At 41.4% G+C, this 502,586-nt stretch overlaps 12 protein-coding genes across 18 annotated transcripts; 9 read left to right on the forward strand and 3 right to left on the reverse strand.

Annotated features, from left to right (window-relative positions):
* Positions 1-80,633: 80,633 nt before the first annotated feature.
* LOC124112523 (uncharacterized protein C20orf85 homolog) lies at positions 80,634-92,456 on the reverse strand. The gene is made up of 3 exons (XM_046472689.2): positions 92,126-92,456; positions 85,244-85,325; positions 80,634-84,224 (listed from the first exon to the last, which is right to left on the reverse strand). Exons 1-3 carry the CDS (start codon positions 92,203-92,205, stop codon positions 83,967-83,969), a joined length of 420 nt encoding a protein of 139 aa, XP_046328645.1. The 5' UTR covers positions 92,206-92,456; the 3' UTR covers positions 80,634-83,966.
* Positions 92,457-98,760: 6,304 nt separating this feature from the next.
* Positions 98,761-102,100, reverse strand: LOC124112487 (uncharacterized protein DDB_G0290685-like). Its single transcript, XM_048397339.1, has 3 exons — positions 100,322-102,100; positions 99,358-100,212; positions 98,761-99,204 (listed from the first exon to the last, which is right to left on the reverse strand). The coding sequence occupies exons 1-3, from the start codon at positions 102,098-102,100 to the stop codon at positions 98,761-98,763; spliced, it is 3,078 nt and encodes a 1,025-aa protein (XP_048253296.1).
* Positions 102,101-106,279: 4,179 nt separating this feature from the next.
* On the forward strand, positions 106,280-322,606 carry LOC124112522. 6 transcript variants are annotated; one of them, XM_046472685.2, is made up of 9 exons: positions 106,285-106,436; positions 175,247-175,336; positions 203,743-203,775; positions 267,924-267,972; positions 273,107-274,454; positions 294,576-294,929; positions 313,688-313,798; positions 318,702-318,868; positions 319,833-322,606. In XM_046472685.2, exons 5-9 carry the CDS (start codon positions 274,370-274,372, stop codon positions 320,517-320,519), a joined length of 1,404 nt encoding a protein of 467 aa, XP_046328641.1. In that variant the 5' UTR covers positions 106,285-106,436; positions 175,247-175,336; positions 203,743-203,775; positions 267,924-267,972; positions 273,107-274,369; the 3' UTR covers positions 320,520-322,606. The 6 variants fall into 6 exon arrangements, with proteins under 6 accessions (XP_046328644.1, XP_046328641.1, XP_046328639.1 ...); XM_046472683.2 differs by lacking the exon at positions 267,924-267,972; XM_048397549.1 differs by lacking the exons at positions 106,285-106,436; positions 175,247-175,336 and adding an exon at positions 203,424-203,613.
* Positions 112,254-112,865, forward strand: LOC125381115. The gene has a single exon (XM_048397340.1). It carries the CDS (start codon positions 112,254-112,256, stop codon positions 112,863-112,865), a length of 612 nt encoding a protein of 203 aa, XP_048253297.1.
* Positions 124,783-125,286, forward strand: LOC125381116 (protein GVQW3-like). The gene has a single exon (XM_048397341.1). It carries the CDS (start codon positions 124,783-124,785, stop codon positions 125,284-125,286), a length of 504 nt encoding a protein of 167 aa, XP_048253298.1.
* On the forward strand, positions 125,302-125,817 carry LOC125381117 (histone-lysine N-methyltransferase SETMAR-like). The gene has a single exon (XM_048397342.1). The coding sequence runs from the start codon at positions 125,302-125,304 to the stop codon at positions 125,815-125,817; it is 516 nt and encodes a 171-aa protein (XP_048253299.1).
* Positions 222,089-222,661, forward strand: LOC125381118 (putative uncharacterized protein DDB_G0290521). Its single transcript, XM_048397343.1, has one exon. The coding sequence runs from the start codon at positions 222,089-222,091 to the stop codon at positions 222,659-222,661; it is 573 nt and encodes a 190-aa protein (XP_048253300.1).
* An 8,102-nt stretch (positions 322,607-330,708) lies between the features above and the next one.
* Positions 330,709-356,652, reverse strand: LOC124112521 (U3 small nucleolar RNA-associated protein 4 homolog). Its single transcript, XM_046472682.2, has 18 exons — positions 356,517-356,652; positions 356,039-356,162; positions 355,648-355,702; positions 354,947-355,066; positions 353,719-353,787; positions 352,860-352,944; positions 351,084-351,252; positions 349,639-349,714; positions 346,021-346,068; positions 345,265-345,436; positions 343,968-344,044; positions 342,703-342,802; positions 341,479-341,639; positions 340,462-340,657; positions 334,452-334,555; positions 333,260-333,535; positions 332,138-332,230; positions 330,709-331,028 (listed from the first exon to the last, which is right to left on the reverse strand). The coding sequence occupies exons 2-18, from the start codon at positions 356,140-356,142 to the stop codon at positions 330,912-330,914; spliced, it is 2,022 nt and encodes a 673-aa protein (XP_046328638.1). The 5' UTR covers positions 356,143-356,162; positions 356,517-356,652; the 3' UTR covers positions 330,709-330,911.
* Positions 356,653-356,730: 78 nt separating this feature from the next.
* Positions 356,731-360,426, forward strand: LOC124112495 (chromosome transmission fidelity protein 8 homolog). Its single transcript, XM_046472640.2, has 3 exons — positions 356,731-356,841; positions 358,681-358,801; positions 359,947-360,426. Exons 1-3 carry the CDS (start codon positions 356,819-356,821, stop codon positions 360,169-360,171), a joined length of 369 nt encoding a protein of 122 aa, XP_046328596.1. The 5' UTR covers positions 356,731-356,818; the 3' UTR covers positions 360,172-360,426.
* Positions 360,427-397,457: 37,031 nt separating this feature from the next.
* LOC124112519 (metabotropic glutamate receptor 7-like) lies at positions 397,458-466,487 on the forward strand. 2 transcript variants are annotated; one of them, XM_046472681.2, is made up of 3 exons: positions 397,458-398,711; positions 399,328-401,798; positions 464,861-466,487. In XM_046472681.2, exons 2-3 carry the CDS (start codon positions 399,678-399,680, stop codon positions 465,500-465,502), a joined length of 2,763 nt encoding a protein of 920 aa, XP_046328637.1. In that variant the 5' UTR covers positions 397,458-398,711; positions 399,328-399,677; the 3' UTR covers positions 465,503-466,487. The 2 variants fall into 2 exon arrangements, with proteins under 2 accessions (XP_046328637.1, XP_046328636.1); XM_046472680.2 differs by having other exon boundaries at positions 397,458-401,798.
* Positions 466,488-480,547: 14,060 nt separating this feature from the next.
* LOC125381119 lies at positions 480,548-485,818 on the forward strand. The gene has a single exon (XM_048397345.1). The coding sequence runs from the start codon at positions 480,548-480,550 to the stop codon at positions 485,816-485,818; it is 5,271 nt and encodes a 1,756-aa protein (XP_048253302.1).
* Positions 485,819-495,635: 9,817 nt separating this feature from the next.
* LOC124112494 lies at positions 495,636-496,984 on the forward strand. The gene is made up of 2 exons (XM_046472639.2): positions 495,636-496,082; positions 496,452-496,984. The coding sequence occupies exons 1-2, from the start codon at positions 496,033-496,035 to the stop codon at positions 496,858-496,860; spliced, it is 459 nt and encodes a 152-aa protein (XP_046328595.2). The 5' UTR covers positions 495,636-496,032; the 3' UTR covers positions 496,861-496,984.
* The last annotated feature ends 5,602 nt before the right edge of the window (positions 496,985-502,586 follow it).

Raw genomic sequence — 502,586 nt, forward strand, 5'->3', positions numbered from 1 at the left:
AAACTCCACAAGCTAGTTTCTTTCTCAGTTCAAATTCCAGTTGGAAAAGTGAAACTTTGTAATTGTGTGTCTAGCAACGACAGAAACAATCCAAATGGGAGTTAAGTGTCTGGAAAACAATCGTCAAACGAGAATAGGACAACGTATATCTTTGAACGTGTACATTTTACCGAAAAAAAACACACAAGAAAACCATTTTAAAGTTTAGGTATCATATATTCCTATACATTTTATTTTTTTTTATCAAAATGGACGAGTATTATATAGGGTAAATGAATACTAGTAACGCTACACAAGCAATGTTTTTGACAGTTTTTGCAGCTCGTTTGGTGATTTTAAAATAGATAACGATGTGAGACGAGAATGACAGTGCGTCTTCGTGTCGTTAATATGTTTACTGATCTTCTTACATATACTTGTCTCAACAAAAAGAGTTTTTCAAGGATAAAAAAGGATGTGGCTTATATGAAAAGTTATTTTGTTTGCTTGTTGTTTAACGCCGCACTCAGCAATATTTCAGCTGTATGACAGCGACCTCTAAATAGTCGAATCTGGACCAAAAAATCTATCATTTTCTAGTGATTGACATCATGGACATCGATCCACGCGATTGGGATCGATGACATGCATCAACCAATTCAGCGAGCCCGATCCTGTTAGTCGCCTCTTACGATAAGCATGGGTTGCTGAAGACCGATTTTGCCCCGGATCTTCACGGGTTTCATGGTTTCAAGCACTGATGCGCAATAAGGTGACCACTTGCGAACCTCATGCCAACACGTCCCGCGCACATACTGGTCCACGTTGGCGGGAGATTGACGCAGCCGAATCTCTCTTTTGAATATTTTCAGAAAGGTCGTTCACATTGCTCGCTGTCTTCAGGCTGATGGAAAGAGAAATGTGTTCTTATGATCATTTTCGAATTTCTTCCAATTTCGTTTAAAATATATAAAAAATTAAGTCTTTAAGATCTCGTCTGCTCGATGCCTAGCTGCCGAACCACAGCGTTACAATAGTCTCGTAATTTCAACAGGCACGAATGCAATTAATAATTACTGTATCCTTAAATACTTTTATCGATCTCTTTTCATCATTGACATTTCAGTCGATTTAAAATAGGATTCAAATTTACAAATAATTCTTCCCCCTTCATTGCATGCATTGATTTTACCATAGGTACAAGGTCGCGGAATGGCGGAACAGTATCGATCCCAGGCACAATCTACAAAATCCTTTCTTAGGCTTTTCAAAATTGGCATCATCCCTCAACCTTCCATCCAGACCTTTTTTTGTCACGTGGTAATGTCAGAGCGTCCTGGATATGTCAACTAGGTCACATGACCTGCTGGAGCAATGACAGATTTCGTCTGGCCAGGCGGTAGTGGGGCTGTGCGCGGACATAACGGCACCAAACATCGCTAAAACAAGACAACGACCCATTATTAAATTAATAACCGTCTTCATCAGACTGTAATATGCTCATCACTGTTTTCACCATTGATTTAAGACGAAAATGAGATCCATTATGCCGGGGAAAAAACTGTTAATGTAAAATATAAGAAGCTGAGTAAGGCGGTGTTACGGAGCTGTAAGGTATGACGTCACAAGGACCATTAATCTGAAGCTGGGGTTATTGAGCCCCAGGAACCGACAACATGCTCTTATTTAAACATGTTTATTTTGCGGATGTGGGCAATTCTCGTATGCTTTCTCATTGTGATTGATGAATTAGTTTGTACCCAATATTCGTGGCATGGCTAAATTCAGAGGGCTTTTATGACCCCCCCGAATCTGGTTCATCCCTTCCCGGATAATCTGCCCCACTTCGTGATTCAAATAATGAATTTGGTCATGAGTTTCTCCAACAAGGCTTTTATTCGGCGTTCATCGCCGAAACAAAGCTATGGTGTAAACACCATTAGTCGTCCACCGAGTTTTGCTATGACGCTGGTCACGCAGACTTCAACGCCTCTGAATCCTCGTCACAGCATCGTTCACTGTGTTCCGTGGCATCCAGTTCAGAACCGAGAGGACGTGTCCCTTCTTTGGCTGAGCTAGAACCAGTCGCTTAAGGACGGATGTTTTCATTTCATTTAAAGCCTTTCTTTGCCGTGTATCTGGAACATTAAGGTCTAACATTACAATTCTGGGGAACAATGACTCACCGAAAGATCTGTATTCTAACGCTTGTGGGTTTTGTTGGTTTCTTTATGTATGGAAGGACAGTGGGGTGACCTAGTCACCATAGGCACAGGCGTCTATGCTTGTAAGATCAGGTGGTCAGGCTCGCTGACTTGGTCGATGCATGTCGTCGTATCCAAATTACTTGGATCGATGCTCATGATGTCAATCACTGGATTGTCAAGTCCAGACTCGAGTATTTACAGACCACCGTCATATAGCTGGAATATTGTCGCGTTTAACAACAAACAAACACCATAGGCATCAGACTTGCAGCCTTAAGTCGGTTGGTGGCGACAGAATCCGATCATGGTTGGTTCGAATCCCACATTTGCCCAGATTATGATTCTTGGTTTGTCAGCACCATGCTATTGGGTTTCACCATGGTGGGGATCGTTTACGACTTGCATAACTTCGTTCTTTCCTCTAATAATAACCTGACAAGCTTTGATATTACCGTAATACTGTTGATAGTGGTGTTAAACCCAACTCACTCACTCATGGACATATTCTTCAGTTGATGAGCGAACACATGGTACAGTAACGTTTTTCCGCAGTCCTTCAGTCCATCTACATTTCCGTGATATCCACCTATATATATCCGTCATATGCACCTACATGACCGTATGTCAGCGAGCCTGTAGGTATTATTCTGTCACACTGTCTGTTCATGTATGTATCGGGCGCTCGGGTAGCCTAGTGGTTAAAGCATTCGCTCGTCACGCCGAAGACCCGGGTTCGATTCCCGACATGGGTACAATGTGTGAAGCCCATTTCTGGTGTCCCACGCAGTGATATTGCTGGAATATTGCTAAAAGTGGCGTAAAACCATACTCACTCACTCACCCTCATGTATGTATCAAACCGTCACTAGATTGTCTGGTCCAGACTCGATTATTTACAGACCGCCGTCATATAGCTGAAATATTGTTGAGTTCGGCGTAAAACAACAAATAAACAAACAATTCGTCTGTGTGCCTGTCTGTCCATTTTCCAATCAGTCTCTGCATGAATGCTAACGGAAAAAAGTAAGTGTGCTTCATATTAAGTGTAAATATTCTGTTATTGAAAATGACAAGTTTTTTTATCATAACAAATTCATTGACAAAACTGATACCTGGCAACATGAGGCACAGCGACACGCCCGAATAGATGGGTGGTATCACAACTCAACTCAAGTCATTATCGGGTGTGACCACCATTTGCTTTGATGCAGGCGAGGCAGCAGTGGCGCAATGAAGACACCAGATGATTGAAAACAGCCTGGGGAATGCTGTTCCAAATGTCAACCAAAGATTGACCCAACTGAGCTAGCGTCACCGGCTGGTGTTCTATCTCATCCCAGACATTTTCTAGGCAGGGGGGCTGGAGAAAGAGCCGGCCATGGCAGTACAACAATGTTATGCTTCCTCAAAAATTTAGTTACAACACGTGCAACATGCAAAATGTGGGCGGGCATTTTCCTGCTGCAAAGTAAAATGTCGTCCGTACATTTGCACAAAGGGATGAAAATGATCTAGAACGATGTCGTCCCGGTAGCGTACGCCATTTAAATTACCATAAACAATGATAAGTTGTGTTCTCCCATGAGTTGTGATGCCACCCCGTACCGTTACATTTCCGACCCCAAAATGACGACGTTGAGTAACGCAAGCGTCGCTGAAACGTTCTCCTGGACGCCAGTTGACCCGTGCACAACGATCACAGCTGTTCAGATTGAACTTGGACTCCCATGTGAAGAGTACACTGTCCCAGTCTTGTCTTCTGAACCTCAGATGCTGTCTACACCAAGCTAGGCGTGCCTGACGGTGACGTGGAAGCAAGACTGGGCGTATCGTTGGACCGCGGGGCCGGATGTTGCGCTTCTTAAACCGGATGCCTACGGTTTTGACATAACGGGTCCGAGCTGTTAATGCGGCAGTTTGGTATCGATTCCGTAGATGAATATGCTTGTAATGTTGACGTGACGTCACAGGTGGACGACTGGCCCGTGGCAAGTCACGAATGTTGCCCTTCTGGAGATTACGTCTCCAAGTAGATGATATTATATTTCGATGAACATTAAAATGTCTGGTAACTTCGTTTTGTGCCTTTCTTGTATGCAGCATACCAACAGCGCGTAGATGCTAATTTTCAGCAAGCTGTGGCATTGAGTAAGCGTTATTTACGGTTAAACAAAAAATGTTTTTGCACCTGGATGCTGTTCACATTGAAAAACAAAAACAAAAAAACACGTGTGTGAGTATCATGCTTCCCAACAAACACGCAAACATCCAATTTGATGGGTTGTCTATTAACATGGGCAAATTGTGAATCACGACTTTAAAGTCGAGAAGATGTGTTGGTGAATTGAAGGATGTTTCATTTCCATTTATCTTTTTCCGTTAGTATATGAATCAATTCGTCTGTGGACCCGTGAAAATCCGCGCAGTGAATAGGTCTTCAGCAACCAATGCTCACCGTAAGAGGCGACTAACGGAATCGGTTTGGCAGTCTCGCTGACTTGGTTGATGCATGTCATCGCATCCCAATTGCGTGGATCGATGCTCATGATGTCAATCTCTGGATTGTCTGTTCAAGACTCGACTATTTACAGACTGCCGTCATATAGCTTGAATATTCCTGATGCGGTGTTAAACAACAAACAAACAAACAAACAATTCGTCTGTGTGCCTGTCTATCCATCTACCCATAAATCTGATACAATCCCTACCCTTTTTGTAGGTGTCTATGTATGTATAGCTATGGTCAATGTTACTCGTCCAAGCATTGATTAGACTCGCATAGATGTTTATCCTGCGCCACCAATGTATCATATAGTATTCAGCTACAATCTATCTACAGGAACTGAACGTACGTCTGGTTCTCGTGAGACATGTTATGAACAGGGGGTAATTTGGGCATTCTTTCAATGTCTGATTTTCATGTCACAAATACTGTTTATCATATAAGTCTTGTTCCATCTGACGTCTAGTCTGTCCCAGTCTATCTCCTTACACCCCCCCCCCCCCCCCCCCTCCCCATCACACGCACGCACGTTTACTACTCACAAGATGTTAAAGAACACCCTGTTAACCCAGCAGTGAATGGGTTTCCGGCGGTAGGATCAGATGGGAACGTGTCAGTTAACCTTTTGGCTTCGGTTGTATACTCCCCAGGGAGTTGAGAATGAAGTCGGGTGCATACTGATTCATTGACCGGGGTTATAATGTAGCGCTTTGAGCACACAAAAAGGGCGTGGATTTGCGCATTATGAATTTACACATATGATAAAAAATGAAAAAGACCTGGGTATTCTTTAACGTCTTTTGACTGTTTGAGTGGTATACATTTGCAGATAACACGTCCTTTATGTAACACAATTACTTTTCATTGTACTAACACCTGTATGCGACTTAACGAGTGAGAATATTTCATATTTAGGAGCTAAACATACTGTCAGGTCTTTGAAAGGCATTGGCGCACAGTGGAACTGAATATTTTTGAGCGTTGTTAACTTAAATGCAAACTAATCTTAAATTTGTATGACCTACCTTTTTTAAATGAAACAAGGAACTAAACGTGATAACCTTTTAAAACTATGAACATCTGTACTGAACAACAAAAATTCCTGTGACATTGAATAAGATTTAATGCAAATTTATGTTTTTTACCAAATCTGAAACAATTTCGGTTTGCAACAGATTAAAGACTCCTGTAAGTGTTCAAATTGTTTAATTTGCCACACTGACTTCAGAAAATGCGTGATTTCATAAAAAAAACCCCATGAAAATGTCAGTTTAAAAATCAATAGCGTGTGTGTCCACCTCTGGTTGCGATGCAAGCAACACATCTTCGTCTCATGGAATGGACCAGGCGTCGCACAAAGTCCTGTGGGATATCTGACCATATCTGCTGGAGCATGTTTCGAAGTTCCTGGAGTGTCTGTGGAACACGTGGTTGAAGTCGAAAGCGCCGATTCATCTCATCCCACATGTGCTAGATTGGTGAGAGATCAAAGGAGCGAGGTGGCCAAGGGATGACATTCACGTTGTTTTGTTGAAGAGAATCCTGAACAAGTCGAACAATATGAGGCCGGGCGTTGTCATGTTGAAAGGTAATGCCTAGGCCATGACGACGCAAAAACAGTAGAACAACAGGGCCGATGATCTCGTCGCGGTAGCGCTGTCTATTGAGATTTCCATCGACCACTATCAAACGGGTCCTCTGTCTTGCTGTAATCCCACCCCATACCATAACGCTGCCGCCCCCGAACCGATCTTCTTCCATGACACAATGATTGACGTAACGTTCACCTCGACGTCGGAACATTCGAACTTGTCCCCACTGCATGGCCGTCCAGCGTAGATGCAGTCTGCACCACTGTAGACGTGCTTCACGGTGGTTTCCTGTCAAAATGGGACGTCTGGTGGGTCTTCTGGCGACAATCCCTGTACATCTAAGGCGACGACGTACAGTTTGTGAAGATATTCGTCGAAGGCCAGGGATGCTTCTTGCAGTCACTGTTGCTGGCTGGAATCGATTTCGTAGGTGTGATGTTCGAATCCAGTTGTCTGATTATTGGTAACGCGTGGCCTGCCACTCCGAGGATGGTCTCTGACTGCATTCTGTTGCCAACGTTGCCATAAACACCAAATGGTGTTTCTGTGGACGTTAAATTGTCTTGCAACATCACGTTGACTCGATCCTGCTTCAAACATACCAATGGCTCGCAGACGCTCATTTTCGGACAGGCGTGGCATTTCGTAATGTTGAATAATTGCGTAATTTTGTTGTTTTTCTGAGTGGTTGTTGTCAGCACGATGCTAAACAATGCATATGGAATCCCGTTGACGCACATGTTCTTTATACCCATTCTTAGGTAGTGAAATGCATGGGGCTTGCATAAAAGTCAACTTTTGCATGGAATTTTTGCGTTTTTTGTGACTTGATTCCATACAGTACTACAATATTAAAAACCAAACTTTACTTGTTTGAAAAATACACTAAAACATTGGTGTCACAGGAACTTTTGTTGTTGAGTATATATATATTTCGGTTTCTCAACTACTTCATCCTAAATTCATAAGGACACTACGCGAAGCAATGCTATAAATAAGTTAAACTGCCATCAAGTACAGATCACTGCTCAATATTAAATCATATCTAACAACAAACATACCTCAATAAATAAAGTGGCATTTACGAAAATTGAGCCGTAATAATTTGAGATTAAATGTTGAGATTGGAAGACGAATACGATAGTATTCCTCATGTTGAGAAGTGTGTATGATGAAAATACGAAGTTTGTGCGAGATGAATATCGTGTGATGATGATGTATAAATACTTCTCTCGTCTGTGAAAACAATATTAACATCCATATAACACAGACTATCCAACAACTGAAAACTGATAGAATTTCTTTAAGGGACTATATTTGGCTATAGCTTTTGCAATGAGAAAACACCGATATAAGATAAGTACCCATGTATGCAGGATAACTTTTAAATAGCATTGCTGTGTAAGAAGATGGCCTTCATTGCTCATTGAATTAAGTTTCTCTGTCGTCATGACGTACATCAACATGCGCAACTTAAAAATAATTTAAAAACATTGGAACCGAATCTAGCATATAAACGTCTAAAACTACGAAGTCGGGCAGACTGTAAGGTGAGTCTGAGATTTCATAACGTGAGATATAACAAATGCCTTGTACAAATATATTGTTTTAATAATACCATTCTACAGACTGTCAATTATCATGAGATTGGCACATTTTAAAGTCTAAGATTTCTGTTATTTTTTTCCAATTTCTGGTAGAAGTCTGATCTTTAGAAATGTCAAGTCACCAATCAGGGGATGTCGATACCTGCAACACTAGATGCGAGAAAATAACGGTTTCGGTTTCACATTTACAGAAATCGCCTGAAGAAGATGCTGTTCTCAAAGGTCAAGGTTAGGCTAGAAAATGTTTCAAATGGGGTTCGAATATTTAATTTTGTTTTACCTTATGTTGACATGAATTCTGATTAAAAATGAAGAAAATTTCAAAACATACTAGTATATAAGACATATGGTGTTATCTAGACAAATACAAAACATGGCTGCCCGATCTCAACAACTGGATTTCTGATTTAGCAGGGCCTTACGGACGTTTACGTGTGAATGACCTTGGGTCTTCCGCTCAAGCCGGTTTGTTCACTCTCTCCATTTTGTTTTTCCCCGTCTAATTAATCCCTACCTCACTGTTTCCTGTTTGCACGTGCGTAATGACCTCATGACGTCATCATGGGTGACATGAAACATATTCTGACAGGCGGGAGTTTGACAACATGTTGCACGTGCAATCACGGGCAGACGAGGGGCCCAGTTGGGGTGGTTATGTTGACGCAAGGATAATGATTTATCATAACCAGGATATTACAAATAAATATTGGCAAGTCAAATGGAACTTCATAATGTTTCTTAAACATGTGCCGCTTTATAGTCAATGTTGAAATATATTATTTTATGTATTTAATGGGTTTTTTATGAATATTTTCCTCACGTTTCACCCAGGCAGATATCACTGATGATGCACGTGTTTTTAATGAATAAATCATCTTATTGACTTACTTCGCAGTTTCGCTTACTTGGCGGAAATATTTGTTCGGTTAAAGTGATGTTATCACGGACGGCTTTCTGAGAAATAATGCAGTGGGCTCCGTTTAACATAAACAGACACGCTTCTGCTTTCTTGGCCAGACCTATTTATTTTCTTGATTTGTGATTTTTGTCCCGTCAGTTTATCGAGAGGTGGAGAGAGAGAGAAAAAAATTCGGGGTTGATTAAGAAATATTTTCCGAAAAGGTTTTATTCTTCATACTTTTGAAACATAAAGGGTAAATGTTATGTCTTTTTTATATATAAACCCTGATAATTCATGCAGTAATTATATAATCATATGTATAATGCGTCAGTCATGGTGATCAGCTAATAGTGAGTGAGTGAGTGAGTATGGTTTTACGCCGATTTTAGCAATATTCCAGCAATAACACGGCGGGGGACACCAGAAATGGGCTTCACAAATTGTACCCATGTCGGGAATCGAACCCGGGTCTTCGGCGTGACGAGCGAACGCTTTAACCACCAGGCTACCCGACCGCCCCTGGTCAGCTAATATCGATTCTGGACTTTGATTGGTAAAGATAATGTGGCCTGACCAACCGATCCCCATTACATTCTGCTCTTGTGACAAGTATGAAGTACCGGCGACCTTTCCTGACAGTTACGCTGCGCTCTGTATAATATATCCCACCCGTGTTTCCTACCAACTAGAACAGAACAGAACAGAATTTATTCAATATGTTCTGAACCTGGCCTAAAGTACGGAAGTATTGTAGTAGAACTTTCTAAAATAAACACGTCTTTTAGATAAATATCATTTCTCATTACATACATATTTGTAGTATTTTAAAGACTGAAATCTTTAATTTAAATGCTCGCGCTAGACAAGGCTGTGTTCTGTCACCTTTACAGTTTATATTATACATAGATACACTTGTAAACGATATTGTAAACAGTGTGTTTTGTGGAGTTTTTAGTGATGAAGTCGTGAATGCATTATCCATACTTTTATTTACCGATGATGTCGCCATTTTAGCAAATAGTGTTATTAATTTACAGAAAAAAATGGTATCTTGGCAAAAATATTGTTCAAAATGGGAACTTACAATAAACAAAGATAAGACTAAAGTGGTTGTGTTCAAGAAAGGTGGCAAAGTTTCAAAATGTGAAAAATGGTTTGTTGGATCCGAAAAATTAGAAACTGTCTCTTATTACAAATACCTAGGAATAACGCTTTCATGCAAAACTACGTTCTCCAGAACATGCCATGTCCTTTGCAGACAAGCAGAAATATCCTATCAAGAAATGTATTGGCCGATTTAAAACGATACCTCCTGATGCACTATTTAAGATATTTGATTGTAAAATGCAACCAATTTTGCTTTATGGCGCAAAAATATGTGAAACCATTTACCAATACAACATAGAAAAGGTACAGTAAAGTACGGTTATAACGAACTCAAAGGGACTACTAATATTAGTTCGTTATAACCGTAGTTCGTTATAAGCATATATATAATATAACAACAGCATATATTCGGGACCAAAAAAGTCAGTTCGTTATATCCGTCAGTTCGTTATAAGCGTGTTCGTTATAACCGTAGTTTACTGTACATTCAAAATTCTGTAAATTTGTTCTCTGTGTAGGCTACCGTTCACCAAACAAGGCCATTCTCCCTGAATGTGGCAGATATCCATTACGAATAGATTATAAAACATTATATTTCATATTAGATAAGATTACTAAGACAACAAGAATCAAGTTATTCGAAACACTGCTACAACATGTTAAGGCGTTTAGACGATAATGGAGATGTAAACTGGACTCCGTCGGTTCGAGACTTGTTATTCAGATACGGGTATTCCTATGCTTGGATTTTTTAACATGTGGGAAACCGAGAACAATCTTGCAAAGACATTTACTTCTAAGAATTGACATCGTACATAGAAAAATATAAAGTTTTGATACATACTCGACATTTAAATCTAACATTGCACCCGAGTTCTATCTACAAATCATATCATCTCCGCCACTACGAAGATCCTTAACAACGTTCAGATGTGGTATCTTTATTTCAGATATTCAACTGCTTAGTAGATCAAACGTTAATGATATTAGTATAGCTATGTGCCAGTACTGTTTGAACTTGCAGGAAGGTGAATTTCATGTTTTATTTGAATGTCCTTTGTATGCAGAAGAAAGAAAGAAATATATTCCTAATGACTTTTCCAGTAACCCAAACCAACAAAAATGTGTACATCTTCTAAATACCCAAAATACAAACATAATTTTACGATTAGCTTTTTTTAAAATATAGTGTCAAAAGATAAATGCCTACAACTGCATACAATTGCATATAACTGACCCTAACAGGCGCCTTGTATATACATTTTGTAAAATGTCACTGTACCATTGGCCAAAATATACGAATAAAATGTGTCTGTCTGTTTGTATTTAGAAGACTATTCATGTTTTAGCTAAAAAAAGTTATTTTAATCGAAGCGAACTTTTCATTTCGTGAGGGTGAACAAACTATAGTTTCGAGCTATTCAATTATGTCTGGACTGGTCATTAATTAATTAATATTAATTTGATATTAATTAAAGTCAAACAAATGATAAATCTTTTGAAATCTTGAATGATACAGAAACAAATAGTTTACCAAAAATTGAAACAATTATTTCAGATGATTTATCTCTTTTAAAAAGTGAACTGCATAAACCCGATTTTTCAAAATTAAAATTCTTTAAAACATTATTTCTATTCTTATGGCACATTATACAAACATTATATCTGCTAATTTGACCCGTCTTTTTGCCGATGTTAACAAGATGAAAGAATGTGTTTTATAAACATGTAATTTAGTAAAGACTCTGAACCAATACAGTGAGTGGGTTGTGTCATGTTTGCGTTTGCGTGTAGTCCATTGTTTGTTGCCAGTGACCTTTAAAAAGTGGTGGGCTATCCTAGTGGTTAAAGTGTTCGCTCGTCACGCCGAAGACCCGGGTTCGATTCCCACTTGGGTACAATGTGTGAAGCCCATTTCTGGTGTCCTCTGCTGTGATGTTTCTGGAATATTGCTAAAAGCGGCAATACGTGCTAGCGATGATGAACATCACCGATATGCACACGTGTAAATGTTTTTGTTACTTAACGCCGCATTTATCAATATTCCATTATTATATTCCACTACTCAACTTTTGAAAGGCATAATCAGAAAGTCATTCTACATTTACCAGTCTGCACTTGACATGTTATGAGAATACGTTTTGTGTATGATGGAGAGATAAAGATATGCCTATTAAAATTGAAGTAGTATACTCCTTAAAAGAATTTAAAGAGCACCCGATTCTTTCCTATTACGATACTTTTTTTTGTCATGCCATGTCCCCATGACATACTAACTATCGTTATAGGAAAGAATCGGGTGTTCTGTAACAAGTATTATAAGTATTTCTAATTAACTTATACAAGTCGTATGATGCTTTGTTTGTTGTTTAACGCCGCACTCAGCAATATTCCAGCTATATCCGGGTTAGAACTGGTCTTCAACAACCCATGCTCGTCCCCCCGTGAAGATCCGGGTTAGAACCGGTCTTCAACAACCCATGCTCGTCCCCCCTTGAAGATCCGGGTTAGAACCGGTCTTCAACAACCCATGCTCGTCCCCCCTTGAAGATCCGGGTTAGAACCGGTCTTCAACAACCCATGCTTGTCTCCCCGGGAAGATCCGGGTTAGAACTGGTCTTCAGCAAACCCATGCTTGTCCCCCCGTGAAGATCCGGGTTAGAACCGGTCTTCAACAACCCATGCGTGTCTCCCCGGGAAGATCCGGGTTAGAACTGGTCTTCAGCAAACCGATGCTTGTCCCCCCGTGAAGATCCGGGTTAGAATTGATCTTCAGCAAACCCATGCTTGTCTCCCCGGGAAGATCCGGGTTAGAACTGGTCTTCAGCAAACCCATGCTTGTCTCCCCGAGAAGATCCAGGTTAGAATTGATCTTCAGCAACCCATGCGTGTCTCCCCTTGAAGATCCGGGTTAGAATTGATCTTCAGCAACCCATGCGTGTCTCCCCTTGAAGATCCGGGCTAGAACTGGTCTTCAACAACCCATGATCGTCCCCCGTGAAGATCCGGGTTAGAATTGATCTTCAGCGACCCATGCGTGTCTCCCCGTGAAGATCCCATGCTTGCTGTAAGAGGCGACTATGCTTGTCGTAAGAGGCGCCAAACGGGATCGGGTGGTCAGGCTCGCTGACTTGGTTGATGCATGTCATCGTAGCCCAGTTGCGTGAATCGATGCTCACGACATCAATCACTGGATTGTCTATTATTTACAGACAGTCGCCATTTAGCTGGAACATTGCTGAGTGCGGCGAAAACAAAAGCAAACAAGCAAACAAACACACTGAACTCTCATACTTTTGAAACAAAAATATGAAAATGTTATTTAGTTTTTTTCTCGCGTGAATGAGTACAGTTTTGCGCCGCTAGAAATATTCAAGCACGGCGGGTAACACCAGACATGGTGTGGAATCAAACCCGGGCCTTCGGCGTGACGCGCGAACGCTTTAACCAGTAGGCCACCCACCGCCCCGTCTTTTCTGTAGAGGTAAATGCCATATAAATCTTCCCTAGCAACAAATAACTTCCCTTGTTTCCAACTGTGCAAAATCCAAGACATAATATGGAAGGCGAACAACGTTTTTTGTATGCGTATTTTCCCCCCTAGAATATGATATATATTTTTTTATCATGGTGTGTCCGTTATCTTTCCCGGCGATAGGAGCAAGCAGTCGTTCTCTGATCGGAGTTATAGTTTAGATTGGAAATGAATTAGGATGTTTACAAATTGACGTGCAATTGTAGACGGTGATTGTACACGCATGGAAACGTTAATCACGTGCTCATGACAGATTAACTGTAGTCACATAAACGGGTGTTCTTTACCTTGTTTGAGGCGTATAAATGCTGCGAGGAAACAAGCTTATTTCAAAGTTTAAGCATATAAAAGTTTTTTGATTACTAATTTATGTGATTAGTGCAGTGGAAAATATTTATGAAAGTCCCCTTTGTTTACACTTATGCTTGAACTAATAAAAAAAATTACTTTATTCGTTAATACTTCTGTTTGATTAAGTAAAACATAATTGCGTTAAATTTGTTGGAAACAGTTGCATTTATAAATTAATAATACACCATTGTTGTCTTACCTTTCATACGATTTGCCTAACCACCAGCCTACTCGTACATTTAATTGAAATTATGTGTTAAATATTTAATATTTTGTTGTGTATCAATTTCAGCGTCAATGGTGGAGTAATCACTGAATTTCGCACATATGCCACGAAATACGCAAGCTGATCTAATTCTGATAAAAGCCGTTAAGCTCCCTCTCATTGCGCAACGTGCGGAAAAAAATGTCGCGCGCACCGTCTGACAAATATTTAGCATGTGCCGGCTCATACGGCCATCTTGCTCCTGCACGATCGTTATTTCTGCAAACATTGATCGAATTTCGACTCGAAGGCGGTCATTGACACATGAGAGCTTATGCCGTTATCAAAGTGAACGAAGCACCCTACAAATACCCACGCGCTGTTGTGAGTTCGCGGTGACCTAGAGCGATCGGGTCAGTCAGCATGACCCGCGAATCTGCAGGTCGTGTACTCGGGTTGTCGAGAACGTATATGTCACCGTGTTTATCGATTGAGTCACGAATAATAAGGCATCATAGCTACAAGTTGTCAAATAGACATAATTACATACAGCTGGTCCTTTCGCTTGTGTAACTGAAAATCAATTGGTCGCGAGAGGGAGAGAGACAGATGTTGGAAGACGAGTGCATGGAAGTTTTTTCAGCTGCTATCGAAACGTTCGCCATTGTAGCTTGGATGATGTACCAACGGGAAATAACAGCTACGTTTATAGTAAACACGGATGCCTGTTGCATGAGAATTTGTGCGTTAAGTATTTCGAAATTATTTTTTTAAATATTGAAATAATTCGTCTTGCGTCAACATCTGTATTATTACCCGCTGGGAGTTAGAACTTTTTTACCATTGGTATTAATAATCAAAATTAACCTCCGCACGAGAAAGCATTAACTTTCATCGGCCCCATATAGTTAAGCATGACAACATGGCACGGTGCATGTCCACGAAAAGGCTTGAAACGTTCCTGACACCGCTAAATTCTTTTAATCGATAAGATTTTCTTCTAGTTGTTTTAAATTTTGTTTACGGGAGTTTTCGCTTACAATCGAGGTGTCCGTTTTAGCGAGAGTAAGCACACACTCGAAGAAAATAAACAGGGTCGTCGGCCATAGTTTGTTGTTAAACGCCACACTCAGCAATATTCCATCTATATGACGGCTGTCTCTAAATAATCAGCCTGGACCAGACAATCCAGTGATTGATAATATGAGCACCTATCTACACCGTGACACGTAATCCACCAAGTCGCCGAGCCTGACTACCCTTGTCATTAAGTCACCTCTTACGACCAGCATAAGTTGCTGAGGATCAGTTCTAACCAGGACTCCCCTGGGGCAGCCATGGGATTGATCCATTAAGATAAGGAGAACCACTAGGAGAGGCCACACAATATATATTTCCTGGTGGTTATTCTCTGATGAGATTCGGGGCGGTCGGGTAGTCTGGTGGTTAAAGCGTTCTCTCGTCACGCTGAAAACCCGGGTTCGATTCCCGACATGGGTACAATGTGTGAAGCCCATTTCTGGTGCTATATTGCTAAAAGCGGCGTAAAATCAAACTCACTCACTCACTCTGATGAGATTCCGGGCTAGAATTGGTCTACTGCAACCCGTGCCTATCGTTAGAGGCGAGTAACGGGAGCGGGTGGTCAGGCTCGCTGACTTTGTTGATGACCCGTGAAGGTCCGGGTTGAATAGCAACCCATGCTTGTCGTAAGAGGTGCGAACGGGAGCGGGTGGTAAGGCTTGTTTCCACAGTTCCCAATGACCAATATGGAAGAAACTGTGTTTCATATATTATTCTAAACACAAACACACTTGCACTAAGTGGCTGAGGGTAACTATAGGGACATGGAGAGAGGGACACCCAAAATGAGTTTTACAAATCGACCATCTGGGGCATCGAGTCCAGGGCTATGGCGTGAGGGGCATGTGTTTGAATCCAAAGCTTCATGCATTCAGATCACCTCGGCGGCACTCGGATGTGTCCGGTACGGTTTTCGTCGCAAGTCCCATGCATTGCGGCATCTTTCACGTGAGTTACGTGTGTAGATGGATTATGTCCCGTCTGCACGCGGTATGCAGCGCGGGTCACCATTGTGTGCGTGGATGTTTGCGGTTGCGGTGTGAACAATGCTGAAATAGTCAGTACCGTTACCGCCCATCCCATCTGACGGGGAAATAGTTGTGGCGAACCGCAAAATGACACCCTGGGGTGTGCGGGTTTTAACCGCAGAGATACGACCACTTAATCGCTACTTCCCGTGGCATGCCGATAAGAATACCAGTTGGGTGTGAAAGTCACTGGAAAACCGCAGTCAGCCGGGGCTCGTCACTTGAATTTATTACCACACAACCTTGTCTCCCTCCACAGTCTAAAAACTTCAAGGTGACTTGTTCAATTTTAGGAAAATTTCAGTCCAATTGTGAACTTAATCATCATGACATCTTGGTCATATTATATATTACATAAAATATGTATCATACATCAAACAAGTCAGCGAGCCTGACCACTCGATCTCGTTAGTCGCTTCTTACCACAAGCATGGGTTGCTGGAGACCAATTCTACCCCGGATCTTCACGGGCCTTTTCAGACTGGTAACATCAACACGCCGGATAGAAAGCAGTGTATTTAGAGCGGACGTCCCATGACTGACGTGATAGTAAAAAATGGTATGATGGCATTAGTAGGATTTGTAGATGCAGCAATAGCTGTGGTACTAGCGTTGGTAGTAGCAGTGACAACAGTTACGTTGTAGAAATAGTTGTTACAGTTGCAGTAAAGTTGGAAAAACATAACGTAGTAGTAGTAGTATGTTTGTTTGTTTGTTGTTTAACGCCGCACTCGGCAATATTCCAGCAATATGACGGCGGGCTGTAAATAATCAAGTCTGGACCAGACAAGAAGAAACTGAGAACAAATACTACGGAATGTCTTGAGGAAATTACTATAAAATACAGTAAAGTACGGTTATAACGAACTCAAAGGGACTACTAATTTTAGTTCGTTATAACCGTAGTTCGTTAAAAGCATATATACAGCATAACTACAGCAAATAGTCGGGACCAAAAAGTAAGTTCGCTATATCCGTCAGTTCGTTATAAGCGTGTTCGTTATAACCGTAGTTTACTGTAGTTTGTCTTCAATATACATGTCATTGCTGATAAAATGCCGACGCAGCTTCGAATATCTTCCTTTTTAGCTCATTGCAAATACAGTTTGACGTAAAAGTTACCAATCCCCTTACATCGGCATCTGACGACAGACACGGAGGGGTGTCTACTTATGGCGACGCGCTGCGAGGAGGTCGCGCAATAACAGCATGTTTCAGACAAAGGAGATGAGCCCCTAACGGGGTTATTGAAGACACCTGGGATGTGTGTTATCTGAAACTATGCAGGCTGTCATCTCTGTCTGGCGTGAAGCCGCTTCAAATGGAATTATCCTAGTCATAACCAGGTTACCTTATAGCGTGGAAGGTCAAAGGTGTTTCGGAAAGACGAGTGATCTAAAACCATGCCCAACAATCACCGTCTGAGACCAATCCCCTTTTAAATCCGACTGGATTCTTTTTTGAATAATATTCCGCAATTGCGCCTTCAGGATTGGGTAATATACTACTCAAAAGAAGTTAAGGACACCCGATTCTTTCATATTACTATAGTCCATCTGTCGTGGCATCTGTGATATATAGTAAAGTGAAAAATACCATGCTTATTAACTATAGTCATATGAAATAACCGGGTGTCCTTAACTTCTTTTGGGTGGTATAATGACTCAACTGCAGTGATCGGGGGTTGCGGGGTGGGGTGGAGTGTGGGGGGAGGGTTGTGGTAGGGGGGTGGGTGTGTGGGGTGTGTGAACACTTACGCCTTGGTACCAAGTGTGTTTGTTGTTCAACGCCGCACCTTAGCAATATTCCTGTGAATGACATCATGAGCATCGATCGACACAGTTGTACATGTAATATGATGACATACATCAACCAAGTCAGCGAGCCTGACCACCCGATCTCGTTAGTCGAAGAGAAGCTTGCAGAAGATCAATACACAGAGACCAGGATACCAAGGATGGTGTTGTCAGTGAGGGTGATTTTTCGGGTGTATGTCAAACTTAAAGGTTTGTTGGTGAATAAAAATGAATTGTTCTTTTGTTGAAAATACCCAAACGTCTAAATTGTTGCGTTTATTGGTGAATAGTTTGTTCTAAATACCCCCCCCAAAAAAACCAACAAAAAAAACCAAAAAAAACAACAACAACAAAACAAAAAACAAACAAACAAAAACAAAAACGAAAAGACCCAAACCCAAAACAACAAAAACAACAACCAAAAGACTCAATCAAAATGCATGCTCCCTCAGTGAATGCCACTGGAAGAATAGGTCATATTATCAATGTTACCCGTGCTTTCCACTGAGCTCAAATTCAGAATATGTTTTGTGTACTTGTATTTAATGAGAAAACCAACAACCAAACTACAAGACCTTCAAATCATTCTTTTCCATGCAGCATCTTCTCTCTCTTGATTCCATGGAGATGTATTGGTCGCCAAAACACGATTTCTTCTCTGACGGGAACCTTTTCTCTGCCGGGGGCACGGGTGGCCTAATCGTCTAAGGCGCCGCGATTCGCTGTGCAGAGTTGCGTCCCTTGGACACGCCAGAAACCTATGATTGTGGGTTTTAATCCCGGTTCGCCTCGATTATGTTTCTAGATTTGTCAGCACCATACCCGTGCTCGTGGGTTTCTCCAAAGAGGTAAACGTCTGAGACCTGCATCACTTCGGGCTTTCCTCCCACATTAAGCTGACACGCCGATATAACTGGAATACAGTTAAACGCGGCGTTAAACCCAACTCACTCACTCACTCACTCACTTTTCTCTGCGTATGTGTATCGCACTCAAGGGCGTAATGAGTGAGTGAGTGAGTGAGTTGGTCTGAATGCCGATTTCGTTGTACCGAGGCCATGTAGCTTCAGGAGACCACACGAATGGACTTCATATCGTGTTCCCAAATCTGGAAATGAACTTCGGAGCGGAGCAAATTTGCAAACCAGTACATGCTACTCCGTCGTGTCCAGATGAGCTGATTTTGTTAACTGAAACGCTTTATATACTGCTAGAAACGTTAAATACCACGCGATTCTGATTAACTGTAGTGATAAGAAAGAATCGGGTGATCCTAAACGTTTGTGGGTAGTATATCTCATCTATATCTTGATCCATGTCACTCAATCACTCACTCACTCACTCACGCTGACTTAAAGAATGCAGACGGCCTCCTTGGTCGAGTAGATAGAGCGTCTGCCTGGAGGCCGCCTCTGTGGTCCAGTAGATAGAGCGTCTGCCCGGAGGCCGCCTCCGTGGACCAGTAGATAGAGCGTCTGCCCGGAGACCGCCTCCGTGGTCCAGCAGATAGAGCGTCTGCCCGGAGACCGCCTCCGTGGTCCAGTAGATAGAGCGTCTGCCCGGAGACCGCCTCCGTGGTCTTGTGAACAGAGCGTCTGCCCGGAGTCCGCCTCCGTGGTCTTGTGGATAGAGTGTCTGCCCGGAGACCGCCTCCGTGGTCCAGTAGACAGAGCGTCTGCCCGGAGACCGCCTCCGTGGTCTTGTGGATAGAGCGTCAGCCCGGAGACCGCCTCCGTGGTCCAGTAGATAGAGCGTCTGCCCGGAGACCGCCTCCGTGGTCTTGGGGACAGAGCATCTGCCCGGCTCCGCCTCCGTGGTCTTGTGGACAGAGCGTCTTTCCGGAGACCGCCTCCGTGGTCCAGTAGATAGAGCGTCTGCCCGGAGGCCGCCTCCGTGGTCCAGTAGATAGAGCGTCTGCCCGGAGACCGCCTCCGTGGTCTTGTGGACAGAGCGTCAGCCCGGAGACCGCCTCCGTGGTCCAGTAGATAGAGCGTCTGCCCGGAGGCCGCCTCCGTGGTCCAGTAGATAGAGCGTCTGCCCGGAGGCCGCCTCCGTGGTCGAGTAGATAGAGCGTCAGCCCGGAGACCGCCTCCGTGGTCCAGTAGATAGAGCGTCTGCCCGGAGGCCGCCTCCGTGGTCCAGTAGATAGAGCGTCTGCCCGGAGACCGCCTCTGTGGTCCAGTAGATAGAGCGTCTTCCCAGAGACCGCCTCTGTGGTCTTGTGGACAGAGCGTCTTCCCAGAGACCGCCTCTGTGGTCTTGTGGACAGAGCGTCTGCCCAGAGACCGCCTCCGTGGTCTTGTGGATAGAGCGTCTTCCCAGAGACCGCCTCCGTGGTCTTGTGGATAGAGCGTCTTCCCAGAGACCGCCTCTGTGGTCTTGTGGACAGAGCGTCTGCCCGGCGGCCCCCTTTGGTCGAGTAGATAGAGCGTCTGCCCGGAGACCGCCTCCGTGGTCTTGTGGATAGAGCGTCTGCCCGGAGACCGCCTCCGTGGTCCAGCAGATAGAGCGTCTGCCCGGAGACCGCCTCCGTGGTCCAGTAGATAGAGCGTCTGCCCGGAGGCCGCCTCCGTGGTCTTGTGGATAGAGCGTCTGCCCGGAGACCGCCTCCGTGGTCCAGTAGATAGATCGTCTGCCCGGAGACCGCCTCCGTGGTCTTGTGGATAGAGCGTCTGCCCGGAGACCGCCTCCGTGGTCCAGTAGATATAGCGTCTGCCCGGAGACCGCCTCCGTGGTCTTGTGGATAGAGCGTCTGCCCGGAGGCCGCCTCCGTGGTCTTGTGGATAGAGCGTCAGACCGGAGACCGCCTCCGTGGTCTTGTGGATAGAGCGTCTGCCCGGAGACCGCCTCCGTGGTCTTGTGGATAGAGCGTCAGCCCGGAGACCGCCTTCGTGGTCTTGTGGATAGAGCGTCAGCCCGTTGACCGCCTTCGTGGTCTTGTGGACAGACCGTCTGCCCGGAGAGCGGAAGGTCGGTGGTTCGATCACCCGGCCGCGTCAGAAAAAGATGGCATTTGTTGTTACCCTGCCTGACATTCGGCATTAAGGGCATAAAACAAGGACAGTTCAGCTCGGTGTCAGTACAATGTGTCTGAGTGGGGTGTCCATGTTAAACTGCGGCATGGTATTTCAGTGGGCAAGAACTATACAACCTGGCATTTGTCTGGTCTAGTACCAGCAGATGTACGCACGCATGCACGCATGCACACACGCATGCAAACAGCTATATGAGTGCAATAATCGTAAACGCGACGTTAAACCTCATTTCACCTCACCTCTCCTATAATAACGCTCACTACACATTGAACAGTTACCGCCATGTTAGCGTGTATTTCAGTATGAGCATTAAAAACGGATGCAAAAAAGGGACATTTATAATCTAACACACGCACGCCTAAACGTGATATATGCTCAAGCAAACGGTCAATTTTTTGCCCTGATTTGAAATTTGCGTGACGTTCAGTGTGAATAGGTCCGATTTAAATATGGTCGAAACACAAAGGGAGGTAACTCTCGCCACAAATACCCAACGATGACAGATGATCATTCTTTGTAGGCGTGAAGACTACGCCAGTGTCCTTAATTTTTACAAGGAAAATGTCAATATCAATTGCTATAAACCTTAATTAGAAATGCATTGCGTAGCAGAGCTTTGATGATAATTCAATTGTGATGTATTGATGCCGTGGCTATAAACGTCGTCACCAACGAGCTGAACTGTTAATGGCTTCCACGGGACCGTGCCGCAGAGGTGTGAATATGGAGGGGGTCGTATAAAAAGGTTTTTAGGCTTTTAGAAAAATGAAACCCGTTTTATGAGTTTGAATTTGAATCGCCCTCAGCACGAGATAGGTTAGGGGGTCAGGAATTCAGACGATTTGGAAGCAGTGCTCGGTTCGTGGTTGAAACCAACCAGATTGTCGGAACGCCAGCTTTGATTGATAGGGAGGATGGGCGCGGTTGTAGCGGGGTCGTTTGTATTGTTTACTGGGTGACTTGGAGGTAGTTTTCAGGACTGTTTTGAATTTAAGAGAACATTAGACAGATGATATTAGATGGAGGAATTGATTTGGAGTATTTTATTCGGTCTCATTATGGTAGTCATGGCAAGCTAATACCAATTTAAAGAGTTTTTGTGGAAATTATTTCATCAAATATGCTAATCGTTTCGTAATGTACTGCAAATTGTTAAGATATTTCTAGGAAATGTTCTCTCGTACCAATACTTCCTGTCACCTTTATTAACAAGGTGGGCTAAAGGATGACCCATTTCACACCACGACGATATGACGTAAATGTGTAATATTTTTATTCATTATTTAAGAACAAGATGCTCGTGCGTCCAGCTACAACCGACGCCGTATAATTGGCAGGATTTCACGGATTTGTTTGTTTAACGCCGCACTCAGCAATATTCCTGCATTCTGACGGCGGTCTGTAAAAAAATCGAGTTTGGACTAGACAATCCAGTGATTGACATCATGAGCATCCATCCACGCAATTGGGATACGATGACATGCATCAACCAAGTCAGCGAGCCTGACCACCCGCTCCCGTTAGTCGCCTCTTACGACAAGCATTGTCACATTTTACGGCAAGCATGGGTTGCAGAAGGCATATTCTAAACCGGATCTTCACGGGTCTTTCACGGATTGATGGGAGGTGCAGGGGTCTTGTGGTTCGCTTGTCACGCCCTCCCCTCGGGTTCGTTTCCTACATGGGTCAAGTGTGTGAATTCTTAGTGTCCCCCGCCGTGTTGACAAACATTTTGTCCTAATAATAAAGTTATGTATAAGGTTAATTTGTGTACACAAAGCGAGTTACTTTTCGTATCCTCTCTTATAAATATAATAACGAGTACTCTGTGCCTGTCTTAAATATCGTCATCTCGAACCCCGGTTAGAATGGGTCTTCAGCAATCCATGCTTGTCGTAAGAGGCGACTGGCGGAGTCGGGTGATCTGGCTCAATGATTCGGTCGATGGATGTCATCGTATCCCAGTTGCGTAGATCGATGCCATGACATCAGTCTTTGGATTGTCTGGCCCAGACTCAACTATTTACAGGCCGCTGTCTTATGGCTGGAATAGTGCTGAGTGCGACGTTAAACTACAAAGAACCAATCAAAACTTAAATCTCAAAGAAGAATTCAACCAAGTGTACATTTGCACTAGACTGACACAAACATTTGATGAACAAATTAAATTAGCCTTAAAAAATTCAATTCATCTGTTTTCACAAAAACGATAAATGTTCCATTAATCTTGATAATATTATTAAATAGAACATTCAGAAAATATCGAGTGTTTCCGCCCATGCGAATGGCAACAACACCAGTGAAGATCCGGGATATAATTGGACACTGTAATCTTCAGCAACCCATGCTTGTCGTAAAATGGCGACTAACGGGATCGGGTGGTCAGGCTCGCTGACGTGGTTAATGCATGTCATCGTGTCCCAAATGTGTGGATCGATGCTCATGATGTCATCCACTGGATTGTCTGGTCCAGACTCGATTATTTACAGATCATGTAGCTGGAATATTACTGAGTGCGGCGTTAAACAAAAAACACATAGACAAACAAACTTGATAATAGAATCAAATAGAACATTCAGAAAATATCGGGCGTTTCCGCCCATACGAATGGTAAGAGCTACCGTTCCCGTCTCACCGTGTTAGGGTATGGCGTATGTTTCAGGTACATATAATATTGTTGTACTGCAAAATGATGGACATCACACGTTTCTGATAACTACATTGAAGCTATAATTACAGGAAGGATGTTCACCAGACGGAAACGAGTTATCTATAGTACACCATCCTCGCGCTGAATGGAAATAGCCCAGTATCTAAAAAACAATGAATGTTATGTTAGTACTCCGAAAAAAACCCAGGTATACCACAAACTTGTACCTCACAGTGGTGCTACCTTGTTAGGATATGCTTGAAATGGTATGTCAGTTTTGTCACTGCACGTCAGCTTACTCATGTTGGAGGAAGGTGCAAAGTGATGTGCGCTTTGTTGAATATGAAAGTTGAGTTTCAACGCCGCTTTTAACAGTATTCCAGTTGTATCACGGTGTGTCGGCGTGTGGGGTGGAAAGCCTGAAGTGATGCAGGCCTCAGACTTTGGTGAAACCCACAAACATGGGCATGGTGCTGATAAACAAATGGGGATTCGAACTCACAATCATAGGTTCCTGGCGTGTCCAAGGGACGCGACTCTAAACAACGAAGTCAACGCCAGAGAATAATCAGTCTAAAAGGAAAATGGAACCACGAGAACGGGATTCCAGTGACAAACACGGATCATAATCAGAGCGAATGGGATACTTACCCATCCGGATTCTGAGTGAGTGAGTGAGTGAGTGAGTGAGTGAGTGAGTTGGGTTTAACGCCGCTTTTAACAGTATTCCAGTTATATCACGGCGTGTCAGCTTAATGTGGGAGGAAAGCCTGAAGTGATGCAGGTCTCAAACGTTTACCACTTCGGTGAAACCCACAAGCACGGGTATGGTGCTGACAAACCTAGAAACATAATGGGGGCGAACCGGGATTCGAACCCACAATCAGATGTTTCTGGCGTGCCCAAGGGACGCAACTCTGCACAGCGAATCGCGGCGCCTTAGACGCTTTGGCCCACCCGTGTCCCCGATTCTGAAGTGGATAGGGTGGCCTAGTGGTTACAGCGCTCACTCGTCACAGCAATGGCCCTGTTTTGCTTCCCAGCATTTGAAGGTGCTCATAATAAAACTCACACACTCACTCTTCACTTAGGGCCGTGAAGTAGCCTAGTGGTCGGAGAGTCGATTGGGTTCGAATTCCTATACGGGTAAGTTGCGGAAGCCCCTTCCCGGGGTCCCCCAGTCGTAATATGGCTGGATTTGATCCGATCTATTGTCTAGGCCTCGAGATTAGGATTCTGGCCAGTCGAGGTCACATCGTACACGAGTTTCAAGAGATGGGTAAACTTGGCGATGTGGTAGAATAGTGTTTAAAGCGTTAACTTGTTGTGCCGAAGGCCTGGGTTCGATTCCCCACATCGGTAAAATGTGTGAAGCCCATTTCCGTGATATTGCTGGACTGTTGCTAAAAGCGGCGTAAAACCACATTCACTCACTCACTCACTCACCCACCTTTCACTGATATGACCGAAAAAAGGAATCACCAATACTCACATATCCACGTAATTAAGCGTTGACAATAAAATCAGACCTTTTCGAGTTATCTCCCTTGATATAGTTACACCCCGCGAATTTCAATTTGTTTCGCGCCGACACTGCACTGTTTTGGGTGGTTATAGTAATTCCTTCATCATCCTGGAAATACGAGTGCCATTCTCTATGATACAAAGCCCACTGTTGGCGTCCCTCGGCATGACATTGGTATACTATTACTAAATGCGGCGTAAAACCAAACTCACGACACATGGTAGTCCGGACGAAACTAAACATGATTCAAAGCCCCACTAACATATCGACTTTATGGTGTGTGCCGGTAGCAGCCTCGATCATATTGCTGGTCAATAGAGTTACCGAAAAAAAATGCAATGTAACTTTTGAAACGTTCCCCAAAGTAGGTTCCATATACAAAGTGACAGTGGAAAGCATTCAGCTAACACGTGGGGCTTCAATTAAAAGATTTGCTGCAATGAATATTTTGTTGATGGATGAAAGAGGAGCCTTCAGGGAGACACTTATTCAGCAGCAGCTACCACCAGAGGTCCATTGAGAACGCCAGCATTGAGAAACAGTCGTTAGGAGATTACGATCTCTTTATGTTTTATTTTGTTTTGATTTTATCAGCATCCAGTCGATTGATCTGCTTATTGGCGAGAAGGGTGACATTGGGCTTGTGTGCCGGAGCGATGGCGGCGATGTTAGAGCGGTTCAAACAAGTGTTCTTGTCGATGCTTTGATGTAGGCTAACATATTTGCATACGCCCTTTTTGCGCATCTCCTTAACATCCGAATGGTTATGTTAAGGGCACTATTAGAGAACCCTGGTCACGATATTAACGCACATGCCCTAATCGTCGACAGACCAATACTATCCCCCTGATAACATGTCGTGTACATGACATGGCACTTGTCTGGGTGGTTCAAATGAAATGGTTTACAGCGTTGAAATTTGTTACTATGGCAATAGTTTTGGTTATGTTTCGTATCTATCTTTCTCTTAGGTTCTTACACGTTTCGGTAATATTCCAGTGCAGTTACGTGAAGGCCAAGATGTCAAGGTTTGGGTGGGGCGTACATGCTTCTGAATATTCCCAAACAGCATTTGGCAAGTGACCCAACCTACCCACGTGAACAGCAGCACGAAGGAAGGCCACGTGCTGCCCCCTCGGGACCCGCTAGTGAGACGTTGTATAAGGCTCCTGCATATCTATGCTACTCTAAAGAAGCTAAGGACCAAGCAAATATTACCGTAGTGGCATTATATAAAAGAATCGGTGGTCCTTAACTTTTGTTGAGTAGTTTATGGCATACTGACATCTTGTGTTGCATGTATGGATGATAAGAGGAACATCAACTCACACATTAAAATGGTGTAGCTTTTATCTAGGGTGAGTGAGGTGAGTTTTATGTCGCGCTCGGCAATATCCCAGGCCTGTCGCAGCGTGTGGCGGGTCGGGGAGTACTGGGCACGGGACTCACGCGATCATGTAGGAATCGAACTCAATACAGACCTCATTAAGTTTAGTTAAAACAACGGCAGTGAAGGCGGTCACAGGGTTGAGGTCCGGTAACCTTCCCTGTGTGTGTTGGCCTGGTCGCCTTGATGGCGGTCGCGGGGTTTACGTCCAGTAACCGTCTATGTATGTTTTGGCTTGGCTGCAGTGAAGGCGGTCATGTGGTTTGAGGTCCAGTAACCATCTATGTGTGTGTTGGTCTGGCCGCAGTGAAGGCGGTCATGGGGTTTGAGGTCCAGTAACAATCTATGTGTGTGTTGGTCTGGCTGCAGTGAAGGCGGTCATGGGGTTTACGTCCAGTAACCGTCTATGTATGTTTTGGCTTGGCTGCAGTGAAGGCGGTCATGTGGTTTGAGGTCCAGTAACCATCTATGTGTGTGTTGGTCTGGCCGCAGTGAAGGCGGTCATGGGGTTTGAGGTCCAGTAACAATCTATGTGTGTGTTGGCCTGGCTGCTTTGAAGGCGGTGGCGGGGTTTGAGGTCCAGTAACAATCTATGTGTGTGTTGGTCTGGCTGCAGTGAAGGCGGTCATGGGGTTTACGTCCAGTAACCGTCTATGTATGTTTTGGCTTGGCTGCAGTGAAGGCGGTCATGTGGTTTGAGGTCCAGTAACCATCTATGTGTGTGTTGGCCTGGCTGCGGTGAAGGCGGTCATGGGGTTTGAGGTCCGGTAACCGTCTATGTGTGTGTTGGCCTGGCCGCAGTGAAGGCGGTCATGGAGTTTGAGGTCCAGTAACCATCTATGTGTGTGTTGGTCTGGCTGCAGTGAAGGCGGTCATGGGGTTTGAGGTCCAGTAACCGTCTATGTGTGTGTTGGCCTGGCCGCAGTGAAGGCGGTCATGGAGTTTGAGGTCCGGTAACCGTCTATGTGTGTGTTGGCCTGGCTGCAGTGAAGGCGGTCATGGAGTTTGAGGTCCGGTAACCGTCTATGTGTGTGTTGGCCTGGCCGCAGTGAAGGCGGTCATGGAGTTTGAGGTCCAGTAACCATCTATGTGTGTGTTGGCCTGGCCACAGTGAAGGCGGTCATGGGGTTTGAGGTCCAGTAACCGTCTATGTGTATGTTGGCCTGGCTGCAGTGAAGGCGGTCATGGGGTTTGAGGTCCAGTAACCATCTATGTGTGTGTTGGCCTGGCCGCAGTGAAGGCGGTGGCGGGGTTTGAGGTCCGGTAACCATCTATGTGTGTGTTGGCCTGGCCGCAGTGAAGGCGGTCATGGGGTTTGAGGTCCAGTAACCATCTATGTGTGTGTTGGCCTGGCTGCGGTGAAGGCGGTCATGGGGTTTGAGGTCCGGTAACCGTCTATGTGTGTGTTGGCCTGGCTGCAGTGAAGGCGGTAGCGGGTTTGAGGTCCAGTAACCATCTATGTGTGTGTTGGCCTGGCCGCAGTGAAGGCGGTCATGGGGTTTGAGGTCCAGTAACCATCTATGTGTGTGTTGGTCTGGCTGCAGTGAAGGCGGTCATGGGGTTTGAGGTCCAGTAACCATCTATGTGTGTGTTGGCCTGGCCGCAGTGAAGGCGGTCATGGGGTTTGAGGTCCAGTAACCGTCTATATGTGTGTCGGCCTGGCTGCAGTGAAGGCGGTCATGGGGTTTGAGGTCCAGTAACCGTCTATGTGTGTGTTGGCCTGGCTGCAGTGAAGGCGGTGGCGGGGTTTGAGGTCCAGTAACCGTCTATGTGAGTGTTGACTTGGCTGCAGTGAAGGCGGACATGGGGTTTGAGGTCCAGTAACCATCTATGTGTCTGTTGGCCTGGCCGCAGTGAAGGCGGTCATGGGGTTTGAGGTCCAGTAACCGTCTATGTGTATGTTGGCCTGGCCGCAGTGAAGGCGGTCAGGGGGTTTGGGGTCCAGTCACCATCTATGTGTGTGTTGGCCTGGCCGCAATGAAAGCGGTCATGGGTTTTGAGGTCCAGTAACCGTCTATGTGTGTGTTGGCCTGGCCGCAGTGAAGACGGTCAGGGGGTTTGAGGTCCAGTAACCGTCTATGTGTGTGTTGGCCTGGCCGCAGTGAAGGCGGTCATGGGGTTTGAGGTCCAGTAACGTCTATGTGTATGTTGGCCTGGCCGCAGTGAAGGCGGCCATGGGGTTTGAGGTCCAGTAACCGTCTATGTGTGTGTTGGCCTGGCCGCAGTGAAGGCGGTCAGGGGGTTTGAGGTACAGTCACCATCTATGTGTGTGTTGGCCTGGCTGCGGTGAAGGCGGTCATGGGGTTTGAGGTCCAGTAACCATCTATGTGTGTGTTGGCCTGGCCGCAGTGAAGGCGGTCATGGGGTTTGAGGTCCAGTAACCATCTATGTGTGTGTTGGTCTGGCTGCAGTGAAGGCGGTCATGGGGTTTGAGGTCCAGTAACCATCTATGTGTGTTGGCTTGGCTGCAGTGAAGGCGGTCATGGGGTTTGAGATCCAGTAACCGTCTATGGGTGTATTGGCCTGGCTGCGGTGAAGGCGGTCATCGGGTTTGAGGTCCAGTAATTATGGTATAACAGGCGTCATTTATCATTCACTCACTCATTCGCAGTATAATGATCTGATGTTTCAGGAAACTGAACATGAAAACAAACACTTGTTCAGAAAAAGGGTTCCTTTAACTAAAAGAGGGAAGGGCTTACTGGTGGTAAAAGCTCCGACCCTCACAATTAGGGTAGGAAACAAGCCCTGCTTATATTTAACCGCTTGGGGAAATCACGGCATGGTAGTCGTCAGCAGCATCCTGGAATTAAAAGAAAAAAGCTCCCCACTGGCACAGTCATACTGCCATGGCCGTATGTCGTTGGCGCTGCGTGCTGTGGTCGCTTGTCGGGGCCGATTTTTTTTGTCAATTAACACTTGGTTATGGTTTATATTTATTTCCTAAAAAATACTCTCACGGCGGCTGAGAAATATTCCCAACTTGGTGGTTTTCATTTGATGATTTTTTCTCCCTCTTCTCCAGGAACTTCCAAATTTGTCCTTCCATCTGAAATATGTAGGTCATGTTTAGACACTGTATTGATGCAAGCGTATCTCGGTCATCCTAAAGGTTAGATACACATATCCCACTGATTATTAATGAATGTGTCCGCATGTTATCGTCTGCCCGTAAATCTTGAAGCAGACGACAACGGACTACAAGGTCAAACCTGCAGGCGTTTTGTCTCGTCTGCTTCACGGGAGGCGCGGGAAATAGCTCGTGCTAGGGGTCACCATGGGACGTCCGCAACTATCTCAACTTCAGCAGCGGTAATCTTGGGGTCAAACACCCCACGACGAAGAAATTCATCATATTTTATAAGATGGCATTCAGGACCGGATGATCTGACGTTGAAAGAAATGCACCACATCTAGATATACAAAGGAGAACGTTGTCTGGGAGATGGAATTGAAATACATAGTGTATGGTCGGTCAAGAGCGCCTGGTGACTGATTCCATTTTTCCAATCTAAGTTGCGCCCCTTAGCCGTGGTAGGATACGCTGATTCCAGATTACGATACTTAGTCGTCAGCAGTTTCACACTTACCCTTTTCCCTGTGTTGAAAGAAGCGGGGTACTTTACTCATTCTCAATTCAACATACAAAGTCTATTGGCTCCACAATTTTGGAATGTATGGTCCACTCTAAATACTCAATACTTTTAAATCATATGTGCCGCCTTCATATTGTTGAGAACCGATCTTCGCGGTCTGGGTTCGACACAAGTACTGCTTGGTCATTGCGGTTTTTGTGTCACTGTTAGAATGAGTGAGTATAAATTTACGCCGTTTTAGTAATATTCCAGCAATATCACGTTTTAGCAATATTCCAGCAATATCACGTCGGGAGACACTGGGTTATCTCGATATATGGAAAAGGGCTTCACACATTGAACACATGTAGGGAATCGAACCCAGGTCTTCGGCCGGACGACCAAACGCTTTAACCACTAGGGTACCCTAGCGCATGTCACTGTAAGAAATGTGCTGCTGACTTTAAAAAGACGAATTGGATAAAATGAAACGGTTGTTTTGAAAATTCAGATGGAGATCTGGGGGGAGATTCTTTGGATAACTCACCTAGGTGCCCATTGTTAATGGATTGTTGTTTAAAGCTAGGAAATTTAAGAAAATGTTAATGTATTAATCATGCAAGGTTTGGTCTTTTTTAGAACTCTCTTAGGATATTTGCCTGCAGTATTGTCACACAAGTTCATATTAATCAAGTTGTCCTTGATAGAAGTCTGATCTGTGCTGTCCTGTATCTCTTCATATTGCAGACAGCCACCCTTGTTGGTTTCCTCTGTCAGGACCATACCTGTGTCTGCATCACTTGCCTCTATAGTAAAGTGGTAAAAGAGCGGGAGAGCGGAAGGTCGATGGTTTGATCCCCGGCCGCTTCATACCAAAAGGGGGCACGGGTGGCCCAGTCGTCTAAGGCGACACGATTCGCTGCGCAGAGTTGCGTCCCTTGGACACGCCAGAAACCTAAGTTTGTGGGTTCGAATCCCGGTTCGCCCCAATTATGTTTCTAGGTTTGTCAGCACCATACCCGTGCTCGTGGGTTTCAACGAAGTGGTAAACGTCTTAGACCTGCATCACTTTGGGCATTCCTCCCACATTAAGCTGACACGCCGTGATAGAACTGGAATACTGTTAAACGCGGCGTTAAACCCAACTCACTCACTCACTCACTCGCTAAAATGGTAAGCGTCTAGGATCCGTATTTGGCCACAATATTCTGACGCGCCAGCTGTATGACACCTTAACAGAAATATTGTTCACAGCGGCGTTAAACCCCACTCACTCTCTTCTCTAATTTTGTTTCTGTCGACGATTTCATGGGGAATAGAGCTAGCTGGGCGTGATCATGTTTGGTTTCATTAAATATATACTTTTCACGGTGGGGCGGTCGGGTAGCCTAGAGGTTAAAGTGTTCGTCACGCCGAAGACCCGGGTTCAATTCCCGACATAGGTACAATGTGTGAAGCCCATTTCTCGTGTCCCCCGTTGTGATATTGCTGGAATATTGCTAAAAGCGGCGTAAAACCATATTCACTCTCTACCATCCACGGTGCAGGTCTACAACAAACCGTGCAAGATGGGAAAATCTCTCCCACACATCGCATGACGTACACCCTCCCACAGTAGAATATTACAATAGACTTCGTGCACACATCTCCGCAAACTAACGCATTACGGCTATTTCTGTTGCATCAACTAGAGGGAATTGATCCTACCTGGCACAAAGATGACAAATCACAGATGATGAATCTGTCTGCCAACCTTTCCCTCACGCACGTAACGCGCTCGTGCAGGCTGCGACCTCTGAAAATTGTCACCTTAACGATTTAATATATATCGTTACTTGTAAGCCTAAGGTCGATGTCCTATAAGCCTTTAATTCCACATCGCCGAGTTAAAATCAGTAAACGATATCATTTGAAATTTCAGCATGCCATATTGAGAATGTCTGTGTATTGGGTACGAGTTTAGTTTGAATCAGGGTTTCTGAAACAGTACGCGAACATTAAAGGTAGAAAATTACAGTCAATTCACAGCAGGTGACACATTTCATACGTGTTAGGATTCGAACCAGGGGCTTCGGTGTGACGAGCGAACGCTTTAACCACTAGGCTTCGCACGCCCAACCACCCTTGGAGGCCACGGTGTAAATCAAAATGAAAGATGGGCTAATATAAAAACACCTATAACACTATTCCAGTTATATCATGGCGTGTAAGCTTACTTTTGGACGAAAGCCCGATATGATACAGTTCTAAGACGTCTACTACTTTATTGAAAGGATTGGATGCTGACAAACCTCGAAACAAAATCGGGAGAACTGGAATTCGAACCCACGATCATAGGTTTCTGGCGTGCCCAGCGAAATGCGGTGACTTTGACCATTACTTTATAAAAAAAATATCGAAAAAAAACTTCAGCCTTAAAGCAATAAAGTTATAGGCAATAAATGTAATCTCGAAAAGGTGAATAAACTCAAAATGTGTTTTACCTCTCTTTTGGATGAGAAAGATCAGAAGAAAAACTAACCAATTTCGGGGTGCCTCATGGTCGTTGGCCGTCAATGCTCCGTCAGAAGCCAAAACAAAGTTCGAAAAAAGTGCTTACGCCATTCACTGTCTCTTCTCACGCTCCCCACCAGTTTTCGGAGGCCTGTCAGTGCCGTCATTTTCCAAGAGATTTATTCGCAAAACATAAACAAAATCAATCTTCGCACATCCATCCTGTCTGAAGACTGGCTGACAGACTTGGTAACTCATCAGAGGTGAAGTAAGGCAGCGGCAATGGAAGCCGTGCAGTGTTGAGGGCTTGCAGTTGTTGCTGTTCCCCAGTTGAAGGACGTCCTTGTGGATGCAACGCTAATGAAGTTTAACACAATTATAATAGTATTTACATCTGTGTTAAGATGTATGACAAACTCGAACAAGCATGCACCTGTTTCGCTGTTTGGGTCATTAGAAGGTTGAATAAACAGATACGGTAGGAGACGTACTTCCTCAGTTCCAGACCCGAGTGAGTGAGTGAGTGAGTGAGTTAGTGAGTTGGGTTTAACGCCGCTTTTAACAGTACTCCAGTTATGTCACGGCGTGTCAGCTTAATGCGGGAGGGAAGTCCGAAGTGATGCAGGTCTCAGACGTTTACCACTTCGGTGAAACCCACGAGCACGGGTATGGTGCTGACAAACCTAGAAACATAATCTCGGCGAACCGGGATTCGAACCCACAATCATAGGTTTCTGGCGTGCCCAAGGGAAGTAACTCTGCACAGCGAATCGCGGCGCCTTAGACGACTGGGCCACCCGTGCCCCCTCCAGATCCGAACCGGGTTGTTAAGCATTCACCTGTCACCGAAGGGGCGGGTTCGATTCCCGACATGTGTACAATGTGTGAAGTCCATTTAATGGTCCCCCCAGATATTGCTGGAATAGTGCGAAGAACGGCCTAAAACCATATTCACTCACTCCCATATCCAAACAGCATATACTAGGCTATGATCATATTCCCGATAAATTTAATACACGTGTCAGCAGTACTCACGTGACGATTTGGGGGAATCAAAATCGTGACGGGTTTGGGGAATCAAACCTGGTCCTTCGACGTGAGGAGCGAACGATTTAACCAGTGAATGAGTGAGTGAATATGGTTTTACGCCGCTTTTAGCAATATTCCAGCAATATCACGGCAGGAGACACCGGAAATGGGCTTCACACATTGTACCCATGTGGGGAATCGAACCCGGGTCTTCGGCGTGAGGTGCTAACGATTTTACCACTAGGCTATCCGACCGCCCAACAACACCTCGACCTCGTATATGTTTTAACAACCAAGACGAGCGCAAAACCCGACATTTAATTTTCTCGTTCTCGTACAAGGGACATGGTTTAACAGCGACATTCGGGGTTTTTCCCAATGAGGCCTCTGTACCATTTCTTATAAAACTACATTGGTCGAGGGGCGGTCGGGTAGCCTAGTAGTTAAAGCGTTAGCTCGTCACGCCGAAGACCCGGGTTCGATTCCCGACATGGGTACAATGTGTGAAGCCCATTTCTGGTGTCCCCCGATGTGATATTGCTGGAATATTGCTGAAAGCGGCGTAAAACCATACCCACTCACTCACATTAGTCGATTTCGGGCACATAACGTGAATTGCAATACATGGGACATCATTTATATGATATGCCTCATTTGTATATTTGTTTGTTTGATCTTCTTTAGGGGTAGCGTAGCCAAATCGCATGAGACGCCTCAATTCAATGTGCAGAGTTGCGTCCCTTAGGCACGCCAAAAACCTTTGAATGTGGGTTCGAATCCCGAACTCTCGAACATGCATATGATGCTCACAGGCTAGGGGTCATATAATCAGGGCTAATCTGGGGTTCGATCCAAAGGCCAACAGGACCACTTCATCACCCAGAAATCTACTAAACAGTCTACAAAAATATTTTTCAATTGCACAAAACGGTTAAGAAAACACAGAAACACCTGCGGACCAAGGCCGTGCATCAGGTTATTGTAATTGTGACGCTGCGCCAGGGACCAAAATATGCAGACCCAAAACTTTCAAAACAGTTCCCTACTCTCCGCCGTCACTGTTGGCGAAAGTCGTGATCACAGCTTGCGAGTAAAATTCCACGAATACATATTCTGCATTAATTTTGACATGCAATCCGATGACGTAATACAACACAACACATTACCCGACCGAGGTGACTGGGTTAGGTCATCCATGTTCGGGGCCAATTCGCGTTGGAACTCTGGCCTCAACATGGACAGACACTAGCAAGTTATGACATCAGTATCAACACAACAATACGTGGGGTCGCGCGGCCAGTCGCTGTATTTTGTCTAAGTCTAGAGATATTCACTCTGATGGCATTGAAACGATGCAACAATGTTCACTTGATGGCAAAAACACAGAGGTTTATTTTGATTAGCATGCAGACAATTATTTCTGTCGCGGGTTAAATAATTAGTGATAATTTGTTTGTTGGGGAAAATGTCTCGAGTTCAAACAGGGTTAAAATGAATTAACGTTCTCCCAAATTGTTACATGCGTACTTGCAGTTGATAAATTGTGTTTATACTACAGCGTATTGAATATAGTGAATCCACGAGCATCCGCATCTAATAGCTGAAATGGGTCAGTTATATTACAGTCTGTCCAATTTTGACCAGTTCAACGATATAAGACACCAGAGGTACATGTGGTCTAGCCTTTTCTTTTAAAAAAATGGCTAAACTTTTAAAGAACCAAAGCATCTAAAATTGAAAACCACATTTTAAAATTAAAAATATTCACTAACTCAATGCTTAACCCAGCGTGATGCACGTGAAACATATTCCCTGAGCACTTTTTGGCGACTCCGGTTAAAAAAAACATGTCCCGAGCAAGTATAAAATTCTTAAAGAAATAACTCACCTAAATATACTCTGCCCATGTTTCGCCCTATTCGTGAAACATGACCCCGGTCAAGAAAAAATGTACCATTTTTCATCTGTTCGTTTTTCTGAACGAAAACTTACCAAATTACGTTCAGTGCATACTATTGCTGAATAAAACACAAATATAATTAATATATGGATTAATTATAAGCCTTGATGTCAGTAAAATACAATAAAATATTTAATTGATAATTTCACAGAATTTCGTTCATATCGCTGTGTCAGAAGGGTATATTTGTGAACCATCGGCTCGGGTATCAAATCCCGCTGGCGACATTAATAATTAATAATGTATATAGCCCCGAGTTCCAGGTCCATCATTGACTGCAGCCACTGCATCTTTCAACGGCAGTGTTTTCTCCTGAACACCTGGTGTCATCGCTGACTTTCTCGTGAACACCTGCTCTCATCACTGACTTTCTCGTGAACACCTGCTCGCATCACTGACTTTCTCGTGAACACCTGGTGTCTTCACTGACTTTCTCCTGAACACCTGGTGTCATCGCTGACTTTCTCGTGAACACCTGGTGTCATCACTGACTTTCTCGTGAACACCTGGTGTCTTCACTGACTTTCTCGTGAACACCTGGTGTCTTCACTGACTTTCTCCTGAACACCTGGTGTCATCGCTGACTTTCTCGTGAACACCTGGTGTCATCACTGACTTTCTCGTGAACACCTGGTGTCTTCACTGACTTTCTCCTGAACACCTGGTGTCATCACTGAGTTTCAGTCATCCATTCATTTTCTCCACATTTTTTGCATTTTGTGCCCAATGGAATTTGTTTCGGTGGATAATCGAGGATGGTTTAGTTCATGCAAAGAAGACACACGACAATTATACCAGACGATGAAAACATAAGTCCTTGTCCTAGAAAGAATGAATGACAAAAACTATACATACTGAGTTCTTGAAGCGTGAGTATGGTTTTGCGCCGCGTTTTGCAATATTCGAGGAATATCAAGACGGGGAACACCAGAAATAGGCGTCACTCATTGTACCTTGAGAGACATGGAACCGAGCGCTTTACCGACGAAGCAATCCCACCAACCTCGTTAACGATGAGAATTACATGGATATAAGACCAAACTCAAGGAGCTAATATGCCAAGTTTGTTTGTATAATCATTAAAACCCAAAGAGCGCATATATATGAATACAAACACATTGGTATATTTACAAAATAATTATCAGAAGAAAAACTGCCTCAAAAGCTACATCACACAAGCTTTACAACACACATTAGTTAGACCGTCTATTATCACTGTCGGTGTTCAGTTGAGGAATATACGTGTTGATAGTTAGTAAATTGGGGGTGGGGTGGGATGGGGAGAGGAGTGCAGGTATAATAGAAATGATATATTTTGACACACCAAATTTATACTTCGTTTTTGCGTTTTTTGTTTTACTTTATTTAGATGCTTAACTGCCGACCTGACCCACCAGCATCGACTTGTAAGGAAATACAAAACTACCTCAAATTCAAAATCATTATCAAGTCAGTTTAGCAGTCGATGATTTATACGTATGTGAAAATATCAGTCTTCCAATTTTGGAAAATTGGACTATATGTAAGTGAATCGGGGGTTGGGGAGTTTGATATTCCCAAATATAAGGCTCTGTTCCCGACTTTAAGGGCTATGTTCCTGATTTATAAGGCTCTGTTCCCAACTATATGTTCTCGATTTATAAGGCTCTGTTCCCGACCACATGTCCCTGATTTATAAGGCTCTGTTCCCGACCACATGTCCCTGATTTATAAGGCTCTGTTCCCGACCACATGTCCCTGATTTATAAGGCTCTGTTCCCGACTATATGTTCCTGATTTATAAGGCTCTGTTCCCGACTTTAAGGGCTATGTTCCTGATTTATAAGGCTCTGTTCCTGACTTTAAGGGCTATGTTCCTGATTTAAAGGCTCTGTTCCCGACTATAAGGGTTGTTTTCGACAATAAAAACTAAGGTTGCTAATATAAGGCCTATGTTCCCGACTTTGAAGGTTGTGTTCCCGACTATAATAGCTATGTTCTTGACTATAAGTTTCATGTTCTCACCGTATAAGGGCAAAGCTCTGCTCTATCACTGCCGTTCAGTAAAGCTTAAAGATGTGGTCGGGGAAACGGCAAGAAATGAATCTAAAGTTTCTCTGGTTAAATCCAGATGTGTCTATTGTAGCACCTCACAGTATATAAAAGCATTTTTAAATGAAACATAATGCTGCTGCAAGAGTTTCATTGAGGATGAATTTCATCTGTTTCCACGTCAACTTTATCATCTTACGTACAGGTGCTTATTTGTTTGTTTGTTGTTTAACGCCGCAGTCAGCAATATTCCAGCTATATGACGGCGGTCTGTAAAGATTCGAGTCTGGACCAGACAATCCAGTGATTGACATGAGCATCGATCTACGCAAATGGGATACGGTGACATGCATCAACCAAGTCAGCGAGACTGACAACGGATCCCGTTTGTCGGCTCTTTTGACAAGCATGGGTTGCTGAAGACCAATTCTAACCCGGATCTTCGCGGGATACGTACAAATGTAGACTATTTGAGTGATGTGCTGATTGTACGGATGTTATTTTAAAAGAATATTGTTTTATCTAGTCCTGAAATATGCCTTTGATCTTTATCTTTATATTCTTGAAATAGAAAATGCCCCTATACATTTTCATACATTATCCTCTGACTTTTAATTGATTATTCATTATCTATTATGAGATAATGTTACTAACATTTGTTCAAACCTGGTTTATATTTTATCCAGTGGTATTCGTATTGTATAGTTGTCCCTCAGATCTTCATAGCTGACACATGTCCCTATGAAATATTACATTTTACCTCTTTCTGTATGAATCAGTGTAACGTGATCTGACATTCAATACGTCAATTTTACATTAATTTGTATATAACATGTTTACGCTTCGACTGAAATAAACCGCTTGTCTGTAACCAGTGATCTGATCACCATTTGAGTCATGACGTTTTTAATTAGGAATTTTTATTTCGAATTTCGCAGAGCTCGCACTGAAATTGAAGCCATGGTTTCAACAACATGTTTACTGTAACACTACGTTTTTTTGCAGGGGACAGCTTTGTACAAGTTTACGTCAGGAGAATATTTTTTGTCGGGAGTAAAATAGGATCGGCGAGCGAAGAGAAACATGAAATTTAAAACGTCTGTTTGGCAACAACTTGTTTGTTGGGTACCGCATATGTGCCGCCTTATACTGACCGTGCAGTCCTGTTAGTGCACGGTGTTAAACCACGGGGGCATTCCACAGCACGGCATAAAGAAGACCAATACATGTTCTTGATTTTAATATTCGTATTGCGTGTTAAGGGTTTAAATTACAGAGTTCATGTTTGTGTGCTACATTATTCCAAAAGGGAGAAGTTTAAAATAAGATCAGAAAAACACGTCAATTATTAGTTTGGTAATGGGTCGGTAGGAATTGAATATCTGACAAAACGTCATTGCGTTATGCTGAAAAATAATAATAAGATGCGTAATGAGGTCTACTGTTTGCTAATTTCCTCTTGGTTTACTCACAAGCAGGCTGGGTCATCATGACTTGTAATGCAATACTTCACCAACATATGTCAGGGTACCTTGCCCTACGATTATGGCCAATAGTGATCTGAAATGGTTTTAAATAACGACCTTCATAATTCAATTTAAAGTCGATGTCATTCGTGGAGCTGAAAGGTGGCAGTGATCAAGGTTAATGTACTTGTTAAAAGAACTTCAAATGTTAATATTCTTAGTACGACAGGAAAATAGATTCCAACTGTCATTTTCAATGCATTATTGATATATAGCATGTGTCAATTTAACATTATTACATAAGAAATCATGTCTTAAAACATTCGACGTGGTTTTAAATTCGCATTTGAAAGATTAATAATTTAGACGAGATCTGGAATAGTGATACTGCGATCTGTCAGGTAATGTGTATTTTAAAACAATAACATACAGAATGGCAGACAGATCGTGGAACAAGCAGGAGGGGAGAATTTAGAATATATAACAAATATATAACATAGATCCCCCGCGAAGTATATTTTATAAACAATTACCTCATGACGTCATCCTGCTCATTTTGGAGTTCTTACAACAGACAGCCTCTAGTCATGTCCCATTTTTTTAGCAAGTGGAATAAAAAAAAGAAGCAAATTTGTGTGTTGCCTTTGTGAACGCGATGGGTGAGCTATGCGGCATGGGTTGCTATGGTAACCAAAACGCAGACACACACTGGATATGTTGTAATGTATGCAACAATGTAGACTAAATTTTTTGGAACATGTAAGGGAACATTGTTCCACAAAACGTGTCTACTCGTTCATAAATTTATGTGGTTTGGGGAAGGAAATAGTAACATCTCCATCGGATGACGTCGCTGTACGATATTATTATCATTACTGTTATTAATCAAATGCATCTGCATGACTCCGTGTTAAAATATTTTAGAAATAAAATTTAAAAAAAATAAATAAACAAGTTGCATAATAGTCATTTTCTATAATATGCATATATTTCATCTGGGAGGCAATTGGCTGGGTTTGGAATATATGAACAAAGTCCTGTTTTGTCTACACATGTATCTAAGAGTCCAATAAATAAATGTATTTGGATTCATGGACAAAGCACACACTGAAATTTAAGACCCATTGTAAGTGTCAAAAAGTATTTTTTTACATACAGAACGTGTATTTTAGCAGGATCACACTTCGTTTGTTTGTCCTGGAGCAAGGACACATTTGAGTATATAGGACAAGTGTGCATTTCAGTATATAGGACAAGGGTGCATTACAGCAATAGCATCAACGTATGTCAGCATTACCCTAATACCTGCTGACAGTATATCATTTCAACAAGATGGGAAGACAAGACAACAAACCCCTTCAAATGATGATCAAATTTAATAAGATGGCAGTGAACTAAATGATTCATATTTTAGCAGATATGAATATATCTTTTCCAAGCATTCAACACCAAAAAAATCGCTGTCTGTGTGTCCCTGTGTGGTGAATTACCCCCATTGTATGTTAACTATGAATATATACCATGAAATTATATACATACTGTTATCATTTAATAGAGATATTAGAGATGTAAACACATTTTGAACAAATAAGCTATTATGAACATGGAATAATAATCCTGTCTATGATATTCTTATCGCTTAAGTACGACAGCCAATAACATATTTAGAGAAGGTTGAGTTGATAACGGTTTCATAACATTTTTACCCCATATCTATCTGGATTACGTCATTAGAACAAAACACCACACAGAAGATTTGAGCGTGCTATCAAATTTGATAAAATAATTATTTATCATTTCATTCTGAATATGCGATTGGCGGAAACGTTGATGATTGTGTCATTTATTATCACGTTAATTAATATACACACATATCAGTTGTTAGGATATCATAATCATATTGTAATTATAATATAGGAGTACTTAAGCTTTTCAACAAGTTGTAAAATACACGGTGATATAAACCATATCAGAGAGATTACCTCAACAGAACGTTGCTTCAAATTGTCCGTGCTTACTGGACTACAAGAGGCCCTTCAGTGGTACTGTTATTAACTTTTCTCCTCAAGAAACTCAAGAGCATTCAAATGTCACCATAGAAACATTGTTTTCTTTCTGTAATCTCGTGCATTAGTGAGTTAAATAACTGAGGCTTTCATGTTTTCAATGACTAAAATAAAGGTTACTGAACGATAACATAAAACAATAATTTACCACCCTCCCCTTGACTACTTCCACTTTTTAATAAAACCATGAAGCATAGGCACTCGAGCCTTGAGTGGTTGGATTATTGTTATTGGTGTTCAAACGTCTGTAAAAAATATCCCACTCTTGTGAAACGATAGAAATTGTATTACCAAACTTCAATTTCTGTATTGAGTGACGATGCTATTGCAGGGACCGAAGCAGCATGTGCAACTACGCCATTTTTAACAGAGATAGATCTGTATCCGAGCTTTACATCGGCAGTGGCTGCATTGTTAATACACTTTGTACAATAATATGGGATGGGGTGGGGTGGGTAGGAGGAGGATGCTTGAAAAAATAACTATGCTTCAGACCCTTGAAAAGGAAATAAATATTGTTACAAAATACGGTTGTTTTTTATTTATTTAGGCCCATGGTTTTAATAAAAAAATATCTGGTTTTGCAGCTGCGACTGAAAAAAGATATTCAATCTCCAAACAAAATATTTGATATTTATCATCATTTGTTTTGAATCAATATAAAAAAATATATGTCTTATAAATGTGGATGGGGTTTTGTCGCCTTTATGTGTACAAAACACGTATAGTCTGAAGAACGCACCGGATTAATATTAGGGGTAACTGGGCATTCGTTACAAATAATTTACGGACCAGCGAAGCCGACGAGTATCGTTTATTTACAACGAATGTCCAGTTGCTTATGCGTAATCAGATTGAAAATACAGCCTGAAATTTAAAATAAAAATCAATAATGAAAATAAATCAAGCAGAAATATGCTGCACGGAAATTTCACGCAGTATTCGTAATACATGAGGGTGTTTAACTTCGCACTCCGATACCCATGGTGCATTTGCCCGTACATTCGTACTACACGTGCAGGGGCTCAGAATTGGTTAATGCGTGAGCTTACAATGTGCATTGCAGAAAGTAGGTAAGTAAATTCGTTACAGCTAATTTACAGATGAAACAATAGAGTGACGTCATAGCTGTTGTATAATATACAGAGTGGAACGAGCGTGTAAACAATATAAATCCTGCTGTTTGTGATGTGTTTCACTCCCTGTTTAGATGTGAAGCTCTTCTCCAGCAGCGAATGATGCACATCCCCAAAAGAATCTATTAATGGTCAAATATGTACAAATTAAAAAAACCCACACAATTCATCCCAGAAAGCTAAAAATTTAAAGAATCTTTCGATATTTATATATGTTCAGTTTAAACATGCTGCCGCTGAAACATTATTTCTAGTCATCTCTTGTTGCTTGTATTATTTATTAATTATATATGTATCCCCGTTGGTGGGTTTTCGAGAAATAGCCTGATAGACACTATTTATTATATAAAGTATCGGTAACACGATTGCGCTCAAAATGTTTTTTTCCATATTAACACTATCCCTGAATAAAGTATAAGTATCATGGTTATGATCAAAGATTATTTCAGTGTAATGCTACCCATGATATGAAGTGTTATGCACACAAGTGCTTACATTTAAAGACATGTTTGTAGGGCCATATCAAATATATCGCGTTTATTTTTTTATGTTTCTTTTAACCTCCATGTACGTTATTGACTGATTGTAATGCTACTCGCTGCTATTACAACTACATCAACACAACTGCCACTACCTCAACAGCTGGCCATGTCTACTATTGTAGCGGATAGTAATACAATCTCAATGTGTATATTAACTCTTGTATTATATTGAACATAGAGAATATACCCACATTGCAATCTTCTCCATAAATATATTTGTAAGGTATAACTTCCATTCACGTTTATCCTCTGGTATTATATGGAACAATGTAATCTTCTAGATTGTAATGATACCCTTAACTGCATTTCTAGTGTAAAAGGTTCACTTCCGTTTTACCAGTATCTATATCATATTAGAATACAACCATTAAAGCATATATAGGTTGTAAATATAAGCGAAATAATTTCATTCCATAATCATAAGCAAATATGACTATGTCACAATCATGGATTTATGAACCACTATCAAATAGTGATGATACTTCATAAAATCAATAACAGGATTTAATTTCACTTCTACTTTACCTCCATAAGCCATACATATAGATTGTAACATCTTTTTCTCCTTATAAAATTATTTTTAGGATATAATTTCACTTCCACTTAACCAATATTTCCTCTTGCGGGATATTTAACATAAACCATACATACAGATTAAAATATCATTTTCTCCTTACACGCATTTTAGGATATAATTTCACTTCCACTTAACCAATATTTCCTCTTGCAGGATATTTAACATAAACCATACATACAGATTAAAATATCATTTTCTGCTTACAAGAATTTAAGGATATAATTTCAAATCCACTTAACCAATATTTCCTCTTGCAGGATATTTAACATAAACCATACATACAGATTAAAATATCATTTTTTGCTTACACGCATTTTAGGATATAATTTCACTTCCACTTAACCAATATTTCCTCTTGCAGGATATTTAACATAAACCATACATACAGATTAAAATATCATTTTCTCCTTACAAGCATTTTAGGATATAATTTCAAATCCACTTAACCAATATTTCCTCTTGCAGGATATTTAACATAAACCATACATACAGATTAAAATATCATTTTCTCTTTACAAGCATTTTAGGATATAATTTCACTTCACTGCAACAATATTTCCTCTTGCAGGATATTTAACATAAACCATACATACAGATTAAAATATCATTTTCTCCTTACACGCATTTTAGGATATAATTTCACTTCCACTTAACCAATATTTCCTCTTGCAGGATATTTAACATAAACCATACATACAGATTAAAATATCATTTTCTGCTTACAAGAATTTAAGGATATAATTTCAAATCCACTTAACCAATATTTCCTCTTGCAGGATATTTAACATAAACCATACATACAGATTAAAATATCATTTTCTGCTTACAAGAATTTTAGGATATAATTTCAAATCCACTTAACCAATATTTCCTCTTGCAGGATATTTAACATAAACCATACATACAGATTAAAATATCATTTTCTCCTTACAAGCATTTTAGGATATAATTTCAAATCCACTTAACCAATATTTCCTCTTGCAGGATATTTAACATAAACCATACATACAGATTAAAATATCATTTTCTCTTTACAAGCATTTTAGGATATAATTTCACTTCACTGCAACAATATTTCCTCTTGCAGGATATTTAACATAAACCATACATACAGATTAAAATATCATTTTCTCTTTACAAGCATTTTAGGATATAATTTCACTTCCACTTGACCAAAATTTCCTCTTGCAGGATATTTAACATAAACCATACATACAGATTAAAATATCATTTTCTCCTTACAAGCATTTTAGGATATAATTTCACTTCCACTTGACCAAAATTTCCTCTTGCAGGATATTTAACATAAACCATACATACAGATTAAAATATCATTTTCTCCTTACAAGCATTTTAGGATATAATTTCACTTCCACTTGACCAAAATTTCCTCTTGCAGGATATTTAACATAAACCATACATACAGATTAAAATATCATTTTCTCTTTACAAGCATTTTAGGATATAATTTCACTTCACTGCAACAATATTTCCTCTTGCAGGATATTTAACATAAACCATACATACAGATTAAAATATCATTTTCTCCTTACAAGCATTTTAGGATATAATTTCACTTCCACTTGACCAAAATTTCCTCTTGCAGGATATTTAACATAAACCATACATACAGATTAAAATATCATTTTCTCCTTACAAGCATTTTAGGATATAATTTCACTTCCACTTGACCAAAATTTCCTCTTGCAGGATATTTAACATAAACCATACATACAGATTAAAATATCATTTTCTCTTTACAAGCATTTTAGGATATAATTTCACTTCTACTGCAACAATATTCCTCTTGCGGGGTAATTAGCAAAAACCATAAGGACAACATTTTATATCTTTTTCTTCATAAATACATATCTAGGCTATAATTTCACGTCCACCTTACCAATATTTCTATTTCATAAACCCTACCTACAGTTTGTTATTTTCATTTTCTCATTAACACTTTCCTGGATATAACTTCAATTCCGCTTTACCATTATCTTCACTTGCACTTTATGAAAACATAGATGCAGATTGTAATTATCATTTACTCCATATATACATTTCAAGGATATAAAATCACTTCCACTTCACCAATATCTTCCTCTTGCAGTATATTAAACATAAAGTATACATACAATTAGGTTTTTTAAAATTTTCTCCACAAAAGAATTTTTAGGAGATACCTTCACTTCCACATTACCAATATTTTCCTCTAGCAGTAAATATACACACAAATTGTAATGGGCTCTCCCTTCTCTGATTTAAAACAGTCTCACGCTTTCAAAATAAATTGCAGTGTCCGATTCACTCTGAATTAAATAAACCTTCATTGGTTTGCTCATGTCTATCAACTGCAGATAACATACTTAGTTTAATTGAAACTCCTGCAATGTTTACTGTTATGCAGCTAATGTGTTATTTCAATAAGAGTACGAGCATCTGTGCTGGGGACGCAGTGGGCCCGTTGTTTATCTTATCACCCATAAACTTGACTTGTTCACACAAACATTACAACATAATTTCAGGTCGTTTAAAGTTTTTGAGACCGTGGAACCAAACACAATGTCCTCCTTGTACTATTGTACTCTTGTACTCTTGTATTTTGAAACGAGTGTTTCCATGTTCAAATCTATCCACGAGACAAGAATACATTCATATATAAATCTGAAATATGTATACTGTGTGCTATAATAATCATCCTACTAAGGGATAAACATTAATTTGAAAATGTATCTTAAACAAACAGCCTCTGCAAGAATAAAAAAACCGCTTCATATTCTTTACCAATAGCTATAGTTGTCTGGAAAGCAACCATCTTATATGGAATAAGCGCTGCAATTTTATTTTCTAAGTATGTTAATAGGAGTTGATAATCTGTATAGATGTAAGAACACAAAAGCTCTGAAACGCTCGCATCACAGGGAATTTGTTGTCAGTATCATATCTTTAAACGTTTCATATATTGTTTACATATTACCTATTTATTTGTTTATACAAATATTGTTGTGTTTGTTTGTTCGTTCATTCATTCTCTTATATATTTATATTAATATTACTACACCGGGAATTTGGGGACATAAAAATAAGTCGGAATAATAAACCCTACGCAAGAACAATATGCATATATGGTTATAGCCAAATATTGGCCAAAGTCAGTTTGTGAATCTTTTCAGTAAATTCCATTGGAAGCTATTCATGACAGTCTTTTCCTCTGAGGTCAGGTGGATTTTGTATCACGCCAAAGGAGACGCTGTCAGCTTGAGAATGAAAGCGGCTTTTTGTGTCAATGTGTCGAAAATGACTGCAATTTGAGATAGCATACACACTAAAGAAAATAGGTTTGTTTATTTAGAATAGAGCATCAGCGAATAGACTACGATTGCATCGAGAACCTGTACAGGCGAGCCATTCCCTGAGCCTGGTCTACAAACTCCGCTCGCCACTTTTATCCCGTGCTCTCACTGAGGTCAGGCCTTTTTGACAGAGTATACACACACTGAAGGAAGTTGCAGTCAAATGGCATAAGGGAGGGCGTGGTTCGCCTGAGGTCAACGAGGGCAGTCACGTGACCCAGCCAACAGACTGTGACCCCTGTCTGGGGCGAACAGTGCAACTGCATGTTACCGTCAACAGCTGCCACCTAGTGGCGAGTATCCGAACTAGCGGTGTCTGGTTGTTGCGTAAGCTGATTGTACGATATATTGATCGAGCGGGAATGTTCGCTGCATTATTTGAGACGGTAGATTTAGGCGATTTGGGCGACCTTTAGTCGTTTGACATAACCCAGACGGATATATAAGTTGTGGGATTTAGTATCGAACCAAGTACATATCTTGCCTTTTATCGCTTGAGCACTAAACAACGCTGTTGCCGCGCATATTAGCTTTGCGGAACTCGCGTATTTCTCGGTCACTATAGCCTGTTTCAGAAAAGTCGAACGTCTGCCACGGCAGTAAGATTTCAATACATGACGGATACTCACTTCGTTGACGGTGTAGTTGTAGGGTTCGCGAGGATCCTGCAAGGGCGGATCCAGCATTTTTAAGGCGACGGGTCCAAAATATCAAAATCCTCTCTGTCAATTTTACTGTGTACAACATACTGCATTTGGACCCCCAGGACCCACCCCCACCCCCACGCCCACGCCCTCTGGATCCGCCTATGGCCTGCGTGTACAACTATTCCATTTACATCATATAAACTACCGGGCAAAGGAAACGCCACCAAACAGTTTTCTGGTCTAAAACAAAACAGACGCAAAATGTATTAACAGTTGATGTTTTATTATAAAAAAAAACAAATATTCAAAAACGGTTGAAAATGACAAGATCAAAAACCATGTGCTAAAGTTCTGCAGACACGTTTATCATGCTGGGTGCACTGTCCAGTATTCGATCACACCCGTAGAATCGACGTCGATCTCTTTTAAAGTCCCACGCTACACACATGGCTCAGTATCGGATGTGACCCCCTCCAGCAACGATGCTGGCCCAAACACGACGTTGAACTGAGTACACGAGTCTCCTGACATCCTGATTAGGGATCCTACGTCATTCTTCCTGCAGGGCAATAGCAAGGCATCCCTCGTCAATGGCGGCTGTTGACGTTTCCGAATCCTGCGTCCAAGTTGGTCCCAGAGGTGCTCTATGGGCGACAGGTCCGGTGATCTGGCTGGCCACTGTAATACGGTCACGTTGTTGGCGTTCAGAAAGTCGCTTGTGACTCGAACTGTGTGATGGGTGGCGTTGTCCTGCTGAAACAGCGTCCGTGGGTGTCGTTGCAGGAAAGGCAGTACCACAGGCGCAAAACCTCATCAATGTGACGACGTGCAGTGAGATTTCCGTCGATGATGACAAGATCTGTCTTCTGGTCCCCGCAGATGCCACCCTAGACCATGACACTACCACCTCCATAAGGCTCCACTTCTTGGACGCAACAAAGTGCCGTCCGTTCACCACGTCGTGTGTGTGTGTGTGTGTGTGTGTGTGTGTATGGCTTGTCTTTTGTGGACTTTTGCCTTTCCAATGTATGATGTTTATAAAATACAAATAATTAGGTCAACAGTTAGGGACAATAACTAACAGTTTTGTGAAAATATACCTTTTTGGAGTCTGTAAATTTGGGTGGTCGTTCTGTAGATGTTGTTTCTGATTGAAAGGATTAAAACTAAATTGCGAGAGGACATGAACAAAATAAAATGTCACAATATCGTGTTTTAATACTGCCAAATGACTGGATTTTTCTCCGTGCTCTTTCTAGAATCATTTTGCATTCAGACTAACGTCACGTCTGTATTTTCAGGTTTGTTATTTATGAGCAAAATTGTTTTGTGCGTTTAATTATTTGTAACATACACCATACGTGCGTCACTGTCGCAGTAAATTGAGCAATCACTTGTGATACGAACCTTGACAAAAAATAACAAAAGCAAGCAAATGGGAATAGTTCAAGCTTGCACCACATTTCGCGAAATACAACGCCAGAGTTTTAATTTCAATCAATTTACATTTTTTGGAATTCCACTTCTCCTTCCTTGCATAACATGAGACGCGAGACAGGATCTAGTCTCGCGAGACAATACGTCAACCGCACGACGGGTTACGTAACACTGATCACGTGACCCCTCGTGCGACCTCAAACAATCCTGTCGGGATTTACCCCGTTTTCGCGTACTCGGGTTACGCCGAACAAGGCTGAAGTGGTTTGTTTTGTCTATCTGGAATACGAATTTGAGCTCGTTGGATCGGAATCTATTGTAGCAGGTGATCATACTGGTAACAGTGGCGCGTTGTCCAACTTCATGTTAATGACAAAATGTCTCCATATTTAAAGCGATAATTAACACAAACCACCAGCCTAATGATAAAGCATGAGACACAAGAGAGATCAATTCGCCATCATGCGGGAATAGATTTACATGCATAATGGGGTAATATACTGGCGTTGTCGGAGCACGTTAATTGTGAATAGGTATATGTCTTTTGAATCAGCCTGATTCATCCATAATTCATGACCCATGTCCGGCACTAGCGCAGTTGAAAAACTATTGCATAATGGTTGTTTCCAAATGTTTTTTACTTCGGATTCAGACCCATGTATAATTCACTAAAAATGTCTGTTAATGTCTGTTAAAAAACCCGAACGGCTTCCTCGATGAAAGCTCTAGCTTATGGTTGTCTGGAAACTGTTGTGACTCACCGAATATATATTTTTAATGTTCTGTAGATTTAATTAACTACATACGCAGGCCTTTGATTTATTGATGCATTGATGTGACCCATAACTGGACAGGATATGAATCTTCTGTTATCGTGTTACAATAGCTGCTTCTAAACATAATTAAAAGCATGCGTGACGCTTATTAAATGCTTTTGCCCGTCGGCAATGCAAATTACAATATTGCTGTGGTATGCTTTGAAAAATCGATCAACGATACATATGACAATGGTAATTATGATAATATGTCCTTCGAACAAAGGGATTGTATTTGTTCATTTCCGACCAATAGTTTGAATCGTTGTTCCGTCCTGTTAAGCGAAGTGTAATCAACGATACAACGATCACATGTACAGAACACAGAACTGTATGTAACAATGCACAAGCGTGGAAACAGCTCCGCATCTAATATATATTAATATAGACATGTATACACACAAAACATCGACACATGTGATAGCCTATTAAAAAATAATTTCATTTGGAAGTACATTAAATTAGCTCAGCAAAGCTAAAATCGTAAGACGCTAAAAGGTTTATGAGAATTGAAATCAATATATAAATCATAAAATGAAGAATATGATTCGAATTCTTATCTTGCAAAAAGGTTGTGAACCGTATATCAAACACTGAACCGGTTGTAGGGTTTCGCATAACATTTTAACACAGAATAAATATATATAAAGATTAATATATACATGTATACACACAAAACATCGACACATGTGATAGCCTATTAAAAAATAATTCAATGGGAAGTACATGAAATTAGCTCAGCAAAGCTAAAATCGTAAGACGCTAAAAGGTTTATGAAAATTGAAATCAATATATAAATCATAAAAGGAAGAATTTGATGCGAATTCTTATCTTGCAAATAGGTTGTGAACCGTATTTCAAACACTGAACCGGTTGTAGGGTTTCGCATAACATTTTAACAAAGAATAAAAATATTTGTACTGTTTGATAAAGTATTCCATACATAGCGTGTTAGTCTTTTTAACATACTCCAGAGCATATACTAGTATCTAATAACACAATCACCCACATCCAATTCTCATCCTGTTCATGGGCGGATACAGGGGGGATACAGGGGGGTGGGGGGTGGGGGGGTGGGGGGTGGTGGTGGTGGTTTCGAAAAAAATCTTTATTTCTGTATAAATTGCCACCAAAGACAATAAATAGATCTTAATTGTGCACCCCCCCTTTTTAAAAAAAGCTGTATCCGCCCATGCTGTTCTCAGCTCCAGCAGCCCATACTCATCCTCTTAAAGATGCACGAGGGTTTGTTTGTAGGGCTTCCGTTTAGCCTTGTATACTATACGTTGGTCTCAAAAGCATAGGTACTAACGCACTAGCCTAACACTTGGTCATGGCGCAGGACTACTAACGTACCTACATGATTAGTTGCTTTAGCGTATATCATTGCAGATACATAGTTCATGCACGTATGTTTTTTTAATGCATTACAGATACACATTCGTACGTGTATATACATATATTTTCTACATGTCGCTGCTTATGAAAAAAACACCAACACGTATATGTTTCTATGAAGACAGGTACGTACATATTCTAACGAGTACATAGTGCGCTGAACTTGTAGCACTGGGAAAAGAGGATTTGATATGGAAGAACGCATAAAATATATTTGGCATGTTTATATCATTCTTGTTCATGTATATGGATTTTTTTGCACGGTTTAATATTTAGCGCTGATCATTGAGCAAGACAACTTGATTAATTACGTGGACATTTTCTGCCCAAAATCAGATACACTTACGATAGTGTTTATTTTTTAACATTCTTTAACATTTTGCTTTGACGATTATTGTTAAATATGAATATGACAATAATTTATTACTTGAACCCACATATCCAGTCCAACTACATATTGTGTACATATTATACCTCTCCATTGTTGTGGGTTCGAATCCCAGTTTTATCCCGAATATGAACCTTGGTGGGGTTTAGTAAATGTCACCACCATATTATATAAATATGAAATACTATTGAAATAATATTTACAAGTACATGTCTACATCACATCTGTCGGCAGTTTTTATACCAGTGTTGATTTATGACAAAGCCTATTCAGAAAATAATTACATTTGGAAGTACATGAAATTAGCTCAGCAAACATAAACAAATAAGACGCTGAATAGCTTATGGGGATTTGTATCAATATATAAATCACAAAATAAAGAATTTGAAACTTCTTTTTTTGTGATAGTGTAGTGATACACCATGGACATTTTGATTAATTAATATCATAGCTCTAGTTCAAGTTTGATTCAAGGCTTTCGAAACCCACTTTATTTTTCTGAACACTCCAATCGTCTTACGCATATCAAACTTGAAGTTAATAATTATCTTCGAGAGACATTGTCTCTGTTTGACACGTGACACTAATCACACCGTCTAGACCTAGACTTTATCTCTGAATTTAAATTTTCAGACATACAGACAGATTGTATTACACACAAGCTACATTGGCCCCCAGGCATAAAGGGATTGTGCAATTTTAATATTTAATATTAACATTTTTGCATGAATCTGTGCCGTTTGAAGAATATAACCGCATTTGTGATTTTTTGTGTCAATTGTGTATATTTGAGCGCAACTATACGCTTTCTGTGTGTCTCGTTAAATCATATGCATTGTATATACATTCAGAGGAATTTATTCAGTATAACACTTCGTTTGTCAATATGATGCGCGATGCTCACCTATGCTATGATTCATTTGCATGGAGATTTGACACCTCCTTGTTGGCACTCACATCTTTGATGAAGAAATGCCACCACCCCCCTCCCTCCCTCTCACTCTGTGGCCTTGAGTGTGTGTGTGTGTGTGTGCGTGCGTGCGTGCGTGCGTGCGCGCGCGCGCGTGTGTGTGTGTGTGTGTGTGTGTGTGTGTGTGTGGTCCTGAGTGTGCTACAAATGAATGTTGTCTATCTAGATTATGAATATATATATATTCTTCTACATATTGGTTTGTATATACATGTATATAATACTCGTATTAAATGTTTGACATTCTGTATAATCACCAGGGTTTGACTAATGGAATGCATTCGATTCAATATGAAATTGTTTGACAATATTTTCATATTCCTTAATTTAATACCAGAGAAATAATATAAACTGTTATTTATTTATCAATGATTATTTGAATGCCTGCAGCGAACGAAAAGGACACATGTGTTGTCTGTTCGTCAATAGACCATGACAATAAAAAGACGTTTTTTGCCGACTGGAAAGGTTTTTTTTACAATTACGTATTTACGTGAATGATATTCATAGAATATGATAATTCAAGATATGTTATTTCATTTAATATGTACCATGACTGTAGAATATATGTGTTTTATGAAACCAAAACCAACAAAAAAAATCAATAAAAATATGTCTAGCCAACTCTATTATGAAATCAGCATTAGGAAAACAAATGTTAGAGAAGAAAAATGTATGTTGTGATACAGCATTTCATAGCCAATATTGCATGGTGCAGCTAACATGTGTTGCATAATAATAACAACCCATGCTTGTCCTAAGGCAACTAACGGGACCGCGTGGTCAGACTCGCTGATTTGGTTGATGCAAGTCACCGTATCTCATTTGCGTAGATCGATGCTCATGATGTCATTCATTGGATTGTCTGGTCCAGATTCGATTCTCTACAGACTGCCGTCATATAGCTGGAATATTGCTGAGTGCGGCGTTAAACAAAACAACAACAACAACAACAAAACATATAATAATAAGAATAAGAATAAGAATAATAAGAAGAATAAGAATAAGAATAAGAATATGATAATTATAAAAAAATGATGCAGTATGTACACATAAACAAACTTATAGGACTTAGTTCGTTTGTGGAAAGCGATTCCCTACTCGTGTTGTCGATCACTCCTCTCACCATAAAATGTAATACACGTCGAAACCTCGTTTATCCAGACTTACGCCTCGCAGGGATATCGCTCATATCAACACACTTCAAGGTTAAGCATTATGGGTTGAAGTCAAGATCCAGACACTTTATTGTTTCCAAGGCCTTCAGCCTAAAAAACACATCATGGGCGTCATGTAATTTTTCGTCATATATATGTAGACGCTCCATCTGTTATCGCTAGGGACCCGTGAAGGTCCGGGTTAGAATAGGTCTTCAGAAACCCATGCTTGCCGTAAAAAGCGACTATGCTTGTCGTAAGGGACGACTAACGGAATCGGGTGGTCAGGCTAGCTAAATTGGTTGATGCATGTCATCGTATCCCAATTGCGTGGATCGATGCTCATGATGTCAATCATTGGAAATTTTCGCCCAGATTCGATTATTTACAGACCGCCGTCATATAGCTGGAATATTGCTGAGTGCGGCGTTAAACAACAAACAAATGTTATCGCTTGGACTGTAGGTGTCCGGAATAACGAGGTCCGGTATAGGGGTTTCATTATACAGTAGTGGTAGTAGCAGTAGAAGTAGAAGTATAAAGCGTCATACGCACAACATGTACAATATATAATGAAACACATAGTGAAAAGTATATGAAGTGCGCCCAGCCAGACCTAAGCTTAAGAGGCATCTTGTACAATAAAAACATAGTATATACATTTAAATTGAGAGGTTGGAAATTTAGATAAGAATTCAGACGATTACACAAGAACCTCCGATAACACAAGCGTGTCAACATTTCAGCATACGAGTCACAATTTAGATTGGATGGGTGTATTATTCTAAAACTTGAAAAGACTTACTTTTCAACTGAAACATCCTGTATGCACACTTTACTTTGCCGTTAGCGTTGATAACACACGCATACAGAGAATTTGTGATGCGATAAACAAATTAGACCACCCTCGTGAGGGTTTGGCGATACCGAACATAGATTAAAGATTTTAACTCGCGTAATGAGGCGTTGAAAACGTGATACCCTAGAACGGCATTCGATGAAATAAAAAAAATAATTTACGTTTTAAAAAAATAATTTTGTTGCATTTTACTTCTTTGTCTTAATGTACGTACAGATTTTAATGGTTTTAATTTTTCTTAGAACTTTGGTGATATGTAATATGTACCATGTTTGAGTTGTATCACTGTGGTGGCGTCGGAAAAAACTGTTTTATGGTGTTGAAGTTAACGTCATGTTGAGACATATATGGAATACATTAAGATTCGCAACACGTGTAAATAAAAAACGCCAACGCCAGAGAACATGTTTAGTCTCGATTATCAACCGAAGCAGATTTCATTGGGCGTAAGGGGCGGTCGGGTAGCCTAGTGGTTAAAGCGTTCGCTCGTCACGCCGAAGACCCGGGTTCGATTCCCGACATGGGTACAATGTGTGAAACCCATTTCTGGTGTCCCCCGCCGTGATATTGCTGGAATATTGCTAAAAGCGGCGTAAAACCATACTCACTCATTGGGCGTAATGGCAAAATAGTGGTGAAACTTATTAAATGGATCACTGAAAATCAGTGATGACACCAGGTGTTCATGAAAAGCATGCGCCGCTCACCGGTAACACAAACAACTCGCTCAATTTGTATAAAAAAACAAGTGTGTGTTTGTTCCCTGACGCCGCATAACGGTACTCTTTGCCATATGTCTATTGTAAAATTGTAAAAAATATGTAAATATTGTAAAAACATATTTAGACAACTGTACACATTTTTGCCTTCATATTTGGTAATTGTACCCCACAACCATGCCGCAGTGATAGAAGTAAAACTCATTTTGAGCAACACGTCATAATCCCCCTCCCCCTTTCTTCACCAACCGCCATAACAAAACGCAAAACAAATTCTCAAACGCAAACAAAATTAACCTGTTACACGGACAAAGAACCATAAACAAAACAGAAAATAAAAAAAATCACCAAAATAAACACACCCAATGAAACAGACCCTTCAAAAAGCGGGTGTCTGTCGAACAGAAATAGATACGGCACGCTCAGTTTTCAACAAATACACAACATTACAGGCCTATTTCCGCAGCATTGATTGGCAATGTAATACGCCGAGTTAAAAGGCACAAAGGACATAACATTCCTGACACCTGAACACGATCTTTCTTCTCATTGGTTGGTAAGATTGCAGACGGGGCGTGGTCTAACTTCCGGGTCGAAACTTGGCAAAATCTACCAGTGAGCGGTGCCAGAAATGAGTCACGTGACTTTGTGTATAGCGGGATATCGGCCCGCTGATAAAGCGCAAAGAGCTATGTCACGAATAAGTTATGTCGGACCAGACACAAGGTCTGAAAACGACCATTTAACTGATTTAATTTAACGTAATAAATGTTAAAGAATACATTTGTTTCAAATATTTCCCACAGAAATCACAAATCACAGAACACAGTACACTTATACAAATAACCTTCGTTAACCCGATTTAACGAAACTAATAAATCTGGGTAAGAAGTTTATTATAAATTAACATATCAAAACATAATATTCAAAGTTTTGCAATATAACCCCGATAATCCGGACAGTCGTTAATCAGGACGATTTCACCGAGGACGGTTTTCACGGGCTTTCACGGTGTTTCGCTGCGCTAACTAGAAACCATTATTTTTCAAGCAATTATTCGATCGATGTGTCACGGCAGTTATGTGTATATATATATATATATATATATGATTGACAATATGACAATAGCGCGGTAACCCTCCGTGTCACACGACTGCTGATTGTCGGCTGTCACATTTCTTGTTTTGAGACGGCTATTTTTACCAACACAGGTCGGAACGAAACTAGGTACTGCAACCCGAGGTCTGATTGACATTTATCGATTAAAGCATATATGAATATTGAACATTTGTAAGTAAAAATACACAGTGATATTATGAATTTGTCACAGCTACCGTCGAAGCTGTACACTGAATACTACATAAAAAGTGAAATAAAATATAACGAATTACTAATGAATATTTGATTTTTGACGGGATTTCGTTAATTTGTTTCTTTTAACAAGCTTAGTATTATTTGCGGGTGACTTTTGTATTCTCGTTTATATTTAACATTAATTTATTGAATAAAGTTTCGGTACACGCGACCCATATTATCAATTAATGTTCAATCTTTTACACAACGTAGAATGGAACCCCGTTTATCCAGACGGTAGTGTCACTCGTAATTTGTCATGATGTCGTCATGTGTAGAAGGTAATATCGGTTTGTACATATGTAAACATTCTCGACCGGATTAACGAGGTCCATACAGACGAGGTTTCGCTGTGCACTGATAAACAAATAAACAAATTATGTTACATACATCAATTTCAACACAAGTTAATGTTATCAAAGTTCTGCCGGGATACGACTCAATAATACCTCCCAAATGAATCATCGGTGTGACTGTTAAACTCTCCTTACATTCATAACACTGACTGTTTCCTTTGAATCTGCCAAGCGCGATCTAAATCATCCGTTATATCTCGTATAATCGTAGACGTGGTCATTTAGCTGGCTGTTGTGCATTATAATGACACTGCAGTTACGTATGAGTCAGTGTGCACCGCGATACCCCCATGTGCTTTGGTCCATCACTGACCTCTTGATATAATGTCATTAGCACAATTGAAAAGCTGATTTCACGAAGGACTTTGAGTGTTGAGCCACGGAGGGACAAGCCAGGCGATGCAATGGAGCCAGTCAGCGCATGGGATAGGTTGTATCACATCAAATATTTTGTTGCTGTAGACGTTTTTGATCACAGCAGCGGAACGAGAACTGAGGTTTTGCTTCTGAAATCTAACACGTCGATCGGTTTTATGTCTTTATTTGATAAACTGAAAGAAAAGTGATGGTCGTCTTTAAACATGCAGATGTGAATATTGCACTGAACGACCAGATCCGAAGTCTTTAACTTTAGATAAGGGATTCGCAATAAAACATTAGAGATCCGTAACGTCTGATTAGAAATGCGTAACGCCATATTGCAGATCACCATAGGTTATTTATTACTGACACATGAAAGGGTTCTGTTTGGATTCTTGGCTGCTTGGTCACAACGTTGTTTTAAAAAACCGATACATCTTCTTTGGGTAGGGGGCACAGTCGTCTAAGGCGCCGCAATCGCTGTGCAGAGTTAAGTCCCTTTGGCACGCCAGAAACCTATGATTGTGGGTTTGATACTCGGTTTGCCCTGCTCATCTTTCTAGGTTTGACAGCACCATACCCGTGCTTGTAGGCTTCACCGAAGTGGTAAACGTCTGAGACCTGCATCACTTCGGGCTTTCCTCCCACATTAAGCTGACACGCCGTGATATAACTGGAATACTGTTCAAATCGGAGTTAAAGTCAACTCACTGAACAGATACATGCTGATACATTCAAATACAAGAATGCGTCAATGTCCTAAGTATTGATACAAGGACGACTCACCCATTACTGGGTTAATTGCACCTTTATATTCTAACTTATCCATTGATTTGGTGTAAATATTTCTGTATTTTATTTGTTTGGTTTATTTCTACTGAGCCAGATCTTTATCGGTAAATATGCTGTATGGGCCTGTCTGATATGTGAGCCATTGTGTCTCCACGAACCCCACGGCATTACATTCCTTTCCTTCACAAACACGTCATTTACTGTAACTCACATAATTCCAAATATAGCATTTACTGCATCTAAAATCGTCCAAACAATACATTGACTAACTTTCATAATTTCTAAAGTCGCATTTACTGTAATTTACATCATTTCTAACATCGAATTTACTGTAATTAACATCATTTCTAACACCACATTTACTGTAATTTACATCATTTCTAACATCGAATTTACTGTAATTAACATCATTTCTAACACCACATTTACTGTAATTTACATAATTTCTGACATCATATTTACTGTAATTTACATCATTTCTAACATCGCATTTACTGTAATTAACATCATTTCTAACACCACATTTACTGTAATTTACCTCATTTCTAACACCACATTTACTGTAATTTACCTCATTTCTGACATCATATTTACTGTAATTTACATCATTTCTAACATCGCATTTACTGTAATTAACATCATTTCTAACACCACATTTACTGTAATTTACATCATTTCTGACATCATATTTACTGTAATTTACATCATTTCTAACATCGCATTTACTGTAATTAACATCATTTCTAACACCACATTTACTGTAATTTACCTCATTTCTAACACCACATTTTCTGCAATTTACATCATTTCTAACATCATATTTACTGTAATTTACATCATTTCTAAAATCGCATTCACTGTTAGTTACAACATTTCTAGCATCGCATTTACTGAAATTTACGTTATTTCTAACATCGCGTTTACTGCAACTTACTTAATCCAAAATGACAGATTAACTGTAACATACAACAGTATATTTTCTAGATATCACATTGACTTTAACTTACACCATCCCAAACAGACCGTCCGCAATGAGAGCGGAAGGTCAGGGGTCAGGAGTTCGACCAAAAGACGTTAAAACATGGTACTTGTTGTTACCCTGCCTGGCACCAATGGGCTTAAGGGCTGAAACATTAAGGGGCTAAAACAAGGACAGGTCGATTTAGAGTCAGTCTACTGTGTCTGGGTGGGATATCCATGTTAACACCTTCACATTTACTGCAATTTACTTCACACCTTCACATTAACTGCTCGTTACTTGACACCATCACATTAATAGCTCATTACTTAAAACCTTCACATTTACTGCTTCTTACTTTACACCTTCACATTTAATGCTCCTTACTTCACACCTTCACATTTACTGCTCCTTACTTCACACCTTCACATTTACTGCTCATTACTTTACACCTTCACATTTACTGCCCCTTACTTCACACCTTCACATTTACTGCTTTTGAATTCACACCTTCACATTTACTGCTCTTTACTTCACACCTTCACATATACTGCTCCTTACATCACACCTTCAAATTTACTGCAACTTACTTCACATCTTCACATTTACTGCTCCTTACTTCACACCTTCACATTTACTGCCCTTTACTCTACGCCTTCACATTTACTGCAACTAACTGCACACCTTCATATTAACTGCTCCTTACTTCACACCTTCACATTTACTGCTTTTTACTTTACACCTTCACATTAACTGCTCCTTACTTTACACCTTCACATTTACTGCATCTTACTTCACACCTTCACATTTACTGGTCCTTTCTTCACACCTTCACATTTACTGCAACTTACTTCACACCTTCACATTTACTGCTCCTTACTCTACACCTTCACATTTACTGCCCCTTACTTCACACCTTCACATTTACTGCCCCTTACTTCACTTTAACATTTACTGCAATTTACTTCACACCTTCACATTTACTGCAACTTACTTCACACCTTCACATTTACTGCTCCTTACTCTACACCTTCACATTTACTGCTCCTTACTTCGCACCTTCACATTTACTGCCCCTTACTTCACACTTTTACATTTACTGCAATTTACTGCACACCTTCGCATTTAATGCTCTTTACTTCACACCTTCACATTTACTGCAACTTACTTCACACCTTCACATTGACTGCTCCTTACTTCACATCTTCACATCGACTGCTCCTTACTTCACACCTTCACATTTACTGCCCCTTACTTCGAGACCTTCACATTTACTGCCCCTTACTTCACACCTTTACATTTACTGCTCCTTACTTCATACCTTCACATTTACTGCCCCTTACTTCACACCTTCACATTTACTGCCCCTTACTTCACACCTTCACATTTACTGCTCTTTACTTCACACCTTTACATACACTGCTCCTTACTTAACACCTTCACATTTACTTCAACTTACTTCACATCTTCACATTTACTGCTCCTTACTTCACACCTTCACATTTACTGCCCCTTACCCTACACCTTCACATTTACTGTAACTAACTGCACACCTTCACATTTACTGCTTCTTACTTTACACCTTCACACTTACTGCTTCTTACTTCACACCTTCACATTTACTGCTCCTTACTTCACACCTTTACATTTACTGCTACTTACTTCACACCTTCACATTTACTGCACTTTATTTCACACTTTCACATTTAATACTTCTTACTTTACACCTTCACATTTACTGCTCCTTATTTCACACCTTCACATTTACTGCTTCTTACTTACACCTTCACATTAACTGCTCCTTACTTCACATTTACTGACCCTTACTTCCCACCTTCACATTTACTACTTCTAACTTTACACCTTCATATTTACTGCTCCTTACTTCACATCTTCACATTTACTGCCCTTTACTGCACACCTTCACATTTACTGCTCCTTACTTCATACCTTCACATTTACTGCTCCTTACTTTACACCTTCACATTTACTGCTCTTTACTTCACGTCTTCACATTTATTGCTCTTTACTTCACACCTTTACATTTACTGCTCTTTACTTCACACCTTCACATTTACTGCTTCTTACTTCACACCTTTACATTTACTGCTCATTACTTCACACCTTCACATTTACTGCAATTTACTTTACACCTTCACATTTACTGCTCCTTACTTCACACCTTTACATTTACTGCTCCTTACTTCACACCTTCACATTTACTTCTTTACTGCACACCTTCACATTTAATGCTCCTTACTTCACGACCTTGACATTTACTGCAATTTACTTCACACCTTCACATTTACTTCTTTACTTCACACCTTCACATTTAATGCTCCTTACTTCACGACCTTAACATTTACTGCAATTTACTTCACACCTTCACATTTACTTCTTTACTGCACACCTTCACATTAAATGCTCCTTACTTCACGACCTTGACATTTACTGCAATTTACTTCACACCTTCACATTTACTGCTCATTACTTAACACCTTCACATTAACTGCAACTCACTTCACACCTTTACATTTACTGCAACATGTGTGCCTAACTTTTAACATCTTTTGGCATGACCATGGATTCGAATCAGCAACCCTCGATTCGATCCACCTTCTACGCCGAAGACCCCGGTTCGATTCCCGACATGGGTACAATGTGTGAAGCCCATTTCTGATGTCCCCCGCCGTGATATTGCAGGAATATTGCTAAAAGCGGCGTAAAACCATACTCACTCACTCACTCACTTGAAAGGGTGGGCGGAGAGGGGGATTACTATGATTAAACAACGTCAAAAGACATTTCCATAATCATAGGAAATCTCCACTATGAAGAGAATCCATTGTACGATTCCAACGATATAGTCCCACGCCGTCGGAGTACGACGCCACACAATAAACCAAATCACGAAGCCTGACCACCCGATCCACTTAAAAGCCTCTTACGACAAGCATGGGTTGCTGCGACTATTCTAACCCTGGGGTATTTAATCTAATTATTCGCGTTAAAGGTGTATAGCTAGAAAATAAATTTAAAAAACTGTTCACCATAAGTATGATCAAATTGGATCCCAAACTACAAGATATGTTACACTCTTAGCCACAATAACGCCGAGATATCGGAATCGAGCTCGCCGTCACAGCTGAAGAGCGTTTTGATTGAGGTAAGGTCAAGGTCGTGATCGAGTTTTAATTAAGTTACCAGCGATCAACCTCTTTAGTATTGACAGATTAAGTGAAAACATATTTAAAAAGTCGGACACATGAAATAGGCCCAGCCGAATGCAATGGAATGTATCAATAAAGACGACTTTAGGAAGGAAACGTCGATATTTTGACGTTTGTTCGACGTACAGAACGCTCTATATCTAACGAGGCGTCATTAAACTTGCAATTTGGGTAATGATACATGTCAAGTATAAAAACAAAGGGAGATAACCGAAGCTATGGAAAACTAATTCCATCTGAATCTCTCATCTGTTCTCCAGTTAAGAATAAAGGAAATTCTGACGTCCATTTCCATGTTTTGAAGAGGCATCAAAGGGAGGTAATTAAGTAAAATGAGATAGGTCAGCGGAGGTCAGCGGCTGCATATTTCACGCAATTACGGCATGTCGTCAAATGGGTATTACAAAATAATTTGAACACAAATAAAATGCGGCATTTATGATCATTTCATCTCTTTATCTAAAAAAAGCCCTTGGCTTGACCCAGCTTTGGTTGCTGCGGTGCACATGGCCGGCGCTCTGCACGTTCTGCACGCTCTGCACGAGAAGATCGATACGACGAGCAGACGACAGTGTTGGTGAGTCTGTTTGAACTCGCGCCGCCAGCGGGGGGAACGGGTGCAGAGGATGGGAGGCTATTTTTCCTGATTGGTAGGCATCACGATCAAACCATCTACTCAATTGTGTGGCAACTACATTTAGAAATACGACGTGTTCAGTATATTAGAAATTGTTTTTTTCCAGCTTTTTGATGAAAATAATTTACAAACATTCTGGCACTTACACAGCAGCGTTGGTGCCCAGAGCGTGGCTCACTTTAATGGCACCTTTCAACCCTATCGGCTTTTTAATACCCAATAAAAATCTGCTTAATGGGTAACTATTCGACAAATTTCACCACATCACCTTTGCAGAGTGTTATATTAACATACTAACCCTGAAATAAAGTTGAAGACAAATAAAAATTATATAAAGGAGTCTTTGAAGGCTCCTGGAGCTGAAGAGGGGATGAGTAAAGGCTGCTAGAGCTGAAGGGGGGGATGAGTATAGACTGATAGAGCTGAAGGGGGGATGAGTATAGACTGATAGAGCTGAAGGGGGGGGGGGGGGGGGGGGGGGTGAGTATAGACTGCTAGAGCTGAAGAGGGGGTGAGTGTAGACTACTAGAGCTGAAGAGGGGATGAGTAGAGGCTGCTAGAGCTGAAGAGGGGATGTGTATAGACTGCTAGAGCTGAAGAGGGGATGAGTATAGACTGCTAGAGCTGAAGAGGGGATGTGTATAGACTGCTAGAGCTGAAGGGGGGATGAGTATAGACTGCTAGAGCTGAAGAGGGGGTGAGTGTAGACTACTAGAGCTGAAGAGGGGATGAGTAGAGGCTGCTAGAGCTGAAGAGGGGATGAGTAGAGGCTGCTAGAGCTGAAGAGGGGATGAGTATAGACTGTTAGAGCTGAAGAGGGGATGTGTATAGACTGATAGAGCTGAAGAGGGGATGAGTATAGGCTGCTAGAGCTGAAGAGGGGATGAGTATAGACTGCTAGAGCTGAAGGGGGGGGGGGGGGGGGTTAAGTATAGGCTGCTATAGCAGAAGAGGGGATGAGTATAGACTGCTAGAGCTGAAGAGGGGATAAGTATAGACTGCTAGAGCTAAAGAGGGAATGAGTATAGACTGCTAAAGCTGAAAGGGGGGGGGGGGGGGGGGGGGGGGGTAGAGGCTGCTAGAGCTGAAAAAGGGACGAGAATTGAATGTGTTTGTGTGAGTGACAGTATGTGCTTGAACTTGCAGCTTCCATTTTGTGTACTTACCTTATTTACTGCTGTTTTTTCTTGTCACATAGATACGAATATGAATACCACTGACGTCTTTAATTTCATGTCTTTTTCCTGGAGGCAGGGGTTTTGGACATAATAAAACAGTAAGCTCGAGAAAGCTATAACAATTATTTCGCACGTCTTGTGAACTAACATGAATTGACCGATGAAATTAGCGCTTCTATATGTAGCGATGATGCCACAAATTCCTCACATCGTTGAAGTAATCACAGATCACCACCTTATGGTTCTTAGCAAAAGAAGGGGAGGTCGGGTAGCCTAGTGGTTAAAGCGTTCGCTCGTCACGCTGGTTCGATTCCCAACATGAGTACATTGTGAGAAGCCCAATTCTGGTGTCCCCCGCCTGATATTGCAGGAATATTGCTAAAAGCGGCGTAAAACCATACTCACTCACTCACTCACTCTTAGCAAAAGAAGTAGTATTTTCATCCAATGTACAAACTGCAGAGGCGGAACCAGGATCTTTATAATGGAGGGTACACAGGTAAGGAGTCCGATAACAGGGGTAGGGGCGCCAGTAGATCTGTTCTAGAAAATTATCAGGTATCCGTTTGATTAAAATCCTGCTATATCATGTCGTTATTTGAAATCGTGTTGCTCCGGACTATTGTCTAGCCACATCTGACATCTGATGTCGGTTTCGAGGGTATTATCGTGTGTGAAGTCAGTTCTCACATGCGTGAAGCGACATCGTAAAAGGTGAGATTGTATCATCAGACATTATCAGTACATTGTATCAGTCCCGAAATTATTAACACTTAAATTTCCCCCGCGTCTTTCCGTTACAATTACCACGTGGTGTTGGTATAATTCTGCTTCTGATGTCAGTATCCTATAAAAAGGTTTGGTTCTAAAAGTACATCGCTCAGACAGGGCACGGGTGGCCCAGTTGCCAGTTGCTGTGCATGGTTGTGTGTCAGAAACCTATGATCCCGTGGTCGAATCTCGGTTCGCTCTATTGTGGTTCTACACTTTTCAGCACAATACGAATACATGTGGGCTGGAACGCCGTGATATAACTGATATATTGCACAAAGCCGTGCTAAACCCAGCTCATTCGTTCACGCATGCAAAGTAACAGAAACGTTGGAATATTCCTCAGGGCTATGATTTGTTTGTTTGTTTATTTGTTTGTTGTTTAACGCCGCACTAAGCAATATTCCAGCTATATGACATCGGTCTGTAAATAATCGAGTCTGGACCAGACTATCCAGTGATTGACAGCATGAGTATCGATCCACGCAATTGGGATACGATGACATGCACCCACCAAGTCAGCGAGCCTGACCACCCGAACCCGTTAGTAGCCTCTTACGACAAGCATAGTCGCATTTTACGGCAAACATGGGTTGCTGATGACCCATTCCATCCGATCCCGGATCTTCACGGGTCCAGGGCTATTTTATTTGTTTTCTACATTCCACTCGAGAGTGCTGACCTAATTAGTCGGAAGGGGGATATAAAATCAGTGGAGCTCGAGCTCTGGCACTTACAGCGTCTCGCCCGGCTGACTCTGAGTGTTTTGAACTGTGCTGAAGGCACGTATGGGCCCCGTGGTCTTAGGCACTGCAATTAGTGGTGAGAAGTTGCGTCCCTTCAGCGTCCCAGGATATGCTGATCCGCCCGACTAGGATTGTTAGACCAGGTAAAGTGTTAAAATTTACATTTGCTTTTCTGTGGTGAACGACCTTCAAAAAGACATCGTAATAGAGCTGGTCCACGGTATGTCTTCAGCGGTCACTTTCAGATGGTTTGTTTGTTCGTTGTTTAACGCCCCACCGCAATATTCCAGCTATATGACGGCGGTCTGTAAATAATCGGGTCTGGATCAGACAGTCCAGTGATTAACACCATGAGCATCGTTCCACGCTATTGAGGTACGATGACATGCATCAACCACGTCAGTGAGCCTGGCCATCCGATCCCGTTAGTCGCCTCTTACGACAGGCATAGTCACCTTTTACGGCAAGCATGGGTTGCTGAAGACCTATTCTACCCCGGATCTTCACGGGTCACTGAGGCATTAATGCATTGTGTAATTAGGATATTAAATAACTGTTCATGTAAATCATCACAACATAGTTGGCAGAGAAACAAAGCTGTGTTTGAATGTCTAAAATGAAACTTCCAAGGTTTGTTTGTTGGTTGTTTAACGCCGCACTCAGCAATATTCAAGCTATATAACGGTGATCTGTAAATAATCGAGTCTGTACCAGACAATCCAGTGGTTGGCATCGTGAGCATCGATCCAGGCAATTGGGCTACGATGACATGCAGCAACAAAGTCAGCGAGCCTGACCACCCGATCCCGTTAGTCGCCTCTTACGACAAGCATAGTCACCTTTTACGGCAAGCATGGATTGCTGAAGACCTATTCTACCCCGGGTCTTCACGGGTCCAGGGCTGAGACGAGTGTTAGATGGAAATATAGAGGTGTTAACAACACTAGCATAAACAACAGATGGTTTAATGGCATACTATTCCGTGGACGGACGGACGTGGCGCCACCTGTTACAGCCTTTGCAAGACACCCTATTCCGATTCCCAACAATCGAAAAGCTCTAATCTAGTGGCGTTCCCCGCCGTCAATGGACAGTGTAAAAACGTGACAAAGATTGTGTCTGGAACCCAGCTGATCGGGATGGGCCATCTCACACGCCATCTACGTCGCACGTGCAAAGTGTCAGTGACGGCCCCAGGATACCGCCGTCCCATGAACGTGTACGACATTTCATGAACTCCCGCAACGTGTGTGTGACACCCTGAACGACACGTGCACAGCTGCGGCATCGCCATTGCGTGAACGCGACATGACAACTCATAAAGCAACATATCATGTCCTGCTCAGTCGTTGGTTTCATTTTGCTCGTGCTGTGTGTGTGTCAGACAAGAGCACTGCTTGTGTCATCCTGATTTCATTAGCTATTTGTTTAAAGGTGAGGTGAAATGGGGTTTAACGTCGCGTCCAAGATTATTGCACTTATATAGCGACGTGCATGCACGCGTATGTGTGTGGCTGCTTGTGCTAGTCCGGACTGATGCCGATTAATAGTGCTAGCTCACTGAGATACCATGTCGCAGTTGAACATGAATACCCCACTAAGACACAGTATACTGACTCCGAGCCGACCAGTCCTTGTTTTAGCCCCTTAATGCCGAGCGCCAGACAGGGCATCATGAACATTATTGGAGACTGATGCCGATTTATAGTGTTAGCCCACTGAGATACCATGCCGCAGTTTAACATGAATACCCCACTCAGACACAGTATACTGACTCCGAGCCCTTAATGCCGAGCGCCAGACAGGGTAACAACAAGTACCATCTTTTAACGTCTTTTGGTATGACGCGGCTGGGGATCGAACCCCGGACCTTCCGCTCTCCGGGCGGACGCTCTACCACTAGACCACGGAGGCGGTTCTATTTGTTTAAAGGTGCGACAGGCTTTTAAGAATCTATATTTGGTTTGTTACTTTATAAGACTATTTATTCGTTTAAAACAGAAATACATTTTTCACAGATTTATGCTTACGTCAGGCGCCTGTGATTTCAGCTGTTGTTTTACACGTTGCACGTTTTATTTTGTGATGAAAGGGTGAGTATACATGATGTTCCCCTCAGAACTAGGAACACGTACGAGGGACATGCACCCGTTGCTTCTTATTTTTTCCCCCCACGAATCAATATGGGTCAATATTTAAAAAAAACACTTTTGACAATTAGAAAGTTAAAAGGGATAAAATTAACATGTGTCGTTTTACGACATGTCATGCTGCGTTTGCAGTGTTTAAGCTATTGGGGACAAAACTCATGTTGAGAATTTTTTTAAACTTTCTCGAGTTTATGATTATTTTATTTGTTTTCTACATTCCACTCGAGAGTGCTGACCTAATTAGTCGGAAGGGGGATATAAAATCAGTGGAGCTCGAGCTCTGGCACTTACAGCGTCTCGCCCGGCTGACTCTGAGTGTTTTGAACTGTGCTGAAGGCACGTATGGGCCCCGTGGTCTTAGGCACTGCAATTAGTGGTGAGAAGTTGCGTCCCTTCAGCGTCCCAGGATATGCTGATCCGCCCGACTAGGATTGTTAGACCAGGTAAAGTGTTAAAATTTACATTTGCTTTTCTGTGGTGAACGACCTTCAAAAAGACATCGTAATAGAGCTGGTCCACGGTATGTCTTCAGCGGTCACTTTCAGATGGTTTGTTTGTTCGTTGTTTAACGCCCCACCGCAATATTCCAGCTATATGACGGCGGTCTGTAAATAATCGGGTCTGGATCAGACAGTCCAGTGATTAACACCATGAGCATCGTTCCACGCTATTGAGGTACGATGACATGCATCAACCACGTCAGTGAGCCTGGCCATCCGATCCCGTTAGTCGCCTCTTACGACAGGCATAGTCACCTTTTACGGCAAGCATGGGTTGCTGAAGACCTATTCTACCCCGGATCTTCACGGGTCACTGAGGCATTAATGCATTGTGTAATTAGGATATTAAATAACTGTTCATGTAAATCATCACAACATAGTTGGCAGAGAAACAAAGCTGTGTTTGAATGTCTAAAATGAAACTTCCAAGGTTTGTTTGTTGGTTGTTTAACGCCGCACTCAGCAATATTCAAGCTATATAACGGTGATCTGTAAATAATCGAGTCTGTACCAGACAATCCAGTGGTTGGCATCGTGAGCATCGATCCAGGCAATTGGGCTACGATGACATGCAGCAACAAAGTCAGCGAGCCTGACCACCCGATCCCGTTAGTCGCCTCTTACGACAAGCATAGTCACCTTTTACGGCAAGCATGGATTGCTGAAGACCTATTCTACCCCGGATCTTCACGCCTCCAAACTTCCAAGGAGTGTTAATTCGTTTGAACTTGGCGCCCATCTAAAGTTTCGCCTGTGTTGGAACAGAGCCGATGGTATGGGTCGACATGTAGTGTGATCGCTCTTTGACAAGTTCCAGCAGACAGTTTCCAGGAGGTTCTTGTCTTTATCCCGCGATTCGCTGTGCAGAGTTGCGTCCCTTGGGCACGCCAGACTCCTATGATTGTGGGTTCGAATCCCAGTTCACCCCGATTATGTTTCTAGGTTTATCAGCACCATACCCGTGCTCGTGGGTTTCACCGAAGTGGTAAACGTCTGAGATCTGCATCACTTCGGGCTTTCCTCCAACATTTAGCTGACACGTCGTGACATAACTTGAATACTGTTAAAAGCGGCGTTAAACCCAACTCACTCTAGCCGTTATCACTCTATAAATCTCCGACAAACATTTGTGTTAAGCCATGCTGACCTCGGTCTGTCGTTGATATTACGGTTTCAGGAATAGTAAAATCACCAGGACATAAAGATGCCGCGCTCACTTGATAATGAATATCAACTTCAAGAGATGAATGATTCATGGATAACCAGTATAGTTTTTAAATGTCATTGAAGTACAAGAGATCTATCACATCTGCATATTAAGATCGTTAGGCAAAGCTTTATGAAAGGGTTGGCGTTTGGGAGTGAATCATTCGTGTTTGAATATGCACTAATTGCCCTCAACAGAATGGTTCCCCCTGGTTTAGGGATAAGGCTGGAATGTCCATTAGGGGAATGACGAAGCCAATGTGGATATCATGTCATAATCTCACAAAAAAACGTCATGTGAATATTTTTCCTGAAGTCATTAATGTGTAATTGAAGGCTTCCATGCAGTCATGTTCTCATAGGGCACAATGACAAGAAATGTGTTTGAAAAGGAATATCGGCAAATACGGATTTATTAATAATGATGATGAAACACTGCCATAAGTTTAGTTATGTTTGTATGATGAATATAACCCCTGAGAAACAAAATATTATCCCACTTGGGTATTTTTAGATTATTACCGATTGACTTCATCTGTGCAGAGTGACGTCCCTTTGTTTTCCCTGTCTTTGTTTGTTTGTTGTTTTTTTGTTTGATTGTTTGTTTGTTGTTTAACGCCGCACTCAGCAATATTCCAGCTATATGACGGCGGTCTGTGTAAATAATCGAGTCTCAACCAGACAATCCAGTGATTGATACACTGAGCATCGATCCTAGCAATTGGGGTCGATGAAATGCATCAACCAAGTCAGCGAGCATAATCACCCGATCCCGTTAGTCGCCTCTTACGACAAGCATAGGACTCAAAGTTCGTTAGAACTTGGCCCCCATCTAAAGTTTCGCCTGTGTTGGAACAGAACCGATGGTATGGGTAGACATGAAGTGTGGCGCTCTTAGATACCATGCCGCAGTTTAACATGAATACATCACTCAGACACAGGATACTGACTCCGAGCCTTTAATGCCGAGCGCCAGACAAGGTAACAACAAGTACCATCTTTTAACGTCTTTTGGTATGACGCGGCCGGGGATAGAACCTCGGACCTTCCGATCTCCGGGCGGACGCTCTACCACTAGACCACGGAGGCGGTCGGAGAAAACAGAACCAGTCTGGCAACACCTAAGGGGACAGCCAATCTGGCATCATGAACATTATTGTGGAGAAAACAGAACCATTCTGGCAACACTTGGAGTCACAGCCAATCTGGCATCATGAACATTATTGGAGACTGATGCCGATTTATAGTGTTAGCCCACTGAGATACCATGCCGCAGTTTAACATGAATACCCCACTCAGACACAGTATACTGACTCCGAGCCCTTAATGCCGAGCGCCAGACAGGGTAACAACAAGTACCATCTTTTAACGTCTTTTGGTATGAAGCGGCCGGGAATAGAACCTCGGACCTTCCGCTCTCCGGGCGAACGCTCTACCACTAGACCACGGAGGCGGTCGGAGAAAACAGAACCAGTCTGGCAACACCTAAAGGGACAGCCAATCTGGCATCATGAACTTTATTGTGGAGAAAACAGAACCATTCTGGCAACACTTAAGGGGACAGCCAATCTGGCATCATGAACATTATTGTGGAGAAAACAGAACCATTCTGGCAACACCTAAAGGGACAGCCAATCTGGCATCATGAACATTATTGTGGAGAAAACAGAACCATTCTTGCAACATTTGTTCGGATAGCCAATTTGGCATCATGAGCAATATTGTAGAGAAAACGAACGCTCTGGCAGCCTTGGGCGGGTATAACTAATTTGACATTACAAACAGGATTCTTCTGACAGCCTTTGGCGATGTGGCAAATGTGGAATTATATTTGACAGACTATGTTGTAGACAATGACTTTATTTCGTGACAAGTATGCCAAAATACATGGAAACACTCGTGTTTATGACCCACCAGCCATCTCTAGACAAACTCGATATTATAATGTCTAGACTCGTTTGCCCAATTAATAATAGAGAACTGTTTGCATTATTCAATAGCCATACCAATGAACATAGGTTTATTAAAGTGAATAACACCAAGAGCTATAAACTGTGAACAGTGCATGTATTCATGTAAACCTGGTGCTCGAGCGATCTGGCGTTTTGCACTATTGCTTATCATGACATCTACACATCTAGGAAATGAGTCACATCACAGCCAGACATTGATTAGCATATTTCATTTTGAATCTATCTCGCATGCTTAATATGAAAGACGTATGTTTAAGGATGGTATCTCGTACAAATGATATCTTCAATATTAATTTTCCAGCTATTACCACAAAATTAATGTTGAAATTGTGTCAGTCTGCCGAAATGAGAGAAACACAATCACTGAGTCTAGTCTCCCTGGGCTGGGTGGGAATATCTCGGTAGCTGGTTTATTCTCAGCTTTGTTCTCAACGAAAGTGCTGTAATTCGTTGTGCAGAGTGACGTCCATTAGGTGCACCTAGATACCATGATTTTTAATATGAATTGGTGGACAAATCATGATGACATATTATTTTCTGCCTGTTGGACTTGATAATACAGTAAACTACGGTTATAAGAACTCAAAGGGACCACTAATTTTAGTTCGTTATAACCGTACTTTGTTATAAGCATATATACAGCATAACTACAGCAAATAGTCGGGACCAAAAAAGTAAGTTCGTTATATCCGTCAGTTCGTTATAAGAGTGTTCGTTATAACCGTAGTTTACTGTATGTCAAAGGCAACACACATTTACTACTATTTTTCGCTTATGGTACTTGATAACATGGTAATAAAAGGACAAAACGCTTTCCATAATTATGAGAAGTCCACTGTACGATTCCGACTATATCACGAGCATGCGTTTGTGAATGCGTATCAAATTGTGATGGTACCAGGTGTTGGCAAAGAGATAAGTGTATCTTGTCCCATCTTGACACCCGTTACAAACACATGCAAAAGCAAAACGATTGTTCACCTGAAAAAAAGACGAGAACATTGAATAAGTCAAAATAGGCAATTGCACTGAGGCATCAAATGTGGAAATGTCCTCCACAATTGAAATGCTTTACTGAGGCCTTGAATGTGGTGCATCAGTGCATCGATATACCTGAAACTTAAGTTAAACATCTTTGCCAGATTCCCTTGTTTGGATTTTGCCAATCCTTGAAATTCTGACTCATGTGCACAAAGAAACAGGTCAGCAAGGAAGGGAGTACAGTGGTGCCCATGGGTCAACGAACGTACTGTTAGTTTCTGCCTGAAGTCAACAAGCACATGTATAACTGATAATATATCATAAGACTATTGACAAACATAGGATATTTTTGCCGCCTTTCACGCGAAAACAACTCGACCATGGCCACTGGGGCGTTATGACACGTTATAGCATATATATGCGTTTTTTTCATATATGCCATCTGTTGCTCTACACCGGCCTGGAAACATTCGCATAATTTGCACTTAAACACGTGTAACTATGTATAACCAACATGTTTGCTATCTTTGAAATCATCACTGTGTGTGCGTGCGTTCGTGCGTGCGTGCGTGCGTGCGTGCGTGCGTGTGTGTGTGCCTGCGTGTATGTTGACAATGGGGCAGGGTAGTGGGGATGGTAACAGTACATATACCGTGCTCAAGAATTTTCTTAAGTCATATCCATAAAATACTTTTAGCACTGAGAGTACTCCCAAAGAACAGCGTACTCAAGAGGCCTTTCGGTGACTTAAGAATTTTCTTAACGATTCAAGATGACCGCCATTCACAGAAAGAGGATATGCCTCCTGGGAACTTCCAGGGAGCACATGGTGGGATTTGAAGTGAATAAAGTAACTGCAAGATAACTATTCATTTCCTCACAATCTGTGACAATCATTTCATATTCAGCCATGGGCTCTCACTCAAAATGTTAGCGTTTTACCCTGTTCATATCATCATGTACTGGTGCATAATAATGAAAAGCAACAACAACAAAAAACAAAATAAAACACACCAAAAAATAATAAAAATAAAAACAACCAAATAAACAACAACACAACACAACTACATCAAACAAAACAAATAACGCAATAAACAATATTATAGTTGTGGCTTCATTGAAGCAGGAAACAACTTGGGATGCTGCTTATGTAGGCGGACCATATAATGAAGCATTCAGGTGTAAATCTGACTTTGTCTACATCCTTTGATTTTAATTCTAAAATGGACATTTTACAACTGGCTTTAAGTATCACAATGTTTTTATCCGGCCTTTTATTTATTTATTCACTTACCAGAGTGCTAGGATATCCACTTGCATTTTCAATGTATTATTGACTTCGGACAATACCTAAATTAATCATTGGGCGCAGCATTGTGTGGCAGTGTACTGCAAGAAACACTCCGCTCAAAGCTTTGACCATTAGAGTGGTTCCCCTTTGATTTTGGTTACTCCTAAATTCATACAGGAAATTCACTGAAATATGATTCTTGTTTTCATAAAACAGTCAAAGAAAATGCTTATAACATTTCTTTTTGTTATTTTCCAAAGAAATTAATTTGAGAGGATTAATCATCAGAAATTTGAAAGCGTGTTAAAAGCATAATTTATTATTGCAAAAATATGTTTGTGACGGGCCCCCTCTAAAAAGACTAGTGCTATTTTCTTCTTTAGTGATAGAAATATACTACTACATGTTGACAATGATTGTGAATTTAGGTAATCTTTAATCCACACAAAAAATAATGTAAAATATATTTGAAATGATATTTTCATGCCTATTCAAGACCAACCCATGTCGACGTAGCCCGTGTATCACTCCATGTCGAGGTAGCCTGTGATCACCCCATGTCGACGTAGCCCATAATCACCTCATGTCGAGATAGCCTATGATCACCCCATGTCGAGGTAGCCTGTGATCACCCCATGTCGAAGTAGCCCTTTATCACCCCATGTCGAGGTAACCCATGATAACCTCGTGTCCAGGTAGCCTGTGATCACCCCATGTCGAGATAGCCTGTGATCACCTCATGTCGACGTAGCCTATGATCACTCAAAGTCGACGTAGCCCATGATCACCTCATGTCGAGGTAGCCAGTGATCAACCCATGTCGAGATAGCCTGTTATCACTTCATGTCGAGGTAGCCTATGATCACCCCATGTCGAGGTAGCCAGTGATCACCCCATGTCGACGTATGCCGTGTATCACTTCATGTCGAGGTAGCCTATGATCACCCCATGTCGACGTATCCCGTGTATAACTTCATGTCGAGGTAGCCTATGATCACCCCATGTCGACGTATCCCGTGTATAACTTCATGTCGAGGTAGCCTATGATCACCCCATGTCGACGTATCCCGTGTATAACTTCATGTCGACGTAGCCTATGATCACCCCATGTCGACGTATCCCGTGTATAACTTCATGTCGAGGTAGCCAGTGATCAACCCATGTCGAGGTAGCCTATGATCACCCCATGTCGAGGTAGCCAGTGTATCACCTCATGTCGAGGTAGCCCGTGATCACCCCATGTCGAGATAGCCTGTGATCACCTCATGTCGAGGTAGCCCATGATCACCTAATGTCGAGGTTGATCCACTACAGCTTTATTGCTCAGTAATATATGACATGTTAATGCGTGGAAGACATGTTGTGCTTAGTCGGCCATGTTGACATTCCAGGTATTTAAATTAGTACTGGTATGTCGTCTAGACTTTGGGTCATTGTGTCACAGGCAGTAAAATGTTTCAACAGCAGTTAACTGTAAAACGATTTTGATGTGCAAGCAAATTGTACAGTGTATGACGATATACAAGCAAGGCCACATCATATCATTAAATGCATTTAATATCATATGAAAAAACTAGTATTCATATTTAGCATGCGAAACTGGTCGTGATGGGGCTTATAAATGGTTTCCTTTTTTTACCACTTATATGCTGAAGCAGGTCGTATAACAGGTGCATATCGTATCACATATCTCCACGCATTGTATATAACTATTGTCACTGAATAATCGTGCATGAAGACGAGAACACGTTGCAGCTATTGCAATATATTTCCCCTTTACAGCAAAACTTGCAGACCAGCACACATGCACGCGTTCGCCCATGTAATGTAATTTCAGCGAAATATTTGTCAAGCTCAACATATTCACATGACTTTTTATGAGAGACCTGAGTGCATGTGAGTGAGTGAGTTTGTTGTAACGCTACTTTGAACAGTTTTTTTCCAGTTACATCACAGCGTGTCAGGTTAATGTGGGTGAAAGCGATTTGACCACTGGGCTAAGCCAGTGCAAACAATTATTATCTCAATTACACAAAGACAATGTCTCTCACAAAGCAGCAATTAGAACGTCTAGACTAGAAATGGTCCACAGAGCGTGGAACATATCGTCCCTGTTTTATTGAATCATCCTAATCAATGGCAGACAACACAGGGTTCAGCGAAACGCTACAATGATGACTAAAAGTGTGCTGCCTCACCTCCTAGGCAACATCATCAGCGGGGATCATAATACTCTAGTTAAGAGGTACCCAGGCAGGCAGTGAACGGCAACCGTTCTGGTGACCTTATACTAATAAACATGGCGTTACGAAAACGGCAACGACAGAGAATAATGAGTCTCAATTGTCGGACGAAACCGATTCCATTTGACGCGTAGCGCAAACACAGCCTACCCATGGAACCAGGCTGCGACCGGGTAGGCTTGCGATTTAAAGGCGCCTCTGCTGACCAGTGCCCAGTCTAATACCCCGCGCACACCCCCCCCCCCCCCCCCCCCCCTTTTTATTTTATTTGGTGTATAAATTACCACCAAAGACAATAAATAGATCTTAGTTGTGCACCCCACCCCCCAACCCCCCCACCCCCGTTTTAAAAAAAGCTGTTTCCGCCTCTGTTACGAGTATGCATGTATGTGTGTATATGTGCATACGTGTGTAGAAATACATACGTGAGTTTGCTTGTCATGTGAACGCGTTTACTCATGTGTGTATATTTACACCAGGAGCAAATTTGCATCATGTCTTGAGCAGGTGCAAATGTAAATGTAAATTTGCACTGTGTGTATATGTTGCAATGTAAGCGTTTCTGTTAACGTGAGAGGATGATCTGATTAATATCTGTTCTTTTGCTAACACCAAACAAATTGTCAACAGTTGTCAACTTTTATGCCTTTTATGAGTTGAGCGGACGGTGTTTGTTTATTTGGCAATGCGGCAACGCGACAATGTCCCTTCCAGGATTCCATAGTATGTCCATACATCTTGGTACAGTGGGTGAAGTCTATTGAGATGTGTGAGAGTAAGTATAGGGTTTTGTATAAATTATTAAATATGGAGCATATATTTCTTAAACGTTTTTACATGTAAGCAGCAGGCGTTATTAATGATCATCATATCGTTTTTATTAGTTTCAACAAAATCAGTATATGCACTATGGAATACCCGTGAAGATCCGGGATAGAATAGGTCTTCAGCAACCCATGCTTGCCGTAAAAGGCGACTGTGCTTTGTCATAAGGGGCGACTAACGGGATCGGGTGGTCAGGCTTGCTGACTTGGTTGATGTATGTCATCGTATCCCAATTTCTAGGATCGATGCTCATGATGTCAATCACTGGATTGTCTGGTCCAGATTCGATTATTTACAGACCACCGTCATATAGCTGGAACATGGCTGAGTTCGGCGTTAAACAACAAACCAACAAACATCATGACGAATGGTGTGTATCAAATAGTATTCTGGAGCTATTCCCCTGTGGGGACATTCCGCGTCCGAGGTCCCCACTACCCCATGGCTATGGCAAGAGGTGAATGAAATGAGTATGGTACGGTGAGCCTCACTGATTTCACGGTCAGCGGTCACCCGATGGCGCGGATCGTTTCTCGGGTTTTTATTCACTTGATTGTCTGGTCCAGACTCGACTATTTACAGACCGCCGTGATCCAGGTGGGCTATTGCTGGACAACATGCGCAACATACTAGGTACAGCAACGTTCTTGGTCAATAGGTTTGTTTCACGCCGCAATGTTCATAGCCATAATCGAGCCAGGATCAGACAAGCCAGTGACAACGCCGCCTCTAACAATATTCCAGTTATATCGCGGCGTGTCAGCTTAATGTGGGAGGAAAGCCAGAAGTAATGCAGGTCTCAGACGTTTACCACTTCGGTGAAACCCACGAGCACGGGTATGGTGCTGACAAACCTAGAAACATAATCGGGGTGAACCGGGATTCGAACCCACAATCATAGGTTTCTGGCGTGCCCAAGGGATGCAACTCTGCACAGCGAATCGCGGCGCCTTAGACGACTGGGCCACCCGTGCCCCCGATTGATATTAAGAGCAATGATCAACACAGTCAGGGTACGATGACATACAATCAACCAATTCACCGAATCTGACTATTTGTGTGTGTGTGTGTGTGTGTGTGCGTGCGTGCGTGCGTACGTGCGTGCGTGCGTGCGTGTGTGTGTGTGTGTGTGTGTGCTAGCCCGGTCTAATGCCGATTTTAAAGCGCTAGCCCACTGAAATACCATGCCGCAGTTTCACATGAATACCCACTGAGACACAGTATACTGACTCCGAGCCGACCAGTCCTTGTTTTAGCCCCTCAATGCCGAGCGACAGGTAGGGTGACAACAAACACCACCTTTGAACGTCTCCGGGCAGATGCTATCCACTAGTCAATACATTAAAGCATAGGTAGGTTGCTGGGGACCAATTCTAACCCCGCATCCCCACGGGATATTGTAGATATGACAAGAGGCAGTAGACATAGTGAAAACAATAAAAAGAAAGTCACATAAAATCAAACCATAAATATTGGCTTCAACACACAAAAAAAGACAAAAAGGGTGTAAAAGCAATATTTCAAAAAAAATAAAATTTACTTCTTAAATTATTTTGTTTTAATTTTGCAAAATGTAAACTGGTTCGCACGAAGAACTGGTCATCTATTGATCTGGACTTATTGTGATCTATACATAAAAAGGTGATGATAGAATAAAGACAACACAAGTACGTTATTTTTCAAGAAAGCTTTATCTGACAGAGGTAGTGATTGTCAACAATACAGACAACAAAGGCAGGTGACGTAATACTGGCTGGTACCCTTGGTAACACATACTAAACAAACAACACAGTTGACAAGACCGTTTACATACTAGTGTGTGCATACTAACCCAAAGTAAGTATCGTTACCACAGCAACAAAGAAACCCACGCGTTTCGGTGACAATCTAACTCCCCGCAAAACATAGTTCCCTCTTTGTAATATTCTTTAACAACCTGTAGTATATATAAACAGTGGCGATAGCAAATGACTGCATTGGGTCCGGTTTCACAAAGTGGTCTTACGGTTACTACAGACTTAGAACTATAAGGCTGGTCACGTGATTTTTAAAGTGGATGATGGTCAGGCCAATTAACCTATCGCCACATGTCAATCAAACGACATGAACATTTAACAAATGCCCTAATAAAAAAAAGGCAATGTTTTAGATTCATACGCGGAACCAGTTCCGCCCAAGCCGAAAATGGGTAGCATGCTGGTGAGAATTTAGTTCCTCTTTAAGCAACCCTTAAAATATTTCATCTTGTATAGAAATACAAACTTTTTTTCCGCTTAATTAGTTTATGTCTATTAAGTTTTATACACGTATTATTTCGGAATCTTGTTGGGCACCTGTGTAAATCTGGACAGTTGAGAATATGATGAGTGTCTGTCATGTTGAGTGTGTGAGTGAGTTGGGTTTAACGCCGCTTTTAACTGCATTACAGTTATATCGCGGCGTGTCAGCTTAATGTGGGAGGAAAGCCCGAAGTGATGCAGGTCCCAGACGTTTACCACTTCGGTGAAAACCACGAGCACGGGTATGGTGCTGACAAACCTAGAAACATAATCGGGGCGAACCGGGATTCGCACCCACAATCATAGGTTTCTGGCGTGCCCAAGGGACGCAACTCTGCACAGCGAATCGTGGCGCCTTAGACGACTGGGCCACCCGTGTCCCCGTCTGCCATGTTGAACTGTGTCGCACATCTATGAGTAGGGGAGCTATCGGATGTTAAAACATACAATGGAAGCAGTGTTTCCAAAGTTCTTATGGTTTGCAAAAGATGTAATACTAATGCCATAAAATCTATATGTGAGTTTAAAGGATTTTTAAAAAAAGATAATAAGGAGAACAGAACACGTTGTATGTAATGAAAGCTTGAATATAGATTTCAATTTATCATCATTCAAGAGTTATTGGACATAAACTTGTTAATCCGAGTGGCTTTTATAGTCACAAAATTGAGCTGTACCTGCAGTAAATATGTTTTTGTCTGTTCTACAACAGCCATTTCGTGCATCAAGTTGTAAACATGACACTAAAACTATTTAAAATCATTGTTTACACGCAGTTTGAAACTCCGGTAATGCAGACTGTCTAATGCTTCAGGTGTATATGAGTGTCGACATCGTCTTGCATACGTTGCAAATGAGTGCGAATTTCATTTCGGTGGCATAGATCTGCCTGAAGAGAGTATTATATCAGAGTTTAAAATACAGCTATGACGTCATTCTATTGTTTCAAATGTAGATTAACTTACTTTCTGCAATGCAAGTTTTAAGCTCATGCATAAATGTAAGCACGTGCATTACAAATGTACTGGCCACAACGAACAAATCGCACAAAATGCACGTGCAATACGAATGGACGGGATTGTTCCATATATAAGGAATGTTCTTTCCGTGCCGCATATTTATTTATTTATTTATTTATTTATTTATTTATTTATTTATTTATTTATTTATTTATACTTTCAGGCTGTATTTCACATCTGACTACATTATTATTTTGTCGCTTTTGTTTCTGATTTTGTATGAGATTGTGAAAACCTCGGAGCTGTTTGTGTTAGTTGATACCGTATAATAATAATAATAATAATAATAATAATAATATGGAATATACATATACGCGTGCAGTTAATATATTTATGAAACCGTTAATACAAATTGACGAACAGTGATGTGTATAGTAACATCCTAAGTAGTAATTATGTATATTTTATATACACGTTTTTCAGTCTTTGGCGACATTTTCAGATCGTAATCTTTAATGCAGTGTTTTGATGTTTCTATCGATGGTGATTCAGCATTGCAACTACCAACTGTCTCGTGAACGCCATTGTACATTTCACCTAATACAACAGCCCGTCGTAGCGCCAACGAGCGGATTGCATTACGTCAATCCTCTTTCTTTTGACATTTATGAAGAATAATCAAAAATAATACTTCTCATTAAATGCAAAAATCCCCTTATGAATCAAGATTAAAGAGTTCTTTCAACTAGAAGTCTTTCATATCAGACACGCGGCATCATACTCTCACGTTATGAAAAAATCGCATTTTCCTGACCGCTGATCGCAACAAAACTTGCATGTTGTTTCCAGACGGAGATACGATCGACGAGAAATAACTATCTTCTCCGTGGTTGCAAAATAATCAAATTGGACATGGCCAGTGATTCGAATGTTGTCGGCGAATATCTTTTCGCAGTGTGGACTGAAGTAATGAGATTCGGTTTCATAGAGCATTTTCAAACGTCAATTATATCACGTGATTAGTTACTGCATGGACCCGCACGCGAGTTAGATTCGACTTCAATTATGGTTTTGTAGATTCCAAATAAGGAGGATATCAACATCAATTGAGGTCGCACAATCATTTCAGAGCCTAGTTCATGGGTCAAGAGCCACCGACAAAGGTTATGCGACGTTTATATGGCGGCTTAACGGCAAAACGATTTGTGCCTGTTCCAATGACATCATGGGAAGCCAGACCAAATTTAGGAATAGGCACTACACGCAACATAGCATGTAATATATCAGGTGGTGTATATGTAATTTCACAAGAAATGGTTCTACATATTGATCAGCAGACATGGTGACTAAGGTCTATATTTAGAACACGACAATAGATTCGGTTACAAATTGTTGTAGTGCTAAAACCTAGATTAGTTTCACTTGAACAACAATGAGATTGCCCTTTTCGCAACAATACCCAAGATTATTTTGATCAACTGCACTTAAAGCCTTTCAAACCATCGAATGCGTACGCGTCCTAGAATGTAACTAGCGTCGATGCCTTTACAGTAACGGCATACCAACACCCTCAAAACATCATCTACGGCGGTTCCCATATTGTATTTTTGTGATTGTCAAACACGATCTTTATCATATAGATATTTGAATATTATTTTCAAATCAATAACGTGATTTTATATCTGATACTGTATCATAACAAACTGAAACATAAGCCCGTTGTAGTTATTATGCCTTCTTTATTGATGTATGACAGCTTTGAAGCAGAAAAAAAAGATCTTTTCAAAAACATTTATTCACCAACACCATCCCAATCTAAAGGTTTTCGCGCATGGTTGATTGTAGGGATCTCTAGGTTTAGTCGGGTGTATTGTTAAATCGTAATAATGGCTGTGGATGACTTAATATTAATCTCCCTTGCATCAAGTGCGGAATAGAAGCCGATCAGCTAGTCATTATTATGTAACAATAGGCGCCAGACAAAGGACTGTTTATTGTTAATGTAAACATGAGGTGTGAAAATCGCTAGAAAATTACAATCTGTGAATACCGTTGCTTTACAAATCACGCTGATAATAACCTTCCCTGTTTAGCACTCTGAGCGAGGTGAGACAAGTCGCCTGTATAAGCCGTCGTCGCGCTGTCGCTGGTGACAATGCATTATTCGAAGCCGCTGTCTCCATCAATTAAATAAATTATTACCCAAATTCATTTGAATAACCACATACAATTTGTTTACTACCATACATTCTAGAATCTGTCTGTGGATCGATGGTTTGAAAGGCGGATTGATTTTAATTGAAAGTGAATACTATCCCATGGGGATATTCAATTAATTTCAAATTCTAATTCATTTTAATAAATTGCAACTTTTGATCAACAAGGCACAGCAATAACTTTTGACGTTTTGCATATCAATACCCGCACTGAATTAATAAATAAAAAAATATATATTGTTTTCTTTTTCTTTACATTACAACAATGAATAAGCGTAAAATGAATGTAAAGACTCTTAATGGGATCGATCTCTCTCTGTCCCAGCTCATGGTGTAATTTGCACTTTAACAAGTCACTTTATATTTTATTTAAAAAAACCCACTACTTAAGAGAATAATACACGAACCAGCACACCAGCAAATATGATTCACGCTCAAGCGTTAAATGTTATCTAAATTTCAAAGAACATAGCTTGATAGCAGAATTATCGTTTCAATTCAATATCAAAGCTACACTTTTTATATCAAAAGAATTTAGATTGAAGTTTGATAGCTCAATTAAGATCCACACTGAATGGAATCAATGCAACTTGAAGTCTTTGAAGACTATTATATGATTCGTTTCAGAAAAGTCTTCGAGGGGTCGATAAGTTCGGAGGTTATTCCACAAGGAACTATTACCACAAACACCAGCAAGTCTATGAAATGTAAACTTACAATGAAACATTTCCCAGCAATGGATTCGAGCTAGCATACAACATGGCTAGTTGTTCATAATGATGTACTCCACATTCCAACACAGGCACTATCAAGACGTATGACTAATTAAAGTCATTATTTGGAAATGTTTCAAATTCTGCATACTTTTCCTTAAAAAATGTTACATGTATTAGGTTACACGTATGTAATACAAGAGTTTATTTGGATATTTTTCTAAGATTGTAAACGAACATGGAAATAGGTTGTTTTTTTAACGCCGAACTCAGCAATATTCCAGCTATATGACGGCGATCTGTAAATTATCAAGTCTGGACCAGACAATCCAGTGATTGACACCATGAGCATCGATCCACGCAATTGGGACACGATGACATGAATCAACCAAGTCAGCGAGCCTGACCACCCGATCCCGTTAGTCGCCTCTTACGACAAGCATAGTCGCCTTTTACGGCAAGCATGGGTTGCTGAAAACCTGACCTGAAGTATATAGAACTGCAGAACTTGTACTTGTAAAATAAATTATTTGTTTTACTGTTTGATATTTAATATTTTAATTTATTTTGAAATATTTATATTTTTACGATTTATTTACGATTGTTAGATAAAGCACATTTCAATTATAAAGCACTCCTAGGTTGTGCTGGTGATTGTAAACGCACCGACACAGGATTAACAACGACCAGCGAATGCTGCAAGCACTATTCCCACCATCATTTCAAACTCAATCAAGTCAGTATCGTTTAAAAAGTCTTACTTTCTGGGCCCCGTAGATTCCCCGTCGTAATACCCACGTGTTCAGGCTGCGGATAGCTCGGGTTTTGTTCAATGGTCCAGATGTTTTCAATGTTGTAAAATTTCTCCTCCATAATTCATAAATACGTTACACGAGCGAGGGACGCAGTAGTTACGTAACCCTCCAGAGAGAGAAAGGTGACATAACCATTTTACCGTGAGGGTTTTAAACTATTTACATATATTCATAAGACTATTGAAAGCCAGCCTTGAAAAGATTGTGGTAACTCGCATGAATTGGATAAAGCAGAAACGACAACCTTGTCTGCCGCCCAACATGAAAATCAATCATACAATAGCGACAATACAAATTATATAAAATCTCTAGCCATTTGAAGCACTTAGTCCACCGCCTCCTGAGGCCAATTTAGTTGTTTCACCAAACCACCTTTGGGTTTGGCGTATTTCCCATATTTTTCTAATGTGTGTTCCGTGCGGGTAGATCGCCATCCGATTTGCTGCGAGGTAGTTGACGGAAATGGCCGAGGTGAAGGTTGAACTTTGATGTACTCTTCAATTGGTGTTACGGGCCTGATTTGAATAAGCGTTGGGATTTCCCGTTTCCCCTTTTTCGCTTGGGGGAATTCATCCTTGACGAGCTGAAATGAGGAAGTGATGAGTCGGTATTGATGGAAATACTGTTTTCCTTGACTGACCTATATTTATATTTCAAGGTCAATGTGATTAATCGCGCACATCTAATGCATTAATTCGAATCCGAAAATGAATTTTTAATATGTAAATTGGTTGGTTTAGGTTTATTAATGCAGGTACAGTCAACTACGGTTATAACGAACTCAAAGGGACCACTAATTGTAATTCGTTATAACCGTAGTTCGTTATAAGCATAACAACAACGTTATAAGCATGTACAACATATACACACAGAATGGACGGGACCAAGAAACAGTTCGTTATATCCGGAAGTTCGTTATAAGCGTGTTCGTTATAAACGTAGTTTACTGTATATTTATTCGTATATTTATGTATCAATCGCAAAGAGTAATTTGAACAGTATTTCGGTTATATCCCAGCGAGTCAACTTGACGTGGGAGGAAAGCTGGAAGTGAAACTTGTCTCAGACGTTTACAACTTTGGTGACATCCCTCCACCAGGTATGGGTGCTGGCAAACCTAGAACCACAATCAGGTCGTTTCTGGGATTCGAACCCACGATGATAAGTTTGCTGCACGCCGAAGGGGCGCTTTAACCACTAAGCTACCCCACAGCATCGAAACCGGTTCGTCCGCGTGACGAGTCAACGCTTTAACCCCTTGGCTACACTGCCGCCCCTTGAGTGTGAATTTACTACTTTATATCCCCTTTGTTGTTGTTGTTTGTTGTTTAACGCCGCACTCAGCACTATTCCAGATAGATGACGGCGGTCTGCAAATTATCGTGTCTGGACCAGACAATCCAGTGACTGACATCATGAGCATCTATCCACGCAATTGGAATACGATGATATACATCAACCAAGTCAGCGAGCCTGACCATCCGATCCCATTAGTCGCCTCTAACGACAAGCATAGTCGTTTTACGGCAAGCATGGGTTGCTGAAGACCTATTCTACCCCGGATCTTCACATGTCTTTATATCCCCTTTGCCAAAAACTCACTTCTCTATGTGATCCGGTTAGAAAATTCCAGTTGGCCGGCCAGATCTTAGCGGCAGCCTCTTCCTGAGTGATGTGACCCTTCCTGAAAAAAGCCAAAAACAATTAAACATAAATATGTATGTTCTCTCACAGTTTTATTCCAACTATTTAGTGAGTGAGTATTGTTTTACGCCACTTTTAGCAATATTCCAACATTATCAAGGCCGGGTGCAGCAGAAATGGGCTTCACACATTATACCCATGTGGGGAATCGAATCCGAGTCATCGGCGTGACGAGGGAACACTTTCACCTCTAGGCTACCCGACCGCCCCTACAACTACGTAGAGTAATGTTTGTAATCAACTCCAGATTTTAAATTAGGAATGTCTGAATTCAGAACCGGGGAAAAAAGCATTTACCCGCAAGACGTTGAGAACATTTCCTTTCTTTTGGGTTTTGTGCATAAACACCCCACTCAGAGCCGACCAGTCATTCTCTATCCCCTGAGCGCCAGACAGGGTAACAATAAGTACCATATTGAACGTCTATTGTATAACGCGGCCAGGGACCGAACGCCCGACCTTCCGCTCTCCGGGCAGACGCTCTATCCACTACACCATGGAGGCGGCCTCCGGGCAGACGCTCTATCCACTACACCATGGAGGCGGCCTCCGGCCAGACGCTCTATCCACTACACCATGGAGGCGGCCTCCGGGCAGACGCTCTTTCCACTACACCACGGAGGCGGCCTCCGGGCAGACGCTCTATCCACTACACCACGGAGGCGGTCTCCGGGCACATGCTCTGTCCACGTTATAGGGTATTATGAAGTGTTTGTGAACTTTGTGGTGCAGGATCCTGTTCCACAAAGCGGCCGCAGCGCAATAACAGTCGTAAGTCTATGTTTAAGTATGTGAGTTACGATCACTTTACGCTACGATAGCTTTGTGGAACGGACCCCTGATTTTTAAAGGTATGCCGTTGTATGGTATTAAATTAATACGTGTCAACTTTTAATGTGTTTGAAGTAATATAGCTTTAAACTCAATAATTTGATCATGCTGTGGATCGCGGAGATGTCTGCCTATTCACACACGACAGTGAAATTTAACTAAACGCTATAAACGGCAAGTTATGAATAAAATACTAAACGAGCTCCCGTGTAATACCAATTTTATGAAACGAGTGAATAATTCCGGTATCTGACGACCGAAAGCGAGTCAGATACCAGAACTATTCACTAGTGTCGTAAAATTGATATTACACGGGAGCTCGTTTAGTATTCTATCTATATTATCCTTACGAGTAAAATGATCGTATGTAGCAACTTTACGATATTTGCAAATTTTACATTTTAGCGATTCTCAATGCTGAGTGGTCTATTGAAGACATATGACGTCACAGTGTTTCATTGTTGAGAAAATACGATATGACGTCATCCATTGTTCATGACGCCACAAATTGATTACATTACGTCATCTGAACAATAGGCTGCATTCAGTGTATTTTCTCTGTAGGGTTGACATTTCATACGTTTTTTTCTTCAATTTCCCTCTTAAACTGGTAATGAGTAATATGAAGAATAACCCCCTCGAAACTCAGATTTACGGGGTACCTGTCCCTCGTGTATGAAAACGCCATATGCTCGGGATTACCACCATTAATTCACTTGGGAGAGACATACGTAGTTCCTCGTAGCTAGTTGGTTATTCTCTAAATCTTTCCCCAATGACCTATGATTGGGGGTTCGAATCCCGGTTCGCCCCAATTATGTTTCTAGGTTTGTCAGCACCATACCCGTGCTCGTGGGTTTCATTTCAATTTTCTTATCTAAATAGGCATGTATAACATTGCCGAATAATCTACAAAAGAGATTTCGTGCTCTTTAGAACCGTTCATCTATTTCTGCCCATGAGTATAAGGACACAATTTCCTTATTTAAATAGGCATGTATAACATTGCCGAATAATCTACAAACGAGATTTCGTGCCCTTTAGAACTGTTCCTCTATTTCTGTCCATGAGTATAAGGTCACAATTTTCTTATTTAAATAGGCATGTATAACATTGCCGAATAATCTACAAACGAGATTTCGTGCCCTTTAGAACTGTTCCTCTATTTCTGTCCATGAGTATAAGGTCACAATTTTCTTATTTAAATAGGCATGTAAATAAGAAAATTGTGTCCTTATGCTCATAACAAGTATAAAACTGCCGAATAATCTACAAATGAGATTTCCTGCTCTTTAGAACCGTTCCTCTATTTCTGTCCATGAGTATAATGAAACAATTTTCTTATTTAAATAGGCATGTATAACATTGCCGAATAATCTACAAACGAGATTTCTTGTTCTTAAGAACCTTTCCTCTATTTCTGCCCATGAGTATAAGGAAACAATTTTCTTATTTAAATAGGCATGTATAACATTGCCGAATAATCTACAAACGAGATTTCTTGTTCTTAAGAACCTTTCCTCTATTTCTGCCCATGAGTATAAGGAAACAATTTTCTTATTTAAATAGGCATGTATAACATTGCCGAATAATCTACAAACGAGATTTCTTGTTCTTAAGAACCTTTCCTCTATTTCTGCCCATGAGTATAAGGAAACAATTTTCTAATTTAAACAGGCATGTATAACATTGCCGAATAATCTACAAACGAGATTTCTTGTTCTTAAGAACCTTTCCTCTATTTCTGCCCATGAGTATAAGGGCACAATTTTCTTATTTAAATAGGCACGTATAACATTGCCGAATAATCTACTAACGACATTTCGTGCTCTTTAGAACCGTTCCTCTATTTCTGTCCATGAGAATAATGAAACAATTTTCTTATTTAAATAGGCACGTATTACATTGCCGAATAATCTACAAACGAGATTTCTTGTTCTTAAGAACCTTTCCTCTATTTCTGCCCATGAGTATAAGGAAACAATTTTCTAATTTAAATAGGCATGTATAACATTGCCGAATAATCTACAAACGAGATTTCTTGTTCTTAAGAACCTTTCCTCTATTTCTGCCCATGAGTATAAGGAAACAATTTTCTAATTTAAACAGGCATGTATAACATTGCCGAATAATCTACAAACGAGATTTCTTGTTCTTAAGAACCTTTCCTCTATTTCTGCCCATGAGTATAAGGAAACAATTTTCTAATTTAAATAGGCATGTGAAAGCATGACTGACCCCACGTTGGGCGAATGTGTTAGCGAATCCTTACTCCATGTTATTTTACGTCAATGCACGTGATATCCTGTTTCCATATCAGGATACAGCATGAATAGACCAACATAGCATTACGAGTTTCACATAACTGTATTCCTGAAAATAGTTGTAGGTAGTTCAAGGTAGTGACAAGTAAACGTTGGGAAAACAGGAAGTCATTTGTATAAACTATAAAAGCCAACATCCCAGAGCAGCCGGAATACGAGCGTTAACGTGTTGCAGCATTCTCAGAACAGAAGTTTGTTCCCTCAAAGCTCAAAGCTATGTGAGTGAGTGAGTGAGTGAGTGAGTGAGTGAGTGAGTGAGTGAGTGGACACCTTAACCGACGCAATACTTTAAAAAGAGGTGAGGTGAGGTGACATGGGGTTTAACGTCGCGTTCAAGATTAATGCCCTTATATAATGACGTGCATGCCATGTGTGTGTGTGTGTGTGTGTGTGTGTGTGTGTGTGTGTGTGTGTGTGTGTCTGTTCTTGTCCGTACAATTGCCGAGTTTATAGCGTTAGCTAACTGAGATACCATGCCGCAGTTTAACAAGGGTACCCCACTAAGACACACTATACTGACCCCGAGCCGGCCAGGCCTTGATTTAGCCCCTTAGTGTCGAGCGACAGGCAGAGTAACAACAAGTACCATCTTTTACCGGGGATCGAACCCATGCTCTTCCGCTCTATCCACTAGATCACGGAGGCGGGGTCGTTTTAAAGATGTCTTGTAACACTTTTGTTAGGACTGGTAATAGGGTAGTTATTATTGTATGCAGCCAACTAAATATTGGGGAAAGAGACACACGCGAGTCACTGTATTAACAAGACAATCAACTGTCTTCCCGCTCACCTGAGCCAATGCTTTTACGCTGTTTTCAGCATGTATTTTTCACCCATTGCGAGCAACGCCAACACTGGCTAAACACGGTACACCGATGCGGGGAATCTTAACCAGGTCGGCTGTTTGTTTGTTGTTTTAACGCCACATTCAGCAACATTCTAGCTATATGACGGCAGAATGTAAATAATCGTGTCTAGGAGAGACACTCCAGAGACTGATGTTGTCAACAACGATCCACGCCGCAATCAACCAAGTCACTGATCCTGGACACCCGATCCATTAAGTCCCCTTCTACGACGAAAAGGTTACTGTGGGTCAATTCCAACCCGGAATCCAAACACGGCCAAAACACCTCTGGGACGAGCCAACACTTTAACCACCCGTCTAAACTGACGAGCCAACTGTCTAAACTGACGAGGCCAACCGTCTAAACGGTCGTCTCTATGGTCAACAGGCTGGTGACTCAGGCCGCTTCAAGGCACTATAGCGACGACACGCAAATGTAGTATATCAACAGTGAGTATTGTTTAACGTCATGTATTACCCATAAGGGTAGAATGATCGTTTGTTATAACTTTCCGTTATATATCGTATGTGTACTTTAGCAATTCTCAATGCTGATTGGTCAGTTGAAGTCATAATACGTCACAGTGCTTCATTGTTCTGACTTCTGAAATTGATTACATGGCGTCATAAGAACAATTGCGACCTTCATTGATGATTATCTGTCCTATCTGACATGTCCTACGTTTTTCTTCGCGATTATCTGAAGGAATGCTGTAAGTCCCTTTGCCAAAGGCTCTAGATTAACACCATTCATTCATTCATTCATTCATTCATTCATTCATTCGGGACATAATCCATAATTCCTCGGAGCGATTTGATCTTATTATCATCCAAAACTGTCTTCAACGGAAGATATCGCTTGATAAAAGTGGATAAAAGTGGAAAAAATTCTCGGCAAGCCTCGGAGTTTTTCCACTTTTATCAACTCGTGTTGATATATTTGATATCAAAAGTCACTCGAGTGAGATTCTCTATTTATACACTCTTGGCACTGGTTATGAGTGTTTACAAACTGAAAATGTTGGAAGCGTGATTTTGGATGATGAATAGAATCTCACTCTCGTGTCTTTTGACATCACATATATCAACACGCGTTGATAAAGGTATAAAACTTTAATCGACTTGTGTTGATATATTGTTGGGTAAGTATCAATATTCCAGCAATGTTACTGCAGAGAGTCGACATGTTTAGGAATCGAACCCGGAACTTCTGAATGTTAAATAAAACAAACGCGGTTGAAACATTTTCATAGTTAAATTCAAAAGGTCAAAGCTGATAACGGAGAGTCAGCAACTGAAGTAATATAATGTAATTTCGTATTTTTTGTTTGTTTGTTTGTTGTTAAACGCCACACTCAGCAATATTCCAACTATATGACGGCGGTCTGTAAACAATCGAGTCTGAACAAGACGATCCAGTGATTAACATCATTAGCATCGATCCACGCAATTGGTAAACGATGACCTGTATTAACCAAGTCAGCGAGCCTGACCACGCGCTCCCGTTGGTCGCCTCTCACTACAAGCATAGTCGCCTTTTACCTCAAGCATTGGATGTTGAAGACCTATTCTCACACGGTTCTTCAATGGGTTATATCCGTATTAACGTAGCCATTATGCCCCCGGTCCGCGGTTTAATTTGCTCATACAAGCGTGGGATATCCACTCTGTCCTTAATCCGTTATAGGCAGGTAGACACTATGAACATACAATGCCATTTAGAAATTGGTACTTGTCATAGGGGTACACAAAGTACGTGATCTAGACGACTAGTTGTCGGACTTTCATTTTTGTGGAAGCCTGGTGATTGAGTGGGTTAGATCGCTGACTTTGTGTGCTGGCGATTAGGTGCCTCACTCTGGCGGTGTGGGTTCGAATCCCGGACGGGACTCAACCCCCAAATGTACGAGAATCTGTACTTTACAAAGAAAGTGTTATCCCAAATATAACATTTGTTACAGGTAGACGCTGTTCTTTCATACTCAGAATATATACAATAATAAAATAGCCAACGGAAGCATTGGCTGAAAACTGATACGTAAATGAAACCCATAAACTAGAACACGAATGTTTATTCTTTAAAAATTACCGATTAATTGTGAAACAGCGCAAATGTGTTTGGTCGTAAACTATGCACCATCAGTAAGCCATGTCATACGAAATACAATATTAGACACGGTTGATGGATTAACGATTGTGATGTTTAAAACGTGAAAGACAAAACTGATACTTAAAACAGAATGAAGGAACTGGCGGAAAGGAAGCATCTGTTAACGAATGTTAACCATGGTCGTATATCCTACAAAAACACACGTTCCCTCTTTGTAGAGTGAAAAATAATACAGAATGGTCGCTGTCAGTGTTCATCGGAACGTATACCACAACTAAACGCATAATTCCCCGCAGTTGGGGGCAGCAACGGATCAGTGAACACTAAAGCTAACTAACAAATCATATCGATTATCTGTTATTAAACAATGCGTGATTGTATTTACACTAGATAGGGAACTGTTAACATTGTTCAACCAACAGACGATGATTTGTTCGAATTACTATCGTAATAAGTCAGATAATTATTCTTGTTGTATTTTTTGGTGTACAATTATATTGTTTGTTATTGCTAGGGAATATAATCAATGGTATCAAATATAATGTGCCGCATTGTATAGAATCGGCAGGGAGATAACTATTATCTTGGTCAGGCTGTACTTGACACCGAAATTGATCACTAAAACAATATGGCGGACAGGCGACCCCGGCAGACGACATTTTACTCACCAGATTTGATCTTGAGCTACGTAGTTGCAGTTTGCCAGAGCTTTACCCGTGGGTTTACCCCCAGTGACTCCCGACGCCATTTTTAACTGTCAAATTCCGGGTAAGGCCTCCTAGGTACCCTTATCCCCCTTCCCCGACCCTCAGTCGGTTATGGCGTACTGGCCTGTTTGGTTTGCCACGTGCTACCATGGCGACAGGACGCTCTTATCCACCTGTCGCGATAGGTAAACAGCTGATTGAGCCTATGTGTTGGGTTTGCTTTCGTTAACCTAGGGACCGAGCAAGTCTCATGTTATGCTTATCGTCCCTTGGCCATGTGGTTGTCAGGCATGTAAACACGTCTAGGATAAGGCAAACAAGTGTACATACTTATTAAGTTCGGGGTGTCGTGCGTTGGACTAAACTCTTGGCGGGAGCGTCCGGGTGAGACTGTCGGTTAATCTATAGCTATAATGCAGTGCTATGACACACAGATTGCATGCTTAAGTGATCGCGGGCTGCAAGAGAGACATTCGAGGCATACGTCTAGGGACTATTGAACTATCTATATTGAATGAGGTGCGTGTCGGGAATATTGTTTTAAAGTGTTTTAAAAGATTTTATGACTCTAGTAATGTATTACTTCCAGCAGTTTGTCAATTTCCAACACAAAATGTTCTTATTAACAATATCGACGTAGATCGGATTCGCGGCAAATATAAGTCTCCTGCCCCACTTACTAAATAATTGCCAGACTGACTGATAGACGGTATGAAGAACGAATAATGAATAAATTAGGACTTGAAGCATAAATCGTGAAAACTATCAACACGTTTCTTGTTTAAATGAACGAACCCACTACGCAATTGTTAAACAGAAACATTAAAACACAACCAGACCACTTCTTTTAATCCTGTTTATGGCAAACACGGGAATATCAGTTCGCGGAACATGACGAGCACAAGAACTCTTTTTATCAGGAATCTAGAAATATATTCTTTTATTGTACGTTACTCAGCAACCTAAGGCCAAGTATATTTCTTGTCTCGGAAATATGGGTCAAACTAGTTTTTTTCGATTTCCGACTCACTCCAACACACATTCACAAAAATACTACAGTAAACTTCGGTTATAACGAACTCAAAGGGACCACTAATTTAAGTTCGTAATAACCGTAGTTCGTTATAAGCATGTAACAGCATATATACAACAAATCGCCGGGACTACAAACTAAGTTCGTTATATCGGTCAGTTCGTTATGAGCGTGTTCGTTATAAACGTCGTTTACTGTTAATGAAAACAGCGATACATATAGGCATATAGGGTATGTTAACGGGTGTGTCCTATGTTCAAAAATAAAACATGAGGATATGACATAGACATACAGAGTATATTTTTGAGTTAATTTTTCACACACGAACGAAAAACTGTTGAGCCGGAACTGAATTGAGCCAAAAACTCGGGTTAATTTTTAGTGTCGGTCGGTGATGTGAATCGGTTTTTTAATCTGGCCTTACCCAACAACCTCAACAAAGTCATGATGTTATAGAACGCCGCTGTGGCGTTTCCAAGGACGAGATATACATGACTGGTTCAAGCCAGACGATACAGAGCATGTAGTGTCTATAACATGAGTCAGGGTTTGATAGAGCATCGTCTGTCCTTGTATCACCGCCTTCCTTGATAGAGCAATGCTTCTGCATCAGAGGAGATTCAGACAGTATCGTCAGACTCAGTTTTCGACCCTACAGACTGTAGACTATATAACCCAGCTATGAGTCACTGACACAGTCACCAGACGACATCCTGCACGTGCTGACATTTATCACAGCGGCACCTTACGGCGGTAATTTGCTAACAAAGACTTTCGGGTCTTGTATCCCAACTGATTAAGCAATCAATTTGTCTAGGAAACATCCAACGCCATTGTAACTGCGCATATAAACATAGGGGTATCAATACCAAGACTTCAATTGCTTGTGACCCGTGACCTGATCAGGAGTATGAAAACATATGATGATAATTGAAGGGAGGCATTGCAACGTTAAAATAAATGTACGTTTGTCTGTCAAGACAGGGTTAAAAGTGAGGTCCTGTTTCAGACATTGTCAAATGATTTATGAACGCGCTTTTCAGCTGCATTTCGAAACTGCTGAACGTGATTCAAAATAGAAATGATAACAAGAAAACGATGAGCGGGGGATGTTTTAAAGCAGTTAGGGGTAGTTTGAAACCAACATCTGACTTGTCACACCGACATAGGTGTGTTTGTTTGATGTGTGTGATGTGTGTGCGTGCGTGTGTGTGTGTGATGCGTCTATACCATTACTGGTCAAAAGTTCTAAGCCTTCAAGATCAGATAGAACGTTATGGCCACTGTACTATGGGATGTAAAGGGTGTGATCCTTGTTGATTACTCAGAAAGTCAACGGTGCCTACTATGCTGATTTGCTTCATCGCCTGAGAGATTCTATCAAAGAAAAGCGGCGAGGAATGCTGACTGCTGCAGTTCTACTACTTCATGACAATGCCTCTTCTCACACATCTCGACTTGCAAAGGGTGCTGTGCGACAATGCTGGTTCGAAGAGCTTCCTCACCTTTCGTACTCGCCAGACCTGGCACCAGGTGATTTCCCTGTAAAGAAGATAGAAACATTGTAATGCAGAATATGAATTTAGACTTTAGAATCTCTGTTTGAAATTGAAAAAAAATGTACTTCTTTTTAGTAACCCCATGAAGCCCGTCTTACTCTAAAGCATATCAAGCACATGGCTCTTGTTGAATAAGCTTTGTGCTTTGAGACTGTTTTAGATCCTTCTTCTTTCGTTTGATTGTTAAAAGTATTGATAGGATATTGACTACCACGTTTCAAATAATGAGCCCGAATGTTCTTCAACGCCACAGTGAGCAGAATTCCATGCTATACGACATCGTTGAAAACCCAGACAGGCAATCAAGTCGTTGATATTTTAAACAACTGCCCACACGTATTCCATGACACACACCAGGGGCAGATCCAGTCACATAAAAAGGGTGGGTGGGGTGGGGTGGGGTGGGGGGTGGGGGTGGGTGGGGTGGGGGGTTGTGTGCACATTATGCCCAAGTGACGGGGGTCTGTGAACATGTAAAGTGTCTGAAAAAAGGCCACACCCACACCCCCACACCCACCCCCACCCCACACGCTCCCACTCCCACTCCCACTCCACATACACCTAACCCATCTTGATCCGCTGCACGCCCAAACAGGTGCAACGTCCATATCCCCATTTTAACCGTCAAGCATGGGACAAGCATGCGATTTTCTTCCCATCTGCATCTCCATAAATCAATAGACTTTAGTATAGTACTGACCAGTTGCCATTAGAAAGGCACCCATGAAGATCCGGGGTAGAATAGGTCTTCAGCAACCCATACTTCCCGCAAGAGGCGACAGTGCTAGTCGTAAGAGGCAACTAACGGGATCGGGAGGTCAGGCTCGCTGACTTGGTTGATGCATGTCATCCCAATTGCGTGGATCGGTGCTCATGTTGTCAATAACTGGATTGTCTGGTCCAGACTCGATTATTTTCAGGCCACCGTCATATAGCTGGAATATTACGGGGCTAAACAAACAAACAAACTTTAGAAGGGTTTAGTGCGATTATTTGAATATGCGTATACTCTCTCCTAATATTATCTTCATATTGTTCACAAGGAAATATTTCCATTATTTTAAGCATTTATAAACGCTAAAACTTGCGAAAATAGTTCTCAATTAATCACTGCGGTCATTCACTGGTTGTGATAACCTTGAACACAGAGTTTGAAGTACTCGCGTTCGGTCACAGAGTTCGTGGCTAGGGTTCCTAGTATAAACATCTTACAGCGTGTTATCAGCCTGTGTCACGTGATGTCACGCCGACCTCAACAACAGTTCTTTAAATATTTGTAACGGTAAATGAGAAGAACAGATCGTCATGTGACGGTATAAAAAATATTCCTTGAAGCGTTTTAATAACTGTATCAATGTTCCGAGCTAAGATCTGGAGAGAGAATAGTTTTTCTACCACTGCTTCAAGACAAGCAAGTTTTTCAGCATTGTTTTAATATTCCAGTAATATCACGGCGGGGAGCACCAGAAATGGGCTTCACACATTGTACCCATGTGGGGAATCGAACCCGGGCCTTTGGCGTGACGAGCGAACGTTTTAACCACTGGGCTACCCTGTCGTCCCTGTTTTCCCTTGACGTGGGGAGCCAGGTAATTGGAACTACAACGCATGAAAGGTTTACAACAGTCGCGACGAAATGTGAAAACTCGTGTTATATTCATAAATATTTTGTACACCCAAAATCATATTTACCTATGGTGCGTAAATGAATAAATAAAGACATATTTCATCAAACAATGAATATGAACAAGACAATATTTTAGGTAACTTTCTTCGTTTCCCTGTGTAAACATTTAATCTAAACCACGAGAATTTGCTGTTACGTGACAGTGGTTAGTGAGTATTGTTTTACGCCGCTTTTAGCAATATTCCAGCAATATCACGGCGGGGGACACCAGGAATGGGCTTCACACATTGTACTCATGTCGGGAATCGAACCCGCGTCTCCTCGTGACGAGCCAACGCTTTAACCACTAGGCTGCCCCACAGTGATAGCGTCTGTGGTTGGTTCGGGAGCGATGTGAAATATATCCTATAGGTTTGTTTAAATGATATTGATAACATACCTAGTCCCCGACGCGGTATTGTAACAGATGTGGTTTGGGAGTTTCATATATTTATGTTTCATTAAAAGTAACATAAATAATCTATATATAATAGCGTAATATTTATGCATTTACCGTCGACTTATATATATGGAAATACACGATCAACATGTTTGCCACAATGAAGCTGTGGGAAAAGTGACTCGTGTAACAGCTGGGACTATGTTGCAGAAACGGACCCGACAATTTAAAACCTAACGTTATTGATACCTGCGAAAGTGCGGTATAGAATAGGTTTTCAGCAACCCATGCTTGCCGTAAAAGGTGACTATGCTTGTCGTAAGAGGCGACTTACGGGATCGGGGGGTCAGGCTAGCGGACTGAGTCGATGCACGAAATCGTATCCCAACTGCGTGGATCGATGCTCATGATGTCAATCACTGGATTGTCTGGTCCGGACTCGATTATTTACAGATCGCCGTCATATAGCTTGAATATTGCTGAGTGCGGCGTTAAACAACAAACACAACAAACAACCAAAAGTCGTTATTGACTCTGTACAATTTGAAACCTAACGTTATTGACTCGAGATAGTGTCTATACAATTTGAGACTTAACGTTATTATCTCAAGATAGTTTCTGTATAATTTAAAATCTAACGTTATTGACTAGAGATATTGTCTGTACAATTTAAAATCTAATGTTATTGACTCAAGATATTTTCTGTACAATTTAAAATCTGACCTCAATGGTTCGAAACATTGTCTGTACGATATAAGATCTAACGTTATTGACTTAACATATTGTCTGTCCAATTTAAAACCTAAAGTTTTTGACACGAGATATTGTCTATACAATTTAAAACCTAACGTTTTTGACACGAGATATTGTCTGTACAATTGAAACCCTAACGTTTTTGACTCGACATATTGTCCATACAATTTAAAACCTAACGTTTTTTACTCGAGATATTTCCTGTACAATTCAAAATCTGATCTCAATTATTCGAAACATTGTCTGTACAATTTAAAATCTAACGTTATTGACTTAACATATAGTCTGTACAATTTAAAGCCAAACGTTTTTGACTCGACATATTGTATGTACAATTTTAAACCTAACGTTATTGAATCGAGATATTGTCTGTAAAATTTAAAACCTAACGTTATTGACTCGAGATATTGTCCGTGCAATTGAAAATCTAATTATATTGACTATAAATATCCAGTTTCCACTCTTGCCGAAGTAGGCTGGCATTATGCAGTTATATTTTGGCTGGACTAACGAGTCACGTAATCACGTAACGGACGGTCGGGTAGCCTTGTGGTTAAAGCATTCGCTCGTCACGCCGAAGACCCGGGTTCGATTCCCGACATGGGTACAATGCATGAAGCCCATTTTCTGGTGTCCCCTCCGTGATATTGCTAAAAGCGGCGTAAAACCAAACTCACTCAATATAATCACGAAATCGACATCTGGTTCGTATACTGCTATAAAGATTTCGGTCGCTTGCAGGACTTGCAGAGCATGTGAACTGCCAACTTGACTTCAACAGAAGGTTTCCAAATCATTTCATGTTTTTAATCAAGGTGCACACGTGTTTTGATGCCAATCGCGAAGTAAGACCCGTTTTATAACAATATAAATTTATTATCAGATCGTCTTGACTTCCTCCCTTCTTGCGCTCTCAGTGTCCCAATCTCTCTCACATCCTCCCCATCTTGCTCTCTCAGTTTCCCAAACTCTCTCATATCCTCCCTATCTTGCTCTCTCAGTGTCCCAATCTCTCTCATATCCTCCCCATCTTTCTCTCTCAGCGTCCCAATCTCTCTCACATCCTCCCCATCTTGCTCTCTCAGTGTCCCAATCTCTCTCACATCCCCCCCCCCCCCCCTTCTGCTCTCTCAGTGTCCCAATCTCTCTCACATCCTCCCCATCTTGCTCTCTCAGTGTCCCAATCTATCTCATATCATCCCTATATTGCTCTCTCAGTGTCCCAAACTCTCTCATACCCTCCCTATCTTGCTCTCTCAGTGTCCCAATCTCTCTCATATCCTCCCCATCTTGCTCTCTCAGTGTCCCAAACTCTCTCATATGCTCCCCATCTTGCTCTCTCAGTGTCCCAAACTCTCTCACACCCTCCCCATCTTGCTCTCTCAGTGTCCCAAACTCTCTCACACCCTTCCCATCTTGCTCTCTCAGTGTCCCAAACTCTCTCATATCCTCCCTATCTTCCTCTCTCAGTGTCCCAGTCTCTCCCATATCCTCCCTATCTTCCTCGCTCAGTGTCCCAAACTCTCTCACACCCTCCCTTTCTTCCTCACTCAGTTTCTCAAACTCTCTCACACCCTCCCCATCTTGCTCTCTCAGTGTCTCAAACTCTCTAACATCCTCCCCATCTTGCTCTCCCAGTTACCCATTCTCTCTCACATCCTCCCCATCTTGCTCTCTCAGTGTCCCAATCTCTCTCATATCCTCCCCATCTTGCTCTCCCAGTTACCCATTCTCTCTCATATCCTCCCCATCTTGCTCTCCCAGTTACCCATTCTCTCTCACATCCTCCCCATCTTGCTCTCTCAGTGTCCCAATCTCTCTCATATCCTCCCCATCTTGCTCTCTCAGTGTCCCATTCTCTCTCACATCCTCCCCATCTTGCTCTCTCAGTGTCCCAATCTCTCTCACATCCTCCCCATCTTGCTCTCTCAGTGTCCCAATCTCTCTCACACCCTCCCCATCTTGCTCTCTCAGTGTCCCATTCTCTCTCACATCCTCCCCATCTTGCTCTCTCAGTGTCCCAATCTCTCTCACATCCTCCCCATCTTGCTCTCTCAGTGTCCCAATCTCTCTCATATCCTCCCCATCTTGCTCTCCCAGTGTCCCAATCTCTCTCACACCCTCCCCATCTTGCTCTCTCAGTGTCCCATTCTCTCTCACATCCTCCCCATCTTGCTCTCTCAGTGTCCCAATCTCTCTCACACCCTCCCCATCTTGCTCTCTCAGTGTCCCAATCTCTCTCACACCCTCCCCATCTTGCTCTCCCAGTGTCCCATTCTCTCTCACACCCTCCCCATCTTGCTCTCTCAGTGTCCCAATCTCTCTCACACCCTCCCCATCTTGCTCTCTCAGTGTCCCAATCTCTCTCATATCCTCCCCATCTTGCTCTCTCAGTGTCCCATTCTCTCTCACACCCTCCCCATCTTGCTCTCTCAGTGTCCCAATCTCTCTCACACCCTCCCCATCTTGCTCTCTCAGTGTCCCAATCTCTCTCATATCCTCCCCATCTTGCTCTCTCAGTGTCCCAATCTCTCTCACACCCTCCCCATCTTGCTCTCTCAGTGTCCCAATCTCTCTCACACCCTCCCCATCTTGCTCTCTCAGTGTCCCAATCTCTCTCACACCCTCCCCATCTTGCTCTCCCAGTTACCCATTCTCTCACATCCTCCCCATCTTGCTCTCTCAGTGTCCCAATCTCTCTCATATCCTCCCCATCTTGCTCTCTCAGTGTCCCAATCTCTCTCACACCCTCCCCATCTTGCTCTCTCAGTGTCCCAATCTCTCTCACACCCTCCCCATCTTGCTCTCTCAGTGTCCCAATCTCTCTCATATCCTCCCCATCTTGCTCTCTCAGTGTCCCAATCTCTCTCACATCCTCCCCATCTTGCTCTCTCAGTGTCCCAATCTCTCTCACACCCTCCCCATCTTGCTCTCTCAGTGTCCCAATCTCTCTCACACCCTCCCCATCTTGCTCTCTCAGTGTCCCAATCTCTCTCACACCCTCCCCATCTTGCTCTCTCAGTGTCCCAATCTCTCTCACACCCTCCCCATCTTGCTCTCCCAGTTTCCCATTCTCTCTCACACCCTCCCCATCTTGCTCTCTCAGTGTCCCAATCTCTCTCACACCCTCCCCATCTTGCTCTCTCAGTGTCCCAATCTCTCTCACACCCTCCCCATCTTGCTCTCTCAGTGTCCCAATCTCTCTCACACCCTCCCCATCTTGCTCTCTCAGTGTCCCAATCTCTCTCACACCCTCCCCATCTTGCTCTCTCAGTGTCCCAATCTCTCTCACACCCTCCCCATCTTGCTCTCTCAGTGTCCCAATCTCTCTCACACCCTCCCCATCTTGCTCTCTCAGTGTCCCAATCTCTCTCACACCCTCCCCATCTTGCTCTCTCAGTGTCCCAATCTCTCTCACACCCTCCCCATCTTGCTCTCTCAGTGTCCCAATCTCTCTCATATCCTCCCCATCTTGCTCTCTCAGTGTCCCATTCTCTCTCACACCCTCCCCATCTTGCTCTCTCAGTTTCCCATTCTCTCTCACACCCTCCCCATCTTGCTCTCTCAGTGTCCCAATCTCTCTCACACCCTCCCCATCTTGCTCTCTCAGTGTCCCAATCTCTCTCACACCCTCCCCATCTTGCTCTCTCAGTGTCCCAATCTCTCTCACACCCTCCCCATCTTGCTCTCTCAGTGTCCCAATCTCTCTCACACCCTCCCCATCTTGCTCTCTCAGTGTCCCAATCTCTCTCACACCCTCCCCATCTTGCTCTCTCAGTGTCCCAATCTCTCTCACACCCTCCCCATCTTGCTCTCTCAGTGTCCCAATCTCTCTCACACCCTCCCCATCTTGCTCTCTCAGTGTCCCAATCTCTCTCACACCCTCCCCATCTTGCTCTCTCAGTGTCCCAATCTCTCTCATATCCTCCCCATCTTGCTCTCTCAGTGTCCCAATCTCTCTCATATCCTCCCCATCTTGCTCTCTCAGTGTCCCGTTCTCTCTCATATCCTCCCCATCTTGCTCTCTCAGTGTCCCAAACTCTCTCACATCCTCCCCAACTTGCTCTCTCAGTGACCCAAACACTCTCATACCCTCCCTCTCTTGCTCTCTCAGTGACCCAAACACTCTCACATCCTCCCTATCTTCCTCTCTCAGTGTCCCAAACTCTCTCACATCCTCCCCATCTTGCTCTCTCAGTGACCCAAACACTCTCACATCCTCCCTATCTTCCTCTCTCAGTGTCCCAAAGTCTCTCACATCCTCCCCATCTTGCTCTCTCAGTGTCCCAAACTCTCTCATATCCTCCCCATCTTGCTCTCTCAGTTTCTCAAACTCTCTCATATCCTCCCCATCTTGCTCTCTCAGTTTCTCAAACTCTCTCATATCCTCCCCATCTTGCTCTCTCAGTTTCTCAAACTCTCTCATATCCTCCCCATCTTGCTCTCTCAGTGTCCCAATCTCTCTCACACCCTCCCTATCTTCCTCTCTCAGTGTCCCAAACTCTGTTCTGGCAGTATTCGACATGGTAATATCTTCTAACTACGGTCGGTGATTCGATCCCAGGTCGCGTCATATCAAAACTACGTTAAAAGATGGTATTTATTGTTACGCTGCCTGTCACTCGGCATTAGGGGGATACAAGGGCTGGAAGCTCGAAATCAGTATACTGTGTCTGAGTGGGGTATTCATGTTCAACTGCGGCATGGTATCTAAATGGGCTAGCACTATAAAACCGATATTAGTCTGGACTAGTACACGCAGCCACACGCACGCAAGCACGCACGCACGCGCGTGTGTAATACTCTTGAACGCGACATTAAACTCCATTTCACTTCCCCTACTGATATATCAACCTCTATTTTCTCGGCGGCTGTCACATCCACGATGTCACCATTCTATTCCACGTTTGTTTACAGGGACATGTGCACCAACAAAAGCCAAGCAACAAGTATTGCAGAATAAAACATATATCATCTTACATCATTTACGTATAATCGGGTGAATTGTGGCCGCTTGACTTAATGATGCTAAATTTTATCTCATGGTCATAAAGATATGTTTAGTTGTGTGTTTTTTGTGCGTCTCGGTATAGTATCTTAGTGGGGAAGTTGATCCAGGTGTGCTGACGATTACCTTCAGCGAAAACCTTCAGACTCTTTAATCGGAACACGCGCTCCGAAAATAGAACGTATAGTTTGAGAAAAAACATTTTCGTCAGCGATTTCGTAGGTGATTGGATAGTTCAAGGCTGCTAGTACACAAACAAGCAAGGGGTGGAGGCGGGGGATTGGGGGATGGTGGGCTGTGGTAGGATGGGGAGGATTAACGTGGTCCGAAGGGGATGATGTTTTGGAATGTAATGGAGATGATTCGTGTTGTCCGAAGGGGGTGATGTTTTGGGACTGGAATGAGATGATTAATGTGGTCCGAAGGGGTGATGTTTTGGAATATGATGGAGATAATTAGTTTTGTCCGAAGAAGGTGATATTTTGGGATGAGCAGGAGATGATTAATGTGGTCCGAAAGGGGAGGATGTTTTGGGACTGGCAGGAGATGATTAATGTGGTCCGAAAGGGGCGATCTTTTGGGACTGGCAGGAGATGATTAATGTGGTCCGAAAGGGGGGATCTTTTGGGACTGGATGGAGATGATTAATGTGGTCCGAAAGGGTGATGTTTTGGGACTGGCAGGAGATGATTAATATGGTCCGAAAGGGGATGATGTTTTGAGACTGGCAGGGGATGATTAGTGTGGTCCGAAAGGGGAGGATGTTTTGGGACTGGATGGAGATGATTAATGTGGTCCGAAAGGGGCGATCTTTTGGGACTGGCAGGAGATGATTAATGTGGTCCGAAAGGGGTGATCCTTTGGGACTGGATGGAGATGATTAATGTGGTCCGAAAGGGGTGATCTTTTGGGACTGGATGGAGATGATTAATGTGGTCCGAAAGGGGTGATGTTTTGAGACTGGCAGGAGATGATTAATGTGGTCCGAAAGGGGTGTTCTTTTGGGACTGGATGGAGATGATAAATGTGGTCCGAAAGGGGTGATGTTTTGGGACTGGATGGAGATGATTAATGTGGTCCGAAAGGGGATGATGTTTTGGGACTGGCAGGAGTGAGTGAGTGAGTGAGTATGGTTTTACGCCGCTTTTAGCAATATTCCAGCAATGGGACTGGCAGGAGATGATTAATGTGGTCCGAAGGGGATGATGTTTTGGGACTGGATGGATATGATTAGTGTGGTCCGAAGGGGATGATGTTTTGGGACTGGCAGGATATGATTAATGTGGTTCGAAAGGGGTGATGTTTTGGGACTGGATTGAGATGATTTGTGTTGTCCGAAGGAGGTGATGTTTGGTTGTTTTGTTGTTTAACGCCGCACTCCAGCAGTATTCCAGCTATATGACGGCGGTCTGTAAATGACGGGTCTGGAACAGACAATCCAGTGATTGCTATCATCAGCATCGATCCACGCAATTTCGAAGGAGGTGATGTTTGGGGACTGGATGGAGATGATTAATGTGGTCCGAAGGGGGTGATGTTTTGGGACTGGCAGGAGGTGAATAATGTGGTCCGAATGGGGGTGATGTTTTGGGACTGGCAGATGATGATAAATGTGGTCCGAAAGGGGTGATGTTTTGGAATTGGATGGAGGGGATTAATGTGGTCTGAATGGGTTGGTGTTTTGTGGGGATTAGGTGGAGGGGATTAATGTAGTCAAGAACATAACTGTTTTTTGAGTTTCAGGCCTCGTATATGAAGTACATGATTGAATCAATTAATAGAACATGACGTAGAATTGAACTGAAGACTTACGGGTATTCATTCTAACTGAACAGAAAACACTAACCTTTCTTAACACGCTGTCTTTTCTACTATTAAACCGATTACTAAATGTATAGATTTGGCTTGGTGCGATCCCATCATCATAGGTACAATTTCCTATGGTAACTGAAATGGGTTCAGTGAGTGAGTGAGTTTGGTTTTACGCCGCTTTTAGCAATATTCCAGCAATATCACGGCGGGGGACACCAGAAATGGGCTTCACACATTGTACCCATGTCGGGAATCGAACCTGGGTCTTCGGCGTGACGAGCGAACGCTTTAACCACTAGGCTACCCGACCGCCCCGTTCAGTGTAAGACAGCATTGTTTTCATTCAAGGGGATGATGACTTAGGAGTCTGGGTGGAGAGAATTGCTATGTGTGTGCGTGCATGCGTGCGTGCGTATGTGTGCGCGTGCTTGCGTGCGTGCGAGTGTGTGTGTGTGAACGAGTGGTTGTGTATAGTATGTGCGTGTGCGTGCGTGCGTGCGTGCGTGCGTGCGTATGTGCGCGTGTATGTGTTTTAGAATTAAATTAGAACGGCCTTAAATGTCAGGCTTATTTATGGAAATTTATTCACGGTGATTTACCTACAGAATAACATGAAACTAAATGATTAATATTGAGAGGAAAGACGACCTGCTCCTGAGTTTGTAATTATTAATAAAAGTGGGATAATCTAAAATAAATAAATCACATGTTACATTGGTTGATTTCTCATGTTGTAAACACACCAATTAAATCAATTCCTTAGTGAAAACCATTTCCTGTCGAGTAAAATATGGAGTAAGTCATACGAACCTGTTTATTGATCTTGAAGTCTTTGAAAGGCATTTAGAAGTGATACACATAAGGAAGAGAAGTTATGGATGTCGACTTCTTCATTATGAGGAACACAACGTTTCGGAGTATATACCTACTCCTTTATCAGCTGAATAAATGCTACGAGGCAGAGATCATATATATGTACATGTAACAACAACAAAAGTAATAAGATAACAAAGGTGGAAACTGTTTATTGATGTATAGGTCAAGATGAACTTCAAGGAGATTTTAGAAAAAATATATAAAAAAAAATATAAAAAAATAACACATGACTTAGAAACTAAGAAGCAGTTTGTATATACAGAACAATTAAGAATAACCAGGCTGCTTTGCGTGAACATATTTATATGATTTAAAATATATGTCCAATCGAAGTTATGAATAATTCAAGCAGCGAGCGCGATATTTGATATGAACTTGTGAATTCAATTTAGCTGTTGTCGATAACGATATCATACAAATATTTTCTTTCAGTTATAAAATATACGGCACACGTGTTATGGTTTTCATATTATTATGATTACTGATGGGAAAATAAAAATGTTGCAAACATCAATATCATGTTGTGATATATTTTTACATATTTCACTGCGTAATAAACATCGACCTTTTTAGATTATATGCATATTCATGAGTTCCGCCCTTCTGCCCATATACATAATGTTAATATATGGATCTAGATCCCGTTATTACCTCATTCCGACTTGTCATGCCTTCTACTTGTCTAAATGCTATCTCGGCCTTCACCTTGTTGTGCCCGGGTCACCGTGACATTGTGTCAAACCGGCGCAGCTTACGAGTGGGCGGAGGTCCAATCTGCCAAGCCGAACAAGAAAATATCAAGAAACATGCGTATCGGGCGGTTCTCTAATTTAAAGAATCATCGCGGAAACGTTTTCGTTCTAAATGGGTATATGTAACTGGAAAAACATCTTTTTCCCCTCAGAGGGTAAGTATGCTGAAGCTTGGTGCAACGCTATTGGCCAGCGTGGTCGGCCTGAAGAAAAACGAAGCCGGAGTCACGTGTTGCGCTGTGTCTATTTCAGCCTGATTTGTGATTGTAAATCATGCTAATGACGGGGTTCACGTCACTCACATGTGACGGCAATCCGTGTTTGCCTCGTCACCTGTTATTGAGGACAATGCGTAATTAATGCAGCACACTGCTGATTGTTTCAACGCGAATCGTAGCAAGAATTATAGACTGGTAAGTGCATTTTGTTTTGATAGATGATCTACGAATGCATAAATTATCACGTTAGCATGATACGGTACACAGATACAGTCGTGGGTATATCTCAGCTGATATAACTATTATAACTGTAGTCTGTACGTGCAGTGTATGACAATTGATACTAGTGTACCCCTCATGTGCTATTCGTGGCATGTAGTCCCTACACTAGTACGACAACACCTAGACATGATACGAAAATGAACCCTGACAAGACTGCAGTTGACTTTACTAGCAGTGAAAGGAATATTCAAAAGGGCCTTAAGTATCAAAACTTCATTTGTGGTCGTTGTGCGATGATAAGTTTTCTTGTGAGTTTGTATTATTTGTATATTATCAAATCCCGCCGAAGGTAAACTATTGATAATTTCCATTAATGTAAAAAAGCTAATAACCAATGTTATGCTTGTGATGTAATGTATTTTTCAATAATTCATCACGATAATAAATAACAATATATGTCCTTATTATACGATATGATTACTGCTCAAATTCCATTTGTCTTATCACTTTGCTAAATATGTTTTTTTAATTCTTTTTCTTTTTGCTTACACAGTTTATGTATTCAGTTGTACTTACCTTTCACAGCATGAAATGAACATTTCGGAATTCCAACAGTGTAGAAAAGGTGTATTCACCCACATCTCCACAAAGACGCAACATGTACAGTAAACTACGTTTATAACGAACACGCTTATAACGAACTGACCGATATAACGAACTTATTTTGTAGTCCCGGCCATTTGTTGTATATATGTTGTTACATGCTTATAACGAACTACGGTTATTACGAACTTAAATTAGTGGTGCCTTTGAGTTCGTTATAACCGTAGTTTACTGTAGTTTGCGTTTTCTTACTAAGGCAACGTGAGACATTGGACAATGCGATGTGGAGATTGTGCAGTATTATTGTCAAGTACTACCATTGTAAAACGACATACAAACGTCTAGCTTACAGTGTTTACGTCTAGCCTGTCCTTCAAAATGGTTTATTTAACAACACAACAAACGAGGCTTTGTTGATCTCACGTTTCAATGCAACCTACATAGGTACCCCTCTGTCTCAGGCCTAACGAATGCAGAGAAAGGCTTTTGATTTAATTCAAATACAAGGAAATAAGAATGAATATTCATATTAACACTGGTAAGTTCCTGGGTAATTAGTTCAGTTATTAATCATGTTATACGGGTTAGAATATTTCAATGTAATTACATAATATGTAGAGAAAAAAAGATTGTAGATAAACATATTTTTTTATATGTGATCGATATTCTCTCAAGTATATAATTCCATTGTTCGATGTATTCGGTAAAACATTTTCGACATAAGCATAAAGGTATATTTTCGACACCAGGGGGGGTGGGGGGTGGGGTGGGGTGGGGTGGGGTGGGGGTGTGGGGGTGTGGGGGGTGGTGTGGTATTTCGCTTATCAGTATATCAACATAGTGACAACAGTTTGTGGGCTGTCGGTTTGTTCACGTGCGAAAGGTTATATACTTTACCATTAGCAGTAAACTTTATTTGTCCCAAGCTTTACCCTTGTTGTGCGAAACTGACGCGCTGACGCAATCTACATTGATAGAACAGATGTATAAGTGCAACTGTGTACTGTCTGTAATATCTGTCATCTATCTGTCTATGCCAATATTCAAACATTCCTATTGTCTGTCTCAACCACCATTTGAACATTCCGTCTGTATGTCTACCCCCGATACTTTAACTTGGTTGATTCATGTCATCGATCTCAATTGCTGGATCGATGCTCATGATATCAATCACTGGATTGTCTGGTCCAGGCTCGATTATTTACAGACCGCCGTCATATAGCTGGAATATTGCTGAGTGCGGCGTTAAACAACCAACCAACCAACCAACATTTCATTTAACTGTCTAACCGAGATGTGAACATTACGTCGTTATGTCTGAACCGATACTTTAACACTTCATCTAGCTGTCTAAACTGAGATCTGAAAATTCCGTCTATATGTCTGAACCGATACTTTAACATTTCATCTAGCTGTCTAAACTGAGATCTGAAAATTCCGTCTATATGTCTGAACCGATACTTTAACACTTCATCTAGCAGTCTAAACTGAGATCTGAACATTATGTCTATATGTCTGAACCGATACTTTACAACTCATCTAGCTGTCTAAACCGAGATCTGAAAATTCCGTCTATATGTCTGAACCGATACTTTAACACTTCATCTAGCTGTCTAAACCGAGATCTGAACATTCCGCCTATATGTCTGAACCGATACTTTAACACTTCATCTAGCTGTCTAAACGGAGATCTGAACATTCCGTCTATATGTCTGAACCGATACTTTAACACTTCATCCAGCTGTCTAAACTGAGATCTGAACATTCCGTCTATATGTCTGAACCGATACTTTAACACTTCATCTAGCTGTCTAAACCGAGATCTGAACATTCCGTCTATATGTCTGAACCGATACTTTAACACTTCATCTAGCTGTCTAAACCGAGATCTGAACATTCCGTCTATATGTCTGAACCGATACTTTAACACTTCATCTAGCTGTCTAAACCGAGATCTGAACATTCCGTCTATATGTCTGAACCGATACTTTAACACTTCATCCAGCTGTCTAAACTGAGATCTGAACATTCCGTCTATATGTCTGAACCGATACTTTAACATTTCATCTAGCTGTCTAAACTGAGATCTGAAAATTCCGTCTATATGTCTGAACCGATACTTTAACACTTCATCTAGCTGTCTAAACTGAGATCTGAACATTATGTCTATATGTCTGAACCGATACTTTACAACTCATCTAGCTGTCTAAACCGAGATCTGAAAATTCCGTCTATATGTCTGAACCGATACTTTAACACTTCATCTAGCTGTCTAAACCGAGATCTGAACATTCCGCCTATATGTCTGAACCGATACTTTAACACTTCATCTAGCTGTCTAAACGGAGATCTGAACATTCCGTCTATATGTCTGAACCGATACTTTAACACTTCATCCAGCTGTCTAAACCGAGATCTGAAAATTCCGTCTATATGTCTGAACCGATACTTTAACACTTCATCTAGCTGTCTAAACTGAGATCTGAACATTCCGTCTATATGTCTGAACCGATACTTTAACACTTCATCTAGCTGTCTAAACCGAGATCTGAACATTCCGTCTATATGTCTGAACCGATACTTTAACACTTCATCTAGCTGTCTAAACTGAGATCTGAACATTATGTCTATATGTCTGAACCGATACTTTACACTTCATCTAGCTGTCTAAACCGAGATCTGAACATTCCGTCTATATGTCTGAACCGATACTTTAACACTTCATCCAGCTGTCTAAACTGAGATCTGAACATTATGTCTATATGTCTGAACCGATACTTTAACATTTCATCTAGCTGTCTAAACCGAGATCTGAACATTATGTCTATATGTCTGAACCGATACTTTACACTTCATCTAGCTGTCTAAACCGAGATCTGAACATTCCGTCTATATGTCTGAACCGATACTTTAACACTTCATCTAGCTGTCTAAACTGAGATCTGAACATTCCGTCTATATGTCTGAACCGATACTTTAACACTTCATCTAGCTGTCTAAACTGAGATTCGGACTTTCGGTCTAACTGCTAGTCTCTCTCACAGACCCCAGAGCGTGTGTTTAATAAAACATTCACGTACGTTCCATCCCACCCCTTATCCCCTCAATTCGATCAGCCAATACCCATACCATTCTGAAGTGAGTGAGTTGGGGTGAACGCCGCTTTTAACAATATTCCAGTAAAATCAATCAGTTGATGTGTGTTGATGCTGAAGTGATGCAGGTCTCAGACGTTTACCACTTTGGTGAAACCCACGAGCACGGGTATGGTACTGACAAACCAAGAAAACTGCCACCCCCACCCGTCTAAACCATACTCGATTAAAGACACTCAATCCTACTGCTAGTCTCTCTTATGGGCCCCACAGCACATATATAATACACAATCACCGCCATATCATGCCGCTCTCCATCCTCTTCTCAGCTCTGTCAGCCTTTACTCGTATCATTCTGAGCTTCCTGAAATTAAGAGACTCGAGATGTCCTTAATACTAGAGGATTCGTTGACATTTCATCTACGGGAACGACAATTTCCTATTCTTGGGTGGGGTGTGGGGGAATGGATGGGGAGCTGGGGACTAGACATTAACCTAATTAAATTTTATATTGTATAGAAATTCACCTTGCACCAGACAATTGTTTTTAACAGTCTGAAGCATAATTATTTTTCTGTGAAAGAATTTTCTGTGACCTCCCACCCAGACTATCACATGGTCGATCCCTAACTGTCTGAACTGACATACATCTAAACATTCAACCTGTCTAAACCGACTTTCCAATCTTTTTCTTAACAGACATCTGATTCCACCTACACCCTCCCAGACAGACATATTAATCCAGTATTTTCCTTATTATTGTTATCAGCTTATACTCTCTCTCTCTCTCTCTCTCTCTCTCTCTCTCTCTCTCTCTCTCTCTCTCTCTCTCTCTCTCTCTCTCTCTCTCTCTCTCTCTCTCTCTCTCTCTCTCTCTCTCTCTCTCTCTCTCTCTCTCTCTCTCTCTCTCTCTGTTATGTACCAGCAGTTTGCAATCCCTTAAAAACTGTTCACTAACATATTTCAATATAGATAATGTTTTATTTCGTCCAATCAGCATTAACAAACATTTTACATACGTCAACAGCATAAATGGCATTATGACATTAAACATTCTTAAACTAAAATGCTACATATCATTATGTGTAATGTCACATATGGTTTTCAAAGGAGAGAACCTTCAGGTTGACAGGAGAATTATGGAACAGACAGAAGTGTCTTTATATATAGTTGTAACGAAATGCTGTAATACATCAGAACAGACACAAAAGGTCGAAGAAAAGAAGACAAGAAGAAATCAATAACAAATCAAGAGTAATGAATGTATTTGAATACATTTATATTAATATACAAGATATTCATTTCCCCCACTAGACATGGTGACGGAGCTGATATAGGCTTCCAGTCGGTAACACTCTTGATCTCCGTGCTGCTGTCTCCGTGTACCTGCTTTGTTTTTGCGCATTGTATAATTTTTAATGAATTTTTGAAGATTTATTTCCAAATTGCATTCGTGTTTATGCGGACTTCTAAAAGGTCCGTTGCACATACAAACAATAACAGAAAAATACTGTGGTCACACGGTATCTCTCCACTGGGGCTTGTATTAATTACATTAAATTGTTAGTTATGCTCAATTATCAAGCTTAATGAAAGTATTTGCCAAAGTTATGACTCATATCTGAAACAATATCGGTTAAAATTGTGATACAATGAACACGTTATAAGTAAATGGAAACCAGTTGTAATTAGATCGTCAATCACTACCACGTTTTATTCACGAAATGATATATGTTATACACTGACGTAAGATAGGTATACAGTTTTGACATTCAGAGAAACCCTAGTACATCGAAGTCGCTTAAGTCGATATATCGTTCAACACGTCGCCGCTTCGTGATCCCAACAGTATCCGTGATTGAGAGAGAGGAGAGGAGAGAGTGGGTCGGAAGAAAACGGGAATGAGAGAGGGACAGTGAGACTTAAGAGAACGGGAATGAGAGAGGGGGAGGAGAGAGTGGGACGGAAGAGAACGGGAATTAGAGAGGAGAGAGTGGGACGGAAGAGAACGGGAATGAGAGAGGAGAGAGTGGGATGTAAGAGAACGGGAATGAGAGAGTGAGAGGAGAGAGTGAGACGGAAGAGAACGGAAATGAGAGAGGGAGAGGAGAGAGTGGGACGGAAGAGAACGGGAATGAGAGAGGAGAGAGTGGGTCGGAAGAGAACGGGCATTAGAGAGGAGAGAGTGGGACGGAAGAGAACGGGAATGAGAGAGGAGAGAGTGGGTCGGAAGAGAACGGGCATTAGAGAGGAGAGAGTGGGACGGAAGAGAACGGGAATGAGAGAGGAGAGAGTGGGTCGGAAGAGAACGGGCATTAGAGAGGAGAGAGTGGGACGGAAGAGAACGGGAATGAGAGAGGAGAGAGTGGGTCGGAAGAGAACGGGCATTAGAGAGGAGAGAGTGGGACGGAAGAGAACGGGAATGAGAGAGGAGAGAGTGGGTCGGAAGAGAACGGGCATTAGAGAGGAGAGAGTGGGGCGGAAGAGAACGGGAATGAGAGAGGGAGAGAAGGGAGTGGGACGGAAGAGAACGGGAATGAGAGAATGGAGTGGGACGGAAGAGAACGGGAATGAGAGAGGGAGAGGAGTGCAACGGAAGAAAACGCAGGGGTGGGGACGGGGAGTGAGAGACAAGGAGGGAGGGAGGGAGGGAGTGGGTATAGGGAGAGCGTGGTGTCGGGGAGAGCGAGGAGGGAACCAGTAGGTGTTCTACAGCTGATGGTTTTACAGGGAAACTTGTCAGCGCGTTGCAGATAACAGAAAGTAAGCACGCATCGTATACACCATAAAACCATATCTATTTCACGTCACTTATGGAGTTCATGAGGGTTGAATTTGAAAGGATGCAGTGACAGTGTGATGGTGATGATCTTGTTTATGAAGCGTTGTTCTCGAGATGGTAAAAAATTCCCAAAGGTCGTATGGCTGAATCGTCAAGATAAGTCGAAATTCATCATGCAAGGAGCTAATTATAGAGAGGATGTACAAAAAAGTCGTAAACAAGGAAATAAATAATCTGATAAATAAGTTGTATGTTGCTGTTTTTATACGATTTATGGTTTGAAAACTTCACTGAGATAAGCGGCTGGTAATATTCAATTGTAAATCTCACATTTGTGAAATTTTGTAAGCTAAATATTAAAAGGTTTTAAACTGCCATCGATCCAACAGGAGCTTACTATATGTATGTTCTATTGGTTATACAGTCGAATTCGATAGCCGAGAAATACGATGAACCGACGATACGTTGTGCGTCTATAATGTTTATTATTTATGCAGACAGCGATAGCCACGGCCTTGTGTTGTCTGAAGACAACTTATGTTTTGCATAGTTTTAATGATTTCACAGCAAGCTGGACTCTGCGTGCAAAGACATACGAGCGACAAATAAACGTTAGCTTTTAACTCGAAAATCAGACATGATTTAAAAATGGAATTCACCGGGCGCAAACTATTACATTATGTAGGCATGAAAAATGGAGTGGCAATGTACAGGGCCATGTAATATCGTGGACAATTAACATGAATAAATGATGTCAAAAAAAACAAAAAAATGGAATGGAAGTAAATAGTATGCACTGCGAGTTCGATGGGATACAAAGTAATATGAAATATGAATAAAAAAATCAATTTAATTTAGCTTCTTCAGCAGGCACATATATTTAACAATTCGTATCCGATTTTCTTTTCGCAATTAATAAGTTTTGGTTCAAGTAAGGAAAGTCCCATCCAATTTTCGTTCGCATATGCTATTTTTCTGTGTTGCAGTTGTCCCCCTTTTCGTCCCATGTTCATGCCACGGATTACGTGCCGACGGCTTGGATAGTTGCTCACAATATCAATCACCGGATTGTCTGGACCAGATTCGATTATTTACAGACCACCGTCATATAGCCGGAATATTGCTGAATGCGGCGATAAACAACAAAGGAAGTTGATAGAAAATAACAAGACACTTTTATGAATAACAACTTCTTTATTTTGTGTAACCAGGTTTCAGAGTAATTTCTTGCTCCTTCATTAATTCAATTTCAGTTCTATACTATCAAATCAACAACGACTTTGGTACAACAGCATTTATTTACAACAATCAGAACACTATGATTTCAGATTACCGTATGTAATGTAATGCATGTTCTCTGGGGCACCATACGGACTGCTCTGACAGACATTCAGAGAGAGATATTCTTACTTGAAATTTAATAGAATGAACTTCTGAATATTGGATTGCTGAAAAATATTTTATGTTACAGATAACTTAGTTTATAGACGAAAGGTTTTCAGAAACATACATTGTTTGAAAGTTCAGAAGTTCATTCTATAAAATTTCAAGTAAGTTTCATTGGTCGGTCAATGTTCGCGAAAGGTCGTTCCGACGTGACCCATAATGGGATGTCCTCAGATCTTTGTTTATCGGTAGCGAAAACTAAGATCTGATTTAATGAGATTGACTCACATACTCGAACTACGGTTGGTGTCCGGCACCTCAGTGCTGGTCGTAAGAGGTGAGGTGAAATGGGGTTTAACGTCGCGTCCGAGATTATTGCACTTATATAGCGACGTGCATGTACGCGTGTGTGTTTGTGTGGCTGCTTGTACTAGTCCGGACTGATGCCAATTTATAGTGCTAGCTCACTGAGATACCATGCCGCAGTTTAACATGAATACCCCACTCAGACACAGTATACTGACTCCGAGCCGACCAGTCCTTGTTTTAGCCCCTCAATGCCGAGCGCCAGACAGGGTAACAACAAGTACCATCGTTCAACGTCTTTTGGTATGACGCGGTCGGGGATCGAACCCCGGACCTTCCGCTCTCCGGGCGGACGCTCTACCACTAGACCACGGAGGCGGTCGCTGGTCGTAAGAGGAGACAGCATAACAACGGGCAGTTTGGCCCTCTGACTGGGCTGCGTCACGCCGAAGACCCGGGTTCGAATCCCGACATGGGTACAATGTGTGAAGCCCATTTCTGGTGTCCCCCTCCGTGCTATTGCTGGAATATTGCTAAAAGGGGCGTAAAACCAAACTTACTCACTCACTCACTCACTCTGACTGGGCTGGCTGTGTGCCATCACGCCCCACTGGCCTGGATCGTTCATGTGTATCCAGTCACTGGCTTATGAGACCCAGACTCGATTATTTACTGGACGTGATGTTTGTTGGTTTGTTTGTTGTTTAACGCCCCTCTCAGCAATATTCCAGCTATATGACGGCGGTCTGTAAATAATCGAGTCTGGACCAGACAATCCAGTGATTGACAACATGAGCATCAATCCATGCAATTGAGATCTATGACATGCATCAACCAAAAGAAAAGTTAACTACGGCCTTGGGTATTCACCATGGTTGATGCTGGCTAAACATGAAACAAACAAGAGGTGGTTATTCGCTGGTGAAAAACTTTGGTCACATTCAATTTACAAGCGTATGCTTTCTTTTGGTCGGGATTGTTGAAATAGTGCTGACGTCACTATGCAGAATTCACTCATTTACTTTGCCGATTGCGTGTACTTTCACTGTCGACAGCTGGTTACCGCGAAAATCCATTTCCTTATAGATGACATTATCATGTTTCTAGAATATCAACATTATCGGCACCTGTTCGCTAACCGACGTTTGTCAAATGTCATGTATATTTCACTTGTCCTATTCCTCCCCTCCCTTAAGGCGGGGAATTGTAGAGGTTAGTTTAATTTTATAGCATGTATTTCGCCATTTTAGTTTAATGAAATTTAAAATAACACCGTAATAGTAACGAAATATAAAAAATAATGTGCATAAAATGTTATTGCTATTTTTTTCCAGCATTAAGAGATGCTTCATCATAATCTTTATGGAGCTAATTGCTGTTTCTGGTAATTATGTACATAAGTGCCATTAAAAAATCCTTTATCTGATAACCACATTTCGTTTTTTTCTCAAGGACTAATTTTCGGTCACGGTCTGTACAAAAGAAGAACTATAACCCGGAAATCGTCATTAACAAAATAATATATTCCTCAGTAATCAAATAAAATATTTTTAATTTGCTTATCTTTAATGAATGATGAACAATGTCAACATCTTTGATTACATGTAACATGGCTCAATTCTACGTATTACTTACCACACTGCTGATTGTTGTGTGGATGCTCATGTTCACAATAAAAATGATCAGAATTGCTTGTTTTTTCCATATTTTATATTAACCCCTGCTCTCGATCCTCATAACCCCGAGGGCCACGAGGGATATTTTGGTCATAATCAGTTACCGCCAGCAACTCTTTCTTGTGGAAGTGTTAACGTAACAGATAAGTTTTATGGCCCAGTCACAGGCTCTCCAAATAATCAAGCAGTGATAACAAATGTCATAGTATCATTTCAACAAGCAATATTGATAACTTACTTCTGTGTGGTACTATGGTTGAATTGTTAAGTTACGTCTCAACAGTATATCAATCACCATCATATTAACTAACACCAGTCATTGTTACTTGCCGTAAAAGGTGACTATGCTGGTCGTAAAAGGCGACTAACGGGATCGGGTGATCGGGTGGCCGTATCCCAATTGCATCGATCGATGCTCATGATATCAATCACTGGATTGTCTGGTTCAGACTCGATTATTTACAGACCGTTGTCATATAGCTGGAATATTGCTGAGTGCGGCGTAAAACAACAAACAAACCATTTGAAAATCTCTACATTGAAATTGAACTCGCAATTACACTTCAAAGTTGGTGGTGCGATACTTTTGAATGGGTGTATATTATCCGAGTACAAGCATCTGCCATTATTGTTGACAGTTTCGATGCTTTTTCCACATACATTGTATTTATTTTTGTGCAAGCAAGTGCAGCCATTACAAAAAAATCTTATTAAAATACAGCTACTATGCAAATGGAGCTCCTACATTCCGTATTTTCTCCCCTTTAATTTGCCATGCATTAAACTTTAATTCCTTACGTCAATAACATCATAATTATGCATTTCTGAGACATCACGTGTTACGGGGAACTTAGGATGCTGTGCGTGAGCGTTTTCTTGTATATGTTGATATAGTCTACATTCACAGCATGGTGAGCTGTGCTAATGGAGAACCATGTGGTTCATTTGATTGAGTCCATCTACATCCAGGACAAATTTTCTGTGTGGCAATTGGTGAAAGACATGATTATCGTCAACTAATTATACCGATAACGCGGCTGCTATCAGAAGATTCGTTTTTTTACATTAATGCAGTCAATAGATAACAGATGCTGGGGCAACGTAATCCGTTTCATTAAAACAGTGCATGTGTACGCATGGTCAAGTCTGGTGAAGTCACGATTCTCGGTATAGTGCAGCCCCGGCCCACTTAGTCATTGGTCACTCTTCACATAGTGTGTTAGGATTCTACTTCGGGTGTGTGTGTGTGTGTGTGTGTGTGTGTGTGTGTGTGTGTGTGTGTGTGCGATTCACTGTGCAGGGTTGCGTCCCTTGGGCACGCCAGAAACCTATGATTGTGGGTTCGAATTCCGGTTCGACCCGATTATGTTTCTAGGTTTGTCAGTACCATACCCGTGCTCGTGGGTTTCACCGTGGTAAACGTCTGAGACCTGCATCACTCCGGGCCTTCCTCCCACATTAAGCTGACCCGGCGTGATGTAACTTGAATAATGTTAAAAGCGGCGTTAAACCCAACTCACTCACTCTACTTCAGGCCTGAGTCCGCGTGGTCCTGATCAACGAAGCGAGTGAGGACTGAGTGAACGTTGTTTGACGCCGCAGTTAGCATTTTTGCAGCGACATCACGGCGGTCTGTAAAATCTGATCAGAGAAACCGGTGACTGGACCCATCCAATTTTCCTTCGCATATGCTATATTTCAGTGTTGCAGTTGTCTCCCTTTTCGTCCCATGTTCATGCCACGGATTACGTGCCATCGCACCCCGACAGCTTGGATATTTGCTCAAATTATCAATCACCGGATTGTCTGGACCAGATTCGATTATTTACTGACCGCCGTCATTCAGCCGGAATACTGTTTGAATACTGCTGAGTGCGGCGTTAAAAAACAAACGGACAAAATCTAACTAAGTGGGTTCCATGAAGTGATCCCAGCATTACGACTACCGTATGTGATCCCAGCATTACGACTACCGTATGTGATCCCAGCATTACGACTACCGTATGTGATCACAGCATTACGACTTCCGTATGTGATCCCAGCATTACGACTACCCTATGTGATCCCAGCATTACGACTACCGTATGTGATCCCAGCATTACGACTACCGTATGTGATCCCAGCATTACGACTACCGTATGTGATCCTAGCATTACGACTACCATAACGCGAGCCTAGTGTTACGACTACCGTATGTGATCCCAGCACTACGATTAACGCCGTATCCCGAAATATTGTATTATTTTTACACTAGGAATACCGTAAACCATTCGATACCAGTACACATACTGTGAAAGAATCACTTTTTTATACTCGATCACGCCTCAAAATATAAGAAGTTCTGCCTGATATTCTAAATTCTAGGTAATGAATAATGCAATGACACTATTTAATATCTAGAATAAAATTACACAACTATTATGTTATGCAAGGGTTATATTTGGCAATGGTGAGTGAGTGAGTGAGTGAGTTAGTGTGAGTGAGTGAGTGAGTGAGTGAGTTGTTTAATCATTCATTAAGATTCTGATGCGAATGTAATGACATGATTAGGTGATCATATTTCATACATGCAAGTCAATCAGTAGTTCGTTCTCCGTTGAACACCTGGTGTTAACGTAATTGAATCTATGCGTGTGAGATATCTTGGATATCTTTGTCTGGTTAAGTACTCTGTTACCGGTGACACAGATGCAGTATACGACAATGATATAAGGCCACATAAAAATTTGTTGTTTCTCATAATATTTTAAAAAGACAATTCCATTTCCCAACCACTCCAAAAATGTGTAACTTTCGAATTGAAAATAACCAGAAACGAATTTAAAAAAGGCAAAACTACTCTTATGTTTGGGCTGACTTTGTCGGTCGGTCGGTGATGAGAAACAAGAGATATTACACACGTGGCCCTATCTTGTTGGCGGGCACTGAACTCACGTAGACTCGGCGTCCTTCGATCTCAGTAACGCCGGAGAGGCAGAATTTTTTTCCCTATTCACCCGCAGTTACATGACAACAACAAATAGGGTATACGGTATTTATTGTGTTGCAGTGTTTCGCATGACCGTGCTATATTCTCCTGGTGGGCGCGTGTACACCTATGGCTTTATACATAGGTTTCCTGTACACGGCTGGTCTCGTGATGTGTGTGAAGGTTCGTTGATTGAAACATGTTATGTTAACTAAACACGTGGTCACCGATCACGGAGACATGTACGTAAGTCAAATATATCCAATATAGCCCAGGCAGGTCTGTAGTTTGCACGTCAAGATAACGGTAAAAAATGAAGAGAGTCTCTGGGCTCCTTTCGTTATATTGTATTAAGATAATTGATCAGGGTTTTTTTTCACAGTGTTTCGCTTTATTATATGCATACCGACGTAATCACACACGCGAACGGATTCTGTTCTTTCAGGTTTGGAGGCTGAGAGAGTTTTGGTTATACAAGGCTGAGGATCTTGTATTATCCTTCATACAATTCCGACAAATCCTAATATAATTGACCCAATCCCGATCCGGGTTTGAATAGGCCTTCAGCAACACATGCTTGTTGTAAGATACGACTAACGGGATTGGGTGGTCAGGCTCGCTGACTTGGTTGATGCATGTCATCGTATCCACCTTGCGTAGATCGTTGCACATGATATCAATCACTGGATTGTCTGGTCAATACTCGATTATTTACAGACCGTCATGATATAGCTGGAATATTGCGGCGTTAAACAAAAAAAAAACAAAGCAAAAAACTAAAAGACCTTAATAAATGATTTGAGCCTGTTATATTACCTTCTTTAATAAACTAAGAGAGCCACATTCAAAGCGGTTCCAGGTACAACACGGGAGGAAATGGTTACAATATAGTTCTTTTAATATCCATCAATACACGAGTGACGCTAGTTTGTCACTAATCACCAGACATACAAGTAGCTTTGAGCGGAGTAATTGATTATAGTGGAATTAAGACTGAGGTGTTTTTCAACATTTGGGCCTGACATTATGCCCTTATGCTGTACTAGAACTCAACAGGAGCCTCCACGGGTCAACATAACGCTTCATGTATAGCCTGATCGGAAATAAAAGCACTTCAACAATACCCTGTCTTCCTGTATCTAAAGTCTACCTCCGTCAGATCCACACATTATGCATTATTTATAGACATTTAATCTTTTTTCGGCCTCCCTTTCCTGCGTCTATAACACAAAATGCAAACGGACATCCGAGAGAGCGCGTCTCGACAGGAAAGTGCTCTGTGATATCACTCACGCCGATCTCTTCGTATTTGTGTGACGCTCAATCAGGGGAGGTAATTATGACCTTCTTCCGCCATCTTGACCCGGTCACGTGACCTTTCCCCGTTGCGTTCCGTCCAGTTTGTGAGAGTAACTCTTTGTAGTTTTTTTATTTGGTCGGAGTTGTGAGTGAATCATCGCAATTCAACAGACTGTGAATCATAAGAATGCCTAAAGATCGTGTCTAGACATTTAAAAGGTTTTAACTATTTATGTTCTATCTGTGATAAATCTGTGTGTCTCAACCCATTTGGAGGAAATTGTATGAAATTTGATCAAGGCTCTGTTGTTTAACATGTTACATGGTAAGAGTCATCAACGTCTAATTCAGCGTGGCCTTGTTTGTTTGTTGTTGTTTTTTCGTATATAGACAAACATGATGGTGTCTCAACGTTTCTCAAAGACATGATACATCAGAGTGTCAGAATAAGACCTCATGTGTGCATGTGGCTTGTTTTTTCTAAATTCGTGAACCGGCCAGGTTCGTTTCCTATCAAGTCTAGTGAAATAAATTTCATACGTGTGTTAATCAGCATAATGTATGTCGTGTTTTAATCAGTTATCACAGTACAAAACAAACAACAACTTTTCAATTCCAACAATCTTCTTACACTCGCGTATACACTATCGCAATGTCTTCAACGTGCACGTCAAACTGTGTCGATTGAACATATGCACGTGCATATCAGTTGATAGAGTTGGTTGTGTTGTTGTTTTTTATTAAAAAACCCCAAAACAAACCTATATAACTTTATCATCATTTATGTCAAATTTCGTTTCACTTTTTGAGCTATGTTTTCAAGCTATGTAATTATTCATCAACCAACGATAATAAATCGCTGAAAGTTATCTCAAAGTTGCCGTGGGTTTTTCTTGTGGCATCTACGCTGAAACTTAAAAAAGATGAGACACAGCTTCAGAACTAATACTTGCCTCGTTACGGAAACGCCGCAAAATGCTGCAAAATTACTGCTGGAGCTGGACCATGCTCCCAAGTCTAGGTGCCCGTTACCAGGCCGGAAGTTGTGTGAATCAGACACTATGCCCTGTGTCATTAGGATAATTGTCAGCGCGAGACTGACACGGAGTAAAACCTCGTTAATCCGCACGGTAAGTTCCCAGTCAAATCGTCCGGATAACCAATGTCCGGGTTTACGAATCTGTTATTGGGTGATGTTGTATTTATATGTCTTGACGCTCCTAACGGTTAACGTCTGGGTAATGAGGTTTAACGGGGTCTAGGTAATAGGGGTTTCATTGTACAACTGAATTTTGAGTAAGCAAACGTTGTGGGGTGTCAATGATTTGAATCAAACTTGCAAGACTGCAAACTGGCCTGAGTTAGGAAAGGGTACACTGCGAAACTATTTACAACCTGCACAGCACAAGACAAACGCCGTGATATAACTGGGATAATGTTCAAAGATGCGTTTAACCCAACTCACTCACTCACTCACTCACTCACTCGCTCACACCCCGTGGGGTTGTCTGTCTCACAGCCCTTGAAACATATTATTTTCTCTTCCCGTCATCCCTCTCTGTAATGCAAAAGCCCTAAATGAAGCAAGTCTAGATTTATATTTCTTTCTATCTAAATTATATATTTTCAGTGACTGAGCGTTAGTCTGCCCATGGGGATTCCTAGTTAGAATAGGTCCCAGGCGATCCATCCTTGTAAGAGTATATAAGGGGGGCATATACTGGGTATCAGTTGTCAGATTTTTGTTTCTGGATTCTGATTTGTGTGGACGGCGCAAAAAGTTGCAGATGTTAAAATATTCATGTCAGTATTTACTCGGGTATTGCAAGAATATTGTGTACAAGAACTCTACATCCAAGACCAATTAAAAAGTTTTATTTTGAAACATATTGTAAAGTCAAGACCTTTCTCAAACCTAATACACATAAATTGCATTAAAAATGTATCATTACGTAGAAGTTTGGCCAAGTTTAGAACAGAATACAATGATCTCAAAATCCAAACATAAAGACGTTCTAAAGTTACAATAGATCCAGGTGATGCTTTTCGTGAACAGCGTGGCGAATGTCTTGAAGATGAATATCATATTTTGTTTATCTGTTCAAAGTATGTGTATGTAAGGTTAAAACAAATACCACACTGTTATAATATTTTTCCAAATATATTTTTTTTGGTTAATTTATATTCCACAAACGAGGAAGATATATTGTTAAATTTATATCTGTATATCCATAAAAGTCTTAAGCTTAGGACAAATGGCGCTCACTGAAATATTGTACGCCAGTTGAACACACATTGTACTAAAGGCCTTGTACGAATGAAGTATGTCTGTGTCTGTCTGTCCGTCTGTCTGTCTGTGTCTGCCTGTCTGTCGATCTGTCTGTTTCTATAGGACCGCCTCCGTCGTCTAGTGGTAGAGCGTCCGCCCGGAGAGCGGAAGGTTCGGGGTTCGATTCCCGGCCGCTACATACCAAAAGACGTTAAAAGATGGCACTCGGCATTAAGGGGCTAAAACAAGGACTGGTCGGCTCGGAGTCAGTATTCTGTATCTGGGTAGGGTATTCGTGTTAAACTGCGGAATGGTATCTCAGTGGGCTAGCACTATAAATCGGCGTCAGTCGACGTCCGGACTAGTACAAGCACACACACACACACACACACACACACACACACACACACACAATCTCACACACAGACACACACAGACACACACACACACACACACACACACACACACACACACACACACACACACACACACACACACACACACAATCACACACAATCACACACACACACACAATCACACACAATCACACACACACACACACACACACACACGTGTGCACTTCAAATTGAAATGGGCTTCACGCATTGTACCCATTTGGGGAATCGAAACCGGCTCTCGGGCGTGACGAGCAAACGCCTTAACCACTAGGCTACCCACCGCTCCGTGCTCAACGAGAAACAGAATAAAACTACTTTGCAAAGAAGACATAGCCACTGCAGATTTTAGATTTCTTTAGTTTAGTCCTCGTGAACTACAGATACACATTCTTGGAAAACCACAGGACTTTATGTGTGAATATTGTCTCTACGTGTAGCATAAACTGACATTTTGATGTAATATAATTTGATGTATGAACGACTTTTATTAGAGTTTCTAACACTGCCAATATGACCGAGCGAAAACAACCTTAAACCAACAGGTGTCAGCTAACTGCATCGAATTTAGCATACACACCGGGCTTTCTGACCTATAAAAGTCAAATTATAAACACAGTGTGCGATATTTAATGTGTTTTTAATATCTTATACAATCTTAAAACTCTGTCACAGTGTGGTACATTTATATATATTTTTTAAAAATGGGTATTTGCACGTGCACACAACTTTGGGACGTCAGCGATCTTTATATATATGTGTTAAGAATACGTCACCATGTTCCCTCAGTGAGTTCATGGTATGTGACGACGTCCGTCGCATGTTCGTCCGTAGTCCGTCCGTTAAGTTTCGACGTTTTACTGAACCGTCCATAGTTAGGAACTGAGCCTTAAGGAGCTCGGGCTTCTTTAAACATTAAAAGAAATAACATTTTAAATTTTGAAAAAGGATCAAAATTGTCCAGTCGTCTCAAGCACGGTTCCAGTGAGGATTCCGGGTTCGAATTGGTCCCCCGCAACCTAGGAGGGTTGTTCAGATCTTCGTGACATGTTTGTTGTGGACATTATGTGATGTCATAAAAAGTTGGACCGCCTCCGGGTCTAGTGGTAGAGCGTCCGCCCGGAGAGCGAAAGGCTCGAGGTTCGATCCCCGTCTACGTCATACTAAAAGTCGTTAAAAGATGGTACTTGTTGTTACCCTGCCTGGCGCATGGCATTAAGGGGCTAAAGGTAGGCTCAGAGTCAGTATACTTTGTCTGAGTGGGGTTTTCACGTTAAACTGCGGCCTGGTATCTCAGTGGGCTAGCACTATCAAGTTAGTCATGAGCGGGGTACAAGTGGACCACGAGGAGTTGATGTGTGCCTCACTGCAGCCAGGCTTACCGTCATCGAGGGCTGAACACTCCACTACAGACAACACACAGCCCTCTCGGAATATACCCGGTTAATAACAGAACCTAGGAGCCATAGGTGTAGACATATATAGTTTACAAAGTTATACACACTTCGTGGAAGAGACCTACCCCTAGTGAATTGGCAAAATGGACACATCTGAGTACAGAGCGGTGATAAAGTTCCTTGTCCTAGAGGGTCAATCTGCCAAACAGGTGGAAGAGCGATTGACTGCATTTTATGGAGAGTCTTCCCCATCGTCTGCAACTATCAAACGGTGGGTGAAGGAATTTCAGCGTGGCAGAGAGAGCTTAGAAGATGATGCCCGGTCCGGACGGCCATCAACCAGTACCAGCCCTGAAAACATTGACACTGTACACAAACTAGTGATGGAAAACCGACGTATTACTCGCCATGAGCTAGAAGAAACAACAGGCCTATCATATGGATCCATACATAATATAATTCATGGCAAACTCCACATGTCCAAAGTGTGTGCCAGATGGGTCCCGGGAATGCTAACAGATGACATGAAGCTATCAAGGGTCACCATCAGTGGAGCCTTGCTAACTCGGTACAACGCCATCCCAGATGATTATAAGTTTAGGATTGTAACCAGTGAAGAATCATGGGTTTATCATTTTAATCCGTAGAGCAGACAGGAGCCGATGGAATGGAAACACGCCACTTCTCCAAAGACAAAGAAGTTCAAAGCCACCAGATCCACCAAGAAGGTTATGATGACCATCTTCTGGGACAGCAAAGGAGTGATTCACACCGACTACCTGCCCCATGGCACCACATTGAATGGGGAGTATTATGCCAAGTTATTGAAGCAGGTGCGCCAATCCATCAAGGTGGGATTCTGCTTCACCAGGACAACGCACCAGTCCGTCCACACGAGCCGTGTTGCAATGACAGCTGTGCAAGAATGTGGCTACGAACTCCTCTCTCATCCACCCTATTCTCCAGACCTAGCCCCCAGTGACTTCCACCTCTTTCCCAGGCTGAAAAAACACCTCCGGGGCCGGAGATTTGAAGATGACGATGAGCTAACTGCTGCTGTGGAGGGTACCAGAGGGTTAGGGGACCAGAATGTTGACTTCTACCGATCGGGCATCAGTGACTGGCAAACTAGGTGGAACAATTGTGTGGAGTTGGGAGGGGACTATGTTGAAAAATAAAGTAGTAACAATCCAATTCTTTTACTTTTTGTGTGTGAGGCTCAAAACTTTTGTGTGTGTGTGTGTGTGTGTGTGTGTGTGTGTGTGTGTGTGTGTGTGTGTGTGTGCATGCATGTGTGTATCTATGTATATACACACACAATATATCTCAGTATATCTATATATGTGTACACATATGTAATTGGTGTATACATATATAGTTGAACACAGTTGTACACATTTGTAATTGTATTGATGTTAAGTTGTATACATATGTAATTGTATACATAGTTGTATGCCTAAAAAACTTGTTTATGCATATGTTGTATAAATATAGATAGTTGTATACGTATGTAGTTGTGATATACGGAGAACATATGGCACATTTGCACAAATCTGTTGTTAATGTTTTATACAGTATATGTAGGTTTTTTCAAATCTATCGTAAGATATCTAGGCCTCATAGTTTCATGACATACTTAATTGATTCAAATTTCGCGCGTTTAAGTTAACGCCCTACGCCACCAAATACCCCCGTCGATTACACGTCTTTGCCGACAACCCCCGCAGTCAACACCCTGACCCGCATCCACCCCACCCATCCCCCAACGTCCCACCCGCTATCCCCCCCACCACTCAAGGTCAACGCGCCCTGCACCCGAACGCCTGTCATTGCCTGGGTCACTGACCACGGTTGACCTAGTAACAAGCCCTCGGAAATATGTACTTCTCTCTATACCGCAACACCGCGCGGACTGTTAGGCGGCGACACCTACGCGTTGGCAACCCCGGTTAACCCTCTCAAAGCCAGCGCCGTTGTCTGGGCCTGTTTTTGTAAGCTGCAGAAGCCGAGGGGCTTGTTGTTATCTTAGCCTGTGCAAGCATGCACAAAACAGCATCCATTCGAGAGGTAAGACAGTGTAGCAGATCTAGATGATAATTATCTCGTGCTTGATTAATGCTTTCGCCGTGCTTCCGTAATTCAGCACGGGGCTATGAGTAGTCGAATGAGTGAGGGTTTCCGCAGCTTTTCTTAATTTTGCTTTTACATAGCCGTAGATAATTATGTTTTAGACAACCGTGAAGTTGGGATAATTATGTTTTAGATAACAGCAAATGTGAGATAATTAATCTTTAGACAACTGTAAATTTGACAAAATTGTTTTAGATAACCACGAAGGTGAGATAATTATTTTTGTGGAAACCTTTCTGATGAGATAATTACATATGTTCGTGATAACGATGAACCTAAATGCGAGATTAAATGTTGACGAACTAATTTGAAAACATACGGTGACATGGAACTACATGCGACAAGCTCCTTTCCATACCCATGAGAAATATCTACTGAGTCTGAAAGCATAGTCCAATGTACGATCCATGTGTTTATGAATCACTATCAAGTTGTGATGATACCACGTGTTCGCAAAAAGGCAAGCATATCCTGCCCTACCGGTGACCCGTCACAAACTCATGCAAAGCCAAGTCAAGTGTTCACCTTGACAAACCCGGGATCATATGGTGCGAGCCAAAATAGTGAATTGCATCGGACATCATTTTGGTCATTGAAGACATGCACATATTTTGAGACGGTGATCCTTTTCTAAACAATGAGCTCACTCATACGGGTAAACCGAAATGACATGACGATTGACTTACCGAATGGACACACTGTTTGATTTGTCGGGTAGATATATTGTTTGACTTGTCGGGTAGATATATTGTTTGACTTAGTATCATTGTATAATGACAAGACAGGCATGTTTTTTATACGAATCGCATGACTCATTGTAATTTGTTACTTGAAACGTTCGAAGTAATAGTTTACGGATTGCCGTGATAAAATAGTTTTCGCAGAACACCCCGGCGTGTCAAAGGGGTGGCTTTTTCTACCAACCCTATAACCAAAGAGGAGGAACACCGGCTGTTATATTAACAGACGAGCCTAACGAGCATTGTGACATTTGAGAATTCATTGCCCTATAACACGTGCAACAGCGTTATAAATGTACAAATGTTCTCCAACAGATCGTCCACTTAGACGCCGTCATATATCGCAGTCAGCCACTGAACACGTGTAGATATGTTAAGGAGGTCGCTATTTCTGGAACCGAGCTGCTTCAAATTTGAATATAACCGCCAATCAATTCTTTTAAAAGTTAAAGATTATACACATTTTAACTAACTTATGGTAAGGTCAGCTTGACCTAAGTTTGGTGTTGATAGAGTTAAGAACGCCGCTCAACATGTAAGTGGCACAGACAGGTTGCCAAATCAAACGATTACACGCAGCTTGTGTGACTTATGTAAGTAGCTTGTGTTATTCTTGTGTTTACTGATTGCATTTGAAATTTTTGCCTAGTTTTGTGCTTGTAACCTTGCCATCGATTATCATATTTAAGTTATTATAAACTGAGGGGCAAAAGAAAATGTGTTTTTAAATGTAATTGACCATTGAAAGAACAGTTGTCAAATTCGTCTATTTAACCAGCATTCATTCCAACAGTTTAGTGAAAAGTAATCAGAGGCTTTGTAATTTTGTGTAAAATATATTGGTTCAGTGAAGACTGGGGTTAGAAATGGTTTTATTTATGAAAAAAATGTTGTACAGTTGAGCCGAAAAAAGCAAATGTATTGATATTTAAAGATAAGGTGTCTACAATACCTATAAGCAGTTGTGTATTATGCGATTTTTGTGTGTGTCATTTAAAAAAAGTTTTAAATCAAATTATTTTCACAAAATGAAACCGTCTAAATGTAGAAGTATTCTTAGAGTGTTGACTAAGCGCCAGTACAGTTATTGTTATTGGATGTAGTATCTAAAACTGACACGACGATTCACAACTTATGAGGTACAATGGTAGATACTCTTTGTCCGGAGATTTCAAACAGCGTCAAACGACCCCCTCTCAAAGGTTGTTTGATTTTATGATAGTGAGTGAGTGAGTGAGTTGGATTTAACGCCGCTTTTAACAGTATTCCAGCTACATCACGGCGTGTCAGCTTAATGTGGGAGGAAAGCCCGAAGTGATGCAAATCTCAGAGGTTTACCACTTCGGTGAAACCCACGAGCAAGGGTATGGTGCTGACGAACCTAGAAACATAATCGGGGCGAACCGGGATTCGAACCCACAATCATAGGTTTCTGGCGTGCCAAAGGGACGCAACTCTGCACAGCGAATCGCGGCGCCTTAGACGACTGGGCCACCCGTGCCCCCAGTTTAATGATAGACATGTGGAGGACATGTCCAAATGTGACGCATCAGTGACCAAAGTGATGCCTGATGTAATTATTTTCACTTGCCCCATATATTCCCGAGTTTTTTCAGGTGAACAATTGACATTCCTTTGCGTGTGTTTATGACGGGTGCCAGTAGGGGGCAGGATACGCTCACCATTCCGCGAACCTTGTTATCATCACGCGTTGATCATGATTCATAAACACATGTTCATGATATAGTCGGAATCGTACAATGGACTCTGCTTTTTACCAGATATTTCATATGATTATTGAAATGGTTTTGTCGCTGTTAATTATAGCGTTCAAGGTGAGGTGAAATGGGGTTTAACGTCGCGTCCAAGATTATTGCACCCATATAGCGACGTGCATGTACGTGTTTGTGTGGCTGCTTGTACTAATCCGGACTGATGCCGATTGATAGTGCTAGCCCACTGAGATACCATGCCGCAGTTTAACATGAATACCCCACTCAGACACAGTATACTGACTCCGAGCCTGTCCTTGTTTAAACCCCTTAGTGCCGAGCACCAGACAGGGTAACAACAAGTACCATCTTTTAACGTCTTTTGGTATGACGCGGCCGGGTGTAACGAATAATTTATGAAGAAATACGAATCTGGTATTCATTCACAGTTTCAGAATTCACTGTTTTACATTAAGTCATTACTGTTTTGAACTTACGTGTGATAAGCGGTCGGGTAGCCTAGTGGTTAAAATATTCGATGGTAACGCCGAAGACCCGGGTTCGATTCCTCCCATGATCACAATGAGTGAAACCCATTTCTTGTGTCCCCCACCGTGTTATTGCCACAGACGGTGTAAAACCATAATCGCTCACTCACTTACGTTCGATATGTTAACGTATGTATTTTCCAGAATATCTTTATTTTACACCTTTTAGATCCCAAACAAAAGGGTTAAGCCCTTCCTCCCGTGCCTGTGATCTGATTGCCCCTCTGGTTCCAATATATGCTGTGCCATATTTGGCTAAATTCCCAATGATTTTGCACTTAATTGAAACATGTTTAGATTTTTAGGATACTACACAGTGATATGAACTTTGTCGTAGACATGTTTATATTCTAAACATTTTAGATCATGGAGATGTTGTGTTTAGGTGGTGTTAGACTGTGAGACGTAGCTAATTCCACGTGCTAAGACACTAAATGTGTTTAGATAGAACACCAAATAAGTATTCCGTTTGGGATTTAAATAATTCCTGAACATGTTCAGATCTCAACATTTCTTGTATGTGTTTACATTCTAAACACATTCCTGTACAGTGTATGATGTAGAGAAACACATTTTTGAAATATCTTACATTCTTTCGTTATCGGTTTTCTGACAATCTCATTGTGCGTTAAGAAAATGATCAGTGGAATGACGTTAAAGGCACTGTTAGCTAGGGCAGATTGGCAGTCCTTGCACGATTGACTGAAGTGCTGAAATACCATTTGTTTGTCTGCTAGCTCAAATTGCGTGATGTATTCTACTTAATAGGAGTTAGAGAACACTTAATTCTTTCATATGACTATAGTTAATCTGTCACGCCATGATAGATGAATTTACTATAGTAATATGAAATAGTCGGGTGGTCCTTAACTTCTTAAATAAATATATGAGGACATGTGTCAGTGAAATATCATGTTTCTCTCATCGAAGGACGGAGGAAAAGGAGACATCTCCTTTCTCCCGTTACATTTCCCCCTTTACGCTGCCTTGATAATGTGGAACTAACGCAAAAAGGAGTCAAAAGTGTATGTACGTGCCAGACACTAACGATAAAGGAGACAATTTGCGGGGAGGTAGAGCTGGAAGGACAATAATTCCGTCAAAGTGTTATGTTCAATGCCATGAAAATATCACTTTTCTCAACTTCAGAAAACTCAGGCTTTCACACTGAAGTATGTAAATATTAATGAGAAATATATACAACCACTTCTCCCTGAATACAACTGAAACATGTAGGAGAACAATTCGTGTCGTGTGATTATTTTGGTTCAGATCCGGAGATCTGGAAGCCATGGCATGACATTGACGTTTGTATTATAATGGCAGTCAACATTGACACAAGGTGTGTGTGTGGTGTAGCATTGTCCCGTTGAAACAACTCCCTCTGTGGGTTGATAATCAGAAGAAGGTGACGTTGAAGAATGTGGTCCATGTACCGATGTGCTGTCCCCAGAACCACCACCAAGTCAGAACTCCGTGTGCAGGATATGGGCTCCCCACGCCATCACACTTCCGCCACCGAATCTGTCGACCTGTGTACCGCAGTTCGGTGCAAAACGTCCATTTAGACGTCGAAATGGACACGCGTCTTCCATTTCGGCGTGGGAGAAGAAATCGTGATTCATCACTGAATCAGACTCGCTCCCAGATGCTCAGAGTCAATGCCTGTACGGTGTTGCTCCATCGTATACGTTGTCGTCGATGCGAACGTCTCAATACAGGGACAAATACCGGTCTTCTGGGTCTAGTTCCGACCTCTCGCAGGCGATTCCTGATTGTTTGGTCCGATGCCCTCCTCAAACCAGGTAGGTGGCCTGCAGTCTCGGTGACATTGGCATGTTGATGATGTGGGTGAAAGAACAGGATGTGCCAATCTTGTGCAAGGGTGGTCCACCACTTCTCGGACGATCTTTGGTTGAATTGAGGCGGGATATACCGATCCCATAAAGGAGATATGGTGCTCTGATGCACGGTGAAATGACGTGCAACTGCAGACTTGGACTCTCGAACTTCAAGACGTTTTATGGCGATGTTGAATTCATATTTCAGTCTCGGCATTTCCCACTTCTAAGAGGTCGACAAACGTATTACAAAATATTGACAGACGTCTGACCTTTTATAGTCATTGTCGCTTGCACATGCATTCTGCTTTTAGTTTCCTTTCCATGACATTCTCTATAAAGTTATAAAAGTTGCGTTTGTGCACTTCACCAGTAAACGAACATGTGACGAACATCGTTCAGTCAAAACTATTACATTTGTATTGAATGTTTCATGAAGAAACAAAATCAACATTCGCATGATCCCTTATGTGCTTCTTCTTTTGGATATGCAACTAAGCACAAGTGAGGTTCTCCTGTTATATATATATATTTATATATATTACCAGTTAGTTACAATATGTATATTTAACATTGAAGAAGACTTTAATTTCTCAATTAAAGAGATGGCACTAATTTTAACGTCTCATCCTAAAACTGTTAGAGTAGAGTGTACAGGAGAGTGTACACCCCATTTAAGAAGTTAGCTGAAATTTCAACAGATATCTGACCGCCAGGGAGCGAACGAATGGCAGCCTATATCTTCAGGGGTGCATTAAGCGAATGTTAATAGGGTCTAAAAGTTCAAAGTAGGTTGTAATAGTGAATTAATGACGTGAATGCCTCCTACAATTACCTCTTATTCTAAAACCAAACATTCGCCATGTTAGCCGAGAACCCTTGTCAGTCATCACCCGTGTCTGGACAATGTTTGTGGAGTGGGTTTACATTTAAACGATCGCGCAACTAAACAAATACGTATGAAGTTCCCATATAGGACACTGTCAATTGATTACTTGTTCGTGTGTTTTGGATTATTTTTATAAGTATTGAATTGACGGACAAATATTTTATGGTTTATTTTAAAATGACAAATCAATGCCACTACTTCTCTTTACAGATACATTTATTATATGTTTATTGGCAAAAGTCAAGGTCATAGTTATTTACATTAGGATAGTCTTATTTAGAAAATCGTGTAGGAAGTTATTTGAGTAAAATATGGTAATTCAATCTCCATCGCATAATTCCGTCCAAATTGATTTATTGATGTCTTGTTTAATACGAATATGTGGTTCGTAAATCATACTGTGTGCAGGCGTTAATGCTATCCTGGAGGAACACGTGATCACGTCTATGGCCCTGTCACTACGTCATGTGCTTCAACTGTCACCACGCCACGTGCTTCACCTGTCTCCACGCCACGTGCTTCAAATGTTACCACGCCATGTGCTTGAACTGTCACCACGCCACGTGCTTCAACTATCACCACGTGCTTCAACTTCAACTGTCCTCACGCAATGTGCTTCAATTGTTACCACGTCACGTGCTTCAATTGTTACCACGCCACGTGCTTCAATTGTTAAGGTCACGTGCTTCAAATGTTACCACGCCACGTGCTTCAACTGTTAAGGCCACGTACTTCAAATGTTACCACCCCACGTGCTTCAATTGTTACCACGCCACGTGCTTCAACTGTTACGGCCACGTGCTTCAATTGTTACCACGCCACGTGCTTCAACTGTTACTACATTATGTGTTTGGGCTGTCATAAAGCAAAGGGATACATATCTTCTTCTGAATTATTTTTGACTGACCTACATCAGATATATTGTGATAATCACATTATAAAATATGTTCGAAGGATATTTAGTTTACACAAATGAGTACACATATATTGGTTTGTTTGTTTGATGTTAAACGCCACACTCAGCTATATTCCAGCTATATGACGGCGGTCTGTAAATAATCGAGTCTGGACTAGACAATCCAGTGATTGGCATCAAGAGCATCGATCCACGCAATTGGGATCAATGACATGCATCAACCAACTCAGCGAGCCTGAACACCCTATCCCGTTTGTTGCCTCTTACGACAAGCATAGTCGCCTTTTACGGCAAACATGGGTTGCTGAAGACCTATTCTACCCCGGATCTTCTCGGGTCTCAGTACACATATAACTATTGTTAACATTTTGCAAGACATTTGGTGGGGTTATCTTACATGTCGCATATGTCAGTGTTAAGGCTATAGGCGGCGAAGGAAGAAGCAAAACATTATGTCCGCTTATTAAGAGTAAGTTGATGTACATACTCCTCAAAAGAGGTTAAAGAACACCCGATTCTTTCATATCAATATAGTGAATCTGTCATGCTATATAACAAGGTGAGGTGAAATGGGGTTTAACGTCGCGTCCAAGATTATCGCACTTATATAGAGACGTGCAACGCACGTGTTTGTGTGTGTGTGTGTGCGTGTGCGTGTGTGTGTGTGTGTGGCTGCTTGTACTGATGCCGATTTATAGTGTTAGCAAACTGAGATACCATGCCACAGTTTAACATGAATACCCCAGTAAGACACAGTATACTGACTCCGAGCCGACCAGTCCTTGTTTTAGCCCCTTAATGCCGAGCGCCAGACAGGGTTACAACAAGTACCATCTTTTAACGTCTTTTGGTATGACGCGGCTGGGGATCGAACCCCGGACCTTCCGCTCTCCGGGCGGACGCTCTACCATTAGACCACGGAGGCGGTCTCATGCTATAACAAACTGTCTATAGTAATATAAATATAATTGTCTGTTCTTTAGCTTCTTTTGAGAACTGTAATGACTGTAAAGACCAATAAAACGTTTAATGAAAATGCCCACTTCTCTAGTGTCCAGGTGCACGAGGTACTTTGTGCTTGAACGACACCTTCTGAACCTTCCATTGGTATTCCGGGTCAGATTTATCCCAAGCATGCTTGCCGCCAGGGCGACGTCTGAATAGAGTGGTCAGGCGCGGTGGCTTATTTGATAGCGGGTCATTGTACCCCGATATCAATGTCTGGTGTGTCTGGCCCAGTCACGAATATGTACAGTCGCCATACAGCTGGATTATTGTTGCTGTGTGCGGCGTTAAACAACAAACAAACTTACTTAATCTTTTGGATGAAACAGTTATATTACACGGTTATCTCTGGACTACGCTTCTACTCTCTGAGTGGACATTCATGCCAGACTCGCTCATAAAAGTCTTTTTTTTTAAATTACTCTTCCGAGATAACTATTTCCAAATGTAGAATGATACATTTATGTGTCAGAATAAATGAATTCGAATTATTATTGCAGAAAATACCTGGAGAATATAATTAAGAAATATATTTAATTAGTTGTGTAATGAATATTTTTATTACCTAATAATTCATTCAGTTGGCAGCACCTGATGACTATATTTCCATAATACTGCAAGGGCATTTATTTTATTAACTTGGAAAATTGAATTGTAATAAATATATGCGACCTTTCCAGAGGAAGAATTGCTTGAAATTGATATTGTATGAAATTGATATGCATTTCCGTATATAATTTACGAAATAATGTTTTATGGATCTTTCGAAAATATCAAAATATGACGAAATAATTCTATTGTTTTAAAAATTAAATTATGAATTTAAATCGTCCATATGTCATCAATATTTCATCTGCTCATAAACATACATGTGTCATACTGTAATTGTGACATTTTGATTTACAACTGAACACCATAATTCATATGAAACAAAAACGTTTAATATAAACGATAGCCACGTATCCCTCTGTCCTATCTCACATGATATGTGGTCATATTATGTCTTGATTTAATGCCCGTAAATCTATACAGAATTTCTCCAAAAGTCAGCAACACTTGTGGGGAAAATCCAACGTCATGTGATTGAATTGGACCAATGGGATTGGAGCACGGGTGACAAATACCCCGTTCACATGCACAATAATTACTAACGTAAGTAATTTTACACATGTGTAACCATACCTACGTGTGTATATGTAAATTTACTATGCGCTCACATGAGAAAAATCAATTAGTTAGATCATCCTCTTACGTTGACATAAACGTTCACATTGCAACATATACACACAGTGCAAATTGACATTTACATTTGCAAGTGCTCCAGACATGATGCAAATTTGACCCTGGTGTAAATATACACACATGAGTAAACGTGTTCACATGACAAGTATACTCACGTATGTATTTCTACGCAGGTATGCACATATACACACATATGTATAGAGGCGCACGTGAACGGGGTATGAGGCGCCACAACGTCATGTGATTGAATTCGACCAACGGGATTTGATCACGGGTGGCTCAGGCGCCACCATGTCATGTGATTGAAATCGACCAATTGGATTACTGCAGGGGTGACCCAGATACTTAAGACGCACGACATGTTGATCCGCTGGTCTAGTTCGAATCCCAGATTCGCCGTATTGTCGCCCTTACTTTTCAGCTCTTGTGTGTGTGGAAAACATTAACGACCTTCGATACGGAATTAAACTATCACGAGAATCTGTTTGATTCCGGAAGTGAAATCAACAAGCACCGAAGGAGCGAGTTAATTCTACTTCCGGAATCAATACATTCGAATGATGTCTCCGACTTAAACTATGTTGTGGTTGATATAATTGCTCTATAATTTGTCATATTGACCTTAAGTTGCGACCGCCTCCGTGGTCTAGTGGTAGAGCGTCCGCACGGAGAGCGAAAGGTCCGGGGTACGATCCCCGGCCGCGTCATGCAAAAATCCGTTTTAAGATGGTACCAAAAGACGTTAAAAGAGGGTACTTGTCGGCGCTCGGCGCTCGGCATTAAGGGGCTAAAACAAGGACAGGCCCTGAGTCAGTATACTGAGTCTGAGTAGGGTATTCATGTTAAACTGCGGAATGGTAGGTTACAGGCCGGCAGAGCCACATTTCGAAAATAGATAGCCCAAATTGATGTGGCTTTTGCGGCAATGGTTATGGTTGCGTGATTGTATAATGTGGCTCTCGCGGCTATGCTGTCAAAACATGCTTTGTGGTTCTAACAGGTTACCGTATATAACAAAACAAGTCTTGTTTTCTCATTTTTTATTCAACAAGGATAACAGTAACATATTCATCAAAACTTTACATTGATGAATATGAATAGCATATGAATAGCATAATGGCAACCCCTAAAGCCCCCCTCCTGGGTTGCACAAACTCACTTTCCCCTTTTTGGAAACACATTAAATGGCCTGGCCGGGCCCGTGTGCGACATACGCTTGCAGTCGGAAAGCGCACGTTAAATCTCCAATATAAGTAAGTAAGTAAGTAACACCACGCTTAGTAATTTAAATGTGGGACACTCATTTAAAGGTAACTCTAAAGAACACCACGCTTAGTTATTTAAATGTGGGACACTCATTTAAAGGTATCGGTAATCGGATTAATTAATTACCCGCTAGAATAGGTGAAATGCACTCAGCTGAAAATGTGGCTCTACCGGCAATAGCCATTTCTGAAATGTGGCTCTCCCGGCTAGACACCGAATGGTATCTCAGTGGGCTAGCACTGTAAATTGGCATTAGCCCGGATTAGTACAAGCAGCCACACACACAAACACGTGCGTTGCACGTCGCTATATAGGTGCAATAATCTTGGACGCGACGTTAACCCTCATTTCACCTCACCTCACCTAAAGCTGCGTCAGTTTTACTTGCATAAAATGCATGTTCAAAATCAACAACTGCAACAACAATAGCGTGACGTCATCAGTTTTATTTTGGTTTGTTTCCTGCTAAGCATCCGCATCACAATACGACTGAATTTTTTTTTTTATAAGCGGCGTAATTTCATTCGTCACCGTTAAAAATGAGAAATTTGGACACAAATACCAATAAGTTCCCCGTAAGACGTTTCAAATTTGTTGCAGAAGTAATACTATTTCCAAATAACATTTTAGACAGTTTCGTTTGACGTCATATATATGTGATCGATCTTCCAGTGAGAGTAAAGGTAAATGCTCTGTACCACCAATACTTGTCAAAGATTGATGGCGGAAATATACGCTGACTCATTCGTGACCAACTCGAGTTATTCCGGGACAAGCCGAATAGCGACGGGTGCCCCTCTCATGGCCATTTTTGCGACCGGGTTCCGTCTTAGCGCAAACTGGCGTACCTAAAACAATTGTCAACTCGTTGCGTAATGGTTCACATATATTTCCCAAAATATTATATATATTTCAGATGCAATTTAAATCACACCGGGGCGTGCGGAATTATACAGTATGATTGAACACATTTAACTGTGTCTTGGGTATATTTTAGATGCAAGACATATGTAAAATTAAAACTTATTTGTGAGGGATTCTTTGACGAAGTACTTGAAATCATACGCGCATTCTGATTGGTTTGTCGTATTTTGGCACATAACATTCATCAATAGGGGGACGAGTCTTCCTGCAGGTTACGGAAAGGGGCGAGTGGTGACGAATGACGCTGACTTAGCAGTAGAATGATGAATCATTTGGTCTAAGTGTCTACAGAAAGTCTGCCTTTCGTGTGAGTACCCAACGTTGGATATGGCAGTTCTTATTGGGAGCAATACAAGGGGTGTATCGTTCATCCAGACCTTGTTGCTTCTATCTAATATTGTTGTCCGTTTAAACGGGATTGTACACTAACGAAATGCCGATTTCTGTTATTTAATTGTTCATTGTGACCTGACCTCGAGTCAGCGGTGCCATGCTAAACGGACCGATCACAGCGCCATACTTAAACATAGGCTTGCAACAGCCTCAGCGCTCTACCATCGCTTTGTGAAACGGGCTTATGTGATATTAGCGCTGTATTGAATAATGATGATGATATAATGCTTATAATCACATAATGATGTTGATGACTGATATTTTCACGTTTGGCGTAAGCATGAGTGAAAATATCAACTTAGGTGTGGAAATATAATATGCAAATGGTGTAAGGCACATATATTCATAAGTTTTTCACGACTTTTAACACCAAACAGGATGTTTACCAATCAAAGTTGAATGAGAAGAGTGTTACTTTACTTAAATCTTCGCATGAAGCAACATGTGTTTGATTTAATTTGTACACAAAGTTTTGACTTTGAAACCCAAAGAAAACACCGTCCCCCCAGCTCTAGGTGTCCACATAAAGTTCGTATTGCTGTATACTGAATAGCGTCAACTTCAGAATACAGAACTGTTGACAATTTGGTCTGTGTTGGCAAATCAACAGATATATTAATAAGATCATCCTCTGACGTTGGCATAAACGTTCACATTACAGGGGGCACGGGTGGCCCAGTCGTCTAAGGCGCCGCGTTTCGCTGAGCAGAGTTGCGTCCCTTGGGCATGCCAGAAACCTATGATTGTGGGTTCGAACCCCGGTTCGCCCCGATTATGTTTCTAGGTTTGTCAGCACCAAACGTCTGGTAAACGTCTGAGACCTGCATCACTTCGGGCTTTCCTCCCACAATAAGCTGACACGCCGCGATATAACTGGAATACTGTTAAAAGCGGCGTTAAACCAAACTCACTCACATTACTACATATACATACAGTGCAAATTTACATTTACATTTGCACCTGCTCAAGACACGATGCAAATGTCCTCCTAATGTAAATATACACACATGAGTAAACGCGTTAACATGACAAGTATACTCACATTTATATTTTTACACACATATGCAAATATACACACATATGTATAGAGGTATCTTCCCGAGGCAAGAGAGTAAACTGACTTTAATAGTCCAGTTTCCACCCTTGCCGAACTAGGCTCCAATTCCTAGGCTCGATCGTAGCGCCACCAGTGGTTATTACGGGTTTTGTCCCTTCTAAGCCTCACCCATTGACCAATCCGATTCTATCACTTGCATTTTCTTTCAAACAAAATGGCGGCGCCCAGTCAAGACGATCTGAGCGATCATCGAGATCTATATTGTGATAAAACGGGTCTTACATCGCGAAGTACATCAAATCACGCGAGCACCTTGATTAAAAACATCAAAAGGTTTGGAAAATATCAGTTGACAACGAGTTGGCGGTGCACATGTTTGCAAATCCTGCAATCGACCGAAATCTGCACGACAGTTTACGAACCGGATTTCGATTTCTTTGCGCGATTTTGATCGGAATATGCATAGACTCGTTAGTCAAGCCAAAATGTAACTCCATAATACCAGCCTAGTTCGGCAAGGGTGGAAACTGGACTTTGATAGTCAGTTAACTCCCTTGCCTCGGGAAGATGGTATAGAGGTGCAGGTGCATTAGATAAGTGAGTGAGTGAGTATGGTTTTACGCCGCTTTTAGCAATATTCCAGCAATATCACGGCGGGAGACACCAGAAATGGCTTCACATTGTGCCCATGTCGGGAATCGAACCCGGGTCTTCGGCGTGACGAGCGAACGCTTTAACCGATAGGCTACCCTACCGCCCCGCATTAGATAAGTAATAAGATAGTTATGATGCTATGAGGACAATGATCATATGGTATCTGTGTACTCTAAACGCAGTTGAAGATGAGTATCATGTTCTGCCCTTTGTTTCATGTGTATTCTCAGTTCAGGATAAAGTAAACAGAGGACCAATAGTAACTATTCCTCTATTCCGTTGATTTTATCATATCTTTGATTTTCTGTGTAAGTATGGTTTTACGCTGCTTTTACCATTATTCCAGCAATATCACGGCGGGGGACACCAGAAATGGGCTTCACATATTGTACCCATGTCGGGAATCGAACCCGGGTCTTCGGCGTGACAAGCGAACGCTATAACCAGTAGGCTACCCTATCGCCCCCGATTTGCTATGTTACCGATACTATGTTTTAGAAATTGTACTGTACTGGCGGTTAGTCAGCACTCAAAGAATACGTCTACATGGTTTTATTTTATAAAAAAAAATAATTTCATTTAAAACTTTTAAAATTAAAAATTAAAAAAATTATTTCACAGAAACCGCAACTGATGATGGGTATCTTAGACATCGTATCTTTAAAAATCAATGAATGTGGTTTTTTTCGGCAACAAACTTGAAACATTTCAAACATGGTAGAAGTCATGTAGTTTGCAAATTCATTCCTAGTTCTCGTTTCTCAGTCTTCATTGAATCAGTTTATTTCTGCACAAAATTACCCAGTCACACATTATGTTTTACAAACGGTTGCAGGAATGACTACTGGTTAAAAATACATAATCAAATTTAACAATTACTTAAATTTTCAGTTACATGAAAAACAAACTCGGTATACCTTCTAACATACGTTGTACATCCAAATATATATACTTTTCTATTTTGTTGTTAAAAAGTCATAAATATTAAAGAAATATTAAGAAATATGTTCATGTATTTGTATGATGCACGACTGTACAGAAAAAAATGTATGTCTGTTACTCAACATTGTATATACATTGTACTATAGACATGTGGCCTCCAAAGTACAGAAATAAACAAGAATTGACCAAGTGCTCAAAGCGGTCTTTAGCTAAACGACCAAGGGCAAATCCATATGAAGCATGGGAGAACTAACATCGCTTTATGAAACGGGGCCCTTGTGTTCAATGACGTCATCTGTATCAACAACGGTTATCAGCAGCGGGTTATTTAGCAATTTTAATTTGTCTGACGTCACCTGAAGCTTATCTAACCACGAGTTTAGTGCAAGATATCGCCCTGAATGGTCTTTTAACATTGCAATCGGAGTGGATGCAAAATGATGTGTGACTTTCTTGCCCAATGTCGAGATGAAGTTTTGTTTATTGGGCCCCGAGCGTTGAAGATGTTCATGCGATCATGTCGCTTTCTGTCAAGTTAACGGATTATCGGTTTTCTAAATTTTAACGTTTGTCGCAAAATTTAACAATCTTTGATCTTCGGAATAAAATCGAATGTGTCGCTTTTTTTTCGGGAGTGATCGCTGGAGATGGTCATGTGACCTTTTCTGCGACTGTTTATCAAAAACAAAATTTTGACAGATATTGACAAGCTTACAGAGAAGATAAATATCTCAGTCAGACGTCATGCCCTCTGTGATCCGATGCAGTTAGATATTTTTAATAGGCTGCTTCTGAAGTTGTTTGGAAGAGCTGACGAACGAAAAAAAACACGATAAATTTTCAAATCCCAAGTGAAAAAAGAAAGAAACAAAAAGTTGGTCTTGGTTAAACTGTCGACCTTAGACTTATTCTCTCAACAATTCTTTTAAAAAGTACCATCTTTGAATTTCATTTTCTGAAGATGCGCGTTAGAATTGGTTACCCACTACTCCCTTGGGAGTTCCGGGGACGAACAGATGAACTACGCCCTGCTCATCACAGTAACTGAATAATACCCCAACGGCGTTAATCGATGCTTGCGGATCGTAGTGTGTGATGGGACTAACAGATGGTGAGGCTCGCTGACTTGGTTCATGCAAGTCATCGTATCCCAATTACGTACATCGATGCTCATGATATCAATTATGGGTTCCTGGTGTGCCCAAGGGACGCAACTCTGCACAGCGAATTTTAGCGCCTTTGACGACTGGGTCACCCGTGCCCGTACTTTAAAGTAAAGAAAGAATCACAAAATGATTGGGTTTTATTTTCTAGCAACATCCTTCACCTCCCACCTCCAAGGCTCCCGAACATTGCGAATATTTAATGGTTCATGTTTCTTCAACGCGTAGGAATGTGTTGTTTACGTGATCCTGCTGTGACACTAGACGGATAGTCGAGATGATACGTCGGGTCACCGAGACACTTGATGGGTGTGGCGTTTTAATTTGTCATTTTAACTTTTAAAAATCCGGGTATTTGAGTGTCTGTCTGTGTCGAAGTAACATAGCGGTTGTATGACAGTAAGGTATCTCACGCACGTGTACCTGCTTGTTTTTTTGTAGAACGGCTTCGTGTTTACTTAATGATATGTAGTGATTTATTATACAAGGTGGGTGAAGTGAGTTGTCTGGTAGAGGAGCGAGAACTTATAAAGTTGAGTTTTACAGCTCGTCCAGTTTAATAGGTTACTGAAACCAGGCCCTGGTTCCACAACGCGATCTTAGCACTAGGATTGTCTTGAGCCTATGTTAAAGTAGGAGAGTGAGTGGGTGAGATTTAACGCCGCTTTTAACAGTATTCCAGTTATATCGCGGCGTGTCAGCTTAATGTGGGAGGAAAGCCCGAAGTGATGCAGGTCTCAGACGTTTACCACTTCGGTGAAACCCACGAGCATGGGTATGGTGCCGACAAACTTAGAAACATAATCGGAATTCGAACCCACAATCATAGGTTTCTGGCGTGCCCAAGGGACGCAACTCTGGACAGCGAATCGCGGCGCCTTAGACGACTGGGCCACCCGTGCCTCCTGAAGTAGGAGAGTAACCATCACCTGAGCGCTAAGGTCGCTTTGTGGGACGGATTCAAGGTCACAAAGCGATCCCAGACATTCTTCATAATCATAGAATAATCTTTGCGATAAGATCGCTTTGTGGAACTGGTTCAAGGTCACAGAGCGATCCAATACATTCTTCATAAGACATACGATAATCTTGGCGCTAAGATCGCTTTGCCGAACGGGTCCGAGGGTCACAAAGCGATCCAATACATTCTTCATAAGACATACGATAATCTTTGCGCTAAGATCATTTTGTGGAACTGGTTCAAGGTCACAGAGCGATCCAATACATTCTTCATAAGACATACGATAATCTTTGCGCTTAGATCGCTTTGCCGAACGGGTCCGAGGGTCACAAAGCGATCCAATACATTCTTCATAAGACATACGATAATCTTTGCGCTAAGATCATTTTGTGGAACTGGTTCAAGGTCACAGAGCGATCCAATACATTCTTCATAAGACATACGATAATCTTTGCGCTAAGATCGCTTTGCCGAACGGGTCCGAGGGTCACAAAGCGATCCAATACATTCTTCATAAGACATACGATAATCTTTGCGCTAAGATCATTTTGTGGAACTGGTTCAAGGTCACAAAGCGATCCAATACATTCTTCATAAGTCATAGGATAATCTTTGCGCTAAGATCGCTTTGCCGAACGGGTCCGAGGGGCACATCGAGATCTCAGGCATTCTTCATTACACTTATAGACTATAGCAGTATGAATGGAGTAATTTGAGGATGGGAAGGTGGTGGTAACTTTAAAATGTTAAGGGTCTGTCGTTGTAATCAGATATCCTTCCATTGTCAGCTTGCTGTATGAGAGAAATACCATTAGTCATAGAACAGCAGCACATTTACGAAGACATGGGGTTTTTAACCTTAGCGGGACACGCACCTGCAATCTCTTGATTTGTAAGCCTTCACGCTATCACCTGTGCTACGAGTCTGGTGTCGTCACACGTGTCACAATTAACCGAGTTTGGTTACGTTGTAATTTTTATTTAAAAATTGTAGCAAGTCCTGGAGGGATTTGTGTTGTGAATCTAATTTCAATATACATTAAACTTCTTATCCATAATTCCCATTTTTTCTAATGATATACACGTTATCCAAACAGGTTTAAATTCTACATATGTTTAATCGTGTTTAAATTCTGAAAATGTTTAGATTATGGGAATGTTGTGTTTAGGTGGTTATTAGGCTGTGTGAGACGATAGCTCACTTCATGTGTTTAGACCTAAATGCGTTTAGACAGAACATGACATTGTGTATTCCGTTTAAGATTTAAACGCATTCCGAATCATGTTTAGATTTAAACAGTTTATGTCTGTATTAACATTCTAAACACATTTTTACATTGTATCTACTACAACTGGTCGACTTAATCTCATATGGCTGGGTCTTGTCGTCTTGTGGTTTAATCGTTCGGGCATTACGAAATATTCCTGGTTTGAATCCAAACAGATGTGAGATGAAATGGGGTTTAACGCCGCGTCCAAGTTTATTGCACTTATATAGCGACGTGCATGTACGTGTGTATGTTTGTGTGGCTGCTTGTACTAGTCCGGACTGATGCCGATTTATAGTGCTAGCTCACTGAGATACCATGCCGCAGTTTAACATGAATACCCCACTCAGACACAGAATACTGACTCCGAGCCGACCAGTCCCTGTTTTAGCCCCTTAATGCCGAGCGCCAGACAGTGTAACAACAAGTACCATCTTTTAACGTCTTTTGGTATGACGCGGCCGGGGATCGAACTCCGGACCTTCCGCTCTCCGGGCGGGATGAGCATTGGAAGGTTGCGGTTTTGGAATCCAGAAGTATTTGTTATTCTACAGATGTTTTTTTGAGGTAGCATTTATCTCCGCTGATGACGTATATGAATCTGTACTTTTGAATGTTGTGTTATGTCTTGCTACGAACCCATTACACTTAGCCAAGATGGGCACAACAGGGTTGAGCTCACAATGTCTGACTGACGTAGGTAAGACAACGTAACCGTGTTGTGGCATCAGCACATATGTCTTGTACTTTACTGGTTTCTTATTCAGCCGAATTTTCTCCATGAATTGAACTTTCGTTTCATATGGTCTGAAGTCGACAATGTCATATATTCCTGTATGGTCGCCTTCAGACTACTCATGGTTTGGGCGACAATATCTGATTCCCGGACGTTATATTAACTGGCGTTATCCATGACAATAACACTGGCGTTGTTTAAAATGGGCAACAGCTGAAGTTCCAACCAGTCTATGAACACATCACCTCCTATAATTTCCATATGAAAATCACCAGTTTTCTTTTTCGCCTCGAAAACTAGCACATATCCATCAATACGCCCATATCATGGGTTGCAGCGTGCAAAACAAAGACACGATTTCCTTTACCTGATTGTACCATGGGTGTTTTTTGTCCATCTGGGGATAGCCACATGTTGTCAGTGAAATGATTCATCAAGGTAAATTATCTGGACACCCTAACTGATAGTTATGAATGGTTTGGAGATAATGTGACCTCATAGACAGGATGGAATATTTTTCCTCTGAAAAGTGCTCGGTCATCGCCACGCGCAGTGTATCGAGATCCCATCTCTTGGAGAGCAATAGTTAGTGCAGTCCGGGAAACATAAGTTGTATCCTTAATTCCTCCCAAATTCTGCTACAAGTCAGGGTTACCTTCTGCTCATAAAGCTTGTAAACTATACGCCTAATCACCCTGTATCAAAGCTGTCTAATATCCTTTTACTTCCCAGTTTGTTTTTGAGACCACCCCTATACTTGTTTTGTTTTCTTATCGTACCTAGACTTGATGGTATGAATTGAAAACCCCATAGCTTGGGCAGTTCGGTAATTCACCCTATCTAAATTAATAAATGGTTTCCCTCTATCTCTCTAAAGTGTAAAGAACTTGAATGTATACATTTCCCAGTACAGACTCCATATCGTGTTCCATGGTTATGGCCATGCAAGTGTAATGTAACATGCATCATGGGAGCAATGTTAACCAAAAAAACGCAGCGTCATTTGGTCATTTTAGAAGTTGCACATCTAGAATTTTCTCAAAATGATTTTTGTGTGTGAATTAGATGTTTTATGAAGACTACATTATTATCATTATCACGGAGTCGCGTGCGCATATTTTTATAGTCCGTTTCAGACTGTCATCATTGGACTTAGAATAAATGTGAACTTCCTGTTTTCGTTCGAATTTGTCTCCTGTAAACTTATGGATAGGGATCCTTGTGACTGAAATCATTCAAACCACCGGTAGGGCGATCGGTAGTTACTCGATATTTCAATATCAACAGTCTGTGAAAAATTATATCCTTTTTTAACAGGCAAAAAGCATTTCTTGCATTTCCGACAGTTCTTTAGTCTTAAGCTTTCGGTTCCCAGAGCTCCATGCTTGACTTGAGAGGCGACAAAAAAGAAACACGACTGGCCACACACCTTTAGAAATGTGTTTTGACCCTGAACACAAACCTACTAGTAAAGACATTCCTTGTCCCATACGTTTGACATGTTTAGGCCTAAACATTGTGTTTAACAATTAAACGTGTTCAAGGTCTTTATCCGGGAAAGACCCTCATATCCTCATTACCATGTAGGTAATTTGAAAAAGGGGCGCTGTGTATGTGTGTTCAGGTTTTAATGGGGATACAGAAGTACGGATTGGGGGTCGGGGGTGGGGGTAACCAAAATTGTTAAGGGTCCATCGTAGTAATCAGACATACTTTATTTGTCAGCTTCAGTTTCCTGTGTAAGAAAAATACTATTCGTCATACAACAACAACACATTTGTGAACAAAAAAATTTAAAACCTCGGCGGGATAAGCACCTGACACCTGTTGATTGGTTGTGCGTCATGCTACCACCTGTGTACGAGACTGGTGACGTCACAGGTGTCAAGTTTCCTAGTCGCCACTTACCTACCTTGGTTTATTTGTACATTTTTATGACATTATTTTACCAAGATCATTGTCCTTGAGGTATGTGCGTTATGCAAGTGCCCTTGAATCTGATTTGCAACTCTAATTTCAATATATTTATTTGAACAATTATCATACATCTTACATGCCTTATCCATATTTGACATGCACTTAAACATTAAATGTCAACAGATATTGGGTTCATATGGTGCGAGATTTTCTAACGTGTGCCGTATATATTCTGTTAAACAGGCTGGAAGTAAGAACAGATTCGATATTGTCTAACTCAGTTTCGCTCGCATGTCCGCACTATTTTAGTTATGACGATGATGATGTTCATTATCGTGATGATGATGATGATGATGATGATGATGATGATGATGATGATGATGGTGATAAGTATATAGTCAGTAAACTCCCTTGCCTCGGGAAGATGTGGAAACTGGATCATTATAGTCAGTTAAAACCCTTGCCTCGGGAAGATGTGTAAACTGGATCTTTATAGTCAGTTAACACCCTTGCCTCAGGAAGATGTGTAAACTGGATCATAATAGTCAGTTAACACCCTTGCCTCCGGAAGATGTGGAAACTGGATCATTATAGTCACTTAACACCCTTGCCTCGGGAAAATGTGGAAACTGGATCTTTATAGTCAGTTAACACCCTTGCCTCAGGATGATGTGGAAACTGGATCTTTACAGTCAGTTAACACCCTTGCCACGGGAAGATGTGGAAACTGGATCTTTATAGTCAGTTAACACCCTTGCCTCAGGAAGATGTGTAAACTGGATCATAATAGTCAGTTAACACCCTTGCCTCGGGAAGATGTGGAAACTGGACCATTATAGTCACTTAACACCCTTGCCTCGGGAAAATGTGGAAACTGGATCTTTATAGTCAGTTAACACCCTTGCCACGGGAAGATGTGGAAACTGGATCTTTATAGTCAGTTAACACCCTTGCCTCAGGATGATGTGGAAACTGGATCTTTACAGTCAGTAAACACCCTTGCCTCGGGAAGATGTGGAAACTGGATCTTTACAGTCAGTTAGCACCCTTGCCTCCGGAAGATGTGGAAACTGGATCTTTATAGTCAGTTAACTCCCTTGCCTCTGGAAGATGTCCTCCAGCATTAAGATGGCACGCCGTAATATAACTGGTACCCAACTCACTCACTCACCAACTCACTCACTCACTCACTCACTCACTGTTTTGTGCAGAAAAGGATGGCGGGGAGAAGATCCCCCAAACCCGAGCTGACCCACATGGCAATAGGGTGGTGTGTGTGAAGCGTGTCATCGTATCCTGCGTCCGTTTCTCATGCTATCAACCACTGGTTTATAACACACTGCGGTGTTTATTTCTTTTTGTCCACCTTTTAATCCGCCATTCTTTCCATGTTTCAATAATTTTGAGGCATCATTCAGACCATTTCAATGTTTGTTTTAATGTAAAGGGATTATCTCCCCTAAATTGGTCCAGGATAAACTGATAATGAAAGCCCGATTAATAGATCTGAAAATATGCAATAAAGCAACTCTTGTACAGTGGAACCCGATCAGGAACGCTTAGGCGGTGGGGGTGTCACTGTGACAAAGGCATTTCAAAATGTCCATGTCAGTTTAAAAGAAAACGGTGTCAAGATGCTGTTGTGTAACTTAACATGTTTTTGTAGATGCCGTTCAAGTGCACGTCGTTGTCCTTAGCGGTAATTGCTCTCCCTACGCTCTTTAGTCGACGCCTCGTCTGTCCGTCCGTCCGTAATAATTTCGTTTCCAGGGCAACCATTCAATATTTTTCAACACAAACTGGCAGACCTGAAGTGGTACCTTTGGCTATTTACAGATTTTGGGCATTACATTTTTCTCGATTTCCCATGGAAACAATTTGAACTTAGTCTCATAAGGAGGTGGATTTCCTTGGCTATATCAAACAGATCCTGAAGCGGTGCATTTGCTATTTGCGGATTTTTTGCATTTTTATTTTTCTCATTTTCCATGGAAACAATTTTAACTAATACTCAAAAGGGTGAACTTCGTTTCCGGAACACAACTTGAAAACCGTTCAATATCTCTCAACAACACTTAGCAGAAATAGCAAACAAATCCTGAATCGGTGCCTTTTACGACAAGCATAGTCGCCTTTTACGACAAGCATAGTCACCTTTTACGGAAAGTGTGGGTAGCTGAAGACCTATTCTATCCTGGAATCTTCACGTGTTTTAATGACAAGTTGGACTTTACTGAAAATGAGGCAGTGCTCGTTTCGTCTCCAAAACCATTTAATAATTTTGGATGAAACTTGCTGTACGATCACTCCAGTGGTGAAATGGTGCCTTTTGATGATTTGGGATTTAGAAAAATACTTGACAGCATTATTTTTGTCTTCACTGAACTAAAAGTGTCAAATGGCAATGAACCAAAAGTAGAGCATAAGTAGCCTAACTCCATTTCCGAATTGCACCAGACCAGGAGATATGTCATCTCATGATGCCTCGTGTTTTATATCCCAGGTACACCCCAAAGCCCTCTCCAAAACACCAATATCAAATGGACAGGGAAATCCTGAACCGCTGTGGGTGAATATCGTCAGTGAATGTTCAGAACGGAATACAGTAAACTACGTTTATAACGAACACGCTTATAACGAACTACGGATATGACGAACTCATTTTTTTGTCCAGGCCATTTGCTGTATATATTCTGTACATATGCTTATAACGAACTACGGTTATAACAAACTAACATTAGTGGCCTCTTTGAGTTCGTTATAACCGAAGTTTACTGTATACGACAGCAGCCTGGTGTTATACGTCTTCATACTGTTCCTTTGTCTGACGTCACTATTCTGAACACGTGCTGACCTTGTAGGTCTCTATGACTTTGACGGAGTGGTGTTCCTAGTGTAATGTCTTGTTTAATGCGCACAAATAAAAATCTCTGTATGCATAATGATATGCAGTGTCTATTCCCACAGGGACGCCTAGCAAACGAGGGAAGTGCATTAAAGTCTGGGTTGATGATGTCGTAACCATGCTAAAAGGACGGCACCAATTATTTTCGTTTAACATATTTCAGGATCAACAAAAAATGATGGATACCTTTTGGTGTCCGTTTAATTGTGTGTAAACGTGGACAACAGTGATCGTTCGGGAAGGTAGGGGTTTGATCCTAACCTAGGTCTACTACACACATTTTATAAATCCACTGGGACAAAAATCCAGCTACCATCAGCTTAATCAATTCATTTGGGGTTTCTTTAAAACGTTTATGAAGTACTTATTAGGTTCCGAAAGGACAGTCATACCAAAGGTCTCTTCTAAGAATGTGGCGGCATGCTCTATGGAAGGTAAACTTCAGTACCTAGACTTGCTCTGTCGTGTGATTCTTGTCATCATGTATCACGGCGCGGGACACCAGAAATGGGCTCAACACGCTGTACCCATGTGGGGAATCGAACCCGGCTCTTCGGCGTGAAAAGCGAATGTTTTAACCGCTTGGCTACCCGACTGACCCATCATGAAACAGGTCATAGCCTTGGAAGGAAGTTTTGAAAGAGGGAAGTTGAAAAGGCCCTTTGTCTGAGTTGCCGAGACCCTGGATATATGTCAAGGTTGAAGGCTGTGGGTCTTGAAAGAGGATGAATTGTACCACACCCGGAAGTGTTTCTGCATCCTGACAATATTTTCCTCCTTCCTGTTTAGCCACATCGGTATATGATTGTATCGCAAACCACAGATTACTCTGAAGGGTGAAGACACCGCGGCAATATTTTCCTTCTGGGGCATAGTTTCAATAATAATCAGCAGTTGTGGTTCAGTTGTGTTGTAGAAAGGTGTTGACAACGTAGTCTCTGGCCTCTACAACTGTGATGATTGGGTTAATGAGTGGAAGAGCAATGCATGGATGGCGGAAAATTGGTGTCTAATATAGCTTGGAACCGGAATTCGATTCTTGAGCGTACATAAGTCATGCGAGCTCAGTGACCCAATCGCGCTATATGCAAAAGTGGGAACAAGTTTACAGGTTACCCATTGTAAAAGGAGTCACCACGAGAGTTGTCTCCCTTTCCTGCAAATGCCTGCTAAATATGGGATCGAATCCCTGATTCACACCAGTTTTAATCCTTGGTTTGTCAGCTCCATTTCCTCTTTTGTTGGTGTTATGAAAGCGGTGTCGTGAACGACCAACACCATGTTTCCTACATAGACGTTAAACACAGGTATAACTTAAATACGACGGCGTTAACTCACTCACTCTCAAAAGGCATCTAACTTTTTTTTTCATTTACTCTTTAATGAGCCCCCGTCATGTCTGGTCATTATTTGGACATCAATACTAACCTTAATAATGCCAAACTGGCTATAATACCTTTGTCTGGTGTAGTATTATAACAAGATTTGACTGAATCCAGGACATAACAATCTCAGTATCATCTTCATCTTGCCTGCCCATCGGGGCACTTCCACTTCTGCCAGCCTCGAGGCCTGCCATTGTTCTCCACGACAGTATAGATCTCGTCTCAGCGTCTGGGCTTCCGATATTTCACGAGAACGGTGTTGAAATACTGAATGAGTAAGAGCACTTACCATTGGCACATATGAGAATGTGAAAACACTTGCAGCAGTTTCTGGTTAAAGACTGCATGTCGAGATGGTCCATTTTAATCTCGCACAGTTGCTGTTCGGCTGGGGGCAAGCAGAGGTATTGTAAAGGACAAACTTGGATTCACACAGGCAGATCGACATTATGTCTGATACGAGGGCCGACGTCGGCATTTTTTTTCCTGTTGGAGGCAACGACTTTTGTTGAAGTTTCACCACCCTAAGGGTCTGGAGGTTATTGTCTTTGGGTTTCAAACATAGAGGTTTATATGTATTAGACCATGACTACAAGCGATCCTTGCCATTCCTTACGGTTATGTCTTTTGTCTTTGACAGAACATATGAATTTTTTTATTAATGTCAGGGCTATTTCTGTAAATAAAAGCGACAACAGGTATTTCCATAGTCATACGAAGTCTCTGCTGAAGGACCGCCTCCGTGGTGTATGGTAGAGCGTCCGCCCGGAGAGCGGAAGGTCCGGAGTTCGATACCCGGCCGCGTCATACCAAAAGACATTAAAAGATGGTACTTGTTGTTACTCTGTCTGGCGCACGGCATTAAGGGGCTAAAACAAGGACTGGTCGGCTCGGAGTCAGTATACTGTGTCTGAGTTGGGTATTCATGTTAAACTGCGGCATGGTATCTCAGTGAGCTAGCACTATAAATCGGCATCAGTCCGGACTAGTACAAGCAGCCACACACACACGTGCATGCACATCGCTACATAAGTGCAATAATCTTGGACGCGACGTTAAACCCAATTTCACCTCACCTCACCTCTCTGCTAAAGGCAGTGTCCTCTGGGCGGTTCCGACTACATCATGAGCATGTGTTTCTGAATCACTACCAAATAGTGATGATACCATGTGTTCGCAAAAAGGTGAGCGTGTCCTGCCTCACCGGTGGCACCCGTCACAAACACATGCACGGGCATGTCAATTGGTTATAAGAACAGCTGAAGGTATTCCTTTTTCGTGCAGGTCTTGTGCGGTGTTGTGATCCTGCTGAATATGTTGATTTCCGCGAACACCTGGTGTCATTGATATTTAGTGATCCATTCATATAACTGTCATCACTATTTTGCCCTTTACGCTCAATGGAATCTATTTCGGTATATAATCGAGACAAATTATTCTCTAACGTTGACGTTCATATTTACATACTAGGATAATAAGTTGTATCGGCAGTATTGCAGCTATTTAGCGACGATGGCATTTATGGTTATGATTAAGTGATGATGATGATGATGATGATGGTGACGACGACGACGATGATGATGATGATGATGATGATGATGACTTCTGAATAACTTTGACTTTAGAAATAACGTTGCTCATTATTTTGAGGTAACGATGATTGCGATGGCTATGGCAATGGCGATGATGATGATTTGACGTATTTTGGACTGAAATAAAATTTTGCAGTTACACCTAGATCGATATAGCCTCGAGACTCACAGAGAAGAAAAATAACAATATAACGCTGATTGTGAGCGTTTCCCTACTTTTATCTTAAAACGTATTATGTTTCCTATAAATGCGGAGCATTTATATCTCGGGGGGAAAAGATTTTTTTTTCTAATTTAGCAGGAAGACGAGTATTGGCTTGTGGTAATGTATCGCCGTCTAAGAGGCCGGCGTCTTATTGATTTTAGTCGCATGACCCTGTGGATAAGGTGTCAATTAGAAAGACATGTCCAGATGGAGTGTACATGGAGATACTTCATGTAGGTAACCAAATACAGATACTGGAGCTTGGGCTGTCACACAGACACATACACTGGGGCAGTCACACAGACATATACACTCGCCACTGGGGCTGTAACAGACTGAAACACTGGCCACTGGGGCTGCCACAGACTGAAACACTGGCCACTGGGGCTGTCACAGGCTGAAACACACGCCAATGGGGCTGTCACAGGCTGAAACACACGCCACTTGGGCAGTCACAGGCTGAAACACACGCCAATGGGGCTGTCACAGACTGAAACACTGGCCACTGGGGCTGCCACAGACTGAAACACTGGCCACTGGGGCTGTCACAGACTGAAACACTGGCCACTGGGGCTGTCACAGACTGAAACACTGGCCACTGGGGCTGTCACAGACTGAAACACTGGCCACTGGGGCTGCCACAGACTGAAACACTCGCCAATGGGGCTGTCACAGACTGAAACACTGGCCACTGGGGCTGTCACAGACTGAAACACTGGCCACTGGGGCTGTCACAGACTGAAACACTGGCCACTGGGGCTGTCACAGGCTGAAACACTCGCCAATGGGGCTGTCACAGACTGAAACACTGGCCACTGGGGCTGTCACAGACTGAAACACTGGCCACTGGGGCTGTCACAGGCTGAAACACTGGCCACTGGGGCTGTCACAGACTGAAACACTGGCCACTGGGGCTGTCACAGACTGAAACACTGGCCACTGGGGCTGTCACAGGCTGAAACACTCGCCAATGGGGCTGTCACAGACTTAAACACTGGCCACTGGGGCTGTCACAGGCTGAAACACTGGCCACTGGGGCTGTCACAGACTGAAACACTGGCCACTGGGGCTGTCACAGACTGAAACACTGGCCACTGGGGCTGTCACAGACTGAAACACTGGCCACTGGGGCTGTCACAGGCTGAAACACTCGCCAATGGGGCTGTCACAGACTGAAACACTGGCCACTGGGGCTGTCACAGACTGAAACACTGGCCACTGGGGCTGTCACAGGCTGAAACACTCGCCAATGGGGCTGTCACAGACTGAAACACTGGCCACTGGGGCTGTCACAGGCTGAAACACTCGCCAATGGGGCTGTCACAGACTGAAACACTGGCCACTGGGGCTGTCACAGACTGAAACACTGGCCACTGGGGCTGTCACAGACTGAAACACTGGCCACTGGGGCTGTCACAGGCTGAAACACTGGCCACTGGGGCTGTCACAGACTGAAACACTGGCCACTGGGGCTGTCACAGACTGAAACACTGGCCACTGGGGCTGCCACAGACTGAAACACTCGCCACTGACACTGTCACACAGACACATACACTCGCCACTGACACTGTCACACAGACACATACACTCGCCACTGACACTGTAACACAGACACATACGCTCGCCACTGACACTGTAACACAGACACATACACTCGCCACTGACACTGTCACACAGACACATACACTCGCCACTGACACTGTCACACAGACACATACACTCGCCACTGGCACTGTCACACAGACACATACACTCGCCACTGGCACTGTCACACAAACACATACACTCGCCACTGACACAGTAACACAGACACAAACACTATAGAGATAACAACACATACGAAATTCAAAAACGGACATACGGACATATATTAAAAGACAGGTAGATTCGAAATTATACAGATAGGGAACCAATGACAGATACTAACGCAAATACTGATACGCACATGCAGATACAGAAACAGACATACAGACAGATACGGAAATACATATACAGAAACACAGACATGTATGGAAATATAGACAGGTGCTGCAATACAGATATGGAAAGAGAGACAGGTGCGGAAATGCAGATATGGAAATAGAGACAGGTGCGGAAATGCAGATATGGAAATAGAGACAGGTGCGGAAATGCAGATATGGAAAGATAGACAGGTGCGGAAATGCAGATATGGAAATAGCGACAGGTGCGGAAATGCAGATATGGAAAGAGAGACAGGTGCGGAAATGCAGATATGGAAATAGCGACAGGTGCGGAAATGCAGATATGGAAATAGATACAGGTGCGGAAATACAGACAAGTGTGGGGATATACACATACGGAACTACAGACAGAAACGGGCGTACAGAAAGATACGGGGGTACAGACAGGTGTGGAAATACAGACAGATACGGAAACACTTACAGGTATGGAAATACCGACAGGTGCGGAAATGCAGATATGGAAATAGAGACAGGTATGGAAATGCAGATATGGAAAAAGAGACAGGTGCGGAAATACACACAGGTGCGAAAATACAGACAGGTGCGGAAATACAGACAGATACGGAAACACTTACAGGTATGGAAATACCGACAGGTGCGGAAATGCAGATATGGAAATAGAGACAGGTGCAGAAATACACACAGGTGCGAAAATACAGACATGTGCGGAAATGTCGATAGATACGGTAATGCAAACAGGTGGGGAAACACTGACAAGTATGGAAATACCGACAGGTGCGGAAATGCAGATATGGAAATAGAGACAGGTGCGGAAATACAGACAAGCGTGGGGATATACACATACAGAAATACAGACAGAAACGGGCGTACAGAAAGATACGTGCGTACAGACAGGTGCGGAAATACAGACAGATACGGAAACACTTACAGGTATGGAAATACAGACAGATACGGAAACACTTACAGGTATGGAAATGCAGACAGATACGGAAACACTTACAGGTATGGAAATGCAGACAGATACGGAAACACTTACAGGTATGGAAATACAGACAGATACGGAAACACTTACAGGTATGGAAATGCAGACAGATACGGAAACACTTACAGGTATGGAAATACAGACAGATACGGAAACACTTACAGGTATGGAAATGCAGACAGATACGGAAACACTTACAGGTATGGAAATGCAGACAGATACGGAAATACAGACAGATACGGAAACACTTACAGGTATGGAAATGCAGACAGATACGGAAACACTTACAGGTATGGAAATGCAGACAGATACGGGAATACAGACAGGTGCGGAAATACAGACAGATACGGGAATACAGACAGGTATGGCCACATAAATAGATAAGGAAATACCATATTTAAATATGATTATATATGGAATGCACTGGTACAGAAAAACAAGGACCACACATGTGGGTCCAGTTTGTACAAAACAATTGCCAGATGTTTGTATTGCATAAACACATACAGCTGACAGATCAGATAATAGGATTATGTTCTGAAATTCATAACAAAATGCATTATACCTTGCAAAATATACCTTCTTCGGCCCTTAGGTGAGATTTCTACCTCGCATAATGAATTGCGTTATGCATTTCTCTGCAAGTTCCTATGATGAGATGCAGACATAAACTGCCAGCATTACAGACATGAATCAGACCTCAGACCCACATGATGCATATATAAGCTGCACAATCAGTTGTTCTTTGAAAGGTTGAAGAGGTAAAACACATTTCCATACAACACTTTCCAAAACTGTCTTTATTTGATCATTTTTGATCAGTCGGCTAGGTTGAAGCCGGTTAATGGCCAGATGACAATCACACACTGTCTGCTCTGTGCTGGTATGTGCGACTTCTGTGCCCTATGTGTGTCCACGACTGTCTTTAGACCTATAAGCTCGCGCTGTCCTCTGTATGTCCATTAACAGGGTTGTAACGAGGAGCCCCAGGTATAGACATTGGCTACATGAGATCACAAGGAAATATCGTGACATCAAACCCATCCTTGCCGATCTGCAATATAGAACCTACAGGCCACAGAGAAAGACGTGGCAAACATGATTTATGAATAAATTATGCCTGTTGAACTGAAGACAGGTATGTATCTCAAGCGACATTGACAACATATATGGTATTTATCGGCTTTTAACAATGCGGACTTGTCTAGGGCAGGGCGACCCGACCCATCTGCATATCTGTGTCAAAGGGCCAGCCATGATCAACTCCGCCGGCGCGATAGGCGTTTGAGAGGTAAAATGATACAACAGCCACTATACGATTAAAACGCAGATCGCTCACTAGACTGATGAGGAAATGGGTGTTATATGGCTGGGGCTTAATTGACCCTGGGGGTGGGGCTAGAGGATACGTTAGGGGGAGGGGTGGTAGACGGCCCGCCCTGTGGTTTGGTTGGGCAGAAAGAGGCGGTTGTTGATTCACGTGTAGGGAGAGCTTGATACTGGAGACTGTTGTGTGGTTTTGTTTACGATCTTTGTGTTTATGTTCGGGGAAGATACATGAGCGTAACGTCTTGAAACATGAGAATAATATCAGTGAATAAATGTATCTTTATTGCTGAAATGACGGGTACGATTGCACCGCACACAGGCACGGGGAAGTGATAGTTAACAGACTTGTCTTGTTACACACCAGACAAAGGAAGATATGCATTAATCTGAATCTTAAAACAATAAAATCATAACAAGAAAGGGGCGATGGGGTAGCCTAGTGGTTAAAGCGTTCGCTCGTTACGCCGAAGACCAGGGTTCGATTCCCGACTTGGGTACACTGGGTGAAGCTTATTTCTGGTGTCCCCCGCCGTGATATTGCTGGAATATCGCTAAAAGCGGCGTAAACCATACTCACTCACTCACTCATAACAAGAAACGTGATCATTAAGGGCCTTGGGGTAGCTCAGTGGTTAAAACATTGGCTCATCACGCGGAACGTTCGGGGTTGATTCCCTACATAGATACAATGTGTACAAGCTATTTTGGGCCTCCCAATCGTAAAGTGGCTGTTTGTTTGTTTGTTGTTTAACGCGGAATATTGCAAAACGCAGCGAAAAACAACATGCTCCAGCACCAGTTCTGCGGATGTCCTATATGACGTCACGAATGATGGCGCGCGTCGATGAATGAGTTTTGGCTACAGATACATTCCTAAAAAAATTCTTATCGTGTGACTTATCGTGTGAATTACAACAAGCGACAATCTAAGAACGACTTTCTCATCAGACGCTTTGAATTGTGTCTACTCTTCTGCAGTTACGTGCACGTTGTGTCGTTGGCTGTGCTGATTTTCACATCACAATGGACCCGTGAAGATCCGGGTTAGAATAGGTCTTACGCAAAACATGTTTTTCTAGAGGCAACCATGCTTGTCGTAAGAGACGACTAACGGGATCGGGTGACCAGGCTCGCTGACTTGGTTGATGCATGTCAGCGTATCCCAACTGCGTGGATCGATGCTCATGATTTCAATCACTGGATTGACTGGTCCAGACTCGACTATTTACAGACTGACGTCATATGAGTGGTAAATTGCTGCGTGTAGCGTTAAACAACAAACAAATAATGGATAGTAGGAAAATAACTGTAACAATGATGTGCGCAACTGAATAAAAATCTTGAACCCTGCCTGCCGTTCCCCAAAGCAATCCCAGCGACTGTCGTATCTGATGTCAGGGAGTAGCGACCATCTTAGCACTAAGATCTCTTCGTGAACGGCGCCCTCAGTTTGTTCTTCAAGTGCAATTCGAAGTGCAGAGTTGCGTCCCTTAGGCACACCAGAAACCTATGATCGTGGGTTCGAATCCCGATTTCTCAGAACCATACCCGTGCTCGTGGGGTTCACCAAAGTGGTAATGTCTGAGAAACGAATCACTTTGGTCTTTTCTCCCACATTAAGCTGACGCACCCTGATGTAAATGAAATACAGTAAACTACGGTTATAACGAACACGCTTATAACGAACTGACGGATATAAAGAACTTACTTTTTTAGTCCCGACTATTTGTTGTAGTTATGCTGTATATATGCTTATAACGAACTACGGTTATAACGAACTGAAATTAGTAGTCCCTCTGAGTTCGTTATAACCGTAGTTAACTGTACTGTCAAAAGCACGGTTTAACCCAATTCACCCTTACTCAAGTGCAACTGGTCTAAGTAGGATTATCGTCCTAATAACTCAAGCAACGTGAGTTTTCAGTTAAGACAGGTTCGCGCACACTCTCCGTTAGTTTATGCGTAATTTGACAGTTTTACAGATGAATATCCAACATAGTTCTATGTATGTTTAAGTATGTTTATGTTGATTTTCAAAGATAAAACGCAGTCTGCCGGATGTCTGCTGTAAGATTGTTAGCGACTTTTTAACAAAATTCATTAAACTACCGAGGTGTCTAGTATTTCTGTACGATAAAGCATAATATTATTCAAATAACGCGGACTCTTTCACTGTTAAGTTTTTTGTTGAATATGAAATAACCGTTTACACTTTTATTAATCTTGGAATAATTATTCTATCTTTTTAAATCCAGTCACATATTGCAAGCTTTTTGAAAAGGATCCTATTCTCTTTGTGTCGCTATCCAAAGATCGCCCCCGTTCTACAGGGAAGCATGTTCACAGCGTGTGTAAAATAGTTATTGCTCATAAACTGTTCTGTAGCATCGTCATGTTCTTGAAATGAAACGCCGAGAGAAGTACTCTAATACAACTCAGGTGCATCGCAAACAAACTTAATCAGATTGTTTACGTTCCTCGATCCGGACTCTTATTAAAATAGATAGACCCTGAACATGGATATCATTTATTACGAATACATCCGTTTTATGTAGATGCACACCGTTATTAATAACGTCTGACATGGCTTAATCCGTCTTAAGAATGAATTAACACTTATAAGATAATTGACACTTTATTTGTAGGTGTGGTATATGAGAGTGTGTTTGAAACGACCTTCGTCAAATATTGACGGAAATATCTAAATGTAATCTCAATGACTCACTGGCAACGTATTTGGATCTCAACGTTATTTGAACAAGGCGTTTTAAAGTATTTACAATGATCATATTGTGCTGTACTTGGATGTTGAAGTTGTAATTTACTATTGGTCAACACCTCTTGTCGCGATACTCAAGTAGGTGTAATCTTGTCAATTGCGAGTATTCATTTTTAATATCCCATCGTGTCAACACGTTGTGGGGCTACGTTAAGAGTGTTGCATCTTCACTGTGGCAACGCGATGAACCCTGGGGTTGTCTACATATACACTATACGAGTATACATTAGTTAAGCAGGTTGGTGTCAGTCATAACGCCTTCTTGTATTTACTTTCTCTCCTGGACAAACAGGAGACTAAGACACGCTTTATAACTATATATAATAACTTATTGCTGTCCTGAATGTGAGTGAATACCTCATGCATGGATATTTGTGCTTTAATAGCTATACGAATCCATTTTCATATTTACACTTTTTGAGTGAGTAAGTGAGTGAGTAATATTTTAGCAATATTCCAGCAATATGACGGCGGGGGATACCAGAAAAGGGCTTCACACATTGTACCCATGTCGGGAATCGAACCCGGGTCTTTGGCGTGACGAGCGAACGCTTTAACCACTAGGCTACCCGACCGCCCCTACACTTTTTGAAACAAATATAGAAGTACTGTTATGTAAGATCATAGCATTTGGTAACGTAATAAAGAACCCACTCGCGCCCTGATTATGTTTGTTTGCTTGTTGTTTAACGCTGCACTCGGCAGTATTCCAGTTATATGACGGTGGTCTGTAAATAATCGAGTCTGGATAAGACCCAGTGATAGCATCATGAGCATCGATCTGCGCAATTGGGATACGATGACATGCATCAAACCAAGTCAGCAAGCCTGACCACCCGATCCCGTTAGTCGCCTCTTACAAGCATGCGTTGATGAAGATCTATTCTATCCCGGATCTTCACAGGTTCACTCGTGTAATGAGAGAGTCGGCAAAGCTGGATAATTACATTAAAACGGATTTGATGGTGGAATACATTACTTGTGATTTTAATATGTATGAGTCGTTTAAACATGGAACGTCTGCTCTAACAGTATCGTTATAAAAGGACCAGGTATGAAGCTCCCTCGGTCCCCGGCGAAGCATATCGCCACCAGCAACACGTGCAGATCCATTAGCAGCAGATGGCCAATTGCCTTCATGCGGCTGTGACCCCTCGATCACACGTCTGACGTAACGATTTATCAACCAGTACTGATAAGATCTATTAACAATAATTAATGTCCCTTTTGCAACTTATGTAAATGTGCTTACGCGTGATGTTACTTGAATAGCATCAAGCTTGCGTAACCAGGGCTATGTCAAAACGACATTTTAAACAAGTTAATGTGTTCCAATCGCAATTCTCCTATGACTACGTATTTTAATTGAGATAGAATATGAAATGCCAAATCGAACTGGGGGTGTGTTTTTTTGTCTGCCCTCTCCATGCATCTTCTCCACGCCCTCGTTTCTGTCAGCATCGTTGTGGGGAGGGACAGGGTGTCGCGTCATTGCTGAAGCACAGGTTACACCCTAATACATCATCATCCTTCAAACGAGTATGTATATTGGACATGGGAAGAAAGATTGTATTACTTAAGATATCGAGGGTTTTATTCTCGACAACGACTTTCGAGTACAGAGTTTGGTTCAGTGTCAGATGAAAAATAAGATGCGTGTACTATAAATAATGACAAAACTAGTGAGTGAGGGAATTTGGGTTTAGGCCGTCTTTAGCATTATTCCAAGTTGTACCAATGTAGGGAATAGAACCCGGGCGTGACGAGGGAACGCTTTAACCACTGGGCTACCCTACCAGAGAATCAAGAATAAACACTGATCTGTTGAATGAGAGGTGAGGTGAACTTGGGTTTAACGTCGCGCCCAAGATATTGCACTTATATAGCGACGTGCATGCGCGCGTGCGTGTATGGCTGCTTGTACTTGTCCGGACTGATGCCGATTTATAGTGCTAGCTCACTGAGATACCATGCCGCAGTTTAACATGAATACCCCACTCAGACACAATACTGACTCCGAGCCGACCCCTGCTTGGTTTAGCCCCTTAATGCCGAGCGCCAGACAGGGTAACAACAAGTACCATCTTTTAACGTCTTTCGGTATGACGCGGCCGGGGATCGAACCCCGGACCTTCCGCTCTCTGGGCGGACGCGGTCCTGTTGTATGAGAGCAAGTGAAGGTTGTCTAGTAAGTAACGTTCATCTCTATCTGGCGTCCTGTAAATAACTGAGACTGATCTAGAGAAACCACTATTAGGGTGGTTCAGTTGTATGAACTGTGGCAAGTCGCTTTAAGTTGCGGTCCATAGTCGGAACCAGAATCCGATGATCGTGGATTCGAATCACATATTCGCCCTGATAATGATTCTTGGTTTGTCAGCACCATTTTTGCACAAGTAGGATTTAAAGTAGCGATAAGGTACGAGCACAATCCACGTTGAAGTACAGTCAATCAACCAGTTCACACATGAGTATGGTTTTATGCCGCTTGTAGCAATATTCCAGTAATATCACCAAAAAATGGGCTTCACACATTGTACCCATGTAAGGAGTCGAACCCGGGTCTCAGCTTGAGGAGCGTGAACAACTAGGATACACAAACGTCGCATCACTTATAACCATCCGACACACATTTACGTCGGCTCTCAAAACAAACATGAGGTGATTGGGACTGATGTGTTTATGTATATCCAGACAAAGCTGTCTTTTATTGTGTTTTTTTAAAAGAAAAAGCTTTCATGATTGTCTAGACGTAGGACCAGAATACATGCACTTGTAGATACACCCTTGTGTGGTGGTCAGATCCAGGTTAGAATAGGTCTCATGCTTGTCGTAAGAGGCGACTGACCGATGGAGGTCCGGGATAGAATTGTTCTTCAGCAGTCCATGCCTGTCGTAAGAGGCGACTAACGGGATCGGGTGGTCAGGCTCGCTGACGTGGTTGATGAATGTCATCGTATCCCAATTGAGTTGATCGACGCTCATGATGTCAATTACTGGATTGTCTGGTCCAGACCCGATTATTTACAGACCGTCGTCATGTAGCTGGAATATTGCTGAGTGCGGCGTTAAATAACAACCCAACTATTGCGTAAGAGGCGACTTACAGGTGGTCAGGCTCGCTGACTTGGTTGATGCACCCATCTCGTAGGTAGATAGATCCGACCTACTGAGCGACTGACGCGACCGACGCGACCGTGATATGGGTGATCATGAGTGATGGCGTGCCTCATCGTACCCTCTTAGATATTATTCATGCTGTCGCCGTACTTCAGCGGTAAATAATCGAGTCTGGGTCAGACAAACCAATGGTTGATAGTCAGGGCAAGGTGATGCACAGATGTGTAAACTCATAGCGTTACACCGCCGGTCACCGGTGCGACAAGGATTGGGGATCCTTTCTGCTTTCCAGACATTACAAAAGCTCGTTGCTTTACAGCTCATTCTTTTCTGTTCATTGAAACTCATTCAATCGACACAAGCTGAGTTGTTGACAACAATATCGTCCTCTACAATTTGTGAATTCCGTCTGAAAACCTGTCCTCCATTATAAATGATAAGAAATGAATTTTAATGTTTGTTTGTTGTTTAACGCCTCTTAGCAATATTCCAACTATATGGCGGTGGTCTGTAAATAAACGAGTCTGGACCAGAAAATCCAGTGATTGACATCATGAGCATCGATCTACGCAATTGGGATCGATGCCATGCATCAACCAAGTCAGCGAGCCTGACCGCCCGATCCCGTTAGTCGCCTTTTGCGGCAAGCATGGGTTGCTGAAGACCTATTCTACCCAGGATCTTTAAGGATTTATTCATCGATTAAAACAACATAGTAACAGTGAGGTATTCGTATCGTTTTTAGGTACTTAGGTATTCGAATCGTATTTAACGAATATATACAAGCTCCATTACAGGGCGTGGCAAATTGGTTACCAGCCTGGGATTTTTATACACAGGAACGATCTATCGAGCTTGATGTGATGACCGTCAAGGGGGATAACTCGCTCTGACCAAACATTCACCCTGATTGAAATCCCAGATGTGTAGATCCACCGTGGCTATCATCATGTTTATTGATCCGCTTGTCGAGACAACACGTTAAGATGGCAGAACTTTAAGACTGGCTCGCTTGCTTGTCCACGGATTAGACGCTTACGCATTCTACATGCCGACAGGTAATGATTTTTGTAGACGGAACCACGTTTACTAGAACCGCGGGGACGTTTGATTTATTTCCGTCTGAGTGAAATGTTGTGCTATCCGAGAGTCAAATGACTGGTGTCTCAGCCATGTTGCGCCATCGCCAACTTTACGGAAATAAGCTTTTTCAGTCCTTCCGATCCAGTCAATAAATGGACATATGATTATGGACATTTTTTTCAAACAATCTGATTATGTGTTTAAGTGTTTATAATTAGCATTATAATACAAGATATTGAGCCAAAATGTTGTGGAGAGAACTGGTAATTGTAGTCATCTCAGTTATCGGTACATAGGAAAAGTCCAAGGTGAAGGTCAGCTACCACAAACATATGTCCCACGTTGGAATCGATAGTTTCTTTGCACTTCTGTTAATCTTGGCATGTTGTTTAACTGTCACTGTTCGATTGACGCAGATGCCAGGCAATCAAAAACCCTTCCATTTAATACTGTTCATAGTGCTGCTGCACGTGGAGTGCGTGCAGCTCCATGGCCCTTTTGTTGATGCACTGGGTCGTACGTGTTTCCCGACTAATGGTTTGCTTGTCCTTGTTGTGATCATTTTGATCCGGGAAATTTGTCACTGACACTATAACAAATTAAATCTCTTCATTTTTGCACCTCTTTTGTGGACAAAACTATATATATATATATCATCCAAAACTGGCTCCCACAGGAGATATCGCTTGGGTGAGATCAAGCGATTTATTACTTGCCCGTGAAAAGATCACCCGTTTAATAAACATACAGCTGTATTACACATTGTGTAATACCAAAACGCGTGCTTATGTACTCTCGGAACACGTTTCACGAACAAATATTGAAAGCTCTCAACATACCTTGGCTTATTCAAAGACATTGTGTGTGGAGATAATGGATCACTGAGAGGAGCTTATGCACACTCGATGACCCCAGCAACCTTGTTGCTAGGCTGACGTCACATGGCATTGTTTCGCCGAAGGAACTTGCAACAAAATTCCACAAATTACGTCATCGGGTATTGTGACGTGATTGTAAACTTTGAGGTGCAAGGCCCCGTTCCACAAGGCGATCCTACTGTAGCGCAACGACAGTCGTTGGTCTAAGTTAAAGTATGTGAGTTGCGATAACCTTAACGCTACGATAATTTTGTGGAACGGACGCCTGAAAATTCTAAAGGTGGACCGTTGTATGGTATTAAATTCAAACGTTTCAACTTTTGACGTGTTTGAAGTATTACTCAACTCAATCGGATTATGCCGTGGATCGTGTAGGTGTCAGCCTATTCACACTCGAGAGGATAATTCTAAAAACGTTATAAATGGCAAGTAATAAATAAAATACTAAACTCGCTCCCGTGTAAAACCAATTTTATGAAACTCGTGAATAGTTGTGGTATCTGACTCGCTTTCGCTCGTCAGATACCGCAACTATTCACTCGTTTCATAAAATTGGTATTACACGGAAGCTCGTTTAGTACTCTGTATATCTACACTGTAGATATCGCTGCAATGAAATTGCATCACAATGCTTTGCAGACCATTGTGACGTCATTCTTACCATGATGTCACAATCAAATGACATCACTAATGGCTCTGCTACTGAAGCTATCAACACTCGTTGATAAAATTGGAAAAAATCCTTGGCAAGCCACTTTTATCAACTCGTGTTGATATATTTGATATCAAAAGACACTCGGGTGAGATTCTCTATATATTTGGAGAGTATGTATGTATGTATGTATGTATGTATGTATGTATGTATGTATGTATATATATATATATATATATATAATGGTACGATTTCAAAGAGCGTCGTTCGACTCTTGTTCCAAAGTTGTTTGATCCGGGTTACGGCATTGATGCATAAGTGACAGATACGATGTCCGATGTGACACCGCATTTGTCTTGTACCATATGTGTCTATGCAGGCGAACAACTGACATGTCTTTTTTGACGCGGGGGCACGGGTGACCCAGTCGTCTAAGGCGCCGCAATTCGCTGTGCAGAGTTGCGTCCCTTGGGCACGCCAGAAACCTATGATTGTGGGTTCGAATCCCGGTTCGCCCAGATTATGTTTCTAGGTTTGTCAGCACCATACCCGTGCTCGTGGGTTTCACCGAAGTGGTAAACGTCTAAGACCTGCATCACTTCGGGCTTTCCTCCCAAATTAAGCTGACACGCCGCGATATAACTGGAATACTGTTAAAAGCGGCGTTAAACCCAACTCACTCACTCACACTTTTGGGACGCGTGACACCGGTGGGACGGGACACGCAGCGTTTCGCGAACACCTGGTGTCATCACTTTTTTTTTAGAAGGAAACATAAAAATATGATCCTGATACAGTCGGAATCGAACTCTGCTTTTAGCACAGATTTCTTATGACTGATTTGTCGCTTGTATTAGAAAAGCACACTGTCCCACTCGCTGGAAGTGAAAATTGTAATCATCGTCTGAACTCCCACCCCATCCCTTTTGTATTATTTTTTTTATGAGAACGATTATCCGCTGCCGAGGTATTGGCAGTGCTAAGCCTTCACAGTTTTACACTAACTAGTAACGCTATACTGTAAAGCAAAATTGATTTAAGTCACACGGCCATATTTTCCAATTTGAAAATTACTATGAGCTGCATATCTTTACTCTGAAAGAAGGGAGGTCGGGTAGCCTAGTGGTTATAGCGTTCGCTCGTCACGCCGAAGACCCGGGTTCGATTCCCGACATGGGTACAATGTGTGAAGCCCATTTCTGGTGTCCCCCGCCGTGATATTGCTGGAATATTGCTATAAGCGGCGTAAAACCATACTCACTCACTACTCTGAAAGAAAATTCAATTCTTCACTTATGACCTTGGCCCTACAGGCAGATAAGATATTCTCAGCAGAGACATTCGAAATCAATGATTTCTTTTTCATGCTTAGGTACCGGTCTTTAATTATTGTTCTGTTTTTCACGTTTGGTAATTGCTTGTTTTTAGGTCAAATTCATGATTAACAGATGCACTGTAGTGAGACAACAACAATTTTTTTCAGAAAGTCGGTCTGTGTAAAATGTGTGGGTTGGAGTCCAAAGTTTGAGAGTGAAAAAAAGACGGATTCTGTGTCATTTCGTACTTTGTGAGTAGTCAAACATGTTGTTTGACTGACAGGCAACGATAGGTTATGCATCACGTGGAAAAGTACTGTTGTTGAATGACCTGACAACTGTGACTCGGGCAGCTGCAGTGTTGTTATGACATATGCTAGCGTGTCATGGTTAAAATAAGTGTTAACTGCCTATATTCATGATGGATATCACATACCATTGTTTAATCATAGTGGATGCGTCTCTGCGTGTCTCTTAATGCCGACACAATAGCCTCAGGAACAGGTTCGCCATTTGTTAGCCTTGCTCCAAGGCTGTACTGAAAGAAAAGTCCATGGATGTATGGTAATTCTATCCTCCTGATAGGCAAGTCTAGATTTGTGAATGAGTATGGTTTTACACCGCCTTTAGCAATATTACAGCAATATCACGGCGCGGGACACCAGAAATTGGCTTCACACATTCTACCCATGTCGGGAATCGAACCCGGGTCTTCGGTGTGACGAGCGAACGCTTTAACCACTAGGCTACCCGACCACCCCCCTAGATTTGTGGACAACTAACTATTTACATAATCAAGAATGTATGATTTGAACTGATAATCATTGCCTTAAAGACTTGTGAGCGAGTATGGTTTTACGCCGCTTTTAGCAATATTTCAGCAATACCATGGCGGAGGACAGCAGAAAGGGGCTTCACACACTGTACCCATGTCGGGAATCGAACCCGGGTCTTCGGCGTGACGAGCGAACGCATTTACCACTATGCCACCCGACCGCCCCTTAAAGACTTGTGAAAGTCTAGCCATTCGTGTGATGATACAGTTGCGCCACTAAGTGATACGCCTTATGTCGATTTGATCTTACGTGTTATATACCACGTGTTACATACTGGGTTACTGTCTATTTGTGATGACAGAAGATGTCGCATTGTGTTTGGTAACAATATTTACATATATTTTGATAACGAGACCATAGCCACTGAGACGAGACAACTTGTCCTGTGGTGTTATGCCTGTCAACAACTCAGTGACCGCCACTCCCCTCATCGTTCTCACGTCTACACGCCAGACTCAGAATAACATGATGCGCGACGCACTGCGAGAAACGTTATAATATTAGCATATCTATGTCAGATTAATCCCCAAGACAACATTATGTGCTTCTGAGTCTGTCACAGGGCCAAACAAACCTCAAAAAGATGGTCAGAATTTGATTACAAGACAAATTTCCTTTCAGGCCATGCCATTGTGTCTGATATGAAGTATTTGCTGTTATCTCGTCGGAAATGGAGAAACTCTCAAAATATGATGGGATGTGTATTTGATATTTATTTTCTCCATTGTACACTGCAAATTAAGTTTGATGATAGATAGTTAAATCTTGAATGACTTGAATATTTAGAAAGCAACAACAGCAATAATAATAATAATAATAATAATAACGCTTTCATCCCAAGTACCAAGTTGTCTGACTCCCCATTGTTCTCGGTGCCCAAAGTTTGGTACCTCCCAGTCTGTTGACTGAGATTGGGAGAGTACCCGGGTTTGCTACCAGGATTACAGCCCTTCTGACAATCTGGGTAATGCAGACAGAAGGCTGCAGTGTTGGGGAGTCTCCACATTCTCCGAAATGTTCTGGGTGGGTTTGACTAGGCAGCGCTTCCTGGGAGAAGTCCCATTGGCTGTCTGGGCTGCGTGTAGAGGGGGCAAGGGCCCTGAGCTGATGATGAGTATAACCAGCCTGACTGTGCCAGGATCACCCAAACCCTCTTTGCTGCATTTTTTATTTTAATCTGTAAATAATAATAACAACAACATGCTTGTCTCACTTTCCCCCATACTGTTATTATGTTGTTTTAATCGATGAATAAATCCTTGAAGATCCGGGGTAGAAGAGGTCTTCAGCAACCCATGCTTGACGTAAGAGGCGACTAAAGGGTTGTTATTGGTTGCCATTGTGTCTAGGATATAAATATTAAATATAAATGCTCTGTCTGCATTTAGAAGACGCTTAAGAGATATCTGTTTCCAAGCATGGTACCGCAGTTTGGTGTCGTCTACTTTTTAAGTGCATTATGCTAATATAAAATCTCTTCTGCAACTCGAATTATTTATAACTGTGCTCAGAGACAAACGATTAGTTAGAGCAATGTGTAAATTTCGATATCTTCACAACTCTCGCGTCAATATTATTCTTTTTGTTTTTTGTTTGTTGTTTAACGCCGCACTCAGCAATATTCCAGCTATATGACGGCGGTCTGTAAGTAATCAAGTAATCAAGTCATTGTTAAATATACCTCATACAGAATCTATATGTAAAGACTGTGACCGTCATTGAGTAGAGGATGAATACCATGTCGTTTTGGTATGTAAGAAATTTATTCACTTGAGAAGAGGTTTTTTTACCTCTTTACTGAAATATTATTAAAGTAATATTACGTTTGCAAATTAATTTAACTCCAGTGATATTAATGTACTCCGCTTGATAGCTTTATATTTATATAAATTATTTATAATGAGATCGACAGCCTGAGATGTAACACTCTGGACATGTGACCGTAAATATAATTTATCTTACAACTGTACTATGGGTCATGTAGCCTGAATTACGAAATAAACTTGATTGATTGAATACCCTGATATTATGGTTGTGACAGTACGGTCATTTTGGTCTGATCCCTCAACATGTTTCCAGGTGCGGATAACTGGACGTACCGTATTCGACGTAATAAGCGCCCAGGGCGCTCACAAAATTAGGAATAGGGGGCTCTTATTAGAATATTATTTTGGTGAAAAAAACAGAGTTGAAAGATAATGTTTATGTACGACAGATATATTTTTCCAGAATTAAATTGGCCATAATTAAGGGTGCATGTAACACACAAGTGTGTATCATACGCAGATAAATAAGTCTTGTGTACATTTATCAGTTGGAAGGGGTGCTAATTGGTATTGTTCACTTGCCAATATATTAACAAATATCGCCCTGGGCGCTTATTGGAGCGGGGCGCTTATTACGTCGAATACGGTATATTGATTGTGCCAAGGATGTTTGTGAGGTTAAACTGCAGTTTTAGCATCTTTTATGTCTCGAATTTCATTCATGCGTATGTTGTTATGTTTGGTAATTTTGGTAGACAGCTGACATAAAAATAGCGTTTACTCGTCCCAGCAATCATCGATATACATCCCGTTATCCATAGTTTAAGACAAACGGAATGACAACTGGGAGTATATTGTAACGGTGACTTGTCTTAAACCGTTATCGAGATAATTAAACATGCGTTGTGTCTCCGTAACATGAACATGGGAATATAAAGGAATTAAAAAATGAAAAAAGGTATGTAGCGTCTGGAGGATGTGAGTGAGTGAGTGAGTTGATTCTTCGCCTGTTAGTTTGTTTTGGGGGGTACACCTAAAGTGACACATGTATCGTAGTTTATTACTGAGATTAAATCACGAAAATGGGATTAGTGTTTACAAATTAAGGCTAATGATTAGGGCCAACAATCAGCGGATCCTGGTACGTCTGTGGGCCGCAACTGCCACGCTAGGGGAAGTAGGTTGGATATGATAACTGTGACATTGTTCAGCTGTATCTATCGGTTTAATTGAATGGCTGTTATATACAGTGCCTTTACAGAGTGTTGTGTAGGTGCAAACGGTTCACCGCCACTTTCTGATAAGCTCGTTCAATGTCCAGGGCACAATGACCGCAGGACAAACTCGGTCACTGTGACAATATGAAATAAATCGGTGACTTCATTAAAAAGTCCTTGACTGACGTACCTCGTCGCATTAGTGATCACTTCCACGTTAAAGCTGCTTTCTACCAGTGGTAATCGCTTACTCAAGTATGGTGGGGTCCAATCCAAGTTTGTATGTTTGTTTGTTTCTTGGTTAACGCTGCAATATACAATATATATGCCGACGCCCTGTAAATAATCGAATCTGGACCAGATAATCCAATGATTGATATGATGAGCAACGATCCACGCCGTCGGGACACGGTGACCTGCTAGCAGTCAAGTCCCGGAGTCTGATCAGTCAAGTCCCGGAGTCTGATCCGTCCATTACGTCCCCGAGTCTGATCCGTCCATTACGTCCCCGAGTCTGATCAGTCAAGTCCCCGAGTCTGATCCGTCAAGTCCCGGAGTCTGATCAGTCAAGTCCCCGAGTCTGATCCGTCCATTACGTCCCCGAGTCTGATCAGTCAAGTCCCCGAGTCTGATCCGTCCATTACGTCCCCGAGTCTGATGAGTCAAGTCCCCGAGTCTGATCAGTCAAGTCCCCGAGTCTGATCCGTCAAGTCCCCGAGTCTGATCCGTCCATTACGTCCCCGAGTCTGATCGGTCCATTACGTCCCCGAGTCTGATCAGTCAAGTCCCCGAGTCTGATCAGTCCATTACGTCCCCGAGTCTGATCAGTCAAGTCCCCGAGTCTGATCCGTCCATTACGTCCCCGAGTCTGATCAGTCAAGTCCCCGAGTCTGATCAGTCAAGTCCCCGAGTCTGATCCGTCAAGTCCCCGAGTCTGATCCGTCCATTACGTCCCCGAGTCTGATCAGTCAAGTCCCCGAGTCTGATCAGTCAAGTCCCCGAGTCTGATCCGTCAAGTCCCCGAGTCTGATCCGTCCATTACGTCCCCGAGTCTGATCAGTCAAGTCCCCGAGTCTGATCAGTCAAGTCCCCGAGTCTGATCCGTCCATTACGTCCCCGAGTCTGATCGGTCCATTACGTCCCCGAGTCTGATCGGCCCATTACGTCCCCGAGTCTGATCGGTCCATTACGTCCCCGTGTCTGATCGGCCCATTACGTCCCCGAGTCTGATCGGCCCATTACGTCCCCGAGTCTGATCGGTCCATTACGTCCCCGAGTCTGATCGGTCCATTACGTCCCCGAGTCTGATCAGTCAAGTCCCCGAGTCTGATCCGTCCATTACGTCCCCGAGTCTGATCGGTCCATTACGTCCCCGAGTCTGATCGGCCCATTACGTCCCCGAGTCTGATCGGTCCATTACGTCCCCGTGTCTGATCGGCCCATTACGTCCCCGAGTCTGATCGGCCCATTACGTCCCCGAGTCTGATCGGTCCATTACGTCCCCGAGTCTGATCGGTCCATTACGTCCCCGAGTCTGATCAGTCAAGTCCCCGAGTCTGATCCGTCCATTACGTCCCCGAGTCTGATCGGTCCATTACGTCCCCGAGTCTGATCGGCCCATTACGTCCCCGAGTCTGATCGGTCCATTACGTCCCCGTGTCTGATCGGCCCATTACGTCCCCGAGTCTGATCGGCCCATTACGTCCCCGAGTCTGATCGGTCCATTACCTCCCCGAGTCTGATCGGTCCATTACGTCCCCGAGTCTGATCAGTCAAGTCCCCGAGTCTGATCCGTCCATTACGTCCCCGTGTCTGATCGGCCCATTACGTCCCCGTGTCTGATCGGCCCATTACGTCCCCGTGTCTGATCGGTCCATTACGTCCCCGTGTCTGGTCGGTCCATTACGTCCCCGTGTCTGATCGGTCCATTACGTCCCCGTGTCTGATCGGTCCATTACGTCCCCGAGTCTGATCGGTCCATTACGTCCCCGAGTCTGATCGGTCCATTACGTCCCCGAGTCTGATTGGTCCATTACGTCCCCGAGTCTGATCGGTCCATTACGTCCCCGTGTCTGATCGGTCCATTACGTCCCCGTGTCTGATCGGTCCATTACGTCCCCGTGTCTGATCGGTCCATTACGTCCCCGTGTCTGATCGGTCCATTACGTCCCCGAGTCTGATCGGTCCATTACGTCCATTACGTCCCCGAGTCTGATCGGTCCATTACGTCCCCGTGTCTGATCGGTCCATTACGTCCCCGTGTCTGATCGGTCCATTACGTCCCCGAGTCTGATCGGTCCATAACGTCCCCGTGTCTGATCGGTCCATTACGTCCCCGTGTCTGATCGGTCCATTACGTCCCCGTGTCTGATCGGTCCATTACGTCCCCGTGTCTGATCGGTCCATTACGTCCCCGTGTCTGATCGGTCCATTACGTCCCCGTGTCTGATCGGTCCATTACGTCCCCGTGTCTGATCGGTCCATTACGTCACCTCCTACGACAAGCATAGGGTGCTGGGGACCTATTCTAACCCAGAATCCCTATGAGGTTAGCATAGGGTGCTGGGGACCTATTCTAACCCAGAATCCCTATGAGGTTAGCATAGGGTGCTGGGGACCTATTCTAACCCAGAATCCCTATGAGGTTAGCATAGGGTGCTGGGGACCTATTCTAACCCAGAATCCCTATGAGGTTAGCATAGGGTGCTGGGGACCTATTCTAACCCAGAATCCCTATGAGGTTAGCATAGGGAGCTGGGGACCTATTCTAACCCAGAATCCCTATGAGGTTAGCATAGGTTGCTGGGGACCTATTCTAACCCAGAATCCCTATGAGGTTGACCATGGGTTGCTGGGGACCTATTCTAACCCAGAATCCCTATGAGGTTAGCATAGGGTGCTGGGGACCTATTCTAACCCAGAATCCCTATGAGGTTAGCATAGGGTGCTGGGGACCTATTCTAACCCAGAATCCCCATGAGGTTGAGCATAGCACTGACCACCGTTTCTAAGAATATTCTACATTAAGGCCTAGCTACCGACTTTAAAAATCGACATTTCGGAAGAAGAAAACTTTATCAGAATGGCAAGATTGTTGTATACTGCCGACGGTAAAGATCGTTTTGACAATAAAACTACACCAAGGGATTTGACTAAAACAAAAAAGTCAATCAATATCCTCATTTTTTTGCACGTTACCGAACCAAGTAAAATTTTAAGTTGATTTGAAAGAGCCCTGTGCTATGCGTTTTACAATGTAAATTAAGTTAAAACTAGAAAAAAAGTACGTCCTTATTGAACACGCGTGTAGTGTATGGCTATTAGACACATAACAAGACAAACTATTAAACACAGGCGAATACAATGAGTTAGTGAGCCATCATCATCATCATCATCATCATCGTCGTCGTCATCTTTATTCACCATGGATGCATGCCATGGGCCCATAGAGCTTAAGTTACAATGCAGCCAACGTAATCTTCACATCACATATCAACAATATTGTTTCTTAATTGCATTGCATCAAATATAAACAATTTGATTGAGTATATTCTTACGCACTTTAAGCAACATTCCAGTAATGTCACGGCCGAGGAACCCATAATGGGCCTCGCACATTGTACCCGTGTGGGCAATGGAGCCCGGGACGGTTTCAACCACAAGCCCACCCTACTGCCCCAAGAAGAATATAAAGGGGTAAAAGAATCCGTGAATAGATATGAAAATTAAAGATGAATTATTATACTAAATAGGTAATTATATTAAAAATAGAGATAACAATATAGACTTAATATATATGGAAACGGATACAGAAAGATACTTATAGTTATGTGTAGAAAGTAATGACAATTAATTAAAAAGGAAATGTACGTGCTAGTTAACGATCAAGTGAATTCCTGAAAAATCTAAATATCTAATTAAGAGCGGATTTACGTTTATTCCTCGATAAACGATGTCAATTCGTAAAAAGTTAATTCGTATAAATAAATAAATAAGTCAGCCATAATAACGTCACAGACTGCTTATTTAACCATTGACAGAGGAGACATGCAATACGAAATCAGAACCATCGCAATAATGCAACCCGATCCCCGCCCACCCTACTATCAGCCAATCAGGAAACAGTACTCCGCTAGTGGGCGTGTCCTAATATTTTTCGGTTTATGGGAATATAAACGCAAAAAGATTGCTTGGTTAGCCAATCAAACTCCATGAAATCACTTCCTATTTATATATTCGACTTTCTAAACAAAAAAATGTGCTCGCACCAGGCACGTATAATTTATTCTTAGATTTGTTTCTGTTTCTGTATTAGGAGATGCAGGAACTTGGAACGCGGGGAGCCTAAAGATATTACTCGTCCCCCTCGACCACTAAGTCAACCTGACATGAACAGAGCTACAAAGTAAGTTAATATATTCTGTCTCGATCACTGCGTCCAGGCGAACAATGTAGATATTATTCAAGTCGCCGTCTTTTACGTGTACGGTGTCAGAGCAGACATAATGATTTAACCCTAAAAGAAAAAGAATATGTGAATTTTCTGTTCAATCGATTTTTTGAATGCCGTCACGACGAGATGAAATGTAAGAAAATCAGCGATGGCGGAACGGTCTGTGGGTCATTTCGTGTCAGACCAGACACAACTCCGAGCCTGTTCTGTCTCCAACAAGACATCCTTGTCGTACATTAATCACGCCTAAAATACTGCTGATATGCCCCACTCAAACCATCGAGTGTGATCGGCGATGACTTGTTTGTTTGTTGTTTAACGCCGCACTCGGAAATATTCCAGCTATATGACGGCGGCCTGTATGTAATCGATTCAGGACCAGACAAACCAGTGATTGACAGCATGAACAACGATAAACGCTGTCACGGTACGATGACCGTAAGGCACCGAGCCTAGGTTGGTGTAGACCTCTTTGATGAATACTCACTGATTTGGGGGACTTCAATATGTTTTATTATACCGCGAGGGGTGACTAAGTCTAACTATGATGGACTGGTTGATGGAGTTGATTGCAAATTATTTTTCAACATAATCCCCTCCGAGATCCACATGCTTCTGCCAACGATGTGGAGTGCCGTGATCCTTCATGGGTAGAAGGCTTTCCTCCTGGTGGTATAAAAAGTCATCCACATCAGAAATGTTCTCATGATTTCGATAATGCTTGCCTGACAGTTCTTTCCAAAATCACGCTGTTGCCTCAGCGATTAACACAATATTGACCATTAATGCTCTGCCCTTTTGGGAGGTAGTCCACCAGTAGGGTTCCTTTGGAACCCCGGAAAACCCAAACAATCACCTTGCCAGCTAATGCAACAGACTTTCCCTTCTTCGGACGAACAGATGTTTCGACTGCTTTGACTTTTGAGTCTCTGACAGATAGGGGTGAACCCAAGTAAGTTTTTTACGCCGCTTTTAGCAATATTCCCGCAAAATCGCCACGTTATAGCGGGAATATTGCTGACTGCGCCGTAAAAAATGACAATCACTCATTCGCGTGTACAAACCTGATCGCATACCTGATTGTACATACCCGGTTTGAAATATATCTGTCACAATACTCATCGCTGGTGTTTCGTTTCGTTGACTTCTCATTCGAAATGCAGCTGAAAAGTTCTGAGCCGAACAACGAGGGATGTATAGTTCACCCTGAAGAATTGCCACGTGTTAAGTATTATTACTTTCCATGCTCAAAGGCTGCGTTTGAACCAAACACCCTGAGGTATCTGAGTAAATGTCTGAGGTATCAAAGCGACAAAGTATTCTCTGTTGATGAATATGGACAAAATTGGCATCTGCACTGTCGTCAAGTATCCATCCCAAACAGCCATCCATACTTTAGGGGAAGATGCTCCTTCCTTTGCCTCTGTTAAGAGATAGGCAGCGTAGTTCAGTGGGGGAAGAGAGAGCCTCGAAGATGCTTCATGAACAGGATGATCTTCAACTGCCACGACAGTGGAAAATGTTGATAAAATACATGATATGATTAAGGGTGATCGACGATATGTCACCCAGCCAATACAGTAGGCATCTCTCATGAGAGAGTTGAGAAGATTCTGAAGAATGAACTGGGCATGACAAAGGTTTCAGCACGCTGGGTTCCAAGGCTTCTGAATCCTGATCCGAAACGCTCCATGTTTGCTATCTCTCGTGAGAATTTACGCCGTTTTGAAGCAGACCCAGGTGATTTTGTTGAGCTGTTTGTAACCATGGGCTCATCATTATCGGCCTAAACACCAGTCAAAGCAATGGAAACATCTCCCCTCCAAAGATGGGAAGGTATGTTCCATCGGCTAGCTGGCGAGGTGATGGCTTCGGATTTGCCACTGACGGTCAACCTTCAGAAAGGTCAACATTATGCTAATCGGCTACTCGTTAGATGCGTGGGATTATCAAGGCTAAACGTCGTGGAAACGTCACGAAATGTGTTCAGTTCCACCAGGACAATGTACCTGTGCACGGCTGTGGCTTTGGACGCATTGAACATCCCCTGTATTCACCAGATTGTACACCGTCAGGTTTTCACCTATTCCAAAATTTGAAGAGTGGGCGAGTATGGTTTTACGCCGTTTTTAGCAATTTTCCAGCAACATCACGGCGGGGGACACCAGAAATGAGCTTCACACATTGTACCCATGTCGGGAATCGAACCCGTGTCTTCGGTGTGACGAGCGAACGCTTTAACCACTAGGCTACCCGACCGCCCCCCAAAATTTGAAGAAAGAACAGTCGGGCAAACATTATGTAAATGATGATGACGTCATTATTGCTGTGGAGGTGTTCACACCACCATGAGGAAGCATTCCAGACCTGCGAGATCCAGGCTCGCTGGCATCCAGTGTGTGATTCTCGGAGGGGGTTATTTTGAAAATAATCTGGAACCAGCTCCATAAACGCAATCCATCATAGTTAGGCTCAGAACTTTTCAGCCACCCTGTACATGTTACTCAAGTCCACGCTGTGACTAATACAGGGCCAGCACGTCATGTCTGAGTCATGTTTAATACCCCTTTCGTGGTAGACAAGGTCTTATGTATATAGAAGAGTCACCCACGCGATGAACACAAAAATGCCTTTTACAATTACAAATGTTAAACTCGTGATTCTTTGAAACATTAATAGCGCCGTCCTTGTTCTTTCTATGTCTGCTGTATCACATATTTCTTTCGGCTTCAAAACAACGCTGACTGATTCAAATACCTTTCCCTCCTTTGATTATCCATTGCTATTCATGCTAAAATGGTACAAAACACGTGGACTGACCATCTTCGATTATCCAGTCAATTGTATCTTCATGCTACAATGCTAAAAACATCTGGGCCCATCACCCTCGATTATCCAGTGAGTTGTATCTCCCTGCTACAATGCTTAAAACATCTGGGCCCATCACCCTCGATTATCCAGTGAGTTGTATCTCCTTGCTACAATGCTAAAAACACCTGGGCCCATCACCCTCGATTATCCAGTGAGTTGTATCTCCTTGCTACAATGCTAAAAACATCTGGGCCCATCATCCTCGATTATCCAGTGAGTTGTATCTCCTTGCTACAATGTTAACAAATAGAAGCCTGGACCCAAGTATGGTCATGTAAAAAGATATTTTACTGTTCACAGTTTGACCATATTAATGTGACTTTGGAATTGATGAAAAGACACTCAGCGTATTTGGGCAATTTGTTCCCATTAGGGTTCATGCAAAATGGACGGTTATTAATTAGAATATGTTAAAATATTGAAAATATTATATAAATTCATGTGATTTTCGCAAACCTAAACAATTTTACATCAGTTATTGGGCCATGAAATCTGGCGTCTCGGGACGATCGAGGTCATATTTCTTGTCATGTGACAACATTCCACCTGCCACATTTTGTCAGACCATATAACACAGACTCTCCATATTCTTCTCTCAGCAGTTCGAACATGCTGATTTTCATGTTCTCAAAGTCATCGGAAGTCATCGTGTGTGTAATATGTATGCGTGAAATATCCCTGTGGGCGACGTAAACTGCCCCAGACACATTTTCCCCAATCGTTAAGCCGATAACAGACGGTTTGAATTTTATACTACCAAGATTAGTCACAAAATGTCAGGTACCGTTTATTGAACTCGGGTGAGTGACCTCAATGATTTGGGCGTTTATTCAAGTGGGTTTTAAATACTTCACAAACATTGAGCAACCCACCAACGTTGTATCTTATCCCCCTTATCACAGCCAAGCGGTATTTTTTGTCGTTCCCGTGGCTGGCCCGGTATGTTTAACTTCAAGATTTGATATTAGCCCCCCTCCAAACTACCTGACAGGAATTGTTAATGCTACTGACTACTTCACGCTTGTTATGATCGGATGTTGCGACAGGAATACAAATCAGTGACGTCACGGGCGTCAAGTTACTGTTATGCAGTAACGTTCAATTTGACACAGGCACAATTCTCACAAGCTCACAAGTAGGCTACCCCAGTGAAACGTTAAACAACTTTGACATATTATTCATAAAATTCATAGAAGGTCTCGTTGGCCAGATTAGTGTTTTATATAATGTTAACACAGTAATGCATGCATTCAGACTGGAGTGGGCGTATGAGGCAGCACACGGTGGAAATGTTTATTGTTTAACGCCGCACTCAGTAACATTCCTGTTATATCAGTTTGGCATGGGTATCAGTGTGGCAAGGAAATAAACCATTGGTTGATAGAACGAGCAACGTTTCCGCCGTCGGGTTTCGGGGGCTTGAATTCCGACGTTTCTTACCCTCCAATTCATGTTAGGTTCCTCAATCACATGTGTGACATTAATCGTTTCTGATGAGGAGTAGGGGTAGTTGGAATTCCTTTGGTTCCGACATTTCCAAGGATGCAGTGACCGGGTGAATAAGTGGGTTTTAAGGGTGAAGGGCGAACGCCAACAGCAAATGTTAGCCTCTCAGGCAACTTTCTAAATCTTCTTTGATAGGCATTTAGAAGTTGGAGTACTAAGTAAAGATAAGAATTTATGGATGAATAACTTCTTTATTACGATTAAGGGCGATGTTTCGGTGTAGGTTCAAACACCCTTATCAAGATTTTGAAGTAAGGATAAGAATTTATGGATGAACAACTTCTTTATTACGATTAAGGGCGATGTTTCGGTGTAGGTTCAAACACCCTTATCAAGATTTTGAAGTAAGGATAAGAATTTATGGATGAACAACTTCTTTATTACGATTAAGAGCGATATTTCGGTGTAGGTTCTAACACCCTTATTAAGAAAACGTCGCTTGATAAGGGTGTTAGAACCTACACCGAAACGTCGCTCTTAATCGTAATAAAGAAGTTGTTCATCCATAAATTCTTATCCTTACTTTTTAAATCTTGTTTAATCTTTATATATTACAAATATGGAAACATTGGCAGAGTCCCCCTTATCCCCTTAACCGTTGCTGTCGCAGATATGTTTTATCTATGTGACATATATGTTTCAAATATTCTTGGAGCCCTGCATTTATTACTGGAAATGCCATTGAATGAAGGTTATGGAACGTTTTCTTAAATAACAATTCTGTAAGCATCTATTAGAAGTAAGAATCTTATTTCAACAGCTTCTGTTTCATCGATTATCTTCGGGGAAAATGTCAACATTGACCATAAAAATATTTGTTATTTTAAATATCATCCGTCGAAATACATGTTGCCCTATTCTTTAAAATCTAGATGTTTAATGTAATGTCTTTATGAGCCTTGTAACGATCCTGCGACGTTCGTACGTCTATCGTTTCATGTATGACATTTAGTCCCAGAAATGAAGTTATCTTATTTAAAAATATGTATCTTCAAAACAAAATAAAATAAAATCCAAATGGAGCCCAGAATAATCCTAAATTTCTGATCTTAGGCAATCTAGACTTGCCAAATCAGTTTAGGCTTGAATTTGACTCCTCTTTAATTTTCTCCCTTGGGTCTGGGAGACAGACTGATGTAGAGTGTAGAGCTGCGGATAGCAACAAAACTCCTCATTCGGCCTGCTGGCATTTAATATATTCAGTCACTCATTCATCGGGTATACAGATGCCTTCGCAGAAATTCTCCAACATAAGTAACCATCAAACATAGTTTATGGATATATTATGTATCAACGCAAGGCTAAAATTACCAATAATACCCAAACATTCCAAAAAGAATTTTTTACTGCACAAAACAAGTGTGTATAGCGCCCAAACGCAGCTACTATAAAAAACACTATGCGAAACACTGTCCTTGCCCGGGTTTGGTTAGACTGACATTTAGTCCCAGAAATGAATTTATCTTATTTAATTATATATATTTACAAATTTAGCAATAAAATCCAAATAAAGCCCAGAACAATGCTTAATATCAGAGCTGAGGCAATCTAAGACTTGTCTTATCATTCTAGACGTGAATAGGAACATTTTTTTAAATTTATTCTCTTTGGTCTGTGAGACAGGCTTGAGTTAAAGGGGAAGTTCACACGGAAATGAACCTAATTTTCTTGTACTTTTTCCACAATAAAAGTGTTAACCTAGAAGTGTCATAGACAAAAATATAAAAAATATCACAATTAATCAACATATGTTTTGCATTAAAACGATTTATATTTTTCACATTTACCAAGTGTTCTAATTCCATAACAAAAACACCATGGCTTATGCCCCTTGCAATATGACGTCATTGGTGCCAATTGATAAACATTATGACGTCATCATGCTTTGTTAGAGCCGCTTCACGTGGTGATTCAAGCGTCTCAGATGCCAGCCAGCATAGTGTTATGCACACTCCGTCGCAGTGGTGACTCAGCATAACACCACTGCCACAGGCTAATTTGCATATCACGTGACCGGACTTTTCTCTTGTTTGTAAACAAACGCGCTTTTTCAGAAATCAGTATAGAACAGACTAATGCAAGTATTTGGGGGCGCTTTACATATTGTTTTGCATAACTATATAGATATGCTACTACAACTGCGACAGTGAGTTGCATGACAATATATATTTATGCATCAAAGTGACCGTGTGGCTAGCTCTCCGTTGGGCTTCGATGACAGCACGTGGAGCCGTACAACCAATGTAAACATAGGATAACCACGCAAAATCAAGTAGATTTTTACATATTTGCATACTTTCTCAATGAAAGTTAACCATTCTTTGACATTTGTTTATGAAAATGTGTAGACTTGTCAAACATGAAACGGGTGAAAAGCATATGCAATATCTTGAATGGACTGTGAAAGATGTGACGAATCGTCACATGGCGCTGGCCTGTGGCAGAGGTACTATGCTAGCTGGCTGCCGGCCGCATGGAACTCTGGGTAGGAGAGTGAGTGTTATGCTGAGTCACCACTGCGCCGGAGTGTGTCGAAGGCCATGTTGTTTTACCGAAAACTTGTACTTGATATCTTCTGCGTTCAGAATAGACAGGGACCCAGTTGAATTGGCACCAATTACGTCATAATCCAAGGGAGATAACTCAGGCCTGTTTAGCTCGAAAAACGAAGGCCTCATAACGGCATATCATTTTCACACTATTGTGAGCTTCCTACTTTCACTGTGAAAAAAATGAGTGTATATTTTCAAACACAGATACTAACTAATTCTAAAATTGCGTTTTGTTTAGAAAAAGAAAGAAAGTAATTTTTGCGTGTACACTTCCCCTTTAAGTAATCAATTACATTAAGTGCACACCAATCTGTTAACCTGGGATGACCGTATACAAGCTTAAAATACTTGCCTGCCCAACTCGACTCGATGCGACCAACGGGATCGGATGGTCAGGCTCGCTGACTTGGTTGAATGTCATCGTATCCCTCCCTATTGCATGGATCCATGTTCGTGTTGTAAATCACTGGATCGTCTGGTCGAAACTCGATTTATTTACTGACCGCCGTCATATAGCTGGAATATTGCTGAGTGCGAGGTTTAACAACATACAAACAAAACAAAACTCGCAGTCGAAGAGAAACGATAAAAGGGTGATGGTCTTAATCCAAAACAACAGTCAAATCACAATATAAGTGCTGCGGCAGCTCTGAACGCCGCTCCACACAATCAATTATCCACCTGCAAGACGATCATACTGGCAATGGCACAGGTGGCGTATCGTTTAGTTATACAACCAGACACCTGATCTGCGATCGTAGAAGTAAGAACCTAGATTCTTCTCTTGAGAGGACATTTCTCCAAGGGTTGGTGGTGTACAACCAGCGCCATGCGTTGTACCTGTCAGACTCTTTTTTAATATTGGTTTCCGAATAAATAAATATTAATTGGTTGAAAAATATAAAATCCTTTTTCAAATATGTTCTTTTATTTTCTTTCGCGATTCGTGATAATTCGTTGTGTTGTGAAAAATAATAAGATAACCTTTCAACAGATTTTAATTATAGTATATATTTATATTAGTAGCAACAGTTAATGATTTTTTTATTTTAAAATGTTACTTTTTCCTGGTCGGCGAAATAAAAAAAAATCAACTGGTTTCATTTTTTAAAATATTTTTCAATTTCAATTTTTTGGCGTTACTGTGAAGATAATTCTGAGAGACTCTGCTGCGGAGGCTGGTTATCCGGGCAAGTGCAGTCAAATAACTGTCCTGTCTGCCTCATCCCAAATTGTCAACTACCTTATAATCACAAATGCCACGGTTGCGTTCTCCCACTAGTCAATGCCCGTTACCCATATAGTAAAATGGATAAGTTCCGATCATACCCCATTTGTAAGAGATGCCATGAGAATATAACTTATAACAAATAAAATAAAAAACTTTCATTGTGTTTCATAGGCTTTAATAGTCAAATATATGATTCAACCACGTGTAATATATTACTACATCAAGATACATCATTTAGCACTTTGGAACCGAGTCAACCCAAAATTCTGTCAACCCATTGTCGCAATGACGCATCTCCAGTGTATACTTAGTCTCATGGTCGCGTCATTCTGTTTGTTTGTTTGTTGTTTAACACCGTACTCAGCTAAATTTCAGGTTCAACCAAGTCAGCGAGCCTGACCACCCGATCCCGTTAGTCGCCGCTTACGAGAGGCATAGTCGCCTTTTGTGCGTTAACACTATCAATATGATATATTAAATATTTAAAACACATTTATGCATGTTCATTCTGCTTCTTATTTTGGATGTTCAAAGTTCATTTTGTTTTAAACACATATTATTAAAAAAATATACATGTACGGTATTTATAAGAAAATATTATCGTACAAACTTCGCTGCTGAGCATTTATTTTTATAAACGTTAATTAAAACAATCATTACTTCCGTCTACAGTATTATCAAAACAAAATTATGCACCAGTGATTGGAGGGATAATAAACTGACACCTTCAGAAACATAGTAGACCAACAGCAATACTAAATCTGATTTACAGGTGTATCTTAAAGAAATAAATAAATTTAAAAACATGTGTGTTGCAGGAAAAAGCCGGTTTATGAGAATACAACCCTTCGGGAATTATATTATTGTAACTATAGCATGAAGGATTTGTGGGGGAAAATAAGCATTTCGTATGGAAATCCGCCACCTCGTCAGAAATAACACCAGAATGATGGATTCAGCATTTTCAGGAAATATTTGAGAACAATCAACACGCTATAGATAATAATTTTGACAATATGTTAGACAGGAATTGGAGAAAGACAAGTGACATTTATAGTGAGGAGCTCAACAGTGGCATCACAGGGGAAGAGATAATTTCAGCGATTAAAGAAATTAAGAATAAAAAAATGCCCCTTGACCTGAAGGAATACTTATTGAGATGATTATCTATTAGTTATATTTAGTAAAGTTTTGGAAGATGGGCAGTTTCCACAGAAATGGAGTGATGGCATTGTTCAACCGTTGCACAAAGGTGGCGACAATGCACAACCAAATATCTTTAGAGGTATCTGTTTATTGAATGTTATTGGGAAAATATTCACAAGGATAAGAGAATCACATTTGGCAGAAATAACAGTAAGTTTTATGAGGAGCAGACTGGCTACAGAATAGGATACTCATCGATAGCTAACATTTTCACACTGCAACCAGTCATTCAGAAATACTTATCAAAGCGAAGAGGAAATATTTGTCGACTTCTTTGATTTAGTGCAACATTTTCTGATAAATTTTGTTATGAAAAAAAATCGAATAACCGGGAAATATTTTTATGTGCTTAAATCAACGTACTCGAAGTTAAAATCTTGTGTAAATACAGAAAAAAGATTTAGCGTTTATTTCAATTGCTTGGCGGTAACAAGGCAACAACAAGTCCATCATTGTTTGACCCCTTTTTGCACGAATATATTGAAATGACGAAACATTCAGAATACACAGGTATTTTTGTTGGGGACCTTTAATTACCATGCAGATAACATGAATAATGCAGCCGACAGAGTATACCTGCCTCAGCAACAAACTGATCCATTGTCTGACTTTTATAGTTAATATGGAATGAAGGTAAATAAAGAAAAGACAAAAAATGTAGTGTTCAGAAGAGTTTGTTTTTTTAAATGTCAGAGAAATGGTATTATAACGGAAGTATGTTACAAATATGTACCTTGGAGTTAACTTTACTAATAAATCATCATGGAGTAGATCACGTTCACATTTATCACAAGCCAGAAAACATTTTGCCTTCAAATATTAATCCGCAAATATAGAATAGATGGTGAAATGTAACTCTTTCCATTTGAGAAGATGGTGTACCTAATTTAACCCATGGAGCTGAAATACAGTAAACTACGGTTATAACGAACACGTTTATAACGAACTGACAGATATAACGAACTTACTTTTTGGTCCCGACTATTTGCTGTAGTCATGCTGTATATGTACTTATAATCAACTACGGTTATAACAAACTAAAATTAGTGGTCCCTTTGAGTTCGTAAAAGCCGTAGTTTACTGCATTGGGATTTCAATATACAGTTAATGTTGAGAGAGTTCATTTTTACTTTTGTAGACAGATTTTGAGTGTTGGAAACAAAACTTGTAATGAGGCAGTGTTGGGAGAATTGGGACGTCTCCCACTAGGAGTGACTGGTATGGAAAAGTGCACCACATATTGGACAAAGTTTTTATTGATGCCAGATTCAAGATATCCTAAATGTTCTTATCAAATGTCTATCTCCCTTGACAATGCTTGTCGTAAGACCTGGGCTGGTGATATACGTAAATTATTATTTTCTTTAGGATTTGGATACACTTGGATTGCTGTGTCAATACGTTTATCTCGGCTTTTCATCAACGACTCAAGATGCGCGCCTTCAGGAATGGAAATCTAATATTCGTGATAATCATAAAATAGAAGTGTACACTCAACTTAATACATCTCTCAATTAAAAAGTCTCTTAGATTTAGATGTGCAAGTCATAAGTTACACATAGAGAGAGAGAGGGGGTATTCCAAGAGAAGAGCTACTTTGTCGTTACTGTCATTCTACATCAGATATCTCCGTTGTGGAAGCTGAAAACCTTGTTCTGTTTGTTTGGCCAGTGTGTAACAGTTACAGAGAGAAATATCTAATATTTACTTATGTGTCAATACTATATTAAACATAATTAACAGAGAAAGGGAAGTTTGGAAAGTAGGAGCTTTTAAAATTTCAGTCTTATCCAAAGGAAGAATTGGATAGCTGAACGTTCTTGAATGTATTTACTGAGGATGAACTTGTCTCATATTTATTATTATGATGTTTCAAATACAGTATATCACTTTATTCCACTTGTAAATGTATCTATAAATTTAAACATCATGTATTGTAATCACTCGACACTGCCGAGATGTTAGCTGTATGTTGTACTTGTCAATACGCATTTGTAATGGCAAATGCGATATCATTATTTATCACATAAGCGGATTTTACTGAGAATTATGGGCTGAGAGGCCTACATTCTGAATAAAATCTTATTGACATTGTTATTGACATAGTATACCAGCCCGTGTAGGATACCATAAAGAAGAAACAGAGAAAGTTGAATATATTTCTTATACGAGGGGTGTTCATTGACCAAAATATAAGTGGTCTTTCAGCCTTTGGTCTATTTCCCTGCCCTGTCATGTGTGGGGAGGAGGTATGGCACCGTTCGGATACTGGGCAAAATCGTTCCAGAGAGGTTGGGGAGAGCAATCAGGACAGTCTTGTTGAGGTGGCCATGCCTACCCTCGAGTTGATTGTTGGTTCTTGGTCCTTGTGTGTTATGGTGATACCAGAGAGCAGTGGGAAGCTCGAGTAATCGAATCAGGTGGAGACGATGCAGTCGTTTTAGGGAATAGCCATATATATTGTACAGTAAACTACGTTTATAACGAACACGCTTATAACGAACTGACGGATATAACGAACTTACTTTTTGTCCCGACTATTTGCTATAGTTATGCTGTATATATGCATATAACGAACTACGGCTACAACAAACTAAAATGAGCGGTCCCTTTGAGTTCGTTATAACCGTAGTTTACTGTATTTGGTATAGATGGGGAAATGGCAAGGCAAGGAAATGCATCTTCCACGGCTCTGATAATTCAAAGTCTGAATGACCTGCTCCTCGATTGGATGGTCGCTCACATGTCACCACTTTAGTAATTCTCAAACAACCCCACGTAGGTTTCACAGCGTCGATTCTGGTGGAGGCAGAATGCCAACAGCGTCATATTTGCTTTCTATGAGGCCATGCATTACGTTCAGTATGTCCCAGAGTGGGTACAGGAATAGAACGTTCCATCCGTGTAAAGTTCATCCAACTGAAGCATGCACATAAGGGTGTCAACTGCGGCAAAAAACAAGATCTTGTCATCCACACCAGCATCTGTGCATGGTAGTGTTGACCATATTTAGCGTGCTTCCACATGTCGGGAAGATCAACCTCTGACACGCTCATGGACTGTGTTCAGGAATCTGGCTGTGGTCTGATGTTCTGATGGATGGTTGTGTGGGGTCAGATCCGGGGTTGAATAGGACTTCAGCAACCCATGCTTTGCGTAAAAAGCGACTATGCTTGTCGTAAGAGGCGTTTAACGGGATTGGGTGGTCAGGCTCTCTGACTTGGTTGATGCATGTCATCGTCACCCAATTGCGTTGATCGATGCTTATGATGTCAGTCACTGGATTGTCTGGTCCAGACTCGATTATACAGACCGTCGTCATATAGCTGGAATATTGCTCAGTGTGGCGTTCAACAACAAACAAACAAACATCTCCAGTGGACGCTTATTATTCAGTCTGTATCAAAAGCCATTTAGAATGACCTGTCTTCCTCGTTGGGAAACAACATTCTCTACACGCTGAGGGTTAGCCATTCTTACAGATTGTGCATATTGTGCTGTTGTTGTTACTTTAAGTAATTTAGAGTTCGCCTTCTGCTTTCGCAATTTCGACTGACCTGTCCCTCTTTGGGACTCGTGTGTGAGTGGGTACAGATGTCCATTTTGAGGTACACATATCTACTCTGTTTTAAATGTAAACCTATGTTACCTGTGCTAAATTGGATTTGGAACCGAACGCGTAGCGTGAAACGTTATCTTGTTTTCCTAACAGCGCTTGCTGGAACAGGGCGCTTAAATGGCGACTCCAGTATTGTTTAAAATGCTTAATAGGGGCGTGGGTGCGCACCCCTCACCCCGCTTCGTGACATAAATATCTGTATGTGGAAGCTTGGACAATACAAAACTAGTTCAAACTACTTCCGGTAGCCATGACACGTTATCAAATCTCTCGTGTCACCCGTAATCTGTGTTATCCTGCATGCGCGTTGCTCGTGCACGTGGAAGTCGAGCGACTGTTGGCATTATGCAGTCCTGCTGTGAGGTTATCAACAGGTGCATTCTCTGATGCTGTGCATACGATAGATTAGTCTTCTCAGAAATGATTATTGAATTTATGGGCTTGTGTTAACAACATATACTGGCCCTGCGTCCCGCGCTGATGCTGTTATCATAACGCGCTAACTTCACATACACGGTGGTGCATTAGTGGACCTGATTATCAGAACATATGTCTTTTGGATATAATAAATTAACATCTTGTTCTTCAGATACTTTGTCAGGACGACACTCACACGGACGTAGACATTCTTGAATACATTTTTTAATAACGCTCATTTGAAATTTAAGGAGTTTGATATTTGAAAGTCATTTTCGCGGGTCTCTTGGCTGATATCCGTAAAACAAAAGACATCTTTTTTCTCTCTCAAGTGACGTATCTTAGTGAATAACTTCAAGAACATGTTTTAGAGACTCAGTTAAAATCTCTCCATTTTATTATCATGAGTATAAGATTCCCAGAAGTGCGATGATGATGTTTCTCGTTTTGTCGTGGTATAAACCTGCATGGTATCGTGCTTTTCTCTCACATAGAGCTGACGTGCCATGATATAACTGAAATGCTGTTAATAGCGGCGAAAAACGCAACAAGGTTATTGGTTAAAAATAGATTGATGCAAATAGTTCAATAATGAAACAATCTCTACACACCATTTTGCAAACGCAGCGCAAAGAAATGTGTGTGGACACAGACCCGTTCTGAAACATTTGGTGATACACGTCAATAACGACGAACTTATCAATGGATATGTAATTATTGTTGTAGTTCAGATTTGCGGACCCGTGAAGATCCGGGGTAGAATAGGTCTTCAGCAACACATGCTTGCCGTAAAAGGCAACTATGCTTGTCGTAAGAGGCGACTAACGGGATCGGGTGGTCAGGCTCACTGACTTGCTGGATGCATGTCATCGATTTCAATTTCGTGGATCGATGCTCATGATGTCAATCACTGGATTGTCTGGTCCAGATTCGATTATTTACAGACCGCCGTCTTATAGCTAGGCTATTGCTGAGTGCGGCGTTAAACAACAAACAAACAAACAGATGTGCGTGTTGATTCGAAATGGTATCATGATGTCTCAAGTATACGAGAATTACATCGGCCAGAGATAGAATAAATAATGATACCATTCCCATTGTAAAATCTGACATTGAACGATTTACGCCTCTTTTCTCGGTATATATATAGTCGGTAATGTGCCAGGCACAATGGTGCTGACAAACCTTGAATCACAATCTTGGATTCGAACACGAAACCAGCTACTCCTAGTAGTGACATGGGCAACAGACTGTAGCGTCACCGGCCCCCTATGTTCTCGCTCTCTTAAACCTAGCGGGTGGCCCAGTCGTCTAAGGCGCCGCGATTCGCTGTGCAGAGTTGCGTCCCTTTGGCACGCCAGAAACCTATGATTGTGGGTTCGAATCCCGATTATGTTTCTAGGTTTGTCAGCACCATACCCGTTCTCGTGGGTTTCACCGAAGAGGTAAACGTCTGAGACTTGCATCACTTCGGGCTTTCCTCCCACATTAAGCTGACACGCCGCGATATAACTGGAATACTGTTAAAAGCGGCGTTAAACCCAACTCACTCACTCTTAAACCTAGGGTTCAGTAGTTTTCATGTTTATCACAATGATCTCCAGACGGTGTTATATAAACAGAATAGAATAACTGTTTTTACACGATAGGTCGACAACCGTTCTATTTTCCTTAAGTAATAATCAAAACGTCTAGACTCTTTTGTTTTAAATAAAACGAAATAATATCTTTTGTCAACGTGCTAGGATAAATTAAGAACTCACAGGATGCTTGTCGAGATAACGACGATCTCTGCGGATGTTGAGATTCAAGGGCGGATAACCCTTGACAGTAGTCTTATCGGTCGTGTAGTTAAGGTACAAGAGTTTGGTGGTTGCCACCCTACCTTCGGACCCCTCTCGATAAACAATAGCATCGTAGTGAAGGGAAACGATGGAATCTCCGCAGAGATATATACACATCCACTCAAGGATAATCCTGTGATGAGAAACACAAAGGTTTGGGAAATATGCCACATATCTTCCAATGACTTAGAGTTGTGTTCGAGTGTAATACCACGGACTTGTATATATAGGTATATATAGGTATATATAGGTCCGTGGTAATACTGAAGGATGTATCATGCAGTCACCAAGCAGGATACCATCCTCCGTGATGTTGTCTGTTCTTCGTTCTTCATTGGGTGTAGACCTTGGTGTGTTGACGATTGTGGTATATAATCTCGGGTCTTGAGCGCCAGTGTCAGTTAATGTGTGTATCAAAACTTCTTATGTGGGTACACAGCATCAGCCAGGTCACAGTTAGGATGTTAGAACCAGGTCACAGTTAGGCTGTTAGAACCAGGTCACAGTTAGGCTGTTACAACCAGGTCACAGTTCGGCTATTAGAACAAGTTCACAGTTCGGATGTTGGAACCATGTCACAGTTAGGCTGTTAGAACCATGTCACAGTTAGGCTGTTACAACCAGGTCACAGTTAGGCTGTTAGAACCAGGTCACAGTTCGGCTATTAGAACCAGTTCACAGTTCGGATGTTGGAACCAGGTCACAGTTAGGCTGTTACAACCAGGTCACAGTTCGGCTGTTACAACCAGGTCACAGTTAGGCTATTACAACCATGTCACAGTTTGGCTGTTAGAACCAGGTCACAGTTAGGCTGTTACAACCATGTCACAGTTAGGCTGTTACAACCAGGTCACAGTTAGGATGTTACAACCATGTCACAGTTAGGCTGTTAGAACCATGTCACAGTTAGGCTGTTACAACCATGTCACAGTTAGGCTGTTAGAACCAGGTCACAGTTAGGCTGTTACAACCAGGTCACAGTTCGGCTGTTACAACCAGGTCACAGTTAGGCTATTACAACCATGTCACAGTTAGGCTGTTAGAACCAGGTCACAGTTAGGCTGTTACAACCAGGTCACAGTTAGGCTGTTACAACCAGGTCACAGTTAGGCTGTTACAACCATGTCACAGTTAGGCTGTTACGACCAGATCACAGTTAGGCTGTTACAACCAGGTCACAGTTAGGCTGTTACAACCATGTCACAGTTAGGCTGTTACAACCAGGTCACAGTTAGGCTGTTACAACCAGGTCACAGTTCGGCTGTTACAACCAGGTCACAGTTAGGCTATTACAACCATGTCACAGTTAGGCTGTTAGAACCAGGTCACAGTTAGGCTGTTACAACCAGGTCACAGTTAGGCTGTTACAACCAGGTCACAGTTAGGCTGTTACAACCAGGTCACAGTTAGGCTGTTCGTGATATGAATAAATGAATGAATGAATGAATGAATGAATGCATGAATGAATGAATGAATGAATGAATGAATGAATGAATGCATGAATGAATGAATGAATGAATGAATGAATACTTTTGTATTTGAAGTAGCTTTTAATTTTCTTAACATTAATTAAATAAATAAATAAATAAATACTTTTGTATTTGTAGTGGCTTTTAAATTTTTTAACATTTCATTTTTTGGGGAGTCGGCGGACTCGCAATGAGCAAAGTTCAACAGCGAACCGAAACATAAAATACTTAAACACTCACTCAGGCACGTACAGGATGTCATAAAAAACACTAAATAAATATCTGAGAACTCGCCTGAAACTGAAACTAATATCTAGTCTCTGAAATAAACATATTTTACAGAAAAAAAACAGTTGTTAAATTATTGTAATAAAATGTTATAAAAAGGAGCCAAGAGTTCCATGTATGGTGAGGACATATGTCCTTCTCATCTTTACTCCTACATAAGTGTTAATACTTTGTGGGGTAGCCTAGCTAGTCACGCCGAAGGAACGGTTTCGATTCCGACATGGGTACAATGTGTGAAGCCCATATCTGGTGTCCCCAGTCGTGATATTGCTGGAATATTGCTAAAAGCAGCGTATAACCATATTCACTCACTCATTCACTCATACTCATATGAGTGAGTGAGTGAGTGAGTGAGTGAGTGAGTTGGGTTTAACGCCGCTTTTAACATTCCAGTTATATCACGGTGTGTAAGCTGAATGTGGGAGGAAAGCCCGAAGTGATGCAGGTCTCGGACGTTTTACCACTTCGGTAAAACCCACGAGCACGGGTATGGTGCTGATAAACCTAGAAACATAATCTGGGCGAACCGGAATTCGAACCCACAGTCATAGGTTTCTGGCGTGCCCAAGGGACGCAACTCTGCACAGCGAATCGCGGGGCCTCAGACGACTGCAACCTAAGTTGGTAAACGTCTGAGACCTGCATCACTTCGGGGTTTCCTCCCACATTAAGCTGACACGCCGCGATATAACTGGAATATTGTTAAAAGCGGCGTTAAACCAACTCACTCTGCGAAATGAACCGAACGTTCCCTTAAGCATCGGAGTGAGATGTCACAATTCGGGCCATGTTATCCATCGAAACCACCTGGTCCTCATTTTCGTCCGCGATGATTAATCCTCGATTACCCATGCTTTGTATAAAGCAATACACTGGATAATCGAGGAATAATCTTCGCCGACGAAAATGAAGATAGGTGGATCCATTTAGTCGCATCTTACGACAAGCTTAGGTTGCTGCATGCTGACTTTAGTCTTACCAGACAAAAAAAAAATGACTTAAAAACGTTATGTATAAATCTAAGCTGCACAAGGCTGGTTTTCATTCATTCAACGCCTTAATAACTTATCATGGACTCGAGTCGAAGAAATCTGGTTCTGCTTCCACAAAAACACACACACGCACGCACGCACACACACACACACACACACACATAGACACACACACATACATACACACACGCAAACATACATACATACACACACACATACAGACACACATACATAGACATATAGACACACACATACATACATAGACATATATACATACATATATACATACATACATACATACATACTTACGTACATACACACACACACATACATACATACATACTTACGTACATACACACACACACACATACATACATACATACATACATACATACTTACGTACATACACACACACACATACATACATACATACATACATACTTACGTACATACACACACATACATACATACATACATACTTACGTACATACACACACACACACATACATACATACATACTTACATACTTACGTACATACACACACACACATACATACATACATACATACATACATACATACATACACACACACACACACATACATACACACATATACATACACATACATACATACACACACACACACACGTACTCTGTCACCCACACTGAGGACACACACACACGTACTCTGTCACCCACACTGAGGACACACACACACGTACTCTGTCACCCACACTGAGGACACACACACACGTACTCTGTCATCCACACTGAGGAAACACACACACGTACTCTGTCACCCACACTGAGGACACACACACACGTACTCTGTCACCCACACTGAGGACACACACACACGTACTCTGTCACCCACACTGAGGACACACACACGTACTCTGTCACCCACACTGAGGACACACACACGTACCCTGTCACCCACACTGAGGACACACACACACGTACTCTGTCACCCACACTGAGGACACACACACACGTACTCTGTCACCTACACTGAGGACACACACACACGTACTCTGTCACACACACTGGGGACACATACACACGTACTCTGTCACCAACACTGGGGACACACACACGTACTCTGTCACACACACTGATGACACACACACACGTACTCTGTCACCCACACTGAGGACACACACACACGTACTCTGTCACCCACACTGGGGACACTCACACACGTACTCTGTCACCCACACTGGGGACACACACACGTACTCTGTCACACATACTGGGGACACACACACACGTACTCTGTCACCCACACTGGGGACACACACACGTACTCTGTCACCCACACTGGGGACACACACACGTACTCTGTCACCCACACTGAGGACACACACATGCTCTCGGTCACCCAAACTATACTAAATATATGTATATATGGTTAGTCCGAAGTGAACTAGACTCGACTGTGTTGGGTCAGCCGCGTTTGTCACAATCAGTACTTGTAGTCTGGATGAAGCACTGACTGATATGTGCCTCGGCGGTGATTGCCCCGTCATTGAGTGCATACCGGGCAATGTATCTTACTGGATGTTCCGTTAGTATACTGGAATTAAACCACTTAAGTCTTGTGTACACTCACAGTGTAGACGCTCGTTCTCGGTATTTGTTTCGAGTGTCGGAATCATAGGTACACATTAACAGCAATCGTTTTATTCATTTGCTTTTGGATTCTGTCTATAACTGCAGTGCGTATTTTCATGTTGTTTTGTAGATGTGTATACAATCAGATAGTAAGTGAGTGAGTGAGTCAACCGATTGGTTCTTCGATGTGTCCATGTAGATTGGTTGTAATATATGCTTGGTTGATTTGTTGTTTTACGCCGCACTCAGCAATATTCCAGCTATATGACGGCGGTCTGTGAAATAATCGAGTCTGGACCAGACAATCCAGTGATTGACATCACGAGCATCGATCCACGCAATTTGGATCGATGACATGCATCAACCAAGTCAGCGAGTCTGACCACCCGATCCCGTTAGTCGCCTCTTACGACAAGCATAGTCGCCTTTTACGGCAAGCATGGGTTGCTGAAGACCTATTCTAACCCGGAATGGTTGTAATATATGATTAAACGGAGATTGGCTGTAAGATGGGTATGCACGCAGATTGGTTGTAAGTATGACTACCCCTCGGGGAACTTTTATTTTGAGACTGAGAAACATTTACACCTTGGTATCAAGTGTTTGTTGTTTAACGCCGCACACAACAACATTTAAATATATGTAAATAATCGAGTCTGGACCAGACAATTGTGTGATTGAAATCATGAGCATCGATATGCGCAACTTGGACACGATGACATGCATCAACCAAGTCGGTGAGCTTGACCACCCGATCCCGTTAGTCGCCTCTTACGACAAACATAGTCGCCTCTTACGACAACCCCTTAAGACAAGCACGGGTTGCTGAAGACCCGTATAGTCGCGGGTAGGAAAGTCTGACTAAGCCAGACGCTGCGTCAACGTTGTGGAAGCCACTGATGATGTAATGAATACAACTACAGCTGCTGCAGTCGATGGAGGAATAATAACACCAAAGTTAGGCCTTTTTACGGCAGGTCGTAAACGGTTACGGGCAGTCTTTGTGGTAATGGGACGTAAACCAGAAATGTGTGTTGCAGCGTCCTTTGCATTGAGTGCGCAGTTTCGAAGGTGACGGTTGGTTGGTTGGTTGGTTGGTTGTTTTACGCCACACTCAGCAATATTCCAGCTATATGACGGCGGTCTGTAAATAATCGAGTCTGGACCAGACAATCCAGTGATTAATATCATGCGCATCGATCCACGCAATTGGGATCGATGACATGCATCAACCAAGTCAGCGAGCCTGACCACTCGATCCCGTTAGTCGCCTTTTACGACAAGCATAGTCGCCTTTTACGGCAAGCATGGGTTGCTGAAGACCTATTCTAACCCGGATCTTCACGGGTCCGAAGGTGGCGGACCCGGATGTAGCAATCCAGGGGCTCGGTGGTGATGCGGGAGTGTCCATGATCTTGGTCGATCTCTAATTGTGCCATGTGGCCGATGTCGTTCTCAAAGTAGGGTGTTGTGTCACGTTATCAGTAAAAATGAGTATGTGGACTTTATTTTCATGTAGCTATGCAACATGGAAAATTTTCCATCCACGATAGTTTACTTTTGAAATTATTCTTACCGCCTGTGCGTTTACTTGTGTAGAGTATATATGTAGACACGTAGATTGGTAGTCAGAGATTCGTGGCCACAATACGACAGCCATGAAATAATGTCAGTCATACTCAGACATTCTGCCAGACATTACCCGCCCACACACACTGAGGCAGAGCCATACATTCTCACGGACACACGTGCAGTTAAAGCACGTGCACACGCACGTGCATTTGTGTAACAAAACAGCGCACACATAACCCTAAGTCTAAACCTATTGAGTCTGAACAATTAAAAAATGGGACGTTATCAGACCTTGAATTTCATTGGTGAACCTATTCATTAACTTGTTACGGGTACATGAACTTAGTAATTGACGTTTTTGAAAACATGCGTGACAAAAGTGAAACAACACAACGAAGATATATCAGCCTTTCCGCAATGTTAGTCTCTAACTTTATTATCTACCTCCAACAGTTCTGCACTAACATTCTGCAGTTTATAACTTATTCGGCCACAGCTAAAAAGCTGAATCATACATTGAATTCAATGAGCAACTTAGATAAATTTCAAATCCCCAAAAAACATACAACTCGTCTATTTACCAACATCTATTTACAAGTGATCGTGTGGAGAGGAACAATATGAAAAAGAAGGCGCAAGGAACATTTTGACGTAACAGTTGGCCGACGCGCGCGTGCTTTCTGAGCCGTGACGACATCCGCAACTGAAGCATGAAATTTCTGGTTGCGGTTGCCGGAATAATGCGACATGCTGACTTGAGGCGTATGCACAGTTTGCCGGTAAATTCGGTCCGTGTTACTCTAGGCCCCTTCCACGCCGCAGTTGAGTCGTCAAAAGCAACAGACAGCACGAACTACGGTTAACCGTTCGGGACACAAATCGTGCCAAACACTGACTCGGCGGTTGGGCGTTTAACTTGAACAGTCTTCCTGTTGTGGGTTTGTTTTTAAGTAAAATCTCGGTCAACGATTTCTTTGGAGAATATCTTATAAGCTGTATGCTTTCATGAAATGTTTTCTGCTTATGCGGAAGAAGGATATCGAAATGAACTAAGCAAGGTGCGTGGCTATAGTTTCGTAAACTGTATCAGTGATTGCTGGGACCCAGTAGAAGTCCACAATAGAAGTGGTTGGAACATTTTAGTATCATGTGAATATTGTTTTACGCCTTAGTTACAAGTAGGCCAGCATTGCGACCTGTTAATGATCGAATCTGGAGCAAATAAACCAGTGGTTGAAATCATGAGCAACGGTCAACGCCGTCGCCAGTCCCTGTTGCACTCTGCAACATTGCGTACCGGGAGCGTAGCCAGCTATTCATTTTTGGAATCCACGCACGAGTTGCGCACTATAAAACTATAAAAGAAGAATCAACGGATTTTGCTTACAAAGAAATAATGACGATGCATGTTTTAAAAGGCACGTGAGAGATTTAAACATCGCCCTTAAAATTATATTTGTTTGTTTGGTATTTAACGCCGCACTCGGCAATATTCCATATGTATGGCGGCAGTCTGTAAATAATCGAGACTGACAATCCAGTGATTGATATTGTGAGCAACGGTCCACGCCTTTGGAGTATGACGACAAGCAATCAATTAATGCACCTAACCTGACCACCCGATCCATTTAGACACCTCTTATAACCAACATAGGTTGGTGGAGACCTATTCTAACCCGGTATCCCTTCTCGTAGAACCAGCAAGGATTGACAGATGAAAGAAACGAATCCTGCTACAGAGGTGAACGGTGCAATTCATGCATTTAATGACGTACTCTGATTAAAACCGCGATAGCAAACCGCAACGTGTGAAAGGAAATCGTTAATTGATTTCCCCAACACATTTTGCACAGTTTGCAAAATGTGTATGATTTAGTGTGTCTGACTTCACAGTCAAATTGGCTTTAACTAGTGTTCCGAACCCATTGTTTTATGGGTGTGTACTGGCAAGTCTATATCAGATTATGACAAAGGATTTTATATTTGTGTCTAACTTTACACCCGAAAATAATGAAGCACTACCAGCTATATATTTCCCTATATGTTATGTTATTACATAGTGTACTGTGTAACTCTTCCATGGCAATAGTTATTTCACTGCACTAACAGTTGCTTCCCCTGCCTGTTCGCATCATATGATTTGACTCAGTCCTTGCGACCCTTTGGTGAGTGAGTGAGTTGTGTTTAACGCCGCTTTTAACAGTATTCCAGTAATATCGCGGCGTGTCAGCTTAATGTGGGAGGAAAGCCCGAAGTGATGCAGGTCTCAGACGTTTACCACTTCGGTGAAACCCACGAGCATGGGTATGGTTGACAAACCTAGAAACATAAACGGGGCGAACCGGGATTAGAACCCGCAATCATAGGTTTCTGGCGTGCCCAAGGGACGCAACTCTGCACAGCGAATCCCGGCGCCTTAGACGACTGGACCACCCGTGCCCTCTGCGACGCTTTGGGGGATTATACATTGTTCTTATATACCAGACACGTGAAGATCTTCAGCAACCCATACTTGTCGTAAAAGGCGACTATACTTATCGTAAGAGGCCACTATCGGGATCAGGTGGTCAGGCTCGGTGACTTGGTTGATGCATCTCATCGTAGCCCAGTTACGTGGATCGATGTTCATGATATTAATCACTGGATTGTCTGGTTTTGCCCCTTTTATTTACAGACCGCCGTCATATAGCTGGAATATTGCTGAGTGCGGCGTTAAACACCAAACAAACAAACAAACAAACAAATCTTTTTACCACCTTTAATCAGGTATCGATGGTATCTTAAAAAATCAAATTGAGGCCAGCGTCTTATGTAGATATTTTTTCTAAAGATACTCGGAAGGTTAAGGGAGATGCGCTTAACTTCCCACCAGGTTGCCCTTTCTGCATGCGGGTATAGATAGCTCAGTGGTGGTGCGTTCGCCGGTCTCGGTCACGATTCGTGTTCGATTCCAAGGTGTATATAAGTGGCAAACTAACATGAAACAATACCTACCAAACGAAACTACAAAATAAGGCCCTGTCTGCAAACTTACGTCCGTTTAGCGTGCCCAAAATATTTTATCGTGTGTTGGAATCCAGGTTCGCCCGAATGTTTCTAGGGTTATGAGCTACATACTTGTACTCTTGGTTTTCACCAAAGTGGTAACTTCTGAGACCTGCGCCACTTCGAGATTTCCCCCCACATCAAGATGACACGCCGTGGTAAAACTGAAATAATGTCCTAAGCGGCGCTAAACCCAAATCACTCACTCATGTTACCATTCCCCTTCATAACCATTCAGACCGCCTCCATGGTCTAGTGGTAGAGCGTCCGCCCGGAGAGCGGAAGGTCCGGGGTTCGATCCCCGGCCGCGTCATACCAAAAGACGTTAAAAGATGGTATTTGTTGTTACCCTGCCTGGCGCTCGGCATTAAGGGGCTAAAACAAGGACTGGCCGGCTCGGAGTCAGTATACTGTGTCTGAGTGGGGTATTCATGTTAAACTGCGGCATGGTATCTCAGTGAGCTAGCACTATAAATCGGCTTCAGTCCGGACTAGTACAAGCAGCCACACAAACACACACACGTACATACACGTCGCTATATAAGTGCAATAATCTTGGACGCGACGTTAAACCCCATTTCATCTCACCTCATAACCATTCGTCACGCCGAGGACCCAGGTTCGTATACCCACATGAGTACAATGTGTGAAGCCCTTTATTGGTGTCCCCCGCCTTGGTAATGCTGGAATATTGCTAAACGATGCGTAAAACCATACTCACTCACTCATAACCATTCACAATACGCTCAACCATTACCAAATGTATGTGTGCAAGGTTTGTCTGTACACCAGTAAAGTGTGGGTATAAGTAGCGCAATTGGGGTACGTTCGACGGGCTCGCTCACAATTCGGGTTCGACTCCCATTATTTAAACACCTACTGTGCTCCACATGTCCTTCCTATTGACGATTATTCCCTGATGTACCGAACTGAATACAGTGTACTTATGAATTTGAAATTATTGGCCGAGGAAGCTTCCATAACTCATTTTCCCTCCCAATGTTGAGTATATTGATATCCCAAAGTTGAATATATAGATATCCTCGTGTTGAGTACATTGATATCCCCATGTTGAGTATATTGATATCACTATGTTGAGTATATTGATATCCCCGTGTTGAGTATAGTGATATCCCCGTGTTGAGTACATTGCTATCCCCATGTTGAGTATATTGATATCACTATGTTGAGTATATCGTTACCCTGTCCCTATCCATATATACCAATTGCGTGGATTGATGCTCATGAAGTTAATCACGGGAATGTCTGGTCCAGACTCTATTGTTCACAATGGTGCATTTTGATTAACAAACAATTTATAAAGATGAATGCAAATACATCTAGACACAAATTGCGTTGGTAGTAAGTTATTAACTATGTATCATCCAATATCTTCCAAATCCACTTATATATACTATTGATCCGTGAAGATCCGGGGTAGAATAGGTCTTCAGCCACCCATGCTTGCCGTAAAAGGTGACTATACTTGTCGCAAGAGGCGACTAACGGGATCGGGTGATCAGACTCGCTGACTTGCGTGGATCGATGCTCAAGATATCAATCACTGGGTTGTATGGTCCAGATTCGATTATTTACAGACTACCGTCATATACCGTATTCGACGTAATAAGCGCCCAGGGCGCTCTCAAAATTAGAAATAGGGGTCTCTTATTAGAATATTATTTTGGTGGAAAAAAAACAGAGTTGAGAGATAAATTTCGTGGTTTATGCTGACAGCCTGAAATGTTTATGTACGACAGATATATTTTTCCAGAATTTAATTGCCCATAATTAAGGGTGCATATAACACACGAGTGCGTATTATTCGCGAAAAAATAAGTCTTGTGTACATTGATCAATCGGAAGGGGTGCCAATTGGGATTGTTCACTAGCCAATATATTAGCAAATATCGCCGTGGGCGCTTATTAGAGCGGGGCGCTTATTACGTCGAATACGGTAGCTGGAATATTGCTGAGTGCAGCGTTAAACAACAAACAAAGAAACAAACATAATATATTGTTATATATTTTTTGTCTATTAACCCAACAAGACACAATCTATATATGTAGTCATTGTAAACAGTTTATGCACACATATGCTCTTATTAATCTTAGAATCATTTCAAGAAATATATACAAATATTACCGATATAAAATTATTTGTAAATAACAATACAATATAACCGTAGTTCGTTATAAGCATATAAACAGCATAACTAAAGCAAATAGTCGGGACCAAAAAAGTAAATTCGTTATATCCGTCAGTTCGTTATAAGCGTGTTCGTGATAACCGTAGTTTACTGTATTTAACTGGTGGATTAAATGAGTATATTAAAAGCGTATATAGCCTTTGCATCCAACTGTAAAACCTCTGAATATGCATTTACAGAATGCATGCACTTTTCCAGATACGAATATACGCTGTAGCTGACTGTCCTACCGCCTTTGCATCCTGGCTTCCCATTGGATATGTCATTTCAGAGTATTCGGAGCGTTTTCTGTACAGTGTAGAGCGTTCTTAACCTCGAGAGAACCATTGCACCTACATTAAACTTTTATCAGCAAATGTCTGTATGTGCTGTTACATCCATTACAACGAAACTACTGATCTTGCTTAATCGATGCGCAAAGCTGAAGACAAGTCAAGTGACATTTTGATCGGTCTCGGAACACTGCGACTTTATACAGGCGTCTACATGCAATAGCGTCATTATTTCGCCATGCAATATCGCCATGTTCTCCATCATCGATTCCTCTCTTGACTGACGTAAGGCTTTCCCTCACTAAACCCATAACCCTAGAGGCCTCGTACAGTGTAGTGTATATACCTTACGCGATCAGTGGACAAAAACATAAATTGTCGTTTTGAGGTCAAATTCGCTGTTTACTTGAAAATCGAAATGTATTTAAATATCAGGGTTGTTTAGAATGACAATGAGAAACGTTTCGGATTTAGCGATGCAAAGCGTAAGCTGCAGTTGAAATATTAGCCTGTGTCAGCTGTGTACCGATATGTAGGTATCCAGGAAGACGTCATGGAGTTAGCTTATGACAACTGTCTGTGTGACTAAGATTATCTGTGTCTGTGAAACTTGACACAATGCTTCCGTCGAGACGTCGGGAAATGTTCTCATTTAACCTTTAGCTTGGTGAAAAAATCGAACATGTCAAAAACACTGCTGTATGATAAAAAATCGTAATGTATTTGAATTCACAGGGCGCTTAACTTGTTCCCATGGCTCACAGCGTGCCTTTCATACAAATTCACGATGAAAGGCTGTGCTTCGTCGTCAATTAATATTTCATGGTTGTATACCGGTGTATATTAATTTCATAACCTGTTGTGTCATGTACATTGTTGCACAATGCTGAACATAATTGAAATGACGCAGACGTCCAATAACGCTAGCGAATCAATACACTACGCAGTGGAAATATCTGACTTCAAAGATACTTATTTATACATATTTATCAAAATGCCAAACAAAACGAACAAGCCCAGACTTGCATTTATTAACCTATAACAATGTTTAACTTTGTGGTGGTTAAAAATCGGTAATTCCCCGATTTTCAAGCCCGTGGGAGACATTGGAACTACAGACCGACCGGCGTTAATTTGGTAGCCAGTCGCCGACTTAAGAGCTACAGGGCAGTGTACGACAAACAGACGAGCACATCATTGCATTTATTGATTAGATGCTGACACTGTGTCATTCGAATGCTGAGTTTTATCTGTTCGCCTCCGTTATCAAATGCGAATTTTGTCTGAACCGACTATCCATAGGCGGCGAACTTCAACATGTGACCGGCGAGGTTGATAGATGCGCAGACAAGTTTGTGCGCACTTTACACTGGAGTAATGGCGGATGTGAGAGTAGTGCACTAGGTTGTTATTTCTGCATGTATGAGCACCAAACACCATTTAGAGAATTTATGCATCATACGTCCACGTAGGGAGACCGTGTGTGCGCCGCGTCATGGTACTTTCCTGTGGACAGTTGGGTAAGTTATTGCTAATTATGTTGTTAAAAAATGCATCGAGTTTTTTTTTGCATTCTACTTCCGGCCTGAAAATCAACTTCCTCCGAATTCAACGACTAATGTTATTTTCTATGCTTTTCTCTGTTTCAGTTCTGTTGACGCATCACATCTCAGTCGTGAATGGTAAATATGCTTATTTTTTTTGTTCCTTGTCTCTAAATGTGTTTGATCGCTTGACGTAATAATTGCACTCATGCGACGTGCATATAGCCACCATTACGTATACTGCACGGTGCATAGTTAGCGGTTAGCTATATAAAGCGCACTTACGTAATGCTTCCTACTCCATGAGGAACAGAACCTGTCACTGGATATCTGCGCTCGATAATTCAACCACAGAATTAGCTGTCCGTTTGATTAGATTAAACAGCTTTTAGTCAGTGAGTTCGGGCTTATATAAAGCTATGTGGACTTTTTTGTTGTTGAAAATGGCGTAAGGAGTTTGTGACCTGTCAAGGTTTAAGGATTGTGCTGCAAGTGTGCATGTGTTTTGACTAGGAAGATAAAGCCATACATGTGAGATTGTTTTGAGCTGTATCATGCGAGGTGATATCTCCAGACAAGACTGTGAACCACTGCCCTCGCTTGACCTCTCAGCCTTGAGACCTGTCATACTGACAAGCTCTCTACATATGTGGCATGACCTTGTTTGGGAGATTAAAGCAAAATGTTTAAGTACCTGAACACCTCACTATTGGGTACTGTCTGTCGACATCCTCATTATAACATCACAAGTATCTGTTATAGCCCTTCAATAATTTTGTTTTACATGTACTTTATTGGAGAAATTGTTTATCAAATTTGCAACATTATTCTGGGGATATTAGGGATGAGATGACCTTGTCTGCTCTTCAAAAGCCTTATAAAGGGGATTTCAGTGCATTAATTAGCATAGCGTGGAGGGTAAGAGCTACTAGATCACACCCCTACATAATGTCCTCTGTTGAAAATGACTTTTAAGTTTTATGATGTTTATTTCTAATGTGATGACACACATATTCTTTTCTAATTTGAAATGTTGGAATTCCATTAGAAATCCATGAGTGTTGACCATGTTGACATAGCCTGGTTGGTCAGAATCATTTTATAAATCACTTATAGCATATTTTGTTCAAGTACATATTAACAGCTTGGTCAAATGTTGCAAGAAAGAGAAAAATTATTTCTATTTAATTGTTCATAATTTATAACATGTACAAATGTGTTGTAAATTTACAGTAAAAAAATTATTACTTTCTATTCATTGTTTCAAGGCACCTTTGATGATCATGATGATCAGGGTGATAATAGTTGTATTTCCCATATTTAAAAAGGTGGAGAAGAAGCAACAATGTACTGTTTATTAACAAAGATATTGAGAGGAGCTCTTTGATTGGATACGGTATATTCTTATTTGTGTTAAAAGCTCATATCACATTTTTCACATATGTTTGTCAAAACAATTTATAAACCTGAAAAATAACGAAGTTAATTTGTGTTTGGTAGAGATTTGATACCCAGTTTCTCTCTTCACATGATCTCAATTCACAGAATTTTCCCTAGGAAAGTTGTCAATGTAGTTTTCATTATTGCTGTTTAAACATTTGATGTTTTGAGTTTAATCTGTTTATCATGTTCACATGTAACAATAGTATTTTATTTACCTGTTTAACAAGTTTGAAAACGTATGTGACTTGACTATATTACAGAAGTTTAAATAATATTTTTGAGAAATACTTTTAAGTACGGAATGGTGGGCAAAAAAGGAATCTAAATCAACCTGTTTTTCAACTCTGTTTAACTTTTGACATGGCCCCTAATGATGCTCAAGACGAATAGGCAATAGCTTGTGTCAGATGTCACACACAGGGTTTATCAGCTAAATTTATATGTCAGATTGCATCAAACATGGTGCCTATGTTGGGGTAAACCTCGATTCAGGCTCTTATTATGAAGAAGTCGTTAAGTGAAGGGAGTTGAAGTTTAGTTTCACATATCAATGTTTCAGTCAGATCATAATCTGAGGTGTGTACATCTTGTTTTTCTCCCAGAAATAGTGTTGTCAAATATTGCAGGAGTTAGAACACTTGGAATGTGGCATGTGTGTCATGAGAAACTAAATGATGTGTGAACCTTTTAAAGAATGTCAGCCCTCTATTTGGCGACCATTTTGGTTGTCAATGCAAGAAAAGTCAATGTTTGGTTTACCCATGAAGATCCGGGGTAGAATAGGTAGAATAGGTCTTCAGCAACTCATGCTTGCCGTAAAACATGACTATACTTGTCACAAGAGGCGACTAACGGGATCGGGTGATCAGGCACGCTGACTTGGTTGATACATTATCGTAACCCAACTGCGTGGATCGATGCTCGGGATATCAATCACTGGTTCGTATGGTCCAGACTCGATTATTTACAGACTGCCATCATATAGCTGGAATATTGCTTATAAAACAACAAACCAACCAACCGACCTCACCATGCCCACCAACCACCTCACCACCCCCACCCCCACCCGCAGCCTCACGCCTCACCCCCACTTGCAAACAACAAACCAACCAACCAATGTTTGGTGACCATGATTTATCCTGAATCTCCAACGTGGACTCCTCTTCTCAAAACATTGAACAATGTACTGTATTTTTATGAAGGTATGACTGTTTAGTGTGAAAAGGAAGAAGACTTTCAAAATCGAACGAGAACTGATGCAAATGTGGCAGCACACCTTTCAGCATGGAAACCTTTGTGACATCTGACATCATTTACCTTTGATACATAATATCTCAGTTCTCATGTGACTCAACAATAGTTAACAATGTAATTACATGTCGTGGTAATTCCCACAGCAACTCCAGAGTTTAATCACTGCTTTTATGTGTTATTATAATAATTTAGTGATGGAGGTCCATATGCTTGTGGAATCTCAGTCTAGCTCATTTGTTGCATCAGACTGATATTTTACGCGCTGTGGTGTAGCCCACTGGTTAAAGACCCTTGAAGATTCCGGGGTAGAATAGGTCTTCAGCAACCCATGCTTACCGTAAAATGTGACTATGCTTGTCGTAAAAGGCGACTAACCGGATCGAGTGGTCAGGCTCGCTGACTTGGTTGATGCATGCCATTGATCCCAATTGCGTGGATCGATGCTCATGATATTAATCACTGGATTGTCTGGTCTAGACTCGATTATTTACAGACCGCGGTCATATAGCTGGAATATTGCTGAGTGCGGCGTTAAACAAACCACCCAACCAACCCAGTGGTTAAAGCCTTCACTCATCATGCCAAAAATCCAGGTCTGATTTCCCACATGAGTACAATGTGTGAAGCCCATTTCTTGTGTCCTCCCCATGATATTACTGGAATATTGCTAAAGGCAACCCTCATACCTTTACTGATATTTTACATTTCGCTTCGCCGATTTAGATGAGTAATGAAGACATCTACTGAATCTATAACTCGAATACCATGCTAATTAATTTTTTTTATTCCAAGTTAGATCTAATGCATTTGCTGCAGTCTGCATAATTACACAAACGAATAACACTGTTTCTTTTAAATTCATGGCACTATGCTTGGTACTGTCTTGTTCAGTTTAATCACAGTTTTATCAGCTATTTCGAAACGCAAGTGTCGAAACTTATGTCACCCTGGGCAAGTGACTTAGTTCAAATGTGCCTTTGTTCACCCAGCAGGGAATGGGTACCCGATATGTGAGGTTGATGTAAAAACCTTCTAGCGCCCCTGGGCAGCTTGGTTTGTATACTCCCCAGGGAGTTGAGAATGATAACTGGAATGCGAATGGATCCACTGGCCGGGAACAAATAAAACCGCATTTGAGCCGACCTTGATACCTGCGGTATATAAATGTATAATATAATAATAATCAAGAAAGAAGACTTAGTTTATGGCCATTATACACACTCAGAAATATTCCAGATATGTCATGATGGTCTGTAAATAATAGATTCTGGACAAAATGAACCAGTAATTGACATTATGAATGTCCACTACCAGTGTTCGATGCCATTCAGTGAACCAAGGCTGACCAATCCAGTCTGTTCAGTGGACGATTCAGGTGATGATTACTGGGTTTTGCTGGATGCACAGTGGGCTGTTCTTTTGTGGATTCTCCCTGGGTGATGTGCTGTAGGTGTTTCTTGTTAGGAGATATTATTCAGGTGATGCTCTCTGTGAGGTGTTCTTTTAGGTGATGCTTATTTGGTAATGTTCTTAGGTGATGCTTCTTGGTGATGTTCTCAGTTGATGCTCACTACGTGATGATGTTGTTTGGGTGATGATGTTATTTAGGTGATGCCCGCTAGGTGATGATGTTATTTAGGTGATGCCTGCTAAGTGATGTTGTTATTTAGGTGATGATGTTATTTTGGCGATGCCTGCTAGGTGATGTTGTTTAGGTGATGTTGTTTAGGTGATGCTTGTTTAGGTGATATTCTCAGTTGATGATCGCTAGTTGATGCTCACTAGTTGATGCTCACTAGTTGATGTTGTTTAGGTGATATTCTCAGTTGATGCTCACTAGTTGATGCTCACTAGTTGATGTTGTTTAGGTGATGCTCGTTAGGTGATATTCTTACATGTCTTAGTTGATGCTCACTATGTGATGCTCACTATGTGATGTTTGTTTTGGAAATGTTTGTTATATATAGATGAAACTCAGTGGATGGTTCTTTGGAACAGTTACTGCTAGGAAGTTCCTCTCTACCAGTACCTCTGTGATCAGGGTGATTGATCCCAATCATGCCAATTGCTGTAGGATACTTACATATTCATACCTGTCAAGATCCGGGTTGGTATTGGACTTCAGTAACCAATTGCTGAAGGAGGGGACTAAAGGATCATCTCATCAGACTTGCTCTCTTGCTTGATGCATATAATCGTATCCTAATTGTTTAGATCGGTCCAGACTTGGACTTGAATTTTTTAGAGACAGTCGTCATATAGCTGGAATGTTGCTGAGTGTGGCGTTAAACACCAAACGAAACAGTTTCCAGATAATTTAAATAAAAATTAGTAGCCGGACAATTTAATTATTTTTCACAACAAACTTTTTCAAGAGATTCAAAATGTCAAGCAGCAATTTTTATTTGTCGTGGTAAAATCTGATGCCCAATTTTTTTTTTACGCTATTGTTTTGGGAAGAAATAATGTTTAGAAAGTCTAATGCCTTTGTTTCACTTAAAAGATTTGTGTTGTATGTATTTTATACAAATGATATGCCAAAATAACTGATAACATTGGGGTGTTTTGGTAACTTTATGATTAGCAATCGCTCAGCACATCAAAGACCCAGGCTTGATTTCCCCACGTGGGTACAATATGTAAGAACCCATTTCTGGTTTCATCAGTGGAATTTTTTCTAAAAACTCCCTTACTCACTCTATACCCATTTAATGGTGGTCATAATAACTTTATGACAACCAAGAAACCCAAGTGAAAGTTGCCTTGAATAATTTCAGAAAAATCAAGTGTCAAGATGTAGAAGCTAGGAAAAAAGAGAAAAAATATGTTCACAAATTTAGTGATTTATTGGAATTTTATTGCACTTGTTGCATGACAAACATGTATATAAAACAGCTGCCCCCATAGAGGAAACATAATTGGTAATAACTGTATGTTTAAGTTAAAATGTCCTGGTCGGTTATGTAACTTGACCTGCCGAGCACTCTTGTTGTACAAGACACTATTCATAGCTTTCATTCTTGTTGCTGTAAACACCCAGTGCCAGTGTAATAGTTATGACTAACCGATAGTTTGGCTGACTCTAGTTACGTCTACCGACTGCTAAATAGTCATAACACTGCTCAGGTTTCACATGCGAGCTGACATGATTGTTTGGGGCTAGTAGGCAAAAAGACTGCGGAGTTCTACTATCTCGTTTCGTGTCCGATGTGCACTCCTTTCACAAACTGATTTGGTTGGTATTGATTGGCAGTGATTATGAGACATGTCTGTCAACCCTTGCGCAATAGCCAGTGTAAAACTAGGCAATTATTGGTGCTGTCTAGCAGATATGCATGTTGTGATCCACCAAATGCCCTCAAAGATGGCTTCAGGGTGAAAATGTTCCTTTCATTTCCTAAAGCATAGCATTTGCAATGTTAAGCCCAGCCCAACGGATTTCTTGAAAATGTGTTTTTCTAGTCTACAAGATGTCCATAAATTTTATTTAAAGGTTTGACATTATGCCCTGAATGCATCAGAAGTTTGTTGTTTTGTTTTGTCACTTTTTGATCATCATCATCATCATCATCATCATCATCATCATCATCATCTTATTCAAGTGAAAATGTTTTTCCTTGAATTGATATTTTTGCACTCATCAAATTTTAGTATGACTTTATAGAACTTAATAATAAACTTTTTTGGGGGAAACACATTCCTATTTTGCTGTCGGCTGTGTCTGTCATTTGATCTAATCTGAGATTATTGCAAGATAATGGAAATATATTGTGGAAATACCTGTGAAGATCCGAGGTCTTCAGCAACACATGCTTGCTACATGTATGCTTGTTGTAACAGGCGACTACCGTATTTTCTTGAGTATAGTGCGCACCCGTGTATAATGCGTACCCCCCTATAGCGGGTTCAATATTTTGAAAAAAAAAGAAGTTTGAATATTATGCGCAGAAAAAAATTACACCGTACCCTTTCAGCTAAGTCCGGCAAACGAATGGGTGATGAGAAACTTTGTCAGTACAAATTCGAAATTTGAGATAAAAAATCACCAGACATGTTTATTTACCGATTAAATAGTATTTATTGTTCTGCTAGGCATTGTTTTATATCCAGGGATTAAGATTACCTTGTGTATTGTCTCGTAAACTAATTCGGAAACAGCAATCAGCTGTACACACGTTTTCTTGGAATCGACCGGTGATTCGGTCAAGACACACCCAATGATATAACTTTATAGGATTTTTAATGCAAGGATCGGCAAAAATTGTATCTGAAACTATTTTTTTTATCAGGAATAATATATTCCATTATTTTCTTAATTATATGCAGCCTTTACTAAACATATTTAAAATAATAATAACCCTAAGCGAAGCAGCTGATCGCTTTTCCCAGGTATTTTTTTTTACATGGAACCAATCTGACCAGTCACCGTCAAGGCTCACGCGCACGTGATCGCGAGAATTTCATGTTGACATAGAATCGTCAAACAAAAACAAATATGACTTTTAACAAGTCAAAGTATGTCATTTATGATATATGTATCCATTCTCTGTCAACTAAAGTTCGTTTCAAGGCGTCAATAGCGGTATTCTGACCGTGGTTGCTGTTAATGACGGTGAGTTGTGCGATCTTCCGATCGCTTCACACACGATTTCGCTGAAATTAATAAAAACAATATTAAAAGGAATTTTGAATAAAATTAATGAAATAAGTTACAAACATAAGTCCAGATATACAAAGAACACTTTTTATAGCCAGACAGTGTAATTACATAATTATTTTGTGTACTTCAGTATGGATTTGTTGACATGGTATTTCCGGTGTTTCGTGCTCATGGTAATGTCTTTCCATGGGGGAAAAAAACATCCAAACTCATAATTCGTGTATAATGCGCACCCCCTTCCACACAGCTGTGTTTTTTGGAAAAAAAAGTGCGCACTATACTCAAGAAAATACGGTAATAGGATTGGGTGGTCAGGCTCACTGATTGGTTGATGGATGTCATTGTATCCCAATTGCCTAGATCGATGCTCATGATGTCAATCACTGAATTGTCTGGCCCACACTCCATTATTTACAGACCGCCGTTATATATCTGGAATATTGGTGAGTGCAGCCGAAAACAACAAACAAACAAACAAACGAACAAACAAGCAAAACAGTGAACCCTATATTTGCTTAATTCCCCTCGACATCTGCTTATACTTACTTAGGTTGGAGATAATCGCCTTATTTATCTTGTAAATCTCTACTGTAAAACGTATGATATTTGAAACCAATGCCTTTGGCCATGACAGACATAACACGATCCAGACAGACATGCAATAAATGTTGCATATTTAAGATCATTGTGTACAATACTTGTCGTCTCATCTGTGAGCTGTAATGTGATTATGATCCTTTGAGATCAAATGATTGATGTTAGTTTTTCCTTAAAACTTTTAAAACAATATTTCATCCAATACTGGCCTCCTCAGTAGATATGAAATTGCAACACAATGCTTTGTAGACCATTGTGATGTCATCGGTTACCTAGACGTTACAATCAGATGACATCACTTGTCTCTCTGCTACTGTTAGCAGTACTTTTTAACACTCCTAAGACACTGCTTATTACTGTTTACAAATTGAAACTGTTGAAAGAATGATGTTGGATTATTAATAAAATCTCACCCTCATGTCTTATGATGTCAAGTATTTAACAAAATTTAACAGCTAACTTCAGAGTTTGAATCGTTTATCGCTTTGTGTAGATATATTTGATATCAAGAGACACTCCCCTCGCTGAGATTCTCTGTTTAAGACTAATACAGTTATTTGTTACGTTTCGACTGTCTGCATTAAGGTCACAAGGCAGGTTGAAGCATGACTACATTTTAGTCGACTGTGTAGATGATGTGATTAAGAACCAAGCAAGTTTTGGTATTGTGTCTAGTGTCTGATACCATTGTCTGGGGTCGGATACAAATCTCTCTAGACATGGACATTGAATAATTCATGATTATGACCAGTTTGCCCTAGATTCATGCAAGAAATGCATGCATGCATAGTGTTATATTTCATTAAGAAGAGCAGGTGTCTCAGGGGTTGCTCTATGCCTGCTCAGAGGATGATATTCGGCCCCAAATCAGCAGGAAATGTCAGTAAAAATTACCAGATTAGAATTGCAAAGTTCCTACATTATGTAAATACAGTAGGATGTAATGTGATTGTTTTTTCCGAGGTGACTTGTATTTCAACAATAAGAGGACCTAATAAGCAGAAGAGGTTTAATTTTACATTATTGTTCTGAATACAATGTCAAAATTAAAACTTAAAGAAATCTCAATTTTAAACAAAATAACATAACGCTTGCTGACTTGATTGATGCATGTCATCACATCCCAATTGTGTGGATCGATGCTCATGATGTCAATCACTAGATTATCTGGTCCAGACTCAGTTATTTACAGACTGCTGTCATATAGCTAGAATACTGCTGAGTGTGGTGTTAAACAACAAACCAAAAATTTAAATATAATGAAACTAAAAGTAAAACTGCAAATGGTGCCAAGAGACAACGCACACGGTTCTGATACAGTGAAAGTCTGGACACCCCCTTCATATCGGAAAGTTCACGAGAATGCAAGATATACTACTTAAAAGATGTTAAAGAACACCCGATTCCTTCTTATTACTATAGTTAATCTGTCAAGCAACCTCCATATCCCCAGGGCAAGCATTTCGGTAAACCCACACCCCTGTATCTCGTTATCACAAATTATGTGCCCTTGATTTTTATCAGGCAATATGATTTGCTACACTACTTAGTCTAACAGACCAATCAGAATGCGAGTACCAAACCAGCCTCAAAGTTTCGTTTGGCGATGTCAACAACATGCGGCCAGTCCCATTGATAACGAAAGATTTTGTGAAAAATTTAACATTGAAAAACTGACTGCACCAAAGGAAGTCCTCACAAATAGTTTTGATGAAAAGGATGTCTTAAGACTGGTGGTGGCTTTGGTTTCAAGGCAATACAAGTTACCCACCATTTTCTTTTTCCTTGTATTGTTTGATTGGTCGGTAAAATGTTAATGAAAATCAAGGGCGGGTATTTTGAGATCGCGAGGACCACAGGAATAGATCCAGGGGTTAGTGTAGGTTTACCACAATGCTTGCCCTGGAGATGTAGAGAATGTGTGCCAAAGAACACCAGATTCTTTCTTATTACCATAGTTAATCTGTCATGTCTTTAAAGAATCAGGTGTTCTTTAACTTCCCTTGAGTAGTATATGATCTAACCGACATTGCTGTTACCATTAATCCAGAAATTCGATTCTGCAGATGTGTTCACTGGAAACAGTACTGGCCAGATTTACGAAGTGTTTTGCTGTATGTTACCCACTGAAACCAGTTTCTCTCTCTTGATTTTTGGGCAAACTTGTTCAAAAGTGTTACTGCATAATGCATGTACTCTTCAAAGATGGTGTCTGAAAAGTTCTTCCCCTTTAGTGCAGGGCACACAACGAGCCTAAGGATTTACTGAGGCCTGCTCAGTCTCATAGTCATTTCAAAGTCTGCAGTGAGTGTCAGCCAAAATGACCAAATTGGAATGAAGCATATCCAACTTCATGTTAATATAATTATTTATTACCTATGAGGGCAAACATTTCGGGGTTAATAAAAATCATATGTGCCCTAGGGTCATATCACATCATGGGACATCATTGTTGACGTCATTCGAATCTTATTGTGACGTGAGGTCGGAATGACGTCACACTACAAACGACCTTATAGCTGAACGACAAATTGTGGTACCACTGCTGTTGCGACTTGCAGCTGTCCTTATAGCTAAACACTAAAATTTGTCTATGTATGTAGACATCTTCTTCGGTAATACATAGAACATTAAATTTGTGTTCATGTCATACTATGTTTACGACCCTGGTGCTTAAATTCAGGTATTGAGACACAGTATGACATGAACACTCATATACTATCCTCTATATATTTATAACTAACAGTGTTTCTTTGTTAGGTGACGTGCATCTCTTTGAAAGGAAGAGGCTGAATACTGATATTTAATTTTATTACATTATGTAAAATTACAATGACGTTTATGAAGTATATGCACCTAAAGACACTTAATGATGATGTGTGGAGGGTCATTTTATTAAATGTTTCAGTAATCACAGTAATATCGACTACAGTGTTTGAATTTAATTTTCCAAATAAACCTCTGAAATCATTGAATCAAATCAAAACTGATTGCAAGGAAATCTCAGTTTGAATAAACAGGTTTTTCCAATTGAACAAAAAATTGAATTGATTGACTACGAAAGGATGTCATGATTGTCTCATTAGGGGAATATTTAAATTGAAGTTTGACCCCTTTAACTATTTAATTGTGCAACCTTGAGGCATTTTTCTGTGAGCCATCTTAATTAACAACCCTCGGTGCTATCAGTTGATGGTTGGTATTTGTCCATGTGTTTCTCACAGTGTTGTTACAGCAGGCCGAGGGGGCAAAGGCCAGAGTTATAGTGCCAACAGAATTACGTCATGGCATGGCTGCATAATTATTCCTGGGCTGATATGAGTCTTTTCGCTGAGGTTATCGCAGGCTTTAAAGCGGAAAGTTGGGAGTTCTGCTGCACACCTCTTCACTCAAGACTGTCAATCTGTTCGTCTGAGCTTGGGCCCATGGGTGATGTGGAGTGGCTGAATGTGTTCTTGTATTTTTAGGTTCCTTCTGGTGTCCTGAAATTATTAAAGAGGCTTAATGTCTGGTTGTTTCTCAGAGGGTTGTCTGTGGTGTATCACTGTAGTGACTGATCAAGCTCTGGTTGTTTCTCAGAGGGTTGTCTGTGGTGTATCACTGTAGTGACTGATCAAGCCCTGGTTGTTGCTCAGAGGGTTGCCTGTGGTGTATCACTGTAGTGACTGATCAAGCTCTGGTTGTTTCTCAGAGCATTGTCTGTGGTGTATCACTGAAGTGACTGATCAAGCTCTGGTTGTTTCTCAGAGGGTTGTCTGTGGTGTATCACTGTAGTGACTGATCAAGCCCTGGTTGTTTCTCAGAGCGTTGTCTGTGGTGTATCACTGTAGTGACTGATCAAGCTCTGGTTGTTTCTCAGGGTTGTCTGTGGTGTATCACTGTAGTGACTGATCAAGCTCTGGTTGTTTCTCAGAGCATTGTCTGTGGTGAATCACTGTAGTGACTGATCAAGCTCTGGTTGTTTCTCAGAGGGTTGTCTGTGGTGTATCACTGTAGTGACTGATCAAGCCCTGGTTGTTTCTCAGAGCGTTGTCTGTGGTGTATCACTGTAGTGACTAATCAATCTCTGGTTGTTTCTCAGAGGGTTGTCTGTGGTGTATCACTGTAGTGACTGATCAAGCCCTGGTTGTTTAATATAGACGTCTTCTAAGAATGTCAACGTGTATCATGAATTATTAATGTAGATACTGTATCGACACACATTTATGAATATTGATACTGTATTGAGACACATTTATGAATATCGGTATGGAATTAATACTTTCAGTAAACGTTTCCATGCATTAAGATTACCTTGGTAAATGTCTAATATCTACTGATACTGTATCGTCTGAAGTTAGCTCATTGATCTTAACCTGTTATAGGTACATCTTTCATGAAGCCATTCTTAGCATTTCTACTTGAGGCACTATTTTAGTGTATAAGTGTAGTATTTTTGTAGGATTTGAATTTTTTTAATATCAGTACCTGATGAGTGCTTGTTCCAGACAATCAATTTTATTTTTGACACATAATGACCTTTTAGTCTTTCAACTATATTTCTGTTTTACTTAAGGTGATTTCAAAAATATCTACCTATCATCTAACTATTTGGATATTCTTGTGATGTCATTTAATCCTGTGTATAGAGATAGGCTTTTGGTCAATAGCTTTTCGTAGGATTGTCTTGAGATTTTCTTGTTTTGCCTTACTTCTTCTTTATCCAGTTCAATATGTAAGCTAAGATAGCATGTAGTGTATTCTGTAGCCTAGACTATTGATTACATCTTCTCTAGAGACACAAGATTAACTTTTAGACTATTCAGAACTTGATATCAGATAAAAACACAAAAGAAATGGATATGATCCCTGGACTATCTTTTCTGACAAATTAGAAATGATTACTGGTAGGTTTGATGTTTAAAAGATTGTGAACAGACACCACAATTGCATGAGCATGTTGATATGTGTCTGGTTACGTTGTTGGGAAGATGCTTGAAATAATAGTTATTTTAGATACAAAGGACACTGTTCTGATTGTTAGCTTACCTGACCATACTGAACTGAAGTAGATGGACATCTAGCATCTGAAAACAATATTTTTCCAGAAAAAGACAGTTCTTAAATTATCTTAATAAAATATTATAAAAAAGAGCCAAGAGACTTTCTTCATTTTCTAGTCCCTGAAAAGAACATATTTTTAAAAAAACAACCCAGTTAAATTATCTTAATAATGTATTATAAAAAGGAGCCAAGAGCCTATACATCTATACACTGCAGTAATTTAGACTTGCCAACTTTCATAGACTTGCATCGGCTGTATTGGAAATATTTGTTTCAGGCTCTGTAAGATAACTAGAACCGAAGGTCCCTGTCACTTATTTCCAACCTGTCCTGTTCCACAACGAAGACAGTTATCTGGGCCCCTTTCCACAATGCCATCTTAGCGCTAAGGTGATCGTAACTCCCATACTTAAACACTGGCTTACGACAATCATAGCGCTAAAATCGCTTTGTGGAACAGTGCCCTGGTGAAAAGTGTCTCTTAACATGCAGATAAGAATTCTGAGATGATGTGAAGCAAGGCACAAGATGCTGTTTTGATGATATCGGCACTTTCTGCATACATTATTTGTAAAAAATATGACCCTGTGAAGATCTGGTTTAGAATGGGCACTCAGCCACCCATGCTGGTTACATGCGACTAACAGGATCAGAAAGTCAGGCTCAAAGTTTGAGTCTAACACAATCTTTGTTCAGTCCTGTAAGCTCAGCCAAAAATAGTCCTTATAATGAAAGTGGGGGCATGGGAGGCCCAGTTGTCTAAGGCGTCGCGATTCACTGTGCAGAGTTGCGTCCCTTTGGCACGCCAGAAACATATGATTGTGGGTTCGAATCCCGGTTCGCCCCAATTATGTTTCTAGGTTTGTCAGCACCATACCCGTGCTCATGGGTTTCACCGAAGTGGTAAATGTCGGAGACTCGCATCACTTCGGGCTTTCCTCCCACATTAAGCTGACACACCGTGATATAACTGGAATACTGTTAAAAGCGGCGTTAAACCCAACTCACTCACTCACTATACTGAAAGTAAAATAGAGTAGAGGCTTCTAACGGGATCTGGTGGTCAGACTCAAAGACTTAGTTGATGCATATCATTTTGTCCAAAATGTGTGGATCGATGCTCATGATGTGAATCACTGGATTGTCTGGTTCAGACTCGGATTATTTACAGACCGCCGTCATACAGCTGGAACACTGCTGAATGCGACAACAAACAACAAAGAAACATTTAAAAATATACCACCAGTGGGTGTGCTTTGACTTATGCTAAGAGGGTTTAGATTGATGGTTCTGCTGTCAACTTTGATCTTTATGTATATTGCTGAGTGCACTGTTAAACAACAAACAATATGTAGGTTATATGTCTTAAGTATCCAGTGTTCGTCTGTCAGAAACCCATACCTATGCTTGGGGGTTTTCACCAAGAAATCAAGCATCTGTGCCCTCCCACATTAAGCCGTTAAGCCATTACTGATATACTGTTCAAAACACCTTTAAACCCATCTCATTTTTGAATTTGTTGCCAGGTTTTGTTCTATCCTAGTTTAAGAATTTGTTTGTATTATACAACATTAAAATATGCAGAGATTTACCTTGGTCTATAGGAGTCCTAGGGAATCTCAATATTATATTTTTGGGGTCCTCTGCATTAAAATGAGTGGTCCCAGGTTGACAACTCGACCAATTACAAATAACATTCAAAGTAGTTGTGGATTGGATTTCCTTGTTTTAATCGGAACTTATAATGTTTGAATTAAGTCAATCTGACTTTGACGATCTGAACCTTGATTGTATTTCTCATTACTACAGACATATCACATAAATCTTGCGTACATTCTTCAATTCGAACAGTTCCAATCATTCCAACATCCTCACTCTTTTATGTCCAGTGGGACTCACAGTGGATACTATTTGCGTCAATTCTTAATGACGCAATATTTTTCGTCTGGCAAAACCTTGTAATGTGTAATTTGCATTGAACGTAGTAAAACTAATTTGATGTTGAATTATAATACCAGTTGTTTGATTGGTGAGTAGAAAGGAAAATGTCCAATTTGTGGATAACATAAACACACCATTTTCCAGTTGAGAACAGTCGCTATTGCACCTAACCAGAAGTTGTTGTCCATAAAGCTGTACATTTCCTTATTATGATGCCAGTTGTTTGTTAAATCGTTTTATCCAGTTATTTGGAACATCAGGATAACGTTTAGGCGGTAAAACATTTTTTGAATCCCATGAAATCCCAATGGGGAAAGACCAAAATCTCATTTCCTTCTGATCGATGTGAAAATTACTTGTAAATTCAAGATAAATGTTATTTGTTGATGTATATGCAGGAGGTTGATAATGACTCTGGTGGAGGACAATTGTTTATGGCTTGTGCCAGACTGTCCTTGTAAGAGACACGGTAAGGGCCGAGGCCTAGACAGTTCCGAGGTTGCCTCTGATGAGCTACTGAATTCAGCACACGATACATAGTAATAGAACAGGGGTACTTAACAATTCATTATGGGCACTCTCTGTCTGCTTGTCTAGACCGATGAAGAAGTAAACGAAAAGAGTTTGTTGATGAGGGAACTCATCAGCAGGTTGTGGGTGCTGTGCCATGATATTCATCAGGAACCTAGGACCATTGAGGTAACCAGTTCGGTCAATAATAGGTCTTACAGCATATTTCAAAACTGTGTTTATTTTGGAGTTTGCGTCAGACCGGGTCCTCATATGTAATTGGAAGAGGTTTACGGATAATCATAAGTGGTTCTGTTTACAGAGAATTTGCTCAAGGCATAACTCAGTCCTTTTCATGAAACAGGAAAAAATGGGAATGTCTAATGGCTGCCATGGATTTTTTCAAAGTGTCGAAAGTATTTACCTAACAACATGTTTTGATGTTGGGCAGGTCTGTGGAAACATTGTTATCTTGTGAGGTACATGGACTCTTCTGAATGATTTGTTATTATAAATTAAGGATCTGAGGTATTAGGAGACATTTTGTCTCTGGTTCTGTTATTATTTACAGTAAGATGTTTTTTGCTAGGGTCATCAACATTATTTTTCAGTAAGTAGTTCCTTAAGTCAAGAGACCGCCTCAAGAGAGCGCCTGCACATTCCACCCCACCTGAAGTCAAGACTATGTTTGGGTATTAGTGTATCCCAGTCATCAATTGGACATGAATCCAATATGTAGCGCAATATGTTTTTCAATGAGATAAGGTGGAATATTGCAGAAAAAACGACAAGTAGACTTATGTTAATATGAACTCTAAATGTCTGTACCAATATGTTGCATTGTAAGAATAAAGAGTTTGAATCCATGTGTCAGCCGTCTTCACTGACACTACAGCTTCACTGGGCAACTTAAGATACCAAATGTGCATGTTGATTTACTGGTTCAGAGTTGTGTCCCTTGGGCATGCTAGTAACCCATGATTGTGGGTTTGAATCCCGGTTTGCCCCAATTATGTTTCTTGGTTCCACAGCTCTATAGTTGAGCTCGTGAGTTTCACCATAGTGGTAAATGTCTGTGGCCCCTATCTCTTTGGGCTTTCCTCCCACATTTAGCTGACACACTGTGATATAATTGGAATACTGTTCAAAGTAGCATTGAAGCTCACTCACTCACTCACTCACTCACTCACTCACTCACTCACTCCTGTGAGGCAAGTCCATTGCCCCAAATGACTTGAGCCCAAGCATGTTCATATGGAACCCAACTCACTCGCTCACTCATGTTAATTTGAGACAACACTACTTCCTGATCAGACTGAATATAGCAGTATATGGCAGGGTTAGTTAGTAATTAGGTTAGTCAAAACCAGTTTGTCAACATCTGATAGTTGGTAATTATAAATTTTGTGAACATTTGTGGTATTTGTGGTATTTGTGGTACAGATACATGATGAAGGGTATCATGTATCATATTGTAGAGTTGGATATCTCGATGCACCGAGTCATCGTTTCAGCTTCAGTTATCTCCGAGGTCGTTCATGGAAGAAGAGTTCCAGAGTTCCTATATTAAACCAATAATTACTCTTGACGAGGTCACCATGCGAAAAGAAGGACCCGAGGACCAGTAGCCTATCTTAGTAAACAAGGGGCTGTGGGGTAGCCAAGTAGTTTAAGCGTTCGCTCGTCATGCCTGTGAAGCCCATTCCTGGTGTCCCCTGCCATGATATTGCTGGAATGTTGCTAAAAACGATGTAAAACCATACTCAGTCACTCTTGGTAAAACAGGGGCGGTCGGGTAGCCAAGTGGTTAAAGCTTTCGCTCGTCACGCCGAAGACCTGGGTTCGATTCCCAACATGGGTACAATGTGTGAAGCCCATTTCTGGTGTCCCCTGCCATGATATTGCTGGAATGTTGCTAAAAGCGCTGTAAAACCATACTCAGTCACTCTTGGTAAAACAAGGAGCGACGTAAAAAGGTTTTTGTGTTTTTTTGTGGTCTGTCCTTGCAGCAATGGAGCCCCAGGAAAAAGCAAGGGAAGACATATGGCATATATGTAGAAGTGCCACATTTCCAAATGTTTGCAGGGGCGGTCGGGTAGCCTAGTGGTTAAAGCGTTCGCTCGTCACGCCCAAGACCCGGGTTCGATTCCTGACATGGGTACAATGTGTGAAGCCCATTTCTGGTGACCCCCGCCGTGATATTGCTGGAATATTGCTAAAAGCGGCGTAAAACCATACTCACTCCAAATGTTTGCAACTTGTATAAGTGTCACTTCAATATTTTTGACAGACTTTCGTGTATACACAATGATAAAATAACTCTGGAATGATTAAAAAGTGACGAGAGACTGAGGACAGTATGTGATGTACACCTACTGTGACCGGCGAATGAATTACTGACTTCTGTATCACATGTGGGAGGTTTAATCAAGTTTTTCCCATCCCTTGTTCTCAAAGTATCACACTATATTTCTCTGTGTGATTAGATAGCCCTGTGAGAATTCATATCACCTACACATGTAAGGTGATTTATAATCTGCAAATTGCATTACCCTTCGCTTGCAATGATTAATTTTTTCTGATTTCATAGTGTAGCTATACTGAACAGGCTCAAAACACACCCCTCTGATTTAGACCTGTAATTGCTGTTGTCATGGCGCTTGGTCTGCAGTGTGTGGTGGAGGAGAAATCACTTGGAACTTGCTGCAAGTTTGCCTCCAGCACTGGGAGATAACGTAGATACAGGTAGTTCCCGACTAAGACCAGTTTCTAGCAGGCTCCTCTGTGGCTAGTTTGCTTTTCTCAAATTTGGATATGACTATTTTTGGTCAGGCTCGCTGACTTGGTTGATGCATGTCATTGATCCTAATTGCATGGATAGATGCTCATGATATCAATCACTAGATTGTCTGGTCCAGACCCGATTATTTACCGGCCGCCGTCACATAGCTAGAATATTGCTGAGTGCGGCGTTAAACAACAAACCAACCAACCAACCTTACCATGCCCACCCACCACCTCACCCCCATCCACAGCCTCACTCCCACTTGCAGCCTCACCCCCACTTGCAGCCTCACCCCCACCCACAGCCTCACCACCACCTCCGCCCACCACCTCACCCCCACCCACAGCCTCACTCCCACTTGCAGCCTCACCCCCACTTGCAGCCTCACCCCCACCCACAGCCTCACCAACACCTCCGCCCACCACCTCACCCCCAACCACAACCTCACCCCCACCCACAGCCTCACCCCCACCCACAGCCTCACCAACACCTCCGCCCACAGCCTCACCCCCACTTGCAGCCTCACCAACACCTCCACCCACAGCCTCACCCCCACAGCCTCAACCCCACTTGCAGCCTCACCCCCACTTGCAGCCTCACCAACACCTCCACTTGCAGCCTCACCAACACCTCCACCCACCACCTCACCCCCACCCACAGCCTCACCCCCACTTGCAGCCTCACTAACACCTCCACCCACAGCCTCACCCCCACACCACCACAGCCGCACCACCCCACACTGTAAGTCTAGACCTCAGCATGCCTCCCACCCACCTCACCCCAACCCCTAGTCAAGGGTGCAGGTGCTGCAGGTTGATGCAGTTCGTGGACGCGGTGGGGCTGATGCAGGCGGGGCTGACGCAGGCGGCGGGGCTGATGCGGTCAATAATACATTCTTGTGGTCAGCAGCAGACTGCCATGTTCTCAGCAATCTGTCTGGTCATGCCAGAAATAGCTGGGTCACTAGACTCACAGGATTGGCTTCTTGAAAAAGTAGGATATTCAGATGTTGATCCTGGTGAGGAGGAATTTATTGAGATATGCTCTAGAAGATATCATTGTAAGTAATGGAAGACTCCCAGCTATATTAGGGGATTAACCCCTTTACATCCTGAGGATAATCAGTCTTTGTTCTCGTCATCATCTGAACCGTGCATTACTTTGTGTAAGAATAGCCTTTCAAATTTCACAAACTTGCATCACATCTGCAGTGAGTTTGCGAGACTAAGGGAGCATCCATTTGATTTGTAGGGATGGGCGGGGGAGGACCGGCGTATTATTTTTTTTACGAAGGATTATTTTTTCACCAGTTATATCCAACAAACGATTTGTTTATTGAGTACAAGAAAACAATCTATTTGTTTTCACTATTAACAAATCTTTTTATGTTTTGTATTTTCCAAATTATACAACTCACTCACTATCCGTTATACTTAAATTTATTGATAATTTGATTTGAAGAAAGTACAGTTAAACAGTTACACTAAACTTAAAATTAAAAAAAAGTTCATTTTTGTTTACCAGTACCAACATACTCTTCTTTTTACTATTCTTTATTAAAAATCTTCCCACCCACCCATAGAAATCAAATGAATGCTACCTTGGACCAGTGATATTAACATTTTACATTATCCTGTATTGTTACCGAAATTGCAAAATACCTTCAGTAAATGTCTTATGAAAATATGTCAGTTTCCTAGACGCATGCTATTCATTGAACCCATCTGAAACCATGGAAATCATCCATCTGTATCTAGTCATCAAGGAAACTCGTTAAAATTCAAATAAGGAAAAAAGAAATTCACCTACCTACCCATATCTTTGCATCTGCTACAAAAAACACATTCATTTAATTTTTAACCTTTTTTTTCACAAATTAGAACAGGTGGTGTGATTTTCCAAGTCATAAAACACGTTTTGCCTAAAAATATTTAAAAGAAGAAATATGTAAAAGAAACGCTGGAACAGGTCAGCATTGGATATTGGGAGAAAGGAAAAGTAGGGTAAGGCCCACTGGACATGTTGGTCATATCAAATTTTATAGTTGCAAGAACGTTTTTGAAATAATGTGTATGAAAATTATCATATAAGTAAAAATGGCTAACAAGTAAACATTCTTTCTTACACTTGGATGTTTTCAACTTCTGACATGATCAAATACATGAGTTTCGGCTAAAACTAGTGGGAAAAAAAGAGAATGTTTAGCTTCAAATGATAATCTCAGTATGAGCAGGTCTGTGACCCAGATTAAGTTATTTGACATATTTTTGTAATGATTTTATCTACATGTCCTATAAAAAATATCTTAGGTCAAAGTATAAAAAACCTGCTCCATGACAACCCCTAGAAACAGCCATTTTGATGCATTTCATCCATGCCTATGCATCTGGAGTTGTCGTAAGTCCATGACATGCAATTGTTGAAAGGAAGTAAGTCGACTAGTTCATTTAAACACATCTGTTAACTTTCATATTAATTGCTGAAAGCTTTGCTCAGTTCTTAAATTACGCATGTCTGGGGGCCAAACAGTTTGCTAATTTGGTTATGTTCACATGGGTATGCACATTGTCTCAGTCTGTGATTTTAGCCACTGTAGCCAGTGTCGCGAAAATGTCTTTCAGTCTTGTGAGATCACTTAATTATAGTCCATTATGCCATGACCAACTTCTGTGAACAATATTCTTAAAGACCTGTTCGACCTTATGGACACAAAGTCTTTGGCCTATATTGTTGTCTGAAGATTTTTTGCACAACTCCAGAACAAATTGATGTGCAAATGATCTACAGTGATGTTCAGCAATGTACAAAGATGTACAATGATGTTCAGCAATGTACAATGATGTACTGTGATGTTCAGCAATGTACAATGATGTTCAGCAATGTACAATGATGTACTGTGATGTTCAGCAATGTACAATGATGTACAATGATGTTCAGCGATGTTCAGCAATGTACTGCGATGTTCAGTGATGTACTGCGATGTACAATGATGTACAATGATGTTCAGTGATGTACTGTGATGTACTGTGATGTACAATAATGTTCAGCAATGTACAATGATGTACTGTGATGTACAATGATGTTCAGCAATGTACAATGATGTACTGTGATGTTCAGCAATGTACAATGATGTACTGTGATGTACAATGATGTTCAGCAATGTACAATGATGTACTGTGATGTTCAGCAATGTACAATGATGTTCAGCAATGTACAATGATGTTCAGCAATGTACAATGATGTACTGTGATGTTCAGCAATGTACAATGATGTTCAGCAATGTACAATGATGTACTGTGATGTTCAGCAATGTACAATGATGTACAATGATGTTCAGCAATGTACAATGATGTACTGCAATGTTCAGTGATGTTCATTGATGTACTGTGATGTTCAGTGGTGTTCGGTGATGTACAATGATGTACAGTGATGTACTGTGATGTTCAGTGATGCACTGTGATGTACTGTGATGTACAATGATGTACAATAATGTTCAGTGATGTACTGTGATGTTCAGTGATGTTCTGTGATGTTCTGTGATGTACTGTGATGTTCAGTGATGTACTGTGATGTACATTGATGTACATTGATGTACATTGATGTTCAGTGATGTACGATGATGTTCAGTGATCTTCAGTGATGTACGATGATGTTCAGTGATCTTTAGTGATGTACGATGATGTTCAGTGATCTTTAGTGATGTACGATGATGTTCAGTGATCTTCAGTGATGTACGATGTTGTTCAGTGATCTTCAGTGATCTTCAGTGATGTGAAGTTATGTAAAGTGATGTACAAACTTCCATGACAATCAGGTGTCTGTAGTCATGACCTTGCTGATTTATGCACTACATTCAAGACCTGTACAAATCTTTCTACAAATTGGTGCAAATATTTTCTCATCACTGCATTTAGAGTCTTATCCTCGCTTAGTCTTTGCATGAAGCTAAGTTTTATGTGATCTTGGATTAGTGTTACCAGTATCTTAATTCAATATGAAAATGGACATATCACACATCATCAGTGTTGCTCTTTTTTTTATCACATACACATATTCCAAAACACAGACACACAGTATAAACACACATAGTATTAACACATAGTATTAACACATAGTATAAACACACAGTATAAACACATAGCATTAACACATAGCATTAACACACAGTATAAACACAGTATAAACACACAGTATAAACACATAGTATAAACACATAGTATAAAAATATTCAGCATTTGTTTTTTATCATGTTCAAGTCGATGAGAGGGATATTTCTTAATATATAAATGGAAAAAAAAGGTAGGCGTTGGAATCTGTATTTTATATTTAACATTGATCTATCCATAAAAAATGAGTCCAAATGAATGGTTTGCTTGCTCCTGTATTTGTGCCATGTTCATAGTCACCAGTGCATCAAAGGCTATAATTTCCCGCTTGATTGTGTTTTTTCCTTCAGCCATTTCTTAGGTTACTACATTGATCTCTGGATCTTCTTTCCCCATATTTGGTTAAAAAAAATATTCCAATTTCAATAACAGTCAGAGTCTCAGGATTCCCTGTTTGTCATTTGTGAACAAAATAAATGAAATTGTTCCTTTGTAGTTGGTATGAAAAGATGAAAAAAAATGAAAGGCAATTAATATGGTCCTAAACGTGTTCCACGTGGCTGCAGCCGGCCGGCTTGTGGGGGAATATTACCATGAGATCTGCGGAACGTTTTATCGGGCACAGTAGGAGATGGTGGAAAAAGTGCAGACATAAAAACACTCTCAGTTAGTGTGTAGTTATAAGAGCCCCCTGGCTTCTGCTACCCAGGCAGGCCTGTTGCAGGAAACTCGCAAGCATACCATACATACCAGCGATACAAATAGCTGATGGAAATTTGAAAATCCTTCCAAGCAAGGTTTATTTTTATGCCATACTCTATGACAAGTTTCCCCAGAAGAAGGATCTGAGATGCCACTGACTGAATGAGAGACCTGGTTAAATTCAATAGGCATGATTTTGGCAGTGTATGCAGTCGTATCTCACGCTTGTGCTGTAGTTCCGAAGCCCCCAGTAGGAAGCCCCCTTGTCCGTTTCTGGTTCCGTACCTCTGCAACGAAGCTGCCAGCTCAGAAATTATCAAGATTTGTTTCTTGAATCAAGTCCAGCGTTTCTTTCATATCTTGAGAATTTTACCTTGACTGTTTCAAGCTTGTTTAGTGTGGGCCTCATGCTGTGTGTGATGTTCTTGGTTACTGGCAAGGCTGTGCCATCAAGGTAGAAGCAAGAGACTTGGAGATGCCGAGCCATGCATCTTGTCATGTCTGTAGTGGAGAATAGGAATTGTTACCAGACCACCAATATTTCATGGAGACTTGCATATCTGATACTATAAAAAAAAGGTAGATTTCATGTAAGTGTAAAAAGTTGTATTTGTCACTCTTGTCTTTAGAATGTAAGTAATGTTATTGACCTCCGACAACATAGCTGGTAAAGTAATTTTAAAATAAAATCATATCATGTATCCAACATATATATATATATATATATATATATATATATATATATATATATATATATATATATATACTACTCAAATTTTGATCGGGATATTCTCAGCGTCCAATCCCTGCAGTTGTCACAAATTACATTCAATATTGCCTTTGAACTGGCTCATTATTAGCACCATTTAAAAATATATGTAATTTATTTAACATTCCACTGCTGATTTAAGTTAAACATTATGAAATATCTCAGTATCCTTATCTAATGTTGAGTAGTTAATATGCCAGTACGTGTATTTATCCCTTCTTTCACCATGTCCACCAACCAAAACCACGAGATTTTTTGTGTGAAAACTCAACATACACCTTCCTGTAAAAAAGTTCCTTTCCTCAACATCTGCCATGGTATAACTGGAATATTGCTGAGTCTGCAGCATTAATCAACAAACAAACAAACAAGCAAACAAACAAAACCTTTCCTTCATCATGACCAAATTATTTGAAAACATATGTAGGCTCTTTTTTTCCGTCCAAACCATTTGAACAAGAATTTGCCCAAAATTCAAAATAGATGGTGCTGTTTAGAAGGAAGTGGGTACAGCATCATCTCACCCAGAATGATTACATCAAAGACTTGCTAGGATAGTTCAGCATCACATTTGGCACCCTTTTCACTTGTACTTGTAGATTAGTTGACATGTGTTCAGATTTTCAAACATTATGCATCGTATATTAGTTAAGTCTGTCGATTCCAACTATGACAAGAATTTGTTCCAGTTTACACATTTACATCAATATGCCCAAGAAATCTGATAGTGATATTCCCTTGGGAACAATTAAAAAGTCAGTTTTGAAGGATTTTGTTTGTGTTTGTGTGACATAAACATGTAATTATGGTGACCTGTGAAGATCCGGGTACACAATAGGTCTTCAGCAACCGGTGCTTGCCGTAAAAGGCAACTATGCTTGTCCAAAGAGGCGACTAACTGGATAGGGGGTTCAGGGACTCTGACTTGGTTGATGAATGTCATCATATCCCAATTGCCTGGATCGATTATTTACAGACCGCTGTCATATAGCTGGACAGTGCGCCGTTAAACAAGTGCTGAGTGCGGCGTTAAACAACAAACAAAAACTGTAATTATGGCATGGATGAATATTGCCTTGTATTCAGTTTATGGCAATATGTAGTGACAGTTTTGCGATAACTATTGATATTTATTGGAGACGTGATGGTTGGAATGCATGTCTCACATGTCACATTGGGATTTTTAATTTTTTTTATTTGATGCTTCACCCGGCAATAGAATCATGCTACATGATGTCAGCCTGTAAATAATTGATTCTGGACAAGACAATCCAGTGATCGATATTGTGAGCAATAATCCACGCTGTCAGGGTACGATGACATGCAATCATCCAAGTCACCGAGTCTGACTATTCTAAGAAAATAAAACGCAGACCAGTTTGTGATCAGAATAGTAATGTCAGTTGTATGTAGCCATCTTCAATTTTGATTAGTTTTGATGATCCAAACAGCCATACCATTTTGAGTTCCCCGGGATGTTATCATGGTTATGGGCGTCTTGTCTTACCTTGCTTGGGGGGTGGGGTAGCCAAGTGGATAAAGCGTTCACTTGTCACGCTGAAGTCCCGAATTTGATTCCCCACATGGGTACTCGACCACCTCCGTCGGATTCCGGTGTTTGATCCTAGCCCGCGTCATACCAAAAAAACATTAAAAGATGGTACTTGTTGTTACCCTGCCTGGCGCTCGTCATTAAGGGGCTAAAAGAAGGACTGGTTTAAACTGCAGCATGGTATCTCAGTGGACTAGCACTATGAATCAGCATCAGTCCAGACTCGTACAAGCAAGCACGCACGCATTGCTATATAAGACGCAAGATTAAACCCCATTTCACCTCTCCTCCCCACATGGATACAATGTATGAAGCCCATTTCTGATGTACCCCGCCATGATATTCCTGGAATATTGCTTGAAGGGGCGTAAAACCATACTCACTCACTCACTCACTCACTCACTCACTCACTCACTTCTTGCAGTAGAGATGACTATTAGGGCTATTTTCACTATTACGATTGTATTGAAATAGGACCCCACACTTTGCAATAGCTTTGCGATAGTTGTTAACTATTGTATTAATCAAACTATATTAAACCAACTTTATGGCTTGATAATTATGTAAATGTGAAAGAAATAAAGTATTGCTCATAATGTCACAGTTGGCCATTATCCTCCCTGTAGATACCAAAACCAAAGGGAAGTAACTCTAATATGAACAAATCAACACATAACAGGTTTGAAATTTGACTGTAAAAACTTTAGTTTCTATGAGATATTTTGTTATATTTATAACTGATGGCGACTATTGAAACTATCAATTGTTACGCATACCTTTTCCTGTCGATATAGTGCAAATGTGGTGCAAACTATTGCAGTGCATCGATAGTTTGATGTATTGTAACACTCCGAGCATTTGATAAGGAATATTTTGAACAATGGACTTGCAAAGACATATGAACATGTAATGTTTGACAAAATGTACTGGTTACACCCTTAAACAATATTTGCACATTGACCATCCTTGTTTCCCCTCCCCTGCCTTTGTAGAGCTTCCTTCCACTCAGTGAGGCTTCTCAGTGAATAGCTTATTGTAGTTTCTGTATGTTGTGTAACTCATTTCTGTCATTGGTTTTCAATGGAGATGGTTTTCAAACTGTTCAGACTTCAGTGGCCATGTTGTATAGAAAGTACAGAAATGTTTGTGTTACTTTGTCAGGTGATTGTTGATTGCTGATTGTTGGTCATACACTGCAGTCTGTCTGTCTGCCCAGTAGACGGAACTGCTCTGAACATGTCTGGTTTCTCGAGGGTGCACTTCCACCGGACTGGGTGAGATAGCCTGTAATTGGTTCACATCCGTGGCACACCCTACCATGTCTTGCTGCACTGTCAGCGTGCAGCTGTTGCATTGCAAGGGACATACTGTCTCTTGTAGGGTGCATTTGCACTTACCTGACAATAAAACAGGGTGCGTGGCATTGAAGGGTGCATTTGCACTTCCCTGACAATAAAACAGGGTGCGTGGCTTTGAAGGGTGCATTTCCACTTCCCTGTCAATAAAACAGGGTGTGTGGCTTTGAAGGGTGCATTTGCACTTCCCTGACAATAAAACAGGGTGCGTGGCTTTCAAGGGTGCATTTCCACATCCCTGACAATAAAACAGGGTGCGTGGCTTTCAAGGGTGCATTTCCACATCCCTGTCAATAAAACAGGGTGCGTGGCTTTGAAGGGTGCATTTCCACTTCCCTGTCAATAAAACAGGGTGCGTGGCTTTGAAGGGTGCATTTCCACATCCCTGACAATAAAACAGGGTGCATGCATTTGAAGGGTGCATTTGCACTTCCCAGACAATAAAACAGGATGCATGCATTTGAAGGGTGCATTTGACCTGTGCTTCTGGGTGTCACCAATGTGGTAAACGTTTGAGGCCTGCTTTCCTCCCATATAAAGCTGACTTTCTGTCATATAACTGGAATACTGTTCAAAGCTGCGTTAAACCCAACTCACTCACTCACTCACTAGATCCATTGCCCCAAATGACTTGAGCCCTCCAGGACGCCAGTATACTGAGTCTCCCCAGCAGGTTTATCAGGAACAAGTGAAGATGGGATTGTATTTATGGAAAACAGGAGCAGGTTTTTTTTCATCTACATGTAAAAAAGGCAATTTAATGCTTGTAGATCTAGCTCGTGTAGCAGCCTTGCAGAACAGCCTTGTGATGTTGAAGTTTACATACACTGACAAGATTTCAGCTTCTGCTTATCTCATGATCTTGTTGGATGTATGGCGGACCTCAAAGTGCCCATAATTTAAGGAGCATTACCATGGCATCCCCTATAGTTTAGATGAAGCGGAAACATAGGTAGTACTCTGGTATCAGAATACCAGACTGCAGTGTGCTGTTGTTGATGTATATGTCTTGGGCTGACCCTGGTGGAAGGGATGGAAGATGTGGGTGTATGGTTTGTGAGTGACTGAGTGAATAATCCAAACACTGCAGTCAGCAGTACCAGGGGTAGATTCATTTCCACCACTTCCATGAGTCACGTGTGTTAATAACACACTCAGCAATATTCCAGCCATCACTGCCTGTAAATGATCGAGTCTGGACTAGACAATTCAGTGATTGGTATCATAAGCAACGTTCAATGCAGTTGAGGTACGATGACAAGGTGTCATCTATGTCGCTGATTCTGACCTCCCGATACATGAATTCGCATCTTTTGACCAGCATTGCTTGGGATATATCCGAGACTGGTCTTCCCTCTTGAGCTCAGTAACTCAAGGACAAGTATGATTTCAGGGGTTGTAGTTGGGCGATCTTACATGTGTTCCCTTTTTGGGCTTGTAAATAGGATAAACTATCGCGGTATATTACGACACTGTGTAGTCAAGCCTGGACCAGACAAACCATTTGCTGAAAGAGTGAGCAAACATCCATGTCTTAGGAGATTGCAATCAGCCAAATCACTAGATCATCATTAGTCAGCTCATAAGACAAGCATGGGATGCTGGGGACTTATTCTCACCCAGGATCTCCATGGGGAGACAAGCATGGGATGCTGGGGACTTATTCTCACCCAGGATCTCCATGGGGAGACAAGCATGGGATGCTGGGCACCTATTCTCACCCAGGATCTCCATGGGGAGACAAGCATGGGATACTGGGGACTTATTCTCACCCAGGATCTCCATGGGGAGACAAGCATGGGATGCTGGGGACTTATTCTCACCCAGGATCTCCATGGGGAGACAAGCATGGGATGCTGGGGACTTACTCTCACCCAGGATCTCCATGGGGAGACAAGCATGGGATGCTGGGGACTTACTCTCACCCAGGATCTCCATGGGGAGACAAGCATGGGATGCTGGGGACTTACTCTCACCCAGGATCTCCATGGGGAGACAAGCATGGGATACTGGGGACTTATTCTCACCCAGGATCTCCATGGGGAGACAAGCATGGGATGCTGGGGACTTATTCTCACCCAGGATCTCCATGGGGAGACAAGCATGGGATGCTGGGGACTTACTCTCACCCAGGATCTCCATGGGGAGACAAGCATGGGATGCTGGGGACTTACTCTCACCCAGGATCTCCATGGGGAGACAAGCATGGGATGCTGGGGACTTACTCTCACCCAGGATCTCCATGGGGAGACAAGCATGGGATACTGGGGACTTATTCTCACCCAGGATCTCCATGGGGAGACAAGCATGGCTTACTGGGGACCTATTCCTACCCAGGCTCTTCATTGGGAGACAAGCATGGCTTACTGGGGACCTATTCCTACCCAGGCTTTTCATTGGGAGACAAGCATGGCTTACTGGGGACCTGTTCCTACCCAGGCTCTTCATTGGGAGAAAAGCATGGCTTACTGGGGACCTATTCCTACCCAGGCTCTTCATTGGGAGACAAGCATGGCTTACTGGGGACCTATTCCTACCCAGGCTCTTCATTGGGAGACAAGCATGGCTTACTGGGGACCTATTCCTACCCAGGCTCTTCATTGGGAGAAAAGCATGGCATATTGGGGACCTATTTTTATCCAGGATCGTCATGTGGAGATAAGCATGGCGTACTGGGGACCTATTCTTACCCAGGATCTCCATAGGGAGAAGAGCATGGCATATTGGGGACCTATTTTTATCCAGGATCGTCATGTGGAGATAAGCATGGCGTACTGGGGACCTATTTTTATCCAGGATCGTCATGTGAAGATAAGCATGGCGTACTTGGGACCTATTTTTATCCAGGATCTCCATGTTGAGACAGCAATTGATAACGGGAACCTTTTCTTACCCAGAATCTACATAGAGATATAAACCTGGAGCCATAGATATATCTCATAATATCAATCACTGGTTTGTCTCTCCAAGGAATGACTATTTATTTATTGGATGCCATGTTCCAAAAACAACAGGAGTAAGGGTAATTGATTCATCCTGTCCATGCTGCATGTTTTGGTGGTACAGAAGTGGCATGGTGGATTTGGTCTTTGTACCCTGACAGTGTGTGGATCATTGCTCATAATATCAATCACTTGTTCGTCTGGTTTGATTATTTATCGACTGGCTCATTCAGCAGGAATATTGCTGAGCAAAGCGTTAAACAAGAAAAAAGGAAAAAAAACAAATGAACCAAAATGTTTTTTTTTTCAAAATTACATTGGTTTTTACTTATCCTTCAAATGATGCAAATAGCCTGTTGTTTGAAATGTTTTAAACTTTGCCCAACAATTGATAATAGTGCACTGTTTTACATGATTGTTACATGAGCTTCTCTGTGCTTGGAAGTACTTATTCATTCCCTGCTTGTAACAGTGGAAGTAAATAATCACTAATTTAGCAAGCCATTCAGACCAAAACAAGCCGAACAATTGCGTTTATTTTAACCTGTTTTCTTCTGAACGGCAACACTTTTTTTTCCACCAATGGATGAATAAGGCTGAAATTATAGACAGGTGTATCAACGACCTTCACATTCACCTTTTGTTGGTTCGAGGGCATGTCTGTGTACTTTGTGTTTATTGTATTTATTAAGACTCGGGGCAGTGCTGTGTACTTTACCTATGAATCCACTCTGTAGGTGTGTGCTTAAGCTCCCTACAGTTACGTGTTGTTGACGTGATGTGTGGAATTTGATATTTAAAAATAACTTCACGACACTTGTAGACAGTTGCGTAATGTCTGGTGTAGCACTTGAATTAGAATTTTTCAAACAGAATGCAGATTAGGCTTGTGGGTTGGGAATGGTTGGGAATATTTGTCGTGTTTTCTTGTGTTGAGTGTTGGGAACAAATGTGTTGAATGGACAATCTGTATCCCTGGTAGACACAGGAGTGGCTGTTATCTTTTATCTGATATTACTCCAGACGTCTGTTACAGCGTCTGACTTTTTTTTTTTTTTTTTTTCTATTATTGATATTATATGACGCGTGACATTGTTATTGTTAGACAGTCATTTGCAGACACTGTATTTGAACAGATTTGATATCACATATTTTAGATTTAATTGTAACATGGATTTGACTATGTTATGCATTATCATGATTATGATTGGTTGAAAAATAATGTTGTAAATTGCGTCCCAGTCATCATTCTGTCTTTTCACTGCATAGAAGAACTTTTCTTGATCTTGGTTTATAATGTTTAAGATTTCATTATGTGTTTAATGCTTGAGATGAGTACAGTTATTTTTCTTAAGCTTAATACAATGTGATACAGATGTGATTAATCCAAAAATTCAGTGGCAGACAGGGTTTGACAGGAAACAATACCTGTAGGTACCATCATAATGTTTGAGGTGAACTAGTCCAAGGGGGATAATGTTAACTTGTCATGCAGAAATCTCAGGTTTGTTTCGGGGCTGTCGGGTAGCCTAGTGGTTAAAGCGTTCGCTCGTCACGCCGAAGACCCGGGTTCGATTCCCGACATGGGTACAATGTGTGAAGCCCATTTCTGGTGTCCCCCGCCGTGATATTGCTGGAATATTGCTAAAAGCGGCGTAAAACCATACTCACTCACTCACTCAGGTTTGTTTCCCAACCTTGTACCACAGCTATAATACTGTGAGAAGGGCTTAAAACAAGATATGTCATTCTATGTCCTTTTTTTTGTTTGGGCTGTGTGTAAAATAATATATTTGAAATTCTGATCTATAGCAACTAAAAAAAATTCTTTTGTGGTATTATGAAGTTAATTATGTGGCAATTTTAGCTGCACAATTTAATAGGTTTTACAACCTTTTTAAAAATGTGTACTATATTATATCACGATGCAATTTGTAAATCACACCAGTTCGAAATCCAATGCTGCAGCAGCCTGCTAGTATTGTACAAATTAATATTGTTTCTGGAATAACTTTAATATAGGTTGGTGGTACCACATTGACAATATGCCAAGTGTTTTTCCCTACTTGGATCAGTCGTGAGTAAATCATTCTGTGTGTTATGTATAGATTTCAAATACTGGTGTAAAGCGATTATAGTTTGTTTGTGTGTTTGTGATCAGTCGAGTTTGTCAGCTGAACTTGAGGAAATTGCCTCAGTGTAAGGGTCAGTGTGAACAGGTACTTGATTTGACTGGCTTGTTGCACAGATTCAAATCCCCCTGCTAAGACTGCTTGTATCTGGAATTTGCGACACAGCTCTCGGTAGGCCGAGGTAGGTTTGTAAGAGGTCCCTGTACTCTGTCTGACTTTACTGTACAGAAAAAGTCAACCTTCCGACTGAACCAAATGCAGATCTCACGGCCAGATTGGTGTGTGTGTAGACCATTTCCTTTCACGTAAATCAGATAACAAAACGAGGTAACGTTTCACATAGCTTGCTATTGTACTGTCAGAAATAGCTAATGTGCATTTGGCAAGGGTCAATCGTGCTCTGACTCGCCCCCCCATACATACGCTCCAGTGGTTTTCAGCTACACTGAGTCTGGAGGCTTGTAGGTCAGCCTGACCCAGTGGTAGGGCAGGTCAATCGTCTGGGAGCTGGGCTTTGACCTTGTCCAGAGGTCGCTGATTGGCCAGTGCTTGGCCTGGGCTAACCTGGTAGGCCAGAGTGCGGCTTCGTCTGCTCCAGGAAGCTGCTTACAGCTGGTCATTCTCCTCAGTATTTATTGATTTGCTTGTAACCGAAGAAGAAGAAATTTTTAATCATGTGTTTTTTGGCTACTGTCTGGACCACTTTTTATAGACAATCAGAAAATAGATTTGGGGATTGCTGTATATTTTCAGGGCTGGTATCTCTCCGCTGCAAGTATTTATTTGCTGGATAAAATTGTCTTACAGTATTTAGGGTAGTATTATATTTATCATGGAAATATTTTATTGAGGAAAGGGAAATGAATACTGTATTTTCTTGAGCATAGTGCACACTTTCCCCCAAAAAAAACACAGCTGTGTAGAAGGGGGTGCGTATTATACATGTCATAAAGAGTTTTAATGGCTTTTTCCCCCCAACGCCAAAACATTACCATGAGCATGTAACACCGGAAATGCCTGTCAACAAATCAGTACTGAAGTACGCAAATTAATCATGTAATTACACTGTCTGGTTATCAAAAGTATTCATTGTATATCTTGACTTTTTCAAAATTCCTTTTAATATTGTTTTGATTAATTTTGGCGAAATCGTGTGTGTGTAGCGATCGACAGATCGCACAACTCACCATTATTAACAGCAACCACGGTCAGATTACCACTATTGACACCTTGAAACATACTTTAGTTGACAGACAATGGATACATACATCATAAATGGCATACTTTGACTCTTTGAAAGTCATATTTGTTGTAGTTTGACAATTCTATGTCAACATGTAGTTCTCGCGATCATGAGCGCGGGAGCCATGACGTTGACTTGTCAAATTGTTTCATGTGAAAAAAATAAACGGCAATCGCAATAAGCTGCACCGAAGTGCTACGCCTAGGGTTATTATTATTTTAAATATATTTCATTAAAGCTGCAACTAAAATAACATGATATAATTCCTGATACTGTCACCCCAGTAGACACATCTGACCCTGTCACCCCAGTAGGAACATCTGACCCTGTCACCCCAGTAGGAACATCTGACCCTGTCACCCCAGCAGGAACATCTGACCCTGTCGCCCCAGTAGGAACATCTGCCCCTGTCGCCCCAATAGGAACATCTGACCCTGTCACCCCAGTAGGAACATCTGACCCTGTCACCCCAGCAGGAACATCTGACCCTGTCACCCCAGTAGGAACATCTGACCCTGTCACCCCAGTAGGAACATCTGACCCTGTCACCCCAGCAGGAGCATCTGCCCCTGTCACCCCAGTAGGAACATCTGCCCCTGTCACCCCAATAGGAACATCTGCCCCTGTCACCCCAGTAGGAACATCTGACCCTGTCACCCCAATAGGAACATCTGACCCTGTCGCCCCAGTAGGAACATCTGCCCCTGTCGCCCCAATAGGAACATCTGACCCTGTCAACCCAATAGGAACATCTGACCCTGTCACCCCAGTAGGAACATCTGACCCTGTCACCCCAGCAGGAACATCTGACCCTGTCACCCCAGTAGGAACATCTGACCCTGTCAACCCAATAGAAACATCTGACCCTGTCACCCCAGTAGGAACATCTGACCCTGTCAACCCAATAGGAACATCTGACCCTGTCACCCCTATAGGAACATCTGACCCTGTCACCCCAATAGGAACATCCAATTGTGTTTCTTCAGCAGGAACATCTGCCCCTGTCACCCCAGTAGGAACATCTGCCCCTGTCACCCCAATAGGAACATCTGACCCTGTCACCCCAGTAGGAACATCTGACCCTGTCACCCCAATAGGAACATCTGACCCTGTCACCCCAGTAGGAACATCTGACCCTGTCACCCCAATAGGAACATCTGCCCCTGTCACCCCAGTAGGAACATCTGACCCTGTCACCCCAATAGGAACATCTGACCCTGTCGCCCCAGTAGGAACATCTGCCCCTGTCGCCCCAATAGGAACATCTGACCCTGTCGCCCCAGTAGGAACATCTGCCCCTGTCGCCCAAATAGGAACATCTGATCCTGTCACCCCAGCAGGAACATCTGCCCCTGGCACCCCAATAGGAACATCTGACCCTGTCAACCCAATAGGAACATCTGACCCTGTCACCCCAGTAGGAACATCTGACCCTGTCACCCCAGCAGGAACATCTGACCCTGTCACCCCAATAGGAACATCTGACCCTGTCAACCCAATAGAAACATCTGACCCTGTCACCCCAGTAGGAACATCTGACCCTGTCAACCCAATAGGAACATCTGACCCTGTCACCCCTATAGGAACATCTGACCCTGTCACCCCAATAGGAACATCCAATTGTGTTTCTTCAGCAGTAACATCTGCCCCTGTCACCCCAGTAGGAACATCTGCCCCTGTCACCCCAATAGGAACATCTGACCCTGTCACCCCAGTAGGAACATCTGACCCTGTCACCCCAATAGGAACATCTGACCCTGTCACCCCAATAGGAACATCTGACCCTGTCACCCCCAATAGGAACATCTGACCCTGTAACCCCTATAGGAACATCTGACCCTGTCACCCCAATAGGAACATCCAATTGTGTTTCTTCAGCAGGAACATCTGACCCTGTCACCCCAGTAGGAACATCTGCCCCTGTCACCCCAATAGGAACATCTGCCCCTGTCACCCCAGTAGGAACATCTGCCCCTGTCACCCCAATAGGAACATCTGACCCCGTCACCCCAATAGGAACATCTGACCCTGTCACCCCAGCAGGAACATCTGACCCTGTCACCCCAGTAGGAACATCTGACCCTGTCACCCCAGTAGGAACATCTTATCCTGTCAACCCAATAGGAACATCCAATTGTGTTTCTTCAGCAGGAACTGGAACACCACTCATTACTTTTACTTCCCTGTGAAGGTTTACTGTCAGAAAAAATTCCCAGTATCTCATTGTCCTAAATTAGCCTCAGATGGTCAGACTGTGACTTTGTTCAAGACAATATAGAGCTGAGATACTGCAGGCTGTGGTAAAAAACAACAAGAAATCAAACATTAACATTCCTTTAATCAATACCAATTTTTTGCACCCATGAAGGTCCGGCATAGATTAGTTCTTCAGCAACTCATGCTTGCCGTAAATGGTGACTATGCTTGTCGTTAGAGGCGACTAACGGGATCGGGTGGTCAGGCTCGCTAGACTCGCTGACTTGGTTGATGCATGTCATCATATCCCAATTGGGTAGATCGATGCTCCTAATGTCAATGACTGGATTGTCTGGTCCAAACTTAATTATTTACAGATCACCATCATGTAGCTGGATTATTTCTGTGTGCGGCTTAAAAAAACAAACAAACAAACAAACAAGAAATGAGGGGTTAGCACATTGTCATGGGAGAAATTAATCTACTGTTTTGAATTTTAAGTTTATAAATGTTGATTTACATTTGGTTTAGGTTTTGTGGTTTTATAATTCAAGACACTGGGTTTAACTCATTTATTGAAACACTATACAATCGGCTCCTGTTAAGTTATTTACTTTTGGTGTCAAGCCTATTCCAAAACAAATTTGACATTATCAAAACAGTGAATGCTCTTTGCCAACGACTATTAATCTGTCCAATATAAATATATCTACTCCTGAAAACTAGGAAATTTGTCCCAGATGAGGTTTTAAAGAATATTATGCTGTATGTATGTAGAAAAAGAAGCTTTGATTTGAATATGAATAGGATTTGAAGACATTCAGTATGTCGTTAAAAACATGTACTGATATGAACAGGGAAAACATTGTGACACACTGTAGAGGCCTTCCTGCGAAGTGATTTAATACTCTCAATAATAATACACTGGAAATATACGTGCATGGTCCATGTGTTGGAGTCGTGCTGGGCATGAACACTTGTACAGATGTTGGAAGTACAGATTCAGTGTGCGGTTTTTTTTCTGACATGCCTATCAACAGATGGCAAAGTAAATGGAAGCAGAAATCAATTGGGTTTGTGCTCAACTGGTTTCATAATTTCTTGAAAGATTTTGCTGTTAGCAGACATGTCTTGACATACTTTGTCTTCTGATTGAGTTTTAGTGAGTATGGTTTTGTAAAGTGAAAAACAGGTCTGTGAATTTTGATTGGAAGCAGGTCAGTGAATTTTAATTGGAAGCAGGTCAGTGAAATTTAATTGAATTTGTCCACAAACCAGTACCACGGCATGGATTAATGTGGCCTTACCATGCATGCAGGGACTGAAATATGTTTAGGGCACTGATTATAAGAGAGTTCTAGTTCTGACTTGCAAGGAAAATAGATATTAAAATGACTGTCTGCGACTTTAGCCTCTGTTCCGAAGCCAAAATCTAGTAAAATTTTGTTTGGTCTGTCATTCTCAATTTAGAAAGTCCATATATTTACCCTGCTGAAAATAGTGACGAGACAATATTGGACTTGTAGACTCAAAGTGTTTGACACAGATTGTGATGACTGTGACGTGTTTGGTCCTGCCTCCCACTGTGTTCAGGTGAGTCTACGAGTGTATGGACGAACCTAAGTACCAATGTTCTTGCATGGTGGAATATACTGTCATGATAGTTTCATTTAGCAAAACCTGTTTACAAAGATAACGTAATGATGAACTTAGATAAAATATTTGCCTTGCGTTCTCATCTTCTAGGAAACATTCTGCTCCTGTAGCATGAGTAGGAACATAGAAAACATGATGCTCTAGTAGGAATAATTAAAACATGATGCTCTAGTAGGAATATTTAAAACATGATGCTCTAGTAGGAATATTTAAGACATGATGCTCTAGTAGGAATATTTAAAACATGATGCTCTAGTAGGAATATTTAAAACATGATGCTCTAGTAGGAATATTTAAGACATGATGCTCTAGTAGGAATATTTAAGACATGATGATCTAGTAGGAATATTGCCCGAGTCATGATATGCACCAGTAGGGAGTTCAGACCATGGTGTGTAAAAGTGCATGTCAGACCTGGTCACGAACATCAGACAGAAGAATTTTCACTCCACCCTCTTCATTGTATCTCTTTCAAATTAGAGACAAGACTTTCCTGTGCAAGTCCGACCATTTAATAGTGAAACTAAATAGAATCAAGATGGTTTAAAGTGAGCCTACTGCTTTTATTGGCATGAACAGAAGTGTTCAGGAAGTGGCGATATATTTAGATTTTATAGCATACCTGTTATAATGGTTCTTTGAAAATTACGTTAAAATTGACATTTTGAGGTTGAAAGTGGTTCTAAATAAGGGCAAGCTTAGATCAGATAGACTTTTTTTGTTTTAAGAAACTGCCTACCTCTGTCAGCTGTCTGCTCAGAGAATATGCATGGAAACTAGATTTGTATGTTGATTGTGAATCAAATCTGTACCACAAATACAAACCAGTTACCATCTTGAAATTTAACTACAAATTATTATTTTTTGTATGCCAAATAATTCTTTGTTTCTTGTTTATCTAGGTCCCCAATTTTTCTTTTTTAGTTGTTTATTATCAAATAGACCAAGTTATGATGTGTAGAATTTCATGGATATTAGATTAAACTGTAACCATGGTAACTGGAGTCATTTTCCAAATCAGTCGGTCCTAGCCAGTTTGAATCAGATCATTCATATTTGATTCCTTCGCTATCTAGCACTGTATGATCTCTACCAAACTAGCAATAAAATACTAGCAATAAAATACTAGCAATAAAATACTACCCTAATTAGATAAAGACAATGCCTTGATTTCACACAAGGCTCTAATTACAGTGTCCTCTGTGATGCAATATTTTACCAGTTTTCTTCCTTTCTGTTGAGGGGCGGTCAGGTAGCCTTAAGTGGTTAAAGCGCGCACTTGTCACACAAAGACCCGGGTTCAATTCCCGACATGGGTACAGTGTGTGAAGCCCATTTCTGTTGTCCCCTGCCGTGATGTTGCTGGAATATTGCTAAAAGTGGCGTAAAACCATACTCACTCACTCATTATTGGAAAGGTTCACTTTCGTCGATGTTAGAACTAAATTTCTTGAATACTGCTATATCTCAGAAAATAAAATTAGCTTGTTTGTGCCTTAAGCTTTTGAGGGGGCACGGGTGTCCCAGTCATCTAAGGCGCCGCGATTCGCTGTGCAGAGTTGCGTCCCATGGGAACGCCAGAAACCTATGATTGTGGGTTCGAATCCCGGTTCGCCCCGATTATGTTTCAAGGTTTGTCAGCACCATACCCGTGCTTGTGGGTTTCACCGAAGTGGTAAACGTCTGAGACCTGCATCACTTCGGGCTTTCCTCCCACATTAAGCTGACACGCTGCGATATAACTGGAATACTGTTAAAAGCGACGTAAAACCCAACTCACTCACTCACTCACTCACTCACTCACTCACTCACTCACCTTAAGCTTTTGATAAGTGCTCCTGCCCCCTAGTCAAATTAGTTGGCAGCAGGTTGCTTATTACGGTGAAAAGGGTAATGGCGCACGCACACGCACGTACACGCACGTACACGCACACGCACAAGATATTGCAAGAAAAACGGAGGGAGGTAAAGACGAACAGTTTGTTTCTCAGTAGGGCTGTTACAATTCACTCGCATAATCGGGGAATCGAACCATATCCATTCATGAATTGAATTCGTTATTCGTGGCCACTAGAATCGAATATTTATGACTTTTCAAGCATGTGCACTTACATACCCTGTACCTGTTATATGCCTATATTTCTTCAAAGACAACACTCTTATAATAATTAATTTAACAGTATTGTGGTCACTGGTCATTGTAACATTTGAGCAGATACTAGTACCGGGTTAATTAAGTCCAGTATATAAATGTATAATGTATTAATAATTAACAAACCATGTCAGATAATTTATGTTGTTAATGTTTCACTGAATATAACAAATTACACATTCACTGCTGACTTTTTATTGTATTCGTGAATTAATATTCGTATTCGTTACCCTATTTTCGTGATACGAATTGCATTCGCCTCATAGTGTATTTGTTGCAGCCCTATTTCTCAGTGCTAGATATTCCAGTGCCAAATGTTCCAGTTCCAGCAGTGATTCGTCTTTCTTACCCTATTTTCGTGATACGAATCGCATTCGCCTCATAGTGTATTCGTTGCAGCCCTATTTCTCAGTGCTAGATATTCCAGTGCCAAATGTTCCAGTTTCAGCAGTGATGGGAAGTGGTGTTCCTTGTGTAGTCATTACCTTCTGATGCTTCAAACTGGTCTTCACAAAGGCATAAAATGTGGAAATGATATGTCAACTATGGTAATGAAATAAGACTTGAAAGCTGTCGTCACATGTGTTGCATCCTGGACCTGGTACTCTTCGAGGGACAGTTTGGTTCACATGAAATAACAGCTAATTATGCTGTACCATCTACAACCCCCACCAGCTGCACCAAAGTAAAACTTGATTTTTTTTCAACTTGTATTTTATGATATTTTTACGAGCTGGAACTAACATGTCAGAGATTACTTCAGAACATTTCCGACATTAAACTGTTTGGCTAAAAGGAAGTCTTTAGAAATGATTATTGCCAAAGTTGGTGCTGGTTAATTTTAGCTGCAGACAAGGTTGGTATTATGAGAATGGTAGGCTTGATACTGAGTCCGGGCATTGGGTACGGCAGCAGTAGTGGTGAAGTGCACATTCTTGTGGGCTGTTTGAGTGTTATTTGCTTGTACCATGATTGGTTGTTACCATCTAGGCTTTGACATAACTTGGTATGTACACCCAGGGTTAAACTAAACTCAAAACCTTTAGTAGCCTGGGTAAAGATAAAATGCCCTTGTAATGTTAAAACAATGGGGAAATTTGTAGCTAGTTCTAACCCAGTACACCTAGTGTACTGGGGGACCACCTCCGTTTTCTATTGGTAGAGTGTCCGCCCACTTTGGTAAAACCCACGGGCACAGGTATGGTTCTGACAAACCTAGCAACATAATTGGGCAAATTGGGATTCAAACCCCCAATCATAGGTTTCTGTCATGCCCAAGTGACGCAACTCTGCACAGCAAATTGTGCCACCTTGGATGACATTGCCACCCCTGCCTCGATGTGTGTGATGAACGGGCTATATATATATAGTTTAAACACATTGGGCTGAGACGTTATCAAGTTCGATGCGACTGCCTCTGTGGTCTAGTGGTAGAGCGTCCGCCTGGAGAGCGGAAGGCCTGGGGTTTGATCCCTGGCCACGTCATACCAAAACACATCAAAAGATGGTACTTGTTGTTACCCTGTCTGGCTCTCGGCATTAAGGGGTTAAAACAAGGACTGGTCGGCTCGGAGTCCGTATACTGTGTCATGGTATCTCAGTGGGCTAGCACTATTAATCGGCATCAGTCCGAACTAGTACAAGCAGACACACACACACACACACACACACACACACACACACACACACACACACACACACACACACACACACACACACACACACACACACACGTGCATACACGTCGCTATATGAGTGCAATAATCTTGGATGCGACGATAAACCAAATTTCACCTCACCTCAACTCAAGTTCGTAGGGCAAAGTAGGGCATCCTATCATACCGGTAAGATGTAGTTTTTGCTATCTTTCCTAACCATCTTTTGGAGCATGTCTTGCACATTGAAATTTGAAGCCATATAAAAAAATATAAAACTTGATTTTTCATTCGAAAAGGTTCAACTTTTTAGTGTCTTCTTTATGGACCTTGGGTCGGAAAGTGGGTTGGAGGTTCGGGGGGGGGGGACAAACCAGGCTGTGATTTCATTTTTTCTAATATTGGTACTGTTGATCATAAACTTCTATGTTTTTTTGTAAGAGGCACAAGAGTCCTTAGGTAATATCTTTTTGAGTTCCCCTCATCGAATAATCAGAAAAAGGATTGAAATGTAGCCACCTACATAACATCCGCAGAAATGTTGAAATGGAATGGATTTTTTTATATTTGATTTATGATGGGTAATTGTGAATGTAAAATTTGATTAAAACCTTTCCTTGATAGTGCTGAGGCTTGTCAGAAGATTTTAATGGACCGGCAATGACGACTGTGAGTAGGTACTTCATAATATTGCAGACCCCTTCAGTTGAAGTAATGTAAAAAATTGCAATATCAAATATATGAATATGCACACCATAGCCCTTTGGTCTCATTCCAAGAGCAGGGATTCCAGTAAGAAAATCTTCCCAAAGGTATTTTTTTGAGGAAATGACATATATTAGAATTTCTTTTTAAATTTGTAAGTGCTGAAGTTCACTTTTAGTACTTGTTGAAATTATTTTGGGGAAACATTGAGTTACATGTCAGAACTAAACAAACACAAGTTCCGATAAATTAACTAAATTTGTTTTAATCAAATACTATCCCGTTGTCATGGTTATGTACCATCAAAGGAGGTTGGCAATTTGAGGTAGGATTTGGAGTAAGTTGATGTTGCTGATTTAAAAATGTAAAGGCTATTGTATGATGATACACAATTCTTGCCTCAAATTGTGAAGTCAGTAAATAGTCTTGTACATACAAAGATTTATCTAGACCTGCTCAGAGGCCAATATTCCACCCAAAGTCAGCACCTATTGTCATTAAAAACACTCCAGTTGGAATTAACAGTGATTAAGAATTTCCCAGTTCACCTTAATGGAGTTATAACTGATATGGCTTAGTATTCACTATGACACAGTGGAAGAGACGTTTAATGCCTAGTTTTACATTGTTGCATTGAATGCAATGTTAAAATATCTCTGTCTGAATTTAACAAGAAAACAATTTTAAGCAAATGTGGTATGCAGCTCATGATATCAGTCACTAGTTCGTCTGGTGCTGCTTTGATTATTTACAGACTGACATCATGTAACTGGAATATGTTTAATTTCCTACGTTAAACAACAAACAAGCAACTTATTACATGCCTACAGACAAAGTAAATCCCTGTGTGTGGTCCCTCCTATACTTGATGGAAAACATTACCTACCAAACCTTTTTCTTTCACAAGGACCACAGCATTCTACAATTAATGTACAGATGTCTTGAACAGTTTGTTTTATAAAAAACAAGAACAAATAATTAGTAAGGTGCCTCCTACCAAACGTTTAAGAAAAATGTGGATGAAAATTCAATAAACTGATTGTGACCTAATGCAAGTGATACCAATATTTAAAGTTACTTGTTGCCCAGGACTAGCCTTGTGGTTTAAGGGTTTGCTTGTACATCTGGAGACTCTTCAGCAACCCTTGCTTGTCGTAAGAGGCGACAAACAAACAACAGTGGTGATACACAACAGACAATAAGTGTCCGTGACTGATATTGGTGGAATATTGCTGAGTGCGGTGATAAACAACAGACAATAAGTGTCTGTGACTGATATTGGTGGAATATTGCTGAGTGCGGTGATAAACAACAGACAATAAGTGTCCGTGACTGATATTGATGGAATATTGCTGAGTGCGGTGATAAACAACAGACAATAAGTGTCCATGACTGATATTGGTGGAATATTGCTGAGTGCGGTGATAAACAACAGACAATAAGTGTCCGTGACTGATATTGGTGGAATATTGCTGAGTGCAGTGATAAACAACAGACAATAAGTGTCCATGACTGATATTGATGGAATATTGCTGAGTGCAGTGATAAACAACAGACAATAAGTGTCCGTGACTGATATTGATGGAATATTGCTGAGTGCGGTGATAAACAACAGACAATAAGTGTCCATGACTGATATTGGTGGAATATTGCTGAAAGCAGTGGAAAACCCATAGCCCACACTCATCCTGACTTGACCGTGTTTATGGCCACCATGCTATCAGGAGATCTGTCTGTGACCTGGATTGGCTGTCCTGCGTGATCTGCTCTTATCATTGGTTGTCTGACAAGTAGTACGTCTAGACAGCTGACCACAGCCCATTTACGTGACTATCAATAATCTATTGTAATCGCATCTGTGAACAAGCAACCATCTCTTCACTGTTCCACTCATTATAGCTTTAGTTGATGAACATACAAGCTGTATTGAGACTGCTGTATGCACTACATATACTAGTCTGTCTCCGAGTCCCCCAACCATATTATTTTCCCTTACATTCTTTAATGAAGTAAGTCTAGATTTTCCACAGGTTTTGGATATCCCATCTCTCTTGGGCTCCTATTCAATTTATGTTAGTTGCTTGTTCTATCAAAATGACATATTTTCAGAAACTAAGTGTTGGTCTATTGGTCTGCTTGTATATTTCAACAAATGAAGTCTTGAGTTCATAAGGGTCTACTTCCACAGTTTACAAATCCTGTAGAATGTTCTTATAAATGAGGGGGCGGTCGGGTAGCCTAGTGGTTAAAGCGTTCGCTCGTCACGCTGAAGACCCGGGTTTGATTCCCGACATGGGTACAATGTGTGAAACCCATTTCTGGTGTCCCCCGCCGTGATATTGCTGGAATATTGCTAAAAGCGGCGTAAAACCAAACTCACTCACTCACTCTTATAAATGATTCAGTGGAAATACAGTGTTCCCTTGCTTTTGCGCTCTTTAATATTGCGCTAACTAGGTTATAGCGCGTGGTAACGCATGAATCCCAAAATTTACTTACATTTTTTATAAACTCTAGTTCTACACTGACACAATGTTTCTACCCCATCGCAAAATATGTTAGCAGCTGATCACCGCGAGCATGGAACACCGGAAATACCTGTCGACATATCTGAAACTGAAAATACACAATTTAATCCTTTTATCATACTATCTGGTTATAAAAACGTGTTCATTGTATATCTGGACTTCTGTTTGTAATATATTTCATTCAATATTGTTTACATTAAGTTCGGCAAAATCGTGTGTGAAGTGATCATAAGATCGCACAACTCACCATTATTTACAGCAACCACGGTCAGATTACTGCTATTCCTTGAAACGAACTTTAGTTGATAGAGAATGCAATCATACATCATGAATACTTTAGCTCTTTGAAAGTCATATTTGTGGCAATTTGACTATTATATGTCAACATAGCGTTTTTGCAATCAAAATACATGTATTGCGAGAAGTCCCTTCCGTGAAATTGTTTCATACGTAAAAGATATCCTGCAATTGTAGTAAAGTGCTGCACTTATTGTTCTTACGATTTTAGATATGGTAAAAGTTGCAACTAAAAGTAACACGATATTGAAATATATTATACCCGATAAAATAATAATTTCAAATATAACTTCTTCTGACCATTGCATCAAATTTTTTTTAGCGGAATCACGGTAGATATGGAGAAACCTCGTGTACAGCTGATTGCTATATCTGGCTTAGTTTACGAGAAAATACACATAGTAATCTTAATCTCTGCATATAAAACAATGCCTAAGAGAGCAGGAAATACAATTTAAATGATAAATCATCATGTCTGGTGATATTTTATATAAAATTTCATATTTTATTGACCAAGTTTGTTATACCCGTTTATTCACTTGAATTCACTGAAGGGATATGATGTGTTTTTTCTACTGTACATAACATTTAATAAATCCCTTTTTTTACTACGAATCCTAAAGAACAGCTATTCTTATCTTTTTTCAACCCTTGAAACATGAGGCATAGATCTTGTTAGGTAGGCAGAGCATGTACTGTTTTGTTGGTCATCCACCTTGGTTAAACTGCTGATCGTCTATAATGCACATCAATTATTTGGACCCCAAAGGTAGTGTTGTAGCTAGGTATCACTGTATCATTGAAGTTTTCCACTTGAGTGAAACTTGTCAAGCTTAAGGTCCATGTTCAGATCCCCACATGGTTATGATGTTTACCATTTCTGGTGCCCCCAGTGATGTTGAAATATTGTAGAGGCCGTGTGAACCTGTATTCTCACTCACTCACTCACTCACTCACTCACTCACTCACTCACTCACCCACCCCCACCCACCCACTCACTCACTCACTCACTCACTCACTCACTCACTCACTCACTCACCCACACCCACCCACTCACTCACTCACTCACTCTACCTGTATTAGTACTGAATCACCTCATGTTAAATAATTGTTACATAATCAATATCCATATTTATTGACGCAATCACTGTAACGATGTCAGATAATTTAAATTGTGATGATTCGGCAGCTTTCACATGTCCTTTTCTTTGCCCCTTTTCGCCGATTCTTTGGGTTTTCATTTCATCAGCTCTTGTGTTGGTTGACATGAAATCAACTGTATTCAGATTTAAAAATAGATGACTATTTCACCTTTGGAACAGATCGAGTGTATGTTTTGGTTCACTGTTTTGAAAGGAGTATGTCATAGTTTGGAACAGATGAATTTGTTCACGGATGTCCATCCTGAATTTTGTAAACTCTATCCTGCTCATTTTGGTTACCGATCAATTTCAGGAAGATAGCAGAATTATCCTCAGCTTCAGTCCGAGAGCACCATGGCCCATTGAGATTTCATTGATTTCAGACAAAACTCTACGGAGATGTGACGTAATTGTGACCCAAGCAAGCACTTCGGGCAAATGTGGCATTATTTTCCACTAGCTTCCTAAATTATCAGGTGTGGCCTGGTTTGGGGTGAGAATGGTTGCTGACTGACCATGGTCGTGAAAGTAGGGTCTAAGAAATGGTCAGAAGATGGATCAATTCTTGATTGTTGAATCAATTAGCTTGTTAGAATCTCCGTCTGCTCCTGCCAGACAGACCGGTCCAACTTTTACACAGGGGGGAAAGGTAGTTGAGAGGGTCCACTTTTACCTACATGCATCTAGATGTAGGTTATTTGGCCTGTGTGTTGCCAGTGTAGACTTCTATCTGTAAACTCTTTCTAATCAAAATGGTTCAACAGGCTATCCCTGAAGTCTCAAGGATTGATATTTTAGTGGCTGGCTTGCTGGCTGATTCTGCTGTGTGTGCAGGGTCTGCAGTGGAACGTTCTACATGTGCTGAGATCTAAGGGATAATGGACATGACTCTTATTGAACTGTCTAGACGGAGGAGGGCCGGCACAAATCTCATCTTGCTTAAAATATGATTTGATTGCATGCAAACACAGGAGTAGATGCCAGCAGGCCAGCTAGTGTTACAGTGGAGATGATCATGCATAGTCTATCGCTCTATCTCAGGGAAACACTTGTTGTGCATCCCCAGTCACTCGCAGAACCCTCCCCCATATATCTTCTTCCCCTCCCCTCCCTCCCCCTCCCTTCCCTCCCCCTCCCTTCACCCTCTTTCCCTCTCCTTTCTTTTTTCGATCTTTTTATGGTTCTCTTTCCTTCTCCATTGCCCCTTTGTCTCCATAAATATCCATCTAAACCCCCCGACCCTTTTTTTTTTATTTTCCCTTTTTTTTCTCTCTACCTTCCCTACAAGACTTCTTCCCTTCTTCTTTCTATCACTCCATCTGTATCACCATGATGCTGCAATGAATTATCATTTACATCTTTGAATTATTTTTTTTATATCGCATGGCAACTGATTGTACATATGGTACTACAGAGGTTTTTACATGATACAGAAATGTGCGTTCAGTACGCACAAATGTCTAGAATGGACACAGGAAGCAAAACGTATTGCATCCTGAGGGACCTACAGTAACATTCATTGTACCAAATTTCACACACACACACACACACACACACACACACACACACCACACACACACCACACACACACACACACCACACCACACCACACCACACCACACCACACCACACCACACCATCAGGGTGTCTTATGACCTGACTTATATTATATGGAAGCTTAGTTGGTCAGTCTCAGTCACATGGTTGCTATGGTGACATTGTACCTTGATCAACAACAGGCCACCTTGACATACCTGAAACTTTGCTGACACAACATAAAACAAATAAATCATCATAACCAGTCGTCTTGTTATTCTGAATAATTTATGACGCTGTGTATGACGTCATTCTTTGCAACAGGGAGCTTATGGCATGTCACATTGCCAAGGGTTGGTTCATGAACATGACAAGAAGTGATAGGCATGAATTTTCTCAACACATCAAGCAGAAATTCCTTTTTTCAAATGTATGGAAAATAATTTCCCTACTGTGACCCTACGATACAGAGCTAGTAGTACCTTGTTGTATCTGCATACGCTGGTTGGTGCATGTGTACACACACCTAGTGGGGGTTCCAGGTTAACTAAGTCCCTAACTTGTCATAAAAGGCAACCTTTAATAGATTAGCAACATGGTGGTTGTATCTCATTGTGACTATATAGTTGCTAGCAACCCATGCTTGGCGTAAAGGCGACTATGCTTGTCGTAAGATGAAACTAACGGGATCGGGTGGTCAGGCTCACTGACTTGGTTTGATGAATGTCACCGATCTCAATTGCGTGGATCGATGTTCATGATGTCAATCACTGGATTGTCTGGTCCAGACTCGGTTATTTACAGGCCGCTGTCATATAGTTGGAGTATTGCTGAGTGCGGCGTTAAACAACAAACAAATATATATTGTTCTTGATATCAATCACTGGTTTGTCTAGTCAAAACCTGATTATTTACAGGCCCTGTCAATATTGCTGAGTACAACGTTAACAAACAAAACAAACGTGTGGATAGATTGTTTAACTTTGTCAATCCATCTGAAAACTTAGGCTAAGTTTTGTCACATTAAGATTTATCGATTGCTTAACAGTTCTTGTCCTTTCTTCAGTAATGGACCAACTCTGTGGTCTAGTGGTACAGCATCTGCCCGGAGTGAGGAAGGTCCGGGATTTGATCCCCGGCCACGTCATACCGAAATACGTTAAAAGATGGTATTTGTTGTTACCCTATCTGGAGCACGGCATTAAGGGGCTAAAACAAGGACTGGTCCGCTCGGAGTCAGTATACTGTGTCTGAGTTGGGTATTCATGTTAAAACTGCTGCATGGTATGTCAGTGGCCCCACGCACGCACGCACGCACGCACGCACACTCGTGTCGCTATATAAGTGTAATTATCATGTACGCGACACAACCCTATTTCACCTTACCTCTACAGTATTGGTGTTTCACCTTACGTCTTCAGCACTGGTGCTTAATATTAATCAATCATTCAGTTGATCTTATTAGACAATCACAAATTGATTAATTGTTATCAGATTAAAATTTCCCATTCAATGTGAGTGTTGTTCATTCTCATGGCATGAATGTAGCAGTACATTGCCAGTAAATAGATGTTAAGGATTGATAGATTTTTTTGGTTGCACACCTGTGCAATTTGTTACTATTTGGTCAAAGCTTTATTTAGACTTTGTTTACAATTAAACGACTCTACAAAATGGAAATGTGAAATTATTATTATTTTTTTTTAAAATTTGCCAAACAGAGATTGGGTTCGAATGCCGGTTCGCCCCGATTATATTTCTAGGTTTGTCAGCACCATACCCGTGCTCGTGGGTTTCACCGAAGTGGTAAACGTCTGAGACCTGCATCACTTCGGGCTTTCCTCCCACATTAAGCTGACACGCCGTGTTATAACTGGAATACTGTTAAAAGCGGCGTTAAACCCAACTCACTCACTCACCCAAACAGAGATAGGTAAAATGTTTAAAAAAACCAAGTCATTTACTCTCTCTCTATCAATATAAATGAATTATTTAAATGACTATAATTAAAACTTGGTGAAAATAAGAAAATGGATCTATTATTACTTCATACAACCAATCCAGCCTGGCTGCCAGTTTTCTTTTCCTGGTCCTCACCTTCTTAACATTTTGAGGAAATCAAAAAAGATATTTGAAATTGGAATTTTCTTTTTCATTTTCTTTCAACCTAACCACCTGCATTTTTCAGCTAGAATTTATAACCCTGCAAAAAAAGTCTTTACGAAAAAGGTAGTAATTCTGTTGAACAAATTATGATTTTTTGTTTCCATAATTTGATATTTTATACACATACGTACTATTGAATTACATTTGTAGTAGAGTACTGCTCTTAAAAGTTTGCTTAGGTGGATATAAGTATCATAAATATTTCCAATAACAATAGATTCAGGATGAAAACTGAACATGCGGAAGGTTAGAAAAGACTAATAGCAAAATCCAATGACATATGTGCTTAATATTTTCACTGTGTGGATAAGTACATATCTAAACATAACGATTGCCAAAAGAAAATGTGATCTCAAATTCAGTCGACATTTTTGGAAGAGAGGTTCACAAATGTACAAAATTTATAAAGAAATGTTCCTTTTGTGAAAAGAGAAGTACAAAACATAATGTTGGTTGGCGGATCTTGATTGTAATTTTCCAAGGTAACATTGTTGAATTTATGACCTGTTTACCTCTTTGTTTACTGTTAATTTTTCATGTTGGGTATTTCAACAAGCCTGGAGTACACGCAAATTAAAGGAAGCATTCCGTGGGCCCTGTTTACAATTAATGAAGTGCCAAAATCCCACCACCTTGCGAGCTCCCTACTCCCCAGGTGTAGATTTTGGGGCACATCAATTGTGCCAAATCAAGCCTCGGGGACTGCCTCATTGCTCGGAGGTGTCCCCTGCTACACGGTCGCTGGTATTGCAGAGGTACGATTTTTTTGGATTTGCCAAATGTCGTGGAGCTGTTGCATGATGTGTTTTTTGGGGGGAGAATATTTAGTTATTGGGGGAAAATGTGTGTTTTTTATAGAAATTAGGTGATTGCTGTGTTGAGGCTGTTTAGATAATTGTTAAAAATAGGTGTGAAGTCACAGATACAGGAGCATAATGATCTAGTCGCAGTTCATGATTGACCGTCGGTCCATTGATATATGTACTGGTGATCGGTTCATGAACAGATTTAGTGATGATTGATAGTTATATTGATAATGAACATATTGTTCTAGTCGCAGTTCATATATTTACTGGTGATCGGTTCATGAACAGATTAAGTCATGATTGATAGTTATATTGATAATGAACATATTGATCTAGTCGCAGTTCATGATTGACAGTTGGTCTATGGATATATTTACTGGTGATCGGTTCATGAACAGATTTAGTCATGATTGATAGTTATATTGATAATGAACATAATGATCTAGTCGCAGTTCATGATTGACAGTTGGTCTATGGATATATTTACTGGTGATCGGTTCATGAACAGATTTAGTCATGATTAATAGTTATTGATAATGAACATATTGATCTATTCTCAGTTCATGATTGGACAGTTGGTCTATGGATATATTTACTGGTGAAAGATTCATAAACAGATTTGTTCATGATTAATCCATTCATTAGGTTTATTGTTCTATTCGCAGTTCATGATTGACAGTTGGTCTATGGATATATTTACTGGTGTAAGATTCATGAACAGATTTAGTCATGATTAATAGTTATTGATAATGAACATATAAAATAGTTCTATTCGCAGTTCATGATTGACAGTTGGTCTATGGATATATGTACTGGTGATCGGTTCATGAACAGATTTAGTCATGATTAATCCATTCATTAGGTTTATTCATAAATAATCCATGTATTATTCATTTATTAATCTATGTAATAATGCATTATTAATCTATAAATGTTACTTGTCAATCCATAAATACAATTCATGATTCATCCATGTATTGTAATTCATGATCAATGGGTGTTTTTCTTTTAAGAAAATGTTTTGTGTACAAGGCAACAATGTCATACAGTTATGAACTGTTGCTCATATGAGGCAGTAGCAGTAGTGATGCGAAATATAAAAAAACCTGTTATAAGTCAGAGACATAAGGAAGTAATTCAACATGTATGCGATGTGAGTGCGCATGGAATGAGTCCTCTAGAAGACATGGCATTGGTGACGTCAATCATGACGTATATCAAATATGACATCATTTATTTGGCCAGTCTATTTCTAGGCTTGTAAGAGATGGAATAAGAAAATATTTTAAACTGAGCTTAGATTTTAAATTCGAAGATGTAAGAAGTTCTTTCAGTGAGGCTTGTCTTGTATGATGGGGATTTTGTCACAATTTTCACCCTTATTTTTTATTATCACACTAAAATTTCAACTGCTTTCGGGGGCACAACTAAGGCACATGTCATAAACTAGTACCTGGCTAAAGAATTCTCTGTTTTCAACCAAACAGTAAAACACAGCAACTATGGGGATGATGCGATTGCCTTGAGAGGCTCATTATAGATGTTTTGAGGTCGGGGTGAAAAAACAGCAGATCCGATGGCGGTCCTGAAACAAATATTTACAAATGGTGTAAGAATTTGAGGGTTCATAAAACTTATTGGAAATGGAGATGGCAATTAAATGATAGGAAGTTGTCATCTTCTGCCAATACTTTGATTCTGTTGTTTGCCATTAGTGTTATCCCAAGGATTGCAGTGCACTCACGATTCTTGTCTTAAGCATTTTTTGTTAACACACGCATATAAAAATAGGTTCCACTAATTGAAATATCAACCAAGTAAAATCTTAAGTTTAAAAAACAAACAACATGACAGCAAACATAACTCCTTCATGGAGATAAAATCTTACACTTTGTTCAATAATCATCTCTTATTCATAGATACATAAATTAAAAATGTCTAGACATGATATTAACAAGTTTCGTGCTAACTTCCTTGCGACATTACGTATCCCATCATCAAGCCCTGGCAGGTGACACAGGCATTTGGATTGGACAGAGTGCACCAGCATGTAGTGATAATGATATTGTTACGATACATTGACATGGTTCTTTACATTAAACTACTAGGTCTGATCGTGGGCGCGTCGTCAAGCTAGCAAGACAAACCAACCCTTTATACCCACCGGGAGGTGATGTGGACTGTCGCACAGATAGGGCTTTCCACAGCTTCTGTGTTTAACCTTGTCAACACGATTTAATTTCTTGACACGATAATTTTAGAAAAAAAAGTTTGAATTTTGAGGAGACATGTGGAATGACGTAAGGCCAAAATTTCCGAAAAGGTGTATTTGTGAAGGCTCACTTGAACCCCCCAGTTTAGGGTCAGCCGGTCGGTGGGTTCATTTTTTTGTGATTAGTGTTGAAATAAGCAGCCTTGTAGTAGAATTCTGAGTATCACTATGAAAGAGGGCACGTGTTATTTAGTTTTGAAAATTACATTTGAGGAGTGTTATAATATTTCAATATGACTTTTGTAAATTGTAGCCATGTTTAGTGTTTTTCTAACTGATTTAATGATGTGATTAAGTGTGATGCTAAATAGCAAATATTGTAAACCAGTGAGAGAGTTTTTATTAACTTCATTAATGATTGTTGTTTTGATGACAAAAAATGTGACCAACATCTAAACAATATTAAAAATGTTGACTTTTACTGCCTAATTTATTTCGTGGTATGACTGGTTAAATATTATCATCTGTGTTTTGTTGTCAGAAAAGTTTCATTCATTCATTGATGGCTAGCTTCAGTGTTTATTTCTAACTCATCTTGAGCTTGTTTATTTTCCGTCATGTCTAGACTCAAGTTAATATTCTATGCAGAACTGTCATGTTTTAACGGGTGTTGAATGTCAAACTGGGTAAAATGGTTCAAGTGGCCATTTGACATATGTAAAATATCAGGTTGATAGATTATTTATCCATTTATGTATTATCAATATGTAATTTGAAGAATAGTGAACATATGTCATGTGTTAAATGTTGTGTTTTTGAAAGGAAATATTATGGTTCATTTCCCCTGGAACTCTTCTGTACTTCTAATCTTACATTTTCAACATTTCCTCTGAAAACTAACCGCCTCCATGATCTTGTGGAAAGAGGGTGCCCAGAGGATGGAAGGTTGGTGGTTCGATATCGAGCCATGTCATACCAAAACACGTTAAAAGATGGTACCTTATGTTAACTGGCATGTCGTCATTCGGCATTAAACATGTTAATATGTTAAAGGCATAAAACAAGGGCTGGTTGGCTCAGAGTCAGTAGACTGTATCTGGGTGGGGTATTCATGTTAAACTGCTACATGGTATCTCTGTGGTCTCTTCCCCCCCCCTTGGCTGCTCATATGCTTGCATGTTGCTATGTTGGTGCATAGTCTTGAGCACAGCAATAAATCCCATTTCACCTCACCTCTGAAATGCAGGTTTTTCATGTCAATGGCCACAGCAGCTGTATATAGTGAGTACTATTAAAGAATAGGGGCGGTCGGGTAGCCTAGTGGTTAAAGCGTTCGCTCGTCACGCCAAAGACCCGGGTTCGATTGCCGACATGGGTACAATGTGTGAAGCCCATTTCTGGTGTCCCTTGCCGTGATATTGCTGGAATATTGCTAAAAGCGGCGTAAAACTATAATCACTCACTCACTCACTATTAAAGAATAATTATCAATTTAAGTGTGCACTGCAACAGCCAGGTTAATATTTCCGTTTCGAACTAATTTTCAATCCTTCTTATTTTGTAGTGGTGGTTTATATACCACTTGGACGTATTGATAATTGATCATTTAATTGAACAATTATGCTTAACCTGTGTCGTCAATTCATGTGTAATTTTGTCGGTCTGTGTATGAGACAGTGTGGGAAGTAGCATATATTTATGTGTGAGCTTTGCATTTATAGTCTTGTGTGAGATAGACACAAGTTGAACAGCGCAGTAGGTATGCCTGTCTGACAATTGATTTCGTGATTTTGTGCTTGTCTCTATGTTTATTTTAAGCTGTGTTCAATATATGAAAAACACAGACAGATTGCCGCTCGATGTCACACTGCCCCAGACCTATTGTACAAGGCTCGATCTAAATCGTACACCTATATTTACATGTCCGTGATTTATGTTTTATTACTAGACTGTTTTTCCCCTGAGTTTAATTACCTGTATTGTAAATTATGTATTGTGTTCTGTTTTGTTAATCACTCTTTGTGACCTGATGTCCAGGGTTACAGTGTTCCGATAGCCATGCATGACTAAATATGAAAGGGGCTATCAAAATAGCTCTACCTCTAACTGTTTTTTCGGCAGTTTTTCCCTTGAAAAATGTGTTTTGAGCGCATGCAGTAGCAGGAAGCACAAGTTGAGAGACATTTCAGTGACAATGAGGTGTCTAGACTCCAACCAGACAGTGCACCTGGTATGACAATTAAAGTTCAACAATTTACTCAAAACCTGTCTCTTATTGATTTTATAATTTGTGCAAAATGTTTCTCAAACATGGTAGTTGGTGAAAACGTTCAACTTGATCCTTCTTCTTCCCGCTGTCCATGCACAGTGGAATATGAAAGGCAGCCAAATATTCAACCGATTGTCTAGTAAGCTGGGGCCTGCAAAACTGCATTGAATCGTCAAGCTCTCAGGCATTTGATTATCAACAGTGCTGCATTCGAAATCCATTTTTTTCTCTTCATGGAATTTTGAATTTGTCAACTGCAGTTATAATGTTAGTACTAAATGAGATAGTGTGATCTATAGGAAATAAGTTTGGTGTGAAATGCTGACCTAAATGAAGATGGATCTATTTTCTGAATGAACTTTTGATCATATCGGGTTGCTTGTTGCTCTAGAAATTGGTTGAATTGAATATTACAGCAATTTGTTTTGAATGAAAGTTGGTTTGACTTTTCTATGATGTGAAAACTAGTACCTTTCAACTTTGCCACATGTCGAATTGTTGATATTGTTTTTTAATTTGACGCAGAATTATTTGTAGTTCTAGAGTACTGTTTAAATCGTAATGAAAAGGGATTATTTAGATCTATTTAAAATGGTTAGGTTTAACATGAATAAGAAGAACCGCAGAATCAGATCATCACAATATTATCAAGATTTTCAAACTGAGGCCTTATGTTTTTTTTAGAATTGTTGTAAAATATTCTTATTCTAATTTTACAAAGTTTTTATTATAAAAAATCTGTATGCACTTGTTGAGAGAGGTTGTTTTGATATATAGGATTATCACCAGGAGTGATCTCAGATAATGACAGTATAAAATTTCTGTCTAAGTATCGAACCCACATGACATATTTTTACCCCATGTGGTGTTTGTGGCCAGTTACTAATGAATGTATGTCATGGAAGAATTTAACTATTTTTACATGTCAAGAGGCTAGAAAATCAAAAATCTCCTTCCTAAGGCAGACCGCCTCCGTGGTCTAGTGGTAGAGCGTCCGCCCGGAGAGCGGAAGGTTGGGGGTTCAAACCCCGGCCGTGTCATACCAAAAGACGTTAAAAGATGGTACTTGTTGTTACCCTGTCTGGCGCTCGGCATTAAGGGGCTAAAACAAGGACTGGTCGGCTTGGAGTCAGTATACTGTGTCTGAGTTGGGTATTCATGTTAAACTGCGGCAAGGTATCTCAGTGAGCTAGCACTCGGCATCAGTCCGGACTAGTACAAGCAGCCACACAAACACACACACGTACATGCACGTCGCTATATAAGTGCAATAAGTTTGGACGCGACGTTAAAACCCATTTCACCTCACCTCACCTCACCTTCCTAAGGCAATATTTTGTGGGATATACACATCATGGGCTATTGGCTACATGCTTTGGCCCTAATCGTGTGTAATTTGTTTACAGAAAATCAGAGGAGTCATTGCTCAGATTACATCGTATTTTACCTGTGATACATATCTGGGGCCAAAGACCAGGTGTATTGGGCCCTAAGCAGGTATATTCAACAGTTTAGCCCTTGTCAGGTTTGGACAATGAAGTTGTCATTTGGAAGTCATGTGTCACAGAAAGGATGATAGATTTGATGCCATAATTTTGTGTTTGTCCACAGTTAGTTATCATCCAACATCTTTTTAATTCACGCAAGACTTAATTCTTTTTCATCTTACTTAATTGTTTAACTGAGTTTAAAAATTCTGGGTTCAACTCCCAGCATGGTACATTTATAGTGTGTCCCTATCCCCTTCCCATACTGTGATTCTGCAGAAATATTTCTCAAATTGACGTGAAACTATACTTTTGGTATAGGAAAACACTGCACTCAGCAATATTCCAGCTATATAGCGGGTCGAAACCATACTCACCAAGTACTGGGACCCAGGGCAAGTGTGTATTGACTTTTCACTTGTCCACAATAATAATTCACTTGTCCAAATTTGATGTTTTTTAGTTTGTTTGGTCCTAATCCAACCATCCATGTGGCCTAAATCCAGGCGACACAGGGACGGTGGGGTAGCTTAGTGGGTAAAGGGTTGGCTTGTCATGCTGAAGACCTGGTCTAATCCAACCATCCATGTGGCCTAAATCCAGGCAAGACAGGGACGGTGGGGTAGCTTAGTGGGTAAAGGGTTGGCTTGTCATGCTGAAGACCTGGTCTAATCCAACCATCCATGTGGCCTAAATCCAGGCGAGACAGGGACGGTGGGGTAGCTTAGTGGGTAAAGGGTTGGCTTAGTGGGTAAAGGGTTGGCTTGTCATGCTGAAGACCTGGGTTTGATTCCTCACATGGCTACAATGTGTGTGTCCGCGCCATGATATTGCTGGGATATTGCTAAAAGCAGCGTAAAACCTCACTCACTCCCCAGGTTTAGATTAACATCTAGTCTCTGAAATGAACATATCTTACAGGAAAAAAACCCAGTTAAATTATCTTTATATAAATATAATAAAAAGGAGCCCAGAGACTCTTCATTTTCAGATACTGAAGTAATCTAGACTTGCCAACATTATAGACTTGCATGGGCTGTATTGGATATTTTTTGTATCAGGGTCTGTATGACAGACCATCCCAAGGTTAGACAAGGCCATTTGTCCGTTAGTCTGAGAAAAGTGAAAATCTAAAAGCAAGACATGAATTCTTCTCAAATCTAGTTCATACATGATGATTATTTACAGACCGCCGTCACATGGCTTGAATAATGCTGAGTGGCATTAAACCACACTCATCAGTGGTTTCAAATTGGCTGAGTACAAAGATTTGTCTGCCACCTAATAAATGAACTCTGAATAAATTCTTAATCCTTACCATCGATTGAGCAAATTGTCTGCCTGTAAACACTAACATATTTCAAAGGTAGTAAGAATTTGTAAGAGGCGACCAAAATAGATGGGGCGTTATGCATTGGGACATTATTATTTTTCCTGTTTGCATGTTATCATATCTCGGTGGAGTATATTGTTTTACTCTTCAGGCACTAAATCATAAATGCCTGGTCGACACTTGATAAAGTACTAACTGCTGTGTTTTTTTCTGGAATATTGCAGATTGTGACGTAAAACAGCATTCATTCAAATCACTCAGTCTATGAAGTCACTATAACTTTAATGCTGTTGTGAGAATTCCAGGGCAGAATACATCCAGAGTACCCTACTTGTCAAAACCAAATAGATCCAGATTAGAATCAGTCTTCACCAACCCATGCTTGTTGTAAGAGGTGACACATGGGATCATGTGGTCCCAGTAGATCGAGGCTCATGATGTCAGTCACTGGATTTTCTGGTCCAGACTCAATTAGTTACAGACCGCCATCATATAACTGGAATATTGCTGAGTGAGGCTTCAAACGACAAACAGGGGCACGGGTGGCCCAGTTGTCTAAGGCGCCGCGATTCGCTGTGCAGAGTTGCGTCCCTTGGGCACGCCAGAAACCTATGATTGTGGGTTCGAATCCCGGTTCGCCCTGATTGTTTCTAGGTTTGTCAGCACCATACCTGTGCTCGTGGGTTTCACCTAAGTGGTAAACGTCTGAGACCTGCATCACTTCAGGCTTTCTTCCCACATCAAGCTGACACGCCGTGATATAACTGGAATACTGTTAAAAGCGGTGTTAAACCCAGCTCACTCACTCACTCACTCAAACGACAAACAAACTGAAATGAGGATCAGGTGAGTTTTTGGCTCACTCTGTCATATTACCTTGATGGTGGGTTTGTTTGCTGGTTCTGTCAAACTATGTCAAGACCCGATAATTTACAGGCATTTCAACACCATTAACTCACTCATGCATTTAGTTATATTGCTAGTCTGTTGCATGGCTGAAATAGTACTTGTGATGAATTAACACTAAGAAACTCTTTTCCAAACATTGATTCAGCAGAATCCTTGACACTGTTTGCTGACATTCTCACCAACAATACTGATAACATAGTAGAGTTCACTGACTTGTACGGAGGATAAGGCCATAAATAGAGGATATTACATGAGTGTCCATGTCATACAATGTTTACAACACGAGTGTCTAAATTCCTGTATTTCCCTCGCGAAAAAACCAGGGAAATACTGGAATTTAGGCACATGTGTCATAAACATAGTATGATGTGAACACTCATATAATGTTCTATTTATTACCGAAGAAGATGTCTACATACAGAAACGAATTTTAGTGTTTATCTATAAGGACAGCAGGTCACAATAGCAGCGGAACCACAATTTGTCGAATAACATCGACTGTCCTCAGCTATGATGTCGTTTCTATTGTGACGTCATTCTGACCTCACGTTTCGCTCGTCACGCCGAAGACCCGGGTTCGATTGCCGACATGGGTACAATGTGTGAAGCCCATTTCTGGTGTCCCCCGCTGTGATATTGCTGGAATATTGCTAAAAGCGGCGTAAAACCATACTCACTCACTCACTCACTGACCTCACGTCGCAATAACATTCGAATGATGTCAACAATGGCATCCGGATGATGGAAACAGTACACTGTTGTCTTGTGATGTGATATGACCCTGAGGAACATATGATTTTAATGATCCCCGAAATGTTTGCCCTCTGAGGCAATAAACTAGAGTCTTATCACTCATGAAAATCTGGTTTACAATTGGTCTTCAGCAATCCATGCTTGTTGTCAGAGGTGACTGATGTGATAGGGTGGCCAGGCTCATTGTGTCCCAATTATGTATATCGATGTGCGTGATATTTGTCATTGGATTGTTTGGTTCAGACTTAATTATTTACAGACCGCCTTCATATAGGATTATTGCTGAGTGCAGTGTTAAACAACCAACAAAGTAATATTGTGTAGTTCTCTTTTAGGGGGGGTGGCATGGGTGACCCAGTCGTCTAAGGCGCTGCGATTCGCTGTGCAGAGTTGCATCCCTTGGGCACACCAGAAACATATGATTGTGGGTTCGAATCACGGTTCGCCCTGATTATGTTTCAAGGTTTGTCAGCACCATACCCGTGCTCGTGGGTTTCACCGAAGTGGTAAACGTCTGAGACCTGCATCACTTTGGGCTTTCCTCCCACATTAAGCTGACACGCTGCTATATGACAATGACAAACCCGAAATGGAATATTAAATGTTTCAAGTTCTGCTTCTGGCAAAATTGAGCAGGCACTCTCAAAACCATTCCTTGATTTATTTTGTGAGAGAAGATGTCTTGAAGTGATTGCCAAAGAGCCTGTAGTAAAGCATAGTGTCTGTTTCTAAATGTAGATGTTTATGCATTGTTATCTGCAATTTCATCAGAATGTTATGCCAGTGCTGGATTATGTTTTTGAGGAGAAGAGACGCATCCTGCAGTGTTAATAGGAACTGCCGAGGCTTGAGAAACTACGGTGGCAGCAGACTACCCCGACAAACACAATTACCATGCTGCAAAACTTTGTGGATCATTCCTACTGTAGCAGATAATTCTTTTGCAAAACTAGAATTGTCTAATGCACAGGATTCTTCTGTTCAGAGGCCGAGAGGCCAGTTTATGGAATTGTAGACTTAGTAACAATGTATGTAAGCTGATGGTTAGCCTTGCTGCAAGGCTGTAGTGAAAGATAAGTCCATGGATGTATAGTAATTCTATCCTCCTAATGGGCAAGTCTAGATATGTGGACAGTACAGAAAGAGGCACCAGTCTCTTAAGGGACTTGTTTTTATTATTCACATAATTTAGAAATTTTGATTTAAACTAATAATTATTGCCATAGAGACTTGTGCAAGTCTAGCTGATGGTGGGCAGCCGGCATTGTGCAGTGCAGGGCTGCTGCCATCCCTAGGTGTCCTCTCCTCCTCCCTTCTGCCCCTCCCTGCTCCCACTGGTCCCCCCCTGCTGCCGGCCTGTTGGCCTGCCTGCTGTTTGGGATCTGCAATAAATTGTGATCTGTAAGAGAGAGGGGAAGAGGAAAGAATGATAGTTGTAATGGATGTGCCCATGCCGATGTGCCTCAAATCTGAGGGGAAAATTGGCGGAGGTCTGTGAGGGGATGTCTGTAGCTGGTAGGAGTGAGTGGATAATGGGAAAATTGGAGGATTGTTGATCGCAGTCTGGGCGAGAATTACATCGTGATGAGAAGTCCGCCAAATAGAACTAACTTCCTTCAGCCTGCCATGTTTTGGCTACAGGCTTCATATTTGAGTTGTGTGGGTCTGCATATGATCAAAGTTGATACGGCAACCCAGTCTGATTAAATTTCTGTGGTTAGTGTCATGTGGTCTGCCAAAGCAGGCGCTCCTTGCTGGCCAGAATTGAGATATTGTGGGTATAGTTACCAGCAGGAGGATACTGTGTTACAGGTTGAGAGATAGACTCCAAACCTCATCTGCCAAATCTTGGCATCCAGGTTATGGGCAAACTCTCATGCTTGCTTTTAGTTAACCTTTCTATTTGTGTACTGGGAAGTTGACGGGTCAGTGAAATGATTACATGTGACCCATGACCTGGCAGCATGCAGACATTAGCACTGATTGGCTATTGGCTCAGGAGCATGTGCAGTTAAGGAACAGGTGCTTGCTGCTTACTCACAGTAGTGAATTCTCACTGGCTGGTACAGGGACCTTTTTACATTCTGGTGGAGGTAGGAGGGAGAGACAGAAGTGACAGCAGCCGGGATACACGTTACCTGCTGTAGTTGATACAACCTGCGGGAATATGGGCAGTATCTACCTGCTGTAGTACAAATAACCTGCAGGAATATGGGCAGTATCTACCTGCTGTAGCATATAAAACCTGCAGGAATATGGGCAGTATCTACCTGCTGTAGTTGATACAACCTGTGGGAATATGGGCAGTATCTACCTGCCGTAGTACATACAACCTGCAGGGATATGGGCAGTAACTACCTGCTGTAGTTGATACAACCTGCAGGAATATGGGCAGTATCTACCTGCTGTAGTTGATACAACCTGCAGGAATATGGGCAGTATCTACCTGCTGTAGTTGATACAACCTGTGGGAATATGGGCAGTATCTACCTGCCGTAGTACATACAACCTGCAGGGATATGGGCAGTATCTACCTGCTGTAGCATATACAACCTGCAGGAATATGGGCAGTATCTACCTGCTGTAGTTGATACAACCTGCAGGAATATGGGCAGTATCTACCTGCTGTAGCATATACAACCTGCAGGAATATGGGCAGTATCTACCTGCTGTAGTATATACAACTTTCAGGGAATATGGGCAGTATCTACCTGCTGTAGTATATACAACCTGCAGGGAATATGGGCTGTATCTACCTGCTGTAGTATATACAACATTCAGGGAATATGGGCAGTATCTACCTGCTGTAGTATATACAACATTCAGAGAATATGGGCAGTATCTACCTGCTGTAGTATATACAACATTCAGAGAATATGGGCAGTATCTACCTGCTGTAGTATATACAACATTCAGGGAATATGGGCAGTATCTACCTGCTGTAGTATATTCAACATTCAGGGAATATGGGCAGTATCTACCAGCTGTAGTATATACAACCTGCAGGGAATATGGGCAGTATCTACCTGCTGTAGTATATACAACCTGCAGGGAATATGGGTGGTATCTACCTGCTGTTGTACATAGTACCTGCAGGAATATGGGCAGTATCTACCTGCTCTAGTACATACAACCTCTTGCATCTTGCAGTATATACACTCTTCAAGACAATACTGTCTGTATCTATCTACTGAGCTATATACCACCTGCAGGAATTACTGTCTATATCTACCTACTGCCACCTGAAGGGAGAATGTTGATAATGCCTACTCTCAATGGTATATACAAGCTGACGTTTTCATTCTATGATAAGTACATGCAGGGAATACATTCCCACCTATCTGATGAGGCATAGCTACCCTTAAAGAGAGGATCCACCTAGAAAAGGGCTAAATATATTCTCAACTGCTGCATCTACTGTAGATTATACCTTATCCATCCGTGAAGGTCAGGGTTAGAATAGGCCTTCTGACAGGATCGGGTGGTCAGGCTCGCTGACATGTTTGATGCAAGTCATCGTATCCCAATTACGTCGGTCAATGCTCATGATGTCAATCACTGGATTGTCTGGTGCTCGATTATTAACAGACCGCCGTCATATACCTGGAATATTGCTGAGTGCGGCGTTAAACAACAAACTAAGCTACACTGACATATTAGAGGTAAGATAATCACTGGATTGTCTGGTCCAGACTCGATTACCTGCAGACCATGATGCAGCTGGAATATTGCTGAGTGCAGCAGTATGCAACAATCAATGTAGTGTTATACCTTACACAGAAGTGACCATTTTTACATCTGTGTTGAATTTTTATTTGGTACATGTCCATGCTGTACTGCTATTACCATAATAAAGAACTGCGACTTAAATCTTGGTCAGTTTCCTAGAATTACAAACAATTCACTCTCTTGAAAACAGACAGTACTGAGAAAGGTTGCAAAGATGACCCTATTGCGGAAGTCACCTGTTACTATCCAGCTCCTGTGTCTGAACTGTACCACATGTGGCCTGTATTATGTGTGTTTGTGTGTATAGAAAATAGGGCAGTGAAATTGTCCCTGCCTGTTGATGTGCTGGTGAGGACCCTCTCCTATGTTGTGTTTGCTAGTGCTGTATAAAGAGGTAACTCACTATACCACACATTGGGGAGCAAGCTCTTATGTATTGTGCATTTCATTTTAATGGTGATCTCTGCCTCAATTTTGTTTATGTAAGTACTGTCTTTGATTTTGTATAAGTACTGCCTTCTTCAGGGATGTTTTTATTGATGTTGGATTAATTCAAATATTCATTTAATATTTAAATCCTTGTGTCTTGAACGTGTGCACTGATCTGACAGTAATCACTGAGGATGATTTCCATCGGGCAACTATTGTGGTCAATAATACATGTTATGTTATGTGTATGGTATTAGAAAACGAACATATCTAAGTCAATGTTTTCTTACAATTTCTAAACTTCATACTTAAAATATATCCTCACCTAAATATCCTTATTATTTATTGCAGATTTTTATCATATTTGCGAAGTACAGTGAGCTGCTAACATCTTATGCTTAACTCGGGTGCTTTAAGTTCTAAGTATTGCAAGTGTTGGTTTAAAATTCTTGTGCGAAAATGTCTTCTGTTGATTCACAATATTTGTACAATTTTTTTCCGTGCTTGTGTCAAAGAAAAGAAATCAAAATAACGTGATATCAATTGTGCCAAAACACGGCAGTGAAATTCTGAATCTGTGAATAATAGATCGGCTGAGAAAGCCCACGTGACAACTAATATTATCAATAGTCCTGAATTTCAACAGATTGTTGGTTGTTTGAAATATAGTATGTAAATAAAAATCACATGTTTAAAAATGAATGGGCGATTCCTTGGTGTATTATTCATACACTGCCAGACTGCATGTTATTAATTTACTTTTGGCGCAACATTAACCCCAAAACAATATCTGTTTTACATTTCAAGTCACGAATGTAGCCTAGGTCATGATATGCCATTGTGTGTTTCAAAGGCTTTGACACATCATACTCAGACATACATGAATCTTTGATATGCTCCGATATCTGAACTGCTCCGATATCTGAAATTACATGACTATGTCTAGCAAGGTCCTACTGCACTCTGGCCGTGCCGAGTTGTATGATAGGCATCTCACGTTGTGCGTGTAACTGGCCGTCTGCTCGGCTAGATTCCCCTGGCTGAACAGCAGTGTGGTCATAGCAGAAGTTTCCTTACTGCAGTAGTATGTATACACCTCCATGCTGTCTAAGTGTGGTGTAGGTCGAGATCTCTTGCGTGACTAAGTGGGCACCCAGCTGACTGTCCTCATGACATTCAACATGTTCAAGGGGGTCTGGCTGGGTTGAGGAAATCAATTCTGGCGAGGCGGGTGTAGCAGACGACAGGAGCAGACAGCAGTCCACTACTCAATGACTGATTCGTGTTCACAGGTAGATCTGAATGGCATTGTTCCTGTAGGGACGGACTTTCTCAACTATGGTAAGCTGGAAACATTTGGAACTACTAGGGACTAATTTCACTCAATTTGTTTTGTCTAGATTTGAGTCATTTTATGAATTCTTCACAAGGTGTGCTGAGCGAAGCCAGACATACTATATCCTGTTTCAAAATTCTCACGTCATTCATAACATGTTGAGTGGCCACGGCATGTCTGGCGTAGTGTTTCTTGAAGTTTTCATGTTCAGTGAACATTGTTTTTGCACATTTATATAGTTTGATATTTTCTGCTGTGGGTTTTTATTGTACTTTTCAATAATTTATATAACAGACTTGAATTTAGACATTACGTTGACAACAGTCATGGTCTAAGTGCAGACACCCTTGTGTCGCTCCAACCGCTTACTGGTAGGTGCTAACATGTATTGAAATCTTTAAGATTTACTTGATAATCTTTTCCGTACACTATAACTTTTCTTTCTATTGTAAAATTGTGTTCAGTGTTAGAATATATTGTATGTTATTAATACATAATCTGATTTGAAAAATAGTGTGTTTCTTTGTCGATGGTCTTAATGAATTAAGATTGAGACGTGCCCAATAATTGAGGGTGACCTCAGTGTTATTGGTGGTCTTTCAGCACTGAGCTGGGCCTGATTCAGGATATGGTCACAGTTCTGACGCAATGTAATACTGTCTCAATCTACTGTGGTCATGTGTTAAGTAAACTCAGATCAAACGGACCTGGGGTTTATGTTGTATGGTATGTTGGTATACACCACCACCCTCATCACTTGGTGCTCTTCTACAGTATACTGACATGATACACTTCATATACTCACCCACAGTGCCACTGCTGTATCCCATGCCATGCGATAACAGGTTATAGCATGCTGTAGTGTTATTCTTTGTCAATAAATGATGCTGTCAAATTGCCTATAATTGAGCATTTAGCTGTTATTTTGATGTTGGTAACACAATTCTAAGTCGGCTAGTGATATATGTGCTGTCTGCATGGGCAGGGACTGGGGATGTGTTATGTTCACACATTTAGCATATGATTATGCTGTTTACTGTGAGAGGTTCTTTAGTATTAACAATGATTTATCTCAATGTGTGTAAGGGCAGCCATGTAGTGTTCTGCATGTCCCGATTCTGTTTATAATTATGTGTAAAGCAAAGCTGATGGTGCCATTCATTGGTTTGGTTGGGGGGATGATATTGCTATTATAGGACCATTGAACTGTATTTCGTACCCTATGTATCAAATCGCCAACCCTCTGTATGGTATGTTCTACCCCAAGTATTGTATCGCCTACCCCCTGTGTTGTATCGCCTACCCCCTGTGTTGTATCGCCTACCCCCTGTGTTGTATCGCCTACCCCCTGTGTTGTATCGCCTACATCCTGTGTTGTATCGCCTACCCACTGTGTTGTATCGCCTATCCCCAGTGTTGTATCGCCTGCCCCCTGTGTTGTATCGCCTACCCACTGTGTTGTATCTTCTAGCCCCTTACTTTATTGCCTGCCTCCATTACATCATCCTTCCCCTGGTGTCCTCCAACCCTTTATTACATACCCCACTCCAAGTAGTGTATTGCCTCTCCCTTGTATTGAATAGTCTAGCCCCAATATTCTGTAGTCTAGCTGCTGTATTTTATCACCTATCCCCTGTGTTGTACAACCTATCACTGCATTGTATTGTCTATCCCCAGTATCATATTGCCTATCTCCTGTATCTTATTGCCTATCTCTTGTATCATATTGCCTATCTCCTGTATCCATTTTATGGTATCGCTACCCCCAATATTATATCGTATTGCATACTTTTGTATGATATCGTCTAGCCTATATATTATATTGCCTCTTCATGTATGGTATCTTATATCCCATATATTGTATCTTCTTTATATTGTTTAGCTCTACCCATTTATGGTTTTTGTGTAACCCATATATCGTATCGTCTAGCCTCTGTATTGTGTTGCCTACCCATGTATGGTATCGTAATGCCTACCCCTGTATGGTATCGTAATGCCTACCCCTGTATGGTATCGTCTACCCCAAGTCTCGTATCGCCTACTTCCTGCATTGTATCGCCTACCCCAATGCTATATTCCCCACTCCTTGTATTGCCTACCAACTGAGCCCTTACATAGCCCCTGTATGGGTACTTCTCTGTCTGTTTTTATTTGTCAGGTGTGCCAATCATTACATATCTGCAATTACAGATATCATATGTAATGAGGTCTGAAGAAGACATAAGCAAATACACCCAGTATTCATTCCGATACAGATCTATATAATATCAATAATCAACTAATCGTGATAATTATGGTATAATAATGATGACAGATTATCTGATGAATGCATGTTTTTGAAGTGTGACTGAAGCGTCCATGGCTCTGTTTGAGGCCATTATGGGCATCAGCATCCCTTCCTCTGGTGCTTTCAGCTGTGATTATTACTGCTGAAATAATGGTGTCAGGCCAGGCCTCAATAAAAAATTAGATTTTCATCTAAATGGTTAACAAATCTGGGGCAAGAAGAATTTACTTTTAAATATTTTAAAGCATATGTGTACCTGGTCTGGCATACCGAGCCTGAAACAAATATATCCAAGTCAATGATAGTTGGCAGGTCTAGATTACTGAGGCTTCAGTAACATAATAGAGTATCCAAGCTCCTATATATCATATTTTATCAAGATAATTTAACAACCATTTTCTGTGAAATATTTTCATTTCAGAGACCAGATGATAGTCTAGTGTGTACATTAACAATTGACAGATGTGATTCACATGAAAAATGAATATTTCATCATATAATTTGAGATAGCAACTCTGATACCGATTTTCTTGGCAGGATTAAGAAACAATAAATGATGCGAAGTGGGTGTTTGGTAGTGAGGCAATCAGGGTATAAAATCTAATAATTAATTTGTTATTGCCATACATCAGCAAGTGAATCTGCTAATCAATCCATCAATCCATCATATTAGGCACCTGTACTATCTGCTGGTTATAGAGCTTACTAAAATGAGGGACCCGTGAAGATCCGGGGTAGAATAGCTCTTCAGCAGCCCATGCTTGCCGTAAAAGGCGACTATGCTTGTCATAAGAGGCGACTAATGGGATCAGGCTAGCTGAATTGGTTGATGCATGTCATCGATCCCAATTGCGTGGATCGATGCTCATGATATCAATCACTGGATTGTCTGGTCCAGACTCAATTATTTGCAGACCGCAGTCATATAGCTTGAATATTGCTGAGTGCGGCGTTGAACAACCAACCAACCAACCCAACTAAAATGAGGACCTGGGTCCATGTGCACAAACCAATATTAGTGTGAGGCATAGGATTATTGTAAGCCTTTGTAAAAGTATGGGCGTTACCATTGCAATAGCCCCAAATACCATTTGTACAAATGTGACCTGGGGGTTTGTGTGTTCTGCGCCCGTGGTGAGATGCTATGCTCATGCTATCCACCACTGGTTGATTGGTCAAGCCTTACTCTACGCATGTCGTAATAGCTGTCTCCACAGTTTATACCTGGGTTATTCCCACTCTGGATACTTGCAGCTTATGGCGCATTTATCGTGAACTGATGTCATGGATATGTCTTGGCTTGATGAAATACAAGATGTCCTGTCACGACTACAATGATACGAACCAGGTCCCTTTGTGCATGGTTGAAAAAAACACTGCTCAGACGCAAACTGTAGACACATTTTCAGTTATTATTCAAAAGCTGTTAAATGATAATGAAAATAGTTGCTGCCTGTCATTGTTTCGGAATTAAGTATTAATGCATTGTGGGAAGCGTTCCCAGCAGACAGCCTTTTTGACCAAACAACATGAAAGCCAAATGTCAAAGGGACCTGTTATGTGAACAGCATGTGAATATATTGTCTGTTGTAATCCAAATATAGAGGTTTTCTGAATGTCATAGTTAAGCAAGTATGCAAGGAAAGCGGGCAGCAGGATTTTTTTGTATTTGTGTTTGCTTTTGAAATCTTGACGTTTCTTAATTTAGTGTATTGAATGCATGGTTTACGTTTCAGCATGGGTAATCATGCATCTCTTCTTCTAGTTCATGATGCAAGGGTCAATGTGAAATACTACCAGTATATGTAGTCGTGTCCATCTAAAGGAAATGATGATTGGGTGTATGTTGTGTCATGTCTATTGACACAAGGATAGGACAATTGGGTGTATGTCTTGTCATGTCTGTTGACACAAGGATAGGACAATTGGTTGTGTCTTGTCATGTGTGCTGACAAGGATATGACAATTGGGTGTATGTCGTGTCATGTCTGTTGACACAAGGATATGACAATTGGGTGTATGTCTTGTCATGTCTGTTGACACAAAGATATGGCAATATAGTGCCTGTAGTCTTGGAATGCCCTTCTACACAAGGATATGACAGTTGGGTGAATGTAATCTTGTCATGCTCTTCTACAGAAGAATATGGCAATTTTGTGAATGGAGTCTTGTCATGTCTGTTGACACAAGGTTATGACAATTGGGTGTATGTCTTGTCATGTGTGACACAAGGATATGACAATTGGGTGTATGTCTTGTCATGTCTGTTGACACAAGGTTATGACAATTGGGTGTATGTCTTGTCATGTCTGTTGACACAAGGTTATGACAATTGGGTGTATGTCTTGTCATGTGTGACACAAGGATATGACAATTGGGTGTATGTCTTGTCATGTGTGACACAAGGATATGACAATTGGGTGTATGTCTTGTCATGTGTGACACAAGGATATGACAATTGGGTGTATGTCTTGTCATGTGTGACACAAGGATAGGACAATTGGGTGTATGTCTTGTCATGTGTGACACAAGGATATGACAATTGGGTGTATGTCTTAACTAAATGTCTTTGTATGAATGCAGCACAAACATTCAACACTCGAACCTTTGTGTCTCGCGATTTGCAAGTCGGTGTAGATAGGGCAGTTTTTTCCAGTTACCAACATAATTTGTTTTGTTATTATTGTACAGAGAAAAATCACCAAACGCTTCCGAACCAACTCATTTGAAGCGATGCCAACAGTTGCCTTAGTATTGTCACAACATAAGTGTAAAAAATGCTGAGGTTGTAAGCATGTTTATCTGGCTTGGGCGAGATCGCTGTACCCTAACAAGGCCTTTCTGTATTACAGGTGAGGAGGTGGGAGCTGACACGACAAGGCAGGACGAGTTGCAGGCCTTGAGACGAAGGCTGAAGAAGCATCAGCCTGTGCAGTTACACCATACTGTACTGAGTCAGGCGGGCCGTCAGGCGGGCGTGCAGTCAGGCGGGCACTAGGTCCTACAGTACTCTCGGTGTCTGTGAATGACGTCACACATACAAGTGCGCATGTGAAGTATACCAGCGACGAAAGACCTGCAGACAGAAATTACCGAAGGAATTTGATGCACTCGTGCAAAATGCGCAGTAGTTGACCTCAAAGTTAATGTGTGTGAAGCAAGAAAGATAAGTTGTGCTAATATATGGGAGCAGGTCCCTGTGACATGATCGGTGTGTCTCGAAACGAGTGACAACGAGGGCCTAGTGAGAGAAGAGTTATTATTATGTCACAGTATCAGTGAGGTGGTGGATGTGCATGCTCCACCTTTGCCCGGTGAGGTAGACGGCGAGGAAGTGGGTACTCCTCTGTTGACGACACCCCCCACCCCCCCCACTCCCCGTGTGGCAGCAGACGACACGGCTCTGACGTCCTCTCAAAGTGTGCACGCTCAGAGATATGCTGGTTGTAAGGAGTCACACTACACTGACACACTTTCATGCACTGTGTCGTCTGCTCGAAAAGAATTGTTCCTCCACAATGTGAGAGCTCAAGCTGTTTCACAGACTAGTTTAAAGTAAATTATCAAAAGACAGTCACCAGAAAAAAAATATGCGTCTGCTTGCCAAGTACTGGTTAACCCGTGTGCTTATGAAGTTAGTCGTCTGGGAGAAAAAAAGTCTGGCTCTCGAAATAAGGAAAACAGTCACTGAAGTATGAAAGACTATTATCAGTTGTAAATTGAGCAGAGCTACAACAAACTTTGAACTTTTGTGTCCGATTTTTATTACATCTATAATAGATGTTTCTATGATGACATGAATCGACTCACAGCAGACAGAAAGCGATTTGGGATTAGGATTTGTAACGGCAGCCAAACAGGTAGATCACCAAGTTCACTGCGGAAATTGTCACCTGGTCCAACAGATCGGAATTCCAGACACGACTGTGGTGAGGATTTAAGTGCCACGGGAAAGTACTAGTTTCTACGTGGTCGAGGATTTTTATGAAACTTTGTAGCGACTGTTTATGAAAGAAGCTATGCCCAGGTCCAAGGATCTCGATGTCTATGAGAGCAGAAACTAGCCAGGGCAGCAGTAGTTTTCTACGGGATGGGTTGATGTGCGTTCAGACGGAATGAGTTTGTCCGTGTATCTATGCCTGGTTTATTGTGCATCAATTCTCTGGATAGTTCCTTTTGAAGCTGCTAAAACTAAGAAAGGTAAGTTATAATTTCTTCCTTGATTGTTCTGTTATGATCTAAACATGTCTAGTATTAGCATGGATGATGTCCACAAAGTGGTACCACTGGTACCAATGCCAGGTTGAAGAGGTCTACTTGTTTGTCAGTCAGTGATATTAGTCCACAAGTAGGACATTGTTCTCTCTGCACTCCATTGGGTTCGTTTATCATGTGGTTTCCTACCCATCTCGTATTGCCATAGGTTATACTCCCTTCCCTTCATGTAGACATATTATACTTATATTGATACAGTACTTTGTGAGATGGAGCCATGATTAGCTTACGCAACAGCTGAAGGTTATTATTAAAAATCAAGTAGTAAATATTCATGAACTTGTTTAATGCATATGGCTACTATTTGATGCTTGAAGGTAGATAATTTTTAAATGCTTTTCCACTTCTGAAATATGAGTGCAAACAAACGTATAAAAACATTAACATCTATTTCAAATGTAAGCTTATCACATTTAAGAGGTAATACAAACTAGTTCTTTCCGTCATTATGTGTTAGAAAAGAAAGTTACAGGTTACAAACCATTTATTATCAGTTAACATTATGAACAAGTTATTTTTTTCAAATTTGCATCACTAACTTTGAATCTATGAAAAGTCCTGTGATAATTTTATGCAGTTTGTAATACGAGTACATATACCAATCCATGACAGTCTATCTGTTCCCAATCAGCCAACCCAGAACTGTCCTTGATGACTTCCCCATCGCCCTCTGATGAAAGAGCGAGGAACCATTTCAGGATTAGGGCCATGTTTCATCATACCAGTTGCGGTCGTTATAAGAGTTATCACCCATTTTACTGTGGGGTAAACACTTCCAGGTTGCATCTGGTCACAGGTTTGCATCCAAGACTCTATGTATGATCATCCAAGCTAAAAGATGTTACAAGATGCAACACATCATTGACCTGCATCCCTAAAATTCAGTCTCCCAAATTGAGCCGACATGCTGTCCTGTTATTTTGAATATTGTTCAAAGTGGTAGGAATGCCATTCAAAATTATTCAAATTAAAATATTTGCAAGTTGAGATTTCCTCATTTGAAAAGGAAAATGACCAACAATGGATGTACTATGAGAACTGAGTTAGTATTTTAATTAATAGGATTTACAACATGCTGGGTATGACTGTATAAGGTATCCTTATGAATTTGTCAGTATGGAATTATCTATATCTGCAAATTAGGAAAATAAATTGCCCACCTGATTACCCAGTTCTGAAATACCATATAGGGTGTTGGTAAGCTCATAGTCTACAGACCTGGATATTGAAAGAACTGGAGAAAGGGCTCATGACACCTGAGTCACATTGTAAAAAAAAATTACATGACACATTGACATGTAAGGTGTGAAAAATGTGTGCATATGCAGGCACCCTCCAGATTCCCCCACTGAGGAACACTCACCTGTACCCCTTTAGTGATTGAAGCTGTGTAAAATCTCACTCACTTCATTTTGGCTGTCATGTCATTCAACATCTTAATCATGTTAATGTACCAAGTGTGTAAGGCCTGAAAATAGAAGGTGGTTGAGAGTACTGGACCAACTCTTAGTTAAGGCGCTGCCCACACAATTTTTAAGTGGCACTCACTGGTCGTGACAAGACAAAGATCATACATGGACCACTGCACATGTATGCAGTAACCCTCCATCACAGATTTAGAGTTTTAAATTCAAGTCCACAATAACCCCCATTTTGAATTCATGTCTGATCAAAACTACGTTATTTTTATTAGGCCTAATAGGAGGAAATAGAGTTAGAGACCCCAGATTGTACATCATCATCATCATCAAGATAGTTTACTAGACCTGAGTAATAGTTTTGAAGTCATAATGGTGGCTGTAGAGTTCCTCGTGTGGTTCTACATTGAAATGTCAGAAACTGTTGACATGCTATCTCCATACAGGGTACCTCAAACATTTCGCCTCTTATTTCAAAATTAGTTGGTGTTTATTAGTCATCTGTTGGCTTTAATTAGCACTGTCATAGTTTTAAAAAGAGAAACTTAAATTGATCAGAATTTTTTGTTTGACGTTTTTGTGTTAAAAAACGAACACAGTTCAACATCTATTATTTTGTTTCTGAAAAGAACTTGAGTATTCTCAATTCTGTTTCTAAATGTACACACAAACTTTCTGTTCTGTTTTACAGCTGCAGTATTTTACCTTTTGGTGTTAGTGTTTGTTTTCCTTATTTTTATGTAGAACTAATTTGTACACGTGTAATTAAAGGACTATTATTTGAAACAAAGGTGGCTGTTATCAAATTAATTTAATGATGACAATTTTGATGCTTATATTTTTATGGCTACACACACACACACACACACACACACCACACCCGACACACCACACCACACCACACCACAAATTGTCTAATTCAAACTGTTGTTTATACCTAATGGACCTGTGAAGATCCAGGTTAGACTAGATCTTCAGCAATGCATGCTGGTCAGAAGAGGCGACTAATGGGATCGGACTTGGTTGATGCATGTCATCGTATCCCAATTGCGAGGATAGATGCTCATGATATCAATCACCGGATTTTCTGATCCAGACTTGATTATTTACAGACAGCTTTCATATAGCTGGAATATTGCAGAGTGCAGCGTTCAACAAACAAACAAACAAACAAACAACAACATACCTAATGGAAATTGAAAAATTGAAATCTTTGGAAACCTATGGGTCCTTTTCAGTTCACAATAAAATTAGTTTTGATTTTAACATAGTTTTGAGTTCATCGTATCTCAGTGAATGTTATGTAATAGAGAACCTCAGCCATGCTACACTTAACTTGAGTAGCATTGATTAGGTGTAATGTATATATAACAAGTAGGTGTTTTACGAGCAAGACGTGAAATGTGGCCTGAATGGTTGCCATGATGTCTTCTAGAAGAACAAAGATTTTCAATTAATACATTTGACATTAAAGTTTCAACACTCCGTCAAACCTTCATTTTCATGTTTATCCAAAATACCCAATCTAATAATTTGTAATAGTTGATGTCAGGCTATTTCTGAGACAACTCATGAATGTTAGATTAACAAGTTACATCATCAAATGTCGGTGACTCCAAAATTTGACATTCTAAGTATAATGTGATAATGATAACTTGAACATTAGAGAACTTATTAGGATGAAGAACACATTCACAGGCTATTTCAAGAGCATCCATGTAGTTCCGTTAATATTTTATTTAAATGTGTGTCATTTAAAAAAAAGAATTATGAAAACCTTTTATGTATATATATTGATTAATGGAAATAATATGATAGATTCACCGCGAAAAGAAACACAAATACCATATGTGTTGGTTAATAAATGAAGACTTGCTTATATTCAAGAGACATTAGATTGGTTCGATGCACAATTGTTGTGTGAACCGATGCTCATGACTGCATCACATGTGACATCATAGATCCATGACTAATGAGATGCAGCATTTGTCTCATGCAGGTTAAAGAGTAAAGTTTGGAAATCACATGCAGCATATCGTGATAAGAATAAAATCACTCTGTGGAAACGCTTACTGATTGTTAGGTTTGTCATTAATTGGTAGACATTGGAAACATCTCTTAACATAGATACTTCTCTTTATGTTTCTATGGTTCTTGTTTCTTTTGGTGGTAAGTACAATGCCATGGTTTTGCTTTGACTTATTTCTTTAGAAAGGAATACCATTGTTGAGATTTCAACAGGCTTTGATTTAAACTTAATCTGTGTATTCAATGATAGTATTAATGTAAGGTTGATGTCTGAAGTAAATGTAAAATGTAAATGTAAATATCAATCCATATGTAAAATTCCCAAACAGTTATATGCTATTTATGGGTTAGAATTGGTCTTCAGCAACCCATGCTAGTGGAAAGAGGTGACTTTGCTTGTGGTAAGAGTGCTCAGACTCGCTGATATGGTTGACGTTTGTCATTGTATCCCAATTGCGTAGTTTGACGCTCATGATTGTCTGGACCTGACTCGATTATTTACAGGCCACCATTATATAGCTGGAATATTGCTGAGTGTGGCGTTAAACAACAAGCAAAGATACTATTATGTAACGGGGTGTGGAGAGCTGGCAGTCAAAACAGATGTGTAAGATGAGTTTGATAAGGGTGTAATCCTTGATTAATTTCTTTATCTATTTCTTCCACAGAGGTAAAATTAACCAGATGGAAATAACATTCTTTTACTGTTTAATGAGGATAAATCTCTGGAGCATTTTGAACATTATTTTGGTTACATAATGGGACAGGTTTATTGAAGAATTCAATACAGACTGTTATGAGGGAAATACGATAATTAGTCGGTTTCTAAGTCCGTATTGCTCTGTAGCTGTATGATACGAGGAAGTCCACCGCACAGTGTAGCTTTGACTTGCTTGATTGAACAAGTCTGTTAGGAATTATTGAATGCGAGACCTACATTGTCGGTTAATGATGGAAAATGATGATGTAATAAAATGAATGCACGGAAATCAATGATGTAATGCACGGAAATCAATGATCTAATGCACCAGTCTGGTCACCTTGACCTTCAATATCGCACTGACACAAAAGCAATGGTGGTAACCTTCCTTGGCCATGAAGAACACTGTACACCTGTGGAGGGATTTACAGACTCTCAGGTTATGTTAAGTCATAGACTGCAAGACTCATGTAATGTAGGACTAGATGGGAATGGAATTTCCAACTGAAAAATATATTCCAGACTCAAATGGGTGTAGGGTTTGATGGACGCTTGATGGGTTATATCCTTGACGGATTCCATACATGAAACATTCACATTCTTTGACATCAATGAAAATGAGATATAATTTTGTTAAAATCTAAAATGAATTGCTTTTTTTGTTTGGATTGTTTTTGAAAGTCCTTTTCTTTCTCCTTCAAGTATATAGTTTAAAATATGTATGCTAGATTTGATTGAGTAGAGCAAACAATGTTTGTGGACAAGAAGTAAATTATTTTATTTTTGCAGTTTTAATTCTTCTTCAGCTTTTCAATCGACAGACACATTGGAGAATTTATTAAATATATATAAGCTCATAGGTTATTATTGTTGCTCAATAAATCTATTTTCATTTAAATATTTATTAAGAATATTTTTCGTAAAAGTTTTAATATTTTTTTATTGTGAATAGTGACTATTAATGATTACAAGAAGGGCACGAAGATATGCTTCATATCACCCTAGAGATACACATGTTATAGCCTCCATAATGTTGTAGCCTCCATTATGTTATAGCCTACATTATGTTATAGCCTACATTATGTTATAGCCTACATTATGTGATCTTGTACTTATGGCCTATTATGTATATATGGATCCATAATTACTGATTATGCTTAAATAATGTAACGTTCTTATTAAAAGAAAAAAAAGGATTTGTATTGACAGAAGAAATACGGGAAGTAATAGAAGAAAGTTTGTATGCCCATTTGACTGTTCCTGGAAAAATATGTTTTGTGTGATGCATTTTTATAAATTTGGAAACGAAAATAAATATCTTTGAGAATGATTGATGTACTTTAATTTATCAGTGGCAACCTTTTCATTGTCTTATGAATCCATGTCATTTTGTCCAATGGGTGGGAAGTGTTAAGTGACCAATATTAAATATATTTTTCATATACATACCTACCTACTTGGTTTGACTGGAAGACTGTTCCTCGTGTGATTGTGTCGTCGTACCCCAAATTTCATGGAGAGCTTATAATTTCAGTCAGTGTACTGTCATATACTTGAAGTATTGCCGAGTGAGACATTAAACAACAAAACCAACAAGTTATGAAAAATATCTAAAAAATATCCCATTTAATGTGTGTCTGATTCTCATTGATCCGTGAATTGACAGTAAATAGATACTATGGATTGACTGAACTCACTCACTCACTCACAATGACTGTCTCACTCACTCTCATTGTCCGTCTCATTCACTCACTCTTTCGCTCTCATTGACGTCTCACTCCCCTGTGCTTAGCAGCAAGTACATCAGTGGTTGTTTTGTGGGCTCTTTAAGTAAAGACCGCCTGATTTGTGCCTGTCTACTTACACACTGTATCTTTAGGACAGTGACAGGACATACCTGAATTGGTCTGTCCTAAAGATACAGGGTAAAAGTAGACAGTGAATGAAAGCTTGTACCTGAATTGGTCTGTCCTAAAGATACATGATAAAAGTAGACGGTGAATGAAAGCTTGTACCTGAATTGGTCTGTCCTAAAGATACAGTGTAAAAGTGGACAGTGAATGAAAGCTTGTACCTGAATTGGTCTGTCCTAAAGATACAGGGTAAAAGTAGACAGTGAATGAAAGCTTGTACCTGAATTGGTCTGTCCTAAAGATACAGGGTAAAAGTGGACAGTGAATGACAGCTTGTACCTGAATTGGTGTGTCCTAAAGATACAGGGTAAAAGTGGACAGTGAATGAAAGCTTGTACCTGAATTGGTCTGTCCTAAAGATACAGGGTAAAGTAGACGGTGAATGAAAGCTTGTACCTGAATTGGTCTGTCCTAAAGATACAGGGTAAAAGTAGACGGTGAATGAAAGCTTGTACCTGAATTGGTCTGTTCTAAATAGGCAGTGTCAAAGTAGACACGCAATGAAATCAACTAAGAAGGTTACTGTGTCCTGCGACAACCTCCAGACAAGCTTGGACTGGGGAGGTGGTGGAACCTGCTCTCTTCAGACATCTCGCCCGCATCCAATCACCTCCATATGGGTGTTTCGTCGACAGATGAACCTCGGTGCAGCAAATTACCTGGAAGAGGATATAGACATATAATTAAGACGTATATACAAGTTTGTCGGTGAATCGGCTGCCTGTCTACTCCCTGCTGGTCATGAGAACAGGGTGACCCAGTGGGTGGGGAGGAAGGAAGGACGGCATGGACCTTCCACTTTCGATCCTCTAATATCGTTATTGAGGTGTCTCCGGAGAGCTGACTCCGATGGATGGACTTTGGGAATAAGCATGTTTGTGTGAGAATGAGCCGAGTTTGGAAGGGATTTATCAACATTTTTGATGATCTGCTGTAATGAATGGATTTGGCAGTGAAGGCTGGATGAGGAATTGGGGAGGAAAGGCGTAAAGATTTTGAGTAGTTAAGCCAAGAGGTATTTCAGTTCTGAATTGTGGAAGGGTGACATGAAGCTGGGAGGCCAGAGAAAAAATATTTCCTCTTATGAGTGATCGAACTATGATTGTAGGATAATTTGGCTGAGAGAAAAAAGTCATTCTAGGCATTCTCAGAGGCTTATATTTGGACCCCATTCTGCAATGAATGTCATAGGAAATTTCCAAAATTGGAATTATTAATAGCCTGATGTTTAGGTTATTTTAATTATGGGGGCGGTCGGGTAGCCTCGTGGTTAAAGCGTTCGCTCGTCACGCCGAAGACCCGGGTTCGATTCCCGACATGGGTACAATGTGTGAAGTCCATTTCTGGTGTTCCCCGCCGTGATATTGCTGGAATATTGCTAAAAGCGGCGTAAAACCGTACTCACTCACTCACTCACTATTTTAATTATGAACTTGGGGATATAAACAGCCACTAGTCTGTTAGTCCTAAGCAACTTCATATCCAGAGGAACTATTGTCTTCTACCAAGACTAGCTATTTTACATAAATACTAGTCCAAATGAGCTGTGGACTATTTGCATTTGACCACCGATTTCTAAAACTGTTAATAATAACTTATGCAGTGCTTGAGTAAAGGTAACTTATGTTTGACTGCTAGGACCAACAAAGAGAAAAGGTCTTTTTTTAACTTTAGTACTTAGTTTGATATTATTGTTTTGTTTGAATACCTCCAATGAGAGAAAAGAAAACAGTTGAAATACATGTATATAGTAAAGCTGCAACTAAAATAACATGATATTGGAATATATTACTCATGATAAAATAATAGTTTAGAATACAATCTTCCGATCATTGCATCAAAATTCTTTAAAAGGATAATATTGTTTTAACCGAATCACCAGTACATTGATCAATCCTTTCTATTAAATGAAAGATGCACAACCAGGAAAAGACTAATTTTCATTGATCAGTTATTAATATGAGTTTACCATCTATAGGAAATCAATCAATAGTAAGCAAGAAAATACATGACGATCATATTTTAAAGGCAAGGTTATGAAAATTGAAACAAAATACAACCTTGAATGGTACAAATATCTCTGTTTCTATTCTATGCCTAAACAGTATGACAACACATAGCCAATTTAAGATACATTATAATTGGCTTTAAGGATTAATTTCACAATGCGAAACAAAACTACAACATTGAATGATATAGATATCTCAACAGGGTCTTTTCTATGCTAAAACAGTAGGACTATCATGATATAACATTTATTCTAAGTTTATCATGATATCAAATTTATACGATAAGTTTTCCTATAATAATTAGATCCACATCAAGTGCTTTTATGAGTTATCATGGTGTAAAATTTATACATAATTTTAGCTTAGCAAGTAATACTTATTATCAGGTAACATGATGTATAAATATTACACCATGATTACTCATAAAAGCACTTGATGTGGATCTAATTATATAGTAAAACTTCGTATAAATGTTATATCATGATAGGACAACGCATTGCTGATTTCAAATATTTTATCATTGGCTTTGAGGGCAATTTCCACCATGTCAAGTCACTTTCAGATAGGATTTGCTGGTCAGGGGTTTCAAATTTGAAATCTCCCCTACAGTATCAGGTCAGTCAGCTCTTAATTTAATTATTCCTTGTTGGATCAAAGATTTCTTTTTCCAAAGACCAAAGTCTAAGGAGCAAAATTAAGCAAAAAGAATTTTTCCCTCAATGTAGGTACCTTTGATTTTCAAACCCTATACTGAGTATAGTAAAAAATAGTGTCAAAAGTAAGAAGTTTAAATAACTTTATTATACCCCTGACCTTTGAGGTCGGGGGTATATAGTTATACCAAGGTTCCATCCGTCCGTCTGTCCGTCCAAAAACTTTGTCCACACGATTTCTCTTAAACTATTAAGTGGATTCATCTCAAACTTAGTACATATAATCTGTGTCATATGGAGGGGTGCAGTGAAAAGAAAAAAATTGTTTTAATAAATTTTCCATTTTTTTATGAAATTTTCAATCCCTAACGTATCCATTATTTAATTTGAAACTACTGACTTGGAGGTATTGGTGAGCCACGCTCACTTTTGCCCTTGTTTATTTTGTATATTTGATGAAAGTAGGGTTGACAAACCATGATTCAACAAATAATTTATACAAAAATGTCCTTCAGTAGTAAAATTAAAATGTCTCAGACCTGTGTCACTTTGGTCTTTTTCCCCACATTTTCATCTGAAACACTGGAATAACCATAAATACACTTGATGAGGGTTTACATTGACCTACAAGGAGGGACCCCCAATAATTATTTCAAGAGTCCTTAGAGGAAATATTGATCTAGTAACTCTATGGCTGAATAATTGCTGGTGTGACTTTAAATTGTAACTCAGATGAAGGGTCCTGTAAAGTAATGAAATGGTGTAGTGCACAGTACTGTAAGATTTGATAATTATCTTAATTACCGGACCTTTATATTTCTTCACAAGAATTGGGTACAATGAATATTATTGTGCATCCTTGGGTGTGTACCATTGTATGCATTTGTGTGTAATGGTCGCACACTTCTGCGTCATGGTAAAACCCTGCACTTGATACAGCATTAAACTCTCGCTCACTCACTCACTCACTCACTCACTCACTCACTCACTCACTCACTCACTCACTCACGATTCTCCTGTACTACACAAGGGGATGTTGGGTAGCTAAGTGGTTAAAGCGTTTGCTCATGCAGAAGACCTAGGTTCGATTCCCCACGTGGGTACAATATGTGAAGCCTGTTTCTGGTGTCCCCCTCCCCCAACTTGATATCGGTGGAATATTGCTAAAAGCGGTGTAAAACTTTACCCACACTCCTGGCACTTTTATGTAATGCTGTAATCTTTTCTGATGGTCAGATCCCATGCTGTCTTACAGACTGGTCATGCCATGCTGCAGGTTTTTGTTCGCTAATCTCTATTAGCTTTTGTAAATGTTAATACTCCCTTGACATTTCAAGACAGTTGTTTGCGTCTTTTATCCTGTGTGTTGATGCCTCTCAGTCAGATCATGTCAGTTGTGTTGCCATTATGTAGGCTATATATGTTTCCATTTTCATTGTGCTTTTATTAGAATCTAGGAGGAGGCAAGTGTGTGAACTGAACATCTTATTCTATACCATATTTTCTAGCGCCGAGTATCACCTGAGATCTCGCGACACGATTTGTATTACAATACGGACTGATGAAACCACTGGTATCGCGGTAAACAACATATACTAATGAAGTCTAGGCACTGAGAAATTGGAAGAACATGAATACATGTAACTTTCTGTGGATAGCAACTTCTTTTATTCTTTGTCATGACGTTTCAGAGCTGCTTTTTGCTCCTTCATCAGGTGAAAATGAATATGAGACCTTTGGCTAGGAGAGTTTCTTGTGCTTTGGTGCTTTTCATCTGATGAAGAAGCATAAAATAGCTCTGAAACGTCGTGACAAAGGATAAAAGAAGTTGCTATCCATAAAAAGTGTCTTTCATTCAAATAGTAAGAAATGATGAAATTTATGTGAAATACCATCCTCCCGAGGCAAGGGAGTTAACTGATTGTAAAAGTCCAGTTTCCACCCTTGCCGAACTAGGCTGAAATTCCTGGGCTCGATCGTAGTGCCACCAGTGGTTATTACAAGTTATGTTCCTTGTAAGCCTCTCCTATGGACCAATCAGATTCCACCTCTCGTACCACTTGCATTTGTTTTAAATAAAATGGCGGCGCCCAGTCAAGACGATCTGCTCAATAATCAAGATCTATATTTTGATAAAACGGGTTTTACCTCGCAAAGTGCATCAAATCACGTGAGCACCTTGATTGAAAACGTGAAAAGACTTGGAAAGTAACTGTTGACAACGAGTTGGAGGTGCACATGCTTTGCAAATCATGCAATCGACCGAAATCTGCATGACAGTTTACTAACCGGATTTCGATTTCGGTGTTTGATTTTGATTGGACTATGCAAAGACTCGTTAGTCCAGCCAAAATGTAACTCCATAATACCAGCCTAGTTCAGCAAGGGTGGAAACTGGACTTTTTTAGTCAGTTAACTCCCTTGCCTCGGGAAGATGGTGAAATACAAACCTCTCATACATTTATTTGTTATCTCGAAAACCTACCCAAGGTGAAGATTTAAGTGCAGCATTGTCGTCTCCTAACTATTGCCAAGATGGCGCCATGCTACTTCCTCCATTAGGGGAGGTAAGTCTTTCAGTTCCTGTTCTGTTTATAGTGTATCACGATCTCACAAACTGATGATTTAAGTATCGTCTGTACCCAAGTATCAAAGACATTGTAGGTATTGGTGAATCGTTTCACCCATAATAGTTTCGACTGCCTCCGTGGTCCAGTGAGAGCATCTGCCTGAAAAGCAGAAGGCCAGTGGTCGGATCACTGTTCTCGACATACCAACAGACGCTAAAAGATGGTTCTTGTAAGCCTGGGGGCGGTCGGGTAGCCTAGTGGTTAAAGCGTTCGCTCGTCACGCCGAAGACCCAGGTTCGATTCCCGACATGGGTACAATGTGTGAAGCCCATTTCTGGTGTCCCCCGCCATGATATTGCTGGAATAATGCTAAAAGCGGCGTAAAATCCAACTCACTCACTTACTCACTCTTGTAAGCCTGCCTGGCACTCAGCATTAAGGGGGTTAGGCAGGGACTGGTAGGCTCGGAGTCAGTATACTGTGTCAGAGTGGGGTATCAATGTTAAACTGCAGCATGGTATCTCAATGGGCTAGCACTGCAGGTGCAATTCGCATGGAACATGCCTTTAAACTCTGTTGATTATTAGGGGGCACGGGTGGCCCAGTCGTCTAAGGCGCCGCGATTCGCTGTGCAGAGTTGCGTCCCTTGGGCACGCCAGAAACCTATGATTGTGGGTTCAAATCCCGGTTCGCCCCGATTATGTTTCTAGGTTTGTCAGCACCATACCCGTGCTCGTGGGTTACTTCGAACTGGTAAACATCTTAGACCTGCATCACTTCAGGCTTTCCTCCCACATTAAGCTGACACGCCGCGATATAACTGGAATATTGTTAAAAGCGGCGTTAAACCCAACTCACTCACTCACTGTTGATTATTATGTCAAAGTTATACTTTGATACCAACAGCAATGTATTGTAGTGCGTACATCATGAAAACATGTTACTGTAGTGTTTCCGGCTTAGTATCTTGAAGTGATATTGTCTCTGTTCATTGAGTGACACAAAACATTTATCGTATTCAACATAATAAGCGCCCAGGGCGCTCTCAAAATTAGAAATGGGGGCTCTTATTAGAATATCATTGATTAATTTTATTGAGTTGAAAGATAAATTTCATGGTTTATGCTGACGGCCTGAACTGTTTATATACGACAGATATATTTTTGCAGAATTTAATTGCTCATAATTAAGGGTGCATATAACACACGAGTGCGTATTATACATGAATAAATAAGTCTTGTGTACATTGATCAGTCGGAAGGGGTGCTAATTGGGATTGTTCACTTGCCAATATATTAGCAAATATCGCCGTGGGCGCTTATTAGAGCGGGGCGCTTATTACATTGAATATGGTAATAGAATATCCAAGGTAACTATATGTCGTGCTGAGTAATTTCTGAAGTTGATTTTTAATGTGTGAAGAATCTCTTTCCGGTAGCATTGGCTTGATTTTACAAAACTTCCTTTGATTTGGAAATAAACAATGGAAAATATTTCTATCGTTTCTTTTATACGTACATATATACTGTAAATCTATAAATTAATGTGAGTGTGAATTAAATGCGAAATATGCGAGTGGTCTTTGTTAAACACTGTTAATTGTTTTTATGGAAGTGCTCTACTCAGCTCGAATAAGCAGTTCTATTTGCTGTTTAATTTGGATTAAGGTGAGGTTGGATTAAGGTTAGGATATGTATCATTCCCCTGGGGATGGGGTTGGGGGGACCGCATTGATTTTGAGTCGCATTTGTTGTTAGGGGTCAGCAGTCATATTAATTTGGAGACATTATTTTCAAGATTTACAGTATATATCTTTCCAAGACAACTTTGTCGTTGTAAATGGCAAAATGATTATCATACCCCGGAAAACCCAGTTCAATTCCCTTTAATATACACTACAAGTTGTCCAGTCACCCTTGATTTCCAGGGGGCATGGGTGGCCCAGTCGTCTAAGGCGCCGCGATTCGCTGTGCAGAGTTGCGTCCCTTGGGCACGCCAGAAACCTATGATTGTGGGTTCGAATCCCGGTTCGCCCCGATTATGTTTCTAGGTTTGTCAGCACCATACCCGTGCTCGTGGGTTTCACCGAAGTGGTAAACGTCTAAGACCTGCATCACTTAGGGCTTTCCTCCCACATTAAGCTGACACGCCGCGATATAACTGGAATACTGTTAAAAGCGGCGTTAAACCCAACTCACTCACTCACTCACCCCTTGATTTCCACTTGGGACATTTGCTAGAATAATGATCAAATGATGTAAAATCATACCCACTCACGGCAGGCTGTTTAAGGCTGCGCTCAGCAATATTCCAGCTATTTGATGGCGGTCTGTAAATAATCGAGTCTGGACCAGACAGTCCAGTGATTGACATCATGAGCATTGATCTATATAATCATGATGTCTTGCATCACCCAAGTCAGTGAGCCTGAGCACCCTAATCCCTTGAGTAGCCTCCTACAACAAGCAAGGGTTACTGGAGACTAAAGGTCCGGGTTAGAATAGGTCTTCAGCAACCCATGCTTTACGTAAAAGGTGACTATGCTTTTCGTAAGAGATGACTAATGGGAGCGGGTGGTCAGGGTTGCTGACTTGGTTCATGCATGACATCCTATCCCAATTGCATAGATTGATGCTGATGAAGTCAATCACTGGATTGTCTGGTCCAGACCGCCGTCATATAGCTGGAATATTGCTGAGTGCGGCGTTAAACATCAAACAAAACAAACAAAACTGGAGACTAATTCTAACCTGGATCTTCATGGATGGTAACAATTAGATATATATTCTGGCACTTTGAAAGTTAAATGACAAGCGTAAAGGTGCATAGCAAGTACACATTTTGAATTCACTCTTCTCCTCTGGCGAGGGGCTAAAGCAAAGTGTTTCACCCGTGAGGTTTTTCTGAAACTTGGTTAAAGGGTTGTGTCCTGAAACTTACGATTATGGGTTCGAATCCCAGTTTTTCTAGGTTTGTCAGCACCATACTTGTGGGTTTCACCAAAGTGGTAAACGTCTAAGAACTGCATCACTTCGGGCTTTTCTCCCACATTGTGCTGACACTGTGATGTAATTGAAATACTGTTAAAAGCGGCGTTAAACCCAACGCACTTACTTACTACAAGTCATTAGAAAAATATTTATGGTTTGCCAACTTCACTAACTTACAACAACTACCCAACTCACTTGCTCACAAGTCATTAAATTTTTATACCCACGACCTTTTAGGTCAGGGGTATAAAGTTATATCCGAAAACTTTGTCTGCACGATTTCTCTTAAACTATTCAGTCGATTCATCTCAAACATAGTACATATAATCTGTGTCATATGGAGGGGTGCAGTTAAAAGAAAAAAATTGTTTTTATTAATTTTCCATTTTTTTATGAATTTTTCAAACCCTAACTCTATTTAATTTGAAACTACTGACACACTGGACGGGTCGGGGGTATTAGTGAGCCACGCTCACTTTTGCCCTTGTTTGTTTTTTCTTTTCCAACTACCCAAAGTTAAAAAGACTATCTGAAGGAAATGGTGTGCTGTACTTGTTTAATATATATTACCTCAAAGCTGTTTTAAAAGTACAATGGATAGATGACATGGAAGGATTTTGTCTGTTTTTAGATTAACTGTATCTATGAAGTTCCATTTGCGAACTGTATCTTGCAACGGTAACTTGACTTTGTCGAGCAGTACGAGTGGTATTCATCTTGGCAGGTATACATAAAGCAGACATCATATATAATGTATGGAGACTTTCTATTTTCAAGTTTACAAGTATGCAAATGGGCTGATGTAAAGATTATTTAATATCAAACTTACATACGATTTATTAACATTAAAATTTCACCAAAACGGCACTCCATGACAACATTCTTAAACATATAGATATATGAATTGTTTTTTTAACGACTTTAACATAAAAGTTTCATATATTTCACCTGAATTGGATCCAATAATATATGTCTGAACTATACATAAAGTCAATTTGACTTCATCGGTTTGTTTCCCTTGGGGATTCCGATACTTTTCTACCCAGAGTTCCTGAGCGAAATGTGACTGTTCTTCCCTCGTTTCCGTTTCGAAATGTCAGTTAAAACGTTTAGATAAACGAATGTCATGAAACTTTTTTTAAAGATAATATCCTAAACCGTAAAAAAACCTATTTCTATTTGCGTATTAATCCTTTGTTTAATTGGTTGTCCTGCTACATGTGCTGTTATCGAAGTCACTTTGATGTGTAAAGAGACTACCTCCGTGATCTAGTGGCAGAGCGTCCGCCCGGAGAGAGGAATGTCCGGGGTTCGATCCCTGGCCGCGTCATACCAAAAGATGTTGAACGATGGTACTTGTTGTATGCTCGGCATTAAGGGGTTAAAGCAAGGACTGGTCGGCTCGGAGTCAGTATACTGTGTCTGAGTGGGGTATTCATGTTAAACTGCGGCATGGTATCTCAGTGAGCTAGCACTATAAATCGGCATCAGTCCGGTCTAGTACAAGCAGCAACACACACACACACGTGCATGCACGTTGCTATATAAGTGCAATAATTTTGGACGCGACGTTAAACCCAATTTCACCTCACCTCACCTCACCTTGATGTGTAAAGATATATTGTCATGCTTCTCAATGTTGCAGGAATATATCTGTACAATCATGGGAAAACATCATGTAAAGTGCACTGAAAGGCTGACATTAGGCCTGTCAGCTCTGGTTTCAGAATAAACACATTTGTTTACAGAAAGAGAAATGTCTAGTCATGTGATATGCAAATTAGCCTGTGGCAACCGTTTTGGTTGTTGTTTAACACCACACTCACCAATATTCCAGTGATATGACTGTGATCTGTAAATAATTGAGTCTAGATCATACAATCCAGTGCTTTACATCATGAGCATCGATATATGCAATTGGGATACGATGACATGATTCAATCAAGTCAGCGATCCTGAGCGCCTAATACACCCCCATTCACTCATGAATTTATTGTTAACTTAAAATTAGTAATAAGTTTTGTATGACCTTCACGGTTTTACAGATCTGGGTTAGAATGTTCATATGCATGTCATTGTATCAATTGCATGGATTGATTCAGATGCTGTCAGTCACTTGATTGTTTGGTCCAAACTTGATTAATTCTTACGAAACTTCTACCTCTTTTACATATCTGACATGAATCCTGTATTTTGGCTTCAATCGCGAACTAAAATATTTAGATTTTCAACAGACAGCCTCTTCACTGTCAATCACACAATTAGTTGTTGCCAAGCAGTCTCGAAACTACCCAAGCCATGACGTCAGTCAGTCACTGGATTGTCTGGTCCAAACTTTATTCTTTACAGATTGCCATTATACAGCTAGAATAGCTAGAAGTTTCGTGTTAAACAACAGACAGACAGACAGACAGACAGACAGACAGACAGACAGACAAACAAACTCTGCATGTTGCCGAAATCTTGATTTGCTTAAAAGTAGTGTACAACTGAAGAAGTTACTCTTGTCATTACCTATTAAGGAGAAGAAACTTTTACGAGAGTGTGAAGTCAAAGAGTTTCAATTATTCATGTATTTCATTTGCCCTTTGAACACTCTTGGTCTGACTTATGAAACTTGTCATTGGTCTTGGCTGTGTGTCTACACAAGCAGGTGAAGAGACTTTAATTTGTGAGCACCAATCTCTGGATGTAACAATTGGAAGATCCCTTGAAGTTTGTCATGAAACAATGGCTGTAAACAGTCTTGAGTGACCTTGATACATGATTTTTGAAAATATACATTTCAGCAGGTATTTCTTCATTACCCTGTTTTTCCTAGGGACCTGTTCATGTTTCTGACAGTGTTTTGATACACTGTTGCAGCAGTGTTCTCCACCCACGTTTCTCAGCAAATTGAGACGCAATTAAAAGTCAGTCTTGCCTTTCTCTTGCTATTGATCCTGTTCTTTTGTCCGGGCATTTTCGGACATGGATATAATTAGATGACAAAAAAGATTGTAGACTAATAGCTTAACACAACAGTTGGGCCTGGGCAAGTGTAAAAATATCTCCAGACAAATGACCTCCTCAGCAAATTGTCGTAATTAAATTACATTGGAATGCCTGGAACAAGTCTAGCCTGTGGTTGGGTCTGAGAACAGTCAGCACAGAACCCCCTTACGGGTCAGCTGAAATCTATGCAGATGTCCCCGCAATCATTTGAAGCGTTTGAATGTGTTTATCTATCGTTGTAGTAAAACCTGCTTTCTGTCTAAGTCGCCTGTAAGTCTTGAGCTGTCTTATTTGAATATGTAAATACATGTTTGTAGATGGCAGTGCCTCTGATCACACGGGGCCTCGGTCAATGACCCTTGGAAAAGTGACCCTCATTTTCTGAGTGGTATGGATCCCTGGCTGTTGCAACACAGACAATGGCCCCCTGTAGGGATTCTGCATTAGAATTGGTGCCCAGTTTGTTTGTTTGATGTTTAATATTGTGCTCGGTGATATTCCAGCTATATGATGGTCTGTAAATAATCGAGTCTGGACCAGACAATCTGGTGATATATGAAGGTCGTAAGAGTTAGTGAAGGGATGGGAAGGGGTGGTCCGACTCTGCCACCTGGGTCCCGTTCCACAAAGCCATCTTAGCACTAAGGTGATCGTAAGTCCCATACTTTAACACTGGCTTACGATAGTCGTAATGCTAAGATCGCTTTGTGGAATGGGGCCCTGGTTGATTGTCATGGTACTGTGATGCGTGTGGTGTTAAAACATAAAACAAACTAGCAGCTAATGGGGAATCTGATGGACATCAAGTGGCCTCAAGCTGGAACTCTGGTTGTAGCAAGTTGCAGGACTGGTGGTGTGGATGGTTACATTGACCTAACATGTAATGTTAGGGCCGTGGTCTACTGTTTCCCTTGCTGCAGCATATGTGACTCTGATATGCTCATATTTCCGGTGTGATTGTCGAGCTGGGGGAAAACAGGACAAAAAAAGAGCTATTCTCAAATGTCATAAGCTCTGAGAGCCATTTCAGACTATTTTGTCAGTCCCAGGCATTTGTTGACCTATCTAGAAATGTGAGTCTGGATAATTTGAGAGAGGGGGTCTTCTTGTTGGAGTGCAACATTTGTGAAATTTACAGGGAAGATACTTCACCCTTCCTGGTTCACCCTAGTGGCCCTGTTGTCTAAGGTGTGAATCGGCTAGATCTCTCTCTCTCTCTCTCTCACTCTCACTCTCACTCTCACTCTCGCTCACTCACTCACTCACTCACTCACTTACTGCGGTCGGGTAAACCGAGTGGTTAAAGCGTTCGCTCATCACGCCGAAAACCCGGTTTGATTCCCCACATCAGTACTATGTGTGAAGTTCATTTCTGGTGTCCCCCACTGTGATATTACTGAAATATTGCTATACACAGCGTAAAAACCACTCACTCACTCACTCACTCACTCACAAGAAATAAAAGTTCCTGTAATTAAAGTAAGACTACACCATTTCATTACGCTACTGGACCCTCATACCTCCTGTAACGGACCCTTCTAACTAGTTATTGGGGGGCCACTGGACCCCGAGTTTTGCAGGTCAAGGACTCACTCACTCACTCACTCACTCACTCACTCACTCACTCACTCACTCACTCACTCACTCACTCACTCACTCACTCACTCACTCACTCACTCACTCACTCACTCACTCACTCACTCACTCACTCACTCACTCACTCAGCCCAACCTCTTGTCACCAGGTCCCAGGGTAGTTATCGTTCTTTGTATTGAACCTACCCGAGGCGACTTGATGTATAAGGTGGTCAGGCTTGGAGATCTGTGTTGATTCATCATACACTGGGGGAGAAGATAGAGTGTCTGTCCGTAGAGTGAAAGGTCATATGGCTGTGTCATACCAGACATTAAAAGATGGTACTTGTTGTTACCCTGCCTGATGCTCGGTATTAAGGGATAAAACAAGAACTGGTCAACTTGAAGTCCGAATGCTGTGTATGAGTGGGGTATTCATGTTAAACTGTGCCATGGTATTTCAGTTGTCTGGCACTATAAGACCGGCATTAGTCTAGACTACGACAAGCGTGCACGCACACGCACTCATCACTACATGCAACAATCCTGAATGTGACAGGCGACTCTGCTTGTCGTAAGAGGTGACTAACGGGATCGGGTGGTCAGGCTCGCTGACTTGGTTGATGCATGTCATCGATCCCAATTGCGTGGATAGATGCTCATGATATCAATCACTGTATTGTCAAATGTTACGAATAAAGAATGAATGTTACAAATAAAGGTCATTATTTACATACGAATAATGAATTCAAAATTCAAAACAACACCAATGAACAACTCGCAAACACAAGACGTCGTGTATGAAGAAAGAACAATGTGTACTAAAGAACATCTGTGCACAAAAAGGACACAAAACTGCTGAAAGACAACATTGACAATAAAGAACGCCAGATGGCACTGCAATTTGTAAAACATTCGGAGTTCAATCGTCTTTAAAAAAAAGTTTAAATATCTTCATTTCCTGACACCTGTATATATTTCTTGGAAATGTTGGCACCTGTGATAACCAAAATGAACTGTTGTATAAGAACATTATTGTTTTATATTCAGTTTGACAACATGTTTCTGAGATTAAAATATTTTTTTTGAAGAATGATTAATGTTTTTTCTTGAGGGGTATGACCAGTATAAGTCTTGCTGTTTCTGATGACATTGAGACATTTGGATAGCATTCAAATCTGACTTTTTGGGTTTCAGCTGAGTGCGGATACACCATCTCCAGTGACGATCAGCCGATCTCGGTGAATTCCAAGAACTTAACAAGGCAGGGCTATGACAAGTGTATATACAACATTTCTGCACCCAGTCAGAAGTACATACGACTCAACTTTACAAAGATATCGGGAAGGAACGGCACCAACAATATGTGTGTTTCGTTAAACGAAACTATGGATGGCAAAAGAAGTGAAACAATCAATGAAGTAAACGAGACCCATCACGTCTTTCAATCCTCATCTAATTCTATACGAATAATCTATGTGCTGAATAAGTGCCAACCAACAAGTGGATTCACAGTGTCATTCAAGTTCTTGCCCAAAAAAGACGTACCAAGTAGGTATTAATGTAAAAAGAAAATTATGAGGAGTCGTGGATTATCTGCCCTTGCTAAACAATTGCGGGGTCACATGACCAGACAAAAAGGTGGTTGATAGTGTGAGCTAGCTGAGGGTAGCCAGCTATCAGGTTCTGACAAAATAGTCCATGTCATAGCTGGTATACTCAGTGGCAAATTTTAAAGCCAATCCTAATTTTCGTAAAATCTTAAGATTTACATTGGTAATGTTATAATTCCTATATCTAATACCCTTATCAACCAATTATGAAGCTTTGGGACTTCATCTGTGACTGTTGGTGTCAGCCTCAAAATTTGGTTTTGTATCCTCTTGGACTTGGGTTGAATTAATTCCACATCTTGGTCAATTGGTAATGGGAGGTATAAGTATTGGTTTTGTGACCTCGCAATTTTGGTGGACAACTGCTGTTTTATTGCCATGTGTGGGATAACTGCAAGAATCGACCTCCTCCTGATGCTGAATTGTTGTGATGTGCCTGGAGTTTGACTTTGCTGTTAAACTTAGTATCCTGCTATGTCTGTGAGTACAGGTGGCCCAGTATTTATTGGTACAGGTGGCCCAGTATTTATTGGTACCTGAGGCTGCACCAGACATACCTGGGGTTAATACTGTGAGCAAAGGGTAGCCATACTGACAGGACATGACACATTGGACCCAAGTCACAGGTGGTTTGTTTGTTGTTCAGTGCCACTTTCAGCAATATTCCAGCTATATAACAGTGGTCTGTAAATAATCGAATCTGGACCAGACAATCCTGTGAATGACATCATGTGCATCGATCCATGCAATTGGGATACGATGACATTCATCGACCAAGTCATCGAGCCTTCCAACACGATCCCGTTTGTTGCCTTTTACGATAAGCATTCTAACTGGGGCTAGGACGGGTAACTTGGGTACCCGGGTCGGGTGGGTACTGAGTAGGACCCGGGTACCCACAGGACTACCCGGACCCATGGTTAGACTTTATATGATTGCATAATGATAAAACATCGGTCAACTTCAGTGTATGCATGACCAAACTGTTTGTGACATGGTCTTTGCATACTAATATGACAGCCAATCCCCTTTTCAGTAAAATCTGAAGAATTAGAAGGGGGAATTGTGTTTTTTATACACTTTGGATAAAGTTTGTTTTACCGAATTTCATTTGAATGCAACAAAATCTATGATAAACTTACCTGAGATGACAGTTTGTTACCCAAGTGCTTTGTGTATTGACAATTCTTTACAGTTGAAATCAATTCTTATTGTCTTATTTCATTGTATAACTGGCTTGGGGTGGCTATAGGGGCTATTTTCACTATTGTTATTGCTTTGCAATAGTAGTAAACCAACTTTAAGGCTTGATAATTCTATGATTCAATGCAAAAGAAATGAAAAAAATATTGTTGACAATCTCAAAGCCGGCATTTCCTCCCTGTGACAAACTCAACCCAAAGGGAAGTAACTCCGAAGTAGTCGTAATCCTTGCTATCCAACGAACAGGCACGTTTAAAATTGGCATAATTTATGTTTAATTTATGACTAATTACAACTATTGAAACGATCGATTGTTATGCATTCTGTTGACAATACTATTTGTCAATTTTTAATTCCTTTCGATCTTGTACGGACTATCATCAGGCAAACAATTGCAAAAGTTTGCTATATCATTACTCTCCTAAAACTTGCCATGTTTGAAGTCTGTATAAGAGTAGATCCCAAGCAACATATGCTTGTTTTAGTGAAAGAAGTTACTGAATGGATTGGGGGGCACAAGTGGCCCTGTCGTCTAAGGCGCTGGGATTCGCTGTGCAGAGTTGCGTCACTTGGGCACGTCAGAAACCTATGATTGTGGGTTCGAATCCCGATTTGCCCCGATTATGTTTCTAGGTTTGTCAGCACCATACCCGTGCTCATGGGTTTCACCGAAGTGGTAAACGTCTGAGACCTGCATCACTTCAGGCTTTCCTCCCGCTACTGAATGGATTGAGTGGTCAGTCCTGGTACCTTGGTTTACCATCATACAATGGACATTTGCAAGCAGTACTAAATCTGACTTTGTCAGTATGATTACTTAAACAAATCAAATCATCAGACGTGATATCAAATTGGTTCTTGTGAACCAAACAGGTTTTGATTGACAGGTCAATGACCCTTGAAAAAACCCATGACACTCCATATCCAAGCGTAATGAGTTCTCTGGCCCTATATTTCGGATTCCTCGTTCACCATTTCCATAATGATACTTGAAGTATTCGCATCAGCCCAGCAAGAATGTTCATCATTTCTATAATGATACCTGAAGTATTCGCATCAGCCCAGCAAGTATGTTCACCATTTCCATAATGATACCTGAAGTATTCGCATCAGCCCAGCAAGTATGTTCACCATTTCCATAATGATACCTGAAGTATTCGCATCAGCCCAGCAAGTATGTTCACCATTTCCATAATGATACCTGAAGTATTCGCATCAGCTCAGCAAGTATGTTCACCATTTCCATAATGATACCTGGGGCGGTCGGGTAGCCTAGTGGTTAAAGCGTTTGCTCGTCACGCAGAAGACCCGGGTTCGATTCCCGACATGGGTACAATGTGTGAAGCCCATTTCTGGTGTCCCCCGCCGTGATATTGCTGGAATATTGCTAAAAGCGGCGTAAAACCATACTCAATCACTCACTCATAATGATACCTGAAGTATTCGCATCAGCCCAGCAAGTATGTTCACCATTTCTATAATGATACCAGAAGTATTCGCATCAGCCCAGCAAGTTTGTTCACCATTTCTATAATGATACCTGAAGTATTCGCATCAGCCCAGCAAGTATGTTCATCATTTCCATAATGATACCTGAAGTATTCGCATCAGCCCAGCAAGTATGTTCATCATTTCCATAATGATACCTGAAGTATTCGCATCAGCCCAGCAAGTTTGTTCACCATTTCCATAATGATACCTGAAGTATTCGCATCAGCCCAGCAAGTTTGTTCACCATTTCTATAATGATACCTGAAGTGTTCGCATCAGCCCAGCAAGTATGTTCACCATTTCCATAATGATACCTGAAGTATTCGCATCAGCCCAACAAGTATGTTCACCATTTCCATAATGATACCTGAAGTATTCGCATCAACCCAGCAAGTTTGTTCACCATTTCCATAATGATACCTGAAGTATTCGCATCAACCCAGCAAGTTTGTTCATCATTTCCATAATGATACCTGAAGTATTCGCATCAGCCCAGCAAGTATGTTCACCATTTCCATAATGATACCTGAAGTATTCGCATCAGCCCAGCAAGTATGTTCACCATTTCCATAATGATACCTGAAGTATTCGCATCAGCCCAGCAAGTATGTTCACCATTTCCATAATGATACCTGAAGTATTCGCATCAGCCCAGCAAGTAAGTTCACCATTTCCATAATGATACCTGAAGTATTCGCATCGGCCCAGCAAGTATGTTCACCATTTCCATAATGATACCTGAAGTATTCGCATCAGCCCAACAAGTATGTTCACCATTTCCATAATGATACCTGAAGTATTCGCATCAGCCCAGCAAGTATGTTCACCATTTCCATAATGATACCTGAAGTATTCGCATCAGCCCTGCAAGTATGTTCGCCATTTCCATAATGATACCTGAAGTATTCGCATCAGCCCAGCAAGTTTGTTCACCATTTCCATAATGATACCTGAAGTATTCGCATCAGCCCAGCAAGTATGTTCACCATTTCCATAATGATACCTGAAGTATTCGCATCAGCCCAGCAAGTATGTTCATCATTTCCAGCTTCAAGGTAGATGGAAGGAGTCAAATCTTTTCAAAATCGTTGAACATAATTTATGGGAAATGAGGCCCCATGACCTGATGCCTATTTTCAGTGTCTGTCTAGACAGTGTATTTGGTTGCGTAATTAGCGTCTTTGTGAAATGAGAAGTTATGTCATCTGGTTCATCTTTTATTATGAGACTGTATGAGATGTGTAAACTTAAATCAGCAGTTGAGTGAAGTTTTGTTTTATCAGAGGTGTTCTAGCTTGACAGGAATGCAAATTGACTTGAGCCAAATTCCTTTTTTTCATTGTGAAAAAATTGAATATTGATAAGTGTATGGTATATTTTGAAATTCTAATCATATCATGGTGTTATTAATTTTTGTCAAGGGAAGTAGTTATACTTGTTTAGAGATTTTTGGTTCGAATCCCGGTTTGCCCCGATCATGTTTCTAGGTCTGTCAGCACCATAACACAGCATTAGAAATTGGCACTAGTCCTATAGACCTTGCCAAATTGCCTAATAGTTAAGGTCTCATAAGTACTAGTAGAAATGTGCCCCTTTTAAGGGTTTTGCTCTATGTTATCAGTATCAGGATTAGTGGACTAAAAATGTGAATTTCTACCACTGATACCCATGTTCATGGGTTTCATAAAAGTGGTAAACATCTAAGACCTACATCACATCATGTAAAATACAGCATTAAACGCTCGCTCACTCACTCACTCACTCACTCACTCACTCACTCACTCACTCACTCACTCATGCAGCACTGGCAGTCTGAGACATCATCCATTAGCCCAACGGCAAACCCAAGTTTCAGTGAGTCAACTCATGGAATAGTAGTCTATATATACCTAGACTAATATCTACTGAAAATGATGGAAAGCAAGACATAGGTCTGTAACCTCAAATGTCTCTAACAATGACTGCAATAAAGCAACAAACCACTCTAGCCATCGAAAAATGTAAGAACTCAACTCCATCACGGATAGTTTTCAGTCGCAGGAGTATAGCTGTGGATAATTTTGTTCATGTTGTTGCCTCCTCTGGTTGTATTATTAGGATGTGCTTCTATTTAAGGCCAGATCCGATGGAGTAATGTGCCACTTGATTGTAAGATAAGATGAGACAGGCTTGACGGTGGCCCTTCTTGTGAGATGAGGTGCCATTTCCTTGGACTACTTACTTTAAACCATTTTGGGAATACAGATCACTCGGTCTCTGTTGGAGTTGAGCATAGAGTTTGAGAGTCATTGGTTGTACGTACAGATATATGGCAGGCAGTTCGTAAGTCATGGCTGCCATCTCTGAAGGACCTGTTTTCGAAGGTGTTCATTGTTACAAGAAGCTGTGTACAAATCAAGCAAGATACCTTTGGTAAAAGATACCTAGGCCCCATGCCACAAAGTGTTACGAATTTGTAAGTCTGTGTTAAAGTATGAAACTGTGAAGTAAGCGCTATGATCACTTTGTGGAAGGTGGCCCAAATCTACAAATTCTATTAATCCAGTTTGGGTATTACAGGGATGGACACGACCACTAGTCTGTTTGTTCGAGACAAGTAACAATCTTGATGGATTAGTTGTTTTATGCAAAATCTAGTTATTTTTCATAACCACTTCTCCGAAAAAGAGCGGCAGAAGTGTTGGATATGACCATTGTTTAGCCCTGTCCAGAATATTTTCAAAGCAATCTTTGCGCTAAGGTGATCGTAACTCCCATTAACTTAGACTTACGACTTACGTAGCGATAAGGTTGTTTTGTACAACGGCAACCAGCACCATGATATCGGGGCAAATTAAAGTGAATCTCCTACAGTCTGAAGCATATTTTCAATCAACAACATTGATCAGTTATTTGATATTACTTTAGCAAAACCAAGCAAATGAACTGGTTCAGTCTAATCTAATGTAGTTGACACACTGATCAATTGGGGAGCGGTTCCTAAACAGCTTGTTGAGAAATTTTGACCAGTACCTTTACAAATTAGTGTTAGCAAGTGGCTGACCATTTCATTTTCAGGGGCTTAGGATTTTTATCGAACAATTATTTGTTTTGTGGTCCTTTCAATACAATTGTTTGTTTTCACTCTGTCCAGAAGGACAGTAAATGTTGATATTTTTCATCAATAACAGAAGAATAGATAAATATATTTCTCATCCTCAGTATTATTATTAGCCAGATTACTGTTGAAAGAAAATTTAGACCAATTGACCCATGAAACCAACTTATTAGAAGATTTGACGATTATAAAAAAATCTTTATTTGTTTGACGAGGATATGCATGTCATATGCAAGTTGATTGGAACTGGCTGTGCGGGCTCGGTAACCTCCCAAAACCCCTACATCCCATTTCCCCTACAGCTTAAGACAACAAAGTTCTCGGTCCATGGCACTGCTAATCCCTAGTCTGTTACCTATTTCATACAATGGAACAACCCAAGAAACTCGAATAGATTGAGATAAATATTTAATTACGATTACGATATTATTCAAAATTCATAATACATTATAATAAAATGTTCATTTTTCAAAATTCATAATACATTATAATAAAATGTTCATTTTTCAAAATTCATAATACATTATAACAAAATGTTCATTTTTCATCTCAACTGTAAATCGTCTCATCTCAGTTTCTCAATGTAATAATTGTTTCTTCCTATTGTTATTTTTGTAATTTCTAAAAATTGTCTTCTCATCATACAGGCATCTTTCATTACACTTACATTAATTTTTTTTTTTTTTTAACTTTCCTTTAAGTCCCCTAATCCCCTAAAGCTCTACCCCTTTCATTTCTACTACCTCTACTCCAGACCTTAATCTCTCCTTTAGGTGAGTTCATAATGCCAGACAGGTAAATGCCGCGTGTTGTTTTAACTAATTGTAGGGGAACTGGGTTGTAGGGGAAATGGGATGTAGGGGTTTTGGGAGATAACCGGCTGTGCAGTATTATGATGAGGTTTCTAATCCCTTCTGTTTTAATCTTCCATTTTTGCCTTTCGGAACAGTCTCTCAATTTGCCCATGTGCTACTTCATGAAACAGCCCGACCTGTCCCGTCTAATGTCGAGTGAAGTGGCTGATACCACGTCAGAGAGTAGATGAATTTTTATGGATCAGTGAAAGATGGAACGAAGTAGTGTACTTGGTGCTCCTGGTGAGATTATATTGAAAGCTATAAGAATCACTACATCTACCAGGACTAGGCAGGGTTCCTTGGTACTATGTAGCAGATGTACCCAGCTTGGCCACTCAACGTAAGGGTGCAACCATTTGATATGAGAGGGGAGCCTGAGATTTGGTATGGAGACTGGATATTTTTTCATCTACCGGTACAGCTGTGAAACCAGATCTTTTTTCCATTTAAACTATAGTCTAAATATTTTTTGGGAAAAAAACATCACGCAACAATGTATTTTTTGTGCCAGAGAATTTCTTTCTTTGTCCAGGAGTGAGAAGCATAATTATTTTTTTTCAATAATTTTCTGCGACAATATATTTTATTCCGATAAAATCCCAGGCCCTGCCCAGAATATGAAATGGTTGGAAGAACAGGTTTTTGCAAAACCCAAAGATGGACCGAATCTTTTCTAAATCGTTTTATTCATTTGCCTGGATCTGAAATTTATTACCTCAAGACTGTTTGATAATATGATTTTGATAGATTTCAGTTTATCTGACTACAGCAATATGAAAATCCCAGTCTTCCAATGTGCACTTGTGCTATGAAACAGATGTATCCCAGCTTGCCAATCCAAGAATACACAGGTTTTCGTTAAGACTTTTTCCTTCACAGAGACCTCCAATACACAACTGAAAATATGATTTTGATAGATTTTCCATTTGGGTTTAACTAGCCACAGCTATATGAAAATCCTCTGATAAGATCCTGTCTGGTAGACAGTAGTAAAGAACCTCCTTGACTAGCACATGCATTAACCTGTTACATGATTGCAAGGGGAAGTGGTGCAGTCTTTATATCGGGTCCAATATGGCCGCCTGAGCAGACGGGGAGTGTTCCTTGAAGCACCAAGTACTTATCACGATATGATAACTTGCCGCATCTGTACTATCTATTTATTATTGTTTTACCTGGTGCACCTAATGTCTGGGAAAACATCCCGCCTTCCCGACAGATATTTATTCAATCTTGTAGAGAATGTTGTGTTATATAGTGATTGTACATACCTTCCTGATACTAGACTCGCCTGTTTATGGTGCAGTTGTAGAACAGTTTGTTAGATGTATGGATCGGGTCGACAACACCAGTTTATCGTAACGAGGAAATTCAGTGCATTTTCGGTCAACATTGTAAGATGTCAGTTTTGGCTGACTGTTGACTGCAGAAACGGAAATTGCTGTATCAGGCAAGTTTTATTGAATGTACTTCTGCCACTGCAGACTTTTGAAATTCTTGTCATTGAAATTAGATATTTTCAGTCTAAATTAGATATATATATTTTTTTGCTCTTGTGTAGTAGTCCGCCGATTGAATTTGTTTTGTATTATATAGTGTATTTGAATTTGTTTGGCATTTTTTAGTGTAATTGAATTTGTTTGGCATTTTTTAGTGTATTTGAATTTGTTTGGTATTTTTTAGTGTAATTTAATCATATAACAAGTTCAGATGTGTGCCCTTTGTCCGAGTTGCTTGAGAATTAAATGGGGAAAAAAAGATTTAAAGAAAATTTAGTTTGTCCATAAGATTTTATATTTCCAGTTGTACCATAATGTTTCATGGTAAAATGAAATTGTACATAATTGCTATATTTGGAAACTTCACTTTCATCCAAACTCATTTGCCCCTTTTCAGTCTGTTATTTTTAACGACTAAATGGTGTTATTGAGGGTTTTGGTTTCCTTGGGAACAGTAATATTTAATGCCTGTGCATTTGGGTTGTTCATTTCTTTCCCAGGGGAAAGGAATGAAAGACAAAATTGTTGTATAATGCTAGACTGAATTTTGAAATACTGTAATATGCGCTTTAGTCGCTTAGAAAATGGACAAATGGGCATTTATAAAACCGACAAGAGTCAAATTTATGTTCATAGATCAAGTGGGAGTGAACAAACTTGGTTCAAACAACGCTGAAACTAAAACCTTTTCCATAATAGTCAAAATGAAATTATATACTGCATCTGCGCTGCTGTTTTCTGTCAAGACGTGAAGTATACACAAGGAAATATGTACTGTCATGTACATTTTCAGTCTCAGTAGGGGCTAGATTACTTACAGATTGGTCAAGAAGTTGGTCGGGGTCGCTTACAGAAGCTGAGCACCTAAGACAGCAACTACGGTGATAAATAGTGTGATTTTGATTTATCCATATTCCCGAATGCCAACATGTTAAAATGTTTTTAGCAAGGCTATAAATTAACACTTGCTATATATTTAAGAGCAGTTTTATTGATGTGTGACGAGGAAGTCTTGATGCTTTTTATCTTCTCTGATGCACCTGTATGTACTGGTGATGGGTGTGTGGCAGTGGTAAATATTCCATCCGTTAAAAAGATATTTAAACACATATTATTGAATTTCAATTTTGCAAGTATATTTATTTTTTGACAGTGCTAAGCTTTAACCTAAACTGAACATATTTTGTTTGTGTTACTTTAGAAATAAATGATGAGTGGGAGTTGTTTATCGTACAATGAAGCACTGCAGAGAGAATAAACCACAAGTGGCTGCACCTCTTGTAGTTTATTCTCCATGCATATTGGACGATGATATGACGATACCACCCTTTGTGGTTTATTCTCCCTGCAGTGTTTTATTGTACAATAAACAACGAAGAAAACTCGTTTATTTCTTATATGAGATATCATCACTATATGTACAGCCTCTTTAAGGATGTTGATAAAATGTACAAGTCTTAAAAATAGTTACCTTAATTTAATAATGATGATCTCGGCAATGTCGGACGAGTTCATTTTATGAACAGGTGGGTTAAGTTTAGTATTTCCCGCATATTCTCACAATCCTCACATCAATCATCTGTACCTTTTCTCCTAATACAGACTGTCGTATCTCTCCCACTTTTGGATATATTGTTTATCTGTGAACCCCAGCTACATCTATGGAAAACAGCTCACCAGACACTTACCTCTCAAAAAATATCGTCCAATATTTGACGTCATCAAGTTGCGAGTGCATGTTCGAATCTCCAGAAATGACACCATGATAGAACAATGTTTTATTGTGAAATAAAACATTGCTCTTTGCTATTTATGGCTCAGCTATCTTATATATATATGCATGTATAGTAGAAAGGCTTTTTATTAAATTTTATACAAAGTTAATTAAAATTGAAATATGACGTATGATGACATGGTTACATTTACTTGCAGTCAATTTTAATATTAGTTGATGATGATGAACAAAACAGAAAATATTGATCTTCTAATTTGTTTCCTACATTCCTTTATGTCTGAGGAAAATTATCATTCAAACAAAGTATGATCTTAAATCAGCTCTTGTGGAAACGACGTCAGTGCACTGAAAACAAGACAAATATATATAGATATATTTGGCTTTGATGAAAAGAAAACCGATAAATGATTACTTAGGTGTCTAGACGAGGCCATTTGCAGGACACAAGCATTGGGTAGAAGATAACCGTATTTATGAAGATGTTTGCTGTTTTGGGTGTCAGTGTGTGCTGATTACATGGCATGATAGTGTGTCCATGCTCAAGGCAGCCATGTGTCACTTTATGTAGGTGAGACATAGCTCTAATTAGATAACGATAGAAATTATCTTGTCAGCTGATTAAACTGTTACATCTAACTGATAACAGGAATTCAGAGACAATTAACCTGAAAGTGTGTCAGATGATTAGATAAACATGAATGGCTTTCATGTGAGTGTAAGTGTTTAATCAGAATTTTGTACCGTATATATAAAATATATAAAAATGCTTAAAATGAGTTGTATCTTTATTTATTAGAACATGTCACATGTTGTATTGAATTTAAGTAATATTTCAAATATGAGTTAAAATAGTTTTCTGATGTGATAAAATTAGAACTTATGTCATATGGCCTTGGTTTTAATGTTTTCATTTCTGACCTTTATCTTAGTATTTGTAGGATTAGTCATTTTAGGTTGTAGTTGAATTTACTGCAGAGGTCTACAGTTGTGCTCCCAGTCGTCTAAGGCGCCACAATTCGCTGTGCAGAGTTGCGTCCCTTGGGCACGCCAGAAACCTATGATTGTGGGTTCGAATCCCGGTTCACCCTGATTATGTTTCTAGGTTTGTCAGCACCATACCCGTGCTCGTGGGTTTCAACAAAGTGGTAAACGTCTGAGACCTGCATCACTTCGGGCTTTCCTCTCACATTAAGCTGACACGCCATGATATAACTTGAATACTGTTAAAAGCGGTGTTAAACCCCACTCACTCACTCACTCACTCACTCACTCACTCACTCACTCACTCACTACAGTTGTGCTGAAACTTTAGTGCAACAATGAAGAGTGAAAATTATTATTCTTAGGCAGTTGCTTCAAAATGTGATAAAACATGGTGTTTAAATTTTCGCTTTTCCTGAAAAGCATTATATTTCTTACTAGTTGGTTTAAAAAGATTTTGGCCTAAAATTCAATTAAAAATCTTTCAACTTACTGCTACTATAATGAGTGAAAAACAAACATGCTTTAAAATGGCAAGATACCGAAAGATAATTGTTGGTTTTATTACAATAATGATTTTTGTACATATTATGCACCATGTCTTACGAACAGTAGTGATTAAATCTGTACAGTGTTTTTATCTCAACTTATTGTAAAACAGTCGTCCCAAAAATTTATATTGTCAAAAGTCATTTTTCAAATTTCATTATATTTTTAGGTAGGCAGTCTTGTCAACCAACTATGAAATAATATAAGGCCAAGGGTGCAAGAGAAGAAATTTGGATACATATGCAGAGGTGCTGGGAAAAAAACCCTTTGGTTTAGCCTTTTCTTTTTAAATCAGCACCGGTCAGCATCAGTAAGATGTTGGGGTGGTCTGGTAGCCCAGTGGTTAAAGTGTTCGCTCGTCACGCAGAAGACCTGGGTTCGGTTCCCGACATGGGTACAATGTGTGAAGCCCATTTCTGATGTCCCCCGCCGTGATATTGCTTGAATATTGCTAAAAGCGGCGTAAAACTGTACTCACTCACTCGCTCACTCAGTAAGATGTTGAGGTTGCTACATCAAGACCTTTGGTTTTAGGTATGGTCTAAAAATTCTGGAACATTTATTAAGAATACAGTGCTTGGATCAAGTAATCCATCAGGCTGCTAGTTGTCTGTAAGTTTGCAAATGAAGTTCGATTTGTAATATGAAGATTTTAGTTCATTTCAGTTGACAATAGACATGAGATTAGAAAATTGATTTGTTTTGTGTCTTTAATAAGATTACTATAAAAATATCAATTTTCACATATTTACCAATTTTCACACATGTTCAAATGACAACCAGGGCCCCGTTCCACAAGGCGATCGTAGTGCTGGGGTGATCGTAACTCCCATGAATAGTCATATGATAGTCGTAGTGCTACGATCATTTTGTTGAACAGGGACCAGTACATATTTGTGAAAATGGAAATATGTTGTTTGAGTGGGAGTCAGTATCCAGGTTATCCAATAAACCAGCAATTAATTTGTCCGTGTGGTGGAAATGGGCCATATTACAAGCAGTGTAATCTATCTGAAACAGATGGGAGAGATGCTGATAGGCCAACTCTCACAGTCAAGACATTCTTCAAATTGAAATAGAAGCCCTTTATGTGTTACTGATATTAACTAGTACAAGAGTTTAATTAGCCACAATTCATCACACAAACTAACACGTTTAGTATTTGGGATATGGTGGGTCTCTATAGACCTGACATCAATACCTAGGTTAGCGTTAGAATAGCTACCATTTCAGTCGATTTTATGATGCCGTTTAGCATGACACATGTTTATTAAGTCCTTTCTTCAGTGTCAGATTTATATCTGTCAGTGAGGAATAGAACACACATGTATGCTCTTCTAATGTTTGGTCGGGATAGGAAATATTTCATAGTGTTGTGAATCTTAGAACAAGGTCTATGTATGTGAACTTGTCTATTCTAACTTGAAACAATGCTGTAAATGTGCCAGATACATAGCAGTATTGAATGCTATTATGCTTTTCTACTTTTGTTATGGATAATTTTTTTTATCGTTTCAAGACACACAAATCTGATTGATAATATGTCAAGTGTATATTCAAATTATGACATATCTGATTATCCCTTTCAAAAGTTTAGTAGTATAGTAAGAAAATATCTTGAAGCAAGGGGTGACTTTCATTACCCATCTGGACACACCTATGTCCTTAACAAACATTGAGTAGCATATTTGAAACTCACAACAGCAGAATATGCTGCATGTATAAATTGATTTAAACTGGAGTTAATTGAATACTGATTGTTTTTTAATCCCACATGTTTATTTAACGGTTGCAGTTAAAACTGTATATTTCCCTATTGTTAGATACAAAATCAAGTAAGAAATTATATAAATACACATGCTTGATATAATGGAATCAGATACAGAATCAAAGATGTAACATGCTTAATTTAGTGTGAGCTCTATGCTGAATTCCACCAAGCATTGTTGAGTATACACAAAGTGCGACGTTATATTACCACTGACAACTATCCTGGCGAGCGTGCGAGGTCACAGTTGGGGCTGTGCATGTGTCGGCCTGGTGAATGATATTCGGGGAATGATAGGCCTAGGCTGGTCTGTTATGACTGGAGATTCTACGCCAGAGGGAGTGAGGGGGCTGGTAGTCGGGAAGCCAAATGAACTTTACACCTATATAGATCTATCTGCCTGTACTGTTGGTGGCGGAAAGATGGGAGAAGGAGCATGTGGTGTACTGGCGACCGAGATAGGAGCTTCATCCAACCTGGATCAGACTTGCTTGTGGAGGATCGTGGATGGGAGAAATACATGCTAAGATAATAGTTGACTCTATGGACGTCTGGAGTAGATAGTGTACTGATAGTCGAGACCCACATGTCAGACGACAGCGACAGTTGGCAGTGGCAGACGGCATACACTGACATGGATGATGAACGACTCTGAAATGTGTGTCTGTCCAATTCGAGGAGAATGCAGTGAAAATCAGCTCCGCTGAGGGATTTTGAGGATATGTCTAGAACGCTGTTAACATTTTGCAAAATTAATTAGTGACTCAGAACATAGTTTGTTCAGACAGTGTCATGTAGTATCTGCTTGATCAGATTTGCTGATAGATACAAGGTTCTGATTGTGAAGGAGACGTATTTGCTGTGTTTCTGTGTTGGACAAGTTGGTTTGTTGTTTATGAATGCAGGCGAATCCCAAGACATTTTCCTGACAACCCTAGACCAGTTTGTCTGTTTCATGGATGACTTGTTAATCAGAGTGTCTGGCGCTAATGTTGCTCAGACAAATAGATGGCCAGATGGATAAATTTGACAGATAGTTCTGGTTCAGGAAAGCTGTCTCTAATGTGTGTCTGGCTTGTCTGGTGGTAAAAAATTAAGCAGAATTGGTAAGGTCCTTTTCTGATGATACAGATTCATCGTTGTTTGGTTTCATGTGGAACTGTGACTGAAGATTTTGTGTCCGTGTGATCAGATCTGTCTCACTTATTAATGTGGTGAATAACTCTTGGCTAACAATTGCAAGGATATGTGAGTGGTATAGTGTGGAGACTTTATACTGATCATTTGAACGATATGGAAATTTCTAGAGTCTTTTTCGAAGTGCTACTGTTACCATTTTAAGGTAACAGAAATATTATTCAATCCGACAGTGCGAGAAAAAGTATTTATTAATTCATCAAGTTGAGTTGTCAAGCTGCGTATGGAAACCCATTTCTTCTAGGTTTCAAGGGGAATATTTTGTGCTATCACAAGCTGCAATTTTCACCTGTTTTTGTCTGACTGTCTACATAGACATTTATCTTGCAAAGTATATCGGCATCTTTCCAGTAATCTGTAGTAGAATTTGGAATCAACAGTGTTGGAACGTGAATCTCCATGCTTGCCTCAACCCTTTCTGTCCTCTATTCCCACCAGTGGGACTTATATCAAGGTAAGAAAACAAGGAATTGTTTTGAATCAAATTTTTAAGTGCCTTAGATACTGAGAGTGAATAAATGAAAAATCTGTTCTGTACTTGCCGGAAAAGATGCAGCTTGGATTTCCTTTTTGCTGTTTCTTTTTTAAAATAATTTTTGAATATATACTACAACATCAAAACAACTTCATTATAGCTAGTCTGTCATGGCAGTGACAGTTTAAGTATAGTCCTATGAAAAAAAACAGGTGTTCTTTAACTTTTTTTGAGTAGTATATATGAATTGTGTTGATCCATGTGGGATAATTTTTAAATAATTTCTGTCATAATGTCCTGGGTGTAGGTGAATCTATGACATAGTATTATTACTTTTTGTCAAGTAAGGCTACGTATAAATAACAATATCATCACTTCAGGGCCGACAGCTTGAAGTAGGCATTTGATGAAAAATGTACGGAATTTGCTTGAAATCCATTCACATCAGGATGTTTAGCCGGGTATCACATTTTCATTATGTTTTAGCACATGTAATTGGGGGGACATTGTTGCGAAAACAGGAACCCTTTCATGGCAACTGAAAGCTATTTCCTGCACCATGAACGTCCCAACCTCTTTGAATGTAAGCAGTTAACACATGTCACCCACTGAAAATTGTTTTTCTTTTTTTCAATATGATATTTGATCTTAGATGTTGCCTCATATTAAAGTTTTTAAAATATGTGTAAAGAAAACTGCTCTGTTATATGTGATGTTTTCTCTCGAACATCTGAGTTTATTATCCATTTGATTCCACACAACATGGCCTAAAAAGAGAAGTGGGTCGTGTTATAAATTCTCTTGTTTGTTGGATAAGTGTGGAATTAGATGAAGCTCCTTTTCCTCCAACTCAAGTGTAAATATATCCAGACATTTTAGACAAAACTTGTGAATAAACTCAGAACTTACAGATATGGTTCAACTTTTGTCTCATCTTGAATTTTTTGTGTCGCTGCACAGTAAAAAAACATGCTTGTTTACAATGATGGTTTTATTATAATGATGGTGTATTTCAATTAATTGATGCAGGAAAAATGTTTATAATCGTATTGTATTTTCCACTTCCACGTGTCATTCCAAGTTTTTAATATGACCTACCTCCACCATTTTTGATTCCTTACTTTGTTTTCAAAAGAGGATGACAATCCTAACTCACTGTACAGCTGAGGTCTGTGTTTACATGATTTAATGGAGAGTTGCAGGCACTGGTGCTCTACACGGCCCAGCTATGTTTTGTGGATGGTAGGCCAGGATATCATGTTAGATGATTTTAATCTCTACATTTTACCTAGGAGAAGGCTAACATCTAGTCTCTGTTAAATTATCTTAAAATATAATGAAAAGTACCCTGAAATCTCTAAATTTCAGTTGTAATCAAGACTTGCCAACTATTATAGACTTGCACTGGCTGTATTGACTATATTTGTATGACATGCTAGCCTTGGAGTAACAAGAAAATCTGTTAGTCTCTCTTTCTTAACCAGCATGCCTCTGGTGGTGACGGGGCGGTCGGTAGCCTAGTGGTGGTTAAAGCGTTCGCTCGTCACGCCGAAGATCCAGGTTCGATTCCCCACATGAATACAATGTGTGAAGCCCCTTTCTGGTGTCCCCTGCCATGGTATTGATAGGATATTTGCTGAAAGCAGCTTAAAACCATACTCACTCACTCAAATTTGAGAAACATTGCAACTAATAATGGCCCTATACCATTCAATGGCGTTAAAGAAAAAAACAATAGCAACTGATCTAGTGACCCTTCCCCCTTATGTCCATGTAAGCTAAGACACAAGTAGTTGTTTGTTTAATAGCATCAATACATGACAGTGCACTTTGTACAGAACATATTTTTTTGTGATAACAGAAATTAAAAGAATTTGTTTGTGTGTACGGATACACTTATCTAATCTCGGCATTATTTCTGACCTTTGACATGTTTTGAGGTTGCTGGAAAACAAGTTGTGTACAGTGTTGTGTTGGCCCTGAATTTATGGAGCTGTTGTTGCTTGTTATTGATACTGAATCATGTACTGTTTATAACTGGTTAAATATTGGTGTGTTGTTTTATGTTTAGGACTGTGACGATCACATGACCAATTGGTTAGCAATGGTAGTTCATATTCTCGAATTATCACACTGTTGAGTGTTCATTTTAAAAAACAACAACACTTTTCAACTAGTCGGGGAGATCCTTATTTTGTTATGGGATAATTTTCAAGAAAAGGGTTTTGTGAAGATGCCATTGAATTATCGTCTCTTTTTCAAGAATGAAGAATTAAATCAATTAAAACATGGTTTTTGGTTAATCTTGTCCTTTGCCATGTTTCCTGATCTTGAGGCTGAACAAAGTAGATATTCTCCAGCATATGGTGGTTGGGAAAGTACCTGAAGTGACAGGTCAGAAGGTGATATTAACATTTTATTTGACAAGATAAGATTATCTCGGTAGTTTTGCAATAAGAAGGAAGTTAGTTTGATACCCAATATTCTGGTTGTGCCTGACATTTCTCGGCAACTGTTTCCTAGTCCAAGGGAGATAAGTCTGTCTCCACATGTAAAGTAACGTCTTGTGGAAGAACCTGCTTGTTATGTCAACAAGTCTATTTCCTCTTTAGAAAATGGTTGTTTTGAACTTAATTGAAACCATGTGTTGTTTTTGTCTTGGGTTATCTGGGTCAACATCCTTTTGATGTGAGAAATTAATCATTGTCAAATAAGTGAGTTCTTTGAGTGTTTCTTGTTCTGTTAAAAATGCGGATGTTGCAGCTCTTGAAAAACAAGTTTATTTCATTTAAGGCATTTAACAACGCAAATAATAGCATGTATTGCGTCTCATTTAATCAGCGAAAAAAGATCAATCAGTGAGGATTCTTGGTTAAATTTGGTCTCAGCAGCCTGTGTTGTCCGTAAGAAGCAACCAAATAGATCAGGTGGTTAGGCTCTGTGACTTGGTTGATAGCGTTTCATCATGTCCGTAAATCGTGTATTGTTACTCTTAATATCAATCATTGGATCATCTGGTCCCGATTATTTAAAGATGACTGTCACATAGCTTAAATATTGATGAATACAAACAAGCAAGCAAGCAAGTGAAAAAAAACCCATCTTCATCCAGAAATGTTCAGTGGTTGTTACATTTTTTTATATGGGTGGTGGGGTAACCTAGTGGTTAAAGCGCTCGCTCATCACGCCAAGGACCGGGTTCGATTCCCCATATGGATACAATATGTGAAGCCCATTTCTGGTGTCCCCCACCATGATATTGCTGGAATATTGTAGTTGTTAGAAAGCATTCCATCTTCATGTCAAAGACACGGGATAAATTCCCAACATGGATACAAAGTGTGAAGCCCATTCTTTGTGTTCCCTGAACTGATATTGTTGGAATATTGTTTCTAGCTACATAAAACCATGCTGGCTCAGGGTAGAACAGTTCTTCAGCAAACCATGCTTGCCTTAAAAGGTGACTATGCTTGTCGTAAGAGGCGACTAACAGAATCGAGTGGTCAGGCTGGCTGAGTTGGTTGATGTGTTGTCATTGTATCCCTATTGCGTGGATCGATGCTCATGATGTCAATCACTGGATTGTCTTCTTGAGACTGAAGTATTTACAGAGTGCCGTCATATAGCTGGAATATTGCATCAAACAACAAACAAACAAACAAACAAACAAGCAAACAAACACAACAATTAACCAATTAACCCACTCACGCATTACTTACACTCTCTAAAAACACATACCCTCCTTCCCTCCCTCTCTTTCTCTCTTTCCCTCCCTCTCTTTCTCTCTTTCCCTCTCTCTCTTTCTCTCTTTCCCTCTCTCACGTTTGTTTCATGTTTCTTACAGATTGTGCTCATCGCTGTGACTCAAGCACATGTTTGTCTTCTGCCAATTTGTGTGACGGAAAAACAGACTGCATTGACAAATCAGACGAAAGTGATAGATGTCCTTCTCCAAGTAAGTAGATTGCAGTATGTGGATTTTTTCCGAGGGCAGAAGGTCGCTAGTCGCTCCCTTGTCTGGACCAGACTTACAGGTTGATGTACCATAGCTGGAATATGATGGTGGCTCACTCACTCACTCACTCACTCACTCACTCACTCACTCACTCACTCACTCACTCACTCACTCACTCACTCACTCACTCACTCACTCACTCACTCACTCGGGGGCACGGGTGGCCCAGTCGTCTAAGGTGCTGCGATTCGCTGTGCAGAGTTGCGTCCCTTGGGCACGCCAGAAAGCTATGATTGTGGGTTCGAATCCCGGTTCACCCCTATTATGTTTCTAGGTTTGTCAGCACCATACCTCTGCTTGTGGGTTTCACCGAAGTGGTAAACGTCTGAGACCTGCATCACTTCGGGCTTTCCTCCCATATTAAGCTGACACGCCGTGATATGACTGTAATACTGTTAAAAGCGGTGTTAAGCCCAACTCACTCACTCACTCACTCACTCACTCACTCACTCACTCACTCACCATCACACTCACTCACTCTGACCGTCTCACTCACTCTCTCACTCAAGCACTCGCATTGACAAATGACTCTCTCATACTCATTCACTCACTCACTCATTCATCACACTCACTCACTCACTCACCATCACACTTACTCTGACCGTCTCACTCACTCACTCACTCAAGCACTCGCATTGACAAATGACTCACTCTCATACTCATTCACTCACTCACTCTGTCACTCAAGCACTCGCATTGACACATGACTCACTCTCATTCTCACTCACTCACTCACTCACTCACTCACTCATTCGCTGTCTGGAGTGTGTCAGGTGGCCGTCATTACAGGATATTAACTTATATCCCAGGCTTTATTACTTATTCAGGACTAGGGAATGTTTTAAATGTCTCTGATCAATAATGAGGTCATACAATGATGACTGCATAACTGATCACAAGAAACAGATCACCAAACTACTCATGTGGCTCAACAAATACGAGAAATATAGTCCATGTCCCTAGTGGATATTCATTAAGAAGAATTATTTAACGATTTAAGCAGAACAAGCAGAGTTAAATGGGTGTCCATTAAGGATGCATCATGGAGTCTGTGTAAGCCTCATTGCACACCACCATAATAGCCTAGGTTTACATGACCTACTACAGTGCCATGACTGCTTTGAATAATGTGTAGCTTACGCTGGTAAAATTTGGTGTGAATGAGTTCAAAGCTTTTAGCAGTATTCCAGCAATATCACAGAACAAACACTAGAAATGGACCTTACACATTGTACCCATGTGGGGAGTCGAACCCAGGCTTTTGGCACGACAGGCGAACACCTTAACCACTAGTCTACCCCACCGCCCCAGTGTCAATGAAAATTGTCAGTTCTTAGAATTCATTATGAAGCAAGCATATTGTTAATCTTTCAACATGAGTCGTTGGGCAGCCAAGTGGTTAAAGCGTTAGCTCGTCATGCCGAAGACCCGGGTTTGATTCCCGACATGGGTACAATATGTGAAGCTCATTTCTGGTGTCCCCTGCCGTGATATTGCTGGAATATTGCTAAAAGCAACCTTGACCAGGTTGGGATGCCTGGTCAAGATTCAAGTATTCGAAGGTCAGCGGGATACAGCTGGAATATTGCCGATAGTGCCATAAATATACAACGTCCATGCAAGAGAATAGCCAGTCTTGGTTATCCGTGGTGGAAACAGATTGTGTACAGGGAAAAATAGCTGTGAAAATTATATGAATGGACCACTGAAAATTAGTGTTGACAGGTATTTCACTTTGCTGTAAGAGACAAAATTCAATAAACACTCACTTTGAGGTCAGACGTTGGCAGCTGCTAGCTTCACTTTAAAATGTAATTCTGAATGTTTCACTAAGGCTAGAATAGAACTTCAAATATCAATATGATCAAACATTGATTTAAGATATGGCCAATGTATGAAATGTATGAAGACTTTACAGTAGAACATTCCCTCCTCCACCACCACACCACACCACACCACACCACACCACCTTCAAAATAAATTAGAACATGTCAACTACATGTAGCTGTACATGTACACCTAGTGTGACAAATCTAAAAAAAACCGCCCAATCTCTACCATCTACACCCTCACCACAACCCCACCCTGCCAACAGCCATAACCCCCACCACAACACACACCCTCACCACACACCTTCAACACACACCCTCACCACACACCCTCAACACACACCGTCAACAACCAAAACCACCCCCAACAACCACCCCCAACAACTACAACCACCACTACCTCAACACCCACCCCAATGCAAACAGAAGACGCTTTGTAATATATAGAAAGGGGTATGTTACGAATTGATATTTAATTCAAAATGGCAAGCCACCTGTCGATGACGGGGCCTGTAAGATCACAGTGACCTGGCAACTTGCCAGACACAGAGACCTACGATACGATACGGCCCCAGACAGGGCTTTCAACAGAAGTCAGATGAGCCTGTGGATTGCATGCCATTTACTTGTGTACCAGGCATACTTCAAAGTGTTGTCATCGTTCCGAGGCTTTGTGTAGGATGTGATTCGTGGGAGGAGAGTTGGGAGAGCCACATCAGTGGTGACGATGTAGGTACAAGGGATGTGCGGGATGTGAGGACCGATCATCACAGCGAATGTGAAGAGGGAATTATACATGGATTACTTGATCCGCAAATTTTCTCACACAATCGGCGGAGATGGTGGTGTCATTTTTTAAAAATTGGAAATAGTTTACATTTTTGTTGATATTAAATTTATTGTTTGTAAAATATTGTTATTTTAATGTATGCATCTGTCTTTGAAGTTTAGGTTAAGAATGAAGCGTTTCTTGTTGTTTCTGAATGTTAAGGTGATAGATTTATTAGGTCTTTACTTAACATTCAAGTACCGGTACTACAGAATGCACTAATATGCACTAAAGGACCCCTGGACGCCCCAGATTTGTGTTATGTTTTTATACATTACCTTTGAAAAGACATTTATTTTGCTAGAGTTTGCTTTTTTGTGCTCTTCAGAACCCTTGGTAAGATGCTACTTACGTTGCAATCATGTTCAATTGATTATCTCCTTAAAATCAACTCACAATTGTTTGGATCAATTATATGGTTAAAAAATAGCAATGGTTAAATAGAAAAGCTGTTCCCTGACCTAAATTTGTGAAAATATGCACATATTCAGGTATGTGAAAGGCAGTTTGGAATGTTTTATTTATGACGATTTGGATAGATAGATGATTTGTGATAGGAAAATAGTATCCTATATAAGAATGCATAAACTGTTCAGGATTTTCAACAGAAGTTATCTGAGCTTGTGTATTGCATGCATGCCATGCTTGTTGATGTGCATACTTGAAAGAATCGTCATAAGGGTTTACAATTTAAGAGTAGTATGTTTTAAAATTGTTTTTAAAGACTTTAATTTTTTTTGAAAAAGACACTATAAAATGTTTTGACCTTATAACCCATGAAGACTTTCTTTTCAAATGCGTAAGTAAAATACCGCGCTGTAATTATAGATTTAGAGGACAACTGTGACTGCTATGCTTGTATGATCCTGCTGTCACATTGAGAAGAATACATAGGTGGATATAAGCAGAGCTGCACGGTCTAGTGATCGTTCAGGAGCAGACCTGGCTACAAGTGCTGTGTCTCAGACCTTGTATGTGTGTAATGAGGGTATTTGGTAAATACTTGGCCCGTGAAGATCCAAAGCTTACATAGAGTAACCACTCCCTCTCTGAAATATTCCGTGTGGCATCAAACTACTAACTAAAGAGGGCGGTCGGGTAGCCTAGTGGTTAAAGCGTTCGCTCGTCACGCCGAAGACCCGGGTTCGAATCCCGACATGGGTACAATGTGTGAAGCCCATTTCTGGTGTCCCCCGCCGTGATATTGCTGGAATATTGCTAAAAGCGGCGTAAAAACCAAACTCACACACTCACTCACTAACTAAAGAATGCAGATGATGTTATATGGAAAACATGTATATCTACAGAGAGTGTATTTCAAGCTTGAACGGACAAAAGTGAACTCATGTTGTGGGACTAAGCATAGCAAGGCTTGTTTATATTTCCTTCGGGTGTCCGCTTCATGATGGCTTAGACGCGTGAAGATCCGGGGTAGAATAGGTCCTCAGCAACCCATGCTTGCTGTAAAAGGCGACTATGCTTGTCGTAAGAGGCGACTAAAAGGATCGGGTGGTCAGGCTCACTGACTTAGTTGATGCATGTCATCGTATCCGAATTGTGTGGATCGATGCTCATGATGTCAATCACTCGATTGTCTGGTCTAGACTCAATTATTTACAGACCGCCATCATATAGATGGAATATAGCTGAGTGTGTTAAAATCAGCATTAAACTAAAATCATTCAGTCGCTCCCTCGCTCGCTCTCACTCACTCACTCACTCACTCACTCACTCACTCACTCACTCTACACACCGTGGTGTAGTGGATGTGGAGTCTGCCTGGAGAACAGATGGTAGTTGGTTCGATCATCTGGAGATTCACGCTAAAAGATGGTACTTGTTACCCTGCTTGTTGTAGGCGTTAAAGGAATTATTATAGAAGGACTGGACGGCTCGGAGTCCATATAGTGTCTGGGGTGTTCATGTTAACCTGACCTGTGAAGACCCGGGGTAGAATAGGTCTTCAGCAACCAGTGCTTGCCGTAAAATGCGACTATGCTTTTCGTATGAGGAGACTAACGGGATCGGGTTGTCAGACTCGCTACTTGGTTCAAGCATGTCATCGATCCCAATTGCTTGGATTGATGCTCATCATGTCAATCACTGGATTGTCTGGTCCAGATGTCAAATTTTGTTGATATTAAGCTGTTTTTCTATCACACCCCCTTTTTTTGGTCTCTTACAGAAAGTGATAGCATCCCCTATATCTTGATATTCGGCTTTGTCATCCTGATCACACTGCTCGGCGTTGTGGTGTGTTTAGTGAGGCACAACAACTGTAGAATCATGTCGAGAGTGAGGCGCCACGACAACAGGGAAGGACAGCTCCGACCTCCGTCACAAAACTCAGATGTAAGTTGACCTTTTTGCGGTTTTGTTAGAGCGATGTTGTGCTAGGCTTAAGTTGAGTTGATCACAGAAGTGTTGTTTTTTTCAAGGACGAATAATTTGTAACATCAGTCCAGTACTGATTGACGACAGTAAACCTGTATTTACCAGTAACAGTATGACTTATAGGTGTCTCCTTGTGGCCACTGTGAAGATCCTGGGCCCACTTGCACAAAGCGATCTTAGCGCTAAGATGATCGTAACTCCCATACTTTAGTATGGGCTTACAATAGTCTTAGCGCTAAGATCATTTTGTGCAAGTGGGACCAGGTCAGAATTGTCTTAAGCAACCCATGCTTGTCATAAGAGGCGATTAACGAGATCGGGTAGTCAGACTCTCTGACCTGGTTGATGCCTGTCATTGTATCCCAATTGCGTAGATCGAAGCTCATGATGTCAGTGACTGGACTGTCTGATCCAGAATGAGTTATTGGCAGACCGCCGTCACATAGCTGGAATATTGCTGAGTGTGGCATCAACTACCAACTAAACTCACGGTAAGGATGCAAGTGTCTCTTTGGCCTGAGCACTCTTGCTGAAACCATGCCATTGCTTGTGTGCAATGCCTAATCACAGATAGCTGCAGAATGTAGTGTATACAAATCTGTTAAGTTCTGACGATGGTGGCCGAGCCATCTTAAGATGCTGCAATTTGTTGTGCAGATTTGCATCCCTTAGTTGTGACAGTATCCTATGACCATTGTTCAAATCCAGTATTTGCTCTGCATGATTGCAATTCTTGGTTTGTGAAATCCGTGCCTGCGGTTTCACCAAACGGGTAATCATCTACAGACTTGCATCACTTTAGGCTTTCCTCCTACATCAAGCTGACATGCTGTGATATAACTGGAATACTGTTCAAAGGAACATTAAACCAAACTGACTGACTGACTTGTTTACATCGATTAAGTCCCAGTTTCTGTTTCAGGTGTTGGTGTCAAGTCCAACACAAGAACACATGGAGCAGCAAGTGTCTTTGTTACAGGACAGATATACACAGATAAAGTCAATGCAACGCGACAGTGACCTGGGATACCCACCCCACGTTCCGCGCTCCAAAGACGGGGAGGAGGGGTATAGAGAAAGTCAAAAAGATATCTTAAATCATCGCCAGAATGCCGCGGCCAACTTAGAGTGTTTTCGGCCTCCACCCAATAGGACTGTGCACGACACGGAGAGCCCACCACCTTACTCGGAGTCACCAAACAGGTCGTTTGACTCTTATACAAAGACACAACCTTCTGTGCAGGACTACAATGGCTGTCCTGTTGTGATACGTTGCTATAGTATGTCGGGCTCAGCCAATGGGGAAAGTCATCCGGATTTTTATTCAAATTCCCATTCTCGGACTTATTCCTCTTCCTCTGTGGGGCATGGGGTCAGGAATGTGCCCTCAGACCGACCACCAGGGTATGAGAACTTTAGCTCGAACTCGGTGCCCACAGCGCCATCTATAATGACCGGTGGGCACAGGCATTGCAATTCCGCCCCTGGAGGTGAAGGTCAGGGGTCAAGGTCAAGCTCGGCACGGAGCAGCCCCCCGGACTACCACAATGCTTTCAATGTGACTAGTGCTAATATGTATAGGCCGTCAACGGACAAAGCTAATGTATGATAAAACACTGACATATGGGCTAAACTGTGAAAGATGATCCTGTCGAGGCGGACAGATGGACAAACTGACATGTTGATATGAAGGTGAGGTGGCTCCCTCTGGTGACCGTTTTCAGAGTGTGTGAGGTCATGTGACCTACGGTTGCAGCCAGGGAATACTGGTTTAACTTTGGTGCTAGTCACAACAACACAGGTTCCGCCGTGCCTCTGTTGTCTGCTCCTTAAGTCCATCAACTTTGCATAGGAGGTTGTTAAAGCTCCATACATCCTTCCTGCCCTGCTGCGAGCCGGCTCCAGGAGATATTGTGATATATTACCCAGAGGAGTAACATGCACGATTTCATCTCAACTTTCTGAAGCTGATCACCTGTCAGTGGATAGACATGTTTTCAATGAATTATTTACAGAGACTTAGTATTTATCGTTTGTAGGTTCTTTCATATTCGTCAACCTGGATCTTTTGTTACAGAATCCTGAGACAAGATATCACCTATCAACTGTTCCATGAATAGGAGTCCAACTAACAACTGACTATTGTTAGTGATGAGAGAAGTGCATGAAACTGGCCAGAGAACATGGATTTATTTTGATATTTTATGAATGCTTCCTTCAGTTTGAGAACTATTCTGCAGTGAATTTGAGGATACCAAAGAGGGGAAGATTTAGGTACCAAGTCTATTAGGCGTGCCAGGATGAAATTATGAACATGACAGAAACCGATGCAATAAGGAATATTTTCTGACTATCAGATATACTACCTAGTGTATGGTATTATTAGCGTCAAAATTAATTGTTGGGTGTTTTACTTATTCAATGAAATGTTAATTTCAAATTATTTTTTATTGGTTGATTTGTTGAATGGGGTTTTGTTGAAGAATTTAGATATTTCTTATGAAGATGGTTTTAAGTTATGAGAAGGAATTGAAATAGGTGTTAGTCATGCTTGGCTGTAGACTTGCGGCGTGCAGGCAGTGTTACAGGAACACTCTACCACAAGACGTTCTATACTGGTATATTTGGACAATGTGTGATTGACATTATGTTTTTGAGTTGTAAGCACGTTGAACCAGTATTTCTCAAGTGTGTTCAACATTGGTTGGTGGCTAAGCCGACTTGGGATCGTGACGGAGAATGAGATGGAATAACACGAAAGATGGAAACATGCGGATGGACACAAGAGAAGGCCGGACATGCTGTGAGCATGCGTGTGTGTGCGTGTGTGGCCCGACATGGAGAGACGTGGCGTGACATGACAACGGAACACAACACAACAACACATCGTTGAATGGACTCTGTGGCAATGCTTTTGCTTACAACACGAAAAAAACCTCGATAAAAACATTTGATTGTGAAATTATAGGGAAAACTGTTGAATGGGTGATTATGATTGTGACGCATGAAAGCAATTTTAAGGTATGAAAGCGATGGTGATGTGTGAGGGCGATTGTGGCACTCGAAGACGGTTTTGATGGATGAAAGCAATTGTGATGCATTTAAGTGATTGTGACGAGAGATTGTGTGGGTTGTATGGCAACGCTGAGAAACTGTCTGACATCAATATGACGATGGTGAGGAATGATTGGATGACTCCATTTGTGATAAGACCAGTTGTCAGTTAATACGTAATGTGCTTGAAACTATCTCTGAGTGGCTTTTATGCAAGTATTGAGAGTTCTTGAATAGATATTTATAAAGTTTGTATGTTCAGAGTTGGAAATAATATAATTTGTTTTATTATTTTCGTGTAACTCATTCCAATTCATTGACATATCTTTTAAAGATATGTGTGCTTTCATTCAAATAAATAAGATGGAGGTATATTCCAGTATAGCTAAAAAAACAAGTATCTGATCTGAGAGTGGGAAAGTGAAAAAAATGTCATACACCTTACACAGACTTTTAGTAATTTATGGATTTGGGCAAATTGTAATTGTTGAAATATTATTGAACATGTTGAAAAGTTCATTCATGCTCAAATATCATTGGTCTCCTTAAAATAATTAAGAGACACCAAAAACAAACTAGGATGATTTTGTTTTACTCCCGAGGCCAGGACAATTGGTCCGATGGTATTGAATGTCACTAAGAGTACCCTGAAAAATGAAAACCCTCTGTACACGTCCTAAATCTTTAACCTTTGGTAGCCATAATCAAAATATGTTTTTATCCCACAATCTTTATAAGACAACCCACCAAACAAACCACATGAGATATAGTGAATATATCCCCGTGAAGGAGCATAAACAAAGATTGTAGGATGGGGGTGGGGTGTGTGATGCAATGATGGTCCAGGCTTGAAGTATTAAAGTGGTTGTAATTTGCTGTGCAGAGTTGTTCCCCTTAGCTGTCAGTGGATTCTCTCTCTCTCTCTCTCTCTCTCTCTCTCTCTCTCTCTCTCTCTCGCTCCGTCTCTCTCTCTCTCTCTCTCTCTCTCTCTCTCTCTCTCTCTCCGTCTGAGACCTGCATCACTTTGGGCTTTCCTCCCACATTAAGCTGACACCAGTGATATAACTGGAATACTGTTAAAGCGGCGTTAAACCCAACTCTCTCTCTCTCTCTCACTCACTCACTCACTCTCTCTCTCTCTCTCTCTCTCTCTCTCTCTCTCACTCACACTTCCCACAGCATGTTGCTGACTGCCTTTGATGTAACTGCAAGGGCGGATCCAGCATTTTTAAAAGGGAGAGGTCCAAAATATCAAAATCCCCTGGACACCCCCTCTGGATCCGCCTGTGAACTGAAATACTGTTTAATGCTGTATTAAACCCAAATCAATTTCTACTTTACATCATCCAGTGAATCTTCATCCTAATTACCGGGGGCACAGGTGGCCCAGTCGTCTAAGGCGCCGCAATTCGCTGTGCAGAGTTGCGTCCCTTGGGCACGCCAGAAACTTATGATTTTGGGTTCGAATCCCGGTTCGCCCCGATTATGTTTCTAGGTTTGTCAGCACCATACCCGTGCTCGTGGGTTTCAGCGAAGTGGTAAACGTCTGAGACCTGCATCACTTCAGGCTTTCCTCCCACATTAAGCTGACACGCCGTGATATAACTGGAATACTGTTAAAAGCGGCGTTAACCCCAACTCACTCACTCACTCATCCTAATTATCGTTGTAGTGCAGGAGTAGATGTAAATTCAAAATTTTAAGCTCCTCACAGTGCAGCCTCTGTCCAGAGCTCTCCATGCTGTCGCTCCCTCCAGTCACATCTCAAATAGTGCTCTGTGGCCTTCATACAATGCATGGTCTTGCAACATGTTGTAGCCATTACGTTTACAAACAAGTGATGACTGCTTTAAAGCCAAATACTTTTTCCCCTCACTGGTTTGTCAACTGGAAATATAATTTCATATTAACTATCATATTACCAGTAAACTGAGAGTTTAAGGGGAGCAGACGGGTGTTCCTGTGACAGCAGCAATCTCAAACCACTGTTTTCTTACAAATAAACAGAATTCATCTGGGATAGTAATTTGTGGAGGTTCTCTTTAGTTAACTGAGATGACATTCCAACAGACAGAAAAAAAAATATATGTCGCAATATTTTGTGTTTGAAGGAAACATTTGAAGATTCTTGTAATGGCTTTGTCTGCAATTGAGCTTGACGAAATATTTTCTTGGGGATATTATTTTCAAGGCCTGATGGTTACAGCATGAATCAACAGTTCAGTAAAATCTGTCAAAGAAGATGGACTAAAAAGTGACACTTTGTAGAGAATGGTACACATTTAAACAATAAAGTGTGCTCTTGACACTATAAATGGCAGGCTACTGTTTAACAGTACCTTGTATTGGTTCTTAGAGCTCTGATAATTTTACTTATGAGGTGGTACTAAAAGTTGCCAAGAAAGTATTACTTGCAGAGTATGAGTATACATGGTCGTCTGCTGCAGTTGCCAAGATGATACGATAAATATTTTAGTTTGTTCTTAATTAATTGTAATTAACGTTTTTGAACCACATCATCCTGATTAAAGTCATTAGTTTGTTTAAATGTATTATGAAGGGCTGTGTTCGTTCTATGGCCAAATCATTGGTGGCCAGAAAGTTCTGTATTAGCTATCACAGTTTCTCTACGGAATGAGTCAAGATAAGAACTTTTTTTAGAACTTCATTTCAAATGAAATACAAGTGCAAACATTGCCTTAATTAGTTTCTTTCATTTTGTGTAAAGTTTTAAAAAGTTGTATCATTAAGGTTTTTGATATGATGTTCGTGGTTGCTGCCACAGTGACCTGAGACTGAATGTTGAGTGAGTGAGGACAGAAAGTTGTGTGAGCGGGATGTTGACTGCCAATGTTTTCCATTATTTCACAAGTCTCCATTGTTGATTAGACAAGCTGTGTTGGCTTTATTTTGTGATACATTAGAGAAATGCAATACTTGATCATCTTCCAAAGCAACGATGGCTGGTGATGAATATGACAGACGAGTTGCCCATTAAGCCGCAGTTGTCATTGTGGCGGGTCAGTGGCCAGCCTGCAAAGTTTGCATGTACGCTGCATAATGGCAGACAGCCAGTACAGACAGGATACAGGTGCTTCAAGCCTGAGGTGACTGGTGAAGTCTGTAACATCAAGCTAAATGTGTGGGTGTGTTGGATATAGTCAGTTGAAGTGGTGTTGGTCAGCAGTGAACTGTGCAACATCTGCTGTCAACATTGCTATGGTGATGTACTGCTTAAATCGTCATCTGAGCAGAAGATGGAATGAGTGTAAATGGTGGCAGGGGGAACTTGTCGTCTGCTGCGATGCAAACTTGGAGAGGTGTGATAGGAGGGGAGACAACCCTTGTGATAAGACGTGTTACATTCAGTGTTGGTATGCTTGTCTTGTGCCCATGACGACGCAGATGCCACAGATGGAGCAGCTTGTGGAAGCTGCCGTAGCCAAGAGTGGACAGGGGAGACAACCTGTGAACCATTGATGCTGTCTATCTTTATGTGTGGTAGCTGATGTCATGTGACTAGCCTTGCTTCGCCAGTCCTGCGTAATTTCGTCTTGGTTGGTCGGTCCGTCAACGCGCTTGATGTCGGCCTGCTGTTTGAGTTGTATGCAGATTCCTTCAGAGACCAAAGACTGAGCACCATCCTTGAAGCTTGTTCCGCATGTCGTCTCTCAAGGCCTAGTAGGCTCCTAGATTCATCACAAGTGTCTGACATTCACTCTCATTGATTGACATGGGTGCCTGGTGACAACACTCCATCGTCGGAAGGATTATGGCTGTTTCCAAGTGATAAATATGTTTCCATGGTGACTAGTTTGTTACATAGGCTGTTACCATGGTGACAGACTGTTGTCAAGTGTTTAACACTGTTGCCATGGTACTGCCAATTGTTACAAGAATTATATCCAGTTTCCATGGTAATGCAGTCTTGTTTCTAGGATACGTTAGACTGTTACCATGGTAATACATGTTAATGCTGTTTCCATATATGGACTATTGTGGCCGTGTATCGTAGGAGACTCGGTAAGCACTGGTAGTGTTGGAGCCCTAATTCACCTAATTCACTATATCGATGACGACAGTGGTCTAGCCTTTGTTTGTTGTGAATATTTTGTTTATGTATTGTCTAGATCTCAGCCTTTGTTGGAAGAATACAAAATGGCATCTGTGTAATTCGGGAGCAGATGTAAGCATCTCAAGTGCAGAACTTGAAGCTACCTTACCCTACCACATCTTCTGCTGACATCTGACCTCCCACCATTTCTCTCGTCTGTCATTGGTCAGTCTCAGTAGGTCATCTGTGATAGAAGCCTCAAAGGCCTCGACTTGTCTGAGCTGACTGACCCACGCTCCCTCCCCATTGTCATAATAACACTGACCCACTTTGCCCTGAAAATGTACTTAGGGACCTACCATTTGATAATCTTTGGGGGGAGGGGGCGGGGGGATTTTGTATCAAGACTTGGTATTTTTTCACCTATTCTTTTAAACCTATGAGCCTAAATGTTCTTTTTTAAACAATATCTTGAAACAATGTATTTTTTGTGGCAGATAGTTTCTTCTTCTTTCAACAGTCTGAAGCATAATTATTTCTTTTCATGCATTTTGGGGGACAACTTATTTTTTCGATAAAATGCCAGGCCCCTGGAATATCAATTGGTCGACCCCTTAGGATCAAGTAGAACTCCTTTTCTGAACTGAAGTTATTTGTGGTTGAATCATGTGGTCTTCCTGTCACCTCCCCAAAGAAAGATATCGATCTTCCAACTCTGACAGTATATTTTTTTGAGTACATTGGAGTATTGTGGCACTTGTGAAAAAGAACTATATATATTAGGCTTTAAAAAAAAAGAGTCTTGGTTCTCAGGCACTGCCCGCATCATCATAAAGTCTGCCGCACGTTTCATTTTTATTTCCATTTTTAAACAAATTAAATAATCCTAATACTTAAAAACAATGCAATCCAATACAGCACACATTTACTCCCCTTTACATATGCACTGCTTTACTGCGCATCTCGTGTTATGGTCACGGTGGCAATAGGAGTTTGTAGGCTTGAAGGGAGGCCCTTTCCCAGGTTGATGGTACACCACTGGTTCCTTGGTTTCATACTACATACTAGTTTCAACAAGCAAAATAAAAAAAATCAACCGCCCTCCTGCACTATATTTTCAAAAGTCATTGCCTGAGAATCAATTCTTTTATTTTTTTAAGCCTTAAGAAATTTTAAATAGGAACAGACATTTATGAATCTGTTCTTTTCATTCTGCTAGCTCTGATTCCATATTTCTCTGACTGAAAGACACTAGTATTTCTAGAAACTGTTGTAGGATTCGTGCTGGATTTCTGAGTGATGACTTGTGAAAGAAACTGGAAGATGTGGCAGGGTGGGTGTCCCATGTTGGGACGATTCATGCAACACTTAGCTTGCAACAAATGCATATTTTGAGATAGTCGATACATGTGTCAAAGTGGACATTGTTTAAGATAACACAGTACTCGCTTGTGTTGGCCTCGGCCACCCTTCCACCCTCACTTCTTTAAATGATACATCCCCTGCTTTGAAACGGACTGTACCATTCTGGTCTGTGAGGGTGGAAGGCAAGTACAACAATGAGGCCATAAATAATTTTTGAAAAATTTATAGAGTTTTTAACATTTTAAATGTGGGCCAGGCCCCTCCCAGCTGCAAGCCTTTTCAATGCACATTTGTTATAATCGCTTCAAGGCCATAAAATGGCAGATTCATTTTCCATAGTTTGCGTTACTCAGCTGTGTGACTTGTTAACATATTATCGTTACCCAAGTTTGCAAGATTTGGGCTAGTCAGGTCTAAGATGGCCATTGGTGTTGGTTACATGGAAGTTTTAAGTCTGTCACTTTAATTCAGCTGATGATAGAAAGACCCGACGACCTGATTTGCCTTCATCTTGTCTGAATGCTGCTTTTGCTTTTTTCCTCAGTGCTGACAACAGCAGATGCAGCAGCTTGTCTGTAGCCCTAGTGTAACAAAGTCATGTACTGAGCTTCGATTGCCAGGTTAAACATAGGCTGTAAAGTAACATGCCCATTATCCAAAGGCTTCTTTCTCTGCTGCATGTAGTAAATACGAGTTTGCACCACTGTCAAGTTACTATTCCATATTCAGACTGACACAGTCCTGTTGCTAATGTTCTAGAGCCAAGCTGTTGTCCTGCTGGGTTGGTCGCAACCATAAATCAGGCATGCTATGTTCAGTGGGGAATGTCCATATTGATCTTATCAGCGGTTGTATGATCATTTCATGGCTGATTATTGTTGTGGGCGACTGTCTGCCTGGACCTGTATCATTTAAGCATTTGCTCGTAGATGAAATCACGTGTGATAGCTCCCCCTGGTGGCGACATGCCTGCCTGCCGGCCTTTCCACTCAAATAAGTTACAATATACTGGCTTCATCATGAAGAGGGACGTCGTGACTTGTGGGAGAGTGTCTCCTTACGCTGCTGCTGGGATTGAACAATCTGTCAATAATCCTACAATTCAATCCAAGGTATATTTTGAAGAAAAGCCATTTTTATTTGTATAAGCAGGACTAAATTCATTCCAATTGAATTGAGGCAGAGGATAAAATTATTTGAAGTCACGGACGTTCTTCGTCATGGTGTTGTGGGCCGTCCTCCAGCCTGCGCCCCGTGCGTCGTCCCTGCAGCTGCTGGCGCTGCTGCTATCCCATCACCTCCCCCCTCCCCTCCCTCCCTCCTCCTCCTCCTGCTGCTGCTGCTGCTGCTGGTCATATGCGGGCACGCTGCGTTGCCGCGGCAATCTCTGCCTCCTATTTAATTGATGGAGAGAGTCTCCAAGCAATTTGTTCTCATTGTCAATGCTCCAAAATCTATGTTGTGAGCTGTTGACACTCAATAAAAATATTCCAAAAGTTACATGACATTGTTTTTTATCAACCGACATACTCCTGTGGATCATATGGATGGACCCTGTGTTGAATCGTCCACTGGGATGACTTTAATGGATGAAAAACATTCAAATTGTGTAAAATGGAGAATAATAATTCCTGGTCACGCCGTAGACCCCAGTTCGATTCCTGACATGGGTACAATGTGTGAAGTTAATTTCTTGTGTCCCCCGCCATGTTATTGCTGGAATATTGCTAAAAACGGTGTAAAAGCACACTCACTCACATATGAGTTTCATGTAACTATGAAATGTATGGAACGGATGCAGAAACAAAAAATGTACAAATATTGTGTCCCGAGGTGCACACAATATTCATTGAACAAACTTCTTGACAAGAAATATAAAGTTCCTGTAATTAAAGTAAGACTACACTACATTTCATTACTGGACCCTCATACCTCCTGTAACGGACCCTTGAAATTAGTTCTTGGGGGTCCACTGGACCCCAAGTTTTGCACGTCAAGGCGTGATACTTCTCGTCTGGCAGATATAAGACAAAAAATTTAACTAGATTAGACACAACTCCACTTTTGATAAGGATTTGGTTGGTTGGTTTGTTGCTTAACGCCGCACTCAGCGATATTCCAGCTATATGACGGCGGTCTGTAAATAATCAAGTCTGTACCAGACAATCCAGTGATAAATATCATGAGCATCGATCCACGCAATTGGGATCGATGACATGCATCAACCAAGTCAGCGAGCCTGACCACCCGATCCCGTTAGTTGCCTCTTACGACAAGCATAGTCGCCTTTTACGGCAAGCATGGTTTGCTGAAGATCTATTCTACCCCGGCGTCTTCAGGGGCCCTTTTGATAAGGATAATCAAATATGTCGGATATATTTAAATATTTACTTGATGAATCATTATTAGTATCATGGAAAGATAAAACTTTAAGAGATACCGTTGTGGCCCATTGGCTAAAACAATCCTTTGAATATGAATGAGCAGTGCTGTGTATTCACCATGGCTGCAGTTACTGGACATTTCAACGTTGCCAAGAACAAAAACACCGTCATACAGGGTGCTTGACTGTCATAATTGTTGATCAACTTTTGTAAAATGTACTCTTAGAGAGCTTTGTTCTTTTTGCCAGGGTTTCGGACATGACAAACGCCGCGATATAACTGGAATACTGTTAAAAGCGGCGTTAAACCCATCTCACTCACTCACTTGGACATGACAATAAATGCCTCTGTCTGACGTCTGATTGTGGGTTTGAATCTCAGTTCGCCCTGATTGTTTCTAGATTTGTCAGCACCATACCCGTGGGAATGGGTTTCACTTCATCCTTTCCTCGCACACCAAGCTGTGAAATAACTGGAATACATCCAAGTGGTGTTGCAACTCCCTCCTGTAATATGTCACATGACAGTGAGGAAAGGGACTGGCACAATTGCATGCCCACACATTTCGTTATTTACAGTATTAAATAGTGAATCATTAAGATGTTCCAGCCCCGTGAACATCGAGGTTAGAATTGGTCTTCATTGTTTTTTCGTCTTCATTGAGTGAGTGACTGAGTTATGGTTTAAAGTCACATCGTCGTCTTCATTGTTTGTTGTAAGAGGCGACTAAAGAGATCAGACTTGCTGACTTGGTTGATGCATGTCATCATACCCAAATTGCGTAGGTAGATGCTCATGATGTCAATAGCTGGATTGTCTGGTCCAGACTCGATTATTTACAGATGGCCATCATATATCATGTCAACAACAAACAAATAAAGTATATCCTTGCACCGCCAACTTGGAGACATTATGGTTACACACGAGGGAAAGACAGTGTATAAGTATGTATTTTTTAATATCAAGAATATCCACGGTACCTGAGAACTATTACATTCAGAGTTCATTCCCCCCGCCATCATGTAACCTCTGGATACCATTGCGGTACTCTCCGATACAGCATGGCCCACAGGGCACATCTGTCATGAAGTCATTGTATTCTTGAAATCAGAGCACATCCCACACAAATGAAACAGTAGATGCATCATGTGCCAAACTTTTTCTGTCGAAGTGTGGCTGGTAGGGTATCTGTGACGGCAACCGGGGTCCGTTCAACGGCAACCAGCCAGTCCTCTGAGACGGGCTCCATGTACAAGAGGTACTGCAATGGTAAAAAACAAACATAAAAAACCCAAACATTCATGGCATTGTTTTGAATCTTACCACATCCTTCTTAAATTCCTACAAAGACTGGCTAAAAATTACATAAATGTAGCGGATTTAAGACTCTTATGGGTGGTAGGATGGCCTAATGGCTGAAGCATTTGCTTGCCCTACTAAAGGCCCAGGTTCTATTCCCCACATGGATATGATGTTTCCCATGTCTGGTGTCCCCGGTCGGAATATTTTAAAGTAGTTCTCATTCAAAACACAACTAACCATGTATATAGACGGTCTAGTTTTGTCAACTTGAAAATGTACTTGGCCTTGTATGTCACCTACTGTTTGGGAAAATCTACAATATTAGTAATGAACAAAGTTCCAGCTACACCATCACAGCCTGTAAAAAATGAACCAGTGACTGAAATCAAGAGCACAATCAACGAGGTACGGAGACCAGCAATCAGATAAGAGTCGGACCACCTTGTTCCCTGTTTTAGTCTGCTCTTACAACAAGCATTGTGTGACAGGGATCTTTTCTGACCCAGAATCCCAAAGCTTCTGTTTTAGGAGGTACAGAGAGTAAGAACACCAAAAATTCGTCATGCACCAGTCCTGGTACTTGATTCATACATGATTTCAGTGATTTGATTCGGGGCGGTCATGTAGTCTAGTGGTTCACTCGTCACGCTGAAGACCCGGGTTCGATTCCTGACATGGGTACAGTGTGTAAAGCCCATTTCTGGGTAGTCCTGTGGGTACCCGAGTCCTTTTCAGGACCCACGTGACCCAAGTACCCGAGCTACCCATCCTAGCCCTTCTGACCACCAAATACTCTTGCAACTAGGGACCATGTGAAGATCCGAGCCATGGGACCGGGTGGTCAGGCTTGCTGACTGATGCATGTCATGGTATCCCAATCTCGTAGATCGATGCCGATGATGCAATCATTGGATTGTCTGGTCCAGACTCGCTTATTTACAGACCACCATCATACAGCTGGAATATTGCTGACTGGACCTTTAAACAACAGACAAACAAACAAAGCTTGCAGCTCAGGACCTCAGTGAGAGAGGCTTACGAGAACATGTGATCAGTTTGTTGACTCACCTTGTATTTTGAGCAGTAGGTGAAAGCTGTGTCGGACGTGTCGATGTGCTTGTCTTTATGTCTTTTCATCTTCTTACCAGGTACTGCCATAGGCTGCAAACATGTTACAGAACAATTAGAGTGAGTGAGGGAGTATGGTTTTACGCCGCTTTTAACAATATTCCAGCAATATCACTGTGGGGGACACCAGAAATGGGCTTCACACATTGTACCCATGTCGGGAATCGAGCCCGGGTCTTTGGCGTGACGAGTGAACGCTTTAACCACTAGGCTACCCGACCGCCCTACAGAACATTTAGAGTGCATACTCAGTTAATGTCAGTGCCTACACCACCTCCATGAAATAACAAATTGAGATTTTTAGCACCCCCTTTAAAACTCCTGGATCTGCCGCTGGCGTGAGAGAGTGAACCGGAATTCGAACCCACAATCATACGTTTCTGGCGTACCCAAGCACCTTAGACGATTGGCCCAGCTGGCCCCCACAGGTCTGGAAACCTCACAAGGTGCCTTTAGAAAATGGTCTTGTCACTCACTCATACTTACATTTCAAATTATTTAGAACAAGAGGCTGGTATGTCTGATAATTGTGAATCATGATTGGGATTTCAAAACCCACAGAATAATTAATTGCTGACGGGTGCTTTGCGTGAGTTTGTTATAACACTGCTTTGAACATTATTTCAGTGATATCAGGCCGTGTCAGCTTGGAGTCAGTGGGTGGTGCTTTTCACAGTACTCTAGTTATATCATGGCGAGTCAGCCCAAAGTGATGCAGGTCTCAGATGTTTACCACTTCGATGAAACCCAGAGGCACGTGTATGATGCTGACAAACCTAGAAACATAATCAGGGCAAACAGATATACGAACCCACAATCAGAGGTTTCTGGTGTGCCTAAGGGATGCAACTCTGCACAGCAAACTGCAGGGCTTACCACTTACCGGTAAGTAAAAAGCATGAGCATCGGTATGGTGCTGATCGACCAAACCTGGGATTCCAAAAAGAATTGTAGAATTCTTGCCTTCCGGACCCAACTCTGCACACTTAGCTGTGCGTCTGAGACAAACAAGCCAACTGGTAGCATGAAAACAATCTGAGAATTCCTCATGAAAGTCATTACCTTTGATTTATCCAGAATGCAGAAGACTTCATCATCGTGAAGGAAGTAGTGTTGTGGATTGCGTGGGTTGGGAGAGATCTGGGTGATGATGTTCTTCCTGTTCCTCCAATGACCTGGCAGGCTCCGACTGTGACTCCGACTCCATTGGGTCAGCTCCGACTTGTTCACGTTGTATTCCAATATGGTGTTGTCACAGTGCACGACGCAGAGTTGCTTGGACTCGGCAGAGAAGGTCATAGCACACGGCTGGGTCTTCTGGCTTGGTAGGTTATATAACTGAAACAGGGCGTGAGTTAGGTTTAAAACCGCTTTTTAACAGTATACAGTTATATAACCGAAAAAGAAACGTCACTTCTTGAAAATATATATGTAAAGTTTCCCACTGAAATATCAATGCATTTCTTGGCGGTATCTCGTTTTTGACATTAGTCTGTATCCAAATTTAATATTAACGGCGAAACTGTGCCACAAATTTGGATACAATGGGTCGTAGTCCCTTCAGTTGTCTGATGGTAGTGTTGCTCCTGCAGAACCTGTGACTCGTAATGAATTGTTTGTTTTGTGTTTAAACGCCGCACTCAGCAATATTCCAGCTATATGATGGCGGTGATTGATATCCAGTGATTGATATCAAGAGCATCAATCCACACAATTGGGATACGATGACAAGCATCAACCTAAGTCAGCAAGTCTGACCTCCCGATCCCCTTAGTCGCCTCTTATGACAAGCATAGTTGCCTTTTCGGCAAGCATGGGTCGCTGAAGACCTAATCTACCCCGGATCTTCATGGGTCCAATTACTATGTACAAACAAACCCGGACCCTGCTTCATACACCCTAGCTCTCATAAGTTTGTGGTAACATCACCACAATTGAAGTGCTGAGGTCACTCAAGGAACGGACCCTGTGGCTATATTCAAACAATCCTGTCTGCTTTTGCCACCAGTCAATGTCCACCTTATCTCGTAGGGTACCCGATAGGATGAGATGGTCATGTGACTGTTAACTTTCTAGTGCCTGACAAGGCAGCTTTGTGTTGTATACTCCCCAGGGAGCTGAGAATGAAAATCGAGTGCACACTGATCCATCGACCAGGGTAATAATGTTAGAACCTTGAGCATGCATTAAGTGTATGGAGGCCGGCACAATATAAGTACACACATTATTATGATTACATGGTACTACTTCTCACCTGTTTGGTGGTGATGTTGTAGACTCGCACCCTCATCTTGTGGTCGGCCACGGCAACATGATCCCCATCAGCGGACACACTCAGAAGATGTATGGAGTCCACATCTGGAAAGAAATTAAACATCACCGATCCTTTAATTTTGGGTGACTTGGGAGGTTTGAGACCATATTTTGGGGTATGAATACACAATGCCTTTAGAAAGTGGTCAAATGTAACAAATGTTATATTTGGGAAAGAAAATGAATTTTTTAATTAATTTTTTGATAAACAGATGTAAACAAGACAAAAAGTGACCATCGCTCACTAATACCTTGACTTCAACTGAAACATATTTCGAATTTCAAATCATGAAAAAAGCAACATTTTTTCAGAAAATCCGCTTATAGAAATCAAACTTCGCACTGCCCCCTCTCCTTTTGGAATAGAAACTGTATCCCCAATTGGAAAAGAATCCATGAAGTAGTTTTCAAGTCAGAGGTCGCACAAATGTTGAAGTGAACCAAATTCTAAGTTCACAACATGAAACACATATTATTTTTTCAGAAATTACACACATCAAAACCACACTTTGCACTGCACCTCTTCTATAAAGAATCGATTCAAACCAGTATGGAAACTGTTCGTTAAATTTGAAAAAGAATCTGTGTAGTAGGTTTCAAGTTATGTTTAAGTAAATATATTCTAACTGAAAAAAAGCTGTATTTTTTTTAGAACATACTGACATCAAACTCCGTAATGCACCACTCCGATAAAAAGTGTTCACCAAGTTCGAAAAAAATCTATGTAGTAGTTTTCAAGTTATAGGTCGCACAAAAAAGTGTCGTCGGAAGGAAGGACGGAGAGACGGATGGATGGAATTCCTTGGTATACAGAGTTCCCGCTGGCTTTTGAAACTGACAGACCTGGTGGACTGGCAACACTGAAAACTCCCCTCCTAATTTTTGTCAGTCCCAACTTTCAACAATTAAAAAACATATAAAAAGTACCTGGTTTTAATTCATTCAACATGACATCGTCTCTGAAGTAACTAAGTTAAATCTACACATCATTCACACAAAGTTCAGTCACAATTTTCTCTTTTTTTTTATATTTCAAGACTAAGTCACTACAAATATATACTAAACCTAGAAGCAAGGCAGAATGTTATTTCCTTGCACTAAAAATAGACATGGGGAAACCCAGAAGGTAACACACAAGCTGACTTCATTCGGATTATACTTGTATGAATATCGCCGATGTTTTGTTCAGCAACAAAGATTTATCATGTTTATAAGGTACTTTATGTGTCGGTCCACAGGGACTGGCAATCACATGAATTAACAGCCCAAGCCCAATTTTACCAGAAGTAAACTGGTAATTACCGGTAAACGAGAACACTGGTATAACCATATACCCCCGCCCTTTTAGGTTAGGGGTATAATAAACAAACAACTTTGTGCCATGTTTTGAGAATTATATGTAATGTTTATTTAAAATTATTGTTTTAAATTCATGTTTGTTATGATAATCTATGTTAGGCTAAAAAAATAGTTGCCTAGGTTCTCAGGCACTGCCCACATCATCATAAAGTCTGTTGCATGTTTCGTTTTCATTTCCATTTTAATTTTTTGTTTGTTTAAAAACACCACCTGCCCGCACTATGTTTTAAAAAGTCTTTGCCTGAGAACCAATTCATTCATTTTTTTAAGCCTTAATCCAAATTGGGGGCGGTCAGGTAGCCTAGTGGTTAAAGAGTTCGCTCGTCACGCCGAAGACCCGGGTTCGATTACCGACATGGGTACAATGTGTGAAGCCCATTTCTGGTGTCCCCGCCCGTGATATTGCTGGAATATTGCTAAAAGCGGCGTAAAACCATACTCACTCACTCACTAATCCAAATTGGTTATTAGTATTGCAAAAGTAACTGTAGTGTTGTGGAGTTTACACATATATACATACCACCTACATTTTCAAGATTCAGCACCTATACATGCTACCCAAGCTTAAACTTGAATAGGTGTTGAGTAATAATTGTATAAAAGTATTACACCTTCACAGTTCTTTTTCAAACAAAAATTATTGAAATTTGTTATAGTGAGTAGATAAAATATTTTTTATGAGAATATAAATTATAAAATAACATTCCAATTATACTTCATTCATAGTAAAACCCCTAAAAATATATAAATATCCTTAAACAGATGAAGGCACCAGTTCAAAACCTGATTGAGATTTTTGGGGTTCCATTCTGGAAAGAAATGGACTGGGAGATTGATGTACACGCTGATAGCCTGGCCCAGTGGAACAAAAAGTCAGGCAAACCAGGGGTTGATAGCATGAATGTCACAGCAGTACACAGCAAACAAGACAAAAGGAAGTCAACATGGAGCTCGCCTGGAACCCCCTCTCAAATAATTAGCAGTTAAACATGTCAGATATTTTAAACGAGAATAGAATTACAGGAAAATTGAGAGACAGCGAAACTCAAATACAAGAACAGACTCAGTATTTAAAGTGCACTTGTCAAGCAAATCTTATTTTCATCCTCCTCCATAAATTCCCCATGCTGCCTCCGATATGCCCTTCTTGCAACAGGCAACAACTCAGACAGAAGACAATTGTCTCTTGTTATGTAGCAAATTTACCTGCGGTCAACATCTGCACAGGTGCGCACTCCAACACACAGTCGCATTGGCAGACACCTTGTTTGTTGACAGTAACATTCAAATGCAAATTTGTTTCACACAGAAGCTGTGAACTTGAGTTGAAAAACTAAGAGAATTAACACGCTGACCCTGACACTCCCAACAGGACAACACAATCGGAGCACTTTAACCACTTGTAATTGACCCATTTTCGGAAGGGCAATGTTTTTCACTGATTCATGTCCTGCACAGAATATCCGATGAAATAACGACACAGCGCTCAGACAGAAAAACAATGACATTAGAAACAAAATAGTGACTTTCTGGACAATAACAATGTAAAACAAAATGTCTTTCAGGTTAATGTCAGCAGACAAGTGGAGTCCTGGATATATAGTTATGAATGAGGTTATTTAAAAATAGTGAGTTTGAGTGAGTTTGGTTTAAAGTTGCTTTTAGCAATATTCCAGGAATATCACAACAGGGGACACCAGAAATGGGCTTCACACATTGTACCCATGTCGGGAATCGAACCCGGGTCCTCAGCCTGACAAGCGAACGCTTCAACCACTAGGCTACCCTACCGCCCCTAAATAAAAATAATTTTACAAGGAAAAAAGGAATTCTAAAGTGTCCTGAGTTCAAAAGGGGGTGAGTGTTGGCTGCTGAGGTCAGAAGGGGATGAAAGTGGAATTGGGGTGAATATTTTATATAAATATATGCTGTGTGGTGTGAAAGGCAGGCTTATGACTAGATTATGGATTATTGTGGACTATTGTATTAGCCACGTTTACTAACCATGAAGATATCTAACCATTTGCTCACCAGATTTGAACACTGGATTTGTGTCTAATGTCACACTAGATTAGTGTCTTATGACGCACTGGATTAGTGTTTAATGACACACTGGACTAGTGTTTAATGAGACACTGGATTAGTGTTAAATGACACACTGGATTAGTGTATGATGACACACAGGATTAGTGTATGATGACGCACTGGATTAGTGTATGATGACACACTGGATTAGTGTATTATGTCACACTGGATTAGTGTTTAATGACACACTGGATTAGTGTTTAATGACACACTGGATTAGTGTATGATGACACTGGATTAGTGTATGATGTCACACTAGGTTAGTGTTTAATGACACACTGGATTAGTGTTTAATGACACACTGGATTAGTGTATGATGTCACACTACATTAGTGTTTAATGACACACTGGATTAGTGTTTCATGACGCACTGACTTAGTGTTTAATGACACACTGGGCCAGTGTTTAATGACACACTGGATAAGTGTTTAATGACACACTGGATTAGTGTATGATGACACACTGGATTAGTGTATGATGTCACACTACATTAGTGTTTAATGACACACTGGATTAGTGTTTCATGATGCACTGGATTAGTGTTTAATGACACACTGGATTAGGGTCTTATGACACACTTGATTAGTGTTTAATGACACACTGGATTAGTGTTTAATGCCACACTGGATTAGTGAATGATGTCACACTAAATTAGTGTTAAATGACACACTGGATTAGTTTCTTATGACACACTGGCTTTGTGTTTAATGACACACTGGATTAGTGTAAATGACACTGGATTAGTGTCTTATGATACACTGGATTAGTGTTTAATGACACTGGATTAGTGTTTAATGACATACACACATATTGTTCATGATAGATGTCTAAGCCGATGTTGGATTATCATTTATCAATACATACTACATACTTATCTTTCCCTTCTTGACAACAATTGTTAAACACACACTTTGAGATTGTTCTTATGTGATGCCCTATCACCTGGCCATTGTGTCCACAAATACGGACATAATAGAAGAAAAGTTATATTTTCATCTCGGCCCTGCACACTACGAGATCCCTTACGCCCATCATGTTATTGTTCTTAAGATTGTTTGTTTGTTTGTTTGTTTGTTTGTTGTTTAATGCCGCACGAAACAATATTCCAGCTATATAACAGTGTCTATAAATATTCAAGCTTGGACCAGACAATCCAGTGACTGATATCATGAGCGACGATCTACGTAATGTAGACACGATGACATGCATCAACTACATCAGCAACCAACCGATGCATGCCGATTGATAATGATGACAGACAATCAACATTGATCCACCATTGTAATCACCCATTCCTACATTCGGTCAGACTGTATAACAAGTATGGGATGCTGAGGCCCTATGTTGTATGGAGGCCAAAAAGGGTCATTTGTCAGTGGTACAAAAGATGCCTGGATAAAATAGAAGCAAATTGTGGGGCCTTTGGCAACGGTGCCACACCTAGAAACAAAATCGGGGCAACCGGGATTCGAACCCACAATCATAGGTTTCTGGCGTGTTCAAGGGACGCAACTCTGCACAGCGAATCGCGGCGCCTTAGACGACTGGGCCCCCTGTGCCCCCCATAGGCCTTGAAGCTTCTCATAGAGGATGAAGAAAACGTAAATGTCAACGATGCATGGACAAATCGCCACAACAACTGTTTACTTCACATTCAGTCAGGAGAACTGAAGAGTGTCATCAACCTCAAGGAACCAGGACTACACAGACCAGCCTGGGATGATGTGACTGCTATACAGGACTTATCGCCACTTTGTATTCCAGTGATATCACGGAGTGTCAGCTTTATGTGGGAGGAAAGTCCAAAGTTATGCAGGTATTAGACATTCACTGCTTTGGTGAAACCCACAACTTGTGGTGAGGAGAGGTGAAATTGGGTTTAACGTCGCGTCCAAGATTATTGCACTTATATAGCGACGTGCATGTACGTGTGTGTGTTTGTGTGGCTGCTTGTGCTAGTCCGGACTGATGCCGATTTATAGTGCTAGCTCACTGAGATACCATGCCGCAGTTTAACATGAATACCCCTATTAGACACAGTATACTGACTCCGAGCCGACCAGTCCTTGTTTTAGCCCCTTAATGCTGAGCGCCAGACAGGGTAACAACAAGTACCATCTTTTAACGTCTTTTGGTATGACGCAGGATCGAACCCCGGACCTTCCGCTCTCCGGGTGGACGCTCTACCACTAGACCACGGAGGCGGTCTCCACAACTTGTGGGCCACAAGTATGGGTATGGTGCTGACAAATCTAGAAACACAACCGGGATGAACTGGGATTCCAACCCATGATCACAAGTGTCTGGAATGCTCAGGGGACACAACTCTGCACAGCGAATTGAGGTGCCTTAAACAACTGGGCCGCCTGTTCCCCCAACATGGTAAGAAATTGATACTTTCAAGAATTCCTCAGCCATTGATTGCCCTAGTTTGTGTTGGTTATGTGATACAAGTGCTATCATGGGAACCTTTTCTCACATATGATTTATGTACGCAGCAAACTGACCTTTCAGTGGTTGGAATGTGTGGATGACCTTGACCTCAGTGTCCTTGACATCGATGACTTGAACAGCTGCTGAACATGAGGCTGTGATGAGCTGCTTGTGGATGTTGAAAGTCATGAGATGGGCTGGCATGATATCTTCATCGATGACCTTGATTCGGGTCAAGGTCACTACTGGCTGAAGATCCTCTGATTCATTCTGAAAAGACATGTAAGAAATATGGAAAAGAATACTGGACCACATCAACTAGCCACACAAGAAATGGAACGACATGAATCATATCGGACCAAACTATAAGACAAGAAAAGTTCTCGACGGGAACGGCGAGTCAAAGTATGATACATCAAATGTCCTTAAGGAAATTGTTGTTTAACAAGACAATCCAATATTGTGAGCAATTTCCAAGCGATCAGGAAACTATGACATGATTGGTTGGTTGGTTTGTCGTTTAACGCCGCACTCAGCAATATTCCAGCTATATGACGGCGGTCTGCAAATAATCGAGTCTGGACCAGACAACCCAGTGATTAATATCATGAGCATTGATCCACGTAATTGGGACTGATGACATGTATCAACCAAGTCAACGAGCCTGACCACCCCATCCTGTTAGTCGCCTTTTACGACAAGCATAGTTGCCTTTTATGGCAAGCATGGGTTGCTGAAGACCTATTCTACCCCGGAATCTTCACGGGTCCTATGACATGAAATCAACAAAGTCACTGAACCTGACCACTCAATCCATTTGGTCACCTCCTACGACAGGGCAAAAGGCAACTCTGTTTGTCGTAAAAGGAGACTTAACGGGTTCAGGTGATCAGACTCGCTGACTTGGATGATGCATGTCATAGTATCCCAAATGTGTAGATAGATGCTCATGATGTCAATCACTGGGTTGTCTGGTCCAGACCGCCGTCATATAGCTGGAATATTGCTGAGTGTGGCTTTAACAACAAACAAACTAACCACACAAGAAACGTCCTTAAAAGGAAAGACATGACGAGGCCACATCCACTCACCACAGTGAAGGTGTACAGCCGGATGCTCCTTTCATCAGAGTAGCCAATGAGAGCACCGTCTGCTGCTATGGCACTACAGACGACACATTCTCCTATCTTGGCCTTCAGCTGGACCAGTTTCAGTGGCTTGGTGTCCAGTGGCAGAATTTCCCCATGGAGATCTGTAATACAATTATCTTATTGAGTGAATGAGTGAGTTGGGTTTAACGCCGCTTTTAACAGTATTCCAGTTATATCGCGGCGTGTCAGCTTAATGTGGGAGGAAAGCCCGAAGTGATGCAGGTCTAAGACGTTTACCACTTCGGTGAAACCCACGAGCATGGGTATGGTGCGGACAAACCTAGAAACATAATCGGGGCGAACCGGGATTCGAACCCACAATCATAGGTTTCTGGCGTGCCCAAGGGACGCGACTCTGCACAGCGAATCGCGGCGCCTTAGACGACTGGGCCACCCGTGCCCCCAATTATCTTATTGTCATATTACAGTTTATTGAAGGTACCAGTGTCCAGTGTTAGTGAGAGAGTTGGGTTTAACACCAGTTTCAGCAGTATTCCTACATCATGGCGTGTCAGTTCTATGTGGTAGGAAAGCCCGAATTGATGTTGGTCTCGGACGTTTTCGCACAGGGCGAACCGGGATTCAAACACACAATCATCGGTTTCTATCATGCCCAAGGGATGTAATTCTGCACAGCGATTTGTGGTGCCTTAGATGACTGGACCACCCATGTCCCCTGTCCAGTGTCAAGTGTCCGGGGTTCCATAATAACAACTGTCTGTTGGAGTTATCCAGTTTAAACTGGCTTTTGCCAGTTTTAAATGTTGGGGGGGGGGGCAGTTATCCAGTGTGAAATGTTATGGGTGCTGTGTCTTTGTGTCTGTGGACATTTTCCATTGTTTGCTTTTTTTGTCTACTCCAGTATCCTTTAGACCTTGGGTAGAAGCCGCCAAAAATAGCTGTGCAGAGCTGCGTCCCTTGGGGACACCAGTAACCTATGACAAGGGTTCGAATTTCAGTTTGCCCTCATAATGCTTCTAAGTGGTAAAGGTCCAAGACCTGCATCACTTCAGTCTTTCCTCCCACATCAAGCTGGCAGACCGTGTTATAACAGGAATACAGTTCAAAGCGGTGTTAAACCCAATTCACCCACTCCTCTAGAACCTTCCAGGTCAGTTATCAAATACGGTATTTTCTCATCCTGGAACACGGTCATCTCCTTACTTGAATTTCTCTTGGTGGCGCCGAGCCTCCACACCTCCAGCCATGTTGGGTACTGCAACAACAGGAGGCCTGCAGCCTTGGCAACGCTCACCAGGGGGCGCTGTAGTGGGGGAAGAAACACTGAATACTTGGAATACTGACATAACTTTGAGAAATACATAATGTCGTTGCAATATCGCTGTGGGGGACACTTAATGTCGTTGCAATATCACTGTGGGGGATTTTTAATAATGTCGTTGCAATATCGCTGTGGGGGACACTTAATGTCGTTGCAATATCGCGATGGGGGACACTTAATGTCGTTGCAATATCGCTGTGGGGACACTTAATGTCGTTGCAATATCACTGTGGGGGACACTTAATGTCGTTGCAATATCACTGTGGGGGACACTTAATGTTGCAATATCACTGTGGGGGTCTCTAAATGTCATTGTAATACAACTGTAGGGACTTTTAATGCCATCGCCATATCACTGTGGGAGTTTTAATGTCATTGCAATATCACTGTGGAGAACACTTAATGTCGTTGCAATATCACTGTGGGTGACTTTTAATGTTGTTGCAATATCACTGTGGGGGACACTTAATGTTGCAGCAATATTACTGTGGGGGAGTTTTAATGTCATTGCAATATCGCTGTGGGGGACACTTAATGCTGCAGCAATTTCACTGTGGGGGGACACTTAATGTTGCAGCAATGTCACTGTGGGGGGACACTTAATGCTGCAGCAATATCACTGTGGGGGACACTTAATGCTGCAGCAATATCACTGTGGGGGACACTTAATGTTGCAGCAATATCACTGTGGGGGACACTTAATGTTGCAGCAATATCACTGTGGGGGACACTTAAGGTTGCAGCAATATCACTGTGGGGGACACTTAATGTTGCAGCAATATCGCTGTGGGGGACACTTAATGTTGCAGCAATATCACTGTGGGAGACACTTAAGGTTGCAGCAATATCACTGTGGGGGACACTTAATGTTGCAGCAATATCGCTGTGGGGGACACTTAATGTTGCAGCAATATCACTGTGGGGGACACTTAATGTTGCAGCAATATCGCTGTGGGGGACACTTAATGTTGCAGCAATATCACTGTGGGGTGACTCTTCATAATGGTGAGGCAGGGCGGTGGTATTATAGTGGTACTAAAATCAGTTGTTGGAGCACAATAAATCATTATTGGGAAAACTTAACTACAACACTGAAGCAATATCATGGAGAGTACTCAACACTGCCTATGGTGGAAAGTGACAATACCTGTGGCAGACCGGGTACTTTCCTCCCCTTGCCCTTCGCTGGATTGATGTCATGCAAGACCAGGTTGGTGTCCACACCTGCCAACAAGCACACCCTGATTAATGTCCACATTGGAGACTGAGTGAATAATGTCCAAGGATATTGCACTTACATGCACGGCTACAGGCATGCACGTGTGTGTTCGTGCATGTGATTGCTTGTACTAGTCCGGACCAATGTCGATTTTATAGTGCAAGCCCACCGAGATACCATACCACACTTTAACATGGATACCCCACTCAGACACAGTATACTGACTCCGAGCCGACCAGTCTTTGTTTTATGCCCTCAATGCTAGGTGCCAGGCAGGGTAACAACAAGTACCATGTTTTAACATCTTTTGGTGTTACCCATCCAGGGATTGAACCCCAGACCTTCCACACTCTGTGCAGACGCTCTACCACCAGACCTAGTAGGTGGTCTATGCATATATTAAGGCTGAAGCGACTCACCATCTCAAACATGGCCATACAAAATTGATTACTCTCCATTCTGTACTAAACCCAGGGTAGAATAGGTCTTCAGCAACCCATGCTTGCCGTAAAAAGCGACTATGCTTGTCCTAAGAGGCGACTAACGGGATCGGTTTGTCAGGCTCACTGACTTGGTTGAAGCATGTCATCGATCCCAATTGCGTGGATCGATGCTCATGATATCAATCACTGGATTGTCTGGTCCAGACTCGATTATTTGCAGACCGCCATCATATAGCTGTAATATTGCTGAGGGCTGCGTAAAACAACAAACCAACCAACCAACCAACCATTCCGTACTACAACTAACAGCTTTTACCATCTTCTGGTATCACAAGGCCAGGGGATCGAAACACCAACATTTCATTCAATGGGGAGTAAGGATATACTCTGTTTTGAACAGTATTTCAGTTCTATCATGGCCTGACCACCCGATCCATTTGGTCAACTCTTACAACTATTGTGACCTGGCATCCCCACAGAGTCGTGGGTCTTGTTTAAACCCCTACTATATCTGGAAACAGTCCCTCCCGTGATGATGGTGTCCCCAGACTGACCACCCGATCCATTTGGTCAACTCTTACAACTATTGTGACCCAGAATCCCCACAGAGTCGTGGGTCTTGTTTAAACCCCTACTATATCTGGAAACAGTCCCTCCCGTGTTGATGGTGTCCCCAGACTGACCACCCGATCCATTTGGTCAACTCTTACAACTATTGTGACCTGCAATCCCCACAGGGTCGTGGGTCTTGTTTAAACCCCTACTACATCTGGAAGCAGTACCTCCCGTGATGATGGTGTCCCCAGACAGGACGATGGCTCGGATATCGTGGGTGTGGCTGGACCGGACGACTGACCTCGTCCACTTGCCCGGGTTGTTCTCCCCGGGGTAGATGACCTTCTCGAACTGGACAATGGTCGGGTCCACGCCTACCGTGTACAAGCTCTCCTCTGCCTAAAAACAGAATAGATTGCTGACTGTTTGCCTCCCACCACTATCCAATCAAACAGTCCGTCAGTCACTCGGGAATATCCCTATCAAAAGCTGAGTAGCACAGGAGTAGGACATGATGTGTTTTCCAAACCTCAAATTTAATTCAGTGTCTGTCTGACGATGCTCTAAACAACTCTTGGACCTAATATGGGAAACATGCCACTGTCAGGGTCACACCATTAAGTGCATTATTTTTATGCAGTTTATCAATAAGAAGCGGGATTTAAAAACTTCATAACACATCTGGTTGAGGATTCTGCATGGACTATAAATGAACCTAGTCTGACACAATACACTGAGTTAATGGAGTGAATAGTCTCACAGTTATTACTGATTCAAAGATGAACAAGATTAACACTTCCTCTTGATAAGTGAGTGAATATTGTTTTCCATCGCTTTTAGCAATATTCCAGGATTATCACAGCAGGGGACACCAGAAATGAGCTTCACACATTGTATCCACGTGGGGAATTGAACCCGGGTCTTGAGGAGCGAATGCTTTGAGCACTAGGCTACCCCACTGCCCCTGATCTAGATGAACATACCTCGCTGAGACAGAGTGACAACACGTCCGCCTTGTGGCTCTGGAAACTCTGGAATACAGGAACACGACACTCAGTACAGTGTAGAGACAAAGTGATGTAATACGGCTAGACACTCAGTACAGTGTAGAGAGACAAGGGGTGTAATACAGCTAGACACTCAGTACAGTGTAGAGACAAAGTGGTGTAATACAGCTAGACACTCAGTACAGTGTAGAGACAAAGTGGTGTAATACGGCTAGACAGGTGATGGTGGTGTAATACGGCTAGACACTCAGTACAGTGTAGAGACAAAGTGGTGTAATACGGCTAGACAGGTGATGGTGGTGTAATACGGTTAGACACTCAGTACAGTGTAGAGACAAAGTGTGTAATACGGCTAGACACTCAGTACAGTGAAGAGACAAAGTGTGTAATACGGCTAGACACTCAGTACAGTGTAGAGACAAAGTGTGTAATACGGCTAGACACTCAGTACAGTGTAGAGACAAAGTGTGTAATACGGCTAGACACTCAGTACAGTGTAGAGACAAAGTGTGTAATACAGCTAGACACTCAGTACAGTGTAGAGACAAAGTGTGTAATACGGCTAGACACTCAGTACAGTGTAGAGACAAAGTGTGTAATACGGCTAGACACTCAGTACAGTGTAGAGACAAAGTGTGTAATACGGCTAGACACTCAGTACAGTGTAGAGACAAAGTGTGTAATACGGCTAGACACTCAGTACAGTGTAGAGACAAAGTGATGTAATACGGCTAGACACTTAGTACAGTGTAGAGACAAAGTGGTGTAATACGGCTAGACACTCAGTACAGTGTAGAGACAAAGTGGTGTAATACGGCTAGACACTCAGTACAGTGTAGAGACAAAGTGGTGTAATACGGCTAGACACTCAGTACAGTGTAGAGACAAAGTGATGTAATACGGCTAGACACTCAGTACAGTGTAGAGACAAAGTGATGTAATACGGCTAGACACTCAGTACAGTGTAGAGACAAAGTGATGTAATATGGCTAGACAGGTGATGGTGGTGTGATACGGCTACACAGGTGATGGTGGTGTGATACGGCTACACAGGTGATGGTGTATAATATGGCTAGACACTCAGTACAGTGTAGAGACAAAGTGATGTAATACGGCTAGACAGGTGATGGTGGTGTGATACGGCTACACAGGTGATGGTGTATAATATGGCTAGACACTCAGTACAGTGTAGAGACAAAGTGATGTAATACGGCTAGACAGGTGATGGTGGTGTGATACGGCTACACAGGTGATGGTGTATAATTTGGCTAGACACTCAGTACAGTGTAGAGACAAAGTGATGTAATACAGCTAGACAGGTGATGGTGGTGTAATACGGCTAGACAGGTGATGATGTAATATGGCTAGACAGGTGATGGTGTAATACGGCTAGACAGGTGATGGTGTATAATATGGCTAGACACTCAGTACAGTGTAGAGAGACAAAGTGGTGTAATACGGCTAGACAGGTGATGGTGGTGTAATGCGACTAGACAGGTGATGGTGGTGTAATACGGCTAGACAGGTGATGGTGGTGTGATACGGCTACACAGGTGATGGTGTATAATATGGCTAGACACTCAGTACAGTGTAGAGACAAAGTGATGTAATACGGCTAGACAGGTGATGGTGGTGTGATACGGCTACACAGGTGATGGTGTATAATATGGCTAGACACTCAGTACAGTGTAGAGACAAAGTGATGTAATACGGCTAGACAGGTGATGGTGGTGTGATACGGCTACACAGGTGATGGTGTATAATATGGCTAGACACTCAGTACAGTGTAGAGACAAAGTGATGTAATACGGCTAGACAGGTGATGGTGGTGTAATACGGCTAGACAGGTGATGATGTAATATGGCTAGACAGGTGATGGTGTAATACGGCTAGACAGGTGATGGTGTATAATATGGCTAGACACTCAGTACAGTGTAGAGAGACAAAGTGGTGTAATACGGCTAGACAGGTGATGGTGGTGTAATGCGGCTAGACAGGTGATGGTGGTGTAATACGGCTAGACAGGTGATGGTGGTGTAATACGGCTAGACAGGTGATGGTGTATAATATGGCTAGACACTCAGTACAGTGTAGAGAGACAAAGTGGTGTAATACGGCGAGACAGGTGATGGTGTAATAAGGCTAGACAGGTGATGGTGGTGTAATATGGCTAGACACTCAGTACAGTGTAGAGACAAAGTGATGTAATACGGCTAGACAGGTGATGGTGGTGTAATACGGCTAGACAGGTGATGGTGGTGTAATACGGCTAGACAGGTGATGATGTAATATGGCTAGACAGGTGATGGTGTAATACGGCTAGACAGGTGATGGTGTATAATATGGCTAGACGCTCAGTACAGTGTAGAGAGACAAAGTGGTGTAATATGGCTAGACAGGTGATGGTGGTGTAATGCCGCTAGACAGGTGATGGTGGTGTAATACGGCTAGACAGGTGATGGTGGTGTAATACGGCTAGACAGGTGATGGTGTATAATATGGCTAGACACTCAGTACAGTGTAGAGAGACAAAGTGGTGTAATACGGCTAGACAGATGATGGTGGTGTAATACGGATAGACAGGTGATGGTGGTGTAATACGGCTAGACAGGTGATGGTGTATAATATGGCTAGACACTCAGTACAGTGTAGAGAGACAAAGTGGTGTAATACGGCGAGACAGGTGATGGTGTAATAAGGCTAGACAGGTGATGGTGGTGTAATATGGCTAGACAGGTGATGGTGGTATAATATGGCTAGACAGGTGATGGTGGTGTAATATGGCTAGACAGGTGATGGTGGTGTAATACGGCTAGACAGGTGATGGTGGTGTAATACGGCTAGACAGGTGATGGTGTAATATGGCTAGACAGGTGATGGTGTAATATGGCTAGACAATGGATGGTGTAATATGGCTAGACAGGTGATGGTGGTGTAATATGGATAGACAGGTGATGGTGTATAATAAGGCTAGACAGGTGATGGTGGTGTAATACGGCTAGACAGGTGATGGTGTATAATAAGGCTAGACAGGTGATGGTGTAATAAGGCTAGACAGGTTATGGTGGTGTAATATGGCTAGACACTCAGTACAGTGTAGAGACAAAGTAGTGTAATATGGCTAGACAGGTGATGGTGGTATAATATGGCTAGACAGGTGATGGTATAATATGGCTAGACAGGTGATGGTAGTATAATATGGCTAGACAGGTGATGGTGGTATAATATGGCTAGACAGGTGATGATGGTGTAATATGGCTAGACAGGTGATGGTAGTATAATATGGCTAGACAGGTGATGGTGGTATAATATGGCTAGACAGGTGATGGTAGTATAATATGGCTAGACAGGTGATGGTGGTATAATATGGCTAGACAGGTGTTGGTGGTGTAATATGGCTAGACAGGTGATGGTGTAATATGGCTATACATGTGATGGTGGTGTAATATGGCTAGACAGGTGATGGTGTAATATGGCTAGACATGTGATGGTGGTGTAATATGGCTAGACAGGTGATGGTGGTGTAATATGGTTAGACTTGTGATGGTGTAAAGTGGCTAGTATGTATGAGTTATCTCCCCTGCAGCAACTTACTCGGAGGAGTGTTCCCATCTTGCCGTTCCAGAAGCACGTCTTCCCCCGTGAGTCTCCGCTGATGACTGTTAGGTCACTGTAACCATGGTAACAACCCTTCATTTACTGAACAAACTAAGCGTATCCCCTGCCCAGAAACTGTGAACGCATCCTCGGCCCTCATAAATACACCCACAGTACCATGCTCTGAAGAAACTACAAACCCTCCAGTTTCAACTGCTAAACCTAACAATGCAGTCAATCAGTCAATCAATGTTTTGCCACAATATCAACAAAATCAGTAACTATGTGTGTGTTTTATACCCAGCAATCATGATGGGAGTACATTAATCCTTTATAGGTGCGCACTTTCAGCTCCAAATGAGCCATCTGGCCATCTGAATACTGCCTGAGAGTTGATTTCATAAACTGTGTATACAAAAATACACTACCTGTAAATAATCATGGGACAAGCAAACTAGTGGTTGACAGCATGAAGAATGGTCATTGTGGTTGTGAGTGAGTGAGTTTGGTTTAACGCCACTTTTAACAATATTCCAGTTACATCTCAGCATGTTAGCTTAATGTGGGAGGAAAGCCCGAAGTGATGCAGGCCTCGGACGTATACCACTTTGGTGAAACCCACGAGCATGGGTATGGTGCTGACAAACGTAGAAACATAATCAGGGTGAACCAAGATTCGAATCCACAATCATAGGCTTCTGGCACGCTCAAGGGACGCAACTCTGCACAGTGAATTGCAGTGCCTTAAAACCAAATCATCCCAATTAGTCGGCTTTAGTGAGAAGCATGGGAACCATTCCGTCCCAGAATCCCCTAGACAGAATAATATTGGGGCTGGGATGGGTAACTCGGGTACCTGGGTCGGTTGGGTACTGAGTAGGGCCTGGGTACCCACAGGACTACCAAGACCCGTGGTTAGTCATGTGATATATTGTTCAATGACGAAAAGTATCTAGAACTCTATGGTTACACTACGCGTCACAAATGTTCACACTTCTTCCTGACTATGCACCCATTTCTTCAGACTTTTCATATCTTTGAAAAAAGATATAACTTGAGTCAACTTCAGTGTATACATGACCAGATTGTTTAATACGTGTATCTAAATATGTTTTGCCACTGCTATGGTAAATAAATGCCCAATCGGACATTTTGTACCTATCTCTTGAGACCTACAGCGGGTACCCGGGTAGGGTCGGGTAATAGGGGGGTTGGGTATCCGGGTAGGTTCAGGTAATAGGGGGTAGGGTGCCCGGGTAGTAAAATCGGACTCGTCTCAGCCCTAATTAATATGGATTGAGTCACAAACCTTCTTGGTTCTGTAAACCATTGCCTCGTGGACACAGAAATCAAGTCAATACAAGTTACAACAAATGGGTTTCAGTCCATGAGTTATTCCAGAGTGTAAACACGGAACTAGACGTCCCGCAGCTTCCACCCACCTTGTGACGGTGACACACCACACGATTGTCTCTTTAGAAACCTCCTCTCGGCCGATGGTCAGTCGCTGGATGGCGTGGCCGGAGCTGGCACTCCACAGACGGATATTGTCCACCCCACCGGTCACTATGGTGTTCTCTCCCTCGTGCCAAGCGATGGACAAAATACGACCTACAACATGCACACATACATCTTATCATCTGGATCTATAGGGGAGTGTGACAATGGAACCCAGTGCTGTTTTTACAAAGCACATACTCCATAGCAATATTGTGAGGTGAGGTGAAATGTGGTTTAACGTCGCGCCCAAGATTATTGCACTTATATAGCGACGTGCATGTACGTGTGTGTGTTTGTGTGGCTGCTTGTACTAGACCGGACTGATGCCGATTTATAGTGCTAGCTCACTGAGATACCATGCCGCAGTTTAACATGAATACCCCACTCAGACACAGTATACTGACTCCGAGCCGACAAGTCCTTGTTTTAGCCCCTTAATGCCGAGCGCCAGACAGGGTAACAACAAGTACCATCTTTTAGCGTCTTTTGGTATGACGCGGCCGGGGATTGAACTCCAGACCTTCCTCTCTCCGGGCGGACACTCTACCACTAGACCATACTGAACCATACTGCTCTATGAGAGTTATCTCCCTAATGGTAATATGTTTACTCCTGCAGTCTGACATATCAATTGTTCACACTGTCTAAAAGTGCTGATATCTCGCCACACGGAACCTGGGTCAACGTTCCCACATAGCGATATGAAATAGGCCTGTTCCCGGCCCTCTTGACAGACAGACCTGCTTCACAGAAATGGGTCAACGTTTCCCCACAGGGAAATACTGTATGGGTAAATAGGTCAGACAGAGCTAGACTGGTGCCCTGCCCTTTGCCCCTATCAGCTGCAGGGAGGGAGCCCAAGCGGTCTAGTGCCAGTAACCCAGTCTAGGGCAGAACGTGTGTCCCTTATATGATTGTTGCCGAATAACATAAACAAGTTTAGGGTATTAATTTACAGTTAGGAATGTTATTAAAAAATAATTCATAATTATTTATGTATTTCGTATGTACGCATATAATTATACACATGTGAGAGAGAGATAAAGTTTCTTATAAAACGTTGGTTACATCTTTTCAACTCTTACACCCCACGTAACTTTCTCAAACCAAATACAAATAAGACACTGATGCTATTCTTACAATAAATAAAATTCTATTGGTGAATATATGACTCATTTCCATAAAAATAATATCAGTAAAACAAGACTCAAGAAATCAGAATCTCGTGTCTGTACGCAGCAATCATGGTCAAAGGGAGACAACTCTATCCTGATCACAAATTATCTCCCTTTGGCCATCGATTTCACATCATCAGTAATTTCTTCCAGTGTCACTTAAATCACCCGATTATCACTTTTATTAATAACGAATTTGTTTCCATGGTGAAGACCAGTTTATATATTTGTGCAAATATTTTAACCACTGAAATCTATGAAAACATAAACATTCTTCAGCATGTATAATGATACTTCCAAGTGAACCTGACTATAAACATAAAAATGAATTAACTGAATTAAGTTTTTCAGCAGTCAAACATACAGTCTATTAATTGTTTGGATAATATGATTATACAAATCTACTACTGACTTTATACCAAAGAGTTTTAGGTCGTATGTATATACCTTTAAAATGATAAACAACATTAACAGCTATGTCTCTCCCTTTGACCATAATTAACGTTAAATACGTCCCTTGTACAACTGGCAGAGAAATGTTACCTTCTTGTTTATCAAACGACTTAAGGTACTGTAGATTGTCCATGTCAATATCAAACAACACCACACAGCCGTCTTCTGTCCCTGCCTGAAAGTAGAGTTACATCTCATCATGCAATATTGGGGTAACAATAAGGATCATTTATTACGGGGTAGGGTGGGTCCAAGGTTTCTGATTCACTGATGTACAGTACAAAAATAACCCTCCCCTAATGCTTGTCATGGTTTTCACAAAATGCAAAAGCACTTTATATTTTATTTTAAACTGTCTTTTTGTCTATGACCTCCTCTAAAAACTGTCATATTCCCTCTAACCCACCCCAATAATATTTTCTTGAGGGTGAGTTTGGTTTTACGTCGCTTTTAGCAATATTCCAGCAATATCATGGCGGGGACACCAGATATGGGCTTCACACATTGTACCCATGTCGGGAATCAAACCCGGGTCTTCGGCGTGACTAGCGGACGCTTTAACCACTAGGCTACCTTGCGCCTGGTCCCGAAGAGAACAATAATCTGCAAATATACTGACAATTGAATGCAGTCACTTCACATTATTCTTACACTGTGTCAACAAATCAGCTTGTATATTTAAAAACTCAAAATGTTTATTCAGTATTCACCCGATGAAGGGACAAGAAGTAGCCCTGAAACGCTCTGACCAAGAATAAAGAATTGCTTATCCATAAAAAAAGTTAATGTTTTCGTGTTTTTCCAATTTCAAATGCCTATCAAACACTTCATTTCACTGTAAGTATTTCTCAAAAAATATCTCGTATCTGTTTGAGTCACACTGAGTATACAGCAATCATCCTCAACACCAGATTAGTATATTTCCAGATATCAAAACAGGAGGACTCACAGCTAATCTTGTCCCACTGGAGTTCTGTGTAAGGCACCAGATCGGTCCTGCATGTGAAAAAGCTGAGTGCTGAAAATAACAAATGGTATGGGATAAATATAAAATAGCTATGTGATAAATCGCAAACAACAATGAAGAACCAAGCATGGTATATTTCTCAATAAAACAATTTTCTATCATGACGTCATTTCTGGAGACTTGAATATGCTCTTGCTACTTGATGACGTCATATCTTGTAGGATGTTATTTTTGAGAGGGAGGTGCCAAGTAAGTTGTCCCCATAGATTTAGCTGGGGGACGCAGATAAACGCAGTGGCCGAAGGTTCGCATCCAAAAGTGTGAGAGATATGACAAGAAAAGAGGTACAGATAATTGACATGAGAACATGGGGGAAATACCATACTAATACCACCTGTTCATAAAATGGACTTGTCCAACATTTCCAAGGTCAGATTCTATTCCGAGAGTCATCAAGATTAAAATTTGGGTAAATATTATCAAAGTTTGTAAAATTTATTAACATCCTTAAAGAGGCTGTACATAATGTTGATATCTCATACCGGTGAATGTAATAAACGACCCGTGGTCGTTGTTTATCGTACAATACAAAAACTGCAGGGAGAATAAACCTTTGTGGCGCAGTGTTTTATTGTACGATAAACAACAACCAAGAGTCGTTTATTTCTTTAATAGGTTGTATCTTCAACCAGGTACCCTTGGCCAAGGGTATCAAACCAGTGACTGAAAGTATGAACATCAATCTCCTTGGCTGGGTATATAAATAGACTTCAGAGATGCCAGTCTGTCTTACATTGCGGTCAGTGAATTAATAATGAGTGTGTCTGTGAGTTTGGTGTAAAGCTGCTTTGAACATTATTGTATCTGCAATACTGTTCGTCAGTTTGATGTGGAGGAAAGTAAAAATGATAGAGGCTTTAGATATTTACCACTTTGGTGAAACCCATGAGCACTTGCATGGCCCTGACAAACCTCGTGACATAATCAGGGTGATTCTGGGATCCAACCCATGATCATAGGTTTCTGCCTTGCCTAAGGGACACCACTCTGCATAGCGATTTGAAGGGATGACTGGACACCCCATCAACTCCAATACATTGATACGTTTTTTCCAAACATGGCTAACTTATAGCACATTTTCTACCAACCATACTTGGCTAGAGAGATTCCTATGAATAATCATGATGACAAATGAATAAATAACATTCACCATTGGCTGCAGTTTGATCAAGTCATATTCTGTCACTTCGCCATCAAGTCCTGCAGTGAAGAGTCGCCTCCCTTGCCAAATCACAGCTTCAATTGACCGATCACCACTTCCTGGAATAACCTGACAAAGACCATGAGAACTCAATAAATGCAAAGAAAAAAATGTCCAAAACAATAAATAAAATGAAAATAATGGTTGATTTGTTTGTTTGTTGTTTAACACCACATTCAGCAATATTCCAGCTTGAAGATGGCAGTCTGTAAATAATCAAGTCTTGACCAGACAATCCAGTGATTGATATCATGAGCATCAATCTATGCAATCGGGATATGATGACATGCATCAACCAAGTCAACAAGCCTGATCACCCGATCCCGTTAGTCGCCTCTAATGACAAGTGTTTGTTGCTGAAGACCAATTCTAACCTGAAATCTTCACAGGACAAATAACTGTTGATAAGAAAATGTACTTACATCTAACAAGTTGTTTACAATATGGAACTCATAATTTGTTATTTCTGCTTGCATACACATGATAAACACAGATTCCATTTTCAAAACAAATATCCAATCTATGTTTGTTTTATGATAATCATGATTGTCAAATTGTTATATTTTATTGATATCATAACAAATATATCAGAAGTAAAACCTTTTTACCAGTAAAATAACATGATATTTGATTACAATATTAAGAATTACCCTCTCTTGAAACCACTTGTCTTGTTCACTCCATATTTCCAGTGAGCCGTCAGATCTGTTAAAACAAATCACTGGTTTTTAACTTGAACTTCCAATAGTATATGCTGTATCTTTGAAAAGAAATTACAGAATATAATACCGGTATCTAATCACAAACATTACAAATATCAATAAAACTTATGAAAGAAAATAGTGATTATACACTTGAACATATTGAACATGTTGAATCACAGGAATTTGTTGCATGTACATGATGTATCCTTGAATGTTGTCATATAAGTCTGATTATCACAGTCAGTCTCAACAAACCAAACCAGAAAAAAACGAACAATATTTAATGTGTTGAAGGAATTCTAGTTGCCAGTATGAGACTGCTTTGTTTTGCTCTTACCGTGAAACAGCCAATCTCTTAGATTCTTTTGTATAAGCCAGACAGTGGATAGCCTTGGGCTTGTACTCGAAGAACCGAACATGATGCACTCTAAACTCCCCCATCTTCAGTTCGCTTTAACAACCTATTCATAAAAATGAATGTCAAAACTTTTAAACTGATAGATCATACGTTACTTACATTTCCATTTTTTTTATGCATATAGGAACTCACTATATCAGGGTATTTCACCTGATATTTTGGTAATAGTTTTAGTATAGAGATTAGTTCTGTAACAGAGGTAGAAATGCTGCTTGCTTAATTGTTAATCTTAGACTTACCACACATCAACCTGTAACATAATTCCTCAATATATTATTACTACCAGATCTATCAGTAAATAATAAAGATTACTTTCATCCAAATTCACCCTTCCAAAGCACGGATAAATATGGCACGTTCATGTCAGCTACATAAACTGATAGATATATCTACTTACCGATACAACTGGTAAAGTACAATGTCAAATCTGAGGGGTACAATCACTGAAATCGCTCATTTATTGCTTTCACAGAAACATAAACACATGTGTTCCAGGGCGCAGCCATGTTGCAGATACGGGCAAAACGCGTTCCTCTTTTTTTGGTTGGTTAGCAATAAAATGCAACAACCAATAGTTTGTGAAGTAGTAAGATGGTTCCTGTCCCTGTCAGCGCAGTACGTATTTGTAATAAGAAGAGACGGAACCAAGCGACCCGGAAATGAAATATTGCGCGAAAGCGGACAACATTCAATACAAGGATGGTGCAGGTGTACATACAACTGTGAGATTCAGTCATTATTGTTTTAAAATATGTCACACTTCTGTCAGTATTCACACATAGAATCGACAGTTTGTTCACGCATTCCACGAGTGAACTGTTGTATTTGTCACTTATGTTAATGTGGGTCACTGCTTTGAAGATGGTTGAGCAAAATTACATTGAGGCCACGGTGTAAAATGTCAGGCTTAGTATGAGGCTGGATACAAAAGAGATCCAGCAATATCACAGGTCATGTAAGCTATAGTTAATCTACAATCTCATCAATATTTTGTCAAATCAAGTCTTTTACTCTGATAAGATATCTCTGGGTTCTTGAGCCAATATGATGTCAGCTTCTTTCGATGGTATTTCGTTTTCGGTGTAGATGTCACAGCGCTTAGAAACAACAACAGAGTGTTTAAAATATCCACAATAAAATAACTTGGGACAGGCCTTTTAACTGATTAACTTCAGATCATATACGCTTGTCCGAATGCTTTTCTCATTTGTACAGAGAAATCTTGACACTCATAGCTCATTGGTTCCCCTGACAACAACCTAGCTTCTATGGTCCTAGATAGAACATTCCTTCACAGTAGGACCGACGCTGTGGTCTAGTGGATATAAAAGTCCAGTTTCCACCCTTGCCGGACTAGGCTGGAGTTAAGGAATTATATTTTTGCTGGACTAACAAGTCTATGCACAGTCCAACCAAAATCGTGAAACAAAATAGACATCCAGTTCCTAAACTGCCGTGCAGATTTCAGTAGATTGCAGGATATGCAAAGCATGTGTACTGACAACTTTGCGTCAATAGATATTTTCCAAATCTTTTCATGTGCTCATGTGATTTGATGCACTTCCTGCATTATATTACAATATAGATCTTGATTATCGATCAGATCATCTTCACTGGGCGACACCATTTTATTTGAAGCAAATGCAAGTGATATGAGAGGTGGAATCTGCTAGGTCAATTGGAGGGGTATAGAAGGGACATAATCGTTATAGCCACTGGTGGCGTTACGATCGAGCCCAGAAATTCCAGCCTGGTTTGGCAAGGGTGAAAACTGGACTTTTACAGTCTGTTAACTCCTTTGGAAGATGGTCTTTGCCAGGCAAATCAGTGACAGAAAGCACAAACAAACCTCCACTTCAAGGGGAAAACAAAACTGTCACCCTGACCATCCCCCTCTAGTCTCTCATACAAACATCAGGTACTAGAGAATTCACGAATTTTCACAGGGACATATATGTTAAAAAATGCATTTAATCTCAAACAAACCCAGCTTGCGTTTTTAACATTTGGAAAATGTAAGATACTCTTTGTCCACAAACAAGAAATTAACTTGGTCTGGCATTTCATCATAGACAGGGGCGATCGGGTAGCCTAGTGGTTAAACCGTCGCTCGTCACGCCGAAGACCGTTCGATTCCCGACATGGGTACAATGTGTGAAGCCCATTTCTGGTGTCCCTGGCCGTGATATTGCTGGAATATTGCTAAAAGCGGCGTAAAACCATACTCACTCACTTACTCATCATAGACCTCTTGAAATTTAAAACCACAGACATGTAGAAATAGAAAACAATCTAACTACTTTGTAATCATAAGGAGTCATGTACACATTATGATCAGGATGATATGGACAAGCAGATTATATATATCAAAACAGGATTGATGATTGGTTCATAGATTGTTCTTTGAGCAAACCGATTATTAACTCGATCGATGATCATGAAATGCCAATGTGAACCTGTTTCAAATACTTCTGTAATTCAAAGTAATTTTTATGATATTGATCAGAAAGGATTGGTACTCTTAATAACAGGAATTAAGGCAGTGTTAATATTGTCTTCAGACCTGGTGACGCCAAGGATTGTCCAGAGTGGGCCATCATTGACCTTCAAGGTGCCCTTGAAACCCGACATCCGGTGCCCCTTGGTGGAAAATTCATTGGTGATTTGCATTTCACCAACAAGGTAAACACTGCTTCTGGAGCTCAATGTATATATTTTCAAGTGTACTTAAATATACAGAGTACCAGTGAAAGAAAACACCTTAGGTTTGGTTGGTAGATAAGTAGGTTAATGTTATAAGCATCCATTGTGTCTCCATATGTCTATTTCAGGGATTTTACTAGTTTATCGTGTGAAGCGCATTTCTGGTGACCCCTGCCATGATATTGCTGGAATATTGCTAAAAGCGACGTAAAACCATACTCACTCACTCAATTTACTAGTTTATCAAATCAATTTATGATACTTTTGTTGTCCTAATTTCAAATATCACGGTAAGTTGCAAATATGTTTCCAGATTTGTCAGCACCATACCCGTGTTTGTGGGTTTCACCAAAGTGGTAAATGTCTGAGACGGGCATCATTTCGGGCTTTCCTCCCACATTAAGCTGACACGCCGTGATATAACTGGAATACTGTTGAAAGAAGCGTTAAACTCAACTCACTCACTCACTCAATTTCAAAACAGCATGGGGGAGAGGGGGAAGCTTAGTGGTTAAAGCGTTCACTTGTCACGCCCAAGGCCCGGGTTCGATTCCCGACATGGGTACAATGTGTGAAACCCATTTCTGGTGTCCCCCGCCGTGATATTGCTGGAATATTGCTAAAAGTGTGGTAAAACATTCTTACTCACTCAAATAAGCAGAACATTCAGGTAATTTGCAGACCCATCATTGTTGTAGCACAGTTGGATATTTGGCGCTAGTATAACCATTGATGATGACCCGTGAAGATTCCGGGGTAGAATAGGTCTTCAGCAACCCATGCTTGCCGTAAAAGGTGACTATGCTTGTCCTAAAAGGCGACTAACGGGATCGGGTGGTCAGGCTCGCTGACTTGGTTGATGCATGTCATCGTATCCCAATCGCGTGGGTCGATGCTTATGATATTAATCACTGGATTGTCTGGTCCAGACTCGATTATTTACAGACTGCTGTCATGTAGCTTGAATATTGCTGACCAACCAACCATTGATGATACTGGCATTTGCCCTTAAACTAGGTGAAATATTGTGTGTACGACAAGTACCCTTTCTGCAATATTTCAATTCTTCTGACTTGATTATGAATTATAAGACTTATTTATCCAACATCTTCTTGTTTTCCAAGGATGCACCAGTTCTCATTATCGGGCATCACATTTTATTTGGAAAAGTGGTGGAGCTGGAAAAACCCTTTGCTGTGTTAGCAAAACAATCACATAAACAAGGAGATGTTGCCATGGAAACCAATCCAACAAATAATGGCTATATTGTAGAAGCCATCATAAAGAAGAAGATACTGTTCAAGACACGACCAAAGCCAATTATTTCTCATGTTCCTAAGAAATTATGATTTGAAGTTGTTTCGATGTTTCCTTTGTAGCCATGGTAGAACTTTGGTAATGTACATAGAAAATCATTTATTAACATATTATTGAGATTGCTACATGTGATTTCTTCATCTTTAAACCGCTTTCAAATCATGAAAGCGTATTGTAAAATAATTGTTTGATCGGTATCATTGTGGGGGCACGGGTGGCCCAGTCGTCTAAGGCGCCGCAATTCGCTGTGCAGAGTTGCGTCCCTTGGGCACGCCAGAAACCTATGATTGTGGGTTCGAATCCCGGTTCGCCCCGATTATGTTTCTAGGGTTGTCAGCAACATACCCATGCTTTTGGGTTTTACCGAAGTGGTAAACGTCTGAGACCTGCATCACTTCAGGCTTTCCTCCCACATTAAGCTGACACGCCGTGATGTAACTGGAATACTGTTAAAAGCGGTGTTAAACCCAACTCACTCACTCACTCACTCGTTATCATTGTACTGTTAGTACTGACATGGCAGGATTCATTCAATGTGCCCTTCACATGTCTGACAAATATCAGAGCTCCAGATAAGCTGCGTATCTGCGTAAAATATGCATCATAAATGCGTATTCGATTAGCAAATCAGCAACTTATTTTCATATTATATACGACATTCCGCCAACCTTGCCAAACTCCACGATGACAGTTACATCAAGATCATTTGCCATCACACTTTTTTGTGGAAGTATCGCGGTATTTTTGCGTCCTATAAAGCTCTCGAACCCACACGACAACAGTTTGCAAGGACTAGATGAATAGTGTATTTAAATATTTAACTTAAATACCCATATGTGTAAAAACTAGTGGGTAACAGAAATTTGAATACCCAGATAGAATTACTGACACCCAATGATTTTAAAATGCATGGGTAAAATACCCACAACACCAAAAGCTTATCTGGAGCTCTGAATATGGAATAAAATATGTTATCTCATCTCATACGGTCAGTAAAATTTATTACATCATGCAACAATTTCTGTTTTATGTTCAAATAATTTAGTTATCAATTGTTAGGAATGATAAAATCACAATCATGGAATCTTCCAGGTCATGCATGGACCTTGTCGGCAATGTAGGGCAGAATGGGTTCCCCGCTACAGGGCTGAGAATTTTCTGGAGAAATGTTATAATATACGCATAAACTGTATAGTCCCCAAGACCCCTGGCTAACTTTCAAGGCTTTTATTTTATTTATTTTTTAAACCCATTCTCATCCCCGCCAGTAGTAGGCACCATAAGCTTGTCTTGGAAGGTAAACCAGAACTCCAGATAAGCTTTTGGTGTTGTGGGTATTTAACCCATGCATTTTAAAATTATTGGGTATCAGTAATTCTATCTGCGTATTCAAATTTCTGTTACCCACTAGTTTTTACACATGTGGGTATTTAAGTTAAATATTTAAAAACACTATTCATCATTCAAACTGGTGTCGTGTGGGTTTGAGAGCTTTATAGGACTCAAAAATACCACGATACTTCCACACGAAAGTGTGATGGCAAATGATCATGATGTGACTGTCATCGTGGAGTTTGGCAAGGTTGACGGAATGCCAGTTTATAATTTCAAAATAAGTTGCTGATTTGCTAATCGAATACGCAGGGTTCCTTTACATGATTTTGATGATACGCACAAATTTTATTTTTGTAGCGTATCTGTAATGTTCGTTGCGTATTTGATACGCTTGGATTATATTTTACTGCGTATTTCTGCATTTCTGATGCGTATTTCACGCAGAAACGCAGCTTATCTGGAGCTCTGGTTACGATGTGTGATCTGACTGAGCATAGTCTGTATGGCTGCTGCTGTGACCACAACTCAATCTTCCATCCTTGCTCTAATAATGAAGGGGCGGTCGGATAGCCTAGTGGTTAAAGCGTTCGCTCATCACGCTGAAGACCCGGGTTCGATTCCCGACATGGGTACAATGTGTGAAACCCATTTCTGGTGTCCCCCACCGTGATATTGCTGGAATATTGCTAAAAGCCGCGTAAAACCTCTCACTCACTCGAATAATGAAAACATGTTTGATATAGCTGGAACATGTCTGGCTGCTGTTCAATAGTTGCTTTGCTCACCAAGTTTGTAAATGACCACAGACCTGTGAAGATCCGGATTATAATTGGGTCTTCAGCTACGCATTCTTGTAAGAGGCGACTAACGGGATCGGGTGGTCTGGCTCACTGATTTGGTTGATGCGTGTCATCGCTTCCCAATTACATAGATTGATGCTCATGACGTCAATCACTTGATTGTCTGGCCAAGACTTGATTATTTACAGACTGCCGTCATATGGTTAGAATATTGCTGAGTGCAGCTTAAACAACATTTTTTCCAGTGATGGGGAAAAAACTAACGAACAACAGATATTGCTGGATGCAGGGTATTCATTGCTGTGTAGCTATTGACATTTAACAGACTATTCCCGATTATGAGTTACTTTGCAATTCATCGTTCTCATTTGGAGCCTAACGGACCAATTGAGTTGGGCCGGTATCTTTGTGGACAGCCAGTATTTCACTACAACACGATGTCATATTACTGTAGGGGGTGGTCGGGTAGCCTAGTGGTTAAAGCGTTCGCTCTTCACGCCGAAGACCTGGGTTCGATTCCCGACATGGGTACAATGTGTGAAGCCCATTTCCGGTGTCCCACGCCGTTATATTGCTGGAATAAGCTAATAGTGGATAGTGAGATAATGAGAGGGATTGGAACCACGTGGCATAGCTTTGGGTGTTAACTAAGTCAGTCCACGGTGCTTATCTGCCCCCCGCCCCCTTCTCCTCCTCCTCCCCAAACTTCCCGTAGGCCGTCACGTAATGACATCGTATTCCATTTGCTTAAATGGCGTTTTTTTTAGCCACATTCATTCCATGGCTAGAAGCAGTTTGATATTGGCCAGATTTCAAAAGGAAATCCAGATACGTATACATCTGAAGCACCCTTCACTACACGCCCGTGCCAAGAGAACGGTCGTGGATAAAACATGCGCATCTCTATCTCCTGTTTCAACTTCAAACAACAGTTTGCCACTAGCGTGGCTATATACCCCGCCCCTGTTGCAGGACTTATGACATAATTAAATCTAAACAAACCCTAACCTGTTTTAACCGAGGTGGAACTTGTCATGGAAATTGTAAAAAAAAAAGAGTTTGGAACCTAAGTCCATCTTGTTGCCATGGAAACTTAAAAAATAAAAATATCTAACATTTCTAAATAGCAAAAGGCACCAGTTCAGCATGTACTTGACAGACCTGCAAAGTTTCACGAAAAATATTGTACGGTTTATAAGAATGCTCCGGAAACGAAACGTGACGGACGGACGGACGGAGCCCGTTTCTATATCCACCACCAACTTTGTCCGGCGGGGGATAACAAGTATTCAATCGCTGGATTTTCCAGATGCCAAATTTACTCAATTCAAATAAAACCTCATTGGTTAAACAAGAGAACAGAAATGCACGTGCAGTCACTACGTCGAGGGTACGAAGGTAGCCACGTTGAAGGCGCTTAAAATCGCCGTTCAGAGTTACGTCCCCTAGTTATGCCAGGATCAAAAGTCCGTTGATTCTCTTTGTATTATAATTCTTGGTTGTTCAGCGCCATGCCTGTGCTCATGGGTTTCGGCTATGTGGTGAACGTGTAAGACCTGCTTTGCTGTGGATTTCCCAAACTAAGCTGACAAACTGTTCATAACGACGTTAAACCCACCACGCTCACTGTCTATTGGGGGCGGTCGGGTAGCCTAGTGGTTAAAGCGTTCGATCGTCACGCCGAAGACCCGGGTTCGATTCCCGACATGAGTACAATGTGTGAAGCCCACGTCTGGTGTCCCCCGCCGTGATATTGCTGGAATATTGCTAAAAGCGGCGTAAAGCCATACTCACTCACTGCATATTGCTTGCAAAGAAGCCACCCACGTCGGGCTACCCGTCCTCTGTTCGGCTTCTGTTCATGCAGAATAGGTCCCCAGTACCTCAAGCTTGTCGTGGTAAGGCTCTCTTCACTATGTGACACCGTACCCCAACGGCCTACCAGGACCAGACTCGATTATTTACACTCCGCCGTGATATAATTTGAATATTGCTGACAACGGCCTTAAACAACATTCATACGCTCCCCCATGTAGATCTGGACCCGCGAAGATCCGGGTTAGATCTTCAGCAACCCATGCTTGCCGTAAAAGGCGACTAACAGGATGCTTGTCGTAAGAGGCGACTAACGGGATCGGATGGTCAGGCTCGCCGACTTGGTTGATGCATGTCATCGTATCCCAATTGCGTAGATCGATGCTCATGATGTCAATCACTGGAATGTCTGGTCCAGACTCGATTACTTACAGACCGCCATCATATAGCTGGAATATTGCTGAGTGCGGCGTTAAACAACAAACAAACAAATCATGTAGATATGGACATGTTTAGACTCCTCAACATGCCACATGCGTTTACATGATTACGTAAGGAACGGGTTATGGTCCTAAACGCATCTATGTTGTGTATTGATTTGTCCGAAACTTTTGAGTAAAGGTTTACACTTCAATATGGAGTGTGGAGTATGAAAAAATGGGCTTTACATATTGTGGACACACACGTTGGGAATCGAACCGGGATTTTAAACATGACGAGAAAACGTTTTCACCACTTGACTACTCTGCCACCCAAAATCAGTGTGTTGTGCTGTTGTTTGCGCACCCGTCACTACCAGGCCTTTACAGACAATGTATGAAAATAGATTAAACAAATAGAGTTAGCTCACTGAAACTGTTTGCTATTTGTGTGTATTTGTTGTTTAACGCCGCACTCGGCAATAATCCAGGTTTTTGACGGCGGTGCTATTTGAGTTATGACACGACCAAGCGCCAGGGAATACTACGACATGGCGCTTCACGTTTTTCCAAAGCTAAGTTAACTTTCAACAGACACGGCAAATAGCTTTAGTGTTCAAACTCAATGTTTATTTAGCCCTGTAGGAGGACGTGGAGCGGTGGGGTAGCCTAGTTGTTAAAGCGTTCGCTCGTCACATCGAAGACCCGGGTTCGATCGGGTTCAATACGTGAAGCCCGTTTCTGGTGTCCCCCGCCGTGATATTGCTGGAATTTTGCTAAATGCGGCGTAAAACCATACTCACTCACACTGTGGGATCAGGGGGTGCCCGGCCCACTCCACATTTTCACAAGGAGAATGATGCTTAAGCCTACCACCCATTGGCCAACAGCTCCATACATACAGACTGGTTGCTGAGAAACCGAATTTAGAATCAATATAATTGATTTAGTTTAGAGTTTATGTTTAGATTTGATAAGACCGCCTCCGTGGCCTAGTGGTAGAGCGTCCACCCGGAGAGCGGAAGGTCCGGGGTTCGATTCCCGGCCGCGTCATACCAAAAGACGTTAAAATATGGTACTTGTTGTTACCCTGTCAGGCGCTCGGCATTAAGGGGTTAAAACAATGGCAGGTCGGCTCGGAGTCAGTATACTGTGTCTGAGTGGGGTATTCATGTGAAACTGCGGCATGGTATCTCAGTGAGCTAGCACTATAAATCGGCATCAGTCCGGGCTAGTACAAGCAGCCACACACGCGGGCATGCAAGTCGCTATATAAGTGCAATAATCTTGGACGCGACGTTAAACCCAATTTCACCTCACCTTAGATTTGATAAAGTGTCGTGCCATTGATGACACGGGGCATGAGCCTGGACACACACACACACAAAAACACACACACACAAACACACACACACACACACACACACACACACACACACACAATAGAAGAAGAAGATGGTACTTGTTGTTACCCTGTCTGGCGCTCGGCATTAAGGGGTTAAAACAAGGACTGGTCGGCCCGGAGTCAGTATACTGTGTCTGAGTGGGGTATTCATGTTAAACTGCGGCATGGTATCTCAGTGTGCTAGCACTATAAATCGGCATCAGTCCGGGCTAGTACAAGAAGCCACACACACACACGCGGACATGCAAGTCGCTATATAAGTGCAATAATCTTGGACGCGACGTTAAACCAAATTTCATCTCACACACACACACTGACACTGAACTACAAAAATGTGTTTCGATCCATCCACCGAGAAACCGTCCTACGGGCCTTTCATTTGAACTAATTGGTGTTTTGGTGTGGCAAGTCGACAAATAACATAGTATTACACATTTCTATCTCATGGGAGTCGGGGTTTTTCAATGATAATTCGTGTTTCACCGCAACAGACATGCTTCGAGATCAAGCTATTTAAACCAATAACGCGTTTCCACAAGAGAAGAACCCTCTATTATGCGACTCGCAATTGTATCCATAATCTCATACTGATTCTGATTCGGTTTCCTCATGTCGAACGTTGATTGATAACGGTGTTTGGTAACAATGACGCAACACAGACAGGTCACAACGACCAAGTACTATCTCTGGAGTCCGAGATAATGAATCTGCCCTTTGTAGTAATGCTCTTGATTCCGCTACCATGCCTCTGTCTGATGAAACGAGACGTGCCTCCAAGACAAGTGTATGCCATTCGTACGTTTCATGCCGACGGCGACGTTATAACGAGGTTGGCGTTTCCTTAGAAGACAAAGGGTCCATGAGGCTGAGCCTCATCATAATATAATGGTTTTGGGGTAACGACTCACGAGTATTTTGAAACGTTTCTCAAATCGCTTTGCTTGACGTCATGTCAATGGCTATGATGAGGTAGCTTTTGTGGTAGATATATGGAGGACAATGCCAATTTGACGCATGCAATTCCCTATTTGGACTTGTACCATATGTTCCCTTGTTTTTTCAGGTGAACAGTTGACTTGCCTTTGCATGTGTTTGTAACCGATGATCGCCGGTGGGGCAGGATAAGCTCACCTATTCGCGACCACCAGGTATCATCAGTAATTGATAAACGCATGTTTATGATATAGTCGGAATCGTACACTTATAGAAATGATTTTGTTGCTTATATTTTCTTTCTTTGACACAAACTCCTTTTTTTTAAATATCGTATGTTGTTATTGACATCTATTATATGACAGTAGAGTCATTGGTTAGAATTGGTCTTCAGCAACCCATACTTGCCGTAAAAGGCGACTGTGCTTGACGTAAGAGGCGACTAACGGGATCGGGTGGTCAGGCTCGCTGACTTGGTTGAAGCATGTCATCGATCCCAATTGCGTGGATCGATGCACTTGATATCAATCACTGGATTGCCTGGTCCAGATTCGATTATTTACAGACCGCCGTCATACAGCTGGAATATTGCTGAGTGCGGCGTAAAACAACAAACCAACCAACCAACTATTAAAATATCTTCGAGGAACATGGCCATTTTTGCGCTACGATTGTCGTAAGTCTGAGTTTAAGCATAGGCCCTCTTAGCGCTTATAACTTTGAGAAAGGGAGCCACGTGAAAGTGATATAACGGAAATGATATATTCGATATTTTGAAAAGTTTCCACTCGCTATATCCTTGGCACAAGTCGGGGGGCACGGGTGGCCCAGTCGTCTAAGGCGCCGCGATTCGCTGTGCAGAGTTGCGTCCCTTGGGGACGCCAGAAACCTATGATTGTGGGTTCGAATCCCGGTTCGCCCCAATTATGTTTCTAGGTTTGTCAGCACCATACCCGTGCTCGTGGGTTTCACCGAAGTGGTAAACGTCTGAGACCTGCATCACTTCGGGCTTTCCTCCCACAATAAGCTGACACGCCGTGATATAACTGGAATACTGTTAAAAGCGGCGTTAAACCCAACTCACTCACTCACTCACTTGACACAAGTCATGTGTCGCGTGGAACCACAGACACAAGCTGTGAGGAGATATGACGTCATGGACGTCTTGAGACGTACAGCCCTTGGCCATTATCTGTGAGCGGCTCTGGCGTCGTGTTGGCTGGTCTTTGGAGTTTCTTCTTGTCTAAAGCAGCCATTTGTTTACTTTTAGACAGACGCTTCTTTTCTCTGCTAACTTTTAGACATTATGTTGATTTTGGTAACTCGGTATATGTTGTCGATCACGAACAGTGTGTGTAGCCTACATCGCACACACACGCTCATGCATAGAAAATACAAGCCACAAACCCATCTCTCAAGATATCCCTGCTGGAATCAGAGACCGTGGTACGATCCCGACGCTATCATGGTGTGTTTATTTCATTTATGTGTTCATAAATCAGTTTAAATTAGTTATGACACCAGCTGTTCGCGAAAAGGAGAGCGTATTCTGCCCCACCGGTGACACCCATCACAAACACATGCAAATACATGTCAAGTGTTTCCGCGAACAAACGCGGGAACATATGACAAAAACAGGGAATTGCATCCTAGATCGTTTTTTAAACGTTTTATAAGCCTTACTAAAGCTTTGGATGCTCTAGCCCTGATCAAACAACTTTTGGACACTCTTTGAAATCTACATGGAAAGAGCATTCTCGATTGTACCTAAAAAATATACCCCCAACCTGGAGGTGTTGTTATCAACATAGATGTTATCAATGTGGGCGTCCAGCATTTCTGGGGGCACGGGTGGCCCAGTCGTCCAAGGCGCCGCGATTCGCTGTGCAGAGTTGCAAGAAGCATCTGATTATGTGTTCAAATCCCGGTTCGCCCCGATTATGTTTCTAGGTTTGTCAGCACCATACCCGTGCTCGTGGGTTTCACCGAAGTGGTAAACGTCTGAGACCTGCATTGCTTCGGGCTTTCCTGACACGACCTGATATTACTGGAATACTGTTAAAAGCTCACTCACTCAATCACTCCAGCATTTCACACAGAGATTGTAAAACTTCAAGTAAGTCGTTTGAGTTCCTGAGAATGCACATGCTATTAATTTCGCTTGTTTCCAATACTTTCTGTGACTATAAAAAAGTTCTTCCCTTGTATAAATATTATGGTTAATATTTAAGACAGGGGTTTGGTGGTAAATTTGCTCTGCAATGTATATCTCTTAAAGTAACGGGTTTTAAGTACATCACATCTTTCAGCAAACGTGAACTATCTAACAGATCAAAGAAGCAATGCCGTGGTGAATGGGTTGGGTGTTTACTCAAACGCAGAAGTGAGCACGTGAATTTATTGATGACTGTGAATCGATAATAACTAATGATATCATCAGTCTTCGAACTATGTACACAACACGTAGCTTAACGCCGTTTTAAAGCGTATGGGTATAAAAATGCCATTTCACGTACATTTTAAACGTGTTAAGAAAACCAAAATCAAAAGTAGGATAAGACCTATTTACACAGACCATTTTACCCTTGCGTATATCAATTTGCATATTTAAAGCAACGTAACCGTTGTTTTAACGACGGTCCCCTCTCGTTACATCGCATTGTCTTTTCTGCTGATTTTGACATGACGAATTACGCATCGAGTAGAACGAATATCAGCCGAGGATCACAGGACAATCCCACTGGCCATAACTCAAGGCCAAATCCACCAAAATAATACATCGATCGAGTAAAAACACTCGTCTTACAAGTAAAACTTCTAATCTCAATAACTCGGTTGCCTGTCTGTCACCTCAATGACAAATAGGACTCATTAGGGCGCAAATGATCTCATTTAGGCCAGTACATGTGTCTTGGAGGAGATGCATCACGTCTAATGGGTTTCCCCTTGTTTTGGAACCTTGGTAGTGGGGAAACGTTTTGAAAATTTAAAGGTATGAGGTGAAATGGGGTTTAACGTCGTAAGACTATTGCACGTTTATTATAGAGACGTGCGTGTGCGGTGTGTGTGTGTGTGTGTGTGTGTGTGTCTGTGTGTGTGTGTGTGTGTGTGTGTGTGTGTGTGGCTTCTTGTACTAGTCCGGACCGATGCCGATTTCATAGTGCTAGCCCACTGAGATACCACACCATACCATTTAACACGAATACCCCACTCAGACACAGTATACTCACTCCGAACCGACCAGTCCTTGTTTTAGCCCCTTAATGCCGAGCGCCAGACAGGGTAATAACAAGTACCATGTTTTAACGTCTTTTGGTATGACGCGGCAGGGGATCGAACCCCGGACCTTCCACTCTAGACCACAGAGGCGGTCTCCAAATTTAAAAACACAACCCATGTGGTTAAAGCGTTCGCTCGTAACGCCGAAGACCCGAGTTTGATTCCCCACATGGTACAATGTTTTACTTGTATTGAGTCGTAACTTGGTCACAAAGTGGTTTGTATATTGGTTGTTTTGTGCCGCGGCAATGACGTCCACCTAAATGTTTTGTTTTTGTTTGTTGTTTAACGCTGCACTCAGCAATATATGACTATATGACAGTGGTCTGTGAATAATCGAGTCTTGAACAGAAAGACCAGTGACTGACATCATGAGCATCGATCTACTGAGATACGATGGCATGCATCAAACCAAGACAGCCAGTCTGACCACCCGATCCCGTTAGTAGCCTCTTGCAACAGCATAGTCGCCCCTTACGGTAAGCATGGGTTGCTGAAGGCCTATTCTCTACCCGGACCTTCACGGGTCTCCAACTAAATGATGGCGGTCATCTAATCTGGACAGTCAACCCAGTTGCTGATATGGTTTATATGTTCTCTGCGACCTTGACCTTCGACGGAAGCCAAGGTATTGTCAAAAGGTCAATATAGTCAATCCCACCATGGAGTTTGAATATCACACGAATTATTAATGGAAAAAACGGCTCCCATAAGATAGAAATGTGTATGTTATTTGTCGACTTGCCACACCAAAACACCAATTAGTTCAAATAAAAGGCCCGTAGGGCGGTTTATCGGTGGATGGATCGAAACATACATATTTGTAGTTCAGTGTCAGTGTGTGTGTGTGTGTGTGTGTGTGAGATGAAATTTGGTTTAACGTCGCGTCCAAGATTATTGCACTTATATAGCGACGTGCATGTACGTGTGTGTGTGTGTGTGTGTGTGTGTGTGTGTGGCTGCTTGTACTAGTCCGGACTGATGCCGATTTATAGTGCTAGCACACTGAGATACCATGCCGCAGTTTAACATGAATACCCTACTCAGACACAGTATACTGACTCCAAGCCGACCAGTCCTTGTTTTAGCCCCTTAATGCCGAGCGCCAGACAGGGTAACAACAAGTACCATCTATAAACGTCTTTTGGTATGACGCGGCCGGGGATCGAACCCCGGACCTTCCGCTCTCCGGGATGACGCTCTACCACAAGACCACGGAGGCGGTCTCAACTTATTGCGACCACACGCTTTTTGTACACTTATTTCATAATATGTGGCCTTTGCCTTTAATGGTAGCTATTAATATATAGCATGGATAAACACCTTGGAGAAAGGAGGAAACGTGTCAACACCATTACCACATTACACAGCTCCATTCTCGCATCATGCAGCTCAATTACACTAACTGGTTGTCATAGAGACCGTCATGACGCATATTTGTTTTGTTGATGATTAAATGAATCAGAGGGCGTCATACACCGACCACAGCAGGCCACACACAACAAAACAGGCAATAGGAGAACCGTACAATATATCATAAATCGAAAGGGTATTTAAAAATTAATATCTCTTAGTTTTGTGATAACAATCCTAGTTTTATCACGAGAATGTGGTTCATGCGGCAAATGTTATATAATCAGACTGTGAAGCAAGACTGTTGTGCTCGCCACTTGAAATAGAACCACGAAATGTCGCGATGATGATGTACATATGATAATACGTATAAACTGAAAACAAGCCATTCTGCAGCTAAAGAATACTCCTTTCAGCAATGACAAAAATTGCAAAGTCGTTGTTCAATAAATATCCATTTTGCTAGCGCTAAAATTTGATCACGTGGCCTGGGATTGTACTAAAAAAAATCAACTGTCTCCGAAACATAATTATGCTTCAGACTATTGAAAAAAGAAGAAATTCCTGCCAGGATATGACATTATTATTTCAAAAAAAATTATCTAGCCTTGTAGCTGTAGCCGAAACATATAATCTCGATACAAAATCCTAGCCCCCTTGCCAGACTAACAAATGGTCGGCCCCTAAGCGTACTATCCCAGAAAATCAAAGATAGTAAACCATTGGCATGTCATGTCGGGCAATTGCCGCCATGTTGAACATTAATCATTCTGTAATCAGTGGACTGTAAGACACTGACTGGACATGTGAGGGACTAGCCACTCAGGACGTCCACTAAAGAGGACACGGAGAGGACAGCAGTGCCGTAGCCAGCGGGGGGACAAGTGATACTTGTACAAATAATTACTACAAATAATTAACTACGGCCATGGACAGGGTACTTGTACGCCAAACAAAACGGCTGCTAACCTCAACTTACGCTGTACTTCGTCATCACTGGCATACCCACAACAGAGTGTCCCTTAGCGCCATCAGGCGTCGACTGAATACACAATGATAAAGGACCAGAAGACCAATAAGATGTCCACCCCTCTCACCCCAACAAATGCGGGGCCGTTTAGCCTGGTGTCAGGCTCGAGCACACTGGAGTCATTGGCCTGACGAGGGTCTGTTTTTATTGCACCGCACTGATGGTAGTACTCGTGTCTGGAGGCAAAGGGGAACATCTTATCATCAGCGCATCATGCAGGACACAGTGGCGTGTGGTGGCGGCTCGGTGATGGTATGGGGATGTTGCTTCTTTGTTTGTAAACTTGGTTTGGCCACAGTTAAAGGGACCTTAAATGGACCGCGATTCCATATTGCACGGTTTTGTTGTGCCTCATTTCGATAACCATGCACTTGCAAAACGTCCTGTCTTCATGGACGACAATGCCCGACCCACCGAGCACGGGCTGTGACTGACCATCTCCAGAACCACGCCATGGAGACTCTGCCTTGGTCTTCTCGAAGCCCAGACCTGAATCCAATCGAGCATCCATGGGATCAGTTGGGGCATAGAGTCAGAGCCAGGGACCGTCCAGTACAGAATCTCCAAGAATTGACCCAGGCATTGCATCAGGTTTGGCAACACGTCCCTCAGTTGAGGATCAAGCGTCTGACCGCGAGCATGAGGACGAGGTGGCTACATCAGATATTGACTTACACTGTTGATCATTTAACTGTGACATGGGTACAACGTTACTAAGACATGTACGTGGTGATCTGTCCACCTCTTTCCTGACAGTTACCGTACTTATACTGCCTCTATTGATCCCAAAGTACAGTCCTTGTAGTCGCTGGCGAATAAAGTTGCTTTTTGTGTGCAAATGGTCGTTTTTCCCATTATTCATAAAATTAACATCATATTGGACATTCAGTAACACTTTTGATTGTTTTTGTTTCGCTTCCGAGCTTCTCCTTACCCATTTCTTTTCTAATTACCAAAAAGTCTTGGTGACTTTTGACGAGATGTATATTAACACCCGCTCTGTATGCGTGTTTGAGACCTGCCAAACTGCATGCTCAATTACCCATTGTAATAAATGTCCATTCTAAGTTTGTATTAGGATTAATACTCCCTACCCGTTACGACCATTGTTTCGTTTTGTGTCCTATTCGAATGACGTCAGTGGTCAGAGAGACAGTAATGGTTACATCAGTTCCCAAACGATGGCACGGTAACCATTTGGTCCAGGGTACTGACCACAACAGAATGGTGTTAAAATCAATCTCATTAAAATCAGATCTTAGTTCTCGCTACCGCTAAACAAAGATCTTAAGACATCCCATTAGGGGTCACGTCAGAACGACCTTTCATCCGACCAATCAGTGCGTCGCTTACCAGATTATGAAAGTGACAGTCGGAGTGTGATTTTTAATCATGCAATCTCGAAAACTTTAACATGGGGTATTCCGAATGATAGTTACGGGTTTAATGACTGAATTCATACAATCTAGACCATCTATTAGTCATTCGAGATTGTTTTTTGTAGTTCAGGTTTCAAATTTGTAATCGAGAATTTGTCAAAATATGTTTCGAAGCGTAGTCACCAATTTGAAATTTGGGCCGTAAAGCAAGAGAAAGCTGCCTTCTGATTGGTCATTCCATTGGTCGGTCAAAGTTCGCGCAAGGTCGGTCTGACCTGACCCGTAATGGGATGTCCTCAGATCTTTGTTTAGCGGTAGCGAGAACTAAGATCTGATTTTAATGAGATTGGTGTTAAAATACACCAAATAACCCAGGATGACCACCATACTCCTTACCCTGTGCTTTGAGATTGATGTGATCACTGTCTACTGTAAGGTTACAGTATTACGTTTTCCACATAACCATGACGTCACAGTCAGATGACATCATTAATTTTCTGCCGCCGATGCTTGCTAGCTCTAGTTTATGCACTCAAAGTACTGAATATTTCTGTTTACAAACTGGAAAAGTTGGAAGAATGATTTTGGAAGATAAATCTCACCCTCGTGCCTTTTGACATCAAATATATAAACTCTTGTCGATAAATATTAAATATTGAAAAAAAATAATTATCGATTTGTGTTGATATATTTTATATGAAAAGACACTCGGGTGAGATCCCCTGTACCAGGACCCACCAGCGTTTTTTCAGGGTATTCCCGGATACAAATTATTGCATCCTATACCATACAAATTGAGAATGGAAGCAAATAATGTAGTCCTGGGATGCCAGACGTATTGCTATTAATAGGAATCATTGATACTCATCAAAACAGTTGATTGTATGTTACAGATAGCTGGAATTTCAGCAAGAATGCAATATATCGGACACCTTCCGCCATTTTGGTAAGGGATGTGCAAGAGCTTATTCCTCAGTAACGGTTTCTATGTTTTACAGACACCATTTCTGTCGCCTCGTTAAAACAACAGGGGGTTTGGGGGACTTACCCCCACTCAAAGGCCTGAATTAAATGCTTTCGTAAGTAAATGAAATGTTTAATTACCAAAGTAGATACAAATGACTTTATCAGTAGCATCAAACAAACATGGCGGATTGGTGTCCGGTATAATGCATGTGTACTGGCATTTACGAGTAGATAATAATAGGCATTAGGCTTCTGAGTCTGTGCAATGATATGACATTAGTAAAATTCTTGGAAATATAGTGAAGCCAGTTTCATTTCGCCGACCTGGGACCCTCATGTACATGCACTGAACCCCCAAATTATGACCGAGAGTACCCTGGACACGAAAAGAAACAGACAAACAACAAACAAATATCAGGTTAGTGCATGTATCTATATACAGCACCCATTTCCTTGTCGCCTCTTGCCAGCATGGGGGCTATTTCCTTCCCAAAAGTCACCTAAGTAGAAAGTGAGTGAGTGAGTGAGTGAGTTTGGTTTTACGCCGCTTTTAGTAATATTCCAGCAACGATACGATATCGGATAAGCTCAATATACTGTATCGCCTAGGAACAGGTATACTACAATAAACCTAATGAAATTGTGATCGCATGAATTTAATGTGAAATCAAGGTAAATGAGTTGCATGTATAACAATGTGACATCAAGGTTTGAATCTTAATAACAAGTGTGACCCTTTGGACATGTTGGAACCGGACAACTGCTTGGCATTGTCTGGACAACATCATGGCGGCAGTCACTCCTCTTGCATACCTGAAGAAAGGTGGTCCAGATGTGACACGCTGGTTGGTGCACAGGGCGTCCTAGTTGATTCACAGATGTTCAATCAGGCTGATGTCAGGATGTCAGAAACGTCTTACCTCAAACCTCATGAAGATAACGAGCCTTGTGAGATGGCTATCAACACAGAGGAGGTCTGTCCTCCAGCTGAAGGTGAAGCCAGCCCAATCAAACACAGAGGAGGTCTGTCCCCCAGCTGAAGGTGATGCCAGCCCACACAAAACAGAGGATAACTGTCCCCCCGCTGAAGGTGAAGCCAGCCCACACAAAACAGAGGAGGTCTGTCCCCCAGCTGAAGGTGATGTCAGCCCACACAAAACAGAGGATAACTGTCCCCTCGCTGAAGGTGATGCCAGCCCACACCAACACAGAGGGGGTATGTCCTCCAGCTGAAGGTGATGTCAGCCCAATCCAACACAGAGGAGGTCTGTCCCCCAGCTGAAGGTGAAGCCAGCCCACACAAAACAGAGGATACCTGTCCCCCAGCTGAAGTTGATGTCAGCCCACTCCAACACAGAGGAGGTCTGTCCTCCAGCTGAAGGTGATGTCAGCCCACACCAACACAGAGGAGGTCTGTCCCCCAGCTGAAGGTGAAGCCAGCCCAATCCAACACAGAGGAGGTCTGTCCCCCAGCTGAAGGTGAAGCCAGCCCAATCCAACACAGAGGAGGTCTGTCCCCCTTCTGAAGGTGAAGCCAGCCCTAACAAAACAGAGGATAACTGTCCTCCAGCTGAAGGTGATGTCAGCCCAATCCAACAGAGAGGAGGTCTGTCCCCCAGCTGAAGGTGATGTCAGCCCAATCCAACACAGAGGGGGTCTGTCCCCCAGCTGAAGGTGATGTCAGCCCAATCCAACACAGAGGAGGTCTGTCCCCCAGCTGAAGGTGAAGCCACACCAACACAGAGGGGGTCTGTCCCCCAGCTGAAGGTGAAGCCAGCCCACACCAACACAGAGGAGGTCTGTCCTCCAGCTGAAGGTGAAGCCACATTAACACAGAGGAGGTCTGTCCCCCTTCTGAAGGTGAAGCCAGCCCTAACAAAACAGAGGATAACTGTCCTCCAGCTGAAGGTGATGTCAGCCCAATCCAACAGAGAGGAGGTCTGTCCCCCAGCTGAAGGTGATGTCAGCCCAATCCAACACAGAGGGGGTCTGTCCCCCAGCTGAAGGTGATGTCAGCCCAATCCAACACAGAGGAGGTCTGTCCCCCAGCTGAAGGTGAAGCCACACCAACACAGAGGGGGTCTGTCCCCCAGCTGAAGGTGAAGCCAGCCCAATCCAACACAGAGGAGGTCTGTCCCCCAGCTGAAGGTGAAGCCACACCAACACAGAGGAGGTCTGTCCCCCAGCTGAAGGTGATGTCAGCCCACTCCAACACAGAGGATACCTGTCCCCCAGCTGAAGGTGATGTCAGCCCAATCCAACATAGAGGAGGTCTGTCTCCCAGCTGAAGGTGATGTCAGCCAACTTCAACACAGAGGAGGTCTGTCCTCCAGCTGAAGGTGAAGCCAGCCCACACAAAACAGAGGAGGTCTGTCCCCCAGCTGAAGGTGATGTCAGCCCACTCTAACACAGAGGATACCTGTCCCCCAGCTGAAGGTGATGTCAGCCCAATCCAACATAGAGGAGGTCTGTCTCCCAGCTGAAGGTGATGTCAGCCAACTCCAACACAGAGGAGGTCTGTCCTCCAGCTGAAGGTGAAGCCAGCCCACACAAAACAGAGGAGGTCTGTCCCCCAGCTGAAGGTGATGTCAGCCCACTCTAACACAGAGGAGGTCTGTCCTCCAGCTGAAGGTGAAGCCACACCAACACAGAGCAGGTCTGTCCCCCAGCTGAAGGTGATGTCAGTCCACTCCAACACAGAGGATAATTGTCCCCCAGCTAAATGTGATGTCAGCCCAATCCAACACAGAGGAGGTCTGTCCCCCAGCTGAAGGTGAGGCCACACCAACACAGAGGAGGTCTGTCCCCCAGCTGAAGGTGAAGCCACACCAACACATAGGAGGTCTGTCCCCCAGCTGAAGGTGAAGCCAGCCCAATCCAACACAGAGGAGGTCTGTCCCCCAGCTGAAGGTGAAGCCACACCAACACAGGAGGTCTGTCCCCCAGCTGAAGGTGATGTCAGTCCACTCCAACACAGAGGATAACTGTCCCTCAGCTGAAGGTGATGTCAGCCCAACCCAACACAGATGAGGTCTGTCCCCCAGCTGAAGGTGATGTCAGCCCACTCCAACACAGAGGAGGTCTGTCCTCAGCTGAAGGTGATGCCACACCAACACAGGAGGTCTGTCCCCCAGCTGAAGGTGATGTCAGTCCACTTCAACACAGAGGATAACTGTCCCTCAGCTGAAGGTTATGTCAGCCCAATCCAACACAGATGAGGTCTGTCCCCCAGCTGAAGGTGATGTCAGCCCACTCCAACACAGAGGAGGTCTGTCCTCAGCTGAAGGTGATGCCAGCCCACACCAACACAGAGGAGGTCTGTCCTGGGCTGAAGGTGATGCCAGTCCACACCAACACAGAGGAGGTCTGTCCTCAGCTGAAGGTGATGCCAGCCCACATCAACATTGAACCACCACATTATCGGTCATGCTGTGCTATGGTACACGCATCTCCGGTTTACCGTTGCAAATTCCATGGACTTGAAAGCACACTATCTGATTTGTTGAGATCAATAGCAGCTTGTCTGAGTGACGCCTCCGATCCAATCTCATTGTCTTACAAGCCATTCTCTTAACAGGTTCAGGACAATTTATCAAAAATGGAAGCCAATGCCATCTGAGGTGAGGTGAAATGGGGTTTAACGTCGCGTCCAAGATTATTGCACTTACATAGCGACGTGCATGCACGTGTGTGTGTGCGTGTGTGTGTGTGTGTGTGTGTGTGTGTGTGTGTGTGTGTGTGTGTGTGTGTGGCTGCATGAACTAGTCCGGACTGATGCCGATTTATAGTGCTAGCTCACTGAGATACCATGCCGCAGTTTAACATGAATACCCCACTCAGATACAGCATACTGACTCCGAGCCGACCAGTCCTTGTTTTAGCCCCTTAATGCCAAGCGCCAGGCAGGGTAACAACAAGTACCATCTTTTAACGTCTTTTGGTATGACGCGGTCGGGGATCGAACCACGGACCTTCCACTCTCCGGGCGGACGCTCTACCACTAGACCTCGGAGGCGGTCTATGCATATATTAAGGCTGAAGCGAAACACCATCTCAAACTTAGCCATACGAAATACATTACTCTCCATACCGTACTAAAGTATCTGCACAAAGTTTTATGTAGCGTCGGTCATGTAATGTAGGTGCCTTGAAATAACATGAACGTTTGACAGCAATAAGTGACACTGGATGACTTGACATTTATATCTAGCAATGATATATAGCGATACATTGTTGATCGTCGCTGTAAGTCCAAAACGTTACCAAACATCACTTTGTTGTTCAGAGTAGATATATCTTTACGAATGTGCAATAATATTAACGAGACCGACATAATTCAAACCAGATGCTTGGGGCTTCGCTCCACAAGGAGGTTTTCGCGCTTAGATTAACCGTAACGCTGCCGATGCCCGAGTACGAGAGTTAGTACCAGGATCCATTGTAAAAGGGGCGGTCGGGTAGCCTAGTGGTTAAAGCGTTAGCTCGTCACGCCGAAGACCCGGGTTCGATTCCCGACATGGGTACAATGTGTGAAGCCCATTTCTGGTGTCCCCCGCCGTGATATTGCTGGAATATTGCTAAAAGCGGCGTAAAACCATACTCACTCACTCACTCACCATTGTAAAATGGGGCAATGGGTTAATTTTATCCTTATTTGATAGACTGTTATGTCATGTTTTGCACATTAAATCGGAACACGAGACTAACAGGGAACTGATTCTGATATTGACAGTTTGCGAGGCTCTCAGCACCAGACAAATTCTACAGAGTTCTTGCAAGTGACGCTCCGCTCTGACCTGCCCTGTGTCGTACTGACCCTCAACATGACCGCCAGGTCGATGACCCTGCAGTCGAAGCCAGACCAGCACGGTGATTCAGATGAGCGTGTCTAACGGGTGCAGAAATATCAACAGAGGCCATTCATCAATGTTCCTTGCCGCTCATTATTTCAATAACTTGATCCTGGCGATCGTACACAAGCCATAGAGGGACGGAGGCTTCGATTCTGTGGTTGGTGAAGTTTTGTAGTCCTCATGTCCACCATTGCTTTCCCCCTTTAAGAACATTAATTGACAGATATAGATACTCTCCCAAGCAAAGGCGCCAATTGGAGTGCCTGAGTCAAACTTTGTTCAACGTCACTGAAGCAATAACTTACTTATATCACAGCGTGTCACCTTATGTGGGTTGTAAACTCCAAACTTGTATAACATCGTGGACCGAACGATGAAATAACTATCAAATAGAAAATGGTAGTCGTTCCCAGGGGTGATTTTTAGTGAGTGAATTTAACGGTATTCCGGTTATATCACCGCGGGTCAGCTTGATGTGTGAGCCAAGCGTGATATGATGCAGGTTTTAGACTTCCACCGTTTGAGTGAGTGAGTGAGTGAGTGAGTTGGGTTTAACGCCGCTATTAACAGTTTTCCACATCACGGCGTGTCAGCTTGATGTGGAAGGAAAGCTCGAAGTGATGCAGGTTTCAGACTTTTACCACTTCGGTGAAACCCGAGAGCATAGGTATGGTGCTGACAAACCTAGAAACATAATCGGGGTGAACCGGGATTCGAACCCACAATCATAAGTTTCTGACGTGTCCAGGGGACGCAACTCTGCACAGCGAATCGCGGCGCCTTAGACGACTGGGCCGCCCGTGTCCCCACAGTTTGGATGAAACCCGAGAGGAAAGGTAGGGTGTTGTGAAAACCAGAAACGTAACCTCGGCGAACCGGGATCGAACCCATACCGGACACGGCTCCTCACAGCGAATTGCGTTTCTCAGACTACATAGCTACCTGTGACCCCGGTATGGTTTTGAAAGCGATTGGTAAGTAATGACAAATTAGTACGTATCTCTATATACTCTGAAACCAGGCATCGAGAGGCATTTAGAGGGATGGATGGTCACAAGTGACTCATAAGCACCGTCTTTGTCTTAAGAAGCTTACTCCCAGTAATGGAAAACAAAGTCCATTTCTAATGTTCAGAGATGTCACGCCTACTGTTCAGCGTTCCCATTGTGCGCTGTTGTCTTCACACTTTGAAACCGAGCTGCCCATAAGCCCAGTTGTCGCCTGTTTTGGACGTGCTGAAGTGTAATTGCACACCGTTTCATCATCCCCATGGGGTATCCCGATCCAGCATGACCATCAGCTAGGTCCTTCATCGTACAGGTGTCACTGAAGTGGATCCCTCCCATAGAATGTGCGTCTACAGTTACAGGTGTGAAATGGAATATCTTAATGCTGAGTGTTTATACTATAGCTATACTTCAAAATTATAACCAAAACATCATAATGATCAAATGATTGCTGTGAAAAAAGAAGAAGAAATAATTATGCCAAGCTAGATTAATAAAAATAGAAGACCATTAATTGTAATGGAAAAATATAGTGGTTTAATTTTGTCCCTGGAAGATGTTAAAATGGCATTACCTGATGTACTATCAGTGAATAAATGTGGGGGAATGGGTCGAGTTGAACATTATTTCAGTTATATCACGACGTGGCAGCTTGATGTGTTCAGCTGAACTTTATTTCAGTTACATCACGACCTGTCAGCTTTAAGTGTTCAGTTGAACATTATTTCAGTTACATCACGACCTGTAAGCTTTATGTGTTCAGTTGAACATTATTTCAGTTATATCACGACCCGTCTACTTGATGCGTTCAGTTGAACAATATTTCAGTTATATCACCACGTGTCAGCTTGATGTGTTCAAATGAACAATATTTCAGTTATATCACCACGTGTCAGCTTGATGTGTTCAGTTGAACATTATTTCAGTTATATCACGACGTGTCAGCTTTAAGTGATCAGTTGAACAATATTTCAGTTATATCACGACGTGTCAGCTTGATGTGTTCAGTTGAACAGTATTTCAGTTATATCACGACGTGTCAGCTTGATGTGTTCAGCTGAACTTTATTTCAGTTACATCACGACCTGTCAGCTTTAAGTGTTCAGTTGAACATTATTTCAGTTACATCACGACCTGTAAGCTTTATGTGTTCAGTTGAACATTATTTCAGTTATATCACGACCCGTCTACTTGATGCGTTCAGTTGAACAATATTTCAGTTATATCACCACGTGTCAGCTTGATGTGTTCAAATGAACAATATTTCAGTTATATCACCACGTGTCAGCTTGATGTGTTCAGTTGAACAGTATTTCAGTTATATCACGACGTGTCAGCTTGATGTGTTCAGTTGAACAGTATTTCAGTTATATCACGACGTGTCAGCTTGATGTGTTCAGTTGAACAGTATTTCAGTTATATCACGACGTGTCAGCTGGATTGAGAAAACCCTGAGTAAAAGCAGACTGTAGACGTGAAACCCACGAACACTCCAAAGATCATTGTCGGACGAATCTAAAAGTCGAACCTATGATCGCACATCTTGACACGCCCGAAGCGTCAGGTTTGGAAACAGAATCCAAAGCAAATGTATAAAAATGATTTTAATATTGAGTTTTGTTTAAAACGTGCCCACGTCGCCATTTCAAGGTATTCAGTTTGGTCCAAGTCGCACTGATGACAGGTTCACAGATGCCATGCTGAGATTAGATTTTGAGACAAATAAAAGTCAATCCGAAAGTAGTTCATGTTATCCTAAATCCGAATACTGTATTCAGTCACACAACATCACACGATGAGTTTCTAGAGGGATTATTCCCCTTAATGGTGTGACAGAAATTCAATTCCAGAGACGTTTGTTGTGCACTTAAACCTTCTTCCAAGACCAGTGTAGGTTTAAGGGCACAACAGACGTTCAGATCCAAAGTAACGTGCGTACGAGTTTTTGTATACTGTTTGACCTGAACTACACCAGATGGAAGTGGTAATTGCCTTTGTGTGAACGGGCTGACGGACCTACATTTTTTTCTCTAACAGAAGAGGAGCCAAAGAAGGTTTTGGGACATACACAACATTAATTTCAGAACACCAAGAAAGTCCAGTGAACTATTTTAGTATGTAAAACTTGAGGATTAATTATTTTTTCCAGCATGTTCGGGAACAGGTCTAGAAAAAATATACACTTCAAATATTGTCATAAATAAACACTCCAGGGCCTGAACACAGAATAAATAAAAACAGAATCTACGAATATGCTCGGACCGTATTGACTTTGGCTGATGTAAAGGTTTATAGACAGTTAGAGTCCATAGTGTCGGCTATAGAGTACGGTCCTTGACATGCCTTTAAATCGTCTGGCCAAACCAGAAACAGACCACTGAACCATAAAAAGGTCGCATGTTACCGATGAGAAATTTGCAGACAACATAATTGATGCTTTAAACTTACGTTACATTCTCAGACAAAAATAAGCATCCTAAATGTCCCTTCCTAAATTTTAAATTTCAGAAGCCACCAAAAGTTTCATTCTCCTACACGAACACCATTTCATCCAAGTTGTGGGAACGTGGATTCAAATCTGTCAAAACTAATCTTACTTCCATGCTGTTGGTCATATAATGTCACTTCTCTATTGCTGACAGTAACCAACCTTCGTCAGTTATTCAAATAATATATCGTTAGTGAGTGAGTATGGTTTTACGCCGCTTTTAGCAATCTTCCAGCAATATCACGGCGGGGGACACCAGGAATGGGCTTCACACATGGTACCATGTCGGGAATCGAACCCGGGTCTTCGGCGTGACGAGCGAACGCTTTAACCACTAGGCTACCCAACCGCCCCCTATATATCGTGAACAGCCTCATACCAATAGGCAGCAAAACTTTAGAACCATGATGGATGCTGTCGAAGCGTATGACAGAAATGTGCCAAAAGCGAACACGAGACTGTTTGAATGTTAAGGCAGTATGTGATGTTGTGATTGGTTAAATGGATAAACTGAAAAATATTGAACAGAATTAAACCCATTCTGTCCCAGCCAGCTGTCAACCAAGGTATGGCGGTCCAGCAGGAAAGGCTTGTAGTTGTTCCCACTGACAAAGCCTCAAGTAGCATAACCATTTATACATGTGAGGGGGCAACCATTTGATTTTCAGGGGCAAGCCCCCTTGTACGGATTTTTTTTCTCATTGTGGGAAAACAAATCGAGTGCCGTTTTCGTGCATCTATCTGTATAAGAACAATTTTTAAACAAATAATTCAGCACCAGTCCTGCTAATGTTACAAACAACAACTGAGCTCTTAAACATTAAAACAAAATAAAAACTGATCCCAAACTAAAAAGACATGTCTTTTCCTCTTTTGTACTTGATACCGCGGCTCCGTAAAAATCCAAGAAAATATTTGATTTTTTCAACTTTGCAACCCTATCCCACATGACAAACTTAAGATTCTTACTTGGTCCATGGGGCATTTGTCACTACACACGGTGACCATAGGTATACTTACATACCTATCTTCAAAGGTTCACGACAATTTGTCAAACATGATAGCAAATGTCATCCGAAGTTTACTGAGAAAACACTATCTGAAATGCTGGACTTCCTCATATAGATATACGTATGTGAAATATTTTGGATAGAATACTTTTGGCAAAGTCTATTTCTCTCCTATGAAAAAGAATTTTCGCTCGGATTGGGAATTTGGTCATGAAGTTGTATCGGTAAGAGGGTATATCGATAATCTCATATGGGTCAATAACGGTCAAGTAGCCAATTCCCTTCGACTGATTGATTTTAAAACAGACCAGTGAAACGTACTGCCTCAACTGTTTCATATTTATATCCATGCGTACAGATTCAAACAGACAATAGCTATCCACAAGACGGTATGACTTCAACTTTCCAACAGCTCCAGCTTTCGGTGTCTACATTTCATAGCTGTTGGGGTACAATCGGGCATGCAATTTCTACGAATATTTCAAATAGCGTCGTACGACTCTTGCTCAACGTTGTTTGAACAAGGGTACAACACTGAAGGCCTCAGTAAAACTTTCAAACGTTTTATGGAAGACACGTGGAGGCCATTTCAAAATTTGACGCATCACTGACCAAAATGATGTCCGATGCAATTCCCTATTTTAACTTGTACCAAATGTTCCCGCGTTATTTTCAGGTGAACAGTTAACTTGCCTTTGCATGTGTTTGTGACGGTTGCCTCCAGGGGACAGGATCCGCTAACTGTTTTCGCGAACACCTGGTATCATCCCTATTTGAAAGTTTCATAAACACATGTTTTTGATGTAGTCAGAATCATACAATGGGCTCTGCTTTTTCAGGTGAATAATTGACCTGCCTTTGCGTGTGTCGTGACGAGTGCCAACAGTGATATCATCATTATTTGATAGTGATTCATGAACAGCAGAGATTTCTTCAGATGATGGAACGTGTTTTGTCGTTTTGTTTTACCTGACCTCACACATTAATTATTTGATAGACATTTATACCATAAAGATGTGACGTTAACTCTTTGTTACTGACATATACTATTTGATTCAATCTGAACGATTAGAAACGTTTACGTACATATAAAGGACATTAGCAATGATTCGATAATCAGAAAATATGTTTCGATAAAGGGAGTGTTTGGAGAAACAGTAACAGTAACAAACGCATCATGTCTTTTGGTTAGTTGGTAAGTTTGTTTGTTGTTTTACGCCGCAATCAGCAATAGTCCACCTGATGACGGCGGTCTGTAAATAATCCAAGTCTGGACCAGATAATCCAGTGATTGATATCATGATCATCGTTCTACGCAATTGGAATACTATGACATGCATCATCAACCAAGCCAGCGAGCCTGACCACCCGATCCCGTTAGCCGTCTCTTACGGCAAGCATGGTCGTTTCTTTTCAGGTCAATGACCTTAAATTACTAAGAATTTATCAATCATATTATCCGTAACTGCGTGCGTTCCCACATGGGCCTGTCATATATTGACTAGTTTATCCTTCCAACATATAATGAATATCGAACTGAACCAAAACTGGAAATAATAGCCATGTGCTATATATAGCTCTCTAATTACACACGACTGAAAACAGCAGGGTAGAACCACTCATCAAATTTCTTGTTGCCACTTCCATAGACGAGAATGTCGACCGGAAGTAATGTTCAATAGGACGCCGGTAATTGGCGGCTCGATACATACGTATCCATGATTCCTAATTGCGGTGGATGAACGCATGCACTCATTTAAACATGACATGGATCCTTTGTCAGAATTTGTCAGAATTGATAGTTACCCATCACTGGGCAATGCCGGAACTTATTGTTTCCCCCTAGCATTTTTGTAAGTGGTTGATTGGAAGGTTTTCTTTTGTCAACGTTTACATTTTTTACATCTCTGAAACTACAAGGTCGATGGAGCAGAGGCTGAGGCTGAATTATAGCAGCTATGGTGTCTCTTGGAGTTGCTTAGAGTGAGTGAGTGAGTATGGTTTTACGCCGCTTTTAGCAATATTCCAGCAATATCACGACGGGGGACACCAGAAATGGGCTTCACACATTGTACCCATGTCGGGAATCGAACCCGCGTCGTCGGCGTGACGAGTGATTGCTTTAACCACTAGGCTACCCGACCGCCCCACTTAGAGAATTCTACCACGACGGTCATACATAGTGGAATAGTCTTTTACACTCATTACTCTGCAGGTAACATTATGAAATTTGATATGCAGCAAGTATGTGGTTTTCGGATCCATTCTCAAGCTTGGCCTCCTTAATTTCGACTTAATTCAGGTGAGCTTCAGAGCCTTGAGACTCTTTTTTTTGTTTCTCAGCAAAGATGCGGGGCGGTCGGGGTAGCCTCGCGGTTAAAGCGTTCGTTCGTCGCAATTAAGCATAGAAATGTTGAATATCTTTTAAAATCAAAACAATGTTGTTTTTAAACATTTTAGGTGATATGGTTCCATGAGTGCTGACCATCGTTAAATGGGGCAGACCTCGTACATGTGACGTGTACAACAAGCAATCTTTCCACAAATGAAGTGAACTCTTTCCTCTGCTGGAGGTAAGTGTGCGAACATCGTTTCAATGTAGCATGTTCATTGTTTCTCGAGTTCTCAGTCATTTCTACCTAAACCTTTTTAATGCTGTACAGCCAAACTTGAGACACTGAAACGCTTTTTGCAAAGCATTCTTTTCCCTTCTGGAAAGACCACTGTTGATCCTGTTTGACCTGCTAATGTCGCGACGGTGTGACCATTTCAGCGATTCAACATCGGATCCTCGTGGCCTATCCTGAGTGAGTGAGTGAGGGAATGAGTGAGTGCTTATTCGTTATTTGTGAGTGAGTGATTCAGTGAATCTATATTCAGTGGTACTTTCTGTACCTTGGGGTCATAAGCTATTCACAGGCATCAAAGGTTCCTGGAAGAGTGAGTGAGTGAGTTTGGTTTCACGCCGCTTTTAACAGTATTCCAGTTATATCATGGCGTGACAGCTTAATGTGGGAGGAAAGCCCGAAGTGATGCAGGTCTCAGACGTTTACCACTTCGGTGAAACCCACGAGCACGGGTATGGTGCTGACAAACCTCGAAACATAATCAGGGCGAACCGGGATTCGAACCCACAGTCATAGGTTTCTGGCGTGCCCAAGGGACACAACTCTGCACAGCGAATCGCGGCGCCTTAGACGACTGGGCCACCCGTGCCCCCGGTTTCTGGAAGAAGGAGTATATGACAAGGTCAGGTTCTAAATTAGCTTGATAGTCGTTGACAACGTATCTCATCTAGACTTGTCAGCCATTATTATGTCGACCGCAGCTTGAAGCCCTATACTTACATAATTTCCTCCATAGACACGGTGTTGTGCATTGGCCAATACTCTGTCAGCCCAGCCTAGAGGCCATTTGTCTTCTGTGACAAATGAGTACAGCGATCGTGATCCTATTATTATATGTAAAACTATTTATGCATCCCTTATCGGCGGAATGTCTTGTTTTCACTTTAAAAGTATTAGCCCACATGCTATCTTTTTTTATTAATGATCGCGATTTCCTGATTCTATTTCAAGTGGCGATGACTACAGAAGCATTGTTTTACGTGGCACAGTGTTTGCTTGTTCGTTGGTTTACAAAGCACGGTGTTTGCCTGTTTGTTGTTTTACGTGCCACAGTGTTTGCTTGTACACTGTTATACGTGACACAGTGTTTGCTCGTTCGTTGTTTTACGTGGCACAGTGTTTGCTCGTTCGTTGTTTTACGTGGCACAGTGTTTGCTTGTTCGTTGTTTTACATGGCACGGCGTTTGCATGTTCGTTGTTTTATGTGGCACAGTGTTTGCTTGTTCGTTGTTTTACGCGACATAGTGTTTGCTTGTTTGATGTTTTACATGGCACGGGGTTTGCTTGTTTGATGTTTTACATGGCACAGTGTTTGCTTGTTCGTTGTTTTACGCGACATAGTGTTTGCTTGTTTGATGTTTTACATGGCACAGGGTTTGCTTGTTTGATGTTTTACATGGCACAGTGTTTGCTTGTTCGTTGTTTTACATGGCACAGTTTTTGCTTGTTCGTTGTTTTACGCGACATAGTGTTTGCTTGTTTGATGTTTTAAATGGCACAGTGTTTGCTTGTTTGATGTTTTACATGGCACAGTGTTTGCTTGTTCGTTGTTTTACATGGCACAGTGTTTGCTTGTTCGTTGGTTTACAAAGCACGGTGTTTGCCTGTTTGTTGTTTTACGTGCCACAGTGTTTGCTTGTACACTGTTATACGTGACACAGTGTTTGCTCGTTCGTTGTTTTACGTGGCACAGTGTTTGCTCGTTCGTTGTTTTACGTGGCACAGTGTTTGCTTGTTCGTTGTTTTACATGGCACGGCGTTTGCATGTTCGTTGTTTTATGTGGCACAGTGTTTGCTTGTTCGTTGTTTTACGCGACATAGTGTTTGCTTGTTCGTTGGTTTACAAAGCACGGTGTTTGCCTGTTTGTTGTTTTACGTGCCACAGTGTTTGCTTGTACACTGTTATACGTGACAAAGTGTTTGCTCGTTCGTTGTTTTACGTGGCACAGTGTTTGCTCGTTCGTTGTTTAACGTGGCACAGTGTTTGCTTGTTCGTTGTTTTACGCGACATAGTGTTTGCTTGTTTGATGTTTTACGTGGCACGGTGTTTGCTTGTTCGTTGTTTTACGCGACATAGTGTTTGCTTGTTTGATGTTTTACGTGGCACAGTGTTTGCTTGTTCGTTGTTTTACGCGACATAGTGTTTGCTTGTTTGATGTTTTACGTGGCACAGTGTTTGCTTGTTCGTTGTTTTACATGGCACAGGGTTTGCTTGTTCGTTGTTTTACGTGGCACAGTTTTTGCTTGTTCGTTGTTTCACGTGGCACAGTGTTTGCTTGTTCGTTGTTTTACGTGGCACAGGGTTTGCTTGTTCGTTGTTTTATGTGGCACGGTGTTTGCTTGTTCGTTGTTTTATGTGGCACGGTTTTTGCTTGTTTGTTGTTTTATGTGGCACGGTGTTTGCTTGTTCGTTGTTTTATGTGGCACGGTGTTTGCTTGTTCATTGTTTTATGTGGCAAAGTGTTTGCTTGTTCATTGTTTTATGTGGCAAAGTGTTTGCTTGTTCATTGTTTTATGTGGCACAGTGTTTGCTTGCTTGTTGTTTCCAATGGCACAGTGTTTGCTTGCTTGTTGTTTCCAATGGCACAGTGTTTGCTTGTTCCTTGTCTAATGTGGCACAGTGTTTGCCTGCTTGTTGTTTCCAATGGCACAGTGTTTGCTTGCTTGTTGTTTCCAATGGCCCAGTGTTTGCTTGTGTTTGCTTGTTTGCTTGTCTAATAAGGCACAGTGTTTGCTTGTTCGTTGTTTTACGTGGCATAGTGTTTGCACGTTCGTTGTTTTACGTGGCATAGTGTTTGCTTGTTCATTGCTTTACGTGGCACAGTGTTTGCTTGTTCGTTGTTTTACGTGGCACGGTGTTTGCTTGTTCGTTGTTTTACGTGGCACAGTGTTTGTTGTTCGTTGTTTTACGTGACACGGTGTTTGCTTGTTCGTTGTTTTACGCGACACAGTGTTTGCATGTTAATTGTTTTACGTGACACAGTATTTGCTTGTTCGTTGTTTTACGTGACACGGTGTTTGCTTGTTCGTTGTTTAACGTGACACTTGTTTGCATGTTCATTGTTTTACGTGACACAGTGTTTGCTTGTTCGTTGTTTTACGTGACACGGTGTTTGCTTGTTCGTTGTTTTACGTGACACAGTGTTTCCTTGTTCGTTGTTTTACGCGACACAGTGTTTGCATGTTAATTGTTTTACGTGACACAGTATTTGCTTGTTCGTTGTTTTACGTGACACGGTGTTTGCTTGTTCGTTGTTTAACGTGACACGGTGTTTGCATGTTCGTTGTTTTACGCGACACAGTGTTTGCATGTTAATTGTTTTACGTGACACAGTATTTGCTTGTTCGTTGTTTTACGTGACACGGTGTTTGCTTGTTCGTTGTTTAACGTGACACGGTGTTTGCATGTTCATTGTTTTACGTGACACAGTGTTTGCTTGTTCGTTGTTTTACGTGACACGGTGTTTGCTCGTTCGTTGTTTTATGCGGCACGGTGTTTGCTCGTTCGTTGTTTTACGTGACACAGTGTTTCCTTGTTCGTTGTTTAACGTGACACGGTGTTTGCATGTTCATTGTTTTACGTGACACAGTGTTTGCTTGTTCGTTGTTTTACGTGACACGGTGTTTGCTCGTTCGTTGTTTTACGTGGCACAGTGTTTGCTCGTTCGTTGTTTTACGTGGCACGGTGTTTGCTCGTTCGTTGTTTTATGTGGCACAGTGTTTGCCTGTTTGTTGTTTTACGTGGCACAGTGTTTGCTCGTTCGTTGTTTTATGTGGCACAGTGTTTGCCTGTTTGTTGTTTTACGTGGCACAGTGTTTGCTCGTTCGTTGTTTTATGTGGCACGGTGTTTGCTTGTTCGTCGTCATATAGCTGGAATATTGCTGAGTGCGGCGTTAAACAATTAACAAACAAACAAATATTGAGCATCAGAATTGCTCAAGTCACATGTCTGATGGGCAGAACATATGGACAAACTATACATGCAAGATTTAACCTATCGCCAAAACCATACAATTGTCTTATTCAAGACGGTATGCATGCTATACCTGCAAGATTTAACCTGTCGCCAAAACCATACAATTGTCTTATTCAAGACGGTATGCATGCTATACCTGCAAGATTTAACCTATCGCCAAAACCATACAATTGTCTTATTCAAGACGGTATGCATGCTATACCTGCAAGATTTAACCTATCGCCCAAACCATACAATTGTCTTATTCAAGACGGTATGCATGCTATACGTTACGCCCAGTCGGACAGAACGCTGCCACTACTCCCCCGGGCAGTAATTACGTACTCCCCCTGCAGTGTCATGTCAGATGTACCACTACTGGCACTGGCGACAACTAGGTGGCAGCACCCCGCTGCATGATGGACCGTCTCACCTTCAGGATGTGGAACAAGGCTGAATGTGTCCACAGGCAGTGGTTGACAAAGGTTAATGTGGTGTCACGCGCCGACAGATGACTACACTACTTCAATATGCAATCATCGGCATGGTGTAAAATGTCGACATGCCAGACATTGTCCAAACTCTCCTACAATAAGGTATTTGCAGTTTAGCCTGAAGATAACACGCATGGCACACATTTCGAGACAAAGAACACGTGTATGTCATTAACCTTAAATCGAAGGCCGGTAGTTCGACCCTCTGGCCGTGTCGTATCAAGAGACATTAAAAGATGGTACGAAATAGTTACTGAACGAGATGTCTTTATATTGTACAATTTTGTCAAGGGGTTAGATGGAAGAGGACTCCATAAGCAACAGTGGAATTTGAATTAAATGTTGTGAATTTTGCTATATATAAAACAATCTGTCTTCAATAAAAAGCCAAAAATAATTTTTGTTTGTAAATTATTTTTCTGTATCCTATTTTCCGACCCAAATCTGAAAATTCTGTTCCTATAACTTTTCTTCCGGTTACCGTTAGATGGACACTCGTATAGGCCATGGGATACAATGCACGTGCTCGACTGGTCATCTAACTTGTACCTCAATGTCACGGATAGTAACTATTTTGCACATTGGGAGAAATGTAGGTGTTCATCTGTTTGAAAACCTATGCACGTGCAACTTGATACCTGGGCACGTGTAACTTCTATTGTAAGACAGGTGATTCACGGATATGAACGCGTATGACACACGATAGAGCACGTGTGTAAAATAGTGACACACATTGACCTTGACGTTCACGTTAGATGAAACCTCGAGCTGTGCGCCCTCAGCATACAATTGTATACGTACAAGTGTTCACTGAACTTCAGCCTCAAGGTCAAGTTTTGTAACTATTTCTTACCTGGCGTGACGCTCGGCATCACGGGGATAAAGCAAGGACTGGTCGGCTCGGAATCAGTATACTGTGTCTGAATGGGGTATTCAGGTTAAACTGCCGTGTGGTGTCTCAGTGGGCTAGCACTATTAAACCGGCATTAGTCCGGACTAGTACAAGCAGCCACACACACACACACACACACACACACACACACACACACACACACACACACATTCATTCAAATCTGGAATTGTATGAAGCTGTTTATACATACATACATACATACATACATACGTACATACATACATACAAACATACATACAGAGCGAGAGAGAGAGAGACAGAGAGAGACAGAGAGAGAGAGACAGACAGAGACAGGGAGACAGGGACAGAGACAGAGAGACACACAGAGAGAGGTTACCAGTGAAGGCTTTAAAAGCACGCCCCAAGTTTAACGTCACATCGGGAATATTTCAGCCATATCGTGACGGTGATCATAAGAAACTGTACTAAAAGCAGAGATCACTGTACGATTCCGACTAGATCATGAGCATGTGTTTATGAATCACTATCAAATAGAGATGATACAAGATATTACTGAAAAGTGAGCGTATCCTGCCCCACTGGAGGTAACCGTCACAGATACACGCAAAGACAAGTCAATTTGTCCCCTGGGAAAAAACCCCGAGGACATGTGGTCTTGTTAAATAGAGAATTTAATCAGACATCATTTTCGTCAATGATACATTAAGTTTGAGGTTCTAGAAAACAACATTTGCCGGTCTGCCTGTCTGTATTCTGATGGGATTGGATATTCGCAACATATACTCGTTATCACACGAGTTCTATTCGGGATATAATGATTTTTAAATTCAAATAATGTTACGTTCAGTGATTTACGACCAACGTTCAACCTTCAAACTCGCTCTAAATTGATTTCATGCTTGAAATAAAGTCAACACATACGCACTTAAACTATAAGATTGAACCTGACTTCTTACACTCCTCCTTCAATGATACAGCTGTTTATATCTTATCATGTTACTATCAAACGCCATGTTATAAGTCTTTTAGAGAGTTAGTAGCAAGTAGAGCTGGCTGAAATTATCTAAACAGGAAATATCATATCATCTCGTGTATATGCAAATAGACCCCCAAACCAGCATGATGTTATTAAGGTGTTCAACTAAAACGTTAAATTTCCACCTACCTTCACGCAAGTAAATACACAAACTGGTACCAAGATATAGAGTCCTTTAAAAATTAATCTACCCTGTTTCATTTCGCCTACCGTTTTGAAAAAAATATGGATATTTTAAAGCAATCAATTGTGTTTCACAATATTCAGTATTAACCTTTTATGAATTTGTTTTAGTCAAACATTAAACCACCCTGCCGTCTGTCGGATGATTGTGCGACCCTGAGAAAGTGATGATTTGAACATTTACGTGAGGTTACTGTCAAAACTGGTACATATACAATATATTATCATACCTTTTAAACCATTATGATCACGCGACGCTACTGTTCTTGCAACTGATTCTGTGCCAGAAATCATTAATTCTGTACGTGCATTTTAAACAAGTAAAACTGACGCAACCATAATATGGGTTAAATCCGAAAATACCTTGATTCTGCTCCCGAAATCAACATATTGTCACGATTTCTCCATTTCAGAATAAGCATTCTCGATTATCCACCAAAACAGATTCCATGCGGCGTAAAAAGCAAAATTTCGGTGAATATTATGTGAATGGATCCCTGAAACCTGTTACAGCAACATCGAAACATACTATATACAAAAGCTTTATCCGAAACCTGCAAAAATCACAATGATTTTCCTTTTACAAACTATTGCTAAAGGTAATTATTTTTTAAAAATAACTCTGAAATGGAAATTATGGAGAGAGTCGTCTAAATGCTCATTTCGCAGTTACTGAGGTTACTGCGCTTCTTTAGGCCTTGTCAGATTGATTGACAGCTCGCAGCAGTGTATACAAAATGAAACCAGAGGGCGCTCTCTTGCTCCTCTTCCGGTGCACGGAAACGGGTCGCTGTGATAATGTCAAGGCCTTAATCTGAACGTGATTTAAAATTAAATATTAAATATGTAATTGTATTTATCATCCGCCTGTACTTAGATGACAAGAACTTTGCCGAAATCTAAATTTCAAAACAACGAAAGAGATTTAGCTTTTTTCTGTTTTCTGGAAGCCAACACACGTTGCTGACTATCAGGTTCGTTCACATTCATTCTAGAACTTTTAACTGGCAGGATCGCATGAAAAACCAGCAATAAGCTATACGCGTTTAATGGTAGATACAGCATGTCTGTCTGGTAGGGTTTTCTCACAAATCCATCTTTTTCGTCAGAAGCATTTTGAGTAAATTGTTTCCACGTTTTACAGACAGTTCTCAAGTGTTGATAAAAGAACATGCTAGCTTGGAAACGAAACCTCAGTGTGCATACAGTCAAACGCTGTGTCTGTTCAGCAGGGCCTGCTTGAACGTAAGGAGTAATAGAAGTGCTTACATATGGCTATCGTCGGCTCTTTCCGTAACAGGAAACACACTGCCAGAGCCGATTGTGGATACTCCGGTTATAATGCTAGGTTTGTCACCACCATACCCGTGCTCGTGGGTTTCACCGAAGTGGTAAACATCTAAGACATTCATCACTCCGGACATTCCTCCCACATTAAGCTGACACGCCGTGAAGCAACTGAAATACTGTTGCAAGCGGCATTAAGCCAAACTCTTGCTGGTTAACTTGACATTCGCATTGTTCTAGCGATGACAGTAATGAAATCGTTTGGATCTTTGGATTTAAATTCGGCATCAGGGAATGCATTGAATAATCGATGACGCACGACACGCGTAAAACATGATACTTGCTGATACCAACAACAGAGCTTCAGCTATGTTATATAGAAACGATAGCCCAAAAAACTTGCCATTGCAATATAAAATTAAAAATCAGTATCAATATCCGCGTGATGACCGAAATAGTCCGCGTACAATGGAGTTTGTGGTTAATATGAATGAAGGCCTTTTTTCATGAACCTGTCAGAGCCTCACTAGAATATCAGAAGTTGAGACCCGATTTGGTACCATAATAGTTTATCAATGTCTTAAAACAATTTGAAATACTACTGGAGCTCTAAAATTAAAAATTTCATGACCTATTACCTTGATAAATAACAAGTTCCATCATTGATAATCAAGGCCGTAGAAATGAAATGATAACAGATGTTTGTTTGTTGCTCATCGCTGCACTCCGTAATATTCCAGCTATATGACTGCGATCTGAAAAAAATCGAATCTGGACCGGACAATCCAGTGATCGATATTGCGAGCAACGATCCACCCCGACGGGGTACGATGACACACAATCAACCAAGTCAATCAACTATTGGGACGCCTCTTAGGGCCAGCCTAGGCCCTGTGTCGGGGACCTATTCTAACCCGGAGTCCACACGCGGGTGTGTATCTTATATCAGTCATAGGGGGCACGGGTGGCCCAGTCGTCTAAGGCGCCGCGACTCGCTGTGCAGAGTTGCGTCCCTTGGGCACACCAGAAACCTATGATTGTGGGTTCGAATCCCGGTTCGCCCCGATTATGTTTCGAGGTTTGTCAGCACCATACCCGTGCTCGTGGGTTTCACCGAAGTGGTAAACGTCTGAGACCTGCATCACTTCAGGCTTTACTCCCACATTAAGCTGACACGCCGTGATATAACTGGAATACTGTTAAAAGCGGCGTTAAACCCAACTCACTAACTCACTCACTATATCAGTCACAGAGAAGGACCCGTGTGGACCCTTGTTAGAATGGTCCACAAGCACTGTTGCTTGTATGGATCGGGGGCGGAGTGGGGTTACTTACGTGAGTCCATTTAGGTGAAAAAAAGTCAATTTAGGGGAGCTCTGTTCTTCATAACTAAACCATATATTTGAGTTATTTGAGTTATTTGACAGCTAATTGGCCTGTAATCACATTTGTTTTATTTGTCGTTCGTGGTTTCAGATGAAGAGTTACATGCATCAAAGAAACACCCGTCTATGTTACGTGGCAGTATGGGATATACGACATGATCATTACGACCTAGCGTCGAAAGGAATCATGTGTGACAAGAAACGCATACGTGAAGACCCATTAAGAGGCGACTAAGGGGATCGGGTGGTCAGGCTCGCTGACTTGGATAATGCATGTCATCGTATCCCAATTGCGTAGATTGTCTGTTCCAGATCACCGCCATATTGCAGGAATATTGCCGTGAAAGGCGACTAACGGGATCGGGTGGTCAGGGTCGCTGACTTGGATGATGCATGTCATCGTATCCCAATTGCGTAGATTGCCTGTTCCAGATCCCCGCCATATTGCAGGAATATTGCCATGAAAAGCGACTATGCTTGTCGTAAGAGGCGACTAACGGGATCGGGTGGTTTGTCGATGCATGTCATTGATCCCAATTGCGTAGATCGATGCTCATGATATCAATCACTGGATTGTCTAGTCCAGACTCGATTATTTACAGACCGCCGTCATGTAGATGGAACTTGCTGAGTGCGGCGTTATAAAGAAAGAAAGAAACCAACAAGTAACGCACCTGTTATGTCTGTTGCATGTGCTATTTGTGTCGCACCTGTTATGTGGATAAACCCTTGACATTAAACTAACATGAACTAAATGTTGTTCCATTTACTGGTGTCAATGAGGCATCCATATATGCAGCCTGGGAGCATGCCTACAAAGACTTCATCAATACAAAGGATGGAAAACCTGTTAAGTTTAGTGGCCGAGAGGGGACATCGCTTTCTCGCCTTCATTAGGTATGAGAGATGGCGATAACGCGATAACATGAGACGAGAAAGCGATTGCACGAAACGAAAAAGTGATAGCACGAGACGAGAAAGCGATAACACGATACGAGATAGCGATAACACGATACGAGAAAGCGATTGCACGAGACAAGAAAGCTATAATACGCAACGCGAGAAAGCGATGTCCCCTCTCGGCAACCATCGTCAGGTTATGCAGATGATGAATTAATCCCTTTAGTAACCACAATCCCCTAGAAGGCTCTGTTGATTTCATAATGGTGACTAATGGGATAACGTAAAGAATTAATACACATCTGTCCTCTAAACGTGCAGTTACATGGCCCCTTGAAATGCCTCCTACAGGCTTCGATCTATTAACGTGCAGGTATCGGAGAAGTTGTTAGTGCCACTTATCTCGCTGACCCCGCTCAGGCTTTTCAGCAACAGCCGGCGATGTTCGCCACGTGCATCTTATGGTCGGTCTGAGGCAGCGATACCGTCGCCATTACTCGATATGACTGCACGTGTTGACGAGCTCTCTCTGTTGCTGTGAAGAGCTTCGATCAGATTGATTTCTTTGATTTGTATGCGCATGCGCTTGTGAAGCAGACGACAATGCGGTACTACCGCTGGCTGTGGTGGTCACTGTTAAAGCACCGAGCCGGCGACAACGAAGTCAGTGTGAGAGTGGTGTTTCTAAGCAACTTAGTATGTGTAGTATGAAGACGGGAGAAAATAATTGCCCTAATATGGAAGGTTGACAAGACAATAGAATATTTCTGTCTGCATAAAAGATTGATGGATGTCGGTTGAAAGAAATTGGAAATAATCAAAGTCTGCCAGGCGGTAGGGGAGCGTGTCACGCAATGCACATCTAACTTTTATACACTGAGAATATAAGACGTTCGTGTCCCGCTAATTCGTTATGTTCGTCCTGCTTCCCAGAGATTTGCCCAACTATTACGCTAGGACATGACCATGGCGTTTCACGGATATAGGAATGGACAGCCGGATCAAGGAAGAAAAATGAGCTCTGAAAACTCATATTCCAACAATTCCAACTTTGGTGAGTGTTTGTTTTTGTTTGGACGTCCGTAATCATTGAAACAGACTAAAGTTGAGAGATGTGTCATTTGATCACTGAAAATGTACATTTTGGCAGCTAAACACGGCCCTGAACTCTTTAAGAAGATCATTTAAGCTCAAGGCTGAAATACCCGTCAAAATCAAGGACGAGGCTTGTCACGAAGTTCCTAACTAATACAGAACGTGAAACCAATGGCTTATATGCCAAGCAGAAGACAAGGTGTCTGTCAGAAGCGATTTTTGTCACTATCCTGGTACTAATCATGCATCAACGACTGCAACATGAAGAGACTGGCCAGGGACATATATATTTAAACACGATCATAATCTGGAAATTGTATCTTTGTTTTTATACCTCCGTGTCTGCATACTGAATTTTTATGCTGATTCGGGAAATTTAGGCGAATTTATTTATACTCTGATAACAAAAAAAAAACCCGCGAAAATAATATTTTCCACAACATCGTTATCACAAGGGCCATAAAGTCCATGCTCCCTCACCTAGACTGGGTCTGACGTTTGTGTGTCGACTGTAATGGATTAATACCTTTGAAAGAACACAGGACATCGGAGGCTCCACAACGTGTGCACATTCCCCTAACAGACGACTCTTAGAACTGAACGCAGCCTCGCCAGAAGCGCGGAACATGCCTCGTCCCATTAAGGCAAACTAGCTCTGTAGAGGTTGGTGTTAAACTTTATTACCTAAAATAACCGTAATAGCAAGAAACGCCATTAGCCTCAGAAAAGACTCTCAGAGAACTAAATCCACTTGTGTTAAAATGGCATGAAGAAATATTTGATTCCGTCAGTGTTCTCAAAGTTCATCTGTAAGTGTGTTTACCTTTAGTGTGTGGCTGTACATTTAACCCATCTGTCATCCATACAGACGTATTATGCGAAGAGGCTATCGGTTGAATCGTTATGAATCCACTGGAGAAGGAGGTACCATTACGAGTATAATCGCACTGCAATATTTAACGTTCGATAAATGTTTCCTCACTTGCTAAGGATCTGAGAAAGTACAGTCCATCATGCCAGCCCACCTCCGTCTTCTGAAACATTCCTAACAGGCTAATTATACTCCGTGTATTGTCAGAACAAATGTGAATGTTTTCACAGCGCTGTTTGCAGCGTATTTTAGACGCTCTCCCGCCCATGGCATCACTGGGGTCCTGTTTATGAATTTATGAGTACTTGATTGAGTAATAGGCAAAGAGAGGTGTATTGGCACGTCTGTTACGAATGTGCGACGATGCATATAAATGATTCGTTAGTTAAAGATTTATTCTATTTGTAGCTCAGCTTATGAAGCGGCCCCATTGACTGCATTCATGGATGTCTACAAGTGATCAAGACAGTTGAGAATCGATAAGATGATTGGATCAAAATAACTGTTTCGGTTTTCCACTGAATCAGATTTACAACCAAACTTAGTAAATGCGTCAAACCAATGTCATTTTGAATTCAGAAATAGAAGAAATAATCTAAAGATATGGAGGGCGGATTCGTAATTTCGATTTCGAATTAAACAGAGCGAAGAACAAAAACGTTCATATCAAAGTAGCGCTTCTGGTGTCTGCAATCCCAAAGAATTATGTGTTAAAGTATCAGGAACACGGCCGTCGTAATCACAGTTTATGAACGACAATGGCAAGTGCAGCTCCTCTTGGACAGCAAGTCGTCGCATCTTTATACTTGATATGGGTCCTGTTCCTGTTTGGAATTCACAGTTTTCCCGAAGACGTGTACGACAGCAAATACTCCACCAGAATCGACGGCGACATCAATCTTGGCGCCGTGTTTTCAATCCACGCATCGAAAGACGGCCGCTGTAGTGACAGTATATTTGGATTCAGGGCTATTGAATATGTCGAAGCTGTCAGATTTGCAATTAGTGAAATTAACAACAGTTCTGACATCCTGTCAAACATTACATTAGGCACCACCATCTTGGACGATTGCTTTCTGCCCTCTATGGCCCTGGCACGGGCGATGCAATTTATGCCGGAAGCCAACAGACTGCACAGCACGTGCAATGCCTCGTCATGTGAAGACCGGAAACTACCGAGATTTTACGATGTTGTCGGAGTGTTGGGTGCATATACGAGTTCCTTAAGTATAGTCGTTGCCAACGTGATGACCTTGTTTAAGATCCCCCAAATCAGTCATACGGCGACTAGTGATTTGTTGAGTGACAAAACGAAGTTTCCATACTTTCTGAGAATGGTTCCAGCAGATCTGAATCAGGTGAAGGTGATAGCGGACGTTTTACAATATTTTAACTGGAGCTACGTATCAGTCGTGTATTCTGAAGGAAGTTATGGACAGGAGAGCGAGAAGAAGCTGAAACCGCTACTTCGCCAAATTGATATATGCGTAGCCCAGTCTATTGAACTACGAGACGGCATGACCAAGGAGGATTACGACGATGTCATAACGTCCTTAAGAAGATACACAACCGCAAAGGTAGTCGTACTATACGCCGACATCAAGCATACCATGTTCATTATGAAGGCCGTGAAAAGAACTCGTGCATCACGGGAGTTTATCTGGATCGGAAGTGATGGATTGTCGGTTGTTTTAAATGATCATTCGGATATCTGCAACGACATAGTGGGCTCACTGGCTGTAAGGCCGTATTCATCAACGCTGCCGACGTTCATGACGTATATGAAGACACACCTTCAAGCAAGAAAATATAACGAACAGGAACGAAGAAAACTCAAAAGTTTTGATCAGTGGTTTTGCTTTGAAGGCCATGAGCCTGGGAGTGAAGAAACGGACGAAATCTTAGATAATTCTACGATGGACCGTGTTGACTATATCCCCAAATTTGCAGCATCGTACGTAGTGGATGCAGTGTACGCATTTGCGAATGCGCTGGATGCGTACATCAAAGATGCGTGTCCCACTGCTAGAGGTAAGGAAGTGCAAAGCTGTATTAACACTGAAACCCTTCTGAAATATGTTAAGAAAGTAGAATACTATGGTTCCATCGGGAAGATATCTTTTGACCAAAATGGTGACGTAGTTGGCAAACTTGACGTTCGTCAGTGTCAGATGGTCAACAGTTTGCCGCTTCATCAGAATGTGGGCATGTGGGATATGCGAACCGCCATGTTAAATATAGACGAAACCTTTCTTCAGTGGCCGAGTTTTACAAACGGAAGTGAAGGTTTACCGCTCTCCGAGTGTGCGGAACCGTGCGGTGTCGGTGAAATCGCAACGTTTCCCAGAGAGACATGCTGCTGGAAATGTGTCGCCTGCAAAGACAACGAAGTTACATCCTCTAACTCAACACAATGTCAAGCATGTGATGAGTTCCTCTGGCCTGATAATCAAACGAGAAAGACGTGCCTTTCAGTGGATCCAACTTACGTCAGAATGAGCGATCCAATTGCAATCGTTCTCTTCTTCTTCACCATCGTCGGACTCTCCCTCACCACGTTCGTCATCCTGTTCTTCCACAACTTCCGGAAGGAGCGGATTATCCGGTCGTCGAGCCGCGAGCTGTCCCAGATGATGCTAGTGGGGATTTGTGCCGCCTACCTCCTCGTCTTCGGCTTCCTCACGTTCCCAAACAACTTTTCATGCTACGTCAACAACGTTGGCTTTAGTCTGACCTTCACCTTGGTCTACGTACCGCTGTTGGTGAAGACCAGTAGAATCTACCGAATCTTCAGAGCGGGAAAGAAAACGACTGTTCTCCCACGCTGCACGAGTTCTTCGTCCCAGGTTGTCATAGTAACCGGCTTATTAACCTTTCAGGTAGGTAAACTAATTTATTCATGTTTCTTTCCGCTAAAGATGATTTCTGGCTTCAATTACCGACGCAATATAACCTGTCGCTCTAATAACTCGGATGTAATTATCCTCAGAGAGGCATGAACATGAGTTCTTGCCTTCAAGAATTTACCGTTTCCGCACGTGTTTCCATATCACTTCTAACGATTCTGTAGCAAATTTATGGCCTTGGGATTTCGTAAACCTGTGTTGTCGAACCTTTGTAGTCTCAAATGTAGTCTTCAGAATTGTGTAATTACGACTGCAGAGATTTCCGCTCATAAAAATGCACCGGGCAATGTGTATGTACCACTTCAGTTCATGCAAACAGGGGAGATGACTAACCGTTCATAACGAATTAGTGTGTGAATTGTCTGAATTAGTGAGTGAGTATGGTTTTACGCCGCTTTTAGCAATATTCCAGCAATATCACGGCGGGGGACACCAGAAATGGGCTTCACACATTGTACCCATGTCGGGAATCGAACCCGGGTCTTCGGCGTAACGAGCGAACGCTTTAACCAGTAGGCTACCCGACCGCCCGTGGAATTGTATTTAATCACGTATATATATATATATATATATATATATATATATATATATATATATATTTATGAATATATGAGAGAGAGAGAGAGAGAGAGAGAGAGAGAGATTGTCGGAGTGGCGATGTTTGCTAACTATTTGGTTTATCAGTGTGAGGTGAGGTAAAAAGAGGTTTCGCGTCCAAGATTATTACACTTATATAGCGACTGCATGCACGTGTATGTGTCTGTGTGGCTGCTTGTACTAGTCCGGACTAAAGCCGATTTATAGTGCTAGCACACTGAGATACCATGCCGCAGTATATAACATGAATACCCCACTTAGACACAGTACACTGACTCCGAGCCGACAGACCCTGTTTTATCCCCTTAATGCCGAGCGCCAGACAGGGTAACAACAAATACCATCTTTTAACGTCTTTTGGTATGACGCGGCCGGGGATCGAACCTCGGACCTTCGCTCTCCGGGCGGACGCTCTACCATTAGACCACGGAGGCGGTCTGGTTCATCGCAATGAAAGATTTGGTCGTTAGGTCGAAAGAAAATAGCAATAAAATGCATTGGACAACATTGTTTTTACTCATCTTAATGTTTGATTTGGATATGAACTCGTAGGTGACAAAATAAATATTGCCCTGGTTTGGGTCCTAATTATTTGACTTATGGTGACGAATTTCGTTGGGTAAAATGCTTTTAGACATTTCAATATCCCTCGGATTATTTATACCGATCGTTACTGTCGGCGGTTTAAAACATATTATCATTTGATTTTTTTTCTTTCTGAATTTTTTTATTTATGTCGGCGGACCCGTAAACCAAGCAAATGAATGTAAGGCTTTAAACACATGACACGTTATAAGACAGGATCAATCCAACTTACTCACATTATACCAAACAATGTAGTTTTACTTGAATTATTCATATATAACGAATTTCACATGCCAATGAATGTTTCTTGGCGTTGTATTCGTCATATGTTTGTCACGCACATAGTGAGTGAGTGAGTACGGTTTTACGCCGCTTTTAGCAATATTCCAGCATTATCACGGCGGGGGACACCAGAAATGGGCTTCACACACTATACCCATTTGGGGAATCGAACCCAGGCCTTTGGGGTGACGAGCCAACGCTTTAACCACTAGGCTACCCCAGCGCCCTCACGCACATAGAACTGGTTCTAAATTCAAAATGGTCGTGGCTGTAATGACCACTGCTAGTATTCCTTTTATTTTTCACAGCAACACAATGTATTGCTGGCGTGACCAAGCACTATTTATTTCCTTCTCAAATGATATATTTACCGATTGTTGTGCTGTTGCTGGAATCTCCATGGCAACCACCGCGTTGTCAGTAACATTTCTGTAACTGAGTGCCCCGCAGTGATCTGCCACCGCGATCCGACAGTGCAACAGGATATCGTCACACTTCATGAATGAGAATGGCTTCAGATGACCCTTGTAATGCTTATGTAAGAAAGTAGTTTTTAATTCCTTTTGGTGACGAATAACCTGTTCCATTCCCTTCTGTTCGACAGTTCCAGACACAAAGTCAATTTTCGTGTCTTGATAACGATTACAGAAATTGCCAATCTCTTTATTGTCCGCCATTTTGGCAAATACGCGATGTCCCGGTGCATTATTTCAGAATTTATTAATAGCGTAAGATAAGACATCTGTTCCCGAGCAAACTATAGCCAGAATTAATAATAAACATTATCCGAACAAATCAAATGCCATTGTGGATATGGGAGAGATAATTGACATAAATCAGATAATGGGATTTTTTATGTTGGGACATCATACGTCCGACTCGACGTTTTGATGAGTGAGTGAGTGATTTTGGCTTTACGCCGCTTTAAGCAATATACCAGCAATATCACGGCGGGACGTCTAAATGATACCGTGGAACGTACTAATATAAATAAATTGCCTGTCAGCATGAAGGTATACACCCATGTTGCTGGCTAACAGTGAAACAAACAAGAAATAGTTATTTGAATTTGCAGTGTTTCGGCGACTGTTTTCAGCCTAGTAACGCTTTGATAGCGTTTGTAATTTTTCAAATCTACTTTTCAAGTGTATACCTTCATTTGCCGGCTGTATTGTACGTGCTATACGGGTCGGGTAGCCTAGTGGTTAAAGCGTTCGTTCTTCACGCCGAAGACCCGGATTCGATTCCCGACATGGGTATAATGTGTGAAGCCCATTTCTGGTGTCCCCCCGCCGTGATATTGCTGGAATATTGCTAAAAGCGGCGTAAAACCATACTCACTCACTCACTCACTCACTCACTCACTCACTCTCATACTGGGCCCTCACGCTGCATCGTTCTTCATGTGTTTGTTTGTTGTTTAACGCTGCACTCAGGAATATTCCAGCTATATTACGGCGGTCTGTAAATAATCGACTCTGGACCAGACAATCCCGTGCCTGACATCATGAGCATCGATCTTCACAATTGGGATACGATGACCTGCATCGACAAAGTCTGACCACCCGATCCCGTTAGTCGCCTCTTACGACAAGCATAGTCGCTTTTTACGGCAAGCATGGGTTGCTGAAGACCTATTCTACCCCGGATCTTCTTATTTAATGCTTTCTTTGATGCCGAACTTTAATCTAAGATTCAAACGATTTCATCGCTCGAACAATGCGAATGTCGACCCTTTTAACAGTATTCTAGTTAGATCACGGCGTGTCAGCGTAATGTGGAAGGAAAGTCCGAAGTGATGCAGGTCTGAGACATTTACCGCTTTGCACGGGTATGGTGCTGACAAACCTAGAAACATAATAGGGGCGAACCGGGTTTCGAACCCAGGTCTTAGGGTTCTGATACGCATAAGGGATACAACTCTGCATAGCGAATTGCGGCGCTTTAGAAGACTGGGCACTCGGTACGCATTAGAAGATTTATAGACGCGATCATATTACGAATGGTCAGTGAATGTTGCTTTAGGTCGCATCAGTTATATTCCAGCCAGTCGTGCTGGTGGCCACTTTACGTGACCTCACTGATTCTGTGTCATCGTCGATGATCATGCTCTCGACCACTGGTTCATACTAACTCAGACTAGTATTTACTTGTCAGATATAGCTGCAATATTAACATGTATTCAACGACTCGCTCACAAGTTTTATTTATTATTTGGATCAAATACTTGACAAATACATGTATTATTTTAATCAAGATCAACTTAATCTATTTCAACCGGAGCACGTGGGGCCCAGTCGTCTAAGGCGCCTCGATTCGCTGTGCAGAGTTGCGTCCCTTGGGCACGCCAGAAACCTATGATTGTGGGTTCGAATCCCGTTTCACTCCGATTACGTTTCTAGGTTTGTCAGCACTATGCCCCTGCTCATGGGTTTCACCAAAGTGGTAAACGTCTTAGACCTGAATCACTTCGGGCTTTCTTCCCACATTAAACAGACGCGCCGTGATATGACTCGTATACGGTTTAAAGCGGCGTTAAATCCAACTCCCTCACCCAGGCACTCTATGATATATAACAGATACACTTGTTCACCCTCTATTTCAGTAATCTCATTCGCTCACTCACATCTCACCAACGTTAGCGAATGATTTAATCACATCTATACACATCTGATAACGCCCCGCCTCCCCCACCCACCCCACCCCCACCCCCACCCCCATCATGACCCGAGGCTGGGCTGGAAATAGTTCATGTTTCATTTCGTCGACCCTTACATTTATTTTTGTCCCTTTGAAGTTCGCATTTCAAATTAAGCTCTTTTCTGATGACAGGAACTTAAGCATAGAGCTGGGTAATCATTTCTTGTAAACGTAGTTAAAAACAAACTCTCGTCGTCGTGTACCTATTCTGCACTGATATAGCCCAGAGACAAGAGGTGATCGAGTTTAATAACTTGATTTGACGTCGTTCGTGAGAAATATAGTCGGGTCACTCCAGGTAAATACCCACCGGTAAATAGACAGGTGGTGAGATACTAAATCCTTACGTTACACGTGTGTCGTACAAGGTTGACCTCGTTTTATTCGCTTTGATTGCATAACCGTGACCTCGCTAAGGTCACACTTGATAGGTCACGCTGGAAATTTTCATTCATGAAAAAAATAACGCGAATGCTAGATACCATACAAAGACCATTCGTTTCGTAAAAAATGGTTTCGAACAAGAATGAGCGCGGGCTTTTTCTCTCTGTATATATACTACGTAAGTAAAGACACAACGCGGTGACCTTATGAAAGTGTCTTTTACGATGGTTCCACGTAATTCTACAAACTCCCACCAAAGTCAACACTAATCCTGCTAGTTTAACGGGATCGGGTGGTCAGGCTCGCTGACTTGGTTGATGCATGTCATCGTATCCCATTTGCGTGGATCGACGCTCATGATGTCAATCACTGGATTGTCTGGTCCGGACTCGATTACTTACAGACCCCCGTCATATAGCTGGGATATTGCTGAGTGCGGCGTTAAACAACAAACAAACAAACGAGGGCACGAAACACTCTTGATGCTCTCACCCAATGTTCATCCTTTGAAGGTGTCAATAATAACAGTTTTTGTTACTACCCGACTCTTGTCCTTTGTCAAGGTTACCACATTCAAAACCTCAGCGAAGCTTTCAAAAGGTTTTATGGTAGGTATGCGGAAGACATTTCCCAATGTATTTCCGCATCAGTTACAAAAATGACGTCTAGCCCATTTCCCCAGTTTCACTTGTACCATGTTCCCGTTTTTATTGATGAATCATTGACTTGCCTTTGCATGAGTTTGTGACGGGTGACCGGTGGGACAGGATACGCTCACCTTTTTCGCGAACACCTGGGGTCGTCACTGTTTGATAGTGATTCATAAATACATGCACATGATACACTCCAGTCGGAATCGTACACTGGACTCTTGGAAAAGATTTCTTATGAATATGGATGGGTTTTGTCGTTTTTATTCTCTTAACCCAATGCGAAACCGACAGATGTAGTGAGTGAGATGGGATTATTTCAGTACTATAACAAGTGTAAGCTTAATGTAGACAGAAGGTCACCCGTCATAGACGTTCATCAATATGATGAAACCTACGAGCACGGTAATGGTGTTGTGAGACCAAGGGTCATAATCAGGACAAATCTATTTAGTGAACCTTCGATCAGCGGGTCTTTTTACGGCTAAGGAACGCAACATGACACAACGCATGGCGGCGACAGAGACTACGCTACCGGACAAAAGAAAATATACACTTGAAAATTTGATTTCATCAAAACATTTCAATTTTATCTAAATTTTACCAGGTTGACAACAGTCGCCGACGCACTGCAGACGTTAGGTCCAAAACACAACCATGATATCCGTATCAAATACATCATCATCGGACCCGTGAAGATCCGGGGTAGAACAGGTTTTCACCAACCCATGCTTGCCGTAGAAGGCGACTATGCTTGTCGTAAAAGGCGACTAATGGGATCGGGTGGTCAGGCTTGCTGACTTGGTTGATGCATGTCATCGTATCCCAATTGCGTGGATCGATGCTCATGATGTCAATCACTGGATTGTCTGGTCCAGACTCGATTATTAACAGACCACCGTCATATAGCTGGAATAATGCTGAGTGCGGCGTTAAACGCAACAAACAAACAAAACAAACAAAACATCATCACAGAATAACCATTTCTTGTTTGTTTCATTATTAGCCCCATGGGTGTATACTGATTAATGCCTGGCAGTTTAGATGACCACCCATGCAGTCTCAATCACTTTTAATAAAAAAATTTAATATTGCAATAAAAGTGAAACTATAAAATGAGTGCTTTGTATGATTGACTTTTCATTCATGTTGTCATGGAGACATACGCATGACCCCATATCAGTTTGACATTTTTGAAGTCTGCAATAGATCGGATACTTTCCCAATACAGTAATATCTTCCTAGCGTGCGCCTATAGGAATCTACGTAATCTTGATGCGACATTGATGAAGTGATTCGCATTTATCGGCAATGATGATATTACCAATACATATTATTTTTATGACTGTTATGTTTCCATATGTTTTGACATTTTTCACAAAAGAGGTGAATTGGGGTTTAATGTCGCGTTCAAGACTATTACACTTAAAAAACAACGCCCATGCACGTGCGAGCTGCTTGTATTAGGCCGGACTAATGCCTGTTTTATTCCAACCCCCTGAGATACCATGCCGCAGTTTAACATGAATACCCCACTCAGACACAGTATACTGATTCCGAGCCGACCAGTCCTTGTATTAGCCCCTTTGTCGTTTGCAAGTTCTATGGTATGTCGCGGCAAGAGGATCAAACAATAATCGACGTTCCACTCTCCGTGCAGACGCTGTATCCTCTACATCACAGAGGCAGTGCCCCTAAAATTACTAATGCATTGAAATATCCATCTACAAAATGGCACGAGTAACAGGCTGTGGAAGCCAAATTGGAAGTCGTCATAAAACCAAGATATTTCCCACTCAAACGTTATTTGGTGACATTTTCAAGAATCATTATCCTTGTGATAAAAAGTTGTGGTAGCATGACGCCATCACATATGAGAACACAATCACCATGTATTTATTGTCTGATCTGGCTCGGTTTAACCGTTACGCAGGGGCCAGATCACCTCGGCGGCAATTTGTGACTTAAACGCATCTCCCTTCGCGCACAGCGTCGAGCTCGTCAGTATAAGGCCGGTTAGAGTTCTCAAAGAGAGGATGCTTTTTGTCGCCGGAGTGATGATGAGATAATCAAACACTACATCCTGTTCCTGGTTACAGCTTCTTTGGCGTTATTGTGTATGGAGGTCATGGACCGACCTTGTAATAATGTGTGTATGTGACTTTCTGTCTGTGGATGTCTTTGCGTGTGTATATGTGTGTGTTTGTGTGTGTGTCTGTCGATGTCTTTGTTATGTGTGTGTTTGTGTCTGTCTCCCTGTGTGTGTGTGTGTGTGTGTCTGTCTGTCTGTCTGCGGATCTCTTAGTGTGTGTGTGTGTGTGTGCGTGCGTGCGTGCGTGGTATGTGTGTCTGTCTGTGGATGTCTTAGTGTGTGTCTGTTGATGTGTCTGTCTCCCTGTGTGTGTGTGTGTGTGTGTGTGTGTGTGTGTGTCTGTCTGTCTGCGGATCTCTTAGTGTGTGTGTGCGTGTGTGTGTGCGTGCGTGCGTGGTATGTGTGTCTGTCTGTGGATGTCTTAGTGTGTGTCTGTCTGCGGATCTCTTAGTGTGTGTGTGTGTGTGCGTGTGTGCGTGCGTGGTATGTGTGTCTGTCTGTGGATGTCTTAGTGTGTGTCTGTTGATGTGTCTGTTGGACTAGGCCTACAGCCTGGCGTCACCATGAAGATCCGGGTTACAACTGGTCTTCAGCAACCAAAGCTTGCTGTAAGAGGCGACTATGATTGTCGTAAGAGGCGACTAACGGGATCGGATGGTCAGGCTCGTTGTCTTCGTTCATGCATGTCTTCGTATCCCAATTGCGTGGATCGATGCTCATGATGTCAATCACTGGATTGTCCCGTTCAGACTACATTATTTACAGATCTCCGTCATGCAGCTGGTATATTTCTGAGTGCGGCGTTAAACAATAAAGATACCATAGTGGGCGTCGGGATTGTCACATTGCGAAACTGGCAAATGTACAACGCTGGGGAGGTATTGTTAGACGGACTGGAAGAGACGAAATTTGTCAGGTTGTTTGACATTTGTGATCCGTCATTGTTGAAACTGCTATGTTTGACATTATGTTTGTCTGACGTGAGCTGTGGCATAATCTGGTCTTATCAGTAGCAAGGATGTCGTCTTTGATGTTATGCTCCTGAAACGTTGCGACAAGCATTACGATTATTGATTCGTGAGCTTGTTATTGTTAAAGAAGGTGAGGTGAAATAGGGTTTAACGTCGTTCAAGATTATCGTACTCTTACAGCGACGTCCATGCACATGAATACCCTACTCAGATACACAATACTGACTTCGAGCCGACCAGTCCTTGTTTTCCCCTTAATGCCGAGCGGCAGGCAGGGTAGCAACAAGTAGCATATTTTAACGTCTTTTGGTATGACGCGGTCACCTTCCGCTTCCCGATCATGTTCCCGAGACAAGGGTTAACTATAAAAAGTGAGGTGAAATTGGGTTCAATGTCGCATCCAAGATTATTGCACTAATATAGCGACGCGCAGGCACGTGTGTGTGTGGCTACTTGTACTAGTCCGGACTGATGCCGATTTATAGTGCTAGCTCACTGAGATACCATGCCGCAGTTTAACATGACCCCACTCAGACACAGTATACTGACTCCGAGCCGACCAGTCCTTGTTTTATCCCTTTAATGCCGAGCGCCAGGCAAGGTAACAACAAGTACCATATTTTAACGTCTTTTGGTATGACTCTGCCAGGGATCGAACCCCGGACCTTCCGCTCACCGTGCGGGCGCTCTACCATTAGACCACAGAGGCGGCCGTTAACTAAATACCCTTGCCGAATTGCCGAACTAGGCTGAAATTTCAGGGCTCGATCGTCGCGCCACTAGTGGCTATTTTGTTATGTCCATCCTATTCCACCTTTCATATCACTTGCATTTGCTTCAAACTAACTGGCAGCTCCCAGTCAAGACGATCAGATCGATGATCAAGATCTATATTGTAATAAAACTGGTCTCACCTCGCAAAGTGCATCAAATCACGTGAGCACCTTGTGAGTAAGAACAGGGTAGAAACTGGACTTTTACAGTCAGATAACCCCCTTGCCTCGGGAAGATGCTCCCCGATCAGACGCTGTATCCACAAGACCACAAAGTCGGTCCTATTGGGAAAGAGTGCCCTATCTAGTTCCATGTATTTATACGAACTAACCTCGTGAGTCGTGGCTAGACAATGCACTAGCGCTATATCCTTCACCATTCATTGGTCATCCGGGTGTGTGGGTGTCACCTTGGAAGGAGCCAATTGTTTGGGGTGACCAGAACACGAACGTTTCAGAAACGAGCTCAAGCTATTACTGCTCTTGACGAGTCGTGTGTGTGAACGCTGGAACCCTAATCTACAACCGCCCCGAGAAGCACGATGGCTTAGTGTTTATATGTAGGAAACGAAACGATGCTATTTTTAAGGTTTTTGTATTTGTCTTGCTTATCCACTGTCTGCGGTCTAAGGGCGCGGTTGGTGTTCTCGGTAATAGTTTGGTGTAACGCGCTACCACCGCTGTTGTAGGTTGACAGCGTCTGAAGGACACTTTAATGCTAAGAGCAGATTTTTTTTCTGAAAAAGAGGGAGTTATATTTATTTGTTGTTTTTTCTAGCAATATTCTAGCTATATAACGACGGTTTGTAAATTATCGAGTCTAGACCAGACAATCCAGTGATTGACGAGTGAGTGAGTGAGTGATTTGGGTTTTACGCCGCTTCTTGCAATATATATTTGTAACGGCAGGGGCAAACCAAGGCTTTACAATTGTACTCATGTGGTGAAATCGAACCTTGGCCTGTGGCGTGACGAGTCAAAGCTTAAACAACTTGGCTACACGACCGACCATTTCTGTAAGAAAAGATTTTGTAGTAAATGTTAATTTAAAAATGTCATATTAAAGAAATTGTTTGAATGTAATGTCACAGTAAATCGTGCGCCGTTCGAACGTTTTACAGCAACATCGTGTCAAGGTACTCTACAATGGAGTTTTACAGTAACATCGTGTCAAGGCACTCCACAATGGAGTTTTACAGTAACATCGTGTCAAGGCACTCCACAAATGAGTTTTACAGCAACATCGTGTCAAGGCACTCCACAATGGAGTTTTACAGTAACATCGTGTCAAGGCACTCCACAATGGAGTTTTACAGTAACATCGTGTCAAGGCACACCACAATGGAGTTTTACAGTAACATGGTGTCAAGGCACTCCACAATGGAGTTTTAAAGTAACATCGTGTCAAGGCACTCCACAATGGAGTTACACGTTGTATCATGCATGGATTCAATGCATGGTTTTCCGCATCAGTGAATACATCACAGAAATGAAATGTTGGTGTTGCATCTTAATTTACAATTGTTGCCTGTGTTAACAAATACCAACGGTCGTGTTAACTAACACATACGCCAGGTGTACATGGTCAGATATATGAATATCAACAGGCTCGGTGTGGTTGTTTTCCCAGCTTCACCAGCATGTAAGGGTTTTTGTTTCTCAGTACTATTGAGTTCAGTGCACGTCATCCATAAGCGGGATTGTGCGTGATGTTGACCCCTATGGTAACAAAGCAAAGTCTGTATCCGACATTGAATAGGGGGCACGGGTGGCCCAGTCGGCTAAGGCGCCGCGATTCGCTGTGCAGTGTTGCGTACCTTGGGCACACCAGAAACCTATGATTGTAGGTTCGAATCCCGGTTCGCCCCGATTATGTTTCTAGGCTTGTCAGCAGCATACCCGTGCTCGTGGGTTTCACCGAGGTGGTAAACGTCTGAGACCTGCATCACTTCGGGCTTTCCTCCCACATTAAGCTGACACGCCGTGATATAACTGGAATACTGTTAAAAGTGGCGTTAAACCAAACTCACACACTCACTCACTGACATTGAATAGGATTGTAATAACTGTCAGATTATATCACTAAAATCGGCTTCATTGTGTATTCATAACAAAACCCAGGAGCTTAACCTGCAAGACGTTCCTCGCAATATTTGTACCTGTAAATACGATTTCTTTAAACAGGAACATGTAAAATAGTAGACGCATTCAGCAGCAATGCTGAAATTACAATTCTCAATACTTTTCACTTGTACTGAAACGCCAGGAATAAACTCCAGTACTCACCTTCTAGACTGACTTGGACGCGAGTAGGTGTCATTGGAACCAGGGGAGACAAACGTATGTGTCAGTGACAACACTTACCGTTGTACCCGTGAAGATCAGGGTTAGAATTGACCTTCAGCAACCCATGTTTGTCGTAAGAGGCGACTAACGGGATCGGGTGGTCAGGCGCGCTGACTTGATTGATGCATTTCATCGTATCCCAAATTGCGTAGATCAATGCTCATTGTGTCAGACAGTATTGTCTGGTCAAAACTCGATTATTTACAGCCCGAAGTCATATAGCTTGAATATTGCTGAGTGCTGCGTTAAACAACAAACACATAAACAAAGCTTACCATCGAGACCAAGGGAGTTATGTGGACGTAAGTAGGTGTCATTGTGATGGCGGCGGTCTATCCGTAGATAGATAGGTGTCATTACGACCACTGTTATCTTTGAAAACAAGGGGGTTAAGTGGACGTAGATAGGGTTAATGTGACACGGCGTATTTCGAGAAAGACACACACGAAGTCATCAGACAATATGGTGTTTAGAACCTTTCGAAATCAATGCCTCGGACACAATTACTCGAATCAGACCTTAAGCAAGACAGCGGTGGCGGTTGAGGGAGGCAAGCATGTCCTGAAATAAACCGATATTCTTGTATGTTTACAAGCGCTAATGAACTGTCTCTCAAAATCACGCACTGATTACACTCGCCATCCGGTCCGGAGAGGATGTTGCTGAAACTGGCACTGGCGTTTCTTGTCATTTGACGTAATAATTACCGGGTTAAATGTAAATTCATTTTTCTGTTAATTTTCTTTTCACGAATACGACTTAATAAGTGGCACACTCATGGCACTGGTGGTATCTACTTGTCGCTTAAGATGCTCGGAATTAATTTGGGATGTGTTTCTTTAAATCTCTAACCAATCGCAAACTGAATATAGGAACCCACTAATAGAGACATCGGTTTACCTTTCACATATATTGGCAATTTGATATATATAAATATATATATATATTTGTGTGTGTGTGTGTGTGTGTGTGTGTGTGTGTGTGTGTGTGTGTGTGTGTGTGTGTATGTATATATATATATACAAAAATGAGGTAAATGTTCACTCGGTGTACATGTAATATATAATAAAATAATAAAGTCCACGTTAGTCCATCATCCTTTTTATATCAGTTTCATACATAGTACTTTCGCTGTCTCATGGCAGCTCTTCAGTGATATATATATATGAAGCACGTACATTAACGAATTCTCCATGGAGAGGGTTACAATTAGTCTTCAGCAACCAATGCTTGTCATAAGAGGTGACAATGGGTATCGGGTGGTAAGGCTCGCTGACTTGGTTGATGACTTGGATGGTCCTTTCACAAATTGCGTAGAATCGATGCTCATGATGTCATTCACTTTATTGTCTGGTCCTGAGTCGACATTTACAGAGTGTCGTCATATGGCTGGAGGATTGCTGTGTGCGGCGTTAAACAAATAAAAATCAACCAAAAAATAACATTTGCCCTTCCAAGGCACCGTTTTCGGTGTGCTGGGTCAACAGTGAATCATCGTCACTGTTACGTAACTTGGTTCAGAATAACAACACGTTTGCGACTAGATCCTCTGTCGTATTTCCTTTCCAAAATGTAATGAAATACGCGTGAGCTGGATAATCTGATATTTGATATCGATCTGCGCCGCTGGGTGAACGACGATACACTGCAAGAGAGCATTGGGGATTCTCTGTTACATTCTATCAACAAGCAAAACATCACAGTCACCGGAAACAAGTCGCCGTTAACCATAATCTGTTCATGAGAAGCAATTACAAATCGGTATACAATTAAATGGAAGCGACAAAGCCTTTTCCATTATCCTACTAAATATCTGCTGAAATGTACGATTCCAATTATATCCATCTTCCCAAGGCAAGAGAGTTAACTGATTATAAAAGTCCAGTTTTAAAACTTGCCGAACTAGGCGGGTATTATGGAGTTACAATTTGATTGGACCAGCGAGTCTATGCACAGTCCAATCAAAATTGCGCAACGAAATCGAAATCCGGTTCGTAAACTGTCATGCAGGATTTGCAAAGCATGTGCACCGCCAACTCGCTGTCAACAGGTATTTTCTAAATCTTTTCGTGTTTTTAATAAAGGTGCTCGAGTGATTGGATGCACTTCGCGATGTAAGACCTGTTTATATAGATCTTGATTATCGATCAGATCGTTTTTGACTCGGCGCCGAAATTTTGTTTGAAGATAATGCAAGTGATACGAGAGGTGAAATCTGATTGGACCATAGGAGAGGCATAGAAGGGACATAACTCGTAATAGCCACTGGTGGCGCAACGATCGTGCCCAGGAATTCCGGCCTAGTTCGGCAAGGGTGGAAACTGGACTTGTAAAGTCAGTTGACTCTCTTGCCTCGGGAAGATGAATTATATCATGAGCATGTGTTTATGAATCACTATCAAATCGTGATGAAACCAGGTGTTCGCGAAAAGATGAGCGTATCCTACCGCACCCGTGGCAATCGTCACAAACACATGCAAAGGCAAGTCAATTTTCACCTGAAAAAAACTCGTGAACCTATAGTACAAGTTAAAATATACATATGGTGACAAAATGACCCTGTAACATCTCGCTCACTCGTGAGGTGATAAGGCGGTGGGGTAGCCTAGTGGTTAAAGCGTTGGCTTGTCACGCCGAAGAGCCGGGTTCGATTCCCGACATGGGTACAATGTGTGAAGCACATTGTCCGGTGTCCTCCGCTGTGATATTGCTGGAATATTGCTAAAAGTGGCGTAAAACCGTACTCACTCACTCGTGAGGTGATGTTTTAAACAGGTACTGATGATCTGCATCGATGAACTTTATCGGTATCAAGCGGTCATTTCGATCTCTCTGTTTCCATTTTTACGATACAGGGGAGGTGATGGACTCTTTCCGAACACCGGAAACCACTCGGATATCGAAAACGAGGAGGTTATATTTCCAGTGGTGCACGTCCCTAATGTTATATTTCCAGTGGTCCACGTCCCTAGTGTTATATTTCCAGTGGTCCACGTCCCTAATGTTATATTTCCAGTGGTGCACGTCACTAATGTTATATTTCCAGTGGTGCACGTCCCTAGTGTTATATTTCCAGTGGTGCACGTCCCTAGTGTTATATTTCCAGTGGTCCACGTCCCTAGTGTTATATTTCCAGTGGTGCACGTCCCTAATGTTATATTTCCAGTGGTGCACGTCCCTAGTGTTATATTTCCAGTGGTGCACGTCCCTAATGTTATAATTCCAGTGGTGCACGTCCCTAGTGTTATATTTCCAGTGGTGCACGTCCCTAGTGTTATAATTCCAGTGGTCCACGTCCCTAATGTTATATTTCCAGTGGTCCACGTCCCTAGTGTTATATTTCCAGTGGTGCACGTCCCTAATGTTATATTTCCAGTGGTGCACGTCCCTAATGTTATATTTTCAGTGGTGCACGTCCCTAGTGTTATAATTCCAGTGATGCACGTCCCTAGTGTTATATTTCCAGTGGTGCACGTCCCTAATGTTATATTTTCAGTGGTGCACGTCCCTAGTGTTATAATTCCAGTGATGCACGTCCCTAGTGTTATATTTCCAGTGGTGCACGTCCCTAATGTTATATTTTCAGTGGTGCACGTCCCTAGTGTTATATTTCCAGTGGTGCACGTCCCTAGTGTTATATTTCCAGTGGTGCACGTCCCTAATGTTATATTTCCAGTGGTGCACGTCCCTAATGTTATATTTTCAGTGGTGCACGTCCCTAGTGTTATAATTCCAGTGATGCACGTCCCTAATGTTATATTTCCAGTGGTGCACGTCCCTAGTGTTATATTTCCAGTGGTGCACGTCCCTAGTTTTATATTTCCAGTGGTGCACGTCCCTAGTGTTATATTTCCAGTGATGACCGTGCCAAACGTTTTATATGATTTCACATTTCAAGAAGAACAAGTGCCAGTGTGTGAGTGAGTGAGTGTGGTTTGAAGCCGCCTTGAACACTATTTAAGGTATATCAAAGCGTGTCAGCTTAATGCGGGAGGAAAGCCCGAAGTGATGCCGGTCTCAGACGTTTACCACTTCGGTGAAACCCACGAGCACGGGTATGGTGCTGACAAACCTAGAAACATAATCAGGGCAAACCAGGATTCAAATCCACAATCAAAGGTGTCTGGCTCGCCAAAGCGTTTCAATTGCAGATCCCTAGACGATTGGACCACCCGTGCCCGCACGTGAACGTGCCAGATGTTTTACATGATGACACATGCTAGAAGTTGTGAACGTGTCGTTTCCAGGTCTTTTGCCAAGTAACTAAAAATGCAGGTGTTTTAAAGTTTAAGTTATAAGTCTGAAGATTAGCATCTTATACAATGTGCATGAACCCAAACTAAAGCGTAAAATAAAAGCAACAAACCCTTTTCCATAACCGAAAGAATCCTTTATACAATTGCGACTATATCATATTCATGTGTTTATGAATCACTATCAAATAGTGATGATACGAGGTGTTCGTGAAATGTTGAGCGTAGGCTGTCCCACAGATGGCACCTGTCACAAACACATGCAAATACAAGTCAAGTGTTGTGAAAAAAAGCCACGGGAACATAGGGTAAAGGTCAAAATATGGAAAAGCATCGTACATCATATGATCACTGATGCGTCAAATTTGGAAATGTCCTCAACAAGTCTGTCATTAAAAGTTTTGAAAGCTTTACTAAAGTACTGTCGGACATGCTAAAAAAAAATGTTTTTTTCCCGTTAAAAAGGGGTAGCATTTTTTTTTTTTTTTTTTTGGGGGGGGGGGGTCTCAAAAACAAAATCGGGCCGTAAAAGAATAGTTGGTAAAGGGTAGATAGTGTACAAGCTTTCTGACCAGAAGGTACCCCCGATGACCGTGCATTTTTCAGGGGGAAATATTCAACTCCGTCCATGAGGTCCCATTACCTCCGCACCATTCTTAACTATCCCAGTGAGGGCTTCCAAAACACCCATGGAACCATCAGGTAAAGGTAATCGTGTCATTGTTTTGCACGCCGCAACCCTTGATCTGGGGCGTGTTGATGGATGTGTGCTAGTTTTCGAGGTGAAAAAGAAAACTGGTAATTTCCACAAGGAGATGTGTTCAAAGACTGGTTGGAACATCAGCTATTGCCCATTTTAATCAACTTCAGTGTCATAGTCATGGATAACGCCAGTTAATACAACCAGATACAGTCGTGCCAACCATGAGTAGTCTGAAGGCGACCATACAGAAATATATGACATTGTCGACTTCAGACCATACGAAACGAAAGTTCATGGAGAAAAATCGGCTGAATAAGAAACCAGTAAAGTACAAGACATATGTGATGGCGGCACAACACGGCCACGTTGTCTTACGTACGCCAGTCAGACTGTGAGCTCAACCCTGTTGAGCCTATCTTGGCTAACTGTACATGGTTCGTGACAAGACATAACACAACGTTCATACTCACACATATCAAAGGGAGGATCAACGCAGTCTTTACCAGCCATCAGCCTTGTTGAACCAGTTATCATACCTTTGGGTGATTCATATACATTATCAGCGGAGATAGAATCTACCTCAAGAAATCATCTATAGAAAAACAAATACTTTTTGATTCCTAAATCGCAACCTTCCAGTACACATCGCGTGACATAGCTTTTAACTATTCCATCATTTATCCAAGCGAATATAATCCAGTACATATGCTAAATTGTTACCCCATCAACGCACATGTCAATTAAGTACAATGACAGCAATATTTTGAGACCCCCCCCCCCCCCAACTCGGGTGACATTTGCACCTGTGAGAATTGACGGGCTGGTGTTAGGTAGTTACCTCAAGTTATAGGCCGTTTCATACACGCATGCCAACACACGAATATTTATAAGTTTATCACCATTTTAATGAAGACAGAAAGCATTTTTCTAGCATTTCCGACAGTACTTTAAGGCCGTGAATGTTGTAAACCTGACCAAACAACTTTTAAGCAAGAGTCGTATAACGCTATTTAAATCTTTGGAGAAAGAACGTGCTCTAGTGTAATTTAAAAGTAAAGAATTATCTGACATCGTATTTTACCAGTCGATACTTCCCAGACACCGTGAATGATTACATAGATTATTCAACACTCTGACATCAGTCGTTGACCGTGGATGTGGATGATGTGCGAGGATGTTGGGGATGGTGGTTGTGGATGACGTGCGAGGATGTTGGGGATGGTGGTTGAGGCTGAAGCAGAAGCTAAGTACATCAAAGCAGGCGTTATGCAAACTATTGCATAACAGAACAACCTTTTACGTACCACATCCGTCGTGTGATCACAAATTAAAAGGCAGATTTAAGAAATATTCTTACTTCCGTTAACCACGAGTCAGATCAAAGAACGAAAAATTTGTAAAACCACATTATTAAAAGCTTTTGCATTGAGTCTAACTACAAATGTCCACGAGTACGCCTTTGTTCTTATCTGTAGGTGCACACGAGAGAACAAGTTAATTATAAGAGCTCAGAAATATGGCGTAGGCAGAGGAATATTGGGTTCTTTTGACTTCATTTAGGAGCGATCCTTCAGTGCTGGAACGACACGGTATTTAATTTCTCACCCTGCAGTGGGGGTTGTACTGTCTACATTATTATAATATTCCATATTTTCATCTCTGTTTCTAATATAATGCGAAATAACAAGGAATGGTCCAATGTTGATTCAGATTAAATTGAGACTTCATTTTCTGCTGCCTATTACCAATCTAGTTCCAGACATTATAATGGAGACTTGTGTGTTTATGTAATTTATTTTAAATTTATTTTACATATTTCTAAATTGTTAACTCGCCTCATTTAACCTATTGTATCGATACATGGTCATGCATATTTGAAATCCTTTTTAAAGTGAGTGAGTGAGTGAGTATGGTTTTACGCCGCTTGTAGCAATATTCCAGCAATATCGCGGCGGGGGACACCAGAAATGGGCTTCACACATTGTACCCATGTCGGGAATCGAACCCGGGTCTTCGGCGTGACGAGCGAACGCTTTAACCACTAGGCTACCCGACCGCCCCCTTTTTAAAGATACTCATCTTGTTTAAACAAACCAATCAACTTCGAGTTAAAACGAGTGAGTGAGTGAGTTTGGTTCTACGCCGCTTTTACGGCGGGGGACACCAGACATGGGCTTCACACTTTGTACATATGTCGGGAATCGAACCCGGGTGTTCGGCGTGACGAGCGAACGCGAGGCTACCCCACCGCCCCTAACATAAGAGCATTCTTCTCAGCTTCATCTCTCTCAGCTTCTTCCTCTCCATCTTCTCCTGGACTATTCCTCTATACTAGTAATGTGGGTACTAGTAATTTACCTTTCTGTTGTTTTAAGTAAGTATAGTGATGTTGGCGTGTACTGATTATGGCATACAGTTGTTTTGGGGAACAACCAAGTAGAGACTGTGTTTCGATAGCGTTGTGTAATCATCTATTGACATATTCATCAAGATGATAAAACCTTGTGGACAAGAAAAGTGTAATTTCATATTAAATTGCTGGGATTGCCAGCTGAACACATCGTTCAAGTCTACATGGCTCAGATTTTCGATTCGACTTTAAATGTAAATAAAAGCGGCAAAACCGTTACCATATTCCTAAAAAATCTCTGCCAAAAGCAGATCGATTGTACGATTCCGCCTGTATCATGACCATGCGGTGATGAATCACTATGAAATAGTGAAAATACCACGTGTTCGCGAAGAAGTGAGCGTATCCTGCTCCACTGGTGGCACCCGTCACAAACACATGCAAAGGCAAGTCATTTGTTCATTTGAAAAGAAAAAAACGAGAATATATCGAACAAGTCAAAGTACGGAACTGCATCGGACATCATTTTGGTCAGTGATACGTCAAATTTGGAAATGTCCTCCACATGTCTTCAATAAAACTTTTGGAAAGCTTGACTGAGGCTTTGCATGTTGTTTGGTCTAACAACTTGTAGGGGCGGTCGGGTAGCCTAGTGGTTCAAGTGTTCACGCGTCACGCCGAAGACCCGGGTTCGATTCCCGAAATGGGTACAATGTGTGAAGCCCATTTCTGGTGTCCCCCGCCGTGATATTGCTGGAATATTGCTAAAAGCGGTGTAAAACCAAACTCACTCACTCACTCACTCACTCACTCAGTCTAACAACTTGTCAGCAAGAGCCGTATGACGCTCTTTGAATTCTTGGTAGAAATAGCATACCCGATTGTACTTCAAAAGGTATGAAATGTAGATCTGGAGCTGATGGAATATTGCTTGACATAAAGGGAAAGTTGACCATGGGAAAGTTGAAGTCTGCCCTCTTGTCATACAGTCTTGTGTAGACCAACATTTCACATACTGTATTTTCAGTAAACTTCAGATAAAATTTGATTCCATTTTTGACAAATTGTCCTGAACCTCGATAGATAGATAAGTAACTATATCTATGGTAAAGTAGACACAATTTATGGGTAAAAACTTCTCAAATACTGTAAAGGGGGCGTATCGATAAAGATCCTTATACCGTTGTCAAGCAAGACTGGTTTACAGAATTTAAGTTGTTATCCATAAATTGTGTCTACTTTGTCATCCGTCATCTTCTAATATAAGTAATGCATATCAAACAATATATCTAAGGTCACCACGTTTTGTAACAAAAGTCCAAAAAGTGTTTTCGACATTTCATCTGAAACTCTGGATATATAATTAAGCGGAAAAAATATGTTTGTGATCTCAGTAAAAATGTCACTAAAATGATCTTTAATAATTGAAAATGTAATTTTCACCCTTTGCTCAGTCACATTATAACCGAAATGGGCTAAACAGAAATAATGTGCTGTGTGCAATTGTTGTGTATTCTGATAGTTGTCACACACCCAACCTCTGACCTTTACATACTGATATGACTCGTGACAGGTCCATGGTAACTCTGTCTCTCTGGTTTCTGTTCTAGCATACACGTATCTTTGGACCCGGGAAGATCCGGGGTAGAATAGGTCTTCAGCAACCCATGCATACCGCAACAGGCGACTATGCTTGTCGAAGGAGGCGATTAACGGGATCGGGTGGTCAGGCTCGCTGACTTGGTTGATCCCAATTGCGTGGATCGATGCTAATGATATTATTCGCTGGATTGTCTGGTGCAGACTCGATTATTTACAGCCCGCCGTCATATAGCTGGAATATTGCTTTGTGCGGCGTTAAACAATAAACCAACCAACCAACATGTTTCTTTGAGTAATTTTATAAATAATCTGTAAGGATGTCTGTTTAGCAGATACTTTTGCTATTGCTTTTCCTTATCTTTGCCGTTGTATGATCTTTCTGATCTGATATAATATTCCAGAAAAAATCCCGTGAGCTACATGACCTTTTGGTTCTAGTTTTTTTAATATTGCAGTATGCTTGTCTTGTCAGATATGATGTGCAGTATAGCATGGTAAGCAGAATCTGTCTCCCCCTACTTAATCACGTCTTGCGGTACAGTGTCGTATTGATAATTACAACCTTAACGCTGTAGGTACCAGAACAGTGTTCTTAATGTCCCCCGAGTCTTGTTCTCTGTATAGTTTAACGATAGCTTTGTAGAACGGGGCCCCGATCGTGTCCCATTGCGTGCAGATTGATCCTTCAGCTAACTTTGGGAGACTGTTGCCGGTTTCTACAAGTGATGTTGATTTACATTCCACAAACTGTGCCCCAGTAGGGAATAGTATTTCAGTTGTAGCATGGTGTAACATATAAATCTGGAAAGGAAACTAATACTACGGTATGATGTGTGATTAAAACACATCTGTGACGTCATTCCATTGTTTGTACGCTCCATTATTAACGCGTCAGCGGGGTTCGAACCCGCATCGTTAGATTTGAAAAAAATGTAATTGTCAATCTCAGCTACTGCGGCACATGAAGGCATGGTGTGAAATTAACTATTAAATATTTTCATAAATTTGCATAATGCTTAAAAGCTCAAAATAATATGTATATATTTTGTGTTAGAGCAGGTTACCCACAACAATGTTCATGTTTAAAGCAGTTAGATAAACCTTTGACGAGAAAAAACAAATAAGGTAATATAAATATCGCTTGTTCGGGGCTCTATATTTCCTATTATACCCGTCAGCATGTATTACCAATGTGCAAGCGATTGATAAATACTAGTTTAAGACCCAACGAAATTATGAAGAGCCGTGTACCATGCATTGTAAATGTCAGCTCGCGACGGAGCTTGGCGCACCCGCAACAGCGGCAGGGAACACATTCCTCGTGCATCACGCAAGGTCGACTCACGCAGTATAAATACAGACAACAAAGAGTTCTGGTTTATTTTTCAAATGTTTTCAACTACAGAATATTTTGTGTGAAAGTGTGAAAGTTGGGATGAGTTTTAAGTAGGGGAATATCCACGTAACTCTCCATTCCTTAAAAATAATGGGCCTCGTCCGCCCCATTATTTTTAAGGAATGGATAGTTACTCGGACATTCCCCGCCACAGCACACGGTACTGATGTGAGGTGAGATGAAATGGGGTTTAACGTCGCGTCCAAGATTATTGCACTTATATAGCGACGTGCATGTACATGTGTGTGTTTGTGTGGCTGCTTGTACTAGTCCGGACTGATGCCGATTTATAGTGCTAGCTCACTGAGATACCATGCCGCAGTTTAACATGAATACCCCACTCAGACACAGTATACTGACTCCGAGCCGACCAGTCCTTGTTTTAGCCCCTTAATGTCGAGCGCCAGACAGGGTTAGAACAAGTACCATCTTTTAACGTCGTTTGGTATGATGCGGCCGGGGATCGAACCCCGGACCTTCCGCTCTCCGGGCGGACGCTCTACCACTAGACCATGGAGGCGGTCTGGTACTGCTGCGAGGTGGTTCGTTACAATCCTAGGATTCATTAGTCCTGCGGCATTCTTAATCCCATGCTTGAAGCCCTTTGCTTTTGTTTGTTTGAATTGGCCGTAAGAGGCGACTTACGGGATCTGGTGGTCAGGCTCGCTGACTGTGTTGATGCATGTCATCGAATCCCAATTGGGAAGATCGATGTTCATGAAATAAATCAACTGATTGTCTGGTCCAGGCTCGATTATTTACAGACCGATTACAACGATGGTTCCACGTAATACTACAAACTCCCACCAAAGTCAACACTAATCTTGCCAGTTTCACGGGATCGGGTGGTCAGGCTCGCTGACTTGGTCGATGCAGGTCATCGTATCCCAATTGTGTGGATCGAAGCTCATGATATCAATCACTGGATTGTCTGGCCAGACACGATTATTTACAGACCGCCGTTATATAGCTGAAATATTGCTGAGTGCGGCGTTAAACAAACAAACAAACAAACAAAACTCACACAATTTGCATAAAAAAATAACAACGCTTTGTTATACATGATAAACACAAAATTGGGCAGACGATGACACCTTTCTGACGTTTTTGCTTGGCGGGTTACCTGAACAACTTGAAGTAGAATTAGACTACAATGTATGGGCAGAGAGCATGATAAATATTGGTGGTGCAGTAAAAAAGTGGGATGAAGTCATCCGAAGCTGCTTATACTAAACAATGTATGTATTGTAAACAAGTGTACATTTGTAAATAACACATGCTAATTGTCCATCTAATAACACAAATAATCAATACGATACATATGTATATGAACTACTTCTGACATATATGTAATATATATGTGTATGTGTGTGTGCACATTTATACTATAGATGTTGTCCTTTCACTGTATACCTTGTACTCTTCATGAAATGGAGGAAATAAAGAATATCTATCTATCTATCCTGGTACACTAAGATCCTTGGCATTATTTCGAAATGCAAAGATATCAGTCATATTTATTACTGCCCTATGTCCACCAATGTCCCCAACCCTGACATCACGGCGCTGGTAAAACAAACATGTTTCACTCCAAAGGGGATCTTAATACGTCAACTGTAATTACCGTGTAATACAAACACACCCGTTCTGGTAACCAAGGTCCAATAGTCCCTGAAATAGCCTCAGCCCGTACCTTGACCCTGTGGAATTAAGAGCGCTATTAATAGGAGATTGTAATGAAACCCACGATGCTGAGTTTTGCAGAAGCGTGAGGGACCAGTCTCACCGGTACGCCAATTTGTCGTGTGTAATTACTCTCCTGGTGTCACTGGGGGCGTGTTGAGATTGATAGTGTAGCACAATGAATGATGGTGTACCGCCGTGAATGGTATTGTACCACTGCCAATGCCAGTGTACCACAGTAAATGACACTGAACAATGTATCACAATGTATGAGAGTGTACCACTGTCAGGTGTATGAATGACAGTGTACCACATGTAATCAGAGTGTACCACCGTCTATGGCAGTTTACAGTACATATTTAATATCGTTGTACGGCAGTGAATGAGAGTGTACCACTGTCAAGAGTAGTGCACCATAGTAAATGACAATCTAATGTAAGTGTCATGAAAAGAGTTTTTAACACCCGTGAACATCCCGGGTTAGAATTGGTGAGTCGCCTTTTACGACAAACATAGTCGCTTTTTACGACAAGCATAGTTGCCTTTTACGACAAGCATAGTCGCCTTTTACGGCAAGCATGGGTTACTGAAGACCTATTTTACCCCAAATCTTCACGGGTCGAGTGGTGAGTGCTTCCGGTAGGGCATGACATACTTAATGACCCTTTTCGCGAACACCTGGTGACTTTACTGATTGTTGGTGATCCATTCAAATAGTTTTCACCGCTGTTTTGCCTTTGACGCTGTTTCGGCGGATAATCGAGACCATTAAATTATTCCCTTGCGTTGACATTATATATTAAACATACACAGATTATTGTATTCCAAATCCGTAATCACACTGACGTGTAAGTACAAAAGCGTTATTGTATATTTGTAGGCTAGTTTAGTGACGCAAATTCTCAGAAATGATTAGAAGGGGCAAGTATGAGATAACATGATACATTTTAGATATGTTTCTTCATCAGGGGGGAGGCATGGGTGGCCCAGTCGTCTAAGGCGCCGCGATTCGCTGTGCAGAGTTGCGTCCCTTGGGCACGCCAGAAACCTATGATTGTGGGTTCGAATCCCGGTTCGCCCCGATTATGTTTCTAGGTTTGTCAGCACCATCCCCGTGCTCGTGGGTTTCACCGAAGTGGTAAACGTCTGAGACCTGCATCACTTCGGGCTTTCCTCCCACATTAAGCTGACACGCCGCGATATAACTGGAATAATGTTAAAAGCGGCGTTAAACCTAACTCACTCACTCACTCACTCACTTCATCATGGGGCCAAATGTTGATTGTCTGTGTGCGTCTATATGACGTTGTCCCTTTGTTCTTACCCGGCAATCAGTGTTGCGAGCTGGCCTATATTAAAGTGTCTGTTCTGTCTGCCTCTAAACATCGTCATGGAAACAATTTCTCAAAGCACTCATTTTCATTACTTTTCTGTCGAATACAGTGCACTAAAATTCTGATTGTCTTCATCTCACTTCTCAAATACACGAAACAGTGTTATATTATTTAACCTGATTGTACGTGAGAATTTGTAATGAGATCATTGTACAATTTAAAGGGGACCTGTGCGGTGCAAACCTTGAATGCACTCGGAGTAGACCAGCTTAGAGTACTGGATACCCGAGCTGCCCATGAATAGCGTACTAGGCACCTATGGTATTCATCCCATGAATCTCACAAAGTGGACCAGCATAGTGTACAGGGTATCTTTGCTGCTTTGAATGCACTCGGAGTAGACCAGCATAGTTAGCTTGGTATCGATGTTGTCCCCGAATGCTCACGGATTAGACTAGAATGGCATTTGGGGTACATTAATGTATTCCAGCTGAAGGAAAAGAAAGTACCAAGTAGCTTCAATATCGGAAACAGGGGACCTATTCTGCTCTGGAATACCCATAGTCCATTCAACATCGGAAACAGGGGACCTTTTCTGTCCAGGAGTACATATCGTACATTCAACATCGGAAACAGGGGACCCGTTCTGCTCTGGAATACCAAGAGTCCATTCAACATCGGAAACAGGGGACCTATTCTGCACAGGAGTATCTATCGTACATTCAACATAAGAAACGGGACCTATTCTGTCCAGGAGTACCCATAGTCCATTCAACATCGGAAACAGGGGACCTATTCTGTCCAGGGGTACCTATAGTAGCTTCAACATCGAAAACAGGGGACCCATTCTGTCCAGGAGTACCTATAGTAGCTTCAGCATCGGAAATATCGGACCTTTTCTGCGCAAACTACATGCACAGTGTACTGGGGACCTACATCCCATTCAGTTTATTACGTCGAGTCACACTGATTCAATTCGGTGCTCTAAATGCATCGCAGAGCCAGGTCTTAAAGACAGGCTATTCTGGGACGGACGCCCCGAGCACCGTTCTGCTGTCCATCTGCAGATGCCTCCATGATGACGTGCACGATGAAGCCTGGAGACTACTTCTCATTGATCAAGGAACAAAAATAAGCCTGAATACGGCGGAAGCACTGCCATCAATCAGGAGCTCTTCAACTACGGCGCGCATAAACATTTTCATTTAGCTCATAATGTAGTGGGTTATCCTAAAACACGTCGCGAGTCCTGTGGGTTGTATTCATACATATTTAACACTTTCGACTTGTGGGTGGATGAAACAGAAGGCTTTAATCATTTTCTTTTTAAAGGATATGAAACGTATTTCAAGCTTGGGCTTCTCACATAAATCCCGAGTGGCAAATTGAACATGACGCGAGAGACGGCTTTAGCCACAAGACCCACCGCCCTCTCTCTAAAGGATATTGTGTGATAATTAATGATGAGAGAATTGTTGTAGCATGCCAAGAAAGTTATCTTTTTAAATCCTCAGGTTACTTTTTTTATATGTCTAAATGGATATTTAAATATCATTGTAGTCATTCAGTAAAAAATATGCTTGTAAAGAAACGACTTATTAACAAACGCAAAACGAATAGACATTGGATATCATGTTGGTAGTAGGATATTAAACGGCCGTGAAGGGTTTAGCTTCGGGTGATTCATATGTACAGTATAGCATACATTCTGGCCCTCAACATCGGAACACATTGACACATGTACCTTGTGGTTAACCTTATATAATGTCCATTGAGTGAGTGAGTGAGCTTTGGACAGTTAATCAGTATATTGGTCTCCTCATAAAATCAGATGTTTTACTCCTAGATTTCTCTCAAGCGTACCTGTTTTCTGCATGTCGAAAACGAACTGAAAAGACAACTTCGGTGTCTTTTATTGTAAAAGATTAGTGTGGGAGTATACCTGCTAGCCAGAATAAACCATTATTTGTTTTAAAAAACAATGAAAAAATGAAAAACAAAAATGAAGCCGATTTGTTTCAGAAAGCTGGCATCGGGCTCAAGAACCCACGCATCCTTCGTATTGATTGGGCGGTCAAACAAAGTTAGCTCAAAGTTCACGTGACATGACAGATCCTCATGCAGAGCGGTATCGCATCGGATTTGATAAGATTGGGTATGTCACGTGGTGATGAGAAACTTAATTTTGGGAAAGACTAGAGTGACGCGGGTCTTTGACGTTCAGCACTTTGGGGATCGAGCAGGGGTACGGTGCTGACAAACTAGTGATGATGGATCATTCAATGGAACCGTTAACCCGAACTTCAGATTTGTTCAATGATTCAGAGACACGAAAACAAACACTGTTTTGTCAAGCACCGTAACATGATCAGTTATGAACTCTGGACAAACAAACAGTGCCGCTTAGAAAACTGGGTTTCATAAGTAGCCAATACTTTCATGCACACACTCCACTATATAGTTGAGCACGGGTGGCCGCGTCGTCCAAGGCGCCGCAATAAGCTGAGTCCCTTGGGAACGCCAGAAACCCATCATCGTGTGTTCGAATCCGGTTCGCCCCGATTATGTTCGTAGGTTTGTCAGCACCATACCCGTGGGTTTCACCAAAGTGGTAAACGTCTAAGACCTCAATCACTTCGGGCTTTCCTCCAACATTAAGCTGACACGCCGTGATATAACTGGAATATAGCTCAAAGCGCCATTAAGCCCAACTCACTCACTCACTCACTCACACGTACCAGTACGTCGCTCTCTGTATTGCCAGTCGTCCATCACATACCGGACACATAACGTCACTCATTTATTCACTTTATCCACAAACTGTACCTGTAGGCGCAACCACAGGGGTGAAACACCGACCGCCGGTCATTGACCGCCTAAGTCAGCCACGGTTGCACAATATCGGAGTGTAAGAAACTGTAAGGAACCTTATCGATCCTTCAATATTTCATACTGCAGAGTTTAACTGATAACATCGTAATTACACTCTATTGTATGTCCTCCTGCTAAGATTGGGAACATGATTCTAAGGGTATCCTACACACACTGAGACATCTCTGGTTGGAGGGTCCCTGGCAAAGCGCCGCAAGTCGCTGTGAAGTTGCGTCTATGCACCCTGACAGATTCCTCTGGTCGTGAATTCGTATCTCAGATTCAACCCCTTTGTGATCCTTATTCTGTCCGAACTTTTCGCGATCTCTTGGGTTTCACCAGAGTGGTAATCGATCAGCTTCTCGTTGGGCTTGACTTCCACATTAAGCTGACACGTGGTAATTGCATACAATACTGTGCCAAGCGACGTTAAACCCAACTCAAAATAGCAGCGTGGACCAAGAGAGCGGCTTGCATAACGAGTTGTCTGACGTCGTCTCTATACCACGTTTCAAGTATATTTAAAAAGACAAATATTTTAAAATTACATTTATGTATTTAACATAAAATACAACCGTGACATTCACAACCCGCGTAAATATGTTAAACACAATTCCAGCTGACCTAAACCTTACCTATATACAAAAAAAAAGTTCAGTGAAAGATTGGGAGTACTATCGTTAACTTGAACCCATAACACGTCAACGTCGGTGAATAACCAATCTCAATTGAGCGTAAAGGGGCGATCGGGTTGCCTAGTGGTTAAAGCGTTCGCTCGTCACGCCGAAGACCCGGGTTCGATTCCTGACATGGGTACAATGTGTGAAGCCCATTTCTGGTGTCCCCCGCCGTGATATTGCTGGAATATTGCTAAAAGCGGCGTATACTCGTATTAATACTCGTATAAAACCATACTCACTCACTCATTGAGCGTAAAAAGCAAAATAGCGGTGACACTTCTATGAATTCAGTACTGAAAATCAGTGATGCCAGCAGGTGACCGCGAAGAGGGTAATCATGTCCTGCGAAAACCGGTAAAAAAAATTAATTGATTTTGTAAATGTTGGGTAGTGTGTGTCGTAATACAAACTGTTATTTCAAAACACCCCCGCCTTTGTTTTTTATATCACTGAATAACATCTGCACTTGTGGTAGTCTTGTTGTAATAACCTTGACCCATTCCTACATGGCGTTGAGATCGCCTTTTTCAGCAGTTTGTGGTTGTTTGTTGTTTAACGCCGCACTCAGCAATAATCCAGCGGCCTTTAAATATTCGGCTCTGGACCAGACAATGCAGTGATTGACACCATGAGCATCGATCTACGAAACTGGGATATGATGACATGGTTCAACCAAGTGAGTGAACCTGACCACCCGATCCTGTTAGTCGCCTCTTATAACAATCATTGTCGCCTTTTACGACAAGCATGGGTTGCTGAAGACCATTTTTGCGGGATATCTTAACAGTAAATCCCATATGTTTATCTCTTATGTTTAAGTGTGATCTGATTGGACAGCTAGCTTTAAAGTCGTGTCATTCGAATCGCTATGGTAGAGGATGGGTCTTGGGTGTTTATCATCATCATCATCATCATCATCATCATCATAAAAAAGAGAAATAGTACACGAGGATGAGAGTTTGGTTGCTGTTTCTAACTTCGAAACACATTCATAGCAATATGATTTAAACATCGATATTTGCTCACGGAAGTTGGTTGTGTGGTTAACCAGCTGTTTAGTTGAAAAAAATTACAATAATGATGAGCTTGTCAAAATTACAATCTAATACCATTATTGATATGGCTTATATCCGTTATGAACATTTTGCTGACGTTGGAACAGATTAAATTCGTTTAACCGTTTTATATCATGGAATATGGCTTAAATCATATTGACAACTGATTACCTCGTGTAATTTCGCGCCTGAAAACCTAAGCTGATATATCTAAGTTTTCTAGCAATCAATATTCAGCTGCTACAGCTAAAATCCATGATATGGCGGATTCACAAAAAACCCACATAATGTCTAAATGAGGAAACTTGATGTCGTTAATCAATCTGCGATGGTTTATCTACCAAGAGCTTTGTTTATCTCTTATGTTTAAGTGTGATCTGATTGGACAGCTAGCTTTAAAGTCGTGTCATTCGAATCGCTATGGTAGAGGATGGGTCTTGGGTGTTTATCATCATCATCATCATCATCATCATCATCATAAAAAAGAGAAATAGTACACGAGGATGAGAGTTTGGTTGCTGTTTCTAACTTCGAAACACATTCATAGCAATATGATTTAAACATCGATATTTGCTCACGGAAGTTGGTTGTGTGGTTAACCAGCTGTTTAGTTGAAAAAAATTACAATAATGATGAGCTTGTCAAAATTACAATCTAATACCATTATTGATATGGCTTATATCCGTTATGAACATTTTGCTGACGTTGGAACAGATTAAATTCGTTTAACCGTTTTATATCATGGAATATGGCTTAAATCATATTGACAACTGATTACCTCGTGTAATTTCGCGCCTGAAAACCTAAGCTGATATATCTAAGTTTTCTAGCAATCAATATTCAGCTGCTACAGCTAAAATCCATGATATGGCGGATTCACAAAAAACCCACATAATGTCTAAATGAGGAAACTTGATGTCGTTAATCAATCTGCGATGGTTTATCTACCAAGAGCTTTGTGTTCAGTGCTTCCTGGTGTATGCTCCCAAAATAACCACATGTCCAAATTACTACAGTCTATTAAAACAACAACTTTAATGGCCGAGTGGACAGCTAATCCCCTGCTTTTCCCTTTATCCTCAAGTTAACTAGTCTTACAGCATACAGATACCATGTATTTATAACATATGTTAATTATTGGACATGAGTCATACTGTTTTATATTAACATTGTTACAAGACATATATTTGTATACTCAGCGTCATATATTTGCATACTCAGAGTCACGCCGCGATTCGCTGTGCAGAGTTGCGTCCCTTGGGCACGCCAGAAACCTATGATTGTGGGTTCGAATCCCGGTTCGCCCCGATTATGTTTCTAGGTTTGTCAGCACCATGCCCATGCTCGTGGGTTTCACCGAAGTGGTAAACGTCTGAGACCTGCATCACCTCGGGCTTTCCTCACACATTAAGCTGACACGCCGCGATATAACTGTAATACTGTTAAAGGCGGCGTTAAACCCAACTCACTCAACTCATTATCGATAGGTCACGCAGATAATAGGAGATAGAAGTATTAAAAAACCCTTCACATTTTCAGCTTCCAGTTGTACAGTTCCGTTGCATCCGGAATGAACCATTATAAACCCTCATCGACTGTTATTTCCCATGTATTTGCACGTTGGTCGCATTGCGTTCAGACGTGGGTTTTGAGTCTCTTTTTAAACCACTTTCAATCTTGCACTTTTCACTGGGATTTTTTATTTGTCCATTTATCCGGTTTCATAAACGCATCCAATTGGACATAGGCATAAACAGCCCGTCCTTTAGTTGTTAATCACAGTGTTAACATACAAGCGTCAAATGTAAACATGTACCACTGTGTTGAAACCAATGAGCACGGATCATATTCAAAATCATAATCAGGGCGGAGCTTGGATTTGAACTCATTATCATCGATCCTCGCACGGCTAAAGAAAACAACTGTTCACAGCGATTGGGCCCTCCATCATACAGAATTGTGAGCGGTGTGACGTCCTAATATTGACTAGCGTGTCGAAAATTCATATTTTTTCATATTCTACTTTTTGAGAATAATTGGTGTTACTTTTTTCACAATTTAGTGTACTTTTACAAATGTTTTACATAGTCAGACCTATTGACGCTTGTTGGCATATGTTCATGTTTGACACCCTACATACCTAGGTGGCCCTTCAAAAATGGCGCTGAGAATACAAATGATATCATGTTTTAATCCTTTCAGCACCAAAAACATTAAATGATCTTATATTTTAATTTAGTTGTATGTAGTTGTTGTGGGAACAAGCCTTCCTAGTGGCGTCGTCACGGACATTAGGCCACAAAGAACAATATGCGTGTTTCTGGCTGCTTGACCATCTCTAATCTCGAGCCAGGGGCAGTCGGGTAGCCTAGTGGTTAAAGCGTTCGCACGCCACGCCGAAGACCCGGGTTCGATTCCCGACATGGGTACAATGTGTGAAGCCCATTTCTGGTGTCCCCCGCCGCGATATTGCTGGAATATTGCTAAAAGCGGCGTAAAACCATACTCACTCACTAATCTGGAGACTCTGAACCGTAACCACTGTTTTTCTCGTTGAACCATACCTTTCATAACCATCCTGGTATTGTCCGTATTTTATGCCACTAATGTATTTGTTGCGCTTCATTATGTATTAACTAGTCTATAACTAATTTAAAAGCCGGTTTTTAATGACATACTGCAAATTACCGTCTTTCAAAAAGCAAAGAAACAAAACCAAAACACTATGTTTGGATGGGGTGAAATAGGAAGCACAAACGTATATTTGTTTGGCCTGTCCTCAAATTGTTTTACCAGGACCATAGCTATAATATGACCCCGTAGGGCCGTAGCTAACTCTGACCCCTAGTGCACTAGAAGCAGTAGCTTCGCAAGTTTCGCCCTCCAAGTAGACTAACATCTAGTCTCTGAAATGAACATATCGCACAGAAAAAAACAGTTGTTCAGTTATCTTAATAAAAATATAATAAAAGGGAGCCCAGAGACTCTCTTCATTTTCAGATACTGCAGTAATCTAGACTTGCCAAACACTATAGACTTGCATGTATTTGATATATATTTGCATCAGGGTCTGTAAGACAGACTACCCTCGAAGCTACATGACGTTAACTGCTGCCTTTTTTTACAGCGGAATTAGGCATCGTTCTAAATCAGGTTACCTCCTGGTGACCTAACATATTTATGTCAGGTAATTCAGCAATTGCAGACTGAGTTTTATTGTAAAAGGCCTTTTCTCGATTCGTATGTGATAGCCAGTCACTCGTGTGTCTTGTTGAACAATAATTGTTCCAGCAAATAGTGTAAAAATCTCTAATAGTGTATAAACCTCAGTAGTGTATAAACCTTTAATAGTGTAAAAACCTCTAGTAGTGTATAAACCCCCAATAGTGTATAAACCTCTAATAGTGTATAAACCTTTAATAGTGTATTAACCTCCAATAGTGTAAAAACCTCTAATAGTGTATACATCTCTGATGGTATATAACTCTCCATGGAAACAAAATTCGCGCGTTAGGCTCAGCCTAGCCTTTACCCCTAAATTAATACTAAAATCTAAAAAAAAACATGTATCAACGACGTTCAATACAAGTCAATAGTAAAAAAATCAGGTGAACTATTGACTTGCCTTTGCATGTGTTTGTGACGGGTGCTATCGTTGAGGTAAGATAAGCTCACCTTTTCGCGAACACCTGGTATCATCAATATCCGACAATGATTCATAAACACATGATCATGAGTCGGAATTTTACAACTGATTCTGCTTTCAGGAGAGATTTCTTAATGTGATGATGGAAAAGGGTTCTGTTGCTTTTATTCATTCTCCAGGAAGTGAATGATGTAAACGATGGGGCACACGTGATGGTTCGATGGTCGTAAATCATAAAACACACGAATTGTTACAGTGAATATGGGGCAGTCGGGTAGCCTTGTGGTTAAAGCGTTCGCTCGTCACGCCGAAGAACCAGGTTCGATTCCTGACATGGATACAATGTGTGAAGCCCATTTCTGGTGTCCACCGCCGTGATATTGCTGGAATATTGCTAAAAGTGGAGTAAAACCAATCTCACTCACTCACTACAGTGAATATTTTGTGGTCACTAAGTCCCGCATTTTTCTGCATTTCACTGTCGTTGGTTTAACGCAGCTTTTAACAGAATTTAGTTATACCACGATGTGACAGCTCAGCGCGGGAGGAAAGCCAAAACTGACGTTAAGGGTTACCACTTTGTTAAAACCATAAGCATGGATCATATTCAAAATCTTATCATTATCATCTACCCTCGCACAGCCACTGTTCACAGCGACTGGGTCCTCCATCTTACAGAATTGTAAGCTGTGTGACTGACGTCTTAACATTGACAAACGGGTAGAAAATTCAGATTTTTTCATATTCCACTTTTTGAGAATAATTGGTGTTACTTATTTTCACAATTTATTTTACTAGTTTTAGTTGTATCTGAAAAGTTTTGAGCAATAATTAGATTATTTACAAAGATACCGAGACTGTCCGAACCACTAATATGTGTACCGTGTACGGGTTAAAGTACGAAATGTGGATTTTGGGGAACTACTGAATAGGACCATTTGAAAATAGTGTTCCACAGCCGGAAGTCATCGAACTGCGTTTGGGAATAACTTGACTGGTTTAGTTGTGTAGCGTCTCCACAGAGAGTTAAAATAAGCCGGATGAAACATCTTAGGTCTTGTCATTACTGAAGGTCGTGCTAGCGGCTCGCTGTTTACAAAGTCGAAAATCTGTCGATGTCGTAAAATGACACGGAATGGTATTATTGAGGCAATGTACATTTCATGTTAACAGGAACAATGCTTTCATTGGATAAGGATTATGATTGACATATCCAACTGAAATAGTTGACATGTCGTTAATTTTGTGGGAAATCGAATGACGTTGACCAGACGCATAAAATAAGTTCCTTAGGATGTGTCTTCTACAGCGATTCTCTGTGTCGTTGAAAGAGAACAAACTAAACACCCATGAACGATTCTGGGACAGACAAACCAGTGATTGATAATATCAGGATGTCTATACATCATATAAAGATTCTCTGATATAAGCAACGCCTCACGCCATCGGGGTGCTGTGGCAAGCAATCAACAAAGTCTGGCCACCTGATCACGACTGCTGGGACCTGGTCTATGTAAATAACTGCAAGTGATCCCATGTCATTTGATTGGCTAAACATGCAATTTTTGCATTTATGCTTCCATATACCGAAAACATATTAGGCTACTCCCACAAGCGGACTCCTGTGTCCTGACCACCTGAATAGGGGGTGGGGCTTGTGTTGTATTATTGCGCTGAAAGAGTTTTTTGTGTTACTGACGAAACAGACAGTCTGTGAAGTTATTATTGTTCACTTACTTATTTATAAGAGGGGCGGTCGGGTAATGGTTAAAGCCATCGCTCGTAACGCCGAAGATTCGGGTTCGATTCCCGACATGGGTACAAGAAGTCCATTTCTGGTGTCCCCGGCCGTGATAATGCTGGAATATTGCTAAAAGTGGCGTAAAACCATACTCACTCACTATTTATAAGAATTGACGTCAACTTAGGTTTGAGTTATGGAGGTTTTAACGTTTATACCGCCATAAACGCTTTGCATATACCCGCTTTATACGAGTGATTGCTTAACAGATCTAAGTCTAACCACAAAGGATGTATATAATCCTTAACACTTTCCATGTATAACGAGGGGTTATTGTTAAGTTCTGAGCCTCACATGGAAAGACATTACAAATATTTTTTTCAACATAAACCCCTTCCACATTTATATACATTTGTCAATGGTGTATGGTGGACTTTATCGCAGTTTCGTAGAAGTCCTTCTCTTGGCTGTCTAAAAAAGGCGTCTACAGCTGCTATGACGTCTTCATTCGAGTCGAAATTGTTTCCAACTAGAGTTTTTTATGATTGGGAGCAGATGGAAGTCCGACCGAGCCAGATCAGGAGAATCAAGTGGGTGGATTAAGGTGGTGTTGAAAGCCACACTCGTGGATTGTAGCTACGGCAATGACTGATTTGTGCACAGGAACACTGCCCTGATGGAACAAATTACCTTTTCTCAGCTTCCCACTTCTCTTAGTCTTAATTTCATCACGTAATTGTTCATCAAAGTGCAGCATAATATGCTCTGTATATTGTCTGGCCTTTTGGAAGATAGTCCACCATGATGACACCATCGGCATCCCATTACAAGGATGTCTTAACCTTTTGGGTTGATTTCAGAAGCTTGGGTCCCAACGAACCGATACTGTTTTCATCGCCAAAGTTTCTGTGATAATGGAATGTAGTCTCTCCTGGAACATGTCTACTATGCTAGCCGTATGGCGCTCAGTCATTGGCCGGTCATCACTATATCATAGATTATTTCTGACGTCGCAGGCGGTATTCAAGGCTCTGTCACGCCTAAACTCTCCTGCTCACTTCCTTATGGTGGTACAGGAAGGGGCATCCTTCCATCCTTCCGTAGTGTTGTACTCATATCTTCATGGATGGATTTTGGGGGTACCTTTTCTACAAGATCATTGCACTTTCCTCCAGTTTGTCCATGTCCCGAAGTTCACGGCCCCTGCTCAGTTTAATAACCTGTCACAGCGAAACAGTTTCCTCAGATGACCCACCTGTCTGTGGCTACTACTCTATGACGTCATGTAATATCCAGAATGAAGGATTTCACATTCACGCAATACCTTCATTGTGATGCTCAGAACTCATCAATCAACCCCTTTCAGTACAATACTTCCCATGCTTACAGGCTACAATTTAACCGAATACACAACCAAGCAGCATGTAAGTAACTAGGTATTCACTGTTGATGGAAATGGACAGAGGTGTACAAGAGGGGAAGAGAAACGCTCGAAATTGATCCAAGAACAGGAAGACCTTCAACTACCACCACTAAGGTAAACGTTGATAAAATAAATGATGTGATTATGGATGATCGACGACTCGCCACACGTCACACAGCCAATATAGTAGGCATTTCTTATGAGAGAGTTGAGACAATTCTGGTGAATGATCTGGGCATGACGAGCATGTCAGTACGCTGGTTCCAAGACTTTCTGACTCCTGGTTAGAAACGCTCCAGGTTCATCATCTCTCGCGAGATTTTACGTCATTTTGAAGCAGACCCATCTGATTTTCTTGATAAATAACCACGGATGAGTCTTTGGTTTATCACTACCGGACAGCGAATACAGTCAAATCAGTGGAAACATCTGACGTCTCATCCGAAGAAGAAGGCAAAGTTTATTCCATTCTGGGATTCCAGAGGAATCCTACTGGTGGACTACCTCCCGAGAGGCCATAACATTAGTGGCCAACATTACCCTAATCGGCCGAGGCAACTGCGTGAGAATATCAAGGTTAAACGTCGTGGAAAACTCACTGTAGGTATTTTGTTCCAAGTATGTCGCCATGGCGGCAATGCATGTCTGTGCTATGAAATATTTGACCATCGGGGGAAAGAGAGCAACAAGCTTTTTTACACACCACCAGTAGGAAGCCCTCCACAGCAGTGGGATCCAGGAGCTCCAGCATTGTTGGAGGAAGTATGTACATAACTCTCAGGGGATTAAGTTGAAAAAATATTTGCCAACCAACCCCTTCAACGCAGCCCATCATAGTTAGGCTCAGAACGTTTCAGCCACCCCACGTACCTCCATTAAAGCAAGTGAGATTAGACCCATGAAGATTCCGGGGTAGAATAGGTCTTCAGCAACCCATGCTTGCCGTAAACGGTGACTATGCTTGTCGTAAAAGGCGACTAACGGGATCGGGTGGTCAGGCTCGCTGACTTGGTTGATGCATGTCATCGATCCCAATGGGATCGATGCTCATGATATCAATAACTGGATTGTCTGGTCCAGACTTGATTGTTTACAGACCGCCGTCATATAGCTGGAATATTGCTGTGTGCGGCGTTAAACAACAAACCAACCAACCAACAAATGAGATTGCAAAGTTAATTCTTAAATTTCAGACATCTTTGATAAAGACCATTAAACAAATACTTCCTCTTTATTGGCTTTATCCTATTATTTTTCAACATTACACTTCGATGTCCCAAGTTAACCGAGTATCGGGTCACCGAGTCAAGGTGACCTTTAAAAGCACCCCGCCGTCTCTACGCAGATTTATGACACTGCTGGTATTAACCGTTTATTGGGGCCACATCCCATAGAGCCTGTAAGAGTCTGTAATTAATTTGAGCAAATTGGTTCGCCTATCACTACCTTTGATGCAGTTAGTTGGGTGTGAGTTGCTGTAATTGTATCTGGGAAACAACATGTACTCTTCGATTACATAACGTTCAACACATAGCTGATCGAATCCATTAACGCAAGAGTGCGGCCCCGGGGCGCTGGTCAATACCAACAGTATTGTCCCAAGACTCTCCGTGATCGTGGGTAGGGTTGTTCCCTTAATAATACAGCGCCGTGTGGTGATGGATCACCACTCTACATATGTAAAACATTTTACTGTAATGGTATTAAATATCAAATCGATTTTTTTCGGAATAATGCTCTGTTGTATCGGTGACGGTGTTCTGTCATTTCTTCTGAAATGACTTGGGTAATGGCAAGGAATTCGGTTTATCGGTAATCATACCGTTTCATATTGTATACATCCACAGTTATCACATACACTTATATAGTCACGTATGTTAGTCATTTGATTGGTCGGCCAAAGTTTGCAAAATGTCGTTCTGACGTGACCCGTGATGGTGTGTCCTGAGATCTTTGTTTAGCGGTAGCGAGAACTAAAATCTGATTAAATGAGATTGACTCTAATGTGTGTGCGTGTGCGTGCGTGCGTGCGTGTGTGTGTGTGTGTGTGTGTGTGTGTGTGTGCGCGCGCGCGCGTGTGTGACCAATGATCCACACAACATATCTGACACCACGTTTAACGCCGCGTTGAATTAGACCTAGTATTTCAGAGAGGATGGCAGAGCCCATAATGTCGCGCAAGTCTTCAACATCCATCACATGGTTAAACCGGTAGACCCATGATCAGGTTCAATCGGGGTCACAATCAGGGTCAACATGGAATAACACGCGTACATGCAAACATACCGCCGTTGTCTTAATACAAGTATTGATTATAGATTTATTGGAAACCAGACTCCGCTAAGTCCAATTCAATGCAAGATAATGTAAAGCGTCGTTCATGCGACCGCGCTGGGCGATAAATGCAATAAACGTCCCGGTGTTTCAGAGTTATAACCTCTCATTATTGAGGATAAATTTACCAGGTATCTGGCGCCTCAAGACGCCGAGTCAGAGGTTCCATTACGCGCAGCAAAGTGTCATAATTTTATTCGGTAACAATCTTGGCAACAATTCTTACATAGATTCATGTGACAGTATAACCTCGACCAGGGCCAGACGCCACCACTCCTTTGCCCGGTCGTGTATACGTAATACTAACAGTGAACCCGGGTCCCAACGAACTGATACTTTTTTCATTGCCAAAGTTTCTGTGATAACGGATCATCAACATGTCAGATTATTTCTGACGTCGCAGGCGGTATTCAAGGCTCTCCCTGTCACACCTAAACTCTCCTGCTCACTTCCTTACGTAGGTACAGGAAGGGGCATCCTTCCATCCCTCCGTAGTGTTGTACTCATATCTTCATGGATGGATTTTGGGGTTAAGCTCCTTGTCTACAAGATCATTGGACTTGCCTCTTGGCAACAATTCTTACATAGATCCGGGGTAGAATAGGTCTTCAGCAACCCATGCTTGCCGTAAAAGGCGACTATGCTTGTCGTAAAAGGCGACTAACGGGATCGAGTGGTCAGGCTCACTGACTTGGTTGATGCACGGTCATCGATCCCAATTGCGTGGATCGATGCTCATGATATCAATCACTGGATTGTCTGGTCCAGACTCGATTTTTTACAGACCGCCATCATATAGCTGGAATATTGCCGAGTGCGGCGTTAAACAACAAACCAACCAACCAACCAATCATGTGACAGTATAACCTCGACCAGGGCCAGACGCCACCACTCCTTTGCCCGATCGTGTATACGTAATACTAACAGAGAACCCGGCATGACGTCTGACCAACGAATTCAACGTTGGTGTTTCATGAGACTGGTGTCTGTCAGTGGCATGGTAGTATTTATATTTCCAGTGAGATGGGCAAGTTTGTTTTCTATTTTGAGATCATATAGTTTCTTTATCTGTGGTTAAACGGGCACCATGAAACTCTGTCTGCTACTTGGTTTTATAGGTAGTGCCTTTGAGAAGTCCCTTTCTCGGAGATATTAATCTTCAAGACAGTGTTATTTGAGCGTGGCATTCAGCATATATCCCACATGTCAATGTGAGGACATTATGTCTGTGTTAGGAGTTTCCCGGTCATTGCCTTAAGGGACTGTATCGACAACTTTGGTGTCTGGAAAACAAGATTCCCTGGCAAAATCTCAAACCTTTTCAAAGTTCGGTTAGATTTTGTGGAACACTTGTAATGGACAAGCATTGACTATAAATATTTCTTCAGATTAATAACCTACCTGACATGTTTATTTTCCGTGGAACAGCCTCCGTTTGTTTGTTTTTGTTGTTGTTGCATTAGGATTCATTGGTTCTGACGGCACTTTTATATCCCCAATCTCATACTTGAAGCTCTTTATTTTTGTTTGTTTAATTGTTTGTTTAACGCCGCACTCAGAAATATCCCAGCTCTATAACGGCGGTCTGTAAATAATCGATTCTGGACCAGACTATCCAGTGATTCACATCATGAGGATCGATATACGCAATTGGGATATGATGACATCAACCAAGTCAGCGAGCCTGACCACCCGATCCTATTTGTCGCTTCTTACGACAAGCATAGTATGGGGAAGACTTACCCGGATCTTCACTTATATGACATGATTAGTTTGGACACATTTACCGACAACTTGACCAAACCCCTCGAACTCCAAGAAACAACTTTCACATTAGAAAATAATCGAAATTAGTGAGTGAGTGAGTGAGTGAGTTTTGTTTAACGCCGCTTTTAACAGTATTCCAGTTATGTCGCGGCGTGTCAGCTTAATGTGGTAGGAAAGCCCGAAGTGATGCAGGTCTCAGACGTTCACCACTTCGGTGAAACCCACGAGCACGGGTATGGTGCTGACAAACCTAGAAACATAATCGGGGCGAACCGGGATTCGAACCCACAATCATAGGTTTCTGGCGTGCCCAAGGGACGCAACTCTGCACATCGAATCGCGCGCCTTATACGACTGGGCCACCCGGTAATCGATACTAAGCAATCAACCTTAACCAATGATTTTCCGCGATGGTATTTCTATAGTCCCTGACACCAGGGCCCACTTGCACAAAGCGACCTTAGCACTACGACTATTGTAAGCCTATAATAAAGTATGGGAGTTACAATCATCTTAGCACTAAGATCGCTTTGTGCAAGTGGGCCCAGGCTAGTCAGAAGAGGCGAAATGGAGATTGGATGGCCACAATGTCTGCTTATGTGTAGAACATGAATGGGCGACACCCACCATCTGCTGATCATACCTGACTGCCTGGTGTTCATGATATCGACCTCTAGTTCTTGTTCCCCTACTAGACTACAAGTTTACGAAGGCCGAAATTTCAATAATTGTGTTATTACATTTAATTTTCTTCCCGTCGAGTTGAAATTAGGTCAATTTTTAGGGACGTAAACTTTTGACCTTTTCATTAAAAACAGCAATGTATTTTCACGTCATTATTTCATTTCGTCCGCTGGACGATTAATGTATGAAATCTCCCAAAATCGTTTCAATATTTTTTTTAGAGTTTGCCATCGATCTCACTTTCTTTACAAGACAATTGCGATTTACAAAAGACCTGTTAACTAGCTCAAGTCACATGTAATTACTTTTGATACCACCCCCAAAATATATAATGCGGACCGATTGCTAGACTAGAGATGTAATCATCGTGTGCTCAAGCGTTTGATGAGCGTGCTCGGAACAAATTGCTACAGAATTGTCAAGGATATTTATATATAATCAATATATTATGGCCCAAAATAACTTCTTGCATAAAAATTGTATCCATGAGCTATCTCAGACGCCATTTACGCAGGATTAATTCCGATGACGCCCGTAAATCTCATTTTGTGACTAATTTAACGAGTGCCGATTGTGGGGCGATAATTTAATACCCTCAAAAACATACGCAATTGAATTAAGTTATTTAATTGACGAAGGGTCTAAAATTAACGCTTTTGGAAATAAATATCATGCAAACACATGTTATGTCGTTTAGGATGAGATTATCTACTCGATACTGAGATATTCAATTCCAAATTAACCATCCAATCATCGAGTTGATCGAACGGGCCTCCGTGGAGATACAATTTGTGAATGTTTCCTACGTTTAGCATTACTTCTGCCCAGAAAGTAACAGAGTCGTGAGCGACATGTTCAAGAGGCAAGAGTGTCCGCTAGCCTATATCAAAGCCTAGTTTCTCGTTACTTTTCTGTGCTAAAATATTTGAGTGCAAATATTTGTTTTTTTAACTCGAACGACTAAATGCGTATCGCAGTGACTGACACGAATTGCTATTTTTAAACGACCCCTGCTGAGCGTTTCATTTTGCCGCTATGTGCCGTGTTAACGGGATCGGATGGTCAGGCTCGCTATACTGGAATGGTTGCTAAACTGGCATGGTTGCTATAACGGAATGGTTGCTAAACTGGAATGGTTGCTATACCGGATTGGTTGCTAAACTGGAATGGTTGCTAAACTGGCATGGTTGCTATAACGGAATGGTTGCTAAACTGGAATGGTTGCTAAAGTGGAATGGTTGCTATCCTTGAATGCATTGCTTTAGTGGAATGGTTGCTATACAGGAATGGTTGCTATTACGAATTGGTTGCTATACTGGAATGGTTGCTAAAGTGGAATGTTTGCTATAACGGAATGGTTGCCATAACGGAATGGTTGCTATACTGGAATGGTTGCTAAACTGGCATGGTTGCTATAACGGAATGGTTGCTAAACTGGAATGGTTGCTATACCGGAATGGTTGCTAAACTGGAATGGTTGCTAAACTGGCATGGTTGCTATAACGGAATGGTTGCTAAACTGGAATGGTTGCTAAAGTGGAATGGTTGCTATCCTTGAATGGATTGCTTTAGTGGAATGGTTGCTATACTGGAATGGTTGCAATAACGGAATGGTTGCTACATTGGAATGGTTGCTCTAGTGGAATGGGTTGCTATACTGGAATGGTTGCTATAACGGAATGGTTGCAATAACGGAATAGTTGCTACATTGGAATGGTTGCTATAACGGAATGGTTGCTATACTGGAATAGTTGCTATAACGGAATGGTTGCTATATTGGAATGGTTGCTATAACGGAATGGTTGCTAAAGTGGAATGTTTGCTCTAGTGAAATGGGTTGCTATACTGGAATGGTTGCTATAACGGAATGGTTGCTACAACGGAATGGTTGCTAAAGTGGAATGTTTGCTATAACGGAATGGTTGCTATAACGGAATGGTTGCTATATTGGAATGGTTGCTATCCTTGGAATGGTTGCTCTAGTGGAATGGGTTGCTATACTGGAATGGTTGCTATAACGGAATGGTTGCAATAACGGAATGGTTGCTACATTGGAATGGTTGCTATAACGGAATGGTTGCTATACTGGAATGGTTGCTATAACGGAATGGTTGCTATATTGGAATGGTTGCTATAACGGAATAGTTGCTATAACGGAATGGTTGCTAAAGTGGAATGTTTGCTCTAGTGGAATGGGTTGCTATACTGGAATGGTTGCTATAACGGAATGGTTGCTATATTGGAATGGTTGCTAAAGTGGAATGTTTGCTATAACGGAATGGTTGCTATAACGGAATTGTTGCTATATTGGAATGGTTGCTATCCTTGAATGGGTTGCTATACGGGAATGGTTGCTATAACGGAATGGTTGCTATAACGGAATGGTTGCTATACTGAAATGGTTGCTATAATGGAAAGGTTGCCATGACGGAATGGCTGCTATACTTGAATGGTTGCTAAAATGGAAAGGTTGCCATGACGGAATGGTTGCTATACTGGAATGGTTGCTATAACGGAATGGTTGCTATACTGGAATGGTTGCTATAATGGAAAGGTTGCTATACAGGAATGGTTGCTATAACGGAATAGTTGCTATATTGGAATGGTTGCTAGAACGGAATGGTTGCTATATTGGAATGGTTGCTCTAGTGGAATGGGTTGCTATACTGGAATGGTTGCTATATTGGAATGGTTGCTATATTGGAATGGTTGCTATATTGGAATGGTTGCTATAACGGAATGGTTGCTATATTGGAATGGTTGCTATAATGGAAAGGTTGCCATGACGGAATGGCTGCTATAACGGAATGGTTGCTATACTGGAATGGTTGCTATAACGGAATGGTTGCTATACTGGAATGGTTGCTCTAGTGGAATGGGTTGCTATACTTGAATGGTTGCTATAACGGAATGGTTGCTATAACGGAATGGTTGCTATACTGGAATGGTTGCTATAACGGAATGGTTGATATATTGGAATGGTTGCTATAACGGAATGGTTGCTATATTGGAATGGTTGCCTAGTGGAATGGGTTGCTATACTGGAATGGTTGCTCTAGTGGAATGGTTGCTATATTGGAATGGTTGCTGTATTCGAATGGTTGCTATAACGGAATGGTTGCTATACTGGAATGGTTGCTCTAGTGGAATGGGTTGCTATACTGGAGTGGTTGCTATAACGGAATGGTTGCTATAACGGAATGGTTGCTAAAGTGGAATGTTTGCTATAACGGAATGGTTGCTATAACGGAATGGTTGCTATATTGGAATGGTTGCTATCCTTGAATGGGTTGCTATACTGGAATGGTTGCTATAACGGAATGGTTGCTATAACGGAATGGTTGCTATAACGGAATGGTTGCTAAAGTGTATTGTTTGCTAAAGTGGAATGGTTGCTATCCTTGAATGGGTTGCTATACTGGAATGGTTGCTATAACGGAATGGTTGCTATAACGGAATGGTTGCTCTAGTGGAATGGGTTGCTATACTGGAATGGTTGCTATAACGGAATGGTTGCTATAACGGAATGGTTGCTATACTGAAATGGTTGCTATAATGGAAAGGTTGCGATGACGGAATGGTTGCCATGACGGAATGGTTGCTATACTGAAATGGTTGCTATAATGGAAAGGTTGCCATGACGGAATGGCTGCTATACTGAAATGGTTGCTATAATGGAATGGTTGCCATGACGGAATGGTTGCTATACTGGAATGGTTGCTATAACGGAATGGTTGCTATATTGGAATGGTTGCTATACTGGAATGGTTGCTCTAGTGGAATGGGTTGCTATACTGGAATGGTTGCTATAACGGAATGGTTGCTATAACGGAATGGTTGCTATACTGGAATGGTTGCTATAATGGAAAGGTTGCTATACAGGAATAGTTGCTATAACGGAATGGTTGCTATATTGGAATGGTTGCTATAACGGAATGGTTGCTATATTGGAATGGTTGCTCTAGTGGAATGGGTTGCTATACTGGAATGGTTGCTATATTTGAATGGTTGCTATATTGGAATGGTTGCTATATTGGAATGGTTGCTATAACGGAATGGTTGCTATATTGGAATGGTTGCTATAATGGAAAGGTTGCCATGACGGAATGGCTGCTATAACGGAATGGTTGCTATACTGGAATGGTTGCTATAACGGAATGGTTGCTATACTGGAATGGTTGCTCTAGTGGAATGGGTTGCTATACTGGAATGGTTGCTATAACGGAATGGTTGCTATAACGGAATGGTTGCTATACCGGAATGGTTGCTATAACGGAATGGTTGCTATATGGGAATGGTTTCTATAACGGAATGGTTGCTATATTGGAATGGTTGCCTAGTGGAATGGGTTGCTATACTGGAATGGTTGCTATAACGGAATGGTTGCTTTATTGGAATGGTTGCTATATTGGAATGGTTGCTATGACGGAATGGTTGCTATATTGGAATGGTTGCTATGACGGAATGGTTGCTATACTGGAATGGTTGCTCTAGTGGAATGGGTTGCTATACTGGAATGGGTTGCTATACTGGAATGGTTGCTATAACGGAATGGTTGCTATACTGGAATGGTTGCTATAACGGAATAGTTGCTATATTGGAATGGTTGCTATATTGGAATGGTTGCTATATTGGAATGGTTGCTATAACGGAATGGTTGCTATATTGGAATGGTTGCTCTAGTTGAATGGGTTGCTATACTGGAATGGTTGCTATAACGGAATGGTTGCTAAAGTGGAATGTTTGCTAAAGTGGAATGGTTGCTATCCTTGAATGGGTTGCTATACTGGAATGGTTGCTATAACGGAATGGTTGCTAGAACGGAATGGTTGCTCTAGTGGAATGGTTGCTCAAGTGGAATGGGTTGCTATACTGGAGTGGTTGCTATAACGGAATGGTTGCTATACTGGAATGGTTGCTATAACGGAATGGTTGCTATATTGGAATGGTTGCTCTAGTGGAATGGGTTGCTATATTGGAATGGTTGCTATATTGGAATGGTTGCTATACTGGAATGGTTGCTCTAGTGGAATGGGTTGCTATATTGGAATTGTTGCTATACTGGAATGGTTGCTATAACGGAATGGTTGCTATATTGGAATGGTTGCTCTAGTGGAATGGGTTGCTATATTGGAATGGTTGCTATAACGGAATGGTTGCTATACTGGAATGGTTGCTCTAGTGGAATGGTTGCTATAACGGAATAGTTGCTATACTGGAATGGTTGCTATAACGGAATGGTTGCTATAACGGAATGGTTGCTATATTGGAATGGTTGCTCTAGTGGAATGGGTTGCTATACTGGAATGGTTGCTATAACGGAATGGTTGCTAGAACGGAATGGTTGCTCTAGTGGAATGGTTGCTCTAGTGGAATGGGTTGCTATACTGGAATGGTTGCTATAACGGAATGGTTGCTATATTGGAATGGTTGCTGTCCTTGAATGGGTTGCTATACTGGAATGGTTGCTATAACGGAATGGTTGCTATAACGGAATGGTTGCTATACTGGAATGGTTGCTATAACGGAATGGTTGCTATAACGGAATGGTTGCTATACTGGAATGGTTGCTCTAGTGGAATGGTTGCTATATTGGAATGGTTGCTCTAGTGGAATGGGTTGCTATATTGGAATAGTTGCTATATTGGAATGGTTGCTATACTGGAATGGTTGCTCTAGTGGAATGGGTTGCTATATTGGAATTGTTGCTATACTGGAATGGTTGCTATAACGGAATGGTTGCTATATTGGAATGGTTGCTATACTGAAATGGGTTGCTATAACAGAATGGTTGCTATAACGGAATGGTTGCTATACTGGAATGGTTGCTCTAGTGGAATGGTTGCTATAACGGAATAGTTGCTATACTGGAATGGTTGCTATAACGGAATGGTTTCTATAACGGAATGGTTGCTATATAGGAATGGTTGCTCTAGTTGAATGGGTTGCTATACTGGAATGGTTGCTATAACGGAATGGTTGCTAAAGTGGAATGGTTGCTATAACAGAATGGTTGCTATAACAGAATGGTTGCTATAACAGAATGGTTGCTAAAGTGGAATGGTTGCTATCCTTGAATGGATTGCTTTAGTTGAATGGTTGCTATCCTTGAATGGGTTGCTATACTGGAATGGTTGCTATAACGGAATGGTTGCTATAACGGAATGGTTGCTAGAACGGAATGGTTGCTCTAGTGGAATGGTAGCTATAATGGAAATGTTGTTATACTAAAATGGTTGCTAAATCAGAAACAAGCTCGCTGTTAGCAATCTCTTGCTAAAACCTTATATATGTTGCATTAAAAACCGGACAAAAGGTCATGGAAAATCGAATCTCACACATCATAGCTTTACCGGTCTCGTCCGGTACTTTCGTCAGCGATACAAACATGCGGCTGAACGGGTTAACTGCTGGAGTTGATAAGCAATGACTTTCTAATGCATGGCATAATCTCTCTCGTTAGCGGGATGACAGGCGGGGGTCGGCGTTTCCTGGTATTTATGAAGATATGAGTTATGATTCCAATAGTGCCATGCACATCCATAGCAATGCGCTCCGCCAACGCGCGTGGGTGTCATGCCCACCAGGACACTCTCTCACTGACTCGCGACCCGGGGGTTGCCAGCATCAAGAGCTGATGTGTCGACATTCCGTCAGGGAGATTTAATGATAAAATTGCCAGTCGATAATGACATTCAGTCTGTTCATATAAAAAAAAAAAAAATAAAAAAAAAAAAAAATAATAATAATAATTCCTGGACACCATTTATGCCCTAAGTAGGCTGTGCTTGTCACCCAGTGGGAATTCCTGGACGGAATAGTTCCCCAGTACCCCATGCTTGTCTCCTTGTGGGGATTCCAAGACGGAATAGGACCCCAGTACCCCATGATTGTCTCCTGTGGGAATTCCAGGACGGAATAGGTCCCCAGTACCCCATGCTTGTCTCCTGTGGTGATTCCAGGACAGAATAGGTCCCCAGTACCCAATGCTTGTCTCCTGTGGTGATTCAAAGACGGAATAGGTCCCCAGTACCCCATGCTTGTCTCCTGTGGTGATTCCAGGACGGAATAGGTCGCCAGTACCCCATGCTTGTCTCCTGTGGGGATTCCAGGACGGAACAGGTCCCCAGTACCCCATGCTTGTCTCCTGTGGGAATTCCAGGGCGGAATTGGTCCCCAGTACCCCATGCTTGTCTCCTGTGGGAATTCCAGGGCGGAATAGGTCCCCAGTACCCCATGCTTGTCTCCTGTGGTGATTCCAGGACAGAATAGGCCCCAAGTACCCCATGCTTGTCTCCTGTGGGAATTCCAGGACGGAATAAGTCCCCATTACCCCATGCTTGTCTCCAGTGGTGATTCCAGGAAGGAATAGGTCCCCGTTACCCCATGCTTGTCTCCTGAGTGAATTCCAGGACGGAATAGGTCCCCAGTACCCCATGCTTGTCTCCTGAGGGAATTCCAGGACGGAATAGGTCCCCAGTACCCCTTGCTTGTCTCCTGTGGGAATTCCAGGACGGAATAGGTCCCCAGTACCCCATGCTTGTCTCCTGTGGGAATTCCAGGACGGAATAGGTCCCCAGTACCCCTTGCTTGTCTCCTGAGGGAATTCCAGGACGGAATAGGTCCCCAGTACCCCTTGCTTGTCTCCTGTGGGAATTCCAGGACGGAATAGGTCCCCAGTACCCCATGCTTGTCTCCTGTGGGAATTCCAGGACGGAATAGGTCCCCAGTACCCCTTGCTTGTCTCCTGAGGGAATTCCAGGACGGAATAGGTCCCCAGTACCCCTTGCTTGTCTCCTGTGGGAATTCCAGGACGGAATAGGTCCCCAGTACCCCATGCTTGTCTCCTGAGGGAATTCCAGGACGGAATAGGTCCCCAGTACCCCTTGCTTGTCTCCTGTGGGAATTCCAGGGCGGAATAGGTCCCCAGTACCCCATGCTTGTCTCCTGTGGGAATTCCAGGACGGAATAGGTCCCCAGTACCCCATGCTTGTCTCCTGGGGGAATTCCAGGACGGAATAGGTCCCCAGTACCCCATGCTTGTCTCCTGGGGGAATTCCAGGGCGGAATAGGTCCCCAGTACCCCATGCTTGTCTCCTGTGGGAATTCCAGGACGGAATAGGTCCCCAGTACCCCATGCTTGTCTCCTGGGGGAATTCCAGGGCGGAATAGGTCCCCAGTACCCCATGCTTGTCTCCTGTGGGAATTCCAGGACGGAATAGGTCCCCAGTACCCCATGCTTGTCTCCTGTGGGAATTCCAGGACGGAATAGGTCCCCAGTACCCCATGCTTGTCTCCTGTGGGAATTCCAGGACGGAATAGGTCCCCAGTACCCCATGCTTGTCTCCTGAGGGAATTCCAGGACGGAATAGGTCCCCAGTACCCCTTGCTTGTCTCCTGTGGGAATTCCAGGGCGGAATAGGTCCCCAGTACCCCATGCTTGTCTCCTGTGGGAATTCCAGGACGGAATAGGTCCCCAGTACCCCTTGCTTGTCTCCTGAGGGAATTCCAGGACGGAATAGGTCCCCAGTACCCCTTGCTTGTCTCCTGTGGGAATTCCAGGGCGGAATAGGTCCCCAGTACCCCATGCTTGTCTCCTGAGGGAATTCCAGGACGGAATAGGTCCCCAGTACCCCATGCTTGTCTCCTGAGGGAATTCCAGGACGGAATAGGTCCCCAGTACCCCTTGCTTGTCTCCTGTGGGAATTCCAGGGCGGAATAGGTCCCCAGTACCCCATGCTTGTCTCCTGTGGGAATTCCAGGACGGAATAGGTCCCAAGTACCCCTTGCTTGTCTCCTGAGGGAATTCCAGGACGGAATAGGTCCCCAGTACCCCTTGCTTGTCTCCTGTGGGAATTCCAGGGCGGAATAGGTCCCCAGTACCCCATGCTTGTCTCCTGTGGGAATTCCAGGACGGAATAGGTCCCCAGTACCCCTTGCTTGTCTCCTGAGGGAATTCCAGGACGGAATAGGTCCCCAGTACCCCATGCTTGTCTCCTGAGGGAATTCCAGGACGGAATAGGTCCCCAGTACCCCATGCTTGTCTCCTGTGGGAATTCCAGGACGGAATAGGTCCCCAGTACCCCTTGCTTGTCTCCTGAGGGAATTCCAGGACGGAATAGGTCCCCAGTACCCCATGCTTGTCTCCTGTGGGAATTCCAGGACGGAATAGGTCCCCAGTACCCCATGCTTGTCTCCTGTGGGAATTCCAGGACGGAATAGGTCCCCAGTACCCCATGCTTGTCTCCTGTGGGAATTCCAGGACGGAATAGGTCCCCAGTACCCCTTGCTTGTCTCCTGTGGGAATTCCAGGACGGAATAGGTCCCCAGTACCCCATGCTTGTCTCCTGTGGGAATTCCAGGACGGAATAGGTCCCCAGTACCCCATGCTTGTCTCCTGAGGGAATTCCAGGACGGAATAGGCCCCCAGTAGCTGTGTACACCCTGCTTGTTCTCCATTTACATGACACAAAAGATCCCCAGTACCTTATGTTTGTCAGAATCGATTCGATATGGTTGCGGTAATAAGTGATCTTGCTGGTTGTATCCCTCCTTACCGGACAGTGAGTGAGTGAGTGAGTGAGTCGGGTTTAACGCCGCTTTTAACATTATTCTAGTTATATCACGGCGTGTCAGCTTAATGGGGGGGGGGGGGGGGGGGGGGGAGTCCGAAGTGATGCAGGTCTAAGACGTTTACCACTTCGGTGAAACCCACGAGCATGGGTATGGTGATGACAAACCTAGAAACATAATTTGGGCAACTCTGCACATCGAATCGCGGCGCCTTAGACGACTAGGCCACCTGTGCCCCCCTTACCGGACAGCGTGTTCCCTTGTTCATGCTATTGACCACTGGTTTATCATTTATAGGACTTTACAAAATACGAATATCGTCAAAGGCCATCCCCTCACCTAAAGACAAGGTTCATCACATTTCAAAACTTCTGCCAATGAAATGAATGAGTATGGCTTCACGCTGCTTGCAGCAATCTACCAGCGATATCACAGCGGAGAACACTAGAGTGAGTGAGTGAGTTGGGTTTAACGCCGCTGAGGGGAACACTAGAAATTGGCTTAACATATTGTACCCATGTAGAGAATCCAACCCGTGTTTTCGGCGTGACGAGCGAACGCTTTAACTAGGTTACCCAACCACCACCCCGCCAATGAAACGTAACTGGGACATCGTTTATCGCGTCGGTCTGCATGCAGTTGCTTTCAAAAGAAGAGCCAAACACAATAAACTTTTTTCCGCAGGGGTTATTACAATTGTTTTACTACAAAGCTTGAGGGTAAATGTTTCTTCTTCAGTTACTTCTGAAACAAATTATGTGTTTCCCAAAATAATCAAATGATCGGTGCCCACTTCGGCGGTACTTAACGAAGTCGCAGAGGACACAATGCTAATGAACAGCTCAACGACTGTCATCGTTAATATTAGTTATGATTTATTAGCCTGTCAGAATCATGTCCTTTATCTGTGTAGGTTGATAAATTGAGGAGATGGGTTCCACTTTGTCTTATATACTCAAATACTCACTGAAAGTGCAATAACCGATATATAACAGACGCCATATTGGTAATGATAATTAATTATGATTTATGAGACCATTTTGTTGTTTAGTGCATGATTAATTTGATCTGGAAACCTGGCGACCTACATGATCATTTCACAACTCTCGGGCCTCATCACATGGACAGATATTTGTATTAATAAGGACATCTATTTATGAACCTGGCATACATTCTGACAGTGCACACTCTCCATGTCACCTTGCTTTATCAGATCCGCGAAGATCCGGGCTAGAATAGGTCTTCAGCAACCCATGCTTGCCGTAAGAGGCGGTGTTACGACGTAAATTGTAATAAAAAGGTAAATTGTAATACTTGCAGCAAATTGTAATAATTTTGACGTAAATTGTAATAATATTTGACGTAAATTGTAATACGCAAATTGTAATAAAAATTGACGTAAATTGTAATAATCTCTACTTGCGGTAAAATGTAATAAATTCTTACGTAAATTGTAATAACCTTACTACCGTAGTATCCAAGACGCCAATTGACTAGAAATGATCTTTGTCAGTTGAGCTTGCGTTTCACATGTACAATTCGAGAAATACTGTGTATGATGACAAACGTACAAAACTGTTAAGTTAGGGATGGTTGGTATAGGCTTTATCGTACAATCGTCATGAAAGGGTGGTGTCAACATCGATAAATTTAAATGACTGAAAGATCCATCCTCGGGTTCAAAATGATGGGTTAAACAACCGTATATTCGACAAATAATTTAATTGTGACATATTGTTCAATACTCTTATAAGGCTATTCAAGATGTTTTTTGCATGACTTGCTTCAACAGTACGTTGACCAGTTCGACACGACTGAACGAGTGATGACGAAGGGTACAAACACAGGCTGGTCAACCAGTGTGTCGATTTGCAGTTGAAATGCTATACGAGTTGATAAGGAGTACATGATCCTTTTCTTGAAACAAACGAGGAAATTTAATCATATTTATACAATTCATTTCATTTTGACGAAGAATTCAAATACAACAAATGAGTTGACAGATCCCGTGCATACACAAATAACATCCGGTATCTTCGGATAACTCTTGTACAGTTTCAAAGAGTATACGAATTATCATAAATTTCTTGCAATCAATTGCTGAAATATACCTGCTTGTATCCAAATAGAAAGGAATTGAAAATTTATAATGAAAATATGTTTGTCACTAAAGTAAATTTTCTCTTTGACCTTGAAACGTACTTGAAGATCATTAAACTCGACAATCGTTGGTGGATTGCGCCAAGAAACCTTGATACGAAATATATACGTACAATAATCCCCTGAAAACATAACCTCCTCTGAAAGATTAAGAGGATTATTTTTAAAGTAATTTGGGCTAACATCAAGCACTGTAATAACATACTCTCTTAAAATTCCAATGAAATGACTGGTGACTTACCAAAAAGTCAAATTATATTTTGCTCCGATTTTTTTTTACCTTGTTCTAATTGCCTAGCCTTATCACTTTTTTTCTGAAATTATGTTAAAACTTCTAGATTTGAGAATATATGTCTTCAGAGGGTATTTCATACACTATGTAACAACTGTTTTACCCCATTTCAAATTTGGTTTCATGCTGAATCGCTCTTTTCAACTACTGCTAACACACTTTAAATGCAAGGAAAGCATCCCAAACATATATTTTTATATATAAATACATTGTGTTGATAACCACGTACTTAACCTACAGAAATAACACTGTCTGGATATTATTTGTGTATGCTTTGAATTATGATTTCGTGCCATTATCATGATGGATTCTGTTTTTGTTGTTGGGGCAAGGAGTTATTATCCCAGCAAAAGTTGTCAGTAAGTTGTTGTTAGTTCTTCATGACATATGAAAGGAATCCAGACAGTTACATTTATTCATTTATTTCATTAAATATACTTCTTCCTATGAAAGGAACTATTTTATGTTATATTAATGATCCATATGTTAATCATACATTGCTACAAATATTGCATAAGTTAACATGGTTTGCATTTATTTAATATTTTTTCTTTATCTGTGAGAAGTTCACAGAGATCGAGAATACACAATATCTAATAGTATATGCAATGTAGGTAAAGAATATCCACGCCCCTCTTTTGATATTAATAAACACATTGTATATAATGTTATGTATTAAGTATTCTCCTTTCCCATGCATGGGAAATCTATGCTGCATTTGCTGACGACTGGTTTTTTTCCTTTGACATTGCACAGGAGATCTGTCACTCATTTGTTGTATTTGAACTCTTCGTCAAAATATAATGTATAAATACGACTGAATTGTCTCGTTTGTTCCAGGAAACGGTCATGTGCTCCTTATCTCAACTCGTAACTCAGTGTTATTGCAATGGACTCCTAGCTAAGCTACTATTGGATGATAAATCAATTAAGCTATTTGTCGAATAGACGTACCTGATGTCACCCATCATTTTTAACCCGAGGATGGATCTTTCAGTCATAAATTTCGATGTGTACAGTTGCTAGAGTATTATTCTAACAATACAGACATGACACAAGCTGCACGTAAAATAATTGATAAAGGTAGTCCTTCCGGGTTCACATACCTACATGTACATCGCCCAGGACATTGTCATTATTTGCTCTACATCCTCCGAGCAACGTTAACAAAATTGAAACTTGAATAATAATAAATTGATATTTTGTATATGAACATGTATAAATCAGCTTGCACACAAGACTACTGCAGAATGACATGTCATCCATTTGCTAGTTTAGTTTAGTTAAAAAATATTTTATTCACAGAACAAAATGAGAATTGTATTGGGGACAAGGTCTTGCAACTTAGTAAACCCCTCTCCGCATAAAATATGCACAAATATACAGTTGCAAAATAAATAAATTTGCTTCAGTCAGTAAAAGTCAGATTTTCCACATTTACACATCAATATATTTGTGTAAGTTTGTCACGTTATAATTATTCCATTGTGTATATAACTACCTACTTTACCAATTGAAATATGATTCCATTAGGTTAAATATGAACAATTCTGATGAAAATCGTCAATATGATATATAACAATTAAGTACAAAACACACAGAATATTTCTCAATTAATAAAGAAAACTAAGTTCATTCTAGTAATTAATCTTCGTCTGGACAACCATATAAATGAAATTCCAATGCGTTTATATATACATATAATTATACAACAATGTACGATAACGACCTCAATCCTCCCCCACACCCATACTTTAATGACGATTGTACGATAAACCCTGTACCAACCCTGACAAGGATAGGTTCTAGTCATTTAACGCCTTTGACACAAAACTTATAAGGTTATTACAATTTACGTAAAAAGTTATTACATTTTACCGCAAGTTGAGATTATTACAATTTACATCAATTTTTATTACAATTTGCGTATTACAATTTACGTCAAATTTTATTACAACTTACGTTGTTATTACAATTTACGTCAAAATTATTACAATTTCCTGCAAGTATTACAATTTACCTTTTTATTACAATTTACGTCGTAACAGGCGGCTATGCTTGTCGTAAAAGGCGACTAACGGGATCGGGTGTCAGACTCGCTGACTTGGTTGATGCATGTCATCGTATCCCAATTGCGTTGATCGATGCTCATGATGTCAAACACTGGATTGTCTGTCCCAGACTCGATTATTTACAGACTGCCGTCATATAGCTGGAATATTGCTGAGTGCGGCGTTAAACAACAAATAAATCTTGCTATTTTATATGTATTTCTTTTATATGCGGGCGGTCATGTAATGCCAAGGGTTTATGCAGGATTAACGGGTGGGTCGGTGCAGGTGCATATGATCATGGGAGATAAATGGGGGAAAAGAGCTATTTGTCCCTATTTGTGTACTTCAAAGACATTATAACCTTTACTTGAAAACATTATTGTACAGCTAAGTATGAGAGCCTTACTCGTAATGGGTGCTATCATATGTGAAAAATGTCGCCTTCGCAAAGTTAAAACATGACGCATTTTATAATTGGGATCTTTTTCATTCCAGTTTGGGAAGTTTTAAACTTGCCGACATTGGTTGGTGTGATTTCAATAAATCTCTGCTAATTTAAGCATGACTCTTTCGTCACAGTCACAACCACAGCCAGCACATAAATATATGTGCATTACGAAAATGTGAATATGGATTAACGGATAAAATATGTCTGCTTCATGATAGTGCTGGCGAGTTGTGCAAAAGTATGTTAGTAGGAACAGTAAATTACAGTGCATGTTTAACTTCATGGATTAATGCACTGGTATTTCAAACAGAAATAAATAATTGCACATAGGCGTGAAATTCTAGGGCAGAATTAGAACTTATTTGTTTCTTCTTCAGTTCCGTATTTATAATCATTATTGTTAAATCAAAAAATACATAAAGCAAAAATCACAGTAGTGAAAAAGCGAGCCGACGCGAATCGTTTAAACCTCCTTCACAGTGTAGAAATATATAGCATTTTGGCATGCAATGTTTTACATCATTTTTTTCAATTTCAGCTCGACTAATCAATTATTCGTGTCATAAAACACATACCAGAAACTATTTCACATAAAATATCCGATCTGAGGCACAGAATGCATCAGGTGAATATAACAAAGCCCTTGGGCGTCAAAGTAACGAGGAAAAGACACTCTTTCACCGAAGCTTTTCGTCAATATGCCTCCTTGTGGCGGACAAAAAAAGAAACTGAGAACCGAGTTTTCAAAGACCATGTACATGTTGGTGTGCTCTGATTAGGTATCTCGACACCAATCGGAATGCGAGTGTCCCCATTGTCTCGCGATGAGTCGTCTAAAATCATTTTATTCCAAATTAGTAGAGGTTGAATCGAGGGACATTCTCCTCTTGAGAGCGGTATAGAACGCGCGTCCACGGGTATGTTAGACAGTTTGTCATATTAAAAGAAAACCTTTGACAAAAACAGGTTTTTTTGTATTGCCGCGCAAGGACCATTATTTGTGGGACTGTGGTATTATTATATATTGGAATTATCGTGCGGCTAGAGGAAGAACTAGAGAGGCACTTGACTATTTTGAAACATACATAATTTTAACCATATGTCTGGCATCATAATATACTCCTCAAAAGAAGTTAAAGACTTGACATGGCAGATTAACTACATGTATAGTCATATTAGAGAGGATGGTCTTTAACTTCATTTGAGTAGCATATAACTAGCCACTTATTTAGGCTTGATTATTTAGTGATAGATCATGTATGGTAGAGTGGGTGCACATCCCAAGCATTGCAAAACTGCATTTATCAGGACCAAGAAACTATGGATTAAAACATTTCGATTTCCAAATTTAACCGAAAACTTCTCACATTTTGTCAGTGTCAAAATGTTCTTTTTAAACGGTTAGTTCGACGATTCAACGGCAAGAAATGATTTGATTAATGTATTCGGTGGGAATTCCCTAAAAACATACCTGCCACTTTATAAGAATATTATTTCCTTCAATTCATAATTATTATGACCTTCTATTCAATACCCCACCGAACTAACCTAACGTAGCATCTGTGACTCTAATGCTGGCTTAAAATCTTGGCAACATTCTACACTGTTTGATGTAATGATGCGTCTTATCAACGAATCCCATGGTACAAACTGTAGAGTTATATAAACATTGTCTAAACTATATATATCTGTACTACCGTAAAGGAAATATATCACACGAACGCGATGATCGCCAATTTCGATGCAAATAACATTTGCTGTAAGACTGGTTGTGTATTAAGCAGTCGAGATGTTATCAGCGCCATGGCTGGTTGCCTGACTGTTTGCAGCAGATAAGCAATGCGTTATGTGGAGGGCAAATTCTGCAAGGTTTCAGACAGGACTTGGCAACGGGAGCTGATGTTGTCGGCTACTTATCAAAGGTTTTCCTGTTGTTGATTAATCGTTGTATTCGCTTGCTTGTTGTTTAACGCAGCACTCAGCAATATTCCCGCTATATGACGACGGTCTGTAAATAATCGAGTCTAGACCAGACAATCCAGTAATTGATATCAAAACCACGCAATAGGGGTACGATGGTATGCATCAACCAAGTCAGCGAACCTGACCACCCGATCCCGTTAGTCGCCTCTTACGACAAGCAGTCTCCTATTTCGACAAGCATGCGTTGCTGAAGACCTATTCCGGCCTTCACGGTTCCGTTGTATTCGCGAATACTTTGTAACGTAACGCATGGTGTCATAATTGTCGTGCCACGTCTATAAATGGTTCAAATGATATACCGTTGTCAGAAGGTTTGTTTCAAATACCTGAAGCAAACTCGAACCAATACAGCATCAGAAAACTTAAGAAAAAACACCACCAAGAGTTATTGTGAGTTGTGTTTAATGCCTCCAATAACAGTATTCCAGTTATATCATGGCGTGTAAGCTTCATGTGGGAGAAAAACCCGAAGTAATGCAGGTCTCAGACATTTACTACTTTGATGAAACCCACTAAAACGGGTATGGTGAAACATAATCGGGGCGAACCGGGATTCGAACCCATGATCAAAGGTTTGTGGCGTACCCAAGGGACGCAACTCTGCACAGGGAATTGCGGTGCCTCAGATGATTGTGCCACCAGTCATTATGAGAATATTGACACTCTGAAACAGCGGCATTGTGAAATAAATGACAAATTCTACTCGTGAGTGATATGCAGCCATCATAAACGTATAAACAGTTGTCAATCACCAGATGAATTTTATTTCGTGTTTCTGAGCTTCAAGCTCCATAAAACATTAACTCCCGAACATTCGGCTGTTTCCTACATGCTGAGTGAGTGAGTGAGTGAGTGAATGATGAGTATGGTCTCAGCAATATCCCAGCAATATCTCGGCAGGGGAACCGGAAATAGACTTTACACATTATACCCATATGGGGCATCGAACCCGGACGTGACGAGCGAATGCTTCAACCGCTAGGAAATGCCGAGATGTATCACAGCATTGTGGTGTCAACTGGAGGTGCTTCAACTGGTACTTCAACACTGGTACTTCCACATGCTTGATTTGTGGCTTTAAGTCTGACATAAGCCAAAGATTTTAAGTAAATAGTATTTGGCTATTCAAGAAAAACGTTAATTTGAAGACGATTAATTGTACTTACAATGGATAAGTGAATGTCGTTTTATCTGCAGGCAGCACTATTCTGGTCCAACGTAAGGCATCAAGACTCGGGTCACCTGGTGATAGTGTCCGTAGTTTTGTAAGAAAACGCAATTTTTCGATTGTACAGTTATAAGTCGTAAAGTCGTATTAGTGTGTGAAAAGCGTTGCTTCAGGCAAAAGAAAAATTGTTTATCGCTCTCTTCTCCTCGCCGATTACTAGGATTCTATTTTGGGTTGCCCAAGCGCGACACTGATATACTTACATCTTTTTTCAAATTTTGAAGAAAAAAAACATTTCCCAGATAATTTCATCAGATCAGTTCTTCAAGTCAGCCTCATCAACAACATGCATCCCCTCCGCCCGTAACGTTGCTTGCAGGATGGTTTTAATTATTTCTAGAACGTGATGTTTATTTAGAAACTGTGATCTATTTTTGTAGATCTATGTCGAACTCAACTGTTGCATACGTCACCCGTTACGTCACACGTCAAAACCGTTTCCTGATAGCTGGTGTTGCGTACACCTCCTAGTGTGGACGTAGCCAGGTCTGTGGGAGATACCCTGGGTTGCATGTCTAATTAATAAAGGAGACAACACCCTTTCCATATTCATATGAAATCTCTGTCAAAAGCTGTGGCGATTGTACGATTCCGACTACATGATGAGCATGTGTTCGCGAAAAGTTGAGCGTATCCTGCCTCAACGGTGGCACCCGTCACAAACACACGCAAAGGCAAGTCAATTGTTCAGCTGAAAAAAACACCGGAACATATGGTACAAAATAGGAATTGCATCAGACATCAGTCTTGTCACTGATGCGTCAAATTTAGACATGTGCTCCTCATGTCTACCATTAAACGGGGGGCGCGGGGGGCCCAGTCGTCTAAGGCGCCGCGATTCGCTGTGCAGAGTTGCGTCCCTTGGGCACGCCAGAAACCTATGATCGTGGGTTTGAATCCCGGTTCGCCCCGATTATGTTTCTAGGTTTGTCAGCACTATACCCGTGCTCGTGGGTTTCACCGAAGTGGTAAACGTCTGAGACCTGCATCACTTCGGGCTTTCCTCCTACATTAAGCTGACACGCCGTGATATAACTGGAATACTGTTAAAAGCGGCGTTAAACCCAACTCACTCACCCACTCACTCACTCACTCACTACCATTAATCTTTTTGAAACCTTTACTGAGACCTTGAATTTTGTAACCTCAAACTATTTCTGAGTTAGAGTCGTATGATGCTCCTTGAAATGTTGGTAGAAAGAGTATGCTCGATTATATCTCAAAAGTTGAGAAATGTAGACTCCAAGGACTGGAGGTGCAGGAATATTGCTCGACAAAAAGAGAAAGTTGACAATGGGAAAGTCCGGCATTTCATATATTGTTTTCTCAGTAGATGACATTTGCTTTCGTTTTTGACAAAAGCCCCATTCACATGGACAAAATTTACTCATGTAAGCAAATTTACTCATGGAGTATATTTACTCATGTAAGCAAAAGTATATTTTACATTGCGTTCACATGAAGTTTATGCAAGGCAGAAGTAAACATCATTTCATAAATAAATTGTGGACTTTTATCATTTGATGCCATGTCGCTGTCGAAGATAATCAACCAGAGGCGAAAGAGAGAATTTCTATACTTTCTTAGTATGGGATTAGTCTTAGGATTATGCCAGGAAAGAGAACTGTCGAAGAGAGAACGTTCTCAACACTGGTGGAACAATGTCGTCAAACGATCATTTGATGATAAACTGTTGATCGATAACTTTCGCATGACACGCGAAACATTTTATGTTCTTTGCAAGGAACTACAGCCGTATTTTCCTGCACATTCGGAATTCTTTACTGATTATCAGTATCTTCGATTTAATATGCTTACGTAAGCAAATAGAGAATCTGTTCACATGACCAGAAATACTCCAGGAGCATTTATACTTATGAGTAAATATACTTTTACTAGACCTCATCAGGTGTAGCAAATATATTTTTACTCATGTCTCTTTACTCCTGGAGTATATTTACTCACGTAAGCAAATGCGTTCACATGCCACCATAAGTAAATTTACTTATGTAAGTATATATACTCACGTAAGCAAAAAAGTGTCCATGTGAATGGGGCTTAAGACGCACAAGCGAAAACCCAACCACTCACAGGCTCAAGTTCTGTAAACTAAAGTGCTTGTAAATATACCTTTAACTGTGTTTATAACAGTTTAATGTGGGCTTGACATCGTCGTGGCGACCATTGATACTTAAAGAGGAGAAGGGGCAAGGTGAAATAACCGACATTAAGGGACCACACGCATTCAACACTGAAAGGTTACAAGACCGAGCCTCGTGTGATAATCGTCAATTAACATGTTGAGTTTTTGTTAAGTTGAGAAGAAATGAAAGTGGAGGAATTAGTTATAATCAGCTTCAGAAGGCTTGCTATAAACTTACTTCAACAAAAAAAGAAATCAACGACTGAGAGATCGACATAAGAGTTTATTTTTCTCCCCTTGAAACCACGTGTGCCGGTAAAATTAGTTAGTTTAGACTGAAACCATTTGGTTAAAAGAGAACTAGCATATAACGCTTCACCCACGTGTTCGGTATCCTAGCAGCACCACGTCCTCTGTATATACAATGGCAAGACGGCGTTCCTATCTATTGACGCAAGGGAACAAAAGGCGTGTTAAAGGAAGCAACAGTCTTTGAACACTTAAGGCTCTTAATGGATATCAATTGGTTTCGGGCGTAAAATTGGAAAACTCAATGGAGATGTAAAATGTGATTGATTATTAAGAGAGAGGCCGTGTTGATATTGATCCTTGAAGAGGTTTCAAATGATTTAGACAACATGAAGCGTTGTCATCATGTTTGTTTGTTGTTTAACGCCGCACTCAGCAATATTCCAGCTATATGACGGCGGTCTGTAAATTATCGTGTCTGGGTCAGACAATCCAGGGATTGATATCATGAGCATCGGTCCACGCAATTGGGATATGATGACATGCATCAACCAAGTCAGCGAGTCTGACCACCCGATCCCGTTAGTCGCCTTTTACGACAAGCACAGTCACCTTTTACGGCAAGCATGGGTTGCTGAAGATCTATCCTACCCCAGATCTTCACGGATCTGTTTCACATGTATTTTCATAAAATATTAATATGGGATATGCTCTAGTTCAATGGCTGAAATACTATTTAAACTGACTCACTAACTCACAGTGATCAGGTCACTATTTAGCAGACTCTGTGACCATTAGGATACCTTCAGTCTTGTTTCTGAAAGGCAAAAGAAAATACAGATTTACCTCTCAGTTGATTTGCTCCTGCGTTTGAATTTCAGTTGAAATGTACTGGAGCTCAGTCAACACTCAAAGGATACTTCTACCTGTTTTTTTTTCTGAAATCTAATTTGATTTATCACTTTTAAAAATTCAAAAAATACAATTGCATAATACACAACTGTTGATGAATATCTTAGACATCATATCTTTGAAGTAAATAAATTTGCTTTTTATCTGAACAAATTTGCAACATTTCAAACATTGATTTCTTACCACAGTCTTCATTGAACCAATATATTTCTCCGCAAAATTACCCAGCCATAATTATACCTGAATATAAAAATCCATTTCAACCCTTGCCGAACTAGGCTGAAATTATGGAGTTACATGTTGGCTCAATCTCATTAAAATCAGACCTTAGTTCTTGCTTCTGCTAAACAAAGATATGAGGACATCGCATTACGATTCACGTCAGAACGACCTTTCATCCGACCAATCAGAGCTTCGCTTACCAAACTTTCCATCCAATATCAGGCGTGTAGGACCAGGGGCCACCCATTACCAATAGTTACAGACATAAAGATTAATTGCTGTGAAACCGATTTTAGAATCATTATAAATACATGTACATGTTTAGATTTGATAATATGCATTTTAGTTTTGTCTATTGACTTGTCTCTCGTGAAGATGCCTAATTTTGACTTGTCTCGTGAACATTCTGAATCTGACTTGTTTCTCCTGAAGATTCTGAGTCTGCCATTGATGATGACATGGGACATGAGCATGTACTCCTCATCCGTCCTCAAGGGGGCACAGGTGGCCCAGTCGTCTAAGGCGCCGCGATTCGATGTGCAGAGTTGCGTCCCTTGGGCACGCCAGAAACCTATGATTGTGGGTTCGAATCCCGGTTCGCCCCGATTATGTTTCTAGGTTTGTCAGCACCATACCCGTGCTCGTGGGTTTCACCGAAGCGGTAAACGTGTGAGACCTGCATCACTTCGGGCTTTCCTCCCACATCAAACTGACACGCCGTGATATAACTGGAATACTGTTAAAAGCGGCGTTAAACCCAACTCACTCACTCACTCGTCGTCCAAAAAACCGCATTCAATGGTCTTCTAGAATGCATAGTTTACCCACTCAAGAAACCAGAGTATTAAGTATGCATCTTTTCATTTCAGGTAATCTTGGTGACTGTTTCGACGAGTCTGGCGCCTCCACGTGTTGCAAAGAGCATGCCTGTGAGAACTGAAAGATTTGTGGAGCTGTACTGCGATATGCCCTTAGTGGGCCTCCTGTCATCCCTGTCCTTCAACCTCGTTCTGGTTATAATCTGTGTATTTTACGCTTTCAAAACGAGGCGACTTCCGGATAACTACAACGAGTCTCGTTATATCGCGTTTTGTGTGGACACGACGCTTTTAGTGTGGATTTCCTTCGTTCCAACGTATTTCACCACATCTTTAGCGTATTATAAAGTCATCATACTATCTATAGCGTTAATTGTAAACAGTTCAGTGTGCTTGTTGTGTCTATTTATTCCAAAAGTCTATGCTCTCTACCAGCAGAAGAAAACGAACAGTGGAACGCAAGATCGTTGTTATAATCCATTGAACACCACCCAGAAAGAAACTGGAATCTGTCCCAACCGGTTCTCGAACAGTGACTTCTTTACGTCTAAGTCCTCTTTTAATATGACAGAACAAACGGAAAACAAGCAACCCGCAAACGGAACCGGTTTATCCAAACATGTTGAGATTGTTCTCAAACCGGAATCGGATTCTTCTCCAGGCCATTCGGAGTTGAGTGTTAATTGCCAATAATGACACACGTTATATGTTTTAAGATGCGGTGCCGTTTTTGTTGAAATATTCAACATTTTCAATGATTCGTTGGATATCTGTGTTAGGATGTTGTCATTGTCGGTTTGTATTTGTTGGCTGATTTACTGAATCTAAACTAACTGATGAAGTAATTATGTTTTCACCGCCAAAAGAAACGCGAACCAGAGAAACATATAGAGAAGTATGTACGTTAAGAGGAGATGTTTCCAATGTGTACCAATTAATGTCAAAAATACAATCAGCCAGGTGTTACCACAGTGTCATTATTCTATTACGATATGCTGCACGTGTCCAAACTTTACACGCTAATCCTGTGCGAGACAAAAGGTGCATTTCGAGTCATGGGTCTATGACGTCACATGTGATGCGTTCATGAGCGTCGGTTCACACAACACACCAGTATGTTCGTTTGTGTGACTAACGAATCTCATATCCCTTGAATATGAGTAATTCTTCATATAGTAACATACATGTATGATATTAGCGTTTCTTTTGTCGGTGAGTATAGAAACTGCTGGGCAAAAGAAAGTATACACTTGAAAATTGGATTTGACAAAAAAAAATCAAACGTTATCAAAACCGTTACTAGGCTGAAAATACAAATGTAAAAAATATGAACGTTTGTTGTACGAAAATATGTGCATGTGCATAGCATATATTATTCATGTAAATGAACTCATTCATGAATAAACTTCTTCTACTTCTACAAGGCTGAAAACAGTCCCTGAAACACTGCAAGTTTAAGGCCCTACGTACAATACGGCACGGTAATCAAATACATCACCTCAAATATCCCTTTCTTCCTTGTTTCATTTTTAGCCGCCATTAAAGATGAGTGTGTACTTTTGCACGTCAGTTTATACAAGGATAAAGAGACCCTTCTCATCAGTCAGATTGGTGGAGCCAAGATTCTACGTTGATGTGAAGAACTTATCATTCAATTAAAATTATTACCACTGCCTGTATCACGAGACTTGTGTTAAGATCATGAAAAGATCATTTATATACATGAAATGATGATGTCTGCAAATAGTTTATGTCAATACGCACGGAACATCATCACAGGCAGGCCTGTGCATTGTGGGGGAAAACACATCGTTTATTTGGCTTCATGACAAAACGTCGTTGCTAACCAACACAAAACAGCAATGATGCAGGTTTCCGAGAACTGGCACTCCATTATTTCGTTGGGGTGGAGGAGGGTGTAGGGAGTGTGGTATGTGGGGGTCGAGGGGAGAAAATGTGTACGTGTCACTCTGTGTGTGTGTGTGTGTGTGTGTGTGTGTGTGTGTGTGTGTGTGTGTGTGTGTGTGTGTGCAGCGTCTACAGCAGACGGATCATTTCGCAAAATGTAATAACGCAGTAGTATGTAATGAGTAAATGATTGTTGCTTTATGCTCAGCATTATCCCAGCTGGATTACAGTGCTTCATACATTGTGCGTGACGAGCGAACGCTATTACCACATGGCTACCCCACCGCCCTCAGCGGTTTTGGAATTTGTTGTTGTTGTATGTTGTTTAACGCCGCACTCAGCAATATTACAGCTAGATAACGGCGGTCTATAAATAATCGAGTCTGGACCAGACAATTCAGTGATTGACATCATGAGCATCGATCCACGCAATAGGTGAGGTGAGGTGAGGTGAGGTGAGGTGAGGTGAGGTGAAATGGGGTTTAAAGTCGCGTCCAAGATTATTGCACTTATAAAGCGACATGCATGCACGTGTATGTGTGTGTATGTGGCTGCTTGTACTAGTCCGGACTGATGCCGATTTATAGTGCTAGCCCACTGAGATACCATGCCGCAGTTAAACATGAATACCCCACTCAGAAACAGTATACTGACTCCGAGCCGACCAGTTCTTGTTTCAGCCCCTTAATGCCGAGCACCAGAGAGGGTATCAACAAGTACCATCTTTTAACGTCTTTAGGTCTGACGCTCTCCTGGCGGACGTACAACTAGACTAAGGAGGCGGTCTACGCAATTGGGATACGATGAAATGCATCAACCAAGTCAGCGAGCCTGACTACCCGATCCCGTTAGTCGCCTCTTTTCGACAAGCATAGTCCCCTTTTACGGCAAGCATGGGTTGCTGAAGACCTATTCTAACCCGGGATCTTTACGGGTTGTTTTGAAATTAATCTGAATAAACATAGCCCCGGAATTGTAACTGTAATGAAGCAATTATCACTGACATGTATGTATATCAAGCAATGTTGTTAATGCAATCGACCCGTGAAGATCCGGGTTAAAAAAAGGTCTTAACAAACAAACAAACAAACAAATATTAAAGCAAACTCTATTACAATACTACATTTCCACACTCAAGATGATGTCTTCTATTAACCTGGCGAGCCTGACCACCCGAATAACCAAATGTTGCATGTAACTTACCAGACACGGGCAATATTTGGCCATTCATCGGTCAGCCAGAAAAGCCAGGAATAACTGAAACAACATTGATGCGGTATAAAAGACCACTTACGCACCTGTCCGCTGGCATACATGGTGGCTCATTCTGCCGACAGTTGTTTCATGGTGAAGCCTGTTGTAGAAGTCGTTGATGATATGCTTGCTGGGGGCGACTAGAAACGACTAATTCTGTCTATAAATCACCATGTAACGTGCCCGATGCTGCTGGTGATATCTATATCTTCTGGGACAAGGGAATTTTACAACTGTGAATAGAAACAATATTTCATTTTGAAGACCAAGTCAATTTCCTTTTTAATCATATTTAGCAACGAGAAAACTCATTACTTATTCATCGGATTTGGTTGCGATTTTCTTATCAATTACTGGTTACAATTTTAAGCTATTTATTCGACCTAGCCGTGAAATGACTTTCAGTGTGTAGGTCAAAATAAAGAGTGAGGGGTTTAACGCCGCTTTGAACAGTATTTCCGTTATATGACGGTGTGTCCGCTTGATATAGGAGGAATATTTACTCAGTATTATTCAATAAGATGATGATATGACGTCTGCAGTGAGAAAACGGTATTTAAAAATATATAAATATAAAAAATCAAATGGGTAATAGTATTGTGTAGGACGTTGGTCCTGCTATCAATCGTCATATATCTGACATGTTTCTGACTGCAGAATATCAATATGGTTTGGATGTAAATATAACAAAATCAAATTGTGGTGGGGTAATAGTATTGCCCGTGGGACCATGATCAGGCCATCAACCAGTCATTTATTTACACGTCATATAGCGGGAATATTGCTGACAACCAGGTCAACGCGGCTTGGTCACCTATTGCTGGTCATAACAGGGGGGCACAAGTGGCCCAGTCGTCTAAGGCGCCGCGATTCGCTGTGCAGAGTTGCGCCCCTTGGACACGCCAGAAACCTAAGATTGTGGGTTCGAATCCCGGTTCGCCCCGATTATGTTTTTGGTTTGTCAGCACTATACCCGTGCTCGTGGGTTTCACCGAAGTGGTAAACGTCTGAGACCTACATAACTTCGGGCTTTCCTCCAACATTAAGCTGACAAGTCGTGATATAACTGGACTACTGTTAAAAGCGGCGTTAAACCCAACTCACTCACTCACTCATTAGAAACAGCATATAACTCTGCCTCCCTGCTTCATCCGTCTTCCAAGTGAGTGAGTGAGTGACGGGACGAACAGGGTTGTCCGCCGCTTCTACTGTCACAGCGAGTGACGCCAAGAACTGGATTCACACATTGTATCCTTGCTTGGATTCAAATCTGTATCTTTGGTGCGACAAGGTGTATACCATTGCGTATAAATAGGCCCATACCCTCGTACAGATGGTATCTTAACTTGTTTTAAATTTGTTGAAAAAAACAAACAAATGTGTTCCCGAAAACTGTGTTTGTCTTTTCGCTGACTGAATTAAGTATTCTACTTCAAACATAAATCCAAATATTCCTAAAAGCTACGTAAAACCTCACTCACGCACTCACTATATGTTAACGTTCCTAACAGCAATCTGATTTCAGGACTAACTGGATTTCATTGAAGCTGTCACAGTTCGCGTGATGGTTTCAGCAGACAACAGAACCAGAACACACATAACGAGAGGCTATTCTTTCTGCCGCCAAGATCAACTCCAGGAACAACGCGACTTTCTCGGTGACCTAATTCTCCAAAGAAGCAGATTTTCCTAGTAAAGTATGAATAAAAAACTAACCTCCTGCAGGGATACCAGGATTAAACACTTGATACGTGTCCAAATAACGCTGCCAACTGTTTTTGTGTTACAGGTGAAGTTAGTTTACATTGATGTTGTTTAGATTTATGTCATTGTATGCCCTTAACGCATAGCCATGGCAACAGCAGTTGAAACGGTTTTAGAACGAACCATGCGATACTGTCTGGTATATTTAACTTATTGGTGTAATGTGGGTCTATTTCACCATTGGATCGTAGCGTTGCAGTAAATGTACGGTTGTAGCCTAATGGGTAATGTGATCATGCATACCTGCTTCTGACTGGTCGTGTTATGATCATACACTGAAAATAAAGCAGCGTATTTTCTACATCTCTTGTTTGTCATGCAGACGCAAGGACCGAGTGAGTGAGTGAGTGAGTGAGTGAGTGAGTGTACCACTTTTAGCAATATCCCAATAGGGATACCAGTAATTGGCTTCACACATTGGACCCATGTGGGGTACCGAACCCGGGTCTTCAGCTTAACGAGCGAACGCTTTATCCACTAGGCTCTCTCTCTCTCTCTCTCTCTCTCTCTCTCTCTCTCTCTCTCTCTCTCTCTCTCTCTCTCTCTCTCTCGGGAAAAGGACATTGGTGGGATGCTGCTGTTTTTTTGCGTTACATGCCCCTGTGTATGGAGGGAGTGCCAATGGATTTTTGCACATTTGTAATTTGGTCATGAGAACATATAGCACAAATTACAGGGGCGCGTATGTTCATGGGTCACCAACGAGAACGTAAGAATGTTTTTTTTACAACCAGGGGCTAAATCTTCATTGTCTTCACACCAGGGGAATATTATGTTTAACTGATGACGGTGCACAGCATACGCTCCACCGAAATTTGTAATGAATAAAGATATTCATGAACATATTATTGTTGATAATGTATTGTTCAAACAAATACAGAAATGATATCAGAAGTGTCATTACCGCTTTCAATCCCCGAATAATAATATGAAATAACCTCTCCCGAAAGAGGGCATCAGTCACATGCAAGTACAACCCGTGAAGATCCGGGGTAGAATAGGTCTTCAGCAACCCATGCTTGCCGTAAAAGGTGACTAGACTTGCCGTAAGAGACGACTAACGGGATCGGGTGGTCAGCCTCGCTGACTTGGTTGATGCATGTCATCATATCCCACTGGCCAGACTCAATTATTTACAGAGCGCTGGAATATTGCTGAGTGCGGCGTACAACAACAAACACCCAACATACATCATGTTAGTTTTACTCGACTCATGCAAAAGCTTGCTTTACAGCATTGCGGATTTGTAAACATGGTAAAATCAATTCGGTATTAATTGGGTGTGCCATAGGGTCAACATCGTCTTCAACATCACATGCAATATCATATATTTGTCTCTCATCTCGCAGATGATGTTAAATATGACGTATGATGTAATTGCATGGCAGGCAAACTTAACATCGACACGGAGTTGGGTTTTTTGTTTTGTTTTTTTTTGTGTTTTTTTTTTGTTTTTTTTTTTTGGGGGGGGACTTTACAGCGACCTTTCATTCAACCAATGGTCATGCACGCACTGCTCTATCTATAATTGATGCATCTATAGTTTTTTTTATGTTCCCAAAGAAATAATTATATCACAAATGACTTGCAAAATCAGGGAGTACCATCCCTTCATGTTGAGGTATTCCCAATGATTTGTTTGTTTGTTGTTTAACGCCGCAATATTCCAGCTATATGTCGGCAATCTGTACATAATCGAGCCTGGACCAGACAATCCAGAGATTAATATTATGAGCATCGATCCACGCAGTTGGGATACGATGACATGCATCAACCAAGTCAGCGAGCCTGACCACCCGATCCCGTTAGTCGCCTCTTACGACAAGCATAGTCGTCTTTTACGGCAAGCATGGGCTGCTGAAGACCTATTCTAACCCGGATCTTCACGGGCCTATTCCCAATGAACTTCCTGTGGAGCTGTGATTGGGACATGAGTTTAACCATTAGTCCCACACAGGTGGGAAAGGGTCATTTTTCTTGAATCCATTGATGATGGTAGAACCAACAGGTAACGGATTTGCTACGTGAGGCAAATGCCTTCTATTTTTGCGTTGATATCGACGACCGAAATGCAAATGGCGGTGAAGTGACGAATTTGATTCACTAAACCTCATGTGAATGGATAGCAAATCAGCTTTTGCATATAGTATGCAAATTTACTGTGTAGTTTTGGGTACCTGAGTAAATACTTTGCATAAGAATGGGGTATATAAGCCCTATTCACAGGCAGACTGTTACTCATATGAGTACTTATACACGTAGAAGTACATTTGCTTTGGGTGAGTTTGATGTTTGTTTGTATATTTGTTTGTTGTTAAACCCTGCACTCAGGTATTTTCCAGCGATATGACGGCGGTTTGTAAAATCATCAAATCTGGACCAGACAATCCTGTATTGACACCATGAGCGTTGATCTACAAAATTGGGATACGATGACATGCATCATCGATGAAGACCAATTCTACCCCGGATCTTCATGGGTCAAGTGCACAAGTTGTATGCAAAATCCCCTTCCCGCTTTGAAAAGATGAAGTAGTCTGTTCACGATGACTGCTGTAAAAATAATGATCATCGTAAGAGATATCCTGTATGTTAAATGTAAGATTACCCCGATGATAATACCCACATATGTGAATAGTAAGTAAATATACCTTCCCTTTTAGGATTAATTTTACACGACATGCTTTTGTTTGTTTGCTTGTTTTTTAATTCCGCACTAAGCAATATTCCAACTATATGACGGCGGTCTGTAAATAATCGATTCTGGATCAACCAAGTCAGCAAGCCTGACAAGCATAGTCGCCTTGTACGACAAGCATGGGTTGCTGAAGACCTAATCTACCCCTGATCTTCACAGGTCTTATTACTCGACATGCAAAATTATTCCCATGGGTAAAAGTCTGCTTGTGAATGGGGCTTAAGACATGTAAACGACCCTGTCATGTGGAAGTAGGATAAAATCAGAGCCGTCAAACTCAAGTCACCCACTCGCACCACGGATTTCCCCAAATTCCAAACCGACTCTTCACTGGCATGAACTACTCCTGCAGGGACGGCGTTCCCATCAAAAGAAGAATATTAGTGTCATTATTCATAAGTATATTGCGTGTAACAAGTTCTATGTGGGTTTAATCACAACCAAGGGATAGTTATTCAACAGACAAACCATGAATGGGAAATTATATTGTGTGTTCGAAATATCTCGTGCACATTAATACACAAACGCAGATGGTAATTCAAGGTAGTACGATATGTTTGAGTAGGTCTGCTGGGAAGTTTGGACGACGTTTAGAGTAAGTGTGCATTATAGATGATATACGCCACTCTTAACTCGTGCCAACTCCCCACTCCCCATCCGACGAAATGTCGTGATAGCTATGTATAAATCTTTCAGTTTCATTTTGAAATATCAGTGTGGACACTGCCAAACTATGTAGCTAGTACTAGCTGCTCACCTCTGACCTTGTACTGAGAGTTGTCTGGAATGTCTGTTCGTTGTTTAACGCCGCACTCAGCAATATTCCCGCTATATGACTGCCGTCTGTAAATAATCGAGTCTGGACAAGACAATCCAGTGTTTGACACCATGAGTGAGTGAGTGAGTGAGTGAGTATGGTTTTACGCCGCTTTTAGCAATATTCCAGCAATATCACGGCGGGGGACACCAGAAATGGGCTTCACACATTGTACCCATGTCAGGAATCGAACGCGGGTCTTCGGCGTGACGAGAGAACGCTTTAACCACTAGGCTACCCGACCGCCCCTTTTGACACCATGAGCATCGATCCACGTACATTAGGATACGATGACATGCATCAACCAAGTCAGCGAGCCTGACCACCCGATCCCGTCAGTCGCCTTTTACGGCAAGCATGGGTTGCTGAAGACCTACTCTAACCCGGATCTTCACGGATCGATTGCTTTAATAACATTGCTTGATATACATACAGTGATAATTGCCTTATTACTGTTTCCGTTTCAGTTCGGGGTCTACAGTCATGTTTATTCAGATAAATTCCAAAGATAAAGATCCCGGGTTAGAATAGGTCTTCAGCTTGCCGCAAGAGGCGACTATGCTTGTCGTAAGAGGCGACTAACGGGATCGGGTGGTCAGGCTTGCTGCCTTGGTTGATGCATGTCATCGTATCCATACTGCGTGGATCGATGCTCATGATATCAATGACTGGATTGTCTGGTTCAGACTCGGTTATTTACAGACCAAGCGAGCCTGACCATCCAAACCCTTTAGTCGCCTTTTACGGCAAGCATTGGTTTTGAAGACCTATTCTACCCTGGATCTTCACGGGTCTGTTGCCTGGAATGAAACAAGTTCATGCAAACATAGCTTTCGTACACTTCATATATACACTTTACTGGTATCGATATAAAATCCGGGGCACGGCAGGCCCAGTCGTCTAAGGCGCCGCGATTCGCTGTGCAGAGTTGCGTCCCTTGGACATGCCAGTAACCTATGATTGTGGGTTCGAATCCCGGTTCACCCCGATTATGTTTCTAGGTTTGTCAGCACCATACCCGTGCTCGTGGGTTTCACCGAAGTGGTAAACGTCTGAGACCTGCATCACTTCGGGCTTTCCTCCCACATAAAGCTGACACGCCGCGATATAACTGCAATACTGTTAAAAGCGGCGTTAAACCCAACTCACTCACTCACGATATAAAATCCAAGTGTTGGAACAGTAAATTAAAATGAGCCATAACGCATAAGTACATTATTCTCTTTCTCATCACCGAATTTTACATTTAAACCGAGGGGTTTGGAATTTAAATCTTTACTTACCTACCAACCCATTTTTATTTTAATAACGTTTTGAGAGAGGAAATAATTAAGTGTCCAAACCAGTCGAAAATATATTAACACTTACCTTGTTTGTTTGTGTTTAACGCCGCAATCAGCAATATTCCAGCTATATGGCGGCGGTGTGTAAATAATGGAGTCTGGGCCGGACAATCCAGTGATCTGACATATGAGCATCGATCTACGCAATGACATGCATCAACCACGTCAGCAAGCCCGACCACCTGATCCCGTTAGTGGCCTCTTACGACAAGCATGGGTTGCTGAAAACAAATTCTATTCTGGATCTTGACGGGGGACTTCACTTGCAACAGGTGCTATAATCCCATGTTGTAATGGCATGGTGTAAAGAGTTCATTAGCAATTACGGGTTCGTATCTCTCCCCTAGATCGGTCATTAGTCCCTTCATGAGGATACCTGGTTATTAATGAATCATTGCATTGATTTCACACCGTAACGTATCAAATAATATGACATCTCCAACTCATCACTGGAAGAAAATCGACATTCAGGACACCCACACTAACGCAGCGTTGCCCACCATGAAACAAATCGCCCCAGTGTTTGGTTTCAGTGGCAACCATGATTAACGCGTCCCCTCATCAAAATGCTTCGATCGTCCAAGTGGTGATTCTTGCTGCTTGCTGTCCTGTAACATCGTGATCTTAGTGCCTCATTTTACTTCCATGTTCACGGGTTTTCCCTGATACAGACACATCAATATTGATACTCTCACATATTTTCCAATCCATCAGGTATGACAATGTTCTCAGTGGTTCTACTGTAATGTAAACTGCCGTTCATTAAATCTCCAATAAAATCGTTATGCCTTCAATTCCCTATTTGTTTTGAATTGTTGCTCAGATGCGCTGCCTGGATGTTTTTAAAAGCCTCTGATGTGCGCATTGCAAATCTGTTGCAGCGTTGCTTTAACGTCCTCAGACGTACAGCTCATACGTAATGTGAGAAACATGCACGTGAGAATACATTCAACAGACAATGTAAATGACATCATCCAAACTGGACGCTGGTCGGATCCAGACGCCCGCAGCAGGTTGTGGGTGGGCGGATGCTGATTTGCAGCCCCAGTGGTGCCAGTACATAGAGCTTAACCTGACACGTTGTTTACAAAGCCCTGAGTGTGCCGGTGTATAAACGCATATCAATTCGAATCGGTAGTCAAGTCACCTTGACGTTGTGTTGCTATGGCTATCATGTAACTTTAATTGAACGTCTTTGGGTAGACGGCTGACAATCTGTTTGTTATGTACTTGGTGTGTGGACTCGTCCTTGGCGGGTGTAATGACGGTACTACAGAGAGATGAATACATACAGCGTCACTAAACCTTTGGGTGGTTATGTTTAACAATTCCACATCAATCAGTGTCCTGCAGTAAACAAAACAACACTAAAACCTTCGCATGTGTCATGTGAATGAACACAGACAGATGGGAAATAAAGGCAGACAAGGCGGTATATAACGTCAGAGATGCGGTGAACGTGCAAACCATGTAACTCTGGTAAAGTGGACTGGTTCTTGTTTATGAACACATACATACACACACACACACAGACACACACAGACACAGACACACACACACACACACACAGAGAAACACAGACAGACACACACACACACGCACGCACGCGCACACAGACACACACAGACAGACATACACACACAGAGACACACACACACACGCACAGACACACACACACATAGACAGACACACACACACACACACATACACGAAATGCAATGCTCTATGTAGGGTGCTATACACTCACGTAGTAAACTGCTCTATGCACGAGGTGTATGCCTCATAGATTACACTGCTGTCAACGCGGTGATACACGCCCACGAAGTGCACTGCACTATGAGTTGAGATATATACGCTCACGTAGTATACTGCTCTATGCACGGAGATATACGATATACGAAGTATACGATGCCCATGAAGTGTACTATGTGAGAAGACATACACAGGAAGTGTACTGTTTTAAGGACGGAGATATACGCACACCAAGTACACTGATGTATGCACGGAGATATACACGTCCAATGCGTGCACACTCACGTGGGGAATGAAATGCTTAGTTTCACACCACAAATATCCGCAACGTGTGAAGTATCATATGATTATAGCAACGCGGGGTCTCAGTGTTTTACCTGCAATACAGCAGCAATCGGGACACCAGAATCAGCCTAAACATTGTACCCATGTAGGGAATCGAATCAGATCGAAACCTATTATTGTGGGTTCGAATCCCGGTTCGCCCCGATTATGTTTCTAGGTTTGTCAGCACCATACCCGTGCTCGTTGGTTTCACCAAAGTGGTAAACGTTCTGAGACCTGCATCACTTCGGGCTTTCCTCCCACATTAAGCTGACACGCCGTGATATAACTGGAATGATGTTAAAAGCGGCGTTTAACCCAACTCACCCACCCACCCTCGTTTGCAATATGTAAGATACACACACGCAATGTCTCTGAAATGAACATATTTACAGAAAATAACAGTTGTTAAGTTATCTTAGTAAGATATAATAAGTAAATGGTCGTTGTGTTTATTGAAATTTCTGCATTCTTATTAGCTGAATTGGTAACGTGTTATTGCATTCATTTCCCAATGAATGTAAAAAATTAAGCCACGCCCAAGCGGATTTATATAGTTTGCACATCGGCTCATACCTGAACCGAAATAAGTACACAGTCAATCCTTAGATAAATAGGAGTCAAGAGACTTGACTTTCAGAAACTGCAGTAATCTAGACTAGCTTAGGCTGTATTGGGTATATTTGTTTTAGGGTCTGTAAGACAGACTAAGAATATTAATATGTGCATATTTTCAGATACAGAACCTGAAAAATTAAATACTAATATTAACGAGTATGGAAATAACCTCAGCTATTGGTTTTGAATATCGGTCAGTTCTGATCAATTCATCGTTCATGTCCTGTATATTAAGTGATGCCCTTCACGCGCGAGCTAGTTAAACAAGACGAAGACGTGCAGGCATACCGAGAACATTACTTGCATGAAATCGAAACGCTATTTCTCGTTAGATGAAGCCAGGTAGGGAGTAATGAACTGTAAGAATATATCTCAATTTAGGTTAAATAGGGAAACCTTTGTAAAAATCGAGACAGTGTTGTTGATATGGAAACCTTTTTCTCACGTGCGAATTCAAACACGTGCCGATCATTAATCTTAAATAAACTGAAGAATGGCTCGCAAGTGCAATGGAAACATCTGTAGAAGCCCTAATAATATAAGCTGGACATCATGTCCAAATATCCTAGTGGTATATAACGTCCAAATATCCTAGTGGTATATAACGTCCAAATATCCTAGTGGTGAATCACGTCCAAATATCCTAGTGGTATATCACGTCCAAATATCCTAGTGGTGAATCACGTCCAAATATCCTAGTGGTATATCACGTCCAAATATCCTAGTGGTACATCACGTCCAAATATCCTAGTGGTGAATCACGTCTAAATATCCTAGTGGTATATCACGTCCAAATATCCTAGTGGTGAATCACGTCCAAATATCCTTGTGGAACATCACGTCCAAATATCCCAGTGGTGAATCACGTCCAAATTTCCTTGTGGTATATCACGTCCAAATATCCTAGTGGTGAATCACGTCCAAATATCCTAATAGTACATCACGTCCAAATATCCTCATGGTACATCACGTCCAAATATCCCAGTGGTGAATCACGTCCAAATATCCTAGTGGTATATCACGTCCAAATATCCTAGTGGTATATCACGTCCAAATATCCTAGTGGTGCATCATGTCCAAATATCCTAGTGGTATATCACGTCCAAATATCCTAGTGGTGCATCACGTCCAAATATCCTAGTGGTGAATCACGTCCAAATATCCTAGTGGTATATCATGTCCAAATATCCTAGTGGTATATCACGTCCAAATATCCTAATGGTACATCACGTCCAAAAATCCTAGTGGTGAATCACGGCCAAATATCCCAGTGGTGAATCACATCCAAATATCACGGCCATGTACACCAAAAATGGATTTCTCACATTGTACACATATGGAGAATGGAACCAAGGTCCACAGCGTAGATTCATTTGCAGATTCGAATTAGGGTTTACCCAGCCAGCCCTGTTCTTTAAATATATCATGGTTAAGTAGTTCAGCTGTTAGATGTGCCTTTATCTATTGTATTTTCTATACTGGTTTAACAGTATTCGATTAATAAGGGTTTATTTATTACTTTACGAATTTGTTTTCGTGATCATGGAGACGTTGGTTAAAATAAAACTGTAGAATTGCAAAAACTGAAAATAGACGAAAATAGACCATTCCATGTAATGTGAATCAACATGATGTTAGCCTGAGAAAGCTGGTATTTAATCCAAAAATACCTTCAAACACTTTCCAAACCATTCGGCACCACTCGCCCCTCTCCGTAATCTGAAAGAAGACTCGCCCCCCTATGGATGAATGTTATATGTGAAAATACGACAAACCAATCCGAATGCGCGTATGACTTCAAGTTCTTCGTCAAAGAATCCCTCTGGAATATTTTTTTATTTTTCATCTCTTGCATCTAAAAATATATCCAAGACACAGTTAAATGTGTTCAGTCATACTGTATAATTCCGCATGTCCCGATGTGCTTTAAATTGCATCTGAAATATATATAATGCATGGGGAAAGATATGTGAACCATTACGCAACGAGTTAAAAGTGTGCCCGTTTGCGCTAAGACTGCAAAATGGCCATGAGAGGGGCATGAGTCGCTATTCTGCTTTTCCCGGAATAACACGATTTGGTCACGACTGTTTCCAAACGAGGCTGCGGCAGTGGCGTTAATGAGATGAGGTTTGAACCATTCCTTCTCCTCCACGGGGTTTCTTTAATCTGCGGCCAAGCACAGAGACAATTAAAATATTTCACTGGAGTATTATAGGGCTGTACCCTAGCCCCATGAGGTAACCTGGTAACCATCCAAGATGGCGGCACTTCCGGTTATGGGAGGCGTGTGCATCCAAAATGGCGACACTTCCGGTTCCGAGATGGCGGGGAGGGTGGATTTCTTTTGATTTTTGTTTGCAATGATCAAAGTGTTCTTTCGTGACAGTTGAGTGTCCCTGAAAAGTGCCGTTGGATCGTGAGAGACTACCTCCTCACCCACATATTTGCTGTGCTACACAGGCACGGGTGGGTCGCCATCTTTCTTCTCACAGGACACTTACTGGCGTGGGTTGACGCCTCACGTAACTGTCCTTCAGTTTGGAATGGCAATACACGCACTGAAAAGACCCATCACATGCCAGAGTGCCATGGGCGTACACTGGAAGACAGCCTTTGCACATGGTGCATTGCCAAGCAGGCGATGGCAATGTTCTTGATGAACCTCAGCCGAAACGAGCTCCAGATCCCAGTTCTCTATGCAGTCATTCAGTGCTAGGACTGTGATGGTGTTAGAGGCTTCGCTCTTTTTATAGGAGGGGAGTGAATCGAAATGTCCCATGTTTTGATTGGTCCAAACTCTGCGCGCTGATTGGTCCAATCTCTGCGCGCTGATTGGTCCAAACTTTGCTCGCTGATTGGTCCGTTTCGGTGCCTGGTTTGAGACCAGGTTTTCCAAACCGACTCGAGCCTTGTGTTTCTTTTCCATAGTGGTTGATATGACATTTGAATCTGAAATAACTAATAATTAATTTCATTTATGCTAAGAAAGACATATTTTTAGTTTGCCGGTTTGATCAAGCCGTTTCGGTATATGTACTGTGCTCCAAAATAATGATGACTCCCTGTTGTGTATTGCGAGCTCCAGCAATGAGCGTGAGTGACCCGCGATGGTCAAATGTGTGAGAATTTCTGTGTGTTGCAGAGAGTTAGCGGCTGAGCACTAATCTTCAGGTATGAAATACTGTTTTTTGTTTAATATGTTATCATTTGTACCAAAACTTTCTGAAGATTATTGGAAGAGTTGGTACAGAGAAGAAATGAGTGATTCAGATGAATTAGCGTTGGAACTTGATGGAGTTGGACAGTTGTGGAATGGAAGTTCACAAGAGGCTGAAGGTGCAGGTGTTACCAATGTAAAAGAGAGAATGCAGATTGTGAAAGCAAAGAGAAAGGTGATTAAAGGGAAAATTACCAGAACTATAAATAGACTTAAAGACAACATGCAAACTAAAATGGTGAAAAAAAGAAGAATTTTAAAGGAGTTAGAAGAACTCAGAGCTGATTATACAAAGGCATGTGAATTACATGGAGAACTGTATGAGTATACAGAAGAGGCAAAAGTTGCAGGTTTAGATAAATGGGAGTCGGATCTAACCAATGATATCTATGGAATAGAAGAATTAGCAGAGGATTATCTAGCATCACTTGACATCACAGAACATGAAACAGAGACTGTGTCAAAGGGAAAGGGTAAATTTGTCAAGGTTCAAAGTGGTCCTTCAACATCATTTCAAGCTGCTGAAGATGATGACAGTGCATCTTATAAAGATAATGCATCTCAGGATGACAATACATCTCTTGCTGGATCAAGTGAAGGATTTGACTGGTGGATAACTTCACTGAAGGAGTATCAGGAGACTAAACACTGTCTAAGCAACACCCCGAACATGAGTTTAGCGGAGGCATTGATCAAGATTGAAGCCAGTAGGGACATACCTAATATCACTCTTCCTAAATATTCAGGGGATCCTTTGGAATATGTGAATTTCATGGAAAGATTCAAAATTCATATCCATGATAAAGCACATTTAACAGATGCCATGAGACTGGTACAATTAAAGATGCATCTGACTGGTGAGGCTGAGAGGGCCATTGCAGGACTTGGATCTAGTGGTACCATGTACGCTACTGCTTTAAAAATGTTAAAGGAACAGTTCGGCCAGGAAAGTTATATTGCAAGAGCATATGTGAACAAGCTGACTAAGGGGAACAGAATACAGGGACGAGAGGCGCTGCGAGATTTCTCCTTAGATCTGATTAATTGCATAGCAACTTTAACACGGATGGGTTCCTTTGCAGATATAAACGCAAATGATAATTTGCGGCAGATAGTAATGCGTATGCCAGGGTACCTTATTGATAGATGGAAAGTGAAGGCATCTGATATCAGAGAAAGAGGTGAACGGCCGTCAATTCGCCATATCAGTGATTTTATCAGAAAACAGGTAAAAGCAGAGTTCGACCCAGACTTTGGGGATTTGGAAAGAAGAAGTGATTCCAGAAGGATAAAGGGGTTATATTCTCATCAGCAGATGAAGAGGGGGCCCATATGTTATCTTTGTTCTGAAGAACATAGAATCTCAGATTGCCCAACATTCACAGATTGTACTGTTCCAGAGAGGACTCAGAAGGTTCGAGACCTACGTCTGTGTTTTGGCTGTCTTGTCAGAGGCCATATTACGAGAGACTGTAAGACCAAGAAGGCCTGTGGTATCAACGGATGTTCACGTACACACAACAAGATGTTGCATTTTGACCCACAGGTGGCCAGTTCTATCATTGATACAAATAGTATTCTACCAGTGGTCAGGGTGATGTTTAAATCCTTAAATGGTAGGACCAGGGAAGGTAATGTCCTCATAGATGGAGGTGCAGGAACCACAATCATTCGCAAAGAATTTGCAAAATCACTTGGTCTCCAGGGTAACAAGGAGAGACTTGATCTATCACTTGTAGGATGTGAGAAACTTGAGAACATTAACAGTTGCAGATTGAAATTTTGGATTTCTTCACTTGAAAGTAGTGAGGCATTTGAAGTAGAAGCTTATGAGATTGATAAGACTGTTTTGAATGTTAAGCCTTTGGATAGAAACTGGTTGAGATCATTCTCACATCTTAACAACATCGAATTGTCGCACAAGGCGGGACCTATTGATCTCATCTTGGGAGTTCAGTATTCTCACTTGCATGCTGAAGAAGAGGTTCGTCAAGGTCTTCCATTTGATCCGATCGGAAAGAAGAGCAAGCTCGGATGGTATGTGATGGGTCCAGACAAAACTCAACGTTCAGTGATATGCTCAGTGAACTTTGTGGAGAAACTTAATCTTGACAAATTCTACCAGTTTGAAACATTGGGGGTACAAGCTCCAAATTGTAAATGTTCTGTTGAAGTACTCTCAAGTGAGGATCGAGTAGCACTCAAACTGATGAAAGAATCGTGTCGCAAGGTTCAGGACAGATACGAGATTGGTCTTCCTTGGAAGAAGAACCCTGCCTTACTTCCAAACAACTATAATGTAGCCTATAGAAGACTTGTGTCTCTTGAGAAGAATCTCCTGAAGAATGACCAAAAGGCTAAAATGTATTGTGATGCTGTGAATGAGTATGAGCAGAAAGAATGGGCAGAAAAGATTGATGAACCCAATGTGAAAACTAGTGGTTTCCCAGTTTATTATCTTCCACACCATGGAGTTTATAGACCGGACAAGCCCAGTACCCCATTGAGAGTTGTGTTTGATCCGGCATGTGTGTGTGATGGTGTATCCCTCAACTCATATCTGTATAAGGGTCCAGGTCTCATTGGGAACTTGCTGAGTGTTCTTCTGAGGTTTCAAGAGGACAGAGTTGCTATAGTTGGAGACATCTCCAAGATGTATCTCCAGATCAGGTTGAGAGAGAGTGACACTCATTTACACAGATTCCTATGGAGAGACTTAGAGGTGGATAGAGAGCCGTCAGTGTACAGATTGCTCAGAGTGGCTTTCAGTGATAAGTCCTCTCCAGACATGGCAAGTTATGTAATGCTTCGAATTGCTGAAGAGAATGAGGACAGATATCCTGAGGCATCAGCAATTTTGAGAGACGACAGGTATATGGACGATCTGATTCATTCGTGTGAAACCCCAGGAAAGGCTACGAAGAAAATCAATGAGGTTAATGCTGTGTTAGCCACTGGACAGTTTCAGATCAAAAAGTGGTTTTGTTCTTCGCAGTTGGTTCGTGAACAGAGTAGAGAAAATCAACCACAAGCGTCTTCGTCTGTCAGTCTTGATGGTGAAGAAATCAAGACCTTGGGTATTCGATGGAATCCGGATACTGATAATCTGAGTTTTGCAGTCAAGAATCTGGTTGCAGAGAAATACACTAAGAGACAAGTTTTATCCAGAATGTCAATGTTGTACGACCCACTTGGACTAGCTTTAGCAATCACGATCAAAGCCAGAGTAGCTATGCAGGATATCTGGCGTCAGAAATCGTTGGATTGGGATGATGAGTTACCCAAAGAAATGTATGATTCCGTGAACACAACAACTCTACACGTCTTTGCAGACGCAAGCATGAAATCCTATGGAGCTGCAGCATATCTCACATGTACAACAGAAAATGAGACTTCAACACAGTTGATTATGGCAAAGGCTAGAGTTGCGCCATTGCATCAGACAACAATACCGAGATTGGAGCTTATGGCGGCATTGATTGCTTCAAGGTTGGCCACAACAATCAAAAGAGAAATCAGACAGAAGCTGTCAGATGTGATATTGTGGACAGACTCACAAATTGTGCTTCATTGGATCAGAGCAGAATCAATAACATTCAAAGCCTTTGTTGGTGTCCGCATAGCCGAGATACAATCTCAGTGGAATCAGACACACTGGAGATATGTGCCAACATATTGGAATCCTGCAGATCATCTTAGCAGAGGAATTTCTGTGGAGGAATTGAATGGTAGCTGGATGTATGGGCCAGAATTCTTGAAGTTACCAGCTAATGAGTGGCCAACCCAGCCATGTGATGCAGCAACTACTGAATCCAGTGAGGAGAAAAGGAAGTGTCCAGCTATTGCTGCTTGTGCACCAATCAACCCTGTCATAGAAGCAGATAAGTTTTCATCATGGCAACGACTTCTGCGAGTTACAGCATACTGCCTAAGGTTTGTCAGGAAACTCAAGGACAAGATACACAAGGTTTCACAACTAGGGGATAATGCTATAACAGTGAGTTGTGAAGAGATGAAAGCAGCTGAATTGTATTGGATCAAGTGTGTCCAACGTGGAATGAATGATTGGAAGAGTGACTTCTGTGATCTAGCTCCCTTTGAGGAAAAGGGTATTGTTCGAGTAGGAGGTAGACTCAGACATTCTCCACTGCAGTATGACCAGATTCATCCAGTACTATTGTCTCCAGGTCACCACGTATGCAGATTGATAATGTGTGATGTTCATGTGCAAATGGGTCATGCTGGTCCAGAGAGAACATTGTGCGAGAGTAGGAGATACTTTTGGATTGTGCGTGGGCGGAACCTAGCCAAGAGTATTGTGAGAAATTGTGTTGTGTGCAGGAAGTTACGTCAGCCTGGTCATACCACTCTGATGGCTGACTTGCCTCCAGAAAGATTGCTTCCATTCTCACCACCATTCCATGTAACAGGAGTTGATCTCTTCGGACCAATGTCAATCAAGTATGGTAGGAACAAAACCCAAAAGGTATGGGGAGCAATCTTCACGTGCGTGAATGTGAGAGCGGTTCACTTAGAGATAGTGGATGGATTGTCTACTCAGGCATTTCTACAAGCATTGCGTCGTTTTGTATCAAATCATGGATGGCCACACACAGTTATTTCTGATAATGGCACATCGTTTGTTGGAACCGAGAGAGAACTTCGTACCATATTCATAGAAGGCAAACAACAAATGATGGACTTTGCATTGCTGCACAGAATCAATTGGAAGTTCATCACGCCTTTGAGCCCACACCAAGGTGGAATCTATGAAAGTTTGATTAAACAAGTGAAAAGATCTCTTAAGGTCATCATCGGTCAACAGATTCTCAGCTGGAATGAGTTATCAACTGCATTTGCAGAAGTGAAAGGTTTGTTGAACGCAAGACCATTGTATTATACAGCACAGGATCCTAATGATCCACAAGCCCTAACACTCAACCACTTCCTGTTAGGGAGAGCTTCCATAAATGTTCCACAAGGACCGTTCCAGGAGACAAAGAACCTGCATAAAAGGTTTGAATATGTGCAGATGCTGGTGAAACAGATTTGGAAGAGGTTTCTACGAGAGTATCTACCAACTCTCATGCGTAGGAGCAAGTGGCGTACACAGGGGAGACAACTCCAGATAGGAGATATTGTTCTGCTCATGGACAACAATGCACCAAGAGGAAAATGGGACTTGGCAAGAATCGTTGATTTATTTCCAGGAAAGGATGGTATAATCAGAAATGTCAGAGTTCGCACCAAGAACGGTGAATACAACAGATCAGTACAGAAATGCTGTCTGATCCTGGAATATTTCACATAGACTGTTTTCAGATGGCACTTGGTTGCCCCCGGAGGATTTGGTTGATATGACATTTGAATCTGAAATAACTAATAATTAATTTCATTTATGCTAAGAAAGACATATTTTTAGTTTGCCGGTTTGATCAAGCCGTTTTGGTATATGTACTGTGCTCCAAAATAATGATGACTCCCTGTTGTGTATTGCGAGCTCCAGCGATGAGCGTGAGTGACCCGCGATGGTCAAATGTGTGAGAATTTCTGTGTGTTGCAGAGAGTTAGCGGCTGAGCACTAATCTTCAGGTATGAAATACTGTTTTTTGTTTAATATATTATCATTTGTACCACATAGTAAAATGCATTTTCAATGGGAGAGAAAGCACAACTCGGGTGCTGTCTTCTGATTGGTGCATTTCCGATCCTGTTTTTCAGGCGTGCTTTTGAATGATGCAACTGACATTATTTTCATTATCTATAAAAGAGGTGTTTGTGAAATGGATGGGCTATCCTAAACAGTTCAACAGTTGGATCCCAGAGGCAGATTTGCAAATTACATAAGGCACTTTCTCTTGTCTCAAAGTCAGTTGTACCGTGGACTCCGTGACTACATACATACATGGTTACCTCCCCATTTTGTATTAGCAACAACTTTCAACAAATCTAGAGCCTTCAGGCATTTAGTTTTAAGACAATTAATATGTGGCTTAAAAGTCAAATGATGATCGAAAATGAGACCCAGAAACTTGGCCTCTTCTACAACCTTGATAGGAGTACCATGTAAAAATAGCTCAGGGTCTTTATGATGCTTGTATTTCTTACAAAAATGAATACAATTTGTCTTAGCTTTCGAAAACTTTCGAAAACCATTTTCGAAACACCATTTTTGGATTTTGTTGAGAAATAGCTGCAACTGTCTCTCGACGGTATGCCTATTTTGCCACGACATGAATATTAAAATCGTCCACAAAAAGGGAACTATCAATGGATTCATTTAAAAAATTTGACAGACTATCAATCTTTCTACTAAACAGAGTTGCAGACAAAATACTGCCTTGTGGGACACCCTGATCCTGAATATGATGGCCAGACAAGGTGGAACCCACACGAACCTGAAATTGTCAGTCTGTTAAACATTGGGATATAAATTGAGGCAAACAGCCTCTGAACCCCAAATCATGTAGATCTTTTAAAATACCATACTTCCATGTGGTATCATACGCTTTTTCTGAATCAAATAAGACTGATACTGCATGCTGATTATTGACAACTGATTTTTTTACAAAAGATTCTAAACGTACCCGATGGTCAATGGTACTTCTATTTTGAAATCACATCGAATGTTACTTATGAGATTGTTAGTTTGGAAGTACCACACCAGTTGATTATTTACCATTCGTTCCATGGTTTTGCACACACAGCTGGTTAGTGATATTGGTCAATGATTAGATGCATCAGTATGGTCCCTACCAGGTTTAGGTATGGGAACAACTATTGCATCACACCACGAAGGAGGAAAATCCCCTGAGTGTCTCTAAACATGAATCAGGCAAATGCTTCAGGAACTGATAGTGAATAAAATCAGCTCCCGTTGCAGTATCGTGCGCTTGGCCTACAGCAGTATTTAGCTTGTGGAGTGAAAATACCTCATTATTAATCTTCTCCATTTTGAGAAGTAAAATCAACCCTCTTCTTTTTGTTGTTTCTGACATGTTTGAAACTTTGGATAATAATTTGACGATGAAGTGTGTTTGGCCAGCGTCTCTCACAATTTATTAGCAATGTCCACTTTATCTGTTAATAGATGGTCACCTTCCTTGAGATGGTGGATAGTCGATTTTGAGCCTTTGCATTTAATGTTTGCAATCATGTTCCACACCTTCGATTATGGTGTGCGAGAATTAATTTTAGAGACATAATTCCTCCAAGACTTAGGATTATTCTGTTTGAATGCACAGCGTGCCTTGGCATTTGTGAATTTAACACGATCCAAATTATGTACAGTTGGATGTTGGTGGAAATATTTCTCCGCTTCTTCCCTGCACTTCCTAGCCTGTTTGCGATCTTTATCAAACCATGGTTTTTGAATGTGTGGATTTTCAGAGGACTTAGGAATGGTTATATCAGCAATTTCATTCAACTTATCCGAAAAAAAGATTGAATAGTGTCGGGAAGAGTCCTGAACATATTAGGTGTTAATCTTTCCATACAGAGTTCCTGAAAAGAAGGCCAGTTGGCCTTGGTAAAATTCGACCTTGATGTAGGTTGAACATCAGATGGATTAATTTCTGTTAATATTGAGGGAAAATGGTCGCTTCCACACAAGTCATCATGGACTGACTATATATATTCATTAATAGATTTTAATCTGTTAGTGACAGATCTAAAACGGAATAGATTCCAGTAGCAGGATGTAAATATGTAAATGCATAAATTGTGATCAGAATTAAAATCTTCAAGTACTTTTCCCTTAGGATTAACATTAACACTTCCAAATAATGGGTTATGTCCGTTTAAATCACCCAATTTAATCATGCAAGGCTTAGGCAGTTGTTCATATAAGGATTGAAGATACGATCTCTGAAGCACAGAGAAAGGAGAAATATACAGAGAACACAGAGTAAATGTTATGTGCAACGTCAGTCGCACTGAAAGAATCATGAAGTGGAACAGGGCTGTGGATCATTCCCTGCTTCACCAGAACAGAAGATCATCCAGTAGCTTTAACACCTGGAGGAGAAAATGAATGGTAGGAACTGTACCGACGCAAATCAAAGTTGTCATTCTGTTTGAGATATGTCTCCTGGAAACAGATTGCTGATGGCGTAAAATCTTGGATTAATAAATGTAATTCATTAAAATTGGTTCTGAGGCCTCTGCAATTCCACTGAATCATGGATTCATGATGTTCAAGTTACAGGTGGATGAACCGGAGATCAACGTCTCACATTTTTAGATGACCTACTTCTGCTGCGCCCCTTAGGATGAGGAGAGACATCTATGTCCTCCAAGGTTTGAAACCTATTATAAATTTGAATACGGTCACGGTGACCCTTCGACACACGATCAGAATTACTGGAGTAGTCAACTTTTTTGCTGGCATTTGTCACAATAGGTGATGGATTTGGTGCCGATGCCAGTGATGGTGCCGGCGCTGCTGCCATAGGTGCTGACAAAGCCGTATATGGTGATTTATCTTCTGCTTGAGAAGAAGAACTTGACTGTACCAAAGTATAGTTGTCGGAGTTAACCCAAGTAACATCCGTCTGGCATTCAACAGAGGTAAATGATTTAGAACTTTTTGGAGGTGTATGGATGACAACTGTAGAATATGACACAGCTGCAGTAGGGGTAGTAGACGACATTACTCAACGTTTGGCATCAGAAAAAGAAATATTCTTGGCATGGCTCATTTTTACTATCTGGTGTTGAAGTTGCCAGACAGGACAAGATTTGGATGATGCAATATAATCCCCAGATTATTTGAGCAGTCTATTTTTTCATGAGCAGGTTCTCCACATCGATGACACATCTTTTTGTTACAGGACGATTGGGCACCATGCCCAAACTGTTGACATGAGTAACAACAGAGTGGATTCGGTATGTACTTATCCACACCAATATTACAGTAACCTGCTTTGATAGAATATGGTGGAACAGGAAGAGAAAAGGTAAAGAGGTATGTGTTCAACTTTCCAGTTTGACCATTCTGCCGCTTTGTAAAACGTTTTACACCTGTAACACCCTGGTCTTTCAGTTCAGAAGTTATGTCATCTTCAGACATGTCTGAACGACAACGTTCTCGATCTCTGACAATGCCTTTAGAACTGTTGAGTGATTTGTGCGGGGAAACAATGACTGGCACAGAAACGAGATGTTTGACAGCCAACAGCGTAGCTGATTGTGATGCAGATTTGCATTCAAGATACAGCCAGAACGTATCCTTTTCATTGTCACTACCATAAATAGCTTTAGAAAGCGCAAATGGATTCAATTTCAAAGTTCCATCATCAGACGAAGAGATGACCAAAAATCGAGACCAAAAGTCAGACGTGTTTCTTGTAACAGAGTCATCATCAGATGAACTCATCTAAAGTTCGTTTGAGTTGTTTGGGTGGAATCATGGTAAGTTTATAGTGGTTCGCCATCCCAGGTCCCCACCCACCACGGAGTATCATAAAGACAATGCTATGTGGTAGTGGGTCTCCAACTAACAGCCCCAAGGATACTGGGATGGTATACTCAAGCAGAAATATCAATGCAAGACCATTGAAGTTTGAATATAACAACTTTCTGCAAAATGAAATAGGGTGCATAGAGCTTGGCATGACCAGCCGATTGATAGAATCGGGTCTATTCTACCACCCGTCTAGGTGAAGTCAGGGTCAAAGTGGTGTATTGGGCAAAGGAACACAGTTCCAGGAACCAGTGCCCTCAACCACCAGACTACCTTCCTCAACCGACACAGGGGCGCAACCCACGGCAAACAGGTTGCCCATTTTAGTCGCCTCATACGACAAGCAATGGGGTGCTGAGGACACATTCTACCCCGGGTCCACACGGGGTAAAAGCGATTAGCGCTACCCAACACTCACCACGTGGAGGTTGCTCTTCATAAGTGCCTACAGGTAAAAGATGGCAATATTATTGTTTTACGGTACAGTTAAAGATATTATCAAGATTAAGTAAAAGATAAAATTACGAAAATATGAATTACTTCGATTAAAGTAGTGTTCAATGTATATACAGTTTACGTGCTCAAAACTCTGAACAAATTTGTTTCACTATGACCACTAGAAAACATACATTCTTCTCTCAGCTATTATTTCGCACTTGGCTGCCATACTCTTAGACCATTGCTCAAAATAAACTTGTATGGCCAGTCCATGAAATACAACTTCTTTCAAATTGTTTCATAAATACGACTTTAGAAGTGTATTTACACCTAGGTATGTATACATGTATATTTAACCACATACGTGATAGTTTATTTCCAGTAGATTCCCATTCCATCCCATTTTACTAATGGAAATGTTTGAAATAGATAATGATCGTAGGTCGGTGAAAGTAATGGAATTATTTGTCATAAAAGGAAAAACATATTCTTGGTATTGAACTTCGAAAATGTATCCACCATTATGTTAAATATAAATGGTTATCAGTTATTATGTCTTTCATTTTCTTTCCCTTGCTAAACTACAGCTTGGAGGGAAGATGTACACATTAAAATCGTTAAAAAAGAACCACAAGGATGCTTTATTTTTTTTACAAAATCGATTTAGTACTAAGGATACAAAACAAAGTAATTACTACTATGTCACTGATCGAAGTATTTGATAATATAGATAATGCAAAGTGAAAAAAACAACCTTTAATAAAACTATATAAAACATCAAAACGAAATCACATTAACACTGAAAACAGTTTGTCTTTCAGAAATCGATTATCTTTATATTGTGAGTAGATCTAATTACTTTTACTGTTGATGTTATAAATGAAACATTCGAGAATCTAATAGATATGAAGCTGTTATATTAAAAATCTAGGTTGTTTAATATTGGATCCATTTTGACAGCTTTCTCACTGTAAAACATTCCATTCCCTTACTCAAATAAGTGCACTTTATTTTCTTGAAATATCAAGAATTCGAACAGCACATGTCAACATACCAAAATTTGAAAACTGCGCCAAATATTCTAAGTGTTAGTCAGCGGTCTCATTTACTCGTCGGTCGCCGTGGAAATGTTCCAAGCGTGATGTACCAGATATCTACTTTCTGGTTTAGTCAAAGAGAATATTGTTATTTGGAAAATGAAACCACGTGTATCCATTATACTACCACAACATTTCATCAGCTGTTTCATGTGACGTCATCCACGTTACAACACGCGAGGTCAAATCACGTGCACCTGTCCAGGCGACAAATTCACAGCGGCGGGAAATCACCGACCGTTTATTAGCCTATTCGAATAAAATTGCAGATTGTAACGAAAATAAAAGTTGACTAATTGCTGACATTTCAGATAACATATCAAATAAGGGTTGAAGACTTGCAATAGATTATCATACGTTAATGGAGAGTACAGTGTACATCAATAATTTGTAAATCTCATATTAATCAGATCTAATATCCATGGCAGAATGTTGGAAATACGAGCTGTCGCGTTATGATAATATATATTCAATTTTCTGAGGGGATTAGTAATGTGTATTTAATGATATAAATGCATACACAATTGGTTATCATGCAGAGAAAGGTCGAGAAGCGCGGTAGCCACTTTATAACTAATCTCGCCATATTTCGCAATCCGTAGCATTGTATAAAGTATGAGTTGCACGATGTTAAAGCTAAGATGATTGGGGTGATGATGGTTATGTTTTTAACTTTGCACACTCAGTGTTTGATATCAAAATTCACAGTTCAAAAAGGGCATTTTCTCGGGACCATATATGGTCCCTTGGCACTATGCGGGTGTGAAACGTGAGGGACCATATATATTGTCCCGTCTTGTCATCATTGTGCCTTACCCTATCGGATCATTCGTGCAGGACTTCACCACAGGAATGATCTCCTGCCCAAAGCTACCACAAAAGACTACCGCAAAGTCTACACCAAGCACCGCATCCTCTACAGTACAAGCACAGGTCTGCCTGTAGACACGGTCCCCTTTGGGTACGGAGACTAGAATTTTTTTTTATTGTGTACTTAACCCTCTGGATGCCGAGGTTTTTTTATGACGCACATTTTCCTAAGATCGGAAAAGTGACTGGATCTACCTCTGGCTATAAAATTACGCAGAGATGGAGAATATTAATTTTAAATTTCCTATTTGATGGTGTAAATTTAACTGCAAATATTAAACAGGTTTAAAAACAGACACTTCTAAGTGTTGTCCGAGAATTTATTCTGCGTTGAAAAACAGTAAATTTCTCCGTTTTTCATCGTACACCGAACAATCTCATTAAAATCAGATCTAAAAGTTTAGCGGTAGCGAGAACTAAGGTCTGATTTTAATGAGATTGTATACCGATAAAAGTACTGTGCGACGATTTATTTTTATACAGAAGCTTTACGGAAACTGTCAGCGAACAAAATACTGCTTAATATCTGAACGACATAACTATATATCAAATGGAGTTATATGCGTATGTATAACGACATACATTCAATGCCAAAAATAGCATACCGTAAATTAGGACGAAAACGGATTTTTCTCTATGACGTCAAAAGGCGACATACAGAGAGGTTACACATGTACAAAGAAAAGGGGGCATAACTCCGCTATGCTTAGCACTAGTTTATTGTAACTCAGGTCACTTGGTGAGAATTAGCTGTGGGTAAGGATACTATGTTTTCGTGGTGTTTTGTTCACGAAGAACCAAACTATTCTAACACAAATATCGATAAAGAAACTGTATACGTTTAGTTATAAGAAATGTCGAAATCGTACTTTATTAAAAAGAGGTAATAGAGAAATGGATGGCCCTATCTAACCTATAACTTAGTCCTTAGATTCCAACATTCTCCTGAATGTGTAAGTATGATTAGACTAATGTTGCACCATTATTAATGGAGCACTAGCCTGATCATCAAATGTAATGAGATACAAAAAAGATAACACCATTCTATTTGACGTCATGGCTGGTTTTATGGCTTTGATAACGTCGGAGAAAGACGACAATGGTATTTTGATTAATATATATCTCCCCTAATTTTCGTTCATGGTATGGAAAATATCGATGTGTAAAACGGAATTTGACGCTTTTTCGACACAACATAAAATGACTGCTTTCACCAAGTAAATAATGTCTTGAATATATAAACAAGTAGATAATTTATCGTGTATCTTAATTGGACAAGACACGCACCTGTTTGGCACCAATGTACGTACGTAATGAAATACCCAAAAGAATATTTCAAAACAACCAAAATTATATTCAATATTGGAAACATATTTGTTCATTACTATGTTATTATTTCTCGTCATCTCGTCTCAGAATTACACAATAAAAGATACGAAGAAAGCTCTATTGGTATAGAATTATCAGGATATAATCGTTTACTGTTGAACCAACGGTCGGGCATGGATTTTATTTTTATACATTTTACAATTCCTGGAGAAATAAAGTAAACAGTTTAATATCCTGTGATCATAATATTGAAAAAAGAATGAACCCATTGATTATATAATGCAAAACGAGGGGAATAATTCGTAAATTGTTTGTGACTAACGCGCACCTGGCGAATCGTTAGATATCACTGTTCTGTGTATCAAACGACATAAAAAACAATTCCAAGACCAAGACAATTCTTTCAGAAATGTGTGCATATATTTTAACGAAAAATATTATCCATTTATTTTCAGTTTTAGTTATAAAATAAAATGAAACAGCTATTCAAGGACATTGGTTACATGAACTTATAATATTGACTATTACACATCCCAAGAAATACGTACATGCTGCAGTTACACTTCATCTTGTAACACTTGTCCAATATCGTATTCGACACTAAAAACCTATCAATTGTTATGTAAACAATGTTCAAACAAACAGGAGATTATCAAAGGTTCGTTCATACATGTTGTGGCCTATACTTACGTATGATATCATTTTGAACATTGACAAATATCCAAAGTGAAATCAATTGTGTGAAGAAAATGTATAAAAGATATGCAAAATCTACTTCATAACTGAAACTATAAACAGCATGATACAATGATCGTGTGCATTCTCATTCAAGGACCTTCACCTCAAAGAAATTACCAAATATGTACACAATGTTGACGTATGACATCACTACCGGTGACCGACTTTTACAAAATGGCGTGTTCACTGTCAACAGTACGCGGGATTTTACGAGGGGACTTTCGTTGATTCAAGGCTCGTTTATACATAAATGTGACATGTAAGTAACCAGAAACATTCTGACAAGCTATGTACTGTTATTTGTTGTTATAATTTCATTGAAACAAACCGAAATAGTCAGAAATTCCAATAAATACCGTTGTCGTCGTGCGTGATTTTGCGTCAGTCATGGCGTCACACAGGACGGTAACTTTGACAATTTCTGTTGAAAATATCAAATCATTGCAATGTATCTATTTTAAATTCCTTTTTTTTCCTTTTATTCTCTTCTCATGCATATTCTGAAAATATTGAGCCAATATCTTGAAAGAATAGACAAATGGATAGCTCAAAATAGGAGAAAAAGCTACACTGTGTAAAATCTGTATTTTGCTTTGTTTACATTTCAAACAAGTGCAGTTTTTCGAGGACAGCGTTCGTTTTCACACCTAACATATTTTGCTTGATTTCATTCAGCCACTTTGTATTGGTGACAAAGACCATTGGTCATTTGATTCTAAAATGTATGAGGAATTCAAGGATGTGTGTATCGCAGCTAAGTTTGAAATATACGTGATGTTACAGGCGCATCATAACCGGTGTACCTGAAACGTGATTTTGTAAACACTATCCAATATGGCGGAAAGTTAACTTCAGCGTTCGTGTTTGCGTATTTTCCAAAACATTCTAAACGATTCTAGGGTTATCGGAGACGTTTTGGGATGATCATTGGTGATTTCATAAAAGACAGATACCCGTGATCACTAATATGCTATTTTTGAAATTCATTTCTCCGAGTAAATATCCGAAATTTAGATTTCAAAACATGCTGTAAATAACGCTGGGAGTGGTGATTTAGTAATGTGTGAAAAATGGCGACATTTACGATGTACCTAATTTTCAGAGGTCATTTTCAGTACTTTTGCTTGGCCTAAAATGCCAGTGGATGATATCACAGAACAGGGAATTTCCCACCTTTTTCAAAACTGTGAAATGTATTTGTGTGGGTGATGTATTTTAAAATTTATTCGACTTCAAAGTGAGGGTTGTAGATGAGGGACATCCAGGGGGTTTACGTTGTGTTGGCTGTTTGCGTTTTATCTTGAAGAAATTTGTGTTTGGAGAGAGTTACCTCAAGTGTTCACTCAAATCCGTGAAGACTTGGAAGAAACAACGGTCAGAAAAAGTGGATCGAAATTCAAACAATGAGAAGCTCGGGTTTTCGTCCAATCAGGAAGCAGGGTTGTGCCAAAACCAACCAATGAAAAGCCCCGGTTCTTAACCAATGAGAAACTTGGTTTTCGTCCAATCAGGAAACAGGGTTTCAGTTCCTTAAATACCACAGACGCTGTCTTGTCATCACTTTGCTGATGCTTTCAAAGAAGAATCATAATGTCAAAGCATATGGATATCAAGGCACCGAGGGAAGTGTGCCATGAAGTGTACGAAATCATTGATCATCAGTTAGAACTTATCGTAGCGCCAAGGTTATCGCAACTCACATACTTAACATAGACTAATGACTGTCGTTTGCGTTACAATACGATCGCCTTGTGGAACGGGGACCTTGCACCTCAAAGTTTACAATCACGTCACAATATCCGATTACGTAATTTTCTCGAATTTTTGTTGCATCGGCGAAACAATGCCACCTGTCGTCAGCCTGGCAACGATGTTGCTGGAGTCATCGTGTGTGCATAAGGTCCTCTCAGTGATCTACCATCTCCACAGTCCCATTAGTATAACGAATGTATGAATTATTATCATTGGTATACGTAATCATAATGGTTCTTTTCTTGTATGATTGGCAGGACACCCAACCTTCCTTCCCCCGATGTCAGGTCAACACAGTCAGTGTTGGAACAGTGGTGGGAACCCTGTTTTACTGAGGGGCCCCGGGAACCAGCATATTCACCTACACCCCCTGTGATTATGATCAGTGATGATGAAGCACGCAATTTGGCAGCACTACCTCCCATGGATGCGGACACACCCACCCTGCTTGATGTGCCACCATCACCGAATGATACCTTCCATGGCGACGACGACCGTGATGTGCCATGCGACGACGATCTTCTTTTTGAAGAATGTAATAACTATCGCCATAACAATGACGGAATACCTAACCACTGTCACTGGTCATGTGATGTGTCCTGTCTGTTTCAGGGATTTGAATGGTTAAACGTGGCCATTAACATGGTCAGAACCTTTTGGATTTGAAGATTGAAGGTTTCGCGTTCTTTGAGGGACATGTTAAGCACTCCCTCCTCAGTTGTCCATTAATTCGTATTTCCTATGTATATATGTTGATGTTGTTTTTTTCATTAAACAGTGATTAATTGAACTGCCTCTTTGTCTCTTGATATATCTCAACTCCAATATGGTGCCAAACCGAGGGTAGAAGCTGAGTAAACGCTGTCTGTTATTTCTGTGCTCGTGCTAGTTGAACAAGTTTGAGAGTTCTTTCTTTGCAAAATACTACTTTAATTTGACCCCCTAAAAAAATTAATTTGGCTGGTTTTAAAAAACCCAAAAAAAACGCCAAAACCTTTGACTTTGTTCAACAAGGAAGAGCACAGGAATGTAAAAAAAAGATGAAGGAGAAAGGTCATGCTTGAAAGTATCAGTTGCCTTGTGTCTGTCACCCAGAACACGTGATGTCACGTGATGAAGAGATCATGACCTCACCTTTGACCCTACGCCACCCTTTTACTTTGTTAATTGCTGGTCAATCAGGGCCTGGAAAAAGTTCCTTTGAGAAATCATGTATGGAGCACATGCATCGCCCTGAGAAGTTTGATACACCCACACAATCCGATGTCAACTGACCATCAAATGAACTACAGAGAGTTGTTGTCTTTGAGTAGTAGTATCAAAGTTGTTGTACGCCAATCTCATTAATATCAGATCTTAGTTCTCGCTACCGCTAAACAAAGATCTGAGGACATCCCATTACGGGTCACGTAAGAACGACCTTTCGCGAATTTTAACCGACCAATGAAATGACTGACAAGAAATCGACATTAGCCAATCAGAAGGCAACTTTCTCGGGCTTTACGACACTAATTTCACACTGGCGACTACGCTTCGAAACATATTTTGACGTATTCTTGATTTAAAAAAATAAAACTGATAAGAAGAACATTCTGGAATGGCTTATAGAGGGCCTAGATTGTATGGATATAATCATAAAACCCGTAACTGTCGTTCGGAATACCCCGTGTTAAATATTTCGTGGTTGCATGATTAGAAAACACATTCCGACTGTCACTTTCAGGATCTGGTAAGCGACGCTCTGATTGGTTGGCTGAAAGGTCGTTCTGACGTGACCCTTAATGGGATGTCCTCAGATCTTTGTTTAGCGATAGCGAGAACTAAGATCTGATTTTAATGAGATTGGTTGTACGCCAATGGCCATGGAGTCCACTTCGTGTCCAGAGTGTGAGAAACAGATTTCTAGGAAAGATGCTATGCTGAGACATAGAAGGAATAAGCATTCACCACTACCATCACCACCATCACCACAGTTTCCACCACCATAAACACTGCCTCCTATCCTGAATATATACTCACATGCAAAAGAAACGCAAGTGGTTTTAAGCAAATAGGTAACAAACACGGAACCATAAATTGATACGAGTTTTAGCATGTAGTGAAGCCTGATGGCGTAATCAATATTTTTGGTTACGTTTTGGAAGCCCCGAGTAAAAACGCAACATAAAAGACGAATCGCCAAAAGGCACCATTTCAATGAAATTGTGGGTATCATGCACCCATTTCTCGCGAAATCGAAAATGCACGAACTGTCACGAACTGTAGTGGGTTTAAAACTGTGGCCAATTCTCAGACCTACCACTCCTTGGTCAACAATGCCACGCCTAACTCAAATTCAGAAAAAAACAGGTTATCGGACGTTTGGAAGCTGGAGAGTCTGTCCAATATGTCCAACGTTAGCATAACCACAATTTACCGTCTCCTGCATCGATACAATGCTACACAGACCACAGATGACCTTCCACGGAGCGGTCGTCCTAGGGTCACCACACCTCGACAAGATCGACAGATTACCCGTCAACACCAGCGACATCCGTTCCTAACTGGAAGTGAAAGTGCTCGACAGACGATAGGAACACATAATCGACACATTAGCCGGGACACTGTGATCCGACGTCTCCGTTCCAACAACCTCAGATGTCGCCGACCAGCACGTCGTCCTGTTCTCCAACCACGGCATCGACAAGCACGACTTCAGTTGGCACAGGGTCATCGTAATTGGTGTCATCGTGAGTGGAGGCGTGTCATCTTCTCTGATGAAAGTCGCTTTTGTGTCTCCCACGCAGACGGAAGAGTCAGAATTTGGCGGCGTCGAGGTGATCGTTTCGCTGACAGAAACGTTGTGGAAAGGGATCCATAGGGTGGACCTAGCGTCGTTATATGGGCAGGGATTGGACTTAATGCGAGACTTGGACCCATGTGCTTTCTGAATGTTGGTCACGGTCGGGGACACGGCGTCACTGCTCAGCAGTATATCGACCAAGTGATCAGACACATTTTCCAGCAAGGACAACGCTCGTCCCCATGTTGCCAGAGCTACCATGGCCTTTCTGCAACAACACAACATCCGTGTTCTACCGTGGCCAGCCCACAGCCCTGATCTGAACCCTATCGAACACTTGTGGGATGAGGTTCAAAGGCGTCTGCACAATGTGCGCCCAGTCCCTACAACTGCCGATGAACTACGCACAGCTGCTCTGGATGTGTGCAGGAGGATCCCTAGGGCCTTCACAAATCGTCTGATCCACTCAATGTACAGGAGATGTGTGGCAGTGATCAAATGCTAATGGTGGTCACACCAGGTATCGGCTGACATTTTGGGTATTGACCCGAAACTGGATGTGTAAGCCCTTAACATTTGAAAAAAACCCATTTATGTCATCTGCCTTTTAATCCATTAAACTGTCTTCAGTCAAAGTTTTGTCAGTCTTGCCCTATGAGTATTTCTTGTCCTTAATTTTGAAAATAAATAACACGTATACTGCATACTCGACTTGCGTTTCTTTTGCGTGTGAGTATACTTGTCAACCATACTCTGTATATCACTTGCTTGATAACGGTGTTAGAACCTACCCCGAAACGTCGCCCCTAATTGTAATAAAGAAATTGTTCATCCATATATTTTATCCTTACTCATATCGATATACAGATGTACATTTTCTTTTTCGGGGTCTTAGTAGTGTATTTGACATGTTGTGATTTTGTGAATCTACTCTTAGTTTGTTGATTATAGTTGCTTTCAACTTTGAAAACATATTCCCAAGAATGAAAAAAACAGTAAAACTGTCAAGAAATTTCCGTTTTGCTATCAGATTTCTATCAGGGTTCTTTTAACCAGACATCACACACATGTAAAGTCTCTGGTTCCATGCTTGTTGAGAAAGGTGTAAGTTCTATGACGCTGATTCTCAGTGCCTCATTCGTCTCACTGGAATAAATCGTCTTGTTGCCTTGATTAACCTTCAACACAATGCATTCATCATAAGATGTCTCCAGCAATCACTGGATGGCGTGTTCGACGGTTATAGAAACATACCGGAACCGGAAGTTCGTGATCAAAGGAACGGTAACCCGGATGTGGTCTGCCCTGCGTTTGGACAATAATTATGCCCAGACATTGACGTGTATATCTGTTGAGGGGAGATCATTAGGTTCCCAAGTTGCCGCGCAAACAAACTATATCCGTGTTTATGTAATACAAGCTATTTAGGATGAGACAAACGGTCAAGGACGATCACATACGGGTACAACTGTGTATTTAGGCAGCGGTTAGCAATATTATAGCAGCATCACAACTTATTCAGCTGTAACACAACATCACAGCATATTTAACTACAACACATCATGGGATATAACGGTGTAGTCAGCAATATGACTGTACCCACTTGGTGTAATCAATTATTTTACAGCAACGCCATGGTGTAGTCATTTATATGGATATTGTTACAGTGTTGGAAGTTCGTTTCTTATTTATGTTCAATGTAATTTTTTATGTCTCATTCATGACATCTACAACCAGACGTTTCTCAAGCCCTAGAGGGGGGCACGGGTGGCCCAGTCGTCTAAGGCGCCGCGATTCGCTGTGCAGAGTCGCGTCTCTTAGGCACGCCTGAAACCTATGATTGTGGGTTCGAATCCCGGTTCGCCCCGATTATGTTTCTAGGTTTGTCAGCACCATATCCGTGCTCGGGGTTTTACCGAAGTGGTAAACGTCTGAGACCTGCATCACTTCGGCCTTTCCTCCCACATTAAGCTGACACGCCGCGATTAAACTGGAATACTGTTAAAAGCGGCGTAAAACCCCACTCACTCACTCATACAAGCCCTAGAGAATCACCGCACTGAAATAATTCGCCACGCGTTAAACTTGGCTCAGCACATTTTTCTTGAAACCTATGCTTGAAGACTGAATGGTTCGGAAAGTCAGGATCGATATTGGCAAGTTTGAGAGGCATAAAATATGCGCTTTGTTTACCTGCCAAATCAAAACTTTTTATGTATGGCAAGACAAAGAATTTCACCCGAGTGCATTTCGATATAAAAATATAAACACAAGTCAATAGAAGTTTAAACCACCGAGGCCTGTCGACACTTGCTGTCGAAACAAATTGCTATGGCTGAATAATTACGATTATCCTAACGACACAGAGACATATGTCCTAGTTTCACGCTGGCACAGCCCACAACCATGCATAGAGCATAACTTCCCCCCACCCCTCTTTAAGCACATAGGTAACTCACGGAACACAGGTGTAGTTGAATTCAGTGTCCATTGCATGATGGACCAAGTGTCACATTGTTTATGAGTTACAATCCCCAACATTTTAAACTCTCCAACCATGAGAAACTATGTATTTTACTGTTCAAACATGGGATGTATTTTACTGCCCAACCCTGCATTTAAATATTACAACGCAGATAACATGTATTGTATGGTTAAATACCTTTTACTGTATATTCTATTTAAGGCTGTAGTCTTTTATCGTCCCCCAAAAATATACGAGTGGTGTTGCACTTTTGTATGTATATACTTCTATTTTACGTATGCTTCTCATGATATACAGTACACGTGGTAAGAGGTAAATAACATGTATGTCTGTCTATTAAATATATTTATACGTACCGACTGCTTCCATTCTCTGAGTCTGGAATTAACGCGCCTCAAAAACTCGTGCAACGGAAGTGAGCCTCGATTTGGTTTAACTATGACATCACCATCACGTGATAATTCTGGCGAACACCTGCATGAAATATACAACGCTTCAAACCTGATTTGATATTTGTTTATGTAAACAGTTTGAAACGATGCAACATTGCAGGGACAATGCTATCACAACCGGCTCACCCATTACAATTGAATATAACTACTTATAACTACACTGATGAGAAGTAGATAACACGTAGGGCTGGTTTGTTTTGTATCTGCCAACTGCTGATATAAGCTATTATATGCAAAATATTCCTTCCAGTTGAAGATATCAGTATTTTCTAATTGTTACAATTTCACTAGTCTTTCACTTACTTTGAAAGCCGATTACGGAGCCTGTTTTCAGCACTTTCACTTGGACATTTAAATATATACTTTCTTGGAATGTTTTGATTTGCTCCCTCCCTTAAAACTAGTTTAGGACGAAGAACGCTCCTTTGTGCCTACAAGTAAATGTTTTCAACCACGGCAGAAAAAAACAACATACAAGTGTAATATTGATTTTTAAAATGAGGACGGGGGTCACGAAATTATGCACACTACTGGTGAGTGAGTGAGTTGGGTTTAACGCCGCTTTTAACAGTATTCCAGTTATATCACGGCGTGTCAGCTTAACGTGGGAGGAAAGCCCTAAGTGATGCAGGTCTCAGACGTTTACCACTTCGGTGGAACCCACGAGCACGGG

The sequence above is a fragment of the Haliotis rufescens genome, unplaced genomic scaffold, assembly GCF_023055435.1.
Source record: "Haliotis rufescens isolate VD_foot unplaced genomic scaffold, xgHalRufe1.0.p SCAF_17, whole genome shotgun sequence".
In the NCBI taxonomy this organism is placed as follows: Eukaryota; Metazoa; Mollusca; class Gastropoda; order Lepetellida; family Haliotidae; genus Haliotis; species Haliotis rufescens.

Excerpts from the sequence above, each read along its gene's own strand:
- LOC124112523 (XM_046472689.2), bottom strand. The coding sequence starts at position 92,205 with ATGGCGTCGGGAGTCACTGGGGGTAAACCCACGGGTAAAGCTCTGGCA. Across the intron at positions 85,326-92,125 it reads GTAGCTCAAGATCAAATCTG|GAAGGGTCACATCACTCAGG; the intron begins GTGAGTAAAATG and ends GGCTTTTTTCAG. Across the intron at positions 84,225-85,243 it reads TAACCGGATCACATAGAGAA|CTCGTCAAGGATGAATTCCC; the intron begins GTGAGTTTTTGG and ends TCCTCATTTCAG.
- LOC124112487 (XM_048397339.1), bottom strand. The coding sequence starts at position 102,100 with ATGTCGAATACTGCCAGAACAGAGTTTGGGACACTGAGAGAGGAAGAT. Across the intron at positions 100,213-100,321 it reads GAGAGCAAGATGGGGAGGGT|CAAGATGGGGAGGGTGTGAG; the intron begins GTGAGAGAGATT and ends TAACTGGGAGAG. Across the intron at positions 99,205-99,357 it reads GAGAGCAAGATGGGGAGGAT|CAAGATGGGGAGGATGTTAG; the intron begins GTGAGAGAGAAT and ends TAACTGGGAGAG.
- LOC125381115 (XM_048397340.1), top strand. The coding sequence starts at position 112,254 with ATGAGAGAGGGAGAGGAGAGAGTGGGACGGAAGAGAACGGGAATGAGA.
- LOC125381116 (XM_048397341.1), top strand. The coding sequence starts at position 124,783 with ATGGACACATCTGAGTACAGAGCGGTGATAAAGTTCCTTGTCCTAGAG.
- LOC125381117 (XM_048397342.1), top strand. The coding sequence starts at position 125,302 with ATGGAATGGAAACACGCCACTTCTCCAAAGACAAAGAAGTTCAAAGCC.
- LOC125381118 (XM_048397343.1), top strand. The coding sequence starts at position 222,089 with ATGCCCACCCACCACCTCACCCCCATCCACAGCCTCACTCCCACTTGC.
- LOC124112522 (XM_046472685.2), top strand. The coding sequence starts at position 274,370 with ATGAGTTTGTCCGTGTATCTATGCCTGGTTTATTGTGCATCAATTCTC. Across the intron at positions 274,455-294,575 it reads AGCTGCTAAAACTAAGAAAG|CTGAGTGCGGATACACCATC; the intron begins GTAAGTTATAAT and ends TTTGGGTTTCAG. Across the intron at positions 294,930-313,687 it reads GCCCAAAAAAGACGTACCAA|ATTGTGCTCATCGCTGTGAC; the intron begins GTAGGTATTAAT and ends TGTTTCTTACAG.
- LOC124112521 (XM_046472682.2), bottom strand. The coding sequence starts at position 356,142 with ATGGGGGAGTTTAGAGTGCATCATGTTCGGTTCTTCGAGTACAAGCCC. Across the intron at positions 353,788-354,946 it reads TGATCAAACTGCAGCCAATG|CACTCAGCTTTTTCACATGC; the intron begins GTGAATGTTATT and ends TGTTATTTTCAG. Across the intron at positions 344,045-345,264 it reads GGACACCATCATCACGGGAG|GTGTGGACACCAACCTGGTC; the intron begins GTACTGCTTCCA and ends GCTTGTTGGCAG.
- LOC124112495 (XM_046472640.2), top strand. The coding sequence starts at position 356,819 with ATGGTGCAGGTGTACATACAACT. Across the intron at positions 356,842-358,680 it reads GTGCAGGTGTACATACAACT|ACCTGGTGACGCCAAGGATT; the intron begins GTGAGATTCAGT and ends TATTGTCTTCAG. Across the intron at positions 358,802-359,946 it reads ATTTGCATTTCACCAACAAG|GATGCACCAGTTCTCATTAT; the intron begins GTAAACACTGCT and ends TTGTTTTCCAAG.
- LOC124112519 (XM_046472680.2), top strand. The coding sequence starts at position 399,678 with ATGGCAAGTGCAGCTCCTCTTGGACAGCAAGTCGTCGCATCTTTATAC. Across the intron at positions 401,799-464,860 it reads CCGGCTTATTAACCTTTCAG|GTAATCTTGGTGACTGTTTC; the intron begins GTAGGTAAACTA and ends TTTTCATTTCAG.
- LOC125381119 (XM_048397345.1), top strand. The coding sequence starts at position 480,548 with ATGAGTGATTCAGATGAATTAGCGTTGGAACTTGATGGAGTTGGACAG.
- LOC124112494 (XM_046472639.2), top strand. The coding sequence starts at position 496,033 with ATGTCAAAGCATATGGATATCAAGGCACCGAGGGAAGTGTGCCATGAA. Across the intron at positions 496,083-496,451 it reads AGGGAAGTGTGCCATGAAGT|GACACCCAACCTTCCTTCCC; the intron begins GTACGAAATCAT and ends TATGATTGGCAG.